Below are 570,977 nucleotides of genomic sequence, written 5' to 3'. Positions count from 1 at the left end.
TTTGTAAAAGAGAGCAGATTCTTTTACTGAAGGAGAAAGAAGAGTCCAAAGACTGGGGCTGAGAAAGACTCACCAAATATGAATCCTATCCCAGTGACCCTGATTCCCTACCGAAAATACCCATCAGACAATTTAGCCACGTTGACAGTTACAAAGCCCATTTTCTTTTCTCTGAATTTTCAGTTTTGGCTTAGTGCTAACATTTGACCAGGATATTTTCATGACAAATTTGTATTGCAAATCACAAGAGAATAAAGTCATGATCTGTGAAATGAGAACTCCCTGCAAATCTATATACAGAAGCACAAGAACGTTAAATTCGTAAAGATTCTGACCTAGAGTATTTCTCTTAATATACAAAGGCAACTCATAAGAATCCTGTAGTGAAGATCTGTGTGAAAGGGGAGGATCTGAGGTTAGCGTAGGCAATAATAAAAATCATTTTACAATCTGCAGGATATCCTTCTTAACTGCAGATGCCCGGGGAAGATCCAAAAGAGAACTATGATACAGTCTGTTTTGGAGTCGCTTGTGGGCTTTTTTAAAAAGTGTACGTGCGAAGGCCCCACCCCTAGAAAACGTAGCTCAAAGAGGCACAGGATGTTCTGATGTCCAACCACTGACCACATGTTTGTGTCCCTGCTGTGTACTAGGAGGCACTGCACTAGGGCTACTTAACCATTTACGCATTTACTGAGCTTAAGCAAGAATATAGTGGCAGCACAGCCACCGCTGACAGCAGCGCAGAGCTACCGCAGTGACAGGCGTCTAACAGCGGGTGCTGGCGGCGGGGCTAGGAGAGACGCCTTAAAGTGAGTAGTGTCTGGACTGGGCCTAGAACGATAAGGAAGAATTTTAATAAGCAGGGTGTGACAAACTGGGAGAACAGTGAGCAAAATCGGAAGAAAGGAGTGTTTTGGGGAGAACGAGCTAACAGTGCGGTGCGGCTGGCCCACTCCAGGAAGAGCCAGACGAGATGCATGGGAGAGAAGTGACGGCCAGATGATGGCAGGACCCCCCCCCCCCACAGGAACTACTTCTGGGTGGATAAGACACGCTCTGACCTGCACTCAGGAGTGAGGAATCTCGGTATCTGAGTGAGGTGAATGAGGTGGGGGAGCATGAGCAGGGGCCATCTGGAAAATTCTCTAATAAGTCAGGCAGGAAAGGTAAATGGAGGTGGAGCAGGGGGTCACACCCAGGGGAGATGGGCGGATTCAGGAAGGAAATGAGACAGCCCATCCAAGTTGACTCCAAGCAGCTAGGATGATGCTTGGCAAACACTAGGTGCTCAGTATGGGTTGCTGAATGGAAGGAGCGTTGTTAGCCTTGAGAAAAGTTTCAGTGGAGCCAGGGAGGCAGCCAGGATCCAGAGAGGAAAGGAGGGCCAGGCGGCCTGAGGGTACCGGGTGGCTGGTAGGGAAGGGAAAAGAAAGCACCTGGAGGTGGAGGTGGAGGCGAGAGCAGACAGTTAAGAAGGGAAGACAGCATATCCGTGGGCTCATGCAAGAAGCAATGGATAAGAAGGATCTGAAGAGACGAGAAGGGAGAAGTCCTCAGAAGGGCTTTCAGGAGCCTTGACAGAAGGCACAGCAGAGAAAGGCAGAGGGCCGCCTCACTGTCTCTGGCAGAAAGGAGGATATACATAAACTGTGGCGCAGAGGACACAGAAGCTGAAGTTCATTTTCTTAGTCCACAGGGCTCACATCATACACCAGAGGGAAAGAACTCCTGGGCCTCGGCTAGGCCTGCCCTGGATTTTATTTTCCCACAGCATGAGGTCAGTCTGAGAACCCAGTTACACCCACACCAGAAACAAATAACTCTAAACACTCTTTCTACTAATAACCTTTAAAAGTCCCCCAGGCAGGATTGCTAATTACTGAGTCTGCTTCATAAAAAGCACCAGGATATACATGTGTATTTATTACCTAGAGCTGTAAGCTTTCTCCTAATTAGAAAAACAGGTCAACAGTATATTTTCTTTCAAGCTCCAGCTTCCCTTCACATCAATCTCCTCCTTCAATGGTGCTTTTAACTTACGTAAACCTCCAAAGAAAAAAGAAATTTCACTCACTGTATTATACACTCCATCTCTAGAGTCATAATGAAGTTGATCTGAAGGCCACTGCAGAATCTGGATCAAGTGCAAGATATGATCCTAGCCAAGTCTATCAGAGCTTCTAATGTAAAATTCTGTGCTTCCAAAGTACCCAATGATTTACAAGAGCTCCAGGTCTGCTAATACCAGCGAGACCATAAGACTCCAAATGAATTCAGTGGGCCAATTAAAACCATTTTCTAAATATGCAAGGAAAGAAAACACAGGCGGTCACTTTCCTGTGTCAATGAGTAATAATGGCATATCCTTGTAAGATAAAGCTGGACCCCAACATCTGTTTGAAGTTCCTTCCTAAAAACATGTATGTATCCTTACAACTAAACAGTGTTCAGTTTCAGTTTGAAACTGCTTAGGGTAGCGCTTCATGGTGTCAGCTGATGCAACATATTTGTATTTCGAGGACTTGAACTGTGAGCAAAGTTTCTTAAGACGTACGCTACAGATCAGACTAACTTCTGAAAGGACTGTTCCTCCATTTCTAATGGTCTTTTTAGAAGTCAATCTCAGAGTTAATTGGCTGCAGGGTTTTAAACACACAACCCTAGCCTTACCCCAAAGAGTCTGCCAGAACAGTTTTGTCTCTTAGGCTGTTCCTATTACACTACAATCAACTAAAGATGAGAATAGCAAAAACAAAACCTAAAAATACCTTTTTTTTAAAAAAATTATGCTAGATATTTCTACTGCCATCTAAATTCACAGTTAAAAAGAAAAATCACCTGACATTCAGCTAGTTCTTTCTCATCAGTTGAAACAAGTGGGTTTATAGAATCCTAATTTTAATGATACACGGATTCCCCTGGTTCTGTTATTTTTTTTGTCATGCCTCTACACTCCAAATAAGAATACTCTTGGGATTTTAGGATTATGACATCAAAATTTTTCCCTTCTAGAAGAGACAGGGAAAAAAGTAGAGGCTGTACTTTCTGGGGGTGGGGGCGGTAATTAGGTTTACTTATTTATTTATTTTTTAGAGGAGGTGCTGGGGATTGAACCCAGAACCTCGTGCATGCTAAGCATGCGGTCTGCCACTGAGCTCTACCCACCCCCGAAGCGGGGTATATAAGGCGTATAGCTTTTATAAGGCATATAGCTACATACCAGAAGCCAGATTTATTGGAAATATGTAGTGTAATTTGTAGATAAAAATATTCAAACTGGAAATACAGAGCATTATTCCTACAAGTAAAGATACAATTCAAACCAAAAAGGCCAGCCCCTAAGAAAATGAACTTAAATAGTTAAACCTAGCTAATTTTTCCTCACTCAGTAACTGCCTGAGATTAGGGAATGGCACTACCTTTGTAAAGGACCCAACAGGAAGATGCAAACTGACGCATCATTTCACTTCTTGCTCACCTGAGAGAAAAACAACCGGCCTTAGGTGTTAACCACCAGCAATCATCGAGAATGGCTTTACAAAAAACTTTTTTATTCCTATACCTGTAAATTATATCTCACTTTAAAAAACAGTACCCTAGGGTTCACAAGGCATTAAATCTAAGTCACTGGAGTGAAAATTCAAGATCTTTGATGCAAACACCATTTAGTTAAAAAAAAAACAAAACCACTAGACCCCAATTTCCATACTTTTTGTAGCTAAGAAATCTACAATTGCTTTCTAGCTAATACCATGTCATTGTGTTTACTGGGAAAAATACCTACCAGCTAAAAGACAGGGGGAGGAAAATTACTCTTCTCTGCTCCTATGATTAAGGAGAAGTCTAGGACCTAGCCACCCCTATCAGAACCTCCTTTCTGTCTTCTGGGGGATGGCACAGACCACGGGCAGACGCAAGCAGCTCACCAGTCAAAACTCTGGGGCTCACCCACCTGCCTCTCACCAGCTGTGTATCTTTGGGCAAGGGGCTTTATTTTTCTATGCCCCAATGTTTCCATCTGAAAAGCAGAGTTCATAATACCTACCAAAATGACAGGAAGAAAATACACAAGCAGATTAAAAGTTTCTCTTTACATAACTAATCTGGCAAGTCAGCTCACATTCTTTAGCATCCTAGAACCTAGGAGAAAAGAGGCACGTACTGTCTCTGTTTCACAGGTTAAATGTGACTTCCCTGCGCATAGTTTAACATAATTCCAACAGCTCAGACCTAATTTCCCAGCACTTGCCAGTATTATTCCATTTAGGAGAAAAGGGTGATTTTTGGAAGTTAATTGTAATTCTAAATCTCCCTTAGAATTAAAACAAATTTCTTCCAAATGAAAGTTCATGTTACAAGAAAAAAAAAATTCTAAAATTATTTAAGCATTTCAGGAAAGGATAGTTTCTCTTAACTGAGTCAGGCTTAAGAGAATTTACCTCGTTGGCCCTACCTTAGAATTATTAAAAGACACCATTTTCATTAATAATATATTTTATTATGTAAACCTACTAGTAATGACTTGCCTTATTATTTCCCCCGTTACACACAGTTATCAAAAAGCAGCCGACTATCCCTAAACTTGGTATTTTTATGCTATAAACATAACGATCTACTCCAGTGGTCATGACTCAATTATTCAGGGCTGAACTTTCCATTTTAAAGATTTTCCCCTCCTTTTGCTGCTCCAGCTCTCCTGGGTTCACTCGGCCTCATTACTTGTTAATACCGCCGCTGGGGAGGAACAGCACAGGAGGCCACTGGGTCCGAGCGCCGGTAAATATTCGCTCAGCAAGGTTGAAACGGAGAGTCATAGCCACCCGTGATGGGTCTACCGGGGGGTTCAGATTACCATGACAGATAAAAATCACCTGTATTGACTGTTAATCATTACAAGGGCAATCTCGTCCATCCTTCAGACTAATGATTACAGAGTGGTTTAACGGCTGAATTTCTCTGGACAAGTAAGAACAACACGCATGAACCAACAGGCTGAATAACAGTACATTGTTTTCTTCCCTGAGACCAAAGCATGGGTATCAGAAAGGGAGTGAAGGTCATTCTCCACAAACAGCAACTAGAACAAGACAAAAACTAATGCTAAGGAGTATTACCTAAAAAATAAGGGATCAGAAATGTTTAATTTTTTCTTGTTATGACAACTTAAACTCTTGTTCTCAGACATGAAAACTGCAGATACAGAGAAAAAAGAGCAATACAAAGAGTTAGATCTACTGTACCTTAGAAGTAACACAAACATCATCTAGTGGGATTGACATACAGACGCAAAAAAGAAATATTCATGCTGATACCATGAAAGTAACCACCACATACTCTTTTAAGGCACAGTCTTATAATTTAAAAGAATAACGGAAATTCAATTCTGTTAGATTTATCATTAAATGCTCATGGCAGACTCTAATCTTTGGTTTTCTTCCATCTGCGAGATTCCCCAATTATCACATTAAACAAAAACTCAGTTACTTCTCTGTTAAGAAAAAAGAAAAAACAAAAGGGGGAAAAAAGTGACAGGACGATTTTACAAGGGGGAAAAGCTAAAGAAATTTAAGTCCCCACATGGAAGGGTCTCGTCTATACTGCTCCTGAGTGAGTATTACCTACAGGACAGCTAACTGATTTTTCCCCCTGAGGGAGTTCCTTTGGATTCCTGGTAAAGACTGGATATAGGTCAAGTTCTATTATCGGGAACTAATTAAAGCATAAATTATCTTGGTTGTGCAAGAACTGGGATACATGGAACTCTGCTTTCAGTGGTCAGGCTAGGGCGTAGGAGTCTCTGCCACTGAGGAGTGTCTCTCTCAGGGGGACAGCGGTTAAGGGTCAAATCTTTAGGTGCATAATTTAATAGCAGCATCCTTTTAATGTCAGCTTCCTCTCCCCACTGGAGATCAGCCGTTCAGGTGCACAGAGGCACCAAAACACCCAGGAAGCCAAAATTCAGGAGCTCCCCTCACCCCCACTCCACTCTGCCTCCCGCAGGTGCTCTTTGTAGAACAGCATAACAAAAACGTAAGAACAGTTAAAAATAGGATTTTGCATATACATACACCATATATTCTGAATGCCTGTATAGTTTTTCTTGAAAACACAGAAAGCCTATCTTTAAGAGACACGGAAGCAGCAAAATATATTTGTCTTAAGGACAAGTAATGGTTTATAAACTTATTAGAAAATTAGTTGGTTTTTCTGAAATACCAAATAGGGGGTTCAAAGATGGGCTTTCAAAAGTCTACAAAACTTCTAACAAATACAAATTGTGGGCTGTGTGCAGGTATGAACAGGTGCAGACACAGGCCGTTTTGCTGGGGAGAAACAGTCATGACTCAAGGAAAAAAAGGTTGAAAACATTACAGTCAAGCAAGATCACTTTTATTCATTCAAGGAATCATTTGGTTACACGGAGGTGACCAGGTTATTTAGCTCAAGCAGTAACGAGAGCAGAGGCTGCTGACCACGCTTCCTACCTCTGTGTCCCAGGAATCGTGAAAGACCGGGTTCCTACTACTCCTTTTGGTCTGCGGGGGGAGGTGGTGGTCTTCTTCGTTGCCATTCCTTCTCCTTTTCCTGAAATTAAATCACAAGGAGAAAAAGAACAATCCAACAATTGATCTTTTGGACACTTCGAACTGTAAACCATGACAACACAGGAATTTGCCCTCTTGCCTGAAAAAATATAAATCATCATAGGACATCTCAAAAGGTAAAAGGGAAGGACACCATCGCTGGGCACGAAGAGCAAAAATATAAAACAGCAGCAGTAAGCTCGAGCTTAAATTAGTACAACTAATTTCTAAAAAGCAGCTTGGCAATTTTAAATGCCTACTGGGGAATAAATAAGAGCAGGAAGACGTTAATGACTAAGCTTTCAAACTCTACCTAATTGAAGTTATCTTTTTCTCCATTTCCTGAAATTACAATCCCAAGTTACCTAATTTCACTCCCTTCCAAATGGCAACATCTAGACAGCAGTGACTGTCCTTGCCTATTTCCGCTGAAAATCCTTACAAAAATGGGGCTACGCAAGAGCAGCCATTAGAGGTTCGTGCTGGCCTCTAAATCTTCAGTTTTCTTTCATCCCTGATTTTCCCCCAGTTGTCACATTAGCACAAAAGTTCTATGTCCTCCGACGTATTAAATTACTTTTCTGGACCATCACTGGGAAAGGCTGCTCTTGGACACATTAACTTGATTATTCTGGCTATACCACCTGGTATTATAAGTTACTTCACTAGACTGTTACTTTGAGATTATAGCACCAGCTGCTTAAAATGTTCAGGTTTAAAGAAGAATCACACATCTTTCTCAGTCAAGTGTTCTAAGATGTACAACAGAGACAAAGCTTGTATGTTTTCTGTGCAAGAATCAGGCACCATCAGGACTTCTAAACCCCAGTGAGAAAATAGAAATAAATTAAACGAAGTATAATTTTAAGTCAGACGGATGGAACTGTGCTGTCTGATATGGCAGCCACCAGATACATTTGTTAATTTAAATTTAAAGTAATGAAAATTAAGTAAAATTAAAAACCCAGTTCCTTAACCACACTGGCCACATTTTCAGTGCTCAATGGCCACACATAGCTAGTGGCAACTGTGCTGGACAGCACAGATATAGGACATTCCTGTCACTGCAGGAATTTCTATTGGACAGTGCTGGCAAGAGGCCAGTTTATACCAAGCAGCATAATTTATTATAATGAAAACTCTTCGTTCAAGATTCAGAGTTCTATAGCCAGAGGGAAAAACAGCTCTTTGGAAAGTACTGAATTTGAATGTATATCACTTTCTACACAGTTATACTTCCTATGTGAGGAGGGTGGCTAACTGTTGCAGGCCCTTAATTCTAAGGCTTTGAGTTGAGGTCTGGAAACTGGAGAAAATTTAAGTTATCATCCCAAGTTCAAATCTCTGTACTCGGTAACATTCTGAATACATCTCAGTTTATTAATTACTGAGTATGGGTCCAGTTTTGGCTTGGAATGATAAATCATAGGTGTGTGGTTCTGATAAAGCGTTAACCAACCTGCAGTGGGCTACACCATTCACCTCATTCCAGGACTCAGTTGTTGGTAAAGCAAGATCACCATTTCTGCTCCCTGTCTTTCTCCCAGGAGATTCAATATTATCTGCACTTTAATTCTGAAGTACTTAGAGGTTAAAAACTAGATGAATATCAGGTTTTAATAATAATTAAATGGATGTGCTAATCTCATAGATTTGAACCAAGAAATTGCTACTTCTATCCTAATAGGAACAGAGAATTTTCACTGGAATGTGTGTCAGTTACAGAGTAATGTCGGATGGAAGGCCAGCTGACACCCAAAGAGAAACTCATCAAATGACAATGTGCTGGTCCCCAAGCTTTTATCAGTGTGCCAACAGATGACTGTGCTTTGGGCTGCTAAGTCATTCTAACCAAACTTATGAGCCTGACAAAACTTTCCAATTTCTTTATGTATAATGTGGGATAAGATGTATCTTTCTAGTGACAAGAATACTAATGCCAAGAGGATGGGCTGGTTTTGAAGATTTCAGTTAAACTCTAGGGAAGTCACAGGAAATAGCCCTGCCTCACAATCAGCTGATTTCTCCAGCAACCAGAATTATCTCTTTAGCCTCTTGGGAGTCCTCTCCCTTGGATGGTACTGGATTAAGAATGAGCCTGGCCTGTTCTTCATTCTCCTTTTTCTAGGCTCTTTGCAGATTTCATCCTTGGATCAACAGCATCATTAATAATTGGTAAAATTACAGCTTCACGCTCAACCCCATCCACACAATCAGTCAGATTATAGCTCTTAACATCAATGCCAGAGACCAGGTTATAATTTGAGCAGCCACCCTATAATTGATTACATTCTCCCCCACCATCTAGTTACAGATTATTGTCTAGTATGTTACTTCTAAGGATGACTGAATTACATCACTTTTCATCATTCCATTTCTCTCCAATCTTCCTGTCATCTCCCAGAGACCAAACATACAAGAAATCCTACAGTAATGAGACTAGTGGTTTTCAAACTTTTTTAAAAAGGTAACAGAACCCTTTTGTCCTATAAAAAACAAAAACAAAAAAACAAACCCTCAATTTATCTAAGAGATAAAGGATCTGTCTTGATTAAAGTAGGGTTCCTTTGCACACACCCATGCCTCTTACAGTCTGAAAAACCACCTTCTTAAACCAATGCTTCATCTTAAAATTGAGGACACAGATCCAGAAACCTGAACTGACCTGGAGATGCTAAGACAGCCAGAGCTGGCAGAACAGACCCGTCACACTCCATAACACACAGGTGAAGAGAAACCCCTGCCAAATCAAATGACTTACTTTATAGTAAAGAGGTTACCATATTAAGATCGTGTGAGCCAGATAAAACAAATCTGCTACTAGTACAAGCACATTCAGATTATTTGTGTGCAGCACTAGATAAAGAGAAATTTTTTCTAAGAAATATTTAGACTTTTTCAGGTATGTGAGACATGCCAAGGGGCTATCAGAAGTACAAACTGGGTTTGGGAAGGGGAAAAGCAGATCAGGCTTACTATACCTAAGGGCCTTGTGACTAGTTTCAGGAGCATGTTGGTAAATTGGGCCCCTGAGTTCAAATTTAGTCCACTCTTCTTTTACATACAAGTAGAGGCTTTATGCTCCACTCACTACATCACCCAAATCAATATGCAAAAGTTTGGAGAACCCTAGATTTTCATTATTGGCCCAAGTAACTTCAGGATGCTCACTACTGGCCCAAATAACTTCCGGGATTAATCTTAATCTTATAAATTTACTACACTCCACAGCAGGGTCCTTGTGGAAAGATTATTACATTCAAAGCCAATGAAAATATAGAATGACAAGATCCAGCATAATCTACTAAAGCAATCCTATCTTCACTTAATCCTCACTGAGACTATTATGGAATAAAGGAAAGAGCAGTGAACCTGGTGAATTTACTTAACTCTCTAAATCTTTTCCTTGTCATAAAAACCAAAGATTGGACTTGGATCTACAGTTTTCACTTCAAACTCCAAGAAGAGGAATTTTTCTAATTTCAAGTAAAGCCGATCCTCTTCATTGTGGGGTACAATCCCGCTTTCTCCCTCCCACATTTTTACAGGGGAGAAATAAGGAGAAAAAAAAAAAGAAAAGAAATCGCAGCTTGGCCTAGACTGTCCTCAGTATGTGTCAAGCGACCAAAACACACCCTAGGTTAAGACCCAGGTCCAGGCTCAGAGAAAAAGTAGTGCATCACAATAGGATCCTACCTCCCGCCTTTGGAGTCAAACGGTTCCGCATCCAAACAGTTTAGAATCCTGCCTGTTCTTAATGCTACAGCCGAGAGAATCCACAAGCCACTTTGGTCATCTGCCCCTCTGTGTTCACAACTGTCCAGGATACAAGTTCTTCAGTCTAACCTAATCCTTCCCTGCTGCAGGGTTAAACTCAATCCTTCTTTCTGACCTTGGGGAGACAGCAGCTCCCCGCCCCGTCCCCTCACAGATGCCCTAGGGGCTCCCTCTCGAGGATCAGACATTCCTCCCATCCCCCCACCCTCCTAAATTTAGGACACAGAAGCTTTAGGGCCACCGTCTCCCTTCCGGGCCGACGAGACTTCACTCCAAATACGGAAAGACGGGGGTGGGGGTTGATGGGGTCGGGGGAGACCTGGACCCTGGGGAGTCACTCCTTCAGTTCCCTCAGGGACCAGGTAACCGATCACTCGCGCATCCCTCTCCCCTCCGCCCCAGGACTGCAGAGCCCTCAGATGGAGACGCGCAGGGCCCACGCTTGCTGGGACCCTGCTGCGCGCGCCCCCTTGGCTCTATCCCCCAAGACACAGCATTGGGCAAGGGGCTGGAAAGGAAGGGGGTCCCTTGCGGTCTTACCTGGGGCGGAGGCGCTCGCTCATGGCAGCCGATGGAGGCGAGCGACGCGGCGCTGCTCCACGAGAAGAAACAGACGGTGTTGTGTTTCGGAGGCCGCCACGCCCACCCCCTCGGGCCTTAGCTCTCGCCGCAGCTCTGGTGGACACAGCCGGCGGTAAGTACCCCTCGGTGGGACCCGTACCACCGCTACTTCCGGCGTCTGCTCCGCGCCCCCCCATGTCGCAGCCGGCGTGGTACCGCCCTCCCGCGGCTGCGCAGTGGCGCGCTCCAAGCCGCGCCGACCGGTAACCCCGCCCACAGGAAGAGGCGGGCTCGGCGGGGGAGGAGCGGCGCGGAGCTTCTGGGAGAGAGGACCTCACAAGAGGTGGCCCGAGCTTTCGCCTGTTCGCAGCCAAGCGGGGACGGCGTAAAAGTCAAGCCAGGTTTAAGTTAAATTAAATTATATCATAACAGTATGGTACAAGTATTTGAGTTAATTCCTTATGAAGTAATAATTTTTAAAAAATAGCTGAGACGCATCAGGCAGTGGTGCAGATGGCCTGCCCCGGGATCGGGGGTTGGGAAGACGCTTGTGGGCCGCGCGGGGGCTTTGTCGCAGGGGGCTTCATGGTCATTTATATCCAGCGAGGTGAGGCGCTCCCCTGGGGGAGTTTTGACGGGCGGGCAGGTTTCCTGAGGTCCGCGCTGTAGGTCTGGGGGCGGTTGTTGAGGAGAGAGGGGAGTGGGCGGAGGACTTCCCGGAGCCGAGGATTTAGCCCCCTTTGGCGTCTCAGCGGCTCCTCGGGCTGGAGGGCTGCGGGGAGGCCGGTCCCGGACACGGACCCGGAGCTGCTCGGCGGTCCCGCCCACTTCGCTGGAAGCTGCAGGACTGCTTTCCTGAAACGTAACGGATCGGAGAAGAAGGCCGGCCTGGGGAAGCGGCTGGGAGGCGGAAAAGTCCGCAGGAGAGCGCAGGTGGTGAGGGCGAAGATTACCGTAACTTTGGGATCCGGCCTGTGGAGGCTGTTAATCTTAAGACTCTGCTTCCCAGAACACTGGGGTGGAACTTCCCTGCTGATAATCCAGTTATATGTATTTGCCTCAGTACTTTGCCGCAGTTACTCATATTATGTGCTGTCCAATTACTTCTCTGATTGTGTCTTCCAGAGGCTGACTTTAAAATTGAGATTCATTCTGCCAAGCTGGAGAATGGCGATCGTGAAGCTTGCTGATCGAGGAGAAACAACCGCAAAATTAGCATCCTTCTAGAAGAGAAGCTTTGGTAAGGAAGCAGTTAAGCCTTAAGACTACTGTGTGTCAGCAGGGGGAAGAAACCTTATAAGTTGAGAATTATGTTTTATTCAGCAGTCTTTCTGAGGACCTATACCCGAGAGGCAGCCTCTTAACTCTGAGGGACTGCTCGAAAGAGGTAAGGGAGGAGCCAGGTTAGATAGGAGTTTTGCAACAAAGACTAGGTAGTCGGAAGATCAGTAGATTACTGTTAATTGAAGAAAACCAAATATCTCATGTTAAATGAATTTATTGCGTTTCTATGTATGGGAAGATTCAAGAGTCAAGATTCATTAAGATCATTCTTTTGATATGCATTTAGCTATGCAGGTCGGGTATCTTGTTCTTTTCCATCCTGAGTCCCCTCAGGGTGCAACTTTGGGGGTAGCTGCAGTGGCGGTTGGCTGCTACATCCTCTGTTTATTGATATGGCAGGCAACATTTTTCATTCACAGTGCTTCCCCCTTGGTCATAATTCAGCCAGTGTTTGGGAGGCATTTCATGACCAGTTTTGTCCCACAGTGCTAGGAGGGGTCATTCTAGATCAGGCGAAGATTCTGCTGATAGGCTTTTCAGTGTGCTGATCTCTTTTGGATCAGACCCGGTTGATAATCTAAAATTCGCTGGATCCCATGTCTTACTAGTCTGTTATCCAGAAATGTTTTCCCTTGTTGCTTCTTCCCACCCCTAGGGTTGCACTATTACAATTCTGTGTAAAGTTATATGTGATTAATTCTGTCAAGACATCATTAATTTTGTCAGAAACCTGATTACACATTGGTTAATGCAAGGGACAATAATCTTATAAAACAGACAGGCTATAAGTAATACAGCTAGTAACAGTAATAAAGTCATAAAGCAGCAGAGAGAGACACAAAGCATAAACAATTTGGAAGCAAAGAAAACAAATTAAAACAATGGTTAGTATAACTAATTGCAGTCTGGTTGCAGTAAACGATCAAGTCCACAGGAGAGCCAGATGGAGAAGCCAAATTCTGGAAGGATCAGGTAGAGAGAAAAAGATAAGTTTCATCTTTGTTTACAAAGGTATATTTCATCAGCTTGTTGTAGGCTGTAGCATAAGAGGAAAGGTTTTTCTGAGAAACAAAGATTAAAAGCCAGTATATTTCCCCAAAAGAGTTGTAAAGTTATAAATCATATTTATCAATTTATTCAGCCCCATGTAATTAATTCCTGTTGATCCGGATTTAGTCATCAGGTTTTCCATTAGAGTTTTGTAATTTCTTACGCAGTTCAGTTGTATGGTCAAAAGTTATCAGAAACTTACATTTGTCAATAAGTCCTTTTTATGAATTTTCTTTAAGATCATTTTGTAAAAGCATCAGAGTAAAACAATGTTTGCTTATAAACGACAAAACTTAAATGGCATGGTTAAAGAACTGATTACAATGCAGTTGACAAGAAACTTGGATATTTCTGTATAGAGGTATATGTATATCTGTATCATTTTAAGATAATTAGAATTATAACTGATAACATTATACTAGGGCATATCAGATTTTTAGGAATTCCATATAAATTTTGGAATATCTATATTAATGATATTTATTGATACAATATAGCCTAAAGTTCATCTCCAATCACATGACAGTGCTTCTCAAGTAATTTAACATACCAAATAAGCCTAATTAGTTTAATGTTTCTGATATGTCTTGGGATTCCTTTGTGTTTTTTTGTTTTATTTAATTTTTAATTCTTATTTGTTATTGACGTATCAGTTTACAATGTTAGTTTCATGTGTATAACAAAGCAAATTCAGTTACAAATATACATACATATATATTTTTTCAGGGTTCCTTTGAAGCATCCCAGAGTGAGCTGGAGGTCAACAAAATCCATTTACCTAATTAAATTTAATCCTAATCCCAGTCTGACCTCGTACAAAACTCGTTTTTTCAGGGTTCTCTTTCTACAAGCCTTCTGAAATTTTCTGTACCTGTATTAGTTTGTTAGTTTGTCCCTTATTTTTCCATCCAAAAACAACCAGCTCTAGAACAGTCATTCTTTCCCATTAACAAAATATATTTCCATTCCTTATACCTTCTTTTGGTGAAAACACATCCTACTTTTTTTGCATACTGAAATGTTTCCCTTATTTTTAGTAGCTTTAATTACATATTACAGATTTAACCCTTTAAAAACATACTCTCTAGCAAAAGCTGACAAGCAGCAAGTAATTGTAATCTGTTTGTCATACTCGCATGTCTTAATTGGAATATCCCATAACCTCTAGAAACATATAACATAATTTTTTTCTTCATTGTGGTACAAGACGTGTAGCTAACCTAAACATCTTTAGTTTCCATCTTGAAAGGAGACAAAAGTAGATAAATTTATACCTGTTTAGCAATTAATGTTCCAATATTTTATCTTACCTGAAATGACCTGTATAGTCAACGAATTCCCATCATTTAACTTAGCCAAATTCAAGTTACCAAAATCTGGAGGAACTATTTTAGATAGACATACCCAAAACATAATTATTTCTAAAGAGTTCACCTGAAAACTCTTACCTCATTTGCCTTTATTTTATAACTTAGGAAAGTATTACCATACCAAGTTAGAAAAAAATTTTCTTACTGACATACTCTGCAACAGAAAGAACACGAACTTACTCACCTTCAGTAAACCTAGGAAGAGTTAAAGTAAGACATGTCTATATTGATTAAACCAGTAAGCTGAAGCTAGCTTTAATGCCATATGTTAACTTAATATTGAGTGTTTCCTAGAGCACATGAACCTGAAATTCATTTTGGCCAGTTTTTTTCATATTTAGAAATACGTAGTTTGTAAACACTAACTTTTAAGTCACTTAGGAAGAGCTCTTTTAGAAGTTTAATTTTGTGAATTTCCAGAGCTAGAGACATCTCATGTATAATGTGTACACAGGCATATAAAGAGACAAAACTAGAGATCTCATAGCTTCACTTTAAAACTTAGTTTTGAATCAGGTATTACAATATAAACTTACTAGTTTATAAATAATAATTGAGGTAAGTTAAAGTTGCTTGCTCAGATGACTAAGATTTTACTGTTTGTGGGAAAGAATTTTAAGATTTGTTTTTGATTAACCCTTAAGGAGGCCATGAATTAGATTTTGGCTGAGGCAGCCTTCCCAGCGGTTTTGAGTTTAAAGGGACCACTTTTGCCCCTTTTTCTTCCCCCTTGGTTTCAGGTTCTACCTGATTGAGCTGATGAGGCTCTGGTCAGTGGGCCATATTTGCATTTCTGATTTGTAGAAATTTGCAAGACAGACCTTTGCTTTTAATTCTTCAGATATCAGTGAGAATTCTGACTAAACCAGAACTCCAGGGCTCTATGCTCTAGAATTTTAGGATTTAATTTATCTTGCCTTCAAAAGCTTGCATAAGGCATTCAATAAGGGCCTCTTTCTATTACCAGGTTCGTGTGCCTGACGGACAGTGGGGCCAAGCAAACTGAAACATTGGAATTTGGAGCAGAGAAAGGTTTACTGCAAGGCCAAGCAAGGAGAGGAGGTGACTTGTGCTCAAAAAACCCAACTCCACAATGGTTTTCAGGAAGAGGTTTTGACAGGCAAAATTTGACAGGAGGGCTGCAGGGTGTGTGACTTTCTTCTGATTGGCTGGTGGAAAGGTAACAGGGTGGTGTCTACCTTGGTGGGGTACTTAGTTCCAGCAGAAGTAGTCAAAGGTATTGTTATGTATATTCCTTAAGGAGGAACCAGGACTCTGCCCCACAGCTGCACTGTTGTTTCTTGACCTTTGTTTCTGCATGTCATCCCTTCCCTGATTAGCAATTGTTTGAATCTGCCCCCTGGAACTCAGGGAAGGTCAAGGAGGCTGAAGGAGGCCTATTTCCAACAAACAAGAAACACAGACACAGAAAGGATTTGTACGAAGGAGGACTCCAGGGTCTTGCTCCATTTCATTTCTGAGTGCACAAGTTAAACCCAGAGTAAAATCTCTACTTTTTTTTTAATTTAGCCCCTGAATATTAGCTCTCAGTTTTGCTTTATATTGTACAGGCTCAGGTAACCCTGTCGGTTTTTTAGTATGTTTAATATTTCCTGCAGGGCAGATCTATGTTCCCTGGCTTATAATGTCATGCAGGGGAAGTAGTGAAACATGCCTATCCCAGAATACAACCATCTCATATAAGGCCATTTAAATATACACATTTTTATAAACTTTTAAGTCTACCAACTTTTATTCCTTTAACTTTAGTTTTCATTAGGCCCCAATCAACACGTTTTGGCCTTACAAGGAGTTCTACCAGTTTTTCTTTTTATCCCTCGATCATTTTCTCTAGTTTATGTAAAGTTTCGAGAGCCCAGTGCAGAGTTGAGGCCGTGGACTTGGGCCCTTTGTCAGTCTTTAAACTTAATTAATTGGCTTAACTGTTGCCCCAAATAATTGTTGGTCTGGTATCTCAGTGTTATTTTCTTTCAGCCCTTTGTGTGTGTGTGTGTGTATTTTTTTTAAACTGGGGTTAACTGGGGTAAATAAAGCAGACTTGTTTGGAGCCCTTTAATGTTGGAGACCAGGTCGTCTCTGGCTGATTCAACCTTAGGTAGTGTAGTAATGAAACCTTGTGTTTTAATCCCATAAATGTCCATTTTATTTATCCCATTTCTTAATAACCGTCTAGATATTTCTTTATCCATTTGGGACAGAACCCTTTAAAATTTCTATTTTGTTGGGAAAGCATCTCTAGACTTTCCTGTCAGTTTTTTTGTCTGTCTTTTCTGTTAATCAACCTAATTTTAGAACCATTTTTTTTTAATAATAGCCATCCTGACAGGTGTGAGGTAATGTCTCACTGGTTTCTTTCTCTTTTTTTTAATGTATTGCTTATTTATTTATTTATTTTGTGGGGGTAGGGGTAATTAGGTTTACTTACTTATTTTTAAAGGTGGTAATGGGGATTGAACCCAAGACCTTCTGTATGATAGGCATGTGTTCAACCGATGAGCTATACTCTCCCCCCAATCAACCCAATTGGCATTAATTATTCTGATGTTTTATATTAGCATCTGTAAGACCCATTGAGTAGAAGAGGAAAACAGAAAGGCTTTCCAAACTTTTTTCTCGTTTGTTTTAAACTAAGGGAGTTCCTAGGTCAACTATGAGATATGCATTTTCCATCCTATAATTTGATTTCCTTTTTTTAAATAGGTACCAATAAAACGGCTGTTTATAATAAGAGCTCTAAAAATTTAACAGTTTAGAAGTTTCTCTAATTTGAAGGGTCCATTATCCAGCCATTAATGATATATCTTAATAGTGACCCAAACCAATGAGACACAAAGGGCTTCCCCATAAGAGAGTGTTAAAGATGCCACCTAACCAGGATTCAGAAAGTTTACTCCCCAGAACAAAGAAAGTAAAGGCCTTCGTTGTACGTGCTGACATAATGAAGGTTACAACGACAGAAAGGCCCCGAGAGATGGCACAGCCAGACAAGACTGCTAAGAATCCCAGTCTGTAAGCAGTAAAAGAGCCCCGTCTTAGTTAATTTTAGGACAAGATTTCCTTTAATTCCCAATTAAGTACTTGGTAAGTATAAGTGTCGTACATGCATAAGCCTGGCTGGGGTCTTGAGGCTGACCATCTGTCATTCTTTTTCTTTTGTTTTGAAAGCTTTATTCCCCATTCAGAGGTCGGTTTGTCAAAATAAAATTGCTAGTGCAGTTGTGTGATGGGCCAGCGTGCTGCCTGTGAGCTTAATTCCTCCAAGTTTTACCCTAGAGTCGTTTCTGCTCCCTCTTCAGAGTCTTGGGTTCTCCATCTGGTAGCGTAAGACCACCATGGGTGCACAGATCTCTGAAAGGCCGGTTCTTATCCATGTCTCCAGCAGAGCAAGCAAGCTTTAATGAAAATGAGTGGCTTTCCCTGCGGGGACAGCTGCACAGTACAAGGACTTGCCTCCACCATTCTCGCAAGTTTCTCAACCGCCTGAGAAAACGCTTGCCAGCCGAAAGGAGATCCCTTCTTCGGATCTGAAAAGCTCTAACATTTCAGTTTTATGTTAACAAACCCTATTAAAGTAACTAATTCAAGGCAAAATGACAGGTCAGTCTTCCACCTAATTCCAGTCCAACCCTACTCAGAGTTCTTTCAACTGAACAAAGTCTTCCCAGTCTTTCAGCTGAAGATGAAACCACTCAGTGTCTAAACTGAGCGAAATCTTCCCAGTGCCTTTCACCAAGGATAACCTGCTCAGTGTCTAAACAGAAATCTTTCCAGTAGGATTAAAAGTGAGGATGAAGTACTGTGGAGGCAGACACGGCTAACGGAGGACTCAAACCACTTCTAAAATTATTAGCCTAAGGCCCATGGACTGGCTTCAGTTATGTGTAGTTTTGTAAATAAACAGCCCATAACATATATTGTCAAAGAAGTGCCTCCCAAGTAAGAACAATTCCTGTAAAGTCTGTTGGCTAAAAACATTTTTGTTTTGCCTGACATTGTGTAGGATAAGGGAGGCTGGTTGCTATGACAAATGAAATTTATTTCGTAAATTTGGGAGGTGGGTAGTAATTGGATTTATTTTCAGAGGAGGTACTGGGGATTGAACCCAGAACCTTGTGCATGCTAAGCATGCACTCTAACACTTAAGCTGTATTCTCCCTCCCCCTGTAAATGGTTTTGAAGGTTCACTTTTTGACCCATTTAGCGGTCAGAAGATACTCACAGTCACAGTACTTTATAATGATAGTGTTTGCGCATTTATGTCCAGAGAAAATTCATTCAGCAAATAGATGCCAGGCCCAGTGTTTGGTTTTGTGAATACAGCTGTGCACAGGGAGTCTGACAGAACAGGAAATGTAAACAAATAATTTCCATCTGAGCTTTGCAATTAAATATTTCCTTTTCCTGACTGGAGCGAATAACAAAGAGGCACAAGTGGTACATGGTATAAATTTTTAAAAATATTTTTACATGGTGTAAGTTTCACAAAGATGTTAAATTAATAAATTTGCCATTAATCCATTGTACTACAAACTATCAGTAAAAAATTTGGGATCCAGTCTCCCCTCCATTCATGTATTCTTTGTACAATGTCAGTACTTCTGCATATGTGTATACAGGTGCATATTACTGATGTGTTAAATGTTAGTAGAGCTTCATTTTTCTTGCTTAGGGAAAGGAATTTCCAGTATTTTCTTGTACCCTCAATGGACATTCCATATATCACCTTGGAAACCACTACTCTATAATCAACCACCTTGGAATCCCAGCCTGAGTTTTTTATTCTTCACCATTCTTCCCTTGAATGATGTGTTTAAGGGTTTGAAGACTTTAAGAAATGTGAAATACCAAGCAGAAATGGAGCCAGGAATGTTGATCTCAAAATCCAACTATATCAGTTTTCTACCTATGGAAGAAAAAGAATGGATCAAAATAGATTTTTTTTTTAAATGTCCTGCAACCTAGGTTCTTTCAAATGACCTTAAAAGGTACAACCCAAAAAGTATTGGTATTTACAAACAGTATGCTCTTCATAACCTCACAATTGTCTCTTTCAGGGATAGGAGAGTGATACTCCACCCAGAATGGAAGTGTGTCCTTACTGTAAGAAGCCATTTAAACGACTGAAATCCCACTTGCCACACTGTAAGATGAGAGAACCAGCTATACCTGCTGATGGAGAGGTTTGTCAGCCCAAGCCAGCTACACTCCCACGTGCTAAGAAAATCAGAGGACCAATCAGAGACCTAATTAAAGCTGAAGAGAGAGGGCTAGGGACAGACGGTGAGAAAAGAAATCCTGAATTGAAAGGAGACAAATCAGAACAGACAGTGAAGTCCTCTCCAGTACTAGCCGTTGGTTTGGAAAAAGCAAGTAGTGCAAAGGCCAGTAAAGCCATCAAGAATCAAATTCAACCCTTCTTCAAAATATTAAAAAATACTGAACCAAAGATTACTTTCCAGGGAGAAACTACAGCTCAGTTTTCTGCATCAGGGAACACCATGCCTAAAAAAGAACTTGCCAAAGATTTGCCTAAATCAGGGAAAAGTAGAAATGATCCTTCAGAGACTGAAGCAACTTTATCCCTTGGCCCAATGGAACCTTCATTGTCAAATCAAGACAGCAAATATTCTTCCATCTTCCCTAATGATGTACAAGCCACTTCTGCTGATTTAAGATTGGATAAAATTGATTCCCCAAGACAGAACCTTCTAGTAAAATTACTAGATACGTCTGGTGATTATCATAGTTCTCCCATGAATCTCAGTTATGGAGTCAAAAGGGTAAACACATCATCATCAGGCAGTGAGAGAAATTCCAAGGCCAAGAATCAGCGCTCTGAAGTGTCTGCTGATGTTAGGGACTCGGGGGCTCAGGGAAAGAACACAGGATCACAAATTGCAGCTTTTAAAATTAACCCATTAGGTCAAATCCAGGTCATGGAGAACCAGGTAAAAGGACTTAACCTTGGAGCAGAAGCATGTGGAGGCAAAGAGGATGCAGAGAACAGTGTATTTGTGACAGAGATGGAGGAATGCTCTTCCATGAGCGATGACTCTAAGAAGGCCTTTAGTACCAATTCAGTCACGGAGAAGAAATCTCAAGATGAACGTCCCAGTTTAAACCTGTTCACGCCAGCAGAGACAACTCAAAATGAGCTTCTTTCTGTATCACGGTCACAAAATCAAAGTCTTCCTTCTCTGGCTGTAAAATTTATCCAGGAAGAGAAAGCAGAAGCCTGCAGTCATAATCCAGTCTCCGCTGTAAAGGCATTGATGAAGAGAGAGGAACAAGCATCTCTGGCACCCAAATTGGGCTGTCAGTCCCAAGCATTACACCTTAGGGACCAGCAGTCTTCATATTCCACCCAGCATCACGCTTCTAAAAGCTCCTCTGCCAGTCAGATCAGTGTCACCAACCAGAAGACCCTGTCGAGCTCTCTAGGACTGGAATGGTTTCCAGAGCTCTATCCTGGTTATCTTGGACTTGGGGTGTTGCCAGGGAAGCCTCAGAATTGGAACATGATGGCCCTGAAGCCTCTGCTCTTCAGCCGCCAGGGGGAAAGATTCTCACAAGGTAAACACGCTCATTTTCAAGCCCATTCAAACAGTTTTGTGCCTTTTGAACTAATAAGGTTCAGAATGCTAAAGGTTGTACTCACTTAGCTTACTTCTGTCTGGGCGTTCCCATGTACTGGACTTACAATTGTTTTCAACAGATTACTTCTTGCTCCCAGGAGTCAATAATAGTGGTTGATCATCCCCCTCCCCCTCCCCCTCCCCCTCCACCAAGAGTTGAAATTTGGACTAAGACAGGCTGGCCAGTGATGCTGATAAAAGTTGGATTTCTCGATTGGAAAGGGGCATGGCCAGTGGAAATTGAGTGAATTTTCAAGCTGAACAGACTCAAGAAAACCATAAAGACTTAAGGGTCTGCCTAAACAGAACAAGCGCTGTGCTTAGATTTCAGTCAGGACTAGGTTAGACACAGTAGTTCCCAGGCATGTGGTCAAATGCGGCATCTAGCATTTTAGAGTAGCAGAGAGGATGAGCAGATATGATTTTTGAATTTGGGGCCCGGTGGGACTAAAACTGTCCATGGGAGGCATGGCAGTCAAGGTAGGTGGAAGTGGAGGTTCAGGGACAATCCAGTGAAGATCAGGACCAGGAGCAAAAGGTGTGGCCAAAAAGGGGTAGAAGTCCAAGCACTCCAAAAATTAGGCTGTTGAGAATAGGACCCAAGAGTAGAACGAGAGATTGACTTGAGAGATGAGGTAAGAAGGACTGGGGGAAAGAGACGACATCAAGACTGGTTTTGAGTCTACCTCTTCAGAAGTTCACTAGATGCTTCTTGCTGATGACTAGAGGTTAACCAGTGGGATGACCGAGGCCCGAAGCTGGAATTCCCCAACAGCTATTTCAGGTACCCTCTTTTTCCTGCTGATCCTCGCCTTTAGTTCCTGGACTACCTCTCTAGTTTCAAAACATGGTTTCTTCATTTTCCTCACCAGAAACTTTGGATTACTGTTTTTCTTTTTTGTTTCTTTTTCTAGGTGCATAGTTACTGTATTGTCCTTCTCTTTTTTGCTTAGAGTTAATTTGGTGCTTTAGGTTTTGTGTGTGTGTGTGTGTGTGTGTGTTCTTTTTTAATTGAAGTATAGTTTATTTACAATGTTGTGTTAGTTTCTGCTGTACAGCTAATTGATGCAGTTAAATAGTTTTTTTTTTTTCAGATTTTTTTCCATTATAGCTTATTACAAGATATTGAATGTAGTTCCCTGTGCTATATACAGTAGGACCTTGTTGTTTATCTGTTTTATATATAGTAGTTTGTATCTGCTAATTCCAAACTCCTAATTTATCCCTCCCCTCCCCCTTTCCCCTTTGGTAACTGTAAGTTTGTTTTGTGTCTCTGAGTCTATTTCTGTCTTGTAAATAAGTTCATTTGTTATCATTTTTTGTATTCCACATATAAGTGATGTCATATGATATTTGTCTTTCTCTTTCTGACTTACTTCACTTAGTATAATCTCTAGGTCTATCAGTGTTGCTGCAAGTGACACTTCATTTTTTATGGCTGAGTAGTATTCCACTGTATATATACACCACAAATTTTTTATCCATTCATTGGTCAATGGACATTTAGGTTGCTTCCATATCTTGAATATTGTAAATAGTACTGCTATGAAAATTAGAGTGCATGGATCTTTTCGAGTTAGTTTTCTCCTGATGTATGCCCAGAAATGGTATTGCCAGATCATATGATAGCTCCATTTTTAGGTTTTTAAGGATCCTCCATGCTGTTCCCCGTAGTGGCTGCACCAGTTTACACTCCCACCAATAGTGTAGAAGGGTTCCTTTTGCTCCACACCCTCTCCAGCATTTATCATTTGTGGACTCTTTAATGATGGCCATTCTGGCTGGTTTGAGGTGATACCTCATTGTGGGTTTGATTTGGATTTCTCTAATAATTAGTGATGTTGAGCATATTTTCATGTGCCTGTTGGCCATCTGTGTGTCTCTGGAGAGCTATATTTTTAGATCTTCTGCCAATTTTTTGATTAGGTGGTCTTTTGTTGGGTTTTGCTGTTGTTGTTTATTGAGCTGTATGAGCTGTTTGTATATTTTGGAAAAAAGTTAATTCCTTGTTGGTTGCATTGTTTGCAAATATTTTCTCCCATTCCGTAGATTGTCTTTTCGTTTTGTTTATAATTTCCTTTGCTGTGCAAAAGCTTTTAAGTTTAATTAGGTCCCATTTGTTTATTTTTGCTTTTGTTTCCATTACTATAGGAGACAGGGCCAAGAAAATATTACTGCAATTTATGCCAGTGTCCTGTCTGTTTTCCTCTAAGAGTTTTATAGTATCCAGTCTTACATTTAGGTCTTTAATCCATTTTGAGTTTGATTTTGCATATGGTGTTGGAGAATATTCTCATTTCATTCATGTACCTGCCCAGTTTTCCCAGCACCACTTATTGAAGAGACTGTCTTTTCTCCATTGTATATTCTTGCCTCTTTTGTTGTAGATTAATTAATCATAAGTGCATGGGTTTATTTCTATCCTGTTCCATTGATCTATGTGTTTGTTTTTGTGCCAGTACCATACTGTTTTGATTACTATAGTTCTGTAGTATAGTCTGAAGTCAAGACATGTGACTCTTCCCAGCTCCTTTTTTCTTTCTCAGGATCGTTTTGGCTGTTAAGAGTCTTTTGTGTTTCAATATAAATTTTAATTTTTTTGCTTCAATTCTATGAAAAATAACATTGGTAATTTAATAGTGATTGCATTGAATCTGTAAATTGCCTTGGGGTAGTATGGTCATTTTAACAATACTGACTCTTCCAGTTGAAGGACATGGTATCTTTCCATATGTTTGTGTCATCTTCAGTTTCTTTTATCAGCGTCTTACTGTTTTCAGAGTGCAGGTCTTCTGCCTCCTTAGGTAGGTTTATTCCTAGGTGTTTTGTTCTTTTTAATGCGATGGTAAATGGATTGTTTCCTTAAATTCTCTTTTATTTTGTCATTAGTGTATAGAAATGCAACAGATTTCTGTGTATTAAATTTTTATCCTACAACTTTACCAAATCATTGATGAACTGTAGTTTTCTGGTGGTGCCTTTAGGATTTTCTTTGTATAGTATCATGTCATCTGTAAACAATGACAGTTTTATTTCTTTTCTAATTTGGATTCCTTTTCTTTTTCTTCTCTGATTGCTGTGGCTAGGACTTTCAAAACTATGTTGAATAAAAGTGGTGAGAGTGGGCATTCTTGTCTTGCTCCTGTCTTAGAGGGAATGTTTTCAGCTTTTTACCATGAGGATTTTTTGCATCTATGTCCATCAGTGATATTGGCCTATAATTTTCTTTTTTTTGTAATATCTGTGTCTAGTTTTGGTATCAGGGTGATGGTGGTCTCATAAAAGGAGTTTAGAAGTGTTCCTTCCTCTGCAATTTTTTGGAATAGTTTGAGAAAGATAGGTGTTAACTCTTCTCTAAATGTTTGGTAAAGTTTGCCTGTGAAGCCATCTGGTCCTGGCCTTTTGTCTGTTGGGATTTTTTAAATTACTGATGCAATTTCAGTACTGATAATTGGTCTGTTCATATTTTCTCTTTCTTCCTGTTTCAGTCTTGGGAGATTGTACCTTTCTAAGAATTTGTCCATTTCTTCTAGGTTGTCCATTTTATTGGTGTATAGTTGCTCATAGTAGTCTCTTAATGGTCCTTTGTATTTCTGTGGTGTTAGTTTTACCTAAGTCTTATACATTTCTGATTTTATTAACTTGGGCCCTTCCCCTCTTTTTCTTGATGAGTCTAACTAAAGGTATATCAATGTTGTTTATCTTTTCAAAAAAAACAGCTTTTAGTTTCATTGATCTTTTCTGTTGTTTTTTAAGTCTTTCATTTGTTTCTGCTCTAATCTTTATTATTTCTTCTACTAGCTTGAGGTTTTGTTCTTTCTCTAATTGCTTTAGGTATAAGGTTAGGTGGTTTGAAATTTTTCTTGTTTCCTGAGGTAAGCTTATATCACTATAAACTTCTCTCTTAGAACTGCTTTTGCTGCCTCCCATAGGTTTTAGATAGTCATGTTTCCATTTTCATTTGTCTCTAGGTATTTTTTGGATTTCCTCTTTGATTTGTTCAGTGATCCATTGGTCATTTAGTAGCATATGGTTTAGCCTCCACGTGTTTGTGTTTTTTTGCAGCTTTTTTTCTTGTAGTTGATTTCTACTTTCATAACATTGTGGTGGGAAAAGATACTTGATATGATTTCAGTTTTCTTAAGGTTGCTGAGGCTTGTTTTGTGGCCTACCGTGTGATCCATCCTGGAGAATCTTCCACTTGAATGTAAAAAAAAGAAAAGATAAGAATGTGTATTCTGCTTTTGAGTAGAAAGCTCTATTAATATTAATTAAGTCATTTGGTCTAATGTGTTATATAAGGCCTGTGTTCCCTTACTGTGATGATCTGTCCATTGATGTCAGTGGGGTGTTAAAGTCCCCTACTCTTGTTGTATTACTGTCAATTTCTCTTTTACATCTGTCAGTGTTTGCCTTGTATACTGAGGTGCTCCTATGTTGGGTGCATGTACATTTAGAGTTGTTACATTTTCTTGGATTGATCCCTTGATCATTATATAGATAGGGTCCTTTGCCTTGTAACAGTCTTTATTTTAAAGTCTGTCTGATTTAAGTATTGCTGCTCAAGCTTTCTTTTGATTTCCATTTACATGGAATACCTTTTCCATTCCTTCACTTTCTGTTTCTATGTGTTTCTAGATCTGAAGTGAGTCTCTTATGGGCAGCAAATATACAGGTCTTGTTTTTGTATCCGTTCAGCCAGTCTGTCTTTTGGTTGGAGCATTTAGTCTGTTGACCTTTAACTTAATTATTGATATATGTTCTTACTGCTTTTTTTCCCCCCTTTTCTTCTCTTGTGATTTGATGACTGTCTTTAGTGTTATGCTTGGATTCCTTTTTCTCTTGTGTGTGTAGATCAATTTTAGATTTTTGGTTTGCAGTTACCTTGAGGATTTTGTGTAGCAGTCTGTATATATATATGTGATTGTCTTAAGTTGCTGATCTCTTAATTTCAAATGCATTTTAAGTACCCTGCATTTGTATTCTTCTCCCATCATGATTACTGGTTTTGATACCGTATTTTACATCTAATTGTTGTGTGTATCCTGTAACTACTTACTGTGGATGCAGATGACTTCACTACTTTTGCCCTTTAATCTCCCTACTAGCTTTGTGTGTGGATGATTTCCTACCTTTACTGTATGCTGTTACCAGTGAGCGTTTTCATTCCATAATCTTTTTGTTTCCAGTTGTGGCTTTTTCTTTTTCGCCTAGGGAAGTTCCTTTAACATTTGTTGTAAAGCTGGTTTGGTTGTGCTGAATTGTTTTAGCTTTTGCTTGTCTGTGAAGGTTTTTGATTTCTCCTTCAAATCTGAATGAGAGCCTTGCTGGGTAGAGTAGTCTTGGTTGTAGGTTTTTCCTTTTCATCACTGTAAATACGTTGTGCCTCTCCCTTCTGGCCTGCAGAGTTTCTGCTGAAAAATCAGCTGGTAGTCTCGTGGGAGATCTTTTGTCTGTTATTTGTTGCTTTTCCCTTGCTGCTTTTAGTACTCTCTCTTTACTCTTAATTTTTGTCAATTTGATTACAGTGTGTCTTGGTGTGTTCCACTTGGGGTTGATCCTGTATGAGACTCTGCACTTCCGGGACTTGGGTGACTATTTCCTATCCCAGATTAGGGAGGTTTTCAGCTATCATCTCTTTAAATATTTTCTCAGGCCCTTTCTTCTCCTTCTGGGACCCCTGTAATGCAAATATTAGTGTGCTTGATGTTGCCCTAGAGGTCTCTTAAGCTGTCTTCATATCTTTTCATTCTTTTTTGATTTTTCTGTTCAGCGGCAGTGATTTCCACTACTCTGCCTTCCAGCTCACTGATCCGTTCTTCTGAATCGTTTAGTCTACTGTTGATTCCTTCCAGTGTATTTTCATTTCAGTTATTGTATTCTTTATCTTTCTTTGGTTATTCTTTATATTTTTTAACTCCTTGTTAAAAATCTCACATTGTGCATCCATTTTCCTCCTGAGTTCTTTGATCATCTTATAATCATGACTCTGAATTCTTTCTCCTGCCTGTCTCCACTGCACTTACTTCTTCACGGGTTTTTTCTTGTTCCTTCATCTGGAACGTATTCCTCTGCTGCCTCGTTTTGTCTAACTTGCTATTTGTATTTTTATGTACATGGTAGGTTAGTTCCATTTCTTGATCTTGGGGAAGTGGCCCTCTGTGGGAGGCATCCTGTGTGTCCCAGCAGTGCACTCCCCACTCGTCACCCAAGCTTTGCTCCAGGACTTCACCATAAGAGGCCTGCGTGCGTCCTGTTGTGGTGGGCTCTGTAGGTAGTCTAGGTGGTTGCCAGGTCCTGCCTTGTGCAGATGCTGCTGGCTGCCATTTAGTGGGACCTGGTCATGAGGTGGCTGGCTGTGGAATCCTAGGGCCCCCTGGGCTGTGCTGGCTCACTGGTGGGCAGAGGCAGAGTCTCAAAGACTGTGCCTGGTGCCCACCCACTGACAGGTGAAGCCAGACCCTGGACTTAGTGCCAGGCTGCGGACAAGCAGAGCTGGTTCCTGGAGTCTGGCTGCAGGGCCCCAACATCCCATCCCTTATTTCAGATTGTTAGGGTTGGGGGAGAGAGTCAGTTCTGGCGCAGCTGGGTTTCGGGGCCGAGGTGTCCTGAGGTTGCACTGGCCTGCTCATGGACCTGGCCAGGGCCCAGGTGGTTGCAGGATGGTGGTTTCGTTGCTTCTGTTGTCTGACCCCTGGTGGATGAGGCTGGTCTAGATGCTTATCAGGCTTCCTGGTGGGCGGGGCCGGAGCCTGTCCACTGCAGGGTGGAGCTGGGTCTTGACCCTCTGGTGGGCTAGGTCATGTCTAGGGGCCAGCCCAGAGGGCTGTTTAGTCTTTAGGCAGCCTGTCTGCTGATGGGTGGGGCTGTGTCTCAGTGCAGTTAGGTGATTTGGCCTGAGGCATTCCAGCACTGTCGCCTACAGGCTGTTGGGTGGGGCCCGATCTTAGAGCTAATGAGCCAAGATGTCAGCTACCAACATCAACTGTGGTCACAGGACCAAATGTTCCCCAGTATGTCTGCCACCAGCTTCTGGGTCCCCGGGGTGAGCCATAGCCACACACTCACTGGCCCCTCCAGGAGACTCTCCGAGACCAGCAGGTAGACCTGGCCCAGGCTCCTATCAAATTTTTTCTTTTGCCCTGGGTCCTGGTGCACAGGAGGTTTTGGTGTGCGCCCTTTGAGCATGAAGTCTCTATTCCCCCAGTCCTGTGGGGCGCCTGCAGTTAAGCCCCACTGGCCTTCAAAGCCAAGTGCTCTGAGGGCTTGTCTTTCTGGTGCAGGACTTTGGGCTGGGGAGCCGAAATGGGGCTCAGAACTCTCCTGTGGGAGGGCCTCTGCAAAATACTTACTCTCCAGTTCGGGGGTCGCCCACTTCGGGGTACAGGATGTGATTGTACTGCAGGTCCGTCCCTCCTACCCTCCTCATTGTGGTCATTTTTTATGTCGCCTATAGAAGATCTTTTCTGGTAGGTTCCAGTCTTTTTCATCGATGGCTGTTCTGCAGATAGCTGTGGTTTGGGTGTGCTCGTGACAGGAGGTGAGCTCTGCGTCCTCCATTTTGGCCACTCTCGACAGTCCTCACTCCCAGGGAAAAACGACTCACCCCACAGCAGTCTTCATGCACAGCCAGTGCATAGCAGCCTCTAAAGGGAGTCGCACTTAGAGACTCAGCCCACTTGTTTATCTGTTCCTCTTATTTCTAGTTCCTTGGGAGACTGATGCTTTAGGTGTATTTTGACAGGAGACCTGTAGCCACTCAGAACAGGCTTGAACCTAAAACGCTTGTCCTATCTCTTCCGAAAGGAATATATTACCCCCCCCAGCCCGGTATATTTTGTAAATGATCACATATTCACTAAACTGCAGTTTGTTCTGAGAAACATTTTTTTTCTATTTTAATTATCCCTTTCTAAAGATTTCAGAATGGAAGTGTGTTAAGGAGAGAGCATTGCTAGCTTAACGCTATATCTTCAACTGCCTCAGTAGCTCACTGGTTAGCATTAGTGCTGCTTTGTGGTTTTCAGAGGGTTTCATCTATTTTCTGATTTTAGCCTCTCCGCTCTGAGAGGTGCACAGAGTGATTTTATCTCTATTTTGCAGATAATGAAACAGGTGCAGAGAACATAAGTGATTTGTCCAAGGTCATGTTGCCAATAAGTGGTAGAGCTGCAAGTAGAACCCAGTCTCCCGGGGCCTGGTTTAAACCTTTCCACTAAACCACGCTGTGGAAGATACACCACAGCTAGACGCAGGGGTGTTGATTCTGTGTTTCTGGTTTTCATTTGCATAAACACCCACAGCCTATACGAAATCTCTAGCAAGTCAAAGTGCTTCTGTATTTTCTGTTCTACCTTCTGTAGTGCTAAGGCATGTCCTTGACATACCCACTTCTCATTTTTGGAGGAAAAAGGGAGGGAACTAATAATGTTTATCAAATGATGGCTCTTTCTGGTCATTGTGCTTAGGTGCCTGATAATACCTCCTTTTACCCTCATAACAACTCTGAGGTGGTGTCACTGCCCCGCCCTCTCTTAGAGGAGAGGGATCTCAGTACGGTATCCATGTGAGATGTTTGCACTTGTGGGGAGGGGGCTCAGAACGGTCAGGATCAGGACTTGAGCAGGAATCTGATAGGCCAGGGTGGGGTAGATCCCCTGTTCTCCAAAGGAATCCATAAAAGGGGGTGTTTTAGAAAGAAGCACGTGAGTAACCGACAGCCAGAGACATGAGAGGAAAGGCAAGTCATACTTCTGGGTCTCTGACCAGGCCAGAGGGGTGATAGGGGATGTTAGAGGTGTAAAGGCCGGATGAGGGTTTCCAGTGTTTGTGTCAGTGGGATCACTGTCACTAGGTTTGAAATGCAGGGACATTAATGTTGGCAGATCAAGGGCAGTGTCTGAAAGATGGGCGGCAGAGGGATGGCGGTGGGTAATGGCAGGTGAGGCTCACAACCAGTCCCAAAGGGATGGAGATCGGAACCCAGAGTACCTGGGCGGCCAGCAAAGGACGTGGAAAAAACCATAATGGGGCTTTTGTGGGTTCTGAGCTGGACTCTCCTGGCCTTGGGCTGTTTACAATTCCAGCTCAGGGCCTGAAGTGTGGTGTCTTTCATGTAAGTTACTGAGCCAAAGTGAAGTAAGTTGGCTCATCTAGCTGGAGAAAGACTTGGGGAGCCACCCAGTTCCTGACCCTGCGGAGAAAGCGGTTGTACAATTGCAGGTTTCACGGCGCAGTTTCTCCCCATCTGCACATTTTTTCCAGCATGAATGGGTTATGTCATGCTTTCTTTTTTAAGACAGTAATCTTCACCTTACAAGGAAATATCTTTTGTGCAATTCTTGGAAGCCTGCCTGGTTCTTTTCATTGTTAATAGATTGATGATCATTTGAATTTTCTTTTTAAACATCTACAGCAACTTTTACTACACCTGCTAAACCTGTTGCGAAACCTGTTGTAAATGTTTGCTTAATTTATCCTTTATCCTTGGTTTGATGAACCAAACCAAGACCAGAGAACTAGAGGTTTCTGTCTGTCATTAAACATGGAAAATAACCACAGGGAAAATGTAAATACATAGCATAAACCCTCTTTTCTGGCTCAACTTTAGTTACTCACATATTGAACGTAAATAAGACGTGTTTGCAGGTCAGCAGCAGTGATAATAGAACACGCCTGTCAGCTGTAGGTAGTGGTGACAGGTAGCAGGTGACAGGTAGTTAACATTACAGTGGAAAGTCAGGCTTTTTGCTACGATGTCTAGTGGATGATAGGAGGTACAAATGAGTCGTTTCATTAAGCATGTACATGTGGGTCGTCTGGGCACTGTATTCATCAGATCAGAGGTGGATCTAGGTCTTAACCCCCAGGGACCCTTAGTCTGTTGAGGAACCTCTTTTTGATCTGGAATAGACTGCTTTGACTTGCAGCGCTTCGAAGTTAGCCACAGCCCAATGCAGACATTAATCTACCGATTTAGAACGCACTTTTCCTACAGCCTCGCCCTGGGAACTTTGGGCACTGAGTGTCGGGGAAGAGGATGAATTTAGATGAACTATGACAGTGACTTCTGTTTGGAACCCTAGTTCCTTTGTTGGAAAGAAGTTCGACGGCAGTGAGGAGTTTGGAACCCCCGACCAGACTCACAACCTCCAACTTCTCTCTAATGAGGTTCTTGGGAGCTCTCCAAAAAGGTGAGGCTGGAGTCATTGACTGCTGGGCTCTGCTGCTGGTTCCAGGCATTTGGAGAACTTTGTCTCACTTTAGCTGTGGCTGTTACAGCAAGGCTCCAGAAAAAGGGGGACAACTTTGTAGTCTTCCTGCTCTTCTGTTCGTCTCTCTTCATTCTGGAGTCTGACCTAATGGAAAGCACCAGAGCTAATGCGTTAGCAGCTGCCATGTACTGAACAGCTTTCATTGCTTTAATTCCTACCCCTGCCTCTCCGCTACCTCCCCGTCTCTCCCTCACCCGTGATTGTCCCAAAGCTGGGAGGACTCTAAACCTCAAGTTAACACCACTTCCCAAAATAAGACTGATTTAAGTGTATTAAAATTAAGGACTTCTGGGTTTTAGCCTTTTCATTTATTTAAAATATATGTATAGTGATATGTAAATTCTTTGCATTACAGTTCCTTTGCCTAAGCTAACTGGATAACTTGAATAACTCCCAGGTAAGGGCCCCTACTACTTACATTTCACTCTGACAGACCTGTTTCTTTTTAAACAGGCTGGATCAGGTGCAGCACCACCGTGAAGAGTGGAGTCGGTGGCATCACGATGCTGTTTGCAGGATACTTTGTCCTTTGTTGTAGCTGGAGTTTCAAGCATCTGAGTAAGCCGTTCTGTATTTTCAGCCTAAATTACAGGTCACATCCCATCATAGGCACCTCTGGGGGATTTTCCGAATTGCTTTCTGTATGTCAGTTTGGCATTATCTGACTTGCCCTAGTGAATGAGCTATTGCCTGAGGCTCTGGGGTTTTTTCCTTAGAGGTTTTGGTTATATAAATGGCCTTATAAGATTTGACTAGAATTTACATAACTGCTTTTATGCTCCATTTAAGGTTGTCACTGGAGATCTGGTGAGCTTGTGTTTTTTCCCTAAAGCTGTTTGCTTGTTAAAAGATAGGGCTCTTCTCCTTGGTCACTCAATTCCTACCTGAGAACTTTCTTAAGATTGAAACCAGATAGCTTTATACCCCACAAGAGAGGGGGCTAAACAGAACACAGCTGTCACTCGTCAGTGTGTCTGAGGCTTAGAGCTGTTTTAGTTAATCTACTTTTAACATTAAAAAGCAAACACCTTTCCAGGTAAGACTTTCAGCTTGGACCAGATCTTACCAGAAAGGAAATGCCTGGATTTCATTGTTCTGTTAGTTCCAAATAACTTTTGCTCATTCTTTAAAGTATTGTTTTATAAAAATATATCCTAATTGTTAAAAATGAGGAAAAATACCAGGAAAGGCCCAGTATTCCTCTGCAATTAAAGAAAAAAGCCCACTTTCAAATGAAAACTTTCAGTGTAAAAGTATAAAATAACCATTCATACTGGAGACCAGTAGAATTCACAAACTTTTAAAATATCAGATTTGACTGTAATTGGATGTTTTGGCTAATTCAGTGCCAGCACATAGGAGAGCTGGTCAAGCAGTGGAAATGTGTCTGCAGCAGACTTCCATGCTGAGCAGCAGGGCGTAGCCGCCGGCTCTGGTATAACACAGTTGGCCATTGGCGAGAAAGAGCTCCTTTCTGATCATCCGCTCAAAAGATGGAGATGCCTGAGACCTCGAGTGGTTCCTTTCACTGGGAGAAGGCCTTCCCTGAAAGCTTTACCTGCCCGGAAGGGACCACGTAGGTGATGCTGGAAGTTATTTTTCCCATCTCTAAATTGAGACTGAAGAAAGTGAGGCAGAAACTTCTTGTGGTGCCTAAAACAAAAATAGAATGAGCGATAGAGGCAAGAGATAGGAACAGTCAATAGCGTGGCCTTTGGGTCCTTATGTTTATCTCTGTTTATCCAAAGAGCTGCAGCGCTGGCGTAAGTAACATTGACCTGAAACCACTTAAGAAAGCTTTGCAGCTCCAAGGAGAGCGCGGTGGAGACAGCTGCAGCGTGTATTTAACAGCGTAAACTTGTGGTGGGGGCAGGGGAGGGTTAAAAGAATAAAACTACTGGAATCTAGTAATTATACGGGAAGCATTTTTATGTGGACAGATCTGGTGCTGTCTGCATATTTCTTTGGCTTGTTCTCAAAAGAGGCAAAGTTACTGGAAAAAAAAATTCAGAAGATGACAGAGTTCAGTGTTAAAATTTTTAAATAAGCTATTTATTTCCTAATACTCAGTAAAAACTAGCATCTCAATTTTAAATCTTTCCCGAAAATTGTTCTCTGTGTCTTGGCATTTTGCCATTCATCTAAACTAGAGACTGGGCTACATGTACGCTGATTCAGCGTAGTGTCTGAAGTGGCGGAAAATCGGGACACATCAGGCCCTTCCCCTTGGGAATGGGCAGGCTCTCTTGGGTCGCTGACCAGGCCTTGGCAGATGTGAGGCACACAAAAGCAGAGTTGGGGCTCAGAGTTGCAGGGGAGCCCATGAAATGTCCTTGGCAGATAGTTTTAAGCTGATTAAAACAGCACACTAAGCAGGATGTTGAATCACCTTGTCTACATCTTAAGTATCATAGTGAGCAGATGGGATTCTTTTAAGAATCCCACCCTCTCCCCTCCCAAGAATTCCAGTGAAATAATCAAATATTCCTTTCACTTTGTTAGTCTTGTTGGCTGGAGGGGTTTTTTGTGTCTTCCCTCATCAAAATTTTCAGCGATTTTTAAATTGTATGACTTCTGCTTTGGTCCCTAGAGAGTAACTTGGCTACTGTGAAAGGCTGGGAGGGAATTTAATTGGGATAGCACAGCTGGATGACTTTTCCAACACCGGGCGTTGACTGTGTATCATATATAAATATGCCCCTACCTGTCAGTCCTTCTGTCTGTGTCAGCCTTGCTTGTGATGTCCTCAGGCCAGAAGCCAGGCATGCCATTTCTCTTGTTCCAGCTCCCTCAGAACGACAGAAAAGCAGGCGTGCTGTTCGAGGGCCAACATTTGTGTGTTGCCTCCTCATCCTTCTCTCTTCCCATAACCTGAGCTGCTTTATCTCCCGTGTCTATTCTCCAATCCCCTGTCCCCTTCTCCCTCTCTAATTATCCATAGTGGGAGTAATTTAATTCTGCCTCAAATCCTCTTGGTTAAGGAAAAGGTGCACTAGAATTCCCCATAAGGGAAAACTCAAGGTTGAGGGAGAGTGTACTACAGGTCTGTATTTTAATGACTGAGAATGTCATCAAAACTCCAAAAACAAGGTCTCCTTTTGGAGTGGCTTTGTGGCCATTCTTTAACGCCCTTTGAGAGAGACAGTCAGGGAGGGATTCTCCCTGCACCTCCGCTATGGCCTTTCTCTACATCCGAAATGCTCAGGGTACAAAAGTAGATGAGAATGACCGCTCTGCTGCGTCCTCTCCCCTGGCCCCCTGCAGCAGGGGTCAGCAGACCACGACAGCCCACGGGCATGAGCCAGCGCCCGGCCTGTTTCTGTGATGTCTCCCTGGAACACAGCCCTGCTCCCTCGGCTAGGTGCCGGCTGTGGCCGCCTCCACGCTGCAGAGGCAGGCAGAGCCCCCAGCGCCTGCAGAGCTGAGAATGGTTCCTCTCTGGCCCTTTTCAGAAGGCAAGCCGGCCCCAGCCCTAGACGAGCACAACACGTCACGGTCGCCTGTGTCAGAGGGATGAAGACGACTGGGGATCATCGCTCTAAAACGTTGGGGGTTTAGACATTTCAGTAGGAGCCGCCGTTCTGGACTTAGTACCTTAAGTGCCCAAATGTTGCCCCCCTAAGCACGACATTTAAGTGCAGTAGTGGCCACAAGAGTTAGCTTGTAGCCCCCCAAGATTTTTATCAGGAACATTTCTGCAGTACCGTCATAGTCAGAATGCTAAACGTAATGAAAAATTTAAGCTCCATTGTAGCATGGTAAATATTTCACATGCCTGAAAATAAGTTCCTGAAGAATGAACTAATGGGCCGTCAGTCCTAGAGGGCTCTCTGCATCCATCGTATTGCCGAGTTTAAGACAAAAGTGGGCTCCTCCATTAATACGAGGGTTTTTAGTTTGACATGATCGGTACCAAGACTCCTAATTCACATGTAGTAGGAAAGAGCAAAAAATCTTAACTGATGCTTTGAATTCAATACTAAGCATGGATTCTTAAAATGATGTGAGTGACTTTGAAAAAAACCATCGGCAGTTTGTCTAGATTCTGGAATTACTTGGTTATGGCCACAAAATAACAGAGGGAAAGGGTTCCCTATCTTACTCACTGCGGCCACTTGAGGGTGAGAGGAAACTCCTTGAAGACGTTTTATTGAGTCTTTAAGGATTTCCTGATTGTGTTGAGAACAGTTTCAGAGAGTTGAGGTCAGCTGAAAACAAATTAATTCTTTTCCTAGATTCAGATCTAAACAAATGCAGCATGATCCAGGGATCATGTTTGCAATATTGACGTCAGCTTGCCTTATGAGGAGACATTCATTGTTCATATACACAACCGTCCCTCCAAGAGAAGTTCGTTCGCACAGACAGATCTACCTGTGTGTGTGAGCTGGCAGGTTACATACAGGCCGCCTCCAGAAAGAGAAGCGATTCCTTTCAAAACTGGAGGTGTGGACGAGTGAGTGTGCGCTCCGTGCGGAAGCCAGGGTAGCTGGTGCTGTCTTCACAAAGCCAAGAGGAAAAGGAGTCAAGAAAGCTCTTAGCGTGGTTCAGTTTTAGACAGCCTCCTAAATTTTCTCTTAAAATCCTGCTCCATGTCTTCCCCGGCCTTGGGAGCTAAGCAGCCAGGCACAGATTCTGCTCCAGGGACAGCTGCACGTGGCCCTGAACGAGGCTTCCAGCACCAGGCGTGGAAATTAGCCCGAGACCTCCTTACCAGCAGTGCCCGCCCCCCACCCACCCCCTTTGCAGAAGAGCTAAACGGGGGTACGGGGCTCCTCTCCGTCCTGGAGAAGACTTAAGGGAAGTGTGCCCCACTGCGGGCTGGAACTGCGCAGGCCTCAGCACCCTCGTGTGCGCTGCGGAGCTTGGGCTAGCCCTGCTCCCTGCGGAGTTGACTCCTGAGTGACAGTGTGGACTGTGTGGCATTTCCTGGGAAGACTGTATTTTTTTCTCTATATATTAAAATATTCAGCTGGTAAAATCATTTTGTTGCATCATCAATGGGGTGTTTCATACTCTGGGAAGCCCTATCTGCTGCCACGGTTGTCACCACATCTGTGACACGTGATCCTAACTACTCTCCATACCTGCTCCACCCCCACGGGGTTCCTCCTGCATGTTACCACCACTGCTCATAACCGGAATGTTTTCAAAAAATAAAAAATATTATTCTGGTTTTTCGCCTCTTCCAGGCCCTCACCTGTGGAATGGGTAGGTGTGGCCTCGGGTCAGTTGTCTAACTTCACTGGAGATCCAGACTATAAAATGCAGATAATTATACTTACTTTGCAGAGATTTGGTGAGAAGTCTTGCCTCTGTTAATGCCAGCAAAGTCTTGACACGTAGTAGGAATGAATGAAATAGTAACAGCTTTCCTAAAACCTCTTGTGGCACGCATGACACTACATTCACATTCTGAACTCGAAACAAGCCAGGGCCCCCCACAACCCACGCTGAAGTCCCGCTGCCAGGTGGGCGCCAAGTCCGTGCGGTGCTCTTGACCTGCGTTCTCTCGTTTATCCTCAGCTCACCCCGCGAGGCAGGTGCCGTTGTCACACTCGTTTCCTAGAATGAGGAAACGGGCTTGAGGAGGTGAAGGAGTTTGTCCCCGTGGCTCTGTGGGCGTGTCACAGCAGCCCAGGCTGGAGCAGGTGCTCAGACCCCCTGAATCTGTCTCCTGGGCCAGCATTCTTCAGGCTGCCTTCCCCCTCTGCGCCTCCCACTCCTGCTCCAGGCAGGATAAGGCCACAGCCTCCACCTGCCAAAGGGCGGGGGAACAGTCCTCCCGCCACCGTGGGTTGTCACTCTTTTCTCCATTTCTCCAAAAGGCTCAGCCTTATCACCCTGCCCCCTCCCAGAGGATTAACTTGCACTGGTGTTTGACTTACACAGTGACATCAACAATGTTCCATGTCCTTACTCCCCGGGGCAGGCCTTGCTTGTACCATCCACCTCCCCATAATTCCTCACGTAAGGCATCCATGAAATCTAGTCTTAAATTTTAGGAAGCCATACAGGAAAGCAGCTGTCATGCTAGAGAAACCACTTGATTTAATTGTGAGTTTATAGCAGCAGTCGAGGCCACACGTGCAGGAACTGCCCCGGCCGCCCAGGATTTGCAGCAGCAGCTTGGGAGCTGAGAGGAGTATGACGACTTTGCCGTGTGCTTGCACTTTTGGTTCTGCGACCAGTTTGCTCCCCCACTTTATGAATAACTCGTTCCTGCCACAGTCCATCTGCCTGTGTATTTTTAGTAGTCCGTTCACTTACAGGAGAAGAGACACCTGCAGGCAGCAGGCTGCTTCTGCACCTCCTTCCCTGCTCAGGCTGGCAGTGGGCTCGCAGGGGATAGACTCCCACAGACTGCTCTTTGGGCATCTTCACTAGAAGGTCTTCCATTTCTCTAGACAGACCAGGGGTCATTTTTCTGTGACTCCTATCCGTTGAGTCTTAACTTACTGGCACGATGGCTCATTTTTCAGCACTAAAAGAAAGAATTAATGGCGTGACTTTCTGTAAATTCAAATCCCAAGAGAAAAATCCTAAACTGCCTCAGGCACTGCAGGAGACGGTTGGCTGGCTCTCTGAGGGACGTGATGGATTCCACCTGTAAGTGAAGCCCCTGTTTCTGGCCTGAAAAAGACCTTTGAGACTCAAGCCTGGCATCACCATCCCAAAGGACAGGGCTGTGGACGTCTGAGGGCCAGGAAGTCCACTGTGTGAGGAAGGCCAGCCCTCTGCCTCCTTCACCTCTTACCCTAATAGGGCCTTTCTCTTGCAGAATAGAGAAGTCAAGGGTCAGGACAGTTCAGAGGCTAATCTCATGAAGGTATAAAACAAGGATTTTCTTCCTGATAAGCCAGAAGGCAGCAACAAAGAAATTCCAGGTGTGACATTGCCTTCCTTACCAAACTGTCCCCTGCCCCTGCCAAATCTTAAGACCACTGTGTATGAATAACTCGGAATCTTTAGGCAGCAAACTAGGGAATGAGAGATGTTTAACTCACTACTTGTTTAAAGAAACAGCCTTGTCTGGTAGGCGGTGCAAATAAGGTTAGGTTATCCAGACCTTACAGTTGGAACGTTTGGCTTACCAGCTAAATTCCCCCGTTCAGTCTGAATTCACTCTTAAACCTCAGTCTGGTTTTATCATCTGTTGCAGAAAAGGAGCCTCACTTTCCCCTGCTAATCACCTCTCCCCTGTCATCACTCACCCTGTAGCACGGGCCCTGCCCCGGCGCTGAGCCCCAGGAGTAGGTGACCAGGTGCTCCTGGGGCCCCGTCTGAGGGTGGAGGAGCAGGCAGTCTGTCCGGGAAGGGGACTTAGATTTCCAGGCGGAAGCCGGAGGTGCTGAACCCAGTGGCCGGCTAATGAGCTGCAGATAAAAGTGAAGGCAGGAGGAAACGCTGCAGACACTCCCTCTGTGCAAACCAGGCAGCTTTACACAGAGGGCCGGGGCTCTGGCCGGGTGTTCAGGCTGAAACTGGGTTGTGAAATGCCTTCGTTTACAGCTTATTGCCCAAAGCATACTTTTTGGTGGGAGTCAGAAACGGGCTTGTGAATTCCCCTGAAGACGGCTTCGCACCTTCTACCAACGATCCCGCTCGGAGCCAGCAGGGGCCGCCCTCCTCCCGTGCCAGCGCCTTCCCCGCCCAGCGCTGGGCCCTTGGCTAATTGACTGGGTGCAGAACCACTAGCAAGAGCTCAGTAGCGACCCCCAGCGTTCGCGCTCCTGTTTTGGTTTCTGTCTGACCTCCAGTCACCCAGACCAGGGATCAGCAAGCTGCTTCTGTGGAAGACCAAATAGTAAATATTCATTCTTAGGTCCCAGATTGTACAAAAACAGGCTAAGGGCCAGATTTGGCCCCACAGGCTGTGGTTTGCGGACCCGGGGAGGAGGCTTGGTATCAACAGGAAGAGCACCTGTTCCGCAGGGACCGGGCACGACCAGGATGGCCCTGGTGTAGAACCACTCAGAACCACAAGTCCTCAGCTAGACCCCACGTTCCCTAATACAAACCAGCTGAGGAGGAGGGCTGCCTCGGGCTGAGAAGTCCTGCCCGAAGCAGAGGTTATGGAGGTCGGAGGGGGTCCGGGAGGAACAACCATGCATGTGTGCCTTTCCCAGGGTGGGTCCTCGGAGCCGATGAGGTGAGGGCAGCTGGGAACAGTGCAGTGCCAAGGGACCGAGAGCTCCCCCCGGGACCGTGAGCAGTAAAGGAGTGAGCCACGTCTGCCGTGCCCCCTGCCTGCCTGCACTCACCTTCAGGTAGCTTGGGTTGAATAAAAGATTCATCTTGGGACTGAGGGAAGTATGGAGAGAGAGGCAATTAGAGCCGGGCTCTGACTCCCCCATCGCCTGCTCGTTAACATGCTGGGCACCCGCCTGCTGCAGATTTCCTGTCTCAGGACCCTGCACCCCAGCCAGGGAGCCAGGGAGCACTGCAGAGGGTGGCGGCTGGGGAGGCCTCTACTCCGGTTTCTAGAAGTCTGTGAAGAGCTCTGCGCCCATCCCCAGCATGAACACGCGCGAACAGGGTGGGTTAGAGTTCAGCGCAGCTGAGGACGCTGCCCAGGAGGGCGGGCTGGGCGTAGGGTGAGGGGTGCATGGAGAACATTGTGGGCGGGTGCTTGCCGGACACTTCGCTTCCCACCTGGGCCGGTGAAGGCACAGAAGGATTGAGATCTCAAAGCCAGAGAGTGGGCCCAGCGCTCAGGAGAATCACACTTACTGTGCAAACTGGCATTTGGATCCCTCGGGGCAGAAGCCAGCTAAGTAGTTAATACACATGACCCTGCGGATGTGGCGGTATTTACACAGGGGACCTGCTGGGCAGAGAGAAAAGGGTCAGAAGGATCTTCAGCAAGGGAGGAAACACACATGACAAAGCTGATCACGGGGCCTGGACAGTCATAGGCTCGGCCTTTCGCAGGGGTGTAGAAATCTTCCTGTCCTTCCCACACGGCCGCGAAACGCGACTTCCCGGCATGTGACTGAGATGGGCGAGGGCCCTCGGAATGTGCGGGGGCAGGTTTCAGCCGGCCAGCCCTGAAACAGAAGGGCCCTCAGCGTCCCAGCACACTGTCCTGGAGGACTTACATGGCTGTGGACTGCAGTGCGCTCCCTTTTATTTACCTATGAAAGGATCAGCTGAGCAAAGGCCAGCCAACCACGTCTTACTAACCCTCCTTCAGCGCCCCTCCCCATAATCCTCCCCAAACCATGGCCTCCAGGAACTCAGTAAGAACAACACACCTGAAGACACAGGAAAAGAAAGGATGCGGGTGCTCAGAGCCCTGCCTCTAAGTTTGGCCATACAGAGATAGTGAAATGTCCTTACGTGACATCCAGGACACCCCCAGGTGATGGCACAGAGGAGAGAACTGAGTGTCTCCTACGAGCCAGACCCGACTCCCAGGGCTTCCCAGAGGGTCCTACATCCACCCAGCCAGCAGCCTCTGGGGGAGCTGCTCCCCTTTTCATAAGTGAGGTCACTTGTTTAAGGTCACGCAGTCAAAACTTTCTGAAGCCACTGGGATGTGAACCTAAGTGAGCCTGCTCCAAGCAGCCCATCCAGTGCCACGGAGGGTTTCCACCAGAGGGAGCCTGGGGAGAGCTACGGAGAGGCTTGCTGTCGGGACTTCAGCCCGGAGCAAACCCCATGGGGCCACATCAGGAATGTGCAAGAGACCCCCACCCCACTCCCCTTCCCCTGGCGCCCTCTTCTGTCAGGGCCTCACCGTCCTTGCAGAAACCTTGGTCATACCAAGGACAGTCCCGGGTCTTGAAAGCCGGCTTCACGTGGAGAAAGGAACATTCCTTGTTGTTGCAATCACCTGAAAAGTCCAGTGTTCTTTGTGCATAAACAGGCTCGTCTTGTTGGTCACTTCCGCCCTCCTGACACTAGACTGACCTGGCCCCTTGCATATAAGCCACTTGCCTGCCTTCTGGTCGTCAGCAGCTTCTTGAAGACAGCAAGATATTTCTAATCCTTCCTGCAACCTAAGAAAGGCGGATCCCAATCGTATTTGCCAAACGGGGCTTGGGTGTGAGCAGCCATGTCTGGAAGAGTTGGGGCAGGGCCAGACATCCAGGAGGAGGGACTGGAACTGGAGGTGTTTAGGGGCTACTAAGGAGGAAGGGACAGGGAGAGGTGAGAAAGGGGAGTCCCAGAGCTAGAGGCCCAAGAGGACGTAGACGCTGAATGGAGATGTTGCCATGCGTTGTGGTCAAAGCCCTCTCTCTGTCTCCACAATGAGACCTACACTGCTTCCAAAGCCCAGGGTGCAGTTCTTTCTGGGGGAAATGCCAAGAAGGGCAGAATACTGCTTCACAGTCAGCACCGGGATGAAGACAAACGGGGTGCAGAGGGACACCTGCAGTTCCTCTAAGCCTGTGCTCTAATCTGTGCATTAGACCAAGACTCCTGCTCTCCTAGGAGCAGCCAGCCCTGTTTGCATAGACCACCAGGAGATGCTGGAAGGGCCCTCTTAAACTTCTCTTAGGGACCCGGGGCTCTGAAGGAGCCATGAGCAGGATTCAGTAGAGAGCTGGCAAGTGCTTCCCACCTTGCACTTGTACGGTGCTAACTTTGGGCTCCATCCTCCTAAGGAATGGAAGTGACATCCCCCACTGGGCTGGCGAACATTAATAGAGGGAGACCCTGGGAAGTCAGTGCACCGGGGTTGCCTTTCCGCCCTGGCCTGGGTGCCGGCTCTGCGCTCCTCTCTCAGCCAGCAGGTGGCACCCGCCCCTCACCCTGCGGTCCGCCTGTCACAGACACCAGCCCCAGGTACCTTCTGGACGAGCACAATCAAGAGCAGAGCCAGAGTCCCCACCGGAGCTTCCTAGCCCGTTTCAACTGCCCTTCCCCACTCCTACATCTCCCCAACAACATTTTTAAAGTAAAACAATTCACTCCCAATAAGAATGATAAGTACACGTTGACATTAGAAAGAGATCATTCATTCGTTAACTCCAAGATCAAAAATACAGGTTACATATTGTAACCATTGATGTATATGTCTGCCCCTCACAATGGGAATTATTTGAGGGCAGAAGGGGACCTGGTCCTATTCCCATATCCGGGCCCCAACCCAGTACCCGATCCCCAAAAGGAAACCGACCAGGGCTTACTGAAAGAATAAAGTGGCATTTTAAAATAAAAATTTTAGATGATGACCAAGGGGAGCCAGGCTCCAGATAAACTTTGTCCTTCCTTACAAGAGACACATGCAGGCAGCCCTCCTGGATTGCCATGGCCAGTTCTCAAGTCCAGGGAGCAGGCAGGAAACAGAATTTGAGCCTAGGGGAAGCCCTTGCTGACCTTGGGATGGGGAGGGTGGTTTGCCTTCTTCCTGGATACCCAGGACCCCCCATCCATCAACACTAATGAGAAACAGCTGCCCGCAGCCCCCAACGCTTCAAAGGCAAGCGGCCTCAGACAGAGGTGTCCCTGGAGACTGGTCCAGCTCTCTCCCTCCAAGTCCCTCTTCAGAGTACAGTTTGAAAACCACTGGACTAGATAATCCTTAAGGCTCCTTCCAACTCTGTAAAGCACTGAGCTGTAAAATTTTATTGAGAAAGCGAAGACCTGAAACACATTCACAGAATCTGTTCTTAAACGAGGCGGGAACTGGCTGTGGCTCCCCCCATGTAGCCCCTCGGAGGACAAAGACGTGAGTCGGGGTGGGGGGCGTGGGTCCAGACCTGACCACACAAGACCATCTCAGGGACCACGCTTCTGAAGCTCATGATCATGTGTGTACAGTGACTTTCTACTGCCAATAAGCGATGCTGGTTTTCCATTGACGGAAGCAATGTAACATTTTCTTCTAAAAGAAGAGTTAAAAATAGCAAGACGGTTGAAAGGGCGGGCGGCGGTGCGTGGCGATGGGGCAGGTGCTCCGTGGGGACCGCGAGCACGGTGAATGGCTCTGCTGTTTGGGAAACGCTAGCTCGGACCCACCCCCGGGGGCTTGAGAGATGGCCTGTTCCAGGCTTATTTCCAGACAGCCAGTCTGGCTGTGCGATTAGCCGGTTCTGGGGAGGGAAACAATTCAGCCTTTGAGTCCAGCCCCACCCTCTCCTCCCCTTGCCGGGATGGGCTGTGTGTGCCTGAGTCTGCTGGGGCAGTTAAGCCAGGAGCAGAGGCCAGTTCTGGTTTCTTTAGGGGGTGGGAGAAGCAGGCACCGGCGGCTCAGGGAGGCCTGGTCTGCCACCTGGGATGCACGAGGCCTCCTTTGGGTGCCGCGCCCAAGCCTTCCTCCCACCCCATGGCCCCCACTGCTACCCTCCGGGGTGGGGGGCTGGCACCAGGAAGGGGCGTCACTGACCGAACTTGGAGTAGAAGTAGCACTCGGGCATCCTGGTGACGTCATACTGGTGCAGGAACTTGCACTGGTCGCCCTTCTTGCAGAGGCCGCGAAGCCAGTGCTTGCACACCACCATCTTCTCCCCTCTGTCGTGCCGGAACGGGCACAGCCGCCCTGCGGACACCAGAGCACCCAGCTGAGGGTCCCCACTCGCCCGAGCCTGGGCCCAGCACACCCCTGGAAGCTTCCCTCCGTCCCTTCACCTGGACCCTGGGAGAGGCTAGAATTGGGGGCCAGAGACGGCTGAACAGATGGCTGTTCCCACTGCCACACCCCAGCCCTCTCTGGCACAGTGCCCTGGCCCTCCTCAGCCCCCGGGAGGCCCCCAGGCTGTCAGGACACCTCCCACAGCAACCTACACACCCCCACTCCAGCCTGATTTGGGGGTCAGCGGGGGTCCTACCAGAGAGCCGTGGTTTCCAGCCCTGCCCCCACACCCACCCACCCAGCCAGGTCCCAGCACAAAGTAAGGCTCATTAAGGGCCTATTGAATCATGTCTTAAAAAATTGTTATGTTTCCTGATTCCGGAGATCTAACATGGTGACGTAAGAGCCAACTTTGTAACAATTAAGGAGGAAATGGAAGTGTTCTAGTTAACTCTTTGTCATCTTCACTAAGGTGGCCTTGCCCTCAGCCGGAAGGACACCACGGTTCCTAAGTTTCTAAGCAGGACCGGCTTCCCGCTTGGCCAACTCTCAGATAGAACCTGAGGGGTGCTGGGGAGGTGTTCTTTTTAAACAGCCTTACCCTTTACCCCTGGCCTTTGATGCCTGGGTCTGACCTTCCGGACCCATGAACAGTCCTATTGCTCTCCAAGAGGGCGTCACTGCGAGCCACTGCTCCAGAGCCTGGAAGGGCGGAGCTGAGGAGGCAGGACCCCAGGACGCATCACTGGTCCTGGCTTCACAAGGCCAGGAGTGACCAGTGACCTCATTTCCCTCCTCACCCACTCACCCAGTGCTGGCCCAAACATAAAGGAGGCTCGTGGCAAAAATGGCTCCAGGTCCTCCCCTGCCTGTGCTCCTCCTGGCTTCCCAGCTTCCCCAAAACAGAAGCACTTGGATCCCAAAAGCAGCTCCTACACTCATTTAGAGTTTGTTAACCTGGATCTCCAGGGGGACTGGAGACCCCCATTTTGGAAGCAAGAATTTGGGGCAACTATATTTCTATAGGAAGAGCTTGTGAGCGGTTCACGAACCAGAAGAAAAGTTGAGAAGCCCCGCATTTGCCCAGAGTGGCTGCATTTAGGGAGAGGGGTTTGGAAGAGCATCGTGTTGACCCACATTGGGGTGGGCGAGAAATCGGGGTGCTTGCTGTAGCATTTCACGGGCTGTGGCCAGGCCTCTCTTAAGACACAAGAAATGGTCTTGTATAGCTGAGCAGGTCTTGTATAGATTCAGAGGACAAGAGTGGGGAAAGGAAGCCACTCTCCCTGCTGGGAGGAAAACAAAGAAGTCAGGGGCCTCCTGGGGGGACACAGCTGACACCCACAAGCACTCCCACCCCCAGCAAGGTGGAAAGAAGGGAATGTCTCCTTCTGGCATCCCTGACTCCCCTAATCATTGCTGTGGAATCAGGGAGACCTGGGGTGGAGGGTGGGGGGGTGATTAGCAGGGGCAGGGTTCTTGACGGACCCACCCACGTGCCCTCTGCCTACTTGTTGTAAGACTAAAATTTTGTCCCATCCCACCTTGCCCTCCCTAGGTGCAAATTCAACAGCCTATTTCAGGCCCAGCTGAACCCTAGCCCTGCTCCCACCCACCCAGGCCCACCTGCTGACCCACCTTTCTCGCAGAGCCCCTTAGCGAAGAAGTTGCACACAGCTGAGCCCGACTCTGGACGGGGAGGAAGGCAGAGGGGGCAGCATCTTCAGAGGCTGCAGCAGCAGGCCTCTCCTCCACCCCCAAGGCTCGGGCTTGGGGGCCCCCAAGCCCTGTCCCTTTGGATGCTGGCCCCCGGACCTCAACACGGTGTCTAAGCACCCCCAACTCTGAAACAGAGGCAATGGAAGGGTACAAGGCCAGCCTGGGAGCTCGAGACACCAAGATGTTTTTTTCCCAGCTTCTCTCAATTTACCTCTCTGGGGTCTCTGCTCTCCCAGGGCCAGCCCTGTTTTTGTTTTTTGTTTTTTGGAGTCCTGGTGAGGATGTAAGAGGGGAGGCCTGAGAGGAGAGGGGGCAAAGCTGGGAATCCCAGACTGTGGGCCCAAGGCCCCTACTCAGTCTCCCTGGCGAGCAGCCGAGAGCAGGGGCCGCCCCGTGGGGGAGCTGAGCAGACAGGCCTGCAGAGAAGCCTGGGGGAGGGAGAGAGGGCTCATGCGGGGTCCCCGTCCTCACTCACTGTCCATGCCCTGGAAAGGCAGGAGTCCAGTGCCCTTTTGCATCTCTACATCCTTCTCGAAGGTGAAGGTGAACCGCTCCAGCCCTGCAATGACCTCTTGCATCCTCTCTCTCGCGCTGGGGCTGCTGGAGGCTGCTCCCACGCTGCAGGTGGAGACTATATGTATGTACATCAGGACCCTTAAGGGGCCAGGCTCTGAGGCCGACTCCCATGACTGCGATGACTCCCAGGCTTGGCTCCCCAGGCACAGCCAGGCAAGAGCGGCGCCCAGCTGTCTCCCCCTTCCCCCACGCAGGTGCAGACGCCCCCGGGGCCCGCCGCCCCACTCGGTGTACGGAACTCCCACCTGCAGCCCTCGCGGCGGGGGAGGGACGAGCACAGCCCCCCCACGCTGCTTATCTGTATGTTCCCAGACACGCATCCCGCACACGCAGACGTTACCAAACCTGCGTTCAGACTTTCCACCTGAAGACATAGCCACAGGTGAGCTGTGAGGAGAGTTGCACAAACCACCCCCAGCGAGGCTGCTCCGATTCCCGGATTCGCAGGAGCTGGGGAGCCCGAGGGCGCGGGGGCGGGGCGAGGGCTGCAGAGGTGGGGAGGCCTGGCATCCCCGCCTCCCTTCCCTCGGGTCCCAGCCCACCGCTCCCTCCGGGACTCCTGACACCCCTCCTCTGGCCTGAGTGACCAGCCAGACTGGGCTTTTCACAGGAGAGAGGGAAAAAGGAATGAAACCCAGAGGAGTCGTAAATACTTAGATGAATAGCGCTTTGTTTACCTCGCGCGCGGTCCCAAGCTGGCCTGGTGGGTGGACCCAAGCTTCGGCCGCGGCCTCCCAGCCAGGATTCCAGGGGCCACCCCGGCGCCTCCCACCCCTGAGAAAGTGCTTTGTAAACGAAATCTCTATGCAAATGTTGTTTTATTATTATTGCACCATTCCTGCCCCAGGGCAGGGACGTCTGAAAGGCTTTGAAAGGAGCATGTTAGGGCTCTAACTAGGGCGGCCTTCTCCCTCCCCCTGCTCTGGCCCCCAGCTGGCCTTCCCGGGAGCGGGAGCGGAGGCTCCGAGTGGCCTGGGCATCAATGCACGCGGAGCCCGGGCGCCCTCCGCCCTGGGCCGGCCTGAGACGGGCGAGACTGGCGAGGCGGGCGGCACCCGGCAGGCCCACGGCCGGGCCAGCAAGAGGGAGCCTGCCGGCTTTTGTTTCCCCGTGGCTGTCGCTCCCAGATATGTTGTTCTTTTGAACCTGGGATCAGAAAAGAAAATAGCTGGAGACGTAGACACCTGGAGTGGGGGAGGGGCGGGGAAGGGACCCAGGGGTCCCCAGGAGCCTGGGCCGCCCTCCAACCACATTCGCAGGAAGGCAGAGGGGCGAGCGGAGGGTTCCCGCCGTAGGCGGCCTTGCTTCTTTGGGCTCTATCCGTGTACTTTGATGAGTGTCTCCAAAACACATTCATCTGTCGACACAGGCTCCTTGTAAGGCTCCCTCCTACTAACCTGGCAGGGAGGCAGGTGAGAAAATGGAGGGCCAGCAAGGCCAAGGGCACAGGGAACATTCAGATACGGGTCTCTTGGTGACTTCCTTCCAAGAGCATCCACAGAGCATCTCTGTGCTAGGAGCTGGGGACCCCAGAACCAAGGACCATAACCCTACCCTTAGTGGCAGCCCAGTTAAGTAGGGGAGACGCTGACCAGCACAATTATACGACGGGGTCTTGGTAACAGAGTGATAGTTGGGAAGAGGGGAGCGTGCTATGCAGAGGAGAGTCTGGCGAAGACGGAGGGAGAGAATGTTCTAGAAGAGAGGAATGCTTCAGTAGGAAATCATGGGCCAGGAAGCAACATGGTGAGGGGTGGGTGCGGCAGGGAGCCGGTTGAGGGTTTGGTTTGGTGGAAGCGTGGGTTTAGAGAAGGGAAGTGCTGGGTGACAAGATTGGGGAAGTACGTAGGGCCCTGAACCTGGAGTGCCTTTTAGGGCTTGGTTTTTTATCACGATTCCGGTGGGGAGCTCCTGCAGGGCTAAGAGAGAAACACACAGCACCCTGGAGAATGGGCTGTGGGGAGGTTACTTAGTGGGGGAAAAAAGTAATAATTTTAGCTCTGGTGATGTCACCGGGGGTGCCCCCAGCACCTCAGTGGCCCAAAAGAGTTTATCACCAGGGCTGAGAATGAAGGAGGCCCCTTTGGAGACTCCTCCCTCCATCCACCCCCAGCACCTACCTTCCTCTCCCAGCCAAGGTCCCGCCCTCCACCTGGGCTCCCCGTCCCACCTGTGTGCCTGGCCCTGGTACCCATGGAGTTCCTCCTCCCACTGCCTCAGGCACCTTGCCTTCAAGGGTTTTTCTCTTCCAAAATACCTTCTGTAGTGGGTTGCATTGTCTCCCCCAGAAAGATACTCCAAGCCCTCAACCCTGGGACCTGTGACTGGGACCTTATTTGGAAACTGGGTCTTTGCAGAAGCAATTAAGATAAGGATCACAAGGCGAGATCCTCCTGGAATTCAGATGACTGGTGTCCTTCTAAGAGAAAAGACAGGAAGATGGGAGGTGCAGAGATACAGAAGACACCCAGAGAAGGAGCCTCGGTGAGGCCGACGGGAGGAGACTGGGTGTGCACAGCTACCAAGGGACCCCATGGGTGAGAGGGGCACGGGCAGCCCCTCCCTTAGAGGCTCCAGAAGGATCCAACCTATGGGACACCTTGATCTCGGACTTCTGGCCTCCAGAATGGGAGCGTGTCTGTTGCCTTAAGCCACCACCTTCGCGATCATTTGTTACAGCAGCCTCAGGAGACGTCTTCCCACTTGGAAACTGAGTTTCAGAAGTCCTCACCTCTTTTCCAGACGAGCAAATAAAAGTGCAGAGAAGTTGGGTGATCGCCATGGTCCCATGGCTGATGAGCGTCAGAACTGGGAGTCAGGTCTGGGTCTCCCACCTCGCAGGCCTTGTGCCTCCCCTCTGTCTCATTCAGACCAGGGGAGCACCCCCCTGCACCCCCACTTACACCCCTGCTTCATGGCTCCCGAGTGGACGGGCGCCCCCACAGAGCAAAGACAAAAAGAGAGCCTCAGGTGGGAGAGGCCCTGGCGATGCCTGGAGAAGGGGCTGGGCTGGGGGCGGGGCCCCAGCGCTGGGATGTCCCCTCTGGAACCACCCCATCCTCTCTGCGTGCCCTGGAGCGGATCCCCGGCATCTGTGTTTTCATTTATTAATTAATTCACGGCTGCTAAGTGGACTCACAAGTCACTGTACAAACAGCGGTGTTAATTTTTAATCACCATCATTATGAGGTTCTCATTTCACTCTGGCTGCAGATTTCCTGAATCATCACCACCCGGCTCCTTTCCCTTTATAAACGCGTTGCTCTGAACAGCAGAGGGTGCGGGGAGTTCTAGAATTCTCTGGCCGCCTGGAACTGCCGGAGGTCATCGTGCCCAGCTCCAGCTTCAGCTCGGTCCGGCCAGTGCTTTTCTGGGCAGAACATGACCACACCCTCCTCCCTAGTATCAGCGCACCTGACTTACTCCCCACTCGAGACCTGAGTTCGTGCCAAGGGGGCAGACTGGCATCAGGCAGGCCAGGGTTCAAATCCTGGTGCTGCCTGTCACCAGCCTGCAGTCCCGGGCCAGTCATTACATCACCCCCTTGAGCCCCACATGCTGCATCAGTAGAAGGGGACCCACAGGGTGACCTCCTTGGGGAGCTGAGGATAGTGAGAAGCCCACATGGATGCCTGACACAGGACTGGTTTTATTAGAGCCGTCCTCCCAGGAGGTATGTGCCATGAGGTGTGACCTGGTGCTCAAGGCCCCAGGTATCCCGCCCCCAGGTCCTTAGTGCCACCTCTTCTTCAACTTTATTATTCCTTCGGGCCCTGATGATAGGCACCGTGGGGCCGGGTGGCTCCATGCTGACCAGGCGCTGTTGGAGGGGCTGCTCTAAATCCAGTTGGGATGGGCCTGGTTGCTGGACAGATGTTGGGAGGGGGTGGAGGTCAGAGGAGCCCCCAGTGACCCACAGCTGCCGCCACTCTGGCCCAGGAACAAGGACTCAGCCTGCCTCACTCCCCTCCCCCATTGCTTTTTTGTGCCCCAGAGATGCCACTAGGCAAGGACAGCTGCTGGCCTCACAAAAGCCACTTGAAGTGCAGGGCAGGGAGGTCCAGCAGCCGATGGCCCTGCTCTGTCCTTGCCCGGGAGCTCAGTCTCTGGGAGTCCGGCGCTTCTTGGAACTCTGCTCTGGGAAAGGCATCTCTCTCCCCCGGACCATGGCTACAGTAACAGGACTAATGACCCGCCCCAAATCTCTCCTCAGGGCCTCTTCCAGTCCTCACTGCAGCCACTCAAGTTGCTTCTGCCCATTTTACAGGCAAAGAAACCAAGGCCCAGAGGGATGAAGCAACTGCTTAAAGCTCACACAGCCAGTAGACATTGGAATGGGGACCAATGACCCCAACCATTGCCACCACCTGCTAGGACTTCACCAGGAGACGTTCACTGTGCACACTGTTCTAATTCCCACAAAAGCCTGGAAAGAGAGCCATTCTTGTTTCTCCTCTAGAGTCAAGAAAACCAGTGCTCAGTGGCTTAGAGGAGCTTCCCAAAGACCACAGGCTCAGTCTGCAGGACCCCAAAGCCACGCTCCTTCCAGCCAACCAAGCTGCAGTGCAGGAAAGGGCCCCACTCCTTGCCAGGCTGGTAAAACCAAGACCCCCGAGGCCCCAAGAGTGTGACTGGGCCAGTGGGTGGGCATGTGGGTTATCTTTCCAGCTGGAGAGTCAAGGAGACAGGATATATTGGGCTCAGGGAGTCAGATCTGGCCCAGGGGGTGTCCCAAAAGCTTTGCTCTCATGGAAAGAGAGAGATAGGGAGAGATTTGAAGATACTATGGAGCTGGCTTTGAAGACGGAGGATGGAGCCGCGAGCCAAGGAATGCGGGCAGCCTCTAGAAGCCAAAAGAGGCCAGGAAACAAATTATCCCCTAGAACCGCAGGAGGAATGCAGACAGACCTGCCAACGCCTTGATTTCAGCTCAGAGAAAGCCATTCCGGCCTTCTGACCTCCAGAACTGTGCGATAATCCACTTGTGTTGTTTTAAGCTACTAAATTTGGTACAGTAACAACGAGGAAACTAAGACAGAGGGGAAAGTTACCAATAAACAAGCAGCTCCCCCAGCATGGGACACAGAGGCATTTGCAGAACTGCTACAAGACCACCTCGCTGCCACCTGGAGAGCAAGGACGGGCTTCTGGGAGGACGTGAACCGAAGCCGTGACAGGTAAAGACTTGTCGAGGTGGGGAAGGACAGTGTTCCCAGCAGTGGCAGTGCATCTGGGAAACCACTGCTGGTCTATAGGGCAAGTTGGCTGTTGAGAGAAGTTCAAGGAGCAGGGATCTTGGGAAGGACTTTGAATCTGAGGCCTGGGGGGTCACGGAAGGAGTCGGCCTTAATAGCGTTGGGTCTGCTCTGCATTCTAGAAAAAGCCCTCTGGCTGCAAAGCCCTGGGCCCAAGGAAGGCCCAAAAGAAGGGCTTCCAGCAGCCCCTGTGCCAGAATCCAGAAGTTGCTAGAAAGCAGCCTCAAAGTGTCCCATGCGTTGGAAAACTAAAAAATGTGGAAAGTTCAGGTAAACTGCAATTATGAGCAAAGTTCTAATACCTACTTCTGCATCCCAGCGGATAGCCCTGCGCACCCCCTGGGGTGCATGCCCCCCCCCCCCTGGAGGAGGGAGAGGAAGGTTCCGGTAGAACACAGACCGCCAGCTGGTCGCCGACACCATGATGGATTGGCTCTCCCAGCCACGGCCTGGTGCGCTCACTTTGATGGATTGGGGGCCAAGGTCACAAGTTTGATCTGCCTTTGGGTCAGCTGAATGGAGAAGAAAAAGTCCATTTTCATCACTACGGTCTGCCCTGCAGTCTGTTATCTCTAAATGATTCTTGGGTCACAAGGCCGACAGACAGCGTACAGATGGAAAAACCCTCCAGGCCCCAACTATCGACAGGGAGTCAGTTGTGCCCACTTTGTGTGCAAAGCCCAGGGGGTGTGGGCGGCAGGAGCGGACAGCAGCCCCTCCTCGCTCCCAGCCTGGACAGAGCCCCCTGGCACCGGGGTTGGGGGGCTAGGGGAGACGGCAGGGACCAGAGGGGAGAGGCTCACCCATCTCAACCTCTCCTCCTGTCCGGCGTTTGAGCCCACCCAGCTGCCCCTGCTCTCACTCACTGGCTTGACCTTGAATTCCACCTCTGGCCCATGACTCCGCATCTGGATGAACAGTTTCAGACACACTGGAATATCCCACTGTCTCACTCCGCTCGGGCTCCTTAACCGAGGACCACAGATGGGGCATACACAGCAGACATTTCTGTCTCTCGCTTTGGGAGGCTGCAAGTCCGAGATCAAGGCACCAGCATGGTTGGTCTTCCTGAAGACTCTCTTCCTGGCTGGTGGACGGCCACCTCCTTGCTGTGTCCCCCCAGGACAGAGAGAGCGAACTCTGGTCTCTTCCTCTTCTTGTAAGGACACTAATCCCATCATGGGGGTCCCACCCTCAAGACCTCATCTATGCCTAATTACCCCCAAGGCCCCACCTCCTAATAACATCACATTATGGTGAGGGCTTCAATATATGGATTTAGGGGGGGTCACGAACATTCAGTCCAAACCCCCCACCCCACTGACAGCTGCCTTCTTACTCTTTCCACTTGAAATGGCTTCCATGACTGAGGCCAAACCTAACTTCCCTGAAATCGGTGCCACCTCAGTCTTCCCCTCCCAGGAATGTCACCACCACCCAGATGCTTGGGCCAAATTTCAAGTGTGCCCTTGACTCCGCAAACGTGCTGGCTCCTGCTCTCTCCATGTCATGGGCTCTTCCTCTTCCTTTGTTCTGGTTTCAACTGCGCATCCTTGGGGACACCTCACATCACTTCATCTAAAGTGGGGCCCCGGCTCATCCTGTCCCAGCACCTCCCACTTCATTGCCTCCAAAGCCCTTAGCGCCACGTGCAATGTTTCCATTAATTTGTTGCTGGTTGGCGCTCTCTCTGTCCCCACCTGCATCCCCGTCCTGAGCCTGTGAGGGCAGGGCCCATGCTCCCATCCTGTGACTTCTCCGTCCTCAGATGCAGCACCCAAGCCCTCTGCACTTTTAGAGGCCCACGGAAATGTTTTAATTCCCTTCAAATTAGAAGGCTTTAGGTCAAAGGAAAAGTTTTAACATATACTATTCATGCATTCATCTTTTTACTAACACAATCATAAAATATGATCTTAATTTTTGTGGCGGCAGGGGGCCCACGAAAGTCACGGTGCCTCCCTGGGGTCGTGTGAGGCTTGCCTGCTGTCCTGTGTCCTCTGAGCGCTTGGCGCAGAACAGGTGCTCAGCAAACATCAGACGGAGCAATGAATCTGCGCTGTGGGTTTCTGTTTTCAGAGAACACAGCTTCATACTGTCGCCAGCCCTGGTGTGGCTGGGGGCAGGCGCGGGGCTGTGGCTGGAAGATGTGATACTGACGCAGTGTCCTCTTCCAAGACAGCGGGAGGGGACACAATCCACTCACCGCCCCAGGTCTGCCGAGGGCAGCCCACTGCTGGGCCACCTTCTCAATACAGTCCTCACTCCGGCCCCGGGATGAAAGGTTAAAAAGCCACCTCCGTGTGGCTGATTCTCAGATAATACCCCCATAGTAACGTGTTACTGGCCAAAAAGAAGTGCCAGTTTTCTCAATGAAAGCAGGTAACTTAAGATGGAAGCGTATATACATTTCCCCCTCTTGGGACTCCATGCGCCTTTTTGTGCTTTGAAGAAAACACACGTGGCCTGAAAACATTTTTGTCTTAGATTGGCCTTAAAAAAAAAAATCTCTCACCACTCCTGTGAGAGCAGTGGTTTCATCACCACAGGGACAGCTGGCAATGTCTGGGCCATCTTGGATTGACATAGCCAGTTGGGGGATGCTCCCGGCAGCTAGTGGGCAGAGGCCAGGGAGGTTCCTCGGCATCCTACAGGGCACAGGAGGGTTCCTGATAAAAATAAGGATCCGGCCCCAAATGCCGATGGTGCTGAGGTTGAGAAATCCAGCTTTGTCTGTAAGAATCTAAATTGCATCTCTTGGGTGAATGACTCGAATGGCTTGGGTCCGGCCCTCCGTAGGGTTGGTCTTACTGATCTGCGCCTTGGCATCAAGCCCAGATTTTACACTGAGCAGAAAAGCAGCCTGATGGCGTCTGAATGACTCTGTCTGTTATGAGACTATTGTTGAGGACATTGGCTGGGACCCCACCCCTGCCCTCTTCAAAGAGCTCACAATGCCAGACCTCAATGCCAGAAGAAACTGGGCTGCTTATGGGATCATTCCAACCTTGTGGACTTTGTTGAGTCTCCTAACAGGTGGATTTCCCTCTTCACTTTGACTGATAGGAAGCTCAGAGCCCAACGTGCAGCAGCCCACCTTTGAGAACACTTCTGGGTACGACCCTCTTGGTTCATTGTACTGTTTGTTCCAGCCTTGTTTTCTCTCTGATCTATTTTTATCTTATTGTATTTTACGTATTTTTGTAAACTGCCTCCAATCCTTTTGGGAACAAAGAAGGACATAAAAACAAAACAAAATTCAGCAGAGTTCTGTGGCCTTGGTAGGGATTTTTTACGTTTTAACATAGCAAGTGTCATGTCAGGGTTGGAGTCCTGCCGGGAAGGTAGCTCTCTCCATCTCCTCCTGTCCCCTCCTGGGAGTCTCTGTCTTAGAGAACAGAAGCTCAGTGGGTCAGAGCAACAGGTTTTAGAGGCAAAGCTTCCAACATCCATCTGCTTGCAAATACTTTCCCTCCCCCAAAGTGTTCTTTCCAGTCTCCCATCTGGCTGTTGGCAGGAGGCCCCAGGGCCCAGAGGAGCCTGCAAAGGGGAAGTAGATAGCCCAGCTTTCCTGCTTTCATTCCTAACTTTTCTCTCCTGCCTCTTAAATCAGGGTCTTCGGGGTCCAGGGGTACGCTGTGTGCAGGTTACCACTGCAGGCAGGGGTCATGCCAGGAAGGTCCCCCGCCTGAGTGTGGAGTTGGGGCATTTGGGAGGCTGCTGCTACGTGAAGGCAGAGGGGTGGGGGTGACATACACACCTGAAAAAGCCACCCTTTCTCCCTCCACCACCCCAACAACTCCCATACTCAGCTCGTCCCACACAGTCCACCAGCTCAGCCTGTCCCCTAGTCTCTCACACCACAGAGCCAAGCCAGCCCAGTCCACTTCGCAATCTCTGCTCTGCTCCACTCACAGGACTTCAACCAGTGCCTTCTTCTCCAGCCTCTGTTTCCCATCTGTAAAATGGGTAGGTGGCGGGGGGTGGGCAGTGAACCAGATCCTAACATTTGAAGATCTTAAGAATCCCCTTCCTGCAGATGCCCTGACCCCTTCTACTCCTTGTCTATTCCCTGTGTCCACTTTCTTCTGGGAACATGATGCAACCCTGGTGAGCAAGAAGAGGTGGCTTGGGTGTGAGAACAGAGTCGCAGGTGAGCACCTGTGGCTCCAGCCTGGACTCTAGTGGGAACAGAGGCTCGAGGCTGCAGGCAGAGAGAGAAGCCAGTCCTGAGTGACCCTGAGAAGGGCAGGGCCGCTCGGCTCGGCACACGTTGCACACACAGCTGCTAAGCCCTTTGGACAATGTGAATCCACAGCAGCTGCTGAAAGTGTCCTGGAGCTGCCAGTGCCCCCGCTGGCAGCAAGCACACCCCCTTTTCTCTTGGGCACACCCTGACCAGCCGGGCTGTCCACTCGGCCTCTCTCTGCACTGCTCTGCCCAGCAGGTGACTGGCCCCACCTAGTCATCCCGGGTCCCAAAGTGGAAATCTATCAGGTTGGGACAGTGGCTGTAAGGAAGGGCTTTGGAGCCCATGCCCTGGGTCTGTACCCACCACCTCCACTTCCTAGCCCAGTAGGGCTGAGCCAGGTCCTTCACCTTCAACTAACTGCCTCAGTGTCCTCATCTGTAAAATGGGAATGACGCGAATAGCATGGCCCTCACCGAGTTGTTATGAGAACCGAGGGAGGCCAATACGAAGCGCAGTGCCTAGCGGACGGCGGTCCTAACAGCGAAAACACACAGCCCCTGTCACGGTAACAGCGCAGGACAGCGTGTGCCCTATACATGAAAGCAGATGCCTCGTGGAGTCGGGGAGGTGGGAGGGAGGCACCCCAGTGTTGGCTGCACCAGGGCGGGGCCTGTCCTAATGCATCTCTGGGCCATGACTGCAGCCCTGCCTGAGGCAGAAGGCTTTGGAGTCCCATCACATTTCTGGAAATGTTAGCGCCCATCTGGATTAAAATTACTAAATGATCACCCAGAAATAGTTCCTGGCTCCTGCTTTGAGTTGCTAGAGGTAGAAGGGGCCCCACAGAACATCTTTAAGGTGAGACGTGCTTGGTGGGGGCCCTGGGCTTCTCAGGCCAACCTCAGAGACCAAAGGAGAGAGAGAAAGAACCCCCTTCCATCCGCAGCCCCATCCAGCGAGCTCTGGCTTGGTCTGTTTATATAGTACCTCATTACAAACACAACTGCCAGTAAAAAGTTGAAAACAATTGAGCTAGTGCCTAACTTTAAAGATGGAGAAACTGAAGTAGCCCAGAGAGGGAAAATAATTGGCCCAAGGCCACACAGTGAACCCATGCTGTCCCCGCACCTGCCTGGACCTTGCTGAACGGTGCCCTCTCCCATCGCCCAGGAGCTGGGGGACCGCATCACACCCACTGGGCTTGGATGCGTGCCCATCCCCTCTGCTCCCTCCCTCGGGGCCACCGCTCCACCCACTCGTAACTGTCTTAGCCACATCCCACAGTACCTCTAATGAGCCAGTCTAGGGACAGACGGACCTGGGCGACATTTAATTATGCTTCTAATTGCTTCCCAGGAGGAAGATGAGTACAAGCCCAAATTTCTCCATCGATGCTTGGGGAGAAGGGCAGGGTTTCCAGGAACTCAGCCACCCTGGGGCCCAAGGTGGAAAGGAGAGCGTGAGAAGGGGCTTTGGGGGCAGAGGCAGCCCCGCCCATGGCAGAGGGGAAGCGGGTGAGGGAGGAGCTGGACTAGTGGGGTGGCGGGGTCACGGGGTCCCACCCAGGATTGACATACCCCGCCTCACTTCCCAAAGTAATGATGCTTCAAGATGACTGAATGTGGAAAGGGTTTCAAATCAGTAATGTTCTCACTCCACCACTGGGTGACTTCAGAGGTGGCGGCCATGTGGCCTCGGAAGCACATCTCGTCTATAGAATGGGGACACCAGAGTCTACCTCATGGGGCCTTGAGGCTGAACTGAGACCACACCCCCTGTAAGCTGATTCTCCAGGTCAGATGGTAATAAAAAGGAGGAGAGGAGGGAGGGCGGCCCCTTTCCTGGCCCGCAGCGCCCACCCGCCGTGTAGTCCTGGTGGCCACAGCTCCCACGGGGGGAGGTCAGGCACCTTCCAAGGTTTAATAACAGCTTTGCAGGCACCACTGCGGTGACTGTGCCTGCAGCCCAGCCCTCCAATCCCTGCAGGATTCCCAATTAGCAGATGTGGAGAATGAAACACAAAACAGCTAAGTGACTAAGTGCCCGAGGGTCCCCAACTGGTAAGTGGCAGTCAGGGCACGAAATCCCAGAGCCCCCAAGGGCCTGCCCAGACAGATGGGCATATGAGGCCTCGTCCTTCTGGAGGCTGGAGAGGAGGAGCAGGACACAAGAGAAGCCATCTGGGGCCCCTGAGACCATGCGTTGGGGGCTCAGGGAGCCCCAGGACCCACAATCCACACCCTCACCCCTGCCCAACCCTGTCACGTCCTAAAATGACACCCCCCAACCCAGAAGCAGAGATAGACACCAGCTGTGCTGTAGGGCTTTTTTTTTTTTTTAATGTTTCCTTGCTGTTTTAACATTTTCATGGAAAAAAAATTTACAGTTTAGAATCTGGAACTGACCACTGTCTCGATGGGTTTCAAGGGCAGCTGGCGGGGGCTGCAACCCTTCGATTCCTCCCCCAGAGAGGGAGCTACGCTACTGGAGCACCAATGGGGCACTCGAACCAGGAACTAAGCTAGTGTCTGAGTCAGGATCTGGTTAAAAAAAAAAAAACAGGGAGGCTAAAGCAGCTACACCCCCAGGCCCTGGCCGGGTCCTGTGGCACTTCTGTCTGTCCCCTTCCCTCCACTGGCTACAAGGGGACAGGAGGCCGGTTCCTAGGACAGAAAAACAATCCATTAACCCTGGCAACGTTACGAGGATGCAGAGAGAAATCTGAATTTCACAAGGACCATGAATCATTCGTTAGTGTAAGTATGTCCCAAATAGGGCACGGGGCATACTTACACTTAAAAATTTTAGCCTCTGCAGGTCTGAGATCCTCATTTAACTCCGCATTCTGTTGTTTTGTTTTGTTGCTAACGCTGTCCCCTCAGGGCCATTGACTCAGAAGTGGGGAAGGGGGCGCAGCTGGCAGAGGCCGGAGGAAGGAAGAGGAAGTAGTCAGTCCCGGGGTGGGGGAGGGTGGGGAACAACCCAGTCAAAAGAGAGCTCTTATCTCCCTATGGGAATGACTTTTTTTTTAAAAAAAAAAATCATTTTCCAGAAATGTTCTACTCTGGCTGCCTTCCGTCGTTAACAGCTAAGGGGGTGGGGGCGAGGACATATACGCACAGACACACCCCCCCCCATGTAGTTCTAAGTAAAGTCTGGAAGCGCTTAGTATAAAGGTTTTCTAAAAGGTTTTCCTTCTGGTGGCGGGTCTGCTAACACCGTTCCTGATAGTGTTCTAGAAGGATTTAAACAGAACAAGAACAAACCAACCCACAGAGACCGCGCGAGGGCCCCAGCCTGCTTCCTAGTGTCATCCTGGAAGGGCCCCTTCTTGAACATTCAAGAAGCCCAGGGGCCTTCCTTCCATTCTGCATCCTGTTCCCTTCCCCCGGGGAGGGGTCATGTTTAGTGTACACAGTCCGTCCGGCTTTCCTCCAAGGGGCTCCCCAAGTGGCGCCAGGGAGGGAGGAGGGAGGGGCCAGGACTGGTGACCTGTCACATGCATTGACCGCGGCAGGCCCCACACGACAGAAATGCCAGGAGAAAAGAGTTAAATGTCCGTAGCCCCTGGCTGCCCCACTACTGCTGCACACGGCAGGAACTCAGGGTGACATCTGGCGTCCACTTGAGGCCAAGGTGGAGGAAAGGGAGGCCGGGAGAGGAAAGCTCGTTCCTGCTGTGAGAACACAGCCCCATCCTACAGAGTTCGGGCAGGGCAGGGTGTGCAAAGAAGTCAGGCGCCCAAGCCAGCTCCCCAAGTCACTCTCCTTGGGCCCACAGGCTGGGCCAACGCCATTCAACGAGGTCCAGGGTCTGTGGCCCCAAGCCAGGCTCTTGGCTGCCCTTGTGTGGCTGGGGGCAGGGAGGAGATGAAGCCAAGAGCGTGGAGCCCCCACTTCCAGCCCACCTCACACCCGGATCTCATCCTCCTCCTCCTCGTCCATGAAGGAGAACTCGGTGTCGGGCTGCCTGGGGAGAGTGGCCCGGGCCCTATCTGGCCCCCGGAAGGCAGGGCTGCGCTCCTCCAGGACACCTGAGGTGCAGCTGGACAGGGAGCTGCTGTCCCGCGTGGTGTGGCTGCCCAAGCTGCGGGCCGAGCCAGGGCTGGGGGCCGCCGCCGCCCACCCCTCATCCTGCAAGGCGCGAGAGGACAGCGGGGGCAAGTCCGAGCCCCCCTCGCCTTCCTGCCTCCCCAGGGGAGGGGCTGCCGCCACAGACAGGGGAGCCTGTGTGGGACTGCCTGCTGGGTCATCATCACCGTGGTAACCACCATCTTCCTCCTCCTCTGGTTCCCACTCCTCCTTGTCCATGATGCTGAGGACGTCGCCCAGCATGGAGGGCCCCAGGTCGATGTGGAAGGACATGATGGACTCAGCGTGCTTCAGCCCGAAGCCGGCCTTGGGCATGATGGGCAGATCCGTCAGGTCCCCAAAGGCCTGCTCGTCAAGGAGGGGGTCGGGGGAGTGGGGGGCGGCCGCCCCGTTCCGCCGGGGCAAGGCCTCCTCCACGCCCACCTCCTCGGGGCCGCCCTCCCCGGCACTCCCCTTCTTCACAGGGCTGGACGACAGGCTCTTGGGCAGCTTGCTGGAGCCCTTCTCCGCGGCCTCCTTCTCATTCAGCTGGGGCAGGGACATGGCGTTCTTGACAAAGAGGGCCGAGTCCCGCAGGGAGCCCAGCATGTCTCTCTGCTCTCGGTCCCCTCTGGTCACCGACTGTGACCGCTTGCTGCCCCGGAACTTCCGCGACAGGAGGCTGCGTTTGGAGGACGAGGAGGAGGCCGGCTCGTCCACGGACTCACCATCCAGCTCACCAGCCTTGCTGTTGAGAAAGGAGGTGTCCCCAAAGGCGTCCCCCGCCCGGCCCACGTGCATGGTGTGGCGGAAGTCGCCCAGCGGGGCACTGATCATCTCGGCCGTGAGGTCCACCCGGGAGCGGCGCTTGGAGTGCACTGAGCTGGACACCAGCTGCTTGAGGATCGGCATCTTGCCGGAGGGGAGGGGAGGGGGGCCCTCCCGAGGCAGCAGGCGGATCTGGGGTCAGATCTGAAGTCCGGCGGGTGGAGAGAGTGATAAGGAGAAGATCATAGGGCTGCAAGAAGAGAACAGCAGGTAAAGGGTTAACCTGGCACAAAAGCCCACCTGCTCTCCTACCAAAATGAAATGCTATGAAATAAGCCAGCAATCAATTTCCTAACCCTGCCTATTTCCTCACGCACAGGCTCCCGGGTTAGGGGAGTGCCCTCTGCAGTTCAGGTAGCCGCAGACGTGCTTTCCCTGAGACTTGAGAGAGAAAGAGCTTCTTTCTTCTGCAGGACAATGTCTCCTCACCTGGCACCACCTTCCCTCCCCAAACCAGGACATTGCTAGAGGGACCGCAGCCACACTGAAATCGAAAGATGTGGAGGTGCGCAGCAGACTAGGGAGAGACTTGACTCCCATGAACAACCAATCTGGAGACATGCTGTAAGTTCTTCCTGCTGTCTGACCTCAATCCCTGTGAAGTTAGTGGACACCTCAAGCTGAGTCACAGTACTCAGAGGAGGGGAGGACAGGACAGGCCCCAGGGAGATGCAGCCTGGCACCTCCACAGCTGTGGGCAGCCCGACTCACTCTCTGAATCAGAATTAGGGTGGGGCTGCTGGGACCCACAGAACCAGCTCCCCAGCCTTCCAGTCCTTGCCAGGTGTCCTGAAAGTGAGGTTCCCGCCTGCAACAGCTCCACCGTGGGGCCCCAAGCTCTTTGCCAAGGATCCATGCCCCCCACCTCTCAGAGACCAAGATTGGGAAACTCCGCATTTTCTTAGTCACTAGCAATGCAGGGAGGCAGGGACTAGTCCCTAGATGGCCGGGGGCCCCCCTGGAAACTGCAGACCCCCGGGGGCTTAACCTGAACCAAAGAACATCAGAGGGGAGCCCAGGAGAGCTCTGAAAGCTTGAAGTAGACCACCCATGCAGCTCCTGGGAAGGGCCAAATTGAAGTCCAGCGTGGAAGCCAAACCAGCCTGTTTCCCTTAGGAGGACCTGCCCCAAATGCTAAACCCAGCAGCGCAGGGCAGAGCAGGGTGGGGAGAGGTGGGTGAGGGGTGGTGCTGGGCCACCAGTCCTGCTAAGAGCACAGCTCTCAATGGCCCCCTCATTCCAGGCCCACACTTCCCGTTGCAAAGCTCAACCCATCATGCCCCACCAGGTTTCTTCCACACCCCCTATCCTCCCCCAAGCTAGGCCACCACATCCCACCTGGCCCTGCTTCCTTTTCCCCTTCAACCACCCTTCACCTTTTAACTAAAACAAAACATGCCCAGGACTCCCCAAAGCAGATCCCCGATCCAGCTATCGGTCCCTGCCTCCCTCCTCGCCGCTCTCTCAAGCTCACACTCTGCCCCGGCCCTGAGCTTGTCTCCCGGACTGGACACACGCAGGTCCCTGCTGGAATGCCTGTCACCTGGCTCACCCAGCATCCTCCAGGGTCCAGCTGAGATGCCCTTTCTCCCGGGAAACCTTCTCCAGCCCGGGGGAGTCCTCCCGGCCTGACCCCCAGCACTTTGGATGCCCTGCTCCTGGCAGGCACTGGCTACATTGTTCTATCCCTGCGGCTGGACTGTTATCTTCCCACTGGACTGTGAGCTTCCGGAGGGTTCCATCGGGGCTGTTCACCACTGAATCCTGTCTGGCAGTACGTGGTGCAGTCGGTCCTCAAACACCTCCCTCCTACTCCCACCCCGACCCCCAACCCTAGCCCAGACCCTGGGTGGCTCCCTTTCTGCCTTCCCAAGCCCAGTGACAGTGCCGTCGTCATCACTTCAGCCTGCAGCCAGACTCCAGGGCTCCCAGCCTGACCTCTTTTGCCCTCTAACCCCCTCCCCATGCTCTCCTTCCTTGTTTCTTGTCCAGATGCTGACGCCCAGTCTGATGGTTCCCCCAGCACGTGCTCCCCCCCACCCCCAGACAGTCATACCACCGGTCAGTCCAGCAAACAAAGTTCTCTGGGGCGGGCGGTGGGAGCCAGGCACCGGGGGTGACCTGGGCTGGGCTGAGTCAGGTGAGGACTGCCCTGGAAGTCCTGGAGATGACCCATCACGGTCACTCGGCTCCCTCTCCTCACTCTCCTCCTTATCCCCATTGAACTCTTTTGAAAGTTCGCCTCCCCTACCCCTAACCTGGCCCCTCAGTCCTGCCCACAGCCAGGATCTAACCTCCAAATAATCAGACACGGAACAGCTAGACTAGCACCTGGCAAACATTTTCCATAAAGGTCCGGACAGCAAAGATTTTCATCTTCACGGCTGATACGGTCTTGGTCACAGCTACTCAACTGTCTGAGCAGTAATAGGAAAGCAGAAGACTGTATGGAAACAAATGGGTGTAGCTGTGTCCCAATAAAACTTTATTTATAAAAACAAGTGGTGGGCCGCATTCGGGCTGACCCCTAAGCTAGACACAGGAAAACTACTGGCCTCAGTGTCATCCTCTCAACACTGCTCAGGAGAGAGTCACCGTATGTGACCCCCTGGGCCAGCCACAGGCTCCCAGGCCAAACTCTGAGGGAAACTCTCTTTGGCTAAACAAGAGAAAAGGAGGATGGAGTCAGCCTCAGGCATGTTTGGCACTGAAAGAAATCAAACCAGGTTTCTAAGGGACTCTTGGAACTGAAGAAACCCTCGGGCTTCCACTGCCACCAGGGCAGTGAGGTAAGAACAGAAAGAAAGGGTCCAGGTTCTCAACCTGCCTGCAACTCGGCTCGTGGCTCTGCTCACAGAACTCTGGGATCTCAAAGAGCTGGTAGGGAAGGGACACCCAATGCAGCTCTTTCGTTTTCCAGATGAGAAAACAGGTTTCCTGAAGCAAAGTGGCTTTTCCAGATTTATGTGCCGAAGGGCAGAGCGGGGCTCGAAGCCAGTCTCCTGGTCCAGTGCTCTTTTCGCTCCACACCAGGCTGCTCTCTGGCCTCTGGTGGGCGGCCTCTCTGGTCAGTTACCAATCACAACCCCCCCCCCCCCACTTCTGGCTGGGAGAGTCTAGAGAGAGGAGACGCCTGGGTGCTGCCTCAGGAAGCTTCTTGTGTTACCTGACACGGCTGGCACCTTGAGCCAGACCGTTCTGCGTTGTGGGGGCTGTCCTGCACGGTGTCAGATGTTGGATGGCACCCCTGGCCTCTGCCTCCTAGATGCCAGTAGCATTCCCCCCACCCCAGGTGTGACAGCCAGCGTCTCCAGATATCCCACATGTCCCCTGGGGGCAAACCTGCCCCGGGCTGGGAACCCTTTCCCTGGAGCGACAACACACATGGGACAATGAGACACGTACTGTTCCCTGGGTAAACAAAAACCAAAGAAACAAAAAAGAAAAAAAGAAAAGAGAAGAAAGGAAAAAGGGGAGGAGAGGGGCCATAAAGGACCAGAACTGTGGGATCAGTGGCATGGGCCTCCGGAGTTGCATAAGGGTTTCAGAGTAACGGCAGGAATCCCCAGACCCAGTGAGCAATGTCAGGCACTGTGGTTTCCCCGATCTTAAGTGCTCATCAAAGAGAAAGCAAAACCACAGGCCGGCTGCCCAGGACTCAGCAGAGACGGTGCAGAAGCCTGTGGCCACCCAAGGGACCAGGTATCCTGGCCGTCACGGCTACAGCACAGGAGGGTCCCACCATCCCATTAACCCCGCTTCTAGCTCATTTTCAAGGGTAAGACCAGAGACCAGGATAAGAGGGGCCCGCAGGAAAGTCCCTAGGCCAGCCCCAAGTTCGCCAGGACCCCGCACAGCCCCACACCCCAGGAAGGTGGGGCAGGTCTGGCCAGTGCTGTGGTCTCACTCCCTGGGGGCAGGAAGGAGGCTTTGTGGCCTGTGAAAAACCAAACCATCTTCAACAACCAGCATGAAAAAGTCCCGAGCCCTGAGAGTTGGGACCCAGACATTGTCACCTGCTGGTCCCGCTGCCCAGCAAGGAAAGGCTGCAGGACCCGGCAGTCCTGGGTCGGGGGATGAGGGGGCGGGGGTGGGGCGACAGCTAGAGCTCAGATGGCCAGGCCAGGCTCAGGGCTGGCAGGAGTTCACTCACTGAGTGGTTTGAAGTCCTTGGTTTTATGGCCCCTTAGTGACACCATCACCCTAAGCTTTGAACAGAAAGCGATTTGGGGGTGAGGAGATAGAATTCTGAATATAAGTCCAAGCAGGTGGCCTGGACCTGTCCTGGGGGCAGCTTGGGAGGCCTGAGTGCCCGCCCGGAAGGGGACTGTGCCAAAGGGGCTGTGGCTCTGGGAGGGGGCGTTGCTAAGCACAATGACTCAGCTCCAGGGAAGTGGCTAAAATAGGCTGCTGGCCAGACGACAGGGCAGCCACTCCCCTCACCCTGCCCTGGGTGGGCAACCCCACCCCAGAAGCTACATCCCACTCTCCTGGCAGAGCGAAGGAAGGTGGAGCAGCAACTCGCATCTGTCCCGGACTCCCCTGCCGCTGGTGGAATCAGTTCCCTCTGCCCTTGGCCCACTGACCACAGAGCATTCCTCTAAGGCAGGGGCAACTAGCCCTCCCCGGAGAGGCCAGGACCCTGGTTGGATGGACACTACCACACCAGCTCTGCTCCTGGGACAAGAGAGAACAGCCCTGGCCGGGACCCCTCCCTCATTCCATGCGCTGCCGTACAGAGCACGGCCCTCCCACATCAGCCAGCCCAACGGCTCTGAGACAGACCTGCGACCTCCTGGGGCAGCCAGACCATCCTCCCGCTTTGCAGCTGACCTGTAAGCTCACCCCAGTACACAGAGCGCACACGCTTCGCCGCCCACTGCCCCTGGGCAGCCACTCCCCCATCACCTCCCCTCCTAACCACCCACCCGACTCCAGCTCTGAGCAATGCGGCCAGACAGAAGGGGGCATTCGACCCCAGATGACTTCAGCTGTGGCTTGGATTGGGTACAAGAGACTTCGTTCATTTACTCACTCATTCATTCATTGGCTTACTACACACCCACCAATTTCCCACAACTCTTCTAGGCCCTGGAGACAGAGCAGTGAAAATAACAGTGTGGAAAGCCCTGCCTTCCCGGGGCGCACTTGTAGTACAGGTGTGGGTGGGTTGGGAACAGGGCTGTAAACATGCAAATAGAACAGTGTCTCGCAGTCCTCAGTGTCAAGAGGGAAATGGGGGGGGGGGGGGCGGTGCGAGTGAGTGTGGGAGTTATGGGCCTGCGGGACGCCCCCCTGAGGAAGAGGCAGCTGAGAACTGAATAATGAGAAGGAACTAGGCATGCCAAGAACATTCCAGCAGCCGGAACAGCACATGCAAAGGCCCTGAGGTAGGAACAAGCTTGTGCTTGAGGAACAAAATGAAAGTCAGGGGCCAGGTCACACAGGGCCCTCCCAGGAAGACTAGGTGGGAATTTGAATGGTGTTCTAGGTGCCAAAGGGGGCCTTTCTAAGCAGGAAGTCATCCAGTCTGTGTGTTTGGAGGTTCCTGTGGCGGCTGGATTGGAGGCATGGAGAAAGGAAAGCAAGAATTCAGAGCAAAGAGGAGGGGGGCCAGGATGAAGGTGTGGTTAAGGAGGTGGACAGAGCGGGGCACATTTGGGGCAGGGTTTGGAGGTAGAGACACCAGCAGCTGCTGAGGGCCCAGATGGGGTAGAGGGAGGGCAGAATCGAAAGGGAACCGGGCCTTCGAGGAGCCACCTCGAGCCCAGGCATCCTTTTCCGGGGGTGGGTCTCACCTGGCAGGCCAGGGGTGCAATCAGCAACCTGCCACCAGGAGGAACTTGACTTTGCCCAAACAGGGGACGCCTTCTGCTACACAACATTGGTCAGCTGGAGCCACATGCTGGAGGGGATCATGCAAGGAACGCCGTGTAACATGGGCCACGACGCCGTAAGAGGTGAGGGGCTCCGGCTTCTGTGGCCAGAGAAAGATCCAGCACTTTCTGGAATGCTCACCAGCCTCATCCTGCGAAGATAAGAAGCCCCAGTGAAGGCAGAAGGCTGTTTTATCCCAATAGCTGGGGGGCAGCACAGGGAGCGCATGAGGACTGTGGGTGTTCTGGGACAGAGCTACACAGAACAGGAGGAACTTTAGAGAGGGCTGTGTGGTCATCTTAGCTGACTTTAGTGCATTCGCAATCTTAGCTCCTTCACAAACACTGCCAAAAGCCCTCTCTGTATTTGAAAGCGTGCTGTTTGCACCAGGACATTAAGAACCCCTGTCTTCAAATGATTGGAGCCCGAAGAGCCACAATGAAATTAAAAATAAAAAATAAGAAGAGCCAGGATGGGGACATGAAATATCACGATGCTAACTCCTGTACCACTGGTGGATCTGTGTCAAACATGGCCTTAAAATACGTGGGCGTGGAGCAACCCGGCAACCATACCCGCAGAGATGGAGAGACTAAATTAAGAGACTTGCCCTAGGTCATGGATTGAAGCCAAGGCTTTATTCCCACACCAGGGCTCCAGCCACTGAAACAACCATGCGCGACCCAAAGTGTGGGGGCCTTAGCACACCAAAACCTGGGGCATGTAATTCACTCGTGTGCGTGTATACACATCCACATGTGTATATTTTTTATAGGTTTACCTACGTGGCTGTTGTCAATTCATGAATAGAAGAATAAGCTCTAGTTTTCCTTCTTTTGAAAAAAAAAGAAAGTCTATATACTATATGGGAGTTCTGGTGTTTTCCTCCCACATCCCGGTGATTTCTCTTGCACACCCCTAGGGGTGCTACAATTCAGCGCCCAGTGTCACACAACTCCCACTGAGGCACCCATGGCGCCTGCAATTTTAGAGATTCCAAGACTGAGCGATGGGGGACATCCCAGAGATTATCCAACCTGGTGGCCTTGATTGGGTTATGGGGGCGGAAAGAAGTACTTGCCCAAGGCCGTGGAGCTGGTGAGGGACCCAGGTGGTGGCAGTGGTGCCCAGGTCTCCTGTCTCCCTACCTCTAAAGGTCCTTCCCAGATAACAGGATGGATGACTCACTGCCAGGCGCCGGGCCACACCCTCTTGTGTCTGTTACCATCTTGCCCCCCTTGAGCTGGGGAAGGAAGAACTTCCCTCCCACCGAACAGCAGGTACTAGATGCCACCTGGCAGGGAGGGAGGTACAAAACCCTGGCCCAAGAGCAGCTCAGAGTCAAATCCCAGGACAGGGTGGGCAACTGTGCAGGTTCTTTAAATAATGGCTGTAAGTCACGCATGATTCAGGCATCGCCACAGTGGGAAACCTACCCTGTGGAATAATTTCAAAGCTGCAAAAGATCCCAAACACAGATATTCATCAAAGCCTTGTTCATAATAGCAAGAGACTGGAACCCACCTGATACCCAACAATAAGAAAATGGTTGAGAAAACCACTCACTCAACAGATCATCCTGCAGGTGCAAAGAGCGTGTACCTACAACGTGGAAAACTTTTTCTAAATGGCATCAAACAGAAGGGAAGAAAAGGGCAGAACTTATACTAGTTTAGACACAGTGATCACAGACTACGCACACGCATGGGTGAATAAAGGCAGAAGGGCACACAGAGAATGAAGGAGTGATGTCAGGCTTGAGTGGAAAACAGCCTTCTTTCTTTTCTTTCTTTTTTTTTTTTAAGTTTCCTTTAATGTGGTAGGACTGTTTTGATAACAATAATAATAAAAATCCCACAGCATCAAAGGCTTAAGGAAAAAATCTTAATTTCAAAACCAGCTTAGAACGATCAAGTTCTCCGAGTCCAGCAGCTGCCGCCGGGGGCAGGGGTGGGGGGAGAGTGGGGCTCAGGCCACAGGTTCTCATATCCCAGAATCTCCCGTGAATGTCTGTTCGCTTCCTCTCTCTCCCGCTAAATCTGCATCTCCCCCGGCTGGACATGTTGATTATGACCTTGTTTTATTTTTCAGCTGTCTGGGAGGACGAAGTGGGCCATCTATAAAAGCTGGTGGCAGGGGAAACAGGAGAGCTGAGGACTCTCCCAAAAGAACTCGCCCCCCAACAGCTGCTTCCTGATGCTTGAGCCCCTCAACTGAGCAGATGAGAACAAACTACCCCCACCGCCACCCTCACCCCCATCCCCAGAGACTGGCCAGTTTCCAGTGACACTGAAGCCCTAGGCTAGAGGCCAGACTCCCACATGGGTGATCCCACAGCCACATCCTATCCAAGATGCTCTGGCAGGTGAAGGTTCTGTTTCTGCTGCTTCCATAGTCCCAGCTCAGCTCTACTGATGACTACAAAAGAGCAGAGCAAATGAGAAGGGGCGGGACACAGGGACAGCCCCCCACCCCGCCCAGTGCTCCAGCAACTGGCAGACCACCAAGCCGTGTGCAGAAATAGCAATGCTGTCAGCAGTTCCCATTTACTGGGTGCCTGCCTCATGTAGGCATTGTGCTGCGACATCGTAAATTTATGCCCCGAACCCTGCAAGGAGGGTGTCACGATTGGCCCCATTTTCCAGAAAAGAGAAACTGAGGCTCAGATGGAATGAATGCCCTTGCTCACTCTCCTAACTACTAAACGGTGGTTTGAACCCTTTCTAGCAGACCTTGGAGGTGGGATGGGAATAGGGAGGCTGTTTATCCAAGAACGACCCTAGGACCAAGACTGACTCCCCCATCAGAGATCTGCTCCCGGGGATGATTCATACGGGCTCCTTCTTACTCAAGATCGCATCCTGCTTCCTGCTCTGAGGACCCTCCCAATGTTCTGACTCCCTGGGAGGTGAGAGGTGGGGAGGACCACCCAGTACAGAAGCCAGGGCTCCCCCAGCATATTTAACAGTGGACCCAGTACAAATGTTTCCCAATCTCTATCTTGTCGTTTCCTGGTGGTTCCAGTTGCCAAGAAGGAAGACCAGAACCTCGACCCAATCTCTCCCCCAAAGATTGGCTGTGTGCTTGTTCCAACTTCCCAGCCTGCCGGCCAGTCAAGACTCTGGGCTCATTGGCCCAAGGGTACCACTGCCCAGCCACACTTGGGCACATCCCATTTCCTGGAGATAAACATCCTCTGACTGCTGGCTTCTTCCTGGAAGGAAGGGAAAGTGGCAAAGCCCCAGTTTCACTACATGCCTTCCACAGCGGCGAGCAGCCACTGCGCACTCCCCAGGCATTCCTGCTTCGGGGCAGGGTGAGAGCAGTATTACTGGGGAGGGCGATGAACCCACCCCAGGTAATCAGGACGCGAGGCTCTTTTCAGAGCGGGGCTCACAGGGTGAACGACGTGTAGTCCACACCAGAACTCACTGACTTCCACCTTCTGCTGCCTCTCTAGGGGTTATTAAGTAATTTATGCCTGCACCGTCCAATATGGCAGTCACCATGCTATGGAGCATGAAATGGGGACTCGAGATGCAAGGCTTGAAATGTCCAAATCGACATGTGCTAGAGGATGCAACATCCACAGGACTTCAAAGCCTCAGGATAACAAAAGAATGCAAAACAGCTTATTTTTTTATATTGATTACATATTAGAATGATATTTGGAATATAGTGGGTTCAATAAAATGTTCATGTCACCTCTTTTTTACTTTTTATAATCTATCTATTAAAACTGTAAATTACGTAAGGGACGTGCATGCTACTTCTGTGAGATAGTGCTGATTTAGACATTTTTGTTCTTTTTTACACAAGCAGCATTTTCCATTGTAGATGGATAAAGCCAACCATTGTTCACATTCGAGTGAAAAAAGTTACATGTTAATAAATAGCGCTACATCATCTTAGATTAACTCCTAATATCCTAAACTTCACATCCAGCGGGCCACTGATGGATGCTAACTTGTTTCAGTTTTGTTCAAACACTGTCACAAATAACCTTCCAGCTAAGTCTGCACAAGTCCTTATTTCCGGAGGATACAAACTTCTAAGTGAGTCAAATTACTTCTGTTTCTTATTGTTAACTTGTTCTCCAGAAGGTTTTGGCAAGTTACAGCCTCACCAACGGCGATGACAGTGTCCAGCATCAGGCCTTACTGTTTCTTCAGCTGAACTGAAACCAACAAAAACAGTCACCACCACCGCCGTCCTCACAAACGTCTAATTTGCTTTTCTCTGATTACCTCAGAGGGTAAACATTTAAAAAGCACTGTTGGCACGTGTATGCTTTCTTTTGTGAATTGCTTGTTGAAGCCTTTTGTCCATTTTTGGGGCGGGGGTGTGGGAAGGGGCTTCACCTTTTTCAATGGGTTTTATGACTTTCAATATTAAAGCTATTAAGATTTTGACTGTATTTTGCAAATATTTCCACAAATATATCAAAAGCCCATTTACAATGTGGTAATTTTGGTTTTTTCCATAGAGTGCTTATTAATTTTCACAAGGTCAAATCTATTTTATGATTTCCAGCTTTTATACTAATGAAGCAAAGACAGTCCCCATTCCCACATTTTATGATACTATCCACTTCTTCTAAAACTACCAGGTAACATGATAAATAAAAACTACTCATGGCAAAGAATACTAAAAAGAAATTCACTAAAGATGTGTGTGGCTTATAAAATTGTGGGTCATTCAAAATAGATAATACATTAAAATGTAACAATAATTAGTTACTGATTTCGTATAAAATTGTCATAAAATATGAGTAAAGAAATCAAATGCTACCTTAATCAGATATTAAATTCTTTACGTATAGATTCCACCCACCCACGGATCTATCTCCAGGCTTCCTTTTATGCTCACTGGCCTTGGTTCATCCGTAACCCAGGTAAGTGTACTCTGTCACTCTGTAAAATAGGTTCTGAGTATCCAGTTGGATAATATTCCTACTTTCACTTTTTTCTAAAATTTCCTTGGCTTTTCTAAAGCAGTTTGTCTTCCAGGTGGACTTTAGAAACATTTCCTAAAGTTCCAAAAGAAATCCTGATGGAATTACATTGGAATTGAAAGCAAACAATAAATTAATTGGGGAAGAACCGACATTATCACAACAAGATGTCTTTATATCCATTTATTCAAAACTTAATGGAGTTTGTGGTTTTTCTTCCTACGAGTCTTACACACATCTTGTCATGTTTATTCTGAGTTATTTTATGGTCTCCTGTTGGGAATGGATTTTGTACTCTGCCCTTCTGCACAGCTGTATCTTCTGACTGGTTAGAGCCGGTACAAGGAAAAGCTACAATTTTAAAATTTATTATCTATTTAATGGCCACCCTACTAAGCTTGTGCTGTCTTACACACCCTCAGCATCCATGCGATTAAATCTCCTGGGCTTTGCAAGTAGACCAGCCCATCATCTGCAACTAATAATAATTCTGCCTCCTCCATTCCTTATCTTGTTATACTTGCTACAATTGCCAACATAATGTTGAACACTATTACTGACAGTGAAGATCTCTGTTCCTGGCATTTACAGGGATGTTCCCAACCTAGGTCATCCAGTACAGTAGCCGCTAATCCCATCAGGCTGCCGAGTGCTTGAAATGTGGCTAGTGCCTCTAAGGAACTGAATTTTTAATTTTATTTCATTTTCATTATTTTACATGGAAAACTGATGCTTGCTTCAGTTATTGGAAAACCTAAGTATGTTTAAAACACCTTGAGTGAATCTTTTTCAACTGTAAATTTTATGAAATCCAAATTATAAGTGTTTATGAACTTTAGCCAGATTGAAATGTCCTGTAGGTGTAAAATACACCCTGGATTTTGAAGGCCTTGTATCAAAAAAAAAAAAAAAAAAAAAAAAAAAAGTAAAATATCTCATTAACATTTTTTATGGGGGAGGGTATAGCTCAATGGTAGAGCACATGCTTAGCATGCATGAGGCCCTGGGTTCAATCCCCAGTATCTCTGTTAAAAAAATAAATAAACCTAATCACCTCCCCCCTCCAAAAAAGGAATGATAATAAATAAATAATTTGAATGAGTTTTAGAAAAGAAAATATGATTTTTAAATATTTTTATGACTACATGGCAAAGTGACAGCATTTTGGATATACTGGCTTAAATATAACATATTAAAATCAGTTTCATGGGTCGGCAGTTTTTTAAGTGTGGCTGCTGGGAAACTGAAAGCTACGTGTACCTGACATCACATTCCTATTGACTGCACTGTTCCTGGGGTATTCCCATTAATCATGGTGCTTGCCATTGGACTCATACAGGTATTCTCAATCATCTTAAGAGAATTTACACTTCTTACAGTTTTAGGAAAATGATACCAGTCACTCAGCCAGGCTGAGTTGTGGGAAAACACCCTGTAGCTTGGATAATTTACCCCTTGATTGCTGGAAAAATATAGAAAAGGTCCAGTCTAGCTTAAAGAGTGCAGAATGATACCCCACCCGTGGACCACAGGCAGATATGCCTTCCCTGGATCAGGGCTCACGGAGGGAGTCTGAGGAAGGGCACTAATATAATTAAGCTTTTACTTTGTACCAAGATAGCTGCTTTATTTTGATTAAACTGCCCCACTCCTTTTTGGAACAAGTAATAACACTGTCCTTGGCATCTGGAAAACCTCATCACACGTACTCTTCCCGCCAGTCCCAAGGAGTTCTCATCAATGTCTCCATCTCGCAGATAAGGAAACTGAGGCTTAAGGGTTCAGTGCATCACCTGAGTCACATAGCTACTACGGACAGAGCTGTCCGAGTCTGCCTGACCTGGGCTTTTTCTGAACCCTGCGCTTTTTCCACTTGACCCACTAAGGTGTGTCAGGGGAGCTTTATAAGTATGGCACAGGACTCTGAGATCTGATGAAGGTTATGGATGTATGAACACCCACAGATGAATGGTTTTGCATAGAATTTCAGGTTAAAATACCCCTTGTCCCGGCTCCCCATCCCCCACCACTCCAGAAAAAGTAGAAATAAATCCTGGGAAATACAGACCCTGGGGCCCCTGTGGGAAGTCCATCCTGCCGGGGAGTTCTGCTCCTCCAGGCTGGGGATACGCCTCTCTCTCCACTCTGCTCCTCCATCTGTCTCTGCCTCCACCTCCCTCTTCATCCCGGAAGCCTGTGCTCCAGCAGGCGGGATGCCGTGAAGGCACGGTACAGGGAAGGAGAGGAGGCCCCCTCACTGCCCGGGCGTCACACCAGCTCAGGAAGGGACAGGGGTGAGCCATGACCAGGGAGTGACAGGAAGCAACAGCTCCGGAGCCAAGACTCGAGGAGCCAGCAACTCAAGGGCATTTGGCAACTTTGCTCATTTACAGGGCTCTTCCTGGAGACGTGTGTGTGTGTGTGTGTGTGTGTGTGTGTGTCCCTGCCACCCAGCTCCCGCCACAGAGGGAAGAGCCTGGAGAGGAAAAGGGGTGCCTGGTGGGGGCCCCATGGCTCCTCCCTCCCACTGGGGCCTCCAAAGGAAGCGGCTGGGCTTGAAATCAGATCGCCCGACCTTGTTTGGTTTCACTTCACTTCTGAGAGCGGAGTGCTCAGCCAAGGGGTGGGGAGTCAGAGGACACCCCTGGGTCCCCAGAGGGAGCCAGGGCATCTGGTCTCACTCCAGAGCAGGCTGGTGAATCTTCCATCTTGGCCCTGCTGGATGGATGGTGCAGCATGGGGGTGAACAGCATGGACCCTGGAGCTGGACTCCCTGGTTCTGAGCCAGCGGGCCGCACTGGGCAAGTAACTTGCGCCTCAGCTTCCCCATTAGCCTTCCCAGTGATGGATAATATTACATACTTCCCAGCACTATTGTGAGGATTAAACAAGCTAACAGAGGTAAAGCCCTTCCGCAATGATGTGTAAGGGGTGTTTGCCATGAAGATGACGCTGTAACGTGTTCTCTCTCAGCAACTGCAAGATGTCTACACCTTGAAAGGTGGGAGGAGAATTTCAGCATCCCGGTGACACTCTGGCCACTGTCACTCCCCAAGTTCATTATTAACCTGGGACACCCAACTTCCTTATCACCTGAGGACACCTAATCCACAAGACTCCGGGGCTGACCCCTTTCAAAGTCCTTGGTGGGGTGGGGGGTGAACTGTTGCTGGGGGGCGGGGTGTCCTCCTGGCTTCTGAAGCCCAGAGATGGACTGTAGTCCTGATCAGCAGTGGGGTCACACAGCCCTGAGATGAGGTCTCTTTCCTCACCTGCCTTCCCTTCTCCCTTCTTTGTGTTTCAACCTTTAATGATGCAGGAGGAGGAGCCTGGCTGGTCTCAGACAGGACTTCAGCTCTTTCTTATTTCAGTTCAATGTAGGTGGTCGAGTTGGAGGTGGGAAAAGAGAAAGCCCTCCCCTTCCTCTCCTGGATGAAGGTTAGAGAACTTAGGAGTCTGGGGGACCTGGGATGCTACCAGCAACAAATAATGCACAAAATCTCAACATGATCAGTCCCCTCCAAAATAGAGTCTAGTCCTTTGGACCTAACCTGATTCTCAGTAGAGGTGTCCACAAGTTAAACTGCCAGCCCCAGGGAGGATCTTCTGTGCCCCCTCCAGCTCCCTACTCCCACGATTTGATTGAGCCTTAAACCCCAAGGGCAGCGGGAACACAGGGGTTCCTTCTGATGCGCCAGGGCCAAGGGCAATATTCTGAGGAACGGAGAAGAGTTGCACAGACTGGAAATCTGAGTGTGGAGAGGAAGGAGTGGCACGGAACAGATGCCAGAACGCAGAGCCTGGCTTCACTGTTACACTGGGGAGATCTGAAGCTGGGGTCTGTGGACCAAATTCACTTACCCCCAGAACTGTACAGACACAGGGATAAGGAGAGCCCAGAGATGCTCCCAGGGAGGCTGGAAGCAGCCCTGCTGACACCAGCCGTCACCCCGATGGTCAGAGCAGAAGATGGTGGTCTGAGCGGCCCTGGCTGAGCAACGGGTGCTGTCCCCAAATACAGCCCCAGAGATCTTTCTGGCCCTGGCACTGTGGCTTTGCAGATGCCCTCAGCCCCTGGGATGAAAGAACGAGGTGGGGAATGCCTGTGGTTTCTTACAGGCTAGGCAAGAGGTATAAGTTTTCATTCATGAAGATATCCCAATGTGCCCTCTCCAGAAGGGAGACCATTTCGCAGCTGGGAGGCTGAGTGGAGACCGCCAGTGAGGGGCCCTGTATCTGGCAAAGGAGAGCTCTGGATGTCAGCGCTGCCACCCTGGCCTGGAGCCCTGAGCTGCAAGCTGGCGGTGCCCGGGGGAGACTCATGTACATTACTGGAAGGAACCCAAGGCTCCTTGTATTTTAAGCAAGAGCTTCAGGGACACAGTGAGAGGGGATGTGGGATACCAGTGGCTAAACTCCCTTCTCAACACCCTGCCAGCAAAGAGCCTCATCCAATCACGCCCTCCCAGCACGACCACCTTGTCCCCTGTCCAGAGCGGGCTGGTGGGGGTCCATCTTTGCAGAATGCCCCAGAGGTGCTGGCCAGAACTGGCCTTCAAGACACTCTGGTCAGTGGGATCCAGTGTTCGGTTCTTTTTCCCAAGGTTGAGAAAAAGCCTCCAGTCATAGGTCAGGGGACCAAGGATCGGGTCAGCTCTCATAGCTTCCAGGGCGGGATTGCTCAACCCCTCTCCCTCCGCCTCCAAGCCTTATCTCTGGCATCAACCCAGATCCTGTTCCTCCAAGGGACAGACTCCTCCCACCCCCCACTGGGACAAGATCCTCTGGGCCTGCAGAACATCCTGCCACTGGAGGCTGGAGTCACTGCCCCCACAGCAGTTCTGGCCTCTGAGCCCTCTACTCCCACTTTCCAGACCAGGGGAGTGGGGGCAGGGCAGAGAGAGAGAGAGAGGCAGCCGATTTCAAACACTGTGCCTGCCACACCTGGGCACAGCCCGTCCTGGCCACAGAAATCAATCAACCACTCCAAAGGTGGAGGCGGTTAGACTCTCTGAACCAGAGCCAACCAGAGCCCTTCTGGGAAAGCTCCTGATTTGTAAGGCCCCTCTCCTAGGTCAACATCTGCCCACCCCTTGCACCAACCCCACCTTGTAGACTCTAACGTGCTCGGGGCTCCCTGGTCTCCAGTCCTGGGGCTGGACTGTCAGGTTCCACAAAGCAGCAGGACAGAAGGAAGCAGGGTGCGGACGTACATCACATTGGAATGAGCATCGGTGAGTGGGCATGTGGAAGAGATGTGAGGAAAATGGAAGAGGGGTCAAGAAAGAGAAAGGTGGAAATCCCAGAAAAACAGAAGGAGTACTCAAAGCAGAGACCTGAGCTGGGGGGGGGGGGCGTCATGTGAGCTACAGGTCATCCAGGAACTCAGATAGATGGCAAAGGGGCTGAGACCCCAAAACACCGCCTCTTGGGAGCAGAGTCATTTTATCACACTGGCCCCTTCCCAGTCCCTGAAGGGGTCACTGGGATCCATGGGAAGATCAGGAGAATCTGCTCGGATATCTCCCAAGGTTCACTGAACCCCCATCTGTGGGAAGGAGCAGCTGTCCTCAAGGAGTGGAGGGGCAAAGTCCAAGTTCGGAGGAGATAAACCACACTAAGCAGTCACATGAGCAGCTCACACAGGGGAACTGAGGAAAGCTGGAACCCACATGGCACCCCCACACTCACACAGGGTCCTAGCCACCCCCCAGGGATGAAGCCTCCCAAGTCAAGTGGGTGCCCCATTACTGCTTCGGGAGCCCTGAGGCCACCTAGAGGCTGGGCTGGGCCCAGCCCGGGTGCAGCAAACTCCCCGTTTCTGGGGGAAATCCACAGCTCCGCTTCCCCCTTCCTTTGTGCCCTGTTCTTTGTTCTCTTAAAATTCAGTCCATCCTGCCGGTGGTCCCCTCCTCCACCCCGGCCTCAGAAAGGGGGCGGAGGGGGTGGGGAGTTATTAGAAGCCCAGACTGCGCAAAGAAGTTGCATTGCTGGAGGCCCTCCTGTAACCGGGCCTCTCATTGTTTACGCTGGCTGGATGGGGAAAGCTTTCTCTGGTCCGGATGGCCGCTGGGGGTAAGGATGAGGGAGGTTCCCCCTCGCGCACCCTAATCCCCCCAGAGGAGCAGGGGGCTTCACACAGCTCTAGGACCCTTTCCCGGTTCAACTGCTCAGATAGAGGAGCAAAGAATAGGCACCGTGGACGCAGCCAAGGGCCGTGGGAGCCGGTCAGATTGCAAGGGGTGACAAAAATGGAAAAAGCATTGTATTTCCCCTCCATTCTCCCAGGGAGAAAAAGAAAACTTCCAAAGCTCAGGCTGCAGTGTCTCATCAGGAAACAAGGAATCTGGTTTGAGTTAGCAGAGAGCACCCCTCCCCCAGACACACACAGACACACACACACACACATATTCACATTCACACGCCCGGCTTGGGCTCAGTCCTCTCCCAGGAAGCCCGCCCAGCCTCAGCCCTCCAGCTCTCGCTCCGGATTCCCGCCCAGCTCTCCCGGCCGGCCGGCCGGCACTCACCCGCAGCGCCCCGACCCGCAGAGTGGCTCACAGGGGACGCACCCGGGGCAGGGGGCAGTTTTGCGTCCCGACTAGGGGCGCTCCAGGGAGGGGGCGGGGCTAGGGACGGCCGATCGAAGTTCCACCGCCCCAAGCGGGTGATTAAATCATTAACCAACCGCTCCCGGCTTGCGGCCAGGTCAGGAGCGCTTTGCCCAGGGCGCACCCCGCGCGCGGGCTCCGCGCGTAGCCCCCTCCCGGGCTCGGAAGGAGCCGCCAGCTCGCCCGGGCCCCACCCCGCCGAGGGGCGCCTCGGCCTCTCCCCGCCGCGGCCTCCGGGTCTTCCGAGGAGGCGGGCGCACGGGGCGGGTGCCTGGCGGGGAGGAAAGGGCTCGGGGGGAGGGGGGCGGAGAGTATTTGTTCCCTCGGCCATTCCCTTCCAGACAGCTCCTTGCCTCTCTTTTCCCCGGCCCGGTGACATTGGGTGGCGTGTGCTGCAGTGTGTGTACGAGCGCCGAGAGTGTGTGTACACGCCCCTGCCACTACGGGCGAATAATTCGGCTCTTATTCATGGAGAACTCTGTGCACACACGCCCCCCTCGGGGAGACCGCGAGTCGCGCGCTGCCGATTGTTGTGCTCCTGCCCACGGCTACACACACCCCAATCCCAGGCAAAGGGGTGGACCTTTCAAAGCCGGGTCCCCCCTCTCACCCCACCTTCAGCCCTACCCCCAGCAGTGCCCAGGGCCCAACCAGCGAATCGCAGTCTGGGGAGAGGAAATCGATTGGGAGCGAGGCTTCACCCGGCTCTCTGCCACCTCCTCCTCCCCGGCCCGCTCTGCTCGGACACAGGGTGCTTGGCCCCGGTCCCAGGAACCCGAGCCGCCCCGCACGTGCCCCAGCCCCAGCCCTGCCACCCGGGAGCGGGCGCAGGAGTCGGGGGCTGAGCCCTGCTTCCCGCCCCACTGCCTCAGTCGCGGCTTTTTCAATCCTTTGCCCCACAGGTTGGCTCGAGGCCCCCAAGCCAAGCCCACCCAGGCCCCTCAGGGCTCCGGTGCTGTCACGGCCAGAAGCAGATGCCCGTCGCCTACCTGGATGCCCAGAGACGCGAGCGCCGGGCTGGAGCGGCTGCGCTCTCCCCTCCGTGGGCTCCGCGAGGCGCCGGGGCTGGCGGCCCATGTCAGCGCCAGCGTCCGTTTCCCTCTCACTCTCGGGCTTTCAGGGCCGGGAGCCGTTCGGACACTCCCCTTCCAGGCTCCTCCCGCACCCCGCCCCCCGCACCGCTCCGCGCTGATGTCACGGCGCCGCCGCAGCCAATGGCGCTTGGGAACCTCGGCCCGGCCGCTCGGCCTCCTCGGTTCAAATCTGAAAGCCTGAAACTTGGGGATCTTGATGCGGGGCGGCTTGGGCCGAAAGGCCGGCTAGGACCGGGGTCGGTGGGGTCCCGGGGCGCCCCCGCCACCCTGCGCTCCGACCCAGATCCGCGCCCCTCTAAACTTGGGGCTCCCAAGGTCTGGAGCGCGACTAACCCCGGGGGCCTTGCACGAGGCCCTCCTAAGGCTCTTCCCCGTCCCGAGCCGAAGCCAATAACCCCGCCCTGGGGCGTTTCCGCTCCCTCCTCCCGGATCCAGTGCCTCGGGAGAGGGAAGCCCCCAGGGTCGACGCCGCCTGGGCCACAGATTCCATCCCAGACTTCTACTGGAACCGAGAGGGAGGGGAGGAGCCGGCCCCGAGGCCGAGCCGGAGTGGGTGTAAGAAGGACTTGGGCAGGTGACCTGTCTTGGATGGTCCTTCTTTCCCACATCTGTGCCCCCTGCCTCCTGAGTACCCGCCAAGGCTAAGTTCTGCTCCAAGTGAACCTCAAGGGTGCTGCACTCCTGAGACCCCTTGTCTGAATCCTATGAGAATCTTTTTAGAGGAATAGCTTCTTCCATTTGTAAATGATCATTACTAATAGATGCCACAGGCGAGAGGGCACAGCACAAAATGAAAGATCCCGAGCTGTTCGCAGCTCCCACGCCTGGGGTTTTAATTTTAAGGGAAAGGAGTGAGGGTGGCAGAGGCTCTAGGCTCCCTCCCACTAATGTGACCTTTGATGGGACCCCTCAGTGGGTCCTTCTGGGCTGGTTCCTTCCCAGACAGGGCTCCCAGGAAACGCTGATGTCCCTTGTCCCTTTCCACCTGAAATCAAAGCTGAAGTCTCACCTGTCCTCCCAAAACGTTCCAGATGCTCTGAGGCACCTCCCTCCCACCTTCTCTCTCCCCCCACTGTTAACTAATTATTTTGTCTTCATGGCTGGCTGTTAGTAATTGGTTCTCTTTTTACAGGTGTCTGGGGTTTGGCCTTCCCAATTAGATAACCTATCAATTTAGCATACCTCCAGGACAAAGTCTTTGTCATTCTTCCACACCTTATCCGAATCCAGTGCTTTGTATTTGAGTCCCCTTCCACAAACTTTGAACATTCATGAGGTTTGCTTTGGGGACGAAGAAAAATAAAGCCCAATCCTTGCCCTCAGGATGCCCTCAGTGGATACAGTCTGGTCCAGGAAAGAGCTCAGTAGTTGCTTCTGGACACTGGTCCCCACTGCAGTGCTAGCACCCTCACAGTGAGTTTGGATCAAAAGAAGCTGCTAATGTTCCCTGATGTTTGGAATCCCAGATCTGTGAATTTCAAGCGGCCTTTGCCTCCTAAGTGTCTGCTGAGGCTAAGTTCTGCTCCAACCTCTCACACTAGAGGCTGTCTATGGATAATCAGAGGATACTAACAAAATGGAAATCTTGAAGCTTGAATACCTACCTTGACATTCCTGGCAAGCTCTAAGCTCCTGATGTTGGAGAAGAATTTGAGGTCTTAACTGCACCTTTGGTGTAACTTGACCTATAAGCCTTTAGGCCCGGACGTGTGTCTCTGCGTGTTCTAGCTAGGGCCTGCTCCTGTGTGATCCTTACAGCTGCGTGGGCCTGCCTCCCCACATGCACTTCCCCCCTTCCCAAACACACACCTCCCAGCATTTGTTAACACCAGGTTCTGGGCATTTTGGTTCACATAATTTTGCCCCAACACTAATAGGATCAGTAATGTGGGTTAATCCTATTCCCTTATAGAGAAGTTGGAGGCCCCACTCACTCTGGTCTGGTGTTTGCCATAAAACAGGACTCTGGGCAGGTCCTTTCACTTTCTGGAATGAGCTGATCTCCAAGGCTCCTTCCGACACTAACGCTCTGTGACGTCCCATCTCTATCCCCCACGCCCTGAATTTCCTCCTCCTGAGGTTAGCGGAGGTGGTTCTGGATGGACACTTCAGTGTGTCACCAGGGCCTGATATCCGCGCACTTTGGGGTGGAGCCTTGGTGCTCCGAGGCCCTGCCCGCCCTGGGCTGTTCACTCCCACTGCGCTGGGCAGGAGCTCTTTCGTTCCTTGGTTCCCTGTTCTTGGGAACCACCTGGGGCCCTTTCTCGGGGCCTGAGCAACCTCTGCTGTGCAGCCTGGGAAAATCCCCAGGATGCTAGGCCACGGGCAGAGAGCCTGGGGCTCAGGGCAAGCCCTTTACCACATGTGGCAAAGTCCCCCCCCCCGGGGGGGCTGTTTTGCTCTGGGCTGCAGGCTCATGAACCTCCTTTGAGGGGTTTAATATACATCAAGGCTCTAGGGCAGCCAGTGCACCCAGAAAACAAAACCACAGGTCGCTGCACCGCAGTGTTCACAGCAGCAGTATTTACAACAGCCAAGACATGGAAACAATGTAAGTGTCCATCAACAGATAATTGGATAAGGATGTTGTGATCTATATATATACACACACAATGGAATACTACTCAGCCATAACAAAGAGTGAAATAATGCCATTTGCAGCAACATAGATGGACCTAGAGATGATCATACTAAGTGAAGTTAGCCAGAGAAAGACAAATATCATATATCACTTATTTGTGAAACCTCAAAGAAAATAATACAAATGAACTTATTTACAAAACAGAAACAGACTCACTGACATAGAAAACAAACTTACGGTTACCAAAGGGGAAAGAGGTAGGGGACGGGTATAAATTAGGAGTTTGGGATTAGCAGATACACACTACTATATATAAAATAAACACCAAGATTCTATGGTATAGCACAGGGAACTATATTCAACGTCTTATAATGACCTATAATGAAAAAAAAGTCTATATATATGTGTGGGTGTATATGCATAAATGACTGAATCACTACGCTGTACATCAGAAACTATCACAACATTGTAAATCAACTACACTTCAATTAAAAACAAAAAAATACAAAACACCAGGTCATCCCCATGGGATCCTTGGGGACAGGATGGTGTCTGAGTGGCGTCTGAATCCCCAGCGTGGGTTAGCTCATAGTGCACTGGCCAGCTGCATGAACGAGCAGAGTCCAGAGCCCTCCAGCCCTCCTTCCTTGCAACTGAGCTGGGACATTTTCAGGAGGGTGGGAGATGGCACTAAATGTCTTGTTTATCCAAGAGGGAGAAAAGAAACGCAGGAGAGATACAGCAGAGCTCTGGGCTCCTTAACATAAAATTAACATAGACGTTGCTAAAGAGAGTACGTTTGGGAAGCAGAGACACTGGAAGGAATGTTCCATGTGGTCCCCAGAGTTCTGAAGTCCAGAGGTCCACTCACCAGTGACCCCCAGGACAAGCAGGAGAGCCCAGCCTTGCCCCTCAGCAAGGTGTTCCTCTTGGACTCCAAGGGCCTGTGGGTCTGGTTTAGGAACACAGGCCCTGGATATGACAATCCCACTGTCACTCTATGACCAGAGAGAAGTCGCTTGAGCTCCCGGGGCTTGGTTTTCTCATTTGTAAATGGGGACCATATGGTGTGAACTTGGTGGATAACTCAGCTCAGAGTTCAGGGCAGAGATGGGACCACACCCAGGGCTCCGCACATAGACACAGGCCAGTCTCAAAATTAAGGGCCAAGTTAGACTTTCTGGAACAAGTTGATTCCTGACTGTCCCCCTTTGGTAGAGTGCACCCTCCCTGCTGGGGTTTCCCAGAATTGAGCTAACAGAAAAAAATGAACCACATTATCTGCCAGAGGCAGTCCTGGGCTTCTGATAAAGGGGTCTGTCAGTCTCTGGGAATAGGAGGGGAGCAGAGCCCCAGCTCTGCTGGAGAGCAGCCTACGAGACAGCGATACCCTCCTGGACCTCCGGAGAGATGGACAAAAAAGGGACTGGGGAAAGGAAAGAGCATCTGTTTGTGCTCAGAAAAGGCTTGTGTTCTCCCCAAGAGACCGGCTCAGAGGCAAAGGCAGCCTAAATAAAAAGCACTTAGAAAAAGCAAGGGTTGCCGTCATTTGCTGAGACTTTTCTATAGGCTGGGAATTCTACGGCTCAATCCTAGGGAGAGTAGTTGCTTCCATTAGTCCTAGCTTTCAGATTAAAAACAGGGAAGGTGAAATAACTTGCCCCAAGATTGCACAGCTAAGTCCAGACCCTGGGTAGGAAAAGCCGAAGCGGTGGGGCTCTGAGCCCACAGTTCCAGCCACAAAACCACCAGACAGCAGGAGAGGAAACAGATTCTAGCTGAAGCATGAATGATCTTGTTACCATACTGAGCCATGGCGGGCAGTCCACGGTCGCTAGGGGAGACTGGGCACCATCTTACCAAGCAGACAGACTCCCATCTGCTTAGGAAGGTTCCACGTGGTTTCAAGGAGAGCGAAGCACCCTGCTTCAAGGCAGCTCTCAGAAGGCCACAGTTATGTCCCCCTCTGCCCCGTCACTGCCCTCCCCCAGCCCACATCCACACCGAAGACCTTAATTAAACCCCTTCCCGGAGCCCAGTACACAGCCCAGGGGTGAAGAGGAGCTGAAGGCATCACTCCGCATCCTCTCTGTCCCAATATGATGTGACATCTGCCCAGATGTTCCAGGCGCTTAAAGGAACAGCCTCCTCAAACCAGTGGGTTCTGGTGCCTGTGTGCATTTTGTTGGGGTGCTTCTGCCTCCTTTCCTCCCTTTGCACTGAGCCCCCCAAATCTCAGACCCTTGGATTGAACATCTGATGCATGTGTACTTCTGTCTGACCCTGGGGTCTCCCTACACTTTCCAAGCCCCACCGGCCACACAAAGGAGGCTCTTCTGGAAGAAAGGAGCTTTAAGAGACACCTGTCTTGCCCTCCTGAATCTGCCCCCATATTCAAGGCAATGAAATTATGTCTTGAGCCACTGGCTGCAAAGGTGAGAGTGGAGAAGGGCCTGGCATCTCTGTGTCCCTTCTTGTTGTGGGGAGAATGAGGAAGACATGCAGGGAAACATGTTTGTGTGCTGGGTGTAACTGTCAAAGCTCATCGTGGTGCCTACAAGCCTACAGAATGTCTTCTCCAGTTTTTAGTTTCCGAAGTGTGGTCTTGGCGTGTGTGTGTGTGTGTGTGTGTGTGTGTGTGTCCGTCCGTCCTTCCTTTGCTCCTGTGATGCCTTTGAGTCATTGCAATAGCTCATCCTAGCCTGATGTCAAGGCTAGTTTACACTTCCCAGCTTGATGGCTTGATGGCTTGATGGCTTGATGCTGAAGGACGCTAACTGTCTCCCCTCTCCAAGCCCCCTGTCCCCTCCACAAGCCAGTTGCTCTCCAGAAAGCAGTTGTGGCTGAAGGCAAAAGGCATGTTAGGGAAGCTGGCAACGAGGAGTCAGTTTCAGGCAGCAGATTGCCCCAGGCCCAGAGCAGCGGAGTTTCTGAGTCGCAAGTGAAGTCCCAGCTGAGTACCATCTAGGGAGTCCTCCAGCAAAACAAAACTTTTCTTGTCTGAGGCCACGTGAAGGTCACCGGGAGAGAGAGCTGGGGTGAGAAGGCTTATGGGCCTTAAAATGGAATCTACAATAAATTAATTACATGGAAATTTGTCTGATTTGGTTTGGTTTGTTTTTTTTTTTTTTTTTGGAGGAGGTAATTGGTTTATTTATTTAATGAAGGTATAGGGCTCGAACCCAGGACCTTGCGCATGCTAAGTATGCATTCTACCACTGAGCCATACCTCCCCCCACCCCTCGGGGAAACTTGCAGAAGAGAATGTTTTCCCTTTCTTTAGAGCAAATATTTGGGCTAATGTTAGTGATCACCCAGGCCACTCAATTTACAGAAAAGAATATAAAATCCAGAGAGGTAAAGTGACTTGTCCAAGGTCACACAGCCAGTTACTAGCAGAACCTGGGACAAGACGCGGACACCTGGGCCAGTACCTGCCCTACTACATGGGTGGTTTTCAAGAATTTTATTTTTATAAGTGTAACTGAGCAGGACCCTGTGAGACCTTCCAGGGACACACCCCTCCCCCATGGCCTCTGCTGTAGCTCCTCTCTGAAGGACCTAGATAACAGTATCTCATGCATATTTCCTGAGTTTTTCAGATGCTAAAAACCACCACCAAAGGGAAGAAACTAACTACTTGATGATCAAGAGCTCATGGCCCCCAGGGGTTGGTAGTGTTGACCGCCCTGCTACCTCAACACCAACCAACCAGAGGATTGTGCATGAGGGGATCATGTACCCTGCGACCCGCCCTCCCTTAACTGGCCTTTAAATACGCTTTGCCGAAACCCTTCAGGGAGTTTGGGGTTTTCCTGGGTGTGAACCACCCCATCCTCCTTGCTCTGCCCTGCAAGAAGACTTTCTCTGCTCCAAACTCTGCCGGTTTCTTTCTCCCCACTGTGCATCTGGCATACGAGCTCGCGTTTGGTAACATACGCAGGGGAGTCCTTCCCCCACCCTCTAAATGAAACTGCACAAGATATTAAATGGATCAAGGTGGTTCTGCTGTATTTGAAGTGGAGCAAGGGGCCCAGAGTCCCACCTGCTTTACCTCTTTTTTAAAAAATTTATTTTTCTTTAAATTTTTTTGGGGGGGCAGGAGGTAGCTAGGTTTACATATTTATTTAGAGACAATACTGGGGATTGAACCCAGGACCTTGTGTATGCTAAGCTTACCCCCACCCTCCTGCTTTACCTCTTTCAGTGCGGTTCTTGGGGGTATTTCTGGGAGAACCTGAGGTTTCAGGACACTGTCTGAAAATCTCAACACGGATCACAGCAATAGTAAGCCATCGGCACATGTCAGTTTCCGTAAGATGCCAAGCCCCCTTTTAAGAGTTTTGCAGGTATTAGCTCCTTTGCTCTCTGAAAAGCCCTGGAAGACCCTGCACCAGTGGGACTGCAGGTTCTTCAGAGGGCGCTCTCACCTACATCTGCCAAACAGCATTTCTTGGAACTTGGGCTCTTCAAATGGTCTCTTTGCTAGTTGAGGATGACTTCGTGCACACACACGCCATCCCCACCCGGATAATCCAGTCCTGGCACCCCATCTCATCTCCTCCTCCCTCCTCCCCACTCTTCATTTCACCATCGCTCCCCGCATCCTGGAGGCTGTGGAAAGGCATGACTCCGGGTTGGGCAGCTTTTTCAGCCTTGCAGAGTCCACAGGCAGCCCTGCCGCTCTTATCCAAAGGCAGACCGCTGGCCTGTGGGTGGATGCAGCCGGAGGACGGATTCTGTTTGGCGTAGCCAGTCATTCCCGTTACTACGACTGCAAAGCAAAGCCCTTGCCTAACGACCATTTTGTCCTGCTTCTGGGTTCTGTGGGTCTCAGGGATCCAGTGAGAGCACAGAAGGGATGGCGAGGTTTTGCTCTGCGACGTAAGGAGTCTCAGCTGGGAAAAGGTGACGGTGGCGGGTGGCTGAAGGGCTGGGGGCCGGAAGCCTCTGGCTTGTCTTCACTCACACGTCTGGTGGGCAATGCTGGCCATCACCTGGGACCCCAGCTGCGCTGTCAGCCAGGACAGCTAAGTGCAGCCCCTCCACATGGGACAGCTTGGGCTTCCTCACGAGATGGCGGCCGCGTGCCAAGCTCCGGCATCCCAAGAGAAGCAGGTGGAAACTACAGGACCTTTTCTGATTATATTAGTCTCCTAGGGCAGCTGTAACAAAGTACCACAAACTGGGTGGCTTGAACAACAGAAATTCACCGCCTCACAGCTCTGGAGGATAGAAACAAGTGGCAGCAGAGTTGGTTCCTCCTGAGGCTGTGAGGGAGAATCTTTCCCACGCTTTCTCCTAGCTCCCAGTAGCCCCACGTGTTCCCACACTCTCAACCTCCGTCTTCACGTGGCATTCTCCCTGCATCTTCACATTTTCTTCCCTCTGTGTCTGTCTCTGTGTCCAAATTTCCCCATTTTAAAAAGGACACGAATCCTGTTTGATTAGAGCCCACTCTAAAGACCTCATCTCAACTTGATGATCTGCAACGGTCTGTAAAGACCCTATTTTCAAATAAGGTCACCTTCACAGGTATTAAGAGTTAGGACCTCGACATCTTTGGTAGGGGTGGGGGCGAAGGTGGGGAGGAACAATGCAGTCCATAACAGTGATCTAGCCTTGAACGTCACCGAGCATCACTTCTGCTCTGGTCACAAGCCCCTCCCCACTGAAGTCAAGGGAGGGAACAGCATCTCCACCTTTCTGTGGAAGAGTGGCAGATTTACTTTGTAAGGGCACATGAGATGGGAGATACTGTTGCAGTCACTTGTAGAAGATACAGTCTGCCACAACAATGCTTAAAAATATATGTAATATCAAAATAAACAATCTATTAAAATATATTAATATCACAATATATATTAATATGATATTGATATATTATTATAAACATTAATATATGCTAATATTATATTAATATTTAAATTATATAATATATTAAAATAAAATTTTACTGCTAATATTTAAGCATAAGGGGAGTCACATAAAATGTGGATTTCTGGTTCATGAAGAATTCGACCCTGGCAACACAGGCCCTCATTTCTCTGGCGGCAGGCAGGGCTGCCCCGAGCAGGAGGCTGTGAGGTCTGTAGCTGACCCACTTCCTGAGCCTCGCTCTTCTGAGGCCCAGTGTCAGTTGTCATCAGATCACCGTGTGGAGCTGTTATTTCCCTCACACTCAGCCTGCCTCTCTGCCCTACGTCCTTGCTGCCGGCTCCTGGGGTATCTGAGTGTCCCCCCTGGTCCAGGCCGTGCAGAGGATGATCCCAGGGTCAGAAGCCCAGGGACTCCCCCGGGGGTGAAGTTACAGTGTTATGACTGGAATGACTCCCCCATCCCAAGGGCAGCAGGAATGAGCCAGCCTCTGATTCACGGCCCAGTGTCGGCAGGACTGGTCTAGGCAGGGAGGACGAGGCCGGACAAGCACAGGCAGCTGGCTGATTACAGAGGGCAGGGCGAGGTGGGGGTGGGAGGCAGGCTGGAAAACTGCAAACAGATGTGGTCATAGCCACCCTGGCCAGGCCCGCCGGCCCCACCAGCCCCGGGCCTCTGCCTGCCCCGCCCCCCATGGGTGTCTGTCCCAGAAATGACATGGGGGCTGCCTCTGAGGAGGCTTTTCTGCCTTCCCTCCAGTCCCAGCCATCCACATTCTCTAGATCTTCCCGGATCTTCCCTGCTATTGGCCAAGTCCCTATGCAACACTCCACCAAAGTAAACAATGACAAGATTGCTGGTCCCAGGTCAATGTTATCCCAAGAGCCTTGAACGAGAGCAATGACTTTCTCCCCGGAAGAGACAGTGGAACAGAAGCAGTCCAGGACTCAGAGTCAGGGAAGGGGTTCCAGCTGGGGTCTCCCATAGGAGTGCAGGCAGGTCCCTTCACCCTGATGAATGCTGAGCTTTCTTTAAGATGGGACACACAGCATTTGGGCTTGGACAGTCCCCAGGCATTGTGGATGGCACTGAAGACCCTGGCCCTGTCACCTGGGGCAGGTTTCTCTGGCTTCTCTGTGTTTCCATCCCTGCTTTTGTAAGACAAAATGAGTTAACTGATGCAAAGCCCTTGGGAAAGTGTCTGGCTAAGTGTGAGCTCCCGTTCATATTTACACATACCCTTGGCTGCAGTGGGGTGTCGGGTCCTAATAGAAGTTGGGGAACAAGGCTGAGAAAGCAGGCAGGTCCTGCCTCTACCCATGCTTGGCTGTCTGCACCCCCTGTACTCCCCAGCTGTTCCCCTGACCCCCTGAGCTTACCCAGTGACAGCCATGGAGGGAGAGAGGCCCCCAGAGTTCCGGTCACCAGCATCTGTGAGTAATATTTTGCAGGTTGAAGGCCAGTGATGGTTTTCCTTGACCTCGGGGAATGAATGTTGTCCGGCTCTTAGTGAGAGGTGGAAACAATTTAAGAAGGGGGGAGTTTGGGGAGAAACAGGAAAACAAGTGTCCCATAATTGTCAATTTAATTCAGGACTGGCTGGCACTTTTCTAGAGAAATCTAAGACTGTGGGGGTAGGAACGGAAGGGAGGCCTGAGGTCCAGGAGATGCCTGGTCCTGGAGTCCTGCCAGCCTCTGCGAGTCTACTGAGCTGCAACTCCCAGAGATTAAAGATGCACACGGGGCTCCAAGCGAGCCTGATTGCTTGGCCCCCTACGGCTGCTGCAACAAATTACCGTAAATTGGGTGGTTTCAAGCAACAAAAATGTACTCCCTCACAGTTCTGGAGGCTAGTGGTACAAAATCCAGGTGCCAGCAGGGACGTGTTCCCTCTGAAAGGTTCTAGGAAAGAATTCAACCTTGCCTCTTCCAGTTTCTGGTGACTGTGACAATCCTTGGCTTGTGACTTCATGTGGCCTTCTCCTCTGCATGTCTGTGTCCTCTCCTCTCCTTATAAGGACACCAGTCATTGGATATAGGACGCGCCCTAATCCAGTTTGACCTCATCTCAACTTAACGAACTACATCTGCCAAGACCGTTTCCAAATGAGGCCACATTCTGAGATTCCAGGTGGATGTGAATTTTGGGAGGACACTATTCAACCTACTATAGTACCCCCAACAACCCCCTCTGCGGGTCACACCACCACCCCGGAGAGTTTCCAGAAGGTGTGGACCTGACCAGAATTCACGCTAGCCCAGGAGTCAGCAAGCGCGGGCTGTTTCTGTGTGGCCCATGAACTAGGAATGATTTTCACATTTTCCAATGATCCAGCAAAGATGAAAACCAGACTATTTCGTTACACGTGAAAATTACATAAAATTCTATCTTCAGCGTCCATAAATCAAACTTGATGGGAACACAGCCATGCACATTCATTTAGGTATTGTCTTTGGCTGCTCCCTTGCTGGGATGGAGGCCGCGTGGCCCGAAAGCCTGAAATATTTACCATCTGGCCCTTTAGGGAAAACCTTTGTCCAGCCCTGCAGCCATCGTTACCCTGAAATAATGTTTCCTGCCTGGCCTGTGGCTGCCCAGAGTGTAAAAGTCCTCTGCAAGGGCTCAGGTCCCGCCTCCAGTCCCAGCAGTGTCTGGACCGGGGGTGAGGGCTGCTTGGTGGCTAAAAGAGGGGAGCCCGAAGGGCCTGGGGCAGAACCCTGGCTCTTGCCCTTCCCCGGTGGGTCCCTCCACCTCTTCCGTCCAGGTGCCTTTATCTGCTAGGTGGGGAGGCGGTGAACCTCCTGCATTCCTGGTGAGCCTGTTCTGAGGATGACTGACGTTGCAGAAAAGGCCTCAGCCCCGTGGTGGGTGGGGCCCCAGTCAACAAAGATCAGCTGGTGAAATTGTCCTGCGGCCCCAGCTGGTTCCGGAGGTTACAGGCCATAAAAGTCAAAGACCTTTTAAATTCTCTAACATCCCAGAAAATCCCACCTATCCTGGTGAGAGCGCCCCGAAAGCCTCTTGGGTCTAATTCCACTCCTGATCAACACTGAGGAAAGGGAGGAAGAGGAGCGCCTGTCCTCTGCTTGGTCCACGGGGTCGTCACCATCAGAAGGCGCAGGAAAGCACTGCTCTGCCCCGGGAAGGCCTGGCCTGGATGGATGCCTCCCAGTGCCCCTGACTTCCCTGAAGCGTGGACCATGAGGAGCCCTGGCAGGAGAGTAGGGGATAGAGGGAGAGCCAGTGGGGAAGAGGGTGGTTCTCCAGCCCCTGAGCCGCCCCTGTGTGGGGTCTCTGTCTCCATCCTGCCCTCTCTGTCTGCAGGTCCAGTAGCCTCCTCCATTTGCCATGCAGGCTTAGGGGGATCATGTTACCTGGCTCTTCCTAAGCCTGGGTCCCGTGGTTCCCCTTTGTAGCTCTCCAAACCCATATCACCACAGGGTGAGTGGTCTTTTATGAAACTCTCCTCAAATGATCCTAACTTGGTTGCCCTATTGCCTTCCAGCACGTTGGATACACTCTAAAATGCCTGTGCAGCTCTCCTCCCTGCAAATCCTCCAAATTTCTAAGATTCAGATTTCTATTGCCATTTCCATCTAGGAAGAGTCCTGAGGCAAGGTAGAAGATGACTTGGGAAGGGAGTGGAAGTGGGGGCTGATTGAACCAGAATTGTGCCTTAAAGCCAGAAGCCCTTGGATGATTCCACATAAGTGTTACTTTATCCACGAACAATAGCAATAATCCCTTATGTGTGTAGAATGTGGTACAGCTTACAAATTATGCTCCCATGTAATCTCCCTTCTAATACCCACATGCTTTTGGTGAAGGATGCAGTGCAGTTTTCAGCACTCGCCTTTTCCTGGAGGAGGAAACTGAGGTTCTGAAAGTTTTGCACGAGCCCCCACGTCTGGTATAGTTAGGATTTGAGCCAGGTGGCTGATTTAACAAATAAAAATAGAGGATGCCCGGTCACATTTGAACGTCAGATAACAACAAATGAAGTTTTAGGATAAATATGTCCCATGCAAAGTTCAGTTTGTGTTTTCTCTATCCACCCTAACTTGATCCCACATTTCTATGTCCAAGTCCTGTGTTCTCTGCCGTATAGAATATGCTGACCAGTAAGATGCCTGAAGATGGCCTAGCACCAGTGTGGATTTCCCCCAAATTTCCGCCAGATGTCACAAACAATTGGTCAGTCTTGGGGAGTGCGAGTGCAGGTGGGGACAGGCAGATTCTGTAGGAGAATGTATTTCTTGTTCTCTCAGGCAGGTCTATTAACAAGACCCCCTCCATCAGAAAAGCCCTGGCAGGGCAGTGATGTGCTTTGGGCTTTGACCCCCGTGCCCTCCGGGGCAGCCCAGACCCCGGCGGAAGCTCGGGCCAAGCATGAATAAGCCCCAACCCAAAGGGCTTTGTGGACCAGGACGGTGAACCAAACGCTGCTGAGTTATTTCCATTTCCAGCGTATTGCTTAGCTTCTGAGCAGCTGGCTTTGGACAACCCAAACAGTCCCCAGTGGGAAGCGGTAAGGCCTCCTGGATTTCCGTGTGGCCTCTCAGGGCCAGCGTTTGAGAAGTGTGGGTGCAGTACATGCGGGGAGCCTTGGGGCAGGCGGTGGGTCTGATGCAGCCAGCGGGCCGACCCACCGGGAGCTGACAGCTGAGATCCGCCCCTGGCCCATCTCCCCTTACCTTCTTCTGCTGCATCCTAACACAGCCTCCTCCATAACCCACAACGTCCAGAGCCAGCTGCTTTAGAGCCTCCTCCCAGCCAGAAGCTAGGACGTCAGAAAGAAAAATGGTCGTTTTTCTATCTGTAGGCTCCAGCAAGCCTCGTTGCCTACGTGCTTTGCCATCAAGATCGGGACACTGGGAAAAAGCCGCTCTGATAGATCTGGACCTGACCTTCCATGTGCAGGACAGAGGAACTGGGGAGGGGTGGTCGGGATGTCACCTCCGTCTAAGAGGTTATTTCCCTGTGCTTCGTTCCATGAGTTTCATGTTGGAAAAGGCAGAAGTTGCACCCATTCCGCAGATGAAGGTAGTAGAGGTCAGTGGGGGTTGAACTCAAGTTCAAGTTCAAGCTGGAATCTGTGGGAACCCAGGTCTGCCAACCCCAAGCTTTTTTTGGTTAGCCTCGCCAATCAAAAGTGCTTTTCCAAATTGGTAACTCTGGGTTCCAGGCAAAGAAATCTGAGAGGCTTCCTTGGTGTTTTCCAGGTGAGGTTACCCTTTCTCAGCGGAAAGAAGAAACATTATGTATAACCCAAGGTAGTACATTGTATCACCCCACATCTCCTTGGCCTTGGAAACCACCGTCCTTCCCCTCCTCCCTTCCTTCTTAGCAGTTTACTTTCCTCATTGTTTTGGTGAAGGCATTGTCTTGCCTTCTCCTGGTGTATTTGACTGGTATTGATGCTGGAGGTAGCCAAAGTCCATGCCCAGTGGCCAGTCCACATTACTACGCCGTAACCAAACATTCTCAAATGAGTTGCAGCGGTGTGGCATCTCATGTGGGGGTTGGGTTCTAAATCATGTGTAGTATCAAGATACTGGGTAGTCAAAATTACCCTTGAAAAAAATCCCTTAATCACCTTGAAAATGAAACGTCATAAAGTGCAGTGTGCCTGGTTTGTCCTGCAATATACACAGGAGAAGCTCTTATCTGACCCACTTAACAAATAAGCCATATTAATTGCTTCTCTCTGCAAAACACGAAGATGCCCACAGTCCCCTGAACGCTGAAGGCTTTCAGCGCTGCCCACACGCTTCTGCTCCGACCAAACTGAGCTGCATGTTTACAAAGAGTCTGTTATCACTGTTCCCAAATTCGTTGATGCCAGCTGTACTTTTTATAGTAATTACACAATTTAAATACGATGTAAGTGGGTAGGGTGAGAGCACAAAGGGGGAATAGCTATTTCTTTGAAAATTACATTGACTGCTTCGGAAGAGGAGGACTTTGAGAAAGCGAAGTGGCAAACGCGAAAGAGGGCTGAATTAGCCCCGGACGAGAATTGTCTGTAATGTATTAGGGAAAGAATAATCACATTCTGGGCTCCTGCTCTTATGTCAGTCCATCATTTCTGCTCTGGGAAGCTGAGATTCCCTGCATTCACCATCGCTCCAATTTTGGGGGCAGCAGCGGGTCCTGCGACCTCGCTTCTCTTTCAGATCTAAGGAGAGGTGTGGATTTTTCCACGTGCTTAGCTTTCCACCTGTTGTTAGGACAAATGGGCAACTTCCCAGCTCCTCACGTGCCAGAAACCGGGAAGTCCTCAGTCCAAAATTTCTGTAAATTTTCGAAGGAGACAGAAACTGGAATTCACTGGGGATGCATTATAGATGTGCAAGAAAGACAAGAACTCTAAACATCGAGCCCGTTCTCAAAAAAGAAAAATGCTAGGCCCACTGTGAACAGATTGGTGAATGCATTTACATTGGTGAGTTTTCAGTAAAAATAACGTGTAGACGGTGCATACATATACATATATATTTTCAATTCCCTGCTTTAATTATGTTTTAATTAGTTGAGCAGCCTCCGTATGAATAAATGTCTGATGTACATTATACAATAAGACAGACTGTGTAAAACTGAGCGGCAGATGAATGTAGTCTAATCTAGCACCAGTGTACTCGGAAATCCAGAGATTCAAGCCCTAACTCGAAATCTGGGTGGAGTAACTCAGTGAGGTCACCGAATGCCACAGTGGTTCTTACTACATCAAGATCACCGGGGGCCAGAAGCGCCGGCTTGGCTGAAATTAAAGTGCAAATGGGCAACAAACTTGCCTTCGAGTATCAGAAAGGCAGCGTTTGTCTCTGGAGCCAGACTGCTTTAGGACGAATCTTGGCTTTTCTGATTCTCAGGGGCAAGCCACTTAAATTCTCCCTGACCCAGGTTCCCTCCGAGGGGGCTGCCACGAGGATCCCGTGAGTTAATCAGTGTAAGCGATCACCATAGCGCCCCGCACAGGCTGAACGCCATGTAAGCATTAGCTGCTGCCATTTCTGTTTTCATTCAAATTGGGGCTCTTACCTTAAAAGTGTAAGAAAATCAAACATCGCATTTCACTTGAAGGCACAGGCACCCGTTCCCCTGTGAATTAAAAAAGCAGAAAACATCGGACGCTTAATGCTCCCTGCAAAACCACAGCAAGGCTAAAAATGGATGTTCCAGGACCAGCTTGCTTGAGAGTGATATGGGTGGGGGTCCCCCATTTACCTTCCAGGGAGGAGAAGAATGAATGTTGCTTCAGAACTCCAAAAAAAAAAAAAGTTTATTTATAAAATACGGACAAGTTTGACGGGACATGGGACTTCTCGTGGTATATATTTCAAATCAATTTCTTTGTTACCTCTCATTTAAAAAATAAACCTAGCAAGCTATATGACATATAGATATATATATATTTTCTTCTTACAGATAGACACCTGCCGCAATGAGTACTCTCCCTATAATTTTTCATCATATCTTTTAAATCAAAAAATAAAGATTTGTGTTGGTTTTTGTTTTCGGAGTCTATGCGTAAAAGGTGGTAACACATTTAAATGCTTTTGGTTATTCTTACAGAAACAAAGAGAAGTGGGGTGGTCCCAAGAGGGCACCTGTGCTCAGGGTGGTGGTCGGGGCTGCCCTGGGCAGCACCACACAGAGGCACTGGGGAGTGGGCGGCTGATGTTCAGGTGGTCCCCCCGCCCCTCTCCTGCCCTCCAGCCCCTCACCAAGTGTGGGCACCTTCAGATGTGCACCATGGGAAGGTGAGGGAAGTCCCTGCCCAGAGTGAGCTCTGGGGAGACTCTGGCACCTTTGAAAGCTCTGCCCGGGGAGGTGTGGGCAGAGACAGAAGGCCTCCAGCCAGCGTGCGCCAGGCGGGGCGGCCGGAAGTGTCCCTGTTTCCTCTGAACCACGGCAGTGTCAGGTTGGGGAGACTGAAGGAGAGGCAGCCTGGGTTTGCAAAACTCCGTGGAGCCCCAGGGGGAGGGTGCTTCTGGAACCCGGAGCGGCTTTTTGGTTGGTCTTGGCAGTCTAGGCGCAGAGCCGATGTGAACACAGGAGGCGTGGCCAGCAGGGCAAAGGCAGCCCAGGTGTGCCAAGTGGGAGCTGTGGGCGCTACACCAGGAGCTCTCCCGAGGGCGCAGCAGGGCAGAGCCAAAGGAGCCAGGCGGTGAGTGTCCCGATGCGAACCTGCCTCAGGTGGCGCCACACAGACCGGGGTCCTGGCATCCCTGGCCCAGGAGACCACAGGTCAGGGAGGCTCCCCGTGACCCAGGGGCCATGGCCACACACCCTTCCAATGCGGCCAGGCGTCTGGACGTGGGGTCGGGAGCCTCCCCTGCCCCGGCGGATATGTAAACAAGGGCAAAGAGATGTCCTCTTAGAAATCTTAGAGGTCCACAGCTGGAGCGGGGGCTCCCAGATGTGGCTGGGGCGGTGGAGGCAACATTTCAGGTGGGTGGGGACAGACTAAGGGTGGGACTTCCACCCACCTGGCCTGCCTGCACAGCTCCTCTAAGAGTTCTGGGTTGCAGGGTCCTCACCCTCCCAGACAATAGATCCCAGCCTCGCCCCACATGGGAGGGACTCAGGCTGCCTGTGCCTCACAGAGAAGACAACTGAAACCCTCAGAGGGGGTCGTTAGCACACATTTGTGTCCTGTGCACATCTGCACGCGTGTGGGTGAGCCCGGGTGGGCGTGGGTGCCAGCCCAACGTGTGCAGGCATGTGTCAGCCTGGGCGTGAACGAGCACGTGGGGAGGGGAGGGCGAGCATCTTAATGCACAAGATGGTTCACGAAAGGCAAAGGGAATCTGGCCTCAGGTGAAGTATATACACACATCCACAGCGTTTGTACTCACCCCTGCCTCCTCCCCCGAGTCCCGCCCTGGGCTAGGCAAGATGAGTTCTTAATGCAAAGTGGGAACGGCTTTAAATGGTTACATGGCAGATAGAGAAAAGGATAAGACTGTTTAAAAAAAGAGAGAGACAGAAAAGGAAGGAAGCAGCGGCAGTGGGATCACACACTGGGCAGCTGTGGGTGTGTCGCCACGGAGGTGCCAGCTGCGGATGGGGCAGAACCTCAGGCCTGTGTCCTCCTTTGGGGGAAGCCCTGTGCTTCCCTTTCAGGACCTCCTTAGTGGAGAAGCCACTGTTTGGAGCCCGGAGCCGGGGCAGCCCATCTGCAGAGCTATCTTCCCACTTCTCCCCACACACGGTTCCTGGGGGTCCCAGTGCGTGGGGAGGAGCCCACAGCTGGATGTGCCCTTTCCTTGGCCCCTGGCCCTGCTTCCATCCCAGTCACCTGATTTGGGAAGGGGACAGGACCTCTCTCTCCTTGGCTTGTTTCCCAAATCTTCCAATGTTCTCCTGATTCCCCAGAACGGGGCACCAGCTCCTCCAGGGCAGGGCAGCGGTGCCTGTGCTTGGCACCCCCAGCGAGCCCGGCCGCATGAAGGGGCTCTGGGCTGCACTTAACATGCCTCAGCTGGGCCACCTCCTTTCCCAGAGGCAGCCATCCATCCCCGGCTGTGGGAGAGGGTGGCTTTGCAGGGCTGGTGTGGTGGGGAGGGCACCCAGGGGCCCGGGACAGCCCAGAGAATTAGCTGGAAGGCTCCTCTCTAGACCCCTGCATCGGGAAGGTCTGAGCTGATGGGAAGATCCAGGCCACCAGAAGTGGCTTTTTAAAGAGCATTCCTTGGAGCAGATCGTGGGTATGTAAAAGCTCTGCCCCCATCAGCTATTCTTGTCCCTTGCTCCCATCTGACCTCCTCCCTGCTGGCCTGGCTGTGCATCTTGGGATCTTGTGTCCAGCTTGGACAGGGCCCCTCCTTGCTCCCAGCCCTGGCAGGTTGAGCCGAGTCTGGAAGACCCTCTCAGTAGCTTCCTTTCCACTCTCCTTTTAAGGAGGGGGGCAGGTGGTACCTAAGTCAGAAGAAAGAGGAAAGTCCTAGCTTCCTTCTTGCGTTCCTGACATCCTGCCTTACACTCAATCATCCCAGTGCTATCCAACCAGTGCCCCTACCTCTGTTCCCCGAGTTCATCTCTCCTAGTCTGTGCTCAGGAAAGGGAATTCAAGTAAAGGATGGCTGGGTTCAGTGGCAGGTCGGGGGCGGGGGTGGGGGACCTCCCCTACCCCTAGGGCTCACAACAAAAAAGTATATTCCAGGCAAGGAGCTGGCTAGGCCAATTCTCACTCTTGAGTTGGTTTCACTTTTCTAAATAAACCAAATGCTTGGTGGGGATGTTGAGCAAGAGAGAGGATAGTTGGGGGTGAGAAGCAGGGCTGCACCGGGTCGTGGCGAGAGAGTGTGGGGAGGGGAAGGGAGCTCTGCCCCCAGGGAGGCCCGTCCTGGCACAACACCAGCCCGCAGTGGGCCCAGCATGTGCCAGAAGGGGGCAGCCGGCTGGACGTCCAGAAGCTTCTTCTCCACCCCCTCCCCAGCCATATCTGCCTTACAGTCAGTCCTCCAGTCTTCGCCTTCCCTCCCTCCCTCCCTCTCTTTAGAGGCCCAACCCACTCATGTCCAGTGTCCATTGCAGCCGCCTCCCCTACTCTGCTCAGCTCCCCCCAAAAGCAGCAGACCCCACAATCTTGAAGCCACCCCGTTGCTGGCCACACACGTCCTCTCTTGGTGTTCTTCTGCCTCCTTCTTGACACCGGCTTTGCTGGCCCTGGAATCTCTGGAAAAATAAACTCAGGAGGTGAAAAGTTGACTTGGTTTCTTGGTGTTTTTTGTTTTCTGGCAGGCGGTGCGGGGAGGGGTGGCAGGGGAGTTTGGCGCTGTTTTTTTCCTTTCTTATTTCCTCTTCAGACAACCACATCAAACAAATGATGAGAATCCTGCTATTGGAGCCCGGGAGCCAGGGGCGAGGCTGCTGGGGGGACGGTAGAGGGTGCTCTGCTGACTCGGGGGGTTCGGGGGGTTTTGGGGCGTTGGGGTCCGACTGGCCTTGGGCCGAAAGAGGCTGCCCTGCTGGGCGCTGCTGCTGTTGGAGAGGGTGGTGTGGTCCGGCTCGCCCGGGTCGCTCTCCGTGTAGCTGTAGATCCCCTTCTGCTGGCGGCGCCAGGAGTTGTAGTACGTGGGGTCGCTGATGTAGTGGTTGACAAAAGAGTGGGCCTTCTGGTGGCCTGGGTCGACCTCGTACTCGCTGTCGCTTCCCTGGGAGGACAGAGAATCCAGGTGTGAGTGGCCCCGGGGGGACAAGCCAGCATGACCAGGGCTGGGAGGCCCAGAGCATGTGGTCTGAATCTCTGCTCGGCCTCTTCCAAGCCCTGGACTGTGGACACCATGCTGGCCTCACTGCCAAGTGAGTACAAGGCCCTCAGATGCTCCTTCAGAGCAGATCATGGATGTGAAGCATCTCCCACCGTGTTGGCACAGAACCTGTGGGCCCTTGGTGTGAAACAGAAGATCCGAGTTCTTATCTTTTTTAAAGAACTGAGGTGAAATCCACAGAACAGTTAACCGTTGTGAAGCGCATGACAGTTCAGCGGCACTGAATACATTCAGTGTTGTGCAACCATCACTTCTCTGAGCTCCAGAACAGTTTCATCAGCCCGAAGGAAAACCCTGTCCCACTAAGCAGTCATTTCCCATCCCTTCCTCCCGCCCCTGGCAACAACCCATCCACTTTCTGTCTCCATGGATTTACCCATTCGGAATATTGCCTAAAAATGGAATCACACAATATGTGACTTTTGTGTCTGGCTTCTTTCACTGAGTATCGTGTTTTCGAGGTTGAATTCATCAGGCCCTTTTACTTTCTGTGTTTCTGATGCTTTGACATCTGGGCTCTTGCTGGCCCTGGATGGACTGCCACTCCCAGGGCCAGTTCTTAGAGAGACAGCCGTCTTTCATACCCAGAGCCCATGCGTCTACCATCTCCTCTAGTGGGTGCTCATACACTGACTTGAACCCACTATCCCCTGTCCCTGATCACCCCCAGGGCCAGGTACCAGGCAACTAGGGGCAGCTCCTATACCCCAGGGCCCCCTGAGTTATTCAGACTAGGCTAAGCCTGTTTGCCCTGTCTCGCCTTTCCTGTGGGAACCACAATAAAGGCTCCTGCTTGCATCTTTTTTCCAGCTCCTTCTGCCCCCTGACCAACCCTAGTGCTTCCCCGGGTGGCTGGACATGGCCTGGCGTGTCCCGTCTTCTTGGGAACTATGACTAACAAACTATCTTTCCAGTGGCGGTCATCTCCTGAGCTGTTGGCCTCAGCAAATCTGAATAATAACAAACCCACATTTTAAAACAGAGGTTCATGCATGATATACTGAATTCCAATCTTGGTCCAGCCTCCGACTTACTGGCTAGAGACAAAGGCAGGGCCAGATTAAAAGTCCTTTCGAGTCTCCTGGCATTGAATGAAATGCTGGCGCTCACCTGTGTGTGATCCAAGAGAAAAGCAACACAGTGTGAGGGTATACGTCAGTGGTGGAGCGTGTGCATGGGCAAGGTCCTGGGTTCAATCCCCAGTACCGCCATTAATAGATAAATAAATAAATAAATAGTAAATCTAATTACCTCCTCGCTCCAAAAAATAAAGAATCAGGGGGAGGAATAGATTAGGAGTTTGGGATTAACAGATATACATTACTCTACATAAAACAGATAAACAACAAAGACCTACTGTATAGCACAGAGAACTATACTCAGTTTCTTGTAATGAACTGTAATGGAAAAGAAACTGAAACTATATTCACGTGTGTCAGTATATGTATAACTGAATCGCCTTGCTGTACACCTGAAACTAACATTGGAAATCAACTACACTGCAATAAAACATAAGAATTAAAAAAAATGCAACATTCGGTTATAAAATAAAGCATGAGAAAAATATGAACAAAAGTTCTGAATTTTCACACCATGACTACCGTGAAACTTTGTGGGAGAAATATAAAATATTAAATTATCCTTAAAACGGTTGATCCTTTGGTGTCCTCGGTACGTGTCTCTCTGCTTATTGGGGAGATCAGATTCGAGACAAGAGTCAATCTGGGTTGTGAAGTAAAATAGCATTCAGCTCGGAATTGTGGAGCTAAAAATACTGGGCACCCCTCCCCCCGATCCCGAGCACCCAGCGATGTTTTGAGAATAAGACAACAGATGGGAAGGCCCTTCTCTGGAAGGAGGCACTCTGATTTTAGTGAACAGTACACTCTCAGTGAAACACAGCTCAGAAGACCACACTCAGCTGGCCTCATCTCTGCCCAGGGAACACATGCTTAGAGGAAGTAAGTTAATTTTATCCACCTAAGTAAGATATACGTTGGGAAAAAACTGCGGCCCAGTGAGTCCAGTGCAAACGAGGTCTGGGATGATCACCTGTGTCCTGCTTTACGGGTAAAGAGAACGGAGAATTGACTTTGCGCAAGGGGGCTGCGCTATGTAATGTGCACTTGTTTTCAGGAACTCAAAGTCCTCTGTGGTGTCTAGACCTTCAAGACAAACGGGTACAACGCACAGAACTACAACACCGACTCGGGCAGGCACCCTGCCAGGCGGCAGGCAACGCTGACCTGCATTCTCGTATTGAAATTTCACACCCCTGTGCTGCAGGTACTAGGCAACGTGTGTGATGATGAGAGCGTGAGGGTTTTGCCCAAGGAAATGCTGAGCTGGGCTTGAACTCAGATCTGCCCGATTTTCCAAAGCCCACACAAGCTCTGAACTCCCATACTCCTGCCTGGAGGTCACAAGACGGGAATGAGAGCCCCTCCACCCTCCCGTGGGGATGAAATACTCTCTAGTTGACTTCCTAATTTCTGTCCTCTGGTCCCTCCCCTCCTGGCCCCTTCACAGTCCCAGGCCGCCTCACCGCCACCCCCAGGACCCCAGTCGTCTTGGCAGGCAGAGCTGGTTGCCCAAGACAATGGAAAGTCCCTCACCCGCTCTCCCCATGACGTACTGCGGCACAATGCAAGCCCTTTCTCTGCCTACAGCCCAGCTGCTGGCCCAGGATGGAACAAAGGGCCCCTGCATAGACCTAGACCGAAGGGCTCCATATGCCAGGGGTGGGGAGGGGGCCGAGGGCTGGGCACCTGATGTCTGGGGCTGCTTCGAGTCTGGCCCAGAGGCAGGAGAACTCCAAGCAAGCTGTGAGGATGCCATGAAGCAGGAGGCTGGGGCTCCCTCTGGCCCAGAAGCAATGAGGGTCTATAAGTGTGGGGGATGAGACAGGGGCACCCCACAGTTTTCCCTACAGGTTAGCTCCCTCTGGAAGGGTACCTACTAACTGGCTGGATATGTTGCTAGGCATTTTAGAACTCTGGCCAGCCCCAGGCCTCAGCGTTGGGGAGGAATCCCCAAATCACTTTGGGCCCATCCCAGAGTGAATGAGTCTTGGGGTGAGAGGTGGCCGGGACACAGTGAAGCTCTGACTCTGTCCCTTACCAGCTAGGTAAGTCTGGACCCATCACTTAGCCTCTCTCGGCTTCAGTATCCTTGTCTGTAAAATGGGTAGATCCCCGCAGTTCACGAAATGAGCTAAATTATGAAAGAACAGTGTAAAAGGTATTATTAGGGGGAAAGTGAGGGTGGCTCTGGGTGAGAGGGGGCCATGGGATGCAGGGGGAGGCTCACTCAGTTCCTGCCTCTCCCCCTCCAAGCCCCCCGACCCCCAGAATGAAGAGTGACTAATTCAGTGGAGAATGGCCTTCTCTGGCTCTCCTGGGAGCCAAATCATCTCCTACCATGTGCTGAGCGCCAACTGTGTGCCTGACACTCTGTGGGGCAGCATTCCTGGCGGGGATGAGGAAACAGGAGGAGGAGGAGGAGCCAGGAGCCAAATGAAGCCCCGCTGTGGGAGGGGCGGGGCTAGAGGCAGCCCCCTCCCCCCCCCTCTGACGACGACGGCAAAGGAGGTCTCTGCACACACTGGTCTCCCACCTCCGCCTCCGCCTCCGTGAACATCTGTTTCTTTTCTGGGTGGGGGTGGGGTGAGAAGAAAGCAAGCAAGGGGGGACCGGGGGCTCCCATTCCCACTTTCAACTCTCGCACGGCCCTCGGTAATTGAATGCAGCTTCCCAGTAACCGGCCCAGCACAAAGAGGGCCTTTCACGGGCAGTCTCTCCAGGCTGCCAGGCAATCAGGCGACTGCTTCAGCTCCCGGGCCTCTTAACAGCTCCTCAAAGCCACTCAATCAGCAATTACCGGGGCCTTCGGAGGGGGAGCACAGACGCCAGGCCTGGCGATGGGGAGCGGGGTGGGGGGCTAGCCGCAGGGAGGACCCTGGAGAAAGGGCGCAGACAAAAGAGAGGGAGCAAAGAAAAGCTTTTAGCTTTTCTGTTCCTTTCTAGAAGCGGGGACGGTTGTATCAGACTCAGCAGACGACGGGGCGGGTGCTGTCCTGGGCTTGGGGAAGGGTTTTGAGAGCCTGGGGCCCAGCAGGGTGCTCTTATCTTGTTGGACCTCAAGAAGTCTGGAAGGAATGTGTCACCCCAGAGGACAGGTCACCCTGTGTAGCTCCTTTGCAGACTGGGAGCTGGAGCCCCTCCCTCACCTGTGGTCCCAGGGGCTCTCTGCAGAGAGGCTAGCCTGAAGCCCAGCTGGGTGTCCTTGCCCTTGAACCAGCTCAGATGCAGGGGCAGCAGCCTTCCGGGGGTTAGAGGTGGGGTGGGGGTTGGGGGGTGCCCCCCTGAGGCACAGTTTTCTCCAGCACTGGGCTCTGTGTACTAAAACAGCTGTAAATCTCCCAGGTATGTCCTTTGAAAGACGTCAGCTCAGACACAGTGCCACATATGGTACATGTGTCCTTACAGGTCAAGTGACAGCCACCGTGTGCCTGCCCTCAGGAGGTTGCTGGGATGGGGAGTGGGGTCAGGGTGGGTGAGGTCCTGACCTTCCATGTCCCTTCCGTGCTGGCAGCTGGGCGAGGCCAGGCTGCAGTAGACACGGCCCTCAGAGCCAGAGGGACCTAGATCTGAATCCTCACTGCCTACACTTCTGAGCTGTGTGACCAAGGGCGCACTGCTTGACTTCTCTGAGCTGCAGTTTCCCCAGCTGTTAAATGGGGATCCTCCCACTTGTGTGGCAGGGTGGTTAGATATTAGATGAGAATGTGTAAAGCACAGGGCTTGGAACACAGCAGGCACCTGATGTACAATGTCACCTGTAGAGGTAAACACTGATACAAGGTCAAAGACACTCCATAGCGGGCGGGCAATGACAGACCACCACCAACACTCATCTGAACACAAACCCGCCTTGCTCCCTTCTGTGCAGGAACCAGTCCTGTACACACTTCCAGGCCCGGCTGAAACGCCACCTCCTCCAGGAAGCCCTCTGTGAGCCTCTGGGGAGAATGTGACCTCCCCCTAGGACCCCTCACAATGCAGGTCTGGCCCTGCACCCCAGGTAACAGGAAGCCACTCTCCTCTTGAAGTTAGTTACTGTGATAAATAACAACAAGTGATTATGTATATACACACATTTATATAAACATGGTCTCCCTTAACAGATCATAACACATCATCACGTAACATTCAGAGGAGCCAGTCTCAGCTCGGGGCTGTGGCCACTTCATGTAAACAGCGCCTGGTACTGTTTAGTGAACGCAGAACAAACAGATGTTGAATAAATGCAGCGAGGAAGGAATGAATGGGTTCTATGGAGGGAAATACCAGCGCTCTCCCCTCCTGGGGTCACACAGGGCCCAACCTGCACGTGGCCACTCCTGCCACCAGGGGCTCCATTCTCAATCCTTAGAGCCATTGCTGGCTCCTAGGAAGGCCTCCAAAAACGTTCACTATTCTGCTTGGGTGCTCAGTAAATAGTATAAAACATCTAATCTATGCTGCGTATCTCCTTACTTTTCCTCAGAGGCTTAATTCCATCATAACGAGCTTAAAGGGGCTGCCAAGATATCACAAAGGACTGCACCGCGATCAGGAGAGACTTGACCTTGGTTTGGAATATCTTTTCCTTTGAGATTTACTTGTGTGCTAACTATGTGATTTTTCTACCCAGCCTGGGCTTTTACTTTGAAAATGAACTTGGAACGTGGCCATACTTTGTTTTTAGAAGTTCTATCAAACAAGCCTCAGACTTTGTGTGTCCCCTGCCTGGAACTGTCTTCTCCTGTTCCCCTGGAAGCACAGCCCCAGCCTCAGCCCTACCTCGTGCCCTCTGGGGAGGGCCAGCCCCCCACCCCTCTCTGGCCTCCACTCACAGCCCCACTGTGGTCTTTCCCACACTGCACCATGTGTGTTTGTTTATAAGGAATTGACTTTTTGTTTATTACCATATCACAGGGAAATGGCTGGGCAGATTTCCTCCCATTTTGGAGGGTGAGTTTTGGGTGGTCTGATTTAGAATATCAACCAGGCAGCATATGCAAAATTCACTCTCAGGGGGCCTGGGGGGTGGGGACTACACAGAGGCAGGCAGTCATTCTCCAGAGCAGCTGGACTGAGGGATGTGCCCTTGCAGAAGCCAGCACAGGCAGGGCTAACAGTACATCCACCGTAAGCCCTGAACTGAAAGTCGTAACGGTGGATGCTGTACGTTCCAGACCCTGATGTGTGGTCGGGCTACTTCTCACGGGGACCGAGTGAGCAGCGACAGGAGTTATGTACATTTGTAACGGCATCAGAGGGCGGCCAGCTGCTCCGTCTCCACTCCGTCCCCTCTGGCCCACTGGAAGCCCCTGGGAGGCAGAGCCGTGTCCCCATCACCTCCCTGTCCTCAGAGTGAGCGTTGAGAAGTCAGCGTCTGCTCACCCCCTGCACCTGCTGGAGGGGCCCTAACTGCCCTGGACAGACGCTGACGTCCAGGCCTCCTTAGCTGTTAAGGCGCAAACTCCAATCTGACCCTGGAGGCACAGAGGGGTGGCCCTTGCTGAACCAGGCATGATGCTACCTCTAGTTGCAGAATCACGGAGAAGGCTGCCTGGGGTCCTCTCGGTGACCCTAAGGGCTCAGGGAGGTGGCTCTTTACCAACAGGTACTCAGAGCAGCCTCTGATGGGGCCAGACAGTCACCCCCGCGATCCATTGTCCAAACCTGCTAGGGCATCTTTCTTGGGGACAGTCTTAGTGCTGGTAGCCCTTTCTTCTGAGTGTCTTAACCCTTTGAAGATGGGCTGGAGTTTGCCCATTTTTTAGATAATCCAGTTAACTTATTCTCCAGACTGTTTCATCAGCTAGTTCTGAAGGCCTTTCCAGAAAAGTGTGCCACGGGCCACATCACCAACTTCGGGACAGGGGCAGGACCGACGGGCCCGCTGGGGTCCTCGGTCCTGTGCGCGGGGTCTGGCTCTGCAGCCTAGGGGCTGGGGTCCTGGGCTTCACTTTCTGCCTGTTGGACCTGAGCTAACTCACGTAAGCTCTCCGAGCCTCAGTTTCCCCATCTGTACAAAAAAGATGACAGTTTTTCAAACCTGCCTCAGAGGGTCAGTGTGAAGCTAGACTGTGGTGAGGCAGGTGGGGTGCTGAGCGCAGCCCCTGAGGGGCATGGCCATTGTCATCAGTGTTACTTCGAAGGGTCTCTTGGAATGTGTGAGGTGTGATGGTGGGTGAAAAGGAGTAACTCACACCCATGAGTCTTTGTTTCTCCATCCTGCTAACCATACTTGGTCCTGACTAACCATCCTGCTAACCATACTTGGCTCAGCCCGACTAGGGTCCCTAAGGACCTTTCCATGCTTTCAGCAGATACCAACAGTGCCCGCTTACCAGGTGCTGTGAGGGACGCTGGGGATACAGCAGTGGCCAGAACTGTCACAAGTCCCTGCCTTCATGGAACTTAGCTTTCAGAGTAAATAAACCCAACTCAACTCAACCCAGCCCCAAATCAAATCCCAAACCACCCCAAACTCTGTATGTGGAGCTCCAGGCCTGGGCCGTGGTCCACTGTTTGGGCACTCTGCGGTGACAACTGACTTCTAGAACCAGGAAGCCTCCTCTCTCTAGGGTATGTGCTCCCCCGGTTGGGGAGGTGACTGGCTCCAGGTTGCTATGGAAACGGTGTTCTAGTGATGGGCTTGTTCTGAACAAATGGCACCAATAGCTAAATGGAGGATTCTGAGCACTCTGTCCGCCCTGGGGTAACTTCTGAAGTGGGTGCTCTTGGGATGGGATTCTCCCAATAACCTCTTCGAGATTGGGGGCCCTGGCATGGCCTCAGGGACCAGTTCTGCGTCCCACATGAGGGTCCTCAGACTTATGCGGGGATGGCTGCAGAAAACTCCAGAGACATCAGGCAGTGTCTTCTGCACTCGGAGGGCTTGCTCTGCAAGGTCGGTGCTCAGCGCTGAGCATGGGTTAGCAGTGCCTCTGGAGGAGGTCAAGGGAGGCTGAGCAGAGCGACGGGGGAGTCCCTTCCGCTGACCACCACGCTGCTCTCTCCACAGACGGGAGTAGGGCTCAAGTAGCCCTTTGTTACTGCCCCACGGGCACAGAGAATCCCTTTACCATTTTGAGTTTGACCTTGGGTGCCTGCAAGCCAAATGCTCATCACCAGCTTTAGGGAGAAAGAAAGACAAGTCATGCTTCAGGGAAGCATGGCCTTGTAAGTCCCCAGTATGTATGTGGCCGCCAGGAGTTCAGTATTCGTAACGAGATGCCATAACCTGAATCACATTGAGTCTCCGTGTCAGCCAGGCTAAGGAGGGGTCTCTGTCCTTGCCAGCCCAGAGCTGGGGTGTCAGCTCCAGCCTCCCCGCTCTGTCAAGCCCGACAGTAACCCCGGAGCTGAACAAAACAGCAGTGAGCGGGAGGCCCTCGGTCCACGGGTCCAAGCCAGATCCTAGGCTTGTTGGCACCTCCTGCCCGGCCAACAGCCCCGCTTCCTGCTGGCACGTCTTCCTTCTCATCCTCTCCTAGGACTGGGCAGAAGGTCCAGGGCGTGGGACACAATGACCTTCTGCCACCCCTTCCTCGGCAACCACCAGGCTTGGCTGGGGTGAGGGGCTGTAACATCTGTTCACTGGAATGCACTCAACCCCCTCTGCCCATAGCTGGGTGTCCCTGCGTGGCCCACCTAATGGCAGCCTCTCTAAAGCTCTGTGTCTCCCACAGGTGCTGTCCCCTTCTCAGTACTAGGGGCTGACATTTATTGACTGATTGCCCCGTGCCAGGTCCCTGAGCTAAACTTCTTTGTGCCTCATCTCAGCAAATCCTCCCCACTGCACCACAAGAGAGACTATAATCATCCCCACCCATTCTACAGATGGAGAGACTGAGGCACAAAAAGATTACTTAGCACTCCCAGGATGCCTGTGGCTCCTGGGCAGCAGAGCCAGGATCCAAGTCAGGTCTGAACCTCCAGAGCTTAATGCCTCGGTGGTCTGCACTGTTTCCCATCCTCAGGGGTCCAGGGCAGCCAGCCCTCCGGTTTCAGAGCTCATCTGACCCCGACCAGCCAAGTTTAGCAGTTCTCCAGGCTCTGGCAAAGCAGGGCTGCTGTGTCAGCTTCCCTCTCCTTGTCATCACACTCCTTTCCAGGCCAGAGCTACTGAGCACATGGGGTGACTCCTGCAAGCCCAAAGGGCCATGCTTCTGGGGGTTCCAGGGACCCCATTAGCCCAGGATGCAAACCCTGAGCAGAGCCTGAGAGGTGGCAGCTGACTTACATACGACCTTCAGATAGTTTCCTGGGGTCCCTTGGTCTTTCTCATAAAAGAAAGGAAGGAAAGAAGTGATGGGCTGCCTCCCCTCCCTCTCCGGGGCACCTGGCCCCCCTGGCCCTCACCTGAGAGTCCGAGATCTCCGAGGGCTTCTCAGTCAGGCTGCTGCTCTCCGCCGGGATGAGGTCGTTGTACTTGGTGACGTCCTCATCGGAGTAGTGGAGGCTGCCCGGGCTGGGCCGAGGGGGAGACCTGGAGAGAGTGGGGTGAGGCTGAGACTTGGCCTCACTCAGAGTGGCCTCCTCTCTGGCTGGGGAGGCCACAGCGAGGCTCAGGGTCTTGAAGGCGCAGGACAAACCTCCCAAACCAGCTCCAGGGAAACTGGGCTGGGGGCCGGGGGGGCGGTAGGGGGGAAGGCAGCACTTCGGTTCAGTTGTGGTTCCAAGACCCCCGGGCATCAGTATCACTTGGCAGTGAACGTTACAAAGCATGTCTGGGCCCCGCCAAGACCTCCTGAATCAGAATCTCAGGTGAGGTCTGGATGCCAGCCCTGCAGACGACCTCCCCGTGGGACTCCTAACTCACAAAGTAAGCCTTAGGGAGTTAGCACAGAGGCTAGGGCAAACGAGGAGATCCACGGCCGCTCCCCCTCCAGATGTGCTCAGAGACCAGGTACAGGTAAGCCACATCCTACTTCTGAAACATCAGCCCTAGAGAGAGCGGTGCATTTCCCAGGGAGTTAGGGGCCTGGCTCTGAGTCATCTGAACAAACGCTCAGATCAGCGCTCCTCGGGCATTCCGCTCGCCCTGGGGTGCGCGGGAGGCCGGCGGCCAGGGTAAGGGCAGGGCTCCTGGAGGCCCTGGGCAGGTGGCCGGGGCCCCCCATGACTCTGCCCTATTTGTGTCTTCTTAGGTTGGGATTCAGGGGGCTCTGCCCAGGGCCTGACGCCCCATGATGTGCCCAGCCAGCTCCGGGAAGCGTTTCTGGCACTGAGGCCCCAGACTCCAGCTGTCCCACACGGGGCTGGAGGGGGTTTGCTGCTGAAATGTCGCTAAGAACAATCCTGTGGCCCAGGAATATGCCACAAGCCATCCCCCCCGCCACCTCCAACCTCTACATTGGTTTTATTCCAATCAACAAAGCCGCAGGTTTATTTAAAAATAATATAGCAGTACTAAGCAGTAGCTTCACGTAGACAAGACAGACAAACAAATGACTGAGAGGAGGGAGGAAACGGGGTGCCAGGCTAGCGCTGTCTTGGCGACCTGCAGGGTGAGTCGGGGGCCAGTGGGTGGCCGTGGCCGGGTCAGGCTCCTGGAGCCCGGGGCTGGTTTGGTGCACACGGGATTTCTGTGTATACACAGCTGTGTAGGGGACACACGGGGGGCCTCAGTGTGTGTACACTGTGGGCGTGAGAGGCCAGCAAGGCCAGGCTGTCAGTGAAGCGCCCTCTTGTTCCACGTGGCAGGGCCCCGGAGCCAGCCTGGCGGGGCTGTGGTGGCCGTGCTGGGCTGGCCACTGCGGCCTCAAATGGCTCTTTCTTTGGAAAGCTGGCTTTGGCGGAGGATGAGAGCTCGGCCTGGCTGGCCTGCTTACCCCTCCCGCTGTCCTCCTGATGAACACACACATCGCCTCTTCCTTCCAGGACCAGACAGAGACGCTTTGTGAGCTGAGCCTGGGAGAGGCAAATCCCCTCCACTCCCGCCGGCCCCTCTGATGAGCCGGGAATGTTAACAGGGTTGAGGCTGGAGACAGGAGCCCCTGGGCCAGAGCCCCTGGTCTCTCCCGAGAGCATAAAACTTCCGGGTCAATCAGGTGAGGGTCAGGTGAGCCGCAGCACCTGCCCCTGCCCTTGGAAAATGCCTGGGCCACCACAGGGAGGGGAGTGGGGCTAGGAGGGGCCTGGGGTTGGAGCGGAGTTAGGAGAAAACAGGAGCTGTGGTTGGCAGAAACCCTCGGTACCCACCTTCTTGTGCCTTTCTCCCCAGCCCCGGGATGTGCTGCCTGGGCCCCGCTGCGCCTTCCTGCCTGCCTGTTCTGTGGCCCTCCCAAGCGTCCTCCACTCCCTGGGCACTGCTGGCCCCCAAACCTCCAGCTTCCGGCCCCCCAAGCAGACAGCCCACTACCTGGTGTACAGGCCGTTCTTTCTGCAAAAGGAATTCTTGACGGAGAGCCGGCGGTTGTTGAGCTCCAGGGCAGGAAAGCTGCTCTCATCCAGACTCATCATCTCCCCGCGGCCCAGGGCGCCAGACTTGGCACTGTTCCCTGGGGAGGGCGGAGGAGATTGACATCCGTCACTCACTCCAGCCCTTTGGACCGGGTGGCCTCCCATCCTCCACCTCGCTGGGCTGCCGCCTCTTTCTCTTGTTAGGGTTGCGGCCAAAATAGGAAACGGAGATGTGCGTAGGATCCCTAAGCTCCCCACCCCCGCCATCCGAGCAGGTGCATTTCCGGAGAGAGAGATCCCCCCACCCTGTCCTTGCCAAAAGGGAGAGGCAGAGAGGTGACAGTCCGGTCCAGCCAGCAGGGCTCAGCGCCAGCTCACCCGAGTCTGTCTTCTTGGCATACTTCTTGCTCTGGCCGCGGATGATGAGCACGAAGACCAGCAGCAGGATGAAGATGAGACCGACGAGGGCGATGACCACCAAGAACCACCACTCCTCGTAGAAGGGGTTGGCTTTCTGGGCTGAAGCATGGTGGGGGGCGGTCAGGTCCAAGGTGCTCAGCCCCCACCCTGTCTCCAAACCTCCCGCTCCAGCTGGGACCCTACCACCTGCTCTCGCACTTTACGGGGGTGGGTCTGTGCCCTCTGAACAAGGTAGACTTTAAGGTGGGTAGGGACGGTTTCATCTCAAGTGCCAGCTCTGATCACTCAGTAAAGGGCTGCCTGGAGGCCTCTTTTGAGAAGAGTTTCTAGACTCGCTAGGAAAGAGCGCTAGGATTGACTAGTGATGTCTGCTGCAGACGCAGGAGGGAGGAGGGGCTGTGTGCTGGCTACCTTTACTTTTATATTTTCCCTTGCCACCCATGGCCCAGGGGCTACCTTGACAGACAGACCCAAATGGGTGTTGGAAAGGTGCTTGTCTGGCCTGTGGTGGGCCTGGGAGAGCTTCTGAACAAGGTTTAGCTGTGACAGAATGTTTTCTGGCAGCAGAAAGTGAGGGCAGCTGGGAGGGTGGACACCAGTGCGTCTTTAGAAAGCCTCCTCCAGGGAGCCTCCCCTTCTTTCAAAATCCTCAGCGCTGTGCTCTCTGCACGCGACTGGCACCCATCCATGCTGCTGCCTGATGGGGCTGGTTCTTCTATTTCAGCCTGGAAGGGCTTAAGTCCTTGGTTTGGTTCTATCCGTCTGGGCAAGGGTGAAAGCGCATGGGAGGGTGGCTGGGCTCCTGAGACATGCCCGGCGAGGAGAAATTTTGAGTTCTGTTTCTGCCTGAAGGGAAGAGGCTTTGGTATTAAAAGTGGTTAGTGGTTCGCTCTGGGGTCATGGGTTTCCATACTGGTGTCCTCTGTGAGCTGGGGGACAAAGGGAAGGCTAAGGAGAAGCGGAAGGGTGGGGGTGGCGCCCTGCCCCACCCGGGAGCTGCTCGCTCAGGCCTGTGCGCCACAGGCTGCTGACTCTGTCTGTTTGGGGGGGTGGTTTCCATGGAAACACTCAGTTTATGGCCTGGTGTCCTCATATCTCCTGGGTGACGAGCTCACGGAAGCTCTCATCTTGGGCCCACTGATTCATCCACAAGCCCACTGGGCCCCCTGCCCAGGGCTTCTGGAGTCCTTGAAAAGGAACCCCAAACCCCCATGGCCCCCAGCTCCTTCCGGAGTTGAAAGCAGACTCAGGCCCCAGCCCAGGGCTTTTTGCCTGGGGGAACTGAGAGGACATGCCTTTTGGTCCCCAGCCCCGGGCTTCTGGGGCTTGCTGCCTCTCCTCCTCCTCTCCTCCCCCGACAAGGCTCTCCAGCGGGGCGCCCCACCCCTCACCCCACAGGCCAGTACCTGGCACCGACTGGGAGGGGCTGCTGGGGGTGCCGAAGCCATAGTCGTTGACGGCGATGACCCGGAAGTCATAGCTCACGCCTGGCTTGAGGATGTCCATGCTGAATGTGTAGGAAGTCACCTCCTTGGGGATGTCTTTGATGAGGATGTCCCAGAGCCCCTCGTCTGCAGGAGCACAGAGAGGGAGACACCCATGAGGGGGAGCCCCCTACCCCGATCCTAACCGTTGCTCCCTGCCAGCGGGGCCGGTTGGGTCTGCCCGGTCCACACTGACGCTCCTGTGCTTGGCAGCTAGAAGGTCCTCGGGAGATGTTTGTAAAAAAGTATCTGATCATTTTATTCTTTTTAATGAAAATGTTTGCAAGACATTAAAAAATGCGTAATGTGCAGAAAATCCTCTACCAACCAACCCACTATCACCATCCAGAGAAGGAGCTGCACCGTTTTCACACCTGTGTAGAAGAGCTCCCCAGGTCTGCTTCCCACGCCAGCACAAGGTGCTGGGCAGCATGCTTCTGAGTGGCTGCCTAGTATGTTCTCATCCACGTACACCCCCCTTTACTTAACCAGGCCCCTATGCTTCTGTTCCCCCTTCCTATTCACAACAGACACAGTAGGAGCATCAGACAAAAAGAACAGGACTTTTTGAAAACAGCTGTAGGAAGGAACGGGGTTGCCTGTGAGGGTTTGGTCAAGTTGCCTGGATTTGATGGGGAGCAGAGATCTAAGGAGAACGAGGGACCGGTGAGGGCTGGAGGGGTCCCTCCTCTGTTCCCCCTCCACGTTGTCACCAACCACCCCTGTCCTTTGAGCCCCTGACTTTCCCTTCAGGTCCGACCCCCACTGTCTGTGACTCTCTGGGCCTTGTCCTCTTGGGACATGATTCAGTTTCACCTGCTTCAAAAGGAAGGAGCGTGCTGCCCGTGCAAGACAAGAGGCCAGCATCCTCCTGGGCCCAGGAGCATCCTCTGCGTGGATGTGGAGGCTGGCAGGGGGCTGGGCCAGATGCTCTGTGTAGGGCCAGTGGGGCTGGCTTGGCCTGGGACAGAGGGTGAGTCTGCCTCCTTGTCCTAGTGCAGGGCTGATTTGGCAACCAAACTGTCAAGCCACCGTGGGCCCTGGTCAGGTCCTGTTTTCACAAGAACTGGGGGTCCAGAGGTTTCAGAAGGGCTTTGACACAAGTTTCTACTCTATAGCACAGGGAACTATATTCAATATCTTGTTATAACCTATAGTGAAAAAGAACATGAAAAGGAATATATGTATGTATACGTAAGACTGAAACACTATGCTGTACACCAGAGATTGATTGTAAACTGACTCTACTTCAACTAAAAATAAATAAATTAGTTAAAATAAAAAGAAAAGACAGACCTTGGTGGGCTGAGCTCCCAGGGCCTCCTCCATCCCCTGACCTGCTCCAGGGAGGTCACCCAGCAGCCCGCAGGTCATCCAGGCCGCCGCTGCCCTGGACCAGCTCCCACAGCCTGCCCTCTCCCTCCTCCCGTCTCATTGCTGTTCCTCGTCTGTTTCTGAACCCCTTTGCGTAAGAGCGGCCTTTCAGGCCCACAGGTGGCTCCCAGTTCCAGCTCGGCCCTTCCCTGGGGCGGATAGATTTTGTTTGTTTCCTCCTCCACATGTTTTTACAGATCCACCCAAGCGAGAAACTCTAGTGGAGGGACCACAACCCCGTGAGCATGTCTGAACGTTGGACCAGAAGCGTGGTGGCCCCTGCGGAAGCCTCCTTCCTGCTGTCCCGTCTGGGTCCGGCCGTGGGGGCCCCGTCTGGGTTCTGCTGTCCTCCCGGAAGGCTCCAGAGTCCTGAGTCTGGTCCTCATCTTCCGTCTTAATTATTTGTTTTGGGATGCCTGCCTCCTATACATCACATCTTTTTGTGGAAGGTCTCTTTTTCTCCTGCAAGGCTGTGAAATTCCTCGAGGGCAGGGATCATGCCTAATTTGTCTTTGTCGTCCAGCACAGGCATCCTCAAAGCGTTTTTGACAAAATGAGTGAAAATCTTTCTTCCCTGGCCTTCCTGTAGCGTTATGTGCCCCAGTTTCAGTCCTGAGCACCTCAAACTGTAAGTATTGGGGTACAGGTCCACTTTCATCCTGTGACTTTGAATTCATTCCCCTAGATGACACTGATGTGTCTGATGATGATGAAACAGTCACACTCACTCCTCCACAAGCATCATGGTTCTAACAGCTTTATCAGCAGCAACGGCGAGAAGGAGGAGCCTTTGTACCCATGTTACAGATGAGGAAACCAAGGCTTGGAGAGAACTGAGCTCATCTCCCAAGGTCACACCGCCCCAAGTGGCAGTGCCGGTGTTTCAGCCCTGAGATGCCTGACTCCTCCCGGCACCGAGCACCCTCCGGGTGCCCAGGATGGTGCTGAATGTGACCAGTGTTTCTGGATGGGCTTGTCCAGGACCCTGCTGCCTCCCCGGAGGCAGGGACTCCTGCCTGCTGTCTGACCCTCCTTGTTCCTTCTCACACAGAAATGAGGGGTGGGGCTGGGGTAACGGGGCCAAGCCAGAATCTGCTGGAACATCAGGCTGTGGCTCTGGCCTCAAGCCCCAGGAGTCGGCTGATGTGCAGGGTGGATTCCCTAGGTCTGAAACCTCTGGTGAATCCCTCCCTAGTCTTCAGTGCCTGGTGGTTCCTGTTTAGTTGGTTCTGCCCAGCACAAAGTACGAGCAATGCAGGGTGAGCCTAGGACAAGAGTGATCTCATCCTGAAGACGAGGAGGGTGTACAGCCGGGGGGCACGGAGGTGGAGATGCCCACCCATCACAGACAGCCCTCCCACAGCCGCGGGCAAAAGCACCGTGCTCCTCTCATCCTCCATCCTCTCACCAGCATCCATCCCCATCCCCAGCTCTCGGGCACCCCTCCGAGTCCCCGCCCTTCAGGGCGTCCTGCCTTGATCCCAACCGTGTGGACCAAGTCATGGCCCCCAAACCTGGAACACCAGGTCCCAGCCAGACCTCCCAGGAAACGCTCGAAAATCAACAGGGCTAAAGTCCAGGGCCAACATTCCACAGCCTGGCACCCCGGTAGGCCAACTTGGATGGAAAAAGCAGGCCCAGGCCCTGGTTGGGAGAAGCACGTGGAGGTCTCCTGGCCAAGTCAGCAGCCGGCCCTGGAGGGCCGGGGAGGGACCATCTGGAGCGGGGAGGGTGCCAACGTCGCATGTGTCTGCCTGCTACACGTTGGATCTCAGCTGCTAGAGGTAACAGCTATCTGTGACTGCGATTATCAGTGCAAAATTAAAGCAATGACAGGGTGGTAGCGGCTTCCTGGAGCCTCTGGAATTAACTATTTGCTATCGAGATGGTTAGTTCGTGGCTCCCCGGAGGTATTAACCGTGCCACTGGGATGTCGGCGCTCCCCAGCAGAAGCATCAGCTCCTGAGACGCCGACTTCTCGTTACGACTAGTATCTGCTGTTTGGGCTGGAACAACAATCTTTTTTTTTTTCCCCCTTCTTTCTCAACTTCAATGACCTAATCATGGGTCCACAGAATGCCAAGAACAAGCCTCCAGCCTGCGCGGACTCTGGCACCTCTGATTAATGTGGAAACCTAGCAACGGAGGGAGCTGGCAGCGGCCGGGAGCTCCTGGGGGTAAGGGGAGCCGGAGAGGCAGAAGCAGGTGTCACGGCGACTGTGAAACAGGAGCTCTGAGAGCAGCCCTGCAGCGACTTATCAGCGGCTCGGCTCCTGATGGCTTTGGAAGTTCCTGTGGTTTGATTTCAGGCTTGACAGGAGAGAGTGGTGCATTGCAGGAACTGTAGTGATGGCCACGATGGCAGAGATGGACTTAAAGAGGCAGCTGGGTCTCCGGGGGACAGCCAGCCTCCTTGTGGGGCATCGGTCACGGGGTGGCGTGGAGGACGTGGGTGTGTAGCCAACAGGAGCCCAAATCTTCGTTCCTCCAGCTTCTTGAACGAGCCTCCGCCTGAGTCGGTGCTCACCAGGCACTAAGTGCCGCTCTCTGGGGCCTCCTGCATGTTCCTTAACTGAGGGCGCAATTCCCCGCTTCCTGCCCGTCACAGGGCCTCCTCCAGCTTCACCCGGGGAAGCACAAGTGCCCCAAGTGCAGGGACTGGGAAAGGAGGGAGAAAGGGAGCCGTGGACCCTGCTCCGCGGCGGGACGTACCTGAAGGCCTGGCCTCTATGACATAGCGGGTGATGGGCCCTTCGCCGGGGTCTCCGCTGGACCAGTGGATGGCGATGGCGGAGCTGTAGCGCACGATGATGGGCACTCCAGGCGGTCCGGGGGCGCCTGCAAACAGCACACGTGGGCGAGGGGATGTGCGGAAGCCAGAACAGACGCCCGGCCTGCCTCCCTGGGCTCCAGCAGGAAGGGATGGGCAATGGACCCAACCCCGCCAGGGTCTCCAGAAACCCTGCGTGTGCTGAGGCCCAAGAAGGGCGGTGGGGACCACCAGATCTGACTTATTCTCTGCCAGGTCACCCACATTCCCCTGCATTCCAAGTCCCAGGGAGGAGAAGTAGATAAGATGATTCCAGAAAGGTCCCCAGCTGCACTGGCTTTAAGGATACATCAGAGAAGAGCCTGGGGCCTCCACTCCTAGGAAGAAGGAGGAAGACTGCCCCCCCCACCCCCGCTGGCTCTCCTGGCGTGGCAGGTGCGTCGGGGCAGCAGGCTGTTACATCGGCCACCTGGGGAGCCGGCCCCAGAGGCCAGAGCAGGAGGGAGAAGTTTACTTGTGTAAGGAGAGGAGTACATCTGTTCCGTCTGCAAAGGGTCCCAGGCCCCTTCTCCCTGGGGTGCCCTGCAGCACAGGCCAGGGCGCATCCTCCAGGCCCCCACTTCCCCCAGGGCCCTGTGTGCTGTTCTCCGCCATGCCTGCTCCCCACGACACCTGGAGCCCCACGTCCCCTGGGCCCGGCACACAGTAGGTGCTTGTGGGATGATGAGGAAATGGACCAGTGAGTGAGGGGGTGGGTGAACGGCTGGCCCGGTGGTCCCTGTGGATGCCTGCAAGGAAAGGAGTGGAGAGCCCAGCTTCAGACTGAAGCTCCTCCAGGCCCGGGAGAGCCGGCAGGCTGGGCAGCAGGCCCGGACTCACTCCCAGCCCTTGGCCGCCCACTGCCTGCATCCAGGCCTGACCCGTGTCCTCGCAGGGCCTCACTGCCTCCCTTCCTCCCTGCCACCTTTCCTTCCTTCCTTCCTTCACGTGCATCCTGCCTACAGCACAGGGCAAAGGCGGCTGAGGGATCTGGGGTGTGGGGCGCAGCCTGGGGGAGGTGTGAGGGGCGGGGCAGGAGCTCTCAGGACCCCAGGTTTTCACTCTGCACTGGACAACACTCAGGGCTGAGAGGAGGTGCTGTCAACTCCTCCTGGACTAGAAGCTTCCAGCACATCCAGCACTGCCTGGCCTGGAGGGACAAGGACGCCTGGCTGCACGTCCTCCCCAGCCGAACCCCTCCTCTGCTGGGCGCAGCTCGGGGACCTCTCGGCCACCCCCCCCCATCCTCTGTACTTCCTTTCACCCCCCCGCACCCGGCCTGAGCCACTTCAAGCCTCAGGTTAGAACGGCCTGTCCTCCAGAAGGCCCTCTCCTGTCCCCAGGCCACTGCTCTGTCCTTCTGGTCCCTGCCAGCTCCCTTCCTGCTTTTGTTTCCCAGGGAAGCCGGCTCAGGTGAGAGGCGCCCGGGGAGGGGCTGGGGGCAGATGGAGGGCAGAGGCGGGAGGGGCAGCTCCCTGGCAAACCTCCTCCTCAGCTGGCCGCCGGCTTTGTTCCAACCCAGCCCAGGAGCCAGACAGCTTTTCTGAAGAACAAGAGGCGGGGAAGAGAAAGTGCCCAGAAGAGAAAGGGAAGAGAGTGTCCAGCCTGAACCAGCTCCCAGGGCAGACCTGCTGGGCGGGGGTGGGGGCAGGGCCACCTCCCCAGGCCTGGCTCCCCTCCCCACAGGCTGAGGAGGCCCTGTCCCCTCCTGGCTGACCTCCTGGAAGGAGGAGGGGCAGGACGGGAGGAGGGAATTCAGGGGAAGTCTGGGATGGGCTGTGTACTTTCTTGGGGTGGTGGGGGAGATCAGAGTGGCTGGGAGGTGGCTTCTGTGTTCAGGAGGGGACATCCCGCATGAGTGACAGGGACTTTGGGGAGCAAATCTTAACCACTGTGGGTGCCTTGAAAAACTCCCCCAGCCTGGTGACGACTATGGCCCCAAGAGGTGTCACAAAACCCAAACAGAGCGACTCTTTCCTCCTGGCCCAACCCAGCCTAGTGCACATGGCCTGGCTCCTTTCTTCCCTGCCCCTGCCTCCCTGTCTAGGAAGAAGGCAGCTGGCAGGCCCCCTGGCCCTGGCCCTGGCCTGGCCCCCAGAGCATTGGTTCTCACCGTGGGTACCAAAGAGCTACCCTCTGTTCTTATTCAAATGCATGTTCCCAGTGTGGACTCTCAGAGGTTCTGACTTCCTGGGGCCCCAGAATCTGCACTTATCACAAGAACCCCAGGGTTTAGTGGCACCTTGAGAAACATTCTGATGACACAGGTGACCCTGGGTAGCCTGGCCGGCCTTCCCTCCCACCTGGACACCCACCCCTCCCCATCGTCCTCCGACACAGCCACTTTTAGAATCCTACAGAATGCCTGTTTGTATTACCACGCGTCCACCTGAATGCCCCACCCCATGAAGTCTTCTGGAATCACCTCCTTTAAATGCCCCTCTTCCTGCCCTCCAGGCCCGCCCGAGACGTTCTGCCTTGAATCCACCAGAATCCCCGTCTTGCACCAGAATCCCTGTCTTGCTCAACTCTGCATCTCCGGTCTCCAGCTGGCTCTGGACATCCCCTTCTGACTTGGGGGGCCGAACGCCGCGGGTGGAGAGCAGCAGCCCCCGCATCCACCCGACACTCCCCTACCTTCTCCGGGGCCCGTGGTGACATTGGCTTCGATCTCAGGCCCATAGGTGAAGGTCTTGGCTCTGATGCGGAACCTGTAGGTCATCCCCTCCGCCAGGTCCTTCACCTTCAGCCACAGAGGGCTGCTCCCCTTCACATCCACCGTCACGATCTTACTGACTCCTGGGGGGGGGGGAGGACACAGCATGTGGGGGCTGCAGGGACTGGGGAGACTGGGAGGGAGGGAGGTACTGGGCAGGAGGCGCACCCCCTTGGAGTTAGGCTGGGACCAGCATCCTTGGTCACAATGTTTCCCAGATTATTTCTCAGAACACACTCCTGTGGGCTGTTCTTGAGAATATATATAGTGCCTGTCTGTCTATTGAATGAATAACTGCAGGGGCCTTTAGCATCTGGAGGGAAAAAAAGCCTCACCATCCTGTTTAATGTAACCATTATACCCCAAACATATCTCACCTTCTGTTTTTGGTCCCCTACGTCCCATCCTATAGAACTCAAACTCCAAGGATCACCTTTCAGGAAGTGCATCTGTAAAGATGCCACAGTGCGGAGTTGGAGGGGACACACTTGCAGCCACCCTCACAGCCCAGGACAAGCTCAGCTCCGCCTGGTCTCCTTCCTTCCTCTGGTGCCGATGACGGCCTGGAGCTCACTCCTGGCCCTCCACCAGCGGCACCCGCCAGGCTCTTTAGGGCAAAAGTGAGGATGCTACAGCACCCCAGATCATGGCAACGAGAGGGGAGTCCTGCATGGCTCTCAGGAGGGGAGGGTTTGCGCTCTGTGCCTCACAAGTCAAAATCCTCCCTGTCGGGGGAGGGTAGAGCTCAGTGGTAGGGCGCACACCCAGCGTGCACAAGGCCCTGCGTTCAAACCCTAGGACCTCCATTAAATAAATAAATAACCCTAATTATACCCCCAAACCCCCCAAAGCAAAAAAAAATCCCCCCAAACAACCCCCAACCCCCCCAAACTCCCAAATCCTCCCTGAGGGCCGGGACTGGGTTTCATCTCCCTTGTCCACTGAGCACGCCGGTCACCCCTGGGCTACGGGCTCTGCATCCAGCAGGCTGGGCTCCGACCCCGATGCCCAGGAGTCGGTGGGCATGGCCCGCAGCCTGGCTTCACTTCTACTGAGTGAGGGTAACAGTGGCCGAGGCTGCATGTTTCCAGGTTAAATAAAACAACAGCCCCTGGCACAGGGTTGGGGCCCTGAGTGACAGAACAGTGGGCGTTCAAGAGGTGCTTCCAGGAGGAACAAGGTGCCTGCCGGGTCACGAGGGGATGTGCCCCGGGGCCCGGAACAGCAGCCCTGGGTACCCGCCCCCTGACTTTTCTGCGCAAACTCCCCAACTGCTCGGGACTTGGTGTTCCCTACGGGGAAGCAGGGGGCATTGCCTCCTAGCGGAGACCTGTTTGCTGCTGACCTGAACCCAGGGCTGAGGCACGCACGGGGGCACAGACGCAGTGCCGGCCTAGCTGGGCATCGCCTAGCTGAACCCAGGCTGGATGGCCCTATTAGCTGGGCTGTCACAGGCTAGACAGGAATCTGTAAGGGCCCGGAGTCAGCCGTGTGGTCCAGACACCGCTGGACTGAGGACCCGAAAGGCAAAGTGATCGCGCCTCTCCAGGTGTGGTGTCCCTGGTCACTGCAGCAAGATCCCGTCCCATCCCCTGCATCTCATCCCCGTGACCTCTGTCCTCCCCGGCCTTCCTTCTGCGGGAGAGACAGGCCTTGAATCTGACCACATCTCCTCCTGGGCCCAGCTCCCCCTCGGTCTCCCGGCACACATCGCTGCTCTCCAGAACCAGTGAGTGGCTGGTGCGCAGGTGGCGGCAGGAAGACTGAGGGCCATTGTCCCCTCGGCTGACCCGGAACTGCTGGCCACCTCGGCCTTCCCAGGGCCCCGCCCCTTGTTCTGGTCAGGCTCCACTGTTGGGGAGGGGTGAGCCTAGAGGCGGTCACTTCCAGCCATCTGGGTGCCCCCTGGTAGGCCAGCCACACCCCCAAGGCCTCACTGGGTTCTGGAACAGGACACAGGCAACCAGGTGCCCGGCCTTCTTCCTGCCTCTCTAATTAATAGCAGTGATTTCAGCCGAGGTGGGGCAGCTCCCTGGGGAGCCTGGGAGGGAGTCAGGCAGGGTCCAGGCAGGCGGAGGGGTGGGCAGGGCTGCGGGGAGCTCTGAGGACAGTTCACATGAACAGGGCTCGGGGTGAGAGGAGGGCAACCTGCAGAGCCAGGGTCACGAGCAGAGATTCCCGGAGGGCAGCAGGGGTGCAGTGACTCCCCCCAAACTTGTGCATCTTCCTGGGGAGAGGCTCCAAGGCTTTCAGCAGATTCTCAAAGGGGTTCCTGACCCCATGAAAGGCAGAGGAGAACTAACCCGGAGTAAGGCTGAGCGTCTAGGTTTGTCGGTCACACATAGGGCAGGACCATTGGGGCTCCCCATCATTATGGTCCATCTCGGGACCCTACATTTTGCTCGGATTTCCTTCCTCTCCTCTCCACTTCAATACACTGATGGGGAGAACTGGCCACGCCCCTTCCCTCGCCTGGGCCTCAGTCTCCTGGTGTAAAAGCTGGGAGGGGCTCGCCACAGCGATGCCACGCACAAGGCAGGACCAGGGAGTCGCGCCTGGAGGGAGGGTCCCACTCACCGTCCACGGGGGTGCAGGGCTCGTACACCAGCCGGTAGCCCTCCAGGACGCCGTTGGGGAACCGTGGGGCCTCCCAGGACACGTTCACTGAGGTGGTGGTCAGCTCACTGAACTTGACCGAGCTGGGAGCACTGGGGGCTGGGGGGAGACAGCAGAGGGGTTTTGTTTCCTCCTTCCTGGACGTTCAAAGCCCTGAGTTTGGTTCTCAGGAACTAGCAGGGGCCCAGGAAGAACAGGAGAGCGGGGCTTCGTGTAAGAGAGGGCCGGAGGGGTCGCTGGAGGCCATCGGACCCCCTCCTCTCCCCTGCTGAGGTCGTAACACTCGCTTTCCAGTCAGGGTCCAAGTATTGGGAAAAAAGGGGACTTTCTTTTCCCTAAAGTTGGAGAACTCAGGCTTCCTCCTGCTGAGTGGCCCTGAGCCCTGGCCAAGAGCCCAGGACATGCTTGTATTGTGTCCCCAGGGTCACTGTGGGGATGGGTCATGTCCTGGCTTCCCTAATGGAGGAGACAGGGGGTGTGTGGGTGTCAGAGCATCAGCTGGACACTAAACAACCTGCCAGGACTGCAGTGGACGTGGCCTTGCTCTCGTCCCCGGGGCCCCAGGCATTATCTCCAAGAGACCACGCTGCCTGGAGGACCCAGGAATGGTCAACGCTCTGAAAGAGATACTTTCTTGGCCTAGAATCTGGAGCGACCCGGGAAACATGGGGGATGAGGAGGTCTGAGGGGGAGGCCGGAGAGGAAGGGAAGGAAGCATCCATTCCATAGCGTCCCGAGCTAGCTCCGGGCAGGCGGGATGACTGGGCTGTTATTGTCCGGGGCCGCCCCCCACCGAGCCGGAGATAATCCAAACCGGCTTCCGCTCCAGCTCCGGGAGGCAGTGTCAGTGAGCTGCCTTTGAAGGAGGGCGACCAGCTCTGGAGGCCCTTCCTTCCTCCCCTCTGCTAGCGGGACATGAGACAGGACACTTTGTCCTGCTGACGGAAGTGTCCAGGCTCCCAGGGGCTCACATCCGGCCGATGACACTGACAGAGAGTGGTCGGAAGGAGACAGACAGACCCTCGGGAGCCAGTGGGAGGAAAGGTTCCCTGGAGCCAGAGCCTGTCCCCAGAGAGGACAGTACTTAGGAACCGACTCCGTGCGGTCTTGCTCTCTCCTTAAGAGCAAGGTCATTTACAGACTAGGAAGCAGCAGGTTGGAAGAGATGCTTCAGGGAGGTGAGGACAAAAGGCTTGTATGCAAATCCATGAGGAGAAAACTCCATGGCAGGCAAAGACGGGGACTGGTGCCATGAAGACAGCCCAGGACGAGCTGGACATCCTGGCTCCAGCCTCTCCTCCCCCACTGACCAGCGAGGGGACCGTGGGTGAGAAGCATCACCTCCCGGGCCATCCTGGCTCATCATGAAACGGGGCAACTCCTGCCCTGTGTGTCCTCAGGGCTTTCAGAAGGATCACGTGTAATACTCCCTGAGAAGTGGCTTTGGAGTCTGTCTAGAGGGCTGGCCCTGCTCCTGTGGGCTGCAGGAGTCTCGCCACCACCCTCTCCTCTGCCCTCCCGTCCAGCCGCCTCAGTGGCCTCCCTGCCTGCCTCTGCTCCCCTGCCCTCCATCCGCCTGTCCTCTGGACAGCAGCCCGAGTGAGCTTCTAAAAACACAGACCAGACTGCTCACCCCACGCCGCCCCCCATCCTGCTCAGAATTAATCCCAAACTTCCTTCCAAGGCTCCCAGACCCTCTACCACCTGCCTCTTGCCCGTTTTCTTTCAAGCCACCTGGCTTTCTCCCTGTTCTCTAATCCCCTCCAGCCTCCAGGCCTTTGCACCTGCTGGTCCCTCTGCCCGGAACGCGCCTCCTCCAGAATGTCCCACAGCTGGCCTCTTCTCACTCAGTTTCAGCTCAGATGTCACCCGCTCAGGGAGGCCTCTGCGGGCAAACCTATCCAACGCCATCTGTCCAACCCCTGCCTCCGTCCTTGGACAACTCGTACCCACTGCCCCGAGGTTAAGTCATCTAGATACTTGTTTTTATATTCTGTCTCCCTCCCCAGCATGGGGACCTTGTCAGCCTCATCCACTGATGTGTCCCCAGATCTAGTGCGGGCCCCTGGAAGATGCTGAATATATCCTGGGGGAATGAACAAAGCTGGGGGAAATAAGAAAGTCAGGTGGGAACATGGCAGGCGGTAGGAGGAGGCTGGCTGGGTGGGGACTGGCCATCTGCGAGGCGGGCTACCTGAGGAAGGCAGGGATGGGGGTGGGGGTGGGGGTGGGGGGGGGAAGCGAGGGAGAGCCCTAGGGGCTCTCTCCAAGGCTTTATGGAGACAGTGCCTCTCTCCTGAGCCCCTCTTGGTGGGCGCTGCTCTCCTACTCTGGAGGGCATCCCATGGGGCCTGGGGATGCGGCCCGGATCTCTCAGTTGCCTCCACTCCCCCAAGAGCCTAGACGCCAGGCAGGCCCTCCCCCATCCCCTCCCCTCCCCGCCCCGCCCCTCCAGCCCCTCCCCACCTGCTTGCTGGGTCTGGCCCCGGGTCGGGGTGCTCCGAGGCCCGTCCCCTGCGGCGTTGAAGGCTGCCACGCTGACCATGTAGGCAGTGTAGCCGGTCAGGTTCTTGAGTTTGACACTGTTCTCCGCCAGGAACAGGGTCTTCACCCGCTCCGTGAGGTTCCGCCGCTGGGCCTCCCAGAAATAAATCTGTGGGCACAGATGTCGGCGGGAGTGAGGGGGACAGTCACCCGGCTTCCCTCCAGCCCCCAGCTGCCTCCGGGGCTCAGAGACACCTCCTTTCTTACCATCTACACAGCTGCACAACAGGTGTGAGTCGCCCAGGCAATAGTAGAGAAGTATTTAAGAGCTGTTTTAGAAACCCTTCCAGAACCTTCCTTTTCAGCTAATACTTCAGTCCCTGCTAGACTGTAAACCCCACGAGGGCACAGAGCCCGTGTATCCGGTCTCCGCAGTGTCTGCAGGGTTTGGCACAGCACTGGCGCGTCGGCCCTCAGAACACCGTCACTGCAGGAAAAGCCGACTCTCTTCTGCAGGAACCAGGGGCAGGAGGGTAAGTGCCGTGGGGGCAGATCCACCCCAACTAAGAGTCAGCCCCTGCAGGTTGACGAGGCCCCCGGTGACTCACCAGCACAGGACAGTTTGTACAGCCCTCGGCAGAGGCAGGCTGGCCCGGGGCTGACCCCAGGGCACCATCTACTTGGCCAGCCAGCTGACGTCCCTGGGCTGCATTCTGTCGTCTGTATAGTGGCGTTCAGGACACCCACTTCCCAGGACCAACGAGAGGAGCAAAGGTCGTAAAGAGTGAAGCACAAAGACACTGCCGAAGGCTTTAGTCCAGGAGCATGGCAGGTGCTTTCAGTTACAGCTGACTCTTGAGCAACACGGGTTTGAACTGCACGGAGCCACTTCCACACGGATTTTCTTCAGCTGGATACGTACAGTACACCAGGGTCCGCGGCTGGCTGAACCCACGGATACCCAACCGCGGAAACGGAGGAGGGGGCCCCCTACGGGACTTGTGCCTCCACCACGTATTTTGGTATTATCCACGGCGGGCCCTGGAACCAATCGCGACAGATTCTGAGGAACGACTGTACCTCATATTTATTCATCGGGGGCTGACGCATCGTCAGCGAAGCAGCAGGTCCTTCACTAGCTCTAGAACTCTGAATCCCAGGCCTCCGGAAAGCCGCCAGCCCCGGGCCGCGGAGGATGAGAGGGCACATAGCGCCACCTGCCGGCCAAATGGGTTTCTGCACGCTATTGGCTTCATTTCTCAACTTGCCTGGAGAAGGCTCATAGAAGTGAGAGCTAATGCAAGTGTCCCCGCCTGGCACGTGTGGAGGATTGGGGTCGGGGACCCAGGGCCACCATACGTACAGAAGAAGGCGCCCTCAGCAGGTGGGTCTTACCCGTGTGTACCCAATCCAACAAACCACTGTTAGATGGTGATTAACTGACATTTGTGCAAACGGCACAAGGGGCTGAGCCCTGACCCCAGCCCCAAAGGGCACGTGGCCGAGTGGCAGTTCAGGCTGATGGGTAGCTGGGTGTCTGCTAGAAAACACCCCACAGAGGGCCCACATCTTGGTCAGTTTGGCTCCCTTGCATCTTAAGCACATAGAATCATGCCTGGTACCCTGCTGGGGCTCAATAAATTTCTGCTAATGGATAAGCGCCTGACGTGGACAGAAGCAGGTGGACAAGTGAACTGTCATAATCCCCCCCTTCTAGCTCCCAATTCCCTGTCCCTTCCGGCTTCATCACAGACAACGGGCAGAACTTCAGCCTCAGTTACGTCAGGCCCACGCCCACAGGCCACACAGCTGGCTGTCACTGGAGGAAAGCCACACTTTCAGTTCACCAGCACAGCTTCGAGTGGCCTGGCCACCATGCTACACTGGACCAGTCCACTCCCCACAGTCACCTACACCACGGTTTCACAGCTCCCTCCCCCATCTCCCCTCCCTGGCCTCACTCCTAGCTGAGGACCCTTCCCTGAGCACCTGAAGCCGTCCCACGAGGCTCCACCTGTACCACCTCCCGCCTTGTGTTCCTACACTCCGCCTCCCTCCTGCCACTGTGGCTGAGCTGCCGGCTCCCTACTGAGGGTCCCCCACATTCAGGCACTAAACCCCAGCCCCTCTCACCTCCTCCAGGACGTCACCCACCACAGCCTCCTCCCTTTCCTGCATCACCAAACTCCTTCTTTCCAGAATCACTTTCATTGGCGCACACACCAGTTATGTTTCCCCTCTAAGACCACCTCTGTTGATCATTTTTTTCCGGCTTCCACCTCATTTTGTTTCTTCTCTTTAAAGCAAAACTCCTCAAAAGGGATGTCAGTACTTGCTGCCTCCCCTCATGCTTTCTCGAATCCCCTCCAAGCAGGCACCCCCTACCTCCAGCTCTTGCCACCGTCACCTGGTTAGTGTAACAATCTGGGCTTGGCAAACTCCTCTGTAAAGGGCCAGGTGAGAATGTTTTAGGCTTTGCAGGCCATGCGGTCTCGCTGCAGTTCTCCAACTCTGCTGCTGTCACTTGAAAGTAGCCAGAGGCAGTTTGTAAACAAATGTGCGTGGCTGTGTTCCAATAAAACTTTATTTACAAAACAAGCGGGGGGGGGGGGCCTGGACAAGGGCCAAGGGCTGTTGTCTGCCCATCCCTGAATAATCACTTCCTAGATTTCATCTTGCTTGAGCTCTCAGTAGTAGCTGGCACACCTGCTTCCTCTCTCCTTCTGGAAGCTTCTTCCTCGTGTGGGTCTGAGACTTTGATCACACTGTTTGGTCCGAGGGCTCAGTTTTCAGACTTCTAGTGTTTTCTATCTACCCATGCCTACTCTCTAGGCTTTTGATACCACTTAGATGCCGAGGACCCCACTACTCACCCCTCTCTCTTGGCCTCCACACCCGTATATCCCCCTCCCTTCGGTGTCTCCCCTTGGATGGCCGGCAGACATCTCGGACCGACTCCAGCTCTCCCTCCGAGCGTCCTCCTTCCACTGCCTCCTCCTCCTGCCCTGTAACTGGAGGCTCCGTCCTCCAGTTGCTTCTCCTTTTCCCACATTCCACATTCAGTTCATCGGCAAATGCTACCAGCTCTACGCTTCAAATGGGACCGGAGGGCAAACGCTTCCCACCTCTGCTCCTGCTTGGTCTAAACCACCACCACGGCTCACCTGGATTATACAGCCGCCCCTTCACGGTTTCACACTTTCCCTGCTTCAGACTACTCTCAGCAGAGCAGCCACACAAGCCTTTAAAAACCCAAGTCGCCCTTGTCCCTCTTCTGCCACGAGCCCTCCGTGGCTGGCATCTCATTCAGCCAAAGCCCTCGAGGACTCCAGGTGACGCGCCGTCACTGCTCGGACCTGCCTCCCGTCCTGCTGGCCCGCTCACTCCAGGACACACGGTGCTCCTTGCTGGGCTTCGTGCGCGCCGAGCACCCACCGACCCCAGGCTCTTTGCTCTTCTTTCCCCTCCTCCTGGGATGCTCACCTCCCAGATCCGGGTGATTCACGTGCCTTCATTTTTGCTCACATGGTAGTTTCTCATGAAGTTCTCTCCCAATGACCTTATTTACATCCCAAACCTGCTCCTTTGCCTGCTTCATTCACCACCACCTACAGGTGCTCTTTGCTGTGTACGTCGCTGGTCTTCCTCCCCTGCAGTTTACGCTCACGTTGTCTCTGCTCGCTGCTTTATTCCCAGCACCAAGGACACCGCAGGGCGCAAACGAACTACTCAATAAACACGCGTCACTGCAGGGCTGGCTGCTGGGACGTCACAGCTCATCCCGGCGCGACCACTGGCTGAAGGTTAATGCCCGTGGATGTCAGTGCACGTCGGGGAGGCAGCAATTCCATTTCCTCCGTCAGCGTCCTTGGCGGGTGGTGATGTTTCCCTGAGCACGTGGGCATCCGCTGTGTGACGTACGGTGTCTGGCGCCCACACATTTCCTGGGACCGCACATTAACTGGAGACGTCCACACCTCACCAGTCTGGTGGCTGCCAAACTGTTGCAGGACCCGCCCGGCTACTTCTCCTTCCCCGGGGGGGACGCATATGCTAGGGGCGCAATATTTAGTTTTCCCAGCTGGCGCTCCTGGGTGAGATACTCAGGAGCATTATTCATCTTTGAGCATCCTTGGCAAGATGCCCTTCCTTCTCTCTCCCGCCTCCTTCACCCCACACGGAACCAGACTTCTATACTGGATTCTGTCTGCAACGGGGTCTCCGGTATTAACAAGCCGTGTGGCCCCAGGCAAGGCCCTTACCGCTTTGGAAACTCAGTTTCTGCCTGTGAGATGAGGGCTCAGCCAGGTAAACCACGAAGCTCCGTGTGGCTCCCGCCCTCCCCACCTTCCCCACCCGGCCACTGCACTGGGCTACTCTCTGGAATAATAGACAACCACCAGGAATCAGAGTGGCGCTGGATGCTGGTCCAGGAGGCAGGCCTCAAACACGGCCACAGGAGACACATTATATTATTATTATTTCTGCCACCTCCTCTAGTGGTTGTGTGCCCAGTGCTTCCTCTCCACCCCTCGCAGGGTGAGGGCCGACAGACCTAGAGTCTGACTCTCTGCTACTTGCTTTTTTGGGGACCTTGTTGAACCACTCACCTGGGCCTCAGTTTCCTCATCTGTACAATGGGCACAAATATTTAGAATCTGTCAGCTTTACTGGGCTTTCAAGAAAATTAAGGTGTTCTTAAGAGCTTGGCGAATATTAGAGACAAATCTAGAAATAATTTCCAAGATTTCCAAGACCTAGCTGGTGGTCCTTTGCTAATGGGCCGTTCAGTTAGCATCAATATTGTAATTAGAGTTGGCCTAATAGCCACTTTGAGGGGTCTTATGCTGGCATCAGGAGCCAGCAGGCTGGGGCTGGGGGTGTGCCATCCAGGGATGGGGTGTGGCCTGAGTGTCTATGGGATGAGTCTGCCCTGAGGACATGGGAGAGGGTGGGTGTAGTGGTGCCCCAGCTGCGTAGTATTTCAGTGGACTGGGTGCAGACAGCCAAGGCAGCAGGTGTGGACGCGGGACCTCTCCCACCTACCGCACCTGGGTCATCCCCAGCCCCCCACCTGGCCCTGTGTCCCCCTGGACCCTCTTCTCTGCCAAAGCGCCCATACCTTGTAGCCTTGGATGTCTCCATTCTGGCTTTCCGGCGGGGGTGGCTCCCACGTCACATCCAGTTGTGTGGCTGTGGCGCCGTGGACAGCCACGTTGCGGGGCGCTGCTGTGGGCACTGGAGGGCACAAGGGGTGGTGAGTGTGCGCGTGGACCTCAGGGAGGAGGAGGTGGGCTGCGGTGGGGTGGGGACCTCGGCTCCTGTAACCCCTCCCGCTGGGCTTCTCAGTGGGGGAGGTGGGAAAGACGTGCTGGGGCTGGAAGGGGAGGCATGGGTACTCACCTGCCTCCCCGACAAAGACCTCCTGGGGGGGGCTCGAGGGCCCCTCGCCCACGGCGTTGTACACGCTCATCCGGACCTCGTAGCGCCGGTGCTTGTTCAGGTCTGGGGTGGGGTGGGGAGGGGAGAGACACACAGAGGTCACTGTCCCTGTAGCGGACGGAGGCAGCGTGGAGGGTGGAGGCTGTGATGTTGCACCCCTGCGATTCTAGGCCCCTGTGTGAAGGTTCAGGAAAGAACAGGTACGCGGTGGGGCAGCCGGAGTGCGGTGGAGGGGTGCTGTCTGCCTCGTCCCTGGGAATCCGGACACAAGACGACACAGGTTGGCGTCCTGGCCAAGTGTGACCACACTGGACACTTTTGAGACTAAAAAGCGTACTGTTAATATTCATGCTGGGACAACTGGGATGAACCGAAACTGTCCTGGGCACACCGGGTCACAGGTCACTCCTTCACTGACTGTCCTGGGCACACTGGTCACAGGTCACTCCTTCACTGACTGTCCTGGGCACTGGTCACAGGTCACTCCTTCACTGACTGTCCTGGGCACACTGGTCACAGGTCACTCCTTCACTGACTGTCCTGGGCACTGGTCACAGGTGCTTAAAGTTCCCATCTCGCCTGCCCCACCCCCCCGATCCAAGTCTCCATCAACCAGCTCTTAACACGGGGGATGGGGTGGGGGGGAACTCAGCCCTAAAGAGACGTGGCTTCTTAGATGCGAATTTTGGGCTAAGAAACCCTGTTTTTGCTCAGTTTGGGGTGCTTGGGTGGAGCGGGGAGTAGCTGCAGGAAGAGAGGCCCCGATACCCCGGGTGGGAGTCGCTGTCCCTCTTGGGGGCGGTGGCTGAAAGGCTCTCCCGCTGCTCCCTGTGCTCCTCCCCATGTCCCCCTCCCCAGGTGGAAGTCCTTCCCTTCATGTGGCGTGGGGGTGGGGGAGTCACCCTAAGCACCCTGGTCCTGCAGCCCGTGAGGGCCGTGGGTGGGGGAAGGAAGGAGCGAGGGCAATTCAGTTAAACTCTGTTCCTAAGGGGAGGCCCCCTGCCCAGAGCTCCGGGCTGCAGGGAGAACCTAATATCCTCTGGGACATGAGGAAAAGAGCTAGGCCTTGGGGCAGGCACCGGGGAGGGCCATTTCCCGTCCCCGGAGGGAAGACAGGTGCTGCTCACTCCAGGGAGGAACTCGGCTTGAAGGACAGAGCTGGGTGGACAAGTGCCTTTGATGGGATGAGACGGGGCGGCAGCCATGTGGACCCCTGCCGATCCAGCTCCTACTGTGCACCTCCTGTCACTGTCCCCCCAAACCCCTCCCCCAACCGGGAGCACAAGTCCAGAGATGCCGCCTCTGTTCTGCGCTGACGGGTGGTGGCTAGAGTGGACCTCCCCTGGTGGCCCCCGGCTTTTCTGCGTGTTTCCAGAAAGCCACGTGTGTTCAGGGTGGTCCTGGGTGCACCACTCAGCCGTGGCCAGGCGTCCGCGGAGGCCCCACTCCCCTCCCTGTGGAAGGCGTGGGCCCCGTCGGGGAGCCGCCGTGCAGGGACACTTACTGTCCAGCTCGTACTGCGTGAGGCTGGGCCGGCTCAGGTTCCGCATGGAGTACATGGCTAAGGGTGGGGGAGGCGGAGGGGCCAGAGGGAGACAGCAGACAGAGGTTAGTACACACACCCCCGCCCCACGAAGACCCCGATGACGGGGGTGGGAGGGGAGGGAGGAGGCCTGGCAACACACAGGCAGAGGGAAGGAACTTCCAGGTTTCTGACAGAGAGTTAGGGGCCAGGGTGGGAGTGGGGGGGAAGGAGGCAGCTCCCAGCAGAGTGCTGCTGCCTCCGCCCTGGTGTGCACTGGCTGCAGGTCCCAGGGTGCCGGGAGCCCCTGGGAGCCCAGCATCCCCGGGGGGACGGCTCTGGGGAACCCTCTAGTCCCAGCTGGCTCCCCTGCCTAAGGCTGGGTTGCTGGAGAACCACCGTGATATAGTGGTGTTGTTAATTTCCTCATATGAACCAGAAACCATTTTACTACCAGGAAATATGACTGTATTATACACAGGCCTATAAAATCACAACCACAAGCACATGTCTGCCAAAAAATAAGAAAAAAAAAAATAACGCAAGCTGTTGGATCAGCTACTTCTGAATTTTTCTATTAATTTTCCCTTGCCACGCATTCAATCATTTTGTTGTCTGCTAATACTCGCTGGGAGACAAGGCGCAGGCGGTTTAAGAGAATTATGGGAGGAAAAACAAAACGGAGAGGATCTTAGATTGCTCCTCCTCTTCCATTCATCTCTGTTTTGGTTCCATCACCCAGCTGCGTACCCAAATCCGCCGGACTCCTCCCTCTCCCCGCTACCCCAGCCTCTCCCTCCCCAGCATGAACCAGCTGGGGAGCCCACATAACACCCCCTCCCTCAACTCCATCCCAAGCCTTCTGCCGTGGCTCCAGCCGCATGCTCTTACCCACGTCACCGCATTAGCCTCTAACTGGGCCCCTCCCTGCCTCTGGACCCCATCAGCAGCCGTCGCCCTTAAGACACCAAAGTAACCATCCTAACCCAAAAGTCCAACATGTCAGTCCCTTACTCGCGACCCTCTCTGGGATTTCTACTCAGCTTTTCGATGTTTCCTTCCTGCTGCAGAGGTGGCCGGGGTTCCAAGCACCCTGGGGCAGGGCTGTCACCTCCCTGAGGAACCAGAGGGGCCAGACCTTGGGCTGCCCTTGGAACATGACCAGGTTCAGCTTTTGGTCCTTCCCACCTCAGGCCCTTTGCATATGCTGGGCTCCCTACCCCTGCTTCTTTGGACTGGTTCACTTGGAATCATCCATTGGTGTCAGCACCTCAGCCAGTTCCAGGGAAGGCTTTTCTGACACACTGGCTTTAGGCTCTCCCGAATACACCCTCCCCAGCGGTCATGCCAACGGTCTTGGACACCTATGTAATCAGGCTTTTCTGCTTAAGTGCCTGGCTCTTCCTCCAGCCTGCAAGCTCCAAGAGGGCAGGGACCCCATCTGTCTTGTTCACTGCTGTCCCCCCGAGTGTCTGGGGACCTAGACGGTGTTCAGTGACTACCAGCTCTGGTGACTGAGTGGGATGGGGTGGGAGGCACACACAGGTGAGGGCGGCAGGGTTTCAGGTTAGAGAGTCCAGGAGGCTGAGCACTTCCGGGCAGGGAGGGGAGCGCCCGCGCGGCCCCCGCGCCCGCGACGCCCGCCGCTGTCACTCACGGGTAAGCTCTGCCCACTTGGCCCCCGGGTTGTTGATGCCACGCAGTGTGAAGCCTCTCAGCCCCTCGTACAGCAGCTCCCGGTACCGGATCCGGAAGCCCAGGAGGATGCCATTGATTTTGTCCTCTGCAGGTGGCTGCAGGGAAGGGAGCGGTGCTGGGGCCCGGCTGGGCTGGACCCCCGCTACTCACCCCTCCCTCCCCATCCTGCCTCCCGCAGTCGCCGAGCAGGGACTGTGTCTTCCCCAGGAAAGGGAATCAAAATGGCATTGAGCATTTTAACTTTACAAAGCATTTTCCAGTGAGGTTATTCCATTCCTGCAGCATTCCCTGTGAGGCAGGGCAGGACAGGAATCCCCACACCAGCTCCACGGTCCAGAGCAGGAATGTAAGGCTCAGAGATGGTCAGGAACTTCCCCAAGGTCACACAGCATCACTGGGGCCCTGAGCACGACTCCGGGTGCAGAGCTCATGCCAAAGAGCTGTTCGTGGTCTAGAAACTTCCTTCCACAATCGCCAGCCCCGCCCTGGCCAACATTTCCTGGAGTTTCCCAGGAATCAGGGAATCAGGGAGAGTCCTCTCCCTGCTCTTCAGCAAGGATAAGGGTGAGTGTGTCTTCGTGCACTGTTCCCTCCCGTGTCTTCATCTTCTCCTCTGTGGCTTTCTGCGCCCATCCTTAGATGAGGTGGAGAACAGGCTTCTGGAGGTGGTGGAAACTACTTTTTATGACACCTCCTTTAAAAAAACTGCTGAAACGGTTCAGCCGTTTAGTAGCTCCTGAACTACATCCCGGGCTGCAGCTGGCACCTCCCTGCCCGCTTGGTCACAATGGCCCCGCTCTGCTCCAGCCTCTGCCTGGTTCCCTGCTGTACTGGGTCATTCTCACTTAAGGGACTGTCCTCAGGTGAGGCCTTGGGCAGGGGTTGGGGGCCCCTCCTGTTTTCTTTTCCAGGGTTCCTGCTCACGGGGACGGGACAGAAGCCCTGTCCGGGTGCCGGTGAGGCACGCAGACCTGTGTGTGGTCTCTGACAGGAACCCTTCACTTACCGCGGGGACGGGATTTCACGGAGATACCAGGGGCCCCGAAAGCCCAAGAGCTTCCCCGACCAAGGATTCTCCCGATCTCAGGGCACTGACCCTGGCCCTGCCACTTAGTAGCTGAGGGACCTGGGGCCATTCTTGTCACCACCGAGTCTGGGTCCTTGTCCACAGATCTGATTATCTGGGAGTAGAACGAGGAATGTATAGATGTATGAGTACATGCCTGTGTGTGTGTGTGAGTGTGCATGCCTGTGTACCATGTCCCAGCCCTGGTGCGGCTGTTGGCTTTCTGGTCCCCGCACAGAGTATGTCTGAGTCCTCACGTGACATGGGCCCCTCCCCGCTCGCCAGGCCATACCTGCCATCGGATCAGCACAGAGGTGGTGGTGTGGGGTGTCACCGAGAGGATGGTGGGCGCTTCGTCCGGGGCTGGGGAGAGAGGCAGACAGGTGAGCTCTGGGGGGAGGGGGAGGGGACTTAGGCCCCTGGAGGCCATGGGGACCAGATTCTGCAGACACTGGAGTGTAGGGCAGCTCCTGCGAAAGCCACTCTTCATGGCCCAGCTTCTGCAGAACCAAGAGCCAGTGTGGAGGGAGAGAGGGGCTGAGACCCTGACCCCGGCCCAAAGCCAAGGACCCAGAGCCCTCCTCTCTGCCCAAGAGCCACGGGCCGCCTCCATTGCCACTGCCGAGGCCTCTCCCACTCCCATGGAGGTTTTCTGGCATCGGCCATGAGCTTGGAGGACATCAGAGAAGAAACATATGAGGATGCCAGGCTGGGCTTGGGTGCCTGAGCCCATGGCAAAGGCCTCTCCGGCCCAGTCCTCCTTGGGACTCTGCCCAGAGAGCCAGACAAAGAGCCCAGTAGGCTGGGTGCCCCTCCCATCTTTGGAGGCCCCTCCCCTAGAAGAGAATGCCCAGTGGCCCAGGAAGCACCCAGGGACCAAGAGAAGGAGACCCAAACAGAGGTCACTGACCAGCCTGCAGGGTGGTCAGTGGTTCCGACTCCTCGCTGAACTCGCTGTCCCCGATGTCATTGGTTGCCTTCACTCGGAACTTGTAGGACGTGAAGGGCTTGAGCCTGTAGGGGGAATCAGGTTTGATGAACGGAGCTATCCCCTAACAGCCTGGTGCTGATCCATTACTCAGACGGACGATCTGCTACAAAGGCAACAAACTAGGGCCAGGCTGGGCCTTAGACCATGCCAGCTTGGGGTGCGGCCTCACCCTTAGCTCCAGCAATAGGTCCCCAAGTGGAAATGTCCACACATTTTCCACCTTGGAGGGGCACGCAGGTAGGACAGTGCCAGTAACACCCCCCAGGAGCTGACTCCTTCCCGAGAATGGCCATCTCTTTCCTCAATTTAGTAAATTCAGGAAAGGCCGAGGTTCTCAAGAGTTAACCAGGTCTTCATCTCCATCAGCCTCATCTCCTCTCCAGGCAAATGGCTCAACGCACTCGGTCACGTCAACCAGAGTATAAAAAATACATCCCAGTAGGAATGAAATTGAAGCCAGAATTTTGGAGGGAAGCTCCACTCCCTTATTAAAGACAGAGAGGGAGACGCCGCCTGGCTGGGAGGAATCGCTAATGAAGAGAGGCAAGGCTTCCTCTAAGAGGGGCTTCTAGGCTCCAGAAACAGATAATTAAAAGGCAGCCCTAACAAGGCTCCAGAGAGAGCGGGGAGGGAGGTTAGGACAGAGCTGCAGGGGATGCGCGTGGCTGGAGATGCAGGCTCTGGAAGCGATGGGGGGTGGGGTGGGCAGGCTGCAGGCGTTCTCAGGAGCTCCTCCAATGCTAGTGCTGCCAGGGCTGGGGGGGCCTGGAGCGGAGATGCTGGCGGACAGACAGGGCCTCACCTGTCCACGACGAAGGAGGAGGCGTTGTGGCTCACGGAGGCCGAGTGCAGTGCCCACCTGCCGCTGGGCAGCTCGCGGGTCTGGATGGTGTAGTAGCGCACGGGGGACAGGCCGTCGCTCCCCGGCTCCCAGGACAGCAACACGCTGCGTGCCTTCACGTCCTCCTGCTGTACCACCGGCTTGCTGGGGGGCTGCGGGCGGTCTGTGGGGGGGGGGGAGGGGGAGGAGCAGGTGAGCCAGTGATGGAGGTGGGGGAGATGAGCTTTCTCAGGGAAGGGAGGGCAGTGCTCTGAGCGCAGGTCTGGCGACCCCTGCCCCTTCCCATTTCCAGGCACACAGGTCCCAACAGTCTGCCCGTGGATGCTGGTCACTGAGCCACAGGCTCCTGTCCTCAGGCTGCTGGAGGACCAGGTGCCTGGGAATTTACATCCCCCGAGGGCAGCCCCAGCCCAGGGCTGAAGTGAGCAGTCAGAACATCCCAGTTCCTTGGCCCCTGTCTGCACGGTGCTCAGATGGGACCTATGCGATGTCCCCGATGGTGTGGGCCTGAGCCCCCGTTCCCCTCGGTGGGACTTGGCCTTGTCCCCTGCCCGTGCTCGGCCCCTTCTCACTTCCTTATGCCCTGGGGAGTCTCAGTCTCAGCACTGTGGCATCTGGGGCGGATGAGACTTTACCACACGGGCCTGTCCTGTGTGTCGTAGGATGTGTAGCAGCACCCTGATCTTGACCCACCAGCCGCCAGGAGCACCTCCTTTCTCGCCCTGATAACCAAATGTCTCCAGACTTTGCCCGATGTCCCCTGGGAGAGGGGTCAATGTAGCCCTGGTTGAGAACCACTGCTTTTCTGTCTAATAAATCAGGTCCTAGGGATCTGGGGCTGCTTCTGCAGAACCCAACCTTGGGTGAGAAGCCGGCTCAGGGCAGTGGCAGCCAGGGCTGCAGGCTGTGGCCCCATCCTCCACCCAACTGGATATGGGCTTTGTCGAGGGGTTGCGGGAGAGGAAGGAACTGGTCTCATCAGTCTGCCCTTTGGAAAACCAGTAGCTGGGGCAGGGCTGGGTCCTTGGGAAGGGAACTTCCAGGCCAGCTCTGGAAGTCTGCTGGAGCCCTTCCTGACCTTGGCATCAGAGATTTGAGCCCCCTTTCCATTCCAGACCGGGGCAATGAGACTTGCCAACCCCAAGCCATGCACCAGGAGAGGATCTGAGTGCCTGGGTTGGCTGTGGGTGTCCCCTTGCCGGCCTCCCAGGCTTCCCCAGCCCCAGTGGGCCATCACCTCTCTTCTCGGTGGTCACCACCAGGGCCTCGGCGGCCTCTCCCCAGCCCTTGCGGGTCTGGGCCGTGATGCGGAACAGGTAGACAGACTCTGGCTTAAGGCTGGTGGCTGTGTACTGGCGGGCACTGGGCGCGAGCACCTCCACTGTGGCAGTGTTGGCCGTGGTGGCGTTGAGCCGGTGCGTGATCTGGTAAGCTGCGGGGCAGGAGGAAACAGGTTGCATTGGGAAGAGGGGCAAGCTGCCTCCAGGGCCCCAAGAAAGGGTCATTCCTTTCTCAGCCACCACAGTGTCTGCCCTTGGGCCACCTTGGCTGTGGTTTGCCTGCTTGGAGCCCTCTGGGTCACTCTCATGTCCTCAGTTGCTGCCTGGAGAATGTGACCATGGGGGGCATGCATTACATAGGGTCTGCGACACCACCCCCAGCCCCAGCCCCAGGAGAGGAAACTGAGGCTTGGAGAGGCCAGACCACCTGCCAGGAAGTGACTGAGCTGGAATTCCAGCCCAGGTCTTTCTAAGTCCAAAGCGTTTACCCTCCTCCCTCCACTCTGTCTCCAGAGGCGCAGCAGCTTTGACCGGGGGCAGGCGCTGCAGGGTGACAGGACTGAGAGTGGTCTGATCCCCCAATTTACATGTGAGGGGCTGAGGCCGGGGAGGGAAGCTGACTTGCTCAAGTCCACACGGCTGCTGACTTCAACCCTGTAAGTCTTCTCCTGTGACACAGTGTGTGTGTGTGTGTGTGTGTGTATGTGTGTGTGTGTGTGTTATGGGGGGAACCCTGAATATGAAACAATGCTTCCGATCTGCAGCACCCCTCCCGGGTGCCTCAGGTCCTGTCTCCCACCTGCGAGTGCAGCTGCTCTGAGTCAGACAGTGTGCCCTCACCTGGCCACACTTAGGAACAGCGGCCAAGGTTGACCAGGTGGCCAGTCTGCTTCGGACCAGGAACATGTGGAGGCATAAAGTTAACCAGTGGTCCTTAAAGAGACCTGAACCCTGACCCTGCCCTCCAGCAAGCAAATCTTACAGACTGAGATTCCTCATGGGAGAAATCAGACTCAGAACCATTCTCGAGGATGTGTGGACACTTGTCCTGGCTCAGGCTCCCTCCTGCCAACACTGACTTTGTCTCTTTTACACCTTTTACCCCCTTCTCCCTGCAGCCAGGGCATGGGAAGGGTAAAGGCTTACCAAGAATGATGCCGTTGGGGGCAGTGGGAGGCTGCCAGATCAGCCGCACCGATGTGGTCCTCACCTCTGGGAACAAGATGCCCATGGGTGGTCCTGGGACTGGAGAGGACAAAGGAGAAGCAGGTGACAGTGTGGCTGCTGCTCGGCCCAAGACCAGCCCAGCTCCTGCAGAGCAGCATGGCGGGCCGCAGGGGAAGGGGCCACTCTGCTCATGAACTTCTGTGGAGTACATCTCTGTGCCTGGCACTGTGTCCTCATACTGGACGTGAAGATGCTATCAGTGGGGTTTATACATTATTTAGCAGGAACTAGAAGGGACCAAGGCTTCAGCCATGGGGCAAAAGGAAGTGCCCACCCCGAGCCCACACCACTCCTCTTTTTACACCCCACTCTGGAATTCTTGGATCTGGAACTCTCTGCCCATATAGCCCCAAGCACGCTTCCAGGGTCTGCATGGACCTGTTCCCTGGGACCACCCTCCTGAGGGTGGAGACTTGCACCCCTAAACTGAGGGATGGCCAAGGGGCAGCTGTTTTGGGCATATGGTTGGAGACTGAATGGTATCGGCCAGAGGAGGTGGTGGGGGGGACACAGAACAGGGCGGCAGAGTTGGGGGACAGCTAGTGGGCAGCTCTTCCTGAGCTGCCTCAATCCAATGTGCAGAAGCCAAGAAGCCTGAGACTTCTAAACCTGAACTTGGCCTTCTAGGTCATTAGGAGGGTATATTTATCAAGGCAGGAGGATAGAACATATTTAATTTAACAGATCATTAGCTTGATTTATCACGTTAGAACACAGAGACATACGGTGTTTGGGCTTCCTTTTGCTCTCTTGTCTGGTCCCCACAGATGTTTGTGGTGAGCTGTGCGTGAGGATGTATGTGGGGAGAAGGGAGGAGGGCAAAGGACCCATCCGCCTGCCTCTGATGGGGAGCTGTGCCGCTGAGATGAATGCCTAGAGCCTGGCTGGCATCACTCTCTTGCAAAGAGGACCAGTAGGCTTGGCAAAGGAGAAATCAAGACTTTTCCTTGCACAGAGCTTCACTCAGAGTGAGCCTGCCCCAGGGGAACAAGAAATCAAAACAGATGCAAATTCTCTTTCTCTGTACACTTGTCCCAGGGAGAGACCAAGAGACTGAATCAGATGTCAAACTGCATTGTCATTTCTCCCTTAGGGGCGCGCTGTCTGTCATTAGCATCCCCTCGCAGTGGGATTGGTGTCCTCGGTGACCCACCTCGCCCAGGAGAAGCCTGAGGCCATGGTTCCCTTTGGGGCAGAGGGAGACCCAGAGGGCTGGCTGGGAGGGCGGTTCCCAGTCTTCCCCAGGCTCTCAGGGATGCGAACTCACCGTCATCCAGCGTCCGCTCCAGGATGGGAGGGTGGCTGGGGCTGCCGTCCCCGATGCGCGTGAAGGCCAGCACCTGGACCTCGTAGAGCACATATTTGCTCAGGCCTGTGAGCTGGGCGCTGCGTGATGAGTTCCCTTCCACCAGCCAGAACCGGGGCTGGGAGTCCGAGTCCTTCTCCTTATACATCACCTGTCAGAGCCCAGGGTGGGGGTGAGGGCTTCGGGCTTGGGTCTGGCCCTGTCAGCACCTCCCGTGTCTCCTCCCCAGGGACCAGGTGGACAGACTTGGGGCTCCTTGGAGTGGCTTGGCCCCCAGGCGGCATGGAGTAATGCAAAGCTAGGGCTCAGGGAGGGCGAGGGGACACAAAGGTGCACTCAGCCATAGAGCTGGAAGGTTCCTTAGAGAGCATCCAGGTGGGAAACAGGCCCAGAGTAGGGGTGTGATTCGCTCAAGGTCACACAGCCTGTAGTGGGGGAGCTGGGAGGCCAAGGCAAGGGGCTGGACCATGCAGTAGGTGCAGCTTGGGGAGGAATTCTAGACGATGATGGAAACTGAAGCTGTGGCTTGGGACAGTGTGGCCTCCAGGGGGAGGTGGAGTTGCTCTAAGGACCCCAGGCCCTCCCTGGAAGACTCCCCACCCCGAAGGGAGGACTCCTTGGTTGCCGTGGTGACTGGTGGATGGCGATCGGGCAGATCCTCTCTGTCCACTCTTGAAGGCAGAGTCCTGGGCCCCAGGGGGTCAAGAGGACAGGGCACCCAGATGGGGAAGTCGGGGCAGGGGTTCCAGGCTCCTCCCGTCCTTGGATGTAGGACGCACCTTGTAGCCAAGTACCAGCCCATTGCGGTCGGCCTCGGGGACTTCGTTCCAGCGCACCAGCATGCTGCTGGAGGTGGTGGCCAGCGCAGACACGTTGGTGGGGCCAGAGGACGGGACTGGGGGAGAAAGGAGAGGAGAGAAGGCCCTCAGGACCCGGAGTGGACCCCGCAGTGGAGGGGGTGGAGGGGGGCCTGGGGAGGGAGCCGGGGCACACACGGGCCCCAACTAGCCAATTATCCAATTATCCTTCGGTGACGATTCCTTTTGGCTCTGAAGTGTCGCAGGTGGTGCTTCGGGTTGCAGACCAGCCTCCCTGTTAGCCCCTCGCAGGCTAAGGAGACTTAGGGTGAGGCCGTGTCTCCTGCCAGCGCAGCAGTGAGGGGCTGGGAAGGGCCCTGGGTGGGAAGGGACTCGGGTGGGAAGGGACCCATCATTCAAACGGCTTCAGGGAAAAAAACCCACAGAGATGCAAACCATGTGTCAGATGGATGAGGGCTGCCTGTAGGCTGGGAGCACCTATTTGGTGGGTGTCCCCTTGCCGGGGTCCTGTGAGCTGCTTGCTGGTTGTGTTTCTGGAATGTTCTAAGAGCCAACCCAACCTGCGCCCTCTCCCCACCCCGTGCCTCCCATCTTGGGCTTTTACAGGCACCGCTGGGTGTCAGGGCTAAAGGTGAGGGTGCAGAGGCAGGGAGCCCCCCGGGAACCCCTTCTCCCCACTCTTGGGCTTTTACAGGCACCGCTGGGTGTCAGGGCTAAAGGTGAGGGTGCAGAGGCAGGGAGCCCCCGGGGAACCCCTTCTCCCCGCCCTTGGGCTTTTACAGGCACCGCTGGGTGTCAGGGCTAAAGGTGAGGGTGCAGAGGCAGGGAGCCCCCGGGGAACCCCTTCTCCCCGCCCTTGGGCTTTTACAGGCACTGCTGGGTGTCAGGGCTAAAGGTGAGGGTGCAGAGGCAGGGAGCCCCCTGGGACCCCTTCTCCCCGCCCCCAACTTTGGCAGCAGTGCTGGGAAGGGTCAGGTCCTGGGAGACGCGGCCACGTGGCAGGGGGCTGAGCACAGAGAAATCAGCCCGGGCTATTTTTGCACAACAGCTCGAGCTTCTGTGCTCTGGGAAGGCCCTACAGACAGTGTGATAAAGGTGGGGATAGCCCCGGGCAAGGGGGCAGTGACCAGGGTGGCTGGCATGAGGGGGCAGGGCAGCACCTGACTCCCGGGTCCTGCCCATCACCGTCTGGCTCCAGGGCCCGCTCCCGATGGCGTTGAAGGCCTGCACCTGGACGCGGTACTCCGTCCACTCCTCCAGGTCTTCGATGGTGTACTCCCGCTCCACGCGGTCCTGGACCACGTGGCTCAGCGTCTTGCCGTGGCCGTCTGCCCGGCTGTACTTGATCTTGTAGCCCACGGACTCGGGGTTCCCGTTGTATTCCATCTCCGGGAGAGGCTGCAGGAGGACAGGGGTGGGCAAAGCTGCTGGGAGGCCAGGCCTGCCCAGTGGATGGAACAACTGCCTGGCTCATACCTCTTCCAGGGAGCCTTCAGGATTACCCCGCCCACTGTCCAAACCCGTCGGCACCCACAGGAGGCGCTCTAACCTGAGGCTTGGTTGTGTGTTGCTGTGTTTCTGATGGCCCCACTACCTCCCTGTCTCTCCACCCCAGGTTCAGAGGAGAGGCAGCATCCACTCTTGACTGTGCACGTGACAGATTTACTACCCGGCCAGGGGAGTCGGCCCTGGTGAGGACCCACATGAAGGGTGTCTGTCTGTCCAACACACAGCACCTTTGGCTGTGGCTGTCTCTGCCACTTAACTCCCCAACTCAGGCTGCCGACACAGACTTATTTAATTGCCTACAACACGCCTGGTCTCGGCTCATGTCGGCCCTTGGAGGAGCACGCATGCGGAGACAGCATCTCAAGCATGGATGGGGTACCCAGCACTGTCAGGAAGTCCTTCCATGCAGCAAGCCTCAGTCTCTCCTGCTGCATTTTCAGCCTCCTTCTGGTTTGAGTTTCAGTGAAGAGAAAAGATCACTCCCCTTCCTTATGACTAGGCAGTGGGGCTGTGGTCACTGGCTCAAGGTCACTTGGATGAACTTGGGCAGTGTTGAAAAGCAGTGGGGGTGTGTGCATGTTGGGGGCAGCCTATGATCTGAATGAAGCAGGTGTGAGCCGAGGGCCCAGCCTTCGGATTCTCCTCTGAAGGTGGCAGAGCTAGAACCAGGGAGCCCTCAGCCCCCACCTTCCCCCCTTTTGCTTTCCCAGGGGCTCCAAAGAGCCTGTGACCTCCTGGCTCCCCATATTCTGACCCACTTTTCTCCTGTTCCTCAGCCTCTGCCTCACCCTCTACACTCAGTGAAGCAGATCAGAGCCACTAAGACAGCAATCAATGGGCCTGAGAGCTTGAGGCGGCCTCGAGTTCAGGCTCCCTGACCCCTAAGGGAGGGGACCGGGCAGTGCACCGTTAGGTGGGGCTGGAGGTGCCGGGGGCCACTGCCATTTACTCTCCCTCCAGCCCCCACTCTGGGTATCAGACTTTTTATTTTATTTATTTATTTTTAAAAGGAAACACTGTTTTTTTCCTTTTTAGTGGTGGTACTAGGGATTGAACCCAGGACCTCGTGCATCCTAAGCATGCACTCTACCACTGAGCTATCCCCTCCCCCTGGGTATTGGATTTTTTAGCCTTTTAATATTTCAAAACCTTAAAGTGAGAGGCAGGAGGGGAGCAGAGCTGAGGGGAGAAGCAGTGACTTGGGGAGGCGAATATGACAGAAGGCTGCGTGTGCCCGGGGCGCCCTGGGCTGGGCGGAAAGACAGCTCTGCCCGGGGCGGTGCCAGCCTCCTGGGAGGGAATCGTAATGACTAACCAGCGCCTGTCCAGGGCTGATGGCCCTTAGCAGCTTCCATCAGGCTGTCCGTGTAAGCGAAGGGCAGGAATGACTTTGCAGTCAACCCCGGCCCACAGAACAGCGTTTTGTAAGTTGTGTTTTATGCAACTAGTAAGAGAGCGTCCATGGAAGCAAAAAGGAGTTGTGTGGCCGGAGGGGCCTGGAGAGGCAGAGCCAAGCAGGCTCCTCCTGGAGCCAGCACCCCCGGATTCCCTAAGGAGCCGGGCTACGTGGTGCTGTCCCCGCGTTTACCTGTCTAGGAGCTCCTCTCAGATTGCTACTTTGTAGGATCTATGCTGGGAAATGCTGTCCCGGGGGATGCCCGGGGGAGAAATGTCCTCTCCTGTCCCCCAGAAGGTGCTCAGGAGTTGAGCTGGGGATTGGGGGGCCAGCATTGGGATTCTCAGCCCTGCTGTTAACTCGGTGGTATGGGAGGATGTGGGGGGACTTGGGCCAGATATTCGACCTCTCTCTGACTCAGTTTCCTTATCTGTAAAGTGGGGGCCAGGATCCCTTGGCTGTCACAGGCTCATGGAGAGGGTTTGAGGACCAACTTTGAAAGCACTCAGAAGAGCGCCTGGCAGGAGAAGCCCTCACTCCATGAGTATTATGACCTTGTGCAGAGTGCGGGGGGTAATGACCCTTGACCTGGAACCCCAATCTGCAGGGACAGTCTGAAAGCCCCTCCCCCACCTCCCCCTCAACCTCAAAAGCGATCTTTAACTTGGCGTGGTGGGACAACTTACATATGAATCCCAGAACCACCTCGAGGAGCTATATGGCTGAGGGTGAATTCCTAACCTCTCTGAGCCTCTGTTTTCTTAGCTGAAAATTGGGAGAGTGAAGTGTCCTTTGCAGGATTACTGAGAGGATTAAAAGGAAAGAGTAAGTGTAACATGCTTGGCACTTATCAGTGTCCCCCTCCGCACGTGGGGCATTTGTTCATTTGGCTAAAAGAGAAAAAGGGAGCTGGAGGTAATCAGGTGCACGCCTCTTTGATGGGGCCCCTCGGAGGCAGGGACAACTTTACAGGGTGATGAGGACCAAGGAGACATCCCACCCCCACTGCCCTCGCAGGAGCCTCACCATCCAGCGGAGCCACAGGCTGGTCTCACTGGCCGTGCGCAGGGTCACGTTGGCTGGAGCCATGTCAGGGGGCGCCTGGAGGGTCTGGATCTTCCTAGAAGGCTGGCTGGGCGGGCTGGTGCCCACAATGTTCACCTGACGCATGCGGAAACTGAGATGGGGAGGAAGAGATGAGCTAAATGGGGAGGGCGGGACCCCGAAGCCAAAGCCCCTCCCAGTCTGGGCAGCGCCCTCCTCTCTGGCCCCATTACCTGTAGTAGGTGAAGGGGTTGAGGTTGGGCACCTCCATGGAGCGGGCGTCGGGCTCGTTGGTGAGCTGGTGGATCAGCAGCCACTCCTCTCCCTCCCCGATCACGCCCACCTGAAGAGGGAAACACCCTTAGATCTGGCCAGCCTGGTGCTCTGAGCCCCAGCTCTTGGAAGGTAAAGCCTTGCTCAGGGAAGGTCTTGATTTCAAACCCCAGGGCTCACCCGGAGGGCACCAAATGGGGCGACCAGCTTTCCGGGTCCTTGAACATGACTTCAAGTGTGACCCTGAGCCCTCCTGCATCAGAATCTCATAGGATGCCTATTATAAACCCACTCTTGGGCCCTGCCCTTGACTCAGCCAATCGGAATCCCCGGGGGTGGTGCCCAGGAGTCTGGGCATTTAGTAAGCTCCCCAGGTGGTTCTCCTGGGCACCCTGGCAGGCTTCTAAAACCCCAGCTAAATCAGAATCAGAATTTCTGGAGGAGGGGACCCAGGAGCTGGAACCTCTGAACGCTCTCCTGGTGCGGCCAAAGGTGAGACCCACAGGAGTAAAGGGCTGCAGGAAGCAGCTGGTTATTTTTCTAGGCCAGCCAGGCACCACCGCGACCGGAGGGGATTACTCTGTGTGTGTGTGTGTGTGTGTGTGTGTGTGTGAACACACGTGTGTACAATGTACAGGTGAGGAGAGGTGGAGGTAGAGATGAGGACGTTTTTGGTGTACTTGGCTTTCTGATAGTTGCTTGTGATGCAGAGATGCAAACACACATAAGACTTGCATTTAAGAGCACGGGCATGGCCAAGGCCAGGGAGCAGGCTGTCCGGGTTGTAGAGTTCCCCTCCAGCAGGCTTTTACCTGGGCCTCCACCAGCCAGCGGGAGATGGAGGTCTTCCCGTCGTAGCCTGGCCTGAACTGCAAGGTCACGGAGCGGGGGCCGATGTTGGAAATGCCGAGGTTGGTGGGGGCCCCTGGGAGTTCTGGAAAAGGGAAACAAGGCAGGAAGGGAGATCAGGTGAGAAGAAAGTCCTTGCACATGGAACAGGACTCTCTGGGCGAGGAGGGGGCTGTGTGTCGCACATTTCCTAGGAACCTCCCAGGAGGAGCACGGCTGAGGTCTCGCCCAGCTGACAAGTCTTCATTCTGGCATCAGTGGTTCACTGAGTTCAGACCAGGGACCTGAGGCAGGTTTAGGGGCTGAGAGTCCCTCCTAGGGCCCCAGGGAGGCTCTCAGGGCCAGGACACAGGGGCTGGGCATGAATCCTCTCCATCCACACACCCACTGCAGCCCTCCCAAACCCAACAATGGCTGAGGGAGAGTAGAAGGGGTAGGGATAGGAGGCAGCCCTTGTATTCTGATCAGGAATCTTGGGGCTCAGGATGAACAGAAAGAGCATAGATTCCAGAGTCTGGCTGTCTGAGTTGGAATCCAACTCCACTGCATCCATGCTGTGTGTCTTTGAGCAAGTTACCTAACCTTTCTGTGCCACAACAGCCTCCTCAGTGAAATGGAGATGATAATATTGCCTGCCTCAGGGTGGTTGGGAGGATGAAATGAATTGAAATGAAATGAAATGCATATAAAGCACTTAGCTCTGGGCTGGATGAGCACTACATCAATACTCGTCAGTGTTACTATTAACACTTGGGGCTGACTGAAGCCCAGGTATCTGAGCCAGCTTGGCAGGCGTGCGGAGGGATTCTGGCCACACAGGCATAGACTTACAGACTCAGATACTTAGAGACTCAGAGAGGGCCACATGGTTACCCAGTGCATCTCCCCAGAGATACAGATGGGGAAACTGAGGCACAGAGGGGCCACCTGACTTGCTCAAGGTTGCAGAGCCTGGCAGAAGCAGAGCTGGGCGTAGAACCTGGCTTGCTCTTTCCACAGCGCGTGAGATTCTTCCCACCCACCTCTTCCTACTTCCCAACCAACATTTCCACTGGTTGGAGTCCCTTTTGGGCTTTTTGGGTGACAGTGAGAATTCTTCCCCCAAATCATAGACAGCATTGCTTGATGTGGAATCTGGTGTGGAATGGGGGAAGGGAGGGAGGGGGCAAAGGGCGGAGGGCATATGGGTGGGGTCCTGTGGGGGCTGAGGCTTTCCTGAGAGCCAGGGGAGGAGGCGGCAGCAGCCCACACAGCCTTGCAATCATGAGGATGAAGCTGGCTCCAGGAGGACCGGGAACCACAGACCCCAGGGAGGGGAGAGCTCCATGGGAGAGAAGCCCATATTCCTGAAAAAGAAGAGGCCTCTTCCCGATCAGGAGAACAAGAGGCCAGGAGTCCTGCGCTGAGAGCGGGCACCCACCTGGAGGCACTCCGGAGGAGATGGTCGAGGCGGACACCTGGCCCTGGCCCTTGGCGGTCATGGCGGCCACCTCGATGGTGTAGGTGGTGAGCGCGGTGAGGCCCGTGACGCGGTACTCCAGGGTCACGTTGGGCAGGTAGTGGGTCACTCGGGTGTTGGTCCGGTTATATTCCTCCCAGGAGATCCGGTACCCTGGGGAGCCCCCCATGTGGTGTGACCATAACCTTCTGCTCTGCTTCTCAGGTCCTCACCAGCTAGATACGCACTGGGAGCAAGGGGGCCGAGGGAGGTGGGACATCCTGCCTGGGGCCCTGGGTGTAACCTTGGAGGGCTGCCCCCACTGGGTGGGGATGACAGGACGGAGAGCGAGTCACTGTGGTGACTATGGGGGGCCTGTTTCTGAAGATCTGGGGTGTGTCACAGAGCAGAGAGGCTAAGAACCTCCTCTGAGTCCCTTCCAGGAAAGAGTGGTCTGTGGGGAGGCTCTGGATGAACATGATGTCGAAGGCAGGGGGATGGACGGGGCGACCCTTCCCGGCCGGTCTCCCCCCCAGCTCGGTCCCCACGGTGCCCACCTGTGAGGATGCCGTTCTTCTCGCCTGGCTCCTGCCAGCTGACCTTCAGCGACGTGTCCAGGATTTCACTGAAGCTCAGGTGTCCCACAGGCCCAGGCACTGTACCCCAAAAGGGCCCCCCACCCACCCCATGCCAGTTAGAGCAGGAGAGAGGCCACCAGCAAGACAGCCCGTGGTGCTCCAGGGGTGCCCCAGGCTAGAAGGCAGGACCAGGGCCGCCCGGTGCCTAGAGTGTCCAGCCTAGCCCGGGTGGGAGGGGGGAACAGAGCGAGCAGGGGCTGGGTGCTGCCTACCATCCTCATGGGTGCGCACCAGCTGGGGGGTGCTGCGGGGCCCGTCTCCGGGGGTGGTGAAGCACAGCACCGAGGTGAAGTACTCGGTGAACTTCTTCAGGCCAGACACGAAGCCCACGTGGATGCTGTCTTGAAAGTTGGGCCGGGCTGTCACCATGGTAACCTCCTCTTCCTGCTCCGGCTCCCAGGCGATCAGCTGCAGAGAGGCCAGCAGCTCAAGCAGGGTAGCAAGAATGTGCCAGCAGAGGCCGCGCCTTCTCCCACCGGCTGGGCCAATGGCCAGAGAGTGTCCAGGAGCCCAGCTCCCCAGGGTCCCTCCTTCCAGGGAAGGGAAGACTCTGCAGACACCCATAGGCCACTGGAGCATCTGTCTTTCTGGAAGATCACTTTGGTGTGCTGTTCTGTTCACCGAATGACTTACTCTAAGCAAGGCACCGGGTGGGGTACTTTCAAAGAATCATCTCTCCCTCAATCCCTACAGCGACCCCACAGGGAAGTTCTTTACCAAGGTGCGCTACATCATTTGCAGGTCCAGTGCAAAATGCAAATGGAAGCTCCCTTCTTCAAAAATTATTAAGAATTTCCAAAACCAACAAAAAAAATTTTTTTTAATTTAGAAAGTTATGAAGAATTTCCAGAGACAGCAGCAGAGCACTGAACTGAACACGGGGCCCTTCTGAGCGTGGGTCCCTAAGTGACCACACAGGCTGAGCACTCATGAAGCTGATCCTATTTTTTTTAACAGATGAGGAAATTGAAGCTCAGAGAGGTTAAGTGACTTACTCTATCTCACACAGCTCCTAGGAAGCTGAGGGTCTCTGCTTCCCGTACCTGGGCTTCCACGCCTTTTTCCGCCTTGGCTGGGGCAGAAACTTCCTCAGAGTCTTCCTCTAAGCTGGAACTTCAGTGTGCGGCTAACTTTTATTCTTTTAAACTTGTTCTAAGTTGCGATTTCAATCTTAACCATCTCCTACAGAGGGACTGCCGGCGAGAAAACCTCACCTGGAAATTCAGCATCGCTTTCTGTCTCATCTCTGCTCTGCACATCCCACCCATAACTGCATAAACTCCCTGCCTCCTGATCTCTCACCCCATCCCGATTTCTGGGCCCTTCATCTGTCTCTAACAATGACAGCTGGTCTCAGAGATTTCCTCATTTATCTGAAGTTGATTAAATAGCAATTAATGGTGAAAAGCAACACTTGATGAGTTTTAATAAGCATGGGTATTTATAGACATAAAACAATGCCCCGCCGATGTCTCCTGATTAACTCACGCCCATAACAATGCTTAATCTTCTCCTTTTCATGGCCGTGTGTTTATAAAGGATGTTTTGAAATTAAATTGGTATTGTGAAGAGATAGCCTATAGCAAATTAGACACTAATTAGACCCTAAAAATACTAATCAGAAATACTAAGTGGCATTTAATAAGTATGTTAAATATGGTCCTTATTTTAGTTATCTTGTTTCATAGCAATTACATTGCTGAACTTCTTTGGAGTAGATTAAGAAACAAGTTTGATGTTTTAATTTAATTTAATTAATGTAAATTTGAATTAATTACACCGTTAGAATTAATTGTGTGGTGTATTCCCCAGTAAGTGCAAAATCTGGGTAAATATTATTTTATTGGGCTTAGGCCAATTATGATCACTACCATTAAAAAAAAAAATTAAGGCCGAAGACTGTCTTTACAGGTGCCTGAAAACAGTATCACAGGGAACTGTCTTCAGAAATGGCATGAAGATGTGCCCAGGGTGCCAGGAGTGTGGTCTTGTGGACTCATGACCATGTGTCATCCTGCAGTTCCAGACCCAAAGCCCAGGATGGCGGCAGGGCGGGGGTTGCTTGGAAATATTTACTCCACTTGTCTTTCTGTCAGTGCATCTGAAGAGGAAGGGGCTTAGGGTTAAGAGCTTCTCCCTCAGGGCCAGGAAGACAATAGAATTGTCTTCTGCACTTCTATTGCCTGAAAGGAGTTGGGCTCTGGGCAGCCACGGGGTGGATATCCGTGCTCAACACACCACACACACACACACACACCACACACACACACACACACACCACACACACACACACACACACACGGATGTAGTCTGGTGAACTCTGACTGTGTGCCTGGCACTGGGATAAGCCCATCACTGACCAGTCCCGTTTTATCATCACAATGAGACCAGCTCTGTCACTTACTGTGTGACCCTGGGAAAGTCACTCAACCTCTCTGAGCCTTAGGCTGTTATAGGGGGCAGTAACAGTTATCTTGCTGGTAAAAGGGCTAAATTGATGTGCCTCTTGTTTCCGGTGGAGACGGCATTATGGGCTGTAAGGCATCACGTGTATATTACTATAGGACAGTATATCTGGCTTGCTAGACACTGGAGTTAAAAAAAAAAAAAGAGGAAATTCTCTTTTCCCTCTCTCTCTCTTTGTCTTTCCCTCTATCTTTCCATCTCTGCATTTCCAAGGATTCACACAGAACATCATGGAAAGATATGTAAGAAATTAACCACAGCGATTACCTGGAGTGGGGAGAGTTTCAAGGCTAGGGAGTATAGAACCAGGCAGATGAGGGACTAGGGGAGGATGAAGGATTTCTGCTATTTGTTTATATTTTTACATTTCTTGGTCTTTGATTCATGTAACTGTTTCCTGTTTAAAAATTAAATTTAAAAATTTTAAAAAGAATGGGGGTGATTTGGCAATGGCAGCAAAATTATATACACTTGCTTTTTGACCTCAATCTCATTTCCAAGAATCTATTCCAGAGTTACATGTGACACTATGAAAAGATGTATGCACGAAACTATTCACTGCAGGAATGTTTGTTACAGTAAAAGACTGGAAACAACCAGGAATGTCATCACTAGGAGCTGGTTGACTAAACAATGGAAGATCCACAGAATGGAGTGCAATACAGATTTATGAAAGAAGGAACAAGGAAGGGGGAGGGTATAGCTCAGTGGGAGACCGTGTGCTTAGTATGCAGGAGGTCCTGGGTTCAAGCCCCAGTACCTCCATTAAATAAATAAACAAATAAACCTAATTAACACCCCCTCAAAAGAAAAAGGGAATATCTCTATATATTCCCATGGAGTGATCTCCAGGATATAATGCAAATTAAAAAGTAAGATAAAGCAAGTATGTAGAGTATGCGGTCATGTATCTAAGAAGGTGAGAATACACACTTACAAGTGCATGTATTAGTTTATGTTAAAGAAACGGAAGGGAAACCCCAAGTAATCAACCAAACAAAAAGAGATCAATTCCATTGGGAGGGAAGAGGACCAGAATTCAGGCTAATTTTCTCCAAATTTGCTTTGCTCTGTAGCTTTAACTTTGGAACCAGTAAATATACTACATAATCATAGAATGAAATTAAATTTAAGAAAATCAATCCCCCAAAATCAAAACCAAAATGAAACAAATGAACCTCACAGTGCATCGAGCTGTAGCAAAATCACACAGGAAGAAACTATTTCAAAGACTTTGCAGCACAGTGACGGGGGGAAGCACATCCCAGGTGGGAGGCACCCTAAGAACAGAAAGAACTACAAACAATCTGGAACTATTTTCGGTAATCATGGTGTTGATATTACGGTTCCGAAGCTGTTCGTGGGATCAGATAAGTGAGTAATTATGTTGGTGTTGAAGGAACCAGAGTGTCAGCATGGAGAAAAGAGATACAGACAAAAGACCAATGAGATTATTAAAAAAAAAACAAAAACAAAAAACTTACAGTCTTGAAATGGAATTGGAAGTATCAGTGTATGTTTTACCTTAAAGCATTTCTGGAGCCCATCCCAGCCCGGGCACTGCTGCCTCTAGTCACCCCGGGAATGCTGGGGCACTAAGGCAAAAATACTGTCTCTCTCTTTTTTAGGATAATTCGTTATCTAACCTGGAGCGTCTCCGACTGTGGGCATCCCTCGCTATTCTCTAAGCCACAAAAAGTTGCACCCAAGCTCGTCTGCCGTCTGCCCTGTCAAGTGTCCATGATGTTGGGCCCCTGAGGGAGGTGAAGTCTTTGTGGTCAAGCTCCGTGGCCTGCCCTGGTCCTGCTCTGTTGAGGATGTGCAGAATTTCCTCCCCACCTGCCCAGTTCACGATGGGGCTGAAGGCGCTCATTTTATCTACACTAGAGAAGGCAGGCAGGGTGGTGAGGCTTTTGTTGAACTTGAATCAGAAGAAGATGTAAAAATGGCCCTTAAAAAAAGCAGGGAAAGCCTGGGACACCTGTCCAATGAGGTGTTCAAGTCCCACAGAACTGAGACGGATTGAGTGTTGAAGCACAGTGGCCCAAAGAGCGCCGCCGCCGCCAATGATGGTTTTGTGCAGCTTCGAGGACTCCCATTTGGATGCACCAAGGAAGGAATCGTTCAGTTCTTCTCAGGGTTGGAAATAGTGCCAAACGAGATCACATTGCCTGTGGACCCCGAGGGCAAGATCACAGGGGAAGCCTTTGTGCAGTTTGCCCCCAGCAGTTAGCTGAGAAGGCTCTAGGGAGGCACAAGCAGAGAACGGGGCACAGGCACATCGAGGTGTCCAAGAGCAGTCAGGAAGAGGTCAGGTCACACGCGGATCCCCTGCTGACGCTCACGTCGGTGTGGGAACCGGGGCCGTGTGACCGCCCCGGCACAGCCAGGAGGCACGCTGGCATTGCCAAGCAAGCAGGCCTGGAGAGGGGGAGGCCTGGCGCCTACCGTGCGGGCTGGGGGCGCTGTGAGGAGCACGGCGGCCTCAGCCATGGCTCCGGCTTCACCACCCACCCGTCCGGAAGAGACCTCAGCTACTGTCCCTCTGGGACGTACGACCACTGGTACGGAGGCGGCGAGCTCACTGTCCAGAGCACCACCGGGCACTGCGTCCCCGTGATGGTGCTGCCCTACAAGGCCACGGAGAGCGACATTTGTGACTTCTTCTCTCCGCTCAGCCCCGTGAGAGCCCATATTGAGACTGGCCCTGATGGAAGAGTGACGGGCAGAGCTGATGTTGACTTTGCCGCTCACGAAGCAGCCGTGGTGGCCGTGTCCAAAGACAGGGCCACCATGCAGCACAGATACACAGAACTTCTCCCGAATTCCACAACGGGGGCCAGCAAAGGGGCTTACGGCAGCCAGATGACGCAAGGCATGGGGGTGTCAACCCAGTCCTCTTCGAGTGGCCTTGAGAGCCAGTCCGTGAGTGGCTGTCATGGGGCTGGCTGGCTACAGTGGCCAGAACAGCATGGGTGGATAGGACTAGTTTTATGGTAGCATTTGAGTTATTTCAGTCAAATTTTCACAGGCAGCCAACAAGCAGTGGAAAGCAGTTATCAACTCTAGAGGAAGCGGTGGGACCCATTTTACACCATGAGTTTGTGAAATCTGGATTAAAAAATTACCTCTTCAGTGTTTGCTCATGCAAACTTTCTACTAGCATGTGATATTGAATCAACTAAAGCTATTTCCAGCTTTTCTCAATTAATATTTTGGTAGAGTACTTCTGGAGTGATGTCATCTGAGTTATAAAGTAGTTTTGAGTATGTTAAATGTGGATCTTTTACACCATTGTGAACACACTGGGGAGGTGTGCTTTTTGTTTTTCCTCTCTCTGTCTTTGTTTTTTTGAAAACTCAAGGTGCTAGATCCCTAATTCAAAGAGGAACATTTCTCATGTTTGTTCATTCTAGTTTATTTTCATTTAAAATCTTTTAGGCCAAGTTTAAGCTTTTAAAAGTGAGTTTTGAAAACTGAGACACACACATTGCTAATACTGTACGAATTGGTGAGGCCTTGACTTAAACCTTTCTTTGCACTGGGATTTCCTTTTGGGTGTATTTTGCTAAGTGACCCTTGTTAAATTTTTTTCTTAAAATAGAAAGGCTTTTTCACAATGACTGGCACAGACTATCTACTCACCAAAAAGTAGCAGAATGACTAGCAGGTTCATTTTCATATTACTGTATTTCAGTGTGAATTTTAAAATTTAGCTCTGTGATTTCCCTTGTATTCTCAAAACAAGGCTAAATTAAAAATCAGATTTAAAAATGTTAAATATGTGAGTGGAAATGGTGACTAGAAATACATACCAGGAAGTGTGGGAACAGAAAAAGCACACAGTCCCAGCTTCCTGTCACTTGCCTGTCCTGCTCAGCAGCCATTTGTACTGCCCTGTTGTTCCCGTCCTTTACGCTAGAGTTGCATCTTTCCACAGCTCGAGGTCGTTAGCTTTGGGTCCTATATACCCTGTGTCATCACCCACAATTTGTTTCAGTTTTTCTCTATAAAATGTATTGATTTGAACACCTTTTTTCATACTTACCCTGGGTTAGCAATTATCAGATACTGCAGGATACACATAATCTCAAGCTTGAGACCTGTTCCCAAATTGTTACTAGACATTTCTAGCAGTGGAAAGCAAGGTCCACATTTCAGGCAGCTCTGCACATAGCACATTATATTCAATAAAAACGTCAAGACTTAAAAAAAAAAAAGGACTTCTGACTTGCCCATTCACAGGGGCTAGAAACAATACCCAAATGCTAGGACAAGGAGTGCCCCCAGTGCCCAGACTGTGGTGTCTAACTTCCATTCCCTAGTGAAATGAAAAGGGAGGCCGTGGCTGCTCCCAGGCATGGTGCAGGAAGTGGAGACAGCTGGGAACATTCTGTCCTGCCAGAAAGCTAACAAAGATCACTGAGGCCACATCAAAAGGACTCCCCAGCTTGAAGAGGTGAGTGATGGGTCAATTTGGCATCGTTAAGAGTAATAATGGCAGTGGGTTAAAACATATCAAAGGTGTTAAAAAAAAATCCTTATGTACATAACAATCCTAACAAAAACCAAACAAAACAGAAGGATGCCTCCCTCTTCCCCCATCCAAACTCATCTGTCACCTTAGAAGATGCTAAACCACCAATTCATTACTCAGAAAATTATTAAGTAACGGAAAAGAACAGAGCACAGGCCATGCTTTCCCTTCAGATGAACTAAACCATCAGATAACCAAAAAGCTGTTAAGGGAAAAATTCGTTTTGTTTTTTGGGAAAGTATTTCAGCACATAAATCAAGAAGAAATTATAATATTCAAGTATTCGCATTTTGCAATCCCTCTTAAGATAACAGATCACGTAAGGACGCTCAGGGGTCACCACATCCTAGCAAGAGAGACGACCAGACTGTATGCCTTCTGATGAAAACGCACAACATCATCGAGGAAGTAATACTTTGAGGAAAAAAAAAAAACACATCAAATCTGAATCTGATCGAACCTCTAGTTATCCATTCCAATTTACTGCAAATACAGCGTTCGGAGGAATGTGTTAAATGAGCCCACAGGGATACAGCCAGCAAATCCAGGCTGTGGAAAATTCTATAGGACAAATGACTAAGTTTCTTTACCAAATAAATTAAGAGAGAGAGAGAAAGGAGAGAGAATCCATGGATCAACTGAGACCTAGAAAACTTCAACCAATTGCAGTTGTGTGGCCCTCGTTTGCATCCTGAGGCAAGTAAACCAGCTAGTAAAAGACACGATGTGCCGATCAGGGGAACCTTAACCGGGGACTGGACAGCTGGTGCTGTCAGGGGAATGTAGGTAGTTTAAGGCCCCGTAATGATCATGTGGTTATTGTGCTTACGTTTTAAGTTGAGGCTTTATCTGCAGTATTTCCCTGCGGAAATATTTATGGATGAAATGATACAATACCTAGGATGTCCTTAAAAATACTCTAGGGGAGCGGCAGAGGGAGGGGACACATTTGGCCACGAGTTGGTAACTTGACAACAGCGTGCATGATGGTTTTATCACGTCATCGTTGTCTTCTCTTTATTTTTGTGGCTGTTTGAAATTTTTCACAGTGAAAAGGGGGAGAAAAGGTCCATTCTCACTGGAGGTAAGGAAGGGGACAGACACTGCTTTTCCCTCCCTGTGATACTGAAGGCCAGAGAAGCAAGAAACAACATCCCCACTTGCATCCATTTGGACTCGGAAAAAGATCATGTTAGGGGACTAGTTTAAGATGAAGTCACGTGACATTCTCTTTTTAATTCAAGACAAGAGGCAGGCTCTGGAGGTTGAACCGAGCTCTGCAGCTACCCTGAACAAGTTACTTGCCTCTTGAGCCTCAGTTTCTTCCTCTGTAAAATGGGGTGAGGATAACAAGACTCATTTCTTAGGGCTCCTGTGCGGCTTGCATGAGGGGACGGTGGGAGGGAAGCCCAGGCATCCTGCCTGGTACGCAAAAAGCGCCCTGAAAGCGTGACCTCTTTTTCACTTTTTCACCAGCTCCTCTGCTCCAGCTGTCTGGGTGGTTCATCCCTGCTGACTTTTAGAGAGCAGCTGTTGGGTGCTGGGCACCAATTAGATCTGGCAGCCAGGTGGGTTTCTGCACCTCCTCTAGGTCTGGGTTATAATGGGTCGTTGCCCTAATGGTCCCAGCCACTTAGCTGGTCTTCTTGGCCCTCTGGGAGCCATTTGTCTTAGAAGTCCGCAGCCCAGCCCTCCCCAGTCTGGGAGAAAACTTAGAATTGGCAGCAAGTAGCTAATTGTTCCCAGCTCAGCTCCTCTGCACAATGTGGGCCTCCCCCTTCCCTCTGCTGCCTTCCCCCAGAGTCCCAATTAGGAGGCCTTTCCAGCCAGCCAGCAACACAGCCTGCAGTCTGGCCCTGGCCCGGGAAGGCCCTGCCCAGCCTTGGTGCTGCACCTTCCTGGTAGTGAGGTGGCCCTGTCTCCAGGTCTGGACCATCCCTCCTTTCTCAACTCGAAACACCAGCAGAAAATTCTCTCAGTGATTTAACCTCAGCCCCTTCCTGTCCAGCCCCCACCACCTTGTAGTAATAATGGCTCAGGCTGAAATAATCTGAGTGGTTGCACACGGGCAAACGTGGCACAGAGAGGGTGTGGAAATCTTCCCAAAGTGTCTGTGGTCACCGTGAGGTCACCAGATCCTTGGGCTCCAAGCCAGAGCTGGGACGTTCTCTCCCCTGCATGGCTAGCTTCCTGGTGACACGCCCTGCAAATGCCCTGCCTCGCTCCCACATCTGGAGGGGGCCACCACGTCCTCCTCCAGCACCTGCGAGCTGCTGGGGTGCAGCTGTAGCACGTGGCCTGGATCAGGCACCGTGTGATCTGTTCATCTCCTGTGCTCTTAGGGGAGGTCAGCTCTGAGCTCCTCTGGGGTGAGAGGAGAGACCCAGGAGTGGGATTCAAGGTCTGGATGCCGGGAAGGGTAGTTAGAAGTCTTGACTTTTGGTACAGTCACAATTACAGCAAAGTTACCACCCCACCCCCCACTACTATTACGGCTACTATGGGGTGAATTGTTTCCCCCAATTTTTATGTTGAAGTCCTAACCCCTAGGACCTCAGAACTACTTGGAGATAATCTTTAAAAAAAATCTTTCCCCCTTAATGCAGGTACTGGGGATTGAACCCAGGACATCGTGTATGCCAAGCATGCGCTCTACCCCTGAGCTATAGCCCCCAACCCCCAGATATGTATTTTATTTCTTTAAAATTTTGTTGAGGGGAATTAGGTTTGTTTGTTTGTTTGTTTATTTTTAATGGAGGTACTGGGGATTGAACCCAGGACCTCGTGCATGCTAGGCATGCACTCCACCACTGAGCTGCACCCTCCCCGCTGAAGCTAGTCTTTAAAGAGGCAGTTAGGTTAAAATGCGGTCATGAGTGTGGGCTCTCACTCAGTATGTCTGGTGTCCTTATAAGAAGCGGAAATCTGGACAGAGACACACAGAGGGAAGGAAGACACGTGAGGATGCGGAGAAGGCAGCCGTCTGCCGGCCAAGGAGAGAGGCCTCAGAAGGGGCCCGCCCTGTCGACACCTCCACCTCGGACTTCTGGCCTCCAGAACTGTCAGGAAATACATGTCCGCTGTTTCAGCCTGTGGTGCCACGTGAGGGCAGCCAGAGCCACTAAGCCACCCCTACTGCCGTTACTACCGTTTTCCAAACGCTTGTTATATGTTTGTCATTCTGCTCAAAAAATTACAAATATTCTCATTCACTCCTCACACAACCCCGAGGAATAGAAGCGATCATCAGCTCCGAGCCTAAGCGAGGAAACAGAATGTACTCCGGCTCCCCAGCAGCTGGAACGCTGCACACAGTCAGGCTTGATAACTATTTATCGAAGGAAGGAAGCTCAGATGATTACAGGACGAGTCCAGGAAGCAAGCAAGAGGCGGGGCCGGGCCGGTAATCCGAGCTGTCCGAGTCCCAGTCCTAGTCCAGCCCGAGGACACACGACCAGCAGGATGCGCATCAGCCTGCCGCTTGGGGGTCACAGGTGGGTTCCGGGTTTTTCTGTCGGGGCCGTGGCGATGCAGGGGTCCTGGGCCTGCCACATACCTGGCTTTGTTTCTAACCCAGTCCCCGTGCGTGGAACCTGCACCCTCGTCCTGGGTCCCAGTGGCCCTACTCCCCATGGCCTGTGTGTGGCCTTGGAGAGAGCCCGCATGCCCATGGCCTTGACCCTATGTCCTCCACTTGGCTTGAACCAGTCATTTCAGAAACTCCCTCCTGCCCCCTCCCTCGCCTTCTCCCGGCCTTGTCAGTCTGCAGCCTCCGACGGCGAATCCTAGGGGCACGGAGGGGCCTCACGTACCTTGTAGCCTTGGTTAATGCCATTGATGAACTGGGGGCTGGGGGCGTTCCAGGTGAAGCGGATGGTCGTGGAGTTGGTGGCTTCCGCATGCACGTTGCCTGGAGGGACCGTGGGGACTGGAAGAGAGCAAAGAGATGGCGTTGTGAGTGGAGGAGGCACAGTCTGTCTGTCTTGCTCAGTTAAGCAGCTGAAACACACGGGGTCTACAGACTCTGCTTTGCACCCCTCCCCCCAGCTCCTCCTTAAGAAACGCCCTCTTTCTGTAGATTCGTTTGGGTTTAATAAAACGTGTCCGGTCTATTCCACATGCCTCGCATCAGAGTCAGCCTGCCTGGCCGTGTGCCCTGGACACTGTCTGTGGTGGTGGGAATGGTCCACATCCGTGCTGTCCGATACGGTAGCCGCTGGCAGCTGTGTCTGTTGGGCACTTGAAATGTGCTTCGTGCAGCAATAAATAAAAGTGATGGATCTGAACATGCTCAGGGCGGCTTTCAGGTACCATGCTCAATGTGCGCTGTCGCACGATCCAGTTAACGTGAAACTTTGCAACAGGTCCCTGTAGCCCCAAAGCCTCTGCCTTCGTCACGTGCACCCCCGACCTCTTCATCCTCCCCTCAGCCCTCCCACCCTACGACGAGGGAGCTGGGCACAACGTGCAGCCGCCTGGGACTGGGTAAAACGGGCGACGTGGCCGAGGCAGTCAGGACTGGACGGGTGCAGGGCCCCACCCACCTCCCTGCAGTGTCCACTCGGTGACTTTGCTGCTGTAGACACCCAGCCCGGCGCTGTTGTAGGCGGCCACCTCGATCTCATAGTTGGTCCAGATGATGAGGTCCTCCAGCAGCAGGTTGTTGACGTCAGCATCCGTGATGTTCTTAAACTGGTACCCAACAGGCAGCCCGGCCAGGCAGTACCTGAGGGGAGAAAGCCAGGATGCCGCGGCTCGGAGTCACCCGCTTGGCCTCGTGCCCTGGACACTGTCTGTGGTGGTGGGAATGGTCCACATCTGTGCTGTCCAATACGGTAGCTGCTGGCACTTGAGGCTGTTTGGCACCCGAAATGTGCTTCGTGCAAATGAGGAACTACCTTTGTCGTTTCTTTTATTTTTTATTAATTTAAATAGCTGCAACTCTCCCACGGCTACCTCTCTGGATAACACGGGTCTAGAGGATGTGTCTGGAGGATTCTTTTTGATGCGGGAGGAGGACAGTGGTGGGCTGGCTACCCAGGGATGCTGAGTTCCTGGGAAGAGCTCACTGGTTTCCGCTTTGAGGAGCCATTGATGGGAGTGTGGTCCCCAAAGTTTGGGCTCATTTTCATTCTCCCTCTAGGAGATGGGCTCACCTCTTTTGAAGTCACTCACTCAGGTGGAGAGAAAAAAATGCCCAAGACTGCCTACTCTACTAATCTCCACCTTCTACTGGAAAAAAGAACACAGGCTAGTGGGATCTGTTCAGACAGACTTTGGAGGATGGACAGCTCATAGGAGAACTGCAATGAGTACACACCTTAGAGTCTAATTATTGGGAAATTAGAAGCCCCATATTATTCTGATGTATCTCAAAAACCCCATAGCGGTGGTTTTTGAAGCCTTTGAGTGCATCAAAGACACCCGAAGGGCTTGTGCAAACACAGATCGCTGGGCCTACCCCAAAGCTTCCCATTCAGCAGGTTAGGGGCGGGACTTGAGAATGTGCATTCCTATCAAGTGCTCAAGTAATGCTGATGCTGCTGGGCTGGGGACCACACTTTGAGAACCACCGCCCTTTAGGATTCACCAAAATTCCACAACAAAATTAACTGATGATGGAGCAGCCAAACCAGCAGTGACTTCTTCCAAAATTCGAGAATTCCACTGCTGTGAGCGTACACGTGCAGGAAAGACACATGAAGTTGCCTAGGATTTTGTAGCCAGCCAGAGTTCAGAATATTGATGAGAGTTCTCAGTAGTTTCAAATAACATGCTAATTTTCTTTTATGAATACCAAATTTTAGGAACAACTTAATAATACATTTTTAGGTTTTACCAGGACAGTACCCACACAGTCCAGTGTAAAAATAAAAGGCTATGTAACTGGGTTTCACTTTGCAGTAGGGACCAAAGAAAGGACTTCTAGTTTTTAACCAGTTCTTGGCCCAGTTTTTAACTCATGGTCTGTCCTGGGGAAATCCGGCCTGCGCTGGAATATTCTTGGTTTCTGAGGTAGTTGACCGCTTGGATAGTTACCGGTCTCCCTGTAGCCCTGTTCCTGTGTATCCCTGACATCTGGTAGACTTGCCCATCCACACAGCCCTTAGGAGACTACATTGTGTCTCCTCTCTAACTATTCCTATTGGTTTTCAAGGCTCTCTCTGCTGGAAGTTCTTCTAGATGTCTAACCTCAATCCTTCCTGCCACAGTGTGGGCGTTTCTTGTTGTCTGGTCCTTGTTAGATGGAGAAGGACCTGCTGTGAATCTGCTGTTTTCCACTCCACTCCTGACTCTCCCCCATCTCTTTCCCCTCCGGTCTGGGTGGCCCTTCCTGTCCCTGGGGTGGACGCCTACCTGATGATGTAGCCCTTGAGGAGGCCGTTCTGGTGGCTCTCAGGAGGTGGCTGCCACTGGATCATGATGGACTGGTTTGTCCGACCGCTGGCGATGACATTCTGTGGAGGGGCTGTGGGGGGCTCCTCAGGGAGGGAGACCCTAGACAGGAAAACACCAAGAGTGGGCAGGCCTTTTCACTCCTAGTCTCAAGGGCAAATGCAGGAGTTGAATGGGATATGACGAGGCCGAACCCCACCCTACTCTGTCCCTGGATGATGCTGCACAATTGCTGTGTGCTTCTGGGCTAGTCACTTAACCTCTCTGATCTTGTTTATCTGTAAAAGCAGTGTAATAAAGCTCCATTTGCTTGCTTTATGAGTGGTTGAAGCTCGAATGACACAACGTAGAAAGAAGACTTTTAAAAACACTGTGGAGCAGCAAGTGCGTGTATTTTCTGTGCAGCCGAGGGACACGGGCCTTGGTTTCCCACTTATCAAAGAAGCTGCAGTCAGGGCTGAAGACGTTATGAGCGTTTGAGTATTTTAGAAGCGAGAGTGTTAAATACTCACTTCCCAGTTACCAGCTGGCGGTGTACTTGAACTAGGCTTCCTTTACTAACCAGCTGAGCCCGGGCTGGAGCGGGGCATTGGTGGGGGTGGCGTGGTGTGTGGGTAAGCGTTTCAGCACCTGCCCGCCTCTGCAGCCCAGTGCTACTGCGTGTCTTTCTCTGGCATTGCCAGGGGACAGTGTTCCACCTCCATGTATTTTTCACATAACTGACATGCATCCATTAAAAACAAAAGTTAATTATTTCTGATGGATGTCTCTCCCTTTTTGTATATTTTTATGGTTTTTGTTTCTTGATGGATAGCTGTTCCAAAATGTACTGCACACTCCCATGTCTTTGGAAAGCCTGAAGTAAGGGTAATTTAACCTTTCTCTTGGTGACTCAGGGCCATTAGGGTGAAGTTTCATTAGGAAGATGAATCACAGTCACCCAGTCGAGACTCAAGGGCTGGAGAAGTTATAGGATGGCTCCCCTGCACTTCAAGGCCTTCTGTTATCGGGGCTTTGTAGCTCTGAAGGATGGGGGCCGTGTCCATTCTGTTCCCAGCACTACCTCTCATGGTCCAAACACAGCTATAGGCACATAGTAGGTACTCAAGAAACAGTGAGTGAATAAATTCTCCTGTAACCACTCCCCACGCCAGGCTGTTACCTGCCACGTCTCCCTCCTTTTAGAGGGTCACAGCCCCTGTGGCAACCCCCTAGCAAAAGCCAGAGAGACACGAGCTTATTGGAACCGTGGCAAAACCACAATGAGTGATTCAAGCCAGGGGTCTGCCTATACACCTAAGAGCATCTTTGAAAGAGCACAGTGCTTTCTTGGTTCCTTTAGCAAATATTATGACCATCTATGTGAGGGCTTATTTCTGGGCTCTGAATTCTGTTCCTTCTGTCTATGTGTCTATTTTTGTAAGAGTGCCACACTGTTTGGGTTACCACAGCTTTGTAGTATAGTTTGGAATCAGCAAGTGCGATGCCTCTGGTTTTGTTCTTTGTTCTCAGGACTGCTTTGGCTATTTGAGATCTTTTGTGGGTCTATACACATTTTAGAATTTTTTTTTTTCCTATTTCTGTGGAAAATGCCATTGGAATTGTGATAAGGATTGCATTGAATCTGTAGATGGCTTTGGGTAATATATGACCATTTTAACAATATTAACTCTTCTTTATGGGGAAAGGACAGTCTCTTCAATAAATGATGCTGGGAAAACTGGATAACCACATGCAGAAGAGCACAATTGGACTCCTGTCTTACACCACTCACAAAAATGAACTCAAAATGGATTAAAGACAAACTGAAGACCTGAAGCTGTAAAACTCCTAGAAGAAAACACAGGGAAAAACTCCTTGATGTTGATCTTGGCAGTCATTTCCTGGACTTGACACTACAAGCACAAGCTCAAGCAACAGAAGCAGAAATAAGTAAGTGGGTCTCCATCCAACCGAAAAGTTTCTGCACAGCAAAAGACACAGTCAACAAAATGAAAAGGCAACCTATGGAATGGGGGAAAATATTTGCAAATCATACATCTGATAAGGGATTAATGTCCAAAAATATACAAAGAACTGACGCAATAACTCAGTGGCAAAAAACCAAACAGCCTGATTTAAAAATGGGCAAAGGAGCGGCATAGACATTTTTCCAAAGAAGACATACAATGGCTGACAGGTCCACGAAAAGGTGCCCGACGTCGCTCACCAATAGGAAAATGCACATCAAAACCACAACGAGATATCGCGTCACACCTGTCAGGATGGCTATTCTCAAAAAGGCAACAAATAACAAGGGTTGGTGAGGATGTGGGTAAAAGGGGGTCCTCGTGCACTTGGTGGGAGAGTGAACTGGTACAGGATAACAGCATGGAGGCTCCCTCCGAAATTAAAAATAGAACTACCATGTGATCCAGCCATCCCACTTCTGGGTATGTATCCGTTCCACAAAAATGAAAACAGGATCTCACAGAGATATCTGCACCCCCGTGTTCACTGCAGCATTATTCACAATAGCCAAGATATGGACACAACCTAAGTGTCCATCAGCAGGTGAATGGATAACAAAGAGGCAGTATGGATACACAATGGAAGATTTCTCAGCCACGAGAAAGGAAGAAATCCTACCATTTGTGACAACATGGACCATGAGGGCATCATGTTAAGTGAAATAAGTCAGAGAAAGACTAACATTGTAGATCTCATTTCTATGTGGAACCTAAAAGAGCTGAGCTCAGAGAAAGAGAGTCGAGTGGTGGTCAGTAGGGGCTGGGGGGTGGGGGATGGGGGATGGGGGAGATGTTGGCCAAAAGGTATCAACTTCCAGTTATAAGAACAACAAGTTCTGGGGATGGAAGGTACCGCATGGGGATGATAGCTAATAATACCGCATTACATCCTTGCATGTTGCTGAGAGAGTCGATCTTAAATGTTCTCACCACAAAAAAGAAACGGTAATTATGTGACAGGACGGAGGTGTTAGCTCACAGCATGCGGGAAATCATTTTGCACCATAGGAGCATGTCACATCAGCACGCTGTACACCTTAAACTTACACGATGCTGTACGTCAACTGTCTCTCAATAAATCCAGAAAAAATAAAAATAAACATGAAACTAAAACAAAGAAATGAGCAAAGCACGCAGCTCTGGGGCACGGGATTGGTGTCACTGTCATTCTGACCTCTTGCTCGATGTCTTCTTTCTTGCTAGAGGGGGCTGCTCATTCTACGGGGGCCTGGGGGGCTAGAATTCACCTCCCACAGAAGTGGGTGTGACTGTGTGACATTTAAAAATGGATGAACTGCTTTTTTTTTTTACTCAGTTTTCATCATTTTAAAAAAGCTTTGTTGAAGGCTTAACGGGGTCTGGTGATGGGCAAGGGATAGGAGATGGGGGTCTGGGTCGATCTGAGGTGTCTCTGGAACTCCATGTCCACTTAACACAGACGGGGACGCAGAGCAGAAGGGGGTAAGTTTTGGAACTTGCGTGGCTCTCAGTGAGAGGGACAACTAAATCTGGTGAGTGCTTATCCCATGCCTTGTATGATCGCATTTAATCTTCACCACAGCCCTGTGAGGCGGGCGTGAGTACTGTTCCCCCCATCCTACGGATGCGGAGACTGAGGCCTAGTGGGGGCAGAGAGGAGAAGCCGGGCCCCACCCGCCATACTGGTTTTGGCAGCAGGCAAGCTCCCCACCAGCTGGAGTCACTGACGTCTGCTCCCCTCACCTCTCCGTGTCCTTGCTGAACTGTCCTTTCCCCACGTCGTTGACGGCACAAAGACGGAACTGGTAGGATCGTGCGGGCACCAAGCCCTTGACCATCACGGAGGTGGCCTCGGGGTCCACGCTGGCCAGGAGCACGGTCCAGGGGGCATCTACAGGGACAGAGAACGAAGGCAGGGGTGGGCATCTTGCTTCCTACCTCCCAGTCCCAGCAGGGGTCCAGGAGAGGCTGGGCACGGCATTTTTCTGGGTCCCCTTAGCCCACGTGTCCCAGTGGGTGCGAGGGTCCTGGGGAGGGAGCAAGGGCTCATGGGAACTGAGACGCACTCATGTTTTCATTTTTTTTCCCCTCAGATCGATGAGCCCTAGATGAGCTCTAGGCAAAAGATATTTAAAACGCTATTCAAATTACACCTGCTAATTTTGGAGTTCACATCTTAGGGACTGGGAGGATAAAAAGAAAAATAATCGCCACGGTCTTGGGGGCTTCTGGGGTGGATAGCCCTGTGTCCAGCAAGTGTGTCACCTCGTCCCCTTGTCACATGACCCAAGCAGGACATGCTCCTTTTGCAGATGAGGAAGTGGGGCAGGGGCTTCCACAGCGTTTGCTCAAAGGCACAGAACTAGGAAGGAGGTGGGTGCTGAAACCTAGCCCTGGGCTGCCTCCCCAGGTCTGCCTCCAGCGGCGCCCTGGCCGCAGTCGGTGGAGCGCGAGCGGCGAGAAGCCTTACTGTTCTCCGACATCTCCAGGATGTAGCGGATCAGGGGGCTGTTGCCGTCGAAGGGCTTGGCCCAAGTCAGGTTGATGGCCCGTCTCTCCGCAGTGCTGAGAGTCGCCACTGGATGCTCGGGGGCGTGAGGCAGTTGCCTGGAGGAGAGAGATGCCGGAGGGCCGCTGGTGAGGTCGCGAGTCCGGTGACAGCGAGGACTCAGGCTGAGCTTCCGCGGCATCTTGTGCTCAGCCACAAAACTGGCCTTCGGGGTCATCTCCCTGGAGAGTCTGCTCTCTGGTTTTGGAGCCCACTTGTCCAAAGCCATACCCAGACTCCCCATCCTTGCCAGCGGCCTCGCTGAGCTGGGGGAAAGCCTGGAGGATGCTTGGCCACGCTCGGAGAGGTGGGAGAGCCCAGGTCACCCCTGGCCGGGTGGCATCCCAGGATGAGCCCCCTCTGCCCCGGGGCCTGGGCGGGCTGCCCCTACCTCACACGCAGGTGGGCGCTGCGGGAGTCGTTGCCTCCGGCTGAGAGCACCCGGCAGGTGTAGGTGCCGATGTCCCCCGACCACGTCTGCGAGAGGTGCAGGGAGCCGTTTTTGTCCAGGCGGATGCGGGGGTTGCCCTCCATGCTCAGCGCGGCCCCATCCTTCTCCCAGATGTACCTGAGAGTAAGAACAACTGGTAATTAAAGAGAGCCAGGGAAGGCGGGGTCGGGGGGCTGCTGGGGGTGTGCTCAGCCCGGGGCTGGTCTGGGGAAGGGGGCTCCAGCGGCGGGCAGGAGGCGAGCCCCAGGCCAGCGAGGGAGCTCCTGCAGCCCATCACGCCTGCGGGGGTGGCGGGGGGGGGGGGGGCGCCAGGTCCAGGACCTAACGTGGCCGGTCTTTGCCCATCATTTACACCTTCAGCTCAGGTCCAGGTCAAAGCCCGGCGGCTTTTGGCCAGAAGCCATCGCCAGGCAACACAAAGAGTGGGCGAAAGATATCCTTGCGAAGAGGTTAAAAGATGACTACTGGGCAGAGGATGAAAGGTTTCGCCTAGACTACATTTTGGGATTAGTTTTACGAGAGGAATCATTAGATCAATGCATCACCGGGACAAATTGACTTTAGTGTCCAAAAAATCACTTTAGCTTCAGTCAGTCAGTACGAGGGGGCACTTGAGAAATTACACACATGCCCCTGCCTGACAATAAGAAATATCTTCTATGGACTTGTTCCTGAGGAAATACAACGATTGTCATCAACGCACACAGGGTGTCAGGTGTGGGCAGGGGGCCGCTCCCCACCCCCGCCCCGGGGAAGGCTGAGCAGGGCAGCCAGGGCAGGAGCGAGGGGGGGGCTTTGCAAATAGCCCATCATGCGCTCCATGAGAGGACAGGGTGGGTGGGTCTGAGCCACTGGGTCCTAGAGCTCTCTGGGTTTAGGGAGTGAGAGACGTCTAGAATGAGCCTGCAATACGTTTAACCTAAGTTTAAAAAAATAAATCCAAAAAGCAGCAGGTACAGAGAAGAAAAGAGTAAAGGAAAAAGGAAGAGAAAACACAAAACACTTCCCCAAATGGGTAGCCATGATGAACATTTCAGGGTACACCTTCTGGACTCTTCCCTCCTGTCCTCATGGGCAGGGTACCACAGTGCTACTAGGTTCGGGGGTCGGATTCTTGGGTGGAATGGTGCCCTGGCCTCTTACGAGCACTGTGACCCTGCGTATATTTGTTTAACTTGGATGTGCCTCAGTTTCCTCAGTGGAATTAATACCACCCCCCTCACATTATTGCTACAAGGACTGTGAGAGTTAATATTAAACACTTGGAATAGCGCCTGAAACGTGGTACGGGATTGATATAAGTTAGCCATCATTGTGTGTTTTTCCTGATGCGACATATTTTTAATATAAATAATATCTAGCGACCCATCCATCCATCCTGATTTTAAAGCCGATTTTTTCCACCCCAGAAAATATCATAAGTTCCTTTTAATGTGACATTTCCTCACCATGGTTCACTTCAGCCACACAGTGCTTCAAATACAGTTCCTCTGTAATGGATCCTGGGATTTTGGGAAGTCCAGCAGAGCTCCTTGTTTTCTGACTATTATAGTTAATGCTGTGACGAACATCCTTGGGGCAACATATCTGCCACATTCTAAATCATTTCCTCAAGGATAAACTCTCAGTGGTAAATTGCCGAGTTAAATGTTAAAGGGTTTTATACGCATTTGCAAATAGTCGAAGGCAATCACCATCAATTTATCTCTTTATCGAGAAAAGAATCATCCTTGCCAGCATGGACGGGACAGGTAGAACTTTACTTCAAAGTAAATCAAGCTGCAGAGAGTAATTCCTGCTTAAGAAACAACGGAAGACAAGCAGATACCCTTTGCCCCAGGATACGGGGCATCTGTCACCACCTGCCAAGCGCCAAAAAAGGCGGAACTTGAATCTAATGATCAGTTACTTGAATCTAATTAGAAATATTATGGATAGAGGAACAAGTAAATCGCACCGTGAAAAAGCAGCTAGCCAAATCCAGATGTGAGATACTCTACAGCCAGGATGTTCTGCAAACTACGGCCCACTGCTTGTTTGTATAAATAAAATTTTATTGGAATACACCCATTTGTTTACATATTGCTTATGACTGCTTTTGTGCTGCAGGCGCAGACTTGAGTAACTGTGACAAAGACTATGTGGTCCCCAAAGCCTAAAATATTTTACTCTCTGGCCCTTTACAGAAAAAGTTTGCCAACCTCTGTCTTATAGAAGAACCTGGCTTCTCCAACTTATTAATTGCATGGAAACAAACCAAAAATGAAAACAGAAAGTAAAAAGGAGGGGAGAGAATAAACAGAATGTAGAATATGTAGAATAAAGAAGACACACCAGCCAAACACCATGTGCAGGCTTTGTTTGGACCCTGACTTAAACAAACCCAACGTAAAAAGATACCTTTGCAATTACCAGGGCAATTGGAAAATGAGCAGGAATTAGAAGAAATCAAGGAATTGTTCATTGTGTTAAGTGAGACCAGGGACATGGCTTTTATGCTTAAAGAAAAGTCCTTTTCAGTAAGAGATGCACGTTGACATATTTTAAGGTAAAATTACCTGTTTGAAATTTGCTTTTAAAACGTTGCAGTTAAAAAAAATTGTGGCAGGGAAACAAGATGGGTAAAAAGCTGATAATTGTTGAAGACAAGAGGTGCGTACAGGAGGGTTGATGATACAATGCTCTCTACTTTGGGGTATGTTTAAAAATTTCCATAATGAAATCTTAAAAAAAAAAAACCCATCAGTACATTTAACTTAAGGTAAAAATTTCCCCAAATAATCTGTAATGATACAGCTGGCTAGTAAACAATTTTGATGAATGGTTTCCAGGCGTCCTCTCAGCTTTAAATAATATTAGCTATTCCTCAGGGAATCAAAGATGTGGGGAAATATTTAGTTATAAGGACAAGCCGAATGACATTTCTTAATATTAGCAAAAATTTAGAAACAATCCAAACAGCCAGCATTAGGGAACTGGTGACACAAATTATGTGGCATCCACACAACGGATGACTGGAGATTCATACAATTGAATTTATGCAAAATTATTTATTGGCAGAGGAAGAGTTTCACCGTAGGTTCTTAGGGGAAAAGCAGATTTAAAAACAGTCGTGTTTCTAGGTTTTCTTTTTAAAATGGCACTCAGATATTACTACCTCTAGTTGAAGGAAACACAGATCAGTCTGCTCTTCTCCTTGTCTCTCTAGCCCTCCCCACTGTCCTTGGCTTCCTGGCATTTTCTATGTTCTCCTCTAAGGGAGGTCTAGTAGCTGTATAAGAAGAAAAACACTAACAATATAGGTTAATATTAATAATACCATTAAAAGTGAACTGTTCAGATTCAGTCTAGATCTGGGTTCAGATACCAAACAGAAGTGTTTTCTTCTGGAGTTATTCTGGAGGCTTTTCCTGAGGGTACCTGCACCTGCCCAGGCTGCCTCCCCTGGACCCTGGCTTTGGTCTGAGGTTGAGGAACCAAGGTTGTCAAGTGGCCGTCACTTTTGTCTGATTCGGTTGTTCGCATCCTTTCTAGCCTGCCTGCTCAGGGAACCCCTGGTATGTTTCCTGAAGCTGGAGCAGGGATTTCAATCCTGCCAACACAGCAAAATCACCTCTGGGATTTCTCAAAAATACCTAATTCTGGGGCCCACCCTGCCCCTAAGACTCACCTCAAAAAGGTGGGGGGTGCAGGGAAGCTCCCCTCCCCCAAGTGATGGAAGACAGGCCGAGGTGGGAGATGCGGGGCTGGCCGTGGCCACAGATTCTGCCGATGTAGGAGGGAGGAGGGACCCATTCTGTTCTCTCCCTCCTCTAAAAAAGATGGTCCTAGATGGGTAATACCACTCTGAGGCAAGGACCCCCTAGTAAACTGGAACAGTGATTTCCCTTCTCCAGTTCACTGGGGATCCTGCGACGTGGGCCTGCAGATATATCGCAGGAGGTCCCTGCTTCTCTCTGTTCACAAGACTTGTCTCGAGAATGAATAAAATGTGCAGGTATTTCCCAAGTATTAGTAAATAACATTTTTATAAATAAAATACCAATTTATTTTATAACTTATTTAAGAATTAAAAAAAATTATTATTTATTTATTTTGGGGGAGGGAATCAGATTGATTGATTTATTTAATGGAGGTGCTGGGGATTGAATCCAGCACCACACGCCTGCTAAGCTCACACTCTCCCACTGAGCTATACCCTCTGCCGCCAATTTATTTTAAAGTTTTACTGAATTAATATAGCTTTTTGTTACTATGAAAATTTTCAATTAATGGATGCTAAAATTATAGCCACTATTTACATATGGGTCTGAGACCCACAGGAGTATTCTATGGGGGGACTGTGTGGGTTCTCCTAGAAGACATTTTACAGTTGGTATATTAAATTTTTTTTAACAAAAATCTAATAAACCCTGGAATAAGGATAGTGTGGATTATCTGTGGACCATGTTCTAACTACATCTACGTGATTTGAAGGCTTATGTTTGCATTGGTGCTGGCACCACATGATGATTGCCCTAAAAGGCCAATGTTTAATGTTTAAAGAAGTGTTTCTTAAACTGGGCCTGAGAGGGGTCCTCTGAGGATGGGTGTTGGTGTAAAAGTCTAGTACTCTTGATGCCAACCTTGGCTTCCAGGGTCCCCTATGGCGTGGCCATACAGGCTGTCATATACCTGGTGACCACCAGGTGGCGCCCCAGGACGCAACTGCCTCGATTGCGGAGGGACCGTCACTCCGAGTGGCATCAGTGCCGGGTCCTTCCAGCCTCCATGCCAGTTGCTTCGGCAGTGAAGTTGCCCATAAAATAGAGAAGCAACACGGAGGGAATATTCATTTCTAAGGAAGCAGGGAAGGTTTTCACTCAGCATCCAGAGCTTAAGGGAGAGCCTGGAGGGCCAATTTTCTCCTGGTTTTAGTTCCAGAAGTCTTTCCCAGGCTTGGCCCAGGAAGTGTCCTCATCCCAAACTTGGGAGGGAGCCCAGCTTTGATGCCTTTGTTGGCTGCTTCTGTCCAGTGGCTGACACAGTTGGACCTGGTTCCCTCCAGGCCAAGCAGCTGGCGGAGGTCTGGGCTCCCCCGGAGGGTGCTGGGTGGGGGGGCTCAGTTGGTCCCTTGCCCCTCACATGTGTCCCTTTGATGGTCCCTTCAGGGCCCTCTCCTGTCCCAGCCTGTCACTGCTCCCACACCTGTTGACCCAGACCCCTCTGCCGTCCACTTGGTGGGCAGACAGTCTAAGACTTGGGGGGGCAGTGCTAGCAGTGGGGTCTCTAACTCGGAGCCTCCATCTCTCCCCAAACAGACGTCTCTTTCTCCTTCCTTCCCTTCTTGCCTCCGTTTCTCCACATTCCATCCCCTTCCCCTCTCCCCTCAGACACTGCTCAATTCAATTCAAGCTGGCTCAGTCCCCCGGGCATATACTCAGTGTCCCCTACATCTCAGCCCCGCACCAGCTCTGTAAGTGGTCCCCCAAGAGTGTTCCGCGTCTCCACAGGTGACACCTGCCTCCTTGGTGTGAACACCTGCCCAGCAACCAGCTACCCCTAAGGCTGCCCCCCTCCGCTTTCACCTCCCAGGGGCCACAGCAGAGGGAGTACCTGATGGCCACTCGGGGGTCATGGGTCACTCCGCACACCATGGAGGCCTGGGTGCCTTTGATGACACTCTGGTCCTGGGGGGGCTTGGTGATGCGGGTCCGGGCTGAAAGACAGCAGGGAGACAGCGTGGTGGGAAGGGGTGTGGGTTCCAGAGTGACAGCTGAGATGCAGGTGTGGAGGATGGGGGGGGGGGTCCTCCAGGTGAACCGGGCCGTGTGGTTGAATTCTATGGGTGGATTGAAGGCAGACGGGGCCCGTGGACTGGTCCATCATTGTGAATGTCCCAGAAAGTTAAAAACAACTTCCTTCCACAGTACCTACATTTTTGGAAGCCAAGTTCATAGCAATGGGGAGAAGAGTCTTTTAATTTTGCTCCCACAAACCCCCGAGAGGGATGAAGAAGTGGAAATCTGAGGCTGATTGGGGCTGTAGTCCCAGCACATTAGTGGTCCAGCCAGAGTAAAAATAGAGTCCTTTGACTCTGGGTCTAACACATCACCCACCAGGGCCCGGGCGCTCAGCCTAGATGGTGGCCCACACCTACGTGTGGTGCCAGATCCCAAAGGGTACAGTCTGAGGGCAGAGGGGCTTGAGAAATTCCTTCAGAGCAGCAGTCAGCAAACCACAGCCCAGGGGTCAAGTCCCTCGGTGGCCCGTTCGGGCAAACTCATTCGTTTTGGAACACAGCCACGCCCACCGGGTTAAGCAGGGCCTACGGGCTGCTTTCTCCACCCAATAGGAGAGTCAGCTGAGCTGTGACAGAGCCTGTCTGGCTCACAAAGCCTAAAGTATTTCCTATCTGGTCCTTTACAGAGAAAAGTGTGCTGATCCTTGCCCTGAAGTCTGTGAAGACAGCTGTCCGTCCCCACTGTTTCTCTCAGCTCGGCCAAGCACGGCAAGAGCCTTGCACACGGGGCATCCCCCGGGGGCCATCCACCTGCTCCCTCTCCTCTGCAAAACTGGTCCAGGTCTTTCTTAGAAGAAGCACCCAGGCGGTCGGACAGATGCTCAGACGTGCGGTGAGGTGGGCTCTGCTGGCGGCCCCCTCCCCCACGGGCATGTAAAGCACTGCTGCTCCCCCTGCACACTCACCCCACACGACCAAGTCGGCCGAGGCTTCATCGACCCCCCGAGAGTTGGTCGCCAAACAGGTGTAGGTGCCGGCGTCGGAGATGTGCGTGGGGCTGACGAGCAGGCTGCCGGATTCCAGGAGTGTGAAGCGGGGCAGCTGGACGGAGCCGCTGGCCAGGATGCGCTCCCCTGGGGGACACGGGGTGGGCTTAGGCTGCTGCCCCGGGGCCGCCCAGGCAGCCCTCCGGGCACCGGGACACTGCTCCATGCCCAGACTGCACTCCCACCCTTCCCCGGCCTTTCTGGGGCAGGGTGATCTCAGGCTGGCTCCCAGATTTAAAAAGGCTGGAAGGAGCTTGAGGGGCGGGAAGCTGGGGGTAAGGACCAGGATGGTTCCTGACTTGGTGATAGACACAAGGGCCCACGGTCACAGAGCGGGCGGCCAGAGCTGGGTCTCCCGATGTCTCTCCGCCCTCCACGCTGTCTGCCCTTCACCAGAGAAGGCCAGGACTGTCTCCTGAGCAGCCTGGCACAGCCCTCGGAGGCAGCTGGCACCTGGGCTGGGGGTGGGGGAGGGGACAGACGGCTCTGACAAGGTGGTGACGGGCATCTGCAGAAGGAAGGACGCTTCTAGAGTCACCTTCAGGGGAGTGGAGGAAAGTGACGGGTGGGAGCAGCAAGGAGTGGGGGTGGAGTGGAGGGAGACACATAGGGTGGGGGCAGCCCTAGTCGGGTGATCAGGACAGACCTCCCTCTGCAGTGGGACCTGGGGAGGCCCAGTGCTTGGAAAGAGAGAGGGGGGAAGGGGAGAGATGTGCCTTGTGCACGAGTGAGTCTGACAGTGCAAATTTTTGTGATTGTACCTATTTTAAAGAAAATCCCCCGCCTCGACAGAGGGGACTCTCCATGTGGAAGCTGTGGGTGAGCATGTCTGTGCACACGTGCGCAGGCGCGTTGAACGAGGGAGTGTGTTGCGTGGTTGTGTTTATTTCCGGGTCTGGCATGCGCCTGGGGGCGCCCTATGTTTGCTCCCCAAACATTGACTGAGCAACTACTATGGGTCCGCCTCTGTCCTAGGCCTTGGGGAGACAGCAGCGGACCAAACAGACAGCCCTGACTTGGTGGTGGGGGTTGAGGGGGCAGGGAATAAGCAAAATGAATACGCAGATGATTTTGTAGGTTAGCAGGTGGGAAGATAAAGCAGGGAGGGGCGGTGGAGAGGGCCTGGGGGCTGGGGGCTGGGTGAGTCTGGTGGAGAAGGTTCACCTGAGCAGAGGCTTGGGGGTGTCAGGGAGTGACTGCGTGTACAGATGTGTGTGTATGTCCACGGGAGGTTGTGAAGGTGAATGCACTACACAGAGTGGTGGAGAAGGCACACAGGGTCATGGTGGCTGGGCTGGGTGGACAGCTTGGAGTCTGGAGCCCTCTGAGCTGCCTGGGGAGGAGGTACAGACTCCTCCCTGTCTAACAACCACCACCGCGATATTGCATCAAACAGCTATTATCTGTGGAGTTCCCCGGTTTACAGATGGGGACCTTGAGGCTCAGCGTGAGTAAATAATTCGCCCAAGGTCACAGGTCTCACAAGAGGCAGAGCTGGGCCTTGAGCCCAGTCAGGCGTCATGTGGTACATCCCATGTTGTGAAAGAGCCCCTCTTGGGTTGTGCAGTGCACAACCTCCTCAACTGTACATGGGAAACCCAACCTGGCTGGTTTCCAGAACTAAGCTCTAGGACTGCCCTAGACTTTGTCCCATGGCCACACTATCCAAAGCAGATCAGCACCACCTACCTTTCTGCCAAGTGATGGCTGGCCGAGGCGCCCCCGAAGTCTCACAAGCCAGCACCACTGACATGCCATCGATCACTGTGCTGTCCAGGGGGCCCCTGGTGATGTTGGGGGCGATGCCTGCAAATGGAGACAGAGGGACCTCTTAGCCACATCCCAGGAGGACCCCCCCACAGTCAGAGGGCCAGGTCCTCGTCCTGCCCTGCCACTCCCGCTGGTGTGGGTCCCTCTGTAGGAAAGAATGCAGGTGTTCTGACAGGGCCCCAGCATCAGGAAGAAGCCCGGAAGGCCCACGAGGGCTCCCCTCACCCCCTGCTCCGTGAAAGGACCCAGGTGACACCCGTCCTGCCCAACCTTGCTTCTTAAGCCTCCATCTGGGGGAAATGGAGTGCCCCTGGGGGCAACTCACACCCTCCAGGTCAAGGTAGATGCGACTCATCCTTCATTAAACATGAAATCAAGCCTCTATTTTGTAAAAGAAAAAACAGTGCCGACTGCGGAAACAGTGGGGTCACAGGCTGGGCCACCTGGCTCTGAGGGACAGCCTTCTGGGATCCTGTCTCCACATCATGCAGAGGTCCCTGGCTCGGAGGAAAGTGCGTCCTGGGTGGGAGGGACTCGGGCCGGGCAGGAAAGGCCGACTCACTGGTGACGGCCAGGTAGGTGGAGGTCTGCACCTCGCCGGCCGCGTTGTGGGCGAAGCACTGGAACATGCCCGTGTCGTCGGGCACCAGCCCGCTGATCTGCAGGCCCCCGTCGCCGCGCTGCCGGAAGCGGTTCAGCCTCTCCACCTCCACCACGGCTGCGTCCTTGTACCAGGTGATGGAGGGTGGCGGCACCCCTGGGGGAGAGAAGCAGCGCCGTCAGCCGCCTCTGAGGGGCGCTCAGGCGGGGGCTGGGGCTGCAGGTCCTCGAGGCGGGGGTCCCTGCTGTGTCTTGGTTTCCAGACCCTTCTCAGAGGTGCCACTCCTGGTCTTGGGAGAGGAGGATGTTCTGAAAGTGGCAATTCTCAAATTCTTATATAGCAGGCGCTCCAAGAAAACTGACAAGATCCGGGGATTAGCTTAACTTGGATTTGCTGGATTGAACAAATGTTATATATAACATACATTTTTCTGCAACATTTAGCAGTCTTTTGTGCGGTCTGGGAACCTCCAACTGGACTTTCCTAAAGCCACGTGACCACAGAGCCCCGGCTTGACCCCTGGCCCTCCCCTCTCTCCCACTAGGTCTCTGCTCAAATGTGACTTCCCCAGAGAAGCAACCCAAACCCCACTCGAAAGACCACCCCATGGCTCTGTGCCCCCCAAGTCTGCTTGTAGTTTTCCTTCCTGGTCCCTTTCAACCCTGATATCCGATCACACCGTGTTTCGTTCACTCCAGGCGGCACATTTTTTCACGTTGTAACGTCTCTGAGATCAGGGCGTCTTACAATCGACAGCATGTCATAATTTAATTGGCAGCCTTTTTTCTTTCTTAGTGCCGCATAAAATAATGGGGCTCCTTACAACCCATGGCATTTCAGATGAAACGAAGTCAGGTATCTTTATTTGTTTATCGGTTTGTCTGCCTCCCTGGTGAGAACCTAAGTTCTGTCATAGCAGGGATTTTGCTGTTTGGTTCGTTCTGTGTCTCTCCAGCCCTGAGAATAATGTCGGCATGCGGTTAAGCCCTCCAAAAACGTTTGTTCCGTACGTGAATGGATTTCTGTCTTCCCCTTGTGTGATCTCGGAACGGGAGTCATTATCCCCTCCGCTGGACCCTCCTTCCTGCCAGGGCTGTATTTTCCTCCGTGCTCAACATTAGACCATCCCCCGTCCTGCGTGCTCTCCCCTGTCGTCCCATTGTCCCAGGCTTCACCCTGGTTTCGGGGTGCCTTTTAGCTCAGCTGAACCAGAAGGACGGAGGGTGAGGATGGGGAAAGTAGAAATTCTCCAGGAACTCTAACAAGGGAGGCTTAAGCAGAAATGGTGGGAGAGGCGAAGCAAAATGGCCCAGAAACCAGGCAGAGATGCACCCAAGTTCCAGCAGTTCTGACATTACGGTAATTTGGCATTGTCTACAACTCTCAAATTATGGGCCATTTGGGTCTGTCACCTATCCTGAAATTACGGTAATTTGGATTCATTTGTTACCCTTGAGTTATGGTAACACGGGGTTGATTTCCAGCCCCGAGATTACGGTAATTTGGCCTGTTTGTTTCCTGGGGTGTCTGCTTACAGCCAGACTGACTCTCTGCTCAGTGATCATGCCCGGAGAAGGAGATGGAATTTAGAAAAGTCCGTGTCAGGGACAGGAGAGGCTGAAGTTCTGGGAATACTTGCCCCCCTTCTCCATCCACGCCACCATGTTACCTTTGGCCCGACAGGGAACGTCCACCACTTTCTCCATCTCCGCAGTGATGTGTCTCTCTGGCTCCTTGACAAACTGGGGTGGCTCTGCAGGAGGAAGGAAGGGCCAGGGGAGGGGATCAGAGCCATGCTCCTGTTGATATAGCCACTGTCAGGGTACCCCTTACGTAGGCTGCAGCCATGCTGTCCCTACCCTTGCGGGAACCACAGCTGCCCCAGCCCGTCTCACCCAGCACAGACAGGTAGGCTCCACGGACAACAGAGGGGACGCTGCTGCTGCGCAGGACGGCCTCACACTCGTAGTAGCCGGCGTCGCTGCCCGTGGGGTTGGGGATGGTGAGCCGGCGGTTGTAGTCACTGATGCCGCCTGACAGCAGTGCCCCATCCTTCCTCCAAATGATGTGCAGCTTGATCAGAGGCCTGCAGGGGTGAGGGAGGCAGGCATTCAGCCACAGGGACTTCCAGAGGCCCCAGAAGCAGGGCAGGGCGTGGGGAGGAGTTTTGCCCGGGCCCCTGACACTTTAGAGGTGCAAGTAGTCAGGCTAGTCCTTTAGTGCTTTGGGCCTCAGTTTCCTTGTCTGTAAAATGGGGGCAACTGTGCCCACCCGGGGGTTGTGGTGAGGGTGGGTGTATTCACGCCGGGGGAGTGCTTGGGACAGGACCCAGCCCCAGTGGTAACTCATGTCCCAGGACTCCCGAGAGCAGGAAGCGGCCTTGTCCAGCATCTCTCTGCTCTGCTCTTCTCCGTGCGAGCCCCGTCCAGATGTAAATCAGGGGATAGAAAGTGTTAACAGTGAGGAGAAACTTGAGAGAATTGTTTCTCCACAAGGAGACACTGAGAGCAACAGCCAAAGCTTGGAGATGGGGAAACAGAGGCAGACGGGTCCCCACCCCCAGCTTCGAGAGAGGGGTGAGGGTGCGAGTTGGCCCCTTTCCCTCATCACTGACCCTGACACCCCAGGGACCCCGGGATTGGGTCTGCCCGGCTCTCTTGTCTAGGCCCCTGGTGGATTCCCAAGGGCGGATCTGCCCGAGTGGGGTCCATGCTAGTTCCACGGGGGTCCCCTGAAACAGGGGTTCCGTGATCGAGTGAGTCTGGGCAACCTGGTGCGAACGTTAGGTCTTCTTTATGCCCCTTTGAAAACGTGTTTTATTTATTATTTTATTTTCGTGGGCGTGAGGGAAGTAATGAGGTTTATTTATTTTTAGAGGAGGTGCTGGGGATTGAACCCAGGACCTCCTGCATGCCAACCATGCACTCCACCACTTGAGCTATGCCCTCCCCCTTCTCTGTGCCCTTAATGTGCTCTGCTGCATCCTGGTGGCCTTTCCCATCCTGGTGAGAGACTCAGGTTCTGAGAAGCGCACCTTTAAAAATGCTGCTACAGGGACATGGTCCCCGGGAATCTTCAGCTGGAGGTGACCTCGGGGTCACTGGTCTCACTACCCACCCGATCACATCGGATCATCTCTCGGGAGCACTTCAGAGGTGTCGGGTCAGGCCAGGCTCAGCATCCTACCTAACATGTCTCACCACTGAGGCAGGTCCTAGATTATTCCCATTTACAGCTGAGGACGCTGAGGCCCAGAGCACGGCAGTGAGCATAGGCCTCGTGCTATCGGCCAGCTGGGTGACCTTGGGTAGGTTGCTTGCCCTCTCTGGGCTTCAGGGTAGTGACACCTATGCTGGGTATTTATTGGGAGAAAGCAGGTTTTGTGGGAGGGCACTTAGTACAGTGTCCACACATGATAAAGTGCAGTAATTATTTAGTTGTTTCTTGTGTGAGAGAAGTGAGGGTTGTAAACGGCTCAGAAGGGGCCACATTGGCACCTGACCCCAGGTCTGCCCTCCTGCAAGTCCATCACGTGAACTGTCTCCCCGGGCCACCTCTCTCTTGCCCACGTCTCTGTGCAAGGAGGGCAGTGCTGGTGGAGGCAACTGGCCCCTCTCCAGGCTGCTCTGAATGTGGGAGTCAGCAGATCCCCCACCTGCCCCAAATATCCTGGGCTGAGATTTGATGCCTTGTAACTTCCATTCGAAGTTGGTCCCTCCTCTTGGGACACAGAGAACGAGCCAGCCCTGCCTGCCTCCCTCTGACAGTTGCTACCTGCCCACCCATCACCCCTCCTCCAGTCTAAACACCCCATCGTCTTTCACGGGTCCTCACGGGGTATTCCTGCACCTTTCTGAGTTCCGACTGGTCTCCTCAGAGCCGAGTTAGAGTGGGCAGGGGAGGCACTACCCACCTGGCGTTGGCCACACACTCCATGGTCACCTCCGAGGTCCCAGCCACCACGCTGGTGTTCTTGGGAGGGATGATGATGGTTGGAGCGATGGGGTCTGCAGGGCCCCCTACGTCTGGGGAAAGGACGGGCATTAGCTGGGAACAGAGGTCGGAAATCCCATCTGTGCCCCTGCCCCACTGGAGGCTGATGCCACAGGGGGCCTTTGTCTCATGGAAGGGGCAGGTGGCCGTGGGGCAACTGTCCAAGCCGCCCCAGAGCCGAACCTCCAGGCCCTGACCCTAGGGACCCTCCCACCTCTCCTCCTCCTTTGCTGATGTGTCTCCACACAGTGTCCAGGGAGAGCCCACCGGAGACCTCAAGGCCTCCCCAGCTCCTCCTGTAACACAGCCATGTCCTCCTCCACATCCCTGTGTCCTGGTTTTTTGCCTTCAAAGTCCTTCCTTCCACCTGCATGTATCCTGTTGCCTTACTCCTTCATTTTCCACCTCTTCCACCAGAACGCAAACTCCTATATTGGGTTAAACAGTGTCTCGCAAATTCATGTCCATTACAGCTGTGAATGTCACCTTATTTGGAAATAAGAGCTTTGCAAGTGTAATCAAGTTAAGATGAATTCCTACTGCATGCAGGTGGGTGCAAAGTCCAACATGATGTGTCCTTATAAGAAGATGGAAATGTAGACACAGACACGGGGGGAGAAGGCCAGGTGAAGACGGAGGCAGAGACTGGAGTAATGAATTACAAGTAAGGGACACCAGGGATTGCCAGCCACCACCAGAGGCTCAGAGAGGCAGGAAAGGACCCTCCCCTAGAGCCATCAGAGAGAGCGTGGGCCTGCTGACACCTTGAATTCAGAATTCTGGCCTCCAGAGCTGTGGGAGAATAAATTTTGGTTTGCGGTCCTTTGTTAAGGCAATCTTGGGAAATGAATATACTCCCTGAGGCAGGAGCCTCTTTTGTCTTTGCTTTGGACTGAATTCTGTCCCCTTCCCACCCCTCCCCCCACATTCACCAACTGAAGCCTTAACTCCTGGGTTCTCTGGGATGGGGTCTTTAAGAGGTAAGTGGGTTCACTGAGGTCCTAAGGGTGGGGCCCTAATCCAACAGGGTTAGCGCCCTGATAAGATGAGGACGAGGCCCCAGCACTGTCTCTCTGCCACGTGAGGACACAGCAAGGCGGTAGCCGTCTGCAAGCCAGGAAGAGAGCCTTGGGCCCAAACCACCCATGCTAGTATCTTGCTCTCGGACTTCCAGAACTGTGAGAAGTAAATGTCCGTGTTTAAGCCCCACAGTCCGTGGGGTTCTGTTACAGCAGCTCGCGCTAAGAAAGTTCTGCCCACCTCGACCTCTCCAGCACAAACACCGTATCACAGGGCACACAGTTGGTGCCCAAAGACATCTGTTAGGTGGACCAGCACACTGGGACTACAGCTGTCATTGTGTAATGATTAAAATGAAAGAGAACTTATCAGGATTTGGTTTCACTAAAACAAGATGATATCCCTAACTCTCCTAAAAGAGGCAGGAGTGTTGCCTTTTCTGTTTTTTAAGTTCTCTAAGGAGCGGCCGGGTTCTTAGCTTTGCCCGATATTGGCAGAAACTCCAACAATCTCTGTACACCTGCTCCACGGCTCCCGAAAATACAACCACAAGGACTTTTGCTCTCACGACAAATCCATCCAGTTGGCCCCTTTCCAGGAGGCTCCGTAGGTGGCGGGCCACGACGGCGCGCTCGGCCCCGGGGCAGCCGCGAGAGGACGTCCTTTATGGGGAAGTCACGCAGAGCCCCGCTGCTGCCCCCTGGTTCCCGCCAGGCCTCCAGGCCTCGCTGGAAAAGGCCCAGGTCGAACGGGAATACAATGTAAAAAATAAAGTAAAATGAAGGGGGGAAGAAAGGAAGCATATAAAGCAAAATAATTGCAACAATATAAAAGCCTCATGTAGGCGGCCGTGAAGAGCGATCGGATTGAAAGCTGCTGATATGGCTGAACCCATAAAAGTGTGCTCCGCGTGGTTTATGACATGCCGGGGTGCGTAGGTACCACGGCCCAGATTAATGGGGCACGAGGAGGAGACAGACAGTTAGAGCCCCACGGTGTAGCCGGGTAAACAGAGCCCTCGGAGTTTAAAAATATGAGGGCTGTCCCCGGGGCTCGGGGCTGGCTTGTTGGCTTTGGGAGGGGTGGAGGGGAGACTGCCACCCATCAAGGACCATGGGGTCCTGCCCAGGTCCAGGTGGCAGCTTTTGGGGCTCGAGGGGAGGGGCCCCGGCCACAGTCTGAGGGTCAGGAAGAGCTGATTCAAATCCTGGCTCTGCCCCAGGCGTCCTGGGTGTGACTCTCGCTGGTCACTTCATGCCCCCGAGTCTCAGTTTTCTCAGCAGCAAAATAGGGATAAAAATCACTGCTTCTCAGGGTTGTGTGGGTTCGGCCCCTGACTCGACGAGTCTTTTTGGGACAAGGGCTCAGTACCTGCTGGGCTGCATGCCAGGCACCAGAAAGACCCTGCCAAGTGAGATGGGCAGGGGACGTCCTCACGGTGTGCACAGTGTGGGAGGCAGTCAGATCCCCAGCTTAGATGTGTAGCAGATTAAAGACGCATGTGACAGGTGCTTGGAAGGAGGTCCTGGTGGGGGCGGCTAAGATGCTCTGGGATGAGAGCAGAGTGCCCAGCACATAGTAGGTGCTCAGAGCAGAGTACCTGGCACACAGTAGGTGCTCAATAGATGACAGTCCCTCCTTGGGGATCTGCCTGCCTGTGCTGTACGGGGAGGGGCATCCTTGCTTCTTCCCCCAACCCTCGACCTGCCGTGGACCAAGTCATGGACCCAGAGGTACCAGGAGGTGAAGTCACAGACACTCCGGGGCCTCCTGATGGAGGGACAGAGGACACACGTGCTACAGGAGATGAGGCAGAGCCTCAGTGCTCCCTGGGGACTCAGGAGATGGGGGAACGTGATTGGAACGCAGAGAAGCTGGAAGGAAGAGCATTCCAGAAAAGGAGCACTGTGTGAGTGAGGGAGAGACAAACGAGGGGAGCTGGAGATAAATGTGGGTGCTGCGCTGGGTGGCCCTCAGAGCACAGGGCGGGGTGCGGGGGACAGCCACAGAGCAGATGTGGCAGAGCCTGGCCCACCTGCTGCCCCTTCCCCACCCCACTCTCCTTGGCCTCTAGGAGAGAGTGTGGACTGGTTACAGAGCTTTTCCTGGCTGAGCCCAGATGTGTCCTCAGAATCCTTCTTGACACAGTGCCAACAATGGACCAGAGCTGGTGTATGAGATGAAACCCACTTCCAACCCTGCTAGGGGGAGAAGAGGCAGATTTGATTGGGAGAGGTTAGATCAGAGGCAGATCGCTAAGAATTTACAGGCTGGACAGTGGGCTGGAAGTTGGCCCGGGGTGGGTGCCTGGTAATGGAGAGGTTGACAGATGGGATTGGGAGGCAGAGGCCAGGAGGGTGGTGAGAAGTATGTTTGGATGGTTTCTGGAGAGTTGAAGCAAGCAGACAACAGGGTGCCTCTCAGTGGATGGCAGCCGAAAGGAAGGTTTGTTTCCTCCCGAGACATTAATGGGGTGAGTTTTGCAGCCAGGGAAACCTGGTCCCATTCTCCAGCTTGTGCATCATTAGTGAATGTCAGTAGGAAGCAAACTGCTTCACCTCTTTGGCCTCTGCTCCCTCACCTGTAACTCGTGGATAGTAAGGACGGCCTGCATCCAGGGACCACTGTAACCACGGAGCTTAGCGCACAGGGGCGATGGAAGCAGGCTCTCGGTGTGATGTGAAGGCAGAGAGAGCAGCCTGGGGGGGACTGGGGTGTCACAGACCCACCCTCAGCAGGCACACCTTACTGACAGGTGCTCTCTGCTGGGGAAGATTGTGTGGACCCCTGGTCTCTGGCGAGGGTGAGGGGGACAGCCTGGCCCTGCTCAGGCACGGGATGCAGGATGCCTGTGTCGTTCGACCCATGATCTGGGCCGTGGGATGAATTGGGTCCCCAAAGTCCAGCAGGAACATCACATACAAACCAGAGCAAGGAGGACGGGCATCTTTCATGTGAGCTCGTGACGTGGACGGGGCCTGGGGCGAGAGGAAGGCTAGGGACCTCCCCACAGGGGCAAAGTTGGGTCCTGCTGCCCCAGGACGATTCTTTTTTTTTTTTTGTTGGGGGGAGGTAATTAGGTTTGTTTATTATCTATTTTTATTGGGGATTGAACCCAGGGCCTCATGCATGCTAAGCATATGCTCTACCACTTGAGCTACACCCTCCCCCACCCAGGGCGATTCTGGTAACAGGCAAATGTGATCCATTCTCCCCAAGTCACCTCACTGAATCACCCCAGCCACGCTTTGCCACAGGCACCACCTTACAGATGAGGAAACCGTGGCTCAGAGACCACGTGACTGGGTGGTGGGGCAGGCTTCCGGCCACCCACGAGCCCAGGGCTGACCTGCCCCATCCAACCTGGGGGGCTCGAGAAGCGCAGGTGGCTACGAGCTCTTGCAGTGTGACTGGTGTCCCTTTGATTTAATGGGATTAAACTTCACCTAATTTACATTTAATTAAAAGCAGCTCCCCAAACCAGTTATTCGAACACTTGTAAGGATGTGTGGGACCACTTGGGCAGAGCACTCTACCTTTCCAGCTGTATATTTTTTGAAATCTAAATACAGATCACATATTTCAGATGAAAATCCAGCATCCAAATTGAGACGTGGTTTAAGTGTAAAATATACCAGGATTTTGAAGACTTAATATTAAAAAAAAAAAGAACCCAGTGTAAAAGTATCTCAATATTTTCTATATGGATTGTATGTTAAACTGGTAACATTTTGGATATGTTGGGTTAAACGAAATATAATAAAATTAATTTCGCCGATTTCTTCTTCCGTCTTAAAAAGTGAGGCTGTTGGCAAATTTTAAATTACTTATGTGGTTCACATTATAATTCTATTGGACAGTGCACCTCTGATCCCTGGTTGTGGGACCACCACCACAGGTATGAACTTCTCAAGAGCTGGGACAGTTTCTGAGGTCACCTGGGTGACACCTGGGTAGGGGGCAACTCTGGGGGACACTGGCCTTTGCTCTCTTCTTCTCTGTTTCTGAAGAGCATGGGCGTCCCCTGAGGGCTGCTAAGAAGCTGAGCTGCTGAGAGCAGAGGAAGGATGAAGGCGTGACAGGGGGAGCAGAGAGGGAGAGGTGAGGCTTGGGCGAGACGGATGAGGGGAGACGGAGCTGGGGTGGGCGAAGTGGCAACAGCTCCGAGCAAACTGGCTGGCACACAGGCAGGGAGGCAGCTGGGGGATTTGTGTCAGCGACAGGAACAGGGATTTGAAGTGCAGTCACTCGTGGGAGGAGAAATTAGCCGAAAATCAGCTGATTCTGCTCTCAGTCGGTACAGGTCACCACGTGAGAGCAGGAGGTTAGGGGTGATGGGATGGGAGAAACAGACAACTGAGGGAGGCTTGGGCAGACATGGGGGCCAGAGGGACCCTGCCCGCCTCCCTGGGACCAGCCGGGGGCTTGGGGGGTTGAGATGAAGCAGACAGTGAAGACCCCCACAGTCGGCCAGGAGGAGGCTGCAGGCCGGGGGAGGAGCACGGTAGGAGGCTCCAGCCTCCGTCTCAGGGCCAACTGAGTCACCCAGGAAGGTGCCTGGCCTTGACTTGGACGGTGAGCAGGCCTCTCACCAAATGACTCGATTGCATTAGACTCCGGGGGTTCTGATTGCTGGAAAATACGTGTGGAAAAATATCCCCCTCTGATGGTTAAATTCCTTTTCCCATAGAAACAGCAGCCCCAGGTCAGGGGCTGGGGGAAGGCTGCTGGGACTAGACTGAGACCCTGGCCCAGGTCAATAACAGAGGTCACACTTGTGACTTTGATGGGTCAGTTTCCCAAATGAAACTCTGCCCCCTGCACCTAGAGAGAGGCCTCTAGGCAGATGGGACCCTGGTGTGGGGACAGGAAGTCACTGTGGGAATGGGGAGGGGTTCTGCTGCTGCTCAGAAGGCCCAGGAACGGCGCGGTCAGGGTTGGGGAATGTTCTGGGTTTTCTGGGCCCTGGATGACAAAGGCTGTAATCAGAGGAAGGACACGGGAAGGTCCCAGGCTGGCCGGCACCCTCATCTTGCAACTGGCGGGTGCGTCCCAGCCAGACCATGGATGATGAATGAGACTGGCTTTGGGAGCAGCAGCTGTACAGATGTGGAGAGACGTGAACATCTGGCTCCCCCAGCCTGCATGGTTGCTCGGCTGCTGCGGGAAGCTCTGGCCTCTGGTCCCAGGGCTCTGTGATTCCCCCTGCCCACCTCTCTATCCCAGGGGTGGAGCGTGGCTGGAGGGGGCTGGTCTGGCCGGGGAGAACCACCCTGACCCCAGCATTTCCATCACTGATCAGAAACCTGCCTTCAGTCCTGGCTGGACAAAGGAAACTCAAGGAGTCACTCTTTTAATTTGCTACCCTCTGTGCTCTGCCACTGGGGAGGGCTTTGCCTCTCTCTTCCAGGGTGCTGGGCAGACTTTGGGGATGGGCAGAGGGGAAATTTTAGGTGGAAGAGCCTGGGCAGAGAGCCTGAGCTCCCATCAGGGAGGATGGCTTGGTTCCAAGTCAAAGTGGTGCTTTTCATGTGCTGGTTGGGTAGAAGCAGTTACTGTATGTCTTTAAAAACGAGCTTCCATCTCCTGGTGGGCTCTCCCCGGCAACACCTGGGCCCCAGGGGTGGTTGTAATCCTCTGCGCACACACTTTCTCCTGCATTCCAGCTGGGTCGCCTCCTCCTCCTGCTCCTCCCTGCCCTCCCCCAGCCTCCCCCAGCCTCCCCCTTCCACTGCCATTCCATCTTCCCAATGACCCCCAGGAGCCCCATTCCCAAGATTTAATGGCGTGTTCCGACATCGGTCCCAGGCCCCGCCGCTTACTTACTCTCCACGGCGAGAGTGATGGGCTGGCTGGTCTTGTTATCCCCATTCTTGTCATTAACAGCCTGCACGTAGTAGCGGCCTGCATCGGGAGCCACCGTGGACAGGATGACAAGGGTGTTCTCCAGGGTGATGGCTCTGGAAAGAGGAAAAGGATTCCTCTGACAGGGCTGAGGGGCTCTGAGGATCCGAGGATGGGAGAGGGGAGCCAGAAGCCCTCCTCCAGTCCCCCTCCCAGAACCACTCACTGCCTGCCTGAACTCCAGCCACGTGTGGTTTGCAGAGAATCCCAAACACGCTGTCAGTGCTGGGGATCAGACCCCAATACAGCACATGCCCAGGGCTCTGAGAACATCCTGGTGACTCCTCCCTGCCCCCACCCCAGGCCTGGGCTAGGGGCCAGAGCTCCTTCGGAATTCTACCCTTTCCCGGCATCACAGCACTGATGGCTGTGTTGGGTCATCTCTGCACCTTGAGTGTCCAGAACTAAAGAAACTCATTCACTGGAATGAATGAATGAATGAATGGATGGATGGATGGATGATCTACTTAGGAATCAGCAGGACCAGTCCAAAATCAGTGCCTTAACCTAATCCTGAATCTGCTTAGGTCAAAGGCCCCAGGTTGCCTGTAACAGACTTCTGGGCTTCACATCTACCCCCAGTCTCCTCTTAGGGTATCAGTTCCTTCTGTCCAAAGCTCATCAGTGAGTGGGACCATCTGGCTGGGTGAGAGGGGAAAAGGCCGCCAGGCAGCGGGGTGTAGACATGGGCTGTTGGCTCCCAGTCTGGCTCCCACTGCAGGAAGCCAGGGACCCCATGTGATGTGGATGCCAGAGCACTGGCCCCGCCAGCTCTGCCGGCACCTCCTTTCACCCATTCTCCTGATGACAAACAAAACCATTAGTTTGTCAAGTCTATCTCCGGATTTTAATGGGATGTGCCCGAGACAGCTGTTAAACATCTTTAATGACAGTTTAACAAGGACCAATCCAGTTGAATTCTTTTCAAATTTTCCCATTAGATGAATGTTACAGAGCTTTAAACAGGCTCTCAAATAAACATTCCCCACTGATGCCTCTCCAGCCCGGTCCCTCTCAGCCAGGCTGTGCCGGGGCGCCCCCTTCTTCTGGTTTTGCGGGTTCGAATGCTGAATCTCACACTGTCTGCTGAGCCCCAGGAAGTAGGAAGACGAAGCTCTCCTGCCCCAATTCTTGGGAACCTTAATGATGTCTTTCTTTTCCCCCCGGAGAGCTCTTTAACCTCCAGCTAATGATGTGACAGGAGCTGGGACAGAGCCAGGCTTAAATATCTTAAAAGCAACACAATGGGACAGAGGTGTGCCCATCTCTCCACGTGGGAATCTCCTGCAGGGACTGGCCTCCTGGTCCTTTGGTGTAGCTTGTGGTGGTGGGCGAGGGCCGGGGAAAGGGAGGCTGGGCTGTGGCCAGGGCAGGGGGCAGCTCCATACTGGAGCTCTGGCCTCACCTCTAGGGGGTACGCAGCTTCATCCTTGCTGGGCCTCAGTCTCCTCATCTGTGTAAGAGGTGTAAGCAGATGCATGGGAAGATCCCACCCAGCCCTGAGGCCGAGGGATTCTGACTCCTGTTAGTCCTCATGTCTCCTGAGGCTGTCCCCTCCCTCTCACTCAGCCTTCTCCTGGCACCCGGGCCAAGGTCAGGGCTAATCTGATGAGCTGCAGTGCACAGGGACCCCTTGGGTTCCAGCTGCCCCAGCCACTGCGCTGGTGCTGTAGGAGCAGATTGAATGAAGTCTTTGGCAGGTGCGCGCACCGGACTCGGCTGAACCCACCCTCCAGTTCACTCGCCTGTCCTGAATCCTTACTTTCTGCCTCCAGAGCGGAGGACTCCCACCTCTGATTTCTTCTCTCTTTGACCAGGAAGGCTCTCCCCACCCCTTTCTCTCCTTTGCCTATTTTGTCTATATTCTGATTTATCCTTCTAAGTCACTGGTTCTCAATCAGAAGTGGCTTCTATTTACCATAACCAAGACATGGAAGCAACCTAAATGTCCATTGACAGATGACTGGATAAAGAAGTGATATATATATACAATGGACTACTACTCAGCCATAAAAAAGAATAAAATAATGACATTTGCAGCAACGTGGATGGACCTGGAGATCGTTGTACTAAGTGTAGCCAGCCAGAAGGAGAAATATCACATGCTATCACTTATATGTGGAATCAGGGGAAAAAAAAGGACACAAAGGAACTTACTTACAAAACAGAGACAGACTCACAGACATAGAAAACATACTTATGGTTACCAGGGAAGAGGGAGTTCAGGATTTGCAGATCCCAACTACTATATATAAAATAAACAAGGTCCTACTGTATAGCCCAGGGAACTATATTCAATACCTTATAATGGCCTATAATGAAAAAGAATGAAAAGAAAATATATGTATAAATGAATCACTATGCTGTACACCAGAAATTAACACAATGTACATTGATTATACTTCAAAATTTTAAAAATTAAAGAAACAAGTTTAAAAAAAAAAGAAGTGGCTTCACCTTCCAGGGGACATCTGGCAATGTCTGGACGAGTTCTGGTTATCCCAGCTGTGGGGCTGTGACTAGCAACTAGTGGGGAGAGGTCAGGGATCCTGCTAACTGTCCCACAGTGCACAGGACAGCCTGCACAATGAAGATGTGCTGGGTTCACAGTGTGGACTGTGCCGTTGTTGGCAACCTGTCCAGGGGGGATGGCATGCCCAGGTGGCAGAGATGCTCACTGTCCACCTCTGGTGCAGGCTTCACTTCCACAGAGAAACGAAGCTGCTGGGAAGCCAGGGGCCACCCTTGCCATCCGGCCCTGCATCCAGGCTGAGTGAGTGGGCTATGGAGTGGGGGGTACCACTTCTGGGCTGGGACCAGCAAGGCCACTGGAAGCCTAGTGTGGTGGAGGGTGTCCCCCATTCCTTGCCCGTGGAGGGATTTTAAATTGGCAAGAAATAAACTTCTCTGGCACTAAGTCCCTGGAATTTGGCAGCCTGTCCGTTACGTAGCGAGCATGGCCTTGACTGGCACTAGAGGAAAGCACTCTGGTCTGGGACTTCCAGGACCTGGGTTTGAGTTCCGAACATGGAGTGGACCAGGAGGTGGACACCTGGGGAAGAGTTAATGGCCTTTGGACCTGCCCTTCCTCTCTCCTCCGCAGTAGGAAGGTCCCTGGGCTAGTAGCCTTCTGTGGGATGACCATCCCCTTGATAGAGTGCACACAGCTGTCTGTTTGTGGCACTCGGGAGGGCTTCTGGCCTGCTGCACCCCGGAGGCACCCACACTGAAGGAAGCTTCTGGCAGGGCGCAGACATCAGGGCTCCACTCTCAGGCAGGGGCTGGGTTATAGTTTCCAGCCACGCTCCTCTGGGTTCAGTCTCCTAGGTCTTTCCCGCTTCTCTGACCGGCCCAGCCCCCACCCACCTTCCGTCCACCACTCCAATGAAGTCAGCCTTTTTTCTCCACTCCATGGGGGCCCAATTGATCATTTAATTAAGAACAAAATAAGTCATCTGCGAACCCACCCAAAGCCCCCAGCATGTGCCTCTGTTAGGAATCCTGTCTCCTGTTCAACAATGAGTATCAAGGAACGGGCGAGGGTTACTAATCTCGGCTTCTGCCGGGAGCGAGCGCGGTCCTCTGCAGCCAGCTCCGGCCTCCCGCGCCCCTGCGCCCCTCTGGCTGACTGCTTATTCATCAGATCCATATCTGATTTTGCCGAGATAAAATCCCCCGTGTTTTACCGTGCGTTGGAAGGAGAGCTGGAGAGGTTGATGTGACCATGAAGGTGTATGTGTGTGTGCTCGCCGAGATGGTTCTGTCCTGGTGCCAGAGGCTGTTGGGAATGAAAAGGGGGCTGAGGGCAGAGGCCAGGAATGACAGGAGGAGGTGGGAAGCTATTAGGAAAGTGAGGTTAGAGAAGGGGTTTCATCCACCACAGCAAACGCAGTAGACGAACGCCCAGAGCCGCTCCCCCAGCCACAGCACGTGCTGCTAATCCACCATGCTGCTCCTCCCGCTGAGTCTGAGTGAGGCCTCAGAATCCTTCTTAACACAGTATTCCCAGCAGTCACTCCCCACTGACTGGCTTGCAGGATACCATCCTTGACACACCTAAGACATGTGAGATAACCTCAGAAAAGGGAGTTAGGAAGGGGGGGACTCACCTACCTGTCTCAGCACCTGTGTGGCTGAGTGGTCCCCCTCCTGCAGTTCAACCTCAGTGTCTATGTTAATGGTTAACCGTGCTCAGCTGGCTTTACTGAAACTTAATTAGGCCTCAGGGAGCCTGCTTCGACCCACACAGCATGAACCCACCTGTGAACCTGGGGATCGCCTCCAACTGTCACCTGCCAGGTGACTCTGTAGTCCACTCACTCAAGAGCAGAGTTAATTTCCCTGCTTCTTGAGGCTAAGTTCTACCAAGGGACTTGCTTTGACCAACAAGATGTTGGCAGTGGCTTGAAAAATCTGTTTGCTTCCTCTCTTGTTCCCCTGCAATTACCAGATGTCAGGGCTCACTGGCTGGAGGCTGAGACACATGGGGCAGTTGACTCAACTGGTCATTCTCATTAACCAGCCCGAGCCAAGGGAGAGAGCCAGGCCCAGCTCACCCATCTGCAGGCTCACATGACAAATGCTTATTGTAGCAGGTCACTGGGGCCATTTGTTATGTAGCACTGTTGTGTCTGTAGGTAACAGATACATTTTAGAACAGTGGTTCTCAATTGAGGCTGCATGTTAGAATCACTGGGGAGCTTTTAAAGATCTCAACACCTGGGACACCCCATCTTGATGAAACCAGAATGTGTGAGGGGTAGAATCCGAAGATCTATTTTAAATTGTCCCAAAGGATTTCAGCAGGTACCCAGGTTGAGAATCACTGTTCCAGCCCCAATTCTCTCCAAGTGCAATCAACTTCATCCCTTTTATCCTGTTCTCACATCATTTCCGCCTCAGACAGAATGAAGGGCCTGACTCTGGGGTCAGCAAGTTTGGAACCAGCTGTGTGAGATGTGGCCAAGTAGTTCAACTTTTCCCATCTGTAAAGTGGGAATCGAATTAGCCACCCGATAAGGTGCTTGTGAGGGTCATTCATTCAACAATTATTTCATTCATTCCATAAATAGTTTTCATTCCACAAATACTTGAGTGTGCACTCTGGGGGTTGAAAAGGGAACGAGACAGGGGGCCTCTCCCCAGGAGGCCCCCTGTCTGTCCCGGAGGGGAGGGCGGTGTGGGGGTGTGCCTAGCCCAGGCCTGAGGACTCAGCAGGCCCTCAGGAAACAAGAGCCCTTGTGGTTGCTAGGAGATTACCAGTGATTACGATGGATTCCCTCCCTGGACCTCATGTTCCCCAGAGGCAAGAACTGTCCATTCTGACTCCTGCTTCCCACAGAGACCAGGACGGGCTGCACCCACAGTGGACCCACGGAATGAGCAGACCAGGACCAGGGTGGTCTCTTCGCCTCTGGGAGCAGGGGAGATGGGATTCCTGAAGAGGAAAGCCGGGCTGGCTCTCCCCGGGGGTCAGGAGGGCCGGCTGCCTCCCGGGTTTTACGCCACCCCTCCGCCCGCTCTCTGTGGAGGTGTTGGTCCCATCCCTCTGCCCACAAGCCCGGCTGCCACAACCCCTGCCCGGGCCACACAGAGGGGTCCTTGTTAGCGCTGAAAGGGCCTGTGTTCCTATTCCTGCCGGGCCTCCCCTGGCCTCACCTCTTCTCTGCAGCCGAAAGACACATGGCCCCGGGCACACCAGCGGACACCCGGCTACCCTCGGCCGGCAGGAACACCCCGGGCCACCCACCCTGCCGGGGAGATGCCAGCACCCCCCCCCCGCCCCACGTGCCCTGGCATGGCTGACCTGAACTCTGGGTCTGTCACCACGGAAACAGAGCCTCTGTCTGTGCCTGTTTGGAGTTTTTAAGTGCTCTGAGAGGCAGGATTGTTCTCCAGCTGAGAGCGGAGCCACCGCCCTGGGATTCCCCAGGAAGGCCACTGAGCTGTCCGGGTTCCAAGACTCCACATGAACATTTCCAGAAAGGCCCTCATGAACCAAACTTCCATCACCTGGGCTGTCCCCAGTCTGCTGCATCCCAGAAGAGCTGAGAGAGGCTTCTGCGGAAAGGGCCCTTCTGCCTCAGCACTCTGGGGGGGCTCCATGTGGCTCCACACTCCACACTCTCCCAGGGCCAGACTCCCCCCACCGCCCCTCCCATCCCGTCCCCCAAGAGCAAGGTGCTCACATGCGGCTGCTGGGCGGGATCTTGCGGCCGTCCCGAAACCAGGTCACCTGCGGCCGGGGGAAGCTGGCGATGCGGGGAGCACGGATGACAGCGGCTTCTCCGTGGGAGACACTCTGGTGCTTCTCACCCTCCTCAAAGCTCCCCATGTCTGCGAGAGGGAAGAGCACACGCAGGGGTCAGGGCTGGAGGTCAGCTGCCAAGACTGCCTGGTTCCTGGGTTGGGAATGGCGGCGGCAGAAGGAAATTGTGGGGCAGACAGGATGACCATGGAGAAAGGGGACACCATGCTCAGACTACCCCTGTGGCCCCATCACCCATCCATCACTATGACAATCCCTGCTTTGGAATTTATATCAGTTACTGAGACGCACAAAGTTACAAAGTTACAAAGACGCACAGCACAGTGAGGCTGAAATGTTGGAGTCTGGAGCTGAGAAAGGTTTGCTGCAGAGCCAAGAAGGGAGAATGGGTGGCTCATGCCACCAAAACCCCCCAAAGTCCTTGAAGGGTTTCAGCAAAGCATTTTTAAAGGCTAGGAGAGGGAGGGGCGCCCCAGGGCCTGTGATCAGCCGCATACAGTTCTGATGGGTTGATGGTGATCAATCTTAGGACGGTGATCAATCTTAGGACGGTGATCAATCTTAGGCACCAGAAAGCCTGGGGGCTACGTGCTCATGATCATCAAGTAGTTAATTCCTTCCATTTGGTGGTGGTTTTAGCATCTGAAAAACTCGGGAAACCTGCATCAGATACTATTATCGGGTCCTTCAGAGCAGAGCTGTGGCAGAGGGCATGGGGGAGGGGTCTTTCCCAGAAGGACAACATTTTGCCCAAGGTCATGCCTAGTAAGTAACAGAAGAAGGATTCAAACTCGTGTCTCAGCGACCCCAAAGCCACTAGCGTTGCCGTCACTGCCTGCCGAGTGAGAATAAGGATGCTGACAGCAGACTCCATTTCTGGAGACACTCCATGGGCTGGCTCCTCCAGGGATGCTGTTGAGCCGTGGTACCCTGGTGAATCATGGCTTGCTCTGGTGACATTCCAGGCAGGACCCATCCCCCCACCCCTGTACAAAGAGAGGGCCGAGAGGAGAAGCAGGGGGTAAGCATTCCATAGTGACAGGAGGGGTGCATGACGTGGTGGGGGCTTCAGGACAAGAAAGGGCAAAATGTTGGCCTCGCTGAGCTCTCATTTCCTCATCCGTAAAGTGGAGTTAAGAAGAGCAGCCTCCTCATAGGTTACAGTCAGCGTTGTGTGAGATAATGCATGCGCGCGTCGGGCTGTATCTTCCCAAAGATGGAAAGATATCTTATCTCCCATTCCAGATGCTCCTCTTGCAGCGTGATTGACACTGCTCCCACTGAGAGATGGGGCCTATGTCCCCACCTCTTGAGTCTGGGGGATTTGTGACTCCGTCAGTAGGATATGCTGGAAGTGATGCTATGTGACTTCCAAGGCTAGGCCATCAAAAGGCCTGGCTCTGTCTCTCCAGACACTCCTGCTTGGACTCCAGCTGCCATCTTGTAAGGAAGCTCAATCTTGCCCACACAGACATAGGAATAGCTCATGGGGAGAGGGACTGAGGTCCCAGATGGCAGCCAGCATCAACACTGGACGTGGGAACGAACAAGTGAGACCTCAGATAAATCCAGCCCTCGGCCTCTGAGTCTCCCACTGAGACCTCAGTCATCATAGAGCAGAGGTGACCCGTTCCTACCGTGCTCTGTCCAGACTCACAAAATGTGAGTACGGTAAATGATGGTGGCACACTGTTACGTTTGCGGATAATTTGTTTTGTAGCCATAGGAACAGGAAGAGTATACTAAAGTGCTGAAAACTAGGCCTAATACTTGTAGTATTAAAATATTGGAATACTATCCATTTTTCACAGTTTAGTTTAAACATCAGCCTCTTCAACAAAGATCACCCTGTGCCACCCCAATGGTCCAAGAGCAAAGGCTTGTTTGAGCACTGAGCCTACGTCAGGTTTCTGTCTAGGTGGACTTCACACACATCATCTCATTTAATCTGCATAACAAGACAAAACCTCAGCTTCCATAAATACACAGTTTTTAGTTGTTGATTAATTTCTATTACCTGGCTCTGCCTATAAAAAAGTTGCATCAATAAATCACATTGATTTCCATTCTTACAATTTTATCTATTTAAAAAAACTTTTCACAGCATTCTGAAGATATATTTCAACAATTTAAAGCAATTTCATGGTAGTAGTGTTTCTGTCTCCCCTCTCGGGTTTGATTAGCTCCATTTTGTCAGTGAGGAAATGAAAGCTCATGGAGACAGAGTGGCTTATCCAACGGGAGCAGTCAGGGCCAGGCAGGCCCACGTTCCAACCCGGCCCTCCCTCCGCATTGCCTCCTCGCCTCCTCTACAACTTATCCCCTGCATTAAACTCTTCACGCGCATTCTTTAACTCTTGCTACTCCATTGAAGGCTTCGAGGCTCAGTTATCTTCAATTATATTCATGAGCAAATCCCTGTAAGACACCTGGCCCCTAAACTCATCCAATACCGTCATGCAGTGACTCTTTGTTGAGTCCCTACTGTGGGTCAGGCAGTGGTAGGACCTCTGTGGTCCTGGTTAGGGGACAGGCACAAGCAAACCAATCCACAAACATTCAGGGACAAACTATGGCAACCGTGAAGAAGGAGGAACAGGGTTTTTCTACGAGAGGCAGCATCAAGGGAACCTACTTTAGCCTGGGAGGTGGGGTGAGGCTTTTTAAAGCAGAGACATAAGTAAAGGGTAGGTGTTAGCTGCGTGTGTGTGTGTGGTTGGGGCAGAGGGTGACAGTCTGGGGGAAAGGAGTGTGTGACGGCTAGGAGGTAGAAGAGAAGGGCTAGTAAGAGGAAATTTTAAAATGCCAATAGGGCAGGGTCAGTAGGTTGGATGGATGGATGTTTGGATGGATGAATGAATAGATAGGTGGATGGATAGATGGATAATTGGATGAGAGCAGGGATGGATGGATGGAGAGATGGAGGGATGCATGGATGGAGGAAATGAGGAATGGAGGGATGGATGGATGGAGAGAGGGAGGGATGGATGGATGGAGCAAATGAGGGATGCAGGGATGGATGGCTGTATATATATATGTATGTATGGTGGGAGGGACAGATGAAGGAAGGGTACAGCTGACTTTAGTCCAAGTTTTCCAGTTGACGCTCTCATCTGCCTTTCCGTTCCACAATCTCCTCTCACTGTGCCTCTTAGGCCCCCAGAACCCTCCCAATTCTCTCCACTCCACTTTGCCAAATGGGCTTCCTAGGTCTGCTTGGGGAGCGCCCCGCCTCTGCTCATGGGACCCAGGGCACAGGCGTGCATGGACGGTGCAGCAGTCGCCGGGGGGGCTGCGGAGGGAGTCCACTCAGCCAGCCTGTGTGGGACAAAGGCTGGAGGAAAGGACGGTCACACGCTGACAGGGCTGGGGACCCAGGATCTCCTCGGAAAACTCACTGCCACTGAGTTAGAAAGAGATAAGGGTTTGCTTCCCACACTTCCTCTCCAAAGTGCATGCTTGTTGATAAACCACGTTATGCCCCGCAGCGCGGATCCAACATCCCCCACAAATTCCTGTGAGAGCACAGACGTGGGGGCCTGGGGCACGGCTGCATGTGGCCTAAAAGTGATTCCTGATGTGTTTGTTATCTCTTGAAAGGTCTTGCAAAGGATGCATTCCACTTGAAAATATATTTATGGCTTTCATTCATTTTTAAAACATGTTTTTATCATGAAATATGTCATGCATAAAAAAGAGCGAATATAATTACACGGGTAGGTTAAAGAAGAAGAACAGAATGAACGCTCATGTCCCCACCACCCAGACGAAGGAGCAGAACCCTAACAACCTCACCCCCTCCCCCACGGCGTCCCCTCCCCCCAAGGGGCGGCTACCGTCTTGAGTGTGGTGTCAACCCTGTCATCGCTTTTTTTCTTTCTTTCAAGTTTCACGTGCAGATGCTTCCTTAAACAACTGATGGTTAATTCAGTCTGTTTCTAAGCCCTTTGTACCTGTGATTATTTTGCATGTCATCTACTGTGATGTGCTTTTTTGTGTGTGTGTGCAACATTTTTGGGGGGGTGGGCACTCCATCTCTGTCTTTGCGCTTGGTTTAGTCATTTTCATGGCTGCTTGGATGTCGGGGTATCAAGATAGCACAGTGCTGCTGCAGGCTGGGTTTGCTACCAGTGCTTTGCTGTCCTGCTAAGAACAGTCTCATGTGCCTCCCCTGCACACACGGCTGAGAGACTTTCCCTAGAGGTTGTGCCTAAGGGTGGAACTGCCGGGGTGTAGGCTGTGCACACGTCAATCTTATGAGATAACGCCAAGCTGTTTTCCAAATGTGCACCAATGTGCCAGTTCACACGCCCACCAGCAGTGGTGGGAGTTTCTCTGAACACTTGGTCTCGCTAGCCTCTTTGGTTTCTGCCAATCTGGTGGGCAGGGGACGGTGCCTCATGGGATGGTTTTGTTTGTTTCTTATGAAAATGGTGCTTCTCCCTCCAATTATGCCTCTGCCCCTCAACCATCTATGACTTCCACTGCATTCTGAGTAACATCCAAACTCTGACTGTGTCTTTGAACACCACCATCTGTCCCAAAGGCCCTGCCTCCTTGGCCAAATCTCTTCCACATCTCCATCCTCTGTTCAAGTCATTCAACTCAATTCTCCACATTCAGGTTGCGAATTAAGAAAAATGGGCCCGGGGGAGAGGGTGTAGCTCAAGTGGTAGAGCACATGCTTAGCAGGCACGAGGTCCTCGGTTCAATCCCCAGTACCTCCTCCAAAGAACCAAACAAACCTAATTGCCTACCCCCCTAAAGAAAAAGAAAAGAAAAACAGGCCCACGGGTGGCATTTTGGGGGCATCACCCCCAGCCCATGTGACAACAGGCTTATTACCCTCAACTCTCATTTTGTACGAGTGCTGTCAAGTTGCCTGGCAGGCCAGGCTCCCCCGTGGGGCAGGGGCCCTTGGCCCTGCGGGGTGTGCATGGGCTTGTTGGTGGGGCTGGGGGGCTCCAAGTCTGAGCCATCTGCCAACCTCGTGAGGGCTGGGATAGGGCTCGGGGTGGTCGCTCAGGTGAGGAGGACTCAGAGGCGCCCACAGGATCTGACTGCTGACTCCAGAAGGCTCTCCCACCTCTCAGCCATTCAGCCCGTTTGGCACATGCCAGAAATTTATAGCGACTCGGGGTGGGGCCGGGAAGGGCGCTGGGGAGAGGGGGTGGATGTTTTATTGACTTCCCCTTAATTGCTGTAATTAAAAACATGTAAAGAATCTTTTTGTAATGACTTTGCCATTATCATTCGTTGTTAGCACAGCTCCCTTATTAATTTCTCATTAGAACCCAACCCACACCCCCTTTTTGGCAAGTGGGATGGGAGCCAGGGGTGGGGTCTGCCTGGCCTGATCTGATCCCCGGAAAGGGCCCCAAAGGGCGGCAGTCACTGGGGGAACTGGCAGCTTGAATCCCCAGGACAAAACCCTCCCATCCTGGGAAGCGGAAACCACAAAAGAGGGGAGATGGGGGGTTTGGAGAAGAAGCAATATCCACTCATCCTCAGTTGCTGTGCGCCCGCGAGACTGTGTAAGAGAAACAGACGGAGAGAAAGATACAGACTCAGGAGGTCTGTAGAGCACAAACCTGGGGGAGCCCAGGCCTGGGATAGGCGAGGGAGGTAAACAATTTAAGGAGGCACCCACTGTTAGGGTCCTCCAAGAGCACAGTGAGTACCTGAGAGGGAGCACTTCCTTAATTTTTGCATCCCTGTTGCCTCACTCTACCCTTAGCCCTGGAGAGCAGAGGGGGCGGTAGGAATGTACCTCCACAGGTAGACAGAATGAGAAAGGTTGTGAGTGTTTACTCCAGGACGCCTTCCCTGCTTGGCCTGGTGGAGACAAGAAAGTACTTGGCCATCCAGAGCATTTCCCCAGCTGTGCGCTGTATAGGATGGTTTCCGTGCACTGATTGATTATGCCTCGTTACAGCCTGGTCATGTAGGTACTAATATTAACATTCCTTTTTATACACGAAGGCACAGAGAAGTTAAGTCACCTGCCCAAAGTCACACAGCTTGGGTGGGTGGGACTTGAACTTGGGGACAGGAAGATACCTGTGGGTCTGGGGATGGGACCCGTGCACATGCTGGGCTGGTTTCGATGGAGCATCCTCATTTGAGAAGGAGTATGCATGTGGTTGGGGAGCAGTCCGGGGGCTGAGCCCTGGATCCTGGACCCCTATCACTGCCAAGGAAAGATGCACTTTGGCCGCACAGACACTGGTTTAGCTTCCTTTCTCTTTCTGATCAGCAGAGCCAGCCCAAGGGGGACTGTCATCTCATCTCAGGGGCTTTCAACTCCAGAGAGTTTCTGTATTGTCTCCTAGGAGCCAAGGGCTTGGAACAGACACTCAACCCACAGAGCTCGGACTGACTGGTGTCCCGAATGGCAATTCCAACTGTACACACAGGCACGTACACACACAGACACACAGACATGCTGCCACGTGCACATCGGTGAACAGAGGCAGACCCATCCGGACCCACACATGTGCACACACACGTGCATGAACCCACACCCACCCTGGAGCACACATACACGTACAGACATGCTCAGTCTCTCTGGAGGTTGACCTGGGACCGTCCCTGGACCACTGGACGCTGGGCGCTGGCTAAACGGAGCTCCGTGGGAGTCCTCCAGCCGGCTGAAAGCGGCCCCGATCCATCATTTTAATTCCAGGCTTTTCCACTTCTCGGAGTCAGCTGAGCCTTTAGTGCTGATTTATGGGACCATCGGCCCTCCACTTCTGATTATGGTTGTTTTCCATAATTATTATAAACACTCTGCCTCACTTGAGGTTTTCGTCTAGATTTCTCTTCCCTACTTCTCTCCAAGCAGCAAGCTCTCTCTTTTGTGCTAAATCAAAGTCAAGCCCCCGTGGGCCCTGGATGAGAGGGTGTCCTTTTATTTTATTTTTTAATTTCAGTGCCCGTTAAGGCTTTCCACACTCCCAAGGCCCACCGTGCAATCTGGGACCCTGCCCTCTAAAAATCCCAGAGCGAAAGAGCCCATGATGAGGCTCACACAGAAGCTATTTCAGAAGGGGCGGGGGGGAGGGCGGTCTGGGAAGGGAGTACTGAGTCACAGGGGAAGGGTGTTGATTGATGCTGTTTTGGGGACTGGTGACAATGGGGGAAGGTTGTTACCCCAAAGGCTCCGGGAAGCCCTTTACTCTCTGCCTGCCTGGCCCTTTCAGGAGTCCCCTCTCCCTCCCCTCTCCCTCTTAGAGTTACGCTACCCAGCATGAGGCATCTCCCAATGCCCCCTGAGATGGTGGGGACCCCCATGCTGTTATTGCTCCAGGGCTGAGCAAGCTGGGGGATGGAAAAGTTAAGGTCACAGGAGACCCCAGGAAGTCTGCCATTATGGAGGTCCCCCAAGTTTGAGGCCAACCTCAGCCAGAAGCAGCCCAGGAAGCAGGTGACAGGGCCTCCTTTTAAAAAAAGGAAGCAGCTGGTCCCATCTAAAAAGAGCTGAGCTCAGAGCCAGCAAATGTGTGCTCACTGTCAGTGGTGTGGCCTGGAGAGCTCCCGCCACCTTCCTGGGCCTCAGCTCTATCGACTACAGGATGAGGACGAGGATGGCGGGGAGGCCCACCATGAGCACCCATGAACATGGGAGGCTGCAGCTGGGGTGTGGCTCTGCCCAGCGCCTGGCTAGTGGGTGAGGGCTCTGCGGAGCCGCTCCTGCTCCCCAGCCCACCCTGCCCGAGTCCCCTCTTGTACTCACAGGCCACTTGGACCTCGGTCTGCCGCTGCAGCAGGGCGCCCATCCGATTTCGCACAATGCAGCGGTAGAAGCCGGCGTGGGTGCGGTCCAGGCTGGTGATCATGTACCTAGGAGGCAGATGAGACAGCCAGTGAGCAAGTCAGGCAGCTGCAGGGATGCCCAGGTCAAACTGAGGTCAGAGGGCAGAGGTCACCACATCACCCTCTTCCGTGATGAAGGGTACCAGGGAGCTCGGGACTCTCTGGCAATACCATGGGGTCACAGAAAGGTCCTTATCAATAAGGAGGTCCTCCCCAAAGGCTTTTGCTCAGAGGCCCAGGAAGGAGCCTGCACTTCCCCAAAGATGGAAGGTGTTATGCCTGAGTCCTTGACCCTGGCTGTGATCAGGCCTCCCAGGGCTGTGCTGGGTCTGTTGGAGGCTACTGTCCTCCCCTGCCTGTGACTCACGTGACTGAGAAAGGTGGGGACATTTATTTTAGCCAGCCAGAACTGCGTTGTAGATACTAATTTAAATGGATGGAGATGACAGAGGCAGGGGAATTTACATGTTTCCCCAATTGCTTTGCGTCAGTCCCTCCTTAAAGCTACAGAAAGCGCCCCTGCTGCACTGTGGAGGGCAAAGAGCCATCCAAGCAGGCCCGGTTGGCCTTCTGAATGTGTGGGCCCTGGGCCAGGATGCAGGAACCCGAGGAGGCCCCTTGAGAGCTGGCTCTGGGAGCACATCACCGGCCCAAAGAGCTGCAGGGTCTGGCACTGGGGGAAAGGCAGCTGCAGAGCAGGTGTGTGGGGCGCTCACCTGTCTGAGAGGCAAGGAGGAGGCTAGGCTAGGTCAGGGAGAGGAGCTTCTGGCAGCTGGACATGGCAGGTGAGGGTACTCTCTTGTATGGAGGGGGCTAGTTCCCCTGGTACCCACCCCATGATCACCCTTCCTATCCCTGGGCTGTGAACGGCCTAGTAGCAACCTCAGAGAATCAAAGGGTTTTTGCCTAGAATAGCTCCCCAGCTTTGGGTGTCCTAGGGTTTGCTCAGCTGACTTCGTGAACAAGCTCATTGCCACCTGCCCCCAGGCTATGCCAAGTCTGGGACAGAGCTACCTTATTCCTAGGAGTTGTCAAGTTTTACATGAGTTCTAGCCAGTGCCTATCTTCACCACCATCATCATCATCACCACTACCACCGTCATCATCATCACCACCACCACCATCACCACCACCACCATCATCATCATCACCACCACCATCATCACCACCACCACCATCATCATCAACACCATCATCATCACCTCATAATGATGAATCTATGAAACTACCGCTTTCGGAGCACCCTCAATGCTTCAGGTGCTGTGTTAAGTACTTCTCATTCATTTCTTCATTTCACACAGCAGTTCCCAGACTATCAGATACCATGGATCGGTAACACTTAAAACACTGGGACATTGTGCTGTGCACCAGAAATGGACAGGTAGTAACTGACTGCACTTCAATAAAAAAATTTTTTTTTAAATGGGGCCATACGTAAGATTGTCAACCTTTTACCTTGCCAAGTGAGATCATTCAAACCAACCAACCAACAAAGCAAACAGGCAAACCATCAGGCAACAAAAAACAAAAACAAAAAACAAAGAGAATATTAAAGACCAGGCAGGGAGAGACAAATAAATAGAAATGATCAGTATTTTATTTTAAAAAGAAACGCTTTTCTGAGATCTCAGAAAGAAATGTAATCTCAGTAGAAAAGCAATTTTAACGAATTTTAAACGTAAATTTTATGCTGAGCCTACTACACTAACTTCACTTATCTCATTGTAGGGGGACAGGTGCAAATGGTCATGGGTCTGAATTTGAGAGTCGTTTTTACATAATGTCCCTGCTAATTCTATGGAGGGGATACTTTTAAGCACACCTTCATTTTAGAGGTGAGGAAATTGGGGTTCAGAAATATCAGATCACTGCCCTGTGGTCTCACAGGCAGTAAGAGGCAGGGCCAGGGTTTCACAGAGCCTTTCTGTCTCCAAACCCAGCTGCTAACCAGTTCAACACTGACATCATGCCCCCAAAGGGCCCCGCCTTCCATCCTGGGACTACAGGAGCCCCAGACTCACAGGTGGGGTGTGCCAAGCTTGCTCTGGCTCTGCAGCATTATCCAGAACCTTCTGGCAGTCCGAGTCTCTTATCTCTGCCACCGGCTGCAGCTCTTATCTGTCCCTCGCCGCTATGCACCGCGTGATGATGGGGAGATAGCAGGCACCCAAGTGCTGGCAAATTTCCCATTTTCCCTGTACGCCCGCCCTCAAGCCCATCACAGGCTCTCTCCCGCCTCTGCCCCATCACCCCTTGGGAGTGGGGACAGCTTTGGGGAAGCTGTTTGGGTCTCAAAAGGGATGGGGTGACCCGAGAGGGAAGATGGAAAGAGAGATTGGCTAGAGAAGTGCTCTATTGTTGAAAATGGAATCGGATATTATTAAAAAAAGCACCAGGGAGAGGAAAAGGAACAGAAATGGCCAAACAGACTCACAAAAAGATGGTCAGCCTCTGTCACAATGGAAGTCCAATCAAAAGAAGACAATATTCACATATCAGATCACCAAAGATGTTCTTGTCTGATTACACCCATGGCCAGAGTGAGGGGGAGGAGGGGCTGACCTCCCGTCTATCGGCTGGTGGAAGCGTAAATCGGTCCAGCCTTTGGGGCAAAATCTACCAAGATAAGAATATGCAAGGTTTTTGACACAGAGGCTGCACTCCAGGGAGTGGGCCTTTTGGATGTACCTGCAAACACGTGGCAAAAACAGGTACAAGGATGCTCACTGTGGCATTGCTTGTAATGGCAGAGACAAATAAACAAAGACTAGGAGCAGCCTAAACATCCATCAAAAATGGAATGGAATCGATTAATGAGGCTGCAGCCACAGAATGAACGAGGATCACCTGTACGGGATGAGACAGAACGGTCCCAAGACGCACACAGCATGGAAAAGAAGTGGAAGCTGGGGAGGGGGATGTTTATGGAAATGAAAACACGAGAGAGTAAGAAGCTAAACAATATCACAGCTAAGCATTAGGGACAAGAGTGATAATGTGTCCCTGTCACTTGGTATTTGCGGACACAGGCTACCAAACCCTTCATCCAATGTTTAGGATCATGCAAGTTGGCCCAATAAAAATAATCTGAGTTTGTGAGTGAAAAAAAAAAAAGGCAAAAGAATATTGTAAATGGTAAGATACCACGCAAGTAAACTGCAATAGTATATATATTTGTATATATTTGCACACACGTAATCGCATATACGCTCTGGCACATACATAAAATTTTTTCTGGATGGATACTCTGGAACATGTTATTTCTCTTTTGGGAGAAGTACTGGGGATGCAGAGGGAGGGAAACTTCTACTTTTCGATTTTATGTCTTTCTATGCCATCAGAATGTTCTTTATCGTATGCATATATTGCTTTTATTTTTAAAATAAAATTTAAAAAATGCACTTTGAGCATATAATTTCAGTATGTATTATAAAAAAGACCCCAGGGACTCACTGGATCTGTGTTTGTCTGCTGATGTCAGGAATGTGTGGTGAAATTTAAACTTTAATAAAAGTAGATTTTTGCAGAAAGCTCTACATTTGCTTCAGCCAGGAAGCCTAGGACCCCACCTGGGGGCCTTGAGGAAGGGTAGCTGGGCTGTAGGTCTGCCTGTCCCCAGAGGCCAGTGGAGGAGGGCTGGCTCTGGGCCTCCCCTTGGTCCCCACTGTGGTGAGGGTGGGCACTCCTTGGCTGGGCAGAGTATGAGTGCAGCCCCTCTCTCCCCTGGCTGTTCTGGTAGACCTATTTCTGGCTGGTAGGCAACCTTATTTAAAGTAATCCTTCTGCCCACTTCCTTTTCTACCAGGGAAACCCGCTTCACTCCACCCAAATTGTGGCTCTCGCCTCTCAGAGGAAGTTGGCCAGCATCCCTGCAAATCCAGCGCGGCTCTGTCAGCACTGTAAGTATCCCGGCTAATCACAGGCACAGCTCATTATCCCCTAGTGTTCCCCCTTGGGTCCTTGGGAGCCTCCAGCTCCATCTGCCCCACCCACCTGTAACTGCCAGCCTTGCAGGGAACTGGATGAGCTCCGTCCTGTCCAGGTCCCCGCCAGGGGCAGAGGATGGATGGTACTGCCCTGGGCAGCCAGACCCAAGAGAGAGCCTGCTGTTGGAGAGAGCGCGGGGGCTCCTGATTAGGGAAAATTAAGCTTGACTTCTGCTTCTGCACTTTCTTAGGAGTGTGGCCCGGGCAAGTTATGGAAACTTGCAGGCCTCGGTTTTCCCATCTGTAAAATGGGGACAATAATGGCTGTCTTTACAACATTGTAAGTCAAATCCACTTCAGTTAAAAAAAAAATTAAGGGGGTGGGTATGGCTCAGTGGTAGAGTGTGTGCCTAGTATGCACAAGGTACTGGGTTCAATTCCCAGTACCTCCATTAAAAAAAAATAAATAAACCTAATTACCCCACCCCCTAAAATAAAGAAAAATGGCCATCTTTGTGTTTTTAATTGAAGTATAGTTGCTGTACAATATTACATAAGTTACAGGTGTAAAATATGGTGATTGACAATTTTTAAAGAATCTTTATACTCCATTTATAGTTATTATAAAATATTGGCTACATTCCCTGTGTTGTACAATACATCCTTGTAGCTTATTTTATGCCTAATAGTTTGTACCTCTTATTCCCCTCTGCCTATATTGTACCCTGCTTCCCTCTCCCCTCTGGTAACCACTCGTTTGTTCTCACATCTGTGAGACTGCTTCTTTTTTGTTCTATTCACTAATTTGTTGTATTTTTTAAAGTCCACATATAAATGATATCATACCATATTTGTCTTTCTCTGTCTGACTTATTTCACTTAGCATGGGCCCTCCAAATCCATCCATGTTGTTGTGAATGGCAAAATTCCATTCTTTTTGATGGCTGAGTAGTATTCCTTTGTATATACACACCACATCTTCCTTATTCATTCTTCTGTCAGTGGACACTTAGGTTGCTTTAATAATGGTCGTCTTTGAGGTAAGCCCTGGGCTTACATTCCTGGCACAAATGCTTGTCACATGAGGGAGTAAATGTCTGAGTCACTGGCGGGGAGGTTCAGAGAGGAGGATGTGGAGGCTGTGGCAGGACCCCACCCAAGTGAGGACCTTATAAGGGCTCCTTACCAAATATCAGGGGAGCACAGATCCCTGTGCTGGCAGATACTTTGGCTCCCCAGTGGAACCCCAACTGTCCCAGCCACCAACAAAGGATCTGCCACTCCCCTGGCTCATCTCATCCTTCTAACTGGTAAGGGGGCCTTGCCTTGGTCCCTCAGCTTCCAGTAGACTGTATCCTCTTGTCGACCCTCCTTCAGGACACTGGGGACAGCAAGGGAATGGTAGCTTCTTGGCTCCAGTGAACCTCCCTCCACCAGGCTGACCTCCCTCCCTCCCAGTCACCTGTTTGCACTCTCCTCCTAGCGGACCTGCCATCTCATTCTCCATCTGATGAGGAACAGCTGCAGGGACGTGGCTCCAGCAGCTGGAAATACCCAGATTCAGCCGACTCTAGGCCCCCTTCAAAGGACCACTTATTTATTGATTTATTATAGGAAATATATTCCCAGGATTCAAAATTCAAAGAATAAAAGGTACACAAGGACACGTCTCTCCCACCCCTGTCTGCCAGCTGCCTGATCATTCCCAGCTCCCAGCACACACAGAGGAGACCACTCAGTTTCTTGTATAACTTTTCCGAATTTCTTAAGCAAATGCAAATGCATAATGGCTCCCTCTTTAAGCAGGAGACACTGTCTGCGCAGTTCTGCCCCCGATTTGTGCAAGTGACAGGTTGTTGGCGACCCTCCCATCACTGCACTTAGAGCGTCCTCAGACTTTTGACACTGCAGAGCAGCAGGCAATCTCCAGGATGGGGGTAGTTTGGCTTTCTCCCAGTTAGATGGTCAAAGGGAGAAGGTGCTGGAGAGAGGGCCTTGGGGCCGGGCTTGGGGCCAGGGAGGGAAGAAAGGAAGACACACAAGAACCCACACTGTCTGCTCTGCCCCATCACAAAGTGCCCTGGTTTAACCTGCGGGACCCTGGCGGCTCAGTTCCATCTTCAGAGATGAAGGGCTGGGCTCGGAGTGGAGGACACACGGCGACAACACGGGGAAGAACCAGGACAGATAATTGGATTTTTAGAAACACAAGACGGGCAAGGGAGAAATCACTGCCAAAAAAAATGTGCCGTCTTCTCCAGCACACGGGGAAACACACGATGCCCTTTTTGGTTCGAGTCCTTGAGTGTCACAGTTGATATTTAAAATGATTCTTACTCGCATTAAATAAGATATTTCAATTCCACAAAGCTGTCAGGAGCTGATGCGGACACCAGAAATAATAGGCACGCTCTCCTTGTATTGTCCTCGTTCATAAATCAGACGGAGATGCGTGTGTGATGTTCCCATGGAGGATGGGTGTGTGTGCACATGCACGCACACACAAACACACGCATACCCGTGCACACTACCTTTGTGCACACACATATGTGCACATGCTCCCGCCCATGTACACACTCCTACACACACCCCAGGCACTCACATCCATGCACACGTGTACATGTGTACAGACACAGACCTGTGCAACCCACACCCACACTCACACATACATGTGCGTCCTCATCACACAAATGTACTCATGTACACACCCCCACGTGTGCTTACATGCACATGTGCACACACGCCTATATACTCATGCAAGGCACATCCGTGTGTGCACCCATGTACACAGACACTCGCGCAAACCACATCTGCACACTCATGCACACACGTGTGCACGCACCAATCCACATGAACACATGCTCATTCACTCATGCAAACACACACATGCAAGCAGGTACCATGCCCAGGTGAACACGCGTCCTTGGCCACGCCCCTCTGAGGCACAGCCAGTCCACTCTGCTTAGTTACAGGCCCCCCGACCCTCCCCCTCGGGCTGAGGCCACAGCCTCAGGGCTTCACTGTTTGGATGCACTCAGGAGAGAGGGATGGCCACTTATAGGCAGGCACTGTCCCACCCAAGGGACACCTAGGGTCGAGGTGTCCCTCAGGGACACAGATTTCTGAAACACCGGCCCCTTGGCTGGTCCTAGGGCTTTTCTCCCCAAATGGGGGTGGGGGGAGGAGGAGCAGCTCTGAGGTTGGGGGTAACAGAGGTCCCCCAGCTATGCCCCCTCCCCTGGCTCCCCACCACCCTCCTGCCAGGCCTCTGCCCCTGCAGTGAACTGTGCTCAGGGAGGGAAGGCGGCTGGGCCACCACATCCACTGGGGGGGGTCACTACGAGCGCCATCAGCAGGTGTCCCCGAGGACGGCTGTGCCTGGGCAGCAGAGATCGGGGACCCGGGCTTCCTTCCCTCTTCCCAAAGGCTTTCAGGCAATAGCGAGGCAGCAGCTCCAGGGTGTGTATGTGCCCATGTGTGCGTGTCCTCAGAAACCTGCGGGCACACACGCGTCCCTGCCTGCAGCAGGGGACAGCCGGTGCTCCAAGAATAGGCCCTGAGGTGCTGGCAGCCCAGAAATGGATCCTGTAATATGGGTTTGCTTTGGCAAAGATTCTTCAGGGAAGAAGGCACGACTCGGTCCAGGGTGATTTAAAGGGAAAAGTACCAGGTAATAAAAAATAATAATAATGAACCATTACATAATTAACCTAATTATTCTTAGGATAAGAAATGTCCCTGTTCTGAGGGCTCTAAATACACCAAGTCAGCTAAGCTCACCATACTGTAGGAGGCCCGTGCTCATTCACAGAGGAGAAAACTGGGGCCCAGAGTGATTAAGTAACTTGCCCCAGGTCACACAGCTAATAGTACCTAGCACGCTGGGACAGTCCAGCACAGAGCAGACAAGTCTCAACTGGACACGTACCGGATGGTTTGGGGTCTCTCATTCCTGGGGTTTGCTCTGAAGAAGGGTTGTTTTGACCGTCCACACTCCCCCTTACACACGGAGGGACCAGGGGTGATGGAGGAATAGAGGTGTTTCTGAGCATGGCCTGTGAATTTGGTCTGGGGCTTGTTAAAGAGGATGCTGTTGCTAAGAGTAACGGCCTAGTAACAGTGGAGACCCTGGGGGAGGAGGCTTGGCTGCTCTGGAAAACTCTTTAGCGGGACTTTTGCTTATGGAAGGCGGTCAGGTATGCGAGGGGTCAGGAACGGAGCTAAACTGTTCTGTGTGATGGTCGCCGGCGCGTGGAGCCTTCCCTCCCACAGCATCACTGAGGATCCTGAAATCATGGCGGGGTGGGGCAGGGGTGAAAGAGAGAAAGGGACGGGGGGACACAGAGATACGAGGAGGGACAAAGAGAGACAGAGAGAGGGAGACAGAGGAGAGAGAGGGAGGGGTGAGCGCTCTCCTGCCCAGGAAGCAGGTGGGGCCTGAGGAGGATGTGTCAGGAGGAAACAGCGCTGGAGGGATGGGCAGAGCAATCCAGGAACTGTGATTTCTGTTCTATTTGAAGCGGTTTCCATCCTGGGTTGTAAGTCCCCTCCCACACCTTCAGTCTTCTATGTGCAGAACCGGCTTCCGCTTTGGGGAAGGAAGCGGAAAGGAGGTGGGGGAGGGTGGAGGTCCAGAGGCAGCAGCACCGGGGGAGGGGCTGGGAGAGGCCTGAGGATTGATCAGGAGAGGCGGCACGTGAGGCCCAGGAGAGGTAAGGCTGCCCTCAGAGTCCCAGGAAGGCGGGGAGAGTTCTGGACTCACCCCCTTGTAGATGAGGTGGATATTTGGATAGTAAAGAACATGGGGGCCCTTGGAAGCCGGGGAGGAGGGGACACTTGGACACCCTGGGTGCCCTCCATCCCCTGGGAGATGGCACAGTGGAAGGAAGGTGGTACCTGGTGGACAGAAGTTGGAGGGAGCCCTGACTCTGATGACAGAACGTGGGGGATGAAGGGACGCTGGGTCCAAGATGCAAGTCAACGCACCCACCCTTCCATGCCTCAACTCACCCCCCACCCCAGGTGGACAGGGGTGGCCAGAACTTTTCGGGCACTGGGTCCCCCCCCCCCCCCCCACAGTGCAGGTGAGGAGGGATGCGGCCACAAGCCAAAGAATGTAAGGGTCACTGCAGCAGCAGTCGCCAGAAGAAAGGCACAGAACCCATCTTCCCTAGAGTGTTGAGAGGGAGCACAGCGCTGCCGACCCCTGGATCTCACACCGCCGGCCTCCAGACCTGGGAGAACAACCGTCTGTTGTTTTATGACACCCAGCGTGTGGCACTTGGTTATAGCAGTTCTAACAGACTCATACAGGTGGTAACAGGGACTTGGCGGCTGTGATTAAGTTAAGGACCTTGAGCTGGGAGATTAGCTGGATTACCCGTAGAGCCAACGCCATCCCAAGGGTCCTTCTGAGAGGGAGGCGGCAGAGTCAGAGTGAGAGGAGGCCACGTCAGGGGAGAAGCAGAGGTGGCGGGGTGGGGTGTGTGTGTGTGTGTGTGTGTGTGTGTGTGGGCTGGGGGCCAAGGAAGGCAGACGGCCTCCAGAAGCTGGGAAAGGTGAGGGAAGGGCCTAGAACCTCCAGAAGGGGCACAGCCCTGCTGACATCTTCCTGTTAGGACTTCAGAGCTCGGGAACTCTTAAGAGAGTACGTTTGCATTAAGTCACGAAGTTTGTGGTTATTTTTGTTTTTACAGCAGCAGGTCTCCTCCAGGTTGGGGATGGAGGCAGGCCCAGGAAGCCTCTGTGACAGTGTGGGAGGGGTGAGTAGCACGGGGAGAGGTTGGACGTGGTCCATTCTCTGCAGACCCTTAAGAAGCAGGGAGCCTAGGGCTGAGCTGGGATGGATACAGAGTGACCTGAAGGCGGCTGCTCAGGTGAGACCCAGACGTGGCTGGGGCAAGCCCCTTCTGATGGATGGTTCCTTTCAGAAGTTGAGATGCTGCAGGGTCTCCCCGCTCAGCTGGGAAAGCCACGATGCTCAGATTGATCCCTGGGCCCTGTGGTCAATGAGAGGGACGGCTCTCGGTGTTCCTGAGCTGGGGGCCACCAACGCCGAGGCAGCCCTGGCTCAGTTGGCTGATGAACGGTGTCCATCCGCCCTGTGACCTTCTGGGCCAATTAGCTGCTCTCAATGAACAAGGAAAAGGATTTCTTTAAGGATTTCCATCAGCCGCATGATCCCCATAGACTTGGGGCAAGAAGAAGGTAGGGGAAGAGGGGGGCCCTGGAGGAAGCTGAGGGGCCTGAGACAGCCACTCTGCGTAGGTGGCAGGGATGGGGGACTGTCACTGCTGGGGAGAGTAAACAGGTCCGCTCCCTCTGAGAACAACAGTGACTCCGGCATCAAGTTCTGAGCAAACGCTCGACAGACACTGGTTCATTCCCACATTTACAGAGGCAGAGGGCAAAGGGGAAGGGACTCCTATCCTATTTTATAGCTGGGGACTGGGGCTCAGAAATGAGCAAGTTGCCTGAGGTCGCCCAGCTAGAGGGCAGCAAAGTGAGGTTCAACTGCAGGTGCATCTGACCCCGGCTGTGTCCCTGCCCCGCACCTGCCGCCTGGCCCGTCTGGGGGCCGGAGGGGAGTTCTCTCCTCACCCCCAAGACAGAAGTGCCTCAGGGAGCTGCCCAGACCTTGACTTGACCCAGGAGCACCCCGTCTCAGAGAGATTCGCTTGCTGTGTGGGAGGCAGGGGTGATGAGACCTGGAATGAGATCATTTTGCAAAGTGGCAAGTGACCCGGGACATCACGTTTTATCAGGAGGAGAGGAGAGGGGTGAAGAGGCGGAGAAGGCAACTTCAGCAGGTGGCCGAATCTACGACACGTCACCTGTTGTACAGCACGTGTACTAAGAACAGTCATTAATGTTTTCAAATTATTGAACAAAATCAAAAGGAGAGTCAAGTTTCACGACAGGTGAAAATCATATGCGATTCAAATTTCAGCGCCTGTAAATAAGGGTTTATAGGAACCCAGCCACGCTCATTATTGATGGACTGAATGTGGCTTCTGCACGGCACCTGCCAGGTTGAAAAGTTGCAACAGACCGTCCAAGCCGCAAAAGCCTAAAATAGTCACTCTCTGGCCCTTTACAGAAAGTGCTCGCCAACCCTCGGAGTAAAGTAAGCAGGCTGACTGACAAAGCCTGCTCTGCTTACAGGGTGGACAATGAACTGGAGCTGATGAAGGCCGAGGGGTGGGAGGCCAGTTTGGTTTTCGCCATAGACCAGGGGAGAGATGATGGGGCTGACCAGGTAAGATGGTCCCGGGGAACATGGGAAGTGTGTGCTGTGGTGGCCTCGGGGACCTGATTGGGGGGTGCAGTTTGCATAGGCAGGGCTGGCTGGGAAGTGGCGGTTGGTTAGCAAGCAGAGAATGCCAGGATTTGGGCCAAGAGCAGAACGAAGAGCAGCTAGAGAGGGAATGTGGGCAGAGAAGGAGGTCCAACCGAGGGGCTTCATTTTATTAAAGGTGGGAGAGACCTGAAAATGTTTACACATTGCTAGAAGGTTCGAGGGAAAAGTGGCGGGTGGGGGAAGTGATGGGTCCTCCAGATCCTGCAGGAAGGGGCGTGGCCATTGAAAGAGAAGCCGGTGGGGGCGTGGTTCATGAGACTGGGCTCTGGAAGTGGGAGGGGTTGCTCACAATGGCTTCTTATTCCTGAAGGAAGGGGGGTGGGCTGGGCGGTGTGTTTGCAGTGGAGGTGGAGAATGAGCAGGTAGACCTGGGAGATTCCTAGAAGGCTCAGGTGAAGTGGTACCCTAGTTTGTACTGGCGCCCCACACAGGTGGGTGGTTTTCTCCAGCAGGGCCCGGTGGCCTTACTTAGGGAGCAAGATGGGTTGAAAGCTGGAATGATCCAATGCTGGGGTTCTTCCAGGAGGTTGTGACAGATGGACCACAACGCAAGGGAGCTAAAGATACTGGCATGAGTGAGCTGAGATGATGAAGACTGGTGGGCCGGTTGTGGATGGTAAGGGGTGAGGGCAGGAGGGTCTGGAGGCTGAAGGCCTTCTGCTGCCTGGCCACTCCGAGTGCGGTGTGCAAACCAGCAGCATGGGCAGCGTGTGGAAACAGGTTAGAAATGAGGGGTCCTGGACCCCACCTTGACCTGCTGAGTCAGGACCTGCATTTAAGATATTCCCAGGGTAGAAAGTATTTGCAAATGATGTGACAAGGGCTTAACTTCCAGAATATACAAACAGCTCATACAGCTCAACAACAAAAAATAACCCAGTCAAAACATGGGCAGAAGACCTAAACAGACATTTCTCCAAGGAAGACACACAGATGGCCAATAGGCACATGAGAAGATGCTCCATATGGTTATCAGAGAAATGCAAATCAAATCACAATGAGGTATCACCTCACGCCAGTCAGAATGGCCATGATTAAAAAGTCCGCAAGTGATAAATGCTGGAGAGGGTGTGGAGAAAAAGGAGCCCTCCTACACTGTTGGTGGGAATGTAATTTGGTGCAGCCATTGTGGAAAACAGTATGGAGACTCCTTAAAAAACTAAAAATACAGTTACCATATGATCCAGCAATTCCACTCCTGGGCATATATCCAAAGAAAACTCTGACTTGAAAAGATACATGCTCCCCAGTGTTCATAGCAGCACTATTTACAATAGCCAAGACATGGAAGCAACCTAAATGTCCTCTGACAGATGACTGGATAAAGAAGATGTGGTATATTTATACAATGGAATACTACTCAGCCATAAAAAAGAATGAAACAATGCCATTTGCAGTAGTATGAATGGACCTAGAGATTATCATACTAAGTGAAATAAACCAGAAAGAGAAAGAAAAATACCATATGATATCACTTATAGGTGGAATCTAAAAACATTGATACAAATGAACTTATTTACAAAGCAGAAAGAGACCCACAGACATAGAAAACAAACTTATGGTTAGCAAAGGGGAAAGGAGCCAGGAGGGATTAATTAGGAGTTTGAGATTAGCAGATAAAAACTACTATATATAGAATAGATAAATAACAAGGTCCTACTGTATAGTACAGGGAACTAGATTCAATATCCTGTAATAACCTACAACGAAAAAGAATATGAAAAAGAATATATATAATATACATATAACTGAATCACTATGCTGTACATCAAAAACTAACATAACATTGTAAATCAACTAAACTTCACTAAAAAAAAAAGATGTCCCCAGGGTGACTGCTAAGTGCATCACAGTCTGAGAGAGGAGTCTGCGATGAGGTGGGTCTAGGAAGGTGCTGGGATTGGAAGGTCTGAACTGACGGTTTCAGGTGACCATTTCAGGTGAGGACAAGAGGCAGGATGTGACCTCCTTCATCCTCAGTCTCCTCACCTGTGAAATGACTCTGATGATAGTCTGATAATGAGACTGTCCATAGTCCCAAAGGATGATGGTCTTTAAGAACCCCGCTTTGGCCTCAGATTTTCCCTCTATTCCCAGCTTCACTACTTGCTAAACAAGTGACCTTAGACGGGGGCTGAACATTGTAAAGCCTGGGGCTCTCCACCTGTGTGTGTCATGGGCAAAATAAGAGTGTCTGCCTTATAGAAAATGCGAGTATGGGCAGTTCTGTTCTAACCCTTGTTTTTTAATTTTTTTAAATTAATTTTTAAAAATTGAAGTATAGTCACTTTACAATGTTGTTAACCCTTGTTTTTAAACATGCATTTGTTCCAATGCCACTGATACATCAGGGAACCACCTGAACATAACGTGAGTTTTGCATTTGCTGTGTGTGCTTTTGTCTGCAAGAAGCCCTAGGTAAACGCAGAAAACCGCACACAGCTGAACGGAGCAGCCGAGTTACCAGGACACACGTCACCCCCACCGCCACCACCCCCGGGGATCTCTGCTCACCTGTGTGTTAGGAGCTCACCCGCCCACATCTGGTCTTACAACTCTCCTTTCCATTTCAGATAACCCCCTTTCCACCATGTCAAATAACTCCCCAGCTGCACCCCTCCACTTTCATGAGCAAATTTCAAGCCCTTCCAAAGGCAAAGTACCATAATGACTGTAGTCTACACGCATGTCTTAAACACTGAATATTCATGAAACCAAGCAATGGTCTTCATTAGGTTCCTCTCTTTTTTAATGTGTCCCTAGTGACATTTTGGAGTGTTGTTCCCTCACCCCATTTCCCCCATTAGCTCTGTGGTTTTTATTGTGTGGGGATTGTGCACAGCGCGGTGACAGTTGCAAACGTTTATATCTCATTTTAGCAGAACTGACTGCAAAGTGCTTAGCTTGGTGTCTGACACTCGGTGAGGACTCAAGAAATGCGCCCTGACATGTGTCACTATTATTCATTATTCGATGCAGACTGGAGTGTCCACAATGTTCCAGCACTGTGTTAGGGTCTGGGTTTCAGCATAATGACAGCAATTATATGAACAAGACCACAGTCTTCGTGGTCCTACTAAGGAGGGCGGGGCCGATTGGAGAGGGAGCATCCAGTGGGCACGGAGTGTGGGTGATGATGTGAACCTGCCAACTTCTGCCCGACCAGCCTGAGCTTCCTGCATGGCTGAGGCTGCTCCCTGAGCTTCACCAGGCTCCTGATTTCCCCAGGCCAGATGTTTGTGGGATTAATGAATGCTGATTAGGCTGGAGGAGGTACCACAGTCTCCCGGGGGCTCCCCTCAGATTGCCCGGGCAGGTCAGGTGGAGGGAAGCCGGGAAAAGGCCTCCCTGCCGTCCTGCAGTGCCTGCTGTTGGCAGCCCAGGCAGGGCGGGGGTGCGTGGTGAGCCGCACCTCCCCTTTCCACGCAGATCTGGCTCAAGGTCAGAACTGATGTCCTTTGTCTCTGCCTGAGGGAAGGCTTCAGGTGGCGCCGCGTATCTCCTGTCTGAATCCCAAGGCTCAGGCACCCAGGTAGGGAAGGTGTCCACTCGCTGAGCCCTCTCTAGCTCCCCGGCTCTGCGCTGTATCTCTCTTTGGGAGAGTCTTGGCCACACTTCCACTGAAGTCAGAAAGCAGACACCAACAACTACTGTGTCCACTGCTGTGCTGCGGGGCCGCGGGGCTGGGGGTGAATGCTCTAGGGGGCGGTGGGCACAGGTGGAGAAGGAGGGTTTTGGACTGTCTATGTGTTTCACTTGCTGAGTGACCTTGGGCAAGTTGCCTAATCTCTCTCTGTCTCCATTTCCTCATCTATAAAATCAAGGTAATAATAGTAATTATAATAAATAAACCAGGCAGTTCTCAGCACTTTACATATGATGATGCATTTATTCCTCTTTCACTACCCTATGAGGTCAGAATTCATTTTATCCAAATTTGGCAAATGAAAAAGATGAGGGAAGCAAGGCACAGAGAGGTTAAGTAACTGGCCCAAGATCACACAGCCAGCAGGTGGCAGAGCCCCAGGAGGTGGCCTCTAGATTTTGCGCTCTTCACCACAATACCATGGTCCCCCCCTGAAGGCCGACTGTGAGGATGACATGAAATAATACCCGTAATGTGCTTATTAGGGCCTGGCACGCGGCACGCGGTAAGCACACGCTTACGGTCAGCTGGCCCTGGGATTATTCAGGTTATTATTCTCATTCAATTCTTGTGTCCTGGGAGAAAAGAGCACTGCCCTCAGCCCCTACCAGTCCCCTAACACCGGGCCCAATGCTCGTGTCCAACAAGCCAGCCGAAGGAGCGGCGTCTGAGCTGCGGCCACTGGGATTGACATTTGGCGTCAGGAGCCACGATGGCGGCTGCCCCGAGCCCCAGCGCCCGGAGCCCACTCCCCTCCTCTCCGCCCTTCCCAGCATCTGCTCAGACCCCAGGCAGCTGGCCCTGGAAACAATCCCCCGCGGCCCTGACCTTCCTGGCCTTGGTCCAGCAAGACTCACCTCCAACCTCTCCCCATCCTCTTGGACGTTCCAAAGTCATGCTTGGAGGAGACCACAGAGACACTTGGTAGGGGAACCAGCCCAGAACTGCGTTTATGGGGCCCTGCCTATGAGCTGCCATCTGGAAAAGGCGATCTGCTCGGGTTGCCAGACACCAGCCAGAGCTCGGTGGAGCCGGGGGACCGAAGATCATGGTCCTAATGCTTTGCAGCAACTCCATTCGGGAAGTGGCGTCTACTCCCCACCCTTGATTTGGCCTGGCCTCATGACTTGCTTTCATCCATAGAATGTGGTGGAACATTCAAAGCCCAGGCCTCAACTTACAGCTTCCATGCATGCCCTCTCAAGACCACTGCCCCAGACCACCATGCCATGAAGGCCGCTAAACCTCAGGAAGAGAGACCAACAGCCCAGCTGTCCCCACCCAGCCCAGCCCCAGTGGACAGCCCAGGAACTCAACTTTGTGAGCACGTCCAGGAGGGACTAGCACAGAAGTGACACATCTAAGCGCCTAAGGTTTGGGGTGGATTTCTGGACAGCAGGAGGTAACCGACCAGAAGTTGTGGCCGGAGCAAGGCTGGTCTTATTCCTCCCGCTCTCTGTGTGTTCCCTGGGGATCGAGGGTCAAGGAGCAGCTGCAGTGTCTGAAGCTTCTGTGCTGGGAATCGACCTCCAGGGACTGTGCCTGATCTCTTTGGGGGAGACTGTCTTTCCTGGTGACTATTTCCCGTTCTGCAGGCAGGATGGCCTCTGCCTTCCCCAAGCCTTCTCTGAGCCCCGACCTGTTCCCCGCTCACACTGAGCTGGAGAACTCTCTGGCATCTTCTAGTCTCCAGGGGCTGCTAGCTGAAGCTGAAAACCCTGCTTCCAACCCCTACCCCACCTCCAAGCCACCCCCAGGAGGTTCTGCACCCCAGAGGACTTGAGCAGACAGCTGGGAGCAGGCCTCTTCCTTGGCTGAGGTGGGAAGTTCAGAGTCATACTCCCTGGTGCCCCATCATCAGTCAGAAAGCAGAAAGCGGGTCACAGCAGAGACTCCTCTTGGGGGAACACAGACACAGGGCAGAGACCACCTGAATCCTCCCACACTGAGAAACCCCACGAATGGGCCTGATGGGTCTCTGAGGAGTAGGGGTGGGGAGGGGGGAGTCAGGCACCAAGGCAGCCCCCAGGAAGCAAGGGTCATTACCATCTCCCCACGCATCTGTCTAGACCATTTGCCTGCCTGAGCGCATAACTGAGTCAAAATCTAATTAGTTTTTGTGTCCTGGCTGAGAGCCAAGGTTCGGGGGAGGGGAACGCACCCCCAGGATGATCTGAGGAGTGGGCAAGGAAAGAAGGAGGCTCTCACGGCAACCTGGGGTCTCCGGTCCAGCTGTGTGGGGAGGAAGAATGAACATCTCATTTCCATGCACTGAAATATCCCTGATCAAAAACATATGTTCCTCTGCTGGGGACCACCTCCCTCCTCTCCCATCCCCAAAGACCTCAGGCATCGCACGCCCACCCTGCGCCCATCTCTGTGAGCTGGTTACCAGTGATTCGGGCCAGATTCAAATATGTCAATTTCAGGTGATGGATGATCAAGCCCTTCCTAATTTGCATGTTAAGTTTCCTAGTGGTTGAAATAAATAGCCTCTGTTCATCAAAGAAGAGCTTTCCTCTGGAGCCTTTCACAAAAGGCGGGGGGGGGGGGGGGCTGCTTCATCCGCATGTTCTGTTCTGCACTCCGGGGAGTCTGGACAGACAATGCCCCCTGTCCCCAGGGCTGCCGAGTTGGCTGTGGAAAATCCTCAGTCGCTGGAAAGTCAGAGGAGACGAGTGGGGAGAGAGAGGGTGTGGCTGGTGTGGGTGTGTGCATACCTGTGTGTCCTAGTCTGTTCCTGGCAGTGAGGCTGGGGCCAGAGGGTCCACGTCCCTGGCTCCACCCCTGATTTGCCGCGTGACCCTGGATGTGTCACTTTACCCACTGGACCTCAGTTTCTGCATCTGTAAAATGGGAAGCCTAATGACGGCTTTGCAGTCTCCTTAGACCACCCTGTGAGAATTAAGCTTAGGAACGCTGATGAGGCTCACGTGTGCGCCTGTGGGATGGGTGGACCATGGATGGACCCCCAGAGCTGTACCAGCAGCACAAGTGAGCGGGAGCAGTTCCTCCTTGCCTGCTCCACCTCCAGGGGGAACCCATGGTTTCATGGAAATGTCCTCCCAGCCCCACCCCCGAGGGTTCTCAGGGCTGTGAAGGCACCGAGCGATACTCTGAACCACAGGGACACCGAAAAGACTCAGCGGATATCCAAGGGGAGAAAGGAGAGGGCAGAGTCTATGATCCAGGGCTTGGCAATGACCCCACCTCCACTGCCAGCACGGTGTGTCCCCCCAGCCCCTGAGATGCTCTGCCTGACGAGGGAAGCAGCACCAAATCCAACTGGATCTCGGCGTCTTTGGCTCCTCTCGCGCCAGAACACCCCACAGCTCTGGATGGAGACACCCGGGGCCCGGGGCCTGGGCTTGAATTCTAATCTGACGTTAACTCACGCTCCATCTGCGGGAAAAGTCATCTTCCTCTCAGGGCCATGCTGTCCCAACTGTCAGGCGGTGGGCTTGGCCGAGGGGCTGGGGGAGCCACCCTGTGGCTGTGTGACTCTCCCCAGGCCCTGGGCACTGGCCCCCAGACCCCATTGCCCTTAGCTTGAGTCCAGCAGGCTGACACCCACCATCCATCTCTGGCTTCCTCGGCAGTGGGGGGCCCACCCCCTTCCCAAGCCAGGACCCATTAGTGAGCCTGTGAGAAAACAGGTTGCTATGGAAACCGAGACAGCCAGTGTGTTAGAGTAGCCAGTGTGTTAGAGACTCTCGCTTCTTTTTTTCCCCTCTTTCCCCTCACATTTTGAACTTATTCGTCTTAATTGACATAATGATTGCAACGTCACCCTGAGGCCTGGGGAGCCAGCTGTGCCCTGCGCTGCCCACCAACTGCCCTGGCCTTCCGGGGCTCTCCTTGTGGCCTCTCCCCTCCCACCTGCCCCTCTCCTGGTTCCTCCTGTCACTCACAAGCAAATCCTGAGACCATGGCCATGGCTGGTCCCCTCGGGTCCAGCAAGAACCTGTCCTAAAGCAGGGGGAGGCCTTCACCCCTGGGTGGGGGATGGGCCAGGCTTTAGGGCCTCAGGACCCTGACAGGAGATGTTCCTGGGGACCGGGCCAGGGCTGCTCCAGGAAACACCGGACTCAACCTCTGCACCCATGCTTTAAAAAGCAGGACTGCCCCACAAGAGGCCAGAGTCCAGTATTTACACTGTGGGGAGCTGGGTGAAGGAGCTGGGCCAGGCTCTCCATGTCTCCGAGCCTCCATCCTCATCTGAGCAATGAAGCTGTCACACCTGCCCTGCTCATCCTGCACTAGGACCAAATGAAGCATTGATGGAAGCAACTCGCTCCAGTGGGAAGTACGTCTACTTGGATTGTCAGAAAAATAACAAAGGCAGGAGAGACACCCAAGAGGGGCCAGAGAGCGGCCAGCCACCCCTGCCCTCTCCCTCCCATGCCAGGCCCCTGACCCCGGCGTGGCAGGACCCCTACCGCTCAGGAGCGGGAAGAATGGCCCCCAGGTCAGGGGAAGGACAGCACGCTTGGCTGGGGGCCTCTCCCTCCTTCCCGCCCCCCTCCCCCATCCCTCCCCGAGGATTACGACATTTCTAAACTCGTTAACTTTTAATTACTACCTTCCCTCTGCCTGAGTACACTGGCTCCATGCCATGTACATCTCTATTAAAATTCAATTTATGCCCATCATAACTAATTCCTGCACTTCAGCTTTCTCACCAGCAGCCTTCAATTTTCAGACAAGACGTCCAAACTCACAGCCGAATTGGAGTTAGTCTCCAAAGAGGCTGGGAAGGGGCAGATGGGAGCTGGTTTTATTGAGGCCAAGGAGCCCAGACTTCCCAGGAGGGTCAGAATGAGGCCACGGCCAGAAAGAGCAGGGTGGGGACAGAGGTAGGAGGGATTCAGGATTTATTTGGCGGCTTCCAGGCCACCCTTTCCATTTATAGAGCCATCGATGACCAGACATCCTTCTGTGTGTTTGATCTCATGACCACGCACGGCCCACTGGGAGGTGGCTACTAGTTTTGTTATTCCCATTTAACAGACAGGGCAGCTGAGGCAGGGGTGACGTCATTTGTCCCAAGGTGCTCTCTGCTCTGGCACGGTGTCTGCGCCCTCATCCTGCCCATTTCTACTATGTCGCAGTCACGCTAACATCAGTGACTCCTAAATGAAGATCTTCAGTTCAGGCTTTTCTTCTCGTCTGCCTGACTGTTGGATGTCTTGACCCCATCTCTCACCAACTATCCAAAACCAAGCGCAGTGACTTCCCACGAAGCCCCGGCTCTTCCAGAGGCCCCTTCATCAATCGCCTCATCACCTACCTTCCTCCCTCACCCACCGCATCGAGCTGACCAAGTCTTGTCAATTCCACCTCCTAAATCTGTCTCAGAGCCATCCATTCCTCCCGTCTCCACTGTCACCTAGACGGCCCAAGCCATCACCCGCTCCCACCATGACTGACCAACCCAGCTCCTAAAGGCTGTCCTCCAGCCCACTTCCCACCCAGCTGCCTGGCTAAATATTTTTTAAATGTACATTGGATTGTGTCCCTTCCTCGTGCAAAATCACCCCAGGGCTCCACAAAGCTTTTGGCACAAGATAAGAGCTCCCTCAGATAGTCGACAAGCCCCGCCTTGGTCGGCCTCATCCAATTCTCTAGCATCCTGCCCTCCGTGGCCACGCTGGCCTCCCAGCACCTCCCGCCTCCACGTCTGCACACACCGCTCCCTGGGCAGCCCTCCTGCTGCCAGCCCTGGTGAACTCTAATCGTCTCCAGGTCCCAGCTGCCCCACTAATGTCTTCTTTGGACTGTGCTTTCCTTCCATAGCATTCATCAAAACTGCAGTCCATTAAGACCTGCAGGATTATTTAATTCCACTTCTCCTCTGGATGGTACGATCTTCGAGGGCAAAGGTCCTTCTTATCAGCATGTCAGCAGCACACAGTACCTGCTTCCGTGTCAGGAGGGCCTCCTTCCATCTACTGCCCGTCCACACCAAACGGCTCTTCCCTTCTCGGTTCAAGCTCTATGTCTTCCACAGCCTGCCTGAAACTTCTCTAGGACACTCTCTTGGCCTCGAGCACCTGCTGTTGCTTCTTGGTCCAGGCACTTACAGGCCACGAGTGCACACTGAGCTCCTCGGCTGGAACAGACATTTCCAAAGGGCGGCGGGGAGGACAGGGCTGGCGGTGCCTTTCATCTGGCCCTCCTGGCCTGGCTCTGTGCCAGGGAGGCAGGAGGTCCCAAATCTCCACCTGGTGAGTGAATCAGCATCTCCTGATGTTCCCTCATCAGGCTCGGAGGGGAAGACCTGGCTCACCTCAGTTCCGTGACTTCCGGCCTCGGGGAGGGAGCTGAACCAGGGTGTCACATCCCTCATGTACTGAGATGCCTCCCCTGTAGGAGCCACTGAGGTCAGGGATTGAGAAGAAGAACCGAAGTGAAAGCAAGCACGGGGTCGATGATCATTTGGGATGTTCGCTATCAAGAGTTCACATCAGTGAAGCACTTAAAGCAGGGCTGGGTCCATGCCAAGTCCCAGGTGTCAGCCATGAAGAGTTCCCCTGCAGTAGTTTAAAAGGCCGGCTGGGGCCACGCCTAGAAAACTGGGCCCTGGTGGTGCCACTGCTCTGGGAGAGGACAAGTGTGGCAGGATAGTGTGGAGCAGAGGGTGGGGACGCAGGCTTGGGGTCTGAAAGATCTTGGGTGAAACCTGACTTACCAGGTCTGGCTGTGTGACCTTGGGCAAGTTGCCGAACCTCTCTGAACTATGATTCCTAGCTCTGAGGAAGAAATAATTATAGCACCAATCTCCCAGAACTGCTGTCAAGAAGAGCTTGGTTTGGTTCCTGGTATCCACGTGGCACGTGCTCCAGTGGGATGCCCGCCAGCCTCTGCCCCTCTGGCCTTCGCTGCCTGCCCTCAATTCTAAGGGAAGGCCAGGGGATAAGCCAGAGACAAAGCAGCTGGCTCAGGGAGCTTCTCTTCATCCCCTCCTCTGAAGAATTTCAAAGGCTGCAGCCGCTCTGTGTGAGTTCCCTGCTTTGTGACTGGAGCCAGGACTGTTGCACGTATGGGTCTCTGCCTGGACTAGGCTTTTTTCTCCCCACCACTGAGCCTGCACAACTTCCCGACACAAAGGACGCCCGGCTGGCAGTGGGGCTGGGCTGAGGACCCAGCCAGATGGCCAGCCTGGCTCACCAGAGTTTCCCCTCAATACACCTGCCCTTTTCCACACCAAGCAGGGCCCGTCTGGGGCCCCATGGGGAGGACTCAGCCTCAGCTGGCCTCCCACCCTCACACTTTCCCCCAGGGGATCTGAGGGGCCCCCGGCTTCTCGCCTTTTGGGCCAGAAGAAAAACACAGCGTGAACGGAGTGGGGTGGGAGGAGCCGGATCAGAAACCCATGGGCATCTGTGCAGAAATGACAAAACACACTCAGGTCACCCAGACCACTTGCTCCCTGGAGGAGCCCAGCCACGCTCTGGAACTTCCCTGAGCGTTGAGTTCCTCATCTGCAAGATGAGGCTAATAACACTTCTTTGTGTTCTGTGAGATGATGGATATTAAGTTCTTGAAACCGAGAGAACCTGGACAAACAGTAGTTCTTCTTCAGAAACGTGTACTTGATTATGCGTGGGAATCCATGTGTGCCTGTGTGTGTGGCCTGCCTAGCTCATTTGTTTTTCCTATTTGATTTTAAGTGTGAGAATAATTACGGGAGAAGGCATTGCCAGAGCAGGACAAAATACTCTGGTTGATGACTTTGCCAGGACGTGGTCACAGGACAGGGGGTTCAGTCCATGCCCCCTCCTCCCCCATCACCACCTCCTGACCTGCCATTTCCTGAGCTGGTGGGGTAGCCCCCATCCACGCAGCCCTGGCTGGTGAAATGGATGCAGACTGGGGCTGAGCTGATTCAACCTGCAGAGATGCCTCCGCCGGGGAAGGGGAGGCCGGGGGAGGGAGCAAGGTTGACCACTGTGACGGAAGAGGTTCCAGGGGCAACACAGAGGGCCTGACCTTTGTGTGAGTTACCATCCCAGAGTCAGGAAGTCACACAAACGCACCTGTGTGCACCGCGTGCTCATGACATTAAACGTGTGTATGATACTTAAGGAATCGTACACACACGGAGCCCCGTGACCTCCTGGAAGGAGACGTGCTCACTTGCACGTGAGATTTCTGGCAGGTTTGTTACCAGATTTGTCCCACTATTCTATTGAGACAGACACCTCGTACAATCCTAAGGTTCCATTGATTTCATGTCTGTTGCACCTGGGACTGGATGTAGCCCATAGAATCTCACTTCATCCCCACTCTCAGCCTCTAGGGTAGGTATTACTGTGCTCAATTCCAAAGTAAGAAAATAGACTCAGGGTAGCTAAGAAGTTCTGCACAGAGTCACAGAGCTAGTAAGGGGTAGGAGTGTGACTGCATCCAGATGGGCCTAACCCCTCGTCCAGGTGATTTCCACTCTGCCCCCATGGGTGGGTTCGGACCCACAAACTTGCCAGAGTCGCTCATACTCAGAAGGATGCCGAGGTTTTCCTTCAGGTAGATGTCACACACACACACACACACACACACACACACACACGCACACACACACACACCCCCCAGAATCTATAGCATAGATTCTACTGAGAATAAAGACCCTTGGAGATTGAATGTGAAGGCAAACTTCTTCCTTTGGAGACGGGATGGGAAATAGAGTTGAATTCATGACACCGCTTCCAATGTTATTTGCTCTCAACTTGCTGAGTAAATTCAGCCATCTTTCTGCCTGAAAACTCGGTATTAACACCCGACTCAAAACCTGGGGTTTGCAAGAGAGCAGGAAGCCCTCAACAGTAAGCAGAGGTTGGAGAACATGGAAGAGAATCTGGCCAACCTCCTGCATGATGGAATTTTGAGTATGCATTTATTCAAGTGGTGAAATGGGAACATTCTGTTGAGCCAAAAGCAAGAAAGGGCTAGAAATCCAATGCGGACATGTTAAAAGGATCCAGGATCCAGTCTGAAGAAGCTCCATTGTCCAACTTTGGGTTTCTACAAGCATCAAGATGAATAATGACAGGAATGGATCAAAATATACTGAACACTCAGCCATAAAAAAGAATGAAATCATGCCATTTACAGAAACATGGATGGATCTAGAGATGATCATACTAAGTGAAGTAAGTCAGACAGAGAAAGATAAATATCATATCACTTGTATGTGGAATCTAAAAAAAAATGACACACGTGAACTTACTTACAAACCAGTAAAAGATTCACAGACATAGAAAACAAACTTCTGGTTACCAAAGGGGACAGGGTGGGAGGGATAAATCAAGAGTTTGGAATTAGCAGATATACACTACTACATATAAAGTAGATGAACAACAAGGTCCTTCTATATAGCACAGGGAACTATATTCAATAGCTTGAAATCATCTATAATGAAAAAGAATGTATACATATGTATGTCTGTATAACTGAATCACTATGCCGTACACCAAAAACTAACACAACATTGTAAATCAACTACACTTCAATTAAAAAAAACACTGTGAATAGGAAAAATCATCCATGAATTTATACAGATGCTAAATTATTTTAAAGGGAATGAGAAAGGGAAGATCTTTTTTACAAAAGAATGCCAACTAATATGAATAAAAGGAATGATAGAAGATCTGCTCGTCACAACTGCCAGGGTCATAACTGATTCAGGTGAGACTCATTGATGGATATTAATCCATAGGGTGGGAGATTCTTGGGGAGGAGAATATTCACACAATCTCAAGTTATCATCCAGAGAGTGGAAGATACCTCAGCACCTTGACAATGGAGAGATCTGGTGAACATCACCTTGACCCGTTGATAAAACCTATCATCACCGATAATGGGGCAAACTGACAGCGGGTGCCTTTAAGGATGAAGTGTTGAGAAGGATGTACATTCACATAATATTCTTGCCAAAAAAGGTGAATGTAATTATGAGAACATAACTGGGCAAATCCGCATTAGGGGGCATTCTGCAAAACCGGCTGAACGCGCAAAGATGTTAATGCCGTGAAAGATGGAAAAAACAAGGAAATAATAGATTTAAGGTGTCTAAAGAGTTACGACAGCTAAATCCAACGTGTGCTCCTTGTTTAGATCCTGCATTGAACAACATCAACAATAATAAAAATGTCCACAAAGGATGTTAGTGGGACGGATGGAGAAATGTGAAAGTGGACTGTGTGTTAGACAATAGTATTGTATCGAGTGAAATTTCCTCAGTGTGAAAACCGTGCTGTAGTTCTGTAGGAAAACGCCTTGTTCTTAGGAAATTCTACTTTGGGATGAGGTGACATGATGTCTGCAACTACTCCTTAAATAATACAGCCAAAAAAGTGCACGCATGGAGGTAGCGAGAGAGAGTACAAATGATACTGTTAACTCTTGGTGAAGAGTAAAAGGTACACAGTGTTTATGGTACTATACTCACATTTTTTTCCAAGATTTGAAAATTTTCAAAATTGAAAGAAAGAAAGAAGGGAAGAGTGCCTGCTGTGAGCCAGGCCCTCACTGGGGGCAGCGGCGGTGAAGTAGACACGGGTGGCTTCTGTCTGCCCCACCAACAAAGCGTCCTGTGGCTGGGAGTAGACACAAGATGCAGGCCTGGCCAATCACAACACTCCATGCTGCTGCCCATCGGGATTGGTCCAGGCTGATCCAAGCTGGGCCAATCAGAATCCTTCCCTGGGATTTTCTACATGAAACTCCCAGGGAAGTTCCTCCTATCTGAAATCATGTGACTGTAAGCCTGTGATTCCTGAACTTCTCAGTATCACTCACGGGGTGAGAATGAAATCTGAACCCAGAGGTGGGCACAGCCGAGCACTCCAGAGGGGATAGGCCCTGGAAGTACCGTGTTCTTTGTTCTAAGATCCTGGGAGCCACCAAGGTGCCTGAAACTTTCGCCTCGTTCTGTGGTTTACTGGCAGACGCCCTCAGGAGCAGACCATGAAGAGTTCTGAAGGCCACACTAAGGAGTGCTGACCTTTCCTGGTGGGTACAGCACATTTTCGATTAGGGGAAAATTCTGATTGACTTGTTCTGGGGCACACAGCGGCTGCCAGCCTTCTTTGGGGCGAGGAGACAAGAGGGTGAGTTTCTGAGTGGAAGATCATTTATGTCCCTCTGAATAACTTCCACCCCACCAAGCTCTGAAATGGAATATCTGCCTTCTCCCTGGAACTTTGTTTTCTCGAACTTGCAAGCACAGTTAGCAGAAAGATGCCTAGGATACACATGGGGGAGGCGATGGCAACAAGCTTTCTTCAAAGAGAAACAATGTGGTGAATGGAAAAGAATTCAAGCCCGGTAGTCATCTGACTTGTATCTGAAACCAAACTCAACCATCTGGCCTTGGGTGTACTGTTTAATCTCTCTAAGCCTCAGTTGGCTCATCTGTAGAATGGAACACAACTGAACCTACTCATAGGATTGCTGGTGGCATTAAATGAGATACTGAGGATAACATCTGCCATCCAACAAAGTTCTTTTCATTGCCAGTGGTTATTATTTTCATTATCATCATCAACAGCTGAACCCTGACCACTACCTGGATGCTGCCAGGGACGGGGAGCCGACTGTGTCCTAAGAAAGCCCACTCCATCGCTGGGCAAGTCCGATCCTTAAGCTGAGATAGATTCTGCTTCTGTGTAATGCCCACACTCGCGTCCTTGCAGTTTCAGGCACCGAAAGAATGGCTGTGAGCCAGATAAAGAACCAGCTCTCTTCTTCCGGGGTCCTGCCCCCAGATCCCTGCCAGAAGAAGCCAAGGGCCAGGCAGGAAGTTAGCCTGGTACCACTAGCAGTGTGGTATGCCATCGGCATACATCCTCAAGCATCCGAGCACATCCAGCATCCAGGAGGATGCAGGGGGTCTTCATGGAGACCGTCAAACCTGCCCAGGGTACCAGACAGCGTTCAGGAACGACTCTGGGCCCCAACGGAAAACCATCACAGGGAACACTCAGAGAATCCCCTCTGGTCTCCTTGTGGCTTCCTTGAGAACCAAGGCCCAACACGGCCAGCATTGGGGGGGGGGGCTCTTGTTTCCTGGTCCAGGTCTCTCACCATCCACAGAGAGGGGGGATGGTCCTCCTGCCCCAGCCCCTCCTGTTCCCTCCCTTGCCAAAGTGGCCACGTCCACCAGCCAACTAGTCCAGGTTTGGGGCAGAAGGAACCTGGGCGTGGGGGTTGCCCCGAACTCTGGCTTCCCTGCTCCATGAAGAAAAGGATGGTTTTCTGGAAAGGACAGATCCTCAAGCAGTTAAATCCCCCTCCTCTGATTTGCATTCCTGTCCTGGGTGGCAGATTTGTATCAACATCCCCAGGGCAAGCCAATCTTGTTTCCCCAACAAAACCAATTACTGCACATCAGTCCTGGGGATTAATCACCAGGCATAGGGTTGGGAGCCAATAAAAAAGGCCAAGATGGGGAACAGGAGCAGGAGGAAGGGAGAGCTGGGAGGAAGGCTGGAGCCACTCAGCTGCCTCCTGCTCACTCTTCCAGCAGCAAACTTGCCCTTGCTGAGACCCTGTTCTCTCTCCTTTTCCCCACTTGGCAGTGTCCTGTGGGGAAACGGGCCAGCCCAACCCAGCACGCAGTGCAAGGGCACAAGCAGGGATGGGAGAGAAGCCCAAAGGTCTTGCAGGGGAGTCCCACCTCCACGTACCCCCTGAACTGCCCTCCCAAATAGAACCTGTGGTTGCCCTATGCCCCGCCCCTCCGTTGGACCCAGGCCCCTCCAATAGCTCCCCCTAAGAGAGAGCAGGGGTCTTCTCAGTGGGGAGGGGAGGTGGGGATCTGGTCACAGAGACAGCCACAGCCCAGCTGCTGTGCAGTGAGCTCCCCTATCCTCAGTCACCGCCTCTGTCCTGTCCACTGTGGGCCACCCTGTCTGGGCAGCGCTCCCTGGCCCACCACCGAGCCCTCCTCTGCTGAGCTCCGCAGGGCAGGGTCTCCTCACCCTGGGGCAGCTGCCTTAGCCCCCAACGTCGGCCACCCTAGCCTCCAAGACACGCTGGAGTGGGAGCCCCCTTAAACTGCCGCACAGCCCCCTCCCCACCGCCCTGGTACCCCTGGCCCTGGCAGCCGCAGGGAGGGGCGGGGCAGCGCACTTGCCTGTACTCCAGGGAGAACTTGGTCAGCTCCCGGTTGTTGTGAAGCCACTTGAACTCCAGCGGCCAGCTGCCCTCAGCCATGCATGTGAGCACCAGGCGGTTCCCCTCCAGGTGCACCTGCGTCCGCACGGGCTCCGTCTTGAAATAGGGGGCCACGTCATCTGCGGGAAACAGAGACAAAGCCGCTGGTTATCGCTTGCTCACCTGCACGTGGTTGTTCATCTAGAGCCCTGACGCCCCGACGCAGACGGGACAGGTGCAGTGGGTAACCTGCCAAGGTCACGTGGCTGGGAAGGACTTGAACGGAGATCTGTCTGACTTCAGGGTTTGGTATTCAGAGTGAGTTCTTCCCACCTCCGTCTTCTCAGACCATGCCAGGCTCACCAGCTCGGCTGCCACCCCTATGTCAGTGCCTCCATCCCTCCTCCCTCGCAGTCTCCATCCATTCTGTACTCTTTGCTCCTGGATTTCTCCTTCCAGGGCAGCAAGAGGGGAGGGGGCCTTCTGCACCTCAGCCAAAGGAAGTATATATGTCATAAAAGAAACAGGGGCCTGGGACTTTAGACCAACAACTGCTTTGGGGTGGAAAAAGAGGCTTGCTGCCCTCTGGCCTGTGGGAGAAAGGGCAAAAGAGGGGGGTGTGGACAAAAGGATCCAGAGAGATGGAGGAAGGAGACGGGGGCCTCTAAGCCCATGGCTGAGCAGACCTGCCCTTTAGGGGATGCGATGGGCGGGGGTGGGGGTGAGGCAGGGGAGAGCCAGCATCTGGAAATAACATCAAGGGCTAAAGCACCTGCTAAGTTCTCTTCCAAGGGCTTTAAACCAGATGCTTATTTAATCTATACGCAAGCCCACAACCAGACAGGATCATAATCTGCCTTTTAAAGAGGGGTTAGAAGCCTGCCCAGGGTCACACAGCTGGGAGGGGAGGGGCCAGCCCTGCAGGCTGAGCACTTAACCCTGCAACTGACTTGATGAAGGCAGTGTGTGGATGGAGAAGTTGGGTTTAAGGCACGAACACACAGACTCCCAACGTCTGTGCCCCCAAGCCCTTGCATTTGATAGACTGAGAAAGTGAGTTCCAGAAAGCCCCACTCAACGGCTCATCCGGTCAGCATTCACGTCGCAGGGCAAGGGAGTTTGTCATCTGATGCTCACAGCCACACTCCCATTGTTGTGAGGGGTACGATTCAGGGACCCCAAGGCCCAGTGCCGCTAAGGGGGAGTCAGGTTCGGACTCGTCAGATCCAAGTCCAAACACCTTCCACCCATCACACAGAGCCACAGAGGGGTGGGCTGCTGGCAGGCCAGGCATTGGGCATCTGGACCTCCAGCCCAATGGTGGGGGCAGGGTCCTGGCACCACATCCTGTCTGTGCTCACCCTACCACTTCCAGCTGCCTGGGTGTGGACAAGAATTCATCTTTCTGAGTTTCAGTTTCTCCATCAGGAGACACAGGAAGAGAAACAGCCACCTCGATGTCTTAAGGAATAAAGAAGATAGTAATTACGAAAACACTTGTTCTGTGTTTGGCCCAGAGTAAATGTTCTGCAAACACTCCTTTCTTTTTTCAACACCAAAGAGTGGGTGTCCCTGCCAGGGAGGGGGGCTCCACCATCCTCAGTGGTGGCTGATGTCCCAGGCACGCCTAGGGCTGGGAGCTAACTCTGCCCTAGGAGTCCAGATGGTGAAAATCATAAGACACCATTCTTTTGGCCTAAGATATGGAACAAAGCGAAGAAGACGAAGGCGCACATGTCAGGGACTGGGGCGGGGGTGACTTCAGAAAGGAGAGAACCAAGACAAGGCCCTGCAGGCTGGTCAGCCCACTGTGGGTGGGTGCAGCAGGGCCCCTCCCGCATGAATCTCTGCAGCTTCAGTCAGTGGGGCCGGGACCCCTGCTCCATCCCCTCACCCGAAGATTCAACCAGAATTGGGCATCCTTGGCTTTCAGGTAACGTTTAGCATTTGCGGCAAAGCCTCACTCTGAGCTTACCGCAGATGGATAACTCAAGAGAAGCTATAAGGTACATTTGGGGCCCAGGTCAATCGGCCGGGCTGCAGGGCACCCCCACCTCATCTCCAAGGTCCCTCAATCTCAACTTGTGACTGTTGGGGTGGTGAGTCTCCCTTAAACCCCATCCCTGCTGCTGATCCTCTCCGTGGGGGCCACCGGATGGGCAGCCCTGGGGGTGGACTGATGGCGGCTGGAGAGCAGGTGCAGACACGTGCCAAAGGCCCGCCCTGGCCCGCTGTCCCTCCGCAAGTCTCCTCGTGACCGCTGATGTTTCCATCGCGGAGGTGACGCTGCGTACTCGGCACGTCTCTCCATCACTCTTAACAGCTGCTGTGGGCACGCTGCCTTTACAAACGGCTGAAAGGGGGCCTCTTTTAGGGTGTGTATGGGGGAGTGGCCACCCCCTCCCCCCGTGCCTTGCTTCTGGGGTCCTAGCACCCCTCTGGAGGCGGCGGAGGGCGGAGAGGTCAGCGGGCACCCGTTTGCCAAGGAAACAGATTCCCCGCCCGGCGAAGGCAGCCAGCTCAGCTCTCAGTTTAACAAATGGGCGCATTCGCACTTCAAAGGCGCATTCATATTCTCCAGCAGCTTTCAAGAGCCCTTTGAATCGCGTTTTTAAAAACCCTCTGTTAGTTCCTGTCATCCCTCGTTTGTTTTAAAACAATAACATTCCCAGCCCCCAGTGATTAAATCCCTTCGATGTGGGCTGACTCCGAGCCAGAACTGTCGGAGGGTTGGGCGCTGCGCGTGCCCGGAGGCGCGCACGCGGGCACGCGCACTCTGCACCCACACTCCCGCCTCCCGTAAACGCGCTCGCTGGGCGAGGCGCTCCCACATCCGCGTTTGCCAGTTCATTCCTCAGGCTCTCCCGGGGGCGCCAGTCTGGAGCCGAATGGCTTTTTGCTTGGATGGGTTGATTCCAGAGGCTGCTGGAGATGATGACTTGGGGGAAGAAGAGAAGAGGGGGCTTAGCCTTTCCTGAGGATCCGGTGGGCTCGGAGCCCTGAGCTGGGTGCTGTGCACCCCTCATCCCAAGTTATCCTCACCAGGAGGCCTAGCAGAAGCAAAGGCTCCCCCCCCCCCCAAGCCCCGGCAGTAAGGTCACACCCACCTCCCTTTTACTGAAAGGCAAAAGGCCCCTTCCTGTCTGGGTACCAGGACTTGGGAGGGAGACCCTGTGCAGGACTCAGAGCGATGGTCCAGCCAGCAGGTTTTCCCTAATGGGCCGGCTGTTGCCCCACAGCAGTGGGGCTGGGAGTGTGTGCACTCCAGGAGCAAAGACTGATGGGAAAAGGATACTGGTGGGAATGGCAGTGTGTGTGTGTCTTTGAGTGTCTGTGTGCATCTGTGTGTATATCTAGGTATGTGTTTCTGTGTGTGAGTGTGTGTCTCTGTGTGTATGTCTATATGAGTATCTGAATGTGTGTGTATCTGTGTCTGTGTGTATCTGTCTGCATGTGCATTTGTGTGTGTGTGTTTATGTGCAAGGACAGATTTCCGTGTCACGAACACACGGGTGGGTAACACAAATCATTGACCTTGGACGAGTTACTTAGACTTTTTGCACCTCAGTCTCCTTAGCTGTGAATTGGGGATACATCTGTTGTGAAACTTAAATTAAAAAACATAAAGTGCCTGGCACATGCTATCGGAGAGACAGCTATTAATATTCTTGATCATATATGCAGGTGGGAAGATTACCCAGAGAGAAGAGTTCGTACCCTGTTGGCAGGTACCAGCAGCTCCTTTCAGCCTTAGTTCTAGGATTGTGCAGTACACAACTTGGACTACTGTACTCAGCAGCCCTGTTAGCCATCTTCTCAGTAAGAAAGGGATAATTGAGAATGGAGGACATTGGTAGAGAGAATCAACATTATACTGATGTCATTCTCTTAAACTTTTCCTCACTTTGAAAACACATACCTGAAGGATTTTTTTTAAACTAGACAAAGTGATTTGAAAGTTCACATTTAAAAAACCACCCAAGAATAGCCAAGAAAATTCTGAAAAAGTATGGTAAGCAGAGGAGACTAGCACAGATATTGAACTATATTACAAAGCTGCAATAATTAAAGTTGTGTGTCCTTGTCCAAACAGGCTGATGAAGCAATGGATGAGAGATCCTAGAAATATACCCCCAGTATATACGGGATATTGAAGAGAGGATTAAAGTAGAATTTCAAATCTGTGGGGAAATAGATCGATTATTCAACAAATGGCTTTGGAACAACCAGGAAGTCGTTTGGGGAAAAAATAAAGCTGAATCTCTTCCTCACATTTTACCCCAAAATAAATGCTAGAAGCATCAATTTTTTTAAACAAGAAAAATAAAGTTCTAAAAGAACTAGAAAAAAAGAAAAAAAAACCACAGAGGTTTAAAAATACACAATCTTGGCAAAGCAAAGAATTCGCCAAGTATTTTCTAAGTACTATCCAAACTCCAGAAAGTCGTAAAACAGATTGATACCTTGAACTATATAAAAATCTTGCATGGAAAAAACACCCATAAACAAAAAGCAATGAATGACAAACTGGGGGAAAATATTTGCAACTTCTATCATGGACAAAGAGCTCATTTTCCTGAAGTAAAAAATATTCCTATAAAGCAGTAAGAAAAAAGATGAACAAAGAGAAAAATGGGCAAAGGATATGAACCATTCACAGAAAAGAATTGCAAATAACTCTGAAACATACATAAAGATGCCAAACTTCAGGGTAAGAGAAAGGGAAGGCAAATTCAATGAGATACCGTTTGGTTTTTTTTTTTCCTATCACTTCGGCCAAGATCTGGAAACATTATAAGACCCCAAGCTGCCAGCCTGCGGAGAACCGGGCATCGCACACAATGCTTTGGGGATTGTACCTGGTAAGATATCTAGGCAGAACAATTTGGCAATTCTCTCAGAAGTAAAAATGCCCTCCACACCCCATCCACCAACTCTTCAAGGAATTTCTCCACCACACACACACCTGTGCATGGGTGAAGTGACAGCATTTCAAAGCCACACTGTGTTTTGCAACAGCAAAAGCCTGGAATTGAACTGAATGTCTGTCAAGAGGGCGCTGGTTAAAGAAATGATTGCACCACCAAACAATAGAATTCTCCACAGCAGAAGGCTCTGGAACACATTTTGAGACCTACTGTTAAGTGAAAAAGCAAGGTGCAGAACAGGGTGTGTAATCGGCTATCACTTGTGCACAGGTTTTTTTCTTTTTTTCCTTCAAGGACAAAAATAGATTTGGTTTGTACAGGCATAGGTTTTTTCTAGGGGGCTCACATAAGAAACTGGGCTCAGTGATGCTTTAGGGAGGAGAAGTGGGCGGCCCGGGGCTCAGGCAGGGAGAAGACTCACTTTTTACTCTATGCCTTTTTGTCACTTTTATGTGATGCCCCGTAAGTATGGATTCCTTATAGTCAGATACGTGCACGCATGTGCAAACACGTATGTGAGCAGGCAGGGTGAATCACGGGCAGCCCCGCTGGCGACATGGGAAAGGACTGGCCGTCTGTGTGCATGGGACACAGGGGTGTGGCGTGGCTGGGGGTCCCTGACCACCAGAGCCTGAGCTTCTTGAAGGAAAAGCCGCCTTCAGGGATGGACAAGAGCCCTCAGTCCTGGGCTTCCTTCTTATTTCACAGAATGGGCAAGTGCCTTTCCCTCCGTATTCCCACTAAATACCCCCATTGTCATCCTTCTCCTCCAGGCTCAATGGCCCCACACAGAAGCGTATCTCAACTTCAACCTCTCCCCCTCTCCCCTTCAGCCCCCAGCACAATAATGTCATCTTTCTCTGGAGAGCCCCCATCTCTCCTGGGATTTGCCTTCCCAGTCAGCCCAGGCCTGGGAACCGCACTCCCCTGGAGCCAGATGCTCACTGGCTGGGGGTGCCAGCCAGGGTGAAGACCTCCACCCACCACCTAATTGGCCAAAAGGTGTCCATGTGCCCTCCAGAGCCAGTGTCACAGAGCACAGGGTCTGGTCCAGTCCCCATCCCAGCTCTGAAACACCCCAAAGTCTCCCCCTTTTAGTGTTCCCTTTTGGGTGCCCAGGAGCTGCTGCACCACCGGGAGTGCCTCTGGAAAGCGTGGGAAGGCGGTCGAGGTTGGGATGCTTGCAAACTTCTCACCTCACCATCCCCTGGCTCTGCACCGTCACCTTTGTCCTGGATTGACCTCTGCAGCTCCCTAACTGGTTCCCTTCCTGGAGCTGACTGGTGGCCACAGACCTGAGCAGTCTGCGCCCCCGGGCAGAGGAAGTAGGGGACCTGGGCAGACCCCTCTCAACAAGCCCCACTTCTCCCTATGCTTCTATTCTTGCGGGCTTTATTTCATAATGACTTCTGGGACTTTCCACAGGTGAAGGGCTTTACGTCTGTCTTCTTAGTTGACCATCACAAGAACTTCTCAAGGAAGGTGCGATTCTACAGATGAGAAAGCTGACAGTCGGGAAGGTTCCACCATGTGAACTGCTACAAAGACGTAAACCCAGACCTGGCAGATTTCAAAGTTTCAGATCATTCCATGGGTGACAAGGGGCTTCCCTCAGCTGTCCCAGCTTCACGCCCCGACCTGTGGCCTCATGGGTGGTAAGTGAGGGCTGGTGGCCTCTCTCAGGACTTTGAAGCCACAAGCAGGGGCCACGTGGGTTGTGTGGCAGGGGTATTTGTACCCCAGCTTCCAATGTCACAGCCCAGAACTAGATCCCAGCGCAAGGGTGGCACAGGCGGGCTGGCTGGGCATGAGCCTTGCGCGTGTTGGAAGGATGATGGAGCAGAACCTCCCAGGGGAGACTGGTTCACCTAAAGGAGGGAATTTCGGGGGATGGGCTCGTCGGGTGCAAGGAGAGGAGCCTGGGAGTAAGGGAGGCCAGAGAAGTCAGAAGATGAACAGATGTGGGCGGGAGAGGCCAAGTAAAATGAGGCAGGGGTCCAAGCCCCAGGAGCTTCTTGGGAAGGAGAGGATGACCCGGGGTCCCCATCCCACAGCTCTGCTCACCGCTTAAAGCCCCCAGGTGCCACCTTTTCCCAGGCGTCTGGTTTGAAGGTCCCCATGGGAGAAGAGAAACTGGGTTTCAGTTCCAGTTCCTGCGACAACAAAAGTTTGATCAGGAGAAGAGGGACCTCCGGAGCCTTGTCCGTCAGTGGAAGAGATTCCAGCCCCCGCCCCAGAGGCTGCTGGAAGGACCAAGTTCAGAGCACAGTGCTTGGCACCTCCGGGATGCTTGTTCTGCCATGCTGACCTTTGGAGGTGATCAGATGGGGAGGAGATGGGGAAATGGGGACAAGGGGCACTATCCACACCCTACCATTCCCCGTAACTTGGAGCCACCCCCTTACGGAGGAGCGTAGTCTCCTGAATGTCCCAATCTGAGTCTTCCAAATTCAGCTGCCTCACAGCCACGCCAAGCGAGCTGAAGGACCAAGTCTTGCTTAGGGATGGCTTGTAGACAGATCCCTGAGCAAAGGCTCAGGCCCAGAGTAGGGACAACTGGAGATGCAGGAGGTTAGGCATAATGCCATCGATTCCTCTTCCTCCAGAACCCAAGTCAGGGAGATGCTAAGTCTGGGAGCTGCCTGGGCAGGGGCTCAGGAATAGGGAGCAGGGAGCAGGGACCAGGAAGAGCTCCCATGCATGGGCCTGTTTGAGCCCCCCACCCCGTCCCCAGAAGAAATGCTCTGGGAGCACACACAGCCGGCAGGTGCTAGCAGGCAGAGGACCCCGGCTCCCCAGCTGGTCCTCTCCCCCACCACCTGCATGCCTAACATGGTCTGCCTGCTCCTCCTGCCCCACCAGGCATCCAGGGCATTGCAGCCCCCTAGCCCCTTAGTCCCTCCCCTCAGGCTTCTGCCTCTCCCCCAAATGAGATGCTAATTTATACCCCTTCCCTGTCTCCTGGCAGATGCCTGCCCAGCTCAGCCCCAGTGCTGCTTGCATGCCAAGTGCTTCATTAGCCAGGGAAGAAGGCTCTCGCCCTCCTTCATCTAATCCTCGCCAGTGACCTTCAGGAACCAGGCACCTTCCGATGTCGAGGGCCTGGGAGGGCGCGACAGTCAATTATGCCTCGACCTCTACAGCTGCTGCCAAATGGATTTCTTGCTCGGAAAAACGTGTTCAAAAAGCATCTAATGGAACAGATCATCAATCTGTTTGAATACACATCTAATCTGATTAGGAGGGACCTAGCCACCAGGGTAGCCAGTGCAACAGAGCCCCACATATGGCCCTGGAGGACGCTCAGTGAGCAGGGCGGGGCGGGGCGGAGCGGCCCAGACTAGGGAAGGAGGGGTGTGTGTTCCAAGCCCTAACCCCAGCCAGCTTGGCCCACTGTACACCCAGCCAGAAAGTCACAGCCCTGCCTGTTGTCCCTTCAAGGCTCAAGTGTGTGCTCTGTAACATTTCCTGAGGTTCAACTCCACCGCCCTGGAACTTTTAGAGTTGCCTCCCTGATGGCACACAGGACGCACACCAGAGCCGCATGGTGACCCCTACGCTCATGTGTCATCCAAGGGAAGATGGGGACGGGGTCCCCTCACCTCCCTGACCCCAGAGCTTGGCAGCGAGTCTGGCATGCAGGACGGCCCAGAGCCATGAATGAAAAAGCAGACAAGTAAACTAAACTTGCTGTTGAACTTGGCCTGGTCACCTCCCTCTTGAGAGCTGACATTCCTCTAAATTCCCTGCCAGCTCTGCAAGCTCCGAGTGGTAATGCGGGTTATGACCGGGGGCCCTGGAGGGGGGTTACTGGGATTTGAATCTTGGCTTGGCTACACACCAGCTATGTGACCCTGGACATCTCTCTGTAACCCCTCCACATCTCAGTGTCCTCCGTGGAGAAATGGGGTAATAGTAGCGCCTCCCTCCTATGGACAGGGACAAGTGGTCTGGCAGCACCCGGCACAGCCTGAACCGCACAGGTACATTATGCCAAAGAATCCCCAGCCTTGCGTGGAAAAAAGATGGTTCTCATTTCTGATGGGTTTATTTCGCAGTTAACAGAGGGGAAGGGGGCCCTGTCATACATTTCAGCTGGAGGGTTCAGAGATTAAACTTACACCATTGATTAGAATGCTTTTGCCTAACGGTGTTATTATCATTTTAGTGTATTCAGATTCATTGGAGCCATAAAAGTGGCGATAATAAAATTTTCACTAACACCTGGAACCCCTCCCAGGAAGCTCCATCATGCCCTGCCGATGACACCCATCTTCCCCTCTGTGACCGTGAGGCGGGTCGCCTGCTTGGAGCAATTCTCCAGTTTCACAGCCAGGACGTGAGATCCCCAGAGATGAAGGGGTTGCCAAAGCTCAGCTTTGGGGGTCAGTTGGCTGGCCGGGCTTCAGGGGCTCCACCGAGACCTGTCCCACCTGGCATCTGTCACTCCCCCAGGTGATTCTCTTGAAGATTCCTCGGCAGGTGAGCTCTCTCCATCACAAGGGTACCACTCTCAGCCTGGCCCCAAAGCTCTGGTGATGGAGAGACATCTGCCTCCCACAGGCCTAGAGAAGCCGAGAGCAAAGGCTGGTGGGCTCAGGGATGCTTCCGAGAACCCACAGCGTGGGGGTCCCCAGTGTCTACCTTGGCCAAGGACGGCCCCACCAGACACAGGGCATGGAAGGGACGTGCTGAGAGCAGTGGACAGTGGTCCCAAGGGTAACCCCCTTTTCTACCACTTTCCTACCCTTGAGGAAGGCCATGACCTCAAGGAAGACAGTGCACTGGGCCTGAGGACGGGGAGACAAAAAGTGAGGGGAGGTGGGGGCTGGTGGAAGGTCTCACTCAGCATCAGCACCGACTTCCTAACACGCATGAGAAGGGGCTGGGCTGGACACCCGGAATGCTGGGGGCCTCACCACCCCCAGATGGGCGTCTTCCACCGGTGGCTTCCTCCTGCCTCCCTTTCCCTCGCATCAGTGCAGCCCTGGGAGATGGGAAGGAAAGAGGAAGTATTTGCTGAAGGTCTAATGCCTGCCCATCTCCCTGTGTTTTCTCATTTAATCCTCCCGGCCACCTCCAGGGAGAGTCATCATCCCTGCCCTTTGAGTTCTCGCATCTGAAGCTCAGGGAAGAAGGGCATGAGGTGACCCGAGAATCAGAGCTGGGTTTCGAACCCAAGACCCCCTGCCCTCCTGCCAGGCCTCTGATCTCCCCCGAGGTCAGCACAGCCGCAACCTGGATCACAGGAAAGGAGTCTTCGGCTGGGCCTGGCGGGAGGGGGAGCCCCAGCACCGAGCCCGCCTTCACGCAGAGGCTGAGAGATGGAACCTGCCGCCGGGAAGAGCACACATTCATCAGGCTGGTGACCCCGGTGTACCGGCGCTTTGTGGCGTGTAACAAAGACTGCCGAGCAGAAAATTGGAGTTCAATTTGCCGTCCGTCCCGTGCAGCGCTCAGCCCATTCCAGTCCCTGGCAGGCACCTCTGTGCTTCATCATAAATAATAACACCACGCGGCTAGATGGCCCTTTCCGCAGTTACAGGCCCCGAGCAATTTACAAGCTGGATTATACACAGAGGCCTGCACACGCCCGCCTGCCGGCAGCGCGCGCGTCCCCTCCCCAGACACTCGCATGGGCACACGGGCCACCCTCCCTTCCTGCTGCCACCCACCTGGGAGTCGGGCCCAATCTGGAGGAAAACAGCCCTCCTGCAGCCCTGATGCCCGATGCCGGCTCAGCTCCTGCCCCGACCGCCCTCCTTGTCTCCTTTACTGGTCCTGGTCGTCAGCAGAAAGCCCGCAGGCCTGGCAGACAGAGACCAAGTTCTCGCTGCCTCTGCTGGACCAAGTGCACGTGCCACTGTCTCTCTCTTTCCTCCTGTTTTAGAAAGACATTCTGGATCTCCTCCGAGGACCTCTGTCATCACACAAAACCCAGTTTCTCCCCTCTGAACATCTCAGGGGAAGGTAGTAACTGAGACCCACCACTGCAACCTCCCATGCAACAGATGAGATGCCCGGGGGTCCCCCATGAGCTGCTGCGCAGAGACCGAGCCCAGGGCTCCGGCGCCCGTTCACTGCCCCGGAGAGCCCACCTGAGGGTCGGGGCAGACTGGGCGGCTTCCTCTGAGCAGGCCTGGAGACCTTCCAGCAGGCAGGGGCTTCGGGGCAGAGGACACAGGGGGCTTCCAGTTACATTTCTCCCTCTTCCCATCTAAAAGGAGAGCCCAGGTCACATGCTGTATGATTCATGTATATGAAACACCCAGAGGAGGTCAAGCCGCAGACAGGACAGAGATTGGTGGCTGCAAGGTGGTCGGGAGAAGGGGGCATGGGGAGTGACTGCTTAATGGGAATGGGGATTTTGGAGTTAAGGTCAGGTGGTGGATGTGTAACATTGTAAATGTGCTCAATGCAACTGAATTGTTCCTTTCAAAGTGGTTGATTTTCTGTTGAGTCTTATCTCAACTGACCAAAAAAAAGTAAATCTGGGTACAAGGTCTTTCCCTGTCTCCCTGCTTCCACTCACCCCCTCCAGCCCTCCCACTCCACCCTCTCTGCCCCCAGCCCCATACGGTCCTTAGGAGGGAGACTGGAGAAGTTCTAAGTGCCCCTTCGCATCCTGAGAAGTCGCCTGGCTCCACCTTCACCTCCTCCCTGCGCTCCCCCGACGTGATGCTCACGGCCTCCCCCAGTTCAGGCCAGGGGCCCACTCTTTGGGTTATGGAGGGTGGGCTGGGTTTCCAGGTAGTCTCACAGGCACAGGGTTAAACGCCTGTACTGGTGGCAAGTGGACACCCTGGCCGCTGCCCAAATTGACGGGCTGTTTGGAAGTTAGCTCTGCAGGTGGACCACGGGGTTTGGGTCCCACTTCTGCTTACGAACTCAGTCGGCACCTGAGTTTTCTGAGCTGTTGCTTCCTCAGTGCACAAGGGGAGTCCTGCAGCACCTCCCTTGCCGGGTTTTTTAGTAGGATTAACTGTGACAGAACTTAAAAAACCAGGATCAATTTTTCTTTTTTTCTGGCCTTGAGCTCCGGACCCCAGGTACATTCTCTTACTCTCACCACACAGCAAAGCGTAAGTTGCGAACTATTAACCACCCCGTGGGTCAGAGCAGGGAAGGCATCGGGGCGGGGTGAGTCCCTCCCCCGTCTGGTGCCGGGGATGTGGCCAGGTGGCGTTGCAGGTAAACACCACGAGTGAGCTTTCTCAGTCCTTCCACAGAACCCAAGGCTACCGAAAGCCAACCCGGAGCGTGAATTCCGAGGATGAGGAGGGGAGAAGGTAGGCTCAGGGAAGAAGGTGTGGGCGAGTAGGTGGCCCCAAATGCAGGGGGGGCAGGAGGTTGAACATGACCGCATGAGGCTGTCCTGCCCCCTGTCCCAGGATGCAGCTACCCCCGCTTCCCGCCTGGCCCTGGGCTGGCTGCCTCTGCTCATGTGCCCTGGTGGCAGGTGGCTGTTTCAGACGGCAGCCTGGCCAGCTGGCCTGGAGAAGCAGAGGTAGGCGGCTGAAAGGAGGGGAGTGGCGGGGAGGGGCAGAGACAGGCGGCAGACCCCCACCCCTGTTTCCGGGGGCTGCGTTCATTATCCCCTCATGCCACCCCCCTGCGCCTCTTCATTCAGTCCCTTTGAAAACTTACAGCCCATCTGCTGTGTGTTAAAGGTGGCCGGACCAGAGGCTGCACGAGGAAGGGTTCTCTGTATGGCTTTTGGAGAGAGTCCAGCCTCCAAACTGTAAGATGCTGCTTTTGATTTAAGCCACCGACTTGGTGGCACTTTGTTACCGCAGCCCTCAGATACTAATACACCCGTTCAAGTGACCCCCCTACAAAAGCCAGCGCTCAGCAGAGCCCGCCACCCGCTCTGTGCAGGTTTCACAGCTGCTCCCCCAGTAGAAGCGAGCCCCCTTTGTGTTCACTGAGCCACTCGTAACTCCCTAGGGGCCCCCATCTTTCGAATGCCTCCCCTGGACTCTAAGCTGTGAGAGGACACATCTCTGTCATTGTGGGCCTTCAGTCCCTTACCTGGTTCCTGGCATAGAGCAGAAACTCGATAGTGAACTAAGAATGAAAGGAATTCTCTTGTTTCCAGAGGCTGCCCCACCCCCGCCCCATCACTTCCCATCCTCACTGGTCACCTCTCTACGCGCAGGCCTCAACGTGCCCTCCGGACCCCACAGCAGTGTCGGGTCAGCTGCTCTGCCCCGGGGCCCGAGCTCTGCTAATGGTGACTGACAACATCCCGTGTGCCAGGGACCTCACGGCGGCAGGATTGGCATGCTGGCAGGAGGCACCGCACTGATTGATGGCCCTGCACAGCCATTTCCAATTCATTCCCCGGAAGCCGGGCCTTTCTGGGAAGGAGAGCAGAGCGGCCCCTCCACCACCCACCCACGCACATGGTCTCCCCTCCTTCCCGGGATCAAAGCCCCTGCCTTTCCCCTGGTGATGGGGGCATAGCCGGGGAGAGGATGTTTAGCTTTCCTTGGGCTCGGAAAGTAGATGAGATGTTCTCTGTGCTCCCCCTTTTCCTGCAGGGACACCCTCATCCAGGGAGAGCGATCTGGGAGTTGCATCCTTGCTGCCCTCTGCCTTCTGGCTCAGCTGTAGACGTGACCCCCAGCCAGGGTCCCACACCCCTGGAGCCAGCCTATCCTCGGTTATGAGGACCAGGTGTCTCTGTGCTCCATGTGTGTGATCCCTGAGCCCATTGTACAGAAAGGAAAACTGATGCTCCAGGCCATGAAGTGTCTTATCCCAGGTGACACAGGTGGCCAGGGTGGGCTCTGGGATTTGAACCCAAGGCTGTCTGTGCTCAAAGTCCATGCTCCTTCTACCGAAACACCTGAAGTGGGTCAGAAAGGTGAGGGAGGCACTCTGTCTTAACCACCCATGAGCCTCAGGGAGGCAGGGGCAAGAGTTCCAGCTCCCACCATGAGCGTACTGCTCCCACCATGAGGACACTGCTCCCGTGGATATGGACTGGCCTGGGGTCCCAAGGGAAAGGCCAGGGTCAGGCCCTGAAACAGGGGCCAAACCATCACACAGGGTACCTGGTTGGGGCTAAGAGACATACTTCTCCAGGACCGGTGTGACCTTGGGCAAGCCAGGCTAGCACTCCCGGCCTCAGCTGCCCTGTAGGTCTTGGCCACATTCATCTCTGCCCCTCCGTCCCTGGGGTGCCTAGGGTAAGTGAGGGACAGCCCTGGGGGCAAGAATCCAAGAGGGGTGAGGGTCTCATCACCAGAAGGGTGAGACCCAAGAGAGGCTCCCGTGGGGAACTGACACGAGGAGAGGGTGGGCTCCAGAAGCCGCTCTCAAAGGGCGAAGGTCAGGATGTCCCAGGAGACCTCTGCTCTCTGTCCGGCTGTGCCCGGGTGTGCGGAGCAGCAGGGCCAGCTGGGAGCTGTGGCTTGGCCGTGGGCAAAGCCCGCGTGGGAAAGGGGAGGTTTACAGGAAGCCTACAAGTTACCGGAAAGGACAATAAATTAATATAACAGGGCTGTTTGGCTGGTGACAAGGGATAAACCATGTGGTCCAAAAAAGCCCCATGTGAGATTGTCAACAGGATGAATGTAAAGGCAAGACGGAGGAAAGAACAGAGAAGAGGCCGGGGGAGGGCGAGGAGGTGGGGGAGGGCCGGCTGGGCCTCCTGACCTTCCTGTCATCTCCCCTCTGCCTCTCGGCTCCCCCTTCCCTTCCCTCAAATCAGTGCACTCAGCATCAGGACCAGAGGCTTCTCTCCAGATACCCCTTCCCGTCCTAGAGCTCGCTGCCTCCCATCTGTCACGGGCCCCTCCATCCCCAGTGCTCACGAAGGCCCCCAGTGCCCTTGACGCTGGTCTCACACAAATGCTCTTGGCTCTCGTCATAATGCAGGGTAAGCATTTCATTCATTCATTCATTCATTCACTCAACTTGCAAATTCAGCAACTTTTTTTGGAGCATCTGCTACGTGCAGGGAGATGGCACGGTGAGTCAGAAGGAAACCTCTGCCCTCCAGTTGCTCACAGGCTCCGGGGGAGATGATGAGCCCTTGGACGGTGGGATAAACGCACACTAGACGGAAGCCCATGACACATCAGGTCTACACACAGGCTCAACTCGCCCGCCAGGCCTGGAGGGACCAACAGGGAAGGTGGTCTGGCAGCATCCTGAAGGGAGAGCAGGACGTGTGCCAGGCAGGGGGCTGTCATGGGTAGACGGTGCCATGTATGCAAAAGCCAGGAAGCTTGAGAGAACAGGGGCCTCTGGGCAGGTGTTTCAGTAGGAGGGAGCGGGGATGGGGGCTGCAGGGCGGGAGGAGAGGAGGCCGGGAGCAGGCCTGTGCAGGGTGAACTAGGATTCAAGCCCTGGTTTCTCCAATTAGGAGCTGTATGACCTTGGGCAAATCACTTAGCCCCTCTGAGCTGATCTCCTTATTTGAGGAGGATGAGGGGAGGACAATAGCCCCTGTCTCACAGAACTGGGGGGAGGGAAGAATGAGACAGTGCAGAGGTACCTCCCAGCCCAGCTTCTGGTTTTTGTATGGGGAGGCTCTGGGTCCCAGAGAATAAAGGGCTAATAAATTGTGTTAAGAAGTTTGGATGTCATCCTGAGGGCGGTGGAGAGGTACTGAAGATTCTGAGTGTGTGTGTGCGCGTGTGTGTCTGCACTGGGGGCTTGTTAGGGTGGCAGGGTCAGCCCAAGCTCCACCCCGACCCTCTCCCAATCTAGTCTCTTTGGCTCCCTGTTTCCCAAAGGAGAGTGAAACACAGTTAGAGGAGAAGATGAAGAAGCTGGGGATGGTCTGGAATGACCCTTAATGAGGATGGAATAAAGGACCTGCACCTTCTCAGTCCAGACCGTCTCAAGGTCATGACTCATCTCACTGACCCTTCCTGCTCAGTAAACACCAATTATGGGCGAGGCCCTGGAACACAAAGACGGAGACGAGGCCCTACCCGGAGGCCCTGCAAGCTGGCTGGAGAGATAGCATTCTAGCAGGAAGGCATCCGGAGCAGAGCTAACTGCGGGCGTGGGAACCAGGTGCAGTGGGTCCCTGGATTAGCAGGGAAGTCAGGGGGCTTCTTGTGAGTCATTCTCTCATGGATTAATCCAATGACTCTGGACTGTCAGCTCTGCACCGGCCGCCACGCGATGTGTTGGGACAGAGTGGGGACTGTGCCATCTTGGAGCTCAAGAAGGGACATTTGCAGTTTTCTCTGTCCCTTCTGCAGCACGGCAGGGCAGGGATGGAAGGAGGTAAGAGCCGATGCCATGAGTCCATCTGGGGCTGCTGTGTGGGAGTCTGGGGAGAGATGGAGCTCCAGGGAGCAATACCTCCTTTCGGAGACTTCACTTCCTTTCAGTCCTAGGGGGAGAGTGCTTCCCTGTCCAGAGAGATGATGCTGAGCAGAGAGGAGGTGGTTTGGAGTGGACCCTGGTGGGGGCAGTGGTGGGTGGAGAGAACGAGGAGGAGCTATTTCGGAGGCAGGATGGAGAAGGTTCTTTGCTTGTCTGACAGAGAAGGTCAGTGGTGATGGTGCCGATTCCTGAGACTCAAACCCTGGAGCAGGAGCTGGTTTAGGGGAAGGATGGTGAGTCCAGTTTTGGGTGTGTGTGGCCTGTCGGATATCCAGGTGGGTGTCCAGGTGGATATCCAAGTCTGGAACCCAGGGATGGAGAAGGGGCGTGGAGCTGTCGGTAGACAGGACAGGGAGAGCGATGAGGAAGGGGATCTGAGCACTGCTGAGTGTGTCTCCAAAGCCTCAGGGGCTCTTCTCCATCCTGAGCCCCATGGCCGCTTGATGGTCCGTGCACGCACCACGGAAGAACTAACTCGTATTAAGCGCCTGCCTCATGCCAAGTCGTCCCAGGTGCCTCAGACGCACCTCTCGCCAAATCCGCACGACAAACTTCCAAGGTCATTACTGCTCTTCTAACAGATGGGGAAGCAGCGGGGCAGTGAGGGTGAGGAGCTGCCCAAGGTCACGTGGCATGAGAGGCAGAGGAGGGACTCACACCCACGTCTGGCCAAGTCCAGCGCGTGCGCTCTTGTCCGCAGGAAACATCCCACCTGGTGAAGCCCCGGTGAACAGGGAGCTGCCTGAACAGTGTTCTTCCGAGGGAGTTTAAGAATCAAGAGGGTACACCGGAGGCCCCAGCCCTCACAGAGGGGCAGGGCTTCGGGGGCCACCTCCGTAGGGAGCCCCGCAGCTGCCTGGCAAGTACAAAATCACCCCTGTGCTCAGAGTCCACAGGGGTGGCCAGAGGAAGGGCCCCAGCAGGGATGGCGGGGGCCCCTCTGCCTCCTTCCCTCACAGTCCTGCTCTTTCTAGCTCTTTGCCTGCGTCCTCCAGCCCCCATGCCTCCCCCAGCCTCAGCTGACTCTCGGACACTGCAGAGCCGTCATCCGCAATGGCCGATCAATCTCTCTGTGGCTCACCCACTCAAAACACATCATTTATCCCCTCAAGGTCGAAGCTTTTATTTCCGGGTGAGAAGACGGGGTAAGAGGAGCGTCCCTCTGGCCGGGCCCCGTCCCAGATAACTTATGGGCCCATCAGTACATCCATCTGCTTTGCACCGAGGCACAGATGCAGATGGAAGCAGCTGGAGGAGGAGTCCTCACCCCTGCCCCTCTGCCTCCTTTGGGGTCTCTGAACTGCCCCCAGGTTTGGCAGCTGCCTTGGTGGCTCCCATGGGCCTTGATGAGTGTTTTCTCTCTTTCTTGAGTCCTCTTAGACGATTCTGACTGCTTGAGCCATCTGGAAGTAACTCCTTTTGGGCACTTGGCTCTCTTTTTAGTCAAAGGGACAAAATATTTCTCTGTCCAGAAGAAAGATGATTCTGGGGAGAGAGGACGTGGCTTAGCTTGTAGCGAAAAGCGCTGACGAGTAGGCACAAGGGTGACTTACAGTGAGTGATGAGGATGGAGGCAGCTGAAGTGTAGCAGAAGGAAGACTGAGCTGGAATGCGGAGAGATTTCTTTTGGGCCTGTGCCACCGCTTTGAGCTGAGAAACTCTGGAAAATTCACTCCACCCCTCCGTGCCTCAATTTTCTTGTCTAAAAATGGAGGTAGCAATGTCAGGAGGAAGGGTGGTGTGATCATCAAATAAGACACGGTAGGCGGCTGGCCTAGAGAAGGCTTTTGATAAATGACAGCTAGTTAGGTTGGTGTCCTGGGCTGAACAGCGTGCCAACCCCCCCCCCCAAATTCATGTCCACCTAGAACCTCCGAAGGTGACCCTAACTTGGAAATAGGGTTTTGTCTGTGTAATGAGTTAAGATGAGGTCATACTGGGTTAGGGTGGGCCTTACATCCAATGCCCGGTGTCCTTATAAGACCACAAGAAGGCCATGTGCAGACAGAGGCAGAAGGGGGAGGTGTGTGACCACAAGCCAACGGATGTTAAGGATGGCCGGCCACAACCGGAAGCAGGGAGAGAGGCAAGGCACAGATTCTCCTCTGTGTCCCCCGTATCCCAACACCCATCTGAATATTCCTCAGAGCCACAAGCCAGCCCTGTGCCCTCTCCTTTCATCTCTGACCCAGGGTCCGTCTGCCCCATCCTCGGTGGCCTCCTGGCCACCAGTCATTTGCTCGATCTACTCCATTAAAGGGATTTCTAACCATGTGCTTCCTGTTTAAGTTCCTTCTATGGCACCTCAATGCATGTGGGATAAAATACTGCTTAACAAGAAATATAAAACCCTTTCTGTCACTAAGCCAGACACACGATGAGCGTCCTGGAAATACTGGTGAAACGGAAGGACCTAGCAACTGTGGTTTCCTACCCGACCACACAGCCTGACCCCCGGGTCTCCACTCCTGTCAGCCCACTGCCTGGCTCCCACCCACCCACCTCCCTGGGCACCACGGCCCCAACCCCACAGCGGGGGTGACGTCTCCATCTCTGCGCTGTAACCTCCATCGTGTTGCCTTAGAAGGATCTCATTATGCACTTCTGTCTCTGTCTAGACCAGTAGTCCTCAACTTGAGGAGGGGAGATCCCACCCCAGAGGACACCTGGCAATGTCTGAAGACATCTGTGGTTGTCACAACTGGAGGGAGGGGCAGAGCTATCAGGATGGAGTGGGTAGAACCAGGAATGCTGCAACACATCCCACAATGCACAGGACAGCCCCCACGACAAAGAGGGATCTGGCTCAAGACGTCAATGGTGAGATGCTCTGGTCCGGACCTGAGCAGGGTCCCCACATCCCTGCGTTCCCCTGCTCCAAGGCTGCCCGGGTGCCTGCCATGTCGGAGTGCCCTCAACACACGCTAGCTGAGTGAACAGCCCCATGCTCCTCCCCAGCCCTACGGTAAAATCCAATCACTTCTCTCAACCGGAGGGAGGCTGCTGGCTGTCTCCCAGCCCCCAGAATCAGGTGCCGGGGAAGGAGGCTGCTGAGACCCTGGCCTTCAGAGAGAGGCTGCTTCCACCAGGAGCCAGGGCAGATGCCACCAATCCACCTAACAAGTTGCCAGGGCTGTGAGAATGTTGCCAGACAATGAAATTGCCCTCCTTAGCCAAGCGGACTGCCAGGCTGATGAGACAACAGGCCTGTTAATTAGCCTGTAATGGGACAATTTTTCTGAGGAAAGAGGAGGCTGGGGGCCCTCTCCTGTCCTATCAGAGGTGGAGCTTGAGGCTGGGCATTGTCACTTTCCAGAGAGGGAGGATGGCTGCCTGTCACCGTAGCTGCAGCTCTCGGGGTTGGGAGGTCAGAGGTCTGTCTTCAGTCCCACCTGGGCTTCCCGAGGGTGGGGGACAGACCAGTGGACTCTGTGGCCTCAGCCCAGTGGTTTGCCCAGATGAGCACTTAATAAGGGCGTTGGATGAAGAGGAGAATGAACATCAGACGGCCTCCTCTCCCCGTCAGGTTCCATCCCTCCTGCTCTCTAGCCATCTCCCTGGACGCCCCGTCTTGCTCTTGCCTTTCTTGGGGCCGCTCCTCCCGGCCTTCTGGGTGACACTCGCTCCCCAACTGGATGCAGGCAGAGCAGCACTCAGCCAAGCCAGACACAGGAGTCCTCCTTCCCGTGTCCCCTTGAGTTGGTAGTGAGGATGGGGACGTGCCAGCCACCGCATCCCAATCCACTTCCTCAGCACCCCCGGTCCCGCGGCTCCGGGTGCAGGCAGCCGAGTACATCACCTGGCAGCCTGTCTGGTCATTGGGCAGCGGCCAGCGACACAGATTTGTGTCCCCAGCAAGAGTGTAAACAGTCTGGGAAACCCCAAGCCCCTGGACACAGGCCCACGGCCTTCTAGGACACGATCAACACTACTGCCCACGGTCATGTCCACGGGGCTCCCTTCTGCTTAAAAACCTCACTTTCCAAGGTGCTCTGCGCTGCCCCTTGGACTCGCTCAGCTACAGATGCGTCAGTGCCACAGACCTGCCCCCGCAGGCACCAACCGGCGCCTTCTCCGCAGACCCCACGGTCCCTGCTGGGGCATCTGTCACCAGCAGGCACCCCCTGCAGCGCCCCCCCCCCCAAGCCTGCCCTCCAGCTCCTTCAAGGAAGTGCCTCTCTTTGAGACTCTGCCCCCGAAGAAGGGTCATTATTGCTAATGCCTTTTCTCCCCCATCTGTTGTGATTGTTTACACTCCACTTGCTAATTAGAGACTAATTAGCTGGTGCTGAAATTCATCACTTTCCAAACACAACACGGCAGCAGGAAGAGCACAGAGACGCGGGCAACATCTGCACCGCCGCTTGGAGCCCAGGCACCGCTCTGCTCCTCCTGCTCCCCGCCCCTCCCCTCCCCACCTCCTCCTCCTCCCTCCCCTTTCCTCCTCCACCTCCTCTTCTTCCCACTCCTCCAATAAACCCTCAGAGGCCCAGGCTGTCTGCTCTTTCATTCAGTGCCCCCAGCACAGTGCAGTGCATGGCTCACGGTACGGGGCTGATTAAATCCTCCTGGGAGGAGTGAAGGCGCGAATGAATGAATGAATGAATGAGGACCGAAGCGTCACACAACCTGGTGTGCTGATGGAGCAAGGGGAGCAGAACGAACCCCTTCCTGGGCAGCCAGACGAGAAGCTGGAGGATGACCCTAGACAGGCAGGAGCCTGGGGAGCAGCATTCCTGGGAGGGGCGGGCAGTTCCGAAGGGACCAAGCCAGAGACCCGGTCCTCTGGAAGGCCTTTGGGGTACCGGGCGTGGGCATGGGGCAGAGTGAGGTGGAGGGAGGAAAGACAGACTGGAAGGAGAAAGAGAGATGAAGTCACAAAGGGAGGGGCAGAAGGACAGACAGGCCCAGAGGGAGGGAGACAGCAGGGGGCAGCAGGGTATGGGGTGGGGAGGCCACAGGAGGAGTCGACCGGCTTGGGATGAGGACATAGATTGCATCCCAGAGAAATCTCTGCCGCTTATGGGGCAGCCTTGATTGAAACCATCCATTTGCATGACAGCCAGGAGTAGAGAGGGCCAGCCCTGACTTCCCTTCCTTTCATCTCAGAGAGAGAGGCTGCTATTACCGAAAGTTCCCTTTTCTAATTAGGCGTGGGCAGCAGGGGGCCGGTGGGGGGGCAGCCCCAGGGCTCTCCTGCGTCTTCTCGGCCTCCCATGAAACGGAATGGCTGCCGCCCAGGGACTCGGGAGCCCAGGAGGGCACCAGCCTGGGCCTCCGAGAGGCAGGCCCTGTTTTGAGCACTCCAAGGAAGCCCCAGGACAGCCTGGAATCTGGAAGGGCGCTCCTCTCCTGGGGACATCCCCAAAGCCCTGGCCAGGGAACCAAGATCACCTCCACTCCAAACCCTCCTCTGTGTGTTAGAAACATGGATTTGCCCTCATGTCCAAGTGTGCAGGTGGCATGTCTCACCTGTGCCTTCCTTGAGAGCTGGAATATGTGAGACACAACAGCCTGGGTCTAACTGCCCCCTCTGCCACTTCCTTGCTGTGTGACTTAGGATAGACTGCATAACTTCTCTGAGCTTGTTTACCCATCTGTAAAATGGAGATGTCGACATCTACCCCACGGGGTCCCATTAGGACAAATGAGATGAGTCTCCCCCCCTTTTACCACATGCACTGGTGAAGTGATGGCGGGTCCGATATTCTGTAGGCTGGCTGCCCCCGCCCCTGGCCCGAGAGAACATGGACCCTTTCCTTCTTCCCATCTATCCTCACCTGCAGCAGCATGTGGGTGAACATTTTACGGACCTCGCTCCGGGAAAAGTAAAGAAGCCCCGATCTGCACTGTTTGCCAGTTTCCGTGATGTAAATACTCCCAGCGCGGCCCATTTCAAGCTCTCAGTGGGACATTGAGAGGCGCAGTCCCTGCCTGCATGTCACCAGAGTAGGACTACATACAGAGTGGAGCGGAAAGCTACCGGTGGCTGTGAGCCCCTGAAACCAAAGCTGCCTGGGGCACAGGTGGTCACCATCGATGCATAGACCATCATCTGTGTGGACGTGGGAGGCGGGGTGAGGGCGGCCAGGGGTGAAATACACCTGTGTAAGGACCACACCCATCCGCAGACACACCTTTCTTCCTCACTCCGCCCCTTCCCACCCCACCTATCCTGACACTGTGCTCCGTTCATCTTTTAAACACTTATCGTGTTCCAGGTGCTCTGCCCGCCCCGCAGACAGGCCCAGTCCCTGCCCCATCGACTGTGGGCCAGAGCAGCTGGTCTCCACCTTGAGCTTGCCTCTGAACAGGCCCCTGGAGGGCCTATTAGAAGAAAGGTTTGCTGGCCACCCTCCTCCTGCAGCTGGTCTGATTCAGCGGGTAGAATGTGCATTTGGAACAAGTTCCCAGGTGCTGTTACTGCCCCTGGTGCAGGGTCCACACTTGGAGAACCACCGCGTTCCTGGGCTGCGGGGGACTCGGGGGTCCTTTTCTGTCCCAGGGAAGGCTGTGACTTGATTCTGTGTTTGCCTTCCACCCCAAACCCTCCCCGACATAATTAAGAGACAATCACCAGGCGTGGGAGGAGTGAGGTTCCACCTCCCACCTCTCTCCCCTCCACACTCTCCCAGCTGCCTGGGCACCTCCGACCTCCCCCTCTAACAGGACTAGATGGGCCGATGCCTTTTTAGGCAAAGGGAGAGAGGGCCATGTAGGCCAAAGAGAGACAGCAGGAGTCCCTGTCCCCCAGGCTAATGAGGGGTCACAGAATAATTCATCACTTTCCCCCTCCTTCCTCCCATCAAGGCCCACTGAGGGGACCGCTTCCATGGGCAGAGATGTGGGGGAGCCAGCAGCACAAAGCTAGTTTCCACCTGCCACGCCCTGCCCACGTTGGGGGCGGGTGACCAGGGACCAGTGGGGCCTCTTTCAAGTTGCGGGGTTATGAACAGGGTGCAGACACCAGCCGCCTTCTCTCCATGGTCCCCACCTCCCCCTTCCTGCTGACATTCTAATCTCCTGGCCTCCTGAGTAACTAATCCCCTCTAATGGGATCGGCCTCCGTCCCTGTGCTTTATTTACCTAACGGCCTTGGGACTAGGGACTCCTCCCTCTTACCAGCTTGGAGGGCAGCTGGAGTGGGGCACGAATGGAACCTGGGGTGCAGGAGTGCGGGCCTGCCCTGAGGCTTTCGGGACACAGGGGATGGATCTCAGACGGGTGCCGGCTGTGTGTGTGTGTGTGTGTGTGTGTGTGTGGGGTGCGTGTGCGCGCACGCGCGTGTCTGGGTGCTCCGTTAATACTCAGCCACAGGTATTAATCCCTTTTTATGCAGAGACGATGGATCCTAAGCCCCGAGAAATCAACCCTGAAACTCGGCCAGCCTCCTGGCCCGCTCCCCTCGCCCCCGCCAAATGGATGTGTCTGTTAAGGAGGGAGAGAAACAGAAAGGCCATCAAAGCAGATTTTCAGTCTGTCGATTTCGCTTTGGGGCCTTCAGAACTCCACCCACCCCCACCCGGCCCCCTCTGCCCCAACTCCCGCCTCCTCCGCCTTCGGCTCCTAACTTCGTTCCCCAGCCCCCATGCTTTTATCTCCCAAAGTGGGATCTATTGACCCGACTCAAAAGGGTTCCTTTTATCGGCTCCAGATCTGATAATGGAGAGGCAGGCAGAGGGGGTGGGAAGGGGCAGAGAGGTTGGCCGTGCAGCCTGGAGTGTGCGGGCTGGGAAGAAAGGGAGGGTTTTTTCCCAGGGCAGGGGCTTTCCTGCAGCAGACTGAAGCCTAGGTCAGGGGGGCATGTGCCCTCCCTGGGGACAAAGGAAGACAGAGAAACTCAACCGAGGGAGGGAAAACATCCCTGAAGCAGGGAGGGCCCTTCTCCATGTCACAGTTCCACGGTGCTCGTCCCTGCACTGACGCTGCTTCCCGCTTTCAATTCTCTTTGCTCTTCTCCGTCATCTTGCCAGGAGGCACCCTGAACCCACTCTTACAAGTGCAAATAGCCCTGAAGGATGAAAAACCCCAGGTTCCCCATTTACAAAGTGCCCCCATTGGCTGAAGGGAAAGAGGATGAAGAAGGGGAGGGGTGGACTCGGCCTTTCTGCACCGCTGACCCCCAGCCTGGCACCTGGTACCCACTGCCCGATGAACATGGCCCCATTTAAGCTGCAGGATGGGTGGCTTTACTCCCATTCTGCAGATGCCGAGAGTGCAGACAGGTAGCTTGGCCCTGGGATGGCTGGTACCTGGCAGTCGAAGATCCATGACCCCCAGGAATGGTGGTTTTCACCCCCTGGCAGGAAGGGCCAGTGAATATCTGGGGTTAGAACAGACTCAAGCCAGACAGACTGGTCTCCAGTAGGTGCCATGATGGGCCCATTTTATAGAAGCAGAGACTGAGGCACAGAAATGTTAAGCATGTTCCCAAAGCCACACAGCTGATGATCACAGACCCGTCTCTCTGGCTCATGAGTTGGTAACCCCTCTACAGGCTCCCTGCATCTCCCTGCTGCTTGTCCTCCCCACACTTTACCACTCTGTCTCTCTGCCCCCTTTTAAAGGGGTCACTAAGGGACTTCTGCCCAAAACTCACTCTGTGAGTCTGCAGCAGTGGGGCCTGAAACCTGGATTCCAGTTTTAAAATGTGCAAGGTCAGTTTTTCAATAAATGCATAAATAAGTAAACATGCCTGGGTGACATCTGCAAAGATGACTCACAGAGCAAACCAGCTTCTGGCCTCCGAATGAACAGCAACAAACAAGGTCACGCTCATGATCACCCAGGACGTGTGGGATGTTGAGGGGCTGCTCCTGAGAAATACGATGATTCCCTTGAAAGCACCAAACTCTTAGGGCGTTGGAGGGGAGGAGGAAGGCAGGGTATTTATTGGGCACCCATTGTAGGCCACAGCCTTCTTCTCTCAAACTTAAAGGATTGGGAGTACTTCAGCCACAGTGTCCCCAGGTCTCCAGACTCCCCCATCCAGAGCTCTGGTGGCCACCCATTACTGCTCTCACCTTCAAGGGCCTTACTCTCCCATCTATCAGTGGCCACTTCAGTCTCCTCTGCACACCGGGGAGTGTTATCTGGAGTAAACTGATCCCCTCTGCCAAGAGGAAGGGGCCACTGACCTCAGGAGAAGGACAGAGAGAGGACAGGTCAGGTGGCCCCCACCACCCTGGGCAGCTCCCTCCAGCCCCAAAGAGAAGAGGAAGCCAGGTGTGCCCCTCTCGCCGACCCCAAATCTCCCAAAGAATGAAGGAGGAGCCTTGGGGACATTTCCCTGTCGCTTGAAATTTGTTTGGCCATCATTCACTGGGCAGGCTGAGTGGGCCCCTTAAAGAGGAAAAACAGCCCATAAATGGAGAGAGTGAGAAATCGTTTGTTTGTCATCAAAGGGAAGTGGAGTCCATGAGGGAGGCAGCCCGGGAGGGCCCGGGCAGGGTCAGCAGGAAGGGAGAGATTAAACGCTCCGTGTGGTACATCAACCCCGCTCCACTGGGCGCGGCCGGGCCGGTGGGGACGTGGCGGAGGGGGAGGAGGAGAAAGCAGAAGCTGGAAACTGGGAACTGGGGAGACACAAAGCACGGGGCTCAGGCCCAGGGGCGCTTTGGGGGAAAAAGTGACACAGAAGCACAGTTACGAAGCCACGGGCTTGGGTGGGGGCAGGAGTCCTGCTGTGGCCTGGGTTGTTGAAGGCCTCACCCCTGGTACCTGTGAATGTGACCTTCTTTGGAAACAGGGTCTTTGCAGATGTCACCAAATTAAAATGAAGCCATTAAGGTGGGCCCTAGTCCAAGATGCCTGGTGTCCTGATAAAAAGAAAGAAATCTGGACACAGACACACAGGGAGAGTAACCACGGATGACAGAGGCAGACGGGACAGATGCGGCTGCAAGCCAAGGGTGGTCCAGACGCTAGGAAGAGGCTGGACGGATTCTACCCAGATTTCAGCGGGAGCCTGGCCCTGCTGACACCTTGAATTCAGACTCCTGGCCTTCAGAAGTGGGAGACAAGAAAGCTCTGTTGTTTTAAGCCACCCAGCTTGCGGTCCTTTGTTACAGTGGCCCCAGGAAACTCATACAGGTCCCAGCAATGTACTGTGTTGTGTCCTCAACTTGATGTCGCCAATAAAATTCAAACCTATACCTTCCACTGTCTTCCGTCTAAGCAGGAACCATATACCTGGCTGCTCGAGCCCCAACCTTGGAGTCAACCTCCATCTCCGTCAGCCCCACATCCATTAACATCCATTAACATCATCAATTAATAAGTCCTGGAGTCACTTCCACCAAAACATATTCCGGAATCCATCCACTTCTCCAGCCCTGCAGTGACTTCTCCCCTAGGGGGCGCTGCAGCGGTCCCCTAGTTTCCACCTCCGCCTCCACTCTCAGTGCCCAGGATCCCACAGCAACCAAGGGGGCATTTTCAAGAAGTAAACAAGCCCAGTCAGCTCTGTCCCAGCTGTCACGTGACCCCACAGTGCAACTCCCGGGTATGTCCCCCAAAGAACTGAAAGTCGGGTCTTGAAGAGGTTATTTGCACACCCCGTTCACAGCAGCACTGCTCACAAGAGCCAAGAGGTGGAAGCAACCCCAGTGCCCATGGATGGATGGATGGATGGATACACAGAATGCAGTCTATCCATGCAATGGAATAATGTTCAGCCGTACAAAGGAAGCACACTCTGACCCAGGTCACAGCATGGGTGAGTCTTGAGGACAACGCCGTGCTAAGTGAAATAAGTTAGACGCAGAAAGACGAATAGTGGACGATTCCCTTTCAGGAAGTGATCTGAGCGGCCAGATTCGTCGATGCAGACAGCAGAAGGGAGGGTACCAGGGGCTGAGGGGAGGAGGGGACGGGGAGTCGGTGCTTAATGGGGACCGATTTTCAGTTGGGAAGACGAAAGAGTTCTGGTGATGGATGGTGGTGACAGTCACACAACAATGTGAATGGACTTCAGGCCACGGAGCGGTGCACTTAACGGTAAAAGTTAGGTATATTGTTATCACAATAAAGCAGTTTTCTTTAAAAAAAAAAATACATTTCCACGACTCCCCACTGGCCTTTGAGTAAAACCAGAGCCTCCTTCTGGGGTCTGTGAGGCCCTGTGGGTCAGGCCTGGGGTCCTGGGACTCCTCTGCTCGGCCCTGGGATGAGCCACATTCACCTCCACCTTTACACATGGTTGTCCCCCAATCCCAGCTCTGCCAGCTTGGCTCCAACGTCAGCTCCACCCACCTCTGCCCCTGGGCACCTCCCTGGACCGCCGACCTGAGCAGCCCCCTCTATGTCCTGGGCGCGCTCCTTTACGTGGCTCTGGTTTACGCTATTACTACCTGACCCTGTGGTGCACAAGATGTCCTGGTTTACTGTCTCTCCAGCCCTGGATGTAACGGCCCGGACTCATCTGCAGGTTCACGGCCACTTTCCAGAATCTGGCGCACAGAGGAGGTGCCACCGAGCAAAGGAATGAACCAGTGAATGGATGGATGGGGAAATCATTCCACTGAAGGAAGGAAGGGTGGAAGGAAGGTGGCTCAGGGCAGCAGGGGTGCCTCCAGCAACACCACATTGTTCTAGCACAGCGAGGGAAGGAGCCTGTTTCTAGGCTATTTCTCTAGAAGTGAGGCTGGTCTGCCGGTAGCCATGGGAGAAGTCCGACTAAGCCCTTTGGGACCTCCTCTTGCGGGCAGGCCTCCAGGATTACGCAGACATGGCCCTGAGCACATAAGCGAACACACATAAAGGCAGACCCTCAATGTTCTCAAAGTCTACAAAAGGCTGGACCCCTGCTGGGGGTTTTACACGGTTTCCTCAGACGAAACTGAGGCTCAGAGAGGTAGGGTCACTGGCTCAGCAAGACCCCTCAACAAGCTGCAAAAAAGCTGGGATTCAGCCTTGGTCTGTGTCACCAGGGTCCCCGCTCCTAACCATTAGATGCCACTGCCTCCTCTCCTCCAGACAACTCCCCACACGGTCAGGGAATCAACCAGACAGGACAACCAGACACAGGGAAGCAAGGTTTGGGAAACAGAATTGTGTCTGCCGGTTAAGGTTAAGGTTAGCTACGAGACCCAGACAGGAAATAGAAAGGGGAACCTCTCACTTAGGGCCGATGGAAGGGAGCATTAGGTGGTGATTGTTGTTAATGAACTTTTTTTTGTGTGAATTTTTTTTTTGAGCAGGGGGAAGTAATTCAGTTTATTTGTTTATTTTATTTTTAGAGGAGATACTGGGAATTGAACCCAAGACCTCGTGCATGCTAAGCATGCGCTCTACCGTTTGAGCTATACCCTCCCCCTCTTATTGAACTTTTGGCTTTCGGATAGATCTGGATGTACAGAAACGTTATGAAGACAGTTCAGAGTTCCTGTACACCCCACGGCCAGCTTCCCCTACATCTCACATCATCAGGGTTGGTTTGTCACAACTAAGGGCCCAATCCTGACACCTGCTTACTAAGTATGTAAGGCGTCCTCATTCCGATTCCGGTTAGTTTTTCCCTCATGGCCCTTTTCTGTTCTAGGGCCCCCTCCAGGACCCCACATTGTCTTTAGTTCTCATGTCTCAGGCTCCTAGAAACTGTGACAGTTTTCAGACCTCCTTGGTTCTTTGTGTTTGTTTTATTGAAGTGCAGTTGATTTACAACGTAGTGCTCGTTTCAGGTACAGGGCAAAGTGATTCAGCTCTCTCTCTATATTTATTTCTATCTTTTCCAGATTCCTTTCCATTATAGGCTATTACGAGATACTGCACGTGGTTCCCTGTGCTGGACAGTAGGTCCTCGTTGTTCAGACCTCCTTAGTTTTGATGACCTTACTGTTTTGATGGGCTCGGGTATTTTATAGAAGGTCTCTCAACGAGGTTTGTTTAGAGACTTAAAGACCAGTGGGAAGGGACGTTTCACACACATAAACACACACACCCCACATACTGGAAAAACACACTTCTTTGCATCTGCTTCACCTCCTGCTGTAATGACAAGCCTCCTGCAGCTCCAGGAGGGTTGATCTTTTATCACCTCTGATGTTCCTAACAGAATACGGGACCAGGGATGCTGTTTATTGTAACACCTGTTTTTACAGGTGAGGACACGGAGGCCAGCTGGGAAGGAAGTTAAGTTAAGCTTGAGGACACTCGACTACGGGTTGTCGAGCCCCAGACTTGGGCCCCCCAGGACAGTGTCCTTCCCTCCGCCTCTGCTCCATGGGGCTTCAACGCACTTCTCAAGTCAGGCCCTGTCTGGGAGGCAGGCGAAGGGACAAGGAGATGAGTCAGTGGTCCAGCGTCTTGGCTACAGCAGTGGCACGGGCCATGCCCACCTGAGCCAGAGATGGAGGTGCCAAGCCGTGGCTACCAGCCCAGCTGCCCAGCCCACCAGCCCGACACCCAGCTGTGCTGCGTGATCTTGGTGGAGCGAGCTGCCAGGGGACAGCTGCCTGGTGCCCCGTGAGTGGGTCTCTGCCAGCGGTCCCCTCCCCGCTCCTGGCCAATGGGGCAGGAGCACCCTCACAGCAGCTGTGAGGGCAGCACTGGCTGGGGAGTGGCAGCCGGGCCCCAGGGGGCTGGGGCTTCAGTGGAGGGGAGGAGCCCCGAGGGGGTGGAGGGGTGGGCTGCCAAGGGCTGGCTGCCAAGAGCTCCGCGACCTTCTGAAAGAGGGCCCGACGCCAGATCCCAGCCCTGCCCGCTGGCTGAGCAGATGCAGAGGGACAGGCCATCCCCAAACTGTAGGTGATACTGGAAGGACCAAAGTGAGCAAACTTAGCAGGTGTGGCTCCTCGCTGAAGACCTCACTTACATCGCCTTTCGGTATCCTCACTCCTGTCTTAGCAGGGCGATGCGACATCATCCCCATTTCACAGATGAGGAGACTGAGGCCCACAGAGAGGCCAGTTACCTGCCCACAGACCACTTCGCCCCGGCTTCAAGGTCGGAGCTCGCCCCATCCTCCCTGTCTCTCCCTGCTGGCTTTGCATTTCTCATGGCATGTTTACCTTCCTGATTGAGTCTGCTTTTGTTTGGCTTGATATGAAAATGAGTTTGCCCAGAATGCACAGCAGCAGAAGGAAGGGGGTTTGGGGCATACCCAGCGCTGAGTTTCAGGAAGGAGCCAACTAGAATTCAAAGCAGCCTGTCACTAACAGAATCCACCCACAGAAAAGTCGGGATGGATTTAAATGCCAGTGGAAGACCCTAGTTGATGGGGCTTACAGTTTGGTGGAAGCTGCACAGGGCTTGGGGTCTGAGGTCTGGGTCCAAATCCTGGCCTATTCTTGACTATGTGTCCTTACGACAGCCCCTACCCTCTCCGAGCTGCAGCTGCTTCTGCTGATAAACAGTGACAACCATACGCCTTTTACAGGGTCGTGAGTCCGTGAAGCACCTGTTGTAAACCGCCAAGTGCCATGGATTGGGAGGTTGTATTTCTAGATTCTCAGCTCCCAGGGCCTCTGACGTGCCGGGACCCACTGATCCCATCTTGGTGGAGGGAGGGCACAGGGTCCCGGGGCTCTTTTTGGCTGGCAGGGCCCACCCTCCGACGTGCCCAGCCCTGCGCCTTCTGAGCAGTTCTGGGGATGGGGCACAGCTGGGAGAATGAGGCTGAGGTTGGCACCTGCCCCACGGCAGCAGGGCAGCTCCTGACGTGGAGGGCAGCTCCCTGGGAGGCAGGGGAGAGGGAGGGACAAGATAGGGCAGGGGTCCTCCCATCTGTGCCTCCCCGGAACTGTCCTGGCAGAGGGAGCTGGTCAAGCAGCTCAGTAGGACAAGACAAATCTCCCAGCTGGGGCCAGGTGGGCAGTGAAGGGCCCTGCTGGACAGGTGGGGCCTCCAGCCCTCCCAGAACAGGTGGGGACAAGGCGGGCTTCCAAGGCAGCAAGGGGAGACTGAGCCCCCAGTGAAGCAGCCAGCAGTGGAGGGGCCCCAGCTTCTCTGGCGGCACTGGGCTGGGGCCTCTGGGCACTTGGCCTCCATCCCAGGCCTGCCAGGGGCCAGAAGCTTATGCAATTTGGTGGTTCTCTTTAAGCATACAAAATAACAAATACAAAATTAGGTATAGTTTCAGAGGGACCCTGGGGCTTAAGCTTCATTAGCTTTGTGGGAAATTGCCTCTGACCCAAGGAGGTGCCTGGAGGTGCCCGGAGTCCCACAGATGCTCAGAAGTCATGACACTCATTGGAAAACACACCCAAGAGTTCAGGGCCTTGGGTCCACAGCCTGCAGACGCAGAAGGCCCAGGCAGGGGTCAGGTTATGGGTTCTGGGGCCATGTCTCCTCTGCAGGGCAGACAGGTCCCCTCTCTAGGGCTTTGCTTCCTCACCTGCAAATGAGGGGAGGGGAGAGAGAGCCTGGATGTCCTTCCCCGCTCTGCATTCAGTGCTCCTGCGATGTTATAAACAGGAAGAAGGGGCCTGCAGCCTGCGGTTTACTGAGGACACCCGGGGATGCACTTCCCTGCTCTCCTACCCAGGACTCCAGGGCTGTGGACAAGCTGGGCAGGGAGGAGATGGAGCTGATGGGCTGGGAAGTAACCTGGGGTCCAGGGCACGGACGGTGCATGGCGGGAGCAATGCTCACCTTCCCACTCTGGTGTGGTGTGTGGCGAGTCCTTCCCCATGTCCCCAAAGGAGGATGCCCAGGCGGGGTCATCAGACACCCACTTCACCTGGGGAAGGATTTACACGCTGAGAACAGACATCTCTGCTCCATCCCCCAGTCCTCGATAGCGTAGAACCACAGTCTCTTCAAGCAACATTAGCAGATTACCCCTCCCTTCTCCCGCTGCACAATCACTCTTCAGAGGTAAAGATCAGGTTCCCCAAAACTTTCCCCCACTGGATGCAGGAGTTATTGTTACAGAAGATGACGTGGGCTGGGGAGGTACATATGGACACAGAGGCGGCTGTGTATCTGACCCCAGAGCCAGTGAGTGAGGTCAGCGCATGGGGCAGAGGCTGGGGCCGGAGTCAGCCAGCCTCTCACCCTCTCACAGAGTCCAGCCTGACCAGCTCCAGTTGGGGGGGTGGGTAGAGAGGGACAAGGGGGCCAGGCCTGCCCTCCAGGAGCCCCAGGGAGAGGCAAGACAGCCATGGGATCCTGGGCGCTGCTCTTAGCAAGTGTGGACTAGGCACCTCCTGGGTGAGGCCACCCATGTGACCCTGTGACTGATGCCCGCCCTTGGGGAGGAGGCAGGTGCACAGAACATACACACGTACGTGCTTCAAAACCACAGATGGGGAGAACTGATTGGGGGATGCAAGGCGCGCTCCATGGAGGAAGTCACACTTCAGCATGGTCTTAAAGAAGAACGGAAAGGTGAGTGAAGGAGAGAGATGAGTGTGGTGTGTCTGAGGAACAGGAAGTTGTTTTATGGGCTGGAGATCAGGGCACCTGGAGATGAGGAGGTGCTAAAGGTTCATCCCGTGAGGATGGTCACCTGCATCTACAGAGCCTTTCCATCTCCTTTGCCTTTGGTTAACTCATTTAAATCCTCACAACAAACTCTGAAGGTTGCCTGGGACCCACATCCTTAAGGTTGCAGCTCTGGGGACTTCCTTCAGGAAGCCCTCCGTGTTACTCCCCAGGATGGGCTGGGGCTTGTCCTATGTGTCCCTGTAGCTCCCCCTCGCCACAGATCACTGTGTCATCACCAGAGTCTGCAACAGGATCTGGCATGTAGAGGGTGCTTCACCTATTAGATGGATGGATGGATGGGTGACGGATGATGAATGGATGGATGGACAGGTGTGTGGGTAGATGGAAAGACAGGAAAACAGATGGACAGATGAAAAGATGGATGGACAGATGGGTAAATTTATGTATAGATGGACAGATGAATGGATAAATGGATGGGTAGATGGATGGGTGGATAGATAGATACATGAACAGATAGATGGCAGATGGAGGGATGGATGGATATATGGACAGATAGATAGATTCATAGATGGATAGGTGTGTGGGTAGTTGGATGCACAGGTGAATGGATGGACAGATGAATGTATGTATGGACAGATGAATAGAAGGGTGGATGGATGCTATGGATGGATGGACAGATGGAAGGATGAAAGGCTGCGATACCTAGCAGTCCCAGAATCATGTCATATCATGCCAAGAATCATGCCAAGAACCACCGCAGATATCCTCAAACCCGACCCCTTCATTTCCTAGGTAGAAAACAGAGACTCATGGAGGGGAAACGGCTCACATGAGACCTCTGGGGAGAGCAGAGACACAGCCAGAATCAGAGCCCAGGCCCCTGGCCCCCCTGCCAGGGCCTGTCCACTGCCCGGGACACTGGGCAGCAGGTCTCCAGCAGACAGAAGTGGCTCACAGATGGCGGTCCCTGAGACCTCCCCTATTGTCCCTGCCTGTCCCCCTGCAGAGAAGGGTCTTCAGACCCTCACATCCTCTTCTCAAGGCTGGATGTCTTACCCTCTGTGTCCTGTTGGGGTTCCGCTCCCCAAGGCACCCCTGCCTCTGGGGAGGGAGATGCTGGGAGCTCAGCCCTCCTGGGATGCCCAGATCTCCTGCCCTTCCCTCCCCAGCTGCCCGCCCCACCTCCACTGTATGTAGGTCGTCCCAGCAGCAGGAGGGGGCCCCTGTGGAGAGCTGATTGGGCCACCTTCTCAGTAAGACTTTCCCCTTAATTAATTAATGTATGCGTCTGAGAGCTGCTTGAGAGACAATGGGGGAGGATGGCTTGGGGACCAGGGAGGGTGGAGGACGAGGACCAGGGAAGGGAGAGAGAGAGGGCACCAGGACATCCTACTTCAAGTGGGCAAAAGGACCAGACACGGGAGGCGTCCTCCCACCACACACCCCTCCCCACTCCCAAGTCTCAGGCCCCAGAAGGCTGATGAATGTCACACGGGGAGGTGATCAGGGGGCAGCACCGCCACTTCCCGCTGCTCATCCAACTCGATTAACACCAGTCAATGGCCGGTCTCACCGGGCGGGACGATGCAGCCACCAGCCGTTGCCAGGGGCTCTCCTCTGCTGCACAAGGCTGCCCAGAGACCTCCAGCCCAGCTGTCTGGACTGGTTCTGGCCTCGTTCTCCTAGGACCTCACAGCGTGCCCGGAGGCAGGAGCTTTCTTCTCTCTGGAGGGCCCCTGCAGCCCCCAGGCTGCCCCCATCCCTCCTACAGAGTTGCAGCTTTCTTAACACCACATCCGGGAGAGGCCCAGAAGGCATTCCCACCTGGTGAATAGGAGGGAGCTGAAGGCTTAGTCTTGGGGCTGTGAGAGGGTCTTTGAGGAGGCCTAGGGGGCACACTCTTCTACCTCTCAGGACTGGGTTGGTCAGATGAGCAGGGAGACGATGGTTCTGGAAGATGCAGGCTGCAGTGCACAGGGGCTTATGTAACCCAGAACTTAGATGAGGCCAACCTCCACCATGCACTCAGAATGCACCTCAAAAGATGGCAACTGCCCAGGGAAGGAACAGACAGGCCACAGCCTGGGAGGTAGTGTTTGCAGAAACACGTTTGATAAAGGACAGTCATCCAAATCAGATGAACAACTCTTAAAACTCAACAATACGAAAACAAACAACCCAATTAAAAAAACAAGTTAAACACCTTAACAGACACTTCACCAAAGAAGACAGACAGACAGACAGAAATAAGCATGTGAAAAGATGCCCCACATCCTGTGTCACCAGGGAAAGGCAAATCAAAACCACAAGATGCCACCTCATGGCTGTAAGAATGGCCAAAATCTAAAACACTGACAATATCAAGTGCTGGCAAGGATGTGGAACAACAGGAACTCTCGTTCACTGCTGATGGCGATGCAAAATGGCACAGCCACTTTGGCTGTTCTTTCTAAACTAAATGTCCTCTTACCATCTGATCCAGCAATCGTGCTCCTTGTGTTCCACCCAGAGGAGCTGAAAACGTGAGATTACACTAAAACGTGCACGTCATATTTATAGCACTCTTATCACGACTGCCAAAACTGAAGTGACCAAGATGTCCTTCAGTAGGTGAAGGGATAAATAAACTGTGGTACATTCAGACAATGGAATATCATTCAGCACTAAAAAGAAACGAGCTTTCAAAGCTGTGAAAAGGCCTGGAGGAACCTTAAATGCAGAGTGAATTACTATGCATTTACTAAATACAAGAAGCCAATTTGAAAGGGCTCCATACGGTATGATTCCAACTGTATGACGTTCTGGAAAAGGCAAAAACTACGTAGGCAGTAAAAAGATCAGTGGTTGCTAGCGGGGAGGGGGGCAGGGGGAGGGCGGGATGACCAGGCAGAGCAACAGAGGATTTGGAGGGCAGTGAAACTGCTCTGTGTGATACTGTCACGGTAGGCAAACGTCACTCTGCATTTGTCCAAACCCACGTGTGCAACACCGATCATGCTCTCTAGCGTGAACTATGGCCTCTGGGTGATAACGATGTGTCGATGGAGGGTCATCGATTGTAACAAATGTCCCACCCTGGTGGGGGATGTTGAGAGGAGGGGAGGCTGTGTACGTGCGGGGGCCGGGGGCTTTATGGGGAAATCTCTGTACTCTCTGCTCAATGTTGATGTGAACCTAAAACTACTCTAAAAACGTAAAGACCTAGTTTTAAAAAGATGCCAACTGGAGGAAGGTGAGGAAAAGCAGCCCCAAGGGGGTTTCAGAGGAGGGTGGGGAGGATCCCAGGGAGGGGAGAGAGGGGGGACGCGGGGAGGGCAGCCTGGATCACCCGCCCTGCCCCCTCCACCCTCTCCCCTCCCCAGACGGGGGTGGGGGCAGGCTGAGGTGCCATAGTCAGCCCTGCCTTCCCTCTCCCAGCAGGCAGAGGAGGAAAGAATCAATTAATTCAATTAATTCATCAGGCTGACATGTCTGTGAACATCGCGCCCGGGACTCGACGGGCGTGGCAGCCAAGGGTGGTTTAATGGGCACTTTAGTTCTGAGCTGACACCTGGGCCAGCTGCTCTTTCCACGGCAGGAGATGTGCTTCAAGGCGCAGAGGCGGAGCGGGGAGAGGAGGTGCAGAGCGGAGAGCGGTGGGGCATCCCTGAACCCGAGATGCTCCCGGCCACTGCCCAGGCCCCACCTCCTCCAGCCGCCGGCCACCAGAGGGGACCAGGACAGTGCTGGTGGAGAGACCCAACTTCCCATGCCTGGGCCTCGGGGGCCTCGTGGGTCCGTGGAGGGGCCAGGCCAGGTGACCCGCAAGTCCCTTTTAGTTCTGACACTCTAGGATCTGTCAACTGGAAGGAAATCTTTTACACTTCAGAATCTGTGGATCGTTTCCAAACACCCAAACCACTCAAGGTGTCACAGACTGAGAACAGGGCTGCTCTAAGAGGTGCAGGCATATTTCTAGTCACAAAGCTTATCAGTGGCAGGGCTGGGTGCAAACCCAGGTTCCCCTGGTCCCATAGCCCGCACGCTTAGCCGCTGCCCCATGTCCCCCTGGGCCCAGGCTCCAAGCGCTTGCTTCCTCACCCCCTGCATTTCCCGGAGAGCTGACGGTGCTGGTCCTACCGTCCACCTTAGGGACCTGGTCTGGCTTCAGTAGTCTCCTGTTTTGGACACAGTCAGCCCCTCACACGGTGTACACTCCCCACTCCCTCGGGGCCTGGCCAGGCAGCAGACTTTGGGCTCCAATAGGTAAAAGGCTCTGAAGCTAAACCAGCCTTTACGCCTGGAGAGAGGATGGGTGTGCCCGTGCCGCTGGTGTGACACCAGCTCAGAGAGGACAGGTCTGCAGCAAGTGGAGCCTCCCAAGGGTGCAGTGTGGGATGGAGGCAGTGGGAGCCCAGCTAGTCCCTGCACCCGCTTCCCCTGCTGGCAGGGCCTGCCTGCACCACCCCAGAGGGGTAGACACCGTGAAGGTTCTCACCGGCCTCCATCAGGCTCTTGGTCGGAAGGAAGGAAGAGAGAAGAATAAATGTATTTTGAGAGTTCAGGATGCCACGGACCATGCTGTCTGCTGTTCACACTTTCCATCTCACTTAATCAGATCAGCTCAATTTTTATCGGCCCATTTTACAGACCGAGGAAACTGAGGTTGAGAGTGGTTAAGTCACATGCCCGAGGTCTCAGAGCTAGGAGGCGGCAGAGGTGGAATTCAAGCCCGAGGCCCATGCTCTTTCTGCTCCCTCCAAGCCTGGAGGATTCCAGAGACGCCCCTGCTGGGAGGGCTCTGCCGCTCACCCCCATCCCGTCACCCCCCAGCCAGTGCAGCATCAAAGCCGGCTTCCCTGCTCCTCTCCAAGCCCCTCCCCGCAGCTCCCCCAGCACAGCGCGATGACGCCTCCTGGGGCGGGCAGACAGATAATCCCCATCCTGTTTCGGAGATATTGAAGCTAATGCCCAAGGTCCATCTGGCACGGAAGCCAGCAGTGCCGAGCAATCGCTGTTGACGGGCCTCCCATCCACCCTCCGCAGCCCCAGCTGGATGGACTTCCCAGCGGTTGGCTCTTGGTGCCCAGAGAGCAGCCTGGCCTGGGGCTCCTGTGTCCCCCCTGAAGAGGACCCGGCCGTGGACTCTGCCCAGTACCCGGCCCTGCCTACCGTGGGAGAAAATCAAGTCTCCCTCTCACCAGCCAAGGGTCTGGCTTCCGTGTGACTGAAGCCTTTGACCCGTGCACTTGAGTCTGCTGCTGTCCCAAGGAGGGGGTGGGCTCCTGGCCCTGGGCACGGGCTGAGACACCCCAAGATGTGTCTTCCGCACCAGTAGCACTGCTGTCAGCTTCCTCCTCAGCATTCTGAGTTTCAACGACGACCCCAGTTGCCTCCTAAAGAGACACATCAAGGACTCCTGTCACCATGACACCATCGGCCTTCTCATTGTTCGCTGAGACACTGGGCGCCAGCACCCCCGCCCTAGTCCTGTTTCTGGCTGATAAAAAAATGATTTCCCTGCCAAAGGAAAAAACCAGCAAGTCTTTCCTTGTGAGGAAGCTCTCAGGCTGACAGGAGAAGCCAGAGTGGAGAGGCGGGAGGAGGCAGGGGAGAGAGGAGTGGGAAGAGAGGAGGTGGCTCCCTCTTCCAGGCAGCCTTCCTTGATTGCTGTGGAGCAGGTAGCCAACCACCTGGGGCTGCTCACTATTGAAGAAAGCTTCCCACAACTTCATTACTCAGGGTTCTTTGCCTTTTAGCATGTACTCGATTAATTAATTTTTATTAAGTAATTTGATCCTTCATTCATTTACCCAGAAACCATTCTCTGAGAGTCTGGCATGTCCAGGGCACTGTCAACAAAGGTTCAGCCCCTGCCCTCAAATTGTTCACAGACCAGGAGCTCAGATGAGGCACCATTAAGTGCTATGGGGTCAGGGGAAAGAAGCTGGTTGATCTAGGCTGGAAGCATCAGGGAAGGCTTCCTGGAGAAGGGGGAATCTAAGTGAAGACTTGAAGGACAGTTGAGGGTCAGCCAAGCAGAGATGAGGGTGTGCTCTAGAGGGAAGGGACACATGTGCAGAGATCCAGAAGCCAGAGGGAATGTGGCAGGTCCCACCTGACTGCATAGACTGGGTGGAAGTGGCCAGAGGTTTCTGGCTTGGACTGAGACTGGGGATCCTGGAGAAGGTGTCAGCTTGAGGAGGGAGGTAGCAAGTTCAGGTGATCTTGCTGAATTTGTGCTGGAGTCGGCTTGTACCACCTGGTGAAAGGCCATGTGGATCTCTTCCCAATTCTCTGTTCAATAATGTCAGGTTGGTGGCCTAAAACCAGCCATAGTGGGAAGAGTACAGAAACTGGCAGATGCGACAACCAGCCCAGAGCTGGCTGTCAGACACTCCCCAGCACAGCGCTGCTCCCCTCCGCGCTCAGGACCTTCAGAGGAAGTGAGCTAGAAGTTGGAGGGTGGCTCCGTGCTCAGGAAAGTAACTTGGGACGGACCTGGGTTAAGAGATGACCAGTGTACTGATGCCATGTGACAAGCCACCCAGGGAATGGTGGAGTGAAGGGAGGAAGGGCGGGAGAAGCGCAGAGGAGAATCTGAGGGTTGAGCCCTATAGCATCCCCACCTTCACCAGGGGTCAACCAGCAGACTGTTGGGAATGGTTCACTCTAAGCATCTCTCCTTGGGGGCCTCCCCACGCCTTATCCTCATCACTTACTGGGTATATGTCTTCCTACGGGGAGTTCTCCTTGGTCAACTGTAAGCTCTCTGAGAATGCAAACAAACATCTGACGAATTTACAGCTCCAGTCCCAGTGCTCGGACAGTGCTGGGTGAACAGCAGCAACTCAGTGACTATTTGGTGAATGAATGAATGAATGAGGTGTCCACGTGTGCACCTGCGCTTCTCTCTGGGTGGCTGTCTGCTTTAGACTGGATGCTCTCAGCATCTAGGACTTGTCAGAAGCGAGGGTCCAGCCCAGGTACTTAGTCAGTCTTGTGAGAGGTGATAGGGAGGAGAATTAGTGAAGAGAGGCTGGACAAGGCTGGCTGTGTGACCTTGGGCCAGCCACTAAATGTCTCTGAACCTCAGATTTCTCATCTCTAAAATAGTATCCTACTTCACAGAATGTACTGAGAAATAAAGAAGAGAGTAAAGGTGAGAGTACCTGGCACACAGTAGGTACTCAGCTAACCTTTACCCTCCCAGTGCTCTGCACTGCATCCCTGGGGGACCGAGCCCTGTGTTTCCTGGGCCCCAGGTCAGCTGACGTCTAGCTGCACACTCAGCCTCTCTCCCTACCTGCTTGCCTCCTCTCTGACCCACTTCATGCTCTTTTCTGGTCTAGTGCCCTGGTTATTTCTAGATCAAGGTGAACTGGTCTGGCTCGGAAATATGCCTGGTGGAGTTCTGGCTAAGAGGACTCACGCTGAACTTGACCCAGCAGGGGGCAGGGGGCGGGCGGAAGGGGCAGGGGGCATGTCTCTGCCTGGCCTCCCAGCCACTCTGCTCCAGGGTTAATGGCTCTGTAATTTATTCCACTGGATGCTACACTCCCAGGAAAAGGCTCTAACCTGCTAACCTGTTGCCCAAACTGGGAAAATAGCTCAATTACTGCAAAATGAGACGTTGTCCCGTGTGGATGGATCAGCATTAAATGATCAGTAGAGTGGGCTGGACATGAGCGGCCACTTGTCTGGAGAGGCAGAGAGGCACAGTACAGACGTCACTTGGACTTGCAATCTCCGCTGGGGCAGTGGGAGAGCTGGGAGGGGCTGCAGGGAGCCTCTTCCATCCCCACCCCTGCCAGGGCAGCCCCCCGCCCCCATTTCTCTCCCTGGGATGTCCACAGGGCAGGTATTTAGCTGGCGTCTAACCAGGAAACAGGAACGACTTGGTGTATTAATTAACACAGAAGGAATCTGCTGCAGGGAACGGGTTACAGGTGACTGGAGAGCTGAGAAGGCAAATGGGGGAGCATGAGCCTCCCAGAGATTAGCAACACAGGAAAGCTCTACCACCCCTTGGCTGGAGGGGTCTGGGAGGAAGTGGGGTTATTCGAACCCAAGGCAGGTCACTAGGGGGCAGCTAGGACAGGGTGACCTGTCTACCAGGAGCTGGAGTCACGAATGAAGCACAGCCTCTTTGAGGAACGCCGGTGGAGACACAGAGAGAAGGGGATCACGGCTTCTCTCTTTTTCCCTCCTGCAGGTGCCTCCCATCGGCCACCCCCAGCCTGACCCCAGCTCACCTGGAGACTGGGAAAACAGGGAGACAGCCACCTGCGATACAGGACAGAGCAGAGGAAGGACAAGGAAAGGTTTTGAGAGGTGACAGCCCAGGAGTGGCACAGGGGCTCAAGACACTAGCCTTAAGCCACAAAGCATGCAAGCTGGGGCCTCGGAGCCACTCGCCCTGCCTTCCTTCCTGCCCAGCGCCAAGGGCGCATCCGACTGCGCTGGACAATGGCATCTGGCTCCTACCAGCTCCTGGGGCCTTGGTGATAAATGCCCGGGAGCTCCCACGCCCGGCCCGATTCATCAAGCTCCCGATGGCAGGCGGCACGGCCAGAGACCTTGCCCATCAGAAGCTTAATCTCCCAGACAGAGACCAGAACTGCAGCCCCAGCCGCGAAGACATATAACACATCAAGGGCAGTTACCAAGTGTCTGAGTCAGCCTAGGAGCCTTGCAGCTCCTGCCAGGAAACAGAGAGGGAGCCGTCTGTGGTCTTCCCTCCTCCTGCCATCTGGGGAGGGGGCAGGGGCGAGGGGGAGGGGGCAGGGGCCGGGGGAAGGGCTGGAAGGAAGGCTAGAGCTTTTCCAGGTTGTTTTCCATTCTCCTGTCTTGTAACTCCCTGCCTAGCCCATCCTGGACCAAGCAGGCTCTATCATAGCCTTTTCTTTCCCTCTCCCACCCTTCCTTCCTCGACAAGCCTCCAATGCATCACTTACTACGCTGGGAACTACGGATTCAATCGTGAGCACGGACAGGCACGGTTCCTGCCCTCACGGTGCCTGCACACAAGGCTTCCAGAACCTTCCTCAATTGCCCCAAGGGCAGGAAGAACTTCAGATCAGCTCTCCCCAGCCTGCTCTGCTGCTCTCCAGAAGGAGCTGGGACCCAGACACCCACAGACCCAACTCCAGACTTCCCTTCTTCCGACAACCCCTTTCCTGTAAAGAGGGGCTCACAAGGGGGGTGGGTGGGGAGGCACTGGATTCTCAGGGCTGTGATTGGCTGCCACCGGGCTGAGAGATGGCTGAAGAGACCAATCAAGGCTGCTGGGCGGCCAGAGTGACAGCAACCCGGTGTCAGAGGCAGCTGCTGCTGCAGTTCCCTGCTGCCCGCCCCCCCCCCCCCCCCCCCCCACCCCTCGGCCAGCTTCTCCCTCCCGTCTGCAGCGCGGCTCTAAATCTCTTTGACATAAAATATCGTCGGAGAGCCGCAGCACAGAGAGATTAAAAAACAATAAAGAGAAAGCGAAACTCTTGACTATAATTACCAGCCTCTAGCCGGCAGCGGCAAAAACGCACTAAAATTTTAATAGGAACCACTGCATTTAATTTAACGACACATTTTTTCAATTACCAGAATAATTGTTTTATTCATAAAATGAGTTTCAATAAAGAGGGTCATTTTCCTTTGTTTTTATTATTCATTTGTGCGACATATTTGAGATAGAATTCCCTCATGGTAAGGCAGCTTGGAGGGGACTCATGACATCTGTGTCAGGAGTTGAGAACAGGAAGGGCAGGAGACCGGAGGAGGTGGGCGTCCACAGGCCCAGGTGATGACTGAGAGCTCGACCTCCGCCCCCCAGAGACTCTTCCAGAGCGAACTTCAGTTCACTTCGCCAGACTCACACGACCTCTCCTGCCGCACCCTGCACTCACACTTTGCTGAGCTCCCCGTGGCCAAGGGGAAGGGGAGACTAGAAATGCAACTCCTTCTGCACTGGAGCGGGGAAGCAGAAACTCACATCCTCCCCAAAATCACCCTTTTAAACTGTACCACAGCCAAAGCCCGGGGCCACTTGGAGGAGAGAAGGAAAGTGAGCAAAGATAAATCATAAAGAAGACAGACAACCAGTTGCTGGGAAATTGAGGGCCAGCTGCATCTCAAGGACCCCTGGGCCTCCATCCTGACCTCCCAGCATCCAGTCAGACAATTATAATGACCAGCACTTACTAGGTGGGTGCCTAACTTCTGCCCCCTGGATTAGCTTCCCAGCACCCCCACTGTTACACCCACCTTAGATATGAGAGACTGCGGCTCAAACAGATTAAGCTAATTGTCCCAGATCTCACTAGGAGGACGTGGGAACGGGATTTGAACCCGGCTGGGCTGACCGCGGAGCCGACAGAGGATGCCCCGTGCGGCCGTGCCAGGTGGCCTTGAGGAAGGTTGCTTCTCCGAGTGCCCTCTATGACTTCATCTCTGAATCAACTCATTTGCACTTCTCGCTCTGGCTTCGTTTACACTGCACTCTAAGCTCTCTCCCTGGCAAGCTCTCAACTCAAGAGCCCTCACCCTGAGCCTCTGGCTGGCACTCAGAGATAGCGCCAGCTCCCAGGCCAGGGCAGACGGTCCCAGCCTCAAGCTGCTCCCGGGGATGGATGGATGATGGATGCAGATCAGGGTGGAGGCTGCTGTGGGGGCTGGGAGTGAAGGGCTAGGGGAGCTCTGTGATACCCTGCTCTGGGCATGGGGGTGATGCTGAGCATGGAAACTCGCTTGGGTGTCTGTTCATTCTGAACGCTGTTAGTGCCAAGAGTAGGGAGGCAGGCCAGAGGGAGCCAGCGGTGGAAACCCAGTGCTGCCTCTGGTAGGGAAATTGACGTTGACAAACCATGTTCAGTGTCAAGGCTTTTGGGCACACATGACCTAGTTGGTCCCCACGGCTACCCTGAAAGCTGGATACTATTATTCCTGGGCTAAAGACGAGGAAACCAAGGATCCAAAAGGTCAAACAAGTTTTGTCCAGGATCACTGAGCTAGTACGCAGCTTAGTGGGTGAGTCACCCTCAAACCTTTTCTGGGTGCACCCCCAATATGATGGAGTCCCCCCCACCCTGGAGGGTGCTGTCCTCTGAAAAGACAGAATGGCTTGAGGATGGACAGGACCGGGTAGACAGGGAGGAGGTCTGAGAATCGCCCCTGAGCCCGTGCATGGCCCCCTCTCACCGCGACCTCCTTCCTCGGGCCTGTGCCCTCCTGCAGGTGAAGGGCCCCAGCCCTCTGCATGCTGACAGCACAGGCCTTGGCCCAGGGACACAAATCACCCCCTTTCACGGGGATGAGGAGGATGGGTGACTCCAGCTCCCGCGAGCCCTTTTGGAAGTTCCCAAAACAGGGAGGGAGAGGGGGCGTGGGAGACGGGATTTGGGAGTGGGAGATTTTCAGGATGGTCCCACCTTTGGGGCAAGGCTGGCTTCTAGAATCCCTGTCTGAGAGGGGACATTTGGGGGCCTCAACATGTCCTCTTGGAACCCTAGCTCAGGACCCACTAAGGTATAGCTCTCCCTGTCGGAGAGAGGATGAGGGGACAGACAGAGGGTTACCAGGAGTGCTGGGGCCCCAAGGCTCACGTGGGGAGAGAGTCTTAAGTCCTCCACGTGGGGCTGGGAACACCTGTGCCTTCCCCTTTAGCAGACCCACTGTCCTTGCCAGCTCATCACCCCCTGACCGCCTCTGACTCCCGGCCCCCTGCTTTCTGGCTTCATCCAGCCTCGGGCTTAAGGAACTTCACACACAAGCCACCTCTTCCTGCAACTCTCATCAGGCTGGTATTGCTGACAACCCCTTGCAGGGGGCTCTCCCCATGACCATGGGACAGGACCAAGTCATCCTTGCCAGCACTGCACCTAGACAACATGGGACAACTTCCACACTGGTAGGGGCTGAATTAGGTACCCCCCAAATTCTTATGTTGAAGCTCTAACCCCCACCCCAACCCCGTATCTCAGATTGTGCCTGTATTTGGAGATAGAGCTTTTATGGCAGTGATTAAATTTAAATGAGGTCATGGACACTAATCCAATATGACCAGTGTCCTTACAAGAAGAGGAGATTAGGACACGTGTGGAGGGAAGCCCATGTGAAGACACGGGGAGAAGACAGCTGCTTCCAAACCAAAGAGAGAGGCCTGGAACAGATCCTTCCCTCCAGATCCTCAGAAGGAACCAACGTTGCCATGACCTTGATCTTGGACTCTGAGCCTCCAGAATTGTAAGGAAATAAAATTCTGTTCTTACCACTCAGTCTGTGGTATTTGTTGCAGCATCTCTCGCAAACTAGTAACACACTTTTATACCCATCGCTTCCCTTCCCTGCAATTCATTTTCCTTCTCTGCCTGTGAGTTCCGTGAGTTCTCTACGTCCAGTCCTGGCTAAAAGCCCGCTTTCCACAGGAAGCCTGCTTGGATTAAACTCACTCTTTCTCCTTTCACTCTGTGGAGCTCTCTACTGTCCGGTTTGTAGAGGATAGATTTACACATCTTCTGTACATCTGGGTTGTACAGCACATGTTACTAAGTCAGTCTGGAGTGGGTTTTATTGCATGTGAGCTTTCTCCTGCTGGGGTCTGTGTCTCTTCCATATTCAGGAGTCCCACTACATGCAGGGTCTTGGGGAACCAGGCTGGGAGGAAGGAGGACTGGGGGTTTTTCTTGGTTTGCCCTCTGACAGCACAAATCTCCACCATCCCCACTCCTAGTTAATCCAAGCGCATCTATTATCGAGCTCCATGTCCAGCCCTGAGCTTCTCGCCCCCTAAGAAGATTTGCATCCAGCAGGTGAGATGGTGGGGACCAGACAGGGTAGAGGGAGCGGTTAAAATCTATGCAGATGAGCCAGAGAGGGCCCCCCGGAGGACACGTGTCTTGACCTGGACTTGAAGGCTGGGAGGACTTGAATCATTCGAGGGCAGGAGGGAGCACTTCTCAGGTGGGGACAACAGCTTGCGCAAAAGTGTGGCATGTGGATGGAACCCGGGACTGGACTGGCCTGGAGGAGGTGCACTTCGTTAGATCCTGCCCTCACACAGCTGGTCCCCTCCACTGTCCCCTGAGGGAGCTAAAGCCCACAAGAGGGAAGAGCTTGTCCACGGTCTCCTGTCTTGGCCAGGCCCCTGCCCTGGGCCTCAGAGGAGACTTGGAGGTCACTATTCCTGCCCCTGCTTTCAGGAGAGCGTGCTTGAATCTCTCATCCTCTCCCTCTCCACCTCAAAGCCCTGGAGCTCAACGAGGGTTGGGGGTGAGGAAGGGCCCAGGTTGGGGGACAGGCGGAGTGGGGCTGCCAGGCGCCAAGATCGCATAAGCAGCAGATGTCAGAGGATTAACAGCTCTGCTTCCCAAAGCTGCCCGAGCCACTTAATATTCTGCAGACAGGATTGCTTCCCTTTCATAAAAAGCAAACATGGAATTGAAATGCGGCAGACTCCAAACACCTGGGGAGGGTTGGTGTCTGGAAGCCTCGCACCTTGGGAAAGGGGTCCTGAGAATAAGACAAAAGGACGAGAGGGACTGGGGAATCAGGCCTCCTCCTTGCTGGCAGGGACAGTCCCCGCAGAGAGGGAGGCTGTGGGGGTGCAGAGAACGCTGAGCTTCCAAGGTTCCCGGAAAATGCCTAGGAGAGGAGGCACCAGGGCACTGCCCAGAGGGCTCGGGGTAGGGGCGGACAGGTGGCAAAGCGATGTCACTCGGGGGTGGGGGTAAGTCACCACCAGGAAATGACATATTCAGGGACCATTCCTCTCCTTCTTAATGATACCAGACAGTGGGGATGGAGGCCCAGCCATCAAAATGGGAAATAGCAGTTTCCTTCCAAACAAACAGATCAACAGAGCAAAACAGCAAACAGCTTTCGTTAAATATGAATAATTCCAAGAGCCCAGAGAGCTTTTACCTCATGAGCCTTTTTTAAAAAAAATAAATAAATAAAGGAAGATGATTTTCTTGGGTTAGAGAGCGCTCACCTTATCCAAGGAGGACAGAGGCGGAAGGGCGCTCTCTCCCCCAGCCTCACGGGAGACCAGGAGCGGCGGGGCACAGCCTGGAACAGACGACATCCTCCTGGGTACCGGCTGGAAGAGAGGGCATTCGTGGCTGGGTATTTACAAACCATGAGTCATTCTCGGTTGGGGCATTCATATTTGACCTACACGGGACTTTTTTTTTAAACACACATTTTGGGAAAAATATTTGCTAATTCTCGAGCAGTTGTTGTCGTGTGGCTGTTCCATTTCTGTCCCCTTAGGAAACCCGTTCTCAGTTTTAAAAGGAATTATGTCGGGGGAACAAGCCAGTCTGCCGAGCTAGAAGTACCACACGGAGGCTGTTGGTAACAGCTCTGGAGCCCGACTGCTGGGGTCCAAATCTGAACTCTGCCGCCTCCTGCCTTGGAGACTCTGGGGGATGTTCTGAACTTCAGTTTTCTCATCTGTAAAATAGGGGTAATGATGATAAAGGAAACTCCCTCACAGGGCCTTTGTGAAGTCATGAGAGTTAAAACATGCCAGGAATTGAGCACAGAACGCAACGAATAAAGCTACTACCAATGTTGGCACCAAATCTCAATAACTGTTTTTTCTTATAAGCTAAGAAAGGCCATGCAGAACTTAGAGAGTGTAGAGACTTAGCCGCTCGCTATGTGTGCATCTGAATTCTCCAGAAGGTTCTAGCTGTGAAATTGAGCAAGTCACTTAAACTTGCTGAGCGTCAGCTTCCTCATCTGTAAAATGGGAATAGCAGTAACACATTGCTCCTAAGGGGCTGATGCTTGTGGAACAACACAGCACAAGGTACACGCTCAGTAAACGTGACTGGCCCGACTGATGGAGGCCGGACCTCGCTAAGGCTTAGATCAAAGGCCTTATAGGGGCTGCTGGACCTGGAAAGAAGGTTCTCCCTCTTTCTTCCCTCTCCTCTCCTCCCGTCTTTTTTAAAATTATTATTATTATTATTATTATTATTATTAATTATTTTATTATAAGATCCTCTTTCAAAAGAGGATGAAGAGTAGCTGGGCTCTGAAGAGCCCGGAGCTCAAAGCCCTGCCATTCACATTTCTTGTTCCATTAAGAGGGGTTCCTTACTCCTCTGCAAAACAGAAACAGACTCACAGACATAGTAAACAATCTTACGGTTACCGGGGGAAAGAGGGTGGGAAGGGATAAATTTGGCAATTCGAGATTTGCAAATATTAACTACTATCTATAAAAATAGATAAAAAAGCAGATTTCTTCTGTTTAGCACAGGGAACTATCATTCAGTATCTTGTAATAACCTTTAATGAAAAGGAATATGAAAACAAATATATTTGTATATATAAATGTATGACTGTGACATGATGCTGTACACCAGAAATTGACACATTGTAACTAATTATATTTCAATAAAACAAACAAAAAAAGAGTTCCTTGAATTCTATGAGTTCAAACACCCTGCCTTCGCTATGATCTGCCTGCAGCTGCTACACGTAGTGATGTGGTGGGTGATTTTGGACACAGCAGAGAAACAGCAGCCACTGTCCACCCGGACTCTCCCATCTTCTCTCACATCCTTGCTCCTAGAAGGCTGGTCCTCTGGGTTGTCACGTAGAGGAGGTGGGTCTGTGCCCCAGGGTCCTGCCTTGGCTCCGCATGGAAAGGCAGGGGAATCTGGGGAACAGAGCCAAGTTCAAATCCAGCCTTGAGAGCCTCTGCCTCCTCATCTGTAGGATGCAGTCACTACCAGTACCACTGCCTGAAGTCACGAGAAGAAACCACTCACAGGTGTCAAATATTTAATAACCAGGAACACACGGTACCGCTTGACTGGAATGACATCTGGGCTGGGGGGCTGTAGCAGGGCTGGGTGCCCCAGCCACAGAGGCTGTGCCCGGTGTCCACCCTCCAGTTGTCGGAACACGGAACGTCCCGGAGATGTCAGGACAGCGTTATTTCCTCAATATCCTAACACACCGCATGATGATGGGTGATCCTGGGGGACCATGCACCCCGCTTATAGGGTTACTGTGGAGCTGGCTAAGATCTCAGGGGTACATACCCTGCCTGGGCACAGCGGCTGCCCTGGAGATGCCAGCTCCCACCCCTTCCCCTGGCCCCAGGTCAGAACACCCAGGGTCCCCCACCAGGGGACGGCCTCCGGGCCAAAGCTCCCACCTGCCAGCAAGAGCCTGTCACAGGAGCTAGGACACCCTTGGGGATCAGGAGTGTGGGATTATGATGACAGTCCAGGCTGGCTCCCCACTTGTCCCGTGCTGGCTGGACACAGCAGGACGCTCCCTTCTTCCCTGACTGCCCACAGGTACAGGAGGAGTGGAGATGCCCCACCTCGCTCTTGTTCACTCTGCCCGGGCACTAGGGGATCTGGTGAGCGTCCTGCCCCAGACTCCCACAGCTTGGGCATTTCTGGTCAGGCCAAGGGTGGGGCTTGGGGAGCTATTTTGGGTCTGGAAAAAGAGCTGTGGTGGGCGTGAAAGGGAGGCAATGACAGGGTTGGCAGGGCTGGGCCCCCTCCTCTGGCCTCCTTCCACCCACACAACCCACCCCTGCCCGCTGCTGGCCCTCAGCGTGGCCTCCCCTAGATGATGGGGAGACGGACGCAGACGTGGGAAGTGGAGGAGGGAGAGCAGGAAAGGGGCTGGGGTAGGGAGAGGAGACGTCAGCACAGGGCCTGGGAGGTCCCCAAATGGTGAGGTGGCCACAGAGAAGGAGCCAAGAAGACATAGGATAAGCAGTCGGTTTCCTTCTTCAGGCCATACTGTGTGGTTGGCGTCATGGGCCCTAGAGGTGCATGTCCCAGGGGTGGTCTGGAGGCACTCGAGATTACTGTATCACAGGGACCTTCTTCTGGTATAGGGCTCAGGGTTGGCTCTGGCTCACCCTCCAGTGGCTGCAAGGCAGGACAAGGAACAAGTGACCTGAGAGGGCCACCTGGGAATTGTTGAGCCCCCTCAGCTGGCTTCCCTTAGAATGAGCCTCTGCTTACAAAGACTGTTCCAGGGCCAGTGTGAAGAACGGGAGGTCTCAGGGCAAATTTAAGGGAGGTGGGGGGAGGTGCCAAAAATCTGAGTCACCAAGGTAAACATTTTAATGCAACATTTCAAATGCAACATTTCAAACAAAATACAAATTCATGTAAGACATTCCATGATGAACAAAATATCAAAATGTTAAATTCAGGCTCCGACAGAGCTGGCCGGGGGAGGGGGGAAGGGGAGCGAAGTGAGCCGTGCAAGGGCAGGTCAGATCCAGTCTTTGGGGAACATTGTGATATTTTGTTCATCAGGGAATTTCTTCATTAATTTGGATTTTTTAAAAATATGGCATCAAAATATCATTTATCCTACTTATTTCTTGGGCACCCGTTCAATTCTGTACTGGAGCCCAGTGCCTCACTCGCTTGACCCTTGTTCTGGTCTTGCTCTGTTTTCTTTTTATATTCAATTAGCCCCCTGGTTCCTCCCAGCTCCCCTCCGAGAATTCAGGCAGGTGAAAATGGGGGAGAACCCAAGTTACTGGAATCTGAACGGAGCATGAGGTCAGAGGCTTCTCCAAGGAGAATGAGAAACCAGAGGGGGCGGGAAGCAGGCAGGTAGGGGAGGAGGCAACAGGAGGCAGTTCAGGGTGCTGCACGAAGGCTGGGGAGACAAGGGGTGCGCCATGTGGTTTGGGGCGGTCAAGAGCAGTTTGCCGTGTGCCAAGGGCTGTTGTAAGTGATATGTCCACGTTCTATGTGCTTTGACACATGCTCAAGCACTCCATCCCAAACAGCCCTAGGAGGTGGGTTGCCTTGCGGTCCCCATTTTACAGATGTGAAAGTTGAGGCACACAGAAGCACTGGAGCCCACAGAGCTGTGCTGATGCTGGAATATCATCTCAGCGCTCTTACCACTTCCGGGAGGGAGGGGGAGATGCCCTGACCCTGGTCCTCAGACCACTGCTGGCAGGGAGGTGCCCATTAACCAGGAGATGCATGGCTTCCAGGCAAAGCTGAGCTGAGACAAAGCCAGTGATGGATAACTTGCCTTTGAGTCAGAAATGTGCTCCCCTAGAAGGAACAGGCAGATCTAATTTTTATAAGCCACATCATATCTCAAGTATCTTAGGGGAATTCATAACTTAAAAAAAAAAACTCTTTTGTGTCCCTTTGTAATTGCTTCCTAATAAGAGTTCTCAGTTCGAAATGCCTTGAGCAACTTCACAGGACAGCAGGACCCTGAAAGGCTCTGTTCTAGGTAGACATATTTTGGGGAAGGAAGGGAATAAATAAAATCCTATTTCAAATGTTCAGTGAGTTTTATTTTTCTCTTCTTTCTTACAGTAAATCTTTTGGTAATTCTTTTCTTTTTTCTTTTTTTTAACAGTTACCCTGTTTTTTGTTTTTCTGTAAATCCAGACTCTGATTTCTTGAATTTTCTTAGTTTTGCACTGTCCTATAAGGCATCGTGGGCCCATAAAGCTACTTAAAATTTAAATTAAAATGAAATAAAACTAAAAATGCAGTTTCTCAGTCCCACTGGCCACCTGTGGCTGGTGGCTGCCATGTTGGGCTGCGCAGAACATAGAACATTCCTCTTGCCACAGAAAGGTCTCCTGGGCAGTGCTGGCTTCGAGAATGACGTCCACCTACTGCTTCAAGTGGGGCTGGCCTCATTCTCTCCTGGGCCTGAGCCTCTGGAATGTATGGCTACACATTATGAACAGCTGCTATAACCAATCTCACTGGGTGCAGGTGTTGCCCAGAGAGATGTCTCGGGTCCTCCCTGCCCACTCCCCATGACCTTTGGTTAAGCGTGGAGTGGTATCAGGCCAACCCCCCTCCAGCAGATAACAACTACAAACAAGTGCCTGAAGGCACTGGAGAGCAGCCAAAAGCAGGCGACACTGGAGGGGAGTCACTACTCAGAAGACAGGAATGACACTTGGTCAGTTTCTCATCCGTATGGGGTTCATTGAGGGAGGGCTCCAGGCTCTGCCAAGTGGGGCAACAAAAATTCAGACAGAAAATCTGAAATCTTACTGACTTAAAGAGCTAGGAGACAGTCTGGAGTGACCGCAGCAGTTGGAAAGTGAGGATGGGAATTCCAGAAAGAAAAGAGCCAGGGAGGAGGCTCAAATTCTGTACATAAACTCTACACAAATCTTAGGTTGACCCTTGAAGTATCCACACAAGGACTGCTCGAAGCAGCTCAACAAAGGTTAGAAGAATCGAACAGAAATTTCTGCTACCAGCTGCCACAGGGGAGACAAAGTTTGGAGTTTGAGTCCGGCCAAATTAACTATTTTTATTTGTTTTTAATCAACGCACTTCAGGGTTACATAACAAAATCCAGGGTCTTTACAACATATTCATAATGTCTGGGATACAGCCCCAAACTTCCAGGTGTACAAATAAACAGAAAAACATGACCCCTACATAAGAGATATCAACACAGACTGTTTTACAACAGCTATTAGAACTGTCCTCAAAGACGTAAAGGAAAATATACGTGTAATGAGTGCACAAAGAGGAAATCTCAATAGAGAAATAAAAACTATTAAAGAAAGAACCAATTAAAAATTCTAGGATTGAAAAATTCAAAATTTGAAATGAAGAATTCACCGGATAAGCTTAACAGTTCATTGAAGAGAACAGAAGAAAGAATCAGCAAATGTGAAGACAGAGCAATAGAAAACATCAAATCTGAAGAACGGATGAAAAACAAAAACACAAACACCAAACCCAGGGCCTCAGGGACTGTATCAAAACATCTACCATCTACGTAAATGGAGTCCTAGAAAGAGAGGAGAGAAAATAGGGGCAGGAAAAGTGTTTGAAGGGCTGAATATCCCCCCAATTTGGAGAAAGACAAATTGCAGATTCAGGGTGCTCAATGAGTCCCAAGTAGGATAAATACAAAGAGTAAGAGCCATGAACTCAATGACCCACAGAAGGAGTGACCATCGCTCCCGCTTTACCTTAGAAACCACTGGAGAGCAGGGGCTACCTCTCTGCAGGCTATGTGCACATTTTGTGACAGATTATATGACAATATGCCACCCTCTCTCTAAATAGTGCAGAGAGAGGGCTGAGGCTATAAAAGCAGGTATCAGGAGCTAAGGGCTTTTGCACACAGTTTCTTAATTGACACTCAACAGTTATCACCTTAAGAACTAGGAACTCTTGTCTCCATTTTGTTTTGCTTATCAATAAATTGTTTAAAAATGGAAATCAGTACTAAGATTCAGAGATGTTGAGGAACTCACCTAAGATCACACAGTAAGTAGCGGAGCCAGGGTTGGAAGCCCAGCTCCAGAGCCCATTTCTTTTCCTTTGTATTTGTACCTATTAACCCTGGCTGTACACTGGATTCCCACGTGTGGGGGCTGTCCCAAACAATCCCCACCCCAGACGAATTAAATCAGAATCAGTGGGGATTGGGTCCAGGCACTGGAAATTTTTAAAGCCCCTCCAGGTGATTCTAAGGTGTGGCCTGTGTTGAGAACTGCTGTGGATACTATGCTGCAGTCTGGAAAATTCCAGACAAAGGAAGGGAACTGGGTCAATCCCACTCACACAGGTGGGTGTGCAGTGAGAACCCTTGGTAAAGGCCCCTGGGGACAAAGCTCGAAGCCCAGCCCTCCACGTCTGTAACCCTCCACTTCTCATCTTTTTCCCGGATTTCTAGGCAGTGCACAGCTGTCCCTTGCTCTCAGCTCCAGAAGATATGGGGGTGATAAAAGTGTCCGAGGAGGCTCTCTGCAGCAGAGCTTGAGTTACAGGAGGCTGCAGCACTGGGTGCAGGACACTTAACTCTGGATAAGGAATGAGCAGTAAGACCCAAGAGCCCTAACTCTCCCGGGCTTTGGCTGGGGGGAGGCAGAGAGCCAGACAGCCCCCATCACTCTCCCAGAATCCTCTGCCACATCCCCCTCCCCTCCCTGCCACTGCTCACACCCCTGCCTCCGAAGCCCAGCCTGGCTTCAGGACAGTGCTCCCACCATCCCCTGAACCCTGCGCAGAATCCACAGCACCCATCAGGTGTGTTTCTTGCTCCATTTCCCTAAAGCCCAACACAGAGTAGTTGCTCAGTAAGCAGTGCGTCTCTGAATACGCGTGGGGGTGAGGGAGGCAGGCTCCCAGCGCCTGCTGGCTCAGACACAGAATTAGCTAAACAGACCAACCAACCCGCAGAACAAAACAAGGCAAGGAGACCCAAGGAGCATCTCTCTTATAATGGCGGTGGTGATGATGATGGTGATGACAGACAACGACATAGCGGCCACCCTCTACCGAGCGCTGACTACATGCTAGCACTTCACGGGCTTCATCTCACTGCATCCTCATAACCACCCTGCCAAGGGTGCTGTCTTAGCTCCATTTTACAGATGGAGAGACTGAGGCTGAGAGAGGAAACATCCCTTGCCCGTGGCACAAATGACATCAAAACCAGGTCTGTCACTGATGAAGGAGCCCTTCAGAGCATCCATATTCTCCATTCCCACGGTCCTCCCTACCCTTGCTGGGCTGAATCAAATTTAATCCTACAAGGTCTCCCTGGCCCAGCTCAGCCCTCCAGCTGCATAGCCAACCCCATGTGCTCTGTGCCCACCTCAGGGTTCCCACCCCAGGAGCTCCCCACTCCGAGCTGGCACATGGCCTGGGGTCAAGGGTGGCTACTTGAGCCCCAGTGAGGTCCCCGGGGGCCATCCGTGCTCAGGGAGCTGGCGGCCCACCCAGGCCCATTCCTGGCTTTATCGATCTGGGTCTGGGGGGAGCAGGCAGGAGTCCAGCCCAGGCGGCCCCTCAGGCGCCCCCAGTAGCCTGTGTGCAATGACCGCAGAAAAGCCATTACAGCTCACTTAGCTGTAAACAGCTCTCCACGGCACTCATCAGGGCTACGAGGAGCAGAGAGAGCTCTCCTCTTGGAGTGAGGGGGGCGGGGTGGGGGGTGCTCGGCCAGCGGGGGCCGCACCTCCTTACCGGAAGTGCTGCTGCTCGCCTGCATCAGCTTCCCGGAAAGGTGAGCCCGGCTGGGGCCCGGCCGGCTGCCCTGCCCCGCCCCGCCCCGCCCTTTCTGACCAGGTCCTCCACGGCAGCGGCTCTGCCCTCCCTGGGGCAGAGCCCCAGCTGTCCCCGGGACCCCGCGAGCCAGGCTTTCCATGCCCCAGGCTGGCCTGACATCCAATCTGAAGGGCAGCCAGCTGGGCGGACTCCCCTGGGTGTTCCCGTTGCCCTGGAAACACTGGCGGGTCTAGTCCCCACGCAGACTCCCCCCTTCTACGGTGGGGACGTTCCGCCCACCACTGGGAAGAATGTACATTTCTGGGGCCTAAACTTTAAGCAGGGGAGATGCTGGATACCTGCTTCCAAATCAGAACTTTCAGTCTTAGCCTTGATACTAATAAAGTCCTGTAAGGGTCCCAGTAGATAAAACAGAGCAAAGGGCAGATGCCTGCATCTAAATGGGGGTGAGGGTAGGGGTCCAAGGCCTATCTACGTCGCTGTCCCTCACCCCCCACCCTGACGCATCCCTCACTTGCCGGGATGGTGGAGGCACCTCTGAGTTCTGCAGCCCTCGGGACGCGGTTTAATAACCACTGACCGGGTCCACGTGCCGTTTGCCCCGCCTGGAGCCCTCGAGTCCATCCTCCCCCAGGCCTTGCGGGCTCCCCCGCCCCCCGGCAGCCCCGGGCTGTGCCGCTCTGCGTACTCGCTCTCATCACCCAGTCTCGTCCTTCTTGTCACACACCGTATTTTCTAATCACATTGTTATTTGTGTCGTGGTTTGCTTACTATCTGCCTTCCCTTCTATTCGCTGAGTGCCACAGGGATGGGGCCACGTCTGTTTTGTCCCCCTGTCTCCAGCGAGAGCCCAGTGCTTGCAGACGATCAGTGCTTGGTAAAGACCCGATGCATGAACGAACGGTCCCAGCTGCTGACGTCCGGCTTGCTGTGCGGCCTTCTGGGGAAGGGGTTCTACACCTTCCTGCCACTGACCTTTCCCATGTGTCCGATCCTCAGGGCTGCCATTTCTTCCCCCGTCAAATGCCCAGTGTGCTCTCTTGTAATGGCCCCTAGTTGTTTCTTTCTCTCGGGACTATAAGCCCCTTGGGGGAGGGACGGGCATCTCTAGTGTCAACACGTGCCTAGGCGTCTGATGTAGGTTGCTGAATGAATGAATGAATGAATGAAGGGCTGGCCACCATATGGCCCTGCTGCTGAGTGGGTCAGCACCCCCTCCTCTGCGGGCTGATGTCCTGGCCGTGGGACGGCCTCTCTCCATCCTCTGGTTTCCTCCCAGTCGTCCACCACCTCCACATCTTCCCAGAGCCTGAGAAAACTCCCCAGAGAATGGGCTCTGGGTCATGAGGGATTAGCCGGACAAGGGGAGGTGGCCAGGGTCTCCCTTTATGACGAGGCAGTGATGTGGCCAAGGAAGGTGCAGGAGACCACCGACCCTCCTTCACCAGGAGCAGGACACAGGTATCAGACACCAGAAGTTCCAAGGCCAGAGGATCAGTCAAGTTCTCTCCCCTTCCTAATGCCCCACAGGCCACTCTGGGTCCCCTCCACCACTCACCCAGCTGCTAGGACCCCGTATCTTGGAGTCATCTATAAATCTGATCTCTCCCTGACATCCTAGCCACCCGCTCAGCATCCTGCCAGTGCCACCTTCAACAGGCACCTAAGATCTGACAATTTTCACCACCCTGCTTCCAACACTCAACCCAGACTACCACCGTTTCTGGCCCAGACCACAGACTCCTTACTGCTGCACCTGCCCTCTTCTGCACCCTGTGCCTTGTCCCATGTGCACCCACAAGGATCAATTTAATGCCTAAATCAAACTAAAAACAGAGTTACCATATGATCCAGCAATCCCATTCCTGGGCATATATCCAGAAAAGATGAAAACTTTAACTGTAAAAGATACAGGCACCCCAGTGTTCATAGCAGCACTATTTACAACAGCTAAGACATAGAAGCAAACTCAGTGCCCATCTACAGATGACTGGATAAAGAAGATGTATACATATACAACGGAATACTATTCAGCCATGAAAAGGATGAAATAATGCCATTTGCAGTAGCATGGATGGACCCGGAGATTATCATATTAAGTGAAGTCAGAGAAAGACAAGTATCATATGATATTACTTATATGTGGAACCTAAAAAAATATATACAAATGAACTTATTTACAAAAGAGAAACAGATTCACAGACATAGAAAACAAACTTATGGTTACCAAAGGGGAAAGGGGTTGGGGGGAGGGATAAATTAGGAGTTTGGGATTAACAGATATATACTATTATGAATAAAATAAACAGCAAGGACCTACTGTAGAGCACAGGGAACTGTATTCAGTAGCTTATAATAAACTATAATGGAAAAGAATCTGAAAAAGAATGTATGTGTATATGAATTACTTTGCTATACACCTGAAACTAATACACTGTAAATCAACTATCCTTCAATAAAAAAATAAAAATAAATTTCAAAACCAGAACAATTTAATGCCTAAACCAGGTCACCCCACTGCCCTACTTAAAGCCTCCAGTGGCTCCCACTCATGTGCAGAGTAAAATCCAAAGTCCTCACCATGACTTACAAGGCCCCACGTGGACTGGATGCCACCCCCAGTCTCCCCTTCACATGGGCCACACAGGCCCCTCTGTTGCTCCCAGCACATGCCAAGCCCAGCCCTTTATCAGGGCTTTGCACTCAGGGCACTCTTGGCTCCTCCCCTGCTCTCCTTCATCTGGATCACTGTCCAAACATCACTTCCTCTGAGAAGCCCTCCCAGATCACCCCCACCACAACGGTAATTCAATACCACTCCTCATAGCAACCGACTTAGGTCTCCTCGTGGGCCTTGTCCCTTCCTGCTGCTGCCTCTTATATCTAACCTACTTCTGAACTCTCTGCCCTCCCCCAGAGAATGTAAGCTCCACCAAGGCAAGGGTTTGAATTGTTTTGTTTCACTCCCATATCCTGAGTGCCTAGAACACTGCCTGGTATGTAGAGAGTACTCAACAAATATTTATTAAATGTATGAATTAGTATTTTAAAAATCAACTGATTTTTAACCCATCAGTGTCCCTGGGTCTGATCTGTCTGGTGGGGCACATCAGATTCCGGCCTGGATCACATCTGACATCACACACACATGGACACACATGCACACATGCATGCAAACGTGCATGCACACCCCCCTAACTGCCGTTCACTCCCCGCTTCCTCCCTTTCCTCTGTACCTTCAACCCCTTGGAGCCATCATGATTATGAATCTGTTTTTTCCCCCCCTCCCTTTACCCAGGAGCTACAACTTGGGGTAATTCCCATGTGTTGGTGTATGTTGGGGGAGAGCGCTGTGGAGCTGTCCCGCTGGGCCGGCCCCCTTCCCACCCCGCCCAGCCATCAGCCAGGACACAAAAGTCCCCATGAATACAGCACCCCCACCTCCCCTTTGGAATCCTAAGTGTCTTGCCCTCACTTCTTTACTGAACATTTGCGCCAAGCTGGCCTCCCTGCCTCTCCTCTCTAAGATACTCTCCATCACCTCAGCTTGTGTCAGAAGATCAGATGCTCATGTTAGCCACCCAAGTAAAACTTAGCCGAGAGGGCAGGTCTCGAGTCTTGAGAAGCACAACTTTCTGACAGGAAGCCAGGCATACCCTGCGAGGTGTCTGGACGTGGAGGAAAAACCAGCAGACGAGGAGTTCCAGTCCGGCACCTGGCACAGCCCGGCCAGAGGACTGGGGAAGTGGCTGGTCCTGTCTCCTCAAGGTTTCGATGGTGGTTTAGCTAAGAAATAGCTCCTACAGCCTCAGATCCCCAACATCATCCTCCGAGCTCCTGGAGTGGGAGGCTGGGCTCCACCCAGGCTCGGTGGAATGTGGATCCTGGCTCTGCCACGTACCCCAAGATGACCGCCAGAGCTCTGGGAGCTGCGGGGCTGGGAGCCCTTCCTCTCACAGCTGCTGCCAAGATCACAGCAAATGCTAAATTCTGACTTGACCTGGGGCTGCACTGGGATAATGGTGGTAAATGATGGGGCCCTCTCCTTGTGAACTCTGAACCTGCCCTGGTCACCCCAAGGCTCTCAGAAGTCACTCTAGCCCACGCAAGTCATTTGTTCATTCATTCATCAAGTATTTCCTGAACTCGTGCTGGGGGCAGGCACTGTGGTACAGATGAAAAGCTGTGCAGTGATGTGGATGAGACCATGGGTTCTGGAGCCCACGCATTTGGGGGGAAGCTCTGCCTTTGTAGACATACGACCTGGGGCAAAACACATCATCTCTCTGTGCCCCACGGCACCGTCTCCACAGAGCAGAGGGATCACCATGTGTATCTGACGAGGCCGCGGTGAGGATTAAACGAGTTAATATTTGGAAAGCATTTGGGATTGTGTCTGGCCCTTGGTAAGTACTGTACGATTGTTGCTTTCGTAATTATGGAATTAAAGATGAATAGACAATCTCTGTGCTCGGGGAGCTCAGCCCAGTGTGGGAGACAGAGAGCACACCCAGGTAACGGCAAGGCCGCCGCCAGGCTGGGCGTGGGGAATACGAACAAGGGGGCGTGCGTGCTCAGGAGGGGGCGGGCTCTGCTCCAAGGGGCTGCAAACTCACAAAAAAATGAGCTAGTGAAGAACAAGTTACCCTGAAGCTCACAGGGTGCACCTACCACATGCCAGGCACCACCTGGGGGCTTGGGGGTCGACTTCCTAGGACAAATGACCTCGGTGGGATGAGAACACTTGCACCAAGGGTGATGGCAGGGCCACTGGGTTCCTAGTGAACAGAACCAAACAGCAGACAAAGTCCCAAGGCAAAGGGGCCACCTGGGATGCTGGGGGCGAAGGTGGCTGTGGAGAATGTAGGCTGATGAGTCCATGGGGACAGGTGTTCCAAAGACAGGAAGGAAGGGAGGAAAATGAGGGAAAAGGCCAGAGCAAAGGGGTGTGGCTGGGAGAGGACAGGTGTCCTGTGGGAGAGCGGGCCAGGCAGGCCTGCTACCCGCAGGCGGGGGTCCTCGAGAGCGGGGTGAGAAAGCCAAGGGCAGCCTGGCTGGAACAGACCCGTCCCTTGTCACTCTGAAGCATCCCGGCCCTAGAAAGTGCAACTTAATGTACTGCAAACAGACACCGTCCAGGCTGGACCAGGCCAGAGCGCTGCATCGGCCCCGGAGACAGTGGCAGGAGAGTCTCCCAGGGCAGAGGCTCAGGGCCTGGGGACCGCTGAGGTCTGCCTCGTCTGACCTCCTCCAGGTGGCAGCCCACAGCAGGGACTGCACTTTCGACCTCTGTCCGGGGACCTGGCCTCGGTGGGAGGGGTCCCAAAGACCCAGGAGGGGTCCTAGGTCTGTCATCTCAGAACAGCGTGGTCTCTTCACTGTGCTGGGAGTCAGGAGACCCAGGGTCCAGGCTAGGTCCTGGCCACTTAGTGTGTGACCTTGAGCTACTGCCCGTCTCCTGGGCCCCAGCTCCTCTGGGCGAAAGGAAGAGGACTAACATGATCTCCACAGTCCCTTCTGGCTCTGACATTCAAGGGCTCTACAGATGCCCGGGGTGGGGGTGGGGGGGCAGCCAGCTCAGGGCTGCCAGCCCCCTGGGACCAGGTCCCTCTCCTCCCCTCTCTTTTCCTCCCAACGAGGCCGAGGCCATCAGCCCTTGGAGGTCTTCCCCACCCCCTGCTGGGACTTTGCCCAGCTGTCACTGATAACGGTTTTTACAGCCAGTGTCATAAACCCTTCAGTCTTAACTACCTCGTGCTGCTATGGCTGGCAGCCCCGGGGTAACATAATGTCACCCCATCAGCCTTCTGTGCAGTTCTGGGCTTCTGAGTGCAGTGGTGGCCCTGGTCCCATCTCCCAGGGCCCCGCGCGAGCCCTGCCTGTGCTCCTGGCTCACTTCCCACAGCAGAGCATCCCGAGGACCAGGCAGAAGGATGCGGGAGCGCCACACCCTCCATTCCCTCCCTTCTGGGAAGCAGGCTCCCTGTGGCTAGGTCCAGCTTAGGGGACAGGACCCGGATTGGACAAGGAGGTGTAGACCACAAGGAGCCTTCAAATGACTCTCCTGAGAGTCGTTCCTTGGAGCTGGAATCCAGGTCCAGAGATGGATGGAGGGGAGTGAAGGACTAACCACCACAGGCATCTCTAACTACAGCTCAGGGCTTTTCAGAGACCTACAAAGTCTTCGTGGAGTTCACCCAAAAGACGGGATGGGATCTGTCGGCACTCAAGTCCCTGGACCAGGACCAGTCATTTGTATTTTAATTTACCCAACAAATAGATGCCACATAGCTGGTGGCCGGGCTGGCGACCAGGGATACAAAGGCAGTAAGCTAACAGCCCCTGCCCTCAAAAAGCTACGAGTTAGTGGGGAAGGGGGAGCCCCCAGCTGGTGAGAAGACTGGAGGCGGGTGGTCCCCATCCTACAGGATCGTTTATCAAAGGTCAAATACCCTTGGGGATCCAGGCATCTCTCATTTTTAACCAGTGCCTGCATCGGCCCTCCCTGAAAGAGGCAGGGGGAGGAGCCAGCGCTCAAGTCCGCAGCCAGCCTATCGGGGCGGGAAGCCTGGCTCCTCTCCTACAAGCTGATGACACTGGGTAACTCCTTGATCTGATTGATGCCTCTGCTTCCTCATTTGTAAAAATAGGGGTGGCAAGCGTATGGAGTCAGCAGAATAATGCCCCCAAAGATGTCCAAGTCCTAATCTCTGGAGCCCGTGAATACGTTAGGTTACCTCGCAAAGATGGAGTTGAGGTTGCTAATCAGCCGACTAGGGAGATTATCCTGGCTTATGTGGGTGGGCCCAGTGTAGTTACAAGGGTCCTTAATTTCAGAAGAGGGAGGCAGAAGGGGAGTTAGAGTCAGAGGGGTACAGCATGACAAGACTGAACTGGCCAGTGCTGGCGTGGAAGACGCATGAAACAAGAAAGGCAAAAGAGATGAATTCTCCCCTTAAGTTTTGAGCCCTACAGACACCTTGATTTCAGTCCAGTGAGACCCACTTGGACTTCTGACCTCCAAAACTTTAAGAACTTAATCTGTGTTGTTTCAAGTTGCCAAGTTTATGATATTTTGTTACAGCAGCTGTTGGAAACTAGTACATCACAGTACCTACCTCGGATGGCTTGTTGTGGTGATGAATGACTTAATGACACGTAGCAAATGCCATTGTTGGGTATGGCTGTTGGGGGAACTGTGAGGGCAAGGTTCTGTGGGCCAGGCCTGGGTAGCGGGTTTCTACTGAGATAGCAGAAGGTCCAGGAGCCCTTGGGACAGCGGGACACCCAGGTCAAAGGGCCAGGGGCAGGGCTGGGATTGGGCCAACAGTATGAGGAGCTGAGCTAGCTGAGCGAGTGAGACAGATACGGTGGGCTCGCCCTCCTCTGCCCAGCTGTTGATGCTGCCCCGTCCCAAGGCCTGTCTGTGAGCAGAAGGGATATACAGAAGGAAGGAAAAAGCCGGACATCTGGTAGCTTTAACAGCACTTTTTCTGTCTGCTTTCCCAACAAGGGCCCCACATTTTTATTCTTGCACTGGGTCTAATTCCACAGCAAACTTAGGAAAAACTCAAACCTCCAAGACATTTCCCCAAAACTGCTAGTAAGGTGAGCCTGTGCTCTCAGGGATTTCTTGAGCCTCCCTGAGGAGCTCTGCATTCAGCCTTACACCCTTGGACTACCTTAGCTCTGGGCTGCGGAGCATCCTCGTCTGTGGGATCCGACTGCCACCCGCCCAGCTCCGCTCTGAAAGCACGGCTTCCCTGTGTCCTACATCAAGGTTGGAAATGGTGACAGGGCAGAGCCAAGGACACCACCCCCCGCCACCATGCTGAGACCTCCCTCCCTCCAGACAGACTGACATCTGCCCTGGAAAAGCAACCACCCGCCCACTCGAAGAAGGACGCCCCTCCTCATCTCCCACAGGAAAACCACCTTTCCAGCCCGTCCTCAGTCTGACTCAGGACCTGGAAGACACGCTGGTCACCTCTTGAGGGCAGTGGGATTGGGCTAGGGCTGGCAGCTGGGGGGAGGGGATTGTTACTGGGGAGGGGGGACATTTGGGGGGCTGCACAGCTCACACTATGGACCCTGCGCTGGGCTCCGATGGGTTTCACGGGGACAGCACCTCCTCTATACAACCTATACCCCACATCAGACTCAGCGCCAGAAGTGTCTGATCTCCTGAGGGGGAGAAGCAAAGCAGAAAGTGGGGCACATGAGCGTTTGGGGGGATGTGCCGTGCAGGCATGAGGAGCGCTTTGCCTGTTTTTTTTTTTTCATGCTGGCAACAGCTGGTGCTGCATCTCAGAGCCTGTGGCGGTGACAATTACCAAAATGTTTACGATGTGTCACTATTAATAATGCAGAAGCTTCACCAGACTTCTATTCAGAAAAAGAGAGCAAGGCAACTGGCGGGGCCAGGCTCCCGGGAAGGGCCTTCCCTGCCCCCGCCGGGGCTCACGCCCCGCTCTCCTGCCCATTCACCCTTGACCCTGCCCGGGCGGCCTCTTTGTAAGGACAGGCTCTGCCCACCCCGTGCCTGGGCATCCCCCATCTCCTCCTACTCAGCTGGCCCCTCCAGACCAGAACAGAGCTCTCTCCCCACTGGGGTATCTCCATCACTCTTGAGATAGAGACTTTAGAGCTACCCACCTAGAAAGCTTTCCAGAAGATTCCACTCCCCCTCTGTGAGCTCCTTGGGGCGAAGACCTCTTCCACATCAGCTTCCTTCCAGTTCCTCAAGCATGGCAAGTTCCCTCCCATCTGCCCCAGGAGCTCTCCGCATGCCATCTCCTCTCCCGGGACACTCATCCCTCACCTCCTTGCCTACTACCCCTACACATCCTTTAGGGATCAGCTTAAATGTTGCCTCCTCCAAGAAGACTTCCTGGACCCCTCCTTCTAGGTCACAGATCCCTTTCTGAATATTTTTACAGAATACTGTTAACTCGCCTTACAAAACCAGTCATTGTTGTAATTAAATGATTTTAATTCTAATGTTGTCTTCTCCCTCCAGACGATATGCTCCCAGAGAGCAAGCAGTGGTTTTTGCCCAATGCTGTATTCTTAGCATACAGTAGTCACTTAATAAATACTCGTGGGATGAATGAGTGATCACCCAAGGACCAGCCCTGGTTCCTGCAGACTTTATAATGTGCGGCACCGGGGGTTCTGCCGTCTCTTCTGCTCAAGTGCGCACTTTGGGCTGCTGCTGAGGGCTGGGGGGTCTGATACGGGGGTGCAGCTACCCCTTCTTCTGGAAAAGTCTCTGCATCTCTCTAATGCACCCGATCCCTATTCTAAGACACAGTCAGCTCCCCAAAGCTGAGAGGTGGGAGGGCTCTGAACAATTGCCCCCACCCAGCAAGTTGCTGTCCCCCCCGGACCTCAAAGACGTCACCCTGTGCTGTGTGTCCTGGCTGTGCGGACAGTCCCCGGTCCTCACACCTGCCCCAAACAAGTGAGCTCCCGGGCTTGCGTGGACAACACTGGGTAGGAGAGGGCTCCTGCCCACAGGAGCCCCATCTGAGGGGATTCCGCCCCCTCAGGCTCAGGAATCCCGGTGGGTGAGTGAGCACATGGCGGGGGGGTGGGGGTGGAGGTGAGTGCTGGGCTTACCTGCAGCCGCTGTGCCCATGTGCCCACCACCGGCGATCTGTCCTCACCTAAATGCAGATTCTGACTTCTAATGACAGGACACCAGCCACGGAGTCCACCTGGAATGGCCTGACCAGTAGAGGAGACTTGGGTGGGGGAGGAGCCCTCCAGGGAAGAGGGCTCCCTGCCCAGTGGCCCCCCAAGCACGCAAGCCCCTACCTCCTGGCTGTGTCCGGCACACTGGCCGAGCTGCCGAGCTGGGCAGTTGGGCACGGGGCCCCAGCCTCACTCAGGCTGCTCCCAGTTCCAGGACAGGTGGGCTGGTGGCTGGCAGGCCCCTGATCAGGCTGTGGATGGGAGCGGGGCTCGGGCAGGGCTAGGGAGGTAGGAAGCCTTCTCAGTAACTATATTTGGTGCCATCTTTTCCAAAGGGGCTCGTGTCCTCAGCGGGGAAGGGTAGCACTTTGCAGACCTGAGCATCCAGCTGTAGACCTGCCCTCCCCTCTCCCAAAGAGGGCAATGCTGACTGACGTTCAGGAGGGGCTGTGCCTGCTCTGCGTTGTCCTGCCCTCCTGACCGCGTGAGGCTCTGCAGAGAGTCATCCACCAGCCAGGACTCGGGGAGTACCTTCTGTGTGCCCGGCGCCAGACCTCGGACCCTGAGCCGGGACCGAGGCTCCAGGAGGTGGGGCTTCACTCCTGGTTCCACCACTGACTTGCAGAGGGAGCTTGGGCAGAGAATGAGCCCCTCAGAGCCTCAGTTTCCTTGATTCTAGGATGTGAGGGTCAGACTCCATATGCCAGTGGGGTCTCCCAGCTCTGACCTTCTGAGCGTGCATCTCCCTCTCTGACCCCCTCTGCCTGAAGGGCTTCCCTGCCTCTCCAGCCACCTCACCCGGCCCCGTCGGGTCTCCACAGCAGAGGAGGAGAGGGTGATTTATAAGAGGACGGTTCAAAGGTCACAGAGCCTGTCGATTTGTTACAGGTGATGGATGCTGGCAGCTCCCCCACTGTGCTTACTGATAATTAGAAACAGTCTCCTATGGAAGATTAAAGGGGGCAGGGGTGAATGGGTCAGAGTAGGACCCAGTGTGGTTAAAGAGCCAGTAGCATGGCCAATAAGCCCACCCTCTGCTCAGGGGATCCGTGCGGGGAAGGCAGGGAGCCATGACCCAACACTGTTTTCTCACTGTCACACTGCCTGGCACCAGTTCGTTGAGTCTGCTCAGCCACCTGGCGGGGAAGGTGGTACTAATCCTTTTGGAGATGTGAAGACTTGAAGCTGAGAGAGGTTAAGTTACTTGCCGAAGGTCACATAGAGAGAGACAGGGCCAAGATGTGAACGTAGATCTGTCTGATTTAGAATGCAGACTCTTTCCCTGTGCCATGCACTTCCTGCCGTGGGCGCCAGGGTCTAGGATGATTCCGTGGAGAGGGCTGGTAATCAGGAGCCTGTCCAAGGCCAGCCTCTCACCCCCCACAACATCCATAAACAAGCTGTGTGCCCTTGGACAACTCTTGGGCCTCAGTTTCACTGTCTGGAAAATGGATGATGCAGTACTTCTCAACTAATTTGAGTAGGAATCACCTGGGGTGGGGGAATAAAATACAGATTCCTGGGCCCACGCCCACATCTCCTGTCTGATTCAGTTGGTCAAGACGGGATGATACTCATGCTGCTGGTCTGTGGACTGCACCCTGAGCAGAAGTCCACTCTTGGGTTCCTTTCGAATCTCAAAATGTACGGCTGTTTAGAAGCCTGGGGTAAGGGGAGGGCAAGTAGGAATCCAAGACACTGACTCAGGACAAACCCCCCAAATCTTCCATCAGTCCTGCAGGGATGTGCTGGCTGAGTCCCTGTGGTGCTCCTTCCTCACCTCTCCCACCCTCCATCAGGCCTGGCTCCCTGCTATACTCAGAAACTACCCACCTCCTCCTGTGGGGAGCCCCCACCCCTGCTATGCAGAGCCCTCCCACCCAAACCCTGAACACAGCTCTCAGTGCAAGTCGACAGGGGGCAGTAGTGATGAGAAGGGGCTCAGGAGCCAGGCACTGGGGTTTGGAAACAGGGTTCCTCCCCTTAGGAGCTGTGTGACCCTGGGAAAGTTACTAGACCCCTCTGAGACTGCCAATTTCCTTGTCTCTAAAATAAGGGTAAGACTGGAACTACATAGAGAATGATACCATCCACATTTAAAGCGTACACCACATGCACTTATATAGGCTCATATCTACCTATCTATCATCTACCTATCTACCTATCTATCTATCTATCTGTCTATCTATCTATCTATCTAGGACGTCCTGGAACGGTACAAGAAATGGACAGTTGGATCTTTAGCAGGAAGTAAGGTCACTGCCAGGTAGGGGAGGCTCACCAGTCACCGAATACCCTTTTGGAATGTTTGTATTTCTTACTGTACACTCATAGTGTTCTTCCAAAACTGATGCTCACAGGGCTGTCGTAAGGTGTTCCACATCACAGGTTTAGCAGAATGCCTGGTGTATAGTAAGCGCTTGGTACATCGTCAGCGCCTCTTCTGGTCCCTCCCCAACTCCTCAGCCGTCTCCCGCTGCCTGGCTCTCCCAGCCCACCTGCCAGTCTCCTGAACCGAATGCCTCTCTTCCTCCTGCTGCCCTTTATTTATTTATATTCCCTTCAAAAGGAAGGCGTGTGTGTGGCTGGATCAATCCATCCACATCATTCACTTTGCTCTACTGCCCCCCTCCATCCACCCTTCTCCCCTTCGTGGAGACCAAGAGCGTAAATTCCTTCTGGCTATTAATTAAAAGCAGCCTCTCCCTTAGAGCGAGTGTACTTGCCATAAATTAATAGCGGTCTTCTTAATGAAATCTTATCTCCTCCTTGAGCCATAAACACATGGAGCTCGAGTTGGTATCTCCATGCACCCAGCCGTGAAATTTAATTTCTGATGCTTCAGCAGAGTGAGTGGGGTGGGTGGGCACTTGTCTGGGGAGCAGCCCCACCTTCAGTCCCCACGCCAGACCCCCTGGCTGACCAACTGGGTGTACGGAACCACCTCCCCTGATGTTTGGAGGTGGAGCATGCCTGGCTCTTAAAACCTGAAGGTTCAGAAGTTTAATCGCCCTGATTACAATCTCTGGCATTCATATAGGTTATATTTTCATACACTTTATCCCATCTGATTCTCACGACAGCTCTCTGAGGGAATGGGCTGGGAGTACAAACCTCATTTTTGAGACAGGAAAACTAAGTCTAACACATTCTTTAGAGTCAGATCTGAAGGAATTCTTGCTCTGCCACTTTCTAGCTGCCACTCTGACCCTCAGGTTCTTCATCTCTCCAAGAGGATTTGCCCTGTAGCTCTGATGTGAAGACGGTATAAAATGTCACATGTAAAAGGCCCAGCACGGTTCCTGGTTGGTGCAACACAGGGTAAAGATCTTCTACTAAGTGACCCCTCCCGAGATCACTTGTCCAGCTACAAATGGAGGAGCGTGGATACAGACCCTGGCTTAAATTCCACACCCCTGGAATTCCATCTTGAAGCAAGTTCCACAAAGCCTGCTTCCCACTCCTGGCCAGCCGAATGCCCACCCCAGGGTGAGTGGACGAGCCCCAGGACAGAGGTGGAGCCAGGTGACCATGGATGACACGCCACAGCAGGGACGGAAGATGCTCCCGCCAGCCTCGCGGCAGCTGCTAAGTTACTCTGAGCTGCCACCACCCCAGGGTGCCTCCTTGGCACCCCTCACCCTGGGTTGTGCTGGCATCACCACTCTGCTTAGCAGCTGAGAGCTTCCAGCAGTTTCCCTTTGGCCACGGGGAGCCTCGGGGCCGTCCCTGAACATCATCTCCGCTCCTCTTGCAGTGACTCATGTCCTCCTGGCGCGGGTTCATTCACGGAGACAGGCCTCTGCGGCCACTCCTGGGGCTGCTTTTCCCATTCAGAACTGAATGTCGCTGTCTCTCCAGGCTCTTCTGGCTCTTTCAGGAAATGAGTCTTTCTGTCTGGGTCCAAGTGTTCCAACCCTCAGCTCTTGGGCAAACAGCCCTCTTTACGCCCATCAGCCTCCCTCGTCAGATCTCTCTGGAGCCGGCTCACAGAATTCCCCTGAATTAGCTTCCTCCTGCCTCAGCCTGCAGCTGCTCTCAAAAGTCTCACTGCTTTTGAGTCCACTGTTAATTGGTTGTTTTTTTTTTTTTTAATTTTTTTTGGTAAAGTCTGCAAGTGTCTTCCTAATTCTTCACACCCTCAGGGAGGCACCTCTCCAAGAAACTCCTCTTCTGTCCTCTCCCTCCTCAGTACCACGTTCACTGACCTCAGCCTCTCTAAAGCCTGACCACGTTCACATGACTCTCGCCCAGTGGTTCCCGAAGTGAGGAACAGCTGAAGCCGCGGCAGCACCCAGGAGCTCGTTAGGAACGCAGATTCTGGGGGCCTCCCCCAGACCCGAGGAATCAGAAATTCTGGAGGTGAGGCTACGCAGTCTGTGTTTTACAAGCCCTCCAGGTGAGTCGGATGCATTCTCTGGTTGGAGAATGTTCCAGGTCAGCAGTTCTCACCCAGGGATGACCCTCCCCTTATAATCAGGGCAAATGCCCGGAGACATTTCTGGTTGTTACAATTGGCCTCCAGCGGGTAGAGGCCGGGGTCCCTGCGAAACATCCCACAGCCCACGGGATGGCGCCCCTCCCCCATAGCACAGAGTGGTCCAGTCCCAAGCACTGAGGTGCTGAGGCGGAGAAATCTTGGTCTAGACTCACCCAGGCTAGGATGACCTTGTAATTGACATCTGAGAGGAGTCAGGAAGCATCACAAGAACCCTGAGAGGTCCCAAGGGCCAGGGCAGCACAATTCCAGGGCCGATTCCCAAACACAGGAGCCGTGGATGGTGACAGGGAGCACCTCTTTGCACACTGCAGGTGCTGCGCACACACGAAGCCACTTCACTCCCACGACAGCCCTCGGAGAGGGGTCCTCGCCTGGCAGCCCACGTTACAGGCCCGCAGCACAGAGAAGCCCAAGGTCTCACAGCTAGTGAGCAAGGACGGCAAGGACGGGGACCCAGAGTAACCAAAGCCAGAGCCGGCTTCCTCGCCACGGCGCCACCCACAACTCCCTCAAATGGAGATGCTCACTCATGACTGAACGATCCCTTTAAGCAAGCAAGAAAAACTGCCGGCGTTGCAACCACTCACTCAATCTGTCTAGGAGTGGTTATTTAGTGCCAACTACATGCTCCTCTGGAGCCAGCTGCTTACGGGGTGATGCTGCACTTCCAGGCCACCAGAAATTCACACTCCAGCTGGGAGAGATCAAGATGAGCGCACTTGAGTGCACACATACACACACAGAGACTCCTGGATGATAAGGCAGCATCTCTTCTGATCTCTTGTAAGGTGTGGAGTCGTAGGTGCTCAACGTGTTTGGAGGAGTAAAATGGGAGTGAGGGAGGCCCCGCGGGAGAGCTGAGCCTTGAGGTGTGGGTCAGACCTGCAGAGCTGGGGGAGGGAGTAAAACAGAAGGAAGCACGTAGGGGCAAGGAATGTCGCCTTGGAATCAGACAGAGGTGGCTCTGAATCCCGCTCTCTACCAGTGGTGCAACTCTTGGACAAGCCACTTATTCCTCAAGCCTCAGTTTCCTAATCTGCTTAGTGGGGACATCGTCACCTGCCCTACGGCGTTGGGTGGGGATGACACAGGAAGTCAGGAATAGTGCTCAGCCCTTGCCCTGTTCACAGAGCTATTCCTATGCTAAGCCCCGAAGCAGGGTTAATTCCTGTCTGGTCACCAGAGACGGGAACCCCACTTGGGGCGTGAGATGGGGCCAGGCGGACAAGAGTGTGTGCTTTTGGGCAATAACAGAGCCCCATCCCCAGCCAGCAGGGCAGAGCAGCTGGTTTATTCTGAGCCACTGGGATCTGCAGGTGACACAGAGGTGCTAAGTGCCATTAGCACCTAATTATGCCTTTGTCCTTGTCCGTAATCAGCTGACCTGGAAAGGGATGGCCTTAAAGAGAAAGCAGGCAGCTTTCTGGGAATATCTGTATATGTGCCCATTCCTCTCTGGAATGTGGCCTCTTTCAAAAAGGTGCGGGGGAGGGGGGAAGCCAAGTGGACAGATAGGATGCTGCTGATTACGGGCTCTTAAAAGCCGGAGTGGGGGCAATTGACATATTGGCTCAACAGGAATAGGGACCCAGTGGGGGTACTCTGGGAAGAGGAAGGCATTTGACGAAAGAAGACATTTAGCAAGACAACTTGGACAGCTGTCTGCGGGATGGATGGAGAGGAAAGGCTGGATCCGAGCAGTCGGTTAGGAGGCTGTTACCGTAATCCGGGCATGAGCTGAGGTGGGAGGCTACCAGGAACTTGTCAGAATTGACAGGCCTGGCAAGTGACAACTTTTTCCCATGCATTCGCATCTCCTGTTGGAGATGCTGCCCCAGCGCCTGAGGGTCCCACAACATACACGCCAAGGACTCAACATCACTCTGGAGAAACGGCTCTCTCTGCCCCTGCAGACCCTGGCCTGTTAGACTTGGAATTTTTAACAGTCCAAACCTAGAGAAAATTAAGAATCAAAGACTCAAAATCTCAGGGGCGTGATGATCCGGTCAACGCTGACCTTCCTCGGCGCGCCCACCTTGCTAGCCAATTCCTTGCGTGGTGGCAGCTGGTTCTTATCGTTCCTGATCTGGGGATCATATCCAGAGATCAGGGCAGGGGGCCACTGAGGTCAAGGGAGTCCACGGGTGATGGCTGTGGGTGCTGTGCCCGGGGACACACAGCCCAGGGCTTCCAGTCACCCAGAGCTGTCTCCTCCTCTAGTTTCCAGCATACCCCTCCCGGGCCCCATTCTGGGGTGGCCAGATTTAGCAAAGCACGGACACCCAGTTAAATGTCAGCCCCTGGTCTGTTAGAATTGGGGTTTTCAACAGCCCAAACCTGCAGGAAATGCAGCATATACCTGCGATATTTGGGATATACTTATATTAAGAGATGAGTCCTTGTATATCTGAAATTTAAATTTACCTGGACATCCCTCATCTTACCTGGTACCCTATCCACCTGGAGACACCAGGTGTGCAAGAACTAAACCAGCACAGGAAAAAGTGCACTGGATGCCAGGACACCTGGGGCCTTCTCGGGCTCACCACACAGCTGAGACGGCTCCTCTGGGACATGGGGATAGGACCCGAGAGCAGCTGTTGGGAAACCTTACAGGTAAAAAGCAGCAGGCACTGAAAAGGTTAAGAGGGGCCAGAGCAATGTAGCTGATGTTCAATTAGAGATTTAAGACCTCTAGCAGCACGCTCGGCCTCTCTGGGGCCGCAGATGGAGCCCAGCCTTGGTTTCCCCACTGAGGAGAGGAGGGAGATGATCTCTGAGGCCTCTTTCAACTTAAAAACCTGATGATGATTCTAGGTGGCTGCCTCAACCTGCCAATAAGGATGCGTTCAGGGAACTGCACCTTCTCCTACCAAGACGCCCTCGACACAAAAAGAGAAGGTGAGTCCACAGCCAGAAAACAGGACCGTGTCCTGCAGGCCACAGCCAAGCCTCTGTGAGCACGGCACCATCTACCACTTGCAGTGACCAAGGCCATGCTGTCCCCATCATGGGGGGGCAAGAGGCTAACTGCACACCGCTGCCCTGTACCTGCCGGCAGGATTATACCTGTACGATTAGAATGCATGAGAGCAGATTTTATTAGGATAATAAACATAAAAATGATCGAAATGGAGTTGGAACCCATCCAAAGAGGGAGCATGGGAGGGGAAGAGACAGAGGTTTTTTTTTCTTTTTTTTGAAGCAGGCTAGTGGATGGAGGATGTGATGACCTCCCCATGTCCCCACCAGCACCTCCAGCCATCTGCCCCTGCCAGCGTCCTGCCTGGTTAGCTTGCTGACAGAAATGTGGCTGTCTGGGGTCTAACCACGGCAGGCCAGGAGCCGAGCTCCGGCAGGAAGAGGGCAGAGAGGGCAGGGAGAGGGGGAACTGATTGAGGCAGCTCACCGGGGTGCACAGGTAAGGGACAGCTGGACCGGCAGTCACGCCCTGGTGACTTCTGGTCTGTCCCCCTGTCCAGAATTAGGACAGGGACAAACGTCCATGCAGGGCCGACTGCATGGCATCCCGTGCTCTGGGGAAGGTATGGAATAAAGGGTCGTAGATTCAAGGCCCATCCTCATGGCGTTCTCCCTAGCATGTTAGAAACCTCTGCTCACCCAGGAATGCTGTGTTTACAGCACACGGGCCGCAGCCTGGGAGGGGGGCGTGTCTGCAGGACTGGGATTCGCAGGGTCCCACGAGGGTGATGTGGGAAGAACTCACGGAGCCCAGCTGTTCCAGCTGCTCTCTCTGCAGGTGGAGGCCTGGGGGAGGGGCTTCCCTGAGCTCTTAGCACCCAGCACAACCGTCCCCTCGCCTGCCCTCCACCTGGCCCCACTCACACCTGTCCCTTGGCTACCTTCCCCGAGGGACATAACAGGCTCCTCCTCAAGGTCTTCCCTCAACAGGTGGGTGGCCTCCAACATCATCCTCTGCCAGATGACCTATGCCTGTCACCTGGAGCACAGGTCGGGCTCTGGGGCATCCCTTGGCAAGGGCATAGGCACAACTGTTCAAGTTGCCGGGAAAGTCTGAACGCCCCCGCCCGTGCTTGTTGCCACAATTGTAACTTTCCTCCTTACTAAGCAGGCAGGCTCCTCCCAAGGGACCAATGATGGTGGCCTGGGGGAGGGGAAGGCTTTGCTTCTGGACAGCGTCTGCTTTCCCGGACACCAGAGGAGGACAGGGGTGGCACTGGACTCTGACCCCCGGCACCTGCCCAGCCTGCCAGAGGCAGGACATCCAGCTTGGAAGGGTACGAGGCCTGGGGGAAGAGCAGATGCCAGCCAAAGTTGAACCCCTTCTCCGCAGCATCCCCCCAACCCACGACACTCGTGTGTTGCCTTCTGATCAGATTTGGGGTTTCTTACACGGAATAATCGGACTGCACGAGGTGTTAACTGGATTAGGCAGGAGGTTTCCAAGAGACACCAGCTGGAAGTGGCTATTACACCGCACGGGGGACGGGCATGGGCTGAGAGCTCGTTTCCAACCCTGCTCTCTCCTCTCCTTCCCTCCTGGGCTGGGGCAGGGTCAGGGGCGTGCAGAGGGGGCTCCGAGAGGGCCCTGGTTCCTCAGCCCTCTGCTTAATTCACCCCTGTGCCGGCACTCATCCACCTGGGGCCTCTCTCAGCGTTCTTCCTTCTTGGGGCACAGACCACAGAGCTGGTTCAGGCTTGGACACTTCGCTCCATCTCCTTTAATCTCTGTGCGGAATTTCCAAGGTGGGTTTCAGGAAGCCCATTTAACATAAGGAAAGACAGAGGCTTCAAGGTTAAGAATATTACCTCGTCATGCCGTCAATACAGGGTAAGTTCGGGATTCTAACCCACATCAGCCTACGATTACTGCCACCTCAAACCCAACTCCCCAAACCCAGTCACAGCCAAACGCCCCAGCTTCTGGGCCCAGCCATGGCCGGCTCACCCTTGCCAGCCTCTCAGGTTGAATGCTGGGGAGTGTTGGTGCTGACTGGTGGGTTCCGGAGATCAGACACTGGACAGCTGCCCGGACTCCCCACCACCCCAGGCTGGAGGGCAGCCTTCCTGACCAGGGCACCAGAGGACCTGAGTCACATGTCGTCGGGCTGTCCTGAATCAGACACCTCGAGGGAGACACACACACATCCAAAGGCTCCCTTTCCTCCTCTGTAGTCCCTCCCCACCCCTCTCCCCAGAGCTACTCATCCGCATCCAGTGTATGTGAATGTCACTTATCGCTTCCATTGGTTGCCTCCCCAACCAGAACGCAAAGGCCATGAGGACAAAGATGTTCGCCTGTTTCTTTTTTCCCCACAGCTCCTAGAACACAGCCTGAAATACAGTGGGTGTTTCAGAGCCCTTGTTGAATGAATGAATTCGGGAGGGAGGGAGGGAAGGTGTGAGAAGGGAAGGTCTTGAGGGAAGCGAGGAGGATGTGCCTGTGTTTGTGCGAAGGCGAGAGAAGGTGGTGAGAAGACACGTGGAAAGCAGGCCTGGGGATCAAAGGAAGGGCCAGGTGAAGGGGGTGGTCTGCGTGGTGGGGGTTGGGGGTGGTCGTGGGAACAGCGTGAGTGAGAGGCCCCTGCAGTGGGACAGACAGACATGAAAGGGGCACGTCGGAGGGCGGCAGTGGGCCTGAGGCGAGGGCAGTGGGTTAACGTCGTCTGCCCTGGGATTCTCTTGCCCTCCAGCTCCTGATGGAGAGCGGGCCCAGAGGACACTGGGCACAGCACTGGGGCCACCAGGGAGCTTCCAGGAGTGTGGCACGGGCTCAGAAAGGGGGCCTCTCTGCTGCCCTCCCTGCATCCAGAGATGCACGTGTGGCGCTCAGCTCTGTGTGGGACCAGGCCCCTGGCCACTGTCACAAGGACATGGCCTGGGCAGCCTCGAGAGGGTCAGCAGAATCGCCAGTGCCACCAGCTGCTTCCTAACGAGGTGTGGAGTCATGGGAAGGCAGCCTGGGGCCCAGGCCAGCCCCAGATGGACCCAGCTGCTCGCCACAGCCCCAGGGACGGGCAGGAAGCTGGGGTGTAGGGAGTTGCCATGGATGGGGGAACAGAGGCAGTTTGGAGAAGGTCCTGGTGGGGGCAGTGTCAGTGCAGGCCTGACATCACCCACCACCCTCCCTTCCCCTCCCCAGGCCCTGGCCAGGGACCATCTTCCTGGAATGCATGGAAGCAGCCAGGAGGGCAGTGAGAGTCCAGGGAACCAGGGGGTGGGAGGGTCATGAGAGAAACAGGCCCTATCCTGTCAGGCTCCCTGCCACTTAGGACCAGCCGCCAAGCAGCCTGAGGGTGCCATGAACACGGTCCAGGCGGGCTAACCAGGAAGCCCTTGAGACATAATACTGCAGACATCAGAGATGCTGGCCTTTGCGGTGGAGGAGGTGCAGGGAGTCCACTGACTTGGAGCCCCTCCCCCCAGCTTCCCATCCCAGGCAGGCCTCCCCACCAGCCCCTGCTTGTCCCCACACACTTGCCCAGGTCAGGCAGCCTGGCTGGAGGCAGTGGGAGGCCAGCAAGACGGGGCTCCTGGGCAGCTCTGGAGTGAGACCACTGGGCAATCTGGAGCGCCTAAGCAAAGGCCCACAGGTGGGTGTGGAGACCACAGGGCCTCGGTGGGAAGGCAGCCTGGCATAGTGATTAGCGATCAGGACAGGGTTTGGTACAGCTGGGTCTGATCTCTGACTCCTAGCTGGACCAGCTGGAGAGGTTGCATGGCATTGTATGAAAGTCCAATGGAGTTCCGTACCTGGCCCAAAGACCTGGGACAGGTCACAGCATGCAACCTAATAAGCCTCAGTTTCCCTATCTGTAAAATGGGCTGGCAGAAACACAAAGTGAGGTCTCTTGTACAAAAGCACCTATCCCGACGCACTGCTTGTTCATATCCGTATGCATTTGTGTATTTATTCATTCTCTCTGTCCTTCCTGCCCCAGGGTCGCCGCCTTTGAAGGGAGGGTGCTGGTTGTCTGATGGCGTATCTGGTTCCTGCAGTGCAGCGTCCAGCTCTCCTCCCAGCCATCCCCAACATTCAGCGAGGCCACATGGACTCTGATGCCCCCACTCTTAAAAGAGATGAGGAAGAACAGGGATGGGGACCCAGGAGAGGGTGACTGGTGTTAGCCACCACTGACCTGGCCACCACTCTGCTCTGGTGGCCTCTTTGGCCCTCCACACCCGCCCATCGGCAGGTGATAGGCCCCCATTACAGCTTGGTAGCGGCTCATCAAAGAAGGGAGAGGAGCCAGGTTGGAGCGAGAGGGGCTGACCTTGTCATCAGAGACTGGCACCTGCCTCCCTCCACTCCCAGCCGAGGAAGGCACAGTAGGACCCTGACCACTTCCTTCCTGGGGCCCTGATAGGCAATGAGGGGCCCCAGGGACTGTCCTAAATCTGTCTGGTACTTAGTCCACACTCAGGGGCCTGGCCCAGTGCACCTGGGCGCAGCTCACCTGCATCGCACCTGCGCTCGTCCCTGCCAGCAGCTGGGCAGCCCCTCGGCTCACCTGCATTTCCTCTTCCTTGTTGAACACTCATTCTCCTGACTTTTGACAACTTTCTGCTCTCCCCATCTCACCAGGGGCTGCAGGATGGAGACTCTCCCCCATTTCTGGCTGTCCAGTACCGCCCTGCCAGCCATGGGCCTTGGGCCACTCCCACTGCAGGCACTGCCGGAGCTGACCAGCTGGAAGATGAGCGCCTGGAGCAGTAAGATGTCCAGGTGGGGACACCAGAGACTCACGGCCAAATCTCCGCCCAGCCACTGACAACCATCCGACTGTGGGCAAAGGACTGAACTTCTGTGATCTCTGTTTTGCAAAACCATAACATTTGCCTATAGGACTTTCTAAGATTATGTATGAAACTAGCTGGCACAGAGAGGGGACAGAATTCATGGAACCACGGACATCCCAGGCCACACCACTCATCCTGGCTCTCAAGGCTCATCCAATGATAGCCTTCTTCCAATGCCCCTGGACGGAATCCTTACAGAAAGATCTTGATAGGAGCATTCACCTTGTGCTTATTATTTTGTTTAGTTTTCACCCTGCAGGCTAAATATTCTCCTTCCAGTTTTAACACATGAGGAAATGGAGGCTCAGAGGACTCTGAGGTCACATGGCCAGTTAGCAGCAGAGCGAGGAGTTGCTTGTAGGTGACTTTTCTCAGCACATCTGCCTGGGGGAAGGGGCAGGGGTCCCGCTGCCCCAGCGTCGGTCAGCACCAACCCACACACCATCTGCCCTGGTCACTGTTCGGGAACCATTTAAGCACATGGGGAGGGAAGAGGTCTGTGGAGCTCAGGGGCAGCTGGCTGGGGCTTGGGGACAGGTCAGGGGTCAGTTCTAGAGCCTAACCCCCTGCCCTCCTGGGTCAGGGCCACTTGGCCGGCGACCCAGCGCAGGACGGCAGCTGCACGGGGCCGCGCGGGGCAGCACCGGCCTCCCCGCCGGCCGGCTGGCCGAGGTGGCCCCGTGCATCAGCCAGTTTGAATTGTTTATTCTCCAGCCTTGTTTATGACTCGATAAAATCCATAACACAGATAGTGCCTGTCGTCCTCGGCTCCCCGCTCCCGCCCAGCTCTCGATCCCTGGGGACGCGGCTCCACTCTTTATAGAAACCACTTGCTAAACTGGACCCACTTTAAAGCCGTAATTGTCAGTAAATGACCCTCCCGGAAAAGAAGCTGCAAGTTAAGTGTGAAGCTCTGGGCGAAACACGGATTGATGGCCTCTGCCTTTATCAGGGACTCAAACAGTCCTCCTGGGGGGGCAGCAGACCCCCTCCCAGCACAGACCCCAAACCCCATCTGAGTCACCCAGCGGGGAAGGTGGGAGGGGCCTGGGCGGGGTGGGGCGAGGTGGGTGCTGGCCCGGCCTGTCCCTGACTCCGAGCTGTAGGTCCCAGCACCGCTCTGGCCTCCTGTCAGCACTGGACAGTAAGCAGATTAGGCAGCAGTGGCTCCAGCTTCTTTTTTAATTTTTTCAGGTGCTGAACCCTTTCTTTAAGTGAAATTTTTGATAGATTCCCCAATAGGTAAGACAGCAGAAAACAGACATTTCCGGTTAAGGGGCAAGTGGGAAATGGAAGCCTCACCTTGGAGGAACCACCCCCCCTTTTTTTGCTTTTCCAATTGAAGTCTAGGAGCTTCTGGAAGGCGAAGAGAGGCCCTTTTTCATTGTTGTGTCCTGCACATTGGGCCTGTCCCAGCGATGTGTCCCCAGTATTGCTTATTTCACGTGTGCAGGAGGGAGGGAGAGGAGGGACGGAGGGAGGAAGGAAAGAAAAGGGAGGAGGCAAACACACGAATCCACTTTCTTTTTCCTCTCATTCCAAGCGTAGCTCAAATGCGCCCTTCCGCCCTGAGCTGTCTTCGTCTTCCCTCAGACTCAGGATAAAATCGGAGGCCCCTCTGTGGTCCCTGAGCAACCCAGCCTGCTCCCGGGGTCCAGGGAGCTGAGCCCGTGGTCCCCAACACGGGGGCCGAGGCAGCACATGTGCGCCCTGCACCCTGTCTGCTGTCTCACACACTTGTGGCCATCTGTCAAAAGTGCGAGGCTGCTGTTGTGATTAATAAGGTAAAAACCCATTTAAAAGTGATACCGAATTCATAGCAGCCCTACATTACGTGTTTTCTCAAACAGCGGCTGCGAGACAAGCAAGCACTGGGGCTGGGAGATCCCTGAGTTTCCTGGAGGAGGGTCCTTGTGCTGGGAGAGGAGGGAACGCTGTCCCCCTTGGCCTGAGCCTTGGGCAGCCTGACCCTACTCTTGCCATCCGCGCGCCTCCATCCTGGCCAGGAGCTCCGGGTTTCCCCAGTGGGAGCCGAAGGACGGCAGCTGTCTGTGGAGCCAGAGGCCACATCTGGAACGCATCCTCTTCATTAAGTGACTGGCTGTTTCCCAGGCCCCAGCTCCCTTGATCCCTCAAAGCCCTGTTCGTGCTGTTAACAAGGACAGTAATTTGTTCATTAAAAATGGGCCCAGTTCCCAACAGGCCTCCTGGCTGCTGCCTATCCTGGGGGAGGGAGGTCGTGGGGGGAGGCAGAGCACCGGGTCCCAGGGTCAGAGACACCCTGCCCGAGGCCTCTCCAGGGCAGAGCCCCAGCACTCCGGTCACTCAGCCCCTAACTCCCAGAGTGACTCCGAGGACACCCGGGAGAGTTTGGGGACAGGTCATCAGACAGCTCCTGCCAGCTCCTCTCCTGCTCCATGACAGGGTTTTGTGGCCGTCCAATCAATGTGCACAACTCGATCTGGCATCAAGTCCCTGTGCAAACCACAGCCCATCAAGAGGCATTTATTGTCGTGGAAACACGCAGGCCCCCTCCCCCGGGCGCCTGCCGGTCGCACCCCCACTCCCCCTGCCCGGGTATCCTTCGTCTGTCCTTGGAGCAGCTCAGACCCACTAATCCGGGGCTGCTCGCTCCTGTGCACACCAATCTCTGCCCAAACTGGGCCAGCCACCAGGGGACAGGAGCCAGGGCCTGGGGGCAGCTCCCCATGCAAGGTAACCTACCAGAGAGGGGGCCTCCAGGCCTTAAGTCCCTGCACCCTTGGTAAGGAGCTGAGTTTAACCACATCGACCCTTTGAGGTGGGGTACTGGATTAATCAGTGTCCCCCAAAGTCTTGTCCATCCAGAGTCTCAGAATACAACCTTATTTGGAAATAGTGTTGGTGCATCTGTAATCAAGTCAGGATGAGGTCATCTTGGATTAGAGATGGCCCTAATCCAGTGACGGTGCCCTTCTAAGAAGAGGGAAATCTGGACGCGGAGACACGCACAGAGAGAAGACATGTGCGAGAACCGGGGATACAGGGAAGATGGCCACGTGGCCACGGAGTGATGCAGAGATTGGAATGATGCATCCGCAAGCCCAGGAATGCTAAGGCCCTGACTCTGGACCTCTGGCCTCCTGAGCTGTTTTCTGCTGCCCGGTTTGTGGCACTTTGTTGTGGCAGCCACCGGAAACTCACACAGGTGGGTAGTGCGATGGTTAGTTTTGTGTGTTAATTGACTGGGCCAAGGGATGCCCAGGTGGCGAGTCAAACAGCATTTCTGGGTGTGTCTGTGAGGGTGTTTCCACAAGAGACTCGAATCTGAATTGGTGAACTGCCCTCCCCAATATGGGTGGGCATCATCCAATCTATGAGGGCCCCAAAAAGGTGGAGGAAGGGCAGGTTTGCCCTCTGCGGAGCTGGGACATCCACTTCTCCTGCTCTTGGCCGTGAGCTGGGACTTCACCTTTGTCTCCCCTGGTTCTCCCCATGGTCTCCCCAGGTTCCCCTGGACTAGAACTGCACCGCTGGCTTTCCTGGGCCTGCAGCTTGCAGGCAGTAGATGATGGGAGTTCTCAGCTTCCCTCATAACATGCGCCAACTCCTCATACAAACCTCTTTCTATCTACATCTATGGACGGCCTCTTGGTTTTGTTTCTCTGGAGAACCCTGACTGATACAGGCAGGTTTGGGGAACTGAGGCCCAGAAGTTGTAGTGGTTCACCCTGAGGTCACAGGAACCAGGCAGCGATGGCACTGAGCCTGGAGTTTAAAGCCCTCCTCCCCCGAGAGACGGAGAAGGAACACAGGCCGTGCATCCCAGCCACGCGGTAAAGCCAGGGGCTGGAAGGCTGAGTGTCGGGAGGGCAGAGACCATTCTCCTCCACGGTCTCCTCAGCTCTGAGCACAGCCCTGTGATGGGGCCTCCACAACAATCCCTTGTCTCTGAACCTGCATCTCTGGTTCCCTAGCCCTTCACAGGGCGCCGGCCACTGAGTAGATGCTAGTAAGTGAATAATACACGGGAGGAAGAAAAAAAAAAAATGAAGACCTTTTTAGGGAGTTCCTTTGCACAACTCTCCTTTTGGACGCCAAGCAGAAATGCAGCTCGATGGCTTTTTCCCCATGTTCAGGCTCCACACAAGCTGCTCTGTGCTCAGCTCTGGGCACGGCTCTTAAGGAGGGCTGCTGGTTTAAGGCAGAGTTTCTCACCCTCAGCATGACTGACAGCTTGGGCCAGATCATTCTTTATTGTGGCGTCTGTCCTGTGCACCGGGGAGTGGGGGGTGTCTGGCAGCCTCTCTGGCCTCCACCCACTAGATGTCAGGGGTACCCACACCCTCCCAAGTTGTGACATCCAAAAATGTCTGCAGACACTGTCACATGTCCTTGGGGAGGCAAGTCACCCTCCCCTCCGCCACTGAGACCATCATGTGCTGGCCCAGGTGGGTGCAGAGATAAAGACAGCCGAGGCCCCGCCCTCAGAGGTTGCCCCTCAGTGGAGAGGGAGGGGCTGACGGACTAGAAATGTGTATCCCAGAAGAGGAGAGACCATGGCTGCCCAGGATCCCGGGCCCTGCCTTGCAAAGGAGAAGCTTCCTGTCCAGGGGAGCATCTGGGCAGAGACTGGGCCACCCTGTGCTGGAGGAAAATTCCTCCTCTGGAGGGGGGATTCACTCTTCCCCGAGAAGATTCTCAAATACTATGAGCTCCTACCACTCAGATGACACCTTTCTCCTCGGAAATGCAGCCGCCCCCGGGTTCCAAGGTGGCCAGCACCCTGGGATGCCCTCCCAGAGGGTCTGGGAGCTGGGCCCCCCAAGGCTCCCCCATCCCCTGCCACCCCGCCAACTCTGGATCTGTCAACAGGACGGCAGCCAGCTCTGTGCTAGGTACTTTCCAGCCAGTATTTCACTATCTCTACTCTTTGAAACTCCTGTTAGAGAAGTATTATCACTCCCCCTTTAAAAAAAGAGGAAAATAAGGCTCAGAGAGGTTAAGAAAGTTGGCAGAGGTCACCCAGCTTGTGAGTGGCAAAGCCAGGTCTGTCTGGCTCCTACTAACACAGGCCCTGGCATACCTGGGACCCTCTGATGACATCCCCCATTGGGGCCGCTTCCTGGAGGAACAGAAGCCAGTAATCTCAATGAGCCTCCCTTCCAGGGGAGCCCTGGGAAAGAGGTGTCAAAAAGAGGATGATGGGGGCCAGGAGGGAGGCCCAGAACCTACCAGCAACGTCACTCGGCAGGAGGACAATGGCTGTCTCAGAGTCCAGGGCCAAGTGGGCGGCAGGTCCTCCGCGATGCCCCGCGGAGGGAGTGCCCGCCCCGGCCGGCTCCTGGCCTCGGGCGCCAGCACGCCAGCTTCCCTGGCCTCGGGAGTATTTATTTCCAGGGCGAGGCCGGGAGTGGTTTCCAGGTGGGGGTCCGTGGAAATAACGCGCTCACACACACACTGTCTCTCGAGCTGCCCTTGGCCGTTCCCAGGAACAGAGCCCCATTGAGCCCGTCCAGCAGGCCCGCCCGCGTGGCTGACAGCCCGCGGTACCGGAAGGGTGGAAAAGTCAATTCAGAGATGAACGCCCTGTCGGAGCCTGGCCCTCCCACCTTCACCACATCCTTTACGGCCTCCTGCAGGCGGACAAAGCACACACGGGGCACTCGTGACACCCCCAGCCTGCTCCAGGGGAGACGCTGGCCCCAACACCCAACACCCTGACAACACCCAGCACACAGCATCCTGAGAGCCTAGCAGGCCAGGGCTTGATGGCACAAGCTGTGGTTTTGGGATTCCCACGACGCCTCTTTTCCTACTCTTGCAGTCCCAGGACTGAAGGTCAGGGACAGCCAGGGAACTGTCACAAAACTCCAGGAGGATGGGCAGGACCAGATGAGCCATTCAAAAGGAGGGGCCAGGGGAGGGGAGGGAGAAAGGACAGCACTAGGGCCATGCCTCTGGGTGACAGGTGGGTCTCTCACGGGGGCAGAAGGCGCATGAACGTAGAAATCTTGGGGGCCCAGGTTGGGGTGGTGCCAAGCACAGAGCTGGGGGACATTCCCATGGAGAAGTCCAGGAGGTCTGGGGTGCATCACAGACATTCGGCAGGAACTGCAAAGTGATCACACCCAAGACCAATGGGATTAGAGGGGTGGAAACTGATAAACACCCACATTTAGGGGACCACTGCAGGAAGAGGAGGCCCCCAAATGGGCCTGGGAAGGAGACCTAGAGAGGCAGGAGGACCTCAGGACACCATCGTGCCCCAGAAGCTAAGAAGAAGGGAGAAGTCACAATGGGCAAGGTCAACGATGGCCAGGAGGGCAAGGCCACTGAAGGGTCCACTGGATTCGGCAGTAGGTGATCATAGGCAGCCTTGAGTGGGAAGCTTCAAGGAGGAGTTGGGGCAGGGGTGATGATGGGTGAGGGATGGGGGCAAATGGAGGTGACGTCATCAAGGAGGCTTGGCATAAAGGGGCTGAAGCAGTCAAGAGAAATGGCTGAGATGCCAGAGACCCCACAGGTGTGCACTGATGCGAGCGAGAAAGGATGAAGGTCCGGATGAGAGGGGGCACCTGAGCAGGTGAGTGGGGTGGGATCCAGGCTCAGGTGCGGAGCCTGGCCTTGACCACAGGAAATGGGAGTGGAAGAGAAAATGCAGGAGGGGAAGAAGGCTTGCTAGAAGTCAAGGGGGTTCTCTCCTCTTCCAGAAGGCAGACAGGGCCCCCAGCTAAAGGGTGGAGGAGGTAGAAGAGTGCCCCACAACTCCTGGCCCAGTGTTCCCTGCTCTCCTGTCCTGAATCAGCCCAGCATCACCTCCCCTAGGAGGGCTTCTTTGCTGCCTAGTCCTGGATGGGTTTCCTGTCCCTCCTCCAAGTTCCAGCGATCCTCCGCACACCTCCGTGCACCAGCCACATGCACCAGAACCCAATTCTGTGTGAGTCTTTGGGTTCTTCACTAACTCTGAGCCCGGGTCGACAGGCCATATTCACGTGCACATCACCCAGCCTTGCCTGCACATGACAGATGCTCCAAGTGCTTGTTGAGTGACTTACAGATCTGCAGTCTCTTCTCCCCACCTACAGACTCAGCTGCCCGGAATCAACCCAGTCTGAGAAAGCTGACACCCCACTTCCCTGCCCACCCAGCAAGACCACAGAAAATTGTGGCATTTGCTTTTTTTTCTTCCTATGTTTTGAGGAAAATAAGAAAAAAACAAACCATCCACTCACACCAAACAAACAAAATGAGGGGGCCCTGTTGAAGGGTGATGAGATCTAATTAGCAGAGATGGGGCTGTGCTGGCTTTCCTTTGCAGCCATCCTATTTATTTGTGGGGTGCGTGGAGGGGGCACGTCATGCTTGTGTTTTACTATTACTTCGCTTCACGGCTCGATGACCACGGATGGACTCGTGATGAAAGGCGGTGGTTCTCAGAGGCAGCAGTGGGGGTCCGGGAAGCTGGCGGAGGCAGCCCCCTGGGGAGGTGGGACGTGGCAGGGGGCGAGGGGTGGCCCACTGAGCCCTCTTCTGAGCGTGGGGCTGGGGAGCAGACAGCTGGGAGGGGCTGCCAGGGGTGGTGGTGGAGAGAACAGCTTCTCCCAGGCACTGCCACACATGCTCCAGACCCTTGGTGACTTCCCACGTGCCACCCCGAAGCCTCACAACAGCCACGAAGGCAAGCGTGCTGTTTCCATTTTGCAGGCGAGGCTCCATGAGGTAAACTGAGCAACGTGACAGGGCTAGTAAATGGTCAGATCCGGTTTCTCACCCCAGTCTGGCTCACTGCAGAGCTCACTTCCTTTTGGAAAGCCGCTATCTCAATCCAAGCGGCATCCAGATTTTCAGGCTGGAGAGTGGGGAGGGGAAGGGGAAAAAAAAATCAAAGAAAGAGGCAAAAGATTCTCTTCATCATGGAAACTGGTACTCTTCATTCTGGAAGTGCCCGGGCTGAGGGTCCCGGAAGGAGCTGGGGGAAGACCATGCCAAGAGGAAGGTTTCCAAGGCCAAGTCCAACAGAAGAGTCACAGGTGGGGTGTAAAAACACTTGTCTAGGCTGCCCCGATGGGAAGCACTGGGACGGCCTCCAACATTCAAGGCTCCGAGCTAGAGTCTGGGACCAGACAGCGAGAGGGGACAGACCCTTCCTCCCTTATTCATTCAACACCCTTCCCATGAGTGGCCTCTTGTCCCACGTTCTCCGGGAGATAAGATGTGTCGCTAAGAGGCAACTGCTGATTCAAGAGCCAAACAAGAGGTGTGGACAATGAGCGACGAAGAGTGCTTTGTAGAGCCCTCCAGACCTCCAAAAAGGAGACGAGCTGTTCTTCCTTGCAGGACGGTCCTAACTCGGACAAGCCCAAGTCGGAAGGCAGCGCCGGGAGTGAGTGCACGCGAGGCACCTGCTCTGAGTGGCTGGTCCAACTGCTAACTATCTTAACTGTTACCTGCCCTGAAAGCAAGGGGAGGCCCCCATCCATCCATTCACTCATTCAAAGATATGTATGTGGCCAGTGCCTTCTGCATACCAGGCACTGTTCTGGGTATCTGATTCACCCATGAACACTGAGACAAAGATCCCTGCCCTCAGGGAGGTGACACACTGATGAGGGAGATGACAGAAAGCAATCAACATGCTAAATAGGTAGGTGGTCGAGTACGTTAGGTAATACATGACATGAATAGAGAAAGACATCACACCGGGGGAGGGGCCACGGTTGCGGAGAGCAGGTGGTGGGGGTAGGTTACAGTCGGGCTAGACCCCACCGAGAAGGTGACATCTGAGCAGATATTTAGGATAGAGCCAAGCAGCTTTCTGGGTGGGGGCGGGGGGCGAACCAGGCAACCAGGCCAGCCAGCCCAGATGTTCTCCAGTGGGAGCAGAACAGGGTCACCTGGCTGAAGATAAGGGAGAGATGCAGGGGGGCTCAACGAAGGCACAGAGGGCCCGACTGCCTCATAAGCCACTGTAAGGACGATGCCGTTGACTGGGGTTTTACACTGCTGGCTTTTGAGCAGACAGAGGCTCTGACTCCTGTTTTGTTTTTTAAAATAACAGCTTGCATTAGAACAGTTTTAGATTATAGGAACCTCATAAAAATAGAAGAAAGAGTTCCTGGCTACCCCCATCACCCAGCTCCTCCTGCTCTTATCATCTTATAGCCTATGGGACATTCGTCACAACCGAGAAAGCAACCTGGTGCATTACGATGGACAGCACTCCACAGTATATGCAGATTTCACCCGGTTTTCCCCTCATGTCCCTTTTCTGTTCCAGGATTCCGTCCAGGACTCCCTTGTCAAGTCTCCTTGGGCTCCTCCGGGCTGTGACAGTTTCAGACGTTCCTTGATTCTGACGGCCTGGACAGTTTCAAGGAGCACCAGTCAGGTATTTGGTAGAATGTTGCTCCGCGTGGGTTGCTTTGATGTTTCTCTCCTTGGTTAGGCTGTGGTTCTGGGTTCTGGGGAGGGAGACCACGTGCCCTCGACATGACTTATCCCTGATGATGTGGACCTTGGTCACCTGGCCGAGGTAGGCTGTGTCAGTTTTCTCCCCTGTGAAGTCACCTTTAAAATTTCTCTTTCCATATTTTCTTCTTTAACAGCAACTGCACTAAGTACAACCCAGAAGAAAAGCGTTGTTTCTATTTTGAAAGGGACACCGTAGCTACCATCTAGTCTTAAGAGGCTACTGCCGCAGCCCAGAGAAAGAGGATGGTGGCTGGGACCCTCGGAGCAGCAGAGCAGGTAATGGGAAGCAGCTGGATTCCTCATATACTAATAAAAGATATTAATTTAATTAGATTATCCTATTGGATTAGACGTGGGCATAAGACAAAGACTGGAGCCAAGGCTGACCTGCAGGTTTTGGCTGTAGGCAAATGCATCTTGGCATTGCCTTCAAGGGAGCTGCCAGAGGAGAGCGTGTTGGGGGAGGATGGGGACTGTGGTCCTGGGTGTGTTAGTTTGGGGTTTATGCCAGCAGATGCAGGGCCGGATGGAGGAGTCTGGAGTTTTGAGAGACAGGTCTGGGCTGGAAGGATACACGTGGGCATGGTGGGCATGGAGATGGGATGAGACCAAGGTGGTGAGGACACAGGGGGAAGGGATGAGTGCCAGAGCTGGAGTCCCAGGATGGTCTGACATCAGAGGTTGGGCCAGAAGGAGGAGCCACAGAGGGCGGGGCCAAGCCAAGGGTGGAGCTAAACGGAGGGCCAGTCCCGACCGAGAGCAAGGACCAAAAAGCGACCCAGAAGAGCAGCCGAGGTGCAGGATTCAGAGTGAACAGGAGGAAGGAATTGGAGACACGGAGCAGTCACAACTTTTTCACAACATTTTGCTGCAAAAGGAGCAAAGAAACGGGGTGGAAGCTGACAGGGGAAGTGAGCTCAAGAGGCTTATTTTTCAGGATGGGAGAAATCAGGAATGACCCTAGAGGGAGGCGATGGGACCCTCCTCCCTACGTGCTAGGGGCTCTCCAAATCCCCAGAGGGCACACCTTGGGGAGGAGTTGCAGGAGATGCTTCTAGAAACTGAGACACCCGAGGGCACCAGAGGCAGAGTCCTGTGTGTCCCGCTGCCTCCAGCATCAACAGGCAGATGTTAGGAGATGAGAGCAGCTCGCAGGGGCCTGGGGTGGGGCTGGGGCTGGTGTGACAGGAGGCACAGAGCTCAGCCAGGCAGCCGCATGGAAACAGCCGTCAAGGGCACCAGGGGAAAGGGGGCCCCTGCACATCATCCCTGAGAAGCTGTGGGGAGACACGCAGCTCCCTCTTCCAAGACCTGGGGGAACGACATTGGTCTCTGGAGGCACTAAAATCTTAGGATGCTTTGGTGACACTGCGCCCCTAGGGATCCCCAGATATGGTGCTGAACTACCCTGAAATTATACCCCAAATGCCATATGCGCAAGGTATGTGCGTGCGTTTTTCTGGGGAGAGGAGCCCCTTAGGTTTCATCAGCTCTTCAAAGGGGTTCATGTCCTTTGGAGAGAAGGGGAGACTCAGCCAGGAGCTCAAGACACCCCGAAACGCACCCTGTGCCCCCCTCCAAGTCCAGAAGCTGCTTGCCCCACCCTAGACAATGCAGAAAGGGGCAAAATCATCAATCAGCTGTTCTGTTGCCGGCCCACATCTTGTCCCATCACGTGTTCTAAGAGGCTGCAGATCCCAGGGATAGTGTGATTCTTGGTATCTGGGTCACTCCCTGGGTCTCTGACTCACAGGGCGGCTTCGCTGCAATTACACTGGTAGTCAGGAGGGCTGATGGCGTGGCTAATTTGCCCAGAGCGCAGGGAGCATGTATGAATGTGTGTGTGTGTTTGCACAAATGTATGTAAGTGTGCAACTGGTGTGTGTGTTTGCAAGTACATGTGATATGTTCAAGTGTGTCATGGCATATGTGTACCTAGTGTGTGTCTGTGTGTTATGGGTGTTCAGGGAGGACTGGGAGGATGTGTGTGCGTGCGAGCACGTGCATGTGCATGTTGAAGGAGCGGGGACGGGAGTGTGGAGACCAACAGGGCATGGAGGGGAGACGTGCCCCCCACCTTCCCAGGATGAACACGAGGATCTGTCAGAAACATGGTAAAACTCTCCGAAGGATGTGAAATCAGCTATGAGTGTCAATTCCATACCTTCTGCTCAGAGGGAAATTACATTTTACTGGAAACCTGAGTAATCGTGCCCGACAAACGCCGTGGTCCTGCTGTGATCACATGTGAGTCTACCCACCCGGGGGCTCAGAGCAGCTGTGGGTGGCCAAGGTCACAGCCCCGAGGTGGGTGTGTGGGGGTGGAAATGAACTTCTGGTTCTCCCCAGCCCCCTCCTCTTGGAGTCAGGGCCCAAGGAAGGGGACTTGGACCATTCCCTCTCTCTCTCTCACTCTCTCTGCCCACTGAGAGGTAAAGACCCCGCACACAGGTTCAGGCTTCTGGGCTTTGTCCCTCCCTTTCCTGGCATTGGGACCATGACAGAGCCCAGACTGTGACCCTGGCTTCCCCCGAACCTCCCTCTGGGTGGGACCACCACCCACAGAAGGCCCGCCCACCCTGGTACCCAAACTTTCCAGAGGACCGCGATGAAACCAGCATCCTCTCTCCAGCTTGGTCGGGGGGCTCTGATCAGCACGGGCCTCCTGAGAGCCGCCCAGACCAGCTCCAAGCAGAAAAGGGCTGGAACCAGGCGCCCCTCCCTGCCAGACACCAGACACCCTGGGACAGGTGCCTTCTGAGGCCCAGCACTAGGTTCTTTGTGGCCACTGCTCAGGTGCTCAGTGGACAGAGCGTGGAGTTACTGAGGCCTGAGTTTCCATCTGGCTCTGCCGTGTGTTAATCACTTGTAACAGCTTGAGTGAACGGCCGATGCTCCCAGAGCCTCAGTCTCCCCATCTGTAAACCCGTAATTCTGACCCCATCTTTCATGGGGCTGTCCTGCCGCTTCCCCTGCGGGGAGGACCAGAAAGACCCCAGTAAGGGTCTTCACATTGTCAGAGCTCAGAAAGGGGTCCCCTCTGCCCACTTCAGCTGTGGGGTCCACCACTCCACACCCCTCCCACGGGGATCACGTCCCCACCAGCTCTGAAGGGAGACAGACCCACCCAGCCTCTCCCCTGCTTCCACCCCACTCCAAGCCCACTTGGAGGGAGCTACCCCTGGGTCCCTGGTGCAGGTGAAGGTGTCTCTGGGGCAGGACTTGGGCTTCAGGACAGTCCTCTCTTGGGTTTCCCGACCTCGTACGGGAAACAGGAAGAGCAGGACCCTACCACGTGCTGCTAGTGGTCACCAAGAGTTTAAATACCGCAGACACTTCCCCGATCTCGGGAGGGAGCCAGTATTACCCATCAGCCACCAGGGAAGTCTCCCCACTGTACAGTTGCGAATTAAACATGCCGCCTAATGAGTTGATTTTATTAGTTTGCAAACGCATCGAGAACTCGTTATCAAAATAAACAGCAATTCCTCTCACCCCTGCTGCAGCCTCTTCCAGAGGGGAAGATAAACACACGTACACCATGGCCGTGACCTGGACGGCACGCGTGGCTGCAAGCTGGTCCAGGCGGGATCCCACCACCCCTCTCCTGGACCCTGCGGCCCTGTCGGGGTGGGGACAATGGAGAGGCAGAGGGAACCGGGTTCTGCTGCCGAAGACAAGACCAGGGTGGGGGTCTGAAGGTCTGCCCTGGGTCAGGCCCCTCACTCCAGCTGGACTCCTGGAGTGGGGTGGGGGTGTGGGGAAGAGCTGAGGCCCAGAGGACTAGCCAGCTCAAATAATAATAGCAATTATTAATAGTAATATTAATAGCCACAGCACACCGGATCCTTATTATCTTCCAGGCTCTGTGCTTTGTGGTCCTCTACTAACCCTGTGGGGTAGGAAATATGACCCCATTTTATAGATGAAAACTCTGAGGCACAGGGAGTCCTTTCTCCTGCACAAAGTCATACCAGGGAGCAGGGGATGCAAGCCGGGGCCAATCCCACCATCCTGGCTCCCAGGCTCTGCCTCTACGGACCCCTCCCCCAGCCCCACTCGGTCCTGAATGTGGCCTCCCAGTGTTGTGGGAGATTTTAGCTACTCAGGAGACTTTTGCCTGCTCAGTTAAGTGAGGGCTGAGTTAAAAACGGCAAGATCAGTTTTCTCTGGAAAAGATCTCCATAATCCTGTGGCTGGGCAGGGGGCCGGGAGATGGACAAGCTGACCTTTGGAGGAACCCACCCACCCCCCTCCCCAGCCCAGGCCCTCTCTGGCTCCAAGCCTGTCTCCCTGGAGACGCCAGTGAGTCGCCTGCTCCCCTCCCCCTCCCCCTGGCCCCAGGCCCCCCGGAGAGAGACGGTTCCAGGCTGGCGGAATTAGCTGCGAAGCCAGCGGGACAGGGGACCGTATTGTCACGCTCTGCGGTCCGTGCTCTCTTTGGAAAAGGATGTCCTAATCCCATTTCATCCGCTTGCCATGGCTGTCAGCTGTTTGGAGGCATTTGGGAGGCAGGTTCCTGAAATCGGAGCCACGATGCGGCCCCACCCCCGCTGCCGGGCCCCTCCCCCTCTGGCCTGTGCTCATCCATCCATCACGCTGTCCTGGACCCCTTTGTTGGCCAGCCAACCCCCATCCAATGGCATCTAGGGCCTCACCCCCCTGCCAGCTGCCCCACCTTCCCTTCTATTTTGGGCTCACAGCAGGACAGGGCTGGGATGCATCAGCCAAGCCCCCTGCAAGGGGCTGGGGGACACGAAGGGGGGGGCCTCCTGGCTTCCACAGGGAAGGAATCAACTAAGTTCTGGGGCTTTCTGCAGTCCTGAAGTGAGGCTGGATGACGGGGATCTCTGAGAAGCAAAGGGACCTGAATCTCAACTAAATTTCTTCTCGTAGGGCAGTAGAGAAACTAACTACTAAAACAAAAACAGAAGAAAAAACCACGGCCCCCACCCGGTGGCACTCAAGACACCGAGGATAAAGTCCAGTGCTCCCAGTGGCTCCCATGCTGGCCTCCGCCCTCCGCGCATCTCTCCCTCCTCTCTGCGCCTATACTTTAAACTCAGTGGGTTTTTCCATTTCCCCAGCTTACCATGCATGGCTTTTCCAGCCTCCAGGCCTCCGCTCAGCCTGGAATGCCCTCCCACCCTCCTCTGCCAGTCTGGTTCCTACCCTGCTTTGCAATTCAGCACAGGTATTCACCTCCAGAAGGCTCTCCCCAACCCCAGGATGGACCACGGGCCTGCCTCTGTTCCCCTGAAGGCCCCTATGGCACCTTTTTCTCGGCACTTGATTTAAATATCCTGTGGGATTTGTCTGGGTGTATCCTGTCTCCTCCTGGACTAGACTGTGAGTCGGGGACCACAAAACAGGTCAAAGCAGGCATCCTGCAGAGAATTCCATGAGGATGCTCCTGATCGTCGTGCAAATCCTGCCCGGCACGGAGTGCCTGCCCCGGAAGTCTCAGCCATGTCTACTGTGGCCATTATTCTTGTTCTCATTTTTATTTCTCCGGATCCTACTACCGTGCCTGGCTCACAACCAGTACAGCCTTGCTGCACGTTTAAGGCGGTTGACTCAATCGTGTGGGATTCTATTTAGAGTCTTAGAAAAGATACAGCAAGAACACAACCTTAAAAATCACTGATTATAACGCTGTCGTGAATGATGAACTGGAGGCCCCAAGAAGTAAAGTCACTTCTCTGAGGCTCCCGTCCCCGAGTTGGTCTCTGGCCGAGCTAAGCCTAGAACCAGGTCCCCCACCGATGTACTGTCCCCCGACCCGATGCCCTCCTACTGTAAGCCGGAGCTCACACCAGACCGTATGCTTCACCAGTGTCTTTATAAAACCCAGTTCTTTGCATAACACTTAGAGGATATTAGGGGAGGAGGCAGATGCACTGTGTGTGCAACTCACCAAAGGAGGAGAGGGAAGACACAGACATCTTCCCAAGCTCCGCTCCTTCCTCCATCCCCAGACTCGTTCTAAACACATGACCCCAGGGCCCCAGGTTGCTGTGGGGATGGGCCCCCAGGGTGGTGAAGCCCAGGATGGGGGCATGGGAAGGTGGGGGCATGGGAAGGCAGGGTAGTGGACAAGGTGGTCAGGCAGCCCTTCGGAGGCCATGTCTCTGGGCCATGGTCATGTGAAATAAACATCATACACATACACGCACACGTAGGCAAACACACAGCTAGACACATGACTATACCTACACATGTACACGCATTCATGCATGTACACAAATGCACAAGCCCATATACGTACAAATACACATGCACACGTATACACACACAATACAGTGCACACACACATGCTCCCACACAGGCACACAGACTGTTTTTCCCTCTACATCCCAGCTTGCCAGGCTGCACAGAGCAGGTACGTAGTCCAGGTTGTGGAAATGGTATCTCCTCTTTTCCAGGATACCATCAAGGGACCAGAAAGGCTATTCCTTTGCAAACTGGCCTCAGGACACTGCAAAAGCAGAGCTGCACTGCCCCAGCCTTCCTGGGCAGCCCCTCCTCTCTTGAGCTAGGCAAACTCCTCTATCCCCCGTCCTGCAGCCCCCGCAGCCCTACGCTGAGTGGCATGCGCACATCAGGAAGGGGCAGACGAGGAGAGGCCAGCTACCACGATTTCATTTCACTTGGGCAGGCTGACCAGCTGCCTTTAGGGCCACTGCCTGCAATTTCTAGCCCTGAGTGTGTATTTGTCTTTGTTTGGTTTGTTTTGTTCCCGGGGCTGAATTACCATGTGGCAGCAGATTCTTTGTCTGGAGTAGTGGAGTCTGAGTCCTTGGTGTTTGGGGCTGGGCAAAATGAACGTTCTGCCATGGTATCAAAGAAGCAGATCAGAAACTAACTAGCCTGGGAGTACAGTTACTTTCTGCAGAAAAATTATGAGTCACAAAGCTGTGAAGCCACTTTCTTCCAGAGCCCAGGACTTTAAAAAGTGCCTGAGTGATGGAGCAGGGTGGGGGGTGGTTTGCTCAGTGGAGTTGCTGGCCCAGCATGGTTTCCTTCCAGGTCTCTGATGGATGGGATGCCTGGGGAAGGGGTCAGATTCCAGGGCTTCGGGCAGAGGGGGATGGCGACAGCTGAGAATGGACAGGGCGGGCAGAGATGCAGGCTCGCCTAGGAAGAGTGGAGAGAAAGGAAAAGTGTAGGGATGAAAGCAAGGAATTCCACAGGCCCACCCAATACATGGGAGGCAATTGGACACATGGTTACGGAAGGAAGGAAGGAAGGAAGGAAGGAAGGAAGGAAGGAAGGAAGGAAGGAAAGAAGGAAGGAAGGAAGGAAGGAAGGAAGGAAGGAAGGAAGGAAGGAAGGCAAGCCCATGGCTGTGAACCCACTTGTGGGCAAGGGCGGGATGGGTCAGAGAGCTGGCCTCGCACCTGGTGGGGGAGGCCGAAGGCTGCAAAGGAAAGGCACAGAGGCCTCGGGGTGAATTTCAGCTTCTGTAAGAAAGACCTACATCACCTTCAGATTCTAGACCTCGGAGCTGCTGGAAGGGCCTTTCTCAGAGAACCCTCTGGCCATACTTCCTCTCCGGAGAGCTTCCAGGGAAAGAGTCAACCCTTTTCTTTCGGTTTGAATTCAGTCTTGCTCTAAGGCAAATGGATGAACCCAGAGACCCCGGGGTCCCTTCTGGCCTCTGTCTCTGATCTGCAACTCCAGGCAACGAGGGGGGGAAGGTGCCAGGTGGTGCCCCCTGGAGACCTCGTCTACCTGGTTGCAGAGGGCGCTCCCAGTCCAGTTTACCCAGTAGCATTTCTGGGGGGATGCAGAGCTTCGGGAGTGGGAGGGGGGGCCCTGCTCTTCCTGTGGTTTCTCCTAAATGATTTACTGGCCCTGCCAATACAGCTCCCTCTCCTGGTGAATTAACTGGCTCTTCTGAAATCATCAATAATTAGTGAGACCATCCCAGATGCCACTGAACAGTTTGTGTTTTCAGAGCACTTTATGCCCATTAACTAAAGAATTCTCGATGCAGCTCCAGAAGAAAAGGGTAATCAGGAGAAAGAAGCTGAAAAGACCTCTGGAAGTCACCTCACCCAGCCCCCCGCCTCTAGGCAGGATTTTACCGGGAAAGAAAGAAAGCAAAACCAACCAACAGGCCCCCTTTGAAGAAGACATCAAGATGGGACTGCCTGAGACAAAACAGAACAAAGTAAAACAAGTCATAACCAGGGCGAGCTGCTCTCCGATGAGTTAACCACCAGACAGAGCCCAGCCTGCCAGGAGGCTGGGGAGGCCCTTGGAATGTGGTGGGTCAGCAAGGAAAGCCCGTTCGGGGACAGACGGGTGGTTAATTTAATCCAAGGCAAACTGGAGAGACCTTGATCCAATAAGCAGGTTCCCTCACCTGCAAGGAGGGAAAATGGTAATTTTCTAAGCACGACCCGTTCATTAGTCTGCAAATGACACAGTTCTGATACTTAGGAATGTCCCTCTTAATTAGCCCCCCTACCTGGGCCCAGCCACATTTAAAGTTTTGCTTCTGGCTTGGGGTATAAATGGCCATTCACGCCAATTTTCCTCTCCCTGTGGAAAGGGAGGGCTGGATGGATGTGTGTGTTGATTCATTTATAATTTGCCCAAACAAGATCCTCCTGGGGGCTGGGTGGGGCAGCAGCAGGCCAACCCTGAGGGCTGCAGAGCTAGAAGGAAACATTCCTCCTTGCCCTTGTGCGAGTCACAGCCACTTAATTTTTCAATGAGGAGCTACTGAAAGCCTACTGGGTGCCTAGCACAGTGCTGAGAAGTGAAAAAAAAAAAAGGGCGGTGCCTTTATCTCTGCCCTATGGACACAACAGGCATCTCTCTCCAGGATCGACATTCACTTAGTGCCCAGAAATGGTGCAGGAGGAAACCAAGGCCCCCTCACTCACCCTTGTACGCATGGTTTAGGGGAACGCAGGCCAAGCGAGAAGTCTTCTCCAGGGAAAGCGCCCGGGCAGGTACCGTCCTGTCTCCATCACTTCTGCTGTTTTTACTGAAGGCCAAAGATAGCAATGGCGGGCAGAAGAAGAGAGACACACAGAGATTCTGCATGTGGCTTAGCCAAGTAAAGTCCTGCCAGAGCAACCATCCCACAGCCAATGGCCACAGACTCTGGACAGAATACAAAGAAAGCGGCCACCTGAAGCCAATGGAGAGTGAACCAAAGCAGGCAGATTCTGGAGCAGACTTGGTGCTTGAGTAAGCCCATGGCACAACGTGAGTTTCCATTTTATATGGCTTTTAACTTCAGGGCTGGCTGAAGTCAGCACAGCCCAGAGAGCCAAACTGCCAATCAAACAAAGCTACAGTCATCAAACCAGGGTGGTACTGCCCTGAGGACAGACACAGAGACCAATGGAATACAACCAAAAGGCAGGAATTAAACCCATAAACCCTACGGCAAATAGATTTTTGACAAGGATGTCAAGGCACTCAATGGGGAAAAGCTGTCTCTTCAACAAATGTTGCCAAGACAAGTGGATCTCCACATACAAAAGAACGAGATTGAACCCGTACACCACACCATATGCAAAAATTAACAGGAAATGGATAGATGACCTAAACAGAAGAGACAAACCATAAGACTCTGAGGAAAAACCACAGGATTAAATCTTCACGACCTTGGATGTAGCAATGGATTCTCAGGTATGACAACAAAAGGAAAACATAGTTAAGTTGGACTTCATGAAATTAAAATCTTTTGTGCATCAAAAGATATTATCAAGAAACTGAAAACACAATCTATGGAATGGGAGGAAATATTTACAAATCATATATCTGACAAGGGTCTAGTGTCCAGAATATACAAAGAACTCTTAAACCTCAACAACCAAAAGACGAACAACATGGTTAAAAAATAAACAAATGTCTGGAACAGAAATTCCTCCAGGCAGGATACACAAATGGCCAAGGAGCACATAAAAAAGGTCAACATCATTAACCATCAGGGAAATGCAAATCAAAACCACAGTGAGGGGTCACCTCACTAAGATAGCCATCACTTTACAAATGAATTAAACAAAAGGAATTAATTAGTTAGAAAATAACTGTGGGTTACGAGGAAGTGAAGAAATTGGAACCCTTGTACATTGCTGGTGAGCTTGTAAAATGGTTCAGTAACTGTAGGAACCAGTTTGTCAGTTCCTGAAACAGTTAAAGCAGAGAATTACTACAGGACTCAGCAATTCCACCCCCAGGGATATACCCAAAAGAACTGCGAACAGGTACACACATGTTCACAGAAGGACGGCTCACCACAGCCAGAAGGTGGAAACAGCCCAACTGTCTGTCAGCAAATGAATGGATAGACAAACTGTGGTAGATACATGCAATGGAATATTATTCAGACATAAAAAAAGAATGAAGGACTGAAACATGCTACAATACGGATGGCCCTCAAAAACATTATGCCCCTTGGATGAAGTCAGACACAAAAGATCACAAATTGTATGATTCTATTATATGAAATATTTGGACTAAGCAGATCTATAGATACAGATCGTAGACTGGCGGTTGCAAGGGGCTGGTGGGAGGGGAAATAGGGAGCAACTGCTTAATGGTATGGGCTTTCCTTTCGGGTGATGAAAATCTTTTGAAATTAGATAGAGGTGGTGGCTGCATAGCACTGTGAATGTCCTAAATGCCACTAAATTGTTTACTTTAAAAAGGTTAATTTTATGTCATGTGAACTCTCACAAAATAACAATATTTTTAAAAACTCCAGTAGAAAACTTAGAGTCTCTCTGGCCTGAAGAAATAGAGAACACAGGGCAACCACAGCCACTGGAAAGTGAGAGGTGAATCCTGGAAAAGAGGATGCCAAAGGGAGAATCCCCAAATTCTGCTTATAGACTCTCCCCAAATCTCTGGCTGACCCTCTAACCATGGATGCTCAGGGCAGACTGAAGGTAACCCAGCTGAAGATAAAAGAACTGAACTGAGGTTTGAGCTTCTGTTCCAAGAGAGTGCAGTCTGAGTCAACTAAGTTAATCTCCACTAAAACAGAAAAAAAATTAACACTCTCTAAAGAAATGTAACAGAATTCAAGTTCCCCATCACATAATAAACACAATGCCCAAGATACATTCCAAAATGACTCTACATACAAAGCACCAGGAAAATATGAATTATTCTCAAAAGCAAAGATAACCAATAGAGAATGACCCTCAAATGAAGATGTTGCAGTTAGCTGGCACTGATTGCAAAGTAGATATTACAACTATGTTCAATGAGATAAAAGACAATATTCTCTTAATGAAAGAAGACAGTATGTCTTTAGAGAGCCAGGAAAAACACATATAGTAGATAAAGTCATATGGAAATTTTAGAACAGAAAAATAAACTATACGAATTTTTAAACTCAGTGGATGGGCTTAAGAGCAGAATGGAGAAAATAGAGGAAATTGTGAACTTGAAAAATACACCTATAGAAACTATTTCATCTGAAAAACAGAGAGAAAAAAGATTTTAAAAAGTTAACAGAGCCTCAGGGCCCTGCGGGGGCAATACCAACACATCCGCTATCGGGGTTAGTGAAGCTCCAGAAGGAGAGGCAAGAGAGAATGGGGCTGAAAAAATATTTGAAGAAACAATGGCTGACATTTCCCCAAATTTGGTGAAAGACAGAAATGTACAGATTCAAGAGGGTCAGGGAATCCCAAGCAGGATAAATGCAAAGAAAACAAAACCATGCCTGGACACATCACAGTCAAGCTTCCGACAACCAAAAATAAAGAAAAGGAGAACAGAGGATTTCCTGTCCCCTCCTCAGTTCCCCTTGTTCTGTGTGTTCCAGCAACAGAATAAGGAGGAGGGCTTGGCACAGCCCTGGAGACCAACCCATGCATCCTCTGGAGTCAACCTCCCACTGCCCACATCCTGCACTGCACAGGGGATGCTGTGCTCCAAATTCCCAAACTTCACAAGGCTTTTCCCAGTTTCATTTCTGCTGACATGTGGGCTGTATGTACTTTTCTCTCTGTTTGAACAGAGAGGTCAACTCCAGGGGGAGGAAAGCCTTTTAACCCCTAGATTGCCAGGAAGTCTGCAACACGTGGGAAAGGGGACCCAGAACCCTCCCTCATGCGGCTGTTACCTCTGGTGCACACACAGGCTGTTCCCCCAGCCAGATGCAGACGTCCCCGCTCATTCTGTGACTCCCTCTTGACCTGCAATGACCCTCTGGATTAGAGAAACTGGGGCCGTTTCTAAGGCCGGGACCAGTCTTCTTAGCTCAGGGAGGGGAGGGCAGGCACGCTTTGTTTGATTTCACCTCACTTTATTGCGCTTGGCAGAAACTGTGTTTTTTACAAATCAGAGGTTTGGGGCAAGGCTGCATTGAGCAAGTTTATTTCCGCCATTTTTCCAACAGCATTTGCTCACTTGGTTCTCTCAGTCACATTTTGGTCATTCTCAAAATGTTTCAAACTTTTTCATTGCTAATATATTTATCATGGTGATCTGTGATCAGTGATCTTTGATGTCACAACCACAACTCGCCGAAGGCTCAGATGATTCTTAGGATTTCCAAGCAATAAAATATTTTTAATTAAGGCACGTGGTTTTTTTAGACATCATGCTATGCACATTTAATAGACTTGAGTGTAGTGTAAACGTAACTTTTATAGGCGTTGGGAAACCAAAAAATGTGTGTGACTTGCTTCACTGTGGTGCTCTGGACCCGAACCCACGATATCGTCGAGGTGTGCCTGTAACAGTTATGTCTTTTTCCTCCTCTTCCCTTGAGTAGGGGGAGGCAGGGAGCCCCATAACAGGGGCTGAGCCCAAAGTCCTCCATCACATCACCTAGGGGTGGAGTGATTTGCAAAGGACACTCAGACAAAGCAAAGAGAGGGGACCCTTTGCTTTCGTGCCTCCCCTTCCGCTCCCAAGGGACAGAGGCCTCGAAGGGCCACAGAGAAGCAGCTTCTTCAGGGGGTCTCCTAGATCCCGGATGGCCCACGAGCCTGGGCCCCACTCTGGCAGGGCTGGGGCTCATCCTGGCTTTCAGCTTCTGAACTCCGAAGTCCTCAGCGTGGAATTAGAGGGCGTTGACCACCTGCTGCTTCCTTGTCATTCCACGGAGGAGGCGGCATGGACCCCACCCTCTACATCGCTCGCTCATCCTTCATCTGACTACGGTCAGGCCTTTGCCCTCGCAGTGACTTCTGCGCCCAATTCTCTTCCTGAGCTTGGGTCTCCACATCCCAACTACTAGGCATTCTTCTGTTTCTAGTTCAAGGGCCCCATCTTCCACAGAGTCCCTCCTGACTCCTGGGGGGAAGGCATCTCTTCCCTGTTTGACGACTGCTTCCTATTTCACTTTGATTTGTTTAACAAATACTCACGTTGTGCTAACTATCTGTCAGAAGCTCTTCTAAGGACTTTACAAAAAAAAACCCCCACATTTAATCCTCACAACCACCTTGAGAAGCAAGTACCACCATCCTCAGTTTACAGATGGGGAAACTGAGGCTCAGTTGCTTGCCCACAGCCACCGAGTATGGCCCCAGGGTCCTAGCTCTTATCCACAACCTTAGTTCTCCACTGTTTTGTCTACTGCTGGAAGCCCCATCCATTGGTTGAGTCGAGGAACAGGAATCCCACATTCTGCCCAGGGCCCTGAGGGGGAGGGAGGGAAGGAGGGGGAGGCTTTCCCATCCCCCTCCAGGCCCAGGGAGTTTGAATGAGCGGGGAGACTGGGGAACTAAGACTGCACCCCAACCTGGCTCAATTCCCTCTCTGCTCTGCAAAAGCCGGGATGGGCAGGGAGGTGTCACAGATCTAGCCTAATGCCGCTGCGGGGACTCTGACCCCAGCAGGTGAACCCCGCGGCGCCCTGCTCCTCTCAGACCCCGACGCACTCGGCTCCCTCCTGCCGGGGGTCCGGCTGGGCTGCTCTGCGCTCTTCGCTGATACTTCATGGACCCAGGCTGTGTTGGGAATTCTGCTTAAATAAGTGATGAATTCTCCCAAGTGCGCTCCTGTGCTGGGCCCCTGGAGAATTTTCGGTTTTGTTTATTTAAAGAGGGTGATTCTTTTTCATGCTCCTCTATCAAAGATGGCACCGCAGACAGACCATTAACACAGCAGGGCCTCTGGGTTGGTTTTCCAAGACAAGGATTAGGTGGGACAGCTCAAGCCCCACACTCCCTCCCAGCTGGGACTGAGGCTCGGGCTGGTGGGGGGGACTCCCCTCTGAGCACAGAGAACGGGGATTCAAGACAACCACTAGCTTCTCCATACGCACTCCATGAAAGCGATGGAACCGACAGCATGTATTTTAGGAGGGGCTCTGCTCTCCTAAATTTTTTTCTTTCTTCTTCTTTTTTTCCTATATTTTTTCTTTTTCTTTTTTTAAATCCTAGTATTTTATCCTTGCTTTTCTGGTTGGGTGGACGGGAGGTAATTAGGTTTATTTATTCATTATTTTTTTTTTAAATGGAGGTACTGGGGATTGAACCCAGGACCTTGTACACGCTGAGCACACACTCTGCCACTGAGCTATACCCTCCCCCCAGCCCTCTAAAAATTTCTCTTCAGCTACAAACAGCAGCAAATGAACTCTAGAGTTCCTCAAACTTCAATGTACCTGCATATCACCTAAGGATCTTCAACTGCAGATCCAGATGCATCAGTAGCTGGAGGGCAGGGCCTGAGAGTCTGCCTTTCTAGCAAACTCTGAGTGGTGCTGATGCTGCAGACATCACTCTCAGCCACTCAAAGCACTGGAGCATCCCAAAGCCCTGAATTAGCCTGGCTGAACTTGGGGGAGACACAACCGTAACCATGGTGGCAGTAGTAGTGCTGTTAATAGTAACTAGTATTCACTGAGCACCTACTATGTGCCAGGTGCTCTGTGCCACTGCCGACAGCAGGAGAATCTATCCAGTGCTACAGAAGGATTTTCCTGATTTCCATCCAAGGGTCAGCCAACCAACAGGGAAGGAGGAAACTGGACATAGGAGGATTAACATTTTCTGAGCAATAGATACTGCTGCCCCATTTTGCAGATGGGGTTACTGAGGCCGGGAGAGTATCTTACTGAGGTCCTACAGCTGGCAAGGGGCAGGGGCAGGATGCCAGCCGAGGTGCGCCAGGATGCCAGCTTTAAAGACAGTGGCATTTTGTACACAGCTTCTCATGGGATAAGGAGACAGGCGGTACATTCCAGACGGGACCAGACAAGCAGGTACCTGAGACACAGGCTGAAGGCCAGATCCCTCCCCTCCATTCTCCTGCCCGCAATGAGCCAGACTATTTACTGGACAAAACTGGCGAACGTCATGGAGAAGTTTCTATGCTGGCTCCCCTTGTCCTGCCCCCAAGGCCTGAGACAAAAGAGCCCCTCCTTGTCTTTTTAGTCCATGGGGAGGAAGTGGGCACCCAAGGAAGACGGCTGGAGGAAAACAGGATCCTCAGTGGCTGCATTCTCTGCTTTTACAGATCAGGAAACTGAGCCCAGGAGAGGGGAGGGGAATCCCTGAAGGGTCTCACCGGTGGGTAGGGCCCACCCCATGCAATTTCAGCCCCACTCGTCATTTAATGCTTTGCTGTCACCATCTTGGAATTCTTAATAATCTGTTATCAAGAAGACTGAGTTTTTGTTTTGCACCAGGCCCTGCAGATTATGCTGCCGGTCGTGCCAGTGGGTTAGGGTTCATGCTGTCCTCTTTCAGAGCTATTCCCAAAGCGTGGCAACTGAGCAGCTTTGAGCTACACAGAACCGCACCTGCTGAGCGGGCCAGTGCAAACCCACACCTCCATGCAAGCCGGAACCCAGGGGCTGGAACCCCAAACTCAAATCTGGGAACCTCTGGGGAGTCGAGGCGTGAGGAAGGACCTTCTGAGAGCCCAGGAGGTTGACACCCCTGAACGGTGCCTCAGGGGGGCCTAGAACAGACCAATGGGTTGGCCAAGGCTGGGGAGGGGAGGAGAGAGGCCAGCTGTCTTGAGGGCCTTGGCCTCTCCAAGGAAACCACCACCAACAGCACTCAACACCCGAGGGCTGAGCGGATGCAGGGCGCCCAGCTGTGCCAGCCCATCCCAGGGTCTCCATGTAATTAGAGCCAAGCCCTTCACTTGGCTTTCAGGATTGGCCAAAGGGAAGGAGAAGAGACAAGTGGAATTGATTCAGAAGCTCTGGCCTGGCCCGGAAGTCCCCGCTCTGAGGGGAAGCACGGGGACGAACCAAAGCCAGACATTCATTCCTCTGGGGCCACTGTCCCCCAGGAGACAGGTGCTGGCATCAGGCGGAGCTGCAGAAGGAATGTGGAGCTCCGGGCAGGACAGGGAAAGACTCCATCAGGCCTAGCAAGTACCAGGAACACGGGGAGGGGAGAGCCTTCTGCAGCCCTGGGGGCAAACCCAGGGCCCAGGGGGTTGGTCCACGGTGGGGCCCAAGGGTTTTCTGATTCACCCACAAGTCTGGAGAAGGTCAACTATTCAGTCCACTGAAGTGGCCTCTTAACCCTGCAGCCCTGCTCCATTTTGGCCTTCCTGGGCCCAACCCAGAGGGTCAAGTGCTGGCTGGGGCCCAGCTGCATCCCAGAGGGACTCCCCACGACATCGGGTAATCCGTGAGCACTGCCAACATGAGCATCTTCAATTTCCTGAATCAACTCCACTGGCCTGCTTTGTGGTCAAGAGGATGGTCGAATCCAAACGCATGTGGGTGGCTGTGAGGGTTCGATTCGTTAATACACGTGGGACCCTCAGAACGGAACCTGGTCAGGGGGCAGGGTGGGGGCGGCATTCTATAAATCATGGCTATTACCCAATCTCAGGGATTCCAAGTGCACTTTTACATCTCTGGAGTCAGATGCATCTTACTGCGGATGAAATGGCTGCAATTTGTCTTCCGGAGCCCACATAAAATAATGATGTGTCTTAACAAGTGATGTCTTATGTTCAACCAAATATGGATGATGATGATAATGAAGATGGTGATTGTACGTATCGAATGCATTTTTCCCAGTGACATCTCCTTCCTTATGAGTTGAGGTCTGGGGTGCTCCTGAGAGTCCTGTTCCATATGGAAACAGGCATGGAGACCCCAGGTTGCTGGAGAGGGCAGGAGCCTGAGGTTCCCCAGGGAGGCTGCTCTTGGGGGATGAAAAGAAAGCCACGGGCAGAGGCTATGACCACCCAGCAGAATCCTTGGAAGGTGGGTCAGGAGAACGGTGGGCACCAGGTGGGCACTCAGGTCCCTAATGCACATAATGGGGAAAGGATGCTTTTGCATAGGTTTGTCGCGAGGACCTGATGATCCGTGTCTGGCCTGCAGCAAAGGCTTGGTTGGTGGGACCTCTAATTATCACACCCTGACTCCAAAAGCTAACTGTCTGGGAGATCAGCTGCAGGCTCCCCCCACCCCGCTCACAGGCTGAGAGCTGGGGGAGCAGAGTGCAGCCTAAGCGGACTGTCCCAGGAGGGGTCTCCAAGTGCTGACTTCCAACCCAGCAAAGCGCTATTCACGCCCACTGTGCTCCAGGAGACCGTGGCGCTTAGGGGAGGAAAGATGAGAGTGTGGCCCCCCTCTTCCAAATCCACACCCCTGTGGCAGATCCTTGATCCCCCTTCCCCCTGGCAAAGGCCCTAACTGCTCTGGCACTGTCTGTACCCAGACCCCCCGGGCCCCAGCCCACTCCTCCGACTCACAGCCCCCGTGGTTCTGCAGCTCTCTCTCCTCCCCATTCAGCTGACGTGAGCATCCCCACGCTCAGACGAAGCTGAGAAAGAGGGTTCGGAGAAATCACAATCCTGCCAGATGAAAAGCAAAATGACAGCACCTGCCACAGGGCGGAGCCTGCAAAGGGCGCCTGAAATCCCAAGCTCCCAAGCCCTGTGGTTCAGGACACCTCGCTGGGTCCCTTGGCCCCACGTCCTCCTCTGTAAAACCGGCAGTCCTTTGTAATCTGACCTTAGTGGTTCTCTGCGTTCCTGCTCAGTTCCAGCTCACCTACTGCTCCTGAGGAGGGATCTAGGACTTAGGGCCGGAGGAGGGGTCTGGGGAGGAAGACATGCACCCCAATGCACGTGCTCATCACACAAGTGGACGGGTGTGGAGAGACGGGAGAGCCACTGCTCCCCTCCGGAAGCCTGCAAAGCTTCCCTAGGCTGGTTGTCGCCAAGGGTGCGCGTGTCTCTGGGTGTCAGCACCTGGAGGGCGGGGCTACAGCAGGAAGCCCCTTGACGACGTGGCCAAGTACAACCTGACCTCAGTGATTTAGCCACCACGAAGGTGCACATTTGCAGTCCTGTAACTGCTGCTCGGCAACGGAAGGGATGAAAACAAAGGCTCCTCAGAGGCTCTAGTTGGTGTCACAGGTCAAGAAAGAGAAAGAAAAAAAAAAAGGGATCCAGGTTGGAAGAGAAGTTAAACTGTGTGTTTGGAGGCAATCCGATTACATATATAGAAAATCCCACGGAGTCTACCAAAAAGCTGCTAGCACCGGTCACTGAGTCTGGCCAAGTCTCAAGGCGCGAGGGCAAAACATCAAAATCCACTGTATTCCTACATCCTGCAGACAAACAACTGGAGGCTGCAATTTAAACAAGCATTTACAACAGCATCCAAAACACGGAACGTTTAGGGATAAGTCTGACATGCGGTGGACAAAACCTGGACTCTGAAACCCACAACCTGTGGCAGAGAAGAAATCAAAGAACCAAAGAATGCAGTGGCAGCCCGTGTGTGTGGGCCGGAAGGCTCAGTGTGGTCAGACGGCAACTCTTCACCCTGACCTTTATTACCAACACGACCCCCGTCAGAAGTCCCAGCAGGATTTTTTAAAATCTGTTTCTAAAATTCATATGTAATGTAAAGGAAAATATAAAATTCATACAGCAATGTAAAGGACCTGGAATAGCCCAGACAACTCTGAATAAGAACAAAGGCAGAGAACGAACACTATCTGATTTCAAGACTTATTACAAAGCAACAGAAACCAAGACAATGTGCTCCTGGGATAAAGACAGACAAATAGATAAATGAAGCAGAACGGTGTCCAGAAATAGACCCACACGTACAGGGACAACTGACTCTCAACAAAGGTGCAGAGAGAATTTCAGTGGTGAAAGGTAAGTTTTCAAAAAAATGATGCTAGAACAATTGGATATCCATTTGGGGGAAAAAAAAAAAAGGAATAGGAAAAGATCTATACACCAGGCAGAGAGAGGTGACCAAGGGCACAGGAAGCTCTGGGTGGTGATGGCTTGTTCATCGCTAGGATGTGGGTGATGATCTTAGGTGTTATACACACATGATATAACAAGTGATCCTCTTGATGGACTTTTAAATAGATCCAGTTTATCATATCAAAACAAAAACAAAGCCCCCAGTGCTCCCTGAGGAAGATGGGGCCCCTCCCATCCTATGAGACCTCAGCTTCAAGGTCATCTCCTCCAGGAAGCCTCTGCTGGGGCAGCATTCCCAGGCAACCCCCATCACCTGGCTCCCACCTGCACTGGTGCCCCTCACACTGTCCTCGACTACTGACCACACACTTGATGCCCTCACTTGACTGTGAACAATTTGAGAGCCAGGACCTGCCTTAATCTGTGCTGGACCCCAGGCCCTGTGTTGGCGAAAGTAGGTGCTTAGAGAATCGAGGCTTTGTTATCCGTCAACACATCAGGGTTACTTTGGCGCTTCTAGCAAAAGCTGTTTCTGCCAGTGATGACTTCACTCCCTGCCCTTGCTCTCCCAGGAAGGAGGCCTCTAGCCGGGCTTTTTTTTTTTTTCCTTTTAAGGAAGGACACTGGGAGCAAGAACTTCTGATGGTGAAGGACAGAGCGGCGGTTCCCACCTCTCAGGTACAACGCGAATTTCACAGGTCTTGTTAACAGAGCTTCGCCACAGTCCTCTGTGTGGCCACCACTGAGGCACCCTGGCTTCTCAAACCTTTAGGCTGGTCCTTCTCAAAGTGTGGCCCTGGGACCAGCAGCTGCACATCACCTGGGAACCTGTTACCAGATGCTCTGGGGGCGATGCCTGGAAATCTGCATTCCACCAGGCCCGCTGGCGGGTCCGAGGATGGCCCGGGTGTGAGCCCCACCGCCCCGGGCCACCTTCTCACTTGCGATAACGAGGCAGGTTACCTCTGGGCTCTGAGAATGTGCTCCAGAGGCCCCTGAAGCAAGGGTACCCCCTCCTTCATCCAGCCTCCCCTCAATCCCCAGATGTCCCAAGGCCCAGCCCCATGACTCAGCCACTCCCTTGCCCTCATCTGCGTGTCAGCATCTCAGAGGCATGTCCTTGCTTCACTCGGACACTCAGGCTGGGCTCAGAGGACTCAGAGCCCCTGAGCTCTTACCCAGCAGAGGCACAAGAGAAGCTGAAGTCAGAGGCCTGCTCCCCGCGCCCTGGGGCTGAACATTCCAAGTTCCTGGACAGACAATGAGTCTTAACATCGCAGGCGAGGTGGCAGGCAGCGGGGCGCAGACAATGGGTCTGTGTTCCTCCCCACGCCTTCCTGCCGAGGCTCTCAGCCAGGGCCCCGTGAGGGAGGCTGAACCATCAAAAGCACAGCGGTCCATCCAGCGGGTCCCACTTGCCTCTGTCCAAGGCCCAGGCTGAGGCTAGGGGCCCCCTTATCACACCCTCTCTCGCTCCCTGGGGCCGAACAATGTTCCTTTTTCCTGAAGGCTCCGGCATCTTCTAGGTTCTTCATCCACCGGAGCCTTAGGGAAAAGGGGTCAAATGCCAACACCTCTCTTCCTCTCCCCGACGCCCAGGCCTCTGTCTTCCCGGGGCAGGGAGAATGGGCAGTGGGCAGAGCTCTCCAGCCACTGGGAGCCACAGCCAGAAACGTCTCCTCTCTCCCTGGCTGATTCCTCTTCATTAGTGCAATCACATCAACACTGACAGCAGTGGATTTATCACTGCCCCGACGACAACCATTTGTCACCCAGTGATGCACAGCCTGATAATGAGTTTGGGGCAGAGCTAATGAGGAACTGCCCCCAACTCTCCTCGGCAGCTCTGGCCCTGCGATGCCCTGCTCACCGACCCACCCCTGCCAACAGCCGCTCCGCCAGGGCAGGGAGAGAGGCCTCCAAGAAGAGAGGTCAAGGGCCACTGGGCTGAGCCCGCCAGAGCCCTGCAAAGTCACTGAGCATGCTGCCTGAGTGAGGAGACTTCAAGGTTGACTGAGCAGGAAGGCGTGAGTGCTGGGCACTGTCTGGGGCGGCCGCACCTCCTCTGGTCCAGGGCAGGGAGGGACAAACAGTGGTAATGGGGAGGGCAGGCCACCCCGTGGGAGCCTGGGAGTGCATGGATGCTCTGAGCTTTGCTTCCAGGAGCCCAGGAGCCCCAAGAGGAATGGGGAGAGGAGTGACTGAAACTGATCTAGAACACTGAGTGAGTGCTGCTTGGGCACAAACGTGGAGAGGCTGCTGGGGTGCGACCACACTCGGGCCCTGCTTTGCCAGGGGTGGGCTTCCGGTACCCTCAGCTCTGGAAGGCACTGACGCGTGTCAGTGAGAAGGGCCCCTGTGCGATGGACACAGTTATCACAGGGCCCAGCGCCTCTTACTAGGAGGGTCTTCAGGCCCTCGCTCAGTGCCCTGCCCCCAACTCTTCCTCCATCACAGCTACAGTGGTGGTGTTCATGCTCCCGACGCTCAGTGCAAATTAAAAGGGAAGGGAGGGAGGGCCCCAGGGGAGGCCAGGAGACAGGCCCCCTAATGGTATGGGGCAGATAACCGGTGCTCAGGGAGACCCAGCAAACACCAACCACCCGAGCAGCAGGGTCCTCTAGGGACCTCAGGCTCACACTCACCACCCTAGAAGGCACCAGATGAGACATGGCAGATGGTTATGGTCGCCTGGGGTCAGTCGCATCTGCGACACAAGTACATTAGGAGGCGGGTATGTAGATAAAATCTTACAGAAAAACTTAAGTACAAATGGTTGAAATATATATGTGTAAAGCATCTGAGAATCTTACAGATGATGTGGCCCCACAGATCATCTTATTCAAGTGTTTCAAAGCCAAGTTTTGACATCTATCCCAGGGGGTCCAGGAAGCCATGGGGCAGACGTACCACAGCTTCCAGCAACATCAATTGGCTTTAAAATATTCTTTGTGTGTTAAAATAGAATTCAGATAGACTGCAGAATGGAATGCAACATTTCATGCATTTAAAAAGTAAAATATGAAAAAGGAAAAGGTCCTGCAGATAGCGGGCAGCTTCAGGCTACATGGCCAGATCCCCCAGGGCACCCGTGGCCACCCTCCTCCACCACTGAAGTCCTTCCCAGAAGAGCTTGGAAATGCTGTATTTATGCCCCGTGTTTTTCCACTGAGGAGGACGTGGAGGCCAAGAGGGACCAGGTGACAATAGGTCCTGACCTCTGAGGCCCGAAAGGCGTCACAAGACTGTTACCCTCCCTCTGATGTTACTGTTACCCCTGCCGCACCCTGCTTGCCTTAAAGGGTTAACTTCATTAATGGGGAACCATAATTTATGTCTAATACCTCCATCCTTGTTGATGAAGGGTTATTATCTAAACTCAAGGAGTTTATAATTAAAGAAATCAGTCACACGCACATTAGAAGATAGTTCAGAACCAACAAGGCCAAGTGCCAAATGAGACACCTAGACCATCGGCACCCTGAGGGCTCGGAGGTATTTGGGACCCAGGGAGGCAGAGGGTCAAGGGTGCAGAAGAGGAGAGAGGAGGGAAGGGTGCCGATGGCTTCCTGGAGGTGACGGCAGTGAGCACGCTGGTGGTCAGGAGTTGGGGGAGGGGAGGGGAGACTGCAGCCGTGGGCAGACTGTGGAGGGCTTGGCCGTGGTACCGCAGCGGTGGGGACACCACAGGGGTGAAGGCCCACCCATGGGGAGGGGGTGATGGGAGAGGCCTTGGCATTCAGATCCTCTCGCGAAGTGGGAGAGCAGATGGGGTGTCTAGAAAGAACCCCGAGCTCCCTTAGAGAGAGGAGAGGCTATCTCAGCCTGCACCCTGCGCACACCCCCACCCCGCACCCACCCTAGCTGGGGCAGAGCTTGTGGTCAAAGGAGACCGCTCCCAAATCCCAAAGCGGCGCGATGAGCCATTCCTAAATGTGCATGTCTTAACAGGATCAAAAGCAATGACCTAAGAAGCAGCTGACCTCCCCTCATTGTCTCTTTCTTACAAGTCAAGGGACCTTGCCAAGTTACTTAGTGTTTCTGAACTTCAACGCTAACAAGGTTAATAACTTAATACTTTCTGGCCAAAATCCTTCACAGGTTGTGATGGAGAGAAAATGAGATGTCGGTGAAAGCTACGCACAGAAATTTGAGTTTTTAAGAAAGGACCTAGTATAAAACGTTCACCTCAAGGGCTGAACAAATGATAATAGCTTAATATGTGGGTTATTTGCATTTCAAGCTGGAGGCAAAGACAGTCTTAGTCAAATAAATGAATCCCTAATAGTGGAAGTTTAGATGCTACAGTTGGGTCTGTGAAAGATAAAGGGAACAGAGGTATTCGGGAACCGGGCACATGACAAATTGTGGGCCCAAAGATCACCCTGCCTCCCTGACACCAAGATGACAATAATGACAATGATGAACACTTATTCAGTGTTTACTATACACCAAGCTCTGTCTGAAGAGCTTAATGTATCGCATTAAAACAACCCCATGAGGTTAGGATGACTGTTATCTCCATTTTGCAGATGAAAAAACTGAGGCACAGGTTGGCTATGTAACTTATCCAAGGTCATTCAAGCAGTAGATGACAGGTAGGATTTGAACCCAGGGAGTCTTCTATATTTCAGGCTCCTCAGAGGCCTGTGCTGTCTCACCCGGGCCCTCCGACAGCACATTCTGGATTGACTCTCATGGTTCAAAGCAGGGAACAGGGCATCTGTACCAGATGCAGAACTGACTCACATTACGTGGAAACAACCCAAGTGTGCAGGTGCCCAGCCACAGTTCTGACCATGGCTCAGGCTCTGGGGAACACAACTGCCCAGATATTTGCATGTTTGCACCTCCACAGAGAAGTCCGGGCATGGCGGGTCCAGGGTCCTGGCTCCAGCAGGCCCTCGAGAAGCCGAATTCACTGAACAGGCTGCATTATGCCAATAATATTTCCTCCTCTTAGGATTATCACATCATTAAAATTTCATCACCCCTCTGGGTCACTAATGGCTTCCTATATGACATCAAATTTAATTGCTACTCTTCCTCACCTCATTCAGTTTAGAAGACTCTTGCATGGCTCCATCACTAGTTAGCCAGTCATGAACACCACAAATGACCTTAAGGGGACTCCCTCAAACATCTCCAGGTCATCCCAACCCTAGGGAGGGGACAGGAGAAAGCAGGAGAGGAGAGGGAGAAAGGGGTTCCTCTCCTGACCTCTCATGTTCTACTAACTTAAGGTCCAGTGAAGATACGACCAGTGCAGAGATGAGAGCCAGGAGGCTCGAGAAGGGGAGGAGGGGGAATTCTCAGGGTGATTTACAAACTCTACTTCCGCCCCTGGATCAGCCCCGGTCTCCTAACAGCACAACTAGCTGAGCATCTCTCATTGGGAAAAATGTCAGTGAAGGATGCCATGGAGGCATGGGGCAGCCTGGGGCAGTGGAAAAAGGATCATAGAGCCCTGGGTTCAAATCTTCCCATCTTGCCTCCAAATTGTCAGGTCTTGGGCAGGTAATTGCTCTGAGCCTCAGTTTATCCACACGGAGTTGAGGGAGACGGAGGCGGGAAATGTCTATAATGCACCTAACACTATCCAGCACGTAAAACTGGGCACCAAATGTTGGTTTGCTTCCCCTCTGCAGATCCGTAAGATGAGGAGAAGAGATCGAGTCATTCTACACTGGGGAAGATGCAAGAGAAAATGGAGCCAAAGGAAGATGTGGGGGAAATATGAAGTAAAAATACCAGGGAGGGAAATCTGAAAATGAAATGCAACCTGAGATCCTATCTTTAAGACTCTCTGGCGGGGCAAACCCAGAAGCACAGATCCAGGTGAATTAGCTTGTTGAGTGCTTCTGATATGTCAGGTTCCACGCTGAATGCTCTGCTTGTGTTATCTCATTTACTTCTCCTTGTATTACAAACAAGCAAACGGGGCTTGAACATATCGGTGATTGAACGCAAAGGGGCATAGATTAACCCAAAGTGACAGAGCTGGAACCCAGGTTGGCCCCGTTCCAACGCACTGGCCACTCCATGTGCCACTTCTCAACAGCCTAAGGAAGAAATTCAAAAGGTGGGGAAGTAAGAGCACGGACTGGGGGTAGCTCAGGGGAATGCTTTAGGGATGGCCCTGTCTTGGGTAAAGTAATTCTCTATATGAAATGCACTTCTGGAGACCGCAGTGTCATCTCTGCAGTTATGAGGAATGCTAGACATCACCAGTGCGCACAGAGATGCTCCTTTTCCAGCCCACAGAAGCCTGCACGCCCCAGCGCCCTTGCCTGGGAAGGACCACTGGGTGGGACCATGTGATCAGCTCTGGCCAATGGGCTGCAAGAGGAAGTGAGCCGGGCTACAGCACTTAATTGTAGATGCAAGTCTTCTTCTATCTCTGGTGTATTTCAAAAGGCGTCTGGTTCCCAAATATCTTCAAATGCCTGGATGGGCATTACCCACCCCCTCAGCCCCCTGCCAGTCCTCCCAATTTCCTCCACATCACAAAGATGGAGTTCAGCTGGTAGGGATTCAGCAAGGATCCTGGAACCACCCAACTCTGGAGGCCAGGCTGCTAGAGGCAGCTTCACCTGCAGGGCCAGAGGTGGGAAAACGTGGGAATGGAGGCGAGAAAGTCTGAATAGGGGCTCAATAGAAACTATTCCATGTAAGCCTAGGGCTGGACTCTGGAGGGCAGGGCTCCCACCCCTCGGGTGCCTGGCTGCTCAGTGCAGTGAGGGCTCCATGGCCCGGGGTGTGTGTGATGTGCAGAGGAGCCCATGAAAGAGCGTGGGTGACCAGAGAACAGCTAGAGAAGCAGGTAGAGTCCACATGACAAAGGCTTTATGCCTTAGGTAAGCATGCGTTCATTCATTCATTCATTCATTCATTCATTCATTCATTCATGTATTCTTCATTCATTTGTTCCTATTGGTCAGGCTTCTACATGCCAGGCGCTGCCCAAGCAGCTGGAGACACAGCCAGGGATAAACTAAAGCCCCGCCCACATGAGAGAGACCAACAGTAAACAAGCCCACACCTGTCCGACGGAGCTGAGGACGGCAGAGGGAGGAAAGCAGGCGAAGGGGTGGGTGCCTGGAGACACCACGTTGTGGAGCACTTAGGGACAGATAAGGGACAACAGAGGAAAGGCTTGAGGAAATAAAGATTGGGCGGTGGCAACATGGGGGAGGAGTGGGCGAGGCTGCAGGCACAGCAGGACCCTCCCGCGCCAGTTCAAAGGCCAGAGCTTGACTGGTAAGTTCTAGCAACACAAAGGTGGTCAGTGCACGTGGTGGACGGGAGTGAGGGAAGATGGGGCAGGAGGGAGGGGCGTGGATTCTGGCAGCCTCACACCTGGTGGCCCTCACGTTATAAGCACTTAACATCTATAAAGAGCATTTTTAAAGTGATGGGGATAATCCCATGTAACGTAAAAAAAGAGCCTAAGAGGTAGGTAACACCTGTTTACAAACTTTGTTTCTTCATTTTACAGATGAGGAAACTGGGCCTCAGGTCGGGTGGCTCAGCAGTGGAGGCGGGGCTGGAACCAGGCTGGGAGTCACGGTCATCGCCATGTTGGCGCCTCCTGTATCGGAAGGAGAGCGGCATCCGTGGCGCTCCTGGGCTCCAAGAGGGGCTTTCTGGATCAGACACCTGGCTTCGGGGGATCTGGAGGAGAGACAAGCTGTGCGGCGCCCCCTGCTCTCCCCCCAGGACCCCGAGCAGCCCCACAGGTCCCTTGCTCAGCCTCGCTCACGCTCTCTGGCCCCGCCTTCTGCCCAGAGTGGGGACAGGAGTGGGGGGAGGACGAGGAGTAGCCGGGATGTCTCAGCAACCAGCCTGTTTTCCTTTCCATTACAGGCAGTGCAGCCGCTGCTGGCCCATTTGTTGCTATTGGCACCCCAAGGCCCCAAATTATGATGACTAATTCCCACCACTTCAGGCAGCTCCAGGGCCATCTGCAGCAACGTGCTGGGGGTGGGGGGGCAGGGTGGAAATCCCACAGGCAGCACCCTAACACCCAGCATCAACTCCAACTCAGTCTCTGGGCTCCCCGAGGGGCCAGGAGTTGGAAGGAGGGAGAGGTTTCAGCCAATCAGAAGAATCCCTCAACTGCAGCCAAATCCTAGGAAAACCAGCCACAGGGAGGCCCACTGCTTCATCAACGTAAAGCACAACTGTTTAACAACCGGCTTGTTTTTAATGTAGTGAGTCTCCCATCGCCGGGGGTATGCAAGCAGAGGCCACATTGCCACTGGCCCCACGTTTGTGGGCAGGGGACAGCACTAGATGACTTTTCATGTTTCTTTCAAGTCAAATGCACTGATTCATGTTAGTCCTTAGGACGGAGAACAGGTTCATTCTCTATTACCGTTCAGCTTACAGCCCAACTGTGTCCCGTGGTCCCAAATCAAATGCATACCAATACACAGTTTAACACAGCATTTTAAAGTTGGCCGTTTAGGCACTGTTTAAACAGAGAACTGCTGTAAAGGACTTGGCCTCTTTCCCAGCCTCCCTTCCCTGGTGGAACAAGGTTCCTGGTCCTTGCTTTGGCCTTCCAGTAGAGGACATAAAGGAGAGACGGTCGATAAATATTTGCCAAACAAATGCATGAAAGGGCGAGTTTCTGAGGCAGGTAGCAGGCTGCCAGTGTGCTTCAGTCTCTAGGTGGGGGTCCTGAGTCTGTCCATTCCAGGCAGCAGCAATCTGCAGCAGCCAGTACGAGTACCACACCGGGTCCCTCATTTAACCACAGGCAGAATGTTGCAGACTGCCCAGCTGAAGCCAAGGGGGCACACAGGGCGAGGGAGAGGGGTGTAAGGGGTGGAGAGTCACCCCTCTGGCCCTGGGAGAAGGAGATGTAGGGAGCGGGGTGCCCCCCACCCCCCAGCCCATCTCCTGTGGGGCTTTTGACACATAGCTGAGCTCCAGGCAAGCACGCCACTCGGCCTTGCGGTAATTAGTAAAAGCCCCTGATCAATAAGTTATTTTTTGCTGTCAGTAATTAATAATTACAGCTTAGCCACACCATGTAATTAAACTTTCATCCCGCTCCCTCGAGTGCTGTTTGGCTTTTATTGTGATTATCTCCAGCACTAAACTTTCTCCCTCTAGAGCCTCCAGGAGCCTGTGGGGCTGGGCTTCTCAATCCCTGCTCAGGGTTTTCTGCTGCCTGGTTCACTCAGCTCAGACTCCCCTCTGTTCCTCCCTCAGGCACCGTTCTCTTGAAAGAACCTTCTGGACCAGCTGGCTGGGCTGCTGCCGCCCTTCGTCCAGCTTCTCGACCCCCTCAGGATGTCCACCTGATCACGAAACATCTTTTGAGGTGTTTGTGGAAATGCAGACATCTGGGCCCACCCAGATCTCTCCAGTCAGAGTGCCCGGGGCTCTGGATCAGGCCCGCGGGAGGGCCGCTTTGAGTCACAGTGATGCAGCCACAGAAGGAAGTCAAAGAAGGGTCTCGGGTGAGGAAAAGACATTCAGGGCTTTTTGGTGGGTGGCGAGGAATCACTCCTTACGGTCCCTTGACTTACAGTGTAAAAACAACCACAATAACAATAATAATAACAATTGCCCTTTATCAAGCCCCTTCTTTGTACCAGGTGCCTGCTCCCTGCACCCCCCCATCCCCAAGTACCTTGACTCTTATCAACTCTGCTCTTTTCTCCAACATTGCTTAGTTTGGGGAAAGTGTGAACTGTGTGACACTGAGTTTTGAGGGAAAAGATCGAATGGTGGCTTTCAGTATAAATAGGTGATGCTGCCCAGGTTCCACACCTGAAGAAAATGAGGCTAAGTCTAGATGAAGTCTGGTAGTGGCCGATGTGAGCTTTGCTCCACTGCTTGGTCCCCCACTCCGTGTCATGACTGGAGAACGGGGCTCATGGGCTCAGAAGTGACAAACAACTGCCCCAAAGGGTTAATGGCACGACCTCAAACTTGAAAGAGACGCAAAGGAGAAATTCTACCCTCTAACCCCAAAGCAGATAAAGGATCCTTGAGCCCCACGCCCGACCCTGCTCCCCTGACACACAGTGCAGCATTGCCCCGAAACCTGCACTGAGACCAGGTTCCCACAATCCTCTGCGTGGTTTGCCGCCCAGGAGATAAACGGAAGGAGAGTAACTGAAGGATGCTGGAAAACTCTCAGAGCCAGAGAACACAAACGGAGCAGCAGGGAATCTGGGCAGCCACACTCAAACAGACAGCAAACGAGAAGTGGGGGAGAGAGTGAATCAATCAAAGAGACCTTCACCGCTTCTGACATGGCGAATCCCTCCCACAGGAAGCACAGGGACACCAGGGGGCCTGGCCTGAGCTTCCCCAGAATGGATGGGTGGAATCTTGGCCTTGGGTGGATGGGACAGGTGTGGAGGTGGGGCATGGAAGCGACTTGCTGACCCAGAAGGAAGGACCTACAGGTGCCCTGAGGACTCCTTACACACCTGGTCCTGGGTGGGACAAAAACTAGGGAGCCACCTGCCCAGGGAACTTGTGCCGTTGCTGGAGGCCGTGCAATAATTAAGTCAGAGGCATCCATTCAGAAACTGATACCCCTCAGAGCCTTCCTGCCTTCTAGCTCTCAGCTAGTAACCCCATGGCATCTCAGAGCAAACCTGACGTGCCCCAGGACAGACTAACCCATTCCTACTCTGCCAGCCTCACTCACAGTCCTCCCCTGACCCTTAGAAGAACCCCACCCCAGCAAGCCCACCCCAGCCGCAGATGGTCCTGGTACTAGGAGAGGGGCTTAGAAGTCTCCTGGTCCCAGTCCTGACTCCCACCCTCAGATCACCCAGCAGCCTTGGGCAAGTCACCTAATACCCGCGGACCTCAGTTTTCCCATCTGTTAAATGACTGTTAGAATATGACGACCTCTGAAGTCCCTGCCTGCTGGAAGATTTTATGATGATCATAAAAATAATAATAACTTTTATTATCTTACATTCACAGGGCCCGTTACAAAATTTCTAAGTGCTTTAATGTAAATTACATTGTAAAATCCTCCCCTCGGCCCCGCAAGTGAGAGCTGATTGTTTTTATCTCTTTGATCTTGGCTCTCTGGACTGCCTGACGCTGAGCGCACTGGGGTCCCTTCTTCCCTGTGGCTCGTGGGGCGGGGCCCTTTTGAGGTTGCAGGTTCCACAGACTGGAGCCCCAGGGGTGGGCCCAGGACCCCTTCGGAGCCTGGAAGAGGGAAGGCCAAGCCCTGGGGGTCCTGGAGCTCAGTCCAGGCTTCCTCTCCCTCCGCCCCCAGCAGGCGCCGCTCGGACACCGCTGGCACCACTGCCTGGATCTAGGAACCCCAAAGGCAAGAAAGCACGGTACAGCCCTCTCTCCCGCCGGGACCTGCCCAAGGACGGGGGGGATGTCTGGGCATCCGCCCTCTGGAGGGGGACAGTGCGGGTCACGCCTCCTCCTCTTTCCTAATACTCCCACCCCCAAATCCACCAGCCCTTCTCCACTGTGAGGCAGCTCCAGGCAGCTCCAGGTCAGAGCGAGCCGTGGCTGCAGAGACAATTGAGCAGCCAGGGGAGCTGGCTTCAAAGGCAGGATGCTGGAGTGTTTGGGCAGGTGGGAGGGAAGAGGGACGCAGAACCTCCCAGTACATCACCCTACTCCCGCCCCCCAGTGGGTCCGGGGCTGCACCGGTGACCTCGGCTCCCGCGCGCACCGCGAAGCACCCCCAGACCCGGGGCAGCCGGCCAGGCAGCTAGCCGCGGACTCTGGGAAGTGGCCAGGACCGGCAACTGTCCTCTCAGGGCGACCCTCCTGGCACCCAGCGCGCGGCTTGGGCCCCTTCCCGCTGCCCTCCCGCCCCAGGGTCCCTCGCCCAGGTCGGCCAGCGCGTGTCCGGCAGGGCCTTGCCCTTCCCCACTGACACGGAGCGGGGAACCTGGAGTCTGGCCGGAGGAGCTGGGTGCAGCCGGGCGATGAGCCTCGCACGAGCCCCTCCCATGCCAGCCCAAGAGCACCCACAGCCCCGGGGGAAGGGAATGATACCCCCCCCTCCAATCCTTAGGCTCTTCTCAGCCTGTACTGGCGACGCCTCCCAGCAAGGACGCCTACCTTTCCTCATTCGGAAGCCACAAGTCTAAGAACACCGGCCCCACCCCCCGAGAGCCCCCAAACTCGGGGAAAGGGTCCTGAAACTCCCTGGAGAAGGTTCTGCCTGGGCTAAGCCCGGGGTCCAGGAGGCTACCGCGAGTCCAGCGAGCTCCCGCCACCCTCCCCACCCCACGTGGGGGTGACTCTCCGTACCTTGGGCTCCGGCCGAGAGGATCTGGTGCAAGACCAGCAGAGTCCAGATCAGCAGCCCCCACATGGTGACCAGCCTTTTGGGGGGTTCTTCCGTACAGTTTTATAATCCTGGTGGGGTCCAGTACCCCGCGGCTTGGTCCCGGGAGACTGTCTATGGAGCTCCGACCTGAGGAGGGGGTATCGGCCTGGGAGGAGCTGCGCCGGAGACCCCAAGCTTTCCTCGTCTTCTTCAATCCAAATCCTATCCCCGTGGCGCGCCTGGAAGGCGAGGGACAAGCCAAGAGAAGGAGGAAAAGCCGCTCTCGGGCTCGGGGCACCCTTAGCACCCCAACTCAGACCTCTCCCGAGCAGGGCGGCCTCGGCGATCTGGCCGGGTCGCGGGCCAGGCTCCGGAATAAACCGACAACTTCAGGAAACTTCCTCCCGTGGCCACGTTGCCCGGCCCCCGCCCCCTCCCCGCCCCCTGGTTGGGTCCTCCGCGCGGACGCAGTCACCGCCGATCCAGGCGCCGGGCCCCCGGGGCCGGGCGGGAGGGGAGCGCGGAGGCAGAGGCGGGTGCGGGGCTTCTCTCAGGGGCGCCGGGTTCGCGGGGCGCGGTGAGCATAGCGGTCCGAGTCTCCCTGGAGCTGAAGTTTTCTTCTCTCTAACTTTGAAGGCGGCATCTGGCGGGGCCGAACCACCTCTTTCAGCTCCACTGTCCTGGCGCCCAATCCCGGCACTGTCGGTCCCTCCCGGGGACGCCGGGCCCGGGTGCGCCCTCGGCTCCGCGCCCAGCGGGCTAGCAAACTTTGCAGGTCCCGCGGCCCGGCGCGCAGCCCCGCGCGCCCATGTCCGCGCCGGCTGAGGGGCGGCGGGGACGACTGCCGGTCTCGGCGACCCGGGCTGTCGCCGGCGCACGGGCGCGGAGCCTCCTGCCGGCCGGAGGATGGAGCCCGGCGGCCCTGCCTTGCGCCGCGCCCTGGCCGGAGCTCTCTGTGAGGAACGCGGAGGGCCCGGCGGGCAGCCCCGGCTCTGGGGGCGCGGCGCCTCCTCGGACGCCCGGCGCGCGCCGACCGCCGGGACCGGAGAAGCAGCGGCCGCCGCGCCCGCCCCAGCGCCTTGGCCGCGCCGCCGCCGCCGCCGCTCGCCGAACCCGCCGCCCTCGGCTTCCCGCCTCGGCGTCCGGAAAGCCGCTTCTGCCTGCGCCGAGCGGGAGCTGCGGGGGCAGCGTGAGCCGGGGACGAGCGCGGCGGAGGCGGAGGCGGAGACGCGGCGAGGGGGGCCGAGCGCTACCCCGTGGCCGCGACTGGAGAGCAGCCTGCGCGCGGGGGGGTGGGTGGGGGGTGGCGGCGGCGGCGGCGGCGGGGGCCCCGAGCCAGGCCCGGGAGCGAGCCCCGCAGAAACACAAGCTTTGGGGCGGCCGCGGGCGCCTCGCGCCTTCGGGACCCGCCGGAGGGCAGCACTGCTAACCTCGTACCGTACCCGGGAGGGATGCGCCCAGAGCCCCTCGGCCCTCTCGGCCAGCCGTCCCTTCCAGCCTCTGCCCTGCACCCCTCTCTAAGGCCTCTTCGGACCTCTCCCCCCTAGCCAGGAACCCCAACACCCTTCCCGGACGTTGAGTAACAGGGGTGGAGGGTGTGAGGGGAAGAGGGTTCGGTCAACTGATTGATTCCAGTTTCCCCTTCCCAGGTCGGGCTTTCAAAAGTCTGGAACCGCTCAGGGCGGAGACCAAGACAAAAGAGAGGCCGGGGACTTACAGATGGCTGAGAAAGTGAAGTTGGTGCCAAGGCATATGCATTCTTTGTTTCTTCTTTTTTCCTCTGAGCTCTTATTGCAAAGGGTGGACGAATGGGAAGTGAGTGAAAAAGCTACAGAAAAGAAGTTCGGAGGTTTCCTTCCTTGTGCAACAGGAGTCAGCAGGACCAGCACCCATGGAGCCCAGCTCCGGACTGCAGGACCCAGTTAAACAGTCCTGGATACTGGATAGTTTTGCTTCCATGCGCCTCTTTCTCCATAAAATATATATATTTTTAAATAATATTTATGACCGTGATGGCACAAAGAGAAATATATGAATATTACATATTAAGATAGTTTTCTTCAACTTGAGAGTTCATTTATTTCTTCTGCTTTTAAAAGAAACTAAAACATTTTCATGGGCCCCTAAAAGATGGCGCTTTCCAGCATGGCACCTGTGGAGCCACATGGAGTCGCCCTGCCTGCTTGGTGCTTCTGCTGGGAGCCAAGCGCCCCTGAGGTTCCACCCTGGGGCACAGTTCTTTCCTGTCTCTGCTCCCGATGATCCACTCTACCCAAGAGGGTACCCCTTCTGAGAGCCGTGGAGCACACACCAACGCTGCAAACATTTCACTACTTTTGAAAACTCTCATTTCACATGCCTCGGAAAAAGAACTGGGGGCACTTCCTGAAAAGGGCTGAGAAGCTAGCCTGGTTTCCCTTAACGGTCCTTCATCACCTAATTCAAACATTTTGCAACTTTTCCGCTGGCAACTGGTGCTCCATCCTTCTGGCTGGCTGGGGAAGGAGAGGGCTTCAGGGGCAGGGGACGTAGATGTGGCCACCCCTCCTTCCCTTTGCTGGCCATGATGTTGCTGGCTGCTTAGGGATGCACAGCTGGCCTCACATCCTCCCCTACTTGCTCTAACCGCCCCATGCTAGAGCTCAGGCCCTTCCAGACCTCAGAGAACAGCTGTCTGCAAAGTGCTGTTACACTTTTTGCTCATAGAGGGGGCCTGAGAGCCAGATTTGCCTGGAACCTCTCCTCCTTTTCAGCCAGCAAAAGGACAGCAGAAAGACTGTATCTCTGTTCTCTGAGGCGGGGGAGCTCACATTGAAATGTCCACCCTCTTCGTGTCCAGTCCCAGACTTCTGGCAGCCAAGAGTCTGCGCTGGATGCTCCTGGGGCTCCGAACATCATTTGTTCTCTTTCTAAGAAGAGACATGTTTGCACAGCCTCATGTAGTCCCCGTGAACCTTCTGGGAGTTTAATCCCCAAAGGCCAGGGCAGGATACCAACCAGGGGCTGCGGTGAGGGAGGGGGTCTCCTTTTGTGTTGGAGATCCCCAGGCATGCCTGCTTGTTAGGGAAGAGGACGTTACCCTTCCAGCGACTCTTACAGCCAATCTTTGTCTCTATCCATCTGAGGCTTTTTCTGGCCTCAGCCTGTACACGCGCGCAGACAGGAAAGGAACTATCTGATTTTGCTTCTTAGAGTTTCGCTGGCCCAAGAGGAGGCCGAGCAGGAAGCCTGCCACTTTGAGAGGGGCTCGTTACTGAGAAAGTCACTTGCAGACATCGTGACCTCATTCTTGCCAGCAGCGGCGTAATTAGAGGTTGCACATGGTAGAGTTACAGGGGTGCCACATTGGGAGGGGCTGAGTGGCTTTCCCAGGCTCTCTTCTGCCTCCCTGGTACAGATCTTGCCCCTTTAATTTGAGTTTGTGGGTACAGCTGTTCCAGAAAACTCAGGACAGGATCTGGGGCCTCTCCCTCATTTATATCCAGTCTCCCTCCATCCCCAGAGCCAGCACTTCGTGGAAAGCTCTTCATCTTAGAGATTCTCTCTCCAGATATCGCAGTCTGTAAAACTGAGGTCGGGGGTGGGCGCAGCTGCAGGGAGTAACGCATTTTATTTCATAAGAGGAGGGAAGGCCTGGGTCTCTCTGCCTCCCCTCCCCCCTCTCCCTTTTCAAATAGATGACGTATGTTTAAAATGTCACCGTTCTTGTTGAAGAAACTTTACAAAGCCCCAAACAGGACCACTTTCTTGGCCTCTCATTCCACACATAGAGGCAGTGAGAGAGCATTGCTGCAGAACTTGGCCCGAGAGCCTTCGGAGTGGGAGTGCATCACAGCGTGTGCCAGCCAGGAGCAAGGGGGCAAAACGCAGGACGGTCAGATGGAGCTGTTCAATATCACAGAAGGCCGCCATCCTCCCTATCCCACCATCCCTCAGCATCAAACCCATCTTCCGCCCCATCTCACACACAGAAACCGAAGGGTGGGCCGGGCAGCGCTGGCTTTTCAATATGATCATTGTATACTTTTTTCTATTTTCCATCGCAAATGTAACAGCAACTAGAACAGAGCGTTCGATTGCAGGATCAGGCACATCCTCCACCCGCGGGGACCAGGCAGGCAGCAGTGATACTGGAGAGGCAGAAACGTGGGTCCGCTTCCTTCTCCCACCCTGTCCCCACTCCCTCATCCCCTGTTCCCTGCCTCCCAAGTTGCTCCAGGTGCCACCTCCGCCCCCCCCCCGCCCCCCCCCCCCCCGCTGCCTCTGGTGGTGATTTTACTCAGGATAAGAAGGCAGAAAAAGTGAGCGGCCAGAGGAGGGGAAAAGGATTGGGCATGACTCAGTCCATAAGGAAGATGAGAGAGGCCAGAATGAGAGTCAGGGTTAAAGTGGTCTTTAAACTGTGGGTTTCAAGGCAAAAATACTTCCCACGCCCATCCCTCCCTTCCCAGCGTCTCCTTCCAAGCTGCTCTCAGAGTTGCCTGGGCAGGGCTGGGAGAGCACCCCCCAACCCGCCCCTGCCCAGAATAGGGACTTTCTGCTGAGCAGTCTCTGGTCCACCCGAAGGGAACTCAGACAACTAATTGCCTTGAAACATGGCTTCCAGTAAATAATTCATGGCATTCTCTTCTAATTTTGTTCTGTTTTGAAGACGCAGAAAAGGATGGAGTAGAGTAGACAGAGGTGGTTTCGTAATCTCCATTGGAACAGAGAGATGCTGAGCTCCTGTCTCAGTCAGCTTGGCTGCCGTGACAAAACATCACAGGCAGGGGCTGGGAAGTCCAAGATCAGGGTGCTGGCATCTTTGATTCTTAGTGAAGTTTCTCTTCCTGGCTTGTAGATGGCCACTTTCTTGCTGGGAGAGAGAAAGAGAGAGAGAGAGACTTGGGGGAGAGAGCGAGCTCTGGTCTCATTTCCTTTCTAATAAGGACTAATCCCATCTGTGGTTACCCCCCTAACCCCTCTAAAGCAAATTACCACCTAAAGACCCTATCTCCAAGTATTGCCACATTTGGGGAGGGTTAGGGCTTCAACCTGTGAATGCAGGGAGGACACAATTTTTCCTCCAGCAGTACCCTAGTCCGAGAGCCACCCCCACCCTTGATTACCCACTGTAATTTACTTTCACTCCCTTAGGAGAAAGGGCCTAAGAGCACAGTGCCTGTCTATGGCTGGGCTGGGGGCAGCCTGCATCTTTGGTTTTTCTGTGCTAAGTTCAGAACCACCAGGGGAGTATAGCTCCTGGGTCTCCAAGCCCCAGGATCTGATTGGCTTGGAAATGTACCTAAATGGTCTGGGGTTCCATCCTCCATGGCCACCAAAAAGGGGAAAAGAGACACAGAGAGATGGAGCAGAAACCCACCAATACCGGTGCAGAAATGTACAACGGCTAGCTGGTGGGGAGCCAGCTGCAAGCCGGGGAGAACAGAGGTTAACAGACCACAAGAGACAGCATTTTTAAACAATAAAACTGCTAAATGTAGGCTAGGCTAGGGAAGGAAGTGAACGCATGAGGAAACATAGGCATTTGCTATATCTAGGCCATTCTCAGCCATTCTGAGCCCAGGGCTTAGCATGTGGGGGGTGCAGCCAAGTCTGGTGGGGAAATGGAGTACTGATGCCCGATGAGAGGGGGCGCTATAAACACACACTGCTGGAAGGTCCAGGAAGGAGGAAGTTGGTTGGGGCCAGATGTGTACTTTGTGGTAGTTTCAGAAACAAAACTAGCACACATTTCATTCAAGAATATCCTTAATGTGTCTACAATACAGTATATAAGCACCACGGAGAAGCCTGCCTCTAGGTGGCCAGGACACTGATCTTTAAATTAGACAAGGATTTAGAATCATTTAAGGCCATTCAAAATCACAGAGCAATGAACTCTAACTTGAGCAGGGTTTATTTCTTCTGCTTAGTACAAGAGGAAACTGTGGATCTGCCTTTCAGAGCCATCAAAGTCAAGCTCTCACAACTTAAAGGGTGAGTATCTTTCACTGGGCACTGACCGTCTGCTCCAGGCACACTCACCTCCTGGCCGTTTTGAAGCCACGCCACATATTAGCCTGCCTTCAGTCTGGAGCTTGCTGATCCCTGGACCTAAAGTGCCCTCCCTTCAAATAGCCACATGGCTCACCCCTTCTCCTTCTCTGTGTCACTGTTTAAATGGTACCTGGCCAGTGAGGCCTCCCTGTCAATCACTTTGAAAAAGCAATTCCACTCGGAGGGTGATGTTCAAAACAGCCAATACCGGTAGGGCAGATGCACTGACCCATCAGCACGGTTGCTGCCGGGGCCACTTCCCCAGCACATCATGCCGAGTGTCAATCCTGATTCATTAACCCACGTGCACTCATGCATACGTGCAAACACAGACACACTCACACTCCCTATGACTCCTCCGACTTTCTTTCCCTTTAGGACTTTTACCATCATTTGATATCCTTTATATTTTTCTTGTTAGCTTATTTCTTGCCCATCTTCCCCCGCTAGAATGTAAGCACCTTGAAAGCAGGGTTTTTTTTTTTTTTACCAGTTTTGCTCTGTGCCTGTAAAACAATCAGAATCCGACCAAGCCATGATACACGTTCCATGAAATCAAAACAACGGGCAGATGTACATGAAGTGTGATCAGCCTTCCAGTTTCATTACTATGTCTTTACTTCCATTGACCTTGCAAATTAAGCTATTTACACCTCAAATGTGTGTCTTCCAATATTTGTATTTACAGCCAGCGTTACTACTGCCTGAGAATCCACCCAATCTCTGACTAATGTCTGTAACTTACACAGTCACATACATTCACTTAATTTCTAAGAAGTAAGGTTTCGCAGAACTAAGTGAGCTGAAAGGCGGCGTGAGTTTCAGACACAGGGAGACATCTCATTTCTATGCAACTAACATTCTAAGTTGTCTTTGGCGGAGCTACGCCTGCTTACTTCAGTTCGGAAGAGGACTCTTCCCTTCATAAAAGTTTATGTTACAGAATTCTTAAAAGCCACTGCTTAGAAAATATAATTCAGTTCGCACGCTAAGACCAAAGCCCGCCTGTGCTTGGGGTAAGAGGGAAGCGTTTTTCAGGAGGGGAGCGTTTTTCAGAAGGGGAGCGTTTTTCAGAAGTCAAGCGTGAACACAGGCTGGGGTGTGGCCTCAGAGATCTGAGTTCAAGTTCCAGCTCTCCCAGGACTTGTGGAGGATGGTACCTTCGTAAGCCTTCATTTCCTCATCTATAAAATGAGACCGTAAAAGTACTTGCCTTATGATGTTGGGAAGATGAAATGAGATAATACATAGATGATCTGGCATCTGATAAACAATCAATAATAGGAGCCATTATTATTAAAAATCATTCCTCAGTGATCTTAGAATTTTGCAGTTTCTTCTCCAGATAATGGAACTAGACTTTGCTTGAGAGCAGGCTTTGCCGACCGACAGCCTGTGGGCTGGATCCCAACCACTGGCTGTTTTTGTAAATAAAGTTTTATTGGCACAGCCACACCCATTGATTTTCATAGTGTCTGTGGTTCTTCGCAGTAACTATAAGAGCAAGGTTGAGTAGTTGTGACAGAGACCTTACAGCCTGCAAATTTTAAATATTAGCTCTCTGGCCCTTTATAGAAAAAGTGTGCCAACTCTTGCTCCAGAGGAAAATGACGGCAAGTCGTCCCATAAACATCTTTGACTTTTGGATTCCGAGACTGTGCGCCTGTCCAGCTCTGCTCTGCCCATTTTCTTGCAGGTCCAGGTATCAGCCCTGCCTTCCATACTTGCCTGAAGCCATCTGAGGGCAGCCGTCCAGTGATGTAAGATGATCCTGGCTTCCCTGCACTGGACTTTCACCTGGATAAAAATCGCACCCAGCAAGACTTCATACAACCTAAAGGGTGGACCAGAGAACAAATATTCTCCACCTCGGGTACAGAAGCACCAACCTGGTTTGATCATACCACCTTCCTGGCCCCGGGCCCTGTAGGCTCCAGGTCCACTCTACCTGCCTGAACAGACCTCCCTGGACCTGCTCCTTCCTCTCTTTTGACCCATACCGCCTCCTCCCCATCCTTTCCTTTGCTGATTTGGGTCCATGTTCCCTTCAAGTTTCTCCCCATCCTCACCCTGAAGACTCCTCACATAGAAGTTCTGGGTGAGGTCTGCCCTGCCTGGGTCTGCCCACGGCCAGGTAAGCCCTGCCAGCTAGCACTGTGATCAACACAACCAGGAAATTTAGCTGGAAGCAGTGAGGTGGTCCTAAGACTCTTAGTTGGATATTGCACACAAAGATGGCAGCATGGGTGCCACCCAGGAACTTGCTGGAAATGCAGATTTTCAAGCCTCATCCCAGACCTTCTGAACCAGAATTTGTACTTTAACTTGATCCCTAAGCGGTGGGTATGTATATTACATTTTGAGACATGCTGCTTTAATTCACTCTCACCTCCCCGTATCTGATCTGAATGATTAAGGCAACATACCTAAAGAACCATCGCTCACCACTACACCTGTCCTGGAAGCCATCCTCTCATCTTTCCAGGCTTAGAAACCAAATATCCCTCTTCTCTGAGGTGAGACGCTTTCTAACTCCCAAGGGATCTTCCTCCTTTATGACCCTGTTCCTCTCTTGAAGGAGCAGTCTTTTTCTATTCACTGACTCTTTTCATAACACCTTTAAATAGAAGCAGGTAGGGACGACTTGAAAAAGCTTCCCTTGACCCTTTTGCCTCTTCCAGTTACCATCCCATTTCTCACTTGCCTCTTTCTGCCAAGTTTCTTGAATTCATGCAAAACAGACTCTACCATTTCTTTATATATCTCCCTTCCTTAACCCCTTGAAATCTGGCTTTTGACTCACTGCTTTTAAAAGCTTTTCTAAAAGTCATTTCTCAGCCTTTACTCTCTGGTTTTTTCCAGTAGCACTGGTTGTGGCTGATCACTGTGGGATTTCTGGGCTGCACTGTTCCCTTGATTTCTGTGACCCCCTCGGTGTTGTCTCAGCCCACTGCAGGAGTGGCAGTAACCTCACCTGGGTGAGCTCCCTCTGCCCCTCCCTAAATGCTCAGCTCAAAGTTGGCCCCTTCTAGGAGGCTTTTCCTGATGGTTCTGTTCCACGTCGATCTACTGAATCCACCCAGTTCCTGCCGGAGTCCCTCCGCTTGGTGCACACATGCAGAAAGTCAAGACGAAGCATAAAATCACAGAGTTACTACAATCGCTCCTCCTCTCAGCAACCTGATTAAAAGCCATTTGGGGCAAGGGCAAAGTCGAGTACCACTGGGCATGGTGGCTTCGGCTGTTTCCACTGCCCAAGGACAGCTGGACCAGGGGCTGCATCACCCCCAAAAGAAACACCCCTTCGTCATTTTCACAAAGATACCACCCACCTTCAAAATCATGCCAGGAGATGTTCCCTAATTCACCCAAAGGCACAGGGTGGCTTCAGCGTGCCTGGCACAGTCTCATGCCTCTTCTGTGTTCTCTTGAGTATTTATGCCAATACTCAAGGCATCTTATTTGGGGACATCTTGTCTGTGTGATCATCTTAATGTCTGGAAACCCCTTCATTCTCCATTCACACTCATAACGTGAAAGCATGTCAGAGGTGACCGCTCAGGCCTGGGGTGTCGAGACATCCTGAAGCTTGAGATGGCGAAACTCACCCCCTAAATGAGACTGAACCCCTGGCTGTCCACAGACAGTGGCCCTTCTGGAAGGCTGAATGGTCCCTTTGCTCCCTTGGTCTAAAGCCTCAGCCTGCATAGCATCTACACAAGGCTTCCTACTCCCAGGGCGTGTTGCACATGTGCAGTGGTATCTAAGGGAAAAAGAGGAGGGGAGGAGGAGTGGCGGGGAGGGGCAGTGGAGGCCAGCGAATATAGCAGGCAATTCTTTCATCAACCCTCTGGGAAAACTCATAAGAGTGGAGAGAAATCCTTAAAGCTGAACTCTTCATCACCCCCATCTCCTGCCCACACCCCCCACTTACCCAGTGTCCTCATCTCAGTAAATGGCTCTCCCTGATGCTCAGGACGAAGACTAAAGACATCCTTGGCATCTCCCCATCTCTTCCTCCACACTTTCTGCCCATCACCAAGGCTGTGCATCCACCTCCCAAGCAGACCTGACATCTGCCCTTCTCTGCACATCCTCTACCACTGCCCTGGTCCAGACTCCAAGTCCTTTTAGGGCCTCTACCATGGCCTCCTAACTCACTGCCTCCATTTCTCCAGCCCCGAAGTCCCTCCTGCACAGGACAGCCAGGATGGTTTATTAAAAGTAAATCACACAGTGTGATTCTCTTGCTTCAAACTCTTCAAAGATTTGATATTATTCAGAAATTATTATTCACATTTTAGGGATGTTATTATGCTTTGGTAATTTTTTTCCCAGAAGAAAGTCCTTCTCTTCTAGAGGTACACACTGTAATATTTCTATGTGAAATTATGTGATGTACTGGATTCCCTCCAAAATATGACCACGTGGATCGGGGAGGTGAGATTGGTCATGCTGAAGCTGGGTACACAGGGTTTCATTGTGCTCTTCTACTTTTGTGTGTTTGAACATCTTTATAAGGAAAAAATTTTAAAAAACCAAATTGCACAAATACTTCATTACTCATCAGATTAAAAAAAAAAGTCCAATTTGTGAAGATACTCCATTACTCATAAAACTCAAACAAAAAACAAAAACATAAACATCCTCATCGTGGTCTGCAGATTCCAGCCCGAACTTGCCCCGCCCTGCTCTGGACTTCATCTCTTGCCATGAACAGCCTCCTTCCACAAGGCTCTACCATGCACCCTCCCCAGCCAGTTCCTCCCCTTCCTTTCCCCCAGGAAGTCATCCCCTGACCTGCCTGGAGGCTTCTCCCATACCAATCCCAAGACTCCAAACCCAGTCCCTTCCCCACTAACCCCCACCCCCCGCTGGCTACTTCCTGCTCACCCCCAGACCCGATACCTCAATTTAAAACCCGTCTTCCAGAAATGCCCTTTCCAATGCCCCAGTTTAAATTTAACCTCCCTAATTTACTTTATCACTGCACCCTATAATTTCTCATCTTTGCACTTACCACAATGTTAGTCTGTCTTTCCCGTGAGGCAATGCACTCCACGAGGGTCAAGTTCATGACTCCTGGGCTGGCTTGCGGGTACAGCAACGCCCAGCACAGGGTTGCAAAATGAAATGAGGGGGCACCACACTCTCAGCCCACTTCCAAAGAAATTTCATTGAAATGAAAAATAAAGTACCAAGGATGCAAGAAGCCATGGATCTGCTATGCCAGATCAACAAAACGCTAAGCATTTCTTCATTTTTTAAAATGATCATTCTCTCTTTTGTTAAGGCATATAAATAAAGGAGAGATAAGATTAATGTTTCCTGTGCCCCTCCTCCCCACCCTCCCCCCTACAGACCCGCTCCCTTCCTTCCCCATAAGTAACCACTATCATGAGTTTGGCGTGTATTCATGGACTGTTTTTTATATTTTTATTACAAATGTGTGAATCCGTAAACAATCCATGGTATCGTTTTATGTGCTTTTAAAAATGTATGTAAGTGGCATAATATGCCACATAATTTTGCACAACTTATGTTTTTCACTCAACGTTGTTATATACGTGTGTATGCATATGTATTATGTATTAACCCATCCACTGTAACTGTTACACAGTGAATACATCACACGTTATGTATCCACTCCTTTAATGAGGTGCATCTGGCTTATCTCCAATTTTATCTCTGGCAAGGATTCTGGGAAGAATGTACGTGAACTTGTGTCTCCCTGTGCGCATGAGGGCGTCGCCATTAGACTGACCGCAATAAATGAGAGCGGGCTGGCCAGGTGGTCAGGAAATGGGAGTTCTCACCTGCTGCTGCTGGTGGCAGGAGTGGAAACTGATCTAATTGTTGTTGAGAGCAATTTGGCGATATCGAGTTAGGATAAAAACACTCAACCTTGTGGCCCTGTAATTTTCTCTTTATATACATCCTTATCACCTAAGGTAAAGGATGTAATTCTTTTCAACTCAACGGAAAGCATTAAATCGATCACATTCCTCTATGCCTGGAAATTTACGATGCCTTTTCACATATGTTACCTGATTTGACATTCCCAGCCGGGGGAGAATGCTATCAGCCCCCTACTACAGATGAGAACACTGAGGTTAAATGCCAGGGCATTGGACTGTGGTTTGGTGCTCAAATCCCCCTGGGCTCACTTCTTTCCCCGGTGCATTTCCTAGTGCCCCACACTGCTTCACTGGGTTTGTATGCGATGAAGAAAATTAACAAGTGCCAGGTCCTTTGTAGGAGATGCTGTTGGTGCCCCAGCTGGATACCTTTCACCAAGCATCATACTCACGCCTCGGGGACTGGAAGCGTTGGAGGCTAATAGCTCACAGCTTTGCCTCCTTCAGAGAATTGCCCACAGCCATCTGGAGCAGACTTACTTGAAGATGCCTGGAAATTTTCCTCAACTGCCCTGGGTTTGAGGGGTTCCTTAGCCCACAGCTAATGGATCAGTTGCACAAAGCTGGACCTCACTGCCTCAAGGGTGAACAGCTTGGTGGTACCACTTAGCTCCAGAGCTTCAGGCTGAGGCAGAACTTCAGCTGAACACCTGCCTCAGGCTGGCTCCTTCCTCTGCCTTATCCTGCCTCCCAAACTTCCTTCCACCTACTCCTGAGAGCATGTCTCAGAGAAATCACTGGCACAGAATCCCATCTCAGGCTTTGCTTCCAGGACCATGGTTCTCAGTCATTAGCAGCTTCTGAATCTCCTTCAGGACTTCCTAAAGCACAGACGGCTGGGCCTCACCCTGAGTTTCCCTTTCAGCTGATCTAGGGAGGGACCCGAGAATTTGCATTTCTAATGAATTCCCAGGTGATGCAGCTGCTGCTGGTCCAGGTACCAGACTTTGAGAACCACCGTTCTAGGGACCAGACCCAAGACTGTTGGTTGCCAAGAGAAGCGGGATCTTGAGGATGGGAGTTTGGGGTCAGGAGACCTGCTGGCAATGAGAACCCCAACATCAGTTGCAGAGGAAGAGCTGGCAGTTCCCGGCATGTGGTAAACACCACTTCTGTGACAGCTTGCATTTGAAAGGGGACGCATTGGCTTTTGCAATATTTCTGATCTTGGAGCAGGGATAGGAATCATAAAGACTGTGGAATTGGGAGGCTGTGTCTGAGGGCCAATGGTGAATCAGAGAAAGAAAATGAGAGACCCAGGTGGATGAGTCACCAACTCAGAGCAAAGTATGACAGTCATCGGACCTCCCTTGGGTAGGGAGGGCCGTATCTCCTGTAGCACAAAGACCGATCAGGCTGAAATCCAGGCTCAGTAGCTACTATTCAGAGATGCAGAACTTCAGAGGCGTTTGAATCCTCAGCCTCAGCAAGTCTCCTATGCCAAAATCAGGGCCCTAATGGGACAGGGTAGGACCTGAGATTGAGGAATGTGATATCCATATGGCGGTAATTAGGAACACTGAGGATTCTCCTGAACCTTCAGAAGTGGTCCAGTCCCCCTTGTTAGAAGACAGTCCATCAACTCAGGCAACTGTACACCAGGAAAAGGGAATATCCTGGTCTTTTGATGGTTGGAAACAAAGTCTGAGTTGGCAGCGGTTTCCAGGGCTAAGTGGCCCCCCTGTTAGAGGCCTAGGTCGGGGATCAGGCAATAAAGGGAGTTCTTGCCCAGGGTCATCTGACAGTGACTCCACTAGGTCCAGGGAGCCAATTTGTGGTCATTTTTCTGGTTCATGAACATGTAATTAAAATTAGCATCCTTAATAAGCACATGAAAAAATGCTCAATATCACTAATTACCAGAGAAATGCAAATCAAAACTACAATGAGGTATCACCTCACACAAGTCAGAATGGCCATCATTAAAACGTCCACAAATGACAAATGCTGGAGAGGGTGTGGAGAAAAGGGAACCCTCCTACACTGCTGGTGGGAATGTAGTTTGGTGCAGCCACAATGGAAAACAGTGTGATTTCTCAAAAAGCTAAAATTAGAGTTACCATATGATCCAACAATCCCACTCCTGGGCACACATCCAGAGAAAACTCCAATTTGAAAAGAGAGACACACCCCAGTGTTCATAGCAGTGCTATTTACAATAGCTAAGACATGGAAGCAACCTAAATGTCCATTGACAGATGACTGGATAAAGAAGATATGGCATATTTATATACAATGGAATACTACTCAGCCATAAAAAAGAATGAAATAATGCTATTTACAGCAACATGGGTGGACCTAGAGATGATTATACTAAGTGAGTACGTCAGACAGATAAAGGCAAATATCAGATGATATCACGTATATATGGAATCTAAAAATAGAACTTATTTACAAAATAATGAACTTACAAAACAGAAACAGACCCACAGACATAGAAAACAAACTTATGGTTACCAAGGGGGAAAGTGGGGGTGGGGAGGGATAAATTGGGAGTTTGAGATTTGCAGATGCTAACTACTGTCTATAAAAATAGATAAACAACAAGGTCCTATGGTATAGCACAGGGAACGATATTCAATATCTTGTAGTAACCTATAATGAAAATGAGAAATAATATGAAAAGGAATACATATCTGTATAACTGAATCACTGTGCTGTACACCAGAAACAAACACAACACTGTAAATCAAGTACACTTCAATTTAAAAATTTAACGTGCTTAGAAGCTGGGAAGTCCTCACCTTCCTTCCTTGGCTTTAAGTGCTATGCTAGTAGGTAAGAGCTATTACGGTGGGAAAAGCCAAGTGGAAGTCCTTGAAACTGACCATCTCACTCCCACCTGACCAAGTTAGTAAATAAAAAATGATGTTGCACCCTAGGAACAATGGTGGAGATCAGTGTCTCCGAGACCTCCCCGGTGCAAGGGGCGGTGGTCCTCATCATACCCATGTGGTCTGACCCCGTAAAGCCCGACGGGTCCTGGCAGACGACAGTGGACTTCCACCAGCTTGAACAAGCAGGTGCTCCAGCTGTGGCTCTTATGCTTCCTGTAGCATCTTTAATAGAGGAAATCACACAGCCCCTGGTCTATGACATGCAGCTACTGATCTGGCAGATGCGTTCTTTTCAGCTCCCCCTGAGGAGGAGGAGCTGAAGCTGTCTGCATTCCTAGGGGACAGACAACAGTAAACATTCACCATCTTGGCCAGGGCTATGTTCATTCTCCTCCAGCTCAAAGGGATCTGGATGTGTGGATGTTACACACACAGTACCCTGGTTACTATATGGTTGGCATCCTGGTAACGGGACCTCATAAGCAAGAAGTTCAAGTGCTCCAGACACCTTGGACATTTGGTCTCCAGAGGGTCGGAAATTACCCAACACAAATTCAGAAGTTTGTGACATCAATGAAATTCTTAGGGGTCCAGTGATCTGGGACACTCTAGGACATTCCCTCCTAGCTAAAGGAAATAAAGTGCCCCTTGGACCTGCTACCAGGCACAGAAGTATCCAGAAGCTGCAAGCCTGACTGTGAGAGGGACTCTTGGAGGTACAGCTGAGGCACCAGGTCGGAGAGGACAGCCTGTGGGGATGGGGTGCCCTACTTTCAGATGTGGTGGGCATCTCAAACCAGTGATCACTGTGCAGTGTGCATCCCCAGCAGGCAGATTACATGGGCTCAGAAACCCTGGGATGAAGTTGGGGTTGCTCTTGGGGTTGTGAGTCCCAGGACTCCCTTGGACCATTTGCATTTTGATCCTTTACATCCCTTGGTCTGTGAGTCTAGAGGAGTCCAGCTCCCAGAAGGAGGCTGATTCCACAGGAGGACACAGGAAGGTTGCTCGAAATTTAAAACTATGGCTGTGTTTCCTGTCACCTTGGGATCTTCATTCCAAGAGGACAGCAAGGAAACTGAGGAGTTTTCTTCCTGACCATCGGGAGGAGCCCTGCTCGGTATTGCAGGCAGGCAGGAATATATTGACACTTGGGTGACCGACTGGAACATCTCTTGGTACTTATGCATTTTTAGTTGAAAATGGGTGAGTACAATAACCATGGCCTGTTAAGCAGGGGTCCTGGGCCTCAGAGCCCCTGGGCAAGCCCCCTAGACCAGCAGCGGTAGACTATCTAGAGTAGTCACCAGAGGGAGGTGGTGAGCGTCAGTTATGGCCTCAGGACTAGTTGCGACTTCAGGGGAAGGATTAGTCCCCCATTTCCTTACAGGTTCATTGTCCAGGAGCCCTCCCTCAAAAAATGACTTGCACAAGAATCCTTGTCTTTGGCTCTGTTTCCAGGAAACACAACAGATGCCACTCTCTGTCTTCTAAAGTGAGGCGGGAAGCCATAAAAACACTGGCAGGACCCACAAGCAGGGTCACCACTCTCGTGTCGGCACCATCTGGTTCCCTGGCCCAGAGGCTCAATCTCACTTCAGAGCCGGCCTCTGAAACGGCTTACTTACCTCTAAAATTCTATTGGTTCCCTGAGCTCACTTCTGATTGGTTACTTCCTTCACTCCTGATTGGTTACTTTCTCTCACTCCTGATTGGTCTATTTCTACAAAGCTTGTTCCTGGTTGGTCAACTTCTGTTATACTTTATTTGCATGTGATGTTGCAAAGTGTAAAACTGGCAGCCTATAAAGGCCTGTGTAAACCTACAGACAGGGTCCAGAGCTTGGAGTGTTACCTCCTCTGGGCGTGCTAGTGTAATAAACCTGAGTTCTCCAACTCTCTGAGTGCTGCTTCTTGCTCGGATCCAGGTTGCTGTCGCAACTGAGCTGTAGCACTGAGCTGTAACACATTTTTCTGCAACAAAAATATATTTAAAAAAATAATAAAGTATATTTCAATCAGCAGGAAAATATACAGAAGAAAAGTGAACCTCCGCTATTACTTTCACCCCCATCTGCCCTTCTTAGGGGTAGTCACTGACAGCAGTGTGATGTCTCAATTTTGTCACCTTTCTGTGCAATTTAATTTACAGATGTATGTATACGTGTGTGTGCACATATACTTAAAAGTAAACTAGGTAATTCTATACATATTTTTTTCTGTGACTTGTTTCACTGAAAAATATATCTCAGAAACCTTTCCATGACAACACCTATAGGTCTGTCTTTTTCTTCTGAATTGGCTGTTAGAAGATGGCGGAGTGGTAGGACCACAAGCTCGCCTCTCCTCGCGACTACAACAAAGCACTGAATGCTAAACCACCATCGAGGGGAAAAGGCAAGACTGAAATGGTTGTAGAGTATTGCATAATAGGGCTACAGCATGATTTATTAAATTATGTCCCTGTGGGAAAACAGAGCAACATTAAAGATTTCCAGTGGAAGGAAATGAATAGAGGGGATTGCTTACCCAGGAGCTGGGAGGTTAAAAACAGCAGATGGGGATACAGAGATAACTCAGATCTTAACGCACGCCTGGGGCTGAGGTCACCCTGTCGTATACCTGTAGGAAACAGCAGTCACTCCTAGGAGTGGGGACACCGACATGGAGGAGTGGAGTTACCCTAAGCCTTGCAGAAGGTGAGTGGGCACACACAGAAATCTACAGTGTTCCTTTAATCAAACTGATAAACACACAAACTTCCCAGCCTCCTCTGCATTTTTCTGATTACCAGTTAATAACAAGTAGTGTGAAAAATAGTTATTAGCCAATTTTTTTTTGTCCTTTCAGGTGGTGAATTACTTGTGTCTTTTCTTCCATTCTTAAATTGAGAATTTTGGCTTTCCTTGCTGAGTTATAGATAGCTGCTTTCTATCTAGTCTACAAATTGTTCTTTCATTGGTGACTCTGTTGTAAATATTTTCTCCCAGACTGTACTTTGGTTCAGGTTGTTTTTTATTTTTTGTTTTCTTGTTTTTTGAAAACATTTGTTGGATTACATTTTTTCCCTTTATGACTAAGTTTTTTCTTCGAAAAGCTTTCTCTACCATAGGTCTCTTTTTAAAAAAAAAATGGTCTTACTCTAATACCTTTTTCAAAGGTTGGAGTTTGTTTACGTTTAGCTCTTTAAGTTTTTTGAGTTTATTTTTGTCTAAGATGTGATGCAGGGCCTAACTCCCCTACCCTAAAAGGGGTAGATGTGACTTACTATGCTACCTCTTTCCTGCCACAATGTCACCTAAATCTTAAACTAAATCACCTTGTATAAATGGATCTGTTTTTGGCCTTTATTCTGCTCGCCTATTTGATCTCCTCGTCTCTTCTTGGATTTGTACTAAGTTATCTTAACCAATGCGTATTTAGTATGTTTTGCTATTAATTGTATGAGACCCCATTTGTTGTGCTGTTTTTCCAAAAATTTCTCATCTATTTGTGGACATTACTTTTTCCATATGGATTTTAGGATTGACTCGTCAAGTTAAAAATCCCTTGTCTGGATTTTGACTGACATAACGTTACACGTATATATTCATATAAAGAGAATTCATGTATTTTCAAGGCTGAGTCTTTCTATAGGGGAATATTCCCTAAGTCTTTTGTGTCCTCCTGCATAGTTTGATCCTTTTTTCATATATACCTTATTAGGTTTATCTGAATATTTTAGCGTTTCTATTGTAATTGTGAATGGCATCTATTCTTCTGCTAGATTTTCTAATGGGTTATTGCTGTTGAATAGAAAAGCTGTTGGATTTTATATGTTGACTTCAAATTCAACTTAATTTTATTTGTTCTAATAGCTTTTCAGTGGATTCTTCTGTATACTCTAGGTTGATAATTACATTGTGTGAAAACAGTGACAGTTTGGTCTCTTCTTTACCAGTCTTTATGCCTTATTTTTATTTCCTTATTGCCCTGGCCTGTACATCCACTGCTTTGCTCTGTATCTCAGGGAGGTGTGTTTCTAGGCTCACCTGCTCTCTGGCTTCCAGGTAGTTTGGCCAATGGGAGGCACCGGTTGGAAAAATGAAAGAAGGAAGTGGGGAGAAGCAAGGGCATCCCATGGTTTGGGTAGCATGTCTGACAGCACCTGCATCCCGTGTGATGTGGTCTCAGTCACCATTCTCAGCCCCTCCCTCAGAGACCAGGCTGGCTTCTGCTGGTGGTACCTCCTCCCTTTGTCCTGCCAGTGTCCCACGGTTGCTAGGCAACCCTATGAGCTTCCTGAAGTGGTAAAGAGTAAGAGTGATAGCATTTAAGCTTTTACCAAAACTCTTTTTAGTGTGAATGATTTTAACATGTAACTGTTAAGTATGATAGTACTGGTTGGTTTGCTATAGTGTAAAGGAAAATCTACCAGGTTGAGACAAGTTTAGCTCATCAATCTTTCATTATTGAGACAGTTCAATGTCAGTAACAGACTCGATGGGAACAGGAGAGGTTTGCCTGATAAACTAGCAGATAAAACCGAACCTTCCCTTCCAGTGGCCATCTGAGCATTAGATGAGGCTGGATGCAAAGCTGGTTCATTTTTCCCCTTGAGAATGAGGGGGAAAATTACTCCCTTCAGTGGCCTTGAATTCTGCAAAACAAAACCCTATCATAGCTGCCAACACTTTGCATTTTTAGTGAGAAAAGGTAGGATTTTATCAAATCTCTCTTTGGTATCCTTTGAAATGATCAGAATGTTTTTTCCTGTAACTTGTTAATTTAAAAAATGACATTAATATGTTTCCTAATATCAAACCATCCTTTCATTCCTAAAATAAAATTAGTGTATTTTTAATACACTGATGAGTTTGATTTATTTGTAATTTTTGCTTCTAATTTTTAATAATGAAATTGGTTTGTAGGTGTTTGCTTTTTGTGCCACTCTGGGTTTGGAATCCTGCTCTTTGGGTCCTGCTGTTTCATAGAATTAATTTGAAACATTTTCATTTTCTGTGTTCCTGAATAGTTTATATATCATATGAATCAACTATTCCTTGAACGTTTAATAGAGTTTGCCCATCAGCTCCTTGGGACTATGGCATTGAGCCAGGCATGCCCCCTTTGCCATCAGATTTATTGCCCGCCCTTTCTTGCTTTGCTGTGTATCTCAGGGAGGTGTGTTTCTAGGCTCACCTGCTCTCTGGCTTCCAGGTAGTTTGGCCAATGGGAGGCACCGGTTGGAAAAATGAAAGAAGGAAAGTGGGGAGAAGCAAGGGTGTCCCATGGTTTGGGTAGCATCTCTGACAGCACCTGCATCCCGTGTGATGTGGTCTCAGTCACCATTCTCAGCCCCTCCCTCAGAGACCAGGCTGGCTTCTGCTGGTGGTACCTCCTCCCTTTGTCCTGCCAGTGTCCCACTGTTGCTAGGCAATCCCATGAGCTTCCTCAGCTCTTCCATTACCTATGTAACCAATTCCCTGTATTAAACTCCCTTGGTTTGAAAGTCCTATCGTGATATCTATATTCTGACTGATTCCTGACTCTTAACCAATGTTGATTTGATTCCTCTTCTTTATTCAATTTTGATCATTTTTTCAAGAGTCATCTATTTTGCGTTGATTTTCAAATTGGTTAAGTTGTATGTACTATTCTCTTATGCTTTAAAAAATTGTCTTGATTTCAGTAGTCATGCTTCCATTTCTGTTTCTGAAGCTGTTTATGTGCATGTGTGTGGATTTTGTGATCAAACTTGTCAGACATTTGTCTCTCTTTTACTAGTACTTGCTGGGTATGTTACATACATCTGGATTTTATCTTCAGACCAACTTCACAAAAAAGGTTTCGAGATCAGGAAATGGCAGCAGATAATCATTCCTTTCCTCATCTGAGATTGCAGACTTACTCAGGTGCAGAATTGTGCCTCGAACTCAGATCTATCTGAATTCAAAACCCAGACTTTCCCCATGGCATCAGACAGCCTAAACACTCCGGGTGAGATGAAAAGGATCATTATAAATAGGCTTGACATTTCCTCCAAAGAACACAAATTTCTTTTGTAATTGGGAAAAGAACTTAATTAAGCTTCAACAAAAATTATAATAATAGCTTTGGATGGAGAGGAAATGTTACAGCAGAGCAACTTAAAGCTTAAGAATGTTTATAAAAGGGAGGTACATCCTCGCCAGGTAGCCGGCTCAATCCTGCTTTGCCCTGGGTCTAGCAATCGATTAGACCTTGACCTCTCCTTCCCCACCAGTTTAGAAGCAGAAGTTTTCCCAAAAGGTGAAGGTCACGCTCACCACCCTGATCGGTGCTTCCCTGGGCATGGTTCAATGAAATATGCTTTGGAGACAGGACTTCCCTGCCATGCCCATCCCGGCTCATGGGGTTTGGAAACTCCACCTTGGCTCTTTCTCTAAAGGATGTGGCTGGAGTGCTTGGAGTCCCAGAAGCTGAGATTCCCTGTGGAGCCGGGGCTGATCCCCACTGGCAGTGTAGGTTGCCCGTTCTCCTTGGCCAGGGCCACGTGACAAGGATCATTTTCTATTCTGGCTTCCCCTTCAGTCCTGAATTCAGCTTCTGATGACAGAGGAGACCCTGCAACCTCCGAAAATAACCTCCTGCTGGAAAGAAGTGATGTCATACACACCACAGTCTGCATATTCATTACCGTTTTTGGTTTTTATCGACATTTAGTTTTCATTCCTTCGGGTAAATAGTGACCTTGGCCACGCCACCTTCCACATTTGCAGCCTGGGTCAGTGAATCTTGGTATGGACTTCAGGGGCCATCAATAGCTGCTTATTGTTCAGATATTTCATTGTCAATAAGTGGCCCCATGGAAGTGGGAGGGGGACTGCCCAGCAAACCCAGCAGCTAAAAAACCAATCCCTTTTCTCCCAGCTGCCATCTCACACAGAAGGGGCTGGTTCTCAGATTGCTTAACATTTCTGCAGGAAGTGGGAAAGCAGACTCCCCAATGTAGCCTGAATCCTGCAAATGGGGCTTTCTCAGAATTGCCGTCCATTACGATGAAAGGAGAGAAATACCCATGGGTGTTGTGTGTTCTATCTTCTTGCGCGCTCTCTCTCTCTATCACACATGCAGAGTGTCACACTCAATCCTGTAAGAAGATCCAAAACCTTCCGGAGAGACCTGGTACCTAAAACCACTCTTCCGAGCCTATCACATCAATACTTACAAACCCAACTCACCCACCTGGCTTACCCCACGGAAGAGGAGGCAGGCTGGTATGGTGAAAAGAGCTTGCACTTTGGCATCTGACCCTCCTAGGGGTAAATCCAGGCTTTATTACTGACTAGCTAGTGTCCTCATCTGTACAGTGAGGATGCCACCTGCCCTTTGTGATCGGAGGTGCTGTCGGTAGGTGCCTGGGGCTTGGCAGGTGCTCCGTATGTCCCAGTTCTTGTTTTGTTACGAGTATACTTGCTAAGCAGGGCTGGTGGGGGACAGGACTCTCTACTTGGAGCCCCAGTTCCATGACATTCTCCACTCTTCACTTACCCCTGTTTTGAATTCTAAGGACAATTGAAAAAAAAATAATGAACATGTGACTGAGGTTGAATACTCTCTTGCTATCAAATCAAGGTCTAGCTTTCCTTACTGGCCATGCTTTCAGCTATTGGTCCACTTCTCTGTCCACTTTGCTGTGCTGGGCCTGGCTTGGCGGCTCCCTGAGGGCAGGGCTGAGCCTGGGCAGAGTTCTCTGGACCCAGGACACAGTTGGGGCTGTCTTTGCCTCCCAGTGAGCAGCACTGGTTCTACCCCCTCAGTGTGTGGGGGCTCACCGTCCCCACCCACTTCCTTCTCTCTGGTCACATCAAAGATCCTAGCAGCCAGGTGATGAAACTCTCCCAGCAACTTTCTCCCCAGGTCATGGCCCCCCAGACGGAGTGGCATTGGACTATGAGGTGGCTGTGGTAATGACAGAGAAGGGAGGGAATAAGGGGACCACACTCTGCGATGCCTCGTAGACAGGGTGGTCACTCACCCTGGCAGGACTTGTCCAGGTGATAACAAAGAGATACTTAGACGGTGGTGGGTGGAAGATGCTGGGAAAGAGAAGAAACCCAGTGCAGGTATTTTACAAACAGGATTTCATGGAGTTGTCAAAACAACCCTGAGTCATAGGTATCACCACCCCCATTTTACAGATAAGTAAAAAGAGGCTCAGAGCATTTAAGAGACAAGATTTGAACTCAGGTCTGTCTAACTCCAAATCCCCATGCCTGACTGAGCAGTTGTGTCTGAAGGATTCTGGGGGCAGAGGGAAAACAGGAAGGAGACATTCAAGCATCTGATTTGGTTAAAGGGTTAGAATAGATACCCTAGGTGCCCTTATCCTGCCCTGGATCTGAAATTCTAAGAATAGAAATAAGGAGTGCCAGCCTTGCTTGAGGCCATTCCTGGCACAGCATCTCAGCCTGCAAAGCCCAGTTTCCCTTTCAGAGTGGATTTCACTAACCACGTGCCAGCTTTGGGCAGATTCCAAAATCCTCCTCCCATTGCCATCTCTCGACTTTGGACTCATGCTGCCAAAAATCTAATCTTTAAAGTAAGCACCCCAAACTCAGAATTCTCAGGCTGCATCACTAATTTCCATATGCAAATCAATACTTGTCCCCATACACAGCCCCCTTCCCAACCCAGCAGAACGTAGATCACATAGTAGCAGGTGGTAACCATATCTTATGTTGATGCAGCTTCAGAACAGAGGGCAGGAAGTTTATTCATTCATTCACTTATTTATTCATTAACTCCACAAATATGTACTGTGTGCTAACCACGTGTTGAATGGGGCACTAGGATCTGAATCTGGGCACAAGAGATGAAAATATATGTGTTAGTTGTTGCAATGAACACATTGGTTTAGTAATTAGTATATATCTTTGTATGTGTGTGTAATTTATTAGCCAGAGGATTCTTGTCCTCAAGGAACTTGAAGTTCATCAGAGAAGACAAGCATGCAAGCAATTATGATATGGTAATAAAAATAGCATTAATGTAGGCAGGATCAAAGAACAGAGGAGACTAGAATAAGAAGTGCCCTAGGCTACTGCGGAAGTTGGGAAAGACTTTAAGGAGGAAGAGGTGAATGCTAAGCAAGCATCTTCCAGACAGATACGGAGAACAGGAGCTGCTCAGGCAGAAGGAACACTCATTTGTTTAATAATTATTTATTAGAACATCTGCTTCTGGTTAGGATGAAGTTCTGCTATCAGTTAAGATGTAGAAGTTCCAACAGACCCCACCCTCCTCTACCCTTCTATCCTAAAAATGAGAATAAGCTGTATAAACTACATAATTGTGTCTTTAAAAACCCATCAGAGAGCGAGGACACAAATCACAGAAATTTACCAGTTCTTCCTAGGGTAGCAGAGTCCCATGAATGTGGGCCTGGCAGGAGGAGGACTAAACCCACCTCAGATGGGGGTAAAAAGAAATAAGCTGAACTTTAACTATTTTTAATAGGCATGTGGAGGCTGACACAACAGATTTGTATCCTGTGGAGCCCAGTCACATCTTCCAGTTCTTTCCCAAGTGCATGGAGGGGGTTGAAGGCAGGTTAGGAGAGCTGAGAGATGCCCTCAATGTGCATCAGGCCTTCACCAAGTGCATGACAGTCTCCAGCCAAGGGATACGGGCAGAAAAACTGGGTGGAAAGAGATTTCCCAAGGAAGAAACCCAGGATTAGAGCTGAAGAGCAAAACAACTTCCCAGTGGACCCCAAGCCCAACATCTGGGCTCTGAAACAGAGATATCAACTGTGGTTCAGAAGGCTTGCTGGTATTCAGATCCTAAGCTACAGAGAAAGCCCTGTCCAACCCTCAAAACATTTGAAGTCAAGGGTGAACTAAAGATGTAACTAAAGATGCTATGAAGCTCAGACTCAACTCACCTGAACCACAGGTTAAGTTGCCTTGGCCTCCTACTTCAGTGAGTAATCATTATGTGCTTTAGTCTCTACACTCCTATTATACACAATGTCTGAAATATAATTAAAAATTTCAAAACACTTGATAAAGCAGAAAATGGTGACCTATGATGAGGAGGGAAAAAGTCACTGAAGCAGAACCACGGATAATCCAGATGCTGCAATGAGCAAACAAGGACTTTAAAATAACAATTTAAAATATTTTAACAAATTCAGTGCAAGAGGTGAACAACATATGTGAATAGATGGTGAGTTTCAGCATCACATTATAAAAAAGAACCAAATGGTTATTCTAGAACTGAAAACTACTGATTCAGAAATTAAAAAAAAAAAAAAAAATTTACTCAGTGGGCTAAATATCAGATTGGATATAACAGAAGAAAGAATCTGTGAACTTGAAGACAGGTCAGTAGAAATCATCTGATTAAGCAGAAAGAGAAAACTATAGTAACAAACTGAGCCGATCATCTGAGCCCTGTGGGACAATAGCAACATGGTCCAGTGTATGTTTAATTAGAGTCCCAGAAAGTAAAGGAACAAAATTTAGTAGGAAAAAAATGTTTGAACAGTTCTAGTCAAGAATATTCCAAAACTGATCAAGGACATCCGGAGAGCTAAGAAGTCTAACAATCTCCAATCAGGATAAATATAAACAAAACCATACCTAACCATATGATAGCCAAACTGTTGAAAACCAAAGAAATGAGAAAATCTTTAAAAACACCAACTAAAAAAATGTATAAACAAGAAGGGGAATAACGACTAGAATATGAGAAGCTTCTCATTAAAAAAAAAATGGAGGCCAGCAGAAAATGGAAGAACAGCTTTTTTTTAAATTGAAGTACAGTCAATTACAACATGTGAATTTCTGGTGTACAGCACAATGTCCCAGTCCTGCATATACACACATATACGCATTTTCATATTCTTTGGAATAATATCTTTAAATTGTGAAAAAGAAAAAAAAAACTGTCAATCTAGAATTTTGTGCCTGGTGAAAATATTCTTCAAAAATGAAAATGAAACAGAAACATTTTCAGACGACAAAGCTGAGTAAATTTTCTCCAGCAGACTTGTACCAGAAGAAATGCTAAAAGAAATTTTCAGACTGAAGGGAAGTAAGGCCAGATGGAAGCCTATATCTGTGGAAAGAAATAAAGAGCCAAAAAGTGTCAACCTCAGGATAATTGCAGATTATCATTTTATAAGAAAAATATTTCAAATTTTCTGCAAACAACTATTGACTAAAGCAAAAAAAAAAAAAAATCTATAACAATGTGGGTCTACACCTTATCAGAAGTAAAATATGTAAGAGCAAGAGTACATTTTACGGTAGCAAGATTTTTACATTGTCTGCAAAGCAGTACAAAATGACTTAAAGGTGAATGATGTTAATTGAATATGTGTATTGTAACCTGGAGCGACCACTAAAAATTGACCGAAAGAAGTATTACTTAAAAAAATCAATGGATGAGATGGAATGGAACACTGAAAAAATTATTAATCTAAAAAGAAAGCAAGGAACGGAGAATAAGATGACAAATACTAGGACAAACAGGAATATTGAAAGCAGAGTTAAACTCAATGATGTCAATAATTTTTAAAATTGTAAAAGGACTGTACTCTGAAATTTAAAGACAGATTGTCAGAATGGGTATAAGCAAGATCTGACTATATGCTGTTTATAAGAAACACAATTTAATATAAAGTCATGGACAAGCTGATAGTAGTCAAACACATCCCAATGTAAACACCAAGCATTAAGAAAGCTGGTGTGTCTAGAGATTATCAAAGTAGACTTTGAAAGGAGGAGTATTAGAAGCATTTCATCACATTACATTTCATACTGATAAAATGATGAATTTGTCAAGAACTAACAGCCTTACACTGGTATGTACCTAATAACAGAACTTAAAAATAAAGCACAGAAATTAACACAACATTGTAAACCGACTGTACTTCAATTAAAAACATATGTGAAGCAAAAATCAACCAAACTAAAGGAGGAATAGACAAATACACAATAATAGTTGAATATGTTAATCCTCCTTGATTATTAGCTGACATAATAAATAGGCAAAGCATCAGTAACAGACTTACAGGGTTGGAAAAATACTATCAAACAACATAGAGTTGAACGATGCTTACTATCAATGTATAGTTGACATTTATAAATTACAGCTACACTCAACAAGTGTAGAAAACAGAGGCTTTCTAAATGTATATGAATATTCACTAAGCTTGACCACGTACTGGATCAAAAAAAAGTCTCAAAGATTAAAAAAATGAAATCTCACAGAGTTTATTTTTTAAGCTTTTCATACTTAAATTAGAAATTAATAGCAATAAGAGTCTAGAAAATCTGCAAATACTTGGAAATTAAGTAACAAACTTCTAAATAATTCACTGGTCAAAGAAAAAAAAAATCCCCAAAGTAATCAGAAAACATTCTAAATTGAATGTGAAACACAATATATCAAAAGTTGTGAAATGAAGCAAATGCAGTGTTCTAAGGAAAATTTATAGCTTTAAATGCTCATAATAGAAAAGAAGAAAGATTTAAAATCCACTTTAAGAAGGTAGGGGGAAAAAAACAAATTAAACCCCAGACTAGAAGGATGGAAATATTAAAGTTAAAAGGAGAAATCCATGAGACACAAAATGGAGAAACAATAGATTAAAATCAATAAGGATGGTCAACAAGAAACAAAATTGATCCTTTGACAAGATTAATAAAATTGATGAAGCCCAGCAAGACTGATATAGGGAAAAAAGAGAAAAAACAAATTGCTAATATCAGGAATTAAAGAGGCAGCATCACTACGAATCCCATGGCATTAAAAGGATAAGGTAATATAAAAATTATGTGCCAATACATTTGACAACTTGGGTGAAACTGACAAAGTGAAAAACACAATCTGTCACAGGAAGACAAAATCTGAGTAGCTTTATATCAATTACAGACACTGAAATAAAAAATAAACCCTTTTCACAAAGAAAACAACAGTTTCAGGGAGTTTTCTTGGTGACTTCTCTCAAACTTTTAAAGAAATAATATCACTCTTATAGGCTATAGATTATGAAAGAACGTTTCCCAACTCCCTTCACGAAGTTAGCATATTCCTGACACCAAAATCTGGAAAGGCCCTTTTCTCAACGGGAAAATTATATATAATATATATTATGTATATCAGTATCCTTCATGAGTTTAGGTACAAAAATTCTGAGAAAATATTATGCAATTTAATGCAGCAATATTTTAAGTATATTTCAGTGACCAAATGGGTTTCCCCAAGAATGAAAAGATTGATTTAACACTTAAATATCAATTAATGTACTTGATCACATACATAATAAAGAATGAAAAAACACTGGGTCATTTTAATAGATACAAAAAAAAAACATGACAAAATATAACCACTTCATGATTTAAAAAAAAAACTCAGCACACTAAAAATAGAAAACAACAAATATTTTCAAATTGAATAAAGAACATGTATGATCTATAAACTATCTATATAGGTTATATGATGTATAACCATCTGTAACCTAAAGTTAAATCATGTTTAGTGGTGAGACCCTAATGCTTTTCTCCTAAGATTGGAAAGAAGGCAAGGATATTCATTCTTACCACTTCCATTCAGCTTTGTACTAGAAGACTGGATAGTGTAATACAGCAAGAAAATGAAATGAAAGCTATAAAAATTGGAAAGAAGGAAGAAAGTTTTTATTCACAAATTACATGATTACAAAGATAGAAAACATAAATGGATTTATGTAATAATTCCTAGAATTAGTAAGCACATTTAGCAAGATTGTAGGATACAAGGTCAATATACAAAATTCAATTGCATTTTTATATACTAGCTATGAACAACTGGAGAATAAAAGTTTTTTAAACAATTTCATTTAAAATAGCATAGGGGGAAAAAATCAAATACCTAGGAATAAACTTAACAGAAGATATAGGAGACATCTACAGTAAAAACTCAAACTATTTCTTAGGGAAATTAAAGACCTAATTAAATGGAGAGCTATGCCCTGTTATATGAAGAGTCAACATTTTTAAGATGGCCGTTCTCCTCCAAATTGATTTATACATTCAATACAACCCCCATGAAAATCCCAACAGGCTTCTTAATAGAAATTGACAAGCTGTTTCTACAATTTATGTGGGCTAGAAAAGATACAGAAGAGCCGAAACAGTCTTAAAACTAACAACAAAATTTTACTAGAGAAATACAAAAATGTAGACTTGTACAAACACGAATGTTCAGAGCAGCCTATTTTTAGTAGCCCCCAAATGAAAACCACTCCATGTCTATCAGCAAGAGAATGGATGATCAAATTATAGTACATCCATACCACGGGATACAACTCAGTAGTAAGAAATGAATTACTGATACACCCAACAACAGGGATGAATTTCCAAGACGTGACTTGAACAAATGAGGCCAGATGCAACATACTGTGTGAATCCATTTATCTTAAGACCATTATATTGAGAACAGGCAAAGCAAATGTATGGTGATAGAAATCAGAACTATCGAGGGGAGGGCATAGCTCACCTGGTAGAGCACATGCTCAGGATGCATGAGGTCCTGGGTTCAATCTCCAGCACCTCCTCCAAATATAAATAAATAAACCCAATTACTTCCCCCTCATCAAAAAAAAAAAAAAAAAAAAAGCCTTTGAGTGGGCGAAGTGTGGATTGACTGTAAGAGATCTTCGTTCTTGAGCTGAAAGAATGTCCTATATTTTGCTTTGGGTGGTGATTGCATGGGTGTGGACAACTGTCAAACCCCATCAAAGTGTTCATTTCATTTTAAGCAGCTTGAACCTCAATATCAGAGAGAGAAGGGGGAGGGAGAAAGAGTGGAGGGGATGGAGGAGAGAAATTTAAGAACACCAAATGCAATATATGAATCTTGTTTGGCACCTGATTCAAACCAACCAAGTGTAAAAATCCATTTTTGAGACAATCAAGAAAAATTGATCATGAACTGGGTAACAGAAAGTATTAGATAATTACTGCTATTACTATTATTTGTAAGAGATGCACATGGATGGATATAAGGGCGAAATGATATGATGTCTGAGATTTGCTTTAAAATGCTTTGGCAAAAATGTGGGCAGGGAGAGCAGAAAGCAAGATGGCTAAATGTTGATGACTGTTGAGGCTGAATGAAGGTACACCAGGGGCACCCTAGTCTCTTCTCTTTACTTCTGTGTGTGTTTATCATTTTCCATAACAATGTTTAAAAAAAACCTTAAATGAAATAATGATCATCGATTAGGTCACGTCCCTCCTTGGTTGAAAATCCTATAGTAGCTTTTCATCTCAGAGTGAAATCTGAAGTCTCCTCCATGTACATCGAAATCTATTACTAGGTCATGAAATCAATCTAGTGGGTCATGATCAGCATTTTTATTATATGGAACAGAACACAATGGAACAGGGAGGTAAAGAAAAAAAATACTAGCGAGCATAATGTGTATACTAAAGATGTGTTGCTTGATGAAACTTTGAGTGTGTGCTTGTGTGTGTGTGTGTGCACGCACGCGCATGTGTGCGTGCATGTGCATGCATACAGGGGTAAAATTTTTCCAGTAGATTATGCTGGGAAAGATTTAAAAATACAGCCCTATGTGATAGCCACCCCTACACCTCCTACCTTTCTGCCTTAGTCCCCACCCCTCCCATTCATACCTTCTCACCATGCGTGTTTGTTATGCCAAGCTCTGCCCCAGCATCTACACAGCTCCCTTCCTTATCTTCAAATATCTACTCAAATGTTACCTTATCAGAGAGGTTTTCCCTGGCGACCTAATGCAACATCACTCTCTAGCTTCCTTCTTCATTTTGTTACTTAATTCACAGCACTTACTACCACTTGGCATGCCGTATACTGGCTCCAGTTTTATTCGCTAACTGGCTTTCTCCTTACCTGCATCCCCATCCTAGAATGGCAGCCCCGTGTGAACAAAGAATTCCCCTATCTTGTTCACGGTGCTACTCCAGTCCCTGGAATATTTGGGGGTATATATTAGGTACTCAATAAATATTTGTTCTGTGAAAAAAATTACTTAGAGCCTCTTTGGTGCCTAGGATTGTGCTCAGAGCTGGAGATTCTGCAGCAAACAGGGCAGATGCGGTCCAGGCCCTTGTGAAGCAGAGAATCTGCAGGAAGATTAACATAACCACCCAACAGGATCTTTCAACTTTGCAAAACACAGCCAAGGAGATGTACTAGGTCCTGGGAGAGCTTATGACGAGATCCTAACTCTGTGCGCACGCGTGTGTGTGTGTGGCAGGTGGGGGGGGGAGGATGCTCTCTGAGGACAATATGAAAATTCAGACCTACAAATCAATAATAAACAAGATGAACAATACAGTGAACTATGAGTATAAGACCCAAACAGACACTTCACATCATGGCTTTTAACAGTAAGTAAAAAAGTGCTCAGCTGGGACGTGGACTTGGCTGGGCTTTTTACTGTTTCTCCATATGCTCTCAGGTAAAAAAACAAACAACTCAATCCCAAAATGGGCAGAAGACTTAAACAGGCAATTCTCCAATGAAGACATACAAATAGCCAATAGGCACACGAAAAAACGCTCAATATCGCCAATTACCAGAGAAATGCAAACCAACTTCACTGAGGTATCACCTCACACCAGTCAGAATGGCCATCATTAAAAAATCCACAAATGATAAATGCTGGAGAGGGTGTGGAGAAAAGGGAACCCTCCTACACTGTTGGTGGGAATTTAGTTTGGTGCAGCCTTTATGGAAAACAGTCTGGAGATTCCTCAAAAGACTAAAAATAGACTTACCACATGTCCAGCAATCCCACTCCTGTGCATACATCCAGAGGGAACCTTAATTCAAAAAGACTCGTGCACCCCAATGTTCACAGCAGCACTATATACAATAGCCAAGACATGGAAGCCACCTAAATGTTCATCAACAGATGACTGGATAAAGAAGTTGTGGTATATTTATACCTTGGAATAGTACTCAGCCATAAAAAAGAATAAAATAATGCCATTTGCAGCAACATGGATGAACCTGGAGATTGTCATTCTAAGTGAAGTAAGCCAGAAAGAGAAAGAAAAATACTGTATGATATCACTTATATGTGGAATCTAAAAAAAAGACAAATGAAATTATTTACCAAACAGAAGCAGACTCACAGACATAGAAAACAAATTTATGGTTACCAGGTAGGGGGAAGCGGGTGGGAAGGGATAAATTGAGAGTTCAAGATTTGCAGATACTAATGTATATAAAATAGATGAACAACAAGTTCACACTGTATAGCACATGGAACTATATCCAACATCTTGTGGGAACTTATGGTGAAACAGAACATGGAAACGAATATCTGTATGTACATGTATGACTGAAGCATTATGCTGCACACCGGCAACTGACAACATTGTAAACTGACTGTACTCCAATAAAAATATATATCTACACTTACACTCTCAGAGCCTTTCTCTCTCCATGTGGTCCCATGTGGTCCCATGTGGTCCCATGTGGTCTCTCCAGCAGGACAGCTGGACCTTTTACATGGCGGCTCAGGTCTACCAAGAGCACAAAGCAGGAGCTGTATACTTTCTTAAGCTTAAGTTGGGCGCTGCCAGACTGTACTGGAATTATATTGACTATATTGGAATTGTATTGTATTGTATTGATCTGCTAAAGTATATCCCAAGGCCAGGCCAGATTCAAGTTAGCACACAAAGGTGACTTATGTATAGACTACCACAGGCACTTACTAGCCATGTGACTCTGGACGAGTCATTTAACCTCTCCAAGCCTCAGTTTTCTCATCTTTAAAATGGGGTTCCTACTAGCCCGTACCTCGGTGTTCTTGTCTGGACTGAATACATGGGAAGAGCGTGGCAGAGGGCCTGGGCCTGGGTAGTGTTACCGTCATCAGTGCCATTGCTGCTGCTTTTGTTACTGCAGAGATGTGTTTACCGAGCCCCTGCACTGCCTGGTTTTCCTCTCATACACCAAGTGTCTTGTTTCTCACCAACATCCACTGCCCAGGCAGCGGGCCATCCATCCTCACTATGCTAGACTAGGAGCCAGCGCCGTCTTCCCGTCTCCATCTCCTTCCTATCCCCTTGTTGTCTTTTTGTTAATTAAATATGGGTCAGTTATTTACATGAATGTTAACTGTTGCCATGCCAACCTGGAGAGCATCTTGAAGTGACAGCATCCTTTGCGCTGATCCAGGAGAAGCTGCTCCTTCAGCCAGTCTCTCCATGCCCTGAGCCTGTGCTCATGCCCACCGCCCTCCTCCTCTCCCTCCCTTAGGTTGCTCTCCTCTGTAACACCTGTTTAGTGCCAACCAGTCCCTGAAGAGGGCAGGACGCAAGGCCACCGAATCTTCCAGACAGGTCTTAAAGACCTTTCTTTTTTTTAATGTTAAAAGATCCCTTAGATCTCCTTTCCACCATCCCCCAAAAGTTCAGCATCAGTTGAGAAATTGCATAACAATGAAAAGTTACTATGAATTCAGTAATGCTTTTTAACATATTTTATTCACCTTCACCAGCATGAGGAATACTGATACCTGTATATGAGAGACACGTAACTGATTCTGACCCAGGCAATGCTTGGCACCTCGTGGGAGCGTAGCCGACAGCCCCGCCCCCCACTCCCTGGTGCATTTCTGGGGAGATCCTGGGTCCTCTGCTTATAGGTTAGCACCCTGCACGAGCCCCTGCTGCTGAAATTATGATCCATAGACCTGTAGCATAAGCATCTCCCGGGGGCCGGTTAGAAATGCAGCATCTTCGGGCCTCACTCCACACTTACTGATCAGAGTCTATGGTTTAACAAGATCTCTAGGTGATTCTTCTGCACATTAAAATTTCTGAAGGCTGATTTAATACAGACCGCTAGGATCACCGACAGTCAACCAGCTGCTGAGGGCTGGTTGGAACTGGCAACCTGGGTGGGGATCCCAGCTCTTCATTTGGGCAACACATATTGATGGGTTCCTCCAAGCATCAAGCCCTGGGGTGCACGCTGGAGACACAATAGAGGAAGAACCACTATTCTCTGCACACCCAGAGTCTAGTGGGGGAGACACATGTTAATGAATGTGTAAATGAAAGGTTCTGAAAGACATAAACACAGATCCATTCATTCATGCTGTTCATTTAACAAATACTTATCGAGTGCCTCCTACATGCTGGATACTGCCTGCAAAGAACGCAGGGGAGTGCATACAATGGAATTTGACTTACATAGGGAAGTCAGGGAGGGCTTCCCTGAGGAAGTGACACTTGAGTAGAGACATGAAGGATGCACTAGAGTTCACTGAGAGAGGAGTGAGGTGGGCGATTGCAGAGGGTTCCATCATCAACAGGCTCAAATGCTGCTGGAAAGACAAATGTGTTGAGGACTGAGAAATCCCCGTGGGATGTTACGCTGAGAGGTCACGATTGAACTTAGTGGAGATTTTCTTGGGAGCACTAGGGCTGAAGCCAGGTTGCATGGTCGAAGGAGTAAGTGGGAGGTGAGGAAAAGGAGAGGGAGGGCAAAGTTGTAGCTTTTCAGCATTTTTAAAGTGGGGTGTAGGAAGAATACAGCTGCTAATGTGAAGTAGAGGGTGGGCCTTATTTTATTCATTGTCTATAACCAGGGAAGGCTCTGCTTTCAATGAGCTGTGTGATCTTGGGCATGTGGCTTACCATCTCTAAGAGCCAGTTTCTTTTTCTCTATAATAGCAACAAAACAAGCCCCAAACCTTCCATCTGAGTCGTGTTGGAATTCCTCTTAGGAAGTTAAATACTTCTCTTGGGAGAAAGGCCCTGACTGGAGCTGCTGGAGGGTTAAAAATGGCACCTGGGGCTCTGGGTGTGGGCAGAACCGATCTCCTGAGATCTAGGAAGGGAAGTGGCAGTACTTCCAAAGAGGAGAAAGCAGAGAGAGGGGGAGGCGATACCCCCAGGCCTCCCCCAAATCCCCAGCAACCTCCTCTGCTCCCAAAATGCTTGGTGCAGGTGGGTGTTTTCTGGTGGAGATTTCGTGTCTGATTTGATGGGAATCAGACTGAGGCTGCCTGGGAGCAACTTCACAGGCTGGGCTTCCTCACTGATGGGGGAGAGGAGCTGAGGGCTCAGGCCAAGTTTTCCCAGTTCCCCAAGGCGCACGGAGGCCCCAGCTAACGTCCAGTGAGAAAGGAGGCACGATGTTAAGTGAGGTTGCTAGAAAGACATCAAGCCCCTGCACCCAGTACCCACCGCTATCAGCACTTGGCTGATCGTATTCTACTCTTTATACATGGTGTGTCTGCTCCAGGAGACCGTGCGCTCCTCTGGGCTTGGTGTTTACTCTGTCCAGTGCCCAGCATGGGGCTGACATCTAGAAGGAGGGTTTGGCTGGAGAAGGGATTTGGTTGGAGGTGGGCAGGGGGTGGAAATAGGTTAAAAGGAGGATCTGGGATGGGGATGTGAACCTGGCAGTGCTGTGTCCAATGCTTTTCAGGAAGAGAACTAAAACAGAGAGATCAACTAGCAAGGATGCCAGCAGCCCCAGCGCTGGTGAGGGGGCTTGCCCTAATCCTGAGCAGACAGAATGATGAGGAAAGGAAATGGAAGAGAGAGTCCCCATGGAGGACTTACAGAGTTTATCTCAGGATGCCCTGCATAGACCTGGGTCTTCAACTTGCCCCTGGAGAGTGCCTTTTCTATGAAGTTCCAGACACTGGAATTCGAATAACCACCTCCATTTAGGGTAGACCAGTGGCTGTGAACCTGCATTAGTGTCAATCCTAGGTGTCTCGAATAGAACCTGGAAATTTACACACAAATATGCTAATTCGCCAGGTGAGCTGAGCCTCAGCTGTTACCACGGAAGACTCGATTCATCAGGGCTATAAAATAATGATCATGATGATGACGAGCCTACATTGGTAGAGCACATTAAAATCAGATTAATTAGTTAATTGAAAATAAAAATACCCATTAAGATCATTAGGAACACCTCCACTTGATTTAGTATCCCAGCTGTAAGCGTCTCCCAGCTTTTCTCAGGATTGTCTCGCTCAGACTGGGAAGGCTGAATTTCACAGCCGGGTCTGTAAAGCTGAATTTGACGGCCTTCGTTTCACAAGCATTTATTGGGCACCTACTAGATGCTACACCTTCAGCTGGGCTTGGAGATGGAAAGAGAAAGAAGACAGGGCCTCAGCCTTGAGGGGCTTGCCTTTTTTTGGTTGGGGGGAGGTGAGAGGAGACAGCCCTGGGAATGGTTGGTGATGGCTCAGGGTGTGGACTGAGCACTGGAAACTCTGAGGAGGAAGGACGGCTTGTTTTAGGGCCAGGGAGCCTGAGGCCCAGAGAGGCTGATAAAAACCCTAACTGACATCCATTGGCACTGCCTGGAATCATGATTACAGAAACACAGCTAAAATGACCCTGAAATCCAAGTTTGTCCCCTTGGTGTACTGGCATGAGTCAGAGAAATTGGAGGGACATGTGTTGGTAGGTGGGGGAAGCTGCAGTCCTGGACTCTCCTCTCTCCTTATCCTCACTGTCCTCAAAGCACCAAAAGTTGGTTCAGAGCCTGAACCTTCCCTTTGTTGAATAAAGGCTGAGATGAGCCCCCAAGGAGACCCCATCTCTACAGTGGATACATTGAAGGAGTGGTGGGTAAGCACACAAGACCTGCCAGGGTCTGGTCAACTCTATTTGCTCCTGGACCTGCTCCCCAGATTTGTACCCATCTCTCCCTGCCCGGCCTGAGAAATGGAGAAAGATGTTTCTAGGTTCAGGGAATAACCAGTGCAAAGGCCCTGGGGTTGCCAAGGGTCTGCATGTTCCAGACATGTTGGAGATCCATGCTGCTGAACTCTGACAAGGTAGAGATTGGCCCAACGGGAGATCAGAGAGGAGCCTGTGAAAAGAGTTTGGACTCTATTCTAAGGATAATGGGAAGACATGGAAAGGTTCTCAGTGGGACAATGATGTGATGATATTCACATTTTCAAAACTATCCCTCTGGGTTGCTGAGTGGAGACCTCCAGACCAGTGCTGTCCAATAAAACCTCCCAGCATGATGGGACGTCTATGCCTGTTGTCCAGTATGGCAGCCACTCATCACGCATGGCTAAGGAGCAGCTGGCATGTGACCGGTACAACGGAGGGGCCGAGCGCAGGTAACTGCTCTAAATGTAAATGGCCCACGGTGCCTAGTTAGTGCCCAGCTGTTTGGACAGCACAGCTCTAGACCTTTCTCTGTAAGTGGTGACGACTAGGAGACTTTTATCCCCAAGTCCCTGTTGGTCTTGGTCTCTCATTTCATTAGGGTGCATTTGGAGAGACAGAATTGCTGGCTCCAAGGGAATGCATTCCAAGACTTTTTGATTCCTGTTTCCAAATCGCTTTCCAGAAAAGGTCTTACTGTTCTCCCACTGCAGTGGGTGTGACAGAAGCCATCACTCCACGTCCCCACCAACACTGCGTATTAGCTGTCTCCAGTCTCAGGGGTAGGGTGGAGCACCAGGAACTGGCTTCAAAGATCGTCTTTACACCTTCTTCCGATGTGACCCCAGCTTGGCCTCCTCTACTCTCACCTTCCCTAGCGAGTCCACTGCAGCCCATAAATCCTCCAAATCCATTCCCCATTTTCCAGAATTAAAAAAAAAATCACAATATTCTCTTGGTTTCCCAGGGCACGGAAGCCCTCTCTCCTTGGCACCTCCATCCCCGCCGCGGGAGGCGGCCAGCTGGCACTTCTCTGCCCTCTTGCTGCTCCACCCACATCCTATCTTTTCTCAGTGTTATTTTTCAATTAACCACCCCAATCCTCTGGTTTCCAGTTTCTCATTCGCCGGGATTATGCGGAGTGAAGTCTAACAATAATGGTAAATACCGGCTGCTGCACTGCGCTGCGCTGCGCTCTGCCCGCCCGGTGTAATTAAAAAGCCCGCCACGTAGGCACAGGCAGAGCCTGGATGCCCCCTCCGGCCTCAGAGAAAAACACGGAGGATCGTGGCCCCCAAACAGGCCGTTAACGCTGGGCTAGAGCCACCGGCAAATATGGGGCAAAACAACTGAAGCTCAACAGCGAAGGGAGAACCCTAATAAATCCTGCCCAAAGTGGCTTTCATGTAGGGCCCCGGACTGTGATGGAAGTGGGGATGGGGCAGCCAGGAGCCTGTTCTGGAAGATGGCTCACTTTGCCTCTGCTCTGAGTGCTGATTCCTGGGTCCCCTGGGGAGGGCGGGCACCTCGGCTCCCTCTCATTCACTTCCGGCCCCACCCTGACCTGCCCTCTGGGGCTCCTGGGACAGCCTCACCATTTGCTCCTTCCAAGGTCATCAGGCATGCACTTTGCACTTCACTCCATCCTCAGACCTTCCTCCACTGTCAGCCCTACTCACTGCCTTCGCAGCCCCTGTTCCCCTTCCTCTCCTCACACCCGTCCCTTTCTCTCACCTTCTACGCCTCTTCCTTCTTGCAAAGCAGGTCTCCCAGGTCACCCCTCCCAGCAGCCTTTCTTCCTGCACCCACCCTTTGTAGATTGCACGTTCCTTCCTCTCAGGTCTCTGAGGAGCTGACTTCACCCTCGAGTGATCTGTATGACTTTGGGTAAGTCCTTCCCTCCCTCTGGTCTCCCAGGGTCCCCAGCTGCATAAGGGCAGCTTCCTCGCAGCCGTGCTCTGGGGATTAAATGGGATGCTATATGCAGAAGGGTCTTGTATAACTAAAGTTAATCGGATGATCCTCTTCTCTGCCCCTTTCAACTTAGACAGTCTGCATGGAACCTTGTTCTCATGGTGTAGTGGGTATGGTTTTTGTCCCTTCAGCGTGTCTTCCCATTACATGGGGGGAGATCTCTGCTTCCGTTTGTCCTCCCTTTCAAGGGCTGATGGAGGGCTCTACGTGCTGGGGCTGCCAAATTCTTGATGCTGAGAGAGGAGCTGGGTGAATGATTGGGATGTGTCCTCTTCCTTCCTGCCCCTGGGAAGATGCCTTCACCGTACTGGCTGGGACTCCCATAGAGTTATTAGCAAGGGTGGCAAAAAAAGGGCTCTAGATTATTTGCTTCCGGTCTTCAGTCCTGATTTGGGGTGGGGCGGGGGCAGCAACTTTATCCCTGAGCCCCCAGGAGAATAAAACTTCTATCTCCACAGCCCTACGCTCTGAGCTTTTGTGCACCCTAATCCCTGCCATGTAATTTCCTCAAGGACAGGGTTCCCGTAGGTCTCAGAATGCTTGGCCTGCCTCCTGCCCTGGGTCACTACGCTTCGTAACCTCAGCTAAGAAATCTGAACAGAGTCTGTATTTCCGACAATAGGCGTTTGTTAAATTAGAAGTCCATGAGCACACTTTTGATGTATTTTCAATGCAAAAAAAAACAGGCAAAAAAAATTTCAAAACAGTATGTGAAGTCAGAACCTATTTTAGTTAAGGGAAAAAAACCTCAACTATATTTGTATGGGCAGAAAATTGTCTGAAAGATTATACACCAAAATGTTAGAAAAAACAAAAACCATCACCGAGTGGTGGGCTAACAAGGGATTTTGATTTCCTTCTTTGGGCACATTCGTCTTTTCTGATTTGTTTACAATGAGCAGATATTTCTTCCGTCTCAACTAAGTAAGCAAATAAAGAAAAGCACCACCAGGCTCTCGGAGGCCTCATTTGCATATATTTGCATGCCACCGCATCCACGCCATCCATCAAAGCTCTACACCATCAGCCTTTAAGAATCGAGGAGGCCCAGCGAGCCACCATCCTTTGTGGTCCTGAGGCCACTATGGCCAATAGCCCACCCCGCCTTAGGAGGACTCTGGCACCCTCCACCCGAGACCCTGAGCTCAGCCCGCCTCCCCCGCCAAGCCTTCTAGCTCGCGTCCCAAGCTGGGCCGTGACACCAGCCCAAAGGCCACAACAGTCCTGTTGTCACATTTCCAACCTCGAAGGCATCTTGCTTCCGCTCCGTTGGCAGCGTTTTTCGTGTTATTCTCACTGTTTTGACCTTAAGTGGAGGATTTTCCTTTCCTTCTCCTTTGCCTCATGTTCTGCCTCTCCTCCCTCCCCCACTTCCCTGTCTTGGCTGCGACTCTCTGAGCCAGGCATCTGAGCTGTCTCGAGCTTGCCTCCTATTTTTGTGCTTTGTGAAACTGGGGGGTACAAGGGCCATGAGTCCCACGCGCTTCTCGGTCCTGTGCTGACCTGTCTGTCTCCCTGTCTTGGCCAGGGCCCCATCGCATCTCAGAAACAGTTAGGAAGCACCAGCCAGGGGACCATCACCCACACTCTGATTGGTTCAAGTTTCATCTGATCATCCATCATGCGAAAAAACAATACATCCAAAAGTAAACACACATGGGCCTGGAATTCGGCTCAGAAGCATGGCTGTCTTACCAGAGACACCTGCTCTTCAGCCGTACACGGGATTACACCTGATTATTTTAGGTGGGCTGGCATCCTGCAGGGCCAGGAGGTCCCTGGATCACAAAATCCCAAGCCTATCTGTCCTAGGATTCCGTGACAACCACCACCCGTGTAACCCAGCAGGACCCTAAGGGGCCTTCCTGGGACAGACCCCTCCCCATTATCCTCTACTGCAGGTCCCCTCTGAAGGACCCATGTGTTTAGTATAGTATCTCATGTATTTCCTGAGTTTTTCAGATGCTAGAACCACCAAATGGAAGAAATTAACTACTTGATGATCATGAGCACATAGCTCCCAGACCTTCTGGTGCCTAAGGACTGACTCCCCCCCCCCCCCCACCAACCAGAGAATTGGGCACTGCTAATCACGGACTCTGGGCCACCCCTCTTAACTGGCCTTTAAAAAGGCTCAGCTGAAACCCTTCAGGGAGTTTGGGGCATGAGCCATGCATCCTCCTTGTTTAGCCCTGCAAAATACCTTTCTCGGCCCCAAACTCTGATGTTTCAGTTTGGCCTCACCATGCGTTGGGCACGCGAACTTGCGCTCGGTAATACCAGCAGGTCGCAGGGTGTGGCGCGTTGGTTATACCCTTTATGAAGGTGGCTTTCTAGCCCAAGATGAGGGTCAGTAGGACATGCCCTGAAACCTCACTGCCCCCGCTCCATCCTCCTTCCTCTGCTTACGAGCTGCGTCATCCCAGTTGACTCACTCAGCATCCCCACGTTTCGACTTCCTCATCTGTCCCTGAGGACAAAGCAGCCCCTGCTTCCTAGGCTGCTTAGGTGCAGTAAACAAGCTGACCCCACCCACAGAGAGCCGTCAGAACAGCATCTGACACCCAGGGAGCGCTCAGTACAAGTCATCTGAGGATTTCACCTTTCTGACAAGCCGGGAAGTGGGGCATGGGGGCGGCCACAGTGTGTGGACACACAAATGATTATTCTATCATTCACTGCAATGTCGATAATCCATTTCTTGGCTCTTCCTTGTATGTAGAGACCTCTCTATAGGTGACCCCCATTCCACCCCAAGAAAACAAAGATGGAGATGCTGTCCTTACTTGGCTGGTGATTCACAGGTGGTAGGATGTTCGGTCCCTTCCGTGCGATTCCAAGCCCACTGAAGTCCTCCGCTGGGCCTGGCCTGAGGCCCCTCCTCCTGTGCGGAATTCTCTTGCTCTGTCCTCGGTGGAGGGGGATCTCGTACAGGACTGTCCTTTGAGGCTCAGGGTTGGTTTTTACCTTCTTCTACCTCCTGGGACTCCGCTTCCCCACCTGTCCTTGGGGAGTAAAATTTGCCCCGCATTACTGCTCAGGGTTGGAGGTGGTGAGGAGAGAGCTGGGTGTTGGGGTGAGATTGCTGCGCCCCGGGCCAGAGGAGCGGGCTGGGCCCTTCCCTCTTCCTGTATCGGTGGAAAGAACACTTCAGCGGATCTCACACCCAGTGTCTCAGCAGGAGTTTGCTGCTGGAGCTGGGTGTCTGTCCGTCTGGACGGTAAGCCCCGAGGGGTGGGGCTTTGCTTCCTGTGTGTCTTGTACGGCGCTGGCCGTGCTGTTGGCACTGAATAGGTACAAGTACAAGTGATGACCAGGAAAGGAGGCAGGCAGAGCCACACAGGGCTCCTCCTGCCTGTTTCTGGAGTTGGAGATGCAGGAAGGCATCCTCTGTGAGGAGCCTGGTCCTGCCCGGTCCCCAGTGCCCAGCTGAGAGGGCCCTCTGGGTCTGAGAGGCCGGCAGACAGGCAGCCCTGACCCGCTGCAGCTGCTCTGTCCCCGTGGGAAGAGAAAGGCTCCAAAGCCATGTCCACAGCCCAGCCACTCACCTCTCCCTCCAGCTCCTCATTGTCTGTGGGGCCCCCAGCCAGCGTCCGAGCACAGCCTCTGGGAGGGACGGTCTGCGTGGAGTGAGGGTGAAGCGTGGGTCTCAGTCTGTGTTGATGCGCGGCTCCAAGAGCAAGTCTGGGCTGGGTGGGGGGAGCCCTTCAAGAAGGAGGGGGCTGGCCGCTGGTGGGCCCCCTGCCACTCCCCACCTGCTTCCTTGCGGCCCTCAGATCAGGCCCACCCCGCGAGTCCCCGCTCCCGGTCCGAGGGACCTTGTGCTGTTACCAAAGGCAAGTTCGTGTGTCTAAGGCACAGTCAGGCCCCAAAATACCAAAATATGGGAGCTGGAAGCAGAGAAAGGTTTGCTGCTGGGCCAAGCACGGAGAATGTGTGGCTCGTGCCTAAAAAACCCTGAACTCCCAGAACAGGTTCAGCTGAGCCTTTTTAAAGGCCAGTTAAGGGAGGGGCGGCCCAGGGTCTGTGATCAGCTGCGCCCAATTCTCTGGTTAATGGGGCTCAATCCTTAGGCGCCGGAAAGTCTGGGGGCTACGTGCTCGTGATCATCAAGTAGTTAATTTCTTCCATTTGATAGTGGTTTTAAGCATCTGAAGAACTCTGGAAAGATCTGGGTCCTTCCTAGAGGAGCAGCAGCAGAGGGTATGGGGAGGGGTGTGTCCTGGGAAGCCCCAGAGTCCTGCTGGGCTACAACACTGCTGTCTGAGGACATGCAGACTGCCTCCTGCTGCAGGGACCCGACCTCCCTCCAGTGTCTCTTGCAGATGCTGTCAGGCCCCACCTGGTCCCCTTATCAGGCGGTGCACCCAGCTGTGCAGGTGCTTGATGGGAACTCACACCTGAGCCCCTCTGGAGGCTTGTTCCCCCCAGACCCCATCAGGGTGGCCCACAACCCCTCGTCTGTGATGCATTTCACATGCCGGAGCTCCCCGTGGCATCAGTCTGCGGCCAGGCCACCCCCCCACAACTGTCTTTGCCTAACTTCTCCTCTCTCCTACCCACTTCCCTCGCTGCCTCATACCTGTCTCCTGAGATCACTGTCTTCATAAGTCACTTACTGAGAATCCCCTTTGCAGACTTTGTTTTCCAAGACCTGTCCCGCGACATTGGCCCTGGAGCTCAAACCATAGGGCCCCTGTGGTTAGTGGGTGAAGACAAGCCCAAAGCCCTGCCCCCCCCTCTCTGGGGGGAGCTGCACATCTTGGGGTTCACCAGTACAAACCCCATCTGCCCACATAGCCACACACATGATCATACATACATACACACACAGTCACACCCACACAGCCACAGGTATATACACAATCACACATACAAGTACATTCACAATACATGCACAGAGACACATGAACAGAAGTCACACACGTCATGCACACACCACATCCTGGGGTTGGGGGACCTAGGTCTCCCCTCCCCATGGACCCTGAGGCTCTCTGGAGGAGTCGATGGCCAAACCCACTGGCCTCCCCTTGGGGCCACTGTCTTGCTGCAGGCCCAGCACCCCCTGGCCCTTTCCCTCTCACTTTCTGGGGAGAAGGAAGGTCTCCTAGGAAGTCCCCAAGGCGGGAAATGGATTTCTTGATTTCCACCTGTGCTTGGCTTCCCATCCAGGGCATGGATCCTCGTCAGGCAGCAAGCGAGGCCAGGTGGTGGCCGGAATCAAGGGGGAAGGGGCTGACCTGGGCTCCCCAGCATCTGGCAGGGCCAGGGTAGAATCGGCCCCCGAGCGAGTGACCTCCTTGTGAGTTCTAAAGACAGGCAATCTCTTTTGTTTGTTTCTCGGTTTGGTATTCCCCCCTTTGCAGCGCCCTGCACAGACAGGAGGGTGCAGCCAATTGCTGTCTTGGGGCGTCATTCCCCTTGATGGGGAGGGTCTAGGCCTACATTTTTGAGTGAATAACTCATTTACTAAGTAATACGCCCTGACCTGGAACCTGAGAAGTAGATGCCACTCAACAGCCTGGGTTCACCACTTGCCAGCATCCTCCACCCAAGTGATGAGAAGGTGTGATGACCTGAACTCCCCACTGGCCCAGATTCCATCTGCAAAACCCGTGGAAGCTCCCAGATGTTGTTCACAGATGGGGAGGCAGGTGGACTCTGAAAGGTCTCTCACTGGCCCGGGGGTCCATTCACCAGTCCTGGTACCTGCAGCTTGTCATGAACCTCTCTGACCCTCGGTATCTTCATCTATCAGTGAAAGATATTAGGCACCAAATAAAATTATAGCTGGGATGAAATAATAGTTTAAGTACCTAACGCTAATCATGGTAAGGAGATAAGAACTATTTATTACCTGCTATCTATTCAAGTAGGTAAAACATACAGGAGAAAGGAGACCGTTTTATTTAGACACTCCCTTTTCCAGACTAGGGGCCTCTTCAAAGAATAACACTCGACTATCGGCAGGGCATATTCCTGAACGCCACGGGGTCCTGCAGACTCACAGCTGAGTTCCACTCTGGTTAATGGATTCAGGATGGTTCCTGGTGGGTAATTATATTCGAGAAGGGTCTGTCGATATAATTTTCTGTCAATTGTCACTTTGTACTGTGGGAGGGATAATGGACTCCGGGGCCGTGGGGTGTGCTGACAGTGGAGGTCCCTCCTGCATGAACAGGAGCCGTTGGGGTCCTGATCCGTGTGACATGCAGGCTCAGTGGGGTCCTATTGTCTTACTAACCTGAGAGACCTGGGCAGGGGCGAGGAAGGGATGCCCAGAGCCGGGCAGTAGACTGGTCAGAACCTACCCCCGGGTGGCCACACAAGGACCAGCAGTGACTGGGAGGCTTCAGGGTTCCTGGGGACAATAGGCAGGCTGCCCAGAGGCTGGCTGTCCTTTACAGAGAGGCTCTGCTCGCCCCCGGTTGCTATCTGGGATGTTTGCCTGAGCTCCGCCCAGTCAGGAGAAACAGGATGGGCGATTTACCAAGTTGACTGAGGTTTTATTAACCTGCCACCCACCAAGAGAAGTAAATCAAAGAAGTCCACGTTATTGAACCGTTGGTCTCAGGAACACAGACGTTGTCTCTGCTCCAAGTGCCCGGCTGCGTGACGCAGCATAAAACATAGTCACCGCTCAACTGTGACAGGTGCAAAATCAGGACGCTTAGATAATTAAATGATATTTCTTCCAGGCCTTGAAATGTACTAGCAGCCTGTTTGGTTTCTTGTTGTTGGTGGGGTGTTTTGTTTTGTTTTTTTTAAACAGCAGATCTGTTGTCCTAATTTTATTTCACTCTGAATGATATTGAAGTGAGTTTACCTTTCTGGGTTCCTGCCCGCAGTTGACCAGGAATTGTCCCTGAACATGTTGGATGGGGCCGCAAAAGAACCAGTTCTTGAACAAGAATGTGGGAAGTCGACTGGCAAAGAGTGCTCCTGCCGATGCGCAGGCGTCTCCACTGCTCTCGTGCTTAAATGGCCGTCTTTCCTCAACCACACTTCCAGAGTCTGCCTGCCTGTCTGCCTGCCTGCCTCTCCCTCCCCACATCCCTCCCTCCCCTCCCTGATTTCATGTATCTATTTGTCTTAGTCTGCTCGAGCTGCTATAACAAAACACCACACACCGGGTGACTTAGACACAACAGAAATTTGTTTCTCACAGTTCTGGTGGCTGGAAGCCGACGATCAGGGCACCGGCATGGTCAGGTGAGGGCCCTCTTCTGGGCTGCAGACTTGCTGTATTTTCACCTGGTGGAAAAGGCAGGGGATCTCTCTGGGGCATCTTTTATCAGAGCACTAATCCCATTTATGAGGGTCCCGCCCTCATGACAGAATCACCTCCCAAGGCCCCCTCCCCATCCTAATACCATCACCTGGGGCATTAGATTTTCAGGATACAAATTTTGGAGGGACACAAACTTTCAGACCACAGTACTATACATATTTATTCATTCATCTGTCTATCTGCTAACTTATCAAACCATTTTTTAAATTAAAAAAATTTTTAAAAATTTTTAATTTTGGGGGGGGGAGGTAATTAGATTTGTTTGTTTGTTTGTTTATCTATTCATCTGTTTTTTAATGGAGGTCCTGGGGATTGAACCCAGGACCTTGTGCATGCTAAGCATGCGCTCTATCAACTCCCTCAAATCATTTTTTAACTCTTGTGCTAGGTACTAGGGATTCAGTGAAGGAAGGGACGCTGACATTGCTCTTGCCATGTGGACAAATGTGACTGCATTTGTCAAGATAGCTGCAAAAATCTCTCCCATCCCACATGCTCTTCTGCCATGTGATCTTGCTACTCCCCCATCAAGAAGTGGGGGCCATGCCTCTCCCCTGAAATCTGAGCTGATCTCAGTGACTCACTTGTAACTAGTAGAATCCAGCTGAGGTCAAGTGACCTTGAGTGGCTTCCAAGGCTGGCTCAGAGAAAGCCATACAGCTGTCTTTGGGGAGTGTACCGTGTTTGGGTATCCTGAGGCTGCCATGCCAGGGAAGCCCCGTGAAGATGCTCTGATTGACAGCCCAACTGAGCTTCCAGCCAACAGCCATCAAGAGCAAGGCACGTGGATGTGCCGCCGTCTTGGGTGTGCAGCCCAGGTGAGCATTCAGATGACCACAGCCTTGGCCGACATCTGACTGCACTGCATAGAGATCTAAGTGAGAGCTGCCGAGATGAGCTTTCTCCAAATTCCAGACCCACAAAATCATGAGCAAAATGCCATGATTGTTTTAAACAGCCGAATTGGAGGGTAATTTGTTACATAGCAATCGGTGACTGGACCATGCTCTCCTGGAATTTATGGTCCAGTGGGAGAGACAGATATTAGTCTCTTGTAAATTAACATGAAATTATGCTTGAGGTCAGTACTACACGGAGAAATGCTGAGGGTGCCTTGGCTCAGAGAGGGCAGGGAAGCCAGGAAGGGCTGATGGTCGGAGATGAAGAGGAGGGATTTCATGGTGGGTGGAGGGGAGGAGGAGAGTTCTGACCTGAGCAGAGTTCCCGTGGCAGGAACGAGATGCTGAAAGACCAGTGATGCTTCAGGATGGGAACCTGGGGAAGACCAGAGAGGAACATGGCCCAGAGCCTCAGGGCCACCCTTGTGTGCTGGGCTAAGGGTCTGGACACTCAGAAGGAGCCTGATGGGCAGCTGACCACAGCCGGGCCGGAGCACAGCCCCTACGGGAGGCGGGTGGGGTGGTGAATGAACACGGTGAGCACTCTCCCAGAAACAGTGCCCTCTGTTGAAATGATGTGTGCAAAACCCAGTCAGCCAGCAGGACCAAGGTTCTCGCGGGGGTCACTTACCTGCCGGGGGCCCTGATGCCCACCTTTCCTAGAAGAGGTCACTGCTTCAAATTTCATCGCACAACCTTTGGTGGGTCACTTTACCTCTCTGGGGACAGGACTCGTATCGATGATTTATAGGTCCTTTCAAATTCCATGAATCTAAGAATCAATTCTCAGTGACTTTCCCATCATGACTAGAACCCTTGCTAAAACTTACATAAATAGATTAAATAGGCCAACGGCATGAAATTATATTTAATATGGTTCATTATCATAATGTGCTATATACAGGGCTGTCTTTTTTCTCCCTAATGCCTGCCTTATTTTTACAGCCACAGGAGGGTTAGGGAAGGCAGCCACCCAGCAAATGTGTGGGGGCTCCCTGGGGGGAATCTGGCCAGGATCAGCTGCAGCAGGAAGATAAACACTTCAGTGTGTGGCTGTGACCTGGCTGTGGAGGTGTGGCCCGACACGCCCCTCACTCACCCCTGGGGGCAGACGCTGCCTGGCCAGCTGGGCTAACCCACTAGGCGAAGACTAGTTTACCGTGCTGTGTCTGCACTCCAGTTTACAGGACTGGGTTAAGACTGAAACTCAGTACCCTTGAAGATGTAGGGAGCATCAAGGCACCCAGATTTGGCGTCATTGACTCTCTGTGACCTCGGTCCCCTCACTTTACCTCTGCCAGCTGCAATTTCCTCAAAGATGGAGATAAAAATACTGCCTCCCTACCTTAAAGGGGCGACGTGGAGATGAAATGAGGTAATTCCTCTCCAGGGCAATCTGCTAGGTGCCTGACGCACAGTCTGCGCTGAATAAAAGTTGACTTTTTCCCCCCCTGTCCTTTGGTGCTCGTCTCGGATAACTGAAGCTACACGCCGTTGAGATGATGTGTCAAGTCCACCAGTACCAAGGGTCGGCTGTGGGTATTTATGCTTAAATTGACCGTTCAGAAAACACAGGGTAGGTTCAGCTCCTCACCGTGATCCCTTTTGCTATTTTTAGACGGTCCCCAGGGAAAGACAAAAAAAAAAAAAAAAAAAAAGTAAAAACACAATCATAAGTCACATTAAAGAGAAGTGCCCCAGCCAGTGGCTCCAAATGACATTCAAAGTTACTTGCTGAATAACCAGTCGGGCTCTGTCCCTGTTTGGAATGCACATTTTGGGCTTGAGTGTGAGTGGGCGGGCGCGTGCATGCGCGAGCGCGCGCGCGCGCGCACACACACACACACACGCACACACACACACACACACACACACGTGCGCGCGTCATCGCCGGAGTGTGCCTGGAAAACTAAGTCCCGTTTCCTTGGCACAGTCCCGCTCTGCTTTCCAAGATGAAAAACATCTCGTCTCCCACGGCAGCAGCCTCGCTCCCGGCTGAGGAGGGCGAGAGGTGAGGCTGGCAGAACGCGGGAGGGGGAGGGCATCCCGGAGGAGATGGGGAGGTTATCAATTCTGGACCGCGCCCCCCGCCCGCCTAGTCCCCTCCCAGGCTGGGGCGGGGACCTTGAATCTTCAAAGCCCGTGAGATAAAACGATTACCTTCTGGATCCATCTAGACAGTAAATTTTTGAGTCCCTATAAGCTAAAATCAATATTGGCACAACTGTGTGTCATTAAAAACTAAATGAACATGACAAAGCCAAACTGCTGCCTATTAAACAAATGAGTTTTCTCCCCACACAGGCACAGCGGGTTATTAAATTCTTTATTACAGGAACATCACCATTGGAAGGGGGTAAAAATCCGTCTTTATGAGTCATCCTTATGTGTGTAGCTGCCTGGCCTTCCTGTGCTCGCCCCCTGGAAGATGCTCTGGCAGTCCTTGACCTCATCCGCCCACGGGGAGGTGCAGTTTTTCCAAGCTGCCAGGAGAGGCGACACTGGGCACCCGCTCATGTGGCATGGATCCATCCAATCATTACTGATTCATTCAACAAGCATTTAGTAAACACCTACTATGTGTTGGGCATTCTGCAGGGTCCTGGGGATACCATGGTGAACCACATCAACAACACAATAGTCCCATTTGCCCAAGCCAGCCCTACCTCTTTAACTTATCAGCTGAGATACTGGCAACAGCATCTCTGAAGACCCAGCTGTCCATGACTTAAAAGCCAAGGTTATTTATTTTTTCACCTAACAGAAAGCCTGCAGGCAAAGTGGCCCCAGAGTTATGTAATGAGACAGTGCTGTTATCATAGGCCCAGGTTCTTTCCATCTTTGTGCTCTGCCCTTGTGCCCTCATGGTCACAAAGTGGTTGCCATTATTCCAAACCTCTTGACCTCACACAGCCATATTCAACAATAGTTTCTACTCCCCTATTTCATTGTTTCAGGGAGTAAAACCTTTTCCAGAAGTCCCCAAAGTTTCCCCCCAGGTCCCACTGGCCACAGGTGGTGCATAGGCTCAAGACAGCTATAATGGAGGCTGGAGTGTAAGCCACGTGGGACAAGAACGGTGGCCCACAGGCTCCCTCTACTTCCCTAAAAAAGATTTCTCTATTTTCCAGGCATCTGTGATTCTCTTGGATCCTCACCTCCTAGTGGCCCCCAAGCCTGCTTTCTCTGTATTGGCATTTCTTTCTTCTAGACCTCCTCCACCTCGCTCTGTGCTACAAGGAGCCAACTGTCACAGAGATGGTCAAGGGCCACCTTTGCTTTCTGGCTTCAGTTGGGATGGGCCAGTGGGAGGCAGACTGGAGATCAGAGGGTGAGAGGGGAGGGAGGTGAGGGGTTTGTTCCCCCAGCCCCCTCCAGGCAGTTGCTAGGGTTGTCTGTAGCCCTGTTGGGCTGCCCTTGGCTGCAGCTACTCTCACCAAGATCCTGGGACCTGCTCCCTCCCCTGGCCATAAAGACCTGGGCTCTGAGATGCTACACCATCTCTTGAGGTCTCCCTTAAGTTTACCCTTTATCAAACTCTCCCCCATCACTCTATCTGAGCATGCCATCTGCTTCCTGCCAGCCCTGCCCTCCACCCATATCCCAGCCCCCAGGTGCCCCGATGAGCACATAGACACACTGATCTAGTATTGTCTGGGGAGTCTGCTGCCCTTAGAAGATGGAAAGGAAGGAGGAGAGGGAGAGAGAGAGAGAGAGAGAGAGAGAGATAGAGAGAGAGAGAGAGAGAGAGAGAGAGAGAGAGAGAGACAGAGAGAGAGAGTGCTAGGCTGTTGAGTTTAAGAAAGATGCTCTTTCTGAGCAGACTCACCCTGTCCCTAGTGGGGGCTGTGCAGGGCTGTGCGCCTAGCTTCCACTGAGAAAGTGAGGACACGTGCGGGTGCTCCAGTCAGCCTTGGCGCATGCCCACTGGGATTTCTCATTTGCACAAGGAGGTGATCCGTCTTCTCTGCTCACCTCAGGGTCACTTCCCCATCTCACCCAGGTCCCAGAAGCAGGTCCCCGAGTCTCAGGACTGAGACAGCCCTTCCATAGACGTTGCTCTTAATTTTTACAGTAGTCGAGTAAGGTAGACATAATGGCCCCTATTTTACAGATGAGGAAACTGAGGCACAGAGATGGTAAGCATCTTGGCCAAGGTCACACGTTATTCCTAGCAGGACTTGAACCAGAATCCTACCCCTGACTTCAAATTCCGTACTCCTTCCTCGACACTGTAGTTCCTGGTCTCTGCTCTGAGCAGTTTCAGGAACTACAGGCTGAACGATGGGGTGAAAGAGGGCGATGACTATCCTTTCTCCACTTGTAGACAGAATACACTTGTATATGTAATTTCTTTGCTTGTTCAGCTTTTTCCCAATTTTTTGGTCTTTTGGCATATCATCCTATCATCAATACCAGAAACCCACATCAGATATGACTTAGCACTGCGTTACCTATTTCAGTCCAATATCTCAATAGTTCACAGTGTTTTGCACAAATTATTATGTACTTCTCTGTGCTTTATGTCCAGATTGATGGTTTGAAAACCATTTTTCCAGAATTGGTTTCAGATGCTGAAAGGTTCATCTAGACCTCAGATAGCAAATTAGCTTCATTTCAAATTCTAGCGAGAATGAACTGGGAATGACTCTAGAAGGGCTTGTTGGAAAGGATGTCAAGCTGCATCAGGACTTGGGAGGAAAGGGATAGGTGCTCCATTAGTTATGTCTGCCACAGGCACAGGAGTTGGGATTGTTGACAAGCTTGCCACTTATTTACACACTCTCACCAGGACCTGTCCCTCTGGCAGAAGAAAAGAAGCAGGTTTCAGTCCATCTTGGCTTGGGCAAAAGTGTAGGAGAGAGGACAAGCTGGCCTCATTTCCCCTGCCTATTTTAAGTGTTAATCGTGATGGCATGAAAGATGAGCACATAATATTATCTAAACGTATTTTTTAGTACTCGTGAGAATGGCCGGGCTCTGTCTGCAGACCGTGACCACTACGTAGCAAAGGGCAATTATTTGGTAAGATGAGAACATTGTTGGCGTGGAGCCCCTCGGCCATCCTTGCTTGATGGAATCCAGTGGCCAGTCTGTAAAAATGTAAAGGAAGGGGAAGAAAGAGAAAACTTGGAGGGCTGATAAGGTTAAGAACGATGCTTCCACTGAGAAAGTGAGGACATGCCGAGGCTTAATTCAAAACAAGAGAAACTGAGTCAGGTGAACTGCTGATTGTGGAGGGAGGTGTTTGACTCCAGAAAAAGAAGATGAATCGGTTGCTGAGGTTTTTGGCATCTGATGGATGCCCTGAGCCCAAAGAAGGGAAAGTGAAATGTTTTGAATTTCAGGGATGTGAGCCGGGGGCATCCTGGGTCATCCCACAGGACTGAGGATAGGTTGGGGGGGTTCTTCCCAGAGGGGTCCTGGGCCTCTTCTGCGTGCCCTCCACCACAAAATGCATCTAATTTTCATTGGAGCCTGGAATTCCACCACATAAGCACTGTATCTTCCATCTAAAGTAGGGGGTTTTTGCAGGGGAGGGTACAGCTCAGTGGTAGAGCACATGCCTAGCAGGCATGAGGTCCTAGGTTTAATCCCCAGCACCTCCATTAAAAATAAATAAATAAACCTAATTATCTCACACACACACACACACAAAAGTAAAGTAAGGGTTTTCTATGCCTGTGAGTCTCTTTCTAGGGGATAAAGCGGGTAGGAAGGGATAAATTGGGAGTATTGAGATTTGCAGACTAACTGCTATATATAAAATAGATAAATAACAAGTTTCTATTGTATAGAACAAGGAACTATATTCAGTATCGTGTAGTAACCTATAATGAAAAAGAATATGAAAAGAAATATATTGTATGTATGTGTATGAAACATTATGCTGTAAACCGGAAATTGATACACTGTAAACTGACAATACTTCAATAAAAGTTAGTTCTATCAAAAAAATAATAATAAAGTAAGGGGTTTTAAGTGGAGATGACAGACCCCTGGGAGTCCATGAATGTTCTCTGGAAGGTCTGTGGCCTCTGTGGAAATTGTGAAATTTAGTGTGTATTATATGTACATTTTCTTTTCCTAGGGAGAGGGTTCAGAGCACTTGTCAGATTCTCAAAGGCTTCTGTGACCCCCTTGAAAGAGGATTTATTTAAAGAATTTGTCTGAAAGGGAGATTATCCTCTAAACGGTATTGGGATAACTAGCTAACCTTTTGGGGAAAAAAAATAAAGCTGGATCATCACCTAACTCCTTATACCAAAATACATTCCAGATGGGTCAGAGATTTCAACGTTAAAGGGAAAAAAAAAAAGCCATAAAAGTTGGGGGTGAAGTTTGGGTAACTATATTTATAACCTTGAAGTCGGAAACCAGTTTTCAAAGTAGGACTCAAAACCTGGAAGTCATTTAGGAAAAGATTGACCAATGTAGCACAGAAAAACTAAACTTTGGGGTGGGGAAAAGAAAACAAGGGACACACTGAGGTCAAAACACAAGAGACGAACAGGGGAAAATATTTACAGGACAAATCAAAAGGCAAGAAGCCAATATATTAATGTACAAAGAGCTCAGCCAACCTATAAGGGGAAAAAAAAATTTAAATAACCAAAGGTAAAGAGGTACTCAGGACACGGGCTGGCAGTACATGTGAAAAAAAAAAACACAAAGAACCAAGGAACAAATTCATTAAATAATTCATTAAATAGTTCAAGAAATGTAAATCGATACCCAAAATCGGGTTGCCATTGTTTATTTTAAAGACTGAACAAAATTTATATCGAATCATGTTTTATTATGTGAATGTTTCATATTTTATTTGGCTGGCTGTATCTTAATATTTCTGTTGCATCTGGCTCTCAGGTATTATAAACAATGTTGTCAAGAACAATTTTGTAGCAAATCCATGATTATTTACTTAAGATGAATTCCTGGAAGGAATTCATCAACATTTAGCGTCATGGAGCAGCTTCTGATTGTTTCCAAAGTGATTTGAGCAGGCAGGCTGGAGCTGGGGCCATAGTATGGGGTTCAGAGCCCTCCCGGGAATGACAACTCTGGATTTGGAGACTTTTTTTTAAAATGGTAAATAATGTTTAATGAGCATCTATTATATGCCAAACAGCGTGCCAGACATGTTCGCATTTACGAGGTGTTTTGTTCAACCCGACAACAGCCATGGGAAGTCAGGCAAGCGTCTTTTTCCCATTGTACAGATGAGGAAATGGAGGATCAGAAAGGTTTAGTAACTTGCCTGAGATGGCACAGTGAATTGAGTGCTGGAATTCAGGGTGGAAATTTGTTCCTGCCACCGGGTGCCTTGATGTGTATCTCTTAAGGGACAGTTCTTGATGGGGAATGGATGGATGGATATTAAATAGCAAAGGGCGTGGTGAGGTTAGCAGCCTTGCTCTGCCTCCTCAAACCCTGACTTTTTAGGTGCATTTAGATGGGCCACCCATGCAGACACTAAGCTTTCAATCACCAGCATGTGCACACAAGCTTATGTAGAGCTCAGCAACAGAAAAGAGGCTTCTATGTTCTCCATGGTCCCGAGGAATTCCAGACCCCCGCTCATCTAATGTCTCTTCTTAACCCTTCTCTGGGTCTTCCCCGGCAAAGCCAATTCATCTCCCTTTCGCTTGATCTGATCAGCCCCTCCCCAGATCATCCAATTAAGGAACCGTGTTCAGGTCATGGTCTTAGAGAGCAAAGGGCAGGTCAGATTGGTACCTTTTGAATAAATTCTAAAGCTCCAACCAAGTTAGGAGTTTGGAGGCTCAGAGTTAATTTTCTGAGAGGAATCACTCTTCCCAACCACAACTGTGTCCTCAGCTCTGCTGTAGCCAAAGGAGATAAACCATGATTCTGGAAACAGCGTGTGTAAGCAAAGAGATGAGTCACTCCGCCATGTCTGTGATGGACGGTAACTCACTTTCCTCGCTCTGTGATTACTCCAGGGCAGTTACTGGCCCAAGTTATTCCAGAAATATTTGGCTCATACTCAAGACGTGGAACACGAAGAGAGAGATAAGGTAGAAAATATCAAAAGACTCTAAGAAATGAGCATAATTGATCTAGGATAATTTCACTCCTACAAATTTCTCTTAAGGAAATTATCAGATTTGCACAAAGATCTGCGTACAATATGTTCCTCATGGCATTTTTTTTTTTGTACTACAGGAAAATTGGAAGCAAACTGATGTTCAATAAAAGGGACTGACAGAGACAATTAATGTGGCTGTTAAGTGCTATGCTGTAGGAGAGGCAGTGATGGGGTGAAAGTTTACAATGTAACCGTTAGTTACAAGCTAGAACCAAGCTGGAAACAAGCTAGAACATAGTTACAAGCTAGAACAAGCTAGAAAACAGTATGTACAATATTAGATTAAAAAAAAAGTTTTTGATGGGGGTCCTGGGGGTGGAACCCGACCTCTTGTATGCTAAGCATGCACTCTACTGCTGAGCTATACCCTCCCCCCGATATTAGGTATTTTAATAAAGAAAAAAATACTGTGGGGAAAGAGAAAGAAGGCTGGAAAATCTGTGTACCAAAAATGATAGAGTTTTCTCCAGGTGATGGATTGACGGGCAATTTTTCCTTTCCTTGTGTTTTTCCGTTTTCCACATTTACTGCATAGAGTACCCTTCATTATAAGAAAAACCATTTTTAAAGAAATGGTTCTGGGTCAGATCCTTTGGTGGATGCTTCGAGGCATCTGCCTTGGAGGAAGGCAGACGTCTGTGTGCGTCCAGGAGACAGGTGACCATGTGAGCTGGTCTGCCATAGGAGAGGCGAGCCTGGCTCACGGATTCACCTCCTATGATCAGTCTTCCCTCTGATCCACTGGGGACAGTGTCCCAAACACCCAGCCTGTTAGACACAGTGTTTGATGGAAGATCGAGTTCCCTGGATTAGTGTTGGGTTGAAAAATGACCCATGCATCCCCAGAGACAGAGCAGAGCTGGAGAAAGCTCGGTATTTATAACCCAGTCTCCCAGCTCAGGGCCTGGACGCTGCACAACTTTGACAGATGATTCTCCTGAGAAACTTTCGGTTTCCATTTGATTATGGGCCCATAAACACAGATTGCAATCGAGCAGAGTTAGGGCTCTGCCTGAATTGGACCCACCAGCTCTGGCGTGCCTGTCACCTGCCGGAGTCCCAGGATGCTCTTGGTTCTGAGCATCTGCCCTCAGTCATGCCTGTGTTCTGACTAGGCTATTGGAAGTACCCACACGCATTCTTTACGTGCGTCTGCCTCTCCTATTACGCGGGCGAGGATGTACCTTTCCCTGGGATCATCCAATCCTATCCAGCTTTGAGTGGTAGCATGTGCCCAGCTGATTCTAGCAGGCTCTTCCACTGGTCTGGGGCCCACCATCTTGCTTTTCTCTTCTTCACCCATTCATTCATTCACTCATTCATCTTTTGGCAATATATTTTTTTAATTGAAGAATGGTTGATTTATGATGCTAGTTTCTGGTGTGCAGCACAGTGATTCAGTTACACATATGTATATTATTTTTCATATTCTTTCTTATTATGGGTATTACAAGCTATTGGTTATAGTTCCCTGTTCTATACAGTAGGACTTTGTTGTTTACCTATTTTGTATGTAGCAGTTTGTATCTGCTAATCCTAGATTCCTAATTTATCCCTCCCCACCTCCATTTGGCAATTTTGAGTAGCTGCTAAGTGTCAGACACATGGTCTTAGAGATACCAGGTAGACCCCAGGAGTCATGCTCTAAGTCAGTGTCACACACATTCACTTAAAGAGATGGTCTGGGAGCTAAGAGAACACGGAAGTAGAAGCCAGTGTGGGCTTTGAAGAAGAGATGCTGGTCACTCAGTTCCACAAACACATCCAGAGCACCTTCAAGACACTAGACCCTGTGGAGATTTGATCAAAATAGTGAACAACAGTGTCTCCACCCTCGTGTTGTTTGTCCCCATTGAGCATTGCTTCTGTTAAGATTGCTTTTTCCTCCCCCCACATCAGGGGAAAAGATTAGGAAGTGCTTTGGCTCCCTCGAGCAAGGGGACATCCGAGCCCATGGTAGAGTGACATCTATGAGGTCTGGAGTCTTCAACTGGAATTAATTCAACTAATAGTTATTGTCCCTGTGCCCTGTTCAAGGCACGGGGAGGCCTGAGACACAGGTAAGGCAAAGTCCAAGGACTTGGGAGCCTCCATTCTACTGGGAAGGGAGAGTGAGACAGAGACCAGAGCCAGAGCAACACATGGATATCCAGTGCAGAGAGGGGCAAGGGGCAGCCTAGAGCAGAGGCGGAGAGAGGATGGGCGTGGGCAGCTGCTGTTTACCAGGGTGGGGGTGATGGCAGCTTGGACCCTGGTGACAACAGAGGAAGTGGCCGGGCTCTAGATGCATTTTGAAAGTAGAGTGTTCGGGATGAGGGGTAGGGGAGAAAGAAGGGCGTGGGGGACGCTTCTCAGGGCTTCTGCTTAAGAACTCGGTGGGGGGTGGGGGCAGAGTTGCTGTTTACTGAGGTGGAGAAAGCTGGGGAAGAACACTTGGGAAATATCACTTCTAGCCCACACCTCTGCCCAGGGGCTCCCTGCCTGGCCCCTGGCCCAGTGCTATGATGGGGCACACTGTTTGGTCAACTCTGCGCATCCGTTGGCCTTCCCCCGCTGACGCATCCTTTGCACTGTGCTCAGGGTGGCAAATGCAGCGACAAACAAGAGAATGTCTGCTCTCATGCCTAGTCCCCCCACCCCACCCCTGTCTACTGTGAGCCCCAGTGCAGTGTGCTCCAGCCTAGAGACCGAGGGGACCTTCCTGCCCTGGGCTCAGATGCCAGGCCATTTGTCCAGTCCCATTGTGGGGCCCAGGTGCCCACAGGCGCTGCCGCCTCCACCACCCTCTGCAGCCCCAGCTCCTCCTTCGTAGGGACAGCCTGCCCTCCCCGCGATGGGAGCAAGGCCCCCACCCAGCACAGACTGCACGAGCCTCTCTGGCCCACCAGCTGCTGGGTCTCTGCTCTTTTATCCCTGATCCTGGGAGGCCCTGGCTCTGCTTCCTGAGCAAACACATCTGGACCTGTCAGACCGCAGGACAGGAACATCTGCCTCCAGAAAGCAAAGGAGCCAGCGGCCCTTTTGTAATCACCCCTAATTGTCTCCAGCCCCAGGGGCACTTGCATTTGGCTCATGGATTTAAGGACTTCCAAGATATTTCTAGATGAGTACAGCTGCCTTCTGTGGTCCAGGTGGCAGCAGGAAGAAGGGCACAGCAGGGGGTGCAGAGGCCACTGGGACTGAGCAACAGGGCTGATGCAAATCTTTCATCCCCAGCATCCCTTAGAATGGGACAGGCACACGGGGGAGAGAGCGAGCTGATGCAGTGGGCAGCCCCCGGACCCCCTGGCCTCACCTGTGCCTCCTGCCTGTCGGTAGCTCCATCTCTCTGTCTAAGAGAGATGCTTTTCCTGAAGCCCTGAAAGTTTGCTTGGCCAGAAGTGGGGGTATCAACTCTCACCTCCAAAGCAGCCCTTGACAGTGGCGGAGGGGAATGGGTATACACATGCCCCAGCCACCTTGCCCCTGGGCTGGGGTGACTTGGAGGCATCCATCCTACTGGTCTCCTCGACTGCCTCATGGGAGGATGCTCTGGAATCCTCCCCTCTGCTTCACCTGAATGTGCACCCAATCTGCCTCTCAGGAGCTGCTTTTGGGTGAAGCCAAACTAAGACCAGTGATGGCAGGTGTCAGCAGCTATGGGTACAGGTTGTTTTTAGGGCATTCCAAGCACACCCAGAGTCTGTGGATATTCTGAGACCACCGAAGAGGGGAAAGACACCACGGGGCAGAGATGAGCACGTGGAAAACAGAGTTGCCTTGTTTAACAGTTTTGCTCTGGACTGGCTCAGGATGGGACTGAAGTCCAGAAAAGGCCCAGAAAACCACCAGTCCTTCAGATGACTGGATAAAGAAGTTGTGGTATATGTATACCTTGGAATACTACTCAGCCATAAAAAATAATAAAATAATGCCATTTGCAGCAACATGGATGGACCTGGAGATTGTCATTCTAAGTGAAGGAAGCCAGAAAGAGAAAGAAAAATACCATATGAGATCGCTCATATGTGGAATCTTAAAAAAAAAAAAAGACAAATGAACTTATTTACAAAACAGAAACAGACTCAGACATAGGAAACAAACTTATGGTTACCAGGGGGGAAAAGGGGAGGGAAGGGATAAATTGGGAGTCTGAGATCAGCAGATACTAACTAATGTATATAAAATACATAAGCAACAAGTTCACACTATTCTATAGTATTCAATATTCTATAGTAACCTATGGTGAAAAAGAATATGAAAATGAATATATATGTTCATGTATGACTGAAGCATGCTCTACACCCAAAACTGACACAACACTGGTAACTGATTATATCTCAAAAAATATATATATATATATACAGAAAAACCCCAGTCCTTTATAAAGTGACACCACAGCCGTGGAGGGAAAGGGTTCCTCTTTCTTCTCCGTCTCCCACATAAGCAGGAGCATGCCTTCTTGTTGGGATTCTAAGCCATTTAAATATTTGTTTTTGTTTTTTTTGGAGGCGGGATTAATTAGATTTATTTATTTATTTAAACAAATTTGAATGGAGGCACTGGGGATTGAACCCAGGACTACGTGAATGCTAAGCACGCGCTCTACCACTGAGCTGTACCCACCCCCCCCAACCCAAGGGGTCCTAAGCCATTTAAACGTCCATTCTCTGAGTCAGAGATTTGGCCTGAATTTAGCTAGCTCATTTTGACACGGTGTAACATTGTATTAAGAGAAAGAGGAGGGAACTGTAGGTTTCACATTAGCCAGATGGCCAGGGGTCACTTTTTTTTTGCAGCTGATGCCCAGAACCCCTTAGCCACGTAACTCAGCTGATGGAATTGTTTCCTGGGTAATCTTGATATCGGCCATGGTTCAGCCCTAGCATCATGGAGGTCAATCTTTTCATTTTACAAATCAGGGAGCTGAGCCACAGTGACTTCATTAACCTTTGTACCTCTCTCACTCCCCCAAGGCTCACCGTGTTCTCAGGTTCCTTTATGAACAAGCTTTGCAAATATGTTTAGTTGATTTCCACCCTGATAGCCCACCTCATGCATCCTTTATGGAGTCTCTTGGAGATGGCCAACATGGAGGACCGCCGCATTCTGGACCCACTGAAAGGGCCCCGTGATTGGAAAGAGGGCTGACGACAGAGCAAGCACAGCCGAGCCTCCATGTGCTGCGGGTTGAAAGGACAAATAAGAAACCATTCAGAATGAGCTTTTGATCCCTTAGGCTTTGCGACCTTGAAAGGCAGGGAGGGGAGCCTGCTCCTCATTTGAGCAGATGAGCCTGTTTGCAAATGTACTTCCTTAGATAGCCTGAAACACACAACATCCTGTCCTGGGTGGGTTGTTGTGACCCAAGGGACTGAACAGACCTCAAAGGAACACCTGCCACAGAGGCAGCAACCCCTGTCTGTAGAGTCAAGAAAGTATTTGTGTCACTGCCTCTTTGTCTAAGGGTCTGGTTCTTTTAAGAAGCAGGCTGGTGTCAGATGCTGAGAGTGAGAGGGAGAGCCCCACGCCAGGTCTCCTGGGGTCCTGCCTTAGGAGCTGTGGGCTGAGGTCTGGTGGGACAAAGATGACACAGGGGTGGGCGGGATGTCAAAGCGTCAACTCTGGATGTGTCACAGCCATGCCTGGCACTGGGCTCAGGGAGGACGTTTCTCCGAGACCTGAAGCTAACCTGAGCTGGCATGTTCCCAACCCAGCTATCTCTTGCTCCTAGACTTGTTCGGTTTTCTTCCCAAGGAGAGGCAGCCGACACCGTGCTCTGTTTGCAACAGGGCTTTGCTTCAGTGGGACAGAGAACAGGATAGAGGCCCACGTCTAGGCTTTGCAAAGGCGCTCCACTGTATTCAGGCCAAGGCTCCGTATAGAAAGAAACCCTGAGACTCCTGACACCGTCTGAGACAAGTGTGGCAAATAGCAGACAGGATGTCACCGCTCCATCTCCTGCGCTCCGAGCAGACGGAGGCCCCTGGTGTTCTGATGTTCAGCTGGGATACAGCCTCAGAATCCTTCTTAACACTCTGAGCCAGGCAAGGACTGACACGAAGACCCAGAGCTGGCATTCCAGATGAAACTCATTTTCCATGTCTGTCCTGGGGACTTGCCGTTTCAAACTGATTCATGCACGCAGACAAACTTGTAACAGGCATGCAGATATATTGATAAGAAATGCTTAATGATTGTAATAGCAGAAATGATCATTCACCTTGCCTAAAAGTTAAAGGTTTTTGCCACACCGTGAGGCTTCAAATCAGAGTATCCCATGATCCATGTCCTTAAACTTGACCTGAGGGCTATCCTTGTCTGACTTGGGAGGTTAGAGAAACAATCTTCCCTAGTCTCTCCCTGAGATCCCTGTTTTCAAGTTCTGGATAGAGAGCAAATGAGACGAGTCGACGTCTCTAGTCTCCGTAGCATCTCTCCCCTGAGCTCCCCTAGGAGGGTGACCATATCAGTTATCATCTAAACTAGGAGGGACCACTATTAATAATTAGACCAGATTGAAGGTATAAATGGGAGGTGTCTCAGGCAAACAGGGTGTCCCTTGCCCACAGGCCGTATACTTTTATATGGGGATGCATGTTTGTGTGTGTTGGGTGTGTTTGTGTGATGGGTGGGTGTGCTAGGGGGCACTAAGAGAAACCACATCCTCCCCCATCCTGGACCCACTCCCTCCTACAGCCGTGTGTCCCTCTGGCTTTTCCTGCCGGCTCTCGGGTGTGAGAGTACAGACCGACATGGGGTCCTGGCTGAGCTGACAAGGCTCCTGGGGGCTGGAGCAATTAATTAAGCCTTGCCCGGCACTCAGCACAACCTAGGGCCTCTGCAAGGGCCTTTTAATTGCCACTTGAATGGGTAGCTGTCTTCCTTCACTCAAAGTCAAAATCCTACTCAGCACTAGGGGTGGGGAGCTGAGGAGTTGGTACAGCTGGTCGACCCAGCAGGTGACACCCCGGATTCTGGGAAGTCTCCAGGGAAAGCATGCCTCGGGCTGCTTCTTCCCTGATATGCCCACTTTGGGATCTTCAGTGTTGACAAAATTCAAACAGTCATAAAATAGAAGGGACTGCTGAGATCTTTGTGCCAGCTGAAGTTCCCAGAGGAGAGCGCTTCCTGGGAGGTTCCCTCCCCTGGCAGCGGGGAGATTGTTCCAACCCTGGTCCTGGTAAATATCACGATGGACGGAAGAGACCAGATGCTGCAGCTGCTGCTGGCCGTGCAGGACACAGGATAGAGGGCTGGGCGCAGTCAGCCCTGGCTGAGCTTGGAGCCCTGTTCTGAGAGTCCCTGTTGAGAAGTCAGGCAGATGACTCTCAGAACCAAGTGAGGGTAGCCCCAGGAACCCGGGAAGCAACTGCATGGAAACAAATCACGTGGAAGCCCTTCTGGGGGGCTGGGGCGCAGGGAGAATCAGGCCGACCCCAGGCTGCCCCAGTAGGAGCTGCCGGTAATGCAGTGACCTGACAGCTGCCTCTTGACGGAGACTCTGGACTGTGATTTTGCAACAGATTCAAAAGCAGTGTCCAACACTGAGCCACTCTGCCCCCCGCCTGCCCTCACCCACGCTCGGAGGCAGCCGTGCCGTTCTGCTCAAACAGCCAATAATGCAAAATCCGCTCCTATCTGGAACGCATTAGGATTCCAATTTTCAACAAATTTTCCTTCCTAAACTTGCCTGGCTTCACAGATGTATGTGCTTAGCCGGCCGGCCAGCTGATGGCTGAGCCAGGGCGGAGCTTCCGTGAGCTGGGCCAGGAGAACCCAGCAAAAGGAACCCGGCGGGGAGTTCTGAGTTCTCAGGCGAAACTGGCTTTGGGAAAACCGGGAACAGGTGATGATGAAGATGTGAACTTGGTGGGGGGCAGGGTGAGGGGAGGCCTGTGCACGTTGGGGGAGCAGGCGATGCAGAGGTCCAGCCCAGGGACAAGGAAGAGAACCATGATGCCTCATAATCATATAAATCACAATCGCCATCTTCCTCATGCCTCGGGTGGCCCAGTGCTGTCATCCTTCCCTTTGGTCTGTCTTGCATTCACCCCTATTGTGTCAGTGCTACTGTGGCCCCATCCTACAGGTGAGAACACTGAGGACAGAGAGGTTAATTAATAAGGTCCCTCAGCTGGTGAGTAACACACCAGGACTGAAGGCTGCCGTCTGCCTTTGGGGGCTCCCTGAATCTGTCCCACTCGGGCAGAGTAAGGAGAGACAAACTTCCAGACAAGTGGGTTTCCAGCCCTGCAGAAGCTAAGGAAGTTCCGAAAAGGCTGATGTCCCATATACCCTGCCTCACTCAGACTTTGTTCATTTTCCAGCCTCGCCAGGAAGCACGGAAGCACTGTGGTTCTTTGTGCTCCCGAACACGTGGGCACAGAGGGCAGCTGGTTGTTGACTTGAAGGCCGAGGGTTTCTGGTGGACCTCCCGGCACTAAATCAACATGGCAGCTCTGCCTTCATTCAGGTCCCAGCAAGGGGGCAAGACCAACCTGCCCCAGGGCACTGAGTGCAAGGGACCTGAGCAGGTAGGCAGCGTGCATCCATGCAGAGAGCACGGGCCCGGCTTTTTCTCGGCAGAGGACTGCAAAATCAGCTTTCTGGTGGTGAGGGGCCGAGCCTGGCTGCGGCCAAATGAACAGCAGGAGGGCAGCAGGCAGCTCCCCGGGCCTCCCTCCTTCCAGGGAGCCCAGGTCAGCGGACGTGGGCTGGGGACCATGCGGGGAGTTGGAGGTGGAGCTGGTGAAAAAGCAGGGAGAGAGAGAGAGGTTGTGTCAGGCCTCTTGACCAGAGGAAACCCTCCTCAAAATGGCTTAAGAGAAACTGAAAGAGAGGGGATGTCTCTTACTGATTCCTTTCGCAAAAGTATCCATACCTGGCTGAATCCAACAGCCTGCATATGTCATCAGGATGATGTCGTTTGGGTCTGTCCCGATTTCTCAGCTCCGTCTCCTGTGTTGGCCCCGGAAATGGAAGCAAGATGGTGGCCCCCAACTCCCAGCCTTGGGAAAAAGAGAGGGTTTTTCCTCCTCGACCAATAAAAGCCAAGTTTTGAGCCTGAATCTCTTTGGCCTGAATTGAGTCACCTGGTGATCCAGGAACCAATCCTTTGCCTCCAATCGCCAGCTCCTGGAAGTGGAGGTGGGATCGGCCCCACATGAAGCAGGAGGGCGGAAAGGTGACATTGCCCCAGGCCTGAGAGTGGGGACAGGGGCTGCCCATTCACTAGGGCAGTATTAACCTGGATGGGTTGGAAAGCTGGTAGTTCGTGGATGGAGGTGTGTCCAGAAGCCTGTGCCTGTGGGGGCGGAGGGAGGAACACGCACATGTGTGGACAGGTAGACACTGAAGGACTTGTTCAGAGAGAGCACAGGGGTGCAGCCTCAGAAGGGCGCCAGACGTGAGCCAATGGGTGTGAGTGGGGGAGGGGGTCCACTTGTGCCCTGGGAACATCTAACCTCCAGACCCTAACAAGCCCCGCCGGCATTAGTTCATATTTCCCTAGTGCTTAGACAGCACGAGGATTTCCATATCGTGTGTCCTTGGAGCTTCCCCACCTTCCTGGGCAGCAGATAAGCCTGTTACCATTAGGATCTCCATTTAACAGGTGAGGCACCACGTAGCAGGTCCACTGGCCGCCTCTAGGACCAAGCTGTGCGACTTCAGACCAGATGCTCAACCTCTCTGTGCCTCGGCTTCTGCATATGTAAGATAAGTGAAATGCAGAGATCGCTGCTTGGTGTGTTGTAGGAAGGAAGATCTGGGACTTGTATCTCGGACTGCGCGACTCAGTCCAGCAGCTGGGCCAGTGATTTCCGGAGCCCGGAGCCGTGTGCTGCGCGGGTTTGAATAAACCTTTCCATGGACGTCTCTAGTGCTCTTTTGCGAACACTCCCTCCTGCAGCCAGGACTGCAAGCAAGACAGAGATCCTGTGGGACCGCCCGGCTGGTGCTGAGCTGGTGAGGCTGTGCTGCACTGTGATTAAACAGCCTGGCTGACTCTGCAAATCTGAGAAAAGCCGGGTGTGCGGGGCCTGGAGGTCCTTCTCCCATTATTTCCGCCTGAATCAAGGCTTCCGGGTGTGGGGGACTGGGGTTTCTCTTCTTCAAAAGGGAGACATGAGGAAGTGCAGAAGACTGCGGTACTGGCAGCTGGGTGACTGAAGGCAGAAGCGGGAAAGGAGACCTCAGCGCTCTGCTACCCGAGGCGAGGTCCACTGTCGTCACCTGGAAGCCTCGTTAGACATGCAGACCTCAGGCGTGCCGATGGCTGCATCAGATCTGCTTTTTGAGGAGTGCTGCTTTAGCCACCTTCCGCCTGGGGCGGTGTCAGTTCCCCCACAAGCCATGCTGAGCTTCCCCGGAGGCTCCAGAACCCAAGAGACAGAACCTCAGGTGCCAGTCAGATGGCTAAGCTCCAGTTCCCGCCTTCGGGCGCCGCCCGGTCCAGTGCTGCAGCAGCCAGTGGCTACCTGTGGCTACTCAAGTTAATAATGTAAGCTAGTGGAGGGGGGTGGGCAGAGCGCATGCCTAGCACGCCCATGCTCGAGGTCCTCGGCTCGCTCCCCAGTGCCTCCACCAAATTAAAAAAAAAAAGAAGTAAACCAACAGAAACAAAATACAACGAAACATTTTAGTTGCTCAGTCGCGAAAGGCACATCCCTTTGCTCAAGAGCCACAGGGGCTACCACGCTGGGCGGTGCAGACTAGAGAGCAGTGCCATCACCGAGGAAGGTTCTGCTGGGCAGCGTGGGTCTAGTGTTGGTTGTGTAGCCTCGTGATCTGGGTGGCCCACCCAGCCCCGGCTCTCACCGAATGGCAGCTTCCTCCTTGGGCTGGCAGGGAGGGTGGGCGTCCGTGGCAAACATGCGAGTGACAGATGCGCGGGAACTGAGAGTGGGAGTGGGGCGGGGAGGGGCATGGGGGACTCAGGAGGCAGCTGCATAAGAACACCTGGTGAAAAATCAAAGCTTGAGTGAGTGAAGGTGAGAAACCCTGGGACGGAGTTTGGAGACCCTTGACCTCAAATCTCCCCGCTCACCTTCCCACCCCTGTTTAGTAGAAGAAGACCTAGGAACCTAGGGAGAGGCGCGGCAACCAGACTTGCAGTTGGATTTTGGACTCTAAGCCCAGTGCTCCCTTAATTTTGTTAGGAGTCCGCCTGTGGAGGCTTCAACCAGATGAGTGAGACTGTGGTGCTGGAGGAGAGGCGGCTGGGAAAGGGGGCCGTTTCTTAGAACCCGAGAACTTACGTCTACAGTTGAGGGTGGGGAGGTCAGAAGGATGCAGTCAGGTGTGGGGGGGTGGTGATGGGAAAATACACCTCAGGTGAGGTCGGGAGACGGTGGGGCAGCAGAGAGGAGGAGGACCTGGGTGGTGAAGGACCTGGTTCAGCCCCCTTACTGTTGCTTTGTGTATTAGGGTTTCAGAGAAGCAGAACCAAAACACATAGAGATACACATATACCATTTATATATATACTATAATATATAAAAATATATAAAACCATATATATAATAACCAATAGGTTATATAACCAAAAGCATATGTAATATTATATACAACATCTATCTATATTATATAGGATGTATGTATATATAATAAAATATAATGAACACTATTATAAGGCACTGGCTCACATGTTGTGGAGGCAGGTTATGGGACTTTCCATGACCTGCTGTCTGTAAGCTGGGGACCCAGGGAGGCGGTGCTGCAGTCTGAGGGCCTGAGAGCCGGAGGGTTGGTGATGTGGATTCCAGTCCGAGTCTGGAAGCCTGTGACCGGGAGCCCCGAGGGCGGGGAAGATGGATGTTCCCGCTCAGCCAGGCAGAGCGCAAACTCACCCTTCCTCTGCCTGGATGTTCTGCTCGGGCCCTCAGCTGATTGGAGGAGACCCACCCACGTGCTTTACTCAGTTCAAAGATTTAAAGGCTAATCTCTTCCCCAAACACCCTTACAGACACACCCAGAAATAATGCCTAGGCAACTGTCTGGGTCCACAATTGGACCCAGTCCAATTGACACATCAAACAAACCATCACACTCTGTTATATGACTGCCTGCATGGGCTAGAGGCTGGAGAATTGTTCACCAGTGTTCCTGTCTTCTTCCTCCTGGGCCCACATATGTGGGCTCCCCGCCACCCCTACTCTACCCCTGGCCAGATAGATGCTGCCACTTCCAGGCCTGGGCTCCCAAAGGCTCTCCCTCCTCCCTGGCAGCCCAGCCAGATACAGACAGCCTAGTAAGGAACTCCGTGGCCCTAGAAGACAGCTGAGATACTGGATAAGTAAGCTCTCAGCCCAACAAGCCACCAGACATTGCATCCTGCCAACAACCACCGAGGGAGCGTGGAGGTGGATCCTGCTTCAGCCGCGCCTTTGAAGGCAGCCTTGTGAGACCGAGACAGAAGCTCCAGCTGAGCCACGCCCAGGTTCCCCACCCAGAGAAACCCTGAGATAGTAAATGTGTGTTTTAACCATTAAGTTTTGGGGCATTTTTCAAATGCAGCAATAGATAACTAATAGACCCAACAGGAAACAGTTGTAATGAAGGAAGGCAAATGGGTCTCGGTGGCCAAGCGGTGGGTGCCAGTCCAAGGGAGGACACTGGATAACCACCGGGTGCCCTCTCAGGTGGGCTCCTGGGAATGGCCCTGGGGGCAGCCCCTGCAGGTTTGCGGGTCCTCAGGTGGGGGGCAGCTCTCTAAGTCTCTGCTCTCGGGGCCCACAAGCTCTCACACACCCCATTCTGTCCTCACACCTATAAATATTAAAACGCACCAGAGGAGAGATTGGGAAATAGAGCTGCGGGCAAGATACTGCTCTGAGCTGGGGAGAGGAAAGGAGAATGAATTTCTTCCTTCCCAATTCCTGCTGCAATACGTTTATTGCAGAAGGGGCTGTGGGCCATGATGAGGAGCAGGAGGCTCGTGCCCTGCAGGCTTTGAGGGGAGGGGGTCCCGCTGGGGTCACCCGGAGAGGGTGGGGGTGGGTACCTCCTGGTCCCAGGTCCTGGTTCTTCATGAGGCCCCCTGAGGAGTCAAAGTCCCTCCCAGACCATCCTGGGTGCCTGCTACTGAGCCAGCTCAGCTGGTCACACCAGGGCAAAAACAAAAGACAAGGTAAAACAAAATAAAGTAAAGGCAGTCATACACAGTGCCCCGTGGGGCAGGCGTGGGTGGCTTGGGGGTTCCCCATGACGGGGTCTTAGCTGGTAGGAGAAACCCCACCTGCACCTCCCACCTCCTGCATCCACACACACTTCACCTAGTCTTACTCTCCACCCACTTCTCCCCCCCAAACTTCTTCCTGCCCACACCTTCTTTTGCATCCGATTTGCATACAGTCCAACACCTCCCCATTCAGTGGTTGTCCTGGATCCCTGATGGGTCTACCTGCCCTCTTCCCTCTAATTCTCCTCTAATCCATCCTGCCAACTGATTAACTTTGGGAACACTGCTTGCGATACATCACATCCCCATTTAAAATTTTTCTATTTATCCCAAAACACTGGCAGGACCAAATCCAGAAGTGTTGGCCAGACATGCAGGTCCTTTTCTACCGCACCTCCAAGGCCCGCCCCCTGAGCACCCACTCCACGCCCCCTCCTCCCCCCGCCACCAAGTGCACCTTGAGCTCTAGTCATTTTCCATACTTGCCATGGCTTGGCGGAGCCTGCCCTGCCTGCACACCGCCTACATCTTTTCCTGCACTAATTCTACCCCTCCTTCAAAACCCAGATCAGCTCTCACCTCTCAGCAAACCCATCCCTGACAATTGAAGCCCTGAGCGCTTTCTCTGTCCTCTGAACTTTGATGCGGTTTTAGCCTGTGCAATTCATTTGAACTTAATCACGCAAGGTGCAGCCTTGAGACATTGTTTTTTTCTCACCCAGCCTTGCACTGATAGTTAACTCTTTGAAGGTAATTCAAATTTTGCTTGTTTATCCCTTGGCTTCGTTCCACTTTGTGATCTCCTTGGGGCGGAGGCCATGATGACATCCTTGGCCTTTCCCTCGAAGCCCAGCACTGCACGTGGCCAGTCTGGAGGTGCAAGGGGGTTTTGGATTTTCCTGTCTCCTTCCATAGATCCTTGGATCTGGTCCTAGTTTCCTTCCTTCCTTCATTCATTTGTTCATCCACTCATTCACTGACATCTTTGGGGAGGCATCTTTTCATGCTCGCCCTTAAATGGCATTTCTGTGGGGTTCTGCCCAGCTCCCTGTTTTTTGCATCGTCCCTTCTCCCTCTGGATAATTTCAGCCACGTGCACTCTCTCCGCTGCCAGGGGCAGGCTGATGGCATCAGAGTGCCCACCCCTCACTTCTTCCTAGACCTCAGGTTCCTGTAACCAGCTCCCTACTGGACCTGCTGCACGTCTCCAGAGCTCAGCCCAACATCTTTCAGTCAGGGTTCAGGGAGTGTTTTACTGGATGAATGAATGAATGAGTGAATGACTGAATGAATGGCTTCTCTGCCCTGTGTTCCCACTGCCCAACCTTAGACTCCACTGTTGCTACCTGCCACCAAGCCCCTCCAGAGACTGCTCAGTTTCCACCTGCCCCTCCACCCTCACTGACCACCTTTTCTCTTCCAGGTGGGTGTCACCACGTGGGCACCTTATTCTTACCCCTAGTTGGCCTCTCTGTTTTAACTGTCCGCCGATGACCCCTGGCCTCTCCTTCATCCTTCCCTCCCCCTCCCTGTTCCAGATGAGTCCCCGGAACCTCCCCACGATGCTCTCCTGTCCTCACCCCCTTTCCTCTTTTTCCCTGACGCCACCTGCACACCTGCTTCAGCTGGATGGCTCTGCCCCTGCCTCCTCTCCCCGCTGCATCCCCTCCGGGCACCCTCCCACCAGGGGGGCGTGGTCTGCCTCCTTTCTTTTGAATGTGTGAAGGAAAGTGCCCACAAGACCCTGGGCGGTCCCGAAGGATCCTCTGCATGGAGCAGATATGCTGGCCACACTCCATGCCCCATGACAGGGGAATGGCTGTGGCTGTGAGGTGGACAGCTCCCCTAAGGCCAAACTTGAAGATGCACAGTCAAGGTCCCTGTGCCACGTCGAGGTCCCCTGAGACAGACACAGATGTCAGACTGCACTGATTCACCGGGGAGAGAGCAAAAAGTTGAGACACTCATGTGTAAATGTCTGGGAAAACATGGGGCAAAGCAGGGGCCCTTTGGGGAGGTGGATGGAGTTGGAGGAGAGAGAAGGATGGAGTGAAGAGGAGAGACACGTATTCGCCTGGATGGATGTGGAAGAGCTGTGATGCTCTGATTACCCCCTCACCATCCGGATGCACAGTCCCTTTGCTCCTCATGGGGCTTTGCTTCTGTAAACTCAGCTTTAGCTCGAGTGGGACAGGAGCGTTCGCATCAGTGGTTACCACCGGCGCTGTTCCCTCTGGTACTAGTTTCCTGTGGCTGCTGTAATAAATTATGACAAACTCAGTGGTTTAATACAATGGAAATATATTCTCTTACACTTCTAGAGGGTGGCAGTTCAAAGTCAGCTTTGGTGAGCCAAAATCGAGGTGTCAACGGACCACACTCCCTCTGGAGGCTCCAGGGAAGGGTCTGTTGCTTGCTTCCCGGTGGCTGCCCACATCCCGGTCTCGGGGCTGCCCCACTCCAGTCTCTCCCTCTCTGGTTGCATCACATCCTTCTCTTTCATCTGTAGTCAAATCCTCCTCTGCCTCCCTTTGTACAGAGTCTTGTGATTGCATTTGGGGCCCACCCAGATAACACAAGATAATCTCATCTCGAGAAGGTTAATTTAGTCCCACTTGCAAAGCCCTTTTTTGTTTTGTTTTGTTTTTACCACGTGAGGTAACATTCACAGGTTCCAGGGACCAGGACGTGGACGTGCTCTGTGGGGGCTATTATTCTGCCTGCTGTTTTCCCTTTGGCCCTTACAGATTATATGAGATGAGTGCTTTTCAATCAAAGTTCTGTGGATGGAAGTGATGGATCTGGTCCCCTCTTTCTCCTCTACCCCATGCTCAGTGATGATGGATGCAGACCTGCTCCTGTTTCCCTCTTCCCTCCTCTTCTCCCTAATTTTTGGGGTCCACGGGGCTCCACGTCACTGGAGTGAACAAGCATGAATCCCAGTCCATCCCATCACTCCATCAGAAGGATTCCCAGTGGGGCCACTGGTGCCGTTTTCACATAGATGAGTTAAAGCTTCCTCAGGTGTGTAGGCTCCTGGCAGGAGACGATGGCTGCCCCATGCTGGGGAGGGGAGGGGAGGGGGCCAGGTCCTAGCCACTTTGTCGCCCTGCACATTCACAAAGAAGGGAACTGTGCTGGCCTGGCCTCCTGGAGCTATCAGATCAAAGAGAGTTACTGGACCACTGCCTCCCCAGCCCCCCTTCATCAATCAAATTGCAATACCTCCCTAATAGGGCGGCTGTAAAGACCAATGGGATAAGGTAGATGGATAGAATTTTATAAGCACTCTCTGCGCACAAAGATTTCTGTCATCCCAATCTCTATATCCTACCTGCTGAGATAGAAGCCCACGGTGCTCTTCAGAGGCATCTAGAACCAGATGAGCGCTGGGGACTCTTGCCTCCCAGACTCTGAGGACTGAGCATGGAGGAACCCTAAACTCCCTCACCTGTAACGAAGGGATGGAGGGAGCAAAGGCTCCCTAACCTGCCTTTGCTGCTGTTTGTTATTCTTGGGAGGAAAGTCCCCAACCTGATTCTGCTTGAAGCGGGGCTGTCCGGAGTGACGCCTTGACAGGATGATGGATGGTGACCAGGCAGGGTTCCTGACATCGCGGCACATACACTGCATTCTTTATCTGGAGCCGCCGCGGGCAGAAGGCTGCAAATAAGCTCTCAATTCCAGGGATCCCTGATAAAATTCCATTACGGGCCCCGGAGACAATCACGCCGGATTCTATAGCCCGGCAGGCTGGGGAGGCCAGGGGCATGTTGCGAGGAGCGCGCTGCCACTGGGGAAATTTTCCAGGAGGCTCTGGCACTGGAATTCCATAAAAGTCACTTGGCTTGGGCCTGAGCGGAGACTCAAACCATCTCTGACATCCAATTGTCTTTTCCATTTGCGATTTGCGGAGAATTACTGGGCCGTTCTGCCGCCCAAGAGGCCAAGACCTTGGTGCTGGAGTCTATTCGGCGTTATTGAGATGTTAGGCTTCCCCTGGGGGCAGACTTGGTTGCCTGGCTTGCTTTTTGGCCTCCAGCTGATTCATCAAGACTCTTCGATGCCCCGCGGTGAATGTATCACCCCTGCCCCTTGGAGATTTCAGAAAACCTGGCTCAAAGCCTCAGTGTCATACCTGCAGCCACCCCTGGGGACATTAACTGAGCAGAAATGGACATAAAATCCAGTCCACTGGCTTCAGGAATTTTGTGAGTTTAGTAAGACTTGATGGATGCAAAGGAGGGGGGCCTCCAAGGCTTCTGTGCTCCCAGGGTCACCCCCACACCCTTGACCCTGGCTGTGCCTTCTCTCCTCTGTCAATGCAACCAGCAGACTCCTCCTCTGTCTCTGAAATTCCAGTTTCTACCTCAAGTGGCCTTACAAAGGCAAGTCTCTCTCTCGGAGGAATCTTCTATCAGCTGCTCAGAGAATGAAACAGCGCCTCTCCCACCGCACGATCTAACGGTTAACACGCAGTGGTCCTGCCGTGGGCCCGGCACCCTGGTCTGGGTACTGACCCATTTGGTCATTTCAGTGAGGTGGTGCTATGCTGACCCCATTTTACAGATGAGAAAACTAAGCCACAGGTAAGTAAAATCCCATGGTCAAGTTCACACAACAAACCCATGCCATCTGGCTCCCATCTTCTTGTCATGACCATCACCCTGGATGCAGATGGGCCCCTGAGCGCCCTCATGCAGCCAGGAGAGGCCTGGGAGCCCTTGTAGAGGAGGCAGGTGACCGTGGCTGACCCCAGTCCCACCCCAGTTTCTGTTAAGAACTTGGTTGCTGGTTGATCTCCAGGGCAATGGCAGTGCCAGGGCACGGCCAAGTGGCCTGAGTTTGCACCCTGCCCTTGCTCCTTGCTCCCCACTCTGATCTTGGCTAGTCCCTTAGGGAGAGAGCGCATCTTCTCAGCATGCGCACTTGCAATGTCTGAGTGCCTTGCCTGGAACGGATCGCGCAGCAGGCACGGTCTGGCATTCTCTGCTAAGCCCCGGAAAGCCTCCGTCCTGGCACACTTAGAGGGGAACCCACTCAGATGAGTTTGGGGTGCACAACCCAGCGCACCCACGATTGCAAGTTTGATTAAATTAGCCTTTCTGCCCAGCTTTTGGAGACCTATCTTTTTTTCGAAACATCTCCAGCATCCCGGATTTTGATTTCTGGTTTGGGCCAGCTGTTCTAAAGCTTCCTAGGTGACCGACTTCCTTCCTGAATGAGATGACCTCACTAACTCAAGGCTAACTTGGAGGGGGCCTCACCCTGCAGCCTGGGGACCAAACGGCAGGGACAGGCTGGCGTTGCGATGCAGGAAAGAGAGAGGAGAGGGAGCAGGATGGTCAGACAAACCTAGGCTAAAATTCCTTGTCCTCCACTTGCAAATTGTGGTGCTGGAAAGTCACTCGAGTCTCTGTGCCTCTGTTTACTCGTCTGTAAATGGGGCCAACGATAATATCTCCCTCATCAGGTTGGACACATGGAACCCCTCACCCTGGCACGTGGCAGGATATCAATTCCTCTCCCTCTTCTTGAGCTACCCCAACTCTCCCCAACCTCTCCCCTGCAGTGGCCCAGACTCAGTCTCCCTGATGGCACAGTCTGCTAATGCTGCCCGAGGCCCACTGCCCCCCATCCTCCCCTAAGACCTGAGGATGGGAAAAGGCAGAGGGGAGTGTTGATGACAACAGCCCGGTCCCCCTCTTCAGGGCACTCTGTCCCACTTGCTGCCTGAGACATGGGATCACACACACGGCTGGCCCCGCCCATCAGGAGGAAAAGAGCATGAGACGCCTCCTCCTCTGGTGGCTGGCAGTGCCACCACTGTGGCGATTAAAGGAGGGTCCCCAGCAGACATTAGTGTGGACAATCAGGCCCTAAAACCCTGGTCATGTGCCTCCTCTATTGAGTTGTGTCCCCTCCAATTCATATTAAAGGAGGTTGAATCCTGAACACCCAGGGCCTCAGAATGTGACTGTATTTGGAGAGAGGGTCTTTAAAGGGGTGATTAAGTTAAAATGAGGTCATAGGGATGGGCCCTAGTCCAATATGACCAGGTCCCTGTAAGAAGATTAGGACCCAGAGGGAAGACCATGTGAGGACACAGGGGGAGACAGCCGTCTATAAGCCAGGGACGGAGGCCTCAGAGGAGCCAACCTTGCCAACACCTTGCTCTTGGACGTCCAGCCTCTACGAATGTGAGAAAATCCGTTTCTGTTGTTTGAGCCACCCGGCCTTTGTGAGGGCAGCCCGAGCGAACTAACGCACGCATCGACCCCAGCATCCCACCGGCCGACCGGGCTGATGGGGCACAACAGGTGCACGGGGAGACAGAGCAGGGCAGGCGGGGAGAGGTGGGAAGGCCTGTTTCCACAAGCAAGATGCAAGCCTGGCTCCTCCTGCTACTACAATGAAAACCCAGAGGAGGATCGGTGGGGAATTTGGACTTCGGCAGGATTTGCACGAGCTGGAAAACCATCTTGGGATGGCAGAGCCCAGACAGAGCCCAGCCCTGCCCTGCCAGGTGGGGTCTGCTCGGCCCACCCCATGCGATGTCCCCTTTCATGTCTGAGACCTTCTGGAATAAGGACGAGCAAAAGCATTTCCTTCCTGTTTCTTATGTGTCACCTCTCAAGGAACTAGCAGTCCGGCTCTGCTAGTCTCTTCCCTCCATGGCGCCCCCTCCAGCTTGCCGCCCTCCTCCTGTGCCCTTGGCCTTCACTGACCCAGTTCTGGTTCCTCCGGCCCTTGGCTTCCTCTCCTAGCCCAGAGCCTCTCCCCTCGCCTCATCCGCACCGTCCACACCATCACATCCCTGCCCCGCCACATTCACACGGGGCCCTGGCTCCCCGGCCCCCCTGGTACTTCTGTTTCCCGTCAGTTCATCTCTGGCTCAGGAGTAACTTGAATGGACAAGAGTTCTGTTTCCTTATGTTCCTCCCAGACGTAGGGACATGGGGCGCATTCCTCTGGCTTCATTGTCTGCGGGGCCCCCTTCCCCGTCTCCTCCTCGCCTGTCCCAGAGGATCAGCAAACCCAGTCGTGAGCATCTAAATGTTAGTCCTTGTGTGGACTGCTTATGATTTTTAGATTCTCTTTTTCATTAGGAAAAAAAAAATCCATGTTCAGCAATATTCACAGTTCTGTTCTCTGAAGGGCTGAGAAGGAATCAAACATTTTCTTATTTTCTCTCTTAAACATAAATTTTGTGTAAATGGTTTTTGCTGCCGCCTCCTTCCCTTTTCTTTTTTTCTGACATGTACCTTGAGTCAAATGTTTTTCAGAACATCAATGGCCCTATATGAAAAAAGAGTTCAGCAAAACACATGCTAGGTTCCCACTTGTTTCCCAAACACGTGCAGCCACGGTAATCCTGATGTTCCTGGCTGCGGAGGAGACGGGACAGAGGAGGCAGGCGGCCAGAGGAGCTGGGACTCAGGCACACATCCTGCCGGGGCTCCTGGGGTGTCACCCCCTGCCCCTTCCTTGCCCAGGGGAAGGCAGCCTCCCGAGAGTCAGAACCTCTCCCTCCCATGCTCAGCCCACAGCCCCTGCCCATATTCTGGCCTCTGGAGTCCACGCCCTACGTGGTCCTTCTCTGCCCTCTGACCTTGCTGGCAGACATCCTCCCTTCCCTATTCCCAGCTCTCTGAGCTAGCACCTCATTACCTGGGTGCACCTCCCCGGGGGTCGGCTCTGATGGCTCTCCATGGAGGCAGAGCCAGCTCCTCCACCCAAACTGTCCTCCCCAGACAAGCAACTCGCCTGTCCTTCTGGCTCTCTCTGCCCCTGTCCAGCCTCTTCATTTTCTCTTCATTAGAGGTGACAGAAACTCGAATCTCCCCTGATAGAAACTTTCTATAGGGGCTGAAAGGGCTTCCTGCCTTCCTCCCCAGAGCCCCGAGGAGAGGAGGAGGCCAAGGAGGGCGGCAAAGGATGCCAGCCCGGCTCTGGCTTTGGGCAGCTCAGTAAGGACTGGAGGGGGAGCCGCAGGGGATGGTTCCCGGATCAGCCCAGAAAACCAGCCCATGCACCCCTGCCAGCCCTGCCCCGCAGGCTAGCACATCTCCCATCCTCCCTGCTCTCAGTCGCCCTGCCCCAAACCCGCCACAGCCTGCTGTCACCAGCTCTGCACAGCACAGGCACCGTCACACCAACGCCGGGGCAGGGGATTTAATCAGACTCTCGGCCATTAGTCCCCGAGTAGTAATTGAAGTGGTCTGATTGGACCTATCTATTAGGCCCGGGGAGCTGTGGGTAGACGGCTCCCGAGCATTTCCACCGCCTGCTAATCTATCTGTCTGGAGTTTTATCTGGAGCCCAAAGCCCGTGCTTGAGCACTCAGGCATTTTACGGTATTATTATTACTTAGCACTTATAACGCACTTCATCAATGAGAGGGCCGGCTGCCGCGGCCGTAACGATAAAGCATGGCGCCCCAGATAGAGAGATACGGATCTCGCTCGGGCTGTGTAATATTTGATGCCTGTGTCTTTGGTCCCTTGTGATCTGGTTATTAGTTATGTCTCCTCAAGGAGAAAACCAATCATCTCCCTCCTGATGAATGGGAGTTGGATGGGCAGGAGGCGTGAGGAGGGCGCAGGCTGGAGGAAGGACACACAGGGGAGGTCTCAGTCTGGGCTCCCCTGGAAGCTGGCCCAAGACAGGGCATTGAGTGCGAGAAGTGGACGTGGGAGGTGATCCCAGGAAGCATCTGGAATGGGGGGAGGGAGTGAGACCAGGAGGGGAAGGAAGCCAATATGGGATGCTGTGCTGTCGGGCGGGTCGTTGCTATGGGCAATGGGCGTTCAACTCTACAGGGGAAGTAGAGAGATGATGAAGATTGAGCTTTTGTCCTCCAATTCCAATCTGATATTGGCTGGGCAGCTCCCAGGGGAATTAGGTCCCAGCCCTTTGACCTTGGCCCTTGCCTGAGCTAGGAGATGCCCCAGCTGAAGAGTCAGAGATGCTGGTCCAGTGGGCACCCAGGAGATGGCAGGGCACTGGCAGTGGCTGATGGATGGGCTATGGGGTCTAGAAACAGATGTTTTGATTAAAGGACAAGCCCTGGCGAGGGGCTTTCTTCCCTCATTCGCTGCCAGCTCTGACTGTCCCTGCATCTCCTTAGATTGATCAAGACACAATATTGTGCAGGCCAGTGCATGGGGGACCAGGGAATCTGTCTGGCTCCTCCCCCTTCCAGGGTCCTGCCCCACATGGAGACTTCAAGGAGACACACAGAGTATGGTTCAGGTTCAAATGCCAGCTCTGGCACCTCTGGCTGCGAAACCCTGGGCAAGTGACTTAATCCCTCTGACCCTTGGTTTCCACACCTGTGAAATGGGAGCCATACTCCCCTGCAGGATTGCTTTTGGGGACTGAGTGAGGTATTGTCCACAGAGCGCCTAGTCCAATGCCCGCCACAGAACCGAAGTCTAGCACGTGTCAATTGCCCATCCCTGTCACCCACTCACTGCCCACTGCCACCCCAGGACTCCACTTACTGTTTGGAATCCTTCAAGTTACAAGGATATCCTCCAAGGCTCACATTTCCAGGGGTGAGGGAGTCCCTGCTACTGGGACGTTCTGCACCCTTTCCACGCAGAGGGCAGGACTTGCCCCTTACCGGCTACTCCAACAGCTTCCCACCTGGTGCCTGGGGCCAGACTCACCAGGCCAAGCCCGAACCGCACAGCATCCCCTGAGGGGCCAATTTATGCAGAAGAGTAAAGATCTTGTAAAACTCCTTCCCCTTCTCGGAGGTGTGGGAGTCAGCTGCTACTGCTCGGGGCTTGAGGCTCTTCTTCAAAGGGCATCCCCCGTGGGCAGATGGAAAACTTGCTAGGGAAAGCTCTTTTCTTTTTTTCGTACATGTTTTCTCTCCTTCACAGACTTCTTGCTCCTGCCTTAGCGCGTCGCTTCCACAGAGCAATCAGGGAGCCTACAGGAATCAGACATCTCAAGCCCCCTGGGGGCACCTCCTGCAGGAAGTCTTCCCTAATTACCTCACAGCCTCCAGCATGTCTTCTCTGCCTTCTGCTGCTCCTCTGGTTTGCGGGCTTCCTGGTGGCCATCTGCTTGACTTGGAGGGTTGTCTTTAAGGTCTGAAAAGTATGTATGTATGTAGTGGGGAATTGACATCTATCTCTCCAGAGGGATGACAGCATTTCAAAGGACAGGAATCGGGCTTCAAGCCTCCTGCAGGGTCTGATTCAGGGGCTGGGCCCAGGGGCAGCTGCTGCTGACTCGGGGGGTGGGGGGGGGTAGGGGAAAAGCCACATCTGAGCCCACCACAGCAGGCTGGCAGGCTCCAGGCAGGAGCCGGTGTCTCTACTGCAGAAGGGATCCATCAGGCCTGAAAGGCCTGGCAGCCCTTCATCATATTAAGGACCAATTCAGAGCAGATTAAGAGGACACAGCATCCCTTCTCTTGGGCTGGGGGAAACCATCCATCCTCCTGGAGGCTCTCCGGGGTGGGAAGGGGCGGGTGGGGGAGCTCTGGGCAGGGAAGGGGAAGAACCCGGGTACCAACGTGGCGAGGAGTCCTTTTCCTGTGCCTGGAAATGAGGCCCCAGGTGCTTGTAATGTCAGGCTCTTTGGTAGCCCTGGTTCCCTCCCAGGTGCCGAGCACTTGGCTGCCTGCATGGGGCCATCTTTTCAGCCACAGCCCCCAAAATGCTCAGGGGCCCTGGCTTCTTCCTTAAGATCAACTCACCCGACTTCTTCCAAGGCCAGGGGCCCGCTTCTGTCAGGGGCACTGCCAGCCATCTTCCTCCTTTGTCTGCCCCTCCTGCATCACCGTCAGGGGCAACCAGGGATGAGCCGTACCTTGGGGAAGGACTGCCTCTCCCTGGCAGGCTGGCTGGGGAGCAAAGACAAGGGGGCTGGGGAGGGGGCACGGATGCCCTATTCCTACTTTTCTTTGGGGGAGGGCACCTTGGCAGCCTGAAGCTCGATGCTGCATGGGAGGCTGAGCCGGGATGGGGGAGGGATCTGCTCATGGAAGGAAGGGCAGAGAGAAGTGAATGGGCATTTATCGATTTCCTCCGGTACTCCCGGCACCAGGCCAGGCCCCCTTTCCGTGTTATCTCATCCTGTGACTCTAGCACAGTGGTCAACAGAGTTGGGTTCCTGAGTCAGCAGAGCTGGGGTAGAAGTCCAGCTCCCCTCGCTCCTGCCTGGGTGGCCTTGGGCACCTAAGCCTCGATGTGTCCACCTGTAAAGTGCGACACATCAAAGTCCCTGCTCCAAGCACCTCCAGGAGGATTAAATGAGGTCCTTCGTCTAAAGCTCCTGGCAATGTGCCCAACCTGGGAGGGCGTACCCCCTAAACGTTAGCTCCTTCTGTTCTCAACGCCCCTGTGATGGAGAAGTCATTGCCTTTATCTCTGGTAAATGTAGCCTGGGGTTCTGAGATACTCAGAGACTGGCGCAAGGCAGGCTGAGACCTGGCCCAGGCCCTCCCAGACATCCTTCAGGCTCCATGGGGAAGGACATAAATGAGCCCAGGCCCTCAGAGGCGTCCACCTGCCCAGCCTCACGGTAAGGGCGCAGAGGCATGGCCGCCAAGCTCCTGACAGCTGACACGGCGGGGCAGGAGCCTTCCCTTGGTGTTGGTGGAAAAGCTGCCGCAAAGTAGGCCCCGGATGTGGGCTGACGGCGGCTCTGCTGGGCGGCCGCGAACTCTCTCACCTGGTGCGCGGAGGGAGGTGGGGGCTCTGTCCTTGAGTGTTCAGGAGATGGGATGCTGGCGGGGGGGGGGGGGGCGGGGGGCTGCGGCCCCCGCCTTCCCTCCCTCCCTCCCTCCCTCACGGCAGAACTGACTCTGGATAAACAATTACAGTCTATTTACCTCGGACCATATGGTGCTGGGAAACAGGTGTGCAGGTAATGAAGAGCCCGGCTCCAATTAAGCGTCTGGGAACCCGGCCGGATTCCTGCTGAATCTTTTGCTTGGGCTGAGGCCCACTTACAAACGAGAGCTAAAAGGGACCGCGGCTCAGCAGGGGCAGAAGTGGGAGCTGAGAGGCGCCTGGCATGCTGGGCCGGGCCACGCGGGTGATGGAGAAGGGCCGAGGCGGCCAGCGGCTCCCGCCTCCAGCCTGTCCCTGCTGGCAGAGAGGGCAGAGCCCAGGACCTCACCTGGGGGCCTTCATGGCAGCACTAGTGCATCTGGGAGCGGTGAAGGGAAACACTTCAGGCCCATTGATCTCTTGGCAACGCCATTCTGGTACCTGCACAGGTGGGACATCTGGAGGTGATTCCCATGAGACGTGGGGTGGCGCAGGGACCCGGCACTCTGCCGAAGTCATTGCACCCTGGCCCTCCCACCAGCCTTCATTTCCCTCTGCCTTAATTCCCCAGCATTTGGCACAGGTTTTTGAGGACTTACAATGTGCCAGGCACAGAGCTAGGTGCCGGGGCCACATGGATGAGCCCAATAGACAAAGGCCTGGGTTACCATGGAGTTTATTTTATGAGGGTGGAGATTTCAGGCATTTTAGGGGGAGGGGAGGACAACCAATGAGTCACAGTACACAGACGGGGTCATTTCGGAGAGCAGTTAAGTGTCACAAGGAAAGCAAATTATTTCCCCTGCCGGATGAACTCCTCACCATCCTTGCAGGCCCAGCTCAAGTGACCCTGACACCTCCCAAGTGCCCCCAGAGGCCAGTCACCTCCTCCTCTGGGCTCCTGGTCTTTCCTGTCCTCGCCCCTGGTACAGCACTCGAGTGGTTTTGCAAACAGCCGCTTCTGCATCCCTCTCCCGCCAGGGCAGGGAGGGCGTCCAGCTCATCGCTGCTTCCAGAGCACGGTCTAGTGGAAGGGGTGGAGCAGGCGGGCCCGGACCTCTGCCGTCCCAGCCTCCCAAGGTGTTTGTCCGGCCTGCTGGGAAGACAGCGGCCCCTCTGGCCTGTCCTGAGACAGTGGACAAACTGTGACTTTGGAGAGTGAGTGCCAGCCTTTGGGAGGGGCCTCCAGGCCTCATCTGATCACAGAGCCAGGCAAGGTGCCCCTCACCAGTGTTTCGGAGGCTGCAGGCTGAGCCAGGAAGAAGATGAACAGCTCCTGTCCCTGTGGTGGGCTGATGGGAGGCGGACGGGGGCACTGTTTCCGATGAATCTCTCGTGTCAGATTTTACTGCAGAGTGATGAGGCCGCACGAAGTGGGGGAGGTGGGGAGCGCAGCGTTTCTGCTAGAAGCCCCAGCTGGATTGGCTGGCAAGGAGGCAGCCGGACGCGCAGACGTTTCATGCCCTTTTGCCCACTTCCTATTTTTATTTTCTTTTCACCCTGGGTTTCTGCCTTGCTTTAGGACTTGCCGAATCAAAATGAGCATCTTCCCAAATTTTGCTGCAGGGAGAAGGGAATGTCTTCCTGTGGTCCCCCTTTGGCCCCTCTGGGTCACGCCTGTCCTTCCTCAGGGACGCTGACCCCATCCTCAGGGCTCTCCCCAGGTCTGTCTGATTATAAAGGGAATACCTTCCCACAGAAATACACAGCTGTGCTGCAGGAAACGGATCACAGATAATTCCAGGGAAAATTCGGGTTTCAGGTGAGGGGCTTGCACTGTTTCTCGGGGTGCAAGGTTTTCAGAGCCAGGATTCTGGAAGGCTCCGGGCTCCAGCCCCCCTTCCAACACAGAGGACAGGAAGCAAAGTAAATGGGTTTCGAGGTGGGAAACAAATTGGATTTTTAAAAAATGCTCTGGTTCTAATGATCCGAGGGGTTATTCATAATCCCGGAGTAGAGAGTATGTCTGGAAATCTATGTTTCGCGTTGACAGCTTCTCCCTAATGGGCAAGATCTCACACATGATAGGGCCATAAAACACGGAGCTCTGGCTGGCCCTGCTGCTTGTCTGATAAAGGAGATAGACTCTCGGTAGCAGGTGGGGGGGGGCACGGGGCCAGAGTCACCCACCCCACTCCCGACCCCTGCTGGTCCAGGCTCCGGGACATTCCCCCGACCCCCAGCAGGTGAGGAGTGCGAGAGGAAGGAGAGAGGAGAAGGCAGAGCCTTCAACACAGAATAATCCTTGGAGCCAGAAATTTCCGGAATGTTAGAAAGATGCTCTACAGAACAGAAATCTCACGGCTACTTTGCAGGGGAAGAGTTCTGTGCTTGAGTAAGTCCAGTAAATCGGGAAATGCTGCCTCGTCTGCCTGTTGTGTGATGCTCACAGCAGCTGCGAGCACGGTCAGGGCTGTAAGGATTCCGGCAATAAGAAAAAGAAAAGGAAAGGAAAAAACCCAAGTCGTTTTGCTCAACCCAATATTCCCAAGCGTGTTTGACCACGAGTCCGGCTGATACACAACCCCCAGCTGACTTCCTGCAGAATCAGCACTTCCCAGCACCCACGGTGGTAACAGTATATCAGTTTGCTATGGCTGCCGTAACAAAGTACCCCAGACTGGGGTTTGTAAAGAACAGACATTTATTTTCTCACAATTCAGGAGGCCAGATGACTGAGATCAAGGTGACAGTGGGGCTGGCTTCTTCTAAGATCTCTCTCCTCGACTTGTAGATAGCCACCATCTCCCGATCCCCGTGCATGTGTCCATTTTCCTCTTCTTAAAAGGACCCCAGTCATACTGGTTAGGGCCCACTCATAGGACCTTGTTTTAACGTAATTACCTCTTTGAAGGGCCTATCTTCAAATAGAGTCCTATTCTGAGGTCCGGGGGTTAGGACTTCAACATACAAACTTGGGATGGACACAGTTCAGCCCGTAACAATAGCAGTGGGTCTGGGCATCAGGACTGAAAACTTGGCCAGTGGTGGGACCCTGAAAGCTGGCAGAAAGGGGGGTCCCTGGCCGAGGAGACTGGTGCTGGCCCACCCGCGCCTTGTCACACGCTGTAATGACATCGACAGGGACCACTTCTGTGAGGCGCTTAACAGATACACAGTACTTTTCCACTCATCGATTATTGAAAGTGATCCTCTTGACAACCGGTGAGGTGGGAGGTCCTATTATTACTCCCAAATTACGGAAGAGGACACCTACGCTTGGAGATTGCATCACTGGTTTCAGGTCACCCAGTAAATAGCGGTGTCAAGGAGCAGACCCAGGTGGGCTTAAAGAGCCAGGTCTGAGGACCAGGGGCGGATGGGACCCCCGTGCCCTGAGATGGATACAGCTGTCGCTGGCAGCAGAGGTAACAGCCATCTCAGAATAGCCCAGAGGTCCTGCCACCCTGGAGCCTGAGCAACCACAGGTGGCATTTCTCCGGACAAGCCTGGCACACCCTGGGGCCCAGGCTCAATTTGCCAGCTCGGATGGAGAGCCATTCCTGGAGCGTCTCTAGTGGTTTCAGATGAGCCAGGCATGCCAGATGCTCTAGGCACCTGGCCGTTAGAGCTGGAAGCCAACCAGGGAGAAAAAGTTGGAGAGTTCTCAGCTGTCCCGTGGACCAGACCAGGTTAGAAAGGGCAGAACACGGAGCGCAGAGCAATGCCAACCCCATGTCAGCGGTGACAGAAACAGGGGGGCCCGCTGGTAAACACGCTCCAGGAAAAAGAAATCCAGGCAGGTAGGAGCTGGTTTTAAGTGAAACCAGGGGGCTCTGTGGCAGGAGAGGGTGATCTAGCGGTACCAGCAGAACAGCAGGCTTGAGCTGTCCCAGCCTGTTGGGGCCTGAACACCTGCTCTTTGTCTCCTCAAGCTTCTTGGCAAGTTTCCCTTCCTGCCAGGCTGCGAGGCCCATTTTCACAGATTCTTCCTCTTGGCACCTAGACTAAGTGTCCATGGCCGCGACCCCCAACTCCTTTGGCACACCTGCCAGATGTTTAGTCCAAGATGCTTGGCAGGGGAGGAGCAGCAGTTGTTTGGAGGAAGAAACAGGGGTCCTGGGCCTGAGCCCCCAGGGCTGAGCTGTGGAGCCTGGGGGGCAGCTTGATCGTTCCCTGAGCCTCAGTTCATCTTTGGTAAATGGGGCCAATGAATGAATGTCAAGGTCACTGTGAACATCCAGTGGAAGAGGATGTAAAAACTGCTTTGCAAACTGCTAAAGAGCTGAACAGGTGATTAGTAGAGCCAGGAGGATGAGTGATGAGGAGGAAGGGTCAGAACCCTGCCAGTGACCTGCCAGCAGGTGTGGCATCAGGGGACCACCTGTGTGAAGCCTGGAGGACACCACACTGGTGAGGCGCACCCTCAGCCTCCAGAGGGACTTACAGTTGAAGGTCATGGAAGGGAAAAGGGGGCTTGGGCTTGTGTTCTCTGCCTGTACCCTACAACCACAGAACCTGCACCTCACCCAGTGCCAGGGACACCATCCACACAAAAGCATTGTGAATGATGTGAGACTTAGACCCTCAGGGAAAGGAATTCACTGCCTTGCATCATTTCCTCTTCCCAGAACCTTCCCTGGCTCTGCACCAGGCAGACAGTGGCCGTGACCCTTGGGAGCCTGGTGGGGATGCTGCGGTGGCAGAAGGCGGTAGAGATCACATAGTCTGGTTTCTTTAGGGCAGGACCAGGACTAGGGTGAAGAGAGGGAGGTGCCCAGCATGCAAATATAAGGTGGCGCTCCCTCTCAGGTGCCAACCCTGCAATTGCAGAAGCCCGAGAGGGAGGCCTAACATTTTCATCTTGAATGCCTCACCTGCCTCACCCTGGTCCCAGCCCTGCTTTGGGGAAATTTCTCTTTTAAGTGCTCTCCCCAAACGACTCCCACAGCCACCATATGTCACCTTACCCTAAGAGGTCAAAGTCACTCAACTTCTGGCCCAGGAGAAGACTGGCCTCTGCCCATGTCCAGTGGGGGCCAGCGAGGCTTTAGGCCGGTCACACTGAAGACCAGTTGAAGTATGCTGGGATTTGGTTTTGCCTGGAGAAGAGGAGATGCAATGAGAGGATGTCTTTAAATAACATGTAATGACATTTAATAGACATTAATGGACATTATTATGGATTGAATGATTGCCCCCAAAAGATCTGTCCACATCCTCAAAACCAGCATCTGTAATGTGACCTTATTTGAAAAATTGTCTTTGAAGCTATAGCTAAGTTAAAGGTCTCAAAATGAGATTATCTGGGATTTACAGCCCATCCGACGATTTGATGAGAAGACACCAAAAGAAACCTACAGTTTACATGGTGGACTTTGTCCCGCGGGCCAACCTCTTCCATTAATTACCTCCTTTAGTCTTCACAAAGATCCTTTCCCTGATTCAAGTATTCCATTACCACCTCACTCTGTAGATGAGAAAACAGAGACATCGAGAAGTTGGAGGCATGCCCAAGGTCACACAGCTGGGAGTCGAACTGGTTTTTGGATTCCGAGCCTGGGCTGACTGTGCAGCCTTCCAGGATCCTGCAGGTCAGGTGTCCTGACCTCCTGGCCATGCCCTTGCCTTCCAGGCCTAGCACAGTGATGAGGAAATCCAGCTGCGGGGCAGGGAATCCCTAGATGTGGCCTCCTCCTCAGACTGCCCCCTCTCTCTGCTCTGGCTGGCTCCAGCCTTTCTTGAAGAGCTACAACTCCAGAGACAGGATGATGAGATTTGGGCTCTGCTCTCCAGCTTTTAACACAGCAGGGGCTGCTTGGCGGGTGCTGGCCATGGAGGAGGGAGAAATTGCCACCCTCCTCTAAGGACTCTGCTGCCACTGCTGGATAAAGGGGGAGATTCTGGCACGTGGAATCAGAGATTGGGGTCCTGGGGAGAAGGAGGGGGCAGCCGCTTCTGGGTAGCAGCGCTGCCTGAACACATACACCTGGAGTGTGGGCTGCGAGATCAACAAGGGTTGCTAATTTCCACATCATTTCAGGTCAAAATGCACAGCCCTGCTTCACTCCGCCTCCACTTTGCAAACGTTCACTTCCAAGCCCCTCCTCAATCTCTTCTCCCTTTCCAAACCCTCCAAACCTCCCTGCTGCATACACTTGGTCAGCCCAGCACAAAAAACAAGAGGCTGGACCCCACCTTCCCTGCAAAAAAGGAGAATCTCACTCTGTAGTTGGCTCTTTATAGCAAGCGGCCGGCTCCTGGGATGGGAGTTCAGACTTGTGAGCGGCTGGGTCTTTGCGGTCAGAGATGGGCCAGTCAAGAGGAGCTCTAAGGAGCAGGCCACTGGCTGCAGATGGTTCTCCAGCTAGGGCTTCAGTCCACCGACGGTTTCACCTGCCACCCTGCCCCAAAACAGCACTGCAGCAGGGTCCCTGGTCCCTCAGATGCCTCGTTGCCTTCTGAGAGAGGCAGTCCTCACAGAGGTCCAGACAGTAGCTTCATCCTTAGGAAAACCAGACAGACTCCAAAAGAAGCAAATAAGCCAATTAAGAGCCCGGCCCATCCTGGCAGCCCAGGCTCTCGTCATCACTGGCTCGGGCTGCTGGGAAGGTACCGTGCATCCCAATCACACTCTCCTCTGCAACAGGCAGGCAGTGTCGAAAGATTAAAGAAATCAAATCAAGTAGCTCTCCAGGAGCCCCTCCCCCAAAAACGAGAGCCGCTGCGTGGAGGCGATTAGGGTACCAAGGCAGTGGTTAGAAAGATAATTCCAAAGGGCAGCTGCCTTCGCTTGCTGCATGTCAGCACTGCATCTTGGCGGCCTTGTCTGCGGCTCCCCAGATTCATTTTCTTTTTTGTTGGCACAGCTGAGCAGAAAACACATTAAGCACCTCTCCCTCCTCCACCTCCCCACCCCGCCACGCACAGCCCTTCCGGATCAGGAAACTTTCTCTATTCTCTCTGCAATAAAGCATGAGCTTGTTTACCCTCACCAGATGTTATCAGGTAAGGAAACTGATGCTCGGTGGCTCCATGGTGGCTTGCCACAGGTTACATGGATGGAAAGGGCTGGGACGAGGATTGTGAGCTCAGTTGTCAACTGCACATGGGGCTGCGGACCTGCTGTCCATGCTCTAGCCTGGGAAACAGAGAAGGAAGAGATGTATGGGAAGGAATGTTTGAAAGCAAGCCTGAAAGGCAACTCTGAGAGCATCTCCTCCAGACAGAGAGGACTTCAGGGGGAGAGGGAGAACCTGGGTACCAGGACCACCTCTCCCCTCCAGATCCTGACACATACTTGCCCGATGTGGACAATTTCTGCTGCAATGGGTTCTAGCTAAATCAGCTCAGGATGTCACAAAATACCATAGACTGGGGGACTTGAATGATAGACATTTATTGCCCACAGTTCTGGAGGCTAGAAGTCCAAGATCAAGTTGCCAGTGAGGTAGTTTCATACTGAGGTCTTGGCTTGTAGGCAGCCATGCTCTGGCTGTGTGCTTATGCGAACTCTTCTCTGTACAGCTCTCAGTGGGGGTTGGGAGTGGTTCAGGAGAAGACAGACCTGGTATCTCTTCTCATAAGGGCACTAATCCCATCTTGGGGGCCCCACCCTCATGACCTTATCTAACCCAATTACCTCCCAAAGGCCCCATCATCAAATACTATCATGTTGGAGGTTAGGGGTTCAATGTGAATTGGGGAGGGGGCACAATTCAGTCCACAGCAGACCATCACCCCTGATCAGGGAATGCCACATCCTTCAGGCATGTGGGGCAGGGCATTTATCAGAAACTCCTGACCCAAACTCTCATTTCACACCGAGGAGCTGGGGCTCTGAGAAGTCACATGACTTGCACAAGGTCACCTGGAAGGATGAGACCAGAGCCTGGCTCCCCCTGCTCATCAGCCGTGGGGCTCCTCCGCACCCTCCAGGGCTTTTGCTCAAACCCAGCCCTGGGCAGAAGAGGTCCTGTAAGAATCCTGCCTGTGATGACAGCACATCTGTCTGTGAGCAGGAGGAAAGATGCTGGGTCGGGAGGGCGGTGGTGATGGCGGTGGGCACCAGCTTGACAATGGCTTCGGCATCTGGTGGCCTGAAGATGTGACATGATTTCAGGTGGAAATTTTGTTAATGTCACTACAGCATGTCACTTCCTGGGGAAGGTGTCTGTCTGCGGGGAGGGTGAGCAGGGGTGCAGAGGGGAGCAGTGGGCCGCACTTTCCGCCTTGCCTGGCCTCCTCCCTCCCATTTCTGTCCTGCTCCACTTGCAGCTGAGCATCAGGAAGGGCTTAGGGTTGAAAAAGTGGCCGTTAGAGGAAGGCAAGAGAGGCCTGCACCAGTTAATGTGAAGTGTCTCCATTACCATAATAAGTAACCACTTAATAATTGACTTCCGCACTAATTCTAATTGAACACGTAATGATATTTCCGGACAGAGAGTGGCAGGCTCAGGTCTGCACAGACCTCTCCAGGGGCCCCCTGGCTTCACGTGGCAAAAACCGTGGGGGCTCCTCGGGCACTCTGTTGGACTAGGCTGAGGCGGCAGGCAGCAGCTCTTGTGCGGCTGCCAGGAGCCACAGCTGATGAGAAAAGCCATTAAAAGTCAGCTGGGAATAGAAAACTATTTATGTTAAATGTCACAGATTAAGCCGCAGAATGGGCCTCGGGTGGGGAGCAGAAGGTGAGGTGAGACACGCTGGTCACTGTACTTGCCTCTTGAGGGGCCTCGAAGAGGTGGGCGGCGTTGAGAGGTGGCAGGTGGGGGTGAGGAGGCGCTTGGTTTCCAGGCTCCTCCAGCCTCAGGAAGCAGGTGGATGTTGGCAGCCACAGGTGATTGGCCAGGCTGGCCGCCTGTCAAGATTGCTAGGCGATCTGCGCTCGAGGTTTGGGACGACAGGACCCAACTGGTCTCCAACATATTACAGAAGGGGACCTGGGTGTCTCTGTCACATCACAGAAGGGGACCCAAGTTGTCTCCCCAGGGCAAGTGAGATGGAATCCGAGGACAAGGATAGCGCTGTCACTTGCACAGGGGACCCAGGCTGGCTCTGTTTTCCTGTGTATCACCCTGGGTTTGGCGTGAGTGTGCTTCATCATAACTGAGATTTAATGTGACACAGCTGAGCCACTGGAGGCTCAGAGAGAGGACAGCACATCCCCTTCCCCGAGGATCTTGGATGCTGGACTTTGAAGGGCACAGGAGGGACTGCCAGGGCATCGTGCTCTTGGGAGGGGTTTCAGGACTCCACAGGATCTGGACCAAGTTCTAAAGGGGCAGTGCTGCAGAGGGAACCAGGCACCCCGCAATGTGCCCACCACAGGAGGGCTGGTGGCGCTCCGAGCCTGGGCCTGAGCTGCCAGCAGGAGCCCCACCGTGTGGCATCTCTCCATCCGTTCTCCAAACAACACCTAAAGGTAGAGTGTGCTGACAGGTGGAAATACCCCCTGGAAGGCCCCGCTGGAAAAACGACTGCAACTACAAAAATTACCCACCTGGGGATTGTTCATTTTGCAGGTGCAGGTAGAGGCTTAATTTCCGTTTTCCTACCACCTGCCCAGCCTCTGGCCCGCCCTGCCATTATATCAGTTGCTGTGTGTACAGGGAATACAAGCACATTTTAATATTGGTGTAAGCAGACATAATTAGGAGGGTAAATCTAGTGGAAACACACACACACACACACACACACAGGTTAAATAAATCAATGCCACCCCACATCCTGCCCTTCCATCAAGTAACAAGAGAGTGGTCTGCTGGTTTAGAGTATCCATGTCTTGACTTTCCCCCATCTGTTGGGATCGACTGTACCATTCCAGGGGATCTCAAGCAGATCCCCCCTTCCCCACCCCTGTGATGGGGAACAGACTCCCAGAACCGTCTAAAGCCCCCCATCCCCGAAAGCCCGCCCCCTCACTCTTCCTACATTCTGATTGGCTGCAGAAAAACTGGGCTGGAAGAAACGTGGCCCAGATAGACCCACGGAGAACAGGAGGGATCCAGAGAGTTCCCAGGAGGCCCTCGGAGTCCAGGCGGGTGGGCAATGGATCAAGATGGTGGGGTGGGTGGGACTGGAGATGGCGGGGGCTGCCGGCGGGGCTCTGGGGACACGCGGAGGAGTTAGATTCCTTTCCGGTCATTCATAGATCTGTGTCGGCAGCTATGCAACACCAGCCCCATGCTTGGCACTAGGAGTGTAACGTTGTCCCTGCTTCCAGAAGCTCACTGTGGGTGGACGAGATCGGTGCGTTCCCAGGCACCGACAGAATGTTAGAACCATCACCAGAAAGAGGTACTCAGCACCGGCGGATGAGGAGGGTGGGTGGGGCCTCACACAGGCAACACTGGAACCTGACCTCCAGTCCTCAGAGGGAATAGCGATGTTGAAAGGGCTGAGGTCGAGGGGGCGGGGGAGGAGGCTGGGAAGAGAAGTTTGGGGAAGATGAGGAAGGGCTTCGAACACTGCTGAAGAAGTTAACTGAAAATTAGTTCTGAAGGCACAAGAGAGTTATTCACTGGTGCTGAGCAGGGAAATGAGAGGACGTGGCCTGGGTTTCAGAAAGAACGCTCTGGAAGCTGCAGGGAGGATGTGCTGGGCACTGCAGTTCCCAGCCCCGAGCCCATGGGGATACGCTGGGGGCTTGTGGAAACACGGTGCTGGGCCCCGCTGCTGGGAGTTTCTCTTCCCCACAGGTCTAGAGAATTTGCATCTCTAACAAGCTCTCCCATGATGCTGATGCTACTGGTCCAGGAGCTATTCTTTGAGAAGCCCTGAGTTAGAGAGAGGAGGAGCTGGAAGCCAGAAGACCAGTGGAGAGAAATGGGAATAAAATGAAAGCTGATGAGGGGGATGGGTTGAGAGCCCCCTGGACCCCCGCGTATGGGCAGGCAGACCCTCTTGGTCCAGAGGGAGACACAGGGCCTGGATGTGGGGAGTGGGTAGCAATATCCTGATATGGTCTCAGATTGGCTGAAGCAGCAGGTGCTGCTCAAGGGCAAAAAAGTACAGTGAAGGGAAGCTGGATATAGGATGCGAGGCTTGGTTCCCCGGGGAACAAGGCTAGAAGCCAGATACTGGGGCTGAGGTCAGAGTTCCAGCTCAGCTTGCTGAGTGGGGGCCTCATTCCACTCCCCTGCCTTCAGTCAAGCTTCAGGTCTGGGAGGCTGTTGCAACTGCAGATGGGCCTGGATTTGAAGGTCAGGATGCAAGGGCACTGAATCAAGCAGATCAGGCCCAGAAATAGCACAGGTGGGAGAAAATCTGATTCACCGTGTGTGGCGATGTGCCAGCTCAGTCCCAGTACCCTGTTGCTGGACCCTGATTTGCAGCTCAGGCCTGAGAGCACCAAATTGGACAGCCTCCACCCAGGACCAGAGCCCCGGTGGCACAAGCCCTGCTTGGACTCAGCCCCAAAGCTCCAAGTCCGGACACTGGCCTGACTGCCACAGGAGGGAGGGTGGAGATTCCAGCCACGGGCAGAGCAGCAGACGGTTGCTCTCGTTTGCTTTGGCATCAACCCAGGAGCAGACAGAGGGCTTCAGGGGAGAGCGGGTGAGCAAACAGACCCCAGGAAGGCATGGCCGTGAGTTATCAGTGAAGGCAGCCCCCAAGCAGACACCTCCGCCAGTTCCCTGGTTCTTGCTCCCTCTGTCCCCAAGGCCATGTCCCTGAATCTGAGTCCTGATCCCTCCTTCTCCACTGGGTTCTTACCCACCGGACCCACCCAGCAGTTTATTTAACGTACATGAAATATTTGACTGCAATTGAAGGGAAGCTGGTATTTGGACTCGACGCCTCCCTGAGTTACAGTTTAAGCACACGTTTCTCAGCTCACATTGGAATGGACTCCCCTGAGGACTGGCGTCTGTGTGTATGTTGGCCGGCCAATAATATGCACAAGTCTGACTACGCGCCAGGGTTTCCCTGTCTCAGTCCCAGCACCATTATTCCTGGTTGAAACTGCTCTCCGAAAAAGAACAGCCACAGTCCTCGCTTCCCTTACTATTATTATGGTGTCTCCCCAGAAGTGTCCCAGTGCAGTGCAGTGGCTTCTCTGCGGTCAGCTGTAAGATCTCCATCCCCTCAGCCCACTCGTTCCTGAGCATCCGGACTCCAGCATCCCAGGTCCTGAATTGTTTTCCTTTCAAACTTTCTGACCCCATGGTCCCAGGTTCCCTCATGCTCTGTTCTGCTTCACTTCCCTGCTCGTGGGGGTCTCTGTTCCTCCCTGCCCCCATCTGTGCGACGTCTGGGCTCTAAAGCCCCGTGACATTTCACTGACTGAGGTTCCTCCTCAGCCCATGACAACTGTAAAGGAGGCTGTTTGGGTCCCCAGGGGGAGAGGGGAGTGTCTCTGGCTGGGTGGACCTGTCTAGGGGACACATGGAGGACAGGAAGCAGCTTAGGAGGAGGGGAAAATAAAGCTGAGGACCTGGGTGCTGGGAGGAGCCCGGGCCCAAGTGCTTGCTCTCCAGCGCCCCTTGTGGGCATCCTGGCGGGCAGCCGTTCCGGGCTGGGACAACACCCATTGCAGAGCTTACCCAGGGCAGCCTCTGCCTCTGTCCGGGTGGCAGGGAGGCCAGGGATGCTGCCAGTCTGCACAGCCCCCCTTGCCTTTCCCCCTCGCTTCTCTTTGAAACTTTGGAAGAGCTCAGTGGGCTCAATCAGAAGGGAAGATAGGATTAGACCAGTTTGGGGGTGAAGAGGAGATGGAAATCTGAACACCTTCCTGCAAGGACTCTCCTCTAAGGGCCGAAACACCAAGGCCAAAACGCACTCTATTACCACCCCTCGAGGCTGACACCCTTGAACACTGACTGCAGAAAAAACACACCTTCCCATACACACCCAGTTGTCATCACCATGACCCTAGGAGAAAAGGATGATTACGGTTATCAATTTGGAGATGAGAAAATGGAAACTCGGAGAATTTAGCATCTGACCCAAGATCACATAGCAAAGACTGGAGACCAGGACTGATCTCCCTAAAAATCCGTATCTGCAACACTGCCAGCCGAGCCGAGCCGCTGGCACGGGCATGACTCAGCGCTCCCTGGGCTGGCGGTGTGTGCGGACTACTCACTGGCAGGGCTCCTTGCCCCACTGCACCAAGAACCACCTAAGCCAGTCACACCGGCTGCATCCCCAGCAGCTAGCCTCTGGGGGTCAGTAGGCTGGCCCACGGGCCAAATCCGCCCTGGCACCTGTTTTTCTGAAGTTGCATGGGAACACGGCTGTGCCTGCTCATTTGCGCACTGCGCATGCCTGCTTTCACGGTCCAAGGCTGACTTGACGACTGGCAACAGAGACCATATGGCCCCGTAATACCTGCAAGATTTACTGTCTGACCCTGGTCAGAAAAAGTGTGTCGGCCCTCGGCCTTGGATGGCAACGCCAGCTTGCCCAAGTCTGGCAGAGCCCCGCTGAGATGGCGCTGCGGGTGACGCGCACGTGCGCGGGGGCGGTCCCGCGCGGGGGTGTGCGCGATGGCTCCAGCGGCGGCGACATCTCGCGCAGGAGGAGCCGGGATGGGTGTTGAGTGGGCAGCGAGCTCCTTTCGGAGGGAGCTGGGTTTAGAGGCTTTTATAGTCAGAGTGGCACTGTGGCTGCTGCCGCTGCTGCTGAAATTTAAGCAATTTTCCCCTAATTAAGCAATTACCTCGGATATAGCTGCTCCCATCTCCAGGAACTTTTTTATGGAGGATGGGGAGGAGCGAGTCGGCGGTGTAGCGTTTGGGAAGGCCCAGATATAGAAACACTCGAAGTGCGGCTTTCTCTCGCGAGCGGAGCTGACAGAGGCAGCCGCTCAGGAGCGGAGTGCACTTCAAAGCGTGCTTGAAAGTGGCACAACCGGCCCCGAACGCTGCCCTCCCTGGGGCCAAACACGCACACGACAACTAACTCATAACAGGAGATCTGAGCCCACAAAGGCCCCTAAGAAAGAAGAGCTGGATTCGGAGTGGGGACGGGTCCTTTTAAGTAGGCAAGAGCCAACGAGAAAAGGCTTGGAAGTTCTGGAGGCCAGAAAGGGTGGGGTACGGGCTTCATCCTTCCGTTGGAAGGGCGGACCTGGACCACCCTGCACAGCCATTCCTGGGGTGTGAGGCTCACCCCGTCTTCTGCAAAGACTTCACACAGACACGGATGGGAGTAGTTACGGGCTCAGCTCTCCTTCACAGGCAGACGAGGCACAGATCCCCCAGCCGCTCTGGAAGCTGAGCCTGCAGCCTTGGTCTAAGATTGCCAGCAATTAGAGGATGCCCTGATACACTGAAATTTCAGTTAAACAATAGATTAATGTGTACTATGAGTATGTCCCCATTATAATACGGGGCGTACCAAAAGCCTGTTCATTATTTAGTTTCATTTTGTTGTTTCATCTAACTAGGCATTCTGTTGTTTTACTTGCTAAGGACCACAAAGAGAGTCACGCCTGGTGGGTGAAGACCCTGGGAGCCCAGAAAAATGCTTTAGGCTCAACGGCACAGAATGGTCCCAATGCCCCACCTCCCCAACCTCCACCTGAGGCTGGGGTTCTGGGCAGCTCCGGGCCCCACTCAGCCCTGAGGGCTACAGCTGATCAAGGCTGAGAAAAGTTACACCGGATTTATTTATTCCCCAGAAGTGCAAGAGAGACCTGCAGAAAAGGGCAAAGCATGTAGAGACCATAAAAAGAGTGTTTAGTTTTTATGGAGTGGGAACCTGGGGAATTAATTCCCGGCTGACAGAGGTCGTGAGACAGTCACTGAGTTTTAAACAGGCACAGAGAGGACCCCAGGGAGGCAGGGAAGAGGCAGCCTGGCCAGGAAGGAGCGAAGGAGGGTTGAGTGAGGGGTGGGAGGGAGGCTGCGGGTGGGTCCTGGAAGCTGTGGGTGGGTCCTGGAAGCTGTGGGCACTAGAGCCCCATTTCAGAGTGCAGTCGGGCAAGGTCTTTACAGGCCAATAAACTCAAGGCTGATCTCAGGCCACATTTATCGGGCATCCACTTTGTGTCAGGACCTGGCTTGATCCCATGGGGATTACAGTGATGGGTGAACTGGGGTTCTGGCTCTCTAGACCTTCTGTCTTTTGGGGTACCAGGAATTGCACTCACAGTGATGGAGGCCATCAGGCAAGGCAGACGGAGTGTAGCCGGGGAACCAGACCCCGTGGGTTGAAATTCAACTTCCTCTACTATAAACTCTGCCCTCCTGGACAAGATGCTAACCTCCCTGTGCCTCAGTTTCCTCATAGAAAATACACAATCGGAGTAGCTATCTCCTAAGATTGTTCCAAAGATTTCTATGAGGTGCCAGCCATTCACTATAGACCTTGCGTCTCCTGTAGCTCATGAGCCTCCTGTCACCTGGGATCTACATCATGACGAGAGGAGATGGAAAGTTGGGAGGCTGTAACTGGCGACAAGGGGGGAGAAGGCGGCCGTCTGGCACCACCACACAGCCGGTCCCAGATGGTGGAGAACCTACACCGACTGCCTGGCTGGGTTGGAGCAGGATGGAGCGCAGACAGGCTCCGTGATGAGGGTCTCGTGCTCCACCCGGGAGGGAGCGCAGAGGGAAGGGAAGCCTGGTGACCTCACTGGTTGGGCCAACGGCCAATGACATCACCGGGAGGGCGAGGAGCCAGGCTTGGCAAGTTATTTATGGAAAAGGCTGGCGGCCAGGCGCAGCAGCTCCTGAGCTGTTTCAGATGTGGTTGGGATAAAGCCTCCAGCTGGCCCGGTGGGGCCGCCCGGGCTGGGCAGACGGATGTGGAAGGAGGCAGGCTGGAGGGGGCGGCCAGCGGTGGGGTGGGAGGGTTTCTGGGAGCCTCACTGGGGACTGGGGCAGGGATCACTGGGCTCCCCCTCCTTGGCGTCGGACCATCCGTCTCCACCCTCCTCTGGATGAGCCTCTGGTCTCGGCAGCAACCTCCCTCGGGTTGCTCATTCACAATTTAGAGACCAGATGGGTCAGAAAGGGCAGCCCAGGGATTTCACTGTGTCTGCATTTGTGGGCATGAGGGTGTGTGCCTGTGTGCATGGCTGCTGTAGGTGCTTCCTTACCACCGGGGAAATTCACTTCCTGGTCCCTTGTATGTCGGTGCCCTCAGTGATCACGTGTGCAGTGAGTTGGTGAGTGTGTGGATATATGCATCTTTGCATATGGTGCACGTGCACTGGGGTGTGTGTGTGTGTGTGTGTGTGTGCATGAAAGAGGGAGAAGGAGAGAGAGCTAGCAGGTTGGCAGAGAGGAGTCACTAGGGGAGTGAAATCGCTGTAGGAAGTTGGGAAATATAATTTCAGTGGAAGATACAGAGGCACTTATAGAAGCTTCAGCAAGACTAGACAAACCTTTCAATCCATTTATCAAAAATGCCTGCAGCTCTGATGCCTGAGCAGGTGCAACAAGACTGAAATATTGAGCAGAACCAGCAATTGTGGGGCTGGAGGAGTCCAATAAATAAGGGGTTACGGCGATGCTCGCCCTGACTCTGCCGGGTCTGCTCCAGCTGATGCCTCCACCATCACGCCCAGTGGTCCTGCAGGCTCTGACTGTGGCCCCAGGACCAGCATCTCTCAGGTTCTGACTATCGGCCTTGTGGGAAGATGCCAGGGGGTCATGGAGTCCGAGTTGCCAAGCCCCACGCAGACGAGCTTTGACCCTGCTCCTTGTGCCCCTGGAGCTTGCTGACTTTCCTCTCCTTCCCTTTAAAATCCTCCACAAGAAACCAGATCCATGTAACCCCCCCAGTGGAGCCTGGGTGGTCATTCTATGGGCCCCAATGGGGAGCAGCAGGGACTGAAAATGGGACCAGATAGTGACCTAGGGGCCACTCAGACCCCGGGCTGTGCCGTCTACTGAGACGTCCCCTGTGATCCAGTCCCGTGTCTTCACAACTTGGGCCTGGTTGGAGGGACAGACACCATACCATATCGACTGAATGGGAAGTCCGTCCTCCAATACTTCTGTACCCCATCCTTCATGCCACCCCCTCCATGATGCCAGAAAAGGAAAAGGATCTCCATACAGTAATGCTCAAATGCTCCTAACATGAGCCCACAAAAGAGGGTGTCTCTATTAATTTGTTCACCTCCAATTCCACAAGGGTAGTGGGCCGTGCCTCCCCCTCCCAGACCACACACACAGACACACACACATGCACGCAATTCAGGTACAGCCCCTGCACCCCTCTGTCCGTTATTTGCTTTTCTCTCCACGGCCACCACCACCCCATCAATAGCAGAACCTGTATCGTTGCATCTTGATGTCAGGAACCGAACGGGCAGGAGACCCGCTCTGGAGACACCACCTGGGGCAGCAGCTGCAGGAGGCCATTCTCTGAGCTCCCCCAGCTGAGACGGGGCCTGGGAAAGGCACAGCTGAGTGGCTCTCCGGGTTGTCAGCCTAAATACCTGGAATGCAGGAAATAGGATTAAACCTCGGCAGGAAGGCAGGAAACACAGGGATAAAGGTTAATGAGGGAAGAGGGGAGCACACACAGACTGGCTGTTTCCAGGGACAAAAGGGCAGGGTCTCAGCTCCGCAGGAGCAGCCTGCGATCACGTGGTCCACCCTCCGGCTTTGAAAAACCCAGCAGATGGGAGCCCCACTTCTAGAATGTTCTTGGAAAGCAAAAGCCCTAGCCACAGGTTGCTTTTTTAACCGCCTGGATCCCCTACCTCATTACAGCTTCTGTTTTTCCTTTCTGTTCCCCCAAGAGCATAGAAATGGTTTGTGTGGGCCCAAGCAAGAGGCTTTCAACTCCTCTGAACCCAGCCCTGTCCCCCGTCCATGTCTGTTTTCTCGTGCATCCCAGGGACTGCAGGGGGTCCATCTTAGGACCCGAGCAAGATGCAACATTGCTGTGGCTGTGCAACCCAGTAAAAGCACCAGATGGGCAGGGGCCAGCAGCTGGGCTGAGCCTTTGACTTCTTGCACCAAAGGCACCCTTTCTCCTTTGAAAGGATGGAGGTGGAACAAGCAGAAAGAACTTCCCTCCAGTCGTCACTCTGGAATTTTCGGGACAGCATCCAGGGACAGCGATGGTGATGAGTAGGGGCTGGGGAGGGGCGCTCTGGTTCTTGGCAGCCTTACTGTTGTCACACTTCTCAGAAACTTGCAACATGCCATTCCAGACCCCCCAGAGCCTACCCCTCTCCCTGTTTCTCTCCAGCCCTGTTCTGGGCTGAGCAGGCCTAAGTGTGGGGAGGGGCGTGAGCGGTTGCCAGGGCAACCATCCCAACCCCCCTCTTTCCTCTGCCTTTGCAAATCTTCAAGGAGAGGAAGCAGTCATTTTCCTGGGCTGCCAGGGTGCGGCCCCACGGGGTCCAAACTATGCAAGGCCCCCCCACCCCCCCGCCAAGCAGAAAACCCGTCATCTGCTCCCCAGCTGCCCACATTAGCGGCACCTTTAAAGAGTTACATCTGGGCTTCAGCCCCGCGCTCAAATTGCAGGGTGGAGTCACTGCGTTTGGTTGAGTTGGCGAGGCCAGGACGTCATTTCTCCACCTTCCAGGAGGGCTTTGCACCACTTCTTCCTGGCTGTACCCGAGGAGATGTGTTCAGATGACGACTGTGATGATGAAGATGGTGATGACCTCGCCGCGTGCTCACGCTGCGCCAGGCGCCCGTTCAGCACAGGTGTTCTCTCTCAGACTGGTACAATGAAGCTATGAAGTAAATATTCCCATCCCCATTTTTCCTGTGGGGAAACTGAGGCTGGAAAAAGCTACGGAAGTTGCCGGTGTCCACAGTTAGTAAGTGACAGATCCTAGACACAAACCCTGCAAGGGAAGTAGTTTAAGACAGAGAAACCGAAAAGCTGGCCTGAGCAATTAGCTCTTAAAGCAGACAGACCAAAACTTTCTGGCAAAGGAGGCAGAACAGATTAACTCCTCCCAGTTTGCCTGGGACTTTTTCGAATTTTAGAACTGAAAGCCTCAGTCCCAGGCAAACTGAGATGTTTGGTCCTCCCTAGATGGGGGCGCACACAGAGGAAAGCAGGGGAATGGGTACCTTGATGGGCCCGGGAGACCCACTTGCCATGGGGGTTTAAAGTAGTTTAAGGCTCACGTCCACAAGGATGAGACAGCCTTGCAAAGTGTCTCCCAGCCCATTCATTTGTGGCTCTGAGGATGACCAGTTTGAACCCCTCTTTTCTCCACGAGAGTTGCTGTACAGCTCCCACCCCGCAGCCCTTTACCACATCCACACTTGGCTGCACGTATGCCCCAAGCCCCTGATACCTGCCACGCCCGGGCCTCGCCCTGACCACTCCTGAATCTGATACCCCGCAGACAGCAGACAAGAGACCAGTGATGTGCTCAGCCTCTTGTACCTCCAACAACCTCCACCTTCCATGAGTCAAGGTGGAGAGAGGTCACGGCGAGGGCTGAGCTCCTCAGGAAGCAGTGCCAGGGCCCCACACTGCCTGATGCTGGGAACCAGGAGAGGTGGGAAAGGGGAGGAGAAGGGAGAGAAGAAAGGCAAAACTCCCCACAAAAAAAGAAAAAGTTCAATCAGATTTGTAAAGGGCACAATTTACAAATCCGTCACATATTCTACGAGGCTGGGATTTACGGATTAGCCTGTAATACTTAGGCGGCTTTTTGTAATAAAACCCTGAGCCCAGGCAGCCTTGGGGGAGCGAGGAGGAGGAAGGGGCGTCTCTCTCTATCTCGCTTTCATTTTCCCAGCGTTTTTTTGATCTAGGCAGCCCCATTAATCTGTGCTTTATCTGTCTATGGAGAAGGATTGAGCTCTTTATTGGATTTTTGTCAAGAATAAATGATTTAGTTTGGGATATTGTGGAAACGATTTTTGTGGTATTACACCATCTAATAAATGAAACAGCAGGGATCAATTCCTTTCTTGCAATGTGTTCAACAGGCAGGGTGAAATATGCCCCACAATTATTTGATATTGCACTCTATAGATATTTATAAGTGAGTGTGACTGCATGTATGTGGGTCCGCCCCCGTGTGGGCACCTGTCTGGGAAGATGTGATCCATCAGCTCTAAAGCATGAGACTTGGGACCCATGTGACAGGCTGGTCAGAAATGCAGATCAAGTTCATTTTAGCAGCCAGTGTTGGAAAGTGTTGGAAAGAAGGAGTCAGGCTTAGGGGTGAAGGCTGGACTTGGGAGGTGATATTTACCAAGGCCCTTGGCTGGAGTGCTTCTCCTGGAGGGAGGGAGGGACATCACTGCCCCAGCAAGCCTGACCAGCGCCCAGTGTGTGGGGACACAGTGCCGAGAACCCAGGGTCCCATCCCTCCCTGTCCTGGGTGCCTCGGTCCATGCCCCACTGCCCTCTCTCCCAGGACCTCGCTTCAAGGGAAGATGTCTAGAAATACTTGGAGATAGAAGCTGGCTTTCTGCCCGGGTAGGCTCATAAGCTTTACATCCCTGAAGGTCCACAAATATTTATTGAGAGCCTGTTATGTGACAGTGCTTAGCACAGGCCTGGCACAAAGTAAGCCATAGGGAGACACTTGTTCACAGATTGAGCAACAGAAAGCTTTCAAGTTGCCCAGACCTCCCCCAACCCCACGCGGAACTCACAAGTAGAAACAGAGAGTGGGGAGAGTTGTAATCATGGAATAAGAGATTATTGGCAGGATCCGGCCAACAGGTGGGAAATTGCTTCCCCACCCTTCACCCAAACCCCTCGTCTTGAGGAAGAATAGAATTACGCTGAAAGGGGGGAAGCTGGGAAGGCTGGTCCAGGGAACTTGCATCACATCCTGTTAAGACACCTAAGTCGGAGGTGGTTGCTATTCAAGTTTCACATTCTGGACACCAACACCTTGACTCAGATCGTCCAAAAAGATCCCTTCCATCGACTAACGTTGTAAGCACCGTCAGAGAAAGTGCCTCGCCTGACGCCTCACCGCTGTGGACCTTGTGCGCTTTGCCTGCTCCGTAATAGTCATCAAATGACCCGGCTTGATGGCCTGGGTTCCAACGCAACACCCAGGCCAGGCAGCTTAGAAGCACCAGCCATTAGCTGCTCATGGGTCCAGGGGCTGGAAGTCTGAGCTCGGGGCCGGAAGTCTGAGCTTGGGGCCTGCGTGGTCCAGTGAAGGCCCTCTTCTGGGTCCCAGATTTCTCTCTGCATCCTCACAGGGGTCAGAGTGTTCTATGCTGAACATAAAGTGCTTGTGTTTTCAGAAAAAAAAAAGAAAATTTTTAATATGAAAAACTGCCTGATGTGCTCATAAAATAATCTGAATAATAACATGTAGGTGTATGATTTTATCTCATCATTTTCCTTTTAATGTTAAAATGTGTATGTATATATTACACGTATCTATATATGTTATGATATATGAAATATCTGCACATATGTGTGTATCCATGTACAACGTGTATAGACAGATATGCACAGGTGTATAGATATTATATATTTACATTATATGTAAAGCTCTAGAGATGATGTAACAATGATTAACAATAGTTATAGCAGGAAACAGCTTTCATTTCTATAAAATCTGAATTTATTTCTACCCAGAGAATGTCTTATGTTGTACTTTTTAAAAGTTTTAAAATAAAGAACAATTTTAAATTAGATGGGATAAAGAAAAACTTCAGGGAAGATAGAAAATCCAGACACCTATAAAGAAGAAATTGACACAACATTGTAAACTAACTCTATTTCAATTTAAAAAATTAAAATTAAAAAAAGGAAACTTTTGGTGTATTTCTTTCTAGTCCTCTTTCAACATATATTATGTGCCTTATACTGAATATACAGTTATAAGTTCTAATTTCTTCAACTTCATATTATATTGGGAGCATCTTCCATGTCATTAAATATTCTTTGCATATGTATTTTTAATGGGTGCATAATATTCCTTCATGGATATGTCATCATTTATTTATTCACCCTCGTCAATTCCCCTTCTCACCCTCCTCATCACTGCCCATTAATACCTTAACTACTTGGATGAGAAATGGTGGCTCTCCCAGTCCCCTGTCAATGAACATGTATCTGGAACGTTTCAGAGAACATTGGAGTTGCTACTTCATTAATATAAAGAGAGCACCGACTGAAGCAAATCAATTTCTCCGTGATGCGTCCTCCTTGGATGCGTCCTCAGCATCATGACCTGCAATGAGCTGCCTGCATCACCTTACCTGGATCTTCATGTCCCTCCCACCCCCAGCCATTTCCTAGCAGGTGCCTTGGCCTATTAGTTCATGAAAAAATAAGTTTGGGATAAAAATAAGGTTGGTGTATGAGCTTAATAATTTACCAAAAATAGACCTCACTAGGCTTGCTGTCTGTGCCTTTGTATGAGAATGTACCATTTAGTCTACCAAAGATGGTGTGTGGCTTGGACCGGAATTGTTGGGAGCCAAGAGAAGAGAAGGAAGTGGGGGGAGTTATTTTAATAGAATTTTAAAGCAAAATATTGATGCCTTCTTGCAGTTGCCCGAGTCGAACAGGGAGAGAGAGGGCTCAGGAAGCTGGGGAGGGGCATGCCCAAGGACAGCCCTCCCCTGCAGCCTGACCTGTTCTGATTTGGTGTCAATACCATAATCAAGGTAATCCGAAAATAGCTTTTCTGCCTTTGGAATAAAACCTTTTGCATTGAGCGGAATCTGGGAGAAGAGGTTAATTGAGGGTTGACTCACAGACTTAGGTTTGCAAAAAAGAGGGTTAAGTGGAGCCCTTTCTCAGCAGTGACTTACCTCGAAGCCTCAGTCTCTCCACCGTGTGGATTAAGCTGCCAGGGAGGGCTGAGTTCTCCCCACGCTCGGTCGTGGTACCCAGGAAATGGGATGCGGGGTCCTGCCCTCAGGGAGTTATCATCTGCAGGAAGGCCGTGTTAAAGGAAACTTGAGAGAGTCCAGCCAGCATTTTGGAGACTCCTGATTCACATTTTCTTCTTCCCTGAGCAGGAACAGTGATCTTATTAGTGACAGGACCCACTGAACTTCAGAATTTGGGTTCAACTCAACGAGCACATAGAAAGCCAGCCACTGTTCTGGGGACTTTGTGCACAGAGCCGGATGAGACAGTCTGTGTGGTCATGGGGGTCTCAGTCTAGAAGGAAAACAGACGTGAAAATAATTACAGCGGGGAGCGAGGGGTAGGCATCCTAATGTTTATCCATTAATTCCCTCAGCAACTGTAGTCTGCCACATACCAGGCACCATCCTTTGTCAGGCATTCCATGTGTCACGACAGATGTGGTCCTTGCCCTCATGAAGCTTATAGCCCAGCAGGCAATACAGAACTTGGACAAATAAAAACATAATCCATTTTTGATTTTCATTTGTGATAAACACATTACAAGACATTCAGGGGGCTATGAGTATAATACAGGAGAGCTTGTGAGCTTAGGTAATTTCCAAAAGCAGGCTTGCATAGGTAGGGCCCCCCTGTCTGTCCTCTCCTCAGTCTGCTGTGTGTGCTCCTCCTCCTCTGCCTGGTCCTGATCTTTGGCCCCTCTGATCCCACGGGTCCTGGCTGCCTGCTGGCAGGGTGGAAACCACTGCACCAGCAAAGCAAGCCCTGGGCACTTCTGTAACCGACGTGTGGCTGAAACATCTGGGCTCCCCAGAATAAGCAGACAGTTGGTACAGGAGTGAAGTTCTAGGTTAGGAATCAGAAGATATGGCTCTAGATCCAGCTCCATCACAAAGTGGCTGTGTGGCCTGGCTTCCCCAAACACACCCTGTTCCTTCCTGCTCCCACACCATAACCCCAGCTGCCAGGCCTCCACATCTCCCACTGCATCATGAGGAAGCACCGCCCACAGCCTCTGGGGCTGGAAGGCTTGGGTTCAGATCTCACCAACTTGCCTCCGTGAGCCTTGGTCCCCCCCCTCCATACAGTGGGGATAATACCCCCTGCCGAGCGCTCAGGGTGGCAGTGAGGATTCAGCGGGTTGATGGAAGAGCGCCTCACCCACGTGGAGCTGCTCTTCTCGCAACTTTTGTTTTGTGTGGTGGGTAATCTGTGTCAACTAGACTGGACCACAGGATGCCCAGATTGCTGGCTAAACACTATCCCTGGGTGTGTCTGCGAATGTTTCTGGAAGAGATTAGCATTTGAATTGGTGAACTGAGCAGAGCAGATGGCCCTGGCCAGGGTGGGCGGGCACCCTCCAATCCCTCGAGGGCCTGAATAGAACCAAAAGGCAGAGGGGTTGGATCCACTCTCTGCCTGACTGAGAACTGAGACATCCATCCCCTGCCCTCGGCACCTCTGGTCCTCAGCGCTTCAGACGGGGACTGGAATCTTCACCATCAGCTCTCAGGCTTTCAGGCCTTAACCTACACCACAGGCATCCCTGGGTCTCCGGCTTACAGACAGCAGGTCATGGAACGTCCCATAACCTGCCTCCACAACACGTGAGCCAATTCTGTATCATCTATCTACCTATCTACCTGTTTCTCCCATTGGTTCCGTTACTCTGGAGAACTTTAATGCATATTATTCCTCCTCCAAATCAATGCAACTTAGAAGGTAGCCCACAGCGATTTACGGCTAATTAGATGTAGCATTTACTGGTCTCACCTGTGGTTCTCACGGTGGCGTGTGCAGCCAAATCACCTAGAGGGCTTGTTACAACAGATGGCAGGGCCCCGCCCAGTGTTTCTGACTCTATAGGTCCCAGGCAGGGCCTGAGGATGTGTGTTTCTAACAAGCTCCCTGTTGGTGCTGCTACCCTGGGGACACAGGTTGAGGACGATGGATGACACTAACATCTCAGACCTTATTTGCATAAATCTATAAATAGATTCACCGTTGAGAACCAACAATGTGCCCACCCCTGTGATACGAGCTCTCATATATCATTTTATTTGCACCACAGCTCAGCAAATCCAGCCTCACTATTCCCATTTTTGGGAAGATGAAGTTACCAGTATGCTCAGACAAGGTCCATGACTTGCCCAAGGCCACGTGACTTGTAAGTGATAGAGGCCCTGGTCTTGAACTCTGACCTCTGAGTGTCTGTTTCAATGTTCTGCTTCCTCCATTGCTTTTGGAACCCATTTGGGGGATAGAAACAGTACGAGGAGGAATCTGAAGGGGAGGAGGAAACTGTCCGGGAAAGGTGTCTCACAGACTGATGAGATCTCGCATGTGTGACGTTTACTGTAGAGATGACAGACACCTAAGAGGTCCAGATGGGCTCAGCCAGCTGATAGCAGAGTCTAGACAGAATCTGCCACAGAGTCTCCCTGGGGGCTCTTGAGGGCTAGGAACCCAGATCTCTGGCCTGGGCAGCTCCCCGTGGCTCAGGAGTGGCACCCAGTGGCCTGGGACCCCTAACTGAGCTGAACAAGGTGGGCTGTTCCTCCGCCTCTCCTTCGTCCCTGCCCTTCCTCCCATCAGCCCAGAAAACAGATGTCGCCTATTAACAGCACAGCCGCACCAATCTGAAGGGACCACTCATCCATGAAGGCCTTGACATCGTGCTACAGTTTTGACAAATGGAACACTAATGCCCGAGTTGCTGAGAGCCCCACGGTCCAGCCCCAGCTGCTGGTGGAGCAGGGAATGGGGGCTTTGGCCAAGAGGAGCCCGGTACAGCGAGCCCCCTCCAGGCGTTACTCTGACCACCTTTCATCTGCAAGGGGCCTGGAGATGCTTTGTGAGCCAGGCCTGGGCTGGTGGGAGCTGATGGCCTGGAGGAGGAGATTCTCGAGCGTTGGCAGACCCCCAATCCTTATCACCAGTTCTTAACCTCACCTACAGGGTTGCAAGACTCCCCGCAGCCCTGATCCCAAAAGTCTCCAGGATGCTGATTTGCATGTGATTTGCATGCTGGGTCTGGAGGGCCCCTTCTCCCCTTCCCACCCCTTTTTCTCCAGCCCCTTCCTCTGTGAGGTTAAATTGGAGCAGGTTAACGATTGACTTGGGAGAGAGGGGTCACCTTCTTTCCCATCCTGGGGACTTGTGACCCCCCAGCTTTTGCACAGCAGGGCTGATAGAGCAGGCAAGGCTGTACCTCTATAGGGGATTTCAATTCCCTTCAGAGGATTTCAGTACACATGGGGTAAGATACTTAACAGTCACCTGGAGAGCTTGTTAAATGCAGATTATGATTCATCAGACCTGGTATGGGGCCTAGACCTAGCATTTTTAACAAGTTCCCAGGTGATGCCGAGGTCCCAGCCCACACTTGAATAGCAAGGCTGGAGGGCAGTGATCCTCAAACACGACCCAGGTTGGATCACCTGGGTGCTTTAGCAAAACCGATGCCTGGTTCCAGTCCCAGAGCTTCTGATTTATTGGCCTTCGGCATCAGGTGGTTTCATCACACAGCAAGCCTGGGCCCCACTGCTATAGAGGATGGCCTTGGCTGTGGAGACAAACAGAACTGGACTCAAGTTACTGATCCAGTGAGTCTCTGGGTACCCGTCTGTAGAATGGAGCAACAGAAGTGGTGCTGACCTCCCCCTGCAAGGACTGAGAGAGGTGACCTGGGAAATTCTCATTACAGAGTTAGCACCCCGCCAATCGTACTGTTATACAGTAAATTACAAATGCAGCAAAAAACCCACTCCCCTCATCATTTCACATACACTCCAGGTCACTTAACAAGCAGTAAAAATCATGCCACTTGACTGTAAACTCCGCGGGGAGGGACCACATTGGCTTTTGCATCGTTAAATCTAGTGTCCAGTGTCTGGACACAGTAGGTGCTGAAAGAAGGGAGCCTCGGATGAACACATTGAGGAAGAGACACTGACTGCTGAGGGGAGAGCGCCCTGTCTTCACTCCCAGCTTGCCATATTGGGCGTTAGGATACAGTCTTTTCTGGGATGTGAAGAGAGAAGGGATTTGGGAAAAGGACTTTTTCCTGGTGAAAAAGCATCCTCACGCCCCTTGTTGATCAAGCTTTCTTCCTTGGCAGAGAGGATGGAGAGGAAGAGAAAAACTTTCATTCCACAGAAGGGCATCTGCCAGTTTCCCACTTGGAGAAGAGATGGAAATAGCTTTTTCAGATCCTCCAGTTAAGCTGACACATGTGGCCCCCTCCAACCCTCCACTGGGTTCCCTCCCAGCAGCAGTTATCTCGACTCCAACAGAACGGCTCTATCTCACTACAGCTTGAAGCTGTCTCCCTTCACAATAGAGAGAGGCTTGGGTCCCAAAGACAGCCTGGTACAAACAGCATCAGAATACAGGCAGGCTGGAGTGCTGGAGGGGAGGAGGGGAGGAGAGGGGAGGGGAGTGGGATTGGGAGAGGAGGAGGGGGGAGATAGGCTGTTGGGGGGGGGCTACCCCTCCAAGATCACATCAGTCAGCCTGCACCTAGGGAGGAATCAACACTGTCGGTGGGCCAAGTGGGGATGCAGGAAAAGTGCGGGCCGAGAGTGATCTGAAGATGACACAGCTAAAAAAGCATCACTTAAACTCGTGGAAGGTAAATGCCACTTCTAGGCCAGCACTGCTCCCCAGGCTGGGAACGAGATAATGAATTATTACCCAAGGAAATGAAACTGCTAATAAATTCAAAAGCAAAGCGGAGGGAGGTTAAACTCCATTTTTAAAAGGGAGCTGGTGATTTATAAAGTGCCCTCTCTCCTTGCCTCCTGGGGCTCCATCAGCCTCCCTGTCCCTCGTGTGTCCCACACAGGCCGCCCCTGACCCTCGGCACACATCCCCCTGGCCCTGGTCTCTGGCTGCTCTTTTTCCTCTTCCCCTGTGAGCCACGCCCACCTCCAGTGGGACTATGAAGCCCAGACTGGACCGAAATTTGGGCCAATTGGTTTTGAGAGCTCAGTCCCCAAGGAATGGCCAGAGGAAATCTGTCTTCTTAAGAAGTCCACTCCGACCTTTGAAACAACGAATGACAAATAGAACCCGCTCTGAGGGGGGTGGCCCGGGGCAGGGGGCGGTGCCTGCAGGGACTGGCCAATCCCCTTCGGCGCCCAGCGGCGGCCACGCCTTCCGGAAGCTGCCTGGGTTTACTTCAGCCCTCCCGCTGTCAATTCTAATCACCCCTTGGACTCCAGTCCTGAAGCCCTGGTCCCCCAGATCTCGGCTCCCCTCCTGCCCTGCCGGAAGCCATCAAGCCCCCCCCCCCCCCCCCCGCTGCCTGACCTCACTGCCCGTTTCCGCGGCGACAGGCCTGTGATGTCACTCGTGGAGGCCTGTGAGCCTTCAGGTGGGTAGGGTGGGCGCAGCAGGTGCCCAGGAAGAGGGAAAGAACATAGCTCTGTTTCTGTGCTGTCACCCCTACCTGGAAACGGGGAGGGAGGACTGGAAGCAGACAGAAGGCTGCAGCCTTTCCTAATGTCGCCTATTCTGATGTGACCCCCGCTCCGCTCCGCTGGGGAAAGGCAGAGAGGCTTCCTGAACCCCCTCCCCACACTCCTGCCCGAACAGCTATGATTTAAAAGCCTCAGGAGTCCCGGAGGGACTCAGTTTCTCCAGTGAGCCATTTCCTGCAGCCCATCCCACACCTTCTGATGGTGTCATATGAAGGGGGCCTCCCCTGGTCAGCTCGTGTGCCCACCTCCAGCAAAATCAGGCTCCGGGGCTCCCTCCTTCGAGTCTGGGTTCTGTAGGAAGCCGCCATGTCAGGTGGCTCTCAGACTTGGTCTCAGCTGGAGCCACGGCTGCTCGTTAAGTGATGGGAAAGCGGCCCTTCCAGCTCCCCCAAGTGTTTCTGGTCCCTTCTGTTCCAGCCAGGCTTCCAGAGAATGCAGCCTCCATGTGGAAACAAAGGCTCTGGCAGACAGGCTCTTCCTGGTCTGAAAAGCCCGCTTTCACCTGAGTTTCAGGTAATTTGCTTACAGCCTGTATTATGTAGACAAATTAGGCTCTCTTGGATTTCAGGTGTCCCAATTACCTGAGTAATTTGCATCTTGATGAGTGAGGGGGATTGAACACTAGCTCAAAGCAAATGGAAAATTCTGACGTTAGGGGTCCCAGAGCCCTTCCTGTGCACCTCTGCTTGCCACTGACAGAACGCAGGTCAGTGGTCAGCATCACATACACACGGAACAGGGGACAAGGGAGGCCCGACCTGTCCCCAGTGTTGGACCTGGCCTTAGTTTCTTCTTCAGGATGTGTCAGAAACCAAAAGCAACTGCCTCAGAACAACTCCAAAGAAAAGTGGGAGGAGAAAGCGAGAAAAATCGTTATCATTGACTGTTTACGCCTAAGGAAAGAGAAAAGAGAGGATTCCCTATAGCCCAGCCAGGAGATGAAGGGTTAATCCTATAATCTAGTCTGCAGGGAGCCTGGAAGGACTGGAGCTCTTTTCAAGCTGAAGTGTTCATGGAGAATGCTTGACGCTTCTGGGTGGAGCCCAGAATCCCAACACCATCTGAAAGCTTTCACTGGGCGCCCAGGGTGTATAGAATCCTGTTCTCAAGGCTCCTTGGAATTCCAAAGTTCACAGGAGTGCTCCCCTATCTTCTAGTAGAGAATGGACCACCTGCCCTTTTAGTTTCTTCTGTGTGCCCCTCCGCCACACCACCCAGGCCACAGCTTCCTGCTGGGCTCTGTGAAGTACCTACAAAAGCCTAGTGACCTTTTCAGAGTTAGACCAATTACACTTCAGTGAAACAGCCTAAGAATTGCAAAGTAGCCCATGCAAACTCTTCTAGTCGGTCCGAGTGAGAGCCAGAGCCACCCTTTTGTCCCTGGCTACTATTAGAATCACCCAGAGAAGTTTTGAAACTGCTGGTGCCTGAGTCCCACCCCCAGAGAGGCTGATTTCGCTGGTATAGGAGGCAGTGGCAGTTTTTTTTTAAAGCTCCCAGATGACTTAAACATGCAACAAAGTCTGAGAGCTGCTGAGCTGGAGGAGTTAGGATTTTTGAATTATTTCATGGTGAGTCTTTGGGCTGAAATTCATCAAGTTTGATACTCTGTTAATGAGATCAAGACCCTTTTATCTGCGTGGTAGGCTGCCATCTTGAAACAAAATAACGATGGAGAAGTTTTCACATGGGTATTACTTTAATAGATTCTAATGAGAGTTGGTACAAAGGGGTGGGATTCAGACAGGATAAAGTCTTCACCAAACCATCATTTAGTTAAGGGGGAGGCAACAAAATGAAATAACCAACATTTCTTGAGTGTCCGTTGGGCACCAGGAGCTGTTCTTTGAAGACGAAACTGATATTCATTTATTCTTTCCAACCATGTGCCAGATGGGTATTATCCCCATTTTACAGATGAAGACACTGAGGCTCAGAGATGAAGAAACCGAGGTTCAAGATGACACAGCTATTGAGTGTTGGGAGATAGTTTTCCTTGGGTCTCACATTTCTGTTCATCTTGCAAGCAGAGATGCAGACTGCATTTATTCTGATCTTATGTTTGCATGGTGAACAGCATTGGAAGACATAGTGTCACCCTCTGGAGCCAAGAGTAGGCATGCTTATTGTCCACTGTAAAAGATTCAGTTCCCCTAAGTTCAGGGTTTCTCTCTTACAACACACTCTGATGTGTGTGTGCAGATATCATCTGGCCCTCTTTGCATGGCCTTATGGGAACTGTGGCTGGAGGAACAGTTGCAAAAACAAGGATACTCTGTTGCTGTGATAAACTATAAACTGTCCAGTGTCTCTGACCCATGAGTTTCCTGTCTTCTGCTCACATTAAGGAAACCGTGGCAGGTCAGGCTAACTTGGTAACTTGCGGTGGATTTTGCATCTTAAACTAGATCTGTTTCCCTTGAAAACCTGTGCACTTAGGAGATGGTTAAGCAAGAGGTGATATTAAAACAAAACAAAATGCATACTCCGGATCAATGATTGCTTTTCCTCTAGATAGAAAATAGTAACACAGATTAGTTCCCATTTCCCTTTCTACGAGATGGATAAACAAATTCGATCTGCATCAAGAGTTAAAAGAAATGCAAAACCTGGGCATATATGGGGTACCCTGGTGGTGCTAAATCCCACTTGATTTTAAGCTTTATGAAGCTGTCTCCTCTCAAGAACATTTGACTTGATTCCATCAAAACAGCTTCTATGCCTGATTAAGCAAATCTGGGTCCTGGCTTTGCCTCAGCACCCCAAACCCACTCACCTGTTGTCAGAAGGCTGCTACCCCCTGTTACCTACCTGTTTTCCAAACTGGGGAGAAATGATTTTCCTTCTGATCTTAACACCAATGGACTGCATGCCCCCTTCATTTGTGACCATTTCCCTCTGGGGTCAGAATCTTTCCATGACAAGTTGTAATCACAGTGAGTCTCGTTCTCAGCCCTTTTCTTACCCAGTTCTTAACTTCAACCAACTAAGTTACTAGGTAAGCATTATTTTGAAAGGATCGCTTCCCTTTCGTACTAATTACCTTCTCTTCTAATGAATAAGAATTTCATATGCAACAGTGATTTCTAGTAACAGCTTCTGTATAATTTTCTGTATAATTTTTGTTAATGATGATTATTATTAAAATTATTAAAACTGAGTACTATTTATGTGCCAGGAGCTTTTAAAGTGCTTTATAAAATATCTTAAGTCTACTCTGCAACCCTAAGTATTTTCATTTGAAGGAGCTGAGGATTCAAGGAGATGAAATGTCTTGTAACTGGAGCTGGGAAGTGGCAGGGCTGGAGCTCAAAGCCGTCTGTCCAGCCTCAAAGCTAAACTTTTCCGTCTCCACCCAACTGCCCTTTTTGTAAACAGCTTTCTTGAGATAGAATTCACATAGCATACTGTTCACCCATTTGAAGTGTACAATCCAATGGTTTTAGTATATTCTTGGATACATGCAGCCATCACCATAGTCAATTTTAGAACATTTCCATCAATTTTAGAACATTTCCATCACCTCCCAAAGAAATGCTGTGGATTTTAGTTATCACTTTCCATCTCCACATCCTCCCCCCAAAGCCCTAACCAACTGCCCTTTAACAAAGACTCTTTCTAAAAAAGTCAAACCTTTTCTTCTCTCTATATTAACTATCAGAGTACATTTATATGCATTGGTAAATTGGTTGCCTCTTTGGGTTACTAAGAGGTTAAAAGTTGCAGAAAAACAAACAAACCAAAAACAACCCATGTGCCTTCTCTCTGATATTCCCTAGGTTTGGTTATTCAGTCCTCCTTCTGCCCAGAGACCACCAAGGAGAACCACAGAAGGAGCTCCAGGTGGCTGTGTCACTGCATTTAGTACCTGGTCTTGGGTCTGAGATGATGGTGAAAAGGATGGGGACCCCAGAAAACTTCTTCCAGCTTGGACTCAAGGCTCATATCTCATGACAGAGAGCAGCCCTCTCTCTCTCCTCTAAAACACAGCTCACCCCCTTAGGAAGTCCCTCTGGTCCTTCCAGTGAGGCCTGACCCCATGGGGAAGTTGACTTTGCCCAAGGAGGCTTTTGTCAGCATTGGCTTAGGGTCCATCTGACTTTGCAAGGAGTTAGGTCTGCATATGTGTTAGTTAGAGTTCCCCCGAAGGAGTCAAGTGCTTGAAGATTAGTTGGGAGATACAGGACCACTGGTGGGCTGGGGAGGCGTAGGGATGGGGCACAGGGAAGGGAAGGCGGCCACTAAGTCGTGCCCTAAGAAGCCAGCTGCCCCTGTGGGAGACCAGCTCTCACTGGTGCAGGTAAACTCTAGGAGACACTGGAAAGGACACCTCAGAGTTATTCACCTGGGAGTTGAGGTCACCTGGGTATTTAAACACCAACTTGCAAGAGCCCTTGGTTAAGGGCGGCTCCCAGAGGGAGCCATTCCTCAGCAGTCCTGGCACGCTGTGCTCCTCCAGACAGAACAGACTCTCACAGTTTTGGAAAAAGCCCTCCGGCAGAGAAGTGCTGATACTGGCAGTTGGAGGTTGGTGAGGGATCACGACATGGTCATTTATGAGGGGTCCAGGTGGGTACCTGCAGCATCTGCTACAGCCTGGCCCTGTTCTAACTCCTGCATGCACAGGTGCACACTCGCGTACACACACACACACACACACACACACACACACACACACACACACACAGTGAGCAGGGTGAGAAGACAGCCTCAGGAGGGCGCAATCCTCCATCCCTGGGCTCCACTCTTCCTGCCGATAATCAGGGCTCACCTCTCCATAATAATGAGAAGCAGTAAGGAATTCACTAACTGAGGTTTACTAGGAACCAGCTGGTGTGTCTTCTACCTCCCAAGCTGGAGACCTTCCCAGCAGGCTCTGCAGAGTTTAGAACCCCAGGGGAGATCACATGGCGGTAGGGGTTGCTCCAGGACAGAGGAAGGGATGAGCACCATCCCTCTGGGTCCGGAGGAAGGGACCTCAGATTTGCAAAGCTCATTGGAGAGCCTGGCTTTCAAGCGGCAGTCGGACTGTTCTCCCCGCCCCACCCGCAGTCACAGGCTCTGGAGGTTCAGAGATGGGCAGATAATTTGGCTGAGCTGGAAAGTCCAGTCACCTTCTTTGGTTGGTCCTTCCCAAGCTGAGCGTCTTTGGGGCACCTCTTATCCAGGAATGGAAAGGAATATTGGAGTTCGGGGCAGCCCAAGGCCATGTCTACCTTGCTGCTAGTTGGCAGGATATTCATTCATTCATTCACTTATTCATTCATTCATTCTTGAACTCATTCATTATCTTCATATATCAGGAATTGAGGGTACCATGGTAATGAGACAGTGACAAATATGCAAACCTCTCACCTTTCAAAGACCCAAGAGTACACAGGAGTCCAACGAGGTTTAAAATCCCTAGCCCACCTCCTTAAGAGCCTTTTGCTCCAGCTCCGTGCTTGTGTGGGACCATGTCCCAGCATGTCAGCAGGCTATGAGTTCCATTAGGAGAGGACCCGTGGTCCTGCTCACCCCCGTATCCTTGTAACCTAGCATCATCCCTGGCACACAGGAGGCACCCAGTAAATATTTGTGAATGAATCAATGGATGTGCACCTTGGAGCCGAAGGCAGATCATTGGAATATTCTTATGTATTTTTGTGTCTCTTCATTTGGATATCAATGCACATGTTTCTGTGTCGTTTCTTTGTTTTTTATACTTACATAACTGGCTGTGCACGTGTGTGTGTGCAATTCATTAATGGACAGTTTTCCCTTCATGATATTTCAAGAGAATGAACATTTCTGCTTCTGGTATCTGACTTCATAACCCTGATCTGCATTTTCCACACATGTGCAGCTCCCTGGATTTTCAAATATTTATACTCCTATATTTAAAATCTGGGAGATTTCTGTCTTTCTCACCCCTTACATGCTTGTGCTCGCTCTCCCACTCTCCCTCCCTCCCAGCCATCAGCTCTTCCTCTCCACCTTATTTCCTCTTTTTTTCCCAGATACATATTCCTGTTGGTGAAGAAACTTCCAGAGCCAGCCACACTTTCACTTCCATGTTGGGGTCGCTGAGGGACACATGTGAGCCACCGCCATGGCCCCATGGCAAGTCCTGAATGTCGAGCCCAACCAGGGAGGGGTGTAGAGACTCCAGCTCCCCTTGCCCAAACCTTGGTGGCTCTTGAAGAGGGTCTTGCCTCTGGGGGAAGTCTTTTCGGGCTGCAGTACGGCTTCTAAGGAGGAGGAACCTACTGGTGTTTGCCCAGAACTTCAGCGAGAGGTGCTGGGTAAGCACCGGGTCACCACTTGGGTTTCTGAAGGCTTTAGGGTCTTATGTCTGGGAGGGAGGCTATGATGTCTCAGAGTACTGACCTGGAGGCAGAGGAGCCCCCCAAGATTTTTCCCAGCTGACAGTCTGTGGCCCCTCTCCATCCTATACCCTACAGCGGAGCCTGGCCAGGAAAGGTCAACCAAGACCAGTGTCAATCATTGGGCTCAATCAGTTAGGACCTTGAGAATCCCTAGACAGAGTGAAGGCTCTTTGACTCCCAATGTGAATTTCTGATGCTCAGGAATCACCCAGAATACTCTTTTGAGGGCCACAAGGGTGTGGCTTCTGCTCTCATTTCCTATCAGTGGATCAGTGACTAAGGAAGGCCAGTGTTTCAGTTGCACATTTGGGTCCATATTTCAGAGACAAGTTTAGCAAAACAAAGCCTCTCCCTTCTCCACCAACCAAGGCATCCTGAAGAATGGAAAACAGAAGGAAGTGATGTGGACGAGCAACGGGGGTGGCACCTGAGGTCTTCTCTTCATGCTCCACATCCCCTCCCGCCCTTGTCCAACCTGCTCTGGGTCCTGGGAGGTTGACCCGAATGGACCACCCCCGTGGGCTCCCATGCTCTGTGGCTTCCAGTTGGGTTCAGCCGATGGAGCCCTGGCCACAGGTCCAAGGGAGGGAGGAGAGTGAGGCCAAGTCTTCATTGCTCCGGCCACCACCCTGCAGGGTCTGCTCAGGGTGACTGGGTCCCAGCACCAAAGGCCACTGCTCCTCTCCTGCAGCCTCTTCCACAGGAGTCCCCTCCTGAGCTGTGGACTGCTCCCTCCCCTTGTCCTCCCAGCTTTGGGTGGTAACAGCTCCACTGCTTCCATCCCTGGGATACTGGCTCCCATCTGCTCTCACCTTGGAAAATCGTCCCTTTGTAAGTAAACCCTCCCCAAATGATCTAATTTGAATGTGGTTCAGTTGGAGCTATTACTCTAAATAACCGGGCAGGGGGTGGGGAGCGATAAACTGGGAGTTCTGGGTCTGCAGATACTAATTACTATATATAAAATGGTAAACAACAGGGTCCTACTGTGTAGTATGGGGAACTATATTCAATAGCTTGTAATAGCCTACAATGAAAAAGAATAAATATGTATGTATAACTGAATCACTATGCTGTACACCAGAAATTAATACAACATTGTAAATTGACTATACGACAATTAAGAAGAAAAAAAAAGAACCTGGCAGATAAGGGTACTTTGTCACCTTGGATTGGACGTGGTCAGGGACTTGGTGCTAAGCTGTTTATCTCCATTATTGCTGGTGTATCCGTGGATATAGGAATTCTGTCTCTACCATTTTAAAAAGTGTCTATTTACCACTCTCCCTAAAACTACAGGTTTAATAGGTTGCTAGATACACTTATAAATCTGGGTTTCTCAAACCGGTAATTGTCCCAGAGGGGCAGAAGGGGTGCCAACAGGTTATTGACTGATAAATAATTTTCAATAGTTTGTTGATAAACCACTGGACACCCGTTTTCATCTTGAGGAGAAATCTAATAGGAAGAACCTCAGATTGTTTGGAGCTTTTATTGACCGGCCACGACTTCTGGCTTCACGGAAGCTGGTTATTGGCCAACAGTTATGGGTAGGCAGCTCGGTGATATTCTAAGTGTCAGACATGACGTGAGGAGTTGCCCAGCAGATCTGGGCATCATTCCGAGCGATGCACAACAAGACTGTGCTCTGGCCTCTTCCTCTTGAATGTATACTGTAATGACGCGAAGCTCCTTCTGGATGATCTCAGTGCATGCCCTCCTGTTGCAGACAACGCAAAAAAGACCGGTAGCTTCCTTTTTGCTGCATTAACACCTCATTGTCACAGGGCAGAAGTGGACACATCCAATCGCAGCTTCTGTAACTGAACTACCGTCAGAAGCACGGACTTAAGAATAACTAGTCTAAAACTAAGTGACTGGTGTGGGTAGCTGCACCCACCCCCTGCCCAGCAGGATGGGCTCCTATTCCAGCTGTTCCAGATTCCAAGTGAATGTCTTTTGTTACGGAAGGATGCGGGTTGTAACTGCCCTGCAGGATTTACACTTAGCTCTGCCCCTTAAAATCAGAGGCACCGTGATCGTCACTGGAGGTGTCTCTCTGACCGTGGTGAGCACCTGGTAACTCCTGGGTTGAAAAACAGCCAAACTCAAGTCATCCTGGGAAGCCTTAGGACTTGGAATGTTCACCTGCCAGGGCAGAGCTAGATTATTTAGCTAGGACAGGCTAGGTTATGCTGCTGTAGCCAACAACTCCCCCAAACCTGAGTCAACTAAAATCCAAAGGTCATATCTCCCCTCAGTTTACACTCCCAAGTAGCCAAGCTGGGGCTCAGCCCCACGTTGTCGCCACCTCAGTCCTTAAGCCAGGCTGCTGGACCACCTGCTGTGTGGAAAATTACGCTCTTTGCAGCAGAGGGAAAGGAGAACGTGGCAGAGCATGTGCCAGCCCTTAAATCTTCTGCCCTGAAATGACGGTCCTTACTTCTGCTTGTAAAAGGGAAGAACAAACCTGACTCCATATTAGATCTGTTCCTTTAGCTCTAACCCTGTGCTCTGTTGCCTACTCTTAGTCACCCTGGTTCTGCACCTCTTGTAAAAGAATGTTGCCTAGAGCCTGAAATATACAGGAGAGCCCATTCTCAAGGCTCTGACCTTTAAGGGGATAACCCTTTCCCATTCATATAGAGATAAAAAGTTGCAGAACAGAGAATACCATTTGTCTTGTTGGAGCTTTATAGGAACGTCATGACCTGACCTACGGGGAGAGCTGTAAGAACAAAGGATTCTGACACCAAGAAGTTTGCAACAACCAAACACACCTCCTCCTTTTTCAGTATAAATGGAGCCTGAATTCTGGCTTGGGGAAGATGGATCTCTAGGACATTAGCTCCCCCATCTTCTCAGTCTGCTGGCTTTTTACCGAATAAAGCCATTATTCCTTGCCCCAACACCTCATCTCCTGATTTATTGACCTGGCATGTGGTGAGCAGAATGAGTTTGGACTCAAAGATGCTCACATTTCCCTGGCCAAAGCAAGTCATGTGACAAGTCCTAACAGGTGGGATATACGATCCTGCCAAGCTCCTAGGAGGAGCGAGAACTCAAATATTTGTAATTAGTCTCAATGACAACAGCCCTGATCGTCTCTTAGGAAAAATTCTGACCCTGTCTTTGGAGTATTTACTTCTGTAGATACTTCTGCTTCTATGGAAATTAAATATTTCACAGTTCTGGAGGCTGGAAGTCCAAGATCAAGGTGGCAGCAGGGCTGTGGTCCCCCCAAGGCTCTGTGGGGGGAGGCTCCTCCCTTGCCTCTTCCAGCTTCTGGTGGCCCCAGGTGTTCCCTGGCTTGTAGTCCCTCACTCCAGTCTCTGTCTCCATCTTCATGTGGCCCTCTCCTTGTGTGTGTCTGTGTCCAAATGTCCTTTTTATAAGGACACCAGTCATTGGATTAGGACCCACCCTCATCTGGTACGACCTGATTTTAACTTAATTACATCAGCAAAGACCCCATGTCCAAATAAAGTAATATTCACAAGATACTGGGGTTAGGACTTCAACAATCTTTTCTGGGGGGGAAAGAGGGCAGTTCAACCCATTATAAATACCAAGTGTAACATCTAGTCGATTGATATTATTAAAGAGCTAGTACATGATTTTGTTGTGTTGTGTTGTGTGTTTTTTTCTTTTTTTCTGGTGGGCTGTCTAAATCATCCAAATCACCCGTATTCGACGATTGAAATTTCACACTGCAGAGGCGTGCTCTGTCAGAGGGCAGCGCCTGAACTGTCAGCTGCTTAACATTTATCAGGAGCTGGGCTGGGAAAAGCAACTTTCCCAGAATCTCACTGGACTGGAATCTCCGTGGGTGGCTGCTTGTCTCAATCACTGGCTTCAGTGTTTTGGAGGGTTTTGTTTTTGTTTTGTGTTTTAGTTATTGTTTTAGCAGAAGAAACTTTTTTCCAAGTGAGACCTTAAGGAATTTTCTAGCAATCCAGGGATATAAGACTGATAAAAACCAGAGCTGCCCTGCTAGAGACAGTATCGCCCCCATGATGAGGCATTCAAAGTCCCTTTCTCCTTTCTTCTTCCTCTCCTGGGTCGAGTCACCGTGTTTAGAGGATGTGTTTGCAAGTGCGGTTCACCTGCCATCCTCCCTTCCCTGTAGCTGCGCTGGAAGGACCAGGATGGGGCCCTGGGTGGGCGGGGTCTTCCTGCCTCCTCATCCCCTGCACCAAGCACCAAGCTCAGTTGCCTTCAGCTGCCACCCCTTCAGTCCCCGGTGCTGCTGGCTGTGTGCAGCACACACTTCTCCCACCACAGTGAGAAGATCTGACACTCCAGCCCCGGAGAAGGAAGTGTGGAAGCCTGTGGCTTGATTAGCTTCAGGAGAGAGGCTCCGCCCGGTCCAGCTGGTCTGCTCCATTCCTCCGGGCTGGGGTTGAAGCTAGCATTACCCCTTTGCTTCCTCCTCACCAGCCTCCTCCCTTGGGGCCTCCTGGATTGGGTGACAGGTTCAAGGGAGGATCCAGGCATGCGTGCCATGTCTTCACAATGCCATCTACTCATACCCGGAGCATTCTAGGCTCTTTTAATAGCCAAGGTGGGGAACCTAGAGGTTGAACAGACCCCAGAAGTTCTTCCAGGATCCCCAGTTTGAGAATTCCTGATAGGAATCAGCGTTTTTCAACATTGGCAGCTGTGAATCAGACACTTCTGGGGGGCTCCTGAAATGTACAGACCCTGAAATCCTACCTATAAGGACAGCGCGAGAATCCGCAGGGGCGGAGCCCCAGCATCACAGGGGGTTCTGAGGTCAGCGGGACTGACAACGACTGGCCCAGACATTCTGGGCTTCAGCCCTGGATTAGATAACGTGTTTCCGGGCCTTGAAGCTGGCTCCTGAATTACCCCTTGGCCTACATTTAGAGACCCTTTAAGATTCATCCACGCCACTTCGGTTACTGAGCTCACTCAAGAAACGATAGAATTGCTGACATCTCTTGCTATCTTACTGAGCATCTGCCATGTGAAGATCCATGCCATAAAAGCTTTATTTTCTTGGAAAATGAGGTGTGAAGGACAATGAGAATTTTGCAACTGGTCATGTTTGTCTTTTTGCAGCAGCTGCTCAGATGTGCAGAATTAAATGCGCGATTCAATTTCAGCCATCCCACAGGTCCCCGTGTCTCCAGGACCTGCATATTGCCTTTGCCTCTGACCTTAGATCCTCCATTTAACTTGGTCTCCACCTTTTATTATATTCTTCTACTTTGTGGAATTAGCTGTAAGTGCCAGGAATCCTTTGGGGGAATAAAGTGATGTGTGAATAGATAAATAAACAAGCAGAGGTGGTGAGTCTGACAAAGATGATGAAACTTGGGCCAGCAACTGGACAGCATCCGTGGATTAGAGGGAGCGCCTTGGCATACGACTCCCCTCAGATGCCGCCTCCTCAGGGAAGTCTTTCCTGATTGCCTGGACCAGACTTACAGCCTCATGCTCAGTGATGCAAACTCTGTTCAGTATTAAAATGGCTTGTCTAACAGGGGTTATCCTCACCAGATTACAATTTCTTCGTGGGCAGGATGCACATCTATCTTTCTCACAGGTGTAACCACAGTGCCCAGCACACGGCCTGCTGCAGAGTAACCAGCTGATGAATATTTGTTGGATAAGCAAATGAAAATAGCTGCAAAACTTTACTGTTCAGTGAAATCCATGAGAAATGCAAAGGCTGTACAATATGAGGGTAACTCACGGAGCAAGGAGGGAGAAGGAAAGAGAGAGGCAGGCAGAGGGAAGAAACGAGCCACAGGTCGACCAGAAGACAGAGGTGCTCTTTGAGCCTCTGAAGAAGGGAGTCCAAAGGAGTGGACACTTTGAGCAGCTCCCACTTACCAAGATTTCAACTAGAGACTTTGCAAACAAGATTCAGTTTTGTATTTGCAACAGTCTTACAAGGCCTGTTGGCTACTCCCACTTCCGAGATGAGGAAACTGATGCTTGCCTAAATTGCCTGAAGTCGACAAAACCCCAAAGTAGCTGAGTCAGATTCGAGTCCAAGGATCTGCAGCTGCAAAGCCGAGAGGCTGTCCTCTCCGGCACAGCAGTGAGATCCCGGGATCCAAAAGCAGCCATGCCTCCTACAGGGAGCCTCCGCGCTGCACCCGGGTCCCTGTGGGCCTGCCCTGGGAGGGGACTCTGCTCACAGGGGAGCTCCTCCTACGTGGGCGGCTGGGTGGGCAACCGTGCAGGGTGAACAGAAAAGCAGGTGCAAGCGATGCTTCACCCTTAGCACCCAGACTCAGTGGGAGGGTGAGCCCCCAGGCTGTAACCTGGGACCAACTAGGGGCAGAGCAGGGCGAACGCCACGGCCCTCACCTTGCCAGCAAGTGGGGTGGCAGTGGGGAGCAATGGGCGGGGCCCCTGCTTCCCCACCACTGCTCCCCCAACCTCCATCCATACCTCCTCCCAGAACTGGCTGCGGAGGAGCCAGCCAGGCTGAGCTGGGTGGTGTCAGGCTGGGACTGGCCAGGGGCCCGGAGAGGCGGATACCAGCGGGGCTGTGCACACCAGGGCCGGGGGTGGCCCTCTTCCCTCCCAGCTGCAGCAGCTGCTCGGCTAGAGGCTGTCCCTGGTGGATTCTTGCCACTTGTAACCCAGTCTTCATGGGGGGGACTAAGCATCATCCAGACACTCAGACCCAAAGCGAAAGCGCCAATGTGTGCTCGTCGAGCAGAAGGACCTTACTTGCCCTCCATGTATCCTTTGATATGAGGACTCTGGGGACAGTGGCCAAGATACATGATCCAAAGCGTTGCTTCCACTCCAGCTGTCTCAACCATCATCCAGAACTTAATTCCTATATGAAAACAAAAATGGCAGTGGGAGACTGCGCCCACGCGACAGGCTAGTAAATCGAGGGATGAGTTTTTGGGGCAAGGAATGGTGACATCATTCGGAAAGCCAGCAGACTGAGAAGATGGCAGAGGACGGTTACCATCTTGCCTGAGTTAGAATTCAAGCTTCTTTTATACTAAAAGGGGAGGGAGTCAAGACAAACATTTCCTGGTTCCCGTCAGCCTCTGGAGGGGATGTGCTAATTTCTTCCTTCCTTCTGTCATTCACAGGAGGGGCCTGGTCAGGATGTTTCCTATGAGCTAAACAAAAGTATTTTAGCTGAACGCTCTTAACCTGGGAGGCAGGGTGCCCAGAGATGGGCCATTATGTATAATTTAAGCTTACAGGCAACATCCCTTTAGTGATTAACTTGTAGCAAAAGCCATAGAATACAGAGGTTAAAGTAAAAGAAACAGATTCAATATGGAGTCAGATTTGTTCTTCCCTATGACACCTGGACTCAGACTCTCAGGTCCTGCTGCAAATAGACTTGTCTCAGCTGATTTCTCTACATGGGCGGAATCTGAGTATCTTAATGTATTCATTCAGTTGGATTCCCAGATTTGCAGTCCACCCCCCATCCCCCTGCCCTGGGTCTCGTCGGCTCTGACTCAGCCATTGTTTTGACTGCAAAGGGAGCCGAGCAACGAATCATACACTTCAGTTTTTGCACAGTGGATGCAGATTTCAATCAGGAAGAGCCCCCGACAAGAAGCACCTGAAATGGACGACCAAGAACAGCATCATACCTGGTCTCCAGAGATGCTTAAATTCTGAAGGCTTTGTTACCATCTTGGGAAAAGCATGGAACCAGGTAGATACACACGCTTCTTCTTAACCATTTGATTCTCTAGAGCCCACATCTCTGGCTAAAGATAAAATGTGGAGGGATGGCTGCTGCTCCTAGAGCACTTTTCTCCCTGCTTCCAGAGATACTGTCAATAGGCAATGGTCAGGGAGACAGAGAGAGAGGACGGGGCAGCAGTGGTGAAATTCATACAGAGCCAGAGAACCACGCGCCCCGATTAGATCACAGACAAGGCGGCTCAGCTCTAATCACCAACCCCACCAACTTGCTCCCCTGCAAATTAGCTATGTCACAACCAATTCCTCTCTGAGGTTTAGCATGGCTTATCCTCTCAGACTGATCCAGATCAGAAGGATATTTGGATGTCATCCTGAGCTGTCACCACTCTCCTGGACCCTAGATTTCCTGCTCCACATGAACCTGATGAGCACTTAGGGCACAGCTGTTTCCAGACACCTGGATTAGCTTCAGAACCTCGGCTCTTAAAAGCCACCTGGCCTGACCATCCTGTGCAGGGTGGGGTCCCCTCCCAAACACTCCTGCCTGCAGCATCCCAGCGTGTGCTTGCATATTTCCAGGGAGAGCCAGGGAGCTCCATCAAGATGACATGGTCCCTGTTCCTTCGGAGTCCAAAGCCTGGGCAGACTCTACACACCACTGACTCAAAGACTAAGGCTCAAATCAAAAAGTGCAAAGGGATCTTAGATGGCTAGAGATTGTATGACGTCTACCATGGGACGTTCTGGAGAAGGCAAAACTATGAGACTGGCAACAAAGATCAGTGGTGGCCGGGAGTTCAGGGTCAGGGGGAAGAGGTGAACGGAGGGCGGATCCCAAGGGACTTGTAGGGCAGGAAAACTATTCTGATGTCCCTGGAATGGTGGATCCAGGACATCACACTTGTGTCAAAGCCTGTAGAATGTACAACAGAAAGAGTGAACACTGGTGAAAAACTATGGACTGTATTTAGTAATTCTGTATCAGCGTTGGCTCATCCGTTGTAACAAATGCGCTACACTAAGGCAAGGTGTTAATAGCAGGATGGTTGTGGAGCGGTAAATCTCTGTACTTCCCACTCAATTTTTCTGTAAACCTAAAACTGCTTAAGATAGTAAAGTCTATTAATTTAAATGCAAGGGGAAGGCAGAGCTTTAATGAGCAGGGTAGAAGGATTCTGGGACATTTCCCTGAAATGGGTGACTTGGCAGGAGCAGGAGGGAGATGAGGAGGAAGAGGAGGAAGGTAAGAGACTATTGCGATTTCCCAGAATTTCTTAAAGACACTCCTCCCCAACTCAAAGCCCAAATCTGCCTCCTTCTTGGACCCGGCAAGGATTCTGTTAAGTCAGAGATCCTAGAAGAAGCAGGGTGGGAAGGAAGGGAAAAGACCGTGGGGAAACAGCGGCCAGGGACTAGTGCCTGGTACTGGAGGCACAAACCACGAGCGCAATTAGTCAAAAAAGAACTTGCAAATGAAAAAATGATTTCAAGCTGAGGAGGGGAGTACATAAGTTACTGCAGCCCCGAGACATTTATGAATAATACAAATGCCGAGAGGTGGTGGAGCCGGAGCGCAGTTAATTAATATGTACAGGAGCAGGGATGCACTTGAAAAACAATAGTGCTGTTTCCCCCTCGCTCCAAGTAAAAATATTTCCAGAAAGACTGACACGTTTATTATTTTCTAACATAATTACCTTATCGTGGAGCATTTGTAATGGAACACATTAGAGACGCTAAGCACCTGCCCTGCTCTCCTTAATGCAGTTTTGTTGCGCGGCGCTGGGGAGGGAGGGTGGGGGGCGGGCGGAGGGGGCGTCCTGGGAGCACGCTGCAGCCTTACATGCTCGATGCCCTTGCCCTCCTGCCTTCTGCTTTCGCTAAACCAAGCCCACCTCAATCCTCCTCCTTCCGTTACCTTTCCTGCCCTCCTGAGGCCACCGCCAGCCACCACTGGCTACTGCTGTGAGCTGGTGTGGGCTGGAGGGTAAGGGTGCAGACTGAGAGTCCCTGAGGGCTTAAGAAGGCTGGGAGGAAATGGACCAGTGCTGGAGGAGCCAGGATGGATGGGCGGGGGAGAAGTGGGGGAGTGAAAGCCATCAGCCCAAGGCCAAGACCGCCTAGCGGGGAGAAACTTCAGCTCTGCTGGTGTTCTTGGGATGTTGTGGCAAATCTGGGTGAGAACACCGGCCCGGGAGGCTGGGACCCAGGGTTCTGGTCTTCCTAGGTCTTTTGGACCAAAGACCAAATGTCACTTTGCCTCTCTGGATCTCGGTACCCTCCCCTGTAAAATGGTGCCAGTGCAGGGCCACTGGGGCAGCTGGCCTCCAGTGTTCCCGCTTCCCAACATTTTGCACGCCAGTCACTTCAGACAAGGGGTGTGCCTCGTCCTCACATCCAGCTCTTTTCCCCTACAGGTCGGAACGGCCGCCTTAATAGATGGATGTCCAAACTACTCTTTCCTGGGGAGGAATTCCTGTCTCCTGCCCTCTCCTCCCATCGGTGCCCTGTCCGTCCCTGCCTCCCCACCCCTCCCCATCATCAGTAGAAACCAGAAGCTGCCATATGCACAGGGTGGCGTCCCTGGCCACGCCCTCCTGCACGCTCTCCATCCTTGATGTCTGGCCACACTGTTTCCCCTCATCTCTTCCTCTTGCCCCCCCTCCTCTCTACACCTTAAACACTGGCTCTCTCCAGGATTCTGCCCCTGGCCCTTCTCTCTTCCCACTCCGGCCCTCCTGTGGCTTGATGGTACTCATTTCTGTACTTGAAACCCAGCCCTTTGTTCTGAGCTCCAGAATTTGTAAATCCAGGTGCCCAAGGATATCTTTATTTAAAAGTCACTGTGCCCAGAATTGAACTCTTTCTCTTCCTCCCTAAACTTTCTTCTCCTTCTAGTCTCTGTTTCAGGGACTGGCATCTTCCTGTTCCCACAGTTCAGAAAGCTTTCCAAAATCCCCCACGTCCTTCATCTCTCCTATTCATCCTCCCTGTGGGTCTGGTCCAGAGATGGCACTTGGGTGGATGGTAACTGACTAAGTCTTACCTCCTCCCATCACATTGTCCACTGGTCCTCTTCCCGAATTCCAAAGACGATCATGTCTTTCTCCTGCTTGAAAACCTTAGTAACCCGCTGTGATGTACAGGATGAAGCCTCACCCCTACTGTCCAATGCTGTGAGCTTTTCCCTTCCCCTAGCCCCCTCACTCCCAGCCCCCCGTGGCTGTACCAGCTCCTGTGGGGCTCTGATTACAAGGATCTAGCTTATGCTTCTGTGTGGTGTATGTGTTATGCCTTTCACCTGGAACACCATTCATCCACCACCTGGTCAGCCTCTGTTGTACCTTAAAGATCTGTATTTTAGTTATCCGTTGCTGTGTAATGAATCACCCCAAATGCAGTGACTTAAAACAACAGCAATCATTTTATTACCGTATCTCACAGTTCCGGGTCTGGCTGGACTCAGTTAGCTGAGTTCTTGTTCGTGGTCTAAGGCTGCAGTCGGGGGAAGTTGGAGCTGGGGTCACCTTGAGGGCTCTCTGACTCACGTGTCTGGGAGTTGATGCTGGCTGACAGCCTCTCCACGTGGCCTGGGCTTCCTCCCAACTTGGCAGCCCCCGAACCAGCATCCCAAGAGAGAAAGCGCCAGAAGCTTCATTGGCCTTTTTTAACCTAACCTTGGAAGTCATGCAGCACCACTTCCGCCACATTCTATCCATCCAGGTTGTCACAGGGTCCTGCCCAGGTTGAAGGGGAGGAGGGCGTAGGCTCCACCTCTTAAGGAGAGAGTGGCAAGTCTCCGAGGGAGCATATAGAGCAGAAATGTTGTGGCCACTTCATAAAAACACTGTCCCCTCCAGGAAGCCCTCGGACGCCCCTTTCCCTCCTCCAGGCTTCCTGTGCCTGCCTCTCGTATTGCCCACCATATACATTGCGATTATTTTTTTTCTGAAAATATGTGTTTATTAATTCGTTTTTTGTTGTTGCTATTCTGTTTTGTTTTTAATTCTTTTTTGAAGCATAGTTGATTTACAATGTTGTGTTAGTTTCAACTGCACAGCAAAGGGATTCAGCTATACATATATGTTCTTTTCCAGATTCTTTTCCATTATAGGTTATTACAGGATATTGGATATATTTCCCTGCACTCTACAGTAGGCCCTTATTGTTTATCTATTTTATATATAGTAGTGTATATATATTAATCCCAAATTCCTAATTTATCCCTCCCCACTCTTTCCCCTATGGTAACCAGAGTTTTTTCTATGTGTATGAGTCTACTTCTGGTTCATAAATAAGTTTATTTGTACCATTTTAAAAAAAATTCCACATATAAGTGATATCATATGATATTTATCTTTCTCTGCCTGATTTACTTCACTTAGTGTGATCATCTCTAGGTCCATCCATGTTGCTGCAAATGGCATTACTTCATTCTTTTATATGGCTGAGTAGTATTCCATTGCACAATTGTACCACAACTTCTTTATCCAGTCACCTGTCGATGGACATCTAGGCTGCTTCTATTTTTCACTTTTTGTCTGGTTCCTTGAAGGCACAGTCTATATTCTGTTTATCTCTGTGCTTGGCTCATATTAGTGCTCATAAACATTAATGACTGAACAAGCAAGAGACTAAGGAGGACCCTGTCACCCTGTAGGGGGGATGGTCTTTCCAGAGCAGGCCAGGTGTCTCCCAGGATGGCCGCCGCTCAGGTGAGAGCAGTCAGAGGCCCGAGCTGAAGCTGTTCCCCACCCCGGTGCACACCTGCCCCCACGGCCACCCTTCAGAGACAGACTGCCTCCCTGCCTTGAGATCTGTGGCCTGCCCCGACAGGTATGCACAGGTACAGAGCCTGCATCCAGAATCTTCCACTCCACCCCAGTACCCCAATACCACCTCTGCCTGCTTGCTTCTCTTTGAAAATTCCCAGCAGTGGCATGAAAGGTGGGGCATGGAGAGGGAGAAGTTCACCGCCGGGATGCTGGGATGACCGGCGGGAGGCTGACCCCTCCTTGGCCCTCCCACCCCCATCCTTGGCTCTCCGGGGCCGGGCAGGGCACAGATCTCCCTTCTCCCTTCCCGGCACCTTTCCCCAGCTGCCCGGCCCCAACTGCTGGCCCTTTGGAGCGGTTGTTTGCCGAGCCACTCAGCAGGGCAGCTCCCTCTGGGCACCCAGCCCCGCTGCCTGCCAGCCTGTGAGCGAGGGGACAGGCCTGAATGACTGTAATATGAACCATGAAAGTAGATATTAAAGACTTTATTACAGGGTGAGGACGGCTAATTGCGACATTCCTTTCAGGAAGCTGGTGCTCATGAGTTTAAGCAGCAGCACCCAATTATTATAACTCTGTCAGCGCCGAGCGGGGTGGAGGCGGGGAGCCGGGGGAGGCGAGCCCAAGGCACAATTACCTGAACTTTATCCAAGGCACACGCCACCGGCCTGGAATTTTAGAGGGAGATTGGTTCTGCTCCGAGCTTCCTCCCTGTCGCCGCCCTGCTTCTGCTGTTGATGGATCCCCCCCACCGCCCTCCCCCTTCCCCCTCCCCAGGCTTCTTGTGGAAGAGGCGGCGTTTATGAACATCTATGTGACACCCCAGCCCTCCCTGGTCCCCACCGGCGACACAGCCTCGTGTTGAGATGGGAGGTTGTCCAGGGCACCTCAGCATCCAGCTGTCCAGCTGTCATGTTTCAAATGAGAAAGCAGCTCTGAGAAGATGAGGGGCCAGGATGGGGGACCACGATGGAGGACCTGCCCGGGTCACCCAACTGCTAAGCGTGCAGAGCAGGGCAGGATCCTTCTGTTCTGATTCCGGCTTAGAGCTCCGGCTGCATGTTCCAAGAGATACGCCAGCACACAGTGGAGGCAAGCAGTCTCCTTAACGTGAACCGGCAGGCGCAGGCATGGCCCCTGCACCCCCCACCCCATCCCCGTACGTGGGAACCCGGCTGCGCCTTGAGACAAGCTCATGGAAGAAGACAATGCAGTCCTCACTGGGGAGATTCCAGCACCATCAAAACTTGTCATCACCACGCTCCTGGAGTGCTTAGTGCTGTACAGTGTCAACAGTTTGCATTCAATTTGTGTCCTCTTTTTTTTTTTTCGATTCCACGTTTAAGTGATATCATATGGTTCAACAGCTGTGCATTTAAATGAGCACCTACTAGGTGTCGGGCAGTGGACATAAAGGATACAGACATCTGTGTATGCAAAGGAGCTCACAGCTTAACGCGGGAGACCCACGAGCCAACCAACAATTAGGATGCTGTGTGGAAAGCACTAGACAGAGGTGTGCACACATACATCACCCCCTCGAATTCAATCACATAAATTTAAGTGAGTGCATGTAAAAAGCTAATACTACAAGGTGTAATCTGCCTGGTACAGACAGCAAAGGCTAGAGCTGTTCCGAGGCGGGCGAGCTCACCATCGCACACAGTGGTCATGGCAGGTTCACTAGAAAAGCGGGTTCTGAGGTTTAGGTAGGAATATTTATAATAGCTTTTGTTCATTAAAGTCCTGAACTAGAACTGACCCCATTGGCCACCGACAGAACAGATAAGTAAATTGTGGCATATCTACACGAAGGAAATCTGCTCAACGTTACTCAGGACATGTGGCTGACATGTGCAACAGTTATCTGAACCTCAAAAAAACGTTATGCTGGGTCCAAGACCCCAGCCATCAAGGAGTACGTGCTGTATGATTTCATTTATTTGAAATTCTAGAAAAGGCAAAACTATCTGCTTGCGGTGCCAGGAAGCAGGTGAGAGGTTGCCTGGAGCTGGCAGTGGGAGTGATGATTGACTATAAATGGTCATGAGGACACTTTGTATCGCCCTTTGGTTTTTTGGAGTTGTGGTTGCATAGAGGTATGTATTTGCCAAAGCTAAGCAAACTGAGTGTGTGTTTTCTTTTTAATGTAAATTACATTTCAATAAAGGTAATTTTTAAAAAAGTGAATGGGACAACCCCATGGTATGATACCGTATACTTCCCGGATGTGTGGAAATACACACATTTCCACGTAAGTACATAAATGCATAGAAACATCCAGAAGGATCTGCAGCAAAATGGCTGTATCGTTGACCTCTGGGTAGAGGCATGGGGTGAGGACTGTGACTAAGGAAAGTGGTCAAAGCTTCTGTGGTCCTAACTCCCAGTACTTTAATTTTTCGAAAGGAGAGTGTGTTCGCATTTTACCTTGTACTTAGATTTTCAGAAAGCGTGAACAGCAGAGGTGAACAGAGTTTGTTCCACCATCAAAAATCAATGGGATGTCTTTTACCTGTTTGGACCAGCCATTCTGTTCAATTATTTACTGAGCATCTGTGTTTCCAGCAATACACGATGAGACAAAGTTCTTCCTTTCTTGGCTGTGACTCCTCCATCGGCTCACCCCAAAGAAGCTGGAGAGCCCAAGCTTCAAAACCCATCATTTACCAGCTGGGAGACCGATTTACTCCAGTTAAGCCACACTTTTGCTGGATCATAATAGCACCTGCCACATAGTGCTCCTGAGGGATTCCATGAGAAAACAGAGGCAAAGAGTGTGGCACAGGGCTTCATCTATAAAAGCCAAGATTCGTATTTTATTATTATTACCATATTTTATTGATTCTAAGACACAGGTTTTTTTTTTTCATACTTTAATATTTCCAGAATTGGGTGCATTTTACAATCGCTGTCACCACTTATTTGGCAGCGTTTGTTTTCTTTCTTGGCACATAAAATAATGGTGCACCTTACAATGGCTAGTGTCTTAGACTGTATGAAATATGGTGACAGTATTTCGCTCATGGCTTTCCGGTGAGGCCCTATCGATATTTAACCAACATTACAGACAGGAAGAGAGGCTAATCCTCCTGCCAGCCTTGCAAGCAAGAGAGAAAGCAGGAATGATTTAATTAAATTGTCACCACCACGACCCCCAACAATAGAATGTTCCGTCTGGCACAGCTGTCACTTTGGGAAAGGCTCAGCCGCCCATGAGTTTCTTAGGTACCACCTTCTGTCTACCTGCTACGTCGTCCCTGTGTAGCCAACGCTGGTCCCTTGCTTTTTGGCCAAGCTACCTCCATCAGTCTATTAAGCTTCCCCACCTGTAGGCTTTCCTCTGTCACAACAAACCACAAGTATCCTCGGGGTGGTTTTTCACCCGTCAGCTCTGTGCTCCCCCTGCCATGGTCACCTGAAAATTCTGATGCCACTATCATGATATTCACAGACCAGGACCCTTTTCAGTGCTGCAAATGGGTTCTCAGTAGCAAGCCGCAGAAGGAAACCATGGCTAACAACTTCTGCAGAAAGCAGGTAGACTCACAGAGTTGATGGGAAGGACGGGGAACCAGGCTGGGCAAATGAAGAGGGACCAAAGCAAGGCAGGCAGAACCAAAGGGTCAGGGCACAGGCTGCGTGGCCACCACTTACCCCCCCGCCCCAGGACTCTTGTGCATTGCTGCCGCCATGACTACCCACCTTTCCCCATGAGTCTGCAGCCATCACTCCCTCGGGACTCCAGTTCCCTCTGAGAGTGCTGAATTGCTTGACCCCCACCGTATGTGCTCACCCTACTTCCAAGGTGGAGAAAGGGAATGTTGATCAGTTGCCACCCGCCAGGACTCACCATGGGGAATTCTTGTCACTTAGGAAGCAAGTGCAGACGCTCTGGACAGCTAAGAAAAATGGCCAGTGCTCACTACTTTTGATTTCAGGAATGATCGTATTTTCAACACTAGGGATTGATTTAAAAGCTCAACACTCAGAAATGTTTCCTGTTTGGTATTTTGTCTGCAGTTTAGAAAGCTAACTCCTGTGGGAGGAAAGACTTCTGAGAGTCCAGCCTGATGGGTCAAGGAGCCACACTTCCCACAGGCAGGGCTAGCAGAGAAATTGGTCCTCTGGACCATCTGGTTATCTTTCCTTAAAAAGGTTGAAACCATAATAATTTGTTAAAATAGCTATGAAAAAAGATCACCTAGAATTATGAATTACTGCATGCCAAGAGTCATACTCAATGAAAGCAATGTTTAAAGACATAAAGATACCTGTCTACTTTCTTAACTGACTTTTTTGGGAGATAATTAGGTTTATTCATTTATTTAAAAAAAATTTTTTTAAATAGCGGTACTGGGGATTGAATCTAGGACCTCGTGCATACTGAGCATGTGCTCTACCACTGAGCAATACCCTCCCCGCTCCAGACTGTTAACTTATCAATCATCGTTGAGGCCATTGGTTCTCAAAACAGCAGCAGCATCACCCAGGAACTTGTTTGAGATGCAAATTCTTGGGCTCCTCCCCAGACCTGGTGACTCAGACACTCAAGCGAAGCCCAGCAGTGTGTTTTAACAAGCCCTCCAGGTAAGTTTGATATTTGCTGAGAATGGCTGGCTTCATCTTGATCTTGACTATATATGAGAATTAGCTGGGGAGCTTTTAAACTATTCAATGCCTGGACCTTACCCCAAACCAATTAAATCTGCCTGGTGGGGGAAGAGGCTTTCTTTTTTCCCTTTTAAAGTTTCCCAGGTGACTCATGTACAGGCGGGGTTGAGGAACACGGATGTAACCCACGATTATGCAGGAGGCGTCTTAACTCCTGCAAACCTCTTAGCTTCCTTTTGAGAGTAGGCTCCTGTCTCTACCACACTGAGATTTTTTTAAACCAACCCCGAGTCTCTCCCCACCTTTGACAAGCAGTTTCCTGCTATCCTGATCCATCTCAACAAAGGAAAATGCAACCCACCCGGGGACAGCAGCAGCTATTCGCAATAGCAGGAAGTTGCCATGTGCCTCCTTCCCTGCGTGGAATTCCAGGTGACCATGTTTGCTTTCTCTAAAGAAGAGTTCCATGGTCCACTTTGTTAATACGCCCTCTCCACCCCCTCTACCCCAGATCACTGGGACTCAGACTGTCAGATGTTGCCTGAGTTAAAAGCAGATGTTACTATTTAGAATCAAGACCCTTCTCCATCTCAATCCAGGATCTCGTCTGTCTACTGGCTTCTTTTCCTTTACTGCAAATGAGCTGTACTTCCTTGCTGGGGACTGTGGCCACGGGCAGCTTGAGGATGGCCTCATTTTCACGGAGACCCAAGAGGAAAGAGGGCGTCTATCCCGCAGCCTGGGTATGGGAGGCCCCAGAAAAGGCTTCTTGTGGCTTCTTCTGGCCTCTTGGCTAAGAGCAAGGATTGACTCACTCAGATAGCTGGGTCCATGAGCAGGTTGTAGGAAGGGGCACTGGGAAGTCACACCCCAAAGCAGTTACAGGTTGATTGACCCTTTAAGCCCTTTTTGGCAATCTGCTTTTATATTTGCATCAGTATGTGTGTTTTCTGACGGCCTTCCTTATAAAGGTCAAACTTCTCAAACTTTGACAGCTATCACACACAGGAGGACCATTCTGGAAGAGCATTTTAAGAGGACAGAGAAGGTTTTCATCAACCTTAGTGCCTCCAGACAGGACACCAGGAGGGGAAGGGACTCAGAACCAAGTCATTCGAAGAATTGTTGGAAACCAGGGCGTTTAACACGGAGCAGAGAAGCACCAGCTGGCTCTTGTTAGTATTCAGAATTCTCAGGCAAGAGAATGTTAACTGGTTCTGCATGGCTTCACAAGCAAAATTATTCCCTAACTGGACACAGGATGAGGTCCAAGACCCACATCCACATTCCAGAACCTTCTCTGACCTCATCTCCGTATTTCAAAGGAAGCCAGTGTCAAGGGAATACAGCAAGAGACTCTTGTTAAAGGCGCAAGATAGCCTTTGTTCAGACAACTTCTCCAGTAGACACTGAGTTCAACTTCAGCTAAGACAAAGATGACGAAGAGTTTTAAAGGGAGAAAGAAAGCAGGCTCTGGGGAAGTGAAAGGGGCCATTTTGAACATAAATTTTGGCCATATTCCATTTTCTTGAGCAGAAACTCAACACAGGGGTCGGGGTCACCTGCTCAGTTTGCACAGGTGGAAACCAGGCTGAAGTCTGGTCAAGTCTCTTAAGCACAGCGTTTGGGCAAGTCCTTGGTGCCACGTGGGAGTTCTTAGTTCACACCAGGCACAGACAGTGAGGGGCGTGGGGGAGGGCAGGCAGGGCCTGCGAATGTCATCTTTGCACCAATGCCCACGTGGTGCTCAGTAGCAATATTTGGTGGATGGAAGAATGAACGCGTGCTATCGTGGTCTCCCATCGCCCGCCCCGTGCACTTCTGCCGGGGCTAGATTTAACCAGTCTGGACCGATGGGTCAAAGTGTTTACAGTGAGTCCATACAGTGGTATTTCAGAGGCAAAAAGACATAATGCAAAGGACATGGGCTAGAGGGATTTCAGTCCTTCTTGGATCACACATGTGCAACTTTGAACAAATTCATTAACCTTGCTGACTTTGCATCGTCTCAGCTCAAAGATGGGAGTGATAATGATGTCCAAATATAGGAGATTTCACAGACCAGGAATCTTGTCTGCTCTAGGCATGATGCTTAAGAAAACCTACTTCCTATCTACCCAAAAGGTTGTATTCATTTTGTTCTGTCTGAAAATGTGAGTTGCTGTCCACGTATGTTGGAGGACAGAGCGAGTGTCTCAGCTGCATGATGTCATTTATAATAAAAAACTCAATCAAGGCTCTGCTTTTCTGATGATCAGGGTTTCTGAGGTCACTCTGGCCCATGTGGCTGCACTAGACATTCATCTCTCTTAATCTGGACATGTAGGGCAGGGCTTCCCCAAGATAGATCCATGTGATCAGGGTCTCCCTAGGGTCAGATTCAAGCTGCTTTGCTTGACGTCTAGATCTCCAGTCCGTCTCCAGACTCTGGGCATCTGGATGTGAACCAGCTCTCTGAAGCCCAGGGATCAGCCGGCAGAGTTGTGCCTACTGGGCACATAACCGGTACTTGTAAAAGTCTCCTCTCCATCCCCTCCATGCAGGGTGTCAGCGAGGGTGGAATTTGATGGTGTTTGTAAACTCTTACTTCTCAAGCATGGCACTTGACCAAGAAGCTTGCTAGAGATGCAGAACCTCGCCCCGCCACGAACTACCGGTTGGGGATCTGAATCTAACAGGATGCCAGGTGCCAGTCACCCACACCTGAAGTTCTGAGAAGGGCTGGCTTGAGGTTCCACAAATGGTAATTCTTTCTCCCCAGTCCCTGGCAGAGCTTACAAAACAAGTGCTTCTTAAAGAAGGCGTAGCCCATCCCAGTCTCCTTAAGGAACAGCCCCAAAGCGATTTCAAGGTCCCTGGTCCTGGGGCTGAGGCTTTCTCTCTCCTAAGTTTCTAGTAGGGCGTTGTAGGATGAGGGTAGGACCAAGGCAAGTGTCAGCATTATGAGTCTCAGTAATAACAAAAGCAGAGGTAGACTTGAGTTAATCATGCTGGGTACCTTGGACAGCCCACTTTAACGGACTCTAACAGTCACTATTTTCAGATCCCGGAGTGACAGGGCTCACCTGAATGACTCCTACACATTCTGATATTCGGGTGTGGTGAGTCATCAAATCCGCCCGAACCAACTGTGACAGTCCCGATGGCAGAGCTGCACATGGTCCAGGAAATATGGTGGCTGGACCAGTGACAGCCCAGTGGGTGACCGCCCCCTGGCAGGACAACAGGGTGTTCCCACCCTGCCCCTCGAGGTCCACAGGGCGTCCTCATTAGCGTCCGGCCACTTTCCACGCCCAACCTGCAGGTGGCGGCCGTTCAACTTCCATTTTCCACAGAGGCTCTGCCCTAATTGTGGCTTCGCTGAATTCGCCCTGCAGGGCCCAAAGGGAGAGCTTCAGAGAGATCCCTCGCAGATTAGCGTGTAAAATATAATTATGGAAGTCTGGGCTATTGCAATGTCTAAAGCCATTTACAAAGCCTGGCAGCTACAAAGCCCTCCCGCTCCTGTGCCTGGGGAGGCCAGGGCAGCCCTTAGATCATTAGCCGCTGAGAAAAATCTCAGTTTGCATATTAAGGTCAGGAAATTATCCTTTCACTTTCCTCACTAAGTGGCCAACATATTCATCTTGTGGCGGAAGAACAATTCTGAGACTCCAAGAGGAGGCAGGGACCTCCAGAAGCCGCTGCTCCTGGTCCACGATTCTATGACACGGCTCAAGAGTCTAATTCAGTTGCCAGATAAAGGCCAAAGGTCCAAGTGAGACAAAAATCCCCGTCTTTAAGGAACTCATAAATGAAGAGAGGACAGACATAAGCCCCCATAGGTAAATGTAGTACAGAGGGGGAGATTAACGCCAAGCCTTGGGGGTATTCCTGGAAGGCTTCCCAGGGGAGGTGGCACTTTCTCGGTGTTTTGAAGAATAAAGATGAGTCATTCTTGCAAGAAAAGATGTGAGTGAATAAAGGACATTTCAGGCAGGACTGTACTAGTTCTGAAATTTGTAGTTTCTTTCATCCATCTTGCCTCTCTCTGGAAGAGTCTCTCCTGCTTTCCTCTATATAGAGTTGAAGATTTGGTCGTTACCCATTCCTTAGAAACTTTATTTATTTTTGCTTAATGGAGGCACTGGGGATTGAACCCAGGACCTTGTGCATGCTGGGCACGTGCTCTACCACTGGGCTCTCCCTAAACCCCCATCTTAGAAACTTTAGATTGTTAAACTCCTCAAGGGCAGAATTATACTTCTTTTAGAGTCAGAAAGGGCTGCGCCCATCCCAGCTGAGCCCCTAAGGGAGCTTTAAAGCAGAGCTGGAAATTTAAACATCCGATTTCCAGGACCCTCCCTGGCATAAACCAAAGCCCAAATTCAAAACCCCACTTCCTTCATCTATGCTCAGAAGTATGACTGTTTTTTCTACCACTTTAATCCTTGTAGAATTAAGAGAGTGAGGCTGGATGAGTGGATTTACAGCCTCAAATGAATTTCAAGATGAATAAGAACAATCACAATTAAAATCAAATTTCTGGGAGAGGATTTGATGTCTTTCAAGGAAAGAGTGGGACCCGGCCTTGCCCGCAGCCACGGCAGCTCCTTAATGGGAATTTAAATGCTAGAAGCCTCTGAGGGTCAGGAGCAAACATCTGGGGGATGCGCCCACCTTTGAAGCTGGCTTTGTGACAGCTCTATCACTGCGGTACCACGGGGGACCAAATACCGCTTTTAACTGCTCACGAAAGCACAGAAAGGTCCTTTTTTTTCAGACACGCCTCTGCTAAACTCTTTGCTCCTCCCCGACCATCTTCTCTCCGAGCTCTCTCTGCCCCCACCCCCCACCCCCCTTGCCCCGGTGAATCAGCCGTTTTTCCCAGGCCGGAGGAAAATGAATAAGGGCTCCGGGGAGCCAGGGATTTGCCCACAGTTGTTTAGAAACAACTTAACAGACCCCGGGCCCTGTGCCAGTGGCTTTAAACACGTTTTCTTTGTTCTTGGAATCCCCGCACCTGCCCCTGCGCAGGTATTATTTGCCTTATTTTGTAGATGGGGAAACTGGCTCAGAGAGGTTAGGAAACTAGCTCAAGGTCACACAGTGGGGAGGCGGGGAGTGGAAATTCATCCCAAGTCTTCTGACCCCCAAAGCCTGGTGGTTTCCTGTCTGCTCCTGGATGCAGGAGACCAAGGAGGAAGGCTGCTCAGAGGCTGAGGAGGGGAGAGAGAAACGGTACTCACCTCCATCTGGGAGTCCAAGTCTCTGGGAGCTGCCTGTTCACCTCTTCCCCAACCTTCTGGAATATTCCTTGGGGTCTACAGAAATCTGCTAGGGTCTTCTCTTAGTCTAGAAGATGCAGTCTTCTTCCTCAGCGATTTCCTGATTACAGTGATGCCAAGTGAACCTAGGACCAGGACCAGAAGGGATTTTCTACGTTAATCCAGAAGCACTTCTCGCTCAGTAGGTGTCCCCAAGCTAGAGCCTGCAAACCCTGGGGTGGTTCTGCCTTCCCCCAGGGGACATCTGGAAATGTCTGGAGACCTTTTTGGATGTCACATCCTGGAGGAAGAGGTGCTGCTTGCATCCATCTAGTGGGTGGAGGCCAGGGACGCTGCTAAACATCCCGCAGTGCCCAGGACAGACCCCCACCACAGAGAATCACCCAGCCTCAATCGTCAACAGTGAGGTAGGTGAGAAGCTGAGCTATAAAATGTGCAGACCTCTGGGGAAGCAGACAGAGCCCCTCGATTTCAGTGCCCTGGGCCTGAGGGACGCTGACACATCTGGAGGAAACAGAAACTGAATCCTTGTCCTCAGCAGCCTCCAGATTGCAAAAGGAATCAGTGGCCCAACAGGGAAAACAAGAGCCCATATGGCCAATGCAATTTCCTCACAGCTGTCTGGAGAGAGGTCCCAGTGGACTCGGGGCTGTGAGCAGCCTGGGGAGGCTGGGACTGGGTGCAGAGGACACAGCGTTTAAGGAGGCATCACCCTCTCATGGGCTGCCTCTCCCTTGCACAACCCTGAGAGTAGGTGCCTCCTTAAATTCTGTGCCCTGAGGGTGCCCCTTTGCCCCTCGCCTCCCCCCAGAGTCTACTCTGATTTGGCAGAGGGAGGGCTGTTTCCTTAGTGTTTCCAGATGCAAGAACAATCTCCTCTTTGAGATGCACAAGCCTGTTCTCATCTCAACAACCTTGAATAAAATACACAAATCACGAAGGTGACTCTGGGCTCAGATGACCTCCCCTCCTTAAGGGATCTGGCCCTCGTGGCATCTTCATGCCGCATTTCTCCCCTAACCTGCCACTCCCTTCCCTTCTTCAGTCTTAGCTGGTGACTTTGCCTCTTTCTGCACTGAGGGCAACTTTTCAGGAACTTGTTAGGAGGGAGGGAAGACCCGGGCGGGTCCTGCAGGAGGATGCGCTGGATGGTGCCTGTAACCTCAGCCCATCTCAGCAGCCTTGGTGACAGAGCCTCTCAAGGGCAGCGTTCGGTGGTCCAGCCCCCTCTGCACCAGCCCGAGCACGGACGCCAGATGGGTCTTTAGAAAACATGTGGGCTCGTTCCACAGGAGCTGTAGTCTGAACTCCCCAGACAGCAACTTCTCTCTGAGGTGTCTGTGGAATAAAACCAAGCCTCTGCCAAACCTCCTTTCCAGTATGATATCTGAGAAAATCCAAAGGTGTGCTCTTTCCTGTGCACAGAGGGACTTGGGGGTAGGGAGGGGGTCTGGTCTGGTCACCTCAAGCCCCTTGGACCAGAGCCATCAAAGATGCTCCAGGAACCCAGGGCTGTACCCAGCGCACCAACGACCTCAGTTTCCTGGCTGTCTGCCTTTCTCGGGCCCTTCTGAGATAGAGGCAACTTGGAGCTGGATGTGACGAGGCATCCGCAGCCGTCACAGCGTCAGCTCACAGAGACGCACTCCCTCTGGAGCCTGGGCAGAACAGAACCACTTGGTGCGGTGAATGTCTGGCGTCTGGCATTCTGTGGCTGTTCCTCGGTTTCGAGGTACCTGCCAGGAACAGAGTGAGGATGGGTAAGCCGAGGTGCAAGATTTCTCCCATCTTCCTGTATCCTCACCCTTCGCAACATGACTTTATAGCTTCTCCCATCAAGAGATGGGAGTCTATCTCCCACCCGCGCTGGTTTCCCAGGGCATGCTGGGGAACGAAATTACCATAAACTGGGTGGCTTGAGCAACAGAATTTATTCTCTCATGGTTCTGGAGACCAGCAGTCCAAAGTCAAGATGTCAGCAGTGCCATGCTCCTTGGGAGGTTCTAGAGGAGCATCCATTTCGTGCTTCTCTCCTGGCTTCTGGGAGGTCAGTCCTCAGTGTTCCTTGATTTGTAGCTGCATCACTCGAATCTGTGCCTCCAACTTCAGATGTCTTTTCCCACTGTCTCTCTCTGTCTGTGTGTCTTTTCCTCTTCTAATAGGGACCCCAGCCATTGGATGGAGAGCCCATCCCCAATCTAGAATGGTCTTATCTGGAGAACCTTAACATAATCACATCTGCAAAAAATCCTATTTCCAAATAAGGTCACATTCTGAAGGTACAGGTGTGCATGAATGTTGGGGAAACCGTATTCAACCTATGACACCACCCTTTGAACCTGAACTGGCCTTGAGTCTTGCTTTGGCCAATAGAATGGGGTGGAAGCAACAGTGTTCGGATCGAAGGCTTTGAAGCTTCTGCTCTTGCCTTTGAATCTCTGACCCTCTGGACAAGCCCGTGGAAGGTGACACACAACCTGGAGAGGGACCCCGGCCATCCCATCTGACCTGGCCGAGGCTACTTTAGCCCAGACTCCCGGCCTACCCAGCTCAGCCGCCGAGCTCGGAGAAGCCTCGTCCACATCAGTAGAAGCTTCAGACCAGCCGAGCTCAGCCTGAATCGGCAACGTGCAAAATCAAGACTGAATAAATGGTTACTGTTTCAAGCCACCAAGTTTGGGATTACTGGTTACACAGCAATAGGTGACCGAGTCACAAGATATGGTTGATTCTAGGCAAATGGGGGGGGGGGTAACGGTGCCAATTCTGGGGGCTGCTGGGTGTAACAAAAACTCGTGGCCCAAGACCTGGGCCATTTGCTGATGCCGTGGCAATCTGGGCATCTTCTGAGCCACCCTCAGAAACAATAATGGATACTACTGAATCCACCAGTATGTTCACATCCATGCACCTTCCAGCATCCCTCCGCAGTCCCCTTAATGCAAAGCCATGCACACAGTGGTGCCTGTTAACAGTATAGAGGTGGTGGTGGCGGGGTGGCAATTGTGACAAACGCCAGGGTCAAAACCACCAAGATTCAGGAAAAAAATGAGCAATCGCCTAGCAGTCTCTCCATCTTTCAGAGCATGAGATGAGGTATATTCCTTCTGTGCCTCAAAGTCACGTGGAAACTGAGAATTTGCCAGTTTGAAATCCCAGAGATGGGACCCCCCACCTGGCCAGGGCCACCGATTAAGAGCCCGAGAGCCAGCCATCAGCGGGAGCCTTGAACATGCTGGCTGAAATTAATCACTTGCCTTGCAAGGGTATTTATTTTCTCCTTTATACCTGGAGAGAAATGAGCCGTGAACTGGAAATTTCCAGAGCAGTAGGCTGAACTTTATGTCTGAATGGGAACAACTTTCTTTTAAAGTGCCACCATTTGCTCTGTTCAATTCCACCATTGAAGGACAATGGCCAATTTTCTGCGGACCTGGGATGTCGGTTTTGCCTAAAGAGTGAGCGTGTGGGTAATTTACTAACCTGGCTGTGATTGCCCATGAAAACAGGTTATTTAACAGGATTTAAATACTGTGCTCTGAAGCTCAACAGCAGTGAGGAGGCAGCTGGAGAATTGGAGCAGCATCTTTTGCTTCGAGCTCTTAAATGAGAGAAGACAGGAAAATGGGGAGTGCTGGACCAGAGACAGGCAGAAAGAGACGAAGACAGAACCAGAGCCAAAGAGATGGGCGGGATGACCCCAATCAAGAGGGAGCACCTGCTCTTTCTAAAGTGGTATTAGAATAGGTGGGTATTCATTCAACCACTTTTTCCCAGGTTTCACTCAACAAGTGTTTTTGTTAAGGATCTGCTAAGCTCAAGGCTCTCCGATGGTATTAAACCAAAGCAGATGCCAATCTTTGAAGGCTTCCTGGTGGAGGCATTTGGAGCCAACTCTTAACCTAATTTTTTTATGTTTCTGCCATGTGTTCCCTACCAATCTCCTCCCCTCTTTCCCCAACCTTGTGGCTTGTTTGATGAAGGAATGACTAGCAGCATATGGGGATTAGTGCCAGCAGGCTGGTTCTTCCTTATACTGACTGGAATCTTAGGTAACTGCACAGCCTCAGTTTTCTCATCTACAAAATAGGAATCATTATACCTAACACCAGCCATCGTCTTAAGAATTAAAGAAAAGTGGGTAAATCTTCTGGCACAATACCAAGCGTACGTGCGATGAACACATGTGTCAGGTTCCTTTCTCTTCCCAGTTGACCTTTGCCAGGCTTCATGGCTCTCTGTAATCTGCCCAGGAGTTTCTCTGATCCAGAAGGCTTCCTTCTGCCTAGATGTTACTGAATTTGGGGGTGGCCCTGCCCTTAAGTGCACAGTGGGGTGTCTCAGAGTGAGGGCTGGGATCAGGCTTTGAGATTCAAATCTGAGCTCTGTGACTCACTGGCTGTGTGACATTGAATGAGATGGTTACCCCTTCAATTCTCAGTTTCTCATTAAAAGCATAGTCCATGCTTCCTTGTGCTGTCAGGGTTAAATAAAGTAACCCATGTAAAACGCTGTCCTAGGGGCCAGTCGCACGATATACGTTTGCTAAATGATAGCTGTGAGCCACCAGCTCTACGAATCATGACCGTGAATGAGGGTGGTTTCCTAGAGGACTTGGTAAAGATATTTTTGTTTTTATTAGAAAAACAAAGGCAAAACACCCCTGCCCACCCCAGTGAAGGCATGGGAACCCTGCACCTTCCAAGCAGAAAGAGTTTTACGTCCAAACTTAATTTGTCCAACTACTCCATCTGCTCATGACTTAGGCCCTTCCAGCGTATACAAAGAGTCCTTAAAGAGGGACTGTGCTGGGGAAGGAAACAGAAAAACACAAACGGCAGGGAAGAAACACTCTCTCCCCACTTGGCTCAAGAATGCATTATCTGACCTCTTCATGCTGCAGGCCGTACCTCCTAATTCTGTCCTGCTTAACTCTAATTTCAGAAGGACTTCTCCTTCCTTGCAACAGCACTGTCTGAGATAGACAGGAGGTTGGGAGGAGGCAGTGAAAATGGGATATATTATCCACTTTTACTTCCTCCTCCAGCTTAATACCCCAACAATACGTTTTCCAAACCCCAAATCAGGACCCACAGCCGGATCTGTGTGTGAGTGTACCTGGGAGGTGGCAATCTCAGAGATATTGTTCGGTTCCTGAAATATTGGCATTTCAGTGGTTTATGGGCACAAAAGAATAGTGTTCTTGAAATCAGAGCTGTTCGCAAAAATCCAGGGAGTGCGGTTATCGCTGTAGGTCCAGAGAATCTAATCTTGAATTTTCAGTCTGCTGCAAAATGGAAAATCAGAAGCAAGTAACACCTAGGGAGGGGAGTCTGGGAGCCCACTGAGAGCGGGGCCCAGCACAGGACGTACAGTTCTGTATCAGAGTCACTCACTGCCATGAACATCAATTATTAGTCATTATTATTTATTAATTAACCATCACTAGCTATTGGCACACTAATTGCCTATTGGGTGTCTCCCAGCTTTGTCTTGAGCTCATGGTAGTGAAGGCCGTGCAGCATCGCACTCTCAGGAGACTCTCAATATATTTGCTGAACGAATGGACGAACGTTTATTCCTGGAACATGTTCTTTATCTCGGAGGAATTAGGCAGCAGAGTCAGCACCAAGAGCTCTGTTGGTCCCATGAGTGGCTCGCTCTGCAATTGGCCGCCATATTGGCGGAATCCAACCACCACTGTGAATTGGAGTCGGGGCACGGAAACGCCTACCCCACCTCCCACGGCCAGGTGTACTCAGACTCTGTTTCCTTCTTCTGGTTCCTGTGATGTAGCCCAGCACGTACAGGATCCAATATGTGGTGGGAACCAGGACTCCGTGGGCTCAAGTTGAGCCACCTGTCCACCCACTTCCTCCTCTCCTTAGCCACCACCTCAGCCAGCAAGGAGCCAGCAGAGTTGTGTGCTCAGCCCCAGGCTTCTGCCTTCTGTCTTTTCCTTCCTGCCCTTGGGTCGTATTAACATCTTTGCCTCCTCCTGAAGTTCTGGCCTCCTCTGTGTCAAGCCTCCAGCCTGAGTTGTCAATCTCCATCATCAGTGATTCTCCAACCTGCCTCGTGTTGCCAAGGGATGAGGGGAAGGAAAGAGGGGCTCTCGAATGCGGAGTGGGGAGTGGGAGGAGGAAGAACAAAACATATAGAATTATTTTAAAAAAGCAATTATATTGAAACATGGTTATCAAAATATTTTTTTAAAAACACTGAATCTGTAGCAATTTGTCGCTTGAAAAACAAATGTATGGTAATTCATGTGCTCTTTCGTTAATACATTAAAAAAAGATCTAGCTGCAGGTCTAATAACTACCATAATTTTGAAGTAGTGATGAGCATAAATAATACTTTGAGATGCCTGCCACAGTTGTCGTAGGATATGAAAATACTGTGTATTCTGTTGGTACAGAAGTTTCAGGTGCTGCTAATATTTCTGTGGTTTGTCACCTATGTTCATAATTAAAGGAAATGATAAGTTTTATTTAAGATGAATGAAAATAAGGCTGTTTTTTTCCTCCCTCAAGTTCACAGACCCTCTGAATTCTATCATGGACCCCAGGATACAAGCCCCCATCAGGTGAGCGTATCTTCTGTGGTTTGTGCAGAGTGTCTGTTTTCTTACTAGTTCCTAGTCATGTCACAGAGGGCCCCCTTAGCCTCAGGAGTCCCCCGGAGGTGGGGGTGGGGGGCGATAACCATTCCCACCAAAATCTCCAGGTTGCGGTCTCCCTGCTTAACTCAAAAGTGATGCCAAACACCTGAGGATAAAGACACAGGCTGCTCGGGGATCTGGTCTCCCTGCAACGGTATAACTATCTGTCCTCCTAGGTCCAGAGCCACAAGCAAACAGTGAGAGAGGGGCCTCCCTCTGTATCTGTCTCCATCAGCTCTCTCATTGGCTCCCCTGGGACCCTCCCTTCCTGTAAGCCCCCACATCCCAAGGGCTGCTGGAGGTTTTGCCGCTTACAGGCGGATGTGCTTGTGTATGTCTGCATTCTTCTTAGAGCCACGCCCGTGTCACCGAGCCCTCAACGCATAGAGACTCGGCGCTGGAGCAGACCTTGGTCTTTTTAGTCCAGCTCTGTCACTTTACGCCCAGGCACACTCGGGTGTTGAGATGTTGAGATGTTGAGTTGTTGAGACGCTGAGAGGCTTGCCCAGGTTGGTCAGCTAGGCCATGGCCCCCGGACAAGGGCTCTGCACCACGTTTTATGGCGTCCCATTCAAGGCTCCTCCCGCTCCGCCTTTGAGAAACTGGGAAGACTCTTGAAGGATGGAGGGTGGGTAGCCTCTTCTCTGAACTGGCTTTCTCCCTGCTAACTGCCCTGCTCCATCGCCTGGAGTGTTATGGCTCATGGCATTTTCAGGACCCCTCTCTGCCTGCTCCTACTGCCCTCTGGCTCCAAGCTCCCAGGGGGGAGGACAAGAGCTTCCCCCCGCTCTCCAAGGTCAAGGGTTAGGGTGGGGGTGGGAGAAGCCCAGAGACAGGTATCTTCTCAATCCCAACCCTCGTTACTTGGCTCCCAGCCCAACTCAGCCCTCCATCCTGGAGGAATCCAGCCCTCTGATCCACCATGATCCTGAGGGTCACAAGGACAGCAAAGGAGGCAGGTGATGGAAAAAGGCTGCCTGGCAGGAGGCACTGGACATCAGGGTCCAGCGGCTGGAGGGTGGTGGGAAATGGGGACAGTGCCAGGGCAGCTTGGCATCACGCCCCAGCAGAAGGACGGAGGGGCAAGAGGAGTTCCAGGCAGTTGGGCATGTCACATAATTACAGGAGAAAAATTAGGCCGGAGCCTGGCTCTCTCTGCCTCTGTCTGAGTGATCATCGCCCTTATTATAAAGCAACTAATTATTAGCCTGGCTCATTAGCAATTATAAATCTCTAATTCCAGAACTTCATTTAAAAAAATGACATGTTAGCACTTAATTATTTTCCCAACTGCCTGAATCATGCCTGATGTTAAGGGACCCAGCTCCTGTGGTCCTTAGGAGCCGTGCTGGCTCTCGGGTACCAGGGAGGGCTACCTGCTTTGCATCTGGAAACCTGAGTGTCCCTGTGTGGCTGTGGTCAGACACCCTAAGATGTGGCGAGTAAAGAAATAGTGGCAAACTGTCCCCTCCTTCGACCTTCCAGTAAAAACAGAAACAGTACATTTATGAAGCATTTCTGTGCCCCCAGACACTTGGCGTGCCTCGTCACGTTGAAACCTCCCCATCACCATGAGGAGCTGATACTGTTCATCTCCATTTTACTGATGCAGAACCTAGGTCATGACACCTGTCACATCGATCACGAGCCGCCAGCTTGGGAAGTAAACCCAAGTTGGCCTGACGCAAAGTCCATGCCTTCATTCACTATGGGACGTTCAACCAGAAGCCCCAAGGGTGGAGAGGCTGGCTCTGATTAAGGAAGAGTCCTAGGTAGGTGATGGCCAGGGTTGTCTACACCCAAATGCTCCCTAAAACTTGGTGCCTGAGGGAATGGTAGTCCACTGGACACCGGTGTGCCTTATCGGTACACAGTGGATGGGTGGGTGGTAGGAGGAAGAAAGGAAAGACCCTTCCCCAGTCCTAGTGCTGCTGGTGGCTTTAATGCACCAGTGGCTTCCTAGCCTCCTCATCCTTCCCCAGTCTTCTCCATCCTTTACCGCTTCTTCCTCTTCTCGGGTGGTACCTGAAGGATGCGATGACATGGAAGAGGTTGCATGAGGACAGTGCTTTCTGCCACACACCCACTTCCTGTTCTTTTTTGTCCTTCCCTCTTTCAGATCTGAGGCAATGACTACAGCGATGGAGGGCTGCCTGAGATGGAAAAGCCAGAGGTGGGGGACCAAGAGAAGATGGATCATGAAGCCTCAGACCCACAAGAGGGAGGACCCACCGCCAAGGCCGCCCAGCATGGTAAGAGGAGCCCGGAACAGGAGTAACATCATGGTCTTGGCTCTGTCCTGACCGACCGTGTGCCGTTTACAGCGGGAGTGTTTGCCCACCTACACAGCGGGGGTCTATGGGCTGGACAGTTCCTCCATCGCCGACAGCACATCGGATGTTCCAGTAAAGAGCCTTCTGGTCACCACAGACAGCCCGTCAAACGGTGCCGGCAGTCAGAGGAGGAAGCTAACACTTTAAAACACCCAGATCACAAAATTGAAAAAAGTGAATAACTGACCTGATTTTGGGTATTTGAACCCAGGGGGAAGGACAGACAGTTATGGGATGGAAGGGTTCTCGCTAGTTACTCACACCAGGGGCTCAGAGAAGACACTAAAGGACGCTGAGCAGAGGGGGTGATGGTGTTGACAACTGGCCCCTAGAGCTTGGCAAGGGCCCCACGAGTGACCTCTGGGGGTTAAAATGGCAGCAACGGATGAATGTCACAGAAGAGACTCTGACCCGGTCAGGATCAGCTGAGCGCACCACAGTAGACACGGGCCACCGCTCCACCCGCTCGGCTCCCTGTCCACTGACGTATCCAAGAGAGGCTGGGTGACCCTCTGGCAGGAACCAAGCCCTAGACAGGGGTAGGACTACATCATGATAGCCAACAACCTGATGAGGTGGACCCCATCTTTGGCCTACTTTCTCCTAAGGCACAGAGAGGTTAAGTAACTGCCCAAGGTCACACAGGGCCAGGATTCCCTGCGGGCCGACCCTCACTGCAGAGCACGCGCCTTTATAGCCCTTCTCGCCCTTCCCTCTATACGGCAGCCTCATACTGGGCTCAAAGGGCGTGGCCTGCCCTGAGATACTTAGGTTCTGTTAGAAGATCCCCTACTGCCCGGAGACCCTGGATTCTGTTAGAAGATCCTTTTTAGCTCAGAGACCCCAGCCCCTCGCTAGTTTCTCCCCCAGCCCTCACCCCAGGACTCTGGCAGGATTGGCCTTACTGGGTAAAGACAGGGACGGCGTTCCCTGACTCGGGGCTGGTCAGGGTCCAGCCGTGCTCTGTCCTCCTGGGCTCCTGCCGGAAGCTCAGGACACTCGCCCCCAGCTGAAGATAGTGCGCCCCTCGAGGCTGTCACCTCCCCCCACCCAGCCACCCTTGCTGTCAGGTAGGGCTCACAGAAGCCGCGGCAGGTGATGCCTTCCTGCCTGGGAACAGCACCTCTCAGCAAACTGACAGGTAATTGGCCCCTAAATCCCCCGGGGAGACACGGGGAGGATGAGGAAAAATTACGGCTGTGGAACTGAGTCTTAAAAATTATATCACCACTGCTGACAGCGTAATTACTCCTTTTTCTTGAGATTTAGTGCAGATCTCCAATCCTTCAGCAGTTGAGGGGTATTTTAAGGCCTCCTCCTTTACCATTCTCTCCTTCTCCCTGGCCTGCGGAGGCTGGATTCCCATCCTTTGCCAGCTCCTCCACTTCCCCTGGGAAACGAAATGTGCCTGGGCTGGCTGCGGGGAAGGCCACCAAGGTGCAGGGCTGTGGGTGGTGGGGGGTGGCGATGGAGATAGAGTGGGGGAAGGGCCTCACCCGAACGACCCCGGCCACCTGTCTGAGTGTCACTTAGCTTCTGGAGCCCCTCCCCTAACAGAGGTGGCCAGTCTCCACTTAGCCCCTTGGCTGGCCATAGAGGCCACCTGCAGGCAGGTGTCACCCTGGCCCTGGTGTCCGTGCCTCCCAGCCTGAAGTGGGTCTCTGGCCTGGAGCAGCCTGCAAATCCCAGGAGGTTATTTCTCATCCTCCAGGAGCAACTCTCAGCCCAAGCAGATCAGTGGGGGAAACACCCCAACACTGGGGCCCCTCGGGGTGAACCTCGGGCCTCAGCAGCAGCGGTAACTCACTGACGTGCCCCATTAGCCTCCTTCCCCCCATCTCGCTCTCCCCGCCCCCTCACATACTTCCAGCATCAGCCCCCAAATAAACGACCTCATCTCGGGTCTGCTTCCGGGGAAACTCAAATTGAGGCCCCCTCCCCGATGGCTTGGCTGTGCGGGACCGACTTCTGTTTGGAAGTAGGTGCTCTCTGAATGAAGAGGGATGGCTTGGATGGTCCAGGGGCTCCCATCCCATCAACTGCAATGTTCTAGAGAGGCTGTGCCCCTTTCCCAAAAGTAAGGAAACTGGTTTAGGGACTTGAATTCTAGAAACCACGGCTGCCTGTCTCCCTAGGCGTCATCACCCTCTCTCCTGCCTCTGCATCCCCGTGTGAGGGTCCCTCTGGGATATCCACCTAGGATGGGAGATGCCTGTGACCTTAACTTCCCCAAGTCTCTCATGGTCAAAGGTTGGTTCAGAGACATGAGAAAGTACCCTTGGGCCAACAGACTCAAGCCAGATCAAGAAAGCATTTCAAGAACTCCCAAGTTCGTGCTGGACCCTGATGCTCAGAGAGACACCTCCGAGAGGGCAGGAGCCGAATGGGAAGTGAAGCGTCTCAAGGCAGCCAGGGTTGTGCCTGCGTCACCAGGCAGAGCCCTCCCTCCCTTAGACCTTCGCATCCGGAATCTCTGACAAGACCCCCGCGGGGTGCAGGGGTGCAAGCAGTCTCAGCTCTCTGACTCTCCCACGCCGTCTCCCCCACCCTCCTACCTCCCCAAGCACCCTCAGCACGACAGCTGTCACCCGGCACTCTAACATCCTATCTCCTGTAGGACAGTAATGGTAACTAACATTTATTGTGTGCCTACTGTTTGCCCAGTTGTGTTCTGTGCATTTTACAAATATTAATCCCTCAGTCCTCAAAGGGATGCCATGAGAAAGGTGGTGGTGTTATCCTTGTTTGATGGACGAGGAAATGGAGATGCAGACAGCCCGCCTCGCTTGCCCTCACAGTCACGTGCTTACGTCATGAGACAGGGTCTGTACTCAAGTGGTCTGCATCCAGAGGGCTTGTAACCACCAGTGTAAACAGCCTTGAAGCTGATAGATAAATGCCGCTTAGCAGCACAGTCTTGGAAATTGGCACTTCCCCCTCCTCCTCACTTCTCTCTGCTTACATATTGGTTATTTTTCCCTGGGTGACTGTGATGGTTAATCTTGCAGCAACTTGGCTGGGCCACAGGGTGCCTGGACTTTTGGTCAAACATTATTCTGGGTGATCATGTGAGAGTCTTCTGGATGCAATTCACATTTGAGTCAGTGGACGGAGCAAAGCAGAGGGCCTGCCCTAATGTGAGGGGGCCTCACCCAGTCCCTTAAAGATCTGGATACAACAAAAAGGCTGAGTAAGAGGGAACTCCTTCTGCCTCTGACTCACCTGAAACACTGGCTCTTCCTGGGTCTCGAGCCTGCCGGCTTTGGGCTGGAAATCACACCAGTGGCTCTACTGGTTCTCAGGCCTCAGGACTTGGGCTGGAAGCACATCGTGGGATTTCCTCTCTCTCCAGTTTGCCAAATGCAGGTCTTGGGACCTCTCAGCACCCATAATCACGTTGAACCAGTTCCTTATAATAAATATCTTTGCATGCGCGTGTGCGCACTCACATCCTGTTGGTTCTGTTTCCCCGAGAATTGTATCTACTACAATGGGACTGTGCGTTCTGCTTTATGAGCATTACAGGTCTCAGCTTCCTCGAAGATGTCGCCATGGTCCTAGTCGATGGAGTGCTGCTGGCTGAGGCCAGCCTTGGAGAGATGTGGCAGGAAAGGACAGCAGAGGGTCTACCCACGGTGACTTAACATCTGGCACAGGCTGGACCGATCAGAACTGGCCATGGACATAAACACCAGGTGGAAATCGCCTTGGGTCAGCTCAACTCCAGTAACGACAGAGCATAAAGGTAGTGGATATCTGGGGCCACGTAAAATCCAAATCCCCTCGCTGGGTCTGGAAAACGTCCCCAGTATAGAATCTAAACATGCCAAGAGTTCCTTTCCTGGCCAGCCCTCCTCACCCATTACCAGACTTGGCCATCAGATGCGCCCTTCTGGGACTTTGCATCTGGAGCTGGCCACACAGGCAAGTGGGACAAGTAGGGAACGTACGATAGTGGTGGCAGTGGTCACCATCCAGTTCCAAGCGGACAGCATCACATGGTGGCTTCCGTGGTGCCCTGAATCCAAGGCCCACAACCTGAGACCCTTGGTCCTCCATGAAGGTACCATGGAAAGTCCTCACTGGATCAGCCCTGGGGTGTGACTCTGGCTGTGGTTCTGGCTGCTTCGTCACAACCCCCAGCCTCCCAGGAGCCTCTCACCACGTTTCTTTGCTGCACAACCAGCCAGAGTCGGTATCTGTGCGTTGCAGCTGGAACACTGATTGATATGCCCAACCCAGGCATTCCACGTTCCGCCCACACGATCTCCTTAACCCCTTCCCCCATACACCTTTGAGGAAGGCAGTTTTATTGCCACAGAACTGAGGCTCAGAGAGGTTGTGTGATTTTGCTCCAGGTCACAGAGCTTCTGGTGGAGCGGGGAGGCAACCCCAAGTCTTGGTGACTCAAAGCCTGCATTCCTAGCTGCCCTGATTCCCCCATTTCTCCCTGGATTCTTCCCCCACTGCCTTATACCAGTGAGCAAAGGAGCAGAAGGAAATCCACTGGGTGGAGTGGGGCCTGGGAGCCAAATTGTTCCTGAGCTGGGTGTTTTCCTCCAAGCCTTCAACGAGGGGTCAGCAGCTCTTTAACTCCAGTTGTGGTGAGAATCCAGCCCTAATATGTATTTATGTGTCGGAGAGAAAAACCTGCACCAGACTGGCCATTCTTCCGGACTCGGGCGGTCCACATAGCATCCGATGATCCACTTTAACGCAGCAGCGCAATAGTGCTGGGGTGCTGGGAAGGAGCCCCAAATCCACGGCTGGGGGCACATTTTACCGCCTGCCCTTACACTCCAGTGGTCACATCAATATTTAGTGACCGCCTCAGTGGCTGGTGACAGATAAATTAATGAGTCGGTCCTGAGCTCTAGGGCGCGTACCCGAGAGAACGCAGAATTTAAAGGATTGAGTCCTCCACCCTTCTCTGCCTTCCCCGCTTACAACCAAGGTGGGTGAGTTGAAATCCTCTTCCCTGGCGAGGGTGAGTGGAGACAGTCATTTTTCTGGCATTGATCCGTGAGTTTTTCATTTACCAGGCGCTTTGCAGGAGCGGCCAGAGCGTGGTGTGCACTGGATAAATCTGGAGGGCCTTCCCCTGATGATGCCTGGGGAGCCAAACGAGCCAGCAGGTACAGGAGAGCTGGGCATGGGTGCAGGGGGCTTGCAGGGGGCCCCCAAGCTGGGGGCAGCTGGGCACCGGGTGTGTTAGTTTTGCACATCACCGGAGCCCCAGGATGGCCTGCGTCTGGCCCCACATGGCTGGAGCTAAAGCTACAGGACTGAAGTCAGCATGACCAGAGTGCTTGATATTCTAGGCACAGGCCTCCGGAGCCCAGCCTGACCCCCCGGCTCTGCCTCCCCACTGCCCCTCTCCTCCCTGCCAGCCTCTGACCCCTCCACATTCAATGCTTCCCTCGGCCTCTCTCTTCTGCCCTCTGCCCTCTGACCCTCCTCACTGCCGCTGGCTGCAGTTTGATCGTCCTTCGGCAGATGCCTCCTCTCTGGTCGTGGGGGGCCCCCCCTCAAAGATCTGCTCCCAGGACCCAGCTGCCACCCCGCACCTCCTGATCTGGCCTCGCAGCTGCCTTCCCTCCCCGCCTCTGTCTCCTGAAAAAGCGCTTCAGAATCCGGCCCGAGAGCACATCTGGTCTCTGCTACTTGGCAGCGGCGAGCTTTTGCAGGTCACTCAGATCCTCTGAGCGTCCACTTCGTGGACGGTGTGGTCAGCTGTGGCCCCCTGAGGAGCTGTCACGAGGTCAAATGAAACTACACGTTCAAGGGAGCGTTTTTTCCCCTGAGTATAATCATAACTACTTTCTAAGGAGCAGACCTCGAGCCACCAAGGCCTTTGGGTTCTGCTGCCGTAATGGGTCAGGAGACACAGAGACGGACCTGGGGTCAGCGCGAGTGTCTGAGAAAGCTGCATGTCCTGGGACGTGGTACCAGAGGGAAATGGGGAGCTTTTGAGGGCAGAGGGACGGGGACTAGGAAGAGATGGGACAGAGAAAAAGAAAAGGAGCCAGTAAGATGGCGAGAGGAGGCCGGAGCACCACCAGGGACAAAGTGACGGGTGGAAACTGATGCCGTTGTGTTGGCCCAAGGGCTTGGTGACCAGGAAGTGGCAGAGCGGTTTGTAGAGCTTCTCAATCTCTCTCCAAAACCCCAACAGCTTTGAAAACTTGAAGGAAGGGGAGGAAGGGTGGCTCTGTTTTATTCGATGGGCATTAAAACAGGGCCTGCCTGGGTCTGGGACAGCGTGCATGGGATGTGGGTGGGTATTCAGTCCAGGAGTTAAATCAGACACATGGAAACAGGAGTCCGGAGCTGGATGGAGCCACGCGGTCATGGCTGTGGCCCTCCCTTGGCTGTGAAGGGGGCACAGGTCACTTTCTCTAGATTTCAAGGGACGGGGAGACTCCATCTGACATCTGCTTCTTTGTCTGCTCTGCTTGACCCCTGGCAGGCTCCCAGATGCTGACTCACTCCCCCTTCCCCCCTGAAACTCAGTGCAAATGGTCCCAGCCACAGCCCTGAATGCCCTGCTGGGGATAGCGTACGTGACCCTGAATTAGGCTGGGGCGGGATGAGGTGGGGAAAGGGGGAGGGGGCGGAGGGGAGGCTGACCTCAAAGGACCAGCTGCATGGGGTTCATGACCCCTGGGTCCCCTACTGCCCCCGAGCCCAGAGCCACCTGTGGGTCAGCTGAGCAGGCAGCACAGACCTCGAGGGAAAAGCCTGTTACTTCTCTCACTAACAGAGGATGACAGTACCAACCGCACGGCCACTTCCAAATTAGATGCTGAAAAGTCATTAGTTAAGCTTGTCGAATCGCTCAAGGAGAGCTGGGCTCCGGCCAGCGAGGAGGCGCCTTGGGGATCCGGTGTGAACCACTCTGGTCTGAAGAGGATCAGTGGAGAGGCCAGGGAGATTCTCTCCCCCATCCCCCACCTCCCCACCACCCACTCCAGGATGTGCTGCTCCACGGGGCTCACAAAGCCTCCTCCTCCCATCTTCCCTCTTCGGGTTTCCTACCAGCTCACAAACTCCAGAGCCAGCTGGTCAGAATTCCACCCTATACTCCGCCACCCCCCAATACTTACCTTGTGCAGGTTATTTAACCTCTTTGTGCCTCAGTGTTCTCAACTCTAAAATGGGGACAGTTACCACCACCTGCTGCAGGGCCCCGAGGAGAGGATGAAATGCCTTCATTTATGGAAAGTGCAGAGAATGAGAGTCCTGGACATGGGAGGTGTTATGATTCACCCCCACTGACCCCCTCGAGGCCACCACTGCTGCAAATAGGGCCAGGCCACTGCCCTCTTCTGTTGTTGGTCTTAGTGGCTCCTCTGACTTGCTGCGGTGGGGCAGGCTGGACCCCTAGCTTCCCTTCCTGTATCTTGCTGGCATCATGGCCATAAGCAAGAACTGGGCATAAAAGAACTCCATGTTCCTTAGAGGGGAAAAGGACGATCAAAGTCTGCTGTCTGCTATTCACCCTCCAGGAGGGACTCATCACAGTAGAAAATGCTGGAGGGAAGCTTAGCGCCACATTCCAGCCTCTGGGCCGGTGAAGGATACTTCATTCCACTCTCCACGTGAAGGTATTTTTTCTGTCTTCACAGACTTTGAAGCACTTCCTTCTTAATCCATCAAGGTACTGGTTGCAAGCAAAAGAAACCTACACTAAGGGAATACTCTGGAAGGAGACCAGGGCATGCAATGGGAAGAGGAAGAGATACTTGGGGAGTAGGGAGCAAGGGGGTCCTGGAAACTGGGCAGCAGGAGCTGGCTGGCCATGACACTTCTGCTGCTGTGGTCCCTGGACCACAAATTCTAACCATCTCTATGTCTTTTTACTACACACTCCAAAGTCAAAGCCGGAGTGTATGATTGGTCAAGCTGGGACACCTGACTGAGGCTTGACTGTTGTGATTGGCCAAGCTATATCACCTGACTGAACCCCAGCTGTTGGGATTGGCCAAGCCAAGTCACCTGACTGGACCTTGGCTGTCAGGATTGGCCAAGCCAGGTCACCTGACTGGGCCCAGGCTGTTGGGTTTGGCCAAGCCAAGTCATCTGATTGACCTTGGTTATCAGGGAGAAGGAGACAGGGGCCCCTTTCTTGGGCTGAGGAGTGGATGGAGCAGAGCTGTATCTTGCAACACTGCCCACAACGGGGGGCCACCCCAGATGTACAAAGTCCACTGCCTGTCCTTGGAGCTTTTCCTCTTACCTCCTCCCCAGCTGACCTGCTGGTTTGGCCAGGTCAGCACCCTATTAGCAACTTTCCAGGCTCTTCACTTCAGAGCAGACAAATTGGAATCCTCCCTGGTGGGAGGAAGGCTGGATGGGGTCTATTACAGAGCAATATTCTGAAGGAGAAGAGAGCCATTTGGACAGGAAGATGGAGCCGGTGAATTTGGCTTGTCTCCTCAAGTCGGGGGCAAGATTGATTCTATTCAAGATACTCTCAGTGATCTTGAGCACCAAGGCAGGCTGCAAATGGCTGCCAATGAGTCCCTGTGACCTTCCCTCTGCCCACCGCCACTGCCCCGCCCCGCCCAGACCAGACTCTGCCCCTTTCTTCCCCACTTTATCATCTTGATGTATTTAGTAAAAAGAATTCCAGGAAAAGTGATCCTGAGAACCAGGGCCGAAGTCCCTGAACGTGGTGGGGACCTCAGCATCCCCAGACCTCATCCTGCCCTTTTAAGTGTCTTTCCATCTGTCACTCGACCCCACTGTGGGGACCCTGTCCCTGCATCCTAGGCAGAGTCCTCATGCACAGCATTGTGCCTTCCTAGTGTGGCCTCGGGCATCTAACCTCTCCCCCATGAGGGAAACCTGAGTCTCCCCACTGCAGCCCAAACCCATCACAGCCTGTCCTGTCCCCATTGACTGATGAGAATAATTGTGCCCGTCCTCTGCGGACCCTCTCCGTGTGGATCTGCAGACAACGGATTTCAAATTGATTTAAAGCCTGTGTCATGCTGGCTTAAAGAAAAATCCCCGTAGAAATTAACTAGGTTAACATTTGGGGGATGCTCGGCAGAACCTGGCTGTGTAATTACAGAGGATGCGCCTTTTCCCGGGGAGAAGAGAGGAAGTGCAGAAGTGCCCGGGAAGTCCGGACACCCTCGCCTGAGAAGGCAGAGCCACTGCCCCCTTGCAAATTGCCCAAGGACACCAGGGCATCCCTGGCACTGGCCTCCAAGACCACCTCTTCCAAGACATGGTGAAACTGGCTCACCTGGTAATTTGCTCTTCTGCTCACTCACGCCTTCATCCATCAAGCTAGCCGAGGGCCCAGCATGTGCTCTAGGCTAGACCCTCGTCAGCTGTTGCCTGAATTGTTTTAGCAGCTGCCTGAATGATGTTCCTCTGTCCAGCCTCTTCCTCATCCAATCCACCCCTCACACGGGCACAGGGCAATCCTGGGGAAGCAAAACAAGTCACCCTCCCAAAGATGGCCCTGGAATGTCCCCATGGTGCCTGCAGGATACAGATCCTTGTTCCCAGGGAGGCAGGAAGGCTCTCCTCCTCCTGACACAGCTGCGGTCCCCAGCCCACCTCCCTTATATTCTCCACAGCTTTTGGACACGGTGATTAACACTGATGTCTCATACGACCGCACATGCTGTTCCCTCTGCCTGGAGCACCCACTCTCTCCAGAGCTTCCTCCAAATTTACTTCTCTCCCAAAACCCTGTGGGCATCGCCACTTCCTCAGGGCCTCCAGAGGGATCATCCTTCACCCCCTGTATGATTTCTATACCTTCCTGTACACTCGGTCCACACACATTTGGTCTCCCTTAACTTGCATCTAAGTGCCCCTTGGTGAGCCCCTTGGCAAATGAGGGCTGACAGAGGCTGGGCCCCGCCCAGCACAGTGCCTGGCTCACGGCTGATGGCAGGATGGAGTGTTGAACTTCAAGTGCAAAACTAGGGATGGAGATGAAACAGACAAAGCCCCACCCCTAAGGGGCTCCCTTCTCCTGGGAGACAGGCCCTCCTTGTGCTTCCCTGTCTTCCGATTTACCGAGAGGCCCTGGTTCGGCCATTTTTGTTGGTGGTTTACCAGCATTGATCTCTTTAGTACTTATTTTGGGTGGGGACTTTGTTAATTACTATTTAATCCAGTGGTTCTCAGCATCACCTGGGAACCGGTATACAAATTCTTAAGACTTTCTCCAGATCCACTGAATGAAAGACCCCGGGGATGGTTCGCAGCAGCTGTGTTTCACAAGTCATCCGGGGAAGGCCGATGCACCTTCAAAGCACACGACCGTCCTGGGGGACTTGCCGTTCCAACTGGCAGGGGAGGAAACTGAGGTCCCATCACACAGAGTAACTCCTCCAGCATCCCACAACAAGGCCACATCATGACTGGAGCATGCGGTAGGCTGAAAAATAGCCCCCTGGTAGATAGTCATGTCAAACCTGGACCCAGAATGTGGCCTGATTTGGAAAAAAGCATCTTTGCAGATGTAATTAAGTGAGGATTTTGAAGCAAGATCATCTTGGATTACCCGGGTGGGCCGTGTGCCATCACGACTGTCCTCATAAGAAGAAAGCAGAAGGAGCTTTGACATCCACAGAGAAGAGAAGGAGGTGTGAAGACGAGGCAGTGATTGGAGTGACACAGCCACAAGCCAAGGAAAGTCCGGAGCCACCAGAAGCTGGAAGAGGTGGGAGAGAATCTTTCCTAGAATTTCCCAAAGGAGCAGGGCCCTGCCGACACCGGGATTCCAGGCTCTACTCCCCAGAACTGTAAGAGAGTCAATTCCTGTTGCTTTTAGCCACCTGAGTTTCTGGTCCTTTATTCCAGCAGCCCCAGGAAATTAACGCAGAGAGTCACAGAGCCTCAGGCTGCTTTTGGGAATTTGATCAGACCCCAAGAGCAGAGAGTTAAGATGCTTGGTAATTATCACGCGGGACTAGCCTTTCTCTCCGGCATCTTTTCAACCCAGAGGGGGGTCTGCCTGTTCCTCCAGGAGAATAGTTTCCCTGAAGGCTGGAAGTGGGTCCCGCTTGTCTTTTTACGCCCAGGCTTTTATTAAATGGTCGATCAAAGGAATAATATCACCTTGGGGCTCAATGCACGGGGAGTGGCTGGGATTTCAGAGCCAGTTCCTTTTCAGGGTTAAGGTTCTTGTGCAGGAAGAATATTTCTATGAAAGTTTTCTGAGGCCAGAGAAGGCAGTGAATCATTCCCTTTGAGGGAGTTCTTCTCCGTGTTCAGCTCTGAAGCAACCCAATGAACGGAGCTGCTGGAACGGGCGTCTTACACTTTAATGTGCCCGCGGAGCCCCTGAGGGTCTTGTTAAAAGGCAGATTCTGATTCAGCGAGTCTGGGCTGGGCCTGAGAGCCTGCATTCCTAACAAGCTCCCAGGGTATGCCTGGGCTTCTGGTCCACGCACCAGGCTCGGAGTCACAAGTCATGGACAATTGCTTCCGGAAGAGACTCTAAAATCACCTGCTCTGATACCCCCATGACAAAGAGAAGGAAACCGAGCCCCAGAAGGGGCAGTGGCTCCCCCAAGGGCGCAGAGCTAGGGCTCAGCATTGATGCCAAGCTAAGCAGGGGGTCCTGGCTGGACAAGGTGAGAAAGAGGCTGGGGGACAGTCCCCCCTGGAGTCAGGGCCCCCCTTCCAGGCCCCGGCCCCGGCTGGCTCTGATCTTTCTCCAACCCTCCTCCAGATTTTAAAACAAACGTCAGTCGCCAGCCTGATCGATAGGCCCGCTCATCTGTGAGGTTTGAGGCTCTCTCCACAGATGTAATCAGGGCTCTGGAGACGTCCTGGCAGCGGGCATGTGGGGAGGGAGCACAGTAATACATTTAATCAAGGAACAGATGGGGAGCTGATAGAGTGTAGAAAAATCAGGTTTCTATGATAACATTCTCTTCCCCCACTCAGCCTCCGCATCCCGCGGCTTCTCCGGCAAGAACTCCCAGCGCCAGCTCCAGCCCTGCCCTTTCACAAGATGTTTTTCCCAGGAACCTCAGGGCCCCTGGAGATGCGCGTGGCTCGGTGGGAGTGAGGTGGAGGCTGCTGCCTGTTGAGCCCGTTCCACCCCCCCCCCCCCGCCCCAATCAGGCTCCCCTGTTCCTCAGCCTCCTCCACACCGCCTGGCTCCCCTCTCCAACCAGAGCCAGCAGAGTCCGGGAAGCCGGAGAGCTGCCGGCCCGAGCGCTAAACCCTCAGCGCAGAAGGCTTCTGAGACGCTGTCAGCCCCAGACTCCTGGTAATTTGCGGAGAGGAAGGGGGGCTCATTTGTCCCTTTATCCCCTTGCCAACTGCCAAGTTCACAGACCCTTGGCCCCCCGTTTCCTCTGGAGGTACCTGGGTCCAACGAGAAGTTGTATCAAGACTCTACAACAATTGTTCTCAGCCCCCAATGGGCATTTGGCTGTGTCTGGGGACATTTCTGGTTGTCATGGAGGATGCTCCTGGCACCTAGTGGTTGAGGCCAGCCAGAGATGCTGCCAAAAACACAGGACAGGCCCCGCCATGCAGGATGGCCCGCCTCCAGGGGGATTCACCAGGCTTTTCCCATCTACCTCCAGTCCTCAGATCAGCACGTTCACTATCCACCCATGTCCTCCCATCACAGGGCCATGTGTGCGTGCACGCACCAAATGGTGTGGCGCTAAGTAGGTGGTGACAAGGCTGGGGACTGACTTGGGCAGGATGTTTACCTCTTGGGGGGGTGTCTCACGTACTTACCACTCAACTTTCAGGCTGCACCAGCAGTTGTGTGATTTAAACAGTAGGTAGGTAGTAAATAAATAAATACATGAGTTAATTTCCTAGTCCTCCTTGCAGCCCTGATCCGTTATTTAGTCCTGGAAAACCCTTCTTATAAGCAGGGGTGTGGTGCAGGGAGCAGTCACCGCCATCTTCCCTCCCACCCCCACCCCCTGCTCACTGGCTTTGCTCTGGGCCACACATCTTTCTGCGACAGGCCCGTGACCAGCAGGGGTGAGGCTCACAGAGCCAGTAAGTAAGCAGCATACTCAAGACTCGACATACCCCTTCTTGATTGACTTCAGAAACCTTCCTCCTAGCAGCGCTGCTCCCCACGGCCCCTCACCCCGCAAAGCGGCCCTCGCACCCAGCATTACCTCGAGGCTCGTTAGGTAGGCAGAGCCTCAGCCCCGTCCCGGGGTGCTGACTCAGGATCTGCACCCTCACCTGCGAGACCCGGGGGACTCCGTGGTGTGTTCCGGTGATGATTCTGCGGGACGACGACCCACCACCCGACACAGGGGGCGCTTTCTGGGAAGGGGGGCAGGGGTGAAGCGGGAAGAGGAAGATGGGGAAGAACCCGAGGTGCTAAGAACCCCAGGAGAACTGGGAGGTTCACAGGACATCTGGACCAGTTCAGTCTGGCCTATGGAGTGTTTTACATGCTGACCCCCCGGGCCGGACATCACCTCTGTCTGGCCACATCCTGGCCTTCTCTCTGGGTTTTCAAGAATGCTGATTTCCCACCTGAGAAAGCTCCCTCCTTGGACCCCCCACCCTTCACTGGACCCCCACAGATACAGCTGTTCTGTCTGCTTTCTAGGCTCTGGGAGCCTAGTCTCCCGTCTTCAAGAACGAGCTTTCCCCTGGTCCCCACTTTCTGAGAATTCTCCCACCTGCTTCCTGCATTTTTTTTTTTCCTTGTAACCATCTTTCCCTCTCATTGGAAACCCTTTCATCTCCCATTTGAGCTGGGACTTGGGGCTTCTCCTGGGCCTCAGAGGTGTTGTTTCTGTTCCCAATTAGAATATAAAAGTAGAGCCATTTATCAAAGGTACACATAAAGCAACGTGTGGACTGCACCGCGGGGAGGCGTGGGCCTGCCAACCCAGACGCGCCTCCTCCAACGTGCGCCGTCTCTGCCGCGTGTCAGGAGGCCAGGGATGCGTGAACAGACGTGTCCCCGTGATCCCACAGGTAGGACGGAGGTAAGTGGCTCCCTTAAGTTCCACGAGTAAGTGTATAATTACAGCCAGAAAGAGGCAACAGCCCGATTAAACCTCTGATGCCTCCATGGGCCTGTTTCCCGTCTCACTCCGAGCGGCGAGGCTCTCTATAGGGTGCTGTAAGTTTCAGCGTATCCAGGAAGTTCTGTGAACACGCTGTTCTAATGAAAGGTTGCCTGTAAGCTAGGGTTACTTGTCCATCTCAACAGTAGGTCTGCTCGACTTTGAGACAGTGGCACAGGTCATTTATGGGGAGGTGACTCCGTCTGATGAAAACTGCTGGAACTCAGGTGGGGCGCAAGCTGCCACCCTGCCCTGGGTGACCAGACACAAAGACCTTCCAATATTTTTTTTTAAGTTTTCCTACTGAAAAGGGAATAGATCTATTCTAAATTGTTAGAAGTTGGATGAGGACCAGTAAGTAGAAGCAGCAAGGAGAAACGGGTGTACAATTCTAACAGTTAACAGGAGTTAAGAGCTGACGTTTTTGGGCACTTGTAAAGTTTCGGGCACACGGGGCCTCCTTCTAATGCTAAGTTTCCACCTTGGTCTCAAGATGAGGACCTTCCAAGACCTCCCATCGGGGGTGTGTGGGGGAAACACTCCGCAGAAAGGATCTGATTGGAAGGCACCTCACATCAGCTGAGCGGTGTCCCCAGTCAGGGCGGCGCCCCTTCCCCTCCCTGGCACCGCCCACCAAGATCCAGATGAGCCACTCCCCGCCTCCTGGTGCCGGTTCTCCCTTCCACCTGCGACGGGCTCTGCTAGGTGGGCGGCCACCCTGCTAGACCAGCGAAGGTCTCCTCTGGGCAGAGCCCAAGATCTGGACTTGGAATCAGAGGCCCTAACGTTGGCCCCGGTGGGCGGGGGGCATACTCCAAGCCAGTTTTCTCAGGAGCCCCGGGGTCTGCAAACATCCCCTGTAAAGGTCCAGAGAGCATTATTTTCAGCTTTGTGCCCCAGTCTCTGGGGCAGTGACTCAACTCAGCCACTGATGCCCCAGAGCTTCCACAGACAACAGATAGATGAGCGGCACGGCTGTGTTCCAATAAAATGTCATTTATAGAAACAGGCGGCAGCAGGGTAGCCCGTGGGTGGGAGTTTGTCCATCTGCTTTAGGGTCAACAGGACTCCATGATAAGCCGGTCACTGATCCCCATCTGGGTCCATGAGGGTAGGCAAGAGCCTGGGGTTCCAGAGGTTGAGCGTGAGCCTTGAGGGTTGCTCCTTAACCTTGTAAATCCTGCCAAAGCCCGATTGATCGGATTGTCCCCATTGCACAGGTGACAGGGAGACTCAGGCTCAGCACTCTGCCCTGAAATTTACACTGGAGGTGACGTATTGGTTGGAGCGACATCTATGGGGCCTTGAAAGCCACGTAAATGCTGCTGTGGGGCTTGTGAAAGCAGCCAGCCTGGAGGGGGCTGCACTCAGAGGGGTGTCCCCCGACCCCGGGCGGCATTAGGGTGAGGGCTGCCCCGGCTGGCTGTCATGGGGACCTGGCTCCTTGGAAAGCTCCCTCCAGCTCTGACTCCACGCCCTGCATCAGGGCGGCTCACCTGCTGGTCTGCGGCTTCGCAAGCGTCCCTGTCTTCTTTTACCCACTCTTTGCCCCGAGCTGCGTTCAGTGCTCCCCGAGGTTAGGGACACCTCTACCCTGTCCCCCAGGGGGCCTGGCTGACCAACCAGGGAAGTCCAATATGGGGCACCCACCACTCCAAGCTCCCCAAATCCTGGGAGTGAACCATCTGAAAGCGCTAAAATAAGTGGCCTTTGTCCCCACCAGGAAACCCACCCCGCTTTATCCTGGAGAGGGAGGCAGTGAGAAAAGCTTTGCATTTTAAAAAGAATAACATGCAAATCGGTTGTCTGACTCCAAGATTCCCAGCGGGAGATCCCGGCGCAACCTGCCAGCGCTGACAGGGAGGAAATGGTGACAAATGCCACCGCAACACAGTCACAGCTTTGGAAGGCGAGCATGGGGACCTGAGCTGTGAAGTCTACTTAGTTTCCCTGCCTGGGACTGAAAGCTCCTGCACCGGCGAACGCGAAGGATCCCTCCCATTTCACAGACGTGGACATTGAGGTTCTGTGAAGATCAGCAGTGCAGGCGGCTACCTGGATTCCTGCCCCTCCCAGAATGATTATAAATATAGAGCTAGTTCTAGAATCACTTAGGGGGGCAGGGGTTCTGTCTGGCTCATTCAAGGCTATATTCAGAGGGCATTCTATAGCATCTGGTACATAGTAGGTGCTCAAGAAATGTGCATCAAATGAACTGGTGGTGACTGGGGTCTGGGAGGGGAGACCACCCAGCACTCAGCTCCTCCCCTCCGGTACCCCTGCAAGCAGGGTCTAGAGTTACTTCTGCTTGGCAGACACTGGAGATGCTCTGGGGAGATGGATACACGCTCTGTGAGTTAGCCACCCGCCTCTTGCAAGACAATACATTTGAAGACAAGACTAATACATTTAAAGCCCATGTAAGGCACCAGCCAGGTGAGCACCACTTGTAAACAAGTGGTGGGGGTCTAGAACTTTCTAAAGGAAATATGAGCCACTGCAGTGGGAGCTTCTGGGGGGCCAGGACAGATCCAGGTGGCCTCCTGCCAGGCAATGGCCGATGCCAAAGCAGGGCACATGGCTGAAGTGAGTCTCGGTGTGTGGGGCCATTTGACCAGAGCACAGCCCTGCAGGGTGACCCAGGAGCAGACACTGGCCTCTGCAGCCAACCCGCCCAGGTCCCAGGTCCCAGGTCCCAGGTCTGGTGGCATCAGCTGCTGAACCTGGTGCTTCATCCACAGACCGGGATGAATCTCTCAGAGGTCTGCGACTCCTGGAAACCAGTCCAGGAGGACCAATGCTGCACTTACTGACCCTGAGCACTTGACATGGGCTTCATTCCGTCTCTAGCCAGCAGAGGGAAATGGATTTCCTGTGGGGCCGTGATTAAGACCTGACTTGGCCATCCCTGACCCACTGTCTCTGGGCAAGTTGTTCAAGCCTCCAAGTCATAATTTCCTTATCTACAAAAAAGACAGTATAGTTAACCCTTGAACAACATAAGTTTGCACTAGGTGGGTCCACTGATACACGGATTTGTTTTCAATAATTACACTACCTGTATTTTCATTTTACAGGTCTTTAAATTAAGTGTCGGGGAAAGTTTGTGTTCAGTTAGAGATGACAATATATGAAATCAAAAAGAACTAGGGTTTAAGTCCTGATTCTATCCAAACTGTTTCAGCTTCCTGCCCTTGGCTGTCATTTACCAATTCCTTTGTTTTTGAGGCAGAGAAAACAGTATGTGGATTTTTGATGGCAGGCGGGTCGACGTCCTAACCCCCATGTTGTTCAAGGGCCAGCTATACGTGTAAAGCCCTTAGAATACGGCCAGGCAAAAAAAGCAATCAGACAGGAAACGCAGCCTGCTGACACTACCACAGGGTAATTCTCCGATCAGTACCATGGACAAGGGGGACAGAGCAGGAGGGAGAGCCTCATCCTGTCTCTTGGGCCAGGTGTCTGTCCTTTCTTCCCATCTACTTCCCTTGTACCTCTGACCCTGCTGATCCCTCCAGCGCGGTGTGGGGGACGTGGAGATGCCCCGCCCACATCCTCCAAGGAAGGCTTGGAGCGGGAAGTCCAGGCAGCATCAGCTTTGGCTGCAGAGAGCTTCTAGCCTGAGGCCACCACCTTCCGGGGCATCCTTGCATCCAGTGACCAAGTCCGGTGGGGTCTACAGGCCTGGCCACTTGGGCCCAACTTTGACCTCTGTCTGACCCTGTTCCCTCTCCTCCTTACACAGGGTTGATCCCTAATAAAGATCATGCACCTCACCCCTCAGTTTTTGTTTCCAGAGAATCCAACCAGTGCCAGACACCCTCCTCCATGCACCTCATTGTGCTGCCCTCCCAGCCCCGCCCCTCGGCAGGAAAGCCCCCCCCCAGAGGCGGACCCCCTCCTCCTGGGCAGCCCACTCCCCATCCCTTGCTCTGCACTCTGACATCTCACATCTGACCTGAAGGCACCTATCTCTTCTTTTCCCTTCTCCTTTCCAAACCCCTTCATTTCCTGCTGGCGGCTGTCTGAGGAACTGTTTACCACCATAAAACACAATACAATTCCATAAATATGTTATTTATCCTTCCTGTTATTATTCCCCATTATTTATTTCTGAAACTCCATTATTAAATCTGTAAAGGGTTCGGTGATGCACTGGCAATGAAAGACACTATATAAAGGCGAGTTTATTATTATTATTACTCCGTGATTAAAACAAGGAAGAAAAATGAACTGTATTAAATCAAACTGGATTCTCTTTTGCCTGCAGGGGCCCCTGCTTTTAGGTGAAGGACGACCCCGGGGCCTGGGCTGGGAGAAGGCTCTCCCCTCCGCGATGGCTGCTTCCCTGGCTCCGTTCACGGTGGCTGTCGGTGACACTTGATTTGCAGGAGGCTCCGTCGCTGGGTGGAGTTTGTTCTGGCCAAAGCGAAAGCGATTCCGTTTGCAATCTTACTTTTCACCATCAGTCACTGCCGGTGACACGAAGAGGTAATAGAATGCCCAGGAATCCTGCATTTTATTTCCACTCGGCAGCATTTCTCTTGCAAGGGAGACATAAATTTGGCCGATTTTTGTGCAGCTTTTGCAAAATCTGTCTCTGTCCTAGCTCTGTGGATGTACTGGATGCAGGGACAGAGGGAGGGTTCGGCCCTGCCATCAGAGGTGGTCCCACCGAGGAAGCCTCATCCAGGGAGAGGTGTGGGGAAGGAACAGGAAGTCCAGTGGAGAGTCACCTGGTTGGTGCACAGGGCAACAAGCTAGGGAGCTGGGATGGGGAGGCTTTCTGCCTCACCTGGCCACATCTATCCTTCAGTGCGGTGGTTCTCAAAGTGTGGTCCTCAGATCAGCAACGTTGTGTCACCTGGAAACTTGTGAGAAATACAAACTCTCAGGCCCTGCCCCAGATCCACTGAATCAGAAACTCTGGGGGTGAGGTCCAGGGATCTGCTTGAACAAGCCCTCCAGGTGATTCTAATGCACCCCAGGGTGGGAAAATCACTGCCTAAGTACACTGGACCCAACGTGCCATCCAGAAGCAGCACAGAACCGGGAACTTGTTAGGAATGTGGAATTGTAAGCTTCCCCCGAGACCCACTGAATCAGAAGCTGCATTTCCGTAAGCTTCCCAGGTGCTGCTTTTACCTATTAAAGTTGAAGCAGCCCTGCCTTAGTATTTTGGCCACTCTGTTCAGGTCTGGTGGACAGAAGGCAGGAGAGAGCTCATGAGGGTGGAGGCAATGGAATGGAGCTATGGCGTGATGGAGAAACTTGTGGGACATTTAGGGATGAAGTGGAGTTGGGCATCTGGGGCTTAATTAGAAAGGCACAAGTCATTGAATCTGACTCGAACTTTTCCAGTGTCAGAGTTGAAGGCAAAAATCATCTCAACCGGCTGAACCGGGGATGTCTGACTCCTTAGGAACCAAACTGACATCTTGTCATCGTTGTCAAATCTTTATGACAAGCCCACCAAGAGAAAGCACAGCGGAGCATACGATTTGATTATTTTGTGATGGCCTTCGGATAATTTTATATACTCTGGGATGTCACAAAATCATGCCTGCTCGTCACCAGATTGGGATCTGTTGCTATGGAAACCACTGGAATGAGAGTTGAGACTGGGATTTTGGACCTTGTCCCCCACCCTGACCCACCACGTGAGTTGAGACACATCACCCCACTCGTCTGTGGCTGACTCCCACTTCCTACAAAGGGAGTTTGTGGGCAGTAGCTGGGTCGGTGTGCTCATGGGGGAAGGAGGGTCCAGGACTTCCTATTCTGCCATCTTGCTGATGTCACTCGGTTCCCACTTTTTAAATGTCTGTTCCGTCCCAGCCGCAGGGATTCTCGCTTCATCTTCTCATGCCCAGGGAGGTAGGTGTCATCAGCCCCATTTTATAGAAGTGAAAATGGAGGGACAGAGAGATTGGGATTTTGCAAAAGGCCACACAGCTCCTGAGTGAGTGAGCCAGGGTTCGAATCCAGCCTGAGAGTTTTCAAAATCCACCATCGTCTGTAAGAGTGGGTCAGATGACCATGATTCTCTCCTGCCTCAGTTTACCCAGGTATGAAAGAAAGGTGGAGAAGGATGTCCACTTACACTTTCTTTTCAAGGTTTGTTGAAAGGAGACAACAAAGAGTTTTCAAGGGCCTCCAACCACACGGGAGGAAGGGCCCCCTCCCCAGACCCCCTCCATCCGGTCTGATGTTTGGCTGAAGCTAACTGGTAGGAGGAGCCAGTGGCATTTCCGATCGGTCAGTCCCTGGACTTTCCTGGTTGTCAGTCTCTTGGAATATCACCCCGGCCTCTGAGGCAAGAGCTGGTTGGGTGGACGTGAGGACAGGACTCAAAGTTTGCTTGGCAACTTTCTGCCTTCGCGAGAGAACTGTTAGCAGTGGTGCCACAGAGAGGATGAAGGAGCAGTGATGAATGGAGCCGCTAAATTACCTCGGGGATGACAACGCTTGATTAAGCTAAGTACTCATGGTGGCACCTCAGCCGGCAATTGCTCACTTATTTATCTTAGAAGAACTGACTTTTGCACCTACACACTTCTTCATAAACTCCAGACACATCCCAGCTCAGACTGGCCTGGACCAGCCGCCCAGGGACATGACCTCTCATCACCTCCAAATGACCTCCCAACTCAGTCAGCACCAGACTCCTCTGCTGGGGGCTGCCCCGTCTGCGACGTGGTCACCCTCCCCCTTCCTCAGACACATGCCTTCCTCACGGGCCGGGCGCCCCAGAAGCCGCAGGGCTGGGCTCAGGAAGGTTAGGGCCGAGGCAGCTCAGAGGACGGGGCTCCCCCACCTTCAGGGCCTCGGACCCCTCGAGGAGCTTCCTGAGATGAGGCCGAGTGGGCCCTCACCCTGGCTGGGAGGTGGGCTACAGTGGGGCTGAGAAAGGGCAGTTCTGAGCCGGTTGCTTCCAGGACCCTGATCAGACTCCAGACGGGCGTTTCCAGGAGACTCGCAACTCGCCTGTTAGTGGCTGCTGTTCCCTCGCCTGGCTCCTGAGTGATGATAACATTCATGGGCCGGGCACAGCCTTCAGATGCCCCCAGTTCTGAACATGCAAACTTTCCTCCAGTTCCTGCTCAGCTTCTCCTTCACCTCTGCTGGAGTCACAGGGTCTAATTTGGGAGCCAGAACCTGAGGGGCAGACGCATGCATGCATTCATTCATTCATTCTTTTATTTATTCATTCACTTGTTCAACAACTCATTCATGCCCTACTATGTGCCAGACACTGATAGATGGGGTGGGGGGTGGGGACAGAGCTTGTACCCCAGGAGAGTTAACAGACTCAATGACCTGCCTTGGGCTGAAAGCAAAGCCCAGGGAGAGTCAGGACTGCCTGGGGAAAGACCTGATAGGCCCCAGGTGTTTGTTGAATGAATGAAAGAACGAATAAATGGTGAAAGACAACCAGCTAGAAGCACAAGGCCATGAAGCCTGGGAGGGGCTGGCCTGGCTGCTCGGCTCCCTGAGGTCTGTGCCTTTAGGGCAGCGCCCTGGTCCGTCTCCTTGCACTCCTGTCCTTCTTGAAACTGGACTTGAATTTCCAGGCATTTGGTTTTCTCACCACTCGAGGGCCACGTCCCTTCCCATCGACCTGGGGAGCTTGGCATGATTTGTCACATGCCCTGACTGGCACCACTGCAGCTCAAGTCCAGGCTCACCAAGGGGGTCATTTAGTTCCTCCCTGGAGATGTCTGGGTTGTCAGAGTTAATGGTGAGTTATGAGGCTGGGGGACCCTCAGTTTCTTTCGGGCCATATTTCAACCTGGGTGGCTCTGGAACAGGTTACCACGCAGCTGCTGGGACGTTCCCCTGTCCCCGTGGGCCACCTCGGCCCGGAGGTACAGGGAGCTGTGGATGGATCCCCAGGAACGGGGCTCTTCTCCTGGGTCCAGTCCAAGGAGCCGATCTTCGTTACATTCCTGCGAAGCACGGGCATCTGCATAGCAGAGCAGTCAGCCTCGTAATGGACGTTTCTGGTCACTGATGGACCCTGTCCTCTGGAAACGGGGACCTGGCTGATAACCAGGCTTGGGGTGGGAACCGTCTCTCCCTCCTGGGCCTCTTTGGGGAAGAAGCATCTGGAAAGGGCAAATCCCCACCCCCGGGGACTGTACCAAGTTTCCTCCCATTTGCCTGTGAGTTGCTAGTCTGCGATCCACCTCGGCGCCCTGCTGCCTCTTTGGTCCTCACCCGCTTCCTCTCCACCAGATTCTGACTCCCTTGCTCATTAACGCCAACCTGCAAAAGTAACCAACTGGTTTCTAGCCCCTGCAAGAGCAAATACTTAATGACAGAGCGCCTTGGTGCAGCGGTAACAAATTGGCCGTATTATGGCACTTTACATCTTGATACCCATTCTCCTCAACGGCTTATCTGTAAACCGACTGAATTCACACTGGGATGCTAAGAAAATAGCTGTCGTATAATAGATGGGGTCTCCCAGAAAATGAACATTTACAAATGGCTGTAGCATTTACTTAAAATGTCATGCCAATTGCTTGCTGTTGTCTTTATGCAATGAGATTGATTTTACTGCTCCTTCGAGTCCTCAGCCTTGATGGGTAGTTTTTAATACGGCAGGGAGATGCTTTTTGTGTTTAATCTATAAATATAGCCTGCAAAGGCCTGGCCTTTCAGGTGCGGCCTTGGAGCGGCCCAAGCCTCTTTTTTCGGGATCCTCCTCTAGTCTCCCCGACTCCTCCCTCTGGGAGAAGTTGGACCTGAGCAGAGTGATCTTATTCATGTATTCAAATGTATGCAGATATATGCATTTTGTTTAACAAGTTAATTCGCTTGCCAGGCCAGGCAGTTAAGAGTTTGCACAGTGTCATACCCACACTTGTTTCTCCCTTCCACAGCGGATCATGCCCTGGGGTTTTACTTGGAGAGAGTTTATGGAGTTGTAGCCTGGGAAGGGGCTTCCCCAGTGCTCCGTGTCCTCTGCCAAGATTTGCATCTTCGACCTTGAGGAAGTTGAAAGGTAGAACGGGAGGGAATTGCCCACTTTGATTCTCCTCTTATCTTCCTGGAGAAGGTTTCCTAGAGTGTTCAGGAGGCTCCACATCACCATTTCCAGCTCTAGAGCCCTGGCTGCCCCTGCAGGGGAGCCACATCTTCCTCCAAGTTGTTCGGCACTTTCAGAGCTCAGTGAGATCTGAGCTGCCTTTAGATGCCGGCTTGTTCTTCGGCGGAGGAACTAGAAGCATCTGGCGGCTTATCATCATTAACGGTAATGATAAGTCTTCACCTGGCGTCTCGTTCCGCAGGGGAGCATGAATACATCACGCTGCAGCATCCCCAGAAGCAGACAGGGGCGTTGGCATGTCTCTCTTCCTTTGTTCAACAAATATTGACTGAGCACCTACTCTGAGCCTGGGGCTGTGCTGGGGGCTGGGCTCAGATCAGGAAGCATGACAGACGTGGCCTCTGTTCCAGAGGGCATCTACGTTCCGGTGGGGATGGAGACAGGTGCTCTGCAGCACTGACGGGCTGGGCACCTGCCGCACGTGAGCCTGCAGGTGGGCTGCTTTACCAGCCTTGGTGGCAGCAGCTGGGGAGGAATTCAGGGCAGGCTTCCTGGAGGAAGTGCTATGGAAGCTAAGGCCTGAGGGATGAATAAGAGCTGGCCAGGCTTGGACTGATGAAGGGCAAAATACAAAGGCAGAATATTTCCCGGTGGAGGGGACAGTATTTTCCAAAGAACTAGAGCTCAGAGAGAGTGAGACTTTCCCAAGTCACATAACTAGGAAATGAGTGCGAGACTAGTTTCTTTAACCAACCTGGCTTTGGGGCCCCCTGGCGGGAGGTTTTACAGGTGGACAACTGGAGCCATGGTCAATGCAAGTTTCCTGTCTCTGGGGTCACCCTTCCTCTTGGTAGGGTGAACATCGACAAAGCAGCCCAGATCACTGGAGGAAAATGATCAGTGCTCAGACAGATGAGACAGCTGTGGTCATCAATGCGGGTCTGAAAACATGATCAGACAGAATGTAAATAATGATTTAGATTAATCATCTGTCCCTCAACAGAGACAAGGGAATAATAAAGAAAGCCAATGTGTTCAGAGCATTATTAATTACTCAGATCCAGGACCTAGCACCTTAATGATCAGAAAATGCCTGAAGGAAGGAGAGAACCCCTCCTTCCTCCACGGAATCACTGGCCTCTCCCCAGTTCCTTGTACCAATTACTGAAACCCTCACGGTCAAATTCAGAGCCTATGCACACAGTAGGGTCAACAAATTGACTCACAGAAGCCTGGAGTCAAGAGGCACCCAAGAGTTCACCATATGCAGGACTGGGGACAGAGAAGGACATTCTAGCCAATTCGTGCCGCTATCACAAAATGCCATAGACTTGGGTAGCGGGAGGGGTGTGGAGCTTAACAACGTTTATTTCTCACAGTTCTGGAGGCTGGCAGTCCAAGATCAAGGCGCCGGCAGATGTGGTGTCTGGTGAGAACCCTCTTCCTGGTTCATATACAGCATCCCACTGTGTCTCATGTGGTGGAAGAGGGGAGGGAGCTCTCTGGGGTCTCTTGAATAAGGGCACTAATTCCATTCATAAGGGCTCCACCCTCATGACCTAATCACCTCCCAAGGGCCCCACCTCCAAACACCATCACTTTGGGGATTGGCTTTCAACCTGCAAATTTGGGGGAACACACACATTCAGTCCATAGCAGATGTCCCTGAAACCATCAGAATTGGTGCTGGAATAAAAACTAAAAGAAAGAGTGTTAGATTCTTTGGCACCAATCAACCTTGAAAACTTAAATGTCCTCTTCCAAGTAAAGCAGCCAAGGGCACTCCTTTGAAAAGTCCACTCCCACACCTTGAGCAGGGGACCCAGTTACCCTGGCAACCACTGACTGGCAGGGAAGACCCCGCCCCTGCCAACGGCAGTTACGGGTAAGCCAGACAGAAGGGAGGCCAGCGAGGGTGCTCATATTGGACGCCGATTGCATCGGTGATCTATTACTGGGTAACAAGTGGCTTCCAAACTAAATGCATTAAAACAATCATCACTTTATTATCTCTCACGGTTTCTGAGGGTCAGGAATTTGGACAGGCCTCAGTGGGAACTTGTCTCTGTTTTCCGATGTCTGGGAAAGACTGGAAGACTTGGGGGAGGCTCAGCAGTGTGAGGCTGAAATCAGCGAGAGGTGTCTTCACTCACTAGCTGGGGGGTTGGTGCGGGCTGTCGGCGGGGACCTCAGCTAGGCTGTCAGCCAGCACGCCTACGTGGGGTCTCTCTGTGTGGACTAATTTGGGCTTCTGAACAGCTGCTCCAAGAGCAAATGTCTACAGGAGATCAAGGGGGAGGTGCGTGGCATTTTTGTAGTCTAGTCTCAGAAGTCACTCCGTGTCACTTCCATATACTCTACCCGTCAAGGCAGCCGTAAAAGTCCTCTTAGGTTCCGGGGGAGGTGGGGTGGCGGTGTCAAGGACGGATTGTAAAACAGAGCCTGAGGAATGGGAGCTATCATTGGGGCCATCTTTACAAAATTCAACCTATGCCTCAACAGCACCTGAGCCATCTCCCCAAATTCATTTCTCTAAAAACGTGTATTTATTGAGTACCTACTGTGTGCCGGGCACTGCGCTCCGGGCTCTCCCATGTCCTCTCTCAGGGAGTTTGAAGAAAAGCAGCTGCAGGGGCGCCTTGGGGAGAAGCAGCCCGAAGAACCTGGGGTGGGGTGAGGAGGCAGTCCCCTGCCCCTGGTCTTTCCCTCAGAAGCAGCCGTGTCTCCGTTCAGGCACGTCTGTCCTTCTTCATCCTCGACCCCAGCAAGGGCAAGGTGAAGGCTACGTGGCATTGCCATGACAACCCAGGGTCTGGATGAGCCCATGTCCCTGCCACATGGCAAGGGCAGCCCCAAGGCTGCGGCGGGTTGGGGGGGTGAGACATTCTGTGTCTGCAGCCTCCCACAGAGCAGGGTCACAGGTCCCCGCCTGCCCCTCCTGCTGAGCACAGGCCAAACAGCACCACTCATCCTCCCCCAGTGGAGCCAGGGGTCCCCACTGCTCCTGCCTTCCATGCAGAGCCGCTGCGCCAAGGCTCCTCCTGGCCCCAGACACCCTTCCCCGCTTCTGAAGGGGCTGAAGCCTGATGGGGTGCCCGGATTTGCTTCTGCCCGCTTACCCAAAGATTTCTCATCCGAAATTGCCACCTCTGTTAACTCTCAAAGTCCTCTCAGGGGTCACCGGATACTTGAATACAGCCGGTCGCAGGCAGCTCACTCCTACTCATGTCCTACGCAGACACCTTAGGAAGTCTACAATCTCATTCTAACCAACACGAAAGTCATCTTTAGATAAACGTGCCTCCCTTGCCCCATGAAAATCATTGTGGATTAAGGGATCTCCGCAAGCAGGGCTGGCCCTCTTGTTCATACATAAATAGGGATCCTTTAAAAAAGTTAATTGTGCTGGCAGTTGATGGTGGGAACCTCCCAGAGAGAGATGGGATGGTTTTAATGAAGCGAGTGTGTGCTGTGGACCCCTGAAGGCTAGGGGGAAGGGGAAGATAAAGTGAATCTGAAACCACCAGCATTTCTGTAGGGGGACGCAGGTCGGGAAGGCTCCAGGGTGATTAAAGGGGAGGATGGCCACGGGGCGGCCTTTTTAGCAGATGCATCCAGGAGCAGGCGGAAGCCTACTGTGGCAGCACACCCATGCCAATCGATATTTTGAACTCGCTGTATCTCTGATGCCTTGGTCCTTCTCTCAGCTGATTCCAAACTCAGAGATGGGACCAAGGGCTGTGAGCAATCACCACTCCTCCAAGCCCAGTGGAGGTCTGGGCCTGCAAACTGCAAACCCAGCCAATGAAACCCACCCACTAGGTTTCCAGGAATGGGCGGTCCCTGCTTCCTTCCTTCCCACCTCCTTTCCCTCATGCACTGGAGGTCAGATTTCTTTGAAGACCAAGGGCATTTCAGTGGAGCCACAGTGCAGGGGCCGGAAAGAGAGTCCTTTTCGTTGTGTCTAAGGGCAGGGGTAGGGAGGAGGGGGTGTAGAGGGGGCTAAAAACATGCCTGTGATATATCTGATCAATGGGAGAAGATTCTTTCATTTTTAAATTGCTCTTGGCCATCAGGACACCTGCACCCCATGTGCCCTTTACAGCTGTTCTGCTTTTGGCTCCAAACCAGAGAAAGGCAGATTGATGCCCAGACCAGAGCTGCCTCCTCCGACCTCGGTCAAGGACAAAGGCGGAACCAGCCTGCCCTCCTCTCCCTTGCAGCCCTTTCTGCCCCTTCCTGGGCAGAAGCAGGGATGATGGCTTTCAAGAAGCCACCAGAGAAGTGGCCCCTGGGACCTGTTGGTGGAGGGGGAGTCCTTGCTGCCCCAGAAGGAGAGAGGAGCTGGTATTGGCAGCTACTCAGCCCTCAGCGAGCTTGCGGGTGACCGAGGTGAGACCTCCATCTCCTTCACAACGGCCGTGGTCACCATTTGAAGGTGGCCCTCGCATTGTCAAGTAGGCAAGTGACCCTCCTCACCTCCCATCCGCGGGGAGCCCCAGCTCGTGCCTCCAGCTCCGAGAAGTGGATCCAGCCCTGTTCCAGCCGCAGCTTCTGAAACATGAGCATCCACCATGCATCCCAAGTGGGGCTGGAGGGCAAACCCCAGCTCCAGCTGTTCTCCGCGTGCCTCACTCCAGCCCAGCCCGTCGCGGCCCGAGCGGACACTATGCTCAGGAAGCCGGGAAGACCCCAAGGTGTTAGCTTATTTCAGGTTCAGAGGCAGGCTGCTCAGGCTACCTTTCCAACCCCACGGGGGCACAGGTCAGCATCCAGTTCACCCCCAGGCAAGCCCTTCCGGGGAAGACTTGCTCCTTCTCCCCTCCCAATGCCTGGTGCTTAGCAGGCCCCACCTGCCCCTCTGCCCTGATGGAGGAGAGAGATTCCTGGAGACAAGGCAGGCAGAGAGCCAGACTTCTAGAGGTACTCCTCGTCCACAGGAGCAAATCCAGCCATCTCTGGGGCTGGAGCCACCCTCAGCTCCGGCAGGACTCAGCCCTGACTCAGCACCATGGAGCTTCTCATCAGCCGGAGATGCCACCAGCCTGGCGCTGCCTGGGTCCTCGGATGGTTTCCAAGACACCAGCTGAGCCAGGCCCTGCACCATCTCCCTTTACAAGGCCAGAAGGGCCCACCAGAGCCACGTAGATGTTAACTCCTGTCCTCCCGCAAGGTCCTCCCTGGGGCTGGTTCCCCACTTCAGCTGGTTACCACCTGCCACTGTGACAGAGCGGGTGGGGCAAGGGGTTGGGGGCTGGGACTCCTATAGGACTCCAGGCTCCTCACCTGCCGCCTCCTTACCCTGCTCCGGTCTCCACTGTATACCTCCAGGAGGGCCTCCTGGACCGAAGGAAGTGGGTGAATGAAAAGGATGCAATTCACACAGCATGAAAATCCTTCACGTGTGAGAAGATGCAGACTTGGAAAGGGCTTAGGACAGAGACAGCGCAGGCCATAGGCGCCCCTGAACAACTTCCTATCTTTGGATGTGGCATTTGGCAGAAATCAGATTGGACTGGACACCCTAAGACCGAGGAGAAGGCTGGAAGGATGGGGGTGACTGGCTGGCTCTTCGGCAGGATGGTGATAACAGGACAGGCTTCATCTCCAGGCTGCAAGAAGAGAGGTGACCAGGACTCCGGTGGGCGACTGGGGGTCACGGCATGCCCTTTCCCGAACAGTCTGCAGGCTGCCGGGGCCCCACCCCAGTCTTTGCTTCCCCTTTGAACTCACAGGAGTCCCCAGGGACCCCACAGAGCCCACCACGCTGGAATGCCAGATGGGACTCGAAAATCCAGGACACCAGCTGGAACCCCCCGAGCCTGCAGCCTGCCAGACCGCGGCGAGCGGGAGAGAGGGCATCGCTCTGAGCTTCGGGCAGGAGGATGATCCACGGGCGGGCGCGATGGATGGGGGCAGATCTAGTCTGAGAGTCTCCAAAGACGGTATTACTCAGCGGCCTCACGCTTTTCATCTGGAACTTATTGGAAAACCTCGCTAAGGGGATCAACCGCCTCCTGGCGCCATCTCCCAGCTCCCATCCAATTGGCGTTCAGGCCCTTTAAAGTATTACTTCTCGACACCATGAGCATTGTATGTTCCTGACAGGATAAGCCCGCCACAAATTAATACCTGGGGCAGATCCTAAAACACAATTCTTCCTGGCTGCAATAATTCCAGCCAGCCCCTCTATCTGCACTGACAGATGTGGTAAATCTTCCATCGTTGCAATTCATACATTGTTTTTTTTCCCCCTCCGGTATCCAAAACAGCCCAGACAATAAACTTTATGATTATCGATGTGCTTATGGGGCGCCTATGCCACCTGCACCGCCATGACCAGCCAAGGGTCCCTTTCCTGCTGTAGGGGGCCTCCCACAGACCATCAACATCTCTTTCCCCCAAGCTGGGCCTGGGGCTGGAGGTGGTTGTCTGGGAGACAAAGGCGAGTAAGGCTTCCTGGGCAGCCGAGGGTGGCGGCCAGGGAGGAGGCAGGGGTGCTCAGCCCTTGTTGTACCAGAGAGACCAGGGCATCAGCCTGGTACCCTTGAGGACAAGGGGAGAGCCCCAGGACACAGATGCCAGCTGTCCGACCTGGCACTGGCCAAGGTGAGCCGGGTTAGAGTGAGGAGCTGGGCTCGAGGGACTCTGGGAATCACCACACATCCTGCCTGGTTCCATTTACCTGTGGTCCAGCCCGGCACAGAAAGCCAGGTCCGGATCCTACCCCCATAGGCCTTTATTTCTCCATCTGCAAAATGGGATTTGTGACACTGCTCCTGCCTGTTCCACAGGCTATTGGAGGCCAGGGACGCACACTGTAATCAGTGAAAAACAACCATATAGTTGTCCAGGACTGGGTCTAGTTACCAAGGACACTTCGAGGGCAGTTTGGACAAAACCTGAGCTTCAGCAGATCAGTCCTCAGGACTTGAGTGTGGAGTAGGGGGTGGTTGCTGTTACAGCAAAGGACCACAACTGGGTGACCGCAAACAACGCACATTTATTCTCTCCCAGGTCTGGAGGCCGGAAGTTGGAAATCAGGATGTCAGCAGCGTTGGTTGCTTCTGGAGGTTCTAAGGGAGAATCTGATGCCTCTCTCCAGCTTTCCGTGGCTGCCAGGATCTTTGGCATCCTTGGCCCATAGACACATCACCCCAACCTTTGCCTCCATCTCCATGTGGCCTTCTCCTTGCTGTGTCTCTCTGTGTCCTCCCCTCTTCTTAAAGGGACGTCGGTCATTGGGTTTAGGGCCCACCCTGATCCAGTGTGACCTCACCTTAACAAATTAATCCGCAGGGTCCCTACTCCAAATTCAAGTCATGCTCTGAGGTTCCAGGAGCACGTGAATTTGAGGGGACACTCTTCAGTTCACTGTAGTGGGAGGGAGGGGGCTCGCCCTGCCTGGGTTCTTGAAACGGGGCTCATTGGTAACCTGCAGACTCCGAGGCTCAGAGGCCAGGCGTGTCCCCTTCCAAAACTGCTCCTCAGAGACTCGGGGTTTCCCAGGACGCTCTGCCCTGAGACACTCCAGCTCCTGGTCCGGCCGAAGTGCAGCTCAGCCCCTCCACACCTTGCTCACCTGCTCTTAAAGAACCAGACCCCCTGCCCACGACCCGCTCTGGACAGCCCTCCAGGGCCTTTGGACCCACGGTGGAAAGTGTCAGTAGCACCCGATGGGAGCCCAGCCCCAAACTGCACAGTTTAAATTATACATTAGCTTTTTAAGCAGCACTTTAAGCTGGCAGGGAGACAGATTTTCATCAGTGGTAAATGCCCACCTCAGGCTGCTAAATTTCATCTTGGGTTCATGTGACGGGTAATAACTCTCACCTCCCTCCCTTTGTTAAGAGACACAGTCTGTCTCTCGGCGCGGGGAGGGCAGAACAGCACACACACGGCACCCCAGGTGTCAGAGCTCGCGGGCCTCCTCCTCTCCCCCAGGCTCCAGCCCGCCCACTGCACCTTCTCAGCCGTGGTGACCGCTGGGGGGATGAGGAGGACCCCGTGATGACCCCCCTGTTCTGGATGCTCAGGTTGTTCTGCCTGAGGACACGGTGACACTCGCTCTCCATCGGGCTCCTCCTGTTTAATTACTGGATGGAAGCGCTCCCGCCACCTGCTCTGTAAGTAAATAGTCTTGACATTTTTAGCAACAGGCTCTTCTCCAAGGGGCAGATGGTTCCCCCAGGGTCAATCTTTTGGACAGAGGAGGCCAGGCTGTCATGTAGAATTGTCTGGTCGGAACCTACTTCTCGGGTACTCGTCCATCCCAGTGCACTGCCTCCCTGGGAGGACTCTGTTTTCCTAACCCTCCTCCAAATCTCCAAATCTTGTCTGTCCTGGATGACTCCCATTCCCTCCCAGCCATGAGCTCTGAGGCCCCCTGGGGAAAATCAGTTTGTCAAAATCAAAAGGAGACACTCCAGTCCTGCTGCCGCTGCGGGCGTCTAGCCCCGGCTGAGGCTGGAGGCTGTGCCACTGACCTTGACCCTTGGGAGAGGACAGTGGTCTGGTGGTTCTGTTCTCACAAACACAGCTACCCCAGGCTGTCTACCACGTGAAAAGATTTCTGAGGGGCTTCTCTGCCCTAGATAAGTTGTTAGAAGCCAAGATCAATTTGCTTCTGAAAATAAGGCAGATCAATGCTCACAGTGCTGTCTGCAGAGGGATGCGTGCGTCCCCGCTCTTCTGCACGTGGGGATGTGGGCCTCCTGCTCCCATCCCCACTTCCCCTCCCCCACCCTTTCCCATCACATTTGTATCTGCTCTCCATCCCCTGACTGGCCCCATCTTGTCATTGCGGAAGGGGACCTAAATCTGAGGGAAGTGGGTGTGTGGTCCCTGTGGGTGCAGGTGACATTGGGATGTGCAGTTCCCGGAGGGAGGGACCTCTGCCCTGTGGGTCCGCAGCCCCACCCTTCCTCTGCCTCCCCAGGGCTTCTGCTGAATTCTGGCAGCTCAGCCCCGAATCTGCAGCCTGCAGCTCATCTTGGGGAGTGGTGTTTCGGGCAAGTTAACAGGAGCAGCAGCTACCGGGAAGCCCACTGCCTGACTTACATCGGGGCTCTGCCCTCAACAAGGCGTGTGTGACCTTGGATGTGGGTGATTAATCCCACCAAGCTTTAATATCCTTATCTGCTCATTAGGGATGATGAGACCCTGCCTGGTTATACTTGACACAGAGTGAGCTCCCAATTATTAATATGCTAGCCAACAAATGAGCAGGCACTTACTGGGGGCCCAGTGCTAAGCACTTTATCTATAGTCACTCATTTAATCCCCATAACAGTCTCCTGATTACCTATCATCACTATCTCCCCATGTTAGAAAAGAGGAAACAGAGGCCCAGAGAGGTCAAGTAACTTGCCCAAGGTTGCACAGCTAAGACATACACAGCCAGGATTTGAACCCAGGCAGTCTGGACTGGTGTCCATAGGCTTCACTCCTACTATTATTATTATATTTTGTGCTGGCTCGAGCTGGAGGCAGGGATGCAATGTCCAAACAGCCCTGGTCCAGCCCTTGCCCTCAGGAATATTTCCTTCCTCCAGGTGGTCTCCAAGGTGGAGAGGGAAGACTTGGACCCTCCCCAGAGTCTTGCGTTAGCAGAAGCTCCAGCCACCAAGGATGATTTAACCTCATCAAGCCTGTCGTTTCCTGCTGCGCTCAGCAGCTCCGCTTGGAAAATGATGCTGGAGTAAGATTGAAAAGCCTAAAGAATAGACTATTATTCTTATCAGTGTTAATAAAGGTGAAAGCATTTTATTTCCCCGTCTACGTGTGGCTCAGACGACAAGAAAGTCCTCACCAGCTCCTCCCTTAAACTCATGCCCTCCCTGTCTCCAGCATCTTCCGAGGTCCCCCAGGGCCTGCGTTCCTGAGAGGCTCCGCCCACCATGAACCTCCGCTCTCTGTGGAATTCCCGAAAGCCCAATGCGGCAGCTGGGTGACAAAGCAGGGTGCACGTTCTCCCGTGGGTGATTCTCTCAGCAAAAGTTCAACACTTGCATGCCCTGTCCTGGGCTCCAGGGATTCCATAGTGAACAAAGCAGAGTTCCTGCCCTCACACAGCCTGCATTTTCATGGGAAACAAAGACTCTAGAAATAACCCCAAATTTATATAATGCAGAGTAAGGCAACTAACCATCTTCAAAGCAAAATAAAGCAGAGTAGGAGATAAAGACTGTGGGAGGAGAGGCATCCGCCAGGGATGAGGCAGGAAGCAGACAGGTCTTCAACTGTATAATAAGGGAGGTTTCATAAAGGGACAAAGATGTGGGCAGGGTCAAGAGGAAGCGATCGGGGAGGGCCAGTCACCCTGGGCTAGTCTGAGCGGGAAGCCAGGCAGCATCACTCCTCAGCCTGAAGGTGCAAGGAGAGAGCAGTTACTGCACCTGGAGAGAGCTGCGGCTGTAAAAGGGGAAAAAAAAAAAAAAAAAAAAAAAAAAAACCTCAGCTAACCTGCCGTCCACTAAGGAGAGACATGATTCTCCTCCCACCTTCCAGCGACTTCCATTGGCCAAGGCCAAAGGGGAAGGGGACCTGGTAGATGTGGTCTCCTCCGTCAGCCTCCTAAGTCACAGAGCAGCGTGAAGCATGCGATGCGGGCCTGGAGGGTCGAATGGCAAAGAGGCAGCTTGCTGTTCAGAGGGTGGTCGGAGAAGCCCCTCTGATGAGGTGACATTGAAGCAAAACCTGGAAATGTCCAGTCCCCACTTCCCGCTGACCCTTTATCTATTATTCTGCTTTATTTCTCTTGCCCAGTGTGACCTCCCACAAACCCATCCTTGTACTCCTCAGGGAGGGAGGAACCAGACTGACCTTCCGCCCCAAGAACAGGCTACATTGGGGATGGGACAAACATGGCTTAGACGTGCATCTTGGCTGCAAGGCATGGACACATCCTGGGCCAGTGGAGGTTTCTGTGACGAGTAATGGTCACCACCACTCCCCTAAGAGGTCTCTGCTAATTCCCTGGAGAGTAAAGGAAGCTGCTGGGAGAAATGACCGGCGCTCAGGACACCGCAGTCTCTTCTTCCTCTGGTCATTCGTGGAGAGTGGCAGGTGGTGCAGCTTCTGCAGAAGAAGTTTCTCCAGTTGCCCCTCCGGGCCCCTGGGGAGGTGCTACGAGCAGATCTTGCCTTTATATCTTGCTCAGACTTGTCTACAAAAGTTGAGTCAGTGAGAACATGAAATTTCACATAGTCTCAGAGACTGGTTGAAGAAGTTAGCTTCTAAACACCGCGTGTGCGTGCGTGCATATGTGCGCACACACACACACACCTGATGCTTTCCAGCTCTGCAAAGAGAAGAGGGGCTTAGATTCTTGCTCTTGCCTTCGGCAGAGTCTCTGCTCCTCATCCATCATTGTCCTTTCTCCCCGGAGGGTCTTCTGAGCTGCTTCTCTAAGAGCTCCTTTCCCCCGGGTACATCCCTGCATGATAACTGATTTTATATGAGTTTGTTTTTAGAGGCTCTGTGTGCATCACCCTTTTCCTTGGAGTTGGAAATCAAATGCAATCAGCTGCCTGCATTCATGTGTTTTATTTCCATTGCTCTTGGAATAAATTTCCACCTCCTTACCATGACCTGCAAAGCTTGCGCATGATGGTCCCGCCCAGCCCCGCCACACACCCTTCTCCCTCTGGCTCACTCTTTCCAGCCACATCAGTTTTTCTTCTGTTCCTTGGACACATCGAGCCCTCTGCGCGTGTTCCTGCTCTCCTGTCTACCTGGCATGTTTTCACTCTGGCTCTGACCGTGTGTGGTGGCTCATTCTTATCGTCTAAGTTTTATTTCAATCTTTTTGTGCACAGAAAGAGCATTGAGGGGGTTTTTGCTGGGGTTTTTTTGGGGGGGGAGGGGGGGGGTAATTAGGTTTACTTATTTATTTATTTTTAGAGGAGGCACTGGGGACTGAACCCAGGACCGTGTGTGCTAAGCTTGCACTCTACTGCTTGAGCTGTACTCTCCCCTGCAGTGGTGGCTCATCCTTGCTTTTCAGGTCTTAACTCAAAGTCACCTTTTCTGGGAAGCCTTCCTTCTCCGCCCTGTAAATGAAGTCTGTCTCTGCTCTTGTCTCAGCATCCTGAGATATCCCTGACTCTTTCTTTCACTCCAGTTATGACCACCTGTAGTTATATTGTTGGTTAATTACTGTTGGTGGTGTGGGGCGGGGTGTGGGTGCGTGCATGTGTGTGTGTGTGTTGATCTGTTGTCCCCACTAAGATGCATACTTCTTAAGGTCAGGAACCTAGTCTGTCTTTGTGCAATAAAGGAATAACCTTCCCCATCGAGAGGTTTGGCTTTTGTCCTCAGCACCTGAGAGGTCACCGCTAAGCCCTTGGAATGTCCTGCCTGATAAGAGTGTCCTTGTTTGCCTGGGGATCACGGTCAGCCAGATACAGTCTGTGCTTCACTGTGATTTATGGTGGAGGGGGCTGGCTTGAGCCACATGGTATCAGCTTGACCTTTGGGAACCTGGAGACTAAAGTCAACCATGTAGGCAGTCAATCATATCTATATGACTCAGCCCCAATAAAATCTCTGAACACCAAGCCTTTGGTGCACATTCCTGGTTGGCAGTGCTCCCTGAGCGTTGCCACACGTCACTGCTGGGAGAAGTAAAGGCTGTCTGCGCTGCCCCACCGGGAGAGGGCTATCGGCAGCGCCACGCCTGGTCTGTCCCGGATGCTGCCCTGTGTGCCTCCTCCCGTGGCCGATTTTAGTCTCTGTCCTTTCACTGCAATAAGCCATAACCGTGAATCTAACAGCTTTGCCGAGTTCTGTAAGTCCTTCCAGGTAATCGTTGAACCTGAGGGTGGTTTTGGAGACCCCCAAACATTGCCATTGGTGTCAGAGGGAATTGATCTTGGGGACTTCTGACCTTCGCAGCATTGCTCACAGCTGTCTTCCCAGGGCCGAGGACCATGTGGGACACTTAGTAAGAACTCAGGAAGTATTATTGATAGTGATGTTCTTGCTTGGACAGACGGCCAGCATCCCCATGACGTGTTCTCAACCGCCTGCGGCACCCTCATCCTGCCGCACTGAGCTGAACCCCATGGGATGACTTCTCATTTTCAGAAAATGCTGAGCTCTCTCAAACCTCCAGGCTTCTCTATAGGCTGCGGTTTCTGTCTGGAGGTGCCATCCTTTTCCTCCACAGCCTCCCCAATTCCTCATCATGCTCCCAGATCCAGCTCAAACAGCACCTCCCCTGGGAAAAATTCCATACACACAGCCCCCTCTAAGCCTGGAGGAGCTCACACTGGATTCCCATGGCGTCCGGCACGAACCTCAATGGTAACTCATGTCATCTGGGTTATAATCAAGAAGGCTTATGTTTACTCCTCTCTTCCTGGAGCTAGGTTGTGCTTGAAGATCTTCTGCCTGGATAATAGCACTTGAGCTCCTTTAAAGCCAGGAACTGTGTATTTTACCTTTAGGTCTTTATTAGCAAGCCCTGTGCCAATTACATAGTAAATGCTCAATAAATGTCAACATTAACAAATGGATCACCCTCTCAGTAAGAAGTACATGGAGAATCAGGGACATGCTAGCGGGGAAGGGCTTTAACCTGATGGCCGTATAGCAGTGCCCAGCACCATTTTCAGAAACAAGATTCCATCTGCTCATTGTGACTCCTACAGAAGGAGGAGGGGATAAAACAAAGGAGGTCGCACTGTCAAGGAACTGCTTTGGAGTAGCAGTGAAATGCTCTGGACATAGATAGGAAGCCCAAGACCCTAAGCTCTGCAGAACATTTCCCTAATCTCAGCCTTGGGTCGCGGGCAGTGGGGCTGGCTGCCCTCTCTTCTCTGCAGCTGGCTGACTCTAGGACGGTCTAAGGAGAGCCCCACTTCCTGCCCTTGGGTAATCTCCTCTCCTTGAGTGTGGGCTGGCCTGGTGACTTGTTCTCACTAATAGAACGTAGCAAATGTGACATGATGTCACTTCTGAGATCAGTTTAAAAAGATTGTAACTTCTTCCTTGTTAGTGGACTTCCTCCCTTGCTGGACTTCTTTGTGTGACAAGGACCCGAGGGCAACCTCCAGCCAACAGCCCCCTGACAACTGAAACTCTCAGCCCCACCACCGTCAGGGATCAGAATCCTGCCAATCACCATAGAAGTGAAGTTGGAAATGTGTCCTTCCCCAGTGAAGCCCTCAGTTGGGACCTCACCCACGGCTAACACCTTAATCACAGCCTGGGAGAGACCCCGAAGCAGGGGTCCAGCTAAGCCACACACAGATTTCTGACCCCAGAAATTGTGATATTAAATGTGTGTTGTCTTAAGCTGCTATGTTGTGGGGTGACTTGTTACACAGCAACAGGTGTCTAATATACCCTCCCAATCTCTGATCAGCATCAGGTCATGTTTAACACTACAGTTAGCATAGAGTTTAACACTACGATATAGTATGAATCCATGACTTTGGGAACCAGGAGGCCTGAACTCAAATCCCCATCTTCTACTTTGTGCCTGTGTGACCTTAGGCAACTTACTTAGAACCAGCTCTCTCATCAGGGGTGTAACAGCATTACCCACCTCATAGGCTTATTGTGAGGATTAAGTAGATCATACGTGCAACATGCTACAGCAGTGGTGATATTTATAACATTTTTTGTGAAGGTCCTGGGGATTGAATGCATGCTAAGCATGCATTCTACCACTGAGCTAGACCCATCCCTTCTATGATACTTAATATCATCCATTATAACCCATCAATATTGATGACGTTTGTTATTCTAAACCATTGTGGCTTAAGTTCCCAACTGCATAAACATATATAATAGATCACATACCACCCACATAACCCAGCTCTACCACAAGCTCGTGGAGGAAAGACCCTGGGGCAGAGAACAGCTTTCTGCGTCCACCTATCACAGCCTCAGAGGCCAGGTCTGGTCCCACATCCTCAAAGCCCACCTCCTCCCCTTGGCCCAGCATGCTGACCACCCCCACTCTGGCACACCAAGAGCAGAGTGGCCCACTCAGGTCTCATCATTCTACTATTTGCAAACACATTTACAAACAGTCTGGATCCATTCCCCCTGATTGTTAAGGGGAATTCAATACCAAATCATTACAATTACATCCCATTATGGACAGCCAGAACATTAAGCCGTCCTCGGTAGGAATACGCCAACGCAGTCAAAATGCCATCGCTTGGCTGCCATTGGTGCTCATAGCTGACGGGTCCCTCAAGCCTGGAGGGCTCCGTACCTGCTCTCAGCAGCACAGCCACCCATGTCCAGGAAGATACTCTTTTAGGGGTAATCTCTGTGCTGGTTTGGCATAGACTTGGCCACAACACTTTGCTCTCGAGTTAGAATGGTTCCTCCTACTGTAGGCACCTTAGTCCTGATGCAATTTGGCAGATCACAAAGGTGTGTGGTTTTTAGAGCACAGAGGCCTTTGTAGGGAGAAGGGCGCCAAGCGTAGGGTGGTGGCCAGACAAGGTCCCACTCCACTTCTGCATGGGCCTCAGGGCCTCTAGCTTGGCTTGTATACCTTGGGGATTTTCCCAATTTGCACTGGGGAGTGTGTTCCATCCTGGAGCCAAGCTATCCACAGAGTGAATGCAACTGGCGAGCTTGTCTGCAGGCCAGACACGGGTGCTGGGGTTTGGATTACAGAGAAGATGGAAATCCTGCATGACAGGATAAGAAGGAAGAAAGCATTCTTGGGGCGAGAGTCTGAACACAATTTATGTCCTGGGCCGTGGAGATCATGTCGCTGGCTTCCCCGGATAGAGTTTGACCCCCATTTTCTTTTTAAAATTGCTTGTGGGCATTCAGACACCTCTGAGGATTGGTATCTCTGGAGTCCCGCCTGGGGTCCCCCTGGGACGTGAGCCTCCGTGCCTTTGTTCTGTTGTTCCCTCAAGGTGAGAGCAGAGATGCTGGGAAGCGAGCGAGCCCGTAGTGCCTGTTGCCACCTGAGAAACAGCGTGTCTGTGTGAGCGAGCGTGTGTGCACGAGTGCGTGTGAGTGGCTGTGTGAGTTGCAGCTGGTGAGCTTCGGCAGGTACCCCCAGGAAGATAGGATCAAATAATTGCTGTCAGGGCTCTGTTTCTGATTAGCTTTCTATTCCCAAAGCTAACCGTCAAATTTAATAGGCATCTGCTATTTTTCATAAAGTGTGTTTGAATTTCACAAGCCAACCGATTTGTTCTAGTGGAGAGTGTAAAAACACCCAGAGAATAATGCATGTTGTGTTTTATCTGGCCCAATATCCTCTTTCAACCAGATGACCACGTTATGGAAAAGAAGACTAAACAGAAGTACAATGCATCCACCTTGATCAGCCCCGCGCCCCACACGGGGGGCAGGAATCGTCTTCCCCTCAGTGAACGTGCTGATCCTAGTCTAAGCAGAGGACGGCGTGATGTGCTTGCAAACAGGGGAGGAGAGCTGGTGATCAGCAGGGGAGGGGGCCTTACACCGGCCTGGGCCCGGATCAGGTCTGCAGCGTGTGTACGATCTCCAGGAGGCTACATTCCTGGTGGTGAGGATCTCGGCAGGTTTCATGCCACGTTCAGTGGGAAACAGGATTATCCAGGTTTGCAGCTTGTTACCTCTGGCTTCCCACAGCCTTCATCCTGAGCATCTGCAGCCGCGTACCTGCTGATGGAGCAAACATCTGTAGTCTTGCAAGAAAACATCCCAGCTTCCCCAGTGTTTACCCAAAGTGCCCTTCCCACAATGGCCAGGACTACTCAACTAAAGGGTGGTACTGAGGAGGTGGCTGTGTTAGTTAGGATAGGATAGGTGAGGCTATAACATAACAAGCAACTCCAAAATCTCAGTGGCACAAACGTTCAAAGTCTATTTCTAATTCCTGCTCTGTGTCCTCTGGCTCTGCCTCAGCATTGTCATCGTTCCTGTGCTGGAATCCAGGCTGATGGAGGAGCCTCCACCAGGAAGTTTGCCCTTCACCACGGCAGAGGAAAAGAGAGCCATGTTGGGTCTCACATTAGCAATTAAATGCTCAGCTCAGAAGTAACTCAACTCATTGGTCAGAAGTGGTCACCTGGGTCCATCCATGCACAGGAGCCAGTGAATGCAACTCTATCATGTGTGCAGAGAAGGGCAGAAGCAGAATACCGGAAAAACGGCACTTAGGATTATCATGAAGGTAATCAAAGGAGTTCAAAGAGAGTCATTGGTGAAAGCAACAAGATTTGATTCTGTTAAGGAAGAAACTTGCAAGCTTCTAGAAATTTCTTCAGGTGGGACGGACTCCCAGGGGAGGTAACACAGCCCTCTACAGAGGCGGGTCCATCTGTAATTGGGAGTGCAATTAAATGTTTAAGATTCCTTCCCAGTGAACTAAATTAGCTTTCTTCACTCACCTGATTTTAAATAATCCTGTTGTAAGGACTGGACATTCAGATCCTTGCAGGACTAAGCAGTCTGAAGGAAAAGCTGGAGTCAGGAGACAAGTGGAGTTCAGAGGTTGGGGTAAGACAGGGGGCAATACACAAACTCCTGTTGTGCACTTGGTCACCCCTGTTAGCTCCTGCTTTATGCTGTGGTGCTACTGAGGTTCAGGTTAAGGCTTTAGCTCCCAATCTGTGGTTATGTGAGCTTGGAGGTGGCTCTTTCCCCAGTCAAGTCTTCAGATAAGACCTCAGCCCTGGCCGACACCTTGATTTCAGTTTGTGAAAGACCTCGAAACAGAGGAGAGCCGGGACAAGGAGCTTAGACAGAGAGCAGCACCAGGAGCTGAGGCAAGGGGGTTGGTCAGGCCATCCGCCAAGCCAGGCTGGGGGTATCTTACGCCTCCCCAAGATGCCGCCAAGGGGGAGAGGTCTGGAGCTGGATGGAGTAGTAAGCCTGACTCTCAAAGGCCAGTGAGAGCCTCCCTCTGCCCTACTCAGAGGTGGTCAGTTAAGTCCTCTTCAGATATAAATTCAGAACTTTATAAAAGGAGCTAATTACAGCTGATATTATTGGGCAGCTGCTCGGGCCCAGACTCAGTTCTTTTGCCAACACAATTTAATTTATTCTCCTGGTGGCCCTGGGAAGTAGGCACCATTAATGTTACCTGAGGATCAGGAAACTGAAACTCAGTGGACCAAGTAACTCATGGAAGGCCATCCAACTTGCCAGTGACAGAGCTGGGTTCAAACCTCCATTGGACCCCAAAGCCAGTCCTCTTTCTACTACAATCCCCCCACCCTCCAGGCAAGCAGAGGGGCCTTGTGAAAGCTCTACTCTTTGCTGCCTCCCTTCCATATGTCCCAAACCTGGCAAATAATGCCAAGCCAACCTTCTCCCCAGTGAAAGAGGGCTGGCCCCTCCAGGACCTTGTAATAGCCAACTTGAATCACCCCTTAGCCATCATCCCACCCAGACAACCTCACCCCTATTAAAAAGTGTTTCCTTGCCCATCAGCACCCTGATTGCAAAGCAGAATAAAAACACCAGCTTTGGGTTAATTTAAAGATATTTATGCCAAACGTGGTCATTAAAATCCTCTCACACTTCAGACTGACAAAGGGACGCCGGGATCTTTGGGAGATACTTTAATCTCAATCAATTAGGGAGAAAGTAGTCCTCGCAGTGTGGCAATAAAAGAACGCTTTAATTTTAGAGCTAATTAAATATCAACAATTGGAATGTGGCAAACAGACACTTAACCTGCAGTAACCCATTATTTATTAGGAATATAATGCATTGACTATGGATATGATGTGAGTCGTAGTCATTTTAATATCAGCTGTCACAGTCTAGCAGCTCCCTTTTGTTTTGCTCCAGCACAATCATCTCCCAGGCCTTGCCGGGATCCCTCTGGCATCCGAACTCCATGCAAGATTAATTAAGCTGACTGGCACGAGGGTGCCTTGGCCCCAGGCAACACCATCTGTGACCAAGGGAGGGCAGCATAGGTACATAACAGGTAACAGGTTGGTCCAGGCCCACCTGGACCAAGGGGACAAATCTGGGCCTTGAAATGGACCAGGTAGGATGCTTTCGGCTGCAAGTAACAGGAAAAAAAAAACAAAAACATAGAAACACAATCAACTCGACCTAACAGTACTGTAATGAAAAGGGTTTATCTCACATAAAGAGACGTAGGTGGAGGCAAGTGGGGTTGCAAAATTGGATCATCACGAGGCTTGGCAATATTGTCAGATACTCGGGCACTCTATTCTCTCACCGCCCTGCTGCCCTTAGCAAGTGACAAATGCCACCCTTCATGGTGTCAAGCTGGCCTGTAGGCCCATCACAAGGTTTTGCAAAGAGAAGTATCATTCCTTCTGTGCACCTTTTTTTCTCTCATTCCCTTCCTTTTTAAAATATTTTTTTAGTTTAGCATAAATTTAAATTCACTGACTCCTCTCCAGCACATAGCCCTTCGAGTGTTCATCACGCCAAGCTCTTCCCACCTCAGGGCCTTCCCATTGGCTGTTCCCTCTGCCTGGAACACTTTTCCCTATGTTTTCACATGGCTCATTGCCTTGCTTCACTTGAATCTCAGCTCTAGCCCCTTCTCTGCCTAGTTCTTCATAATACTTGTGCATCCTGAAATTAGATCGGGCATAAACTAATTGGATTGGGTTGGATTTTTCCTCTCCCTCTCTGAAGGGTAAGTTTCAGAGTCAGTGACTTACGACTGTATCCTACGAGCCAGGACAGTGCTGCATGAAATGGTAACTAGTATCGTGGCTGCAATGACTCATGGGCTACACTTTGATCATTAGCAGCCATGTCTAGAATGAACTGACCATTATCCCAGGGTGATGGAGACATCTGAGATGATTCTCCACGCCCCCGTGCCTTTCGTCAGACTGTGTGTTCAGGAGGGCAGGTGTTCTCCACCTGGGAGGTGCCTCAGCCAGCAGTTTTCCAGATGGACTCAGGGCGTTTCTTGGGCGCCAAGCTCCTCTGATGTGCTTACCACCAGCAGGAACAGACACACATGGACTGACAGCCCTGCTCACCCTTCAAGGCTGCGAGCCAGGCTTTCCACTGCCCGTCCTCGGTCACACACCAGGTCCTTCCAGCTTCAGCTGAGCATTAATTATGCAACCAGGCTGGCCTGGGCTGAAAAGCCCGAGGCAGATTCCAGTCCAGAGGAAATCAACTGGTCTAAAATTGGGGTAGACAAGGACAAAGAGAAATCTGCCGACCCGGGTCAGCGCCATCTTGGCCAGGCTGGCGCAAGGCTCACTGGACCCACTCCAGGTTCTAGGGGTGGCTGTGGCAGAAGCTGAGATCTTGGTCCATCTTTCTGAAGCCAAGGAAGGCTGAGCCCTGGCAGGTAGGGTCGTTGCTGAAGGAATTAAGAAGAACCACACTTCCCTGGAGACTTCCAAATTGCCTGGGTCCTCTGACCTGGCCCCCTCACCATCCAGTGCTGTGCTGGAGCAGAGCTGGTTCTACTTCCTACCCTCCCCCATCCAAAAAGCTCCCCTGCCACCCACCCTCTCCCACCTGGGGCTTTCTAAGGCCCCCGTTTGCTGCAGAGCGCCAGGAACGAGGCTGGATTGAAATACCAGCTCTGCCTCTTTCCGGTTCTGTAACTTTGAACAGCCCACTTAACCCAGGGGTCGACAAACATTTTCTATAAAAGGCTGGAGAGTAAATATTTTGGCCTCCATCACTGCTATTCAACTCCACCCTTGCAGCTCAAAAGAAAGCAGCCATAGACAATGTGCAAAAGAATGGGTGCAGCTGTGTGCCAATAAAACTTTATTCACACAAACAGGAAGTGGGCCAGATTTGGCCCATAAGTCATAGTTTACCAACCCCTGAATTTTCCCGAGACTCAGTTTCCTCGTCTATAAAATGGGGATGATAACCCTGTAATAGGATCCCTGAGAGTTGATACAGACAAAAGCACTGAAAACGGCACAATAAATGCTTTAGCTTGGTTTCATTTTGATCTCTTACAGCAAACCTCCACCCTGCACCCCAGCCCAGAGCAGCTGCCCCCGGGCTCCCGGTAGCCCCAGGCGAGCCCATCCCTGTGACCTCTTGTCCGGGAGCCTGCAAACCTTGGTCGGCTTGTGTTGTTATTTATTTCAGCCTGGCTATCGTGCTTCTCCGTTCCGCAGAGAGCCTTGGGGCTGGGGAAGGCCTGAAAGGCGTGCTGGCCTTTCAAATGAGGCAGGATTGTATTAGGTCCTGATTAGGCTGGCGGAACACAATAGAGGCGCCGCATTCCGGCCCCCTGCCTTTGCCTCATCGGGCCGCTTTGTGCTTGATTTCCTTCTCTGCAGCCCCATTTTCCTTTTTCTCTTTTCTTTATTTTTCTCATGCTCCCCCCTCCTAATCTGCTTAACAACTTGCCTCGCTCCCCCCCTGCCATCCCCACCGGTTCCCGAGCTCCCCTCCACGTCCCTAATAGCACCACGCTCCTGCGTTTAATAAAAGCTGCTGATGGGGAAATCCAGGCTAACTGCATTCCTTCCTCATTAAAGGGGCGAGCAGATTCCGGGCCCCTGAATGCTCTGTGCCTCCCCCTTCCTCCCAGCCCTTCCTGCTGGGCCCGCCCAGCTGGCTGCAATTAGGTGAAGGTGCTTTGGGCTCCCGTGGTGGCCTGGGTCCTGCAGGGGGCTGGGGGGGCTGTCAGCTTCTCTTCAGGGTGTTTCTAGCTCTCCTTTCCCCCCCCCCCCGCCTTCCGGACATTCAGTTTTCCCAGCCAAGGGAACTCCAGGCCAGCTGGAAGGAACAGAGAAGGGAGGTGGGTGACCTGCCCACCTTCACCCAGGCCTCCTCCTCCTCCTATTCCAAATGGGCTGTTCACTTTGGTCTGGAACAGATGAGCTGGTGATGCCCACGGCCTGCCTTTGGCTTCAGGGAAGTCTGTTTCCCAGCAGGACTGTAAAGAGATGCTTTCAGGCTGGCTGGATGCCCCCAGGAAAAAGAAAAGCGAAACCAAGATTCCAGTATCTACCCTCCACCGCCTCCTGCCCAGCTCTCTGAGGCCCTGCGTCTGTCTGACAAGGACCTGGGGCTCCCCGTGTCTGCGTTTTCTCAGGCCCCCTCCCCGGGTCTTCCTGGCTGCTGCTGGGGCCTCCTCACCTGCCAGTGCCCCATGCCTCCATCCCCCCATCCCCTAATCCCAGCAGTTAGCTTCTGTGGCGCCCCCACATCTTACCAATAGTGCCTGCGAGGCGGGGGCCCGCTCCGCTCCATGCCAGGCAGCTAGTAAGTGCTTTGCAGGTGTAGCTAGCTGGGAGACCAGAAACTGTTATTTTCAAAGCCGGCTGCATTATGAGCTTTTTACTCCCAGGCGATGGAAGATTTACTTGTTCTTTTGTTTGGGAAAACACCTTAATGGGCCTTTTGGCCCCGGGGTACATCTACGTGGGAGAAGATTGAGACAAAGAAACATTGACTTGCTTTGCATCGTAAAGTAAAGCAAGTTTAGGTTGGAGAAGTAACCCAGGAATGGGGAGGCGGGCAGGGTGGAGGTAGGGGGACCAGAAGGGAGCCTTGCTGGGAGGAAAGTGATTGAGGAAGGAGACAGAAGCAGACTGGTTGCAGCCTAAGGGGCCTGGACTCTGGGGACAGAGACAACCCTGGAAGAAATATTTTAGGTCACAAAACTCCCACCATGCCTCCGGTGTCATGGGAGATGCTGGCCAGGGCTGGACATCCTGTATCATTGCAATCCACAGCTTATGTCGTGGAGCAAAGTTTCTGCAAGAAACCCCTACCGGGGCTAGGGTTTCCTAAGCACATGTCACTTGGGAACGATTTTTGGTTCCCCAGGCCGTCTGGCAGAAGTTCAGGCCTGCAGGCTCGGCAATCCAGCACCCGGTGATGCTTGAGGATAATGCAACAGTTTAAATTCTTGGACTGGCGTTCTGCTTATTTTGTAATGTGTGAAATCTGTATAGGATGGACTGGTAGGTGATTTTTGTCTGATGAATCCCAGGCCTAGCAGGTGCGGCAATTCTGGACCCTGCTGTCTGGGCTGTCCGTCTAGGGTCAGGCTAACCCCACCCCTGGTCCTCTCAGAAGAGCGGGGTCTCTCTCTGGAGCACCTATGGGGACCTATCGATCTAAGGGCTGCCCCTCCTCTGGCCAGCCAAGTGTTGGGGGCTCAAAGCTGCCCCCAAATATACCACAATAGCATATTGATTGTTTTGAGTCAAAGTGGCTTGAGAAACAGCCAGTGCAGCTCTGAACCTCCTCTGTCCCCTTGAAAGCCAAAAATAAGCCTCTCATGTGAAAGGTGCCCTCCCCGCGTCTGGAATTAGGGGAATTTGGAGCCCAGAAGCCTATAAAACCAAACCTTGTCAGTTCCTTTATGTATTATCCCAAACGCAAATTCTGTTTAGATTCTTCACTGATTAAGTACCCACAGCTGAAATTTCTTCGTCAATTCTTCACGAATTTATTAATTCTCTGTACAAAAGTTGCCTGCTTTGGCCACTTCTTTGGTCTCACGGGCATGAATTAAAAATTGTTTCTCTTTCTCCTGCTGATCTGCCTCGTGTCAGTTTTATTATTGGTCCAGCCAGAAGAACTCGAAGAGTGGGGGAGAAATGTCCCCCTCCGGGACACAGGAAAGGACCAAGGACCCAGCTTTCTGGGCTCTCTAATGTCATCACAATGCCTGTGATGGGGTTCAGGACATAACACCCCAAAATATTGCCAAATGTCACTCCGCCTTGTCACATTGGTCATTTTGAGCTGAAAGCACTTGAGAAACAGCAGATGCAGGAAGGTCCTTCTACCTAAAAGCAGGTCATAACATTTCCCATGAGAAATATACCCTCCCTGCACCAGGGGGAGAACGTTCTTATCACCAGGCTCGGAGGCAATGCCAAAATGGGCTCTAAAACAAACCTACTAAAATGACCCTGATCTTCCGTTAGTTCCCTGGTATGTTTCCTAGTCACTGTCCCACAAGTCACCGTGTTACCCAAGCCCCTTTGTCTTGTTACATCCCCACCATTTATCATTCTTTGTTTAAAAAAGTACACAAGTTTTGGACCTCATTGCTTCTTTGGGTCTTATCTTCCTTATGAAGACTCCTGCGTGGATGTAAAAAAAACAAAATAAAACTTGTCTGCTTTTTATCAGTTAATCTCTCTTGTGTTAGTTTAATTCTCAACCCCAGTCACAGAACCTAAAAGGGTGGAAGGAAGTTTTTCCTCCCTTGCACCTGGCCCCCCCCCCCGGCCCTCCTTGCCCACAGGCCCTCCGCTAGTTCTAATGTCAGCACCCCCGAAGACTGTTGGGAGTTTGGGCAATTGTAGCCCTCAGCCCATGCGGCCAGGGACCCCTTCTCTCTTTCACACTGGGCGACAGAGCACACAGTGAGGCCAAAGCTTGTTTGAATTTCATTTTGTCTCTTACCCATGGACTTGTACCTCCAGGTGAAGGCTGGCTCATCTAAAGCGGGAAGGCTGCTCTAGCTCCGACCTGGGCTTGAGAGAAACCCTGCTTTAGTCAGAGGTCCACAAAAGCACAACAGGGTCACAGAAACCCCTGCCCTGCTCCCTTCTCTTCTCTGAGGGTGGGTTTCCTCGCAAGGAGGCAAGGACTTGGGTGCAGGCAGCTTACTCAGACGGTGATCCCAAGAAGCAGAAGTCAGTGGTTGGAAAATTCAAGACAGGAAGGGGAGAAAAATCTATGCGGGGTCACCACTGTGGGTACCTGTGCTGGTCCACTTGACCGAACCATGGGATGCCCCACCCCCAACAACATTTGGTTAAACATCACTCTGGGAGTCTCTGTGAGGGCACTTTTGGATGAGATTAACATTGAAATCGTGGACTGCGCCAAGCAGATGGCCCTCTCTGATGTAGATGGGCCCCATCCAGTCCCTGGGGGACCAAATAGAAGGAAAGGCTGAGTAAAGGGAACTCTTCCTGCCTGTCTGCCTTGAGCTGGGACACTGGTCTTCTCCTGCTTCCAACTGAAACACTGGCTCTTCCTGGACCCCTGGGCTGCCAGCTTTCAGACTGGAACCACCCCGTTGGCTCCGCTCATCTCCATGTTGCCAACTGCAGATCTTGGAACTTGTCAGCCTCCATTATCGCGTGAGCCTAGTCCTTATGATAAGTTGCTCGCTCTCTCTCGCACGCGCTCTCTCTCTCTCTCTCCATATATATATATATATAAAACACATTCTATTGGTTCTGTTTGGAGAACCCTGACTAATACAGCAACCAACCCGCAGTCCCACTGGGGACCCATTGAGGTACTATGGAGAGGATGCGTCGGGATTGTCCCCCTAAGGGATGGGGAAGCCAAAGCATTTATCCCCTGACTCTTGTCTCGTGTTGGTTGAGGGTCACTCCAGGGCATTCAATCCCCTGACACTTCTAGGTTGCCCTGTATACAAGTTGTCCAAGAATCCCAGGCTCTGGGGAGAGATCTCAGGCAGAAAAGCAGAGAGCTGCAAAGTTCAAGGTTGGAGGCCAAAGCATGAAGAGGAGCTGCCCACCCTGCAGGTGTGCTCCCAGGTGGGCCAGGAGGTTATGGGATGGACTCTCAGGAACACCTGCAGTAAACTCCTAACATCGCCAAAGCTGATCCCACAGAGGAATTTAACCCCTCTGATGGTGCAGCAGAAGCATGAATGTGTTGGAAGAGCATATTTTCTTGCTCTGCTTCTCCAGATATTCTTACCACAATATCCAACAAAGAGACTAAATGCCTGGGGAATAAATTGTGACCCATAGTTCTGGGTTTTTTAATGGGGGTTGTCAGTCTAAGAGGCAGAGACATGATGAATTTAGGAAAATTTGTGATCCATATGATAAAGAATTTATAGCCATAATATATAAAGACCTGCCACATTGAATAAGAAAAGCTGATAGAGAAAAGAGTCAAACCATACAAACAGGAGTTCAGCAAGAATGGCATGTCCATTGCTAATAAATGTCTAAAACTATTTCAAGCTCACTCATAATAAAAATAATTTAAAACAAGGCCAGCAGTTTTTCCGCATCAGATTGGCAAAAAGTTGGTGAGTTTGGTACTGGCCAGAAATTGGTGAGTGTGGAAGTCCATTCACTTGTTCTGGAGTGGGTCTGACAATATGTGTTACAAATGAAAAGTGAGGTTACCCTTGACCTAGCAGTTCCACTTGTAGGAATATCACCGTAAGTGCACAAGGATGTCATATACAAAGAAGCTCGTTTCATAACTGTAACAAAATCTGAACCAATCAAGACATCTGTAGGGATGTGGTAAATTATAGCACATCCATGCCCTGAAATACTATACAGCTACTAAAATGAACAAGATGGACTCACCAGAGGTCCATTAAGTAAAAGAAGCAGGTCTCAGAACAATATTTCATTGTTATTCCATTTTTGTAAAAGAGAGACCTCTAGATTTGTGAGTGTGCATTGAAAACTAGCTGGAAAGATACGCATCTAATTGTTAACAATGGTTCCTTCTAGGGAATGAAATCAGAGTGGGGACAAACAGGGGAAGAGGTAGAGGTCTGTGGTACAGTGGAGTGGAATTTTTAACTTTTTCTATTCTTATATTTGTTATCTGTCTAATGAGCATATGTTATTCATGCCATTTGATGAAAACCGATAAACTCTAAAACATTGGCATAAGGAGAATATAAGAGGATCCTAGCAACGCTCCATGCCTAAATTTGATTTTCTGCTCATCATGGAACAACTCCAGGCTCATTTCACAAATGGAAACTTGGGCATCAGAAATACAGTATGAGCTTTCCAAGGGTTTCACATCTTCTAGGGCCCAGCCTGGCTTCTCTGGAATGGCTGATCTCTGGAATGGCTTTAATATATTGCTGAAGGAGATGTACGTAGCAGTCAGCTACTGCTGCATACCAAGCATCCTAAATCTTAGTGGCTTAAAACAACAACCATTTATTATTTCTCATGAGTCTATAGATCAATGGTCTCTGCTGATCTCAGCAGCTTGCTCATGCATCTGTGACCTGTGTTGGGTGGCTGGGTGGTCCCGGATGGCCTGGGCTGTAACAATTTGGCTCTCCTTCATGTGCCTCTTGCATCCTTCCAGCAAGCTAGCTCAGGTGTGTTCTGATGTTGGAAGCACAGTTCCACAGTGGAAATGCACAAGCATTTCCAAGCTCTGCTTGAGTCAAGGTTGCTACTGTTCCCACTGTCCCATTAGCCAAGGCAGGTCACACAATCAGTTTGAGATTCTAGGGGGAGTGTGGGAGGCCATGAACAAAGGGTCTGGACACAGGAGGCCAGTCACAGGGCCATTAATACAATCAGTCTACCGCAGAGAGCAGCCCAGGACCTTCAGCAGTCAGAGATGATTGGAGGCACCTGCTTCCATGACCTTGGATGCCAGGCCATGGGGAGTCCAAGCTCTATAAGTTACTGGTGATGGCAGTCTCCTCTGCAGCGAGGCTCTGCCTGGGAATAAAGAAATCCAGTCTTTCTGCTGCAGGAACAGGACCACGATATAAAGCAGCAGGGGAAGCGTCTCAGCCATGATTAGTCAGAGCTCAGCCATTGGTGATTAGCCACCTTCCAACCTCACCTGTCTGTCTTGTTCATTTTAATAGCTGCATAGTATTTCAGGGCATGGATGTGCCATAATTTACCACATCCCTATAGCTGGTTAGATTGGTTCAAATATTGTCACCCCCCAGGTGAGCCTGGGGATGAAAGGATTGGGGAGGAGGGAGGAGTTAAAACACCTGAAACAACCCTGAAAGGTTTGAGTGTTCCACAGGGAATTTGTCCCATGTATTCATCAAACAGCCGCTGTCTGGCCTTCCCTGGTCTCCCCTCTTTCTACCTTCTGCATCCCCTGCCTAGTGACTGCATTAAATCAGGAACTGATTGTGCAGAAACTTAAAAAAATTTTTTTTTACTCCAGGTAGCTACAAGGCTACTTCCTACTCAGAGAGAGGGAACCAAGCTTGCCCTGTGCCCCACTGGTTTCTCAGTTCTGTTATGGCCCCTGTTGTGGCCCCTGCTCTGTCCCTGATCCTGATCGTGGTCCTGTTCAACACACTCGCACACAAACGGCTCCCTCCATGGTCTGTAGGGACGCCGTGCCTAGTGGCAGACTCTGCCAGTTCTGTTCTCAGGAAATACTGCCACTCACTTTGCATTCGTCCTGCCTCTTATCACCATGCGGGGACCAGGGCTGGGGCGGGCTCCTGGCCATCTATTATCTTACTGTGCAGGAGGAGGAGGACAGGCTCGCACCGGGACAGCCAGGGGGTGGGCTGGGGCTGGGGAGATGGAGCTCTCATTCAATAAACCGCAAGTATTTATAAGGAGTCGGCTGTGTGTTTAGAAGGGCAGGGACTGAAAGGAGAGCAGAGAAACAATTCCACAGGGACTGGGAGACCCTGCCACTCCCACCAGACTCAGAATGAGGGGGCAAGAGAAGTACCACGGACACTCTTAGAAGCTAGAGTCTTGTTGGAAGCCAAAGTTGGTACGGTCGGGCTAGAGGACAATTTGAAACTGGGTTTAAAAAACTGACTTAAGAAGCTATATTCAATATCTTGTAATAACCTTTAATGAAAAGAACATGAAAACAAATATTTGCATATATATGCATGGCTGGGACATGATGCTGTATGCTAGAAATTGACACATTGTAACTGACTACACGTCACTTACAAAACAAACAAACCAGTAACTTGCTGGAAGGTAAGAAAAAAAAAACTTGACATAGCATGTGCTCAGTGATTCCACTCACAGAAATTTTCCTAAGTAGATAAGTGTGTACAGAAATGTGTGCGCAAAGAGGTTGATCAGAGCATCATTTATAGCAAACAGATAACTGGAGAGCAACCTCACAGCGTATGGGTTCAGCAAACCTATGTTACATCCATACAATGAAATCCCATGCACACATTAAAATACAGTGGTAGAAAAATCTTGATACACTAAAAAGCCCAGGAATTCTCATCAAGAGATCATTTCCAGTATGGTGACTTATCCCCCTTCTGCCAAAGTTCTAGGGAAGTTTAGGTTATAAAAGAGCTGAGTGGGATGAAGGGTAAGGGCTGAGGGATCTGTGAACCCCACTGGTCCCTCGGAGATCCACACTGTCACACTGACCTTAATAAACGGAGTTTATCATGAGGTCCCATAGAGCTGAGCATCATTCAGGAAGACAGCCGAATATGTAAAATGATTTAGAAAAAACAAACGTTCCTTTCAAAATAGACACCAAAAAAGCTTCATTCAGTTAGAGAACGGGGCCACTCAGACACGTGGAAAAGTTCATCTGTTGCTGCCAAATGCGTACGTGTGACACTCGGGTGGAATCAGGGTCTCTCACTTTCCCAGGAGAAGGTTTTGTTTTTACCTCCATCTCTGACTCTAGGTATCATTAGGAAAATTTGCAAATATAATCTACTGGCCAGGAATCTCAGATGCTTCCAAAGGAAGGGATATTGGCCACAGGAACTTAGAGATCTTCCAGGGAAGGGTCTGTTTTGGCAGCTATGGGTTTAGCGCTGGGCAAGAGGTCTGAGATGAATGAATGGGAACACCGCAGGCTCTGAGTTCTGGTGGGGGTGAGGTGGTGGGAGGAGGGGAGGGGAGGGTGGGCTGCAGTGATGTCCAAGGGCTTTCTGGAAGATCCGCCTGGACCTGAAGGTGGAAGGCGGTTCAGCAGGCAGGTGGGAAAGATGATCAGGAGCAAAATCAGCAGGGCAAGATGCTGAGACTCAGAGAGGTGTTGTGACTAGTGCCCATCGCACAGTTTCATAGGGAGCCTTGAACTTGGATGATGCTCCTTGCAGCTCCTGAGCGTCTGGGGAGGAGGGGTGGGAGATGGCCTCTCAGCTCCACTCGATGGAGTGTCTGGAGCATGGTTATCACATGTGTAGTGCTGCAGAGGAGACTCTGCATCCCATTCTGCTCATTTGCATGTGTAAATGTATGTGTATATATATTGCTTATTAGTGTCAGCGGAATTTGCATTTTAAGTGGATTGGTTTGTTGGGTGTGTTTTTTTTAGAGCCCTGGACTTGAAAGGAATATTACAGCTTCAATGTTGCTGCTCCTTGTGCAATAAACAATGAACTCTTTCGGAAGAGCTGATGAGAGGTGGACAGATGCAGTGTGGAGGAAGGAAAGGGACACTGAGCCAGGTGTCTGGGCATCAGGGGCCACTCCCAGCTCAGCCAACAATGACCGGTGACCTTGGGCACACCGCAGTGTCCCCATGCCTCGGTCTTTTTTTCTGCACCATCTTCCCTGTACCATCTTCCCTGCATACCTCGTGGGCTGCCTTAGAACCACAGAGAAGGTAATTGGCGCAGTGAGTAGGACTGTGTGAGACTCCGGGATTGGCGTTGTTATCATTCCTGCAACCAAAATGTCAGGCACTTGCTCCTTCTGCCGCCAGGGCTGGTGTGCGCTGTCTGTCTCTGCACCTCCACCCAGATGTGGAAGCCGACATGCCTTTAAGTTCCCCCCTCCTCACCACATAACTTTAATGCCCAATCTCTAGAGAGGGGAAACGGAGAGTTACATTGAAGACCCCACCACTACTTAAAAAAAAAATCCCCGTTTGACATTTCTGTTTTCCCAATTCCATCTTCCAGGTCCTTCTCTATGTACGACACATATCCCCGCCGTCTCTACCCTCAAGGTATCCCCAATTTCCTCTGAACTTCCATTTCCTCACCTCTTACATGCTGAACAATTCACCTCTGCTCCAGCGTCTCCTCCCACATTTGCTTACTCCAACTCATCACGGGGGCTCAGCCAAACTAAAGGTCCTCCCGTGAATCAGACCCCCAATCCTGGGGGAGGGGGTCGTTGGGACTGCCCATCACAACTTGTCTACCTCTTCAGGGTGCCTCTTCAGCGCTGGAGTGTTGGCTTGTTCCCCAACCTGTGTATTCAGCTCATCCTGCACCCTAGTTGTCCACCATTGATGTGATAAGCAGGCATCTGACTTCCCAAACTCTCTGAGGGGATGTCACCATAGTTACCATGGAGAACCCCTGCAGAGTGACGGGCAGGGAGGTTTAGTCACCAGTGCTTTTGTGGGTCCACATGCATCATGGAAAAAAAGTAATGGCGGCACCAAAAGGAACCAGGGGGTGGGAGAGGGCAAGGAGAGATGGGGACAGTTAGCTTTGTGGCTGATACGCCTGGAGAGTGTCAGAAGTGGGGAGAGAAGACAAACGTCCCATGTGGAAGAATTCCAAATAACGTATGTAGCTGCTCCAGCCCTAAGGGGAAGAGAGTAACTCCCCACTCCTGAAGAGGGCTTGCAAACTAACCTTCCTCCAAGGAAGACCAGATGGGAAAGGAGAAAGAAGAGCAGCTTTACCAAACACTTGACCCGGCTCTAATCATGAGAAAAACACCAGGCAGATCCCAGTGAGGAACGTCCCACAGAGTAACTGTCCAGCGCTCTTCAAAACTGTCAAGTTTGCCAACAGCAAGACAACTGAGCGCCAACCAAGGGGAGCCCAAGGAGACATGACATTGAATGTAATGGGGGATCCTGGAACAGAAGACGGGACATTAGGGGGAAGCTCGGGAAATCTGAATGATGCACGGACTTCAGTTAACAATAACATAGTGATACTGATTCATTATTTGTAACACAAGCACCACAGTCATGTAAGCTGTTAATCACAGGGGAGGCTGAGCGTGGTCGAAGGAAACCCTCTGTGCTGTCGTCGCAATCATTCTGTAGACCTAAAACTGTTCTAAAATAAGAGGTTTATGAGAAAAAAAAGTTTAGGTCTTGGCAAATGATCAAAATGTGTTACTATATTTGTACCGTTTTGAAACTGAGCTAAGTGGCCATTTGTTCTAGGCTCCGTGCACCGTTACTCATTGATGTCGGTGTCACCAGATCGTCAAATGCTAAACAGCACCTTGGAGAAGGCTGGCAGCAAATCCACGTGGCCCACAAGGAACTAGTCTAGGCCAGTGAAACGCTATTTGGAAGAGAAAATTAGTTAGATTGCTCCACTGAGGACTTCCTGCCTCCACGTGTCTGATAATGAATGACAACATGCTTCCTGGCATCTTGGCTCCTCCAGTGACCGCGTGGCCCTAGGCAATTTACTGAACTCGCTAAGCATCAGTGCCCCATCTCTGAGACGAGCATCGGAGAGGGTCATCTTCACAGGCACTGCAGCACATATTAGGTGCAGGATACATTTGACTGTACTTACAAAGGTGATTTCCTAATTCTGGGGTCACAAGAAGAATGTAAGCTCCCATGAGCCCCAGTGTGATCTTGTTTGTCTGAATCCCCACGGTACCCCCAAGGCCCAGAAGAGTAGTTGATAGACCGTAGATGTTCAGTAAATGAATGATTGTTCAGTCCTGGTTCCCTTTTCATGACATCACTCCCGTTGGCTCCAGATGCCTTCAGTAACCCCTGGCACACTCCACCTTGCTCCACACTGCATCTCTGCACATATTTAATGCAAACACCAAATGCAGACGATGGAAACATCTTCTACCTCGCAGACACTCGTGCGCCACCCCCACCTTTTATGTAACAGATGAGAGCAGACCCCTCCCATCAAACTGCACCTCTTCCTCCAGTGCTCCGCCACAAATGAGATAATTCACGTGTCTCTTCTCTTCTTGGAGGGACCGGTTCCTTTCTGGATCTCGAAGACCTTGCTCCTATGCCTCGGGCCGGGATTATGAAGGTGAACAGCACGTGTAGTGACCACGCCATTCCACACACCATGAAACACTCACGCACAGGCTTCCGTTCCAGCAGTCGGCTGGATTAGGTGCTTGAATGACCTTCCTTTGGAAACCCCTAAAATTATTGGAAGGAAAAAAAAAGTCTTCTGAGATGCATGGAGGCACTAGAGGAAGGAATCCGCAGAGTCCCCGAATAGAGCAGAAGCAGAAATAAAGTGAGAGCAGAGAGTGTCAAAGCCAACCGTCACCCTGAGGGTGTTCAAGAACTTGGCCTATGTTGACAGTTGTCCAGGGCAGGAAAATCCTCCATCTAAGATAACCCCACATCATTCTGAGGCCTCAAAGAGTGTTCCTCATGTAAGGCAAGCATGTCACCCACCCACCAGACAGGAGGAGGCAGGGAGGAAACATGCTTGTCTTGCTTAACCTGGGCAGTGGATGAAGGAAGGAAAATAAACTCACCTGAGACTTTGTTACCATGAGCTAGTCCTCATGTGGGTTTGTGGTCATAATTCAAGAGACCTCATGAGGAAAATTAAATTTAAACGTGTCCCAGCTTGGTAGAGCATGGCAGACACAAACACAAGTCCCCTCTGGGAAACTCTGCTTCCATATGCATCATGGAATTTGCATCAAGTTCTAAGGAATATGGGGGCCAACAGTCAAAGATCCCCAGAATTATCCTGTTAAGGCTCTAGGAAAAAAAAAAAAAAGAAGTCAAAGAGAAAGTGAAATCAAAATGTCTAATCAAAATTCCAGTAGGAGATGATACAAAAATGGGAGAAAGGTAATATTCAAAAAGATAATAGCTGAGCACTTTCAAAAATTTTGCAAGGCACACATTTTCATATCCAGGAAGTTCTGCTTAAAATTTACTGCTATTCCTGCTTAGGAGGGTTGGCACCTTGAAAAGATGTTTGGCACTTCCCCTTCTTCTTAGTTTGTAGAAAGTTGCAGGAAAAAGAAAAAAGAAAAAAGAATTACTCTCACCCTAACAACAGGAAAAAGTTAGATCAATTACAGAATCAGAATTTCTCCTGAACCCACCAGAGAGCTGAGGTCACAAAGCAACCAAGTAACGTGGAATCCAGAAAGGAACCGGTGTCTCCAAGGAGAGAAGAAACACGTGAATTATCTCATTTGTGGCGGAGCACAGGAGGAAGAGGTGCTATCCTCCTGCAGGACAGATAGTAAGAAACACCTGCTAAAATTTTAAAGAACCCAGTGTGGGTTAGCCTATGAGTCTGAAATAGCTGGGAGCAATTTGATAAAATGGGGGCTCATGCTCACTCAGAAGCTACTGCCCACAAGCCCCAATCAGCTGCTTCTGAGGAAGATTTGGGGCAGAGCAGGACACCCGAGAAAGTTCCCATCAGTGGTGCAGACCTACACGAGGGGACCAGTTGCAAGGGAGGCATAAAACTCATTTCTCTGGATCCTTCTCTCCTACAAAGCAAAACCTTAGGCCATTGGAGGAGGGACTGTAAACCCTTTCACCCTCAGGGCTCAAAAGCAGTGATCAGCAGCTCTGGGGAGGAAGGGGCAGATACAAAACCCTGTCCGCATTCCCTAGACCCTTCCCTGCCACCAAACAAAAGCCATAAATTTTCTCTGATTTCTCTCATCTATGCTTTGTAGTTTGGGGCATATAAATCTTAGGTATACATCTAAATGTTTTTGGTAATGTTATAAATGGTACTTTAAAAACTTTGAAAAATGCGATTCCTATTTGTTCATTGCTAGTACATAAAAATACGATTTTTATTTAATGACTGTATTCTGTGTCCTTTCTAAACTCACTTGTTAGAATTAGTTGTAGTAAGGGTAGATAAAATAGACTTAGGCAAAAATTGTTGCCAAGAATAAAGAGACTTTCTAGATAATGATAAAAAGTTTTAATTCATCAAGAAAATACAATTCTGAACTTTTATGCACCCCAAAAAAGCTCAAAATATAAAGGCAAAAATTGACAAAAAAATATGAGAAGAAATAGATTCATGGTCATAGTGAGAGATTACTGATCAAGCAGGAGGAAAATTACTAAGAATACAGAAAATTTGAATAGTACAAAAAGGATCTCATGATCATGTATAGAATATTACAGCCAACAATAGGAAGATAAGCATTTATTTCAAAGTATTTATGAAATAGTTACAAACAATGACTATGTGCTTGACCATAGAGTTAGCCTCAACAAATTCTAAGAATGCTATCATCTCTGGCCCTAATGTATTCAGTTAAGAAATTTAATAACAAAAATATACCCATTAAAAAACCTGGATACCTGGAAATCTAAAATATCTAAACGTTCATGGATCAAAGAAAGAACTATGGTGGAAATTAGAAAGCAGAAATATGAATAAGTGACAATAAAATTATTCCTTATAAAAATTGTGGGGGTACAATAAAGTAGTATTTAAAGGAAAATTTGTACCTTTAAAGGCTTATATCAGAATTAAAGAGACTGAAAATTAATGGCATAAGCATTCAATTTAAGTCACAAGAAGAACAGCAAAACAAATGCAATGAGAGCAGAAAGAATAAAACATTAAAATTAACAACAAAATTCAAGGCACAAAACAAACTGCAACAAAGAATTATCAAAGCCAAAAGTTGATTCTTTGAAAAAAAGCTTTTTAAAAAGATGATTCAGTCATGTGATTCATCAGAGGAAAAGAAAGAGGTGGTGGGGAGAGAAAAAGAAAAGATAAACAATATTAAAATTTTTAAAAGATGTCATAAAAGGCTGCAATGATTAAGCAGATAAGAAAAGATTATTACAAAAAACTTTGTGACAAATTTTAAAACATGAGCAAAATGGATAAATTCTTTAAAAAAAAAATACAACTTACCAAATAAGCAATAAAAAACCTGGACACTCTAATGACCTTTAAAGAAATTGAAGCATTAGTTAAAAATCTTCCCAGAAAGAAAAAACCAGGTTCAAATGATTTATCAGCCAAGTCTGCCAAATGTTTCAGGAACCACTCTTCCAGATAATTTAAAAAAGAAGAAGAAGAAAAAGAAGAAAAAATCTGCCCCAGATGATTTCAAAAGGCCGACATAATCTTAATTCCAGAACTAGAGAAAGAAAAAAAAAGTCAGAGTCTAATCGTGTTCAAAACCGGCATGAGTCAGGATAAATGGCCCCAAAGGTGAGGCATTTACTGGGCAAGAAAGCGGGGTGGTCCATAAACACATGAAAAGATGAGAGTTCCAGCTGTTGCTCTAAGTCTGGTCCTCAGAGCAAGAGCATAGGCATCATCTGGGGACAGGTTGGGGACATTTCAGGGAAATGAAAAGGAAAGCCACACTGACCCACCATTTTACACCTACCAGATTGGCAAAGACTGACTTCTAAGTCAAGACCAAGAGCTGAGGACCATGTGGAGAGACGGAACTCCTCTTTGCCTGGAGCCAATGGGAACTGGCATGGCTGTGTCGGGACACAGGTTGCCAGCTCATTGTAAACTGGGATGTGTGCTCGCCCTAGATCGCCGCAACTCCGCTCCTAGACCAGTGCTTCTCAAACTTTAACGTGGAAACGGTTTTGTTGCCATGCAGATTTAGATTCAGTAGTTCTGGGATAGGAACCTGAAATTCTGCATTTTTAACAAGTTCCTGGAAGCTGTCAACGCTCCCACTCCTGGGGCACCGGACTTGGAGTAGCAAACAGAAGGCACGAAAATCGGTATTTCCAGCAACATTCCTAACAGCCTCAAACCCCAAATTTGCACCAGCAGTAGACTAGGCAAATACACTGCTACCTATGGCGGCATATTCATACATCGGAATACCAGTGAGAAGTGAAAATGAATAAACTGCAACTGCTCACATGAAAAATGGATGAATCCAACAAATATATTGTTGAGCAAAAGAAGCGAAACACAGGAGAAATTATACAGTATGATTCCCTTATATAAAGTCCAAAACTCAGGCAGAATTAAGTAAGATATTGTTTTAGAAATGCATACACACTTGTTAAAACCTTGTTAAAAAAAAAAAAAAAAAAAGGAAGGAAAAAGAGCAGTAGGAAATGATTAGCAGTGGTGGAAAGGCAGAGGAATGTTATGGGGATAAATCCACCCAGGGCTCCTCAGCTCCTGGCAGTGCTCTGTTTCTCAGGCTGAATGGTGAATATATGGGCGCTTTATTATATTATTCTTTAAACTGTATATGTGCATTTTATGTACTCTTTTGAATAAAAAGTAGCAGGAAGCCTTTTCGTGTTCAAGTCCCAAGTGACTAGTAAAATAAAACCAGTGAATTATAAAAAGTGTAAATTGTGAGAATCGAGGCTTCCTTGCGCCTGTGAAACAAAGCACGCAGGCACGCCGGCATCCCAATTTGCAAGTTAAGCAATGCTGGACACCATCAGGAGAGCCGCAGGGACCTGCTCCTTCTTTCAGTCTAAGACTCTCAGCTACAGGCGAATGGTTGGGGGAGCCAACCTAGTAAACAGGTGCAGAGCCCAGCACAGCAGCTCCATCAGTGCGTTGACACGGGTCAGAGGGGTTTGCCGTGGGGGTGGGGGTACTGAGCAAGGATTTCCTGGAGTGGCCAGTGAAGAGAGAAGGAGAGTCAGTCCTGGGGGAGGAGCCGGGGACCCATCATCTCCCACTTTGTCAGTTTGGGAAGCTCTCTGGGTAAACCCACCTTCCCTTTCTGAAAATCTCATGGAAGCTTTCCTTTCCTGCCTTCAAGGAAGTGCCCTCCAGCTGGCTGTGGGGGTGCAGCAAGACCATTTTAACTCTTGAGCGTCTGGGTCTCTGATCTGGGGTCCTGATCCCTGGGCTTCAAGCCCTCTGCCTCCCAGGCAGGAGGGCTACCTGGGCCAGACTTCTCCCATCCCCATTCTAGGAACTCCCCCCTCCAGAACTCTCCCTGCATGCCTCCAAGCACTCATGCTAGAGAGATGATGAGATTGAATTTTAGCTTAGGAAGAAGCCAGATATAAATACATCCTGGTGCACTATTAACATCAATAATATTAGTGCAATTATTTCCAGACTAGTCAGATTCAATAAAAGCGACAGTAAACAAGCCTGGAGCCGCCACCAGGTGAGCACCGTGGGGGCCTCGCACAGCTGGCTGGCTGGCTGGCTGCTGGGAATGCCTTGCTTCCGCGGCTGCTAGTTGAGCAGGAGAGACCTGGTGGGTGGCTGCAGCTCCGCCACGCGCCTGCCCCCTACCCACCCCAGGTCCTGATGCCACCTCCATTCGGAGCAACAACTGTATCAGATAAGGAGAAGAGAGGGAGATGGGGAGCCTGTATGCCGTTCACAGGGTGGCACCTCTAAACTCATCACCCCAAAACTGGATTTGTCTCCAACACTCTTCCCTGCTTTGTAATGGTCCGTTTCCACGTCTGTCATCCCAGTGGACTCTGAGGACGTGGACCAGAAATCCCTAGTGCCTGCGACTCCATGTAATGTAGAATTTGGGATGCTTTGGCTTGGCTGTTGGGAAAATCAAATACCTTAGTGGCTAAGAACGTGTAAGGGATGAACAGCTCCCTTGGACCACCTTAGTTCTGCGGCTGGCCTGAGAATTAAACTGACGTTAAGATAGATTCACAGGAGGAAAGTATGCAGGTTTACTTGAGACTTTTACATGGATACAGGAGTCCTCAGAGGAATGTGAAGCCCCAAAGAAGCCCTTAGACAGAAAGCTTGTATCTTTTTAAACAAAGGCAAAGAGGTTTGGATTAGGGGCAGTCAATTACGAGATGGCAACTAGGAAATATTTGGGGGAACTAATGGAAGATTGAGGTTATTTTAGTAGATTTGTGTTTCAGGTCCATTTCGGTGTCAACTTCTAGTCTCCGGTGTCAAGATTGTTTTCCCCTTCTCTGTACAAAAGCGCCTTTCTCATGGGAAATGTTAGTAGGAAAAGGGAGGTCTGGGAGCCCTGTCTGTCTCTGCAGTTTTTCAAGTGCCTCAGCTCAAAATAATCAATATGCCAAAGTGGCATATTTTAGGGGTGGCCCATCCTGAGCCCCTTCAAATGCCAGTCTGCTGTCAGGTGGGCATGGACTCAAAGAACTTTTCTTCTGTATGTTGGCTGTGTGACTTTGGGTAAGTTACTCAACCATTCTGTGCCTCACTTAATTCATCTGTAAAATGGAGATGATAATAATACTTGCCTTATAGGGTTGCTGGGAGGACAAACAGGATAAAGGTCAAATAAAGTAGCATGGTGCTGGGCACACGTAGGTGCTTCATAAACACACTGGTATCTTATTATTATCTTAATAAGCATCTTATTACCTGATTGTTATAGAGGCAGTATGTCACAGTGATAAGAGCTGAACTCCCTGGGTTTGATTCCTGGCTGGGTCCTTTTCTAGTTGGGTGACCTTGGGTGACAGGGCTGGGACTGGTTGGAAGTGAGCTGCCTTGGGTGTAAAATTTAGGGGAGACACCTCACTTGCCTCCCCCAAGCCCTGTCCCTGTTGTGCAGGTCACTTGCTTCTCTTTGCCACCTGGTAAGGGCTACATGACTATTAGCTGCTCTTATCCATGAAAGTATCCCTGGAACAGTTGTCCATGTAGCAGACTGTTCCAATGCTGTATAAAAAGAATACACCTGATTCCATCAGTGAACCTAGAGGGAGAAGGCAGCTGAGGACCCCCACGGATGAAGGAAGAAAGGCTTTCTTGGAGCGCCTCTGTATCTCTTCAATCAACGTACTTTCATGGTTTTCACTTGAGTGGGAAGCTGGGAACCAGATTGAAGAGGACTTAAAGGCTGCATTAAGAAGCCTGGTCTTGGACGAGGGTATAGCTCTGTGGTAGAGTGTGTGCTTAGCATGCTTGGGTCCTGGGTTCAATCCTCAGTACTTCCGTTAAAAAAAGAAAAGCAGTTTGGTCTTGATTCTTGCTGGCTACTCCACTTCTGATATAGTCTGTGGTTCCCACGTAGGATATCATGCCATCTTTCACATCCTGCTGCCCAGGCCACCTTTCTCTCCTCCTTTCCTACCCAGGCTCCATCCTGGCAGCAGAAGTAAAGAGAGAAGAGTCACTGGGGCATTCCTATGCAGAGAACGTAAAACACCCGGTGCCTGGCTTCTTTCCAATTAGAAAGAGATAGTGTCCACTTTATTCTTAAAAAGGATAGAACATTCTTCTTCCCAGCAGCTACAGACCTGGGACTTGAAACAAATTTGCATGGACCTCCCCCTTGGCAGCATCCTGGTAAAGGTCTCCTCTCCCCCGCCTCGCCACCCCGACCCCTGCCACCCCCGCCCCCTGCTCTCTGCAAAGGTCTGTATATCTTTTCCCTGGGCCTTTCCAGCTGAATTTTAAAGAGGGTTTTAGAGAGCATGTCAAGACGAGGGTACTTCAGAGTCTGCTAAATCATAACACACAGAGCCAAAAGAGGCCGATTTCTCTTTCCGACAACGATTTGACCTCCAGATTCCTGGTGTCCCAGCCACAAGCTAAGAAACCCCGCCCCAAATGGGAAACATCGCATCCTCCATTTTTCCTTCCCCCTAAAAGATCACTCTCATCCCTTTTCTCTCTCTCTTGTGCTGTCCCCTCCCTTTTCCCTCTCCCCCTTCTCTCCATCATAAAATAAAATAAGGCAAACCCGAGCTCGTCTGAGCCCCTCACAATAGCCGGAGAGGGGACCAGCAAGGCATATTTACTACTAAGTGGATGCAAATTCACTTACCGCTGATTTTCAAAGAAATGAGATGTCCCTGCCACAATATTGCTTTTCTCATCACCAAATGGGGCCTTTGCTTTGTAATTTGGCAAAGCTGTCAAGACAATCAGATCTGGGAGGCTAGATGGTGTCTGCATCCTGCCATCCTGAGAGATGGAATGGGGTTGGCAGCCCAGGTGTCTCCACTCAGAAATGCAAAGAGCCTTGTGGAAAGAGCACGTGGCGCACAGTGAGGAGGTGGGGACAGGACCGGCTAGCCCTCCAGGCTCCTCAGTGCTGGCAGCCTCAGGGGGACAGGGTTCTGAACCATCCAAGGGGCTGGAGGGAGAGAGGCTCTTAGACGTCCTCATGCAACTGTCCGTTCTTTCCTGGGATGTCACAGGCCCCCTGACCCACCTCAGCCTGGGCGCAGATGTTAGATCCAGAACGCATAATGGCAGGAGACTCACCTCCTCCCCTGGGCAAGTCATTCGAGCTATCAGGGCCTCACTGGGACTCTTCATTTGCAGGGGAAAGTTGGATAAATCGGCCCCAACATGCGCTCCAAATCTCGAGTTTTAGGTCTTCAAAGGTAACAAACACGGAAATAATTTACAAGCATTTCACAAATGGACGATACTCAAAAGAAACCCCAATCCTTCTAGGGCTGGTGTACTAGGCAGGATTCTTCTGGTTACAAATGATAGAAAATCAGCTCCAACACAAGCTAATTTGGCCCAAGCAACCAGGATTCGATTTCTATTGCTGCTGTAACAAATTACCGCCAATTTAGTGGCTTCAAACAGCACAAATTTGTCATCTTACAGTTCTAGAGGTCAGAAGTCCGAAAATGAGTTTACAGGGCTAAAATCAGCAAGACTGCATTCCCTCTGGAAGTTCTAGGAAAGAATTCATTTCTTGTTTTTCTGCCTCTAGAGAATACCAGTGTTCCTTGGTTCATGGCCCCCTTCCTGCAAAGGCATAACTTCAACCTCTGTTTCTGCCCCTAGATCTCCTCTAACTCTGACCCTCCTGCCTCCCTCTTATAAGGACCCCTTGTGATTACACGGAGCCCGCGGATAATCCCAGATAATCTCCCATCTCAAGATCCTCAGTTTAATCCTATCTGTAATGTCCCTTTTGCCATGTAAGATAACATAGTCACAGGTTCTAAGGATGAGGACATGGGCATTTGAGGTGGGGTGGGTGCGATTATTCTGTCTGCCAGACTGAGGAGTGGACTTCAGGCATGGGTAGATCTAGGGGTTCCAACATTATCATCAGGATCTTTCATCTCTACCTAAGCGTTCTGCTTTCCTCGGTGTTAGTCTCATTCTCTCTTTTTTAAAATGTTTACTTTTTGTATTGAAGTATAGCCAGTTTACAATGTTGTATCAATTTCTGTGTTAGTCTTATTCTCTATGCCATTTCAAATAGCTTCCTCCTGTAGCCCTAAATCATGGCATTTTAGATTAGTAGATGGTTTGAGAGGAAAGAATTTCTTCCTTCCCCTTTCCTCTCTTTCTCCCTTCCTGGAATTAAATAAGACTCCCTAGGATGCTTGAGAACAAGGACCCTGCGAAGGGAATAAAACATCCTGGCGATAGCCAGGTAGGGAATTAATCACTTAGCGTGTATATTAGGTGCACATCCATTTTGTAATTCAAGCTGGTGATGCCTAGCAACATAACTTGGTCATTATTTCAGTCTTTTAAAGGCCAGGCTGACCGCACAGAGGCCATGGGCAGCTATCCCAGACCTGCTCAGCCCAGAGCATTGACATTTGTGGTTAAGCAGGGCCTGAGGGAGCCATAAACCCCCTTGGCCTCACCATATGTCTCTTTGACCTTGAGACAAAGACCCCCGCTTCCTGGAGCAGTATAACTAAGGGTCACTTCAGCCTTGCTGGGCCCCAGGAACAACGAATTTTAGATACGTTAATACTCAAATTTGCATGGAGAAGATAGCAGAATTTAGAATGTAGACCTCCATTTAAGGGCTATGGCTGGGAAGCTTTTACATCCAAATTTGCCAGGGACAGTTCTGGTTTGTACCTATTGTCCTGATTGAATTATTAATAGCTCTCCCCTTCACTCTAGACAGGGTGCCTGTTTAAATGATAAATGTTATGGCTACCTCAGTGGGAGCAGGAGTACAAAAGAGTTTCTTTCCCTCCTGCTGTTCAGCTTAGCCCTAAGCCAGGAGGGGTTTCCAAGGCAGCAGCTTGGGAAGACTCTCACATCATACAGTTTCCTTCTTCCTTGCACTGGTTTTAAAGCCAAGGGATAAACAAACCCTTCCCGTTATGTTGTGGGGGATGGAGAGCCCGTGATGTGGGCCCCCTCTCAGCTTTGTGGTCTCCAACTGTCCCACAGCCCCTGCACAGGGCCCTCTGAGTCACCCAGGCTCCTGTTACCTCTCGTTGCTTCCCTCAGCTCTGTGGGGTGACAGCTCCGTTTCTCTGGGAAAAGATCTTGAATTTTTTTTTTCTTAAAGCAACCTAAATGCCCACTGACAGATGAATGCATAAAGAATTTATGGTAGATATATACGATGGAATACTACTCAGCCATAAAAAAGAATGGAATCATGTCATTTCTAGCAACATGGATGGACCTAGAGATGACCATACTAAGTGAAGCAAGTCAGACAAAGATAAAGATTATATTATATCACTTATATTGTAGAATCTAAGAAAAATAATGACACAAATGAACTTATTTACAAACCAGAAAGACACCCACAAATGTAGGAAAAAACCTGATTACCAAAGGGGAAAGCAGAGGCCAGAGGGGAGGGATAAATTAGGAGTTTGGGATCAGCAGATACAAACTACTATATACAGAATAGGTAAACAACAAGGTCCTACTGTAGAGCACAGGGAACTAGAATCAATAACTTGTATTAAGCTATAGTGAAAAAGAATATAAAAATAACGTGTACATATATATAAAACTGCATCACTTTGCTGTACAACAAAAACTAACACAACATTGTAAATCAACCATACTTTAATAAAAAAAATACAACTTTCCCTTGAGCTCACTTACACGAGTGCTGATACCTTTACATGAATGCATGAATACGGTCCTGTGCGCGGCGTGTGTGTGCATGGGGTGTGTGTGTGCATGCGTGTACACTCCCTTCTTTTCCTTGTTAGTCTGACTTTCCTTTCTCCCTCTGTTTCCTTTATCTCTATAACCACTGGGCAGCTATGCTAAGGCCCCAGTAAGGGTCCTTCCACATGTTTCTTCAGAATCCTATATGTTAACAAGGCACACATGTGCACAGGTGTGTAACTTTGTACCTGGCCACATACATGCACTTACGCACAGACGTAAGCTCCCTCTACGTCTACAACTCCTCTGCTCTGCTTTGGCACTTGTTTTATTGAATTACATGATATTCAGTTTCTTTCACCTTCTCTTACTCTCTTACTCAGCAATACCTTGGGGAACTCTCTTTAAACCCTCTGGTCGAGCCCTAGTTAACTGTTTTCAGCAGTGTGTACATAGATATATTCTAATTTATTTACCTGGGCCTCTAGTGATGGAGATTTGTTTCCTCAGGAGAATTTCCCATGGTCATCAACAGATGAACGTATTACGCTTTGACCCCAATGCCTCTGACTCATAAAAGATTCACAGTCTTTAAAAACATGTGTCAATTTGAAGAATTTCATCAGCTGCCATTTTGCTTCCAAAATGTTGGGCTGACCTATCAGGCAGACTTTAGGTAGAGTTTGAAGCCCTCGGTTCCATATAAATGTGGTCAAAATCAGCCTGTTCTGTTCTCTCCTGTTTGCTGTTTGGGCACAATTCTGCAGTGGGGTGGCCAGTCAAAGCTGGGTCCCCACACAGGATCCACCTCAGTGTACTAGAAAGAGCTCTGGCTTTGGGGACAGACCTAGCCTCAAATTCTGGCTCTGATACCTACAAGGTGGGAGATTTGGATAAATACTTTCTCCCAGCTCCAGTTTTCTCACCTTTAGGATGGGAGCTGTGATACCAACCACACAGTGAGTTAAATGGATCATCTGTGCACTGGTCCTGGCCCCCTAAGAGGATCATGGCCCACGTGACCCTCCCTACTCACAAGTCATGAATCTGTTGGCGCTTGAAGGGGAAAAGTTCAAATCAATCAGTAGTGATGCTGAGGGCAAACAGTGGAAGTCTGATAAGCAAACAGGAACAGGCTGTTTTCAGAGTAATTGGATGCTCTGTCTTGTGTACAGAGCACTGGCAGCCACAGGGGAGACACAAGGATGGAGGGGCCCCGAGCCCAGGTGTGCACTGGCTGGAAGGGTCGGAGAGGAGGGGACTGATGGAGACTTGAGGATGTGAGGAAGGCATCCTGGGGCAGGGATGCAGTGGGTAGTGGTGGTTTAAATTCTCCCACACTCTGGTCATAGGCTTGGGGTGGCAGGAGCAGAGGCCATTCCTGTCCTCTCCTCCCACTGCACCCCCTACACTTTCCATGCACCCACCCACTGATCTGCCCCAAAAGAAAGCAGAAACTGAGGCCTGACTCCACAGCATCTATATGGACTGAGTATTTCCATCCTCCCCAAATCCATACATTAAAGCTCTAACCCCCACCCCCACCCCCATGTAATGGTATTTGGAGCTGGAGATTAGCTTTGGGGAGGTGATTAGGGTTACATAAGGTCATGAGGGTGGGGCCCTCATGATGGGATTAGTGTCCTTATAAGAAGAGGAAAAGAGATCAGAGCTCTCTGTCTCTGCCAGGTGAGGACGCAGCAAGCAGGCAGCTGTCTGCAAGCCTGGAAGAGAGCTCTCCCCAGGAAAAGAATCTGCCTGCACCTTGATCCTGGACATCCCAGCCTCCAGAACTGTGAGAAACAAACGTCTGTTGTTTTAGCCATTCAGTATTTTGTTTTGGCAGCTCAGGTTGACCCTGCCTTTCCTTTTAAGGTACTGGGAGCAAAGATCAACAGAGTATTTTCAACATATCTGATTCCTAGAATTGCATCCCACAGGCAACACTGAGATACTTGCCTTGTCCCCTGCTATGATCCCAGGGGACTAAGACCAGGGCAGTGAGAAGCATCTAAGGTGCTGATGAGCAATTAATGTCAATGGAAACTTTGGGACATGATGGCTTAGGGTTGGAAAACCAGAGTCCCCACACACACCAAAATTTCCATTACTAAGGGTCAGATTTTGGTTTCAAAAGCACCCCACAAGAAACTTACCCAAAGCACCTGAGAAATTACAAGAATTCTAATTTTCTTCTTCTGGGCAGCCCTCTCTGAGTCATACCTCCAAACACCCCTTCCCCAGGGTCTTCTATTCCTCACTGCCCCTCCCCGACCCTCAGTATCACCCCAGCCCCTGATGAGGAGCCTTTCTTAGGGACAACTCGCCCAGGGCTCCGACATACTTGTTTGCATCCTCCTTGCTGCTAAGCATGGTGTCCTACACATAGTGGGTGTGTAAGCTGTATTTGGTGAGTCACTGATGATAAATAATAGATGGTCAATACCAGCAGAGGAAGAGATGGGGAACCAGCAATTGCCTGGATCAGAGGGAAGAGTGAAGCCCTGTCCCCAGCAGAAGCGCGAATCTGGAACCCACAGTCTCTCCAGGGAGGTGGGAGTCATCACTATCCATTACTCAGACCAGAGTTTCATTCATTCGTTAAAATCTCCAAAACGGGAGTCATGTTAATGGCCAGGCACACTGTTCTTTCCCTCAAGGTAAGAAGATTTATTGTCCGAACTTACATTTTATCACACACAACCGAATAAAAATGATCGATTTCCCTGCCCACCTTACAGCATCCTTCCACAGTTATTAAAGTCTCTAAAAATGTTTTCTTTAGGGGGAAAAAAAAAGGATGAAAGAAAGAGAGAGGCAGAGAGAGGAGACCAAGAGAAGATGGGAAATGCTCGATTGCTGAGGGTGATCTATCTTGTCAGCTTGAGACCGCATAACCTTGATGTCACTATATTTTCTGCTCATACCCAAATTTACAATTTGCCAGCCAAGGAGATGGAAATGCCAAACCTCATCCTTGGAGGCGAGTGCTGGCAGGTTCTTAAAGGACTGGAGAGAGGGGAAGACCCCAGCTCTGAAAACGCTTAGGGGGCAGAGAGCCTGTCCCTGAGCTCTTGGCAATTTCCCCCAAGTTGGGAAAACCCAACCTCCAAAGGCAAGGAGACAGTTTAAACTCCAGGGCTCCAGACGCATTCGGCCAAGAGTTCCTTTGTGCTCTGTTCACTGATGAATGAGGAGCAGCCTTGGCGGGCTGGAAATTCACCTGCACAAGGTTGGAGATGGGAAAGCAAAACAGCAGGGGAAGGCGGGAACCAGAACACAAGCGAAGTGCTTAACCCGCAGGAAGGAGCCCACGCACGCGCGCCCAGCAGAGGTGTCAGTTGGCACACAAACATACCGATGGGTAATTGCACATCATTCATCTGCTCATTCCAATAGGTCCCCAAGAACCTTTGTATCACCATTTTGGTAATTTAATTTTACTAAATGCCAAGTAATACAATTGTATATCACCCATTTCCCTGACACACTGGGAATTCCTTCAGAACAAGGATAAGCTCTCTCTCCCTCTCCCTCTCACATGCGCGCGCACAAACACACACACACGTGTGTGTGTGTGTGTGTGCATGCACATTGGGTGCTTTCTATGGGTTCTACTGTAGCCTGTTTACTTGAAAGTGGTAAAACTGTGTTTTAAAATTCTGTAATTTGGAATTTGTTGCTAAGTCAGTCTGGCCGCTTTCCAAATTAGTGCTAATTAGTCTTCCTGGACCTGTTTCTGAGCCAATCAAGACATCTGTCCTTTACTCAGACCCCATGTCACACTCAGGCAACTCCGCCCTGGACTCGTGAGGGATCTTCCGCTGTGGGTGAGGCCGTGAGGCTCTGCAGTGCCCCCCAGAAAGCTCCCTCCATCCCTCCAGGTTTTCCAAGCACGTGTGAGTCGCGGAGTCCTGTCAGGGAGCATTTTCCTGGCATGGCTTGGAAGAGGGCCATAAATCTGTCTCGGGCCATTTGACTCAGGCTCCCAATGCCAAGCTTAACAGACACTTCCATTGGGCCTGATGCACCAGTGATCTATAAGCCATTACCCAGGCAGTATTAGACCTCCCGCCCTGGCCGCCTCTGTAGTAGCACATGCAGACAAGGGGGAAGGAGGGAGAGAAAGGAGGTACAGGGGCTGGGAGGGCTGGAAGAGCACTGACTAGCTGGGAAACAGCTGCTAAATCTTCCCGTGGTCTATCATGGCCCCAGAACCAGATAGCACCTGCCCAGTTGGCCCTATTCTAGGCCTGAGTTTAAGACAGGAAGCCAGTCTGGTGGGGGAGGGCCGACACTCGTTGCCTGGGAGCCAGGGCAGCAGTTCAGGGCTCAAAGACCCACAATTATCAGTTCTGCTCTCACTGATACAGCTTCTAAAAGGTGTACTGCCAGGGTAGACTGGGCACGTGCTTACACAGTTGGCTTTTGGCCCCTTCCACAGAGTCTGAATTTCCCCTTGGAGCATATGTCCTCAGGAATCCAATCTTGAATACCAGACCCTGCATTTCCTATAAGAATAGATGGTCATGATGATGGTGGTGATGTTGATGGTGGTGGTGGTGGTGGTGATGATGATGGTGGTGAAGGTGATGATGGTGATGATGATATTGATGGTGGTGAAGGTGATGATGGTGATGATGATGGTGTTGATGGTGGTGGTGATGACGGTGATGATGATGTTGATGGTGGTGGTGATGACGGTGATGATGATGTTGATGCTGGTGGTGATGATGGTGATGATGATGTTGATGCTGGTGGTGATGACGGTGTTGATGATATTGATGGTGGTGATGATGATGGTGATGATGATGTTGATGGTGGTGGTGATGATAATAATGATGATTATAGTGACTTACAGTTGCTTAGAGCTCTTCACATATAACTCAGCTATCATCACAACAGCCCCACGAGATAGACACTATTCTTGTACTCACTATGCAGGTGGGGAATCTGAGGAAAAGAGCTGTTAAGAAACTTGACAAGTCACACAGCCCCTAAGTGGCAGCACCCGGATTTTAACCAGGTTGCCTGGCCCCCAGTAGCTGTGCTCTTAGCTACTACATCTATTGCTCTCAAAGTGGCCAGGAGGCCAGAGTCAAAACAGACAGGAGATAGTTCAGCTCAAAGTCAGCATAAGAGTCCTGAGTTCCCAACTGGCTGCCAGTGCTCTGGTAAGATGCGCCCCCAGCCCAGCAGTTAAAGGAGAGTAGTTTGCCCAGAGAGTCCTTATTCAAGCCACAGAGACCAAAAATGATATCTTCTATTCTTTCTGGAAACAACAGTGTCTAAGCTGCTTCCTTAATCAGATCCCCTTAGACCATTGCAATTTTAGGTCCAAGATCTTCCACCTCTGAGCTTCTTAGTGGCAAGAGCCCCCATGTCCCTTAGGCTCTGCCAAGTGGCTTTGCCAAAGGGTCTGGTCTCCAAATTCCCCTCATGTACCAAAGTCTCTTCAGACACAAGAGGCATGGAATGGATAGAATGAAGTAGGATGGGATGGGATGGAATGGCATCAGATGGGATAGAAAGGAAAGGGATGAGGGGGTGATGAGTTGTAATGAGATGGAAAGGGAAGTAGATTAATAGTGTCTTTTTAGTTAAACTATCCGGATGCTCCAATCTCCCCTTCTTTCTACAAAATTATGGGTAGTCATTAAAAAAGAAATATCCGTACAATCCTAACACCTGCCAGGTGGCAATGCAGGTGACAGTTGGTGACCCACTGCTGTTCACCCAGGATTGAAGCTGCTCCCTTACAGGTGTCTGAGTCTGCTCAGGCTGCTGTAACAAAATGCCACTGGCTAGGGGCTTAAACAACAGCCATTTATCTCTCACAGTTCTGGAGGCTGAGAAGTCCAAGATCAAGGTGCCAGCAGATTCAGTTCCTGGTGAGGGCTCTTTTCCTGGCTTGTAGACAACCGCCTTCTCACTGTGTTCACAGGTGGTGGCAAGAGAAACAACTCTGATCTCTCTTCCTCTTCTCATGAGGACACTAATCCATCATGAGGACCTCACTTTTTAACCTCATCTAAACCTAATTACCTCCAAAGGCCCCACCTAGTGCCATCACAATGGGGGTTGGGGCTTTAACATATGGATTTGGGGTGGGTGGGGCAGGGGAACTCAGACATTCGGTCCACAGCAATGAGTGTACCAGTACCTATACCCTCAGACTTGGGTCTAGAGGCGCCTTCCCATGCTCTGTTCCCCTGCCAGGGGCCCCAGCCTACCTGGAGTCACCCATTCTTTAAGTCCTGGCTCAAACCTCCCTTCTCCTAAGATGACTTTTCTGACTCCATCTTTCCTTTCTCTGATTCCCAGCTCTATTTAGAATTTGTCACTCAATTTAACACTTGCTTCTGTGCAATGCTGTATTGATCTTTAATCTTGCAATCCAGATGGATAGAATATAGCCTATGTTTTTGCCTTGTGGCAACTCTGAATGAATTTAATTTTTCAATGCTTAAGAAACAGACTCATAGAACCGCAGAGCATTAACCCTCACCATACAAATTTGAAAACAGAGTTTCCAAGAAGTTAGGAAACATGCCTTGTATCACATGGCTAGGATGCCCAGAGCTCCGAAACCCACAGTGCCTCCACTAAGATGCAGGGCGCTTGTGTCTGAGTTTGAGTTCTCCTGAAAGCAGACCTTTGGGCAAGGATTTGAGTGCAAGTTGTTTCTTTGGGAGGTCGTTCCAGGAAGCACAGGGAGGGAGTAGAGAAGAGAGAAAGGGAAGAGAGGAAAGCTAAGTAAGGGACACTAATGGGTAGGTTACCACTGTGGGCAATGGGGCCTCTAAGAGGCTGAACACACGAGGGAGTTGGGGGTTTCTCTGCGCCCTCCTGTCCCTCAGGGTTGAAAGCCCCATCGCATCAAGATTTAACTCTCAGCACTTCTGCCTGGCTTGTGAGGCTGAGCTTCCTTCCAGAGCCAAAGAACAGCCCAAGGAGGAGAAGAAAGGCAGGCGTTGGGGTGGGAAGCCTTCTGCAAGCATGCGGACTGTCCGGGTGACCTCCGGGTGGGCTGGAGAGGCAGAGGGAGGCCACCAACAGGGTCCGCCACGGTCAGTGACACTTCCCAATCAGCGGAAGTGGATTGGTACCCCAGCCCCCTTTCATATCTGTGTCTAGTTCTCTGTTTGCTGGGAACTAGCCTTTGCTTCAAGACACCAGATTAAAAGGGATGACTTCCTCTCCGCCTCACCCCATCCCAGGGACATATGTCATCACGGGGGACTTTCAAAAAGCACAAGGGAAAACTTCAGTAATATTGGGGCGATGCCTGATGTCGCAGCTGCCCACCCTCCTGTGTGAGTGAGAAAGGGGCCCCTGATACATTCACCTGGCTTCCTCCTACAGGGCCTTTCACTCCGGCTGCTCACATCCGCGTAGGGGCTCACATCAGGCACCGTGCAGAGGTCAGGAGGGACATAGGGTTAAGCAGGTCTCAGCCCAGCCTCCTGTACCCCCGGGGAGGGCAGACTGAGGCCACAGGAGCTGTCAACCCGGAGGGCTGAGTGACAGGCTCTGGGCATGAGTTTCTCCCCAGAGGCCCTGAGCACCCAGCGCAGACGCCCATAAAGAGAAAATATGAGCCACGGCTTCATCTGCTGTTTCCCAAAGCTCCTCACACGCTTCTCCCCAGGTAGGTTATGTTCTGGGTTTATGGGGCAAACGTACTTGTCATTTTTGCCTCTCGTTCCAGGAGCCACGCTCTCACCTGGAAATACGGGCCTCTCCATTCAACCGCTTCCCTGAGAGGTATTCTGTGCAGAGATCCCACCCTGGAAATACACACACACACACACACACACACGCACATCGAAAGCCCAGAACAGGAGTCAGCAAACCCAGATTTGAGATTCCTCTCTGCCTCTAATGAGCTATGAGCCCTGTGATACGTCCCTTTCTGGACCTTATTTTTCTCATCTGTAAAATGGGCACAACAGCCATGTTCACCACCGGCTCTGTGTATCTTGATGATTGTAAAGAGAGCCCACCCAGGCCAGCCTGCAATGGTCGTACCCCTCTAGTCAGGGCCCATTCCCTTCCCTTGGGAGTACGTGGTTTTTATCTGCTTAGATGCTGCAGCCTACATCTAGCCCTTTCTTTTGCAAAGCACAACTCAAACTTCTCACCTGGTAACGCTCCCCAGCATCACTGCCAAGTGGATGATGGTCACCGCACCCCAGGTTGGAAAACTGCGAGAGCAGAAGAGACTGAGTCAAGGTCAGGCAGCGAGTCACCAGCCTGCTGGCAAGCCCTCAATTAACGGGTCCGGGATGGAATCAGGGTGGGGGCGTGCAGGGAGGGAGAGTCGTGCTTTCCTTGGGGGACCTGGGGCACATGGATTTCTCTTGCCAAGGGGGGGCTGTGACCAGCAGATCCCTGGGAAGAGGAGGCAGACACGGTTTTCAAAAAATATATAAAGAAGGAAAAGAAAGGAATAAAGGGGAGGGAGAAACTGCATGCTTCTGACCACCCTCTCCAGCAATCTGGCGCAGCTGCGTGTCCGGTCACCCCCCCTTCCTCGCACCTTCCGTTTTTACATCAACATTCAATCATCTTTTCCCATTCACTTCGTCTCTTCCATTTTTATCCTACGCTGCCCATGAAAATTGGTGTGAAATAAAAAGGCAACTCTGCCTACAGATGTAATCAGTTGATTTGGCAGGTAGCCCATGGATACCTGGGGAGGGATAGCCAATCTCCAGCCTGGACATCACCCCCTTTATTTTCTTTCTCTGCCTCCTCCCTTTCCAGCTCTTGGTCCCTTTCCAGCTCTTGGTCCCTTTCCTTTTATTCTTTTGTCTCCTCCTTTCAGCCTTGCTTTGATCTTTGTGTTATTTCCTGCTTTGCATTGAATGGACATAAACCAGCCTACGGGTCGTCCTGCCCCCAAGCCTGTTTCTTTACCATTGTTTTGCTATATGAGATGCAGTGGAGGAGGTGTCTGCCTTTCCTCGGCTGCTCTGCTGGATGCCGGGAGATGCCCAGTACCCTCAGGAGTCTTCCTCAATCTTTTTGGAGAGGTGGGACCATGTTCAAGATCTTAAAGGCTCCCAGCCTCCTAACCCGTCACGGACACCCCCGGATAGAAAAGTCTATAAAACCAGTCCCAAAATGAATGTCTCCCCATCATCCAGGAAAGAAGGAAATATCCTATGCAGAAGAACTGTGTATTTTCACTTGTTGAATCACTTACTAAAAAAATATATTTACTAAGCATCACTATGGCCAAGCACTGGGGGTAGAGAAATGAACAGAACAGTCATATATCTTTGCAAAGTACATTTCCTGGCACAGGGTAGGTGCCTAGTACATAGAGGTCACTGTTGGTTATTATTATTCTGGAAGTCTCTATTATGGTGCAAGATGCTTAATTGTGTTCAATAAATGTAACTTCCCTCCCTCTGAGAGGCAAGAGAGACTAACTCTATATATCTGTTTATTGGTCTTTGCTGTTGTTTTAAACCAAGAAAGGATGGGGGAGGAAAACCTAAATGCGCACTCTGGTGCCGTCTAGATTAGACAATATTCATTAAACACAAATAAACTTATAATTAAAAATTTGTGATAAGTGGTGTGAAGAAAAAGCACAGGGTGCTACCAGAGGGCTTAATTTAGAAAGGTGGGGGGAGGGGGATCTGTGAAGCCAGCATCTTAAAGCAGCGTCACTTAACCCCGTGGTTCTCAAAGTTGGGTCCACGCAGCAAAGCAGCAGAACCAGGGAACTTGTTAGAAATGAGAATTCTCAGGCCGCCCCAGAACTACTGAGTCAGAGACTTCCAGGAGGGGTCCCTTTTACCTAAGTTTCCACCAGCTCTCCAGGAGAGTCTGGTACTTCCTGGAGTGTGAGAAGCGCTGATGTAAGCTGAAACTGGAAGAATGAGTGGGAGCTGGCCAAGTGATGGAGAGAAAGAAAATTTTCCGGGCAGAGAGAACAGCACAGCACATACAAAGGCCCTGAGGCAGGAAAGCCCATGGGAAGGTGTGGCTGGGGTGTTGCGAGGAGCAGGGAGGAAAGGGTTGGAGAGTTAGAACTGGAAGAATCTTAGAGACCCACAAAGAGTGTGGATTTTCTTCTGCATCCATGGAACTCCCTGGGGGCTCTCAGTAGAAGAATGATACCATACAATGTCAATATCATAAAGTCCTGTTTATATCCGCACTGGTGGGCAAAGATTTAAATAAAAACCACCCGTAACCTGGCTCCCAGCTGCTCCCAGGGTCTCCAGCCTCTTCCCTGGCCACGCCTGCCCCTGCACCCCGTGGTGGACAAGCCCTTCTCTGCCCCCGAGTACATGACACCCTCGTGGGGTTGCCAGGGTGGTGTGGCAGTCGTGGCAGAATGCACTTTCTTTTCATCCTATGCCTTTTGATACCTAATAGGGTTTCCTAACTGTCTGCATATATTATTTTTATCTTTTTTAAAAATGTCAATAGGGGGTATCAAAGCAGTGGGATTATAGGTTATTTTTGTTTCTGCTCGACAGGTTCCTGAATTTTATGAAATAAAAGCAAACGAAATTTTATAAAGCCAATATTTATCAAATACTGTTATGCATCGGGTACTTTGCTGAGTTCACTCTTGATTCCCTCCACAAATATTTAGGGAGCATCTGCTCTGCCCCCGGTACGGGGCGGACCTGCGGACAAGGAGGAAAAGAGACCGAAATCCTGCCTCCATGGAGCGTCTGTTCTCATAGCAGGAGTCAGACCGATACACAGATTTGAGAAGCAAGAATAGATGTCAGAGTTTGCACAGGAAGGGGAACAGGGCATGTGGGGTGGGCTGGTCCAGGAAAGCCTGAGCAGGTGGGAGGAGACCCCAGAGGGAGATGAGGGAATCAGTGTGTGGACAAGGAGCTGGAGGATGAGGAGAGCCCTAAGGCGGGGGCTGGCCTGAAGATGAACAGCAAGTAGAACATGTGGCTTAAGGGGATGGAGGACAGGGTAGAGAGGGGCTAGGGAGGGCCTGAGAGGGTGGATGTGCAGATCACGGCCTTTACAGGGAAGCCACTGAGATATACCCTTACCCCCCGGCTACACCTCCACTGCCCCGCCGGCCACTGTTTTTTGACCTGAGCAACTACAAAGATAATTGCCATTTATTAAGATGAGGTTCAAGGTCTGGGGGAGAAGAAAGTTTTTTTTGAAGGGAGGCAGAGCTGATTAGTTTGCTTCAGAACATTTGAAGTTTGAGATGCTATTGTGTGAGTCTGAATCCTCCACGGGGGCAGACTCTAAGATGGGATTGGCTGGACATGGGAGAGACTGCCAGGAAGAATGGCTGTGAAGGATGGAGGGGAGGGAGCTGGGGCAGCGGGGGAGATCCCCGCATTTTGATGCAGGACTGTCACCTGTGAAAAGAGAGAGGGTGGGAGGGAGGCGGCGGGGTTGGGGGAGGTCCTGCAGACACAGCACTGTTCTAAGACCGGTTCAGCCAGGCCAGTGGGGGGTCCTTGAGCCCAAATCTCCCCTCAGGAGTGTCCACGTTCCACAGGAATGGGCTGGTACTGTACCCCATCCTCTCTCACTCACCCCCCACGCTCAGTCATTGGCCGGCAGGAGCCCACAGGATGCACAGCCCCAGTGTAACGTGAGGCTGGGTCCAGGGATGTCAGTTACCGCGCTCCCACAATCAAAGGCGTGAGCGGAGCACCCCCACGGCCGCCACAGCCTATTAGACAAACAAGGAGAGATATTGAGTAGGCAGTTGGATATATGAGTCTGGAGTTCAACACGAGGTCCAAGCTGGAGATAAAATTTTAAGAGTCTTCAGCTTATAAATGGTATTTAAAGGCTCCAAGATGGATGAGCGTGTGCATAACTGGCAGAGAAAAGTGGTCCAAGGGCTAAGTCCGGAGGCACACCTGCACTTAAAGGTCAGGGGGTGAGGAGGAGCCAGCGATGGTGCTAGGGAAGCAGGAGGGAAACCAGAGCCTGTGAGATCCTGGACGTCAAAGAAAGAAATTGTTTCAAAGGGAAGGGATTACTACCTTTCAGAATACTGCCAGCCACCGTTGATTTAGCATCCTTCATGGGCCCAGCAATTTGCCTGCAGTTTCATGCTGCATCCTACCCAGCCGGTCTTCTCACCTGTGGCAGGTGTCGCGATGTGCTGCCTGGACCTTTCTGAGGCCAACACACCCACCCCCTAGTTGCGGGGAGTGTTGGTGGCTGAAGCCCAAGGTTGCACCCCCTCCCCAGGGACTGGCTGGTACAGGGGTACTCACTGCCATTTGGGATACCTCGGAAGGGCCACCCCCACTTCAAGGCTTTGAGGATCAGCCGGCGTCTAGGGCCCAGCTATAGTCAGTAGCTTCCTCCATCAGAGGAAAGGATGCTGATCCCATGGGGCTTCAGCAAGTGCTGCCTCTTTAAGAATCTGCTGGATGCTCTGGGGAGAAACAGGAAACTCACAGACTGTCTGGCCATTATTCTGTTTCAAGTTGTGACCCACTTCACCCTCTCTGGACACTCCTTCTGGTTACGTCCCTCCTTTCTAAGGTGTTTACCACTTTCCAATGTACTATATCATTCCCTCATTTACTTGTCTACTATTTATGGCCCACCTTCCTTCTTTGCTAGAACGTCAGCTCCATAAGGGCAGGGATATTTATCAGCTTTGTTCTTTGATGTTCGTTGATGTGTCCCAAGTGCCTACTCCATCCCAGTGACCATAGCAAACATGCATGAGATGCTACCGTGTGCTGAGCGCTGTTCTAAGGCCTTCCTGAACGTTAAGCTCTGTGTTGCTCCTGTAATAGCCCTGTAAAGAAGGAACTATTATCATGCCCAGTTTACAGCTGTGAAAACTGAGGCATGGAGAAGTTCAGCCGTGCCCTTGACTCTCAAAGCTAGTAACGGCAGAGCTAAGGTGCTAACGCAGCTGGCCTGATTGCAGAGTTTGTGCTCTTAAGTACCCTACGCATGGGCAAGAGAGAGAGAGAGAGAAACAGGTTGATCTGCTGGTGCAAAGAGGCAAATTTCCAGCAGAACCACCTACCTTGTCTGAATGTTCAGATGCTGCCATGTCAGGCCCGAGGCGGCAAAGCTGCATTCCCATATGAGGTCCCCCCACTTGAATAATGACCTTCAAAAGATGTGTCCAAGTCCCAGGTCCCTGGAACCTGCGAAAGTGACCTTATT

At 51.9% G+C, this 570,977-nt stretch overlaps 5 protein-coding genes, 1 long non-coding RNA gene, 1 other non-coding gene and 1 pseudogene across 12 annotated transcripts in view; 3 read left to right on the top strand and 5 right to left on the bottom strand.

Annotated features, from left to right (window-relative positions):
• Nucleotides 1–11,185, bottom strand: part of VCF1 (VCP nuclear cofactor family member 1) — a 17,097-nt gene extending 5,912 nt beyond the window's left edge. Inside the window, exons 1-2 of one of the 2 annotated variants that reach the window (XM_031468999.2) lie at nucleotides 10,905–11,185; nucleotides 6,489–6,588 (exon numbers count right to left, since the gene is read on the bottom strand). In XM_031468999.2, the coding sequence (XP_031324859.1) occupies nucleotides 6,489–6,588; nucleotides 10,905–11,122 (318 nt within the window). In that variant the 5' untranslated portion in view covers nucleotides 11,123–11,185. The remainder of the gene's footprint in view (nucleotides 1–6,488; nucleotides 6,589–10,904) is intronic. The other variant, XM_010975946.3, reaches the window with a different exon arrangement.
• Nucleotides 11,186–11,430: 245 nt separating this feature from the next.
• Nucleotides 11,431–36,543, top strand: MTNAP1 (mitochondrial nucleoid associated protein 1). The gene is made up of 7 exons (XM_010997992.3): nucleotides 11,431–11,532; nucleotides 12,051–12,165; nucleotides 15,597–15,691; nucleotides 19,705–21,223; nucleotides 31,371–31,478; nucleotides 32,013–32,117; nucleotides 33,308–36,543. The coding sequence occupies exons 4-7, from the start codon at nucleotides 19,732–19,734 to the stop codon at nucleotides 33,328–33,330; spliced, it is 1,728 nt and encodes a 575-aa protein (XP_010996294.3). The 5' UTR covers nucleotides 11,431–11,532; nucleotides 12,051–12,165; nucleotides 15,597–15,691; nucleotides 19,705–19,731; the 3' UTR covers nucleotides 33,331–36,543.
• LOC135323246 (uncharacterized) lies at nucleotides 30,859–33,314 on the bottom strand. The gene is made up of 3 exons (XR_010384566.1): nucleotides 33,118–33,314; nucleotides 31,978–32,174; nucleotides 30,859–31,643 (listed from the first exon to the last, which is right to left on the bottom strand). It is a non-coding gene; the product is annotated as an uncharacterized LOC135323246 (long non-coding RNA).
• A 1,108-nt stretch (nucleotides 36,544–37,651) lies between the features above and the next one.
• CPSF4L (cleavage and polyadenylation specific factor 4 like) lies at nucleotides 37,652–46,446 on the bottom strand. Of its 2 annotated transcripts, none has more exons than XM_064495596.1 (5): nucleotides 43,897–44,344; nucleotides 41,302–41,397; nucleotides 40,293–40,386; nucleotides 38,774–38,935; nucleotides 37,652–38,043 (listed from the first exon to the last, which is right to left on the bottom strand). In XM_064495596.1, the coding sequence occupies exons 1-5, from the start codon at nucleotides 44,009–44,011 to the stop codon at nucleotides 38,031–38,033; spliced, it is 480 nt and encodes a 159-aa protein (XP_064351666.1). In that variant the 5' UTR covers nucleotides 44,012–44,344; the 3' UTR covers nucleotides 37,652–38,030. The 2 variants fall into 2 exon arrangements, with proteins under 2 accessions (XP_064351666.1, XP_010996297.3); XM_010997995.3 differs by lacking the exons at nucleotides 37,652–38,043; nucleotides 38,774–38,935 and adding exons at nucleotides 45,721–45,771; nucleotides 46,277–46,446 and having other exon boundaries at nucleotides 40,051–40,386; nucleotides 43,897–44,049.
• Nucleotides 46,447–58,143: 11,697 nt separating this feature from the next.
• CDC42EP4 (CDC42 effector protein 4) lies at nucleotides 58,144–79,364 on the bottom strand. Of its 2 annotated transcripts, none has more exons than XM_010997996.3 (2): nucleotides 79,154–79,364; nucleotides 58,144–60,912 (listed from the first exon to the last, which is right to left on the bottom strand). In XM_010997996.3, exon 2 carries the CDS (start codon nucleotides 60,804–60,806, stop codon nucleotides 59,733–59,735), a length of 1,074 nt encoding a protein of 357 aa, XP_010996298.2. In that variant the 5' UTR covers nucleotides 60,807–60,912; nucleotides 79,154–79,364; the 3' UTR covers nucleotides 58,144–59,732. The 2 variants fall into 2 exon arrangements, with proteins under 2 accessions (XP_010996298.2, XP_064351658.1); XM_064495588.1 differs by lacking the exon at nucleotides 79,154–79,364 and adding an exon at nucleotides 78,084–78,215.
• An 18,928-nt stretch (nucleotides 79,365–98,292) lies between these two features.
• SDK2 (sidekick cell adhesion molecule 2) lies at nucleotides 98,293–346,218 on the bottom strand. 3 transcript variants are annotated; one of them, XM_064495585.1, is made up of 45 exons: nucleotides 345,821–346,218; nucleotides 228,289–228,448; nucleotides 200,142–200,248; nucleotides 192,327–192,474; nucleotides 186,061–186,194; nucleotides 179,135–179,246; nucleotides 177,117–177,307; nucleotides 176,891–176,974; nucleotides 175,183–175,377; nucleotides 174,540–174,656; nucleotides 172,770–172,937; nucleotides 171,678–171,780; nucleotides 166,023–166,199; nucleotides 165,554–165,690; nucleotides 164,827–164,974; nucleotides 161,057–161,197; nucleotides 159,244–159,425; nucleotides 158,512–158,627; nucleotides 147,909–148,104; nucleotides 147,616–147,714; nucleotides 147,041–147,232; nucleotides 145,584–145,705; nucleotides 144,732–144,841; nucleotides 144,481–144,631; nucleotides 141,710–141,947; nucleotides 140,511–140,626; nucleotides 139,693–139,882; nucleotides 138,345–138,443; nucleotides 137,156–137,350; nucleotides 135,880–136,081; nucleotides 134,997–135,100; nucleotides 134,379–134,449; nucleotides 132,980–133,115; nucleotides 131,305–131,361; nucleotides 129,762–129,863; nucleotides 129,481–129,596; nucleotides 124,341–124,527; nucleotides 121,836–121,973; nucleotides 119,180–119,341; nucleotides 116,446–116,571; nucleotides 112,282–112,446; nucleotides 110,834–110,974; nucleotides 110,415–110,553; nucleotides 108,413–108,539; nucleotides 98,293–98,879 (listed from the first exon to the last, which is right to left on the bottom strand). In XM_064495585.1, the coding sequence occupies exons 1-45, from the start codon at nucleotides 345,882–345,884 to the stop codon at nucleotides 98,541–98,543; spliced, it is 6,504 nt and encodes a 2,167-aa protein (XP_064351655.1). In that variant the 5' UTR covers nucleotides 345,885–346,218; the 3' UTR covers nucleotides 98,293–98,540. The 3 variants fall into 3 exon arrangements, with proteins under 3 accessions (XP_064351655.1, XP_064351656.1, XP_064351657.1); XM_064495586.1 differs by lacking the exon at nucleotides 131,305–131,361; XM_064495587.1 differs by lacking the exons at nucleotides 98,293–98,879; nucleotides 108,413–108,539; nucleotides 110,415–110,553; ... (1 more) ...; nucleotides 112,282–112,446; nucleotides 116,446–116,571 and adding an exon at nucleotides 116,927–117,291.
• Nucleotides 152,070–153,145, top strand: LOC105104320 (heterogeneous nuclear ribonucleoprotein F-like; annotated as a pseudogene).
• On the top strand, nucleotides 204,527–204,599 carry TRNAT-AGU (transfer RNA threonine (anticodon AGU)). Its single transcript has one exon. It is a non-coding gene; the product is annotated as a tRNA-Thr (tRNA).
• Nucleotides 346,219–570,977: the final 224,759 nt, after the last annotated feature.

This window comes from Camelus dromedarius, chromosome 16 (genome assembly GCF_036321535.1).
Source record: "Camelus dromedarius isolate mCamDro1 chromosome 16, mCamDro1.pat, whole genome shotgun sequence".
In the NCBI taxonomy this organism is placed as follows: Eukaryota; Metazoa; Chordata; class Mammalia; order Artiodactyla; family Camelidae; genus Camelus; species Camelus dromedarius.
Note: the sequence above shows the minus strand (reverse complement) of the source record. Positions and strands in the feature narration are given on the sequence as shown.

Excerpts from the sequence above, each read along its gene's own strand:
- MTNAP1 (XM_010997992.3), top strand. The coding sequence starts at position 19,732 with ATGGAAGTGTGTCCTTACTGTAAGAAGCCATTTAAACGACTGAAATCC. Across the intron at positions 21,224-31,370 it reads GGGGGAAAGATTCTCACAAG|TTCCTTTGTTGGAAAGAAGT; the intron begins GTAAACACGCTC and ends TTGGAACCCTAG. Across the intron at positions 32,118-33,307 it reads CTGGAGTTTCAAGCATCTGA|AGCTGCAGCGCTGGCGTAAG; the intron begins GTAAGCCGTTCT and ends GTTTATCCAAAG.
- CPSF4L (XM_010997995.3), bottom strand. The coding sequence starts at position 46,379 with ATGCAAGAGGTCATTGCAGGGCTGGAGCGGTTCACCTTCACCTTCGAG. Across the intron at positions 45,772-46,276 it reads GCCTTTCCAGGGCATGGACA|AGTCGGGCTCAGCTGTGTGC; the intron begins GTGAGTGAGGAC and ends CTCCCCGTCCAG. Across the intron at positions 44,050-45,720 it reads TAAGGGGCTCTGCGAGAAAG|GGCGGCTGTGCCCGTTCCGG; the intron begins GTGGGTCAGCAG and ends TGGTGTCCGCAG.
- CDC42EP4 (XM_010997996.3), bottom strand. The coding sequence starts at position 60,806 with ATGCCGATCCTCAAGCAGCTGGTGTCCAGCTCAGTGCACTCCAAGCGC.
- SDK2 (XM_064495585.1), bottom strand. The coding sequence starts at position 345,884 with ATGTGGGGGCTGCTGATCTGGACTCTGCTGGTCTTGCACCAGATCCTC. Across the intron at positions 144,842-145,583 it reads GCTGGCTGGTGGAGGCCCAG|GTGGGCGTGATCGGGGAGGG; the intron begins GTAAAAGCCTGC and ends TTCCCTCTTCAG. Across the intron at positions 136,082-137,155 it reads GGTGACCACCGAGAAGAGAG|ACCGCCCGCAGCCCCCCAGC; the intron begins GTGATGGCCCAC and ends CCCCCCCCACAG.